The sequence below is a fragment of the Phascolarctos cinereus genome, unplaced genomic scaffold (genome assembly GCF_003287225.1).
Source record: "Phascolarctos cinereus isolate Bilbo 61053 unplaced genomic scaffold, phaCin_HiC Scaffold_1;HRSCAF=81, whole genome shotgun sequence".
Classification (NCBI taxonomy): domain Eukaryota; kingdom Metazoa; phylum Chordata; class Mammalia; order Diprotodontia; family Phascolarctidae; genus Phascolarctos; species Phascolarctos cinereus.
Genome location: NW_027555514.1, coordinates 169,807,256 through 170,364,452, shown reverse-complemented (window position 1 = coordinate 170,364,452; position 557,197 = coordinate 169,807,256). Strand labels below are relative to the sequence as shown.

Sequence of the window (557,197 nt, the reverse complement as noted above, 5' to 3'; positions counted from 1 at the left end):
AAACCACTATATTGCAATACTTACATTAACCATTCAAGTCAACTCACTAAGACCTTAGACCAAGGTAGCATGGTGTAGAGAACAGAAAGCAAGTGGTGGGCTCAGAACCAGGAAGATATGTTCAGGCCTCGTGTCTGAAATACTGGCTGTGTGGGTAATCATTTAACTTTGCAGGGGCCCAGGAAATTACAGAGGATGTGCTGATTTGTATTAGTAGAGGAAGTTCCTCACCAGTAGCTCCATATACTGATGAAATAACAGATCTAGTTAAAAAAAGAAGAAATAGGCCAAACCCAAAAGAACTTCAATTAAAAAATGAATAATAATAATGGCTGACACTTATATAATACTTTAAAGTTTGCAAAGCTCATTAATTCATTCCTAAAGTACATTTTTTTGATCACATAGTGGGAGAAATATCTTAACCCATTCAACCAATATGTCAGGCTAGTTTTTTCTCTTTGATGCATATATTTGTTGAACATCTCTCTTTTTAAAAAATTTTTTGGGGGGGTACGCAACAGGGTTAAGTGATTTGCCCAGAGTCACACAGCTAATAAGTTTCTAAAGTTGGCTTTGAACTCAGGTCCTCCTGACTCCAAGGCCAGAGCTCTATCCACTGCACCACCTAGCTGCCCCAAACATAGTTCTCTTGCTATGGCTAAGTGAATCCTTCGGTTAACTTTTGAGTTGTCAATATATGTCTCATATCATTCTAATATTAAACATTAACTATGGGATAGGGGGCAGAGTGGGGAGGAGAGAAGGGAGTGATTAATTAAACTTAAATTACATATATACATATATATTTTTGAGAGCTGGTTGTTAAAACATTTACCAGCATGCACCTAGCCCAGAACAATTTGCATAGTCAGTAGGATTAGAATTGAATCATCTTCTTGATGTAGGAGTGCAAAGGAAGGTGAGCCGAAATTGGGTTTCATGCTTTTGGTGATGCCTTTAGAGATGATGGTTGCTAACTATGGGGTATCCCCCACACCTGAACAATTAGAGAGTAAACTGTTAGATTGCCATTTAAGGAGAGATTGATGAAAACATGTGCTGTGTCATAAAAACTCTAACTTGAAAAAAATTGCAGCCAGCCATTGACAGTTAAATTTGTATAATTTCTTGTATTTGGGATTGACAGTGTTCTCCAGAATCACCACCTTGTAGCCTTGGGTCTGGGTCAGGGCCTATTTTCTCCATCTCCTTAGTCTTTAATTTTGGGATAGTCTTAAAAACTGCTTAAGCAATTGCTTGAGATCTTTTATGTAACATTTTGGTGGTCACTGGGAGCTGTGCCACGTGGACTTTGTTGAAAGATTGTTGCTCAGTTGTATCCGACTCTTCATGACTCCATTTTGGGCTTTTCTTGGCAGAGATCCTGGAATGATTTGTCATTTCCTTCTCCAGCTCAGATGAGCAAACTGAGGCAAACAAGATGAAGTGACTTACCCAGGGTCCCATAGCTAGTAAGTGTCTGAAGCCAGATTTGAACTCAGAAAGATGAATCTTCCTGACTTCAGGACTAGCACTCTATCCACTGCACCACCTAGCTGCCCTGTTAAAAGTATTTGAAAGGAAATTTGCTTACTTTTCCCTAAAGGAACCTAGTGACTTTTCTGAAGTTGGTATATGGACAAATGTGCCAACTGCACCTCAGTTTATTTGTTGGGGGCAGCAGGAGCTGCATCAGTTTACAAAATTTAAAAGGCAAGACTATTTCCACTCACACAGTGAAATGCAGCTCTCTCTCTCTGTGTCTCTATGTCTCTCTCTTTCATCCTCCTCCTCCCCCTCTCTATCTCTGTGTGTGTCTCTGTCCCCCTCCTTCCCCTCTCCCTTTCTCCCTCTTTCCCTTTCTTTCCCCTCCTTCCTCCCTCCTTCTCTCCCTCCCCCCTCTCCTCTTCCTGTCCTCCTCTCTCTTCCCTTTTTCCTTCTTTCTCACCTCCTCCACCCTCCCTCATTTCCAGTGAGGGCCCCTGCAGAGCTCAGCCCACAAGTACCCTTCTTCACACTGACAGAAATACTTCTGCTTATGCATGACAGATAGAGCATGCATACTGGCCCAGAGGAAGCCCTGCCTTGTTTTTATGTCTCTACCCCGGCATGGGGGCAGTGGCAAACCTCAGCAGGGGCGGGGGACAGTCAGGCCCCAGCAGTGGCTGTATGAGCCTGTAGTGATGCCCTGCCCTGGCATAGGGAAGCTGAGTTAGGCCCTGGTCTAGAGGCCCAAAATCATGCCCCAGGGGTGGCAGTTATCCTGCCCTGTGACAGCGCCCAGGGGGTTATCAATTGAGCTTGGCAGAGTGGGCAGCAACTATGGGCCACAGTGGCAGTGTGAGCGGACAGTGGCACTAGCCCCAGTAGCAGCAGCTGGGAAGATAGATCTGTGGGCCCCAGCAGAGTGGGCACTGGCATGGGCAGTGGCAAAAGCAAATTTACTAAATTTCCTTACCAAAATTTAGAACTAATAGAACCCTCCCACACTGCTGCCATTACCACACCCTGGGAGGACCAGGGGGTGTCATTTGTGGGAGAGAAATTGCTTTCTGGCAACAAACAGAAGTGAAAGTGCCCCCCTCTCCCCCCGGCTCTCACAGAAAAAAGGCCTAGAAAGGAGCAAAGATGTGTTATTATCCCTATCCCCAGAGTCAGAGGCCTCCAGGGATGGGGAGGTCCTGGCCATTGGAACAGTGCTGGAGGGCAGCTCTCCTGACCCATAACAAGGGTCAGTGTCTAAGTAGGAAGTGTCATCATCTTCAGAGCAGTGCTCATATTCCTGATCTTACCCTAACCCCCGGGAGCCATGATGATTTGGCATCACCTACCACGTAGACTAGATCATTTCAATCTAGGACTTGGTCCTTCCAGGACGTTTATCTGCGTATATTCAGAGGGAGCCTGGGAATTTTGGTCTTCATTTTCCCATATTCAGTGAGTCCTTTAGGGTGCTATTATATTGTTTTTGTTATCTTTCTATTTTTGTCTTCTTTTTCTTGTCCTCTTCAGAGATGCTTATGTTAAGCTTTTTATATGTCCAAGGTTAGGGTTGACCAGAATTAGCCCTAAAGTCACTTAAGGGATGAAAAGTCCTATCAAAGACCTTAAGGACCTTACCACCAAGGGATGTGGTAGGATAGTAGGAACAATATCCTCCTGGGATATATCCCATGTCCTCCTCCAACTCTGTACCCCATGCAATTAGCTTAGCTTTCCTTAAAAGGTATGGAAACTGTCCTTGATATTTTACTGGCTCGGGGGACTAAGGATTTGGGCCTTTGATATTACCTGCTTGTTGCCTGAATACAAAACAGCCACAAGGAACTCTGGTCTCTCTCAGAGGCTTGGATGATGGACCATCACGGGCAACTCAGAAGCAGAGAAACTTTGCTCAAGTGAATCAATTCATGGTATACTTAATGCATGATCGACAGCTGGGTGGTGCAGCAGATACAGTGCTAGGCCTGGAGGTAGGAAGACCTGAGTTCAAATCCAGATTCAGACACTTAACTAGCTGTGCATTCATTTAACTGCTGTTTGCCTTAGTTTCCTCATCTGTAAAATGAGGATAATAATAGCACCTACCTCCCAAGCTGTTGTGAAGATTAAATGAAATGATAATTATGAAGCACTTTATGGTATAGCATATCATATTATATATTATATGTATCATATATTATATTATATATAGTGTGCTATATATACTATGTATAACTGTGTTGTTTTATATATTATTGTTTGTATTATGTATTAATATATTATATTATTATATATTAATATGTTAGACACAATATTATATATTATTGTATATATTATGTATACATATATTTTAGATATCTATATATCATATATGTGCTAGATAACATGATTATATAATTATACAGGATGTATCTATTTTATATATAATGTTATTATATAGCACGGTGCCTGGCACGTCATAAGCACTATGTAGTTTTAAAAAATTTTTCTGCTCCTATGCTTAAGTAAATCTCCTTTTAACTGCTGAATGAAATAAAATTGTCTTGTTTCACTTCAGTACTGAACACAAACCACCACCTAACTTCTATTCAGTAGACTCCCGCGGCTTCCTGTTACCTACGGGAGCAAATATAAACCCCTCTGTTATAGCTCCTCACAGCCAAATCCCAATTTAGCTTTCCAGCCTTGTTACACATCACTTCTTTCCACACACTCTATAATCTGGACAAATGGGCTGCCTTGCTGTTTTCTCCCGTAATACCGATACATGGGGTCTACACTAATGATGGATGGCCAACTTTCTGGTGATAAACATATCTGTGCTTAGCAAGGGTTGGTTCCCAGATCACAGTTACATTGTCACCAGAACTATACTAAGGTTTTTTCAAGTATAGCAGGACCTGACAAAGTCTGCACTCCATTGGCACAACCTTGGAGAACCCTGGGTCACTCCAGTTCTAGAATGAGTCATTAGAATAGGATAATAGAAGAAGTGGTATTTTTAAGTAAGTGGAAAAGTTTAAATGGCTAAGTAATCAAGCTTTGAAAGGCAAAGGAAAACTAGAAAGAACAGTGATTCCTCATCTTTATAGAGGCGTTCTACACTATAATTTATCTGTCTTTTTGGTTTCCTGTATTAGTCACTACCCTATCTGCTATTGTCCAGTCACCATATATACAGATTAAAGTGGATCTACATTTCTGGCTTCTCTCTCTAGAGCTCACTCATGAGCTCTCATTCAGTATTCACTTATGCAGTATACTGCTTCAGCTTCAGATCTATGATTTCAGTCCATGTTGATACTCCCATCTCCCTATCTCTGCCATTGTAGACTGCAACACCTAAAAACTTTGGCAGAAAATTTCCTAAATTGATGTGGTTGAAAAAAATCTGCTAGGTTCCTGCTTCATAGGATCATACAGCTGGAAGCTGAAACACCTAGATTTAGAAACTCAAAGTCCATCTAGCCCAATCTCTTTGTTTTGCAGATGAGGAAACTTGGAGGTTATGTAAATTGTCCAAGGTCACACAGTAAGAATCAGAGGTGAGATTTGAATCCAGATCCTCTGACTCTAGCCAGTTACCTTTCCATTATTTTATACTACTCATTCCAGCTTGGTAGGACCTATTAAGGTTCACTCTTCTGGCAAAGTCTTCAAGAACCCAGGGTTACCTCCACACTGAAATAAAAGGTTGGAAAATGACTTTATTGGAGGATTTTACATGTGACACATTTGCAAATAGAGTATATTCTCTATTATTCATATTGAAAGAGGGATGAATAATCCCAGAAACAGATTTTATAATACAAAAATATTTTTGACTTTTAGAATATATTATATACTTTTTTTGGGGAAGAGGAGACAAAATTATTTTTAAAATTGTCTTTAAATGTTGGTTAGTAACAGAACCCTGAAGTTTTGACAGTGGGAAAAAGCTGACCTATGCTAAAATATATATATATATATATATACCTGGATAATTGAAATTTGGTAATGTCAACACTTTAAAAACTTGTGATTTCAACTGTGTAGACACTACCTCCAGACTATCCTCTCTAACCTATTAGAAGGCCATCTAGAGTTGCTGTGGCTGAAAAATTCATTGCCCTGTGGCTGATTTATTAATGGAAACTCTCCGAATTTAGCTAGGCTGATCTTTGAATGACAGGATGATCCCTGTCAACAGATTCAAACTCAAGACCTTTCCAGTTTGGTGGGACTCACTTGGGTTTGGACTTTGGTGATAATAGTCTTTGAGAATTCATATCTCATGTGGAACGAACCCTGAATTTGGACTCAATATCTGGGTTGGAATCCCAGCTCTGCCAATTTACCAGCTATGTGACCTTGGACAAATTGCTTCATTTCTCTGAATCCTGGTTCCCCTATCTGCCGTAGATACTTTACTGAGTTGTAAGAATCAGATGAGATAATGGATGTAGATTACTTCGTGAACTGGAAAGTTATTTTTTAATAAATTGTCTGGTCTTTCTTCCAAAAAATAAAAAGAGAATTCATATCTCAGTGCTACAAAGAGGCAACAGAGTAGGACTTCAGTGGAAATTATTTAATAGTGGGGGGGGGCGAATACCATAATTTTAATTAATTTTAAGTTAGTCCTACTGGGAAGTATAAACTTCATAAATTATGATTTCTTGAACTATGGGGTTCAGGTGTTTTGTTTGATCATGGTTTTCAAGGATTCTTATTGCATTCTCAACCTTTTTTCCAGCTCAATTTTTTTTAATTGTAGAAAACATACATTTTCTTCTTATTTTTTAAAAAATCTATTTTGACTTTATTCTAATATTTCTTGTCTTATGGAATCATTGAATTCTATTTGCTCTACTCTGTTTTTGAGGGAGTCTACTATTTGGGTATGGTTTTTATCCTTCTGTTTTTTTGCTGTTTATTTTCCTTTCAATTTTTCCTTCTCAAAAATCTTATTTTTTTAACCTTATTTAGTTTCTAATTAATTTTTAATCTTGTTCCATTTTTTTTCCAGATTCTATTGAAGTTCTTGTGGCCGGGCTATTTTTTTTTTTTCCTCCGAGGCTCTGCTTATAAGGTTACTCTCTTCTTTTGGGTTTACCTCTCAGGCTTCTCTTACACCAGTGGTATCAAATTCAAATAGAAATAGGGGGTCACTAACCATATATAAGAATCCTTATGGGGCTCATCTCAACTTAGAAAACCACATATTAACATTATCTATATTCTTTGTGTTTTTATTTATTTTGTTAAATATTTCCCAATTACATTTTAATCTGGTTCAGCACTGAAGAGTGTTGATTGATACTTCCTGTTTGACACCCCTGCCTTTACACCTTTGTATTTCTTTACTTTGTTTGGTGTCTTGCGTTTTCAAATTGGGATTTTGTGTTTGGACCAGTCCACTCTGGAATTACTGAATGGGTACCATGGGCTTTGTTTGGTTCTGTCCCATTTTTGATCTAGATACCACTAGTACTACTGATATGCATGGAGTGATTGGCATTAGGTTCCATTTTCTGCCTCAATCTCTTGCTTCTGTGTAGGGAAACCAACGAGCGGGTCATTCCAGTCGTACTACAGAAAAGTGACGACTTGACCTAGGATGGTTGTGATGTCAATTTCCTGGTGGTCTACTACAGGTTCAAGCCTTGGCTGGTGTGTTTCTCTTTCTCTTGGAAAGACCCTCATTCAGGAGTTGATTGTGTAGAGGCAACCAAAAGGATTAGCTTCAGGGTCCAAGAAGGTTGTAAGAAATCTTTTTCTGAGTTCCTACTGCCTGCAGTTTGCTTCCTCCAATTCCTGACTCAGTGAGGAAGGGGAGTTTTATTTTATGTTGTTTTTATTCATTAAGTATACTTAAGTTTACTACCTGGGCAACCTTGGGTCTCTGAGGACCCTTCCAGCTCTAAACCCATCATCCTCTTGTTCTGTGATGTACCATGCTAATCACGGAGCAGCTAGTTGGTATAGTAGATAGAGCACCAACCTTGGAGTCAGGAGGATCTGAGTTCAAATTTGACCTCAGACACTTACAAGCTGTGTGACCCTGGGTAAGTCACTTAACCTTAATTGCTTCAGAAAAAAAAAAATAAATCTAATGGTCATTTCTGAGTCCTCAGTCCCCTTGGACCTTTCTGCAGCTTTTGACACATCTGGCCACTCCTCTTTCTGAAGTCTGTTTTCCCTTGGATTCTTTAGCTCTACTAGTTTTTCACACTGCTTGACTATTCCTTGTCAGGATTCTTTGATTGTTCATCATACATCTTTTGCACTTTTTGCATCTTTGACCCCTCAAAGGCCTCTTCTGAGCCTTCTTTTTGTCTCTTTTTCTACCTGTTCTCTTTGTGATCTCATTGGCTCCCAGAATGTCATTTCTATGTGGATGACTTCCAGTACACAGTTATCCCTTCCACATCTCAACTTTTCCCATCTCGGTTTCAATATATCATGGGTTGGCATAAAAAATTAAATGGGAATTTTTAAAGAGTTTTGCGAAAGCTGCACTTGACACAGGAGGGCCAGCAGATGACACAGAAAAAGTTTAGAAACTCAGAAATGCATAAAATACATGTACAATATTGTATAATATCAACATGTTTTATCTTTTAATACCATAATGATTCATACTTCTCTGGTATGAAGGCAAGGCCAAAAAAATTTTAACTTGGATTTTCCAGATTGCCGGGGCACTACTCTCCTAACTCCTGCGATATGGAAGGGATAACTGTATACATTTAGCCAGTCCTACTACTGACAAATACCTACAGGACATCTACTTCAAATGCTATGTGTTCCCTTTCCCATCTCTTCCCCTCTCTGCTCTTCCCCCTTTTGTCTCCTCAAGGAGCCTGGCTTCACCCTTCTTGTCTTTGCCTGGACTATGGTAATAGCTTCTGATTGGTCTCTGTGCTTTCCGTTCCCTCCCTCTCTAATCCATCCTCCACCCAGAGCCGAAAAAGTTTTCCTAATAAGCTGTAGATCTAACCATGTCATTCTCCTGCTCAGAAACCTTCAATAGGTCACTGATGCCTCTAGAAGAAAGAAGACATGCCTCCTCCTAGTTTTTAAGCCCCTTCACAATGACATTTCTGTCAACATTTTACCTCCTTCCTCATCACATACTCTACATTTTAGCCAAACTAGATTACCAGTTTTTCCCTGAACTTGAAATGACACCTTCACACACTTGCACCTGGAAAGCATTCTCTCATCTTGATCTTTCACAATTCTTGCCTTCAAGGCTCAGATTAAATGTCACCTCCTCAATAAAGCATTGAGATCCTGCCAATTGTTAATGCTTCCTTCATCCTTAAGTTACCTTTTAAAATGACTCATATATACATGCTCTATCCTTCCTGTTAGAATGGAAGCTCCCTGAGGGCAGGGACTGTTTCCTTTTGTTTTTCTATCCCTAGCATCTATCATAGTGCCTGGCACATAATGGGCACTTTAATAAATATTTGTTGAATTGAATCGAATGCCTCAGAATTAATTGAAATGAAGTCTTAAAATATAATGTGTGCTTGCCCAGGATGACAGGATGTCAGAAAAGGGGAAAAACTATGGACTTCTGCTGGAGGAAGACTCAGACAGGTTAAGTGACTTTCCCAAAGTCACACAGCTAGGCAGTGACTGTGGCAAGACTTGAACTGCGGTTTGCTGACTCTTAATCCATTCTGAGACACTTGTTTTTTCCTTCATTCATCAAAGTTGACCAAAAAATATCCCCTTCTGTTATGTTTCAATTGAAAAACAGGGCATGATGCCTACTATCACTTTCACTATGGTCACATTTGCATTAATGCTCTACTAGATATAGTTTCATTGCTAAGACAAAAGAGTTCCCAATGAAGTATTCCACATGTACATACATATGAGATATTTTGAAAGAATTTGGCAGCACTTCAGATACTGGCACATGAGGATTTGCCAGCCCAAGTCATACTTTTTCTGGATATCTGTGTAATTAGTTAGGTGGCATAATGGATAGAGCACTGAGCTTGGAATCAGAAAGGCTTCTCTTTACAAGTTCAAATCTGGTCTCAAACATTTACTAGTTCTGTGACCCTGGGCAAGTCACTTAACCCTTTCCCCTCATTTGTAAAATGAGCTGGAGAAGGAAATGGCAAACCACTCCAGTATCTTTGCCAAGAAAACCCCAAAATGAGGTCACAAAGAGTTGGACACAACTGAAATGATTCAACACATATTGTAATTAGCAATCACCCTGTCAATTCCATCCAGAGACATTTATCTGATAAATATTAATTCAGCCCTCCATCTTTCTGTGTAAGTACCACTACTATGCTCTGAAGAAGTAAAGAGTTACTATCATAAGTATACAGCAGTTAATCTGAAGTGGAGTGAAGAAAGCTTCTCCAGCAGAGGAATATCTTGGTCTTACCTGTGCTTTAAATTTGCCATCTCTGTGGGTGATGGATTGGATGGGGGAGAGCTTGCATTCTGGGAGATCAAAGAGGAGGCTACTCCAAGTAGTATTAGAGAGAAGTGAGAGCATTAGAGAGAACTTGAACTAGGCTGGTTGTGGTATGAATAGAGGGAAGTGATGAATGTAAGATATGGAGGTAGAATTGACAAGAATCTGCAAGTGGTTGGGTAATGGAGTTATGGTGTGAGTGAAAATGAAGAGGTGGGGCAGCTAGGTGGGTCAGTGGATAGAGCACTGGCCCCCAAAGTCAGGAAGATGAGTCCAATTCCACCTTAGACACTTACTAGCTGTGTGACCCTAAGCAAGTCACTTAACCCTGATTGCCTCCCCGCCCCCCCCCCCCAATTTGAAAATGAAGAGGTGAGGATGCCTGCTAGGTTGCCAACCTGGGAGACTGGTGATTGTCATTGAACAGTGATGTGGAAATTCAAGGAGGAGAGATTATCCAGAAGGAAAGGGACAAAACCTATTAGCAGTGCCAACTCCTTCAGAGGTCCAGAAGGATGAGGAAGGGAAAAAAGGGCCATTGGATTTAGAAATGACCTGGGAGACAGTAACCCAGGAGAGAGAAGTTTTCATTGAGTAGTGGGACAGAAGCTGGATTCAAGAGATTGAAATGTGAATGGGAGGGGAAGAAACTGGAGGCAATTAGTGTAGAGAAAATTTTTTTCAAGAGTTTGTGAGAGAGAAAAGAGATATAGGATGATATAAGTGAAAGGGTTTTTGTTTTTGTTGTTGTTTTAAGAATAAGAGATATCTGGGTATGTTTATAAACAACCAAAAAGGACCCAGTAGTTAAAGGCTTTGTTAGTTTATTTTTGGTCTAGACCCACGATTTCACTGGTGTAGGGAACACTGGATGAGGAAATATCCTCTGCCAATGTAAATTGGCAGCTGTCCTGCAATTTATCATCTTAGAGTAGGGGTTCTTAATTGTTTTGGTGTCATGGACCTCTTTGCACTCTAGTAAAGCCTGTGGATTCTTTGGAATAAATTTTTGAAAAGTGTAAAATAAAATACACAGGATTGGAGGAGGAAGACCTTCCTCTGAACACACTTCTTCCCTAGCCTGCTGCCCACGACCCCCGAGGGAACAGGGAAAGGGCTGGCTGATCTGCTGCTGGAGGTCTGTGGCAGAGGAGTGATAATTTTCTTTGATAATGAGCCTTCCACTTCCTGCTGCTGTGTGTCACCTGAGGGAAGACTGCTAGGGGCTGGGGCACTTCCAACTACTGTTGCCCCAGACAGCCTTATCTCTCACCCCAACATGTGAAGAATCTCTGGTGCAAAGAGGAAAGACTTTCCCTCAGATCACAGGCCTTCCATCTCCTGGTGAGCCCATTTCCTGAGGGGAGAAGAGGAAAGTGGGTGGGGAGCAGGACTTCCATGTGCTGTCTTCTGCCTAATCTCTAGCCTTGGGAGCAAGGAGAAAAAGTGAAATGGGCCTCCTGACCATATGACTTCCATCCCATTCTGACTTTTCTCCTGCCTGATCACCAAAGAGGATTGGCATCTTCCACTAAGTAAATAAATATATTCACACCACGTCATACCTTACACATCCTAGTGATTCTAAATCAGTCATCATTCAAAACTCCATTTCCCATCGACCCCCAAATTCCTTATTGCCATCCCCTTCAACTCTCTCTCCCCAAAATCTCAAACCAAGCACTACCTACCCCTTCCACTGGTAACAAGGTTCCCTTCATCCTAAATATTTTCCTTTCTCCCTCCTTCCATCTTTCAGAATCATGGAGCTCTGTCTCCCTTCAATGGCATGGCCTCCCTGGCTACCTTTTCAGTACTGGCTATACTTTCACTCATTCCCTTTGGCTCACTGGTAGAAGCAAAGGAGTTGGAAATCTACTTGTTCCCCATTGCCACTGCCAGATTCTACCCCCATCTCCATCATTCAGTAGCCTTTCCTCCTTTGAGGTTCATGCAATCTACAACAAACTCCTGGTAGCTATTATCTATAGACCTTCAGGTCACTTTTCTTCCTTCCTTAACAAGTCTAGTACCTGAATCACAATTTTTTTCTCCTTCCCAACTCCTGCCCTCATACTAAGGGACTTCAACATGCATATCGACTTTCCCTCAAACACATTAACCATTCAGTTCCTCAATCTACTCACTTCCCATGACCTGTTCCTTCACTCCATCTCAGCAACATGCAAAAATAGTTACATCCCTCATTTTCCCATCACCCACAAATACACTACTTCCGTCTTCAAGACTTCTGAAATCCCTTTATCCAACCATAATCTATTAGCTTTCCACCTCTCTCTCTCTCTGCCTTCCCTTATAGACCCTACTTTGTCCACACTGTGACCCTCAATTTCTCAGCCCCTCATTTCTCTCCCAGGCCATCACCCATGCACTAGTGAGTATTTCCATTTTTCCTCATCTTGGCCACTCAGTAGACTAGTTCAACTCTACACTGTCCTCTTGTCTTGAGTGTCTGGCCCCCTTATGATGTCACTGATTGCACCCTGCCAAGCATCAGACTTGGATCACTTCCACCATCCACTGTCTTCACTCCCACACATGTGTTACTGAACAGAGGTGGAGAAAATCATTCTGAATGGGTCCGTTTCAAATTTATGTTACACAGTCTCAACTTACTGCTTCTTTACTGTTTCCAGACCATACTTCTACACTTCCCTTATACACCCACTATTCCAGTTTCCCTAGGGGATCTTACAAACCTTTTCATCCCTCCTCAAGCCTCGTTTAGCCCAGCCTCCCCCCACCCTCTCAACTGAGAATGTTACCTTCTATTTTACAGAAAAAATTGAGACTGTTTACCTTGAATTCCCTCTTTTCTCCTCTTCCCCATCTCATACCACTTGGATGTCTTCTGTCACTATCTCTTCCTTCAACCATCTCACATGAAAAGGTAGTCTTATTCTTACCAAGATAAATTCTTCTACCTGCACAAGAGATCACATTCCATCCCATCTTCTCCAACAAATTGCCCACTCAATCATCACCACTCTATCACTTATCTTCAGTTTCTCCCTCCTGGCTCCTTCCCTACTGTCTACAAACATGCCTCTGTCTTCTCCCATCCTCAAAAAAGCCCTTACTTAATCCTTTCATCCTCATTATCATGCTATGTCTCTTCTACCTTTTGTGGTTAAACTCCTTGAGAAGACATTTACAATAGATGCCTCCATCTTGTCTCTCACTGTCTTCTTAACTCCTTGCAATCCAGCTTCCAACCTTTCTATCAAATTTCATCATGTTATAGTTAGCCCAATATTGTAGCATGATGAAATATTTTTGAATCCTGAATGTCCCCTTAAACTTGAGCTATCACTCCCAATGTTAAAAAATTATTTAAAATATTTTATTTTTTCCAACTACATGTAAAAAAAATTAACATTCATTTAAAAAAAATTTAGTTCCAAATTCCCTCCTTCCCTCTCCCCTTCCCCTTCATTGAGAGGCAAACAATTTGACATAGGTTATACATGTATATATCACTATAAATTTTGATAAATATGTCATCTTTCCCTTAACTCAAGTCATTGATGAAAAAAAATGTTAAACATTATAATTTAATGGACAGACATTGAAAGACAGACCCCTAGGTTACTATATTAGACTCTCTCCAAATTGACATTAAAAACATTAATTGCTACTCTTTGGGCCATTCAACTTCAGTCCTGAATCTATTTAGCTATACTATCCTCTACTGACATCTGGTATCAAGAAGCATGAGAATCTACTGAGATTGCCTTATCGTTTAGAAGAGTGTGAAAAAGTCCCAGCCCTTCCATGCCCAAATTCTGGTGACTAGGTCCTCTGCAGCCTCATTCTGATAGTATATTCAGAAGTACCCTGGCCTTTCCTAATTCTTGCCAACTTGATGGGTCCTCATAAACACAATCCCAAATGACAGCACCCCTGTCCCAACAATGTCATCTGGTACTGGTTTTTGTTTACCCTTGTTGATTCTGCCTGCTTTCTCCTGATGACTCTGGTTAACTATATCCTTTTTGCTTACCCTTTCCCCAGGCTCTGTGGTAAACTGTCTGCTAATCAATCTCTTTTCACTTATATGGCCTACTCCTACATCTGGAACCTGATGAAGTTGTACTGTATAACTGGGAACCATTCTGTCTTGCCATGCCAAACCATGGCTATCATGACACTCAGAGACATCACAATATTTATACGAGATAGGCCAGTATCTTCCTTCTTTGGCTGCCTTTTCTGAGCTCATTAGAATATTAAGTTCTAAACTGAGATGATCCAGGAAGAAAAAAAAGCAATTGCTCAACGTATTTTTTCCATGACTTCAGAATTGACTTCAAAATATTTCCTCAATTTCACACCAAAGGAAGTCCTTTGGCCAGTTTGGACAAATGCCAGAAGAGCTGTCACTTTTTAGATTAGTAGACTAGGGATAACCTACCCTCTGGGGATCTAGAAAGTTCTAAGCAGACTTTAAAAAAAAATCAACTGCCCAAAATATAAAATGTCCTTGTAGAAATAGATCTTTCTCCAGTGGAAATACTCAAGCTCAGAAATACTCCTAGCTAGGAAATGCTAAATAGATAGCTCATTGTTTGCTAAAAATCTAAGCCAATAAAGGTTTGAAAGCCTGTGATTTGGTAGAAGACAATGTGCTTTAGATGCCTGATGGTGGACTAGGAAACTATAAAGGGTAGGGCCATTTCTTTGCCTCAGGCCATTCTCCTCCTATATAATAAAGACAATGAAAGGGTTGGCTTAGAGGACCTGGAAGGGCAGATGAAAAGAATGGGAACAGTTTAACCTGCTGGAAAAAGGCTGAAAGATTTTTTTAATGATAGTATATGGTATGTTATTATACAAAGTATACTACCAATTGTTCTCTCTCTACTCTGGCCAGAATGAGAGGATGTGGACTTCATTGTAGCAGAGAGGAGTTAGGTGATGGCTAAGAAAAAAAAATTATTTACAGAGAACATGATTAACCTCTGGAATTATGTGTCCGTATGGTGTGTGTGTGTGTGTGTGTGTGTGTGTGTGTGTGTGTGTGTGTGTGTGTGAGAGAGAGAGAGAGAGAGGGGGAGAGAGAGAGAGAGAGAGAGAGCGAGGGAGGGAGAGAGAGAGAGAGAGAGAGAGAGAAGAGAGAGAGAGGGAGGGAGGGGGAGAGAGAGAGAGGGAGGGAGGGAGGGGGAGAGAGAGAGAGAGAGAGGGAGGGAGGGAGAGAGAGAGAGAGGGAGGAGGGAGGGAGGGAGGGAGAGAGAGAGAGAGGGAGGGAGGGAGGGAGGGAGAGAGAGAGAGGGAGGGAGGGAGGGAGGGAGAGAGAGAGAGAGAGAGAAAAGATCGAGGAACTTCTTTTTTTTTGGTAACTTTTAAAAAGTTGGTTAGGATACATTTTTAAAAAGTTGGTTAGGGTACATACTCAAGTGCCCAGGACAGTGAATTCAATTTAATAAGCATGTGTTAGCTGGGACTTATTGTGAACGAACAAACTATGTTTGGGGCTGGGTATACACACAAATAGTCAACCTCCCCCAAGGAGTTTACAATCTAATAGAAAGGGTAAGACATATACTGAAATAATTGTCATTGAAGAGGAAGCATGATAAGTGCAAGTGAGAGGTCCAGGCATAGTCCTATGAGAAAATTGACAGAGTCAGAGAGGAAGGATTACCTGAGTTGGACCTTGAAGGAAGGGAGGGATGTTAACAGAAAAAGAAGGGAAGGGATCCTTTCCAAAGACAGAGAATAGCTTAAAGGAAAGCACAGAGACTGAATATGTTAGGAATTCTCTACATAGCAACTGGAATGAGGGCTCCTTGAATTTGAGTTAAAAAATTAGAAGACTTGTTCAGTTTCTCCTTCTCCTCTCAGTTTTTTCATTTAGCATCAAATACTCCCCCAAATGAGTGATTCTGTGATAACACAACATCTGTATTAGGGGGTGGAAAAGGAAACTCGCACACAGACTTACATGTGCAAAGGAGATTTATTAAAAACTAGTCTTTAACACCAATCAAGGAACTGACCAGCCAGGATCCCAGAGTCCCAATGATAAAGCATGCTACCTGCCTCCTGACAGAGAGCTGGTGGATGCAGGATAAGTTGTACATCTTGGGGTTGAGGCATGGCCAGTGGGGAATTTGTTTTGCTTGTCTGTGCATATTTGTTACAAAGATTTTGTTTTTCTTGTATTTTTCATGGGGTACAGAGGTGGGAGGGAGAAAAAAAGTTTGTTAATTAAAAAAAAAACAAAAAATTTAAAAAGTATCTTTTAAAGCCAACAGGAGATTGGAGTAGGATGCTGTGAGCCTAGAAATTTTCATCCAGATTGGGTTGATGGTGAAGCATTTTCCCAGTATGGGTGTGTGTGGCAGCATTAAAGATGGCTTAACAGCTTTCATTTTCTTGTGTAAGGAAAGTCTCATCTTTGACTTGGGTTATACATACTTCCTCCTTTTCAAGGGCTCCAGGATGGTGATCCACAAAATAAAGTTGTATCTGCTGCCTTCACTTCCAGATCTATGCTTTGGGATCTTTAAGTACAGGGAACAAAATGAAACCAAAACAATGTTGATGGCCTGGGAGAACAGGGGGAAATCAAGGTACTGCAGGTGTTGATGAAAGAAAAAAAATACTTATGGGAGTTACACGGGACTGAGAAGGGAGAAGTTCAGGAGATTGCAATTTAAGTAAGGAATTTCAGAGATCAAGATCCAGATACGGTCCCATCTCAAGTCAGAGATATAAAATAAATGTACTCCTAATGTTTTAATCAGGAGTCAGGACCCAAAGAACTGTCAGCTATTCTAGAGAATGAGTAGGTTAGCAGCTGAAATGGTAAGTCAAAAGTGATTCTTGCCAATATGAGGAAATTCAGAGCTAGGCTCAAGTCAAGTCTACAAGCATTTATTAAGCACCTACTCTGTGCCTGTCACTGTGCTAAGAAATCATCATGGCTAGTTGGGAGCTTTGAGAGGCTATTGCTGGTCTTTGATAGGATGATTCAGGCTTTATTTTTTTTGTTGTTTTTTTTTTAGCTTTCTTCTTTGTTCACTGAGTCACAGAATGTTGTATTCCTTACAACAAGCACTCAAATCAGAAATTCTCAGATCTCTGGGGCCCAGAGATCCATATATGGCTTTTTACGCCAATGTTGTTATGGCTTAATTTGTGGTATTTGACCTTGTCTAAACAGACAAGCTCAGTTTTACCAGACCTTTAGAATAACAAAATGTTTGACAGACACTGGCTCTGCTTTGTAGTGCTAACCTGGTGCTTGGATGCGCTTGTCTATGTTAGGTCCTTCAAAAGTAATTAGGATCAGTGGTTGGGGAGCTACCACGTGTTCTTTTGCTTTGGTTTGTTAGTTATACAACACTGAGTGAGTTAGGGTTGAGTATTTGTGAAGGCTAATTCCCTCATATTTCAAACAGGATGGTGTAAAACAGTTCTGAATTCTTCAGGAACTTGAGAGATAATGAATCCATGGAAAAGGACACTTTGGGTTACTGCAGGAACCTCCTGTTAGTTTTCTGTGTAAGAATAGCCACTTATACATGAGAACCGAGTTGAGGTTAGATACAAAAAATGTGTTTAAATGCAAAACATTAATGTTTTCAGTGATGATGATGACTACAGTATTCGTAATAAAACTAGCTAATATTAATGGCCTTATTCAGTAACTAAGTGGTTATGTACTAAAGATTTGAATTTGTTTGGGTTATACATTTTTACAATCTTTCTCTTTAATTTTGTTTATTTTTTTCAAGACAATTGGGGTTAAGTGACTTGCTCAGGGTCACACAACTAGTAAATGTCAAGTGTCTGGTCTGAGACCCAGATTTGAACTCAGGTCCTCCTGCCTCAGTGTTCTATCCACCACACCACCTAGCTACCCCAACTCTTAACTGGTAAGAAGCACTGTGACAAGAAATAACCTTCCTTTGGGAAGCAACACAGCACAATGGAAATAGTATTGAACTTAGAGACACGGGACCTGTTTTTGAATCCTGATTCTTCTACTTACTATCTATGTGACTGTGGTAAGTAATGTAAGCTCTGTGGTCTTAATTTCTTCCCTTCCCTGTAAAATGAGGGAGGTGACCTTCTGAGGTCCCTTCCAGTTCACGATCTATGTTTCTATGATCTTCCCTGACCATTTCTAACAAATGACAGTTACATGGCTTTGCAGATGGATTGGGCAAAGAGAATTAGTCCCACCCCATTCCATCTGCTCGGAGTGGGGTACTTCCTCTGAAGTTGAACATTCCCTTTGGCCCTTCTGGTAGCCTCACAGTCGGGTCACCTCCCACTATCTTGGCATCTTGCTGAAAGTCAAGTGAACAGAGGCTTCTGGTTGATCCCTTGCCATGACACAGAACAGGGGTTCTTAATCTATTTTGTGTCATTCACACCTATAAGCTATCTATGACAGATGTGTCAAAATGCTTAAACTCCATTAAACTACAAGGGATATATTTGGTCATTCTCAATGTCACATTTTTTTCCCTCTTGCAGAACAACTCAGAAAAGTCTAATGAGTGGATGGAATCTACCGTATGATCAAAAACACTACAAGCACCATTTAGTTATTATCAATAAGAAATTATCTTGTTAAAAAAAAAGCCAAAGGCTGGCATTGGCCAGGAAAACTTTTTGTTGTTGTTCCATCATATCCAATCCTTTGTGACCCCATTAGGGGTTTTCTTGGAGTGGTTTGCCATTTCCTTCTCCAGCTCACTTTACAGATGAGGAAACTGAGGCAAACAGGGTTAAGTGACTTGCCCAGAGTCACAGAACCAGTAAGTGTCTGAGGCCGGATTTGAACTCAGAAAGATGAGTCCAGGCACTCTATCCACTGTGCCATCTAGCTGCCCCAGGAAAACATATCAACTTTAATTATCATTGATGTGTAATGGGGCCTTTGGAGATTTGCTTAACTTAGAGGCATCTTGAGTCCCACAAAACATGGGTGGGTGTAGCCTCCTTTGGTTAACTGCAGAGCTGGAAGAGGTCAGAATAGGCTGTGTTTTAAAAAACGGCCAGACAAGAGACAATCATTTTTTCCCTCAAATTCTTTGCAGCTGTATCCAGAGGGTAAAGATCATAGGTCTCCTGTAGCATGGGTGCCATGAACAGAACTTTTGAGTGGGGAAGGATTTCTTTCCCCTGCCCTCCCTCTTACCCACTGACTCTGAGTTTTCTCTTGTCCTGGAAATGTTTGTTTTTGTTTTGAGTCATTTGTCCTTAGTTTCAGGTCCTAGCCAGTGGTGATCTCCACCAGAGTGGGAATTTGAGTCATGGCAGAGCCAAGACTCCAGGTGAGATGTTGCATCCAGCCAACCTGGCAGGGAAGCCCTGAGAAGCCAGAGTACCTGGGACTTGAGCCTGAGGGTTGGTGTGAGACTTTAAACTAAAGACTGTAAACTATAGGAATATCACCCCTAAGGGGGATGATGTCTGGTGCTGTTTTATTTTGCCCACATAGGTTATGTATGGCCACATGGGTCTGTCTAGATGTGGCTCCAAGGGAGGCAAGGTTAGGTATCTCTAGAATCTCCTCAAGGGAGACTTTGATTCTTACCAGTAGGGAAAGTAGGAACTTGGGGTCAGAGGCTGGCTGCCTCTGCTCACCTAAGAAAGGTAGAATTATATATATCTGCACCCTTAAATATTATTAGTCTAGGAGAAGTATATTTTAGGTTCAAACTAAACTCCTGATCACTATTCCTTGGTGGGAAAGGAGGACCCTAAGCTTTATATTCAAGGCTGGACCTTCCTACCAGTGTCAATTCTGTAATGAACATATATAGCAAATAGCAAATAAACTAATTTATCCAAGATGATAGCAAAACAGAAACCAGAGAAAGTATACATAGGAGAATAAATATGCAAAAAAAAGAAAGAATATAGGGTAGGTAGGTGGTGCAATGGATAGAGCACCAGCCCGGGAGTCAGGAGGACCTGAGTTCAAATCCAGTCTCAGACATGATACTCACTAGCTGTGTGACCTTGGACAAGTCACTTAACCCTGATTGCCTCGCCAAAAAAAAAAAGTATAATATATGCCAGATGATATGGAATGAATGAGCTCTCCCTTTAGGAGAGTGAAATAACCTAGCCCAACCAAGACAGAGAAATAGTCTCAGATCTCACTTAAGAAGAAATTCTCTGGTCTCTAGCATAGCAAGCTGGAAACAGGAACATAATCAAAGTTCCACATACTGGCTTCTCAGAGTCTTTCTCTTCCTTTAGTGACCTTAAGGAAGGGTGGAGTGGTCACCTCTTTCTCTTTTTTTAAAAAAATTTTATTTTTAATTTATGGAAATCTTGAAATTGGAAGTCCAGAAGTGCCAGATCTCTCTTCTCTACAGCTCTCACCAACTCAGGCCCATCCTCACACAGGGGTGGGTTGTTAAGTGATCAATCTCTAACAACGAAGAGAGAGTCCTACACAACTAGCCCTTTGAGCCAAGGGTTACATTCATGAAAGTAAACTATTGAGACATACAGAGAAACATTTATCTTGACTGCATTAATGTTTCATGTCCTCACATTTATGTTCAAAATTCACACACAAATGAAAATGGAAGAACTTTGCCAATACCTGCTTTTGTCCCTTATTTTATATTTGCAACCATACACTTAGATGCCTTTTTACTCCACTGTCAGTCTGGTGAACCCCATGGACCCATCCTCAAAATATTGTCTTCAAATGCACAAAATAAAATACAAAAATTAAAAAAAAAACAACAAATTGATGGATCTCAGGTTAAGAACCACATTGACCACAAGCAGTCTACAGAGTAGATTTAAAAAGAAGGAATGGCTTCTTCTTTTATTCACTCTTCTTTTATGTCAAGCATTTCATGATTCTTTTCCTCTCTTCTTAAATATCTCAAAACCAAGTTCAAAAATGTCAGCAAACCAGTGAATTCTGGGACAGAATTTGTTTGGATATTTCTAGAGTCTCTAGAAGCCAAACAATTTTAGAAACAACTAGAGGCCCTTTGCAGATCAGTGTGATCAGTCAGAGAAAGAGATGTCATTTACCAAAAAAACAAAAACAAAGAAACAAAACAAAACAAAAAACCAAAACAAACAAACAAACAAAAAAACCGGGTCACCAAGAGAAGATATTGGAAAGGTCAAAGACAGTGGATTGAAGGCAAATTTTGCATGGAAATTTGGTATAAGTGGAGAGAGAAGAGGAGAAGAAAGGAGAAGAGAGGAGAAGAGAAAGAGAAGAGAGGGAGGGGGAAGGGAGAGATGATGATGATGATGATGATGATGATGAGAGAGAGAGCCAGCAAGCAGTGAAGGTAGAGGGCAGCTAGGTTTTATAGTTCCTGGAGTGCAGGCAATTCTTTATATAGGATATTGGAGCTAATTATTAATAAAGTCTTAGATACTTTGTGAAGTTTCCTGAGAGAGACAAACCAGGAGTAAAGAGTCTGAGCCAATGCTCCTAAACATACAAGTCTGAGTTATCAAATAATTTGTTGAAAATGGATTTCTTTGTTTAATCTATTATAATTATTTTTCATATAATAAAAGTCAACAAGCTAGAACCAGTCGTTTCTTGTGAAATTCTGCTGCATAGTTAAGGAGCAAAGCTTTCAGCTGCTCCCATACCCAGTCTGGAAGGTAAACATAGGTGACTAATTCTACCAGTGCTCTGAAACCCATGTTTTTCTAAAGCAAGCAAAAAGGCTTTTCATGGGGAGCATCAGGTTTTCATCTTCACCATAGCAGTGTAACTCTGCGGGATAAGATATCTTCATAATATCATCACCCATTTATACATAACAATCTATTGCTCCTTCTCCGTCCTCTTCTCTCCACTCATACAGCCACCACCCTGATTCAGATCCTCACATCTCTTTCCTGAACTATTGCAATAGCATCCTAATTGGCCTCAAGTTTCTCTCCTTTCCATTTCATCTTTCACACAGCTGCCAAAATGATGTTGGTAAACCCAGGTTTGGCTATGTTATTCTCCTGTTCAAAAAAACTCCAGTAGCTCTCTGTTACCTGCACAAACAAATATAAACTCCTCTGCTTGACATTTAAAGCCCTTCACAATCTGGTTCCAACCTAGTTTTCCTTCCTCCTCCTCCTTCTCCTCCTCCTCCTCCTCCTCCTCCTCCTCCTCCTCCTTCTCCTTCTCCTTCTTCTCCTTCTCCTTCTCCTTCTCCTTCCTCTTCTCCTTCTACTTCTCCTCCTCCTCCTCCTCTTCCTCTTCCTCCTCCTTCTTCTTCTCCTTCTTCTCCTCCTTCTTCTTCTCCTTCTTCTCCTTCTTCTGCTTCTCCTCCTCCTCCTCCTCCTCCTCCTCCTTCCTCTTCTCCTCCTTCTTCTCCATTAGGATGGAAAGTCCTTGAAGGGAGAGGTTCTCTCACTTTTGTCTTTGCATTCCCAGAGCCTTCTCCACAAAGTTTTACTTCCATGCCTCAACATGGTATATGGGTAGCTTTGGGCTATTAAAGGCTATATGGCAGAAGAATGTCAGTCCTGGAAGGCTTTATCGAAAGCCTGTAAAGGCTTTAAGAGTTGCCTGACAATAGACTGAGTATGCTTTCTGAGGACCAGTCCAGCTAAGTCAAGGGAGGCTCATTACCAATAGCCTGGCCACTCAGTGATGAATTCTTTGGCCACAGAAACCCTTAAAACATTAAAAAATAAAATGACCCTCAATCCCACATGGCCCCTTTTGCTTCTGTGGTGACATGATAGAGGGGCAGAAAAAGTGAGCAGAGGGTATGAAGAATCATATAGTTTTTCAATTTTTTATAAACTGCAGTTTGGTTATTGGTACTCTAAATGGTAAGATCCTTGTCCAATGACAAATGAGTGGACATATTACCAGAGGAACTGAATTATATCAATTTTGACCCTTTTTGCAATAAACAAAACAAGACAAAAGGAAGATTTGCAGCTAAATGGAAGGATGGGTAACAGATACTTCTCGGGGGAGTCAAAAAAGAGTTTAGTAGAATTGGTTTAATCCCAAAGCAACAAGAAACATTATTTCATGAGATATTTGGTCATCTGGCAGCCTCTCAATATTAGGAGAAAGAGAAGAAGGTCTCTAGTACATTGGGTGAACTCCCTGGGGAAAACTCATGGGAGGATGTGAACAAGAGTCCTACAGAATGGGCATCACATTTAAATTTGTGCATGTTGCGATCAACATCATTGGAGGGAACTCCCAAATTGATAAGATCACCAAGCCACTGGAACATTTAAAAATCCTCAGTGCCTAGCACTGTGCTTGGCACCTAGAAAGTTTTTAATGAATACTTATTGATATATTGTTTCTCTAGAAACAGACAATCCTTGCCTGTAAAATTTCGAGAAAAATAGCTATCATTTTAAAAAAAATTTATTTACTTTTAGTTTTCAACATTCACTTCCACAAGATTTTGAGTTCTAAATTTTCTTTCCCTCTTGCCCCTCCCACCACCCCAAGATGGCATGCATTCTGAATACCCCTTCCCCTAATCTGTCCTCCTTTCTATGTCCCCCATCCCTTCTCTTATCCCCTTCCCCTTCTATTTTCTCGTAGGGCAGGATAGATTTCTATACCCTATTGGCTGCATATCTTATTTCCCAGTTGCAGATGAAAACAATTTTTTTAACATGTGTTTTTAAAACTTTGGGTTCCAAATTTTCTCCCTTCCTCCCTCCCCAATCACCCTCACTGAAAAGGCAAGCAACTCGATACAGGCTGTACATGTGTAGTTATGCAAAATACTTCCATAGTAATCATGTTGTGGAAAATTAACTATATTTCCCTTAATCCTAAACCACCTCCCATTTGTTCTATTCTCTCTTTTGACCCTGTCCCTCCTCAGAAGTGTTTGCTTCTGATTACCCCCTCCCCCAATCTGCCCTCCCCTCTATCATCCCCCTGCTCTCTTGTCCCCTTCCCCCCATATTTTCCTGTAGGGTAAGACAGATTTCTATACCCAATTGAATGTGTATGTTATTCACTCCTTAAGCCAAATCCGATGAGAATAAGATTCACTCATTCCCTCTCACCTTCCCCATTTTCCCTCCACTATAAAAGCCTTTTCTTTTCTGTTTTATGGGAAATAATTTACCTCATTCTACCTCTCCCTTTCTCTTTCTCCTAGTATAATCCTCTCTCACCCCCTAATTTTATTCTGCAGATATCACCCCTTGATCTTCAACTCACCCTGTGCCCTCTATCTATCTACATATATATAATTTTTTCCCTTCAACTGCCCTAATACTGACAAAGGTCTCATGAGCTACAAATATCATCTTTCCATGCAGGAATGTGAATAGCTCAACCTTAATAAGTCTCTTATGATTTCTCTTTCCTGTTTACTTCTTCATGTTTCACTTGAGTCTTGTATTTGAAAGTCAAATTTTCTAAAAAATAGCTATCATTTTAAGGCTCACAAAGTGCTTTACAAGCATTCTCATGTTACCTTCATGAGAACTCTGGGAAGTTGATGCTATTGTTATTATTATCCCTGTTTTACAGTTGAGGAAACTGAGGCAGAGGTTAAGCAATTTGTCCAGAGTCACATAGCTAGTATGTGTCTAAGGCTGGATTTGAATTTCCTGACTCTAGGTCCAGCACTCTATACATTGTGCCCCCAGATGCCTAATGTACATCTTTGTATCATAGACAATTGTCATATACAGACATGTGTGATGTTAAAATGTGTATAAATACATATATACACATATACGTATCTACATGTACATTCACACACACTAAATAGTGAATAAATATAGTAAATGAATTATATGTATATATTATGTGCATAAAAATGTCTAAGATCGAGTTTAAATAATTGAGTTATCTAAACTTTCTGTACCTATGAAAGTGTGTCATTTTTTCATGACAGCAAGGTTTTATAATTCTGCTTACTGGCCAGGTAATTTATTATTAAATTTATCTGAGTATTTCCAAAAAGGAAACATAAACAAGACTAACAATGGAATTGGGCTACTGTCCTTGGGGAGGTCATTTTAGCTGCCTCAGGGTCAAACTCCATCCCTTTCCCCCTCCCACTGCTACCCACCTACCAAGAATATAAAAGTTATTCTACATTTTCAGAAAAAAGAAAATAAATCCTTGGTTGCAAGCTCTTTCTTCTAAACAGTTGCCCAAGTGATGAAGTAAAGTTGCAAGACATTCTTGTTTATTTCAAGAGTTTTGGTTCCAACTTGTGATTTCATTGGGATATAGGGAGCTTCTGGTGAGGAAACTCTACCCATTCAGATCAGCCATCTCTGCAATTTATAATCTTAGAAAGTTGCCTAGGGACCCTAACCACTGGGGTCAAACAGTCAGTATGTGCTCCACTCTAGCTGTGCTGCCTCTTATTTCAACATAGACAGGGAAAACGAGGACAGCTGTCTGTGATAAAACCTACATCTTTTTAGATTTGAATAAAAAAAACAAAAAAAAAAAAGAAGAGCTTTCTTCTTTTGGCTGTAACTGTGCCAAACTAGTCCTGTAGAGGTTATAGGTGTGGTTAATACCACTTGCTGATATATTATCAAAGCTTTCGTACTAGGAAGTCTGGCATATGTTACAGGGATTTCCATGAGATTGACTTCAGAAGACTAAGGTTCACTGATTATCTATATAGGCAAAAATGAAGTAGGGAGTAAAGCCAATTTTCACATTATTTCAGGGTTTCACAAGAAACTCTGATAAGATTATGGTTTGGTAAGTGTGTGTGGAAGGGAAGCATTTCCTAATCTCATCTATTCAGACTGTCTTCTTCTGTCAGATTCCTTTTGTCTGTTAAGCAATTAGTAAAATTTTATTAAGCTCCTACTATGTGCCAGGCACTATGCTAAGCATTGAGGATACAAGAGGCAAGAACAGTCTCTGTTCCCAAGTACAATCTAGCCAACTTTAGATAAAATGAAATCTTCTTAAGTAAAGTCCTTGTTTTCCGGTGCTAAAAACTTGGCAAAATGCCTTGGCACTGTGGTCAGAAGGTACTCTAACAAATACAATTTTGTAATTTGTTTTGTTCGTACATAAGGATTAAGTTATTTATTCAAAGAATTCTTTCTAAGGAACACAGTCCAGGAAAAGATTAAATATAAACTGTCATCTTGGAAGAGAATGCCATGGCCCTACACTGACATTGCAGACACTGACTACATTGACATGGCATCCTGCTTTAGGCAAAAGTTTATTTTGGATACTTTAGTAAATGATGCTCTCAACCCTAAGGGTGTAGCACTTGGAGGAATTCTTTCCTAAATGGTTGGTAATTTCTATTTTGTGAGCTTGATTCCCTTGGGTCACACATACATAAGAGCCTGTGAAAGACCTTTCATTTATTTTTTTTAAATTTTTTTAGGACTAGGTCACAAATTCCATGCCAGGGCTTTAGTACTGTGACTTTGATCCCATTCCTTCTTGCCCCCTTTGGGAGACTGCACCATTAATCTTAAGAAACATTTATTAATCACATGAAATAATAATGAAAGCTGATTTTTTCTTTTTTAATTAATTTATTTTGATTTATCAACAATCACTTCCATAAGCTTTTGAGCTTTAAATTCAAGCAATATCAGTTCATTCTATGGAGGCAGATAGCATGCTTCATCATTAATCTTTTGGAATTGTCTTATATCATTGTATTGCTGAGAATAGTTGAGTCATTCACAATTCTTCATCATACAATATTGCTGTTACTGTGTACAATGTTCTCCTGGTTCTGCTCACTTCACTTTGCATAAGTTTATATAAGTTTTTATCATTAAGCCAATTCTGTTTTTTAAGGTGTTATTTTCTTCAGTATTTTTTCATGCATCTTTTACCAAGCTGTTAATCTCTTTTCATAATTTTCTTGAACCACTCTCATTTATTTTCTCAATTTTCCTCTACCACTCATCTCTTTCTTTAACTCTTCCAGTAATTCTAGCTGGTCTTGGGTCCAATTAGCATTTTTCTTTGAGACTTTGCTTATAGATATTTTCACGTTGATATCTTCTAAGTTTATGGCGTGGTCTTCCCCTGCAAGTTCCTTTTTTGTTGTTTGCTCATTTTCCCAGCCTCTTTCTTCACTTTGAATTTTATGTTAAAGTTGGGCTTTGCTCACCTGGGGGCAGGGAGGCATTGTGCCAAGATAGGGTTTTTTGTGCTGTTGTTTTCAGAACTAGTTCTGGGGTTCTGCAAATTTTTGGTGCTTCCAAGGTGGTGTGATCCTGGTTGAGATGTAATCACTGCTCTCCTGGTATGCTCTCTGGTCTTTACCCAGGAAGAGCCCTTGCTCACTTGACTAGTATATCTCTTGGTCCTGGGACTGACCAGGTCCTCTGCTCTCCTGTAGCTAAAAGTGCTAGTGCTCCTCTTAGCCTTGGAACAATGACCAGGGCCCCTGCTCCCTTTTGACTGATCACAAGTTCTCCATCCCAGAACTGGACATGGGATATAGAGTTGCTGATCAGTGCTAGCTGCACCCAGTGACAGTAAAAGGTCCCCTATGATCTCTTTGTGACCAGTTGTCTAACACCCTTACCATCTCTCAGCTAAGAGCTTAAGAAGCTATTGCTGCTACTACTGCTATCACAGCTGCCTCCAAGGTCCAGCACTGATGCTCCTGCCATGCTTGGCGCCTGTGCCTACCATGGTGTAACAGACCTCTCCTGTGGACATCCCAAGTTGTCTTATGCAGCGAAAATGGCTGCCTCTGACCTTTTGTTGGCTCTGCCACTCCATTTGATTTGAGGCATTATTTTAAAGTTATTTGGAGAGCAACGTTGGGAGAGTTCAGCTGGGATCCTGAGTCCTGGCTTGTACTCTGCCATCTTGGCTCTGCCCCTGAACTGTTAAATATTGATAGTGGATAACACAGCCCTTGGAGAAGAGAGAGGAAAAGGAGATCATAGTAATTAAAATCAGTGAATATTTCCTGTGAAACTGCTAAAGAAAATCTCTTTAATGAGCTCATTGATGTGGGTTGTAGATCAAACCCCTAAATTCTTCCCTGTCTTCCACCCACCCCTTTGTGAATCTTGTCCACATTCTTTCATAATCCCTCCACAGTGATCTTTCCAATGCATTTTTGAGGTCTTTTTATGCCCATCATAAATTATGATTTCCTAGAAACTGTAACATTGCATGATTGGTAGCCCCAGAGTATCATTGGAAGAATATTGGTGTTACAAAGATGGAAAGTGCTGAACAACACTTAATAGAAATATAATGCCTAGAATGGAGGATATTAATAGTCATTCTACTCTTCATGGTCTAACTATACCTGGAGTTCTAGGTGCTGCTTTTTTTTCTTTTAAAAAATTTTTATTAATTTATTTTGATTTATCAATAATCACTTCCATATGCTTTTGAAGTTAAAATTTTTCTCCCCCTTCCTCCCCACCACCCTCCCCAAGATGGTGCACAATCTGATATAGGCTATACATCTACATTCCTATCAAACACATTTTCACATTAGTGATGTTGTAAATAAAAATTAAAAACAATAGGAAGAACTATCAGAAAGAGGAAACAAAACTCAACAAAAGAGAAAAAAAATAGCAATTCAACTTCCATAGTTCTTTCTTTGGATGTGGACAGCACTTTCTATCACGAGGCCTCTGGAGATGCCCTAGATCCCTGCACTGCTGGGAAGGGTTAAGTCCATCAATATTAGTCATCGCACGATGTGGCTGCTACTGTGCACAACGTTCTCTTGGTTCTGCTCACTTCACTCAGCATCAGACCATACAACTCTTTCCAGGTTTTTCTGAAGTCAGCCTGTTCATCATTTCTTATAGCACAATAGTATTCCTTTACATTCATATACCACAACTTGCTCAGCCATTCCACAATTGATGGGCATCCTCTTAATTTCCAATTCTTTGCCACCACAAAAAGAGCTGCTATGAATATTTTTGTACATGTAGGTCCTTTCCCCATTTGTATGATCTCTTTGGGATATAGCCCTAGAAGTGCTATTGCTGGATCAAAGGGTATCCACATTTTTATAGCCCTTTGGTCATAGTTCCAAATTGCTCTCCAATATGGTTGGATTGTTTCACAATTCCACCAACAGTGCATTTAGTGTTGCAATTTTCCCACATCTCCAACATTTATCATTTTCCTGTTTTGTCATGTTGGCCAATCTGATAGATGTGATGTGGTACCTCAGAGTTGTTTTTATTTGCATTTCTCTAATCAATAGTGATTTAGAGCATTTTTTCATATGACTATAGATGGCTTTAATTTCTTCATCTGAGTACTGCCTGTTCATATCCTTTGACCATTTATCAATTGGGGAGTGATTTGTGAAAGCTGATTTTTCTACAGCACTTTAAAGCTGGCAGACCTTGTTTTACAAACATTATATAACAGGATCCTCAGAACAACCCTGTGAAGTAAATATTATTATTATCCTTATTTTGGAGATGAAGAAGCTGAGGTTTCTCTTCTTTCTCCTTCTTCCTGCTCCTTTCCCTTTCTTCTACCTTCATCCTTCTCTTCCTCCCTCCCCTCTCTCTATTCTGCACCCCAACCCCACCCTGCCTTTCATTCTCCTGTTTTTTGAGGGGTCTTCAAACATGCAGACCCAGTCCATGAAAGCAGTTTGGGGGCTTAGAGGAGTTTTCACAAAAGAATTAGACAAGTCAATGATGTTTAGAATAATAACTAATAGACTATGGTGGCTCTTACCTTATGCAAGGGGAGGATAAAGGACTAATTTAAGCACTTAGGGAGAGGAACACGGGAAGGCAGTGACAACAAGAGAAAGAGAAAAGCAGGAAGGTCACTGGACCTTAGGCATGATGGTCTTCAGGTTAGGAGGAAGTGAGAGTGGTAGTGTCCAAATGGTGGTCCTCTAATTTACCAGGCTAGTTCACTGATGCAGGTAAAGGACAATGAGTTCTTAATGGAAAGGACAGTCTTAGTCTTCTGATTGGTTTCTCAACTCTGATATCAAAAGCAAGAAGTATCGAGAATTGGCAAGGTAGGGGAAGCTAGGTGGTACAGTGGATAAAGCACCAACCTTGGAGTCAGAAGGACCTGAGTTCAAATCCTTCCTCAGACACATAATACTTAGTAGCTGCGTGACCCTGGGCAAGTCACTTCACACCGATTGCTTCACCCAAAAACAACAAAAAAGAATTGGATGTTTGTCCCCGTTGTGAAGGGAGTCAGCTGCACAACAAAGGGGACATGGAAGTTTCCAGAAAAAAGAGGGGCAGGAGTGGCAGGCAGGAAGAGCAGGAGTGTTAAGAGCAGATGCAGCTTGCTTCAAGAGAGGCTAGGCCCCCCAACCAGAGAGGTTTTATGGACTATCACACACACACACACACACACACACACACACACACACACACACACACCTCTTTTGTCATGCCCTCAAGCATCGTTCTATAACTCTCCTTCCTTTCACTATTAAATTCCTAGAAAGAATAATGTACATTTACTGCCTCCACTATCTCTCCATCCACTCATTTATCAACCTCTTTTCATCTGGTTTCCAACACCACAACCCTACGGAAACTATTTATTCAAAATGACTTTTTTATGTTTAATTAAAAACTTTTTAACTTGATAGTCATCAACATGAACACTTACAAATATGAAAGAGGATTGCCCATGAAACCATGAGTTCACCATGCACAGCTTGATTTTTTTTTTCGTAGCAGTGATTCTCAAAGTGTGGCATGAGTGCCCCTAGGGGTATCTAAGACCCTTTCAGGGGGTTGATGACAGCATAACTCTTTTCATAATAATATTAGGACATTTAAATATCTAATACAGTACATATCAATGGACATAACCCACATAAAAAGCTCTTTAGAGCCTCAATAATTTTATGAGTATAAAGGGGTCCTGAGACCAAAAAGTTTGACAACTACTCTTTTAAAATAAACATCACTTTTAACATAGAAGTACCAATGCTGCTCTTCCTGTCTGTGTCCTCTTCTGATTTCCTTCTACTCTATCCTATATATATTTTTATATATCTCATTGATAATCTTTTCCTTTTCCTTTTTTGTTTTTGCGTCATATTCACCAGGTCTCATTCTGTACCCACAGTCAATCACTTCCCATCAAAGAAGTGCAAAGCATGCTTTGTCACTAGTGTTCTAGAGTTGTGATAGACAAAATGACCTTTTTATTGCTATAATCAAAGTCCTTTCCTCATTTCTCCATCTCCTTGACTTTTCTGGAGTACTCAGCATTATTGACCAACCCAAATGTCAAGCAGAGGTCCTAGATTCCTCTACTCTTGGTAGTTACATTAGATTCAGTCCTGCGAAGTTTCTCTATAATAACATCAATGTGGCTTGTATTTTGCTCTTATCCAGGTAAACATGGGGACATTTGAATCTAGTTAATCTCTGTTTCTCCTCTTGGTGTATTTGAGTCAGATTACCTGCAAGCAACAGGTTCCTAATGAACATAGAGTCTATGTATGTTACAACGTGTAAAAGGCAAATGAGATTCAATTCTAAGCCCCTCCTGGCAAGAAAATAGAGCCATCTTCCTTCTCCATTCCCACAGGGATCACTTTTCTTTACCTACAAACAAACTCAAAACATTAATGGGAAAAAAAGTGCCAGTAGAATGAGTGGATTGGGAATTTTGATGAAAGCAGCACCTGTATCTTATTTCTAGACTGCTTTACCCAGAGTCTTGGATTCCTTACTCTGGCCTCTGAGAATCTGGTCTTTAGGTTTGCAGAACCTGCATTGTTTTTAGTCTAAATCATTGCTTCTTCTGAGGGCTCCTTGTTTGAAAGCTAAGAAGATATAATGTTCACATATTTTAAAACTTATGTGCATCTGGCATGTGAAAGGATTTGTCACTGTGCATGGCTTTTCCCCCCCAGGTTCCTGGTAATGTCTGCTGTTCTCCAGTTCATGCTTGATTGATTTGGGCTTTATCATCAACCAATCAACAACTCTTTATTAAATTCCTACTATGTGCCAAGCACCATGCTAGATGCTGGGGATACAAAAACAAAAGTGAAATAATCCTAGCCCTTTAATCCACCGTTCATATTCACTGCACAATTATCAACTCTGCAGATGACTCTTAACCTATTTATCTAGCTCTAATCTTTCCTTTAGGTTTCAGTTCCACAACTCCAATGACTTATTAGACATGTACACCTGGATGCCTTGCTGGTACCTCAAATTCAACATGTGCAAACTATATAACTCATTAGCTTTTTCCCTAAACCTAACCTTCCTCCAAGTCTCTCTATCTCTGCTTTGGGACCACCATCTTCCTAATCACAGAGGGTCATCTTTGGCTCTTTTCTCCCTTTCACTCCCTTTATCCAGTCAGTTGCTAAGTGCTACCATTTCTGCCTTTACAATATCTTTCCTGTCCATTCTCATTGTCTCCACTTACATTGCCACCAGCCCAGTTCAGCCTGTCATTACCTCTCTTCTAGTCTATTATAACGGTTTCCCACCTACCCTGCCTCCCTCTAGCCTCTTCCCTTTCCAATCCATCCTCCATACAGCTACCCAAACAATCTTCTAAAGTACAGGTATGATCATATCATTTCCCCTGCTCAGAAACCTTCAGTAATGACCTATTTGCCAATAGTATAAAAAAGAAAACTCCTTAGCCTGGCATTTAAGGCCCTTCATAATCTGCCTCTAACCTGCATTTATTTTGCATCACACCCCTTCATATACTCCACATTCCAGACAAACTAGATTACTAGGTTGAGTTACCTGGGCTCAACATGCTTTCTCTATCCTCAATTGCTTTCACTCAGGCCATTCCTATTGCCTGGGATGCACTTTCTCCTTTCTAAAATCCTCTTCCTTCAAGGTTCAATTCAGGTATTACCTTCACTGTGAAGCCTTCTCTAATCTTTTCCCTAGCTCCTTTGCCTTGTATCAGCTTAAAGTGTTCACTCCCTTCTCAGATTTCCTAGAACACTATCTAATCTCTCCTTTGTCCTTATTATATTGTATATTGTGTGTTATATATATCTATATGTATACACATATATGCACATATATATGTAATTCTTATTTCCTACTCAACAAAATAAAAGAGCCTTGAGTATGGGAACCAAGTCAGTTTTCATTTTTGTGGTTTCAGAGTCTAATGCTGTGCCTCGCACTTGTAAGAATTTAACACACGGTTGTTAAATTGAATTGAAACAGCTGTCATTTAAAGAGTTTGAAGAGCTAAAATTGTAAGTCATTCATATAATAAATCCATTGTAGGTCAGCACTGGATTTATTCCATTTTTCTGTCATTAAAATAATAGTATAATCAACTTTAAGATCATCTAGTTCAACCCTTTCATTTTGTATATGAGGAAATTAAGACTCAGAGGGGTAAAGTGAATTGCTTTTAAGACATTCAGAAGCCCATAGGAGATAAAAATCCAAGACCGAAGTCAATAGTAAAACCCATGGCCTCAAATGTCTGTATGCAAAAGTTCAAAGTTTAAGTAACAAGGCAGACAGACTAAAGGTCTAGGGAGTCAAATTTTACCTTCTAGATATCACTGAGTTTTGGTAGGGTGAGACTCATGATTGGAATGTGACTTTGGCTAAGTATGCCTTATTTAGAATCACCAGGACAGATATAAAGAGGGAGGGATGAGGCATCATTGAATATTAAGAATGTCTACTTAGGTCCTGAGATCTAAAAACTAGATAAGGGAAGCCAGGTAGAGGGCATTTACGTGAAGATAAATGGAAGGAAAAACAGTAGCTATTTTGTCATGGGGGTATAGACCACAATCTACCAAATCTATAATCTGGACAGAATAAAGAAATATGTGAGGAATTTGACAACAGATCACAAACCTGCCAGAGGAGCATGATATAATAGTGATGGGGAACTTCAACCACCCAGATATCTGCTGGAGCTCTTTCTTGGCCAAAAGCTGAGCATCGACAATTTCTTGGCCTGTCTTAATAACAATTTAATCCTTCAAAAGGTGGAAGAAACAATAAGGGGGAATTCTATTGCATGAAAGGATGTTTAATGAGGGTTCAGGTTTTAAAATATGCATGAATATTCTCTTCCTGGTTCCAATAAAATACATGGAGCTTTGAGAAGCCAGCTTTTGTCCACGACTGACTGAATGGTTTAGTACTATGTGATGATGAAAGACCTCAAATTAGCGTCAGAGATGGAACTGAGTAAGCATACAAAAAGATTGAGTAGACAAACTCTCAGTCTCTTCTCTGATGGCTTTTGAGTGAGGAGGGCTGCTGTGAAGTTCTGGGTGGGGGAAGGGCAGCTGCCCTATGTCTCACTCAGTCACCATAAACCCATGGTATCTCTGTAACCTTTATGGTTAGTCTTCCCTGATTTTAGTTGACTGGGTACCCTGAGATGGGAGTGTCCGGGTGACCAATGAGTTTGGGAAATCCATGAGGCCTTCAGAGATCCCACCAACAGAGTTGGTAGCAGTGTCTGCTATTGTACTGAGGAAGCACATGCAGACAGATACAAAGACAATCCCTTGAGAACAGCAGTAGCATCAGGAGTTGTGATCCTTGTGCAGAAATGCTGGCTAGGACCTCTAGAAAGTCCCAATTCACTGAGAACAGCAGAGAGCTACACCTAGGGGTCTCATGAATCCTCAAATGGAGAAAAGGAAAAAGAAGAACTTTTTAAAACTTATAGTAATTTCAAAACTTTGTGACATAAAATAGATATATGCATAGATATGCATGCAGACATAAAACTATGGGTATAAAACTCTAAAAAACTTTAATAAAAAATGAAATGAAGGAAAAACTAAATATGACATTTCCCCTTTTTGCCATAAGAAGGAAACGTCTGCTGCTGGTCTCTGGCAACTTTAGGTATGTTGTGGATTAAAGAAATAAAGAATCTATACTGTTTCTATGGATTCTGACAGAAACAATATTTAAAGTTTCTGTAATTCATGGCAGAGGGAAAGGTCAGGAATAATGCTGGAGTGTGGTCTCCACCCTGTTGTTTCACAGGAAATATGGAAATATTTGGAAAGAAATTCCATGTAAGGAGAGCAATGAAAATTATGAGACCACTCTCACTGTTCAGGGCCATCCATGTTATACAAGACAGACCAATGAAATTACCTGGAAGAAGTACTAACGGGCTTACCAACATATAGACTGAATTTTAATTGGAAAATGGGAAGGAAAGAAAACATTCCGCAGTCTAGAATCTGTAAAAACACATATTACCGAGGCCAGAATCTGTGGCATCCAAAAAGAATAATATAAGGGAACCCTGGAACCCTCTCTTGAGCCTTACATGGAAGTTCGTTTGGAATCATAATTGCTCAATTATCATAAAAAAGTAAATATACTCCTGCATGTATTCCTGAGATTTCTTGTGAGGGACCTCATGACTAGCAGGAACAGATCTATAAAAGGGAAGAGGGAAGAACGCCTTATAAAGAAAGAAAAGAAAAAAAAGGAAAAAGAGAAAAAAAAAGGGCAGAAACCACAGAACCTGAAAGTGGAAACTTAAGTTGGCTGAGAGATGGCAGCTGAAATGAGTACTTGGTTCAAAGGAAGCATAACTAAAGCAGAGGAGAAAAAAGGACTCTCTGATGCCATTTGAAATAATTATCTGTACAGTTCAATACCAAAAGCCTAGAAGTGGAAACTTTAGGCTAACAGGAGAAACAAAAGTGTCATTGTTATAAAAGCAAGAGTTTCTAAAAAAAAAAGTTTCTAAGCAGGAAATCTGACACGATAGTCTGCTTTCTTTTCCCTGGGGAGAAAAGAAAATTCCACTTTATTTGCAGTCTGAATGTGTACCAACTTTTCCCCGTTGAGGTAGGAGAGACGTGAATCACCTCATTGTCAGTGAGGAAAATTGCATGACCTCATATGACTGGAAACACTGGGATTGACTTCTTTTCAGAAACAACAAAAGCCTTCATGTCTGTAGATACCAAAATTACAAGGGAAGTCTAAGTCGTGAATATGGGAGGGATTGGTTCTGTGAATTGTAAGAGAAAAAAGAGAATCAATATGGGGAGGACAGGGAAGAGGCCCAAGAAGCCTGGCTAGGCAGTGAGGAGAGAACACTGTAGAGTGGGAAAGTACCTACTCAAAAGACAAATTATAATGGGAATTTCTACTTGGTTCAGTTGGAATACTTTGAGCCCAGCCAAAAAGTCAGGTAAACTCGGTAGCAACCATGATGGAGAGAAATATAAGGTAGGTGTAATGGAATTTTTGGCAGGAGAGGCCAGGAATCTCTTAGACAAAATCTCTTCGCTTTATGATCCCATCCAGTGAAACCCTGAGGATGTCAATATCTGGCTTACACGATTTTTTTCTTTGTTTTTTGCACCCATCCAGGAAAATCCTGGAAACTTCAGTCTCTATATGGTTTTGCTCTTCTCAAAAAGTCCTCCAGCTACCTTGCAAGTAGTAAGACTAGTAAGTTATTAAATATAGAAAAGATTTTTTTAAAGTCAACAAAAATTGCCAAGGGGAACTTTTACTTGTCTGATATGATAGTATCATATCACACATGATAGTATCAGAAAAAGGACAAGACCTACAGGTTTCTCTCTCTACCTAGAGGCCCTGAGTTTTGCTGCTCCCTGATGCAGCAGTATCTCTTTCTCTCTCTCTATTTCTGTCTCTTACCCCTCTCTCTATCTTTATCTTTGTCTCTGTCTTTCTGACTATCTTTGTCTCTCTCTCTCTCTCTCTAATTCTATATGTATCTCTTTCATGTCTCTGCCTCTCATCTCAGTGTCCTGACACATTGATTTCGTTTTGGATCTACTTCTCTCGTCTCTTTCTCTCATCAAGTCTTCAATCTGGGCTTCTCTTTAGATCTATGTATATCTCAGTATCTCTATTTTATATAATCTACTGTCTCCAGATCTTCACAGAGTGCCATATTTGCCCTTCATGGCTCGTGTAAGTCATCTTATAATGAAGCAGTGTCCCTCTTATATATACATCCATAATCGTTCCATGCATGGTGATGGAGAAGCTTACCCAATTTCTTTTGGCACGTTATTGTTACATAAATGTAACACGTATTCTAGGGATACTCTCCCACCTGTCCACTTAAACTGGCAGTCTGGGTTGCTAAAAGATTGCTGCTACATCATTCCCCCTGGATTCTGAGGGTTAGCCCTGAGAGGCTGGGAGAGTAGTGTCTTTTTTGTTCTATGGCTCATGAACCCCTACAGGTGCATTTCCTTCCCATGATTATCAGTTGATATCAACTAGTCAGCCAGTTCTAAATATCTTTTAGAAATGAGTTATTACTATGGTGGTATAATTGGTTCAAAACATTCCCCCCAAAGTCTGAAGCCTGTGATTTACTCTCCTTCCAGTATATACAGAGTTCAGTGGGAAATGGGCTTAAGCTTAGAGCACATGTAGTCAAGGGGAGGAAATCACAGCCCCTGGAAATCCTTTTTTTCTAGAGCGCTCAAGAAGTTTCCCCAAGGTAGGTTGTAGCTTTTCCCTGGTATCTTCATAGAGCCTTCAATCTGCCCTTCCTTATCTTGTTTAATCTGTCCTTGGCTTGCTGCAGACACTGACACCACCCATTACATTCCTGGGGATCTTTCACCTTTTTGAAGTTTATGAAGTCTTCCTCTTGTCAGGAGAGGAAAGGAGGAGAATGAGGCTGAGGCCAATGTACTTTCCTCCCTCACCGAGGACTTCCTTCTCAGAGGCTTGGCTGGAAGCTTCTACCACTCAGTTATTAGCTGCTCAAAAATCCCTAGGTTCCAAACTGATCTGTTATTTTATCGATGACCGTAGGACATGACCAAGTTTCCCCAGCCAATCCAGAAAGAGACTATAAGATGATGAGGGAGATAAAAGGAGAGAGCTGAGAGAAATCTCCCGAAGACCTGAGTAGACTAGAATACAAATAAGGATAATAAAGAATTGAAACCTAACTAGGAAAAAAATTAATATACCAATGAAAAAATTACTTATTATACTACAATATCTCAAAAATTCTTAATTACATCAATGTGGATACAACCCACCTGTAACACAGGCAGCTCACAGCTCATCTATCTTTAAGGTGTCATAACTGCTGAGGCAAAAATAAAAAGCCAAAAAAACCAAACCCCTTCTTCTAATAGCCAACCTTCTGGTGACCAATGTTTTTGAACTTGGCTAGGCTGCTCTCCAAATGACAGACATAAATAGGATTTATCACCAGGCATATTCTTGAAGAATTTCTTTCTTGGGAGGATCTCTTTTGTCCCAGCTGTAAGAAAATCCTTTGTCAACTGGTTTCCACAAAACATTAAAAAATTTCAGAATGCTTAAAAGCAAACCCTTTGAAGGGTGTGTGACTTCTCTGTGGAAGACCTGTGAGCAAATATGGCTGAGAATTTGCAGAGGATGAGTAGGTATGGATGGCTTGCCACCGGCATTGATGATGATGAGGGAGTACCCACAGTTATAAGCTTATTAAAGTATTGAAGAAATAAGAAGGGATAAACTAAAGTATCAGTATCTGGTGTTAGAACTTACTTTCAGTGTCATTTCTCTGGTAAACAAAGACAAACAAGCACCCTTCTTCTTCTCATCCTCCATTGACATCATTTTGCGACACTTATCTGTAAGCCATTTGAAAGAATAGCAAGATCATAGAATAGAGATAGAAGGGATCTTTGAGGTCATGTAGCTCCAGTCTCTTATTTTTCATAGGAAATTTGAGACCCAGAGAAGTTAAGAGATTTACCTAACTTTTGATAAATCAAAATAAATTAATAAAAATTTTTTTAAAAAAAGAGATTTACCTAACTTTACACAGGAAGTAAGCAGCATAGCCAAAATTTGACCCCTGGTCTTCTGACTCCAAAGTCAACATTCTTTCTACTCTAGCACCCAGAAGGGAAGAACATTATTGTTCAGCCATTTTCAGTCACATCTAACTTTTTGTGACCCCATTTGGGTTTTTTTTGGTGTAAAGATACTGGAGTAGTTTGCCATTTCCTTCTTCAGCTCATTTTACAGATAAGCAAACTAAGACAAACCGGGTTAAGTGACTTGTCCAGGATCACACAGCCAGTAAATGTCTGAGGCCAGATTTGAACTTAGGAATATGAGTCTCCCTGACTCTAGGCCTGGCATTCTATCCACTATGACACCTAGCTGTCCAAGGGAAGAACACAAGACAGAAGAAAAAGAGGGAAACAGCAGCAACAGTGGCCACCACTTCCCTAGTGTATCACTCAGGTATCGCATCAAATGGTTTTTATATAGGATGACAGGTAATATTTGAGCAAAGTCAAGATGTGCTGACTGAAGGAAATACAGATTGAGAGAAAAGTGTTCATGGCATTTTACTCTTATTATGTGGGGTGATTTCACCAAGTTCTATCTGCAGTGCCACCTAAAAAAGTTTTCTGACCTTGAGTTAACATATGGTCCCTTTAAACAGGATTACCTTTATAAGTGTTTTTCCTTAGAAGAGAGAAAATGGATTTTTAAAAACTAAATAGATTTCACTGATGTCTTTTGTTTTTATGTCACCTAGATAAAGCTCTCCTCATAACCTTCCTCTTTCTCCCGCCTAATTTTTTTTCAAAAAGAAAAAGAAGAGAAAGAAAAAAAATTCATCAAAACTAATCAATACATAGAAGGCAGCTAGGTGGTACAGTGAATAGAGAGCACTGGCCCTGGAGTCAGAAGGGCCTGAAAAAGAAAAAGAAGAGGAAGAAAAAATTCATCAAAAGTAGTCAGTACATGGAAAAAAATCTGACATTATATGCACTGTCCCACCTTCATGAACCACCACCTCCTCTCTGTGAAGGAGGTGGTAGGTATCTTCTTATATCTCTTCCTTGGGACTGCTAATCTTGCGAAGAAATCAATTTTAAAATTTATTTTTTGTCACAGAATATCTCTCTTAGCTTCTATTTATAATGTTATAAATTAAAAAAAAAACCCATTCAGTTATTCCCAGAAAGCAAGTTACGTATCAACAAACATTTATTTAAATGCTTACAATGTGTCAACAACTGTGCTAAGCACTGGAGATACAAAATAAAGGCAAAAACCATCCCTGTCCCTAAGAAGCTTACATTCTAAAGGGGGCATATAAATGGGGCAGTTAGGTGGTACAGTAAGTAGAGTGCCAGGCCTGCAGTCAGGAAAACTCATCTTTTTGAGTTCAAATCTGGCCTCAGACACTTACTAGCTCAGTGATCCTGGACAAGTCACTTAACCTTGTTTGCCTCAACTTCCTCATCTGTAAAATGAGCTGGAGAAGGAAAAAGCAAGCCACTCCAGTATCTTTGCCAAAAAACAAACAAACCCAAAAGTGGTCATGAAGAGTCAGACAAGGTTGAAATGACTGAATAACAACAATATATAAATAGCTACTACTAGCATCTGGGGAAACTGGGAAAGGCCTCCTGCAGAAGGTGGCATTTGAGCTGCGTTTTGAATCAACCTTAAAATAATTTCCCTATGCAGACAGGAGTCCAAATACCCAGTTCATGAATAAAATATTTTTTAAAATACATTTCAATTTTCCTTTGATTCTATGCCTTAAGAAAACAGGCTAAAGAAATTCTTATTGGTAAGTTATAGGGATTTGTCTAAATCTTGGCTATATTTTACAAGAAAGGAATATGCCATAAGTAATTATTTTTCCTCAAGAATTCTACCAGAAGAATAGGAATTTCTATTTTCCTGCAATTGTGTAGCTATTATTTAAATATATTGTGGATTTATAAAGAGCAATCAGCATCTTCTCCATTGAGATTAATGAAGTATGAATCTTTCAGGTTTGGAAGAGAAAAACTGTCACTTAAATTTATTTATTTTTATACAAAGACCTGTGTGGGCTTATTTTCAGAAAGCCCAATTTCCCTTCTGGTCTAGAGAGACCAGAGTTTCAAAAAGAGCATCAACTGAATTAAAGGGCAGGTGAGGTAAGCCAGAACATACTCGGTAAGAGAAATTCTAGGCAAAAGAAGGCTAGGATCAGTACTTTTCATATTAGGGTAGAACAAAGGATATGTATCAGTGGGGAAATCTATTAGAAAGTGGAGAGAAGAAATCAGATGATGATGATGACGCCTTGTCGATTCCTGGCAGTTTCAGGCACATGTGACCTTTCATACAGATCCAGAGTAAGATGAGAAGTTGCTTTATTGCTGATTACGGTAATACCAGGAGTCAAAAACCTTTTCTGAACAATTCTATATCCATTACTTTTATCTTCATGTGGTATTGTTATGAGTTCTCAGATTCAGTTAGGGATAATTTTCCTTTCAAACTCTCAATCACTAGGAAAAAAAGGTCTTTTATTTCATTATGGAATACATTCCTCAACTGTATACTTTAATGGATTCATAGTCTCATTCACGTGGATGCTTCTTTCACTGGTACAGGTTACAACCCATTTATGCTTTCTCATCTTGTGTGATTCTTTTCTGTGTCTTCCCCAACAAGGGTCTGCCCAAGATATAGGAAGCTTTCTTCTATCTGGGTGGGGAACCTGCGACCTCAAGGTCCTCACATGAGGCCCTACCCTGTTCTAGGTCTTTTGAGATTGAATGGATACCATTATAGCACGCAGTCTGTTAGCCCTTGCTAACCTCCTGCCTTGTTTTCTAATGCCACTTTTTTTTTGCCTCTTCTGGTGACCTCATCACTATTGATAACATCCTGATGGAGACTTAGTTCCATCATATATCTCTCCATTACCCCTTAGTTAACCTGCCATTTTGACTCTTCAGAGATTGTGGTATTTTATGATTTGCAGTTATACAATATTACCAGGAGAAAATTCGTGTGAAAAAGCTGAGCTTTTCAATGATTGGTAAATGGCTTAAAAATTGTGATGCCTCAATATAATGGAATATTATTGTGCTTTAAGAAAGTATGGATATGGTTAATACCGAGAAGCATGGGAAGATGTATGAACTGATACGAAGTGAAGTAAGCAAAACCAGGAAAGCAAAATACACAATGACTTTAAAAGTCTTCAGTAGAAAGAATAACAAAACAATTGAACTGAATTCTGAAACTGCAATGACCAAATGACCCCAAAGAAGAGATATAAGAAAGCCTCAAAGAAGTCCCTCTGTTTCTTTGCAGAGGTGGGGGACCATGATTGTGGAACACTGCTCATGCCAGACTTTTTCAATGTTGGTTAGTTTGGCTGAGGTTTTACCGTACCTTTTCACTCCTTATTATAAAGGATGGATCTCTGGGAGAGAAAGAGAATAGGGGCATATTGGAGAATAGAAGTGATTTGAGAAACAAAAGATTTCAATGAAATTTTGTTTGAAAAAGATAGGTTTTAAGGTCAGGTAATGTTGTTTCAGCTTAATATCATTGAAAGTTTTACACAATTTCCTAATTTCCCAGCTCACTTTCTTCTTGTTGTTCAAAAATTCTGGGCCCACCAAGGCAGCTAGGTGGCATAGTAAATAGAGTACTGGACCTGGATACAGGAACACCTGAATTCAAACCCACTCTCAGATACTTACTAGCTATGTGACGCTGGGGAAGTCATTCAACCTTGATCTGCCTCAATTTCCTCAACTGTAAAATGGGAATAACAATGGTGCCTACCTCCCAGGGCTATTGTGAGGATCAAATGAGATAATATTTGCAAAGTACTTAGTACAGTACCTATCACATAGTAGGCACTTTGTCCCTTTTTCCTTTCCTCACCACCCCATCGTATTCTCCATTTCTTTGCACCTGCTAAAGGCACACATACGTATGTATGTATACATATATACATACACACACACACACACACACACACACACACACACACACACACATATATATATATATATATAATATAGATATTAATGGATAACCTCAATGCAAATCCCAACTACATGTCACAGCTTAGATAATAAGCATTCTTCACCCCTTTTGTTTTTCCTTGGTGAATTATTAGGCCAACCTTTTTTGAGTGGTTATGGGTTTCATCAAAGAGGCCCTGTTATATTCTCGGGCCTGCTATTATCATCACAAAATTGTCTACAAAAAGGAGTTGCCTTAGGTCCTTAGCATCTATGGGGATCTCTTCTATATGGATTCTTTGCTGGGCCCACCTGCCCTTGTCTTATATTTTCTTCACGATTACCTTTCATAAATGTGCAGACATATCTTATGCTGATTTTGTAGAGCTAAGAAAGTAGACATGTGATACTATAGTTTTATATGACCCCTCAGTAGCCATTTTTAGATGATAATATCTTCCCTGATTATTTCTAATCATTTAATATTTTCTCTTCTTTCAGATATTTTGTGAATCAATCCCTGAATACTTTCAAAATTGTGTCACCTCCAGCACAGATTTTTTTTCCATGCATTCTTGGTCTGATCCAGCTCTTATCCTGTCTTCATCTTCTTTTATGTCATTTTCCTTTCCTCATATAAGTACACTGGGGACTGAGGTGTTAATCCAAATATAGTGTTTCTACCATCATTGATAAAAATAATTTTCTATAGAAATACTGGCAGATTTGCTACATTTTTTGGTGTGTATCTGTTGACTCCTTTCCAGTTTAATCTATAAATATCCTTGGGATGATCTCTCTTAGTTGTGTCTCATGCCAAGCTTTATTCAAACTTATTTCCCCTTCTATTCTTTGCTATTTTGTGAGATGCTATTGCTCATAATCTGCCACCATTTTCTACCATGATATTTTGAAAATGAGTTTATACTCTGAAAGAGTGGGTGTCTTTGGTTGCCACGTGGTAGATAGAGAATTGGACCTGGAGTTCAAATCTGAAGACCTGAGTTCAAATATGGCCTTAAATACTTCCTAGCTGTGTGACCCTGGACAAGTCACTAAACTTCTGTTTAAGTCCAGTTCTTCAACTGTAAAGTAGTCATAGTAATACTAGCACCTGCTTCCCAGGGTTGTTGTGAGAATCAAACAAGATAATACTTGTAAGACACTTAGCACAGCAGCACACAGTAGTAGGCAATTAATAAATGCCTTCAGTGGATAGTAAGTCAACAAATCATCTAGAATTTGTTAAATGCTTTATTAAATTTATTAAATGCTTACTCTGTGCCAGGCACTCTAAGTGCCTAAGAATACAAATAGATGAAAAAACAAAGACAGTCCCTGCCCTCAAGGATCTTACATTCTAATGGGGGAAGATGACCCAGGAAAAGGAAACTGAAAAGGAGGAAGGGGATGGGAAAGAAGGGATCCATGTTGGGACGTGGTGAAGAGAGAAGCCCAGAGAGTTAAGAGCAAAGCCCAAGAAAGGAGTGAATGTGACTGGTCTGGGCTTTCCTTAAAATGGAGAAACTTTCCAAACTGAGGAAGGGGCTGCAGAGGCAGAAGGATCTTCCAGGATGAGAGAGTCTGAAGCACAATCCCAGAGGAATCTTATAGGGTAGCAAAGCCACCAGAGCACATTGGAGGAAAGAAGAATAGAGTCAGGAGGGGAGCCCAGAGAGGAATCAGTGAACATGGCTGGCCTGGGCTTCTCGTTAAAATGGAGTTTCTGCAAGGAGCTGAACAATCAGAGGAAAAAGGCTGCAGAGGAAGTAGCAGTGTTAAAAACCTACTGCTGCCCCCATTGTTTTCAGTTTTTTGTCCAATTCTTCATGTTCTTTGACAATACTATGTGGAGAAGTCTTGGAAAATTCTGCTCTGTCTTGTATACATGCCCTAGGAAGACAACAGATTTCTCTAATGTTGTAGTAATAATAATATTTATATAATGCTTTATATATCTACTCTAATTTAAACCTTGCAACAACCCTGTGAGGTAGGAGCTGTCATTATCCCAGTTTTACAGATGAGGAAACTAAGTTTGAGAGAGGTTAAATGATTTGCCTAGGATCACACAGAATGCTAGCCATCTATTAATAGTTGCTGCAAAATTTTTCCTGATCAGTTATTTTTTTTAAATTTTGATTATGATGTTTTTGTCATGCAAAATTTGTTTTCGCATAAGCCAACCCATTCGTTATATCCCCAACAGATCCTTTCAGTTAATAGTTTAAAATGTATATACTCAGTGCTGCTCTTTCTTCAGAGGAGTTTTAGTGTTTTCCTTAAATGTTATTGTGTATCAAAAACTGGTTTTTAGACATCACAATGTTTGCAAACTTAATAAGCTGATCTTTTTACTGCAAGCAGCACCAGAGCAGTGGAATGAGCCAAAGAACTGGTAAACTTGGACCGATGTGTTGGCACTAGCTAAAGAAAAACTCCAGAACAGAATACTCCGTTTCCTAGGAGTGAGTGACACAGATTCTTAGGGACAGGGATTAGTTCTTCTAAGGAAGAAAAATAAAAGTAATTGTCAAATTGGAGCTTCACTAAATTTATGCTTTACTTGTAGAGAATTTTGATTAGACCTATTTTATTTGACCAAAGTTATAGGATTGAGGATTTTACTTGAAATTTTACATTATCAGGGCAAAATGTAGGGGCACTTAATTTTGGTCAGGAGGTTCTACTGAGGAGCTACTGAAGTCTGTGGAGAGGAGGGGTACAAGGAGAGAGGGGAGGGGACAGGGGCAGAGACAGAGGACTCCAGCTGAGCCCTAAAATCCTCAAAAGGAGAAATGTCTCTCCGTGACTTTTCATATGTTAATATTAATTTTGATAACTAATAATAGTAAATTGTATCCAGACATAGGGAACCATTCAGAGAGGACTAAAAATAAATTTTGCCTTTTTCCACTCTGTTCAACAAATATTTTTAAACTGCCTTTTGATTGTAAGACTGTGGAAGGTACTGGGAATACAAATATGATTTTTAAAAAAAGGCTTAGTCTCACTCTCAAGGAGTTTATAGTCTAATGACTAGTTGTGATTCCTACAAAATAGGTATGAATCCACGAGGAATGTGGTAGAAATGTAAGGGAGCATCCCCAAACCCTTCCAAACTTTGGGTTATTTGTAAGGAAAGGTTGGAAATGTAGTTGGACTGGCAGAAGAAATAATGGCCATGCACCCTGGGCTTAGCTTGTTCCTTTGATCTATTTCTCTGCTCCTTCATTTACACGAGAGAACAAATGAGACTTCTGGTGTTGTTCAGTTGTTCAGCAGTATCCGACTCTTCTGAACTTCATGAACTTTAGGCATGGCAGACCCTTCTATCAGCCACTATCTCTCGAAGTCTGTCCAAGTTCATGGCCATTGTTTCCATGACCCTATCTATCCATCTCATCCTCTGCCATCCCTTTTTCCTTCTGTCTTCAATCTTTCCCAATATCAGTCTTTTCTTTTCTTTTTTTTAAAGAATATTCTTTGTTCTAAACTTAAATACAAAATGAGAAAAGAAAAAAAAAGAACATTTCCATATACACAGCAGAACGTAAGAGAGGATTCAATATAAAACAACACATTTCCATTTCATGAAAACCTATATAATAAAGCATCTTTTGGGGGCAGCTAGATGGTATAGGGGATAGAGCTCCGGCCTTGGAGTCAGGAGAACCTGAGTTCAAATTCAGCGTCATAACACTTGACACTTGCTAGCTGTGTGACCTGGGCAAGTCATTAACCCCGATTGCCTCACCAAAAAGCAAAAATAATAAAATTAAAAAGGGTCTTTTCCAGTGACTCTCGTCTTCTCGTTATGTGGCCTAATAAGACTTAGGATTTGAAAACTGGGCAATCCTGAACCTCAGAGCTGCTTGGTAGTTTCATTCCCTTGTTTATAGCCTAGCCTTTAGATAGTCTTCTTCTATCAATGAGATCACAGGTCTACTTTCTATCCCTTCCAGCTCTATCAATGAATATCTGAATCACACAGAGTATTTGTGTTGTGTCTGGGCTAACCAAGCTTCCCAACAACCTCCCAGTGTTAACACCATAATAGTAGGTGAAATTCTCAAAGACTTGACAGCAGCACATTGTGAGGATCGAGTCATCCATGTTAGCCCTTCCCTCTCCCTGAACTCTGTAAAGATCAATAATGATTTCACTAAATGCTCCACTGCTATCATTAATGATGATGCTTTAAAACCTACTTGCCTAAAAGAAACCATTTGGATATAAATAATGTAGGATGTGTGCTGCCTAGGTAAGATGTGTATCTCTACATGAGATGCCTAGCTGTATAGACGTTTGGCTTGAGGGAAGCATGAATAGATAGCTCTGGAATCTTGGCCCCTTGTCTCCAAAGGAAACAATGATTCCTGCCTGGAGGGGAGTAAGAGAAAAGGCTAAAAGTTTGGCCATTCTGTTCTTCTCTGAGAGAAGAGAAACTAAATTATAATTATATCTATCTGCCTCCTAAATATTATTGGTCTAGGGGCATTTTTTTTTTCAGTTCAAAAAGCAAAAAAGATGCTAACTTCCCCAGTGACTATCCCTGGGTGAGGTGGGGTGGGGTGGGGGTGGGGTCGGGAGAGGCGGATACTTTAAGCTTACCACACTGGCTTGTCCAGTTCACACTGAGAGTCCATCACAAATAGCAGTGAGTGAACTCATTTATCCAAAAAGACAGAAAACAGAAACTGGGAAAATTCTATAGATTAGAAGGTACCAGGAAATATGGACTCATCAGAGAGAGGCCCTAATCTCACCCAAGGGGAAAATCCCCCACATCTCTAGGGAGGGAAACTAGAAATCAGGCACCTGTGAAAATGCTTGCTTCCCCCCCTGTTATTATTTGGTCATGATTGACTCTGTGTGACCCCATCTGGGGTTTTCTTGGCAAAGACACTGGAGTGGTTTGCCATTTTTTCTCCAGTTCATTTTACAGATGAGAAAACTGAGGCAAACAGGGTTATGTGACTTGCCCAGGATCACACAGCTAGTAAATCTCTGAGGCCAGATTTGAACTCAGGTCTTCCTCACTCCAGGCCTGGTGCTCTATCCACTAACACTATGAATTACTTAACCAATTCATTAAGTTAACTATTCCCACCTAGCTGCCCTGCTTCCCCCTACATATCTGACACACCCCAACATCTTTTCTCTCTCTCCACAGGTCTCTCCCCGAAGAGATTTGTGTTTTACTGTAAAAAGAAAAGAACATCCATCCTTTTCAAAACTCTCACTTTAATTCTACTGCTAATGCAGTCATGAAGTAATCGTTTTGTCTGCCAGTTAGGAGTCTTATGTGAAATGCTCCAGACTTTGTTGGAAATCTAGGTTATAATAACATAAATGATAACCATTTATAATTATTTTAGACATTTCTGTATACATTTTAAAGTTATGTCCAGCATACTCACACACTTTTTAATTTAGTATTTCATTTTCCCCCCATTGCATTGAAAGCAATTTTCAACATTCATTTTTTAAATTGAGCTCCAAATTCTCTCCCTCCCTGTTCTCCTCATTGAGAAGGCAAGCAATTCCCACATATTTTTTAAAAAAGATATTCTTAATTTTCAAACACACATCAATAGTGAAAATGCATATGTTATCTGCACATGGTCATGGCGTTCAGTATAGTATTTCAATATAAATACATATCTCAGGTTGGAATACACCTTGTATAACAATCACTATAAGTTTACTCTAAGGGCATACAGCTCTATACGTACCATATAAAAAATAGTTCATACACAGGGGGTTGTGCAATGAAATATTCATCAGTTATTAAGATTATTTTTAAGATTAAGATTATTAAGATCAGGTATAAGAGGCTCTGATGAATTTGGACAGTCTTCAAGAGATAGTGGAGGATAGATGGGCCTGGTATGTTATGGTCCATGGGGTCAGGAAGAGTTGGACACAGCTGAATGTTTGAACAACTGTAACAAACAGATGGAGTCTTCCCCACATCCCTTATCAGGCTGGGAAGGTGGCTCTGGGTGTCTGAAGGCTATGCTAGTGGGGCATAGCTCTGACAGGTCCTACCAAGTGGAAAAAGCTTCCAGTATAGTCCCAATGACTGGTAGCATGTCTCCTGAGTTCCAGATAAAAGAAAGTTTGGAGAAATTCAATATTAGAATGTCAACTACCAACTGATGGTTTTGGGTCACAGCCACACATAAAGACCATCTATCAAGGTGTGGTGGATTTGCCATCTACACTGGTCAACAGAGATCCCAAGACAGTGAACTCACACATCTCTAAAATGCTGAAGAGCAAATATTAAAAGGAAAAATTATAATAGTGAATGCTGTGACTCATTTTGTGGCTGAGATAACCATAAGTGACTTATCCAAGGTCACACTGGTAGTAAGGAGCAGAGTTGAGATTTCAGTCAAATTCTCTTATGACTCTTAATTCATAGCCTTTTCCATTGCATTAGACTGTCTCCTCATCACTGCCCCCATCAGTTGTAATACATAAATGAGCTCAATAGTTTTTTTTAAATCAATCTATAGACATTTCTTAAGCATTTACTACATACCACGCATTGTGCTGGGTATTGAGATACAAATCAAGAATGAAACAATTCCTAACACTCAAAACTTAAATGAAATGATACCAGCTGATCGCTGTGACAGTTGTGGGCTTTAGGGAGTCACTTCACTTCTCTCAGACTCTGATTCCACATCTGGAAGATTATAGGGTTGGATTAGGTGACCTCTAAGACCCTTTCCAAATCCAGGATGATGGACAGATGCCAAATCTCGCCCTGTCAACCTTCATAACATTCCTTTCTAATATCAATATTACGCTTTTATGAACAAATGAATGGATCTACTTGAAAAATGAATTGGTTGGTCTTCTAGATGTAGTAGAAGTTTTTCCCAATTGTGATTACATTGAGCAAAAATGTGACTGTTAGAATTCAGTCTGTGGAATATCAAGCAGATTAGCTATGATGAGTGAGCTCTTGATGAGTTCATAAACCTTATTTGCTCAAGAGAGCCAGCCTCAGATTAGCAGGAGCAGAATTGGCATGTAGCATAAAAGGTAGGTCTCCCTATGTCCAAATATAGACACTGACTCACGAAGTCTGGGGTAAACATCCGTAGAACAAAGTGATAGCATCCAAGGAGCCAGGATGACATCATTCTGCTTATGTCTACCTTCTGTCAGATTTTTGGTAATAGCTCTTTTGAGGGGATTCCTGTTCCTCATGGTTTTCATCAGTTGCCCTCACCTATTTTAAAAAGAAGAGAATTATCAGTTCCTAACTATCTTTACATTTCCTCTAACCAATGCACTATAAATTCTTTTCTGTGTCTGACATGGTATCTATTTTTCCTAGCTCTAGCCTCGTAGTCCACATCAGGGTGGTGGCTAATTAAGATAGATTTCTTTTTTAAAGCATTTGCTTACTCAGCTATTGATTAGCTGGTGTCTTAGAATTTCTCTTTTTGCTTTACAGGCAAACCAGTTTTCCCCCTTAACACCTAATAACATGTTGTGCTCCAGTCTGAAGATGCACCATCAGCTACTTTGTCAGCTAGATTTTCATTGCAGACTCATCAGGTCAGAACCACAGAGACCATCAGGATACGTAAACTATTCTGTGTGAATAAACAGCCCTCCCACTTAAGGGGAATGAACTCTTCCAGGGTAACATTTAGTAAATTACTACTCCAGGAAGCTGAAGGAGACCTGGACGTAAGTTACATAGATGGCCATAGAATTTTGTACTAGAAGATAAATGATTACTCTTAGAAATAAATCTGAGTGAATTCAATACGATGCCACTGAACTGAGTCTAAAATGTCTCCATCTCTCTGATATCAAAAATAATAGCTGACATTAACATAGCGCTTTAAAGAAAGTACTATGAAGTACTTTATATGCATCAGCTCATTTGAGTGCCACAACTATAGCTCATGTTATCCCCATTTTACAGATAATGAAACGGAGGCTTAGTGAGATTGAAGTGACTTTTCTATGGCCAAAAAGCTAATAATTGTCAGAGGCAGAATTTGAACTCAGGTTTTCCTCACTTGAAATCTAGCATTCTATTACACTAGACTTTTATTGCACAGCATTTCATTATGCTGTATTTATATATATATATATATATATATAGTATTATTTTTATTACATAGCATTTTATTATGCTATATTTACTGTGCTATGCTACCACCAGCTTTGGCCTTGGTAGCCCCAAATTGGCAGCCAGAGTACAACAGATGTGGGTCCTAAGCAACTTTGGCTTTAGATTACATTTTCTTTTCTGTGGTATTTGACTCTTGAAAAAAAGCATAATATCAAAGTGTTCAGATGATATACTAAATGTTGTTGTTTAAATTTAAGGGTAATTAGTTAGATTTGGCCTGAATGGACTTATAGAAGATACAAACTCACATCTGTAAGCTTTCATTTTTCAGTTAAAATGATTTTTAAAAAACAGTTCTTGAAAAAACAGGGTAGGTCTTATTCTACCAGATCTTCAAATAAGAGGTAACTTTGGCTCTTAGCCTTGATACCTATTTTAAATATTTTAAATTTTAGTGAGTGTAAAAAGTCATCACACAGACCAATCAATAAGCATTTATTAGTTTATTGTGTATTAGACATTGTGCTAAGTGCTGGAGGAGATACAACGAAAGATAAACACAGTAGAAAGATAATCACAGTCCCTACCCTCAAGACCTTCCCTAGATTTGGTTGGCTCAGGAAACTTAAGGCTCAGACTGTTGACTTTCTTTTCTCTTTGTCTGAGTACAAAGGAGCTCTAGGGCCCCTCGGTGACACCTGTCAGTGGTTCATGATGGGTAACTGAGGCAAGAGAACTGTGCTCCGCTGAATCAATTTGAGGTATCCTCAGACTTTACCCTTGTTGAATATCCTTCTGCTATGGCTAAGTCTCTTTTTGTAAACCATTGAATCACTTATGAATCTCTCATTTTGTCCGAATATTGAGCAACTAGCCAACTGTCCTGAGTCAGACTCAGCCCAAAACTGGGTTTTTGGGAAAATATGAGTTTTATTTGTTATGTTGACTTTGAGATTCCAATAGGACATCTAGTTCAAAATGTGCAATTGGCAGTTGGTGATGGAGGATTAGAGCTCAGGAGATAGACTAGGGCTAGATACATATGTCTGGGATCATTTACATAGAGGTGACCATTGAACCTATGATATGCTGATGAGACCATCAAGTGAAAAAGTATAGAGAAAAAAAGGGCAGAGCACCCAGGACAGAGCGTTGGTGGATATCCACAGTTAGCAGGTATTTCATGAATGAAGATCCAGAAAAAAGAGACTGAGAAGGAGCAGAATCAAGGGAGAACAATGTCACAAAAACCTCCTGAGGAGAGGACAAGGTAACTAACAGTGTCAGATACTGCAGAAGTCACAAAGGATGGGGATTAAGAAAAGGCTAGTAGGTCTGGCAACCAAGAGACCACTGGTAACTTTAGAATCATCTCACTTGAGTGATGAAATTAGGAGATAAATTATAAAAACTTTAACGGAGAATAAGAGGACAGGAAGCAGGAGAGAAGAGTACAAATAGCTTTTTCAAGTTTAGCTGAGAAGGGGAAGCAAGCTATAGTATTATAGCTAGAGTGAATGTTGGGATCTAGTGAGAATTTTTTGGGATGGAGAAGTCTCGGATCTGTTTGCAGGCAGCAGAAACCAGAAGATAAGGAGATACTGAAGACTAGGGAGAGAGTATAGGTGATAGTAGGGACAGTCTACAGGATTGCCAGTGCTACAACTCTACCACAAAGGAATCAGAGAAAGAGGGAAAGGATCTATAGCTACAAAAATATTTCATAGTAGCCCCAAACTAAAAATTAATGGGATATCCTCCTTTTGGGGAGTAGTTAAACAAATTGTGGTATAAGAATGTAATAGGGTACAGAGAGAACACGGCCCTGGAGTCAGAAGGACCAGAGTTCAGATATGGCCTCAGACACATAACACTCACTAGCTACGTGACTCTGGGCAAGTCACTTAACCCTAATTGCCTCACCAAAAAAAAAAAAAATATATAATAATATATTATATATATATATAATATATACATATATATATATATATATATATATATATATATAAAAAATAGAATAGTATTGATGAAAAGGATAATTTCAGAGGAAGGTGGGAAGACCTCTCTATGAATGAATGCAGAGCGAAATGAGTAAACTAGGAGAACAATCTATTCAGTGATAACGTTATAGAGAAAAACAATTTGGAAAGACTTTGAAGTCTGATAAATGCAATGATAAACCATTATTCTAAAGAATGAAGATGAAACATGCCACTCACTTCCTGATAGACAGGTGATGAACTTAAAATGCAGAGACATAAATTTTCAGACACGGTTAATTTTGGAATGGGAGGGCAAGGCCATGCAGCTATATATCAAGGGTTTATTTTGTGGCTTGAAAAAAATACTCGGGGCAGCTAGGTGGTGCAGTGGATAGAGCACTGGCCCTGAAGACAGGAAGAGCTGAGTTCAAATCTGGCTTCAGACCAAACACTTGACATTTACTAGCTGTGTGTGACCCTGGGCAAGTCACTTAACCCCAATTGCCTAATAAAAAAGAAAAAAAGAAAAAGAAGAAAAAAATACTTCATGGAATACAGAGGGAGAGAGAGATGAATTAAAATTATTATTAATTAAAGTATTAAAATAAAAATAAAAAGAAGGGGAGAAGAGGAAACTTAGTGAATATCCTAACTTTGGGGCTTAATGTGTGAGGTAAAGTTCCCTGCTGAGAGGAAGGAGGGAGAATGTGCCACAGGAGGCTTGTGGAGAAAAGAGAATGTTTGGAACAGCTGCTGTGGTGAGTGCAATAGAAAACTGATTAAGGAGGAGCAGAAGGCTTGCCTGGCTATAGTGAATTTCTAGTTGAGATTAGATAACAGAAATTTGTCATGGACACAATCAACACATACAGTCTCGTGACATCTTCCAGCTCTAAGTGGGAGTGATAGAGGTGGATGGTGGTAATAAATACAGTGTTGGAGTTTGTTAGGTGTGATCAGCAAAAGAACAAAAGAATAAGAGATTTTAGAAGGGAGGATAGAATAAAATTGAACTGATTCATGAGGAAGTTGAAATTGGGATGGGAGGAGAGTACAGCCAAAGTAGAGGTGATAATTGAGTAAGTATTGAGGTTTGGAAGGATCAGGTATAGCAAGATGAAGAATAAAGTTAGGAGTAGTAAAGTGTAGAGAGTAAAATAGTATAATTGTATAAAGGAAATTCATAGTTCTTGAACACGGAAATGAATTGACATATGTAACTGAGGTGGAGTGGAGGACTAGGTAATGGGAGTAGAGTTGATTCAGGAACTGGGAAGTTAAAGTTTCTGATGAAGCTTCAAAATTTATGATTAAGTCTTCTAGTATGAGAGCAAGAGTTGAAGGTGGAGAGGAAGATGACTGTTAGCTAAGTACTGAACTCATTGAGGAAGGAAGTTGATTATCTTGTTAGATAACATCCACCAGGATCTGGACTGGGTGATAAATTTGATTTTTTGAACCTCAAAGGAGGAGTTGCTGAGTAATGGGAGTAGAAGAAGATTCTAAAAGTGGCAATGGAGAATGATTTGGAATAATTTTAAAACTTTACCTGTGTCATCACTGTCAGTCTTAGACAATATTTATTGAATTATATTCCTTTGATACGTCAATGGATTCATAATCTCATTTATATGGACACTTTCCTCTAATGCAGCTAGCAACTTGTCCATATTTTTCTAATTCTGGAAGTCTTAATTCTATGTTCCTGTGGTTCCTCAACCAAATATTTCTCTCATGTGCTAGAGGTCCTCGATTAGTATTTTAACATGATGTAGATAATAGTGCAGTATACCAGTTGTCTACTACACATTTCCTGAATTTGATCCATCCCTCTCTCTTCTTTCAATTCAATTCTGACCCCAGGTCATTGTCTATGTATGGTGTCTATCATATACATATATATGTATGTATATGTATATATACACATATGTATTTTATAGATAGATAGACAGATAGATGATAGATAGATAGATAGATAGACAGATAGATAGATAGATAGATAGATAGATAGATAGATAGATAGATAGATGGATAGATGAACTCAAGGGGCTGCCCATACAATTGCAAATCACAATATGATAATTTATTTAATCCATTTGTTTTTCACTGTGTGTATGGCTAGGCTGATCCCATGTAAGTGGTCGTGGATATCACCAAGTATTCCAGGATTCCATGTAATAAGCACAATATTGACTTTTTTTATGTGTCATGTTCCCTTTTGGTAATCTGGTGAAGTCTATGGATCCCTTCTTAGAATAATATTTTAAAATGCATAAAATACATAGGAGGAGATCATAACAAAGGACCTATTTCCTCTTGATGAGTTCAAGTCACCTGACCCAGATGAACTACATCCTAAAGTATGGAAAGACCTAGCAAAGGTGATTGCCGAGCCACTAGAGATGATCTTTGAAAGAGCCTGGACAATGGGAGGGGTGTCATAAAGCTAGAGGAAGGCAAAAGCTGTTCTATTTTTCCAAGAAGAGAGATGAGAATAGAGTCTGAAAACTGCAGGTCAGTGAGTTTAACTTAGGTTTCTTGCAAAACTCTACAATATGTTATAAAAGGGATGGTTAGTGAATGTCTAGGAAAATAAGCAATGACCACAAAGAGCCAGTGTGACTTCCTTAAGACCAGATAATGTCAGCTTAGCAAAGAAGAACTTCTAGGTGGAATATAAAGGCTGGGATAGCCAGCCTTTATCTATCCAGAATAGAGCCAACTTTTCTCTATCCTGTACCAGACATACGGTCCTGGACTGGGTTTAGTGTTAGGAGGATTACTACCCTTTCCTCATTCTCTTAAGCTTATTAAAACCCCTACCATATTTATAGCAGCTCTTTACGTGATGACAAAGAATTGGAAATTGAGGGGATGCCCATCAATTGAGGAATGGCTAACAAGTTGTGATATATGAATGTAATGGAATAAGTGGTATAAGAAATAATGAGCAAGTGGATTTTCAGGAAAACCTGGAAAGATTTGTATGGACTGATGAGAGTGAAGTGAGCACAACCAAGAGAACATTGTAGACCGTATCAGCAACATTGTATGATGATCAACAGTGAATGCCTTAGCTATTCTCAGCAATACAATGATCCAAGACAATTCCAAAAGACTCATAATGGAAAATGCTGCCCACATCCAGAAAAAGAACTACGAAGTCTGAATAAAGATTAAAGCATAACTATTTTCACTTTTTTTTTCATGGCTTTTTCCTTTTGTTTTGTTTCTTCTTTCACAACATGACAAATGTAGAAATATGTTTACATGATTGCACATGTATAACCTATATCAGATTGCTTGGCATTTTAGGGAGGGGAGATAAGAGGGAGGGAAGGAGAAAAAATTTGGAACTCAAAATTTTTATAAAAAATGAATGTTGAAAACTATCTTTACATGTAATTGGAAAAAATAAAATATTATAAAAAGAAAACAACTGTGGCATTCCATGGACAATTTTACTCATGGTGTACTCATATCTGGGTCTCCTCAAATTAGATAATAAAAGATGGGGTCACAGAGAGTCAGACATAACTGAAATGACTGAACAATAGCAACAAACTGGTAGTTCACATCATACATGTAATGTCATTATATGATATTAGAACCCAAGGGACCGTGAAGATCATCCAGCCCAATTGTTTAATGTTATAGATGACTAAAGTAACACACAAAGATTAATGTGATGTGTCTCAGGTCACCCTGTAGTTTAGTGGCAGAGTGAGGATTTGATGCAGTCTTGTTTTAGGTTTGCTTATCTTAGAATGATGTATTTTTTAAAAGCATCAGCTTTCTTTGTCCCGATGGGTATAAAATAGCATTGTTGCTGTTCAGCCTTCATTTTTCGAGAGGACCAATGACATCATGAGGGTGATATATTGACTTGCATGTGAATTGGATTTAAGCGAGGTAGAGTGGCACAAAGTTATCAGCCTCACTCTCTCTTCCAGAGTTATAGAAGTCTAATGGCAAGACAAAAGTCAAGATGACTGGCAGTGGCCCGAGACGCAGTGGGTGACCTTGGTGTCTTTAATGTCTGATTGAGCTCTAAGCGTTCCACAGTGCCTGCTTCAGCTGCCTTCGGTTTAGAACAATGGGCTGATCAAGTGAAATTGAATAGGAACAAATGTAAAGTTTTACATTTGGAATTAAATAGTCAATTGCTCAGTACTGGATGGGGAATAATTGAAAGAATTCTGGGTGTTTCACTGTATTTCAAGGCAAGAGCATATAAGTGAAAGATAACCAAAACAAAGGCCTCATTCAATCAATCAGTCAGCAAACATTTATTGTTGTTGTTTAGTTGCGTCCGACTCTTCGTGACCCCATTCAGGGTTTTCTTGGCAAAGATACTGGAGCTGTTTGCCTTTTCCTCCTCCAGTTCACTTTACAGATGAAGAACTGAGGCAAACAGGATTACGTGACTTGCCCAGGGTCAGACAGCTAGTAAGCTTCCCAAGGCTGGATTTCAACTCAGGAAGACGTGCCACCTCACTGCTGAACTTCCCTTACTCAGGCTCAAATTAGGGGCACATGTTTGTCTTGAGCCCCTATCCAGGGGCTTTCCCAAAAGATCAGTCAGCAAATGGAGTGGAAAAATCAATTAATTAGAACAAAATAACAAAGCAAACTCAGAAAAATTGAGCAATAATATTATGCCCCCCTTATGCAAATGGGTCTAGTCCACCACAGACTCTGGTGGCTATGGGAGAGGCAACAACTCTCCAGGAATTTCAAATTCTGAGGTAAGGAATGATTGGATGGCCAGAATACCTCTCAGACCTGAGTTCTCCTGGCTGCATCACACAGCCACCAATTGGACTTTTCTTTCTTCTCTCAACCTCTTCTAATAAACCAGCTCCCTTGGAAAGCTGAGAAGTTCCCAAAGTGGGTGATAAGGGGGTGATAGTAGCCGCAGGTACAATTGGGGGGCATTGAATGAAAATAAGGAGCAGTGGAAGCCTAAGGAAAGAAGAGAAGATAAGGATCTGTTGTGTAACAGAGTTAAAGTCATAGTGATTGCATCATTTTCCAAAATGCAAGTTATAACCAATCAGTGGTCGAGTCCTTAGGTCTTAACAAGCAAGTGCTGGCGGGCGAGCGGCATAGCGCATTGTTGGGAAGTCCAGCATGCATCGGCAGGAATATGTGTGTGTAATGACTTGTTTACAATACATAACTACACATGATTCAATATTGCATCATCAAAATTTCAATGCAGGAAAAACCCTGCAAATTTACAAAACATTATTAAATTTAAGATGTGTCATTTTTTAAAAAACTATTTTATATTTTTTGAAATGATATAAATTTTTTTTAAAAAACGTTAAAGGTTTAAAGAAAGTGGATTTCGAGAGGAGTGATGAGTAATTTTTTTTTAAAGGGGGCGGTAGGCCAAATAAGTTTGGGAACCTCTGTACTTAGACTGTCTTTCTGCTGTTACTGCTTTCTACATCTGCCCCTCGGAAGCTTTGCCTTTTCTTTCTGCTCTCTGAGTCAAAACTGCTGTTTGTTGCTTCAGTCCTGCACAGCTGCCACCATCTGCTGAAGCTGTCAGCTGTCACTGGAACTCTTCTTCCTCAGGGGACTATTGTCCCTCATTCAGCGTGAACCTGCCTTCGGGCTCATCGGTGCATGTTCTGCTCTCTTAAGCCAGGCTTACCCCACACTTATCAGACATGCTAAGAGGTCACCAAGGTGTCTTGCTTACTCATCCTCCTCACAGAACAATCTCTGTCCTCACTTGTAGCTGGTTTAAGGCTAATGAATTCCTTTTATCTCTAAGCTGCCTTAAAGTCCAGACTACATGTCTCTGACCAGGTCTAGATCTCCTCCTAAGTCTTTGCAAGGCTGTGGATGAACTCATTCATTTACCGTTCCAATTCCCATCATGCTTCAGGCTATGCAAATTGACTTGAAACTCTGATAATTCTCAAGTAGGCACTTAGTAACCCTGGGGTCAAGCTAGTGACCTTTGCCCTACCTTCCTGCCACCAAGGCAAAGCTCCCAGTGGCATTGTTGTTATCCTTTGGTATAGGGATACCGTCTATGAATAGTCCAAGTGTTTTCCAGGATAGAGAGTGAGACTGGGCTATTAGCATTTTCAGGTTAAGTGCACATGATACATTTCAGCAGGATCCTCTTTGTAACAAGCTCCTTGAGTGCAGAATCCATTTCATTTTTGACTTTGTAGCCCTGGCACCTAGCACAGGTTTCTAGTACATAGTTAATTGATAATAGAGACCTTTTCACTGAATCAGAAACAAGTTGAAAAACAACTCTTGTTCAGCCAATCTAGAAAAGTAAGTTAGGTTTGTCAGAGACAGGATCTCTCCTAAGCTCTTACTTTACAAATACCTGTGTCGTGATTGGGCTGAGTGGCCACCTACTATCTGGAAAGGATTTGAGTTTTTGGAGAAGTATTTTCTTGATGTAAGTATAACCTGGGCATATCTGGGTATGTCCAGTTCACCTAGCATGGAAGCACCCTGCGGGGTCTTTTGGAGCATGTCCAGATTACCTTATATCTTCATCCCCTATCATGTGGATGGGGGTAACCTCTTTTGATTGACTCCCAGGTTGCCATAGCTTGAGCTCCTGGGTCCTGTGGGGATCACCTCCAACCTGAAACAGGACCAACAACACAGAAAAGAGACAAACTTTCCAACCCCCATCCCCAGACTCAATTCTCAGAACTGGGGTAAAGGGGGGAAAGCAAGGGAAGGAAAGTCCTGTCCTGGTCACCAGCTGAGTTCATGGCACCCATGATGTGGATGAGTTGTGACTTGGTCAAGATCACAAAATCATAAGTCGCAGGTTTTCTAACTTCAAATTCAATGTTCTTTTTTTACTTTTGTGAAATGACCTCTAAAATATTGCTTAGCCTAACATTCAGTCTAACTCTTAATTGTGTTCTTGTTTAATCTTCATAATCTATTTTGGATTGTATCTGCTTTTTGCTCTAAGCTTCCAAAAGCCTTTGGTAAAAAGCAAGAAAATTTTATCTTTTTCTGACCTGATGGAGATGAACATTTAAGAAGAGGGGACAATTATGTGACAAGAGCCAGCTTGTGTGATCCACTGGTATCTTCATGATTTCAGGAGAATGTTAGGAAGGCCCCTAGAACATTGCGTGAACCCCATGTAACGAATTTATGGGAGGATGTGGAGAATGGTTATTATATAGGATTTACATGCATGGATGGGTTACAATCTACATCACTGGAGGGAACATCCACCCAGCTGTATCTTTTCTATCGTGTCCGTAGAATTGTTCCTACACTGGAGTATATGCGTGGTACGGTGGAAAGAGATAGTGGACCAAAGGAGCTGGGCTTGAATCCTAGCTTTTTTGCTTGCTGGTTGCGTGGCTCTGAGAAAATGAAGGGGTTGGACAAGATGACAACTAAGGTTCCTTTTAGTCCTAAATCTATGACTCTCATTTTAGGGGTGGGGAATCAGGCAGAGCCCTCAGACTTTCTGTAGGGGGTATTACAGAGACTGACTTTAGACAAATCTAGGTGTTGTCCTTGTTTCAAATTGGTTTTCCTTGACTAGATTTTTTTTTTTTACAATTGGTTGAACAGTGGTCAATTTTTGTTATTAGGAAACCCAGATGTAGTTACCTAATAGGCAGTGACAAATCGTTCTATTTGTGTTGTAACTTACTATTTCTGGAAGTTGACATTCTCACTTCTGCAGGGTGGGACTCCCATAAGTGCTTGTGCACTGTTAAAAACTAGCATGAATTTCCTGGAGGACCAGAGACACTCCCCAGCTCTGGCTAATCTTTTAAAAGGTTGACTTTTGCAACATGAAAAATTCACAGACAAACAGAACGTGAATTTTAGAAGGGATTTTAGATATCTTCTAGTTCAACCCTCTTCCTTTAAAGACAAAGCAAATGAGGTCCAGAGAAGAGGAGAGACTGGCACAAGCTCATGATGAGAAGTCCTATCTTCCTCATAGGCTTTTTTTTTTCTCAAAGAGCCTAGAATTAGTGGAAGGTATTTGTTTCAGCAGTCAATTAATTTTTAATAAACACTTATTAACTTCTTGTTGTTTTAGTTATGTCCAACTTTCCATGGTCCCATTCAGGGTTTTCTTGGCAAAGACACTGGAGTAGTTTGCCATCTCCTTCTCCAGTTCATTTTACAGATGAGGAGACTGAGGCAAACAGGGGTTAAGTGGCTTACCCAGGGTCACACAGCTAGTAAGTAGCCAACGCCAAATTTAAACTCATGTCCTCCTGACTCCAGGCCTGGTGCTCTATCCACTACAACACCTAGCTGCCCTATAAAGAACTTACTGTCAATTAATAAATCAAATACTCAACAACATTTATTAAGTGGCTATTATTTGCTATGCTGGGGATGCAAAGATTAAAAAAAAAAATAGTACCTGACCTGAAGAAGCTTACATTCTTTCAGGAAGGACAATATATACATATATAAGACTAAGCAAAATATATATGGAATAAACACAAGGACAAGGCATTAGGAACTGGACAGTGGGGTGGGAAATAAAGAATAATTTCAGGTACAAAATGGGGTTTGAGCTGAGTTTTAAAGGAAGCCAAGGATTCAAGAGCAAAGTTATGGAGATGAGAGATGGAATGTTGTGCTGGAGGGACAGAAAAGAGGCCAGTTTGGCTAGACCTACTATTCAATTAATAAATCAAATGCTCAACATCATTTATTAACTGCTTGCTATTTACCACACTAAGACTGCGAAGGGAAGCCAAAATAAAATAATACCTGCCCCGAAGGAACATCCATTCTCCTGGATCTATACAAAATGTATTAAACATATATTAGTAATATAAACATATGCCTAGATAGTATTATATAATTCAATTCATTTATTAAGAACTGATTGGGCAAAGCACACTTTCCTATGATCCCTTCACATGTTTACATGTTTACAACAAGGTACCAATCAAGTCAATGTCCTGGATCTTTCTCTCAAATAGACAACTTAAGCATTCACTCCCATGATCAGTCATCTTAGAACTGTGTGCCACAAGGAACCGTAAGAAGGACCACGTCACAGTATGGATGCCTCAGCCTAAATCATCACAACGAATGGAAAAATGATTAAAGAGAATCAAACAGTGATGATTGTTTTTGCTAAACCGCCTTTTCTTCTTTTTTACTTGTTTTTGTTACAAAGGTTCTTTCTCTAGAGAAGGGAAGAGGGAAAAATATATTCAGAAATTAATTAGATTGTAAGCAGGGACTTAGATAGAAGGCAGGGACTGTCTTTTGACTCTTTTTGTATCCCCAGAGCTTAGCCTAGTACCTGATCAATTCTAAGCAATTAATAAATGTTTATTGGTTGATTGACATAAAAACAAATATTATTTTTTAATAGGATAGGATTTCCAATGCAAGTCAGGCCTTCCTCTTGCAACTTATGGTCTTGACAAAAGCTTTGAGAGATTAAGTGACTTACTCAAAGTGGCAGAATCAGAGAATCAGCAGAATCTGAGGTTTGCCTTGAATCCCACTCTTAGGTTTTGAGGGAATCTTTCTATATACTATACCACCTACTTGCCACTTTATGGATGTCTCCAAATGTTAGTTATCTTCATAAAGGAAGTATGAGGTGTCATCCCCAGTACTAATTTCCAAATATGCTGTTAGCCATAAAAACAAAATTTAAAATAATAAAGGGCATCATAGATTATGATCTGGACAGGATGTTGGAGTCCATTGAGTCTAAACCCTTCATTTTATAGATGAGAAAACTGAAAATCAAAGAGATGTGCCCAAGGTCACACACTGAGGCAGGATTCAAACTCCATTCTTCCTGAAGTTAAGTCCAAAAATAATGATAACTAATATTTACATAGCACTTACTATGTGTCAGGCATCATGATAAGCACTTCATAAATATTATCTCATGTGATCTTCAGGACAAGCCTGGGAAATAGATGCTATTATTATCTCCATCTTACAGCTGAGGAAACTGAGGCAGGAAGCGGTTAAGTAACTTGCCCAGGGTCACACAGCTAGTAATTGTCTGTGGTCAGAGCTGAACAAAGTTCTTCCTGACTCTAGACCCACCTTGCTGCCTCTTTACTGATCCTTCCAATGGTGGGTTATTTTCATAAGGGGGCGTATAATGTTTCACATTCTTAGTGCTGACTCCTCCACTATGGCAAGTCAGTGGGTACTGGGATGTATTGACATAGCATCTTCTTTCAGTTTAAGTAAATCCTCTAAATTATCAGGAGAGGGGAACCTGTGATCTCAAGGCCATACGTGGCCCTCTAGGGCCTCAAGTGTGGCCCTTTGACTAAATCCAAACTTCACAGAACAAATCCCCTTCCTAAAAGGCTTTATTCTGTAAAACTCGGACTCAGTCAAAAGGCCTCACCCAAGGATCTAGAAGGCCACATGTGGCTTTGAGCCCCGGGTTCCACACCCCTGCAAACCCAGGCGTCCTCCCTCTCCATCTCAGGTACTCCAGTAAAAAGCAATCTTCCCTCCTCTGTAGTCTTATGGAGCTTGTATTGTCTTGTAGGTTACCTACTTGTGCACATTTTGCCTCCCCATCTAGGTCCGAAGCTCCCAGAGGGTTACAGGCTGCATCTTTTCTTTCATTTCTTCAGAACTCAAGATTTGATGGATTTAATTTTAAAAGATTTGGCGCAGGTATAGTCATGGAACTTCCTTTAGAAAGAAAAAACAAAAACAAAAAACTCCCAACCATATATCCCGTCCTCCTCCTCACCCCAAATCCAGGTGTCTGCCTTGGTTCCTTCCATTTGTGCATTTGCCATGAAACTGTGTACCAAGGGACTTCAATTTCCAGAGCTCTGAAAGCCATTTATTGCAGTCCAGCTTTTTGGCGGCCTCCTTCTTCTCTCCAAGGCAGCCGATGATGTTATCTGTTTTTCCTACAAGCAACTTACTTTCTCTGGTATTTCTCGGAAGACTTTACAGTTTCCCGTTGGGTAGGAGTTTGACCTTCTGGATTTCAGTGAGCAATGTTTTCCCACTCTATTTTAAATGCACAGAAACATGGTTCTCCCTCTGACCGGATGGCTCGTTCTAGAACCTGTATTTAAGAAGGGTGCCTAGGGAAGCCATTTCTGTTTTCCACCCAGTATGCTCTGGACTCTTCCATCATTATCTTCTCTTCCCACCCTTTTTAGCTTCATTTTACGTTTTGTCTTCTCCAACTAGAAGGCAAGCTCCTTGAGGGCAGGACTGTTTTTGTTGTTGTTGTTGTTGTTGTTTTTGGTTGGGCAATGGGGGTTAAGTGACTTGCCCAGGGTCACACAGCTAGTAAGTGGTATGTGTCTGAGGCCAAATTTGAACTCAGGTCCTCTTGAATCCTGAATCCAGCTTCCTAGCTGCCCTGTCTTTCTTTTTGTTTCTATTTGCATCCCAGCACTTAGCACAGTGCCTGACTCAGTAGTAAGTGCTTAATAAATGTGTATTGACTGACCGACATTATGATTTTTCAGCTTTCCCATTCCTCTAATTGTCCTAGTATTTAGAGACAGCTAGGTGACCCAGTGGATAGAGCGCTGGACCTGGAGACCTGAGTTCAAATCTGGCTTCAAACACTTACTAGTTGTTTGACCCTGAGCAAGCCACTTAATATCTGCTGCCTTAGTTTACTCATCTGTAAAATGTGGCTAATAATAGCACCTATCTCTATCTCTAAGGATTAAATGAAATAATAGTTATAAAGTGCTTTGCAAACTTTAAAGTGCAATATGAATGTCAGCTATTATATTATTATTGTTGCAGTATTTTTTTAAAAATTTTCTGTTTGGTATGTTTTCTTTTTTTATTCATTAATTTATTTCTAGTTTTCAACAATCACTTCCATATGCTTTTGAGTTTTAAATTTTTCTCCCACTCCCTCCCCAAGACAGTGTGCAATCTGATATAGGCTATAATATACATTCTTATTAAACATATTTTCACATTAGTCATGTTGTAAGGAAGAATTAGGACCAACAGGAGGAATCACAAGAAAGAGGATATAAAACAAAAGGGGAAAAAAAGAGCAAATAGTACGCTTCAATCTGTTGCAGTATTTTTCAAAAGGCCTAAAATTCTATAGGTGACTCTAGGAGTACCAGAGGTTTTAGAGTACTCATAAATTGAGGATTGTGGGGTGGAAAAACTTGGCACTCAGCAACACCACGTTCTGAGAAACTTGTTATGCCTATAACTTCTCTTCCTTTTGTTTTTAATGACAACTTTTGTTTCAAAACATCTGACAAATCCCTGTCATATTGACATACTTTTAATTGCACTTTGTCCCCTAACAATTATGTATGTAGCAGTGACTCTCCCGGCCCCCACTGTCTGGAAACCAGATGTGTTACATTTCACCCCTGCCCCAGGGTTCTCTGGTACATTTAAAGGGTTTGGGAGTGTCTGGGCTCTCTGTCACCACTGAGGGCGTTCCCTCAAGTGCAGTGTGTGTGTGTATTGGGGGGGTGTCCCTTGTACCCCAGTTTCATTTAACCACTAATAGTCCAATTAGTTTTTACAAAAATATATTTATTTCAAAGGTAGAGTAACAAATATACAAATATAATCCCCAATACATGGGGCATCATACCTCCTTTGCACCACCCATAATTTGGGGAGGGGGGGATTAGTTCCTATATATCATAGTCCTAAATTCCAAGGCCACACCCCACTCCCCCCACCTTGGGTTCAGGTTCCAGGTATTCTAGTGTGTCTGGGTTCCCTGTGGGTTTGTCTAGCTACGACATCCTGCCTAGAACCCCAGCTCCAAGGTTGCTGTGGCTTAGGTCTGGGTTCAGAGGGGATTTCATAGCCTGCACCTAGAACAAATGAAACAGAACCCCCAGAAACCTCAGGCCCATAGGGTTTTAAAAGGGAAGGAAGGAAAGGTAGCCCTTCACCTTACTCCATCAGTTCTAGACACCCATGTCTGGATGTGGTACAAGAAAGAAAGGGTCCCAGGCTAACAATTTTAAGACACAGCCTGTTCTGGCTAAGCAGCCAGTCCAAAAAGGCTGCTCCTACCACCGTGGTAGAGGAATACGGGATGTCTTCTCCCAGAAGAAAGGTGTCTCCGTCTTAGCTGGGCTGGCAATGCTCCAAAGTCTCCATTAAAATGAAACAGCCTAAAATAAGGGAAGGGAATAAGCATTTATATAGTGCCCGCCATGTACCAAGCACTTGACAAATATTATCTCACTTGATCTTCCCAACAACTCTGGAATGTAAGTGCTGTTATTATCCTCATTTCACAGCTGAGGAAACTGAGGCAAACTGAGGTTAAGTGACTTGCCCAAGGTCACACAGCTAATAGTTATCGGAGGCCAGATTTGAACTCAAGTCTTCCTAACTCCAGAGCCAGTGTTTTATCTACCGTGTTACCTAACTGCCTCAAAAGTTTTAATTAATAGTATTAACAGTTGATAACACAGAGACAAAGAGGAAGTATAAAGGATGTCAGACATGGGGTGCTAAAGCAGAAAGGCAAATTTGACAACCTTGGCATCACTAAGACTGGGTAGAACAAGATCAGAGATTAGTAAGCATGTAGCTCTGACTGGGCATATAATGTTCAAAAAAAAAAAAGAAGGATGCATTAGCTTTGTGTATATCTATCTAGCTATCTATTTCTCTATGTGGTACATAAAACATTTTTATTTGAATTTTTAAGCGTTAAAAACCCACTTTTTTACTACATATAGTTTATGATAAATTTATGCAATTAGTTTTTAGGATATGCCAAAATTTTTTTTTCCTTTCAAAGAGATTTTTTTTCAGGAAGTAGGGCCCATAATTGGACTACGAAACACAAAATAGAAGAAAATCAATAAGCTCTATTGAATTAGAATAGTTGTTTTCCTGTGCATACTCTTTGATCCAGCAATACCATGATTAGGTCTGTATCCCAAAGAGATCACAAAAAAGGGAAGAGGATCCACGTGTACAAAAATACAGCAGCTCTTTTTGTGGTGGCAAAGAATTGGAAATTGAGGGGATACCCATCATTTGGGGAATGGCTGAACAAGTTGTGGTATATGAATGTAATAGAATACAATTGTTCCATAAGAAATGAGCAGGCAGATTTCAGAAAAACCTGGAAAGACTTACATGAACTGATGCTGAGTGAAGTGAGCAGAACCAGGAGAACATTGTATACAGTAACAACCACATTGTGTCATGACTATCTTTGATAGACTTAGTTCTTTTCAGCAATGCAAGGATCTAAGACAATTCCAAGGGACTCATAATGGAAAATGCTGTCCAAATCCAAAGAAAGAACTATGGAGTCTGAATGCAGATGGAAGCATACTATTTTCTCTTTCTCTTTTTTTTTCTTTCTCATGGTTTTTCCTTTTTGTTCCAATTCTTCTTTCACAACATGAGTAATGTGGAAATATGTTTAATATGATTGTACATGTATAACCTATATCAGATTGCATGCTATCTTGGGGAAGGGAGAGAGAAAAAAAATTGGGATTCAAAATCTTGTAAAAGTGAATGTTGAAAACTGCCTTTGCATGTAATTAGAAAAAATAGAAAAATAAAAAATAGAATAATTGTTCTCATTCCACTGCCTCCCTACTCCTTTTGTGAATTAGCAGTCTTAGATGTTGTGACCAGGCAGCTGGGCCCAGCTACTCTGGGAGGTAAGTAGCCTGCTGGAAGGAGGAAAGGAAGGTCACTCATTAGTGTGTATGAGCATATATTTGTGTATATGTGTATGTCTACACTTATAATGTGCATACTCACTTCTTTTTCTCATTAATCATCAAAATACAGATTAACTCGCAGATAATATAATGCTAAACAATTAAAAGGCAAAAAACCCCAAAACAAACCCCAAACCCACAATTCATTTTCTCTTAAGTAGTCTCTTGATATTTCTTTCATTATTCAGATGTGATTAGGGACTTCTGTGTTCACAAACATAAGTTATACTCTTTTCTTTCATTATTCAGATGTGATTAGGGACTTCTGTGTTCACAAACATAAGTTATACTCTTTTCAAGGGAATTGTTCTGCTTGAGTGTTTTTAATTATCTTTTTTTTTTTAAATAAAGTGCTCAGCAAAGTGCCCGGTACATAGTGGACACTGTATAAATATTTATTTTCTTCTTCTTCTTCTTGATTCTTTTTGTTTTTTGTATCATCTTGACTTCTGAACATGTCTTTCCCCTACCTAGTCAGCAACTCTTGGTAACAACAATTTAAGAAGAAAGAGGAAAATAAGTAGTTGATCAAAACTAATTAGCTCATTAACCACTCTTCCAAACCTGCAACCCTTCACTTCTACAATGAAGGGAGGGAGATTCATTTCCTAAATTCTTGGAGGAGGGGCAAGCTTGGTCATTATGAAAAGGTGTGTATGTGTACGTCAAAGCCCCTCTAAAGTTTGGAGACTGGCTAAAACTACTCATGAAGGGGCCAGGAAGGCTGATTGAACAAATGAAAGGGATAAAGAGCTTGTCCCTGGACTTGGAGTTGTCTTTAGCGCTTTTTCTCACCCAGTCATTTACACAGGAAAATGGAAAAGATGTAGGATTTGAATACTTGGGAACACCAAACCCCAAGCTGTTTGGCAATGACTGGGCAAATAACCATTAATAGGTTGATAGTCTAGTCTTCAGAGATCAAAATTACTGGGGGAAAAATAAATAATCAACATAAGTTATGGTGAGGTCTTTGAAGAAAGGACCAAAGATCCTTGACCAGGAAAAGGAATCCAAAGAAAAGACTAACCTTGAATTATTAGCTAGCTGGCAGGATCTTGGTCTTTGTTAAACAGAACTTAAAACCAGGGGCTGAGAATCTCTTCCTCTGGAAAAGAGAGGCCTCAGTATCCAACTGCTAGGTTGGGACAGACTTGCTCTCTTTCCTGGTGTACAGCCAATTGAATGAGGCTGGTCCCACTCATGTGGTGGAAGGACTCTCAGAAACAGTGTGGCTCAATGTTAGGAAATCTGGGCGTGTTCCAATAAAGCCTCTATTATACTCCTGAAGGAACAAGACAAAACACGGGCTTTTTGCTGGTATCCAGGGAAGGGTCCCTGCCTGTCTTTTCTAAATGAGCTAGGAAAAGCTATTGGGCATTAAACTGTGAGTTAGTGCCTGCTCTTCCCTTGAGAAGAAAGCCCAGGGATTTTATGTAAGCCAGAACCTGTGCACTATATGTCCCGTGAAGTAGCATTTAAGCACGGAGAGAAGAGTGCAGTGCAGGCCCAGCTAGATCATCAGTGTGATGATATCATTAGGAGACACCACTGATCCTACAGCATCAAAGGTATGAGTTTTCCTTCTATGCCCTGACCACACGTATTCGCTACAAGTCTAACCCCCCCACCTGCTGGCCACGCGTGTTCCCTGTTTGAGATCTCCTTAAAAGTACCTTGGCCATAGATACCCCTTGAAAGTGTACTCCTCCACATGTTAACTATGTGTACCCACCCTGTGTATTAATAATGTATGTCTATGTGGAAGTATATGTGGAACCCGAGATTTATGGGGGGAAATGGCTACTTTTTTTTACTGTGCTATTTCACTAAATATTTTTGCTTTGAACTAATTTTACCTTCACAACAACCATGGAAGGCAGGTGCTATTATTATCCCCATTTTACTGTTGAGGAAACTGAAGAAAGTAGAAGCTAAATTACTTCCCCAAGGTAATACCGCTTGTAAGCGTCTGAGGCAGGATCTGAGGTCAGGTCTTCCTAATTCCAAGTCCAGAACTCTATCCACTGTGCCACCTTGCTGCTCACAAAAAATAACAGTCTGGTCAAAGGTCTGCAAAGCGCTCGGGCATATATGATCTCATTGGGTCAGGGAAGGGGCTCAGAAGATTTGGTCAAGGACTCATCATTACTCAAGCCCTTTGGTACATGCCGTGCCTTAAGACCTTCATCGTTAAAAAACAAAACAAAACATGGATAGACTTGCACGAAATAATGAAGAATGAAATGAGCAGAACCAAAAGAACATTGTATACAGTAACAGCAACATTGTGTTAAGAACACAACATTGAACAACAAAGTAATTTTGACTATTATAGATACCCAAATTAACTACAAAGAACATAGGAAGGAAAACGCCATCTGCATCCAGAGAAGGAACTGCTATATAGAAGTATGTATAGAAGGATTTTACCCACATATACATATTTGTTTCTAATGGTAGCCATCTTGGGGGAGGAGAGAAAAAAGGAAAAAAATTTACATGATAACTTTAGTATATATTTAAAAGGAATAGCAAGTTGCACATGATAAATTTGTAATTTCATGTACAATCATCTTTTTTAACTCTACTGTTGTGGAAATGCTTGTTTTATTACATAAATTAAAAATAAAATAAAATTTTATTAGAAAGACCTTCATCAGCTTATAGTATAGTCTTTTAGATTCTACTTTCTGCCTCACAGGTCAGTTGCCTAGTTTTCTGGTAGTGCTTACATTATCCTCCCTCATTCAGCTATAGGGCAGAGAAAGGCCCTCCAGTTCACAATATGCACAGGTGTCCCAAATCTTTAGGAAAAATTTTCACTTGACTTTGTCCTCTCCTTAATTTTTTTTTAGGCAATTGGGGTTAAGTGACCAGGGTCACACAGCTAGTACACGTCAAGAGTTTGGTCCTCCTGAGGCCAGATTTGAACTCAGGTCCTCCTGACTCCAGGGTCAATGCTCTATCCATTGCACCACCTAGCTGCCCCTGTCCTTTCCTTAATCTTGAAACTGTAAAACTTCTCCAGAGATTGACATAAACCCATTGGCTTCATTTCTGCACAACCGTTCTCTCTTGGACATCTGGTTTCCATTTTCTTCATTCTTCTGAAACTGGGTGCTCAGCAATGACCTCCAAGTGCCTAGATTTGACAGCCTGTTCTTGGCCACATTTTCTTTGAACTTGGAAGTAATTGATACTTTTTAACATCTCTACCTCTTCCCAAAGTGCTCACCTATCTTAGTTCCATGACATAATAGAATCATGCAATCTTAGAACTGAGAGAAGACCTCAAAGGCCATCTAGTTCAACCCATACATGCATCTGAATGTCCTCTATACACCCTGACAACTGGTCATTCAGTCTTCATTTGAAGTTTCCAGTGATTAAGTTCTCACTATCACCTGAAGCAAGTTATTCAATTTTTGAACTTAATTATTGGGCAAATTTTCTTTACATTGAGTTTAATTCCGCTCCATAGTATCTCATTGTTCACAGTTCTTTCCTGTGAGGAAAATAAAGCAAATGTAATCCCTCCTCTGCTAGGAGCACTACAAATGTTTGAAGACAGCTATTATGTTCCCTTTCTCTTCCCCAAGTCTTCTTTTCTCCAGGCTGAACATTCCCATAAATAAGCACAATATTCCAGAATACAATGTAGTCTTATTAAGACAAGACACAATGGGGACTCTTCACCTCCCTTGTTCAGGACAACGCTGATATTCTACAATTCACTAATATTGTGGCTCTCTGGATTCAGCCTAAGACCATATTAGTTTTTTGGGGGCTGCCATGTTGCACTGTTGATGATTATTGACTTCACAGCCCTCTAAAACCCCAGAACTCTTTCCCATTAATTATCTAGTCATGTACCTCCCTCATATTGTTCTTCTGAGGTATACTTTTTGAACTCAAATATACATTACTCCAGTTCTTCTGCAACTGCTACTTTTCTGTCTTCCATCACCATCAAAGACATTCTCCTTCCTTGTCTTCTCTTCACCTCCTTTCCTACCCTATGGAGCCCAAATCCCATCCTAGTTGCTTGGCTGCTCAGATCACTGGGATGAGATGAAAATCACCTACTCTTCTCCTTTCAAGGAAATGGAGAACCACAAGGCCTTACCATCTGTTCTGCCACTGTGTCCTAATATGCTCCAGGCTTTACCATCTGCCCTGCTTCTCAACATTCTCAAGACTCATCCTTCCCTATTCCTTAGCACTGTCATATGACCTACTGGTGTACCCTAAAGACCCTAGGTCATTGCCATCAGGCCGGCTGATGTGTCCTTGCAAATTCCAGGCCTTTCTCTCTGCCCTACAGCTGAACTTTCTTTGATATGTGCTCTTCCCTAATTAGAACGTGAGCTCCTTGAAATGAAGAACTGTCTTACTTTTTCTATTTGCATTCCTAGTGGTTAGCACAGTAGTTGGCACATACAGACCTGCATAACTTGGCAGTAAATAGTGGCCATGATCAAAATAGGCTCAACTTCTTAGGGCCACAGATAGGTTCTTAGTGGTTCACTTTACAAGTAAAGGTATAAGTAATGATTAAAAATTTTGCAAATAAACCATATTAAAAAGGTAAATTTCAATTAATATCAATTAATTACACTTATTACTTAAGACTTTTTATATATCATGAAATCACATTAGTGTTAAAAAAAGTTACTTTGCTAAGTGGTACAAGTTTTAATACATTTTTCAGGTTTTCTTACTGTTTACATTTAGTTAATGGGACATATTACACTTCTTATCAGCAATCAGTTCATCATACTCTGGAATCATGTTTGAAATTTATTTCTTTAGAAATCTGAAACTAGCCTTAGTGGCCACTTAATTTTCTGAATTTACTTTCCTGAAAAATCATTGTTTCCCACTGAGATTTTTCAACAATTTGGATGCTTTAATTTGTTTTTCATTGGTGTCCAATTTGCTTAAGTCAGGATGTTTTGATTCAAAATGGTGACAAAGATTATATTCCTTCGGAATGGCTATTACTTCTCGGCAGACAAGGCACAGTATTTTGTCTCTCGTGTAAGTAAACAAGTTATCTATTTGTCCATTCTGGATTAAATACTCTATGTTCTAATTTGATCTTCCATTTCTTTCATCACTCGTTTTACAAAGTCACCCCAAAAACTTTATGTTGGAACCAAAACATCTCCACAGCAACTGCTCACATACAAAGAAATACTGAATTGAATGTCTGACTTTGGAGAGAGCGCCAGACACTCATGTAACTTGGAGGATGGCTGCGCAGTGAGGGAGGGGAAGAAGCCCTTGCATTATTGCTGCTCATTGCATAGTGGGCATCAGCTGTGTTGGCATATGGACTGTTCAACACCAGTAACGACTGAAAACACAGCGAAAAGACAGGACTCGCTTCTCTCAGACTAGAGACAGACTGACGATGGTTGGTTGCCGCGGATCACATGACAAACAGGAGAGAGTGCGCAGTGGCAACCTCCCTGCTCTGTGACATGATGGACCCAGTAGTGACTAGTGAAAGACAGATTAAGTGGGGCATGGACAAAGCACTCCTTACATCTTTACTTTCCTTTACATCCTCTACATTTTTCGAGGGCTGCCTGAAATCCTTTGGCAGGCTGCAAGTGGCCCGTGGGCAGTGTATTGTGCAGGCCTGCCTTAATAAATGTTTTTTTATTCAATCATGCATCCATCCATTTGCTCTTCTTCCTATCCTCTAAAATCAATTTTCCCTAAGTTTCAGGCCTTAGCCCTTTCTTCTTTTTCACTATAATCTTGGTGGTTTCAAGTATTACTGTAACTTTCACCAGAGCGCTGGACTTAGAGACAGAAGATTCAGAGTTTCTGCTCTGCCCAGCTTTGTCACCTACTAGCTCTGAGTCTTTGAGTAAGCTCCATTTAACCTTTTTGTATTTCACATTGTTTATCTGTAAAGTAGAGGCTACTTGACTATGCCTTTAAACTCAAATCACCCTGGCTCTCATTGAATGACCAAAAATAGGCCCCAACGGTTTCGATGGCATAGAATGAGTGTAAATTGCAATTGTTTTCTGTTCTGGTCAGAAACTTTAGGGGCTTTCTCCTCCCAAATCGACAGTTTCACGATGGTAAATTGGTCCATCTTTTGTCTTAATCTTACCTTGCCTTTAGTCACTGGATGGGCTTGTCTCAGACAGACTGAGACCTGGGAAAGACCTGATTTAGAAATGTCAAGGTCACCCACTGCACCCCGGGCCACTGTCAGTCATCTTGACTTTTGTTTTGCCACTAGACAAGGATGACAATGGAGGAAAGAGTGAGGCTGTTGACTTTGCCTCTCTTAAATCCAATTCATGTGCAAGTCAACACATCACTTTTGTGATATCATTGGTCTTCTTCCAGAAGGAAGGAACAACAACTACAATACAATCATAACTATAAATTTTACATGGTTGTTATTGTGATGATGATGAAGATGATGGTGGTGGTGATGGCTGTGGTGGTGGTAGTAGTAGTGGTGATAATGACCTCCTCAAAGCCCATGCCCTGAGGTGAGGGTAATGGCCAAACAGGGGAAGGCAAGCCAGGGTGATGTACAGTGGGGGTTTGGTTCCATAAGAGTGCCACAGTAGCTAAACCCAGTCTCCCAATTCTGTTACCCTTAACCTAGCCTACCCCTCCATTATCCTACCTCCCTATGGCCCCAGGACACTTCCCACCCTTAATCCTAGCTAGACTCCATTCTCTCTTGGCCACATGGTCCATGTCCCTGCAGTCCCCGCAGACTACTTGGCCACTCTTAGATCCCTCCCATGGTCTTTCTGTATATAAGGTCCATCTTGTCTCCATTAAGGGGCTCAGATTCTTATAGTCTAGCCACTGCTCAGATTTTTACAATCTAGCCAATAGCTCATAGACGCTCAGATTCCTTAAGAGTCTGGCTAATATGGCGGATCTTTAATAAACCTTGTCTTTGGCTGAAAAAAAAATAGAGTGCCATAGCAATAGTGGAGGGCTGAGCTAAGGGCTGAGGTGAAAGACTGGTCATGGTTATAATAGCTGCAACAACGCCAGAAGTCCAACCAAGGTTTTATGATAGCCTGACAGGAGCCCTGGAACACTGGTGAATTGGGCTCTGGCAATGCCATACATTGGGTCAGTGCCCCAATCAGTGTCATCAAACTGCTTCTATGAATCTAAGAAATGAGGCAGGTGACAGGCTGGCCCTACTCACAACTACCATAAGGATCAACTTGAAATGAAGGATGACAGAGAGAGAAAGCCTATTTCTTTGCGTTCTGGTACCAGAAGAAGGCAACATATACAGGAATGAATCAATAATAGCAGTTTTATACCTGCTAGAAATGTTTCAGTGAAGATGGTGTTGACCACTGAAGTGGACAAATTGTGAGTGTGTATGAAATGGACTGAAGGCATGGATATTTTTATCATGTACCACCACTACTGTATATCATAACAAAATTGGAAATAGATTGCACCAGTGATAGGCAAGGCCTTCATACTATTTTTTGCTAATAGTACTTTCAGTTCCAAGTTACACAACAACATATTGCCCACCAGTATAGGGTAAGCATACATTTTCATCCCTAATCCTAGTTATAAAGAAATCAGAGGTGAAATAATAAAGCTACTAACATCTGAAGAGGGAAAAATTGAAGACTCTGTGGTCACTGAAAATCTTTATTTAATGGTAACTCCAGAAATTATACCTGAGATAATAAATGACAAAAAAAAGACTAATATCTCAAAGGATATTAGCCATTCAGTAAACATTAATTAAGTACCTTTTACATGCCAGGTACTGCACAAAATGCTAAGGACAGAAAGAAGGGCAAAAGACAGTCCTCACCCTCAAGAAGCTAGGATTTAAAGGAAGCCAGGAGAGCCAACAGGCAGAGATAAGGAGGGAGAGCTTCCTCTCCAAAAAGAAAAAGAGTACTGATGGTCATTCTTAGAGCACCTGATAAATAGTTCAAAAAACTAACAAATTTTTGGAACCAGCAGACGTAACTTCACCATACAATGGTCAAGGCATAGATATACACCTTTGAATTTCTCAATATAACTAAAAGTGACTTCCCTCCAGATGGAGTCTATGAAGTGGCTAAGATTCAGGAATGGAAACAGAAGGTCCTCTGTAGCTATACCAACAGGAATTCAGCCTGTGATATGTTAACAAAGAAGCTTGAAGCAAATGTCTGAGTCATGTGGATTTGTTTTTAAAAATGGAGGGGTTCATGACAGTTATTCAGGACCAAGTCATAATTCAATCAGTGGTTAATTCAGATTATGCAAGAAAATGGTGGAAATTGTGAAACAATTCTAAATCAATTCTAACCTGATGACTAGGATTACAGATCAAGAGTCTTCTATCTTTCATAGAACCATAGACAACAAAACCCTGTATAGACAAAGACTTTAAAATATTCCAGAGAACTCAAACAAAAAATTGTACTTGAGCCATTTATTACAGACTAGACAGTCTATGTCATGGGGGGAATGAAGAGGAGATGGCTAATGTTGCAGAGTTCTTGTCAGGCCTTCACAGCTATCATGATAATTTAATCCATGCTGTACTTCACCTAGCTATCATTCCCTTCCTTTACCATCTTTTCCACTTCATTCTCCCTAAGACGTGGACCTATACAAGTGTCTGCAGAACAGAAAATAAATATTTAAATATTCATCTTAATATCTTTTGCTGATAAATATGTGATTCCTTTTTTAAGAAACATGAAATTAAGTCTCCATAAAAGAGGAAGTTGGCAAAATGTGTTGCTAATAATTCATGTATTGTTGTGAATTGCTAGAGCCTATACCATGAATCTTATGATGCTCTGCTTTCTAGCTTTACAGAGAATCTTACAGTCTAAGTGATCTCCCTTGATAAAACTATTCTTTCATTCAGTTTTCAATATTTCTGTTACACATTTGATTGAATTTCTCTTTTTGACTACACAGATAACTAGAAATTTTCTAACTTCTCCCTTTGGTGTTCTCTCTTTTTCCTCAAGTCTGTATAGCATAATTTCTGATTATGTTGAATTACTTATTTTATTCTTTATGCTGTTTTGATTCCTTTTCTAACAACAGATGAATGCTGGCCCATGGGCTCCTTTTCCCACTAAGACCTCCCACCTCTAGGTTCACATGGAGGATTGGACTTGAAATTGGGAAGGGTGGATCCTGCCTTCTGAGAGAGGAATCAGACTCTTTCTTGTTGTCTTTGACTCTTTATGCTGTCATTCCAGAACCCAGGGAAAATAATTTAAACCTTGGGTATGGCTCTTGTCTAGGCGGTTTCCCCAAAAGAGAGTAGCAAGGTACTTGATGTACAATGGAGAACAGGTGTAAAACAGCTATTTATTTCCTCCACCCAAAAAAAATTCCTTAAAAGACAAAAGACTCATAAGCATATATTAACAAGGACTTAAAACATGAAAGAACAATCCATAGTTATTATAGTCTCAAGAGACTGATGCTTAAAACTCCAAATATTCTTCTGAAGAGCCATTTTACCTTCATGTTGGCTTTTCCCTATCCAGACAACTTGCTTTAGGCTAATGTCTTTTGGCAAGCCGGGTCTTGACTTGGGCTCCTTTTTCTATTATTGGTCATTTTCTTTGAAAAGAGAAATAAATAAATAATACTTGTAGTAGCGAGCAACACCTCTTGCTGTCTGTCGGCTCTGACTGAGAGACCTAGGAATTCCCAAATCCCCAAACCCACAAGGTTGCCTCCAAGGCTAGAAATGCTCATCTCAGAATCAATATTCATTTACTTATGCTCAGAGAAGGAAACATAAGTAGAAGCAGCAGCTTCAGGCTTACCTACCCAAACAGAAGAGTTTTGGGGGTTTTCCCTAGAGAAAATAGGGAATCACTAAGCACTTACTAGGTGCCAGGCGCTGGACTAAGTGCTAGGTATACTAATACAAAAGCAAGATAGCTCCTCTCTTCAAAGAGCTTACATTCTAGTAAAAGGAGAGAAAACATTTATAATGGAGTAGTGGACAAAGAAGGGTATTTGTTTTGGGAAATCATCATGTTGGTCATTGGAACACTAAGGGAGATAAATGACATGCCCCTTCCAGAAGCAATCATAATATTGATTTGATTATTATTTCCAGAAACAAGAGGTAAAAGGCAGGGGAGATGGGGAGGGAATGCATGGCGACAGAATAGATAGTAAAGAGATGCCTAAGGTAGACATATATTTTAATTTAATTCGGTAAATTTACCTTCCTATGTTTTAAGATAGGCCTGCGAGAATTTAAGTTATTGGGACAAAATCTATTAAGATACACTATTGCCAAAGCTGAAAGATCCCAAGTTCGAAAACCATTTGGAACAGACATAAAATTGCCAAAACTGAAAGATCACAAGTTCAAAAACCATTTGGAACAGACATAAAATATGTCCATGTGTTTCCCTAACAGTGAAGGCGGTGTCTTGACTACTTGTATTAATGCTATGTTTGCATGTGTTAAATGAGCTGGAAAATAATTTTGAAGGTTAAGATTTGCAATGGTTAAACCATAACCCTGAATTTGGAAGGTCCTAAGATACAAAGTTGATATAAACTAGCTTGAATTTGTGTCCCCCCCAGTATAAATGGTGGTGAAGGAGAAGGATTTAGAACCTTGCTACTGGACAATACACAATGACTATAACAATATACATGTATGAATACACATGTACATTCAGCTAGGTAGTGCACTAGATACAGTGAGGGCCTGGAGTCAGGAAAACTCATCTTCCTGAGTTCAAATGTGACCTCAGACACTTACTAGCTGTGTGACCCTGGACAAGTCATTTAACCTGTTTGTCTCAGTTTCCTCATCTGTAAAATGAGCTGGAGAAGGAAAGAAAAAACCACCCCAACAATCTTTGCCAAATGGAGTCACAAAGAGTTAATCACAACTGTGTTGTGTTGTTTTTTTAAAGAAATTTCACCAAAGCTTTAAAAAAAAAAGGCACCTAAAGCTATGAATTGGGATTACTATTTGGGAAAACAATTTGTAATCATGCAAAGAATGTGACAAAAATGTCTATGCCCTTGAACCCAAGGATTCTATGGTTAATCAGATACTCCAAGAATGTCAGTGATAAAAAGAAAGGTCCCATACACATGAAAATATTTATAGCAGCACTCTTTGTGGCAGCAAAGAACTGGAAATAAAGTACATGCCCACAGATTAGAAAATAGCTAAACAAATTGAAGTACATGAATATGGGGTGTTGGGTGTATTCAGGGAAGACTAGTACCTCTGGTGTGAGCCCTTCTCAGGGCTGCTCATCCACCTTTGGTGTCCACCTGTTCCACCTAACTCTCACCTGGGGCTCCAAGAAGCTGTAGCATGCATAGCAGTCACACCCCAGGAAACTGTTCTGGCAGATGAGCTAAACCAGGTTGAGGGTAACCAAGGGGTCTCAAACTCTTCAGTGAGTTGGGGAGTATCTACTCCAAGCATGTGAAGACTTCCCCTGGTAGAATGGGTGGATGAGAACAATTTGTTCTAAAGGTCATAAAGGCAGCTGAAGCAGGCACTGTGGAGTGCTTAGAGCTTGGTTAGACGTTGAAGATGCCAAGGTCATCCACTGTGTCTCGAGCCATCACCAGTCATCTTGATTCTGTCCTGCCACTGACTGTGATGATCTGGAAGAGAATGAGGCCAATGACTTCATGTGGCTCTGCCTCATTTAAATCCAATCTATGCAGGAATCAAAAGACATACCATTTTACCATTTTTACCTATCTCAAAGTCCTGTGGCAACAGGCAAGTGAAGAAGCAGCAGGTTGGATAGACTGGGAGATGTAGTCACATCCCTGCATATAGATATCCCAGGTCATAGGGTTGTCTTCTCGTTGGAAGCAGTGGTAGGATTCGACAGCTCTGTAGGTATCTGAGCAGCCTTTTAAGGTTCGTATTACTTACCTCCTGGTGTGAGGAAGGGGCTAAGAAAGGCGCCCTAAAACCTGTCTGCTCACTCAACCCTGGCCTGGTTAATGTGGCAGGCAGGGATCCCACCATGCAGTCGAAACACAAAAAATGTACAAAAACTTCTACAAAGGTGATTCCACTCACCATCAGCACATGGAATGTGCACACGCCTACAGACAACACAAAATCCAGTAGACCTGAAAGATGAACAGCTCTTGTTGCAAGAGAACTTAGCATCCAAATAACAGCCCTGAATGAAACAAGGCTGTCAAATGAAGGCCAACTTATTGAAGTCGGAGCTGGATGCACATTTTTCTGGAGCGGCTACAGTGAAGAAGAATGCCATGAAGCTGATGTAGGTTTTGCAATCAAAACTCGTGTAGTCAACAAGCTTGTATGCCTACCAAAAGGAATGCACAATAGACTCATGACAATGTGATTGCCACTTGAAGGAAAATGTCATGCTTTCATCATCAGTGCCTATGCTCCCACCGTGATGAACCCTGATGATGTCAAAGGAAATTATTTTGAAGATTTGGAGACCCTTATCATCAATGTGCCAAAAGAGAACAAGTTTATAATTCTGGGACACTTTAATGCTACAGTAGGCAACAGCACTTACTACTGAAGACTTATGCATCTTATGACATTCTCATCGCCAACACTGTCTTTCTTTTACCTAAATGCAATAAAACTTCACGGATGCACCCTGGCAGCAAACATTGGCATTTAATAGACCATGTGATTGTAAGGAGAAGAGACAGACAGGATGTGAGAGTAACAAAGGCAATGTGTGGTGCAGAGTGCTGGACCGATCATAGACTTATCCTCTCCAAGCTAAACATTTGCATTCAACAAAAGTGGTGGCCCCAAGGCAAAATGACTACCAGGAGAATTCATGTCCACAGATTAGAGCTCTTCTCTGAGTAGGAAGAGTTTGTTGCTAACTTGTAGAGAAAGTTGAGCCAACATACAGTTGGCAACAGTGGAGAAGAAAAGGAGATTTGGTGTACAGTACTGCATTTGCTCACCTGGGTCAGAACACTCACAAACATCAAGACTGGTTTGATGACAATGATGGGGAAATTCAGAAGCTGCTAAATGAAAAATAAGAACCCCACAGGGTTTACCAGCAGGATAATTCATCCATCTCTGAGAAGACAGCATTTAATTCCATTCAAAGTAAAGTATAAATGAAATTCAGAGAGATGCAGGATTCTTGGCTCAGTAAGAAGGCAGAGGAAATTCAGTTTTATGCTGATAGTGACAATCCAAAATGCTTTTATGGTGCCCTGAAGGCTATTTATGGGCCAAAGACCAATGGTGCATTTCAACTACTCAGTGCTGATGGAGCCACATTGAGATGGACTAAACGCTTCCATGGTGTTCTCAACAGACCGTCATCAATCAATGCTGAAGCTATTGACCATTTACCTCAGGTTGAAGTCAATCCCTCCCTCACTGGAGTTCCAACTGAAGAAGAGATTTTCAATGCCATTAGGCTCCTTTCATGTGGCAAAGCACCTGGTGCTGATTCTATGCCAGCTGAGATTTACAAGGTGTGTGTGTGTGGGGTCCATTGCTCATACAAAAGCTGACTGAAATTTTCCAGGTTATATGGGAAGAGGAAGTTATCTCTCAGGAGTTCAAGAATGCCTCCATTGTCCATCTCTATAAAGGTAAAGGAAATGATAGATTGTCTCGTGACAATCACAGGGAGGTTGTCCCTCTCTTAGTCATTCCTGGCAAGATTCTTGCCAGAGTCCTCCTTAATAGGCTGATCCTTCACCTGGAAGATGGTCATCTATTTAAGAGCCAGTGTGGCTTCAGAAAGGGCCAAGGAGCAGTTGATATGATGTTTGCTGCCAGACAACTCCAGGATAAATGCCAGGAGCAGAAGAGCAGTCTATATACAACCTTTGTAGATCTGACCAAGGTCTTTGATACAGTCAGTTGTGAGGGGTTATGGAAAATTATGTCAAAATTTGGTTGCCCAGAGAAGTTCATCAGTCTAGTAAGACAATTTCATGATGGCATGCTTGCCCAGGTTCTAGATAATGGATGATGCTCTCGTGTTTTCCCAGTCACCAGTGGAGTGAAACAAGGCTGTGTGCTTGTTCCCATGCTTTTTAGCATGATGTTTTCAGTCATGTTGTCAAATGCCTTGAATGAGAATGAATACAGCATCAAAGTCAGCTACTGCACTGATGGTAAATTCTTCAACTTAAAAAGGCTACAAGCCAAGACTGAAGTAGAGAGGGTGTTGGTACATGATTTTTTGTTCACAGATGATTGTGCACTCAATGCAGCCTCTGAAGCTGAGATGCAACAAAGTATGGATCATTTCTCTGTTGCTTGTGCTAATTTTGGCATAACAATTTAAACCAAGAAAACACAGGTGCTCACCAGCCAGCACCACACCACCCACATGTGGAACCATTGGTTACAGCAAATAGAGAAGTTTTGAATACAGTGGATAAGTTCATTTACCTTGGCAGTATACTTTCTAGGGATGTACACACTGATAATGAAGTTGACACACGCATTGTCAGAGCTAACTCAGCGTTTGGGAGGCTCTGAAGGAAAGTGTGGGAGAGAAGAGATATTAGACTGACTACCAAACTGAAGGTATACAGAGCTTCTGTGCTGACCTCATTGTTGTATGCCTGTGAAACCTAGACAGTACACCAGTGCCATGTCAGGAAACTGAATTGCTTCCATTTAAATTGTCTTAGGAAGATTCTGAAGATACCAAACGCTGAGGTCCTTTCTTGAGTCAAATTGCCAAGCATCCCAATTCTATTACAGAGAGCACAACTCCAATGGGCTGGCCATGCTGTTTGAATGCCAAACATATGCTTGCCTAACAGACTGTTTTATGGCGAACTCACACAGGGCAAGCATTCACATGATGGTCAGAAGAAGCAAAACAAGGATGCTCTCAAGGTCTCTATGAGGAACTTTGGAATGATGTGACATGGGAGACACCAGCACAGGACTGCCCAGCATGGTGTGCCCTCATCAGACAAGGTGCTGTGCTCTACAAGCAAAGCAGAATTGAAGTAACTCAAAAGAAACATGAGATGTGCAAAGTTAGGGAACCCACTCCAAATGTTTACATGGACTACTCGTGCCCAATCCGTGGTAGAGCATTCCCAGCTCATACTGGTCTGATCGGCCACAGTCGGACACACTGTAACTTGACACTAACATAGTGATGTCATTTGGTCCTCTTTGAGAATGCAGAACAATAACCAACTTGAATATAATGGTATATTAATGTACTATTTAAAAATGATAAATAATTCTGAAAGGCTTAAGAACTCTTATTAACTAAATGATCAACCATGATTTCAGAGTATTGATAAAGAAAAGGGCTGCCCACCTTATAACAGAGAGATGATGGACTAATAAGAAGAATAAGAAATATTTTTGGATGTGTTAATGTAAGAATTTGTTCTACTTGGCAATGTCCTTCTTTCCTTCCTTCCTTCCTTCCTTCCTTCCTTCCTTCCTTCCTTCCTTCCTTCCTTCCTTCCTTCCTTTCTTCCTTCCTTCCTTCCTTCCTTCCTTCCTTCCTTCCTTCCTTCCTTCCTTCCTTCTTTCCTTTCTTCTTTCCTTCCTTCCTTCCTCTTTCCCTCTCTCTCCCTACTTGTCTGTCTTCCTTCCACTTTTCCTCATTTCTTTACCTCCTTCCTTCTTTTCAGTGTTTGAGGGAAGACAGAGGGAGAAAAAAATAAATACTTGATAACTGAAAAAAGTAAACAGGAAACAATGAACATGATGAATAAAGCTAAGTATGGAAAGAGGGCCTGGAGTCAGGAAAACTTGTCTTCCTCAGTTCAAATCTGACCTCAGACACTTACTAGCTGTGTGACCCCAGGCAAGTCACTGAACCCTGTTTGCCTCAGTTTCTTCATCTGTAAAATGAGCTGGAGAAGGAAACAGAAAATCACCCCAACATCTTTACCAAATGGAGTCACAAAGAGTCAATCACAACTGAAACAACTGAACAACATGTATATATGTATGTGTCTACATATATGTGTATTACATATGTATGTGTTTTTGTATGTATGTATGTGTATACGTATGTATGTATGTATATACGTATGTATGTATAGAACAACAACCACACAATCAAAATTGAATGTTGTAACATCATAAGGATTAGTCTTGGCTAGAAAAGAGAGATGAGAGTTTGGCTTCTGGGAGCCAAGATGGCAGAGTGAAAAGATAGTAGCTCTCACTCTCCCCTATCAACCTCTGAAAACCCAGAAAATATCACACCAGAAAAACACCCTGGAACAGCTGAACTGGAAGAAAGACAGGGAGCAGCAGTGCAGGAGCCCAGCAAATGGGTCTCCCAGTCCCTCAGCAAAAATAGGGGAAGCAGCACTGCAGGGGCCCCCAGGCGGATAAGCACCTGGCATTCATCTGAAAGAAAGAAAGCAACCTAAAGCTTCCTAAAGCCCCAGCCTTGCTGATTCCACCCAACACCAGGTGAGCTGTCAGAACCCCAGGAAGAAATCCTGAAGCCCAGGTGGTAGAGCAGGCAAGCACCAACACCTGGACCTCCGAGTGCCTCAGTGAGGGGGGGGAAAGGGGAGCTCAGAAAACCACCAGGTGCCTGGCACTCTACCACAAAGGAATCTCCCAGTGCATTAGCAGAAACAGGGAGACAACACTGCAGGGGCCCCAGGCAGATAAACACCCTGCAGCACCCATCTAAAAGGAGCTGAAGAAAGCTAAAGGAAAGGAAAAGCAGGCAACCTAGAATTGCCTGAAAGTTCCAGCCTTGCTGATTCCAGCCCAACAAGGTAAGCTGCCAGAAACCTACAGCCTCCAATTACCAACATAAGAGGCCCCAGCACACAAAGCCAGTGACCAAGACCTAGGCTCCCAACACAAGAAGCTTGGGTCAGTGCCCTCTGTTCCCCAGCAGGAGAGCTCAATCTCTTTAAAGGCCAGGGAATAAAGAAACACCATGAGTAAAAAGAAACATACCATAGATTCATATTATGAGAAGAGTGAAGATCAAGACAGAAATTCTGAAGAGGACAACATTGTCAACAAACCCACATCTGCAACAACAAAAGGGAATATGAACTGGTCTGAAGCCCAAAAAGCCTTCTTAGAAGAGCTCAAGAAGGATTTTAATAGTCAAATGAGAGAGGTAGAAGAGTCCTTCAAAAATACAATTGGCCAATTGGAAAAAAATACACTGAAGAAAACAAGTCCCTAAAAAACACAATTGGCCAATTGAAGAAGGAAGTACAAAAACTAACAGAAGAAAACAATCTGTTAAAAACTAGAATTGGACAAATGGAAACTAATGTCTCTATGAGAGAGCAAGAATCAGTCAAACAGAAACAAAAAAATGAAAAAATAGATGAAAATGTAAAATACCTCATCAGTAAAACAACCGACCTGGAAAATCGATTCAGGAGAGACAATTTAAAAATTATTGGACTACCTGAAAATCATGATGAAAAAAAGAGCCTGGACAGTATCTTTCAGGAAATCATAAAGGAAAACTGCCCAGAAGTCCTAGAACCAGAAGGAAAATAACCATAGAAAGAATCCACCGATCACCACCTGAAAGAGATCCCAAATTGACAACACCAAGGAATATAATAGCAAAATTCCAAAATTACCAGATGAAAGAGAAGGTGCTGCAAGCAGCCAGAAAGAAACAATTTAAATATCATGGAACCACAGTCAGGATTACACAGGACCTTGCAGCTTCTACATTAAAAGACGCAGGGCATGGAACATGATATTCCTAAGGCAAAGGAGCTTGGAATGCAGCCAAGGATCAATTACCCAGCAAAAATGAGCATCATTTTTCAAGGGAGGAGATGGATATTCAAAAATAGGAGACTTCCAAACTTTCCTGATAAAAAGACCAGAGCTCAACAAAAAATTTGATCTTCAAGTACAGGACTCAAGAAGGAATAAAAAGGTAAATGGGACAGAAAGATACAATATGTTGTTAATAAGGGGGGGGCTGTTTAAACCCCTACAAGGGAATATGACACTTGCAACCCTTGAGAACTGTATTGTTATTACACCATGTTAAAGGAGTATACATAAAGAGGGTGGATATTAGTTGACTTTGATGTAATGATAAAAAAAAATCTAATCAAGTGGGTTAAATGGATCCAAATAAGTGGATCAATCTGATCTTAGAAAATGTACTGAGAAAGGAGGAGGCAGACAAGGGTAAATTACATTACAGGAAAAGACACAAAATCCTATTACAGCAGAGGAAAGGGGGGGGGAGCATTGTTTGAACCTTACTCTCATCAGATTTGGCTCAAGAAGGGCATAACATAATCAGTTAGGTATAGAAATCTAACTTGCCCTATAGGCAGTAGGAGAGAAAAGGGGAAAGAAAAGGGAGGGGGGAAAGAAGGAGGGAAGAAGCAGTAAGAGTAAAGGGGAAGAAAAGGGAAAGGGATAATAAAAGGGGGAGGGACTGAAGGAGGCGTGGTCAAAAGCAAAACACTAGTGAAGGGGGAAAGGAAAAAGGAGAAAGAAAAGCATAAATGGGGGAAAAGGATGGAGAAAAAGACACAGATAGTAATCATAACTGTGAATGTGAATGGGATGAACTCTCCCATAAAACGGAAATGGATTGCAGAATGGATTAAAAACCATAATCCTACAATATGTTGTTTACAGGAAACACATTTGAAAAAGAGTGACACATACAGGGTAAAGGTAAAAGGCTGGAGCAGAATATATTATGCATCAGCTGAAGTAAAAAAAGCAGGGGTAGCAATCCTGATCTCAGACAAAGCAAAAGCAAAAATAGATCTAATCAAAAGAGATAAGGAAGGAAACTACATCCTGCTAAAAGGCACCATAGACAATGAAGTAATATCATTACTAAACATATATGCACCAAATGGTATAGCATCCAAATTCTTAGAGGAGAAGTTCAGGGAGTTACAGGAAGAAATAGACAGCAAAACTATACTAGTGGGGGACCTGAACCCCCCCTCTGCACTAGATAAATCTAACCACAAAATAAACAAGAAAGAAGTTAAGGAGGTGAATAGAACATTAGAAAAGTTAGGTATGATAGACCTCTGGAGAAAACTGAATGGGGATAGAAAGGAATATACTTTTTTCTCGGCAGTACATGGCACATACACAAAAATTGACCATGTACTAGGGCATAAAAACCTCACAATCCAATGCAGAAAGGCAGAAATATTAAATGCATCCTTTTCAGATCATGATGCAATAAAAATTATATGTAATAAAGGGCCATGGAAAGATAGACTAAAAAATAATTGGAAACTAAATAATCTAATCCTAAAAAATGATTGGGTCAAACAACAAATCATAGAAACAATCAATAATTTCATTCAAGAGAATGACAATAATGAGACAACAAACAAAAACTTATGGGATGTAGCGAAAGCAGTTCTTAGGGGAAGTTTTATATCTCTAAAAGAGGAGATTAATGAATTGGGCATACAACTAAAAAAACTAAAAAAAGAACAACTCAAAAATCCTCAACTAAACACTAAATTAGAAATATTGAAAACCAAAGGAAAAATTAATAAAATTGAAATTAAGAAAACTATTGAACTAATAAATAAAACTAAGAGCTGGTTTTATGAAAAAAAATAAAATAGATAAACCTTTGGTTAATTTAATTAAAAAAAAGAAAGAAGAAAACCAAATTACTAGTATCAAGAATGAAAAGGGTGAAGCTACCACCAAGGAAGAGGAAATTAAAACAATAATTAGGAATTATTTTGCCCAACTATATGCCAACAAATTTGACAATCTTAGTGAAATGGATACATATTTACAAAAATATAAATTGCCCAGATTAACAAGAGGAAGTAAAATACTTAAATAACCCCATCTCAGAAAAAGAAATTGAACAAGCCATTGATGAACTCCCTAGGAAAAAATCTCCAGGGCCAGATGGATTTACATGCAAATTCTATCAAACATTTAAAGAACAATTAATTCCAATACTATATAGACTATTTGGGAAAATAGGTGAAGAAGGAGTCTTACCAAATTCTTTTTATGATACAAATATGGTGTTGATACCTAAACCAGGAAGAGTCAAAATAGAGAAAGAAAATTATAGACCAATTTCTCTAATGAATATAGATGCAAAAATTTTAAACAAAATACTAGCAAATAGATTGCAGCAACTTATCACAAGAATAATACACTATGACCAGGTAGGATTTATACCAGGAATGCAGGGTTGGTTCAATATTAGGAAAACTATCAGCATCATTGAGCATATCAACACCAAAACCAACAGAAACCACATGATCATCTCAATAGATGCAGAAAAAGCTTTTGATAAAATACAACACCCATTCCTATTAAAAACACTAGAAAGCATAGGTATAAATGGAGTCTTCCTTAAAATAATAAATAGCATATATCTAAAACCTTCAGCAAGCATTATATGTAATGGGGACAGGCTAGAAGCATTTCCAATAAGATCGGGGTGAAACAAGGATGTCCATTATCACCACTGTTATTCAATATTGTACTGGAAACTTAGCTTTAGCAATAAGAGAAAAAAGAAATTGAAGGCATTAGAATAGGCAAAGAAGAAACAAAGCTATCACTCTTTGCAGATGACATGATATACTTAGAGAATCCTAGAGAATCAAGTAAAAAACTACTTGAAATAATAAACAACTTTAGCAAAGTTGCAGGCTATAAAATAAACCCACATAAATCATCAGCATTTCTATATATTACCAACAAAGCCCAACAGCAAGAGATAGAAAGAGAAATCCCATTTAAACTTACTGTAGACATTATAAAATATTTAGGAGTCTCCCGAAACAAACCCAGGAACTCTATGAACACAATTACAAAACACTTTTCACACAAATAAAATCAGATCTAAATAATTGGAAAAACATCAGTTGCTCATGGGTAGGCCGAGCTAATATAATAAAAATGACAATCCTACCTAAGCTAATTTACTTATTCAGTGCCATACCAATCAAACTACCAAAAAATTATTTTATAGAGTTAGAAAAAATAATAACAAGATTCATTTGGAAAAACAAAAGGTCCAGAATATCAAAGGAACTAATGAAAAGAAATGCAGGGGAAGGTGGCCTAGCAATTCCAGATCTTAAATTGTATTATAAAGCAGCAATCATCAAAACTGCTTGGTACTGGCTAAGAAATAGGGAGGTGGATCAGTGGAATAGGTTAAATATGCAAGACACAGTAGTCAATGACTATAGTAATCTATTATTTGATAAACCCAAAGACCCCAGCTTCTGGGATAAGAACCCACTCTTTGAAAAAAACTGCTGGGAAAACTGGAAAAGAGTATGGCAGAAACTAGGCATAGACCCAAATCTCACACCATATACCAAAATAAAGTCAAAATGGGTTCATGACTTAGATATAAAGGCTGATACCATAAGTAAACTGGGAGAACAAGGAATAGTTTACCTATCAGATCTATGGAGAACAGAAGAATTCATGACCAAACAGGAGATAGAGAACATTATGAAAAGCAAAATGGATAATTTTGATTACATTAAATTGAAAAGTTTTTGCACAAACAAAGACAATGCAACTAAGATTAGGAGGAAGGTAGAAAATTGGGAAAGAATTTTTACAACCAGTCTCTCTGATAAAGGCCTCATTTCTAAAATATATAGAGAATTAAGACAAATTTATAAGAACACAAGCCATTCCCAATTGATAAATGGTCAAAGGATATGAACAGACAGTTCTCAGATGAAGAAATTAAAGCCATCTATAGTCATATGAAAAAATGCTCTAAATCATTATTGATTAGAGAAATGCAAATCAAAACAACTCTGAGGTACCACATCACACCTATCAGATTGGCCAACATGACAAAACAGGAAAATGATAAATGTTGGAGAAGATGTGGGAAAATTGGAACACTAATACATTGTTGGTGGAGTTGTGAAATGATCCAACCATTTTGGAGAACAATTTGGAACTATGCCCAAAGGGCTACAAAAATGTGCATACCCTTTGATCCAGCAATAGCACTTCTAGGGCTGTATCCCAAAGAGATCATACAAATGGGAAAAGGACCCACATGTACAAAAATATTCATAGTAGCTCTTTTTGTGGTGGCAAAGAATTGGAAATTAAGAGGATGCCCATCAATTGCAGAATGGCTGAGCAAGTTGTGGTAATGAATGAATGGAATACTATTGTGCTATAATGAATACTGATTACTGTACTCAGATAAAAATGATGAACAGGCTGACTTCAGAAAAACCTGGAAAGACTTATATGGTCTAATGCTAAGTGAAGTGAGCAGAACCAAGGGGACTTTGCACACAATAACAGCCACGTTATGCGATGACTAATATTGTTAAACTGAACCTTTCTCATCATTACAAGGATCTAAGACATCTCCAAAGGCCTCGTGATGGAAAATGCTGTCCACATCCAAAGAAAGAACTATGGAAGTTGAATTGCTATCATTTTTTTTTCTCTTCTGTTGACTTTTGTTTCCTCTTTCTGATGGTTCCTCCTATTGGTTTTAATTTTTACTTACAACTTCACTAATGTGAAAATATGTTTAATAGGAATGTAAATGTAAAACCTATATCAGATTGTGCGCCGTCTTGGGGAGGGTAGTGGGGAGGAAGGGGGAGAAAAATTTTCAACTCAAAAGAATATGGAAGTGATTGTTGATAAATCAAAATAAATTAATAAAGGAAAAAAAAAAGAAAAAAGAGCTGAGATTCCTTTGCCAAAGTGGGGATCCATGAGTGTGGAATAGTATATGTGACAACAGGGTTTGTTTTTTTTTTATTATACGTTACCTAATTTTATGGAACTTATTCTTTGTTTCTTCCTCTTCTAAAAAATTGCTTATTATAAGGGATTTCTCTTGGATTGGGGAACAGGAAGGATATAGTGGGAAATTTAAGTGATTTTAAAACAGAAGGTATAAATAAAATTTATTTTTCAAAAATAACAGTCTAAGGCCCAGAAATGTTCAATCCTAACAATTCTAGCTTTTAACATAATAGTTTCCGCCTTGAGAACTAAGAACGGGGAGCCTCCTTCCCAATTATTTATTTTCTTTTTAAAAATAAATTGTTGACATATTTTGCTTTTATATAACCTATATTTCCCATGGTAGCTTTCCCTCTTCCTTTCCCAGAAAGCAATCCCCTATAACAAAGAAAGGGGGAAATCAATATGGCAAAGCTAACTAACATCTAGCAAAAAGTCTGACATTACATTCAAGTATTTCATGCCTATGGTCCCCTTTTGTTGTTGTTGAGTCTTTTCAGTCATGTCTGACTGTCTGATACCCCATTTGGGGTTTACAAGCAGGTAGGTGACTCAGATAATGAGGACTGTTGTGACCCTGGGCAAATCGCTTAGTCTCTGTTTACCTCAGTTTCCTCATCTGTAAAGTGGGAATAATAATAACACAGTATCTCCCAGGGTTGTTGTGAGTATAAAGTAAGAGAATCTGTAAAATGCTTTGCAATCCTTAAAGCACTATATAAGTGCCAATTATCATTATTGTTGTTGTTATATTTTTTATTATTAATCCTGAAGTAAGGGAAGTGACACACTCATAGTCAGGAGAAACTTGGGTTCTTACCCCCAAAGCTTATCATTCACATGGCTTCATACAGTTCTCTTGTCCTCTTGGACCTAAGTTTCCTCATATGTATCCTGTAGTGTCTTGTTTTCGAGACTAAGATTTTACATATATGTGTGTGTATACATATATATATATACATACACAAATATACACACATATACATATACATATATACATAATATATACATATCTATATCTATATATATATGTGTGTGTGTGTATACTATAGAGGACTAAGATGTCCATGTGTATACACACACACACACACACACTGTGGTGTTTAGAAAGCTTTGAGAGACATAATTTCTAGGTAATTTTAATCATTTTATTAATAATGCCAGCATTATTAATGGTCATTTGGCCATCTCTCTCTTAGACCAAAGACAATGATGGTGGTGGGCTCACAGCTTATATGCCCTTTTGGAAGAGGAGTGTTCCGGAGGGTGGCAATCAATTCTGATTAACAATTAATGAGAGGGAGACTTTACAAAGAGAAGTGAGATCACTCCAATGAGAGGCTAAGAGTGACATCAGGTCACTTTTCCACAGAATCAAGACAAATAATCTATATCCCCCACCGAAGCCTGAGCTAGTTGGGTGGAGCAGCAATAAGGAGAATGTTAATCCTATTTTCCCTCAGCCATGTACTTGAGAGATCGGACAAGAAAATAAGAAAGAAAAAAACAAAAACAAAACTTGGATCTCCCCAGTATTAATAATTGGCTATTAATGCATGAAAGAAATAATAATTTCTCTCAATTCCTTTCCTATCCTTTGGTACAATATCAGTGTCAGTATCTATCTCTGTCTATCTATCTAAATCATAACTTTCTTATTCTTAGACTCTCCTCTCTCTCTCTCTCTCTCTCTCTCTCTCTCTCTCTCTCTGCCCCTACCTACCATATCTTTACTATCCTTAGGTACAACATCAGTCAATTATTATTGCTAAGTTTATGTTTTGTTATTGCTTACTTAAAGGGCTATTTCTATAATTGTTATTGAATCAAGAGCTCTGTGTTTAAGACTGAGTTAGCCTCCAGCTGACTAGGTCCATGTGATAACAGCTGTAAGGCAAAAAATAATTCCCACCTACCCCCACCCTCCAACCACCTGAGCACTACCAGAGAACTGCAGACTTCTAAGGATTTTTTAAGCTTAATTTCATAGGTGTCAAAATTCTGTTGTGGATTTGGAAAATAATTCTCCTATTGGAGCAATCATGTATTAGGAATATTTACCTGAATAATTTGGTACCCTTCCCCCTCTGGCAAATCATTCTTGTGAAAGTTTTTGGTTTTGTATGTCTAATGTTTAAGGGTATATATCAGTAAGTTATAGGTTAATTTGGTTTAGGGAAAGTAGTTCTCTAGCAGTTATTAAGAACACGAGACTTTAGAAGTATGAAAACACATTAATTAGAATTCTAATTTTGTAAGAAAAACTTTAAATGAAATTTCAGTGGACTTGGAAAAAAAAGTTATAAAGGAATTCTTACATTTGAATGGAAATTCAAAGGTCACCTTAACATAATAATTTAGAAACTTTGTTTATATTTCAGAAAAACCATAATTAATAGAGCAAGATTTGAACTTGGATCTTCCTGGCTAGAGAGCTAGCACTCTATCCACTGTGTGACCTAGCTGTCTCATTGCTTGCTAAGTACTGAGATTCTGTCTCCTAAAAGTTCAGTTGCTTCTCATTTAATTTTTCTATATCTATTTGCTTTTTATTAGTTTAACTTTTTACTTCCTTCACATGTTCCTGGTGTATTGATGGATAATCATCTTCCTGGCATGACCAGCCTCCTGACAATGTCAAAACCCTCTTGAAGCCCAGTGGAAATATTGTGGAGGCATCATGTTCCAGGAAACTCCCTGCCTAGACATGAACTGTGTAAATTTATACACCAAGGAGTTTATGTGAATATTTTCTCTATGGGAGACCTAACACTATTAGAGCCTCTCTTTCAGATGGGAAGATGATGATTTTGTAGCAGTTTTTAAAAAATTCACTTGACTGTAAATTCATGCAGTGTTTCCTTTGAGGACACCAAGGTAAAAACATAGAACCTCTCTTGAAAACAATGCAGGTCATAAAAACTGAGGATATTTTGAAATGTAATCACAATGAAAAACTGAGGTGGTTATATGGTGTTTAAAAGAAATTATTGGCAAAACACAATATTAAACTATGATAAATGATTGTCATCATGGTACAAACTAAGATCATCTCCAGGGACGGCTCAATTGGCCTCTGCTCTTGTCCTCTTAGGTAGCTTATACTTTAATGGTGCTAGATATTCATCAAGCACACAGACTACAGAGAAAAATGAATGGTGTAGCCAGAGGTTCCCAAAGTGGGTGATATTGCCCCTTGAGAGGGTGGGGCTGATAGTAGCCTTGGGTGCAATTGGGGGGCACTGAATAAAAATAAGGGGGAGGTGCAAGCATAAGGAAAGAAGAGAAGAAAATTTTGAAAAACCATTTGTACATGTTTCATCTGTTGTATAATGGAGTTAAAGTCATAGTGATTACATTATTTTCCAAATGAACACACAAAATGCAAGGTATGACCTATCAGTCATCAAATTCACCAACAAGTCTTAACAAATGAGTGCTGGCAGGTGAGCATGTTGCACGTTGTCAGAAAGTCCAGTGTGCATTGGCAGGAATGTGTGCGTGTAATGACTTGTTTACAATACTATACAGCTACATGATGCAATATTGCATCATCAAAATTCGAATGCAGCAAAACCCCCGCAAATTTACAATAAATTATTAAATTTAAGATGCATCATTTAAAAAATGTATTTTATATTTTTTGGAAATGAGGCAAATTTTAAAAAAATGTTAAAGGGTTAAAGAAAGTAGATTTCCAGGGGACGCTGAATAATTTTTTTTAAGGTGGGCAGGAGAATAAATAAGTTTGGGAACCTCTGGTGTAGATGAAGGGAATTGGAATCATGATAAGTGATCCCTAGGGTATTCGGAAGACCTAACAAATGACAGCATAAATTCAATCCACTCCCGTATAGGATTGGACTGGGGGTGATATGCTAACTGCCCTTTGGGAAGTGACTTCACTTCTAGCTTCTCCTTATCCCCAAAAGATAGGAGAGAATAGCCACTGGAGACCCAAGTCTACAAGTCTCTATAAATTGGACAATTTATAATTGCACTGGCAATAATATCGCCACTGCCCATTTAAGCCATGCAAATATGAAATAACAAATCTCCTTCCAAAGTCCTAGGTGCAGAAGCACCTCCCGCATGAGCAGTGCTGTGTTAACAATCCCAAGTTAAACGACGGTGTGATTTTGTTTGAGGTAAACTTCCAAACCTGCATTTATGAGCACCATTCTAAGCCTTTGCTTTCCAGGGACAATGAAAACAACTTTTGATCTGGCTCAGGTGCAAAGCCATTAAGCATCTGGTCGGAGAAAGTAGGGCGGAGAGGAGGGAGGAACAAAGCTCCCCTTGCTAAAAGATTCTCATTCTCTTAGCTGGAGTTGTCAGCACTAGGAGAGTGCCCCAGCAGGCACAGGTCTTGTGGACCAGGTAAGATACATAGTGATTTTCATAATAGGATTAGTTTGGTCATAGCTTTGCTTGGAACACTTTCCCTTTGGCGTTAAACAATATTGTACATGTAAATTGGACCCATGCACCTGTTTATTAGTCCTGAAGAAAGTCAACAAAAAGCAGATGGCTACAGAGTGTGAAGTGTGAAGGCGCCCCATTTTTGTATATTTTGTCATCTCCCATTCAGTTTTGGGAAAGATATATGCATTACCTTCTTAATGTCAGCTGTCCTTACCAGTCCTCCAACAGACTTTTATAGGTGAATCCACCTATTAATGATAACAATAGCAAGGCTTTATATAGAAGCTTTAAGATTTACAAAAGGATTTATATGTTATCTCATTTGATCCTTGCAATGGTGCTGTGATATTATTATCCCCTTTGCAGATGAGTAAACTGTGACAGAGAAGGGTTAAGTGACTTGCCGAGGGTCACATATCTAGCAAGTGTTTGAGGCAAGATCTGACCTAAAGCCTTCCTGACTCCAAATTTAGCACTCTACCTACTGTACCACCTAGGTGACTATTACTTTCTTTAAAAAACATTTTTTTCTTAATTTTTATTTTCAGTTCCAAATTCTCTCCCTCCTCTTGCCCCTCCCATACCCATGAAGAAGACAAGAAGTACAGTACCCATTTTGCATATGATGACTATTGCTTTCTATGTCACATTTTATAACACTATTTTTCTTTTCTTGTTATTAACTTGCCCTCCTATGTGTTATGATGATTATGTAGCATATTGTATACAAATGAAATGTGGAACTATAAACTTATAAAGAGGAGAAAAGAGCTGGGAGTTTTCGAGAGAAAGTAAGAGTTTAGTGGATACCAAGGATGGAGAGTCAGCTGATTGGAACAATCACACAATTCCACAGTAGTAAACTAATTAGACACTAATATGAGTATTTGTATGGAAATAGGTAACCAGCTGTATAATATTTATATAGATAACACAAAATTTCTTGCAACAGTTGTAACTGGGAGCTTACCGTATAGGATAGAATGTTCTAGTATCATCAATGTTTTTGTCTCTCCAACTGTGATTCGCTTTGATCCTGGATTAGACACTTCTATTTTTAAAGGTTCTCATACCAACAAATTAACAATCCATTATGTAAGAGAAGAAGGTGAGCTGGGGGCTTAGTAGGCTTCTCTGAGTGGCAATCTGAATATTAAATCTGTGCAGGGTGGATCAAGAGGATCAGCGGGAAAGGTTGGGTAAATGATGGAGTGATTACAGGATTTCCCCAACTTATTCCTCTTTGTTTAATTTTCCTTGAATAGGGTAGCCCCAACTGTGTGATTATAGATGTGGTTATTATGTGGTTTGAATGATGCTAAGTTTTTTAGAATGGACCATTCTAAACCCTACCCATTACCCCAGATCAAATGAGACCCAAAGACAATAACCCCCAAATACCTGTTAAGTGTCAGCCTGTAATTCTCAGATCCAGACAAGTGTCCCTTTCCCCTTCTCCTGGCAAGTTTTTTGGGTCCTTAAAGACACTCAACTGCATATAATAATAAGTTTTTCTGCAATTATTCAATTGGCAGCACAAAGATGTTTATGGAGCAAGATTGAGCCAAAAAAAAAGTTAGAAAAAAGAAAATGTCTAAGAAATGCCTGTCTTTGTTCTCCCAACAATATCTTGTCAAAACTGCCCCTTACTCAAATATATGCACTAATAACAAATTACCTTTGGATATTCAAGGTAATGTATAATATGGAGTGTCTCAAGGGAAAACAGCAATTGAACCTTAAATCCATGAAACTTAATGTACCCTGAGATCAATGAATTTTGCTATTTTGACTGCCATATCCCACTGACTCACATTGAACTTGCAATCCACTAATACCCTCATATCTTTTTCAAAAAAACTGGTCTCTAACCCTGCCTCTCCTATGATGAAGTAGGAATGCAAGTGAATAATGTTGCATTTAACCTTACTGAATTTCTTCTTATTTCACTCAACATAACATTTTAGCCTCTTGACATCTCTCTGGTTGATGATATTATCCAAGCAGCCAGCCAATCAAGAAACATTTATTAACTATCTAGTATGTGCCACACACCACAGTAGTGGGGATACAAAAAGAGGTAAAAGACAGTGTCTGCCCTCAAGGAGGAGACAACAAACAAACAAACGTATGTAGGTTAAATAGGAAATAATTAAGAGAGGGAGAGCACTAAAATTAAGAGAGATTGGGAAAGGTTACTTGTAGAAGTTGGGAGTTTTAGCTGAGATTCGAAGAAAGCCAGAGAAGCCAGGAGGCAGAGATGAGTTGGGGAAACATACCAGGCATGGGGGACAACTAGTGAAAATGCCCAGAGCTGAGACTGAATGTTCTAGGGCATAATGGAGAGAGTACACCTAGCCATTTGAATACGTGTATGGTAGGTAGAGTGGAAGCCAGCTTGGTGGTGCAGTGGATACAATGCCAGGCCTGGAGTCAGGAAGACCTGAGTTCAAATACAGCCTTAGACACTAGTTGTGTGACCCTAGGCAACTCACTTAACCCAGTTTGCCTCAGTTTCCTTATCTGTAAAACAAGATGGAGAAGCAAATGGCAAATTGCTCCAGTATCTTTGCCAAGAAAACCCCAAATGGGGTCAGATGTGAAAATGACACCTACCACTTGGCATTTAATAAATGCTTGTTGGTGGATACCACTCAACTCTACTCTGAGACAAGATAAAGCAATAAAAATACTTCTCCTGTTCTATGGGCCAGGAAGAAGGACATAATTTTTGAGGTGCTCAGCTCTCAGAAAGGGAAGCACCCTTAAAACATGAATGCATATTGTCCGCATAGGAGAAAAATAGTATTATTGCTGGAAACAAATAGTGCCGGAGATATGGGAGAAAGAGACAGAGACAGAGAAAAGGTAGAGATTCAGAAACAGGGACAGAGAGTGACAGAGATAGAGAGACTGAATAGAGAGGAAGAGACAAAGAGAAAGCAAGAATGTATCTTGGGTGCAAATGTGCAGTTTCTTTAACCTGTCAATTCCCAGTTTAACAATTCCTAATGAAGTATCCAAAGGAACGTCACCAAGAAATACAGGATGTATCTAATAATGATATCAAAGCCCAATTTCTTTTCCCCTTATAATTTGCATCAAACCCAATCATGACCGATTCCTTGATTCCCTATGATTAACAAATTTAGACCTTTTTCAGCACAAATAAATTTTAGGAGCAAGTGAAAGAATCTTTTCCCTCATCTATTCTTTTCCCAATTTCATTTCTTAACTAAGAGGAAAAAAGGAAAAGGTAGATGAAACAAAACCAAATAATTCTTTTCCAATCAGAGATAATTTGAGAGCTCCTTACTAAAAAATCCATTTGTTTTTTTCTAATTTCATTTATTAGGTGCCATTTCTCCTCTTGCTGATATGTACCAACAAATATGTGTTTAATTGTCACATTCATACAGAGGGAGAAAAAACTTTGCAATGGTCATGACCCAATTGATTTTCTTGGATTCATGCCAGCTTTTAAAACTTTTCTCTGTTCCCTTCCCCATTCTTTTTTTTTTTTGTCTTTTTGGTGAGGCAGTTGGGTTAAGTGACTTGCCTGGGGTCACACAACTAGTAGGTGTCATGTCTCTGAGGTCACATTTGAACTCAGGTCCTCCTGACTCCAAGGCTGGAGCTCTATCCACTGTGCCACCTAGCTGCTCTCCCCCCATTCGTTAAAAAAAAAAATGGCCCAAGGGAGTGGGAAAGGATAGCCTGCTACCCTTGAAGAGTTTTTGAATGTAAGTAAGCTACTTGAGGTTAGGAACTGTCTCTGTCTTGGATTTGTATCCTTAGTGCCTAGAACAGTGCCTAGAACAAATCTTTGTTTGTTTGATTGATTTTGCATTCCCCATTGTCCTTTCAGGTAGCCCTAAGCTTAGGGATGTTTATGCCACACGCTGCTAAAACTGTTCCTTTTTATTTTTTAAAATAGATTTTATTTTAGAAGCTCGAGAATTGTTCTCTGTTGTGTAAACTCTTTTAGAAGCCACTTGGATTTTTTTTTCTTTTCAGGCTTTGCCTGAGTTTCTATTTTCTCAAGAGAAGGGATATGACTAAGGTCCTATGTCATATTGGGAGATAATCTGGACAAGCATTAAGCCAATTGATCATAGAGACTGGATCACACTTAGGCACTTTCTTGTCCCCCTGCCTTGTTCTGTCTTGCTTGAGGGGAGAAGGGTGGTGCTCTGGCAATAAGAATCTTTTACAGCCAGTCCAGTGCCTCCCTATGTTAGATTCCCCAACGAGGCCCTTCCTATCTTCACTTTGTAATTAGTATTTACACTGTAATACAGAGTTACTACTGGAGTAGGGTGAGCTTACCTGTTAACACTCATGACTATAGCATGTATAACACAGATGAGGAAACTTAAGGGGGTAGCTCCTCATGGATGATGTTTAGTATCCAAGTGTAGCAATGAATAGGGGGAGAGGTTACAGGAACCCAGGAGTGCCCATGCCATGGGCCCCTCTCTACCCTCCCTTTGATTTGGACTTCTGACTTGCTAGCACGATAGCTGGTACATGCTCAGAGTATTTCTGACAGTCTTTTCACAAGGAAGAGGCTCTGGATTCTGCTTCCAGAAAGATGATATGATATACAGTGGACTCTTAGAGAGATTTGAGCTTGCTTAGATATTTTGACATTTGTTTCATTCTGCTAATCATATGGTTAGAAGAAACCTTGTCAATTGGCTAGGTAGCCAGAACTGGAATACCTACAAAACGAACTATAGGTCAGAGTTTCAGTCTTTTCCTCTTTGGCTGCTCTTCAGTTTGACTTCACTGATGGTGTCCAATAAAAGATAATGCTGTAATCTGAGGGTGCCACATATTCCCATGAAACAGGCTTCAGTGCTTTGCCTCTAAATTTGTTCATTTCTATTTAGGTAAAGGGATTAGAGATTCTGACCTTTCAAATTTCAAAAGATCAGGAAAGCAAGTCTCCTGGTATTCTGGAATTCAGGTACTGATGCTGAGGATATAATCAAGAATACCATAAGTTGGAATGGTATGAATGGGTTGACATTTGCCTTGCTGGAAGAATTATACACATTGATGAGGTCATAAATAATCAAAGTATGTACTACTTCCTTTCTTTTCATTTAGGAAACTAGTAGGGACAGGTTTAATTGGGCTAGATTTAGTGATTATTTTCTTTCATTTGAATTGGCTTCCCTCCTAACTTCTTTTATAATAAAATGAAATGAGATAATATACTTAAAAATGACTTGAAAAAAAGTGCTAATATAAATATAAAGTGCTGGGAATATGATGATGATGAGGACGGTCAGCATACTAAATTATGGTAAGTTTGTTATTCAGTCATTTTCAGTTGTGTCCAACTCTCCATGACCCCATTTGGGGTTTTCTTGGCAAAGATACTGGAGTGGTTTGCCATTTCCTTCTCCAACTCATTTTACAGATAGTGAATGGAGGTAAACAGGGTTAAGTAATTTGTCCAAGTCACACAGCTAGTAAGTGTTTCAGGCCAGATTTGAACTCAGGAAGATGAGTTTTCCTGACTCTAAGACCTGGCACGTAATTTACTGTGCCACTTAGCTACCCTGGTAAATAGGCATTGATTAACCTACATATGTTGCTATTATGATGCCAAATTCAATCAATTATCCCTCATGATAACTGAAAAATTTTAGTATTTTTTCTCATCATTATACCCTTAACTATCTATGAGGCTTGAAGTACCTTAGATTCTGAAGACCTTATGTTTCTCAGTAATATGAATTAAAGGCTGGGATCAAAGAAGACTAGAGTCTATGTCTATATCAATGTTCTATGCTGCCTCGTACATCTTTGGTGTTCAAAAAATGCCAATAAGGAAAACCAGATTGGAAATAGAAGAGCTAAAGTAAGGTACCCTAGGTAATACAATAAACTCTTTTAACCAAGCAAAATGACCATTAGAACTAATAATTTCTACTTCTAATCTGTTACTTAACTTATAAAGTTCTTATTGCCTAATCAGTGTCTTATGTAACAAGAGTTGCACCTGATGGAAGTGTGGCTACAGGGGCCATCCCATATGCTTACCTCCTTTGTCTACTATCAGGGTCAGTATAACTTGACATTGTGTAGATTTGTACTAGAGATGATGTTGCGAACAGTGAGTAGTCCCTTGGCCTTTTCCTTTCCTCCCTCCACCTTCTGGCATTGGCAGAGGGGTGACGCTTCGGTAGTTAAAAAAATGAGAAACTATTTCCACACCCTCTCTTATATCAACTGTCTGGGATATGTGGCAAGAAACTCTCTTATGAAGGGTTTGGTGAGGTAAACCATACATCCCCTATCGTAACAGCATGGCAGCTGCTCCCATGTACCAGCTAAATCACAGACTCAGTTAGATGAACCTCTGGTTGCCTCTTCTGCTTTGTTTTCTTTGCAGGTGACTGAACAGGGATCCTGAGATGGAGCCTTTGGGGTGGTTACCATGATACCTCAGGAGTTTCTGGATTCCTTGGTACGTATTAGTTGACCTTCAGGAGTTACCCTTTCTAGATAGCACCTCCAGGAAAAGAAAATGACTGACAGTGGGAGGGTGAGCCCATTCCCTGCTCTGGCTTGCTGGAAGATATTGACGTGAAGGGAAATGTTTGGAGCAAAGTGAATTTTATTTTATTCTTTTTAACTCTATTCTATTGTATTTTCAGTTCTGAATTCTCTCCTTCCTTCTACTCTCTCCCCCACCCATTGAGAAGGCAAGAATGCAAAACATATTTCCATATCAGCTATGTCCTATGGGGGGGGGAGACAAGAAAAAGAAAGGAAAAAAATACTCTTCAAGTTTATCAATTCTCTATATGGAAGTGGATAGCATTTTCCCTCAAGAGTTCTTTGGAATAGTGATAGGTCATCATATTGATCAGAGCTTCTAAGTCTTTCACAGTTGATTATCTTTACAATATTGCTGTTACTATGTAAATTTTTCTCCTGGTTCTGTTGACTTCACTTTGGCAGATGAAGAGAAAACATTACATCGATCAGTGCATGATCCCAAAGAAACTGAATTTCTCCAACTGAAGAGGACAAGGCTTGGTTTGGATGACTTTGAATTCCTGAAAGTTATAGGGAGAGGAGCCTTTGGAGAGGTTCATGTTTTTCCTTGAGTCCTGTCTTGATAATTCAACCCATCTTTTCTCCTGAGCCCCTGATTTGTCTTTTGGTATATTTATTAATCTAATGTCATGTATTAAATCTCTCTTAATTTGAGAAGTAAAAAATATTGTATTAAAACACAGACTTTCTGAAATTTTAAATGTTACTTCTTTATAGTACTATAATGAATTTTACCATGTTAAGAGTTTTAAAAGAATTTCTGAATTTTTTTGCATATTCTAGAAAATTATAGTAGAAAAAAATGTTACTTCCACTTCAGAAACATTATCTTTTCCAACTCGGCTCATCCTCTTCTTCTCACCTATCCTCCCCTCCCCTTCCTTCCCTCATCTGAGGAAGGTAAATTTTATTTTTTTAATTTAATTTTTATTTGGTGAAGCAATTGGGGTTAAATGACTCGCCCAGAGTGACACAGCTAGTAAGAATTATGTGTCTGATGCCACATTTGAACTCAGGTTCTCCTGACTCCAGGGCAGGTGCTCTATCCACTGTGCACCCAGCTGCCCCAGGAAGATAAATTTTGATGGCAGAAACCTGACCAAGCCTTAAACCCAATTCACTCTGGATCTCATAGATTGGAAAATAGATCTCTGCCAAAGCACCACTTAATGCTTATATTTTGGGCCCTCCTGGCTCAGAGTGAATGTAAATAGTAACTGTTTCTCTTTTGGCCAGTAACCCTGAGGGTCTTCCCTCCCATTAGCTTTTTTTTTTTTTATTAAAGGGGCCATCCCTTGACTAACTTTTTAAAGAGGCCTATTCACTGAATGGGTATTGCTTCACTCAAAGTGAGAACCTGAAAAGATCTGGGCATAAAAGGGCCAAGGTCTCCCATTACATCCTGGGCCATCTCTAGTCATGGATATCCAACCACTGGACTCTGATGACTCTGGAGGAGAAAGTGAGGCTGTTGACTTTGCACAATCCTCCCTCACTCAAATCAAAGTCAGTTGCAAGTCATGTCATCATCTCCCTGATGTCATGGTCTTCTTTGAGAATAAAGTACAAACCAAACCATAGTTCATATAAGTCTTCCCAGGTTTTTCTGAAACCATCCTCGTCATCATTTCCTATAGCACAATAGTATTCTATCACATTCATATATCCCACCTTGTTTAAGCCATTTTCCAATTGTTGGGTGTTCCCTCAGTTTCCAATTCTTTGCTACCACAAAGAGTTGCTATAAATACTTTTGCACATACGGATCCTTTTCCTTTTTTATTGATCTTCTTGGAGTATAGATTTACTAATGGAATTTCTGGGTAAAACGGTAGGCACACAAAGTGAAATTTGAAGTGTATCAGTTCTTCAGATTGTTGCATGCTCTGATGTTTAGGTCTTTCCTTACTGGGAAAGTATAATAATAGTTATAAGTCATATAACTGCTTCATGTTTTGAGTTTATGTCAATGCCAGCTGTGAGTCTTTTGTGACTTTTAGCATTTCTTTTGTATGGAACAAATAAATAGCTGTCCTATACCTGATTTATATTATATGTTGGGTATCTTTCTAATCTCCATTTTGGGGAGACCCGAGACATGATCTAAATTCTAAGATTTAAGTAATATTCCTTGCAGCTCTAAATAGAAAAAAAAAACACTAGAAAAAGAGCTTGATCCTTCTTTTAGGTGGTCAGACTTTCTCAAGATCAAATCTAATTAATACATGCCTCAGTCTAGGGCTGAGAGCAATCTCTTACTCGAGTGGGAACAGGCACAACCTCTGAGCCCCTTGGGTTGCTTAATATTTTTTTTACTGATAAATATTTAAAACAAATGGATTTGATTATGCAATCTACTGGGTTCCTAGAAATGAGAGGGAAGGATGGGCAAAAACTAGAGTGATAATAACAAAGAGAATGAAAGTAAACCTATGTAGTTAATTGCTAAGTAGAATTCTTAAATTGGTTTCTAATTAATTTTATATCATATAATAACTTGCATTCATATTACTTATTAACATTACTACTTCAGTTGAGTCATCTTTAAAATGAGGATAATAATATGTACAGTAACTCATAAGGAAATTGGGATGCTTAATGTTTGTAAATTGCTCTGGGATCCTCTGATAAAAGCATTATATGACTATTGAGGATTATAGGATTATTAGTAACTACTCTTGTTATATAGAACCTTGTACTTAGAAGGATCCTGTAGGATCCCACTGACACTGACAATCTAGAATCATTACATCACTACTTTTTAAAAATCTTCTACTTCTTGGGAAAATCTACTATTAATAATTATAGAATTCTAAACTAGTAGACAACAATGTGGCCTCTTCAAACTGTATGTATGTATGTATGTATGTATATATGTGTATTTTCATCATAAGGAGTGAAGATTGGCTGTGTAACAACAACAACAACAACAAAAACCCTAGATAGAAAGGTGGTGATTACATAAAATTAAAGTAACTTGGGGCCATGGGCTTTGAAAAAAGCCACAAAAAGTGGTTCTGGCCTTGTAGTCGCAATCAGAAGTCAAGTAGTTTGTTTTACTTCTATATAATCCAAGCCTCAATTGCTTCAATAGGCCAAATTTGAATCGTGTATAGTACAGTATAGATTGGATACATGTAGGTAAATATATTCATCTGTTATTTTTGAAAATAGCATGCCTATTATCAGAATACTGTGATGATTTTAGCCAAAAGTATGTTCTATGTGTGCAATAAAATGACCAATTAGTCATTTAAAAAAGACATAATAATACCTAATAAGTGTGTGTGTACGTCCTCTACAGAGTGGATGCTTCAGTGTGACATGATGGTGACCCTAAGATCTTGAAGACTATGACAGTGGAGTACTGAGCTCTGAGAGATTCTACCATGGGAGGAAATGATACTACTCCTATGTATTACTATTACTAAATATTACTAATAATAATTTCACCAACATTACTATTACTTAACATTAATAAGTTAAAGGACAGTATCTTTAAGAGATGTATTGAAAATGTATTTAAGAGATAGTATTGAATTCTAATAATCTCTAAACTGTATGGAATTAAGAACTTTCAAAACTTAGGAACCCAACAGAAGAAATCAAAACCATGTTATATCTCATTTCCATTTTCCTTTCTGCTAATGGGATTGTTCTGTCCATGGACCCATAGCCCAATACATTTATTAATTTTTTAAAAAAAGAGTCCTTTTATCCAACCGCACAATGGTACACAGAACATTAAACATAAAGGAATAATAATAGGGTAGTGACTTGCTCATGAACAATTTTTATCTGAACATATCAAATAAAATGAGAGGGATGAGATGATGACAACAAGGACGATGATGGTGGTGATGACAATAATGATAAATTTGTATCATACAATTAAAAAGCACTTTGTGCTCATTGTCATATCTGAAGTTTGAGAACTATACTTATAATAAATTAAGTCTGCTGTCCTAGGACCAGCCTGGCTAAGTACCAAGATATTCATTGCATAGGCTGATTAATAGATGAGGAGTTCTTTTTATATATGATGTAAAATGTCCCTCAGTCCAGTGCAGCTCCTTTCAGGTTTTGCAGTAATGATGGCAGAATAGCAGAAAAGTAAGTGGGGAGGATTGAGAATCATAGTTTTCAGATTATTGATCACTTACTTTATAAATACTCTAAATAGGAGACATTTTCTGAATGACAAACAAACCAATAGACTGTTGGAAAGATAGGCTCACATCAATACCCATATCTTGCGATTAACGAAAATGGAAGAAAAAGGAAATTGCATCTAAATGGTATGCATGGTAATGCATCCCATGCTCAGCTTATCTTCTGGATGTGCCTTGTTCTTTGCCATATTTGGATGGGGTTCTTGCCCACAAGCAAGACGAAATCAAGGCCGGCCCCAGCTGTGACTAGCCTCAAATACTGTCACATGCAGCACATACATGAGGCCTTTGCATAGATGGCTTAACAGGATCTCTTAACTCAAACACACAGATCTCTAAACCACTAGCCCCTTAAGGGGCTTTGACAAAACTAAAGAAGATAATAAGCAAATGAGTGTCACAATAAACATGTTTTTAGATGCATTTTATGCATTTTTGGGGACCAGACTTGTGATTTCACTGGTATAAAGAAATCCTGGCGAGGAAACTCCCTCTATTCATCTAGGTTGGTACCTGCTCATCCCCTGTCTCAGTTCTACAGTTTCCTGGAGGCACTAGGGAATTAAATGACTTGTCAGGGTCATGCAGCCAGTCTGTGAGTGAAAGCCTTGTGAAATGGATAAAGAGGAGGGCTCTCAGGTAGGAACACTTGGATTGAAGTCCTGCCTCTGACACATACTAGCTGGGTGATAATGTCTAATCTTTCCCACTGATCAACTTTTTTTTTTAATCTAGTACCATAGAGTTTAAATAATCACTCTTTTATCATTTGAGATCCAGTAATGCCAAACCCCTTTAATTCATGATTTTCCTCATTATTTCCCTGAGTATTATTGACATTTTATTCCTTCATATGAACTTAAAAATTTTTGGGGGGGAAAGCAATCAGGGTTAAGTGACTTGCCCAGGGTTACACAGCTAGTAAGTGTTTGAGAACAGATTTGAACTCAAGACCTACTGAATCCAGGGCCAGTACTCTATCCACTGTGCCACCTACCTGCCCTTGCATATGACTTGAAAAAATTTTATTTATTTTTAATTTATGGAATAAAACAAGCATTTCCATAATATAGTACAATTTAAAAAAGATGATTGCACATGAAACTGCAAATCTATCATGTACAACTTGCTATTCCTTTTAAATATATAATAAAGTTATCATGTAAATTTCTTTTTTTCTCCACCCCCACCTCCAGAGATGGCTACCATTAGATAAAAATAGGTACGTGTATACATGTGTATATATATATATATATATATATATATATATATATATACACACACACAGAAATGCCGCACGCATGCGTGTGCGTGTGCGTGTGTGTAAAATCATTCTATTGAATTTTTAAAAGGATTTACTTTTTAAAAGGAGGAGTAATGGTTTAGTAGTCTCACAAAGAATCTTCATCTTCTGGGAGGAGTCTAACAATTCTAATGGGCAATTGGAGTGTTTTGTGTTTCTCTGTTCATGGCTTCCAGTGAATCCTTTATATCTTTTGCATTTTCTGTGGTGGGCAAAATAAAGACTGCCTCAGACTTGATATTCATATTGTAAATATGCAGGAATTGGGAATCCTGTTACCAACTTTTGGAGAAACCTAGACATGAGCCATACCTAAACTTTGTTTTTGAGATTTTCTTGCAATTTTAATCCAGAGTGGTAGCAAAAAGTCAAAAAGAAACTGTCTCTATTCAGGGTCAGCCCCTGAACCAGGGAACCCAAAGGTACTTGAGGCCAGAGTTCTTAGAGATTGAGGAGTAGTCAGGGTCCTAAGTGACATGCAAAAATTATTTTGTAGCTGTATTTGTGAAAGTCTCATACATGCTTTTGTAGATTAACTCCTAGACATTTAAAACATTTTGTTGCTATTTTAAATGCTATTTGTTTGTCCCAAACTATATATTCCCTTTGACCCAGCTATTATCACTACTATGCTTTTATCCCCAAAGAAATCAAAGAAAGAGGAAAAGGATTTATAAGAACAAAAATATTTATAGTACCCCTTTTCATGGAAGCTCCCAAACTGAAGCTAAGTGGATATGCTCCTATTGGGGAATGGGTTAAACAAACTGTGGTATATGAATTGAACGGCATAATGAAGTACTATTATGCCATAAAAAATATGAGATGGATAATTTCAGGGGAAATTGGCTAGACCTTTATAAACTGATGCAGAGTGAAGTGAGCAGAATTAGAACAATTTATACAATGGTAACAATATTATGGAGAAAAACAGCTTTGAAAGACTTTAGAACCCTTGATCAATGCAGTGATAAACTCTAAATCCAAAAGAATGAAGACGAAACATGTCACATATGTCACTGACAGAGAGGTGATGAACTGAAATATAGAAAGAAATACACATTTTCAGACATGGCTAATGTAGGAATTTGTTTCATGGTACTATATAGCTATGTGTTAAAGGATTTGTTTCGCAAGTTTGTTTTTTCTTTTAATCTGATCAGTTGAAGATGGTGGGAGGTACAGATGAGTTAAAAATAGTTTTTACTCGAAAAATTAAAATGATAAACTGTAAAAAGTAAGTGCTATTTCTCTATCTCATCCTGGATTTTAGTAGCAATGAACAGAAATTCCAATGATTTTGTGGATTTTGCTGAAGCAATTGTCTCTATTAATTTTCTTTTGATTTTTAGTTTTCAAAAGAATCATATCATGCATCATATGAATATAAGTTTACCTCTTCTTCGCCGATGCTTATTCACTGGATTTCTTTTTCTTATATTATTTCTAGTACTAGGTCAAATAATGATGACACTGGCCATACTTGTTTCTTCTGATCTCACTGGGAAAGCTTCCAGTATTTCTCCATTACACATAATGCTAGCTCTGGTTTTATATAAATGTTTTTGATCACATTAAAGAAATATGTTCTCATTCCTATGCTTTTCAACATTGTTAAGATAAATGAATACTGAATTTTATTGAAGGCCTTTTCTGCATCTATTGATAAAATTATATCACAGCTCTGTAGTGCTGGGCCTAGAGTCAGGAAGATCTGAATTCAAATCTGACCTTCCACACTTACTACTTATTTCACTTTGAGCAAATTGCTTAACCTCTATCTGCCTTAGTTTCTCCATCTGTAAAATGGGAGATAATAACAGCACCTAGTTCCCAGAGCTGTTGTGAGGATGAAACGAGATACTGTTTGTAAAGCTCTTAGCACAGCACCTGGCACATAGGCACTTAATAAATGCTTGTTCTCTTCTTCAAATTTTTTTGAAATTTGAATTTTTTTTAAAAATTTTGAAATTTTTATGATTTATTCTGTGAATTTTTCCTAATGTGGAGCTATTATCCAACATGGTCATAATGAATAACTTTAAAATCTATATTACTGTGATCTCTTTGCAAGTATTTTATTTAAAATGTTTGTATCAATTTTCATTAATGATATTGGTCTACATAGTCCTATTTTTCTGCTTTATCTCTCCAGGTTCTGGAAGTCAAACCATGTTTATCTCATAGAAAGAGGTTAGTAGAGTGACCATTTTCTCTTTTTTTGAAAGAATTATGTGGAATCATTTTATTTTTAACATATGTGATAAAATTTCCTTGAAAATCCATCAAGATCTAGAGTTTTTTCTTTTGGTAATTCATCTATGACTGGCTCAATTTCTCTTTCTGAGATATTTATTTATGTTATCTATGGCCTAATTTGGGAAATTTGGTATTTCACATTTTTATAGACATCTATACATTTTGTTTAGGTTTCCCATTTTGTTGCCATAATAATCCACTATGGTAGCAGTTGCTTAGTTTTTATTTATTCCTTCTTCATTTGTTGAGTATTTCCTCTTTAAATTTTTGGTTTTTGCTTTCATTTTTCTTTTTATAAAATCAGCTAATCATGACCTTTTAAAAACCAACTCTTTATTAGTTCAATTGTTTTATCTTGCCTTTAAGTTTATAAATCTCCTTGTGGTAGGAGCAATATTTCCTAAGACCCTGCCATGAGGGCTAAGCTAGCTTTTCCTCAGGGCCTATACCATGTAGTCTAGGCTAGTTTTTCCTTAAAAGGTACTGAAACCACTCTCAACATTTAATTGGTCCAGAGGATTAAAATTTATGACATAGTCTCCTGGTGGCCTAAATCCAAAGCTTGTTTACAAGGAGTCAGATTTCCTCCCTCAGGGTTCTGCCCAGTGGACCAGCATGGCCAACACAGAGGCAGGAAATTTGCACCCAACTGAATCCAAGTTCTATCCTTGCTGAATATTCTTTTCATGCTATGGCTAAGTCAACTTCCTTTTCTTAACTGTTAGATGACTTACAGTGGCTTATTTTACTCCATTTGTAAGTCTGAACCACTAAACCTGTCTGAGGAGTAAGGCATTACACCATTTGGTAGTAGTTGGATTGGAATGACATTGTTAAAGCGAGAGAAGGGTGGTGCAGAGGAAGGTGAGTCCCAGAAGGCCTATGACTTCTGGTGGTGCTTCTGGGGATACTGTATGCATGCACATTGTGAATTATTCCCCGCTGACCTGATGGAATTAGAGAGTATACTAGAGAGAGATATGAATGTGTTCTGCATCTTTGGGAACTGTGCCATGAAGGTAAAAAGTGCTATAAACTATTGAAAGGCAGCTAGGTTTTGCAGTGGATAGAGTGTCAGGCCTGGAGTCAGGAAGACTCATCTTCCTGAACTCAAATATGGCCTCAGACACTTAACAACTGAGTGACCCTGGAAAAAAATCACTTAACCCTGTTTGCCTCAGTTTCCTCATCTGTAAAATGAACTAGAGAAAGAAATGGCAAAACACTGCCATGTCTCTGCCAAGAAAACCCCAAATGGGGTCACAAAGAATCGGACATGACTGAACAACAACAACAAATTGAATTTGCCTAATTTTTTCTTTTGGTGATGATAGTGATCTCCAGATCAGCCATCTGTGCTGGACCTGAGTCCTTCTTAAAGACTGTAATTTGGGGATTACCTAAGAACTGTGATAAATAAAATGCTTGGGGCTTTTTATATGACATTCAGGAGGCCTTTGGGAACTGTGCCACATGGACTTTGTGGAAACTCTTTGATACAAGGCACTAAGGGACGTGCTTAAAAATATAATGCTTGATCCTCATTAAGACCCCAGAGATACTCCTAGAATTGGGAACACGTCCAAATGTGCCAAATCTACCTTAGCTGGGACCGGAGGGTATCTGCAATAGTTAAAAAGGATAAACAGCTTCTGCTCTTGCTATTTAGAACTCTGCCCCTCTTTTTCCTTGGGATTTCCTGTGAAAGGCCCCTAAAGAATGGGCCCTAGCACAAGCCCCAGGATATAGGGGCAATGCTTGAGCCCTAGTATGGGGGGGCAGTGCTTTCGTCCCAGAACAGATGGTTCTTGCATAGTTCAGCTGTGGCAGTGCTCGGGGCATCAAATATCCACCAGCTTGAGGGGAAAGTGTTCAGGATCTGGCAAAAGGGAGCACCACTAAATCACAGAGCAGGGAGACAGCATTAGTGCTTGTAGGCCCAGGCCCAGGTTGTCAGTGGCTATGCTCATAGTAGCATTCAGTCCCAGGATGGGGGCAGGGGCAGTACTCATTCCCCAGAATAGTAGCATATCTCTAGACCCAAGGGTGAGAAGGTGGGGATTTTTCAGACTCTGGCACAAGAGTAGTACAGTATAGGCATCAGCAGCAGTGATGGCAATTGGCGTGGGCCTCATTGGCAGCCATCAACAGTGTGGCCCCAATGGCAATGGATAGTGATGAGCCCTAATATCAGTGGAGTAAGCAGGCAGGGACATTAGTTCAGCAGAATGCACATTGGCATGAGCAGTGGCAAAGGCAGGCCCATACAGTATATGGCCCTTTGCCCACAATAATCTAGAAGTAATAGGGCTTCTCCACATTGCTACCAGTGCAGTCAGCGGACCATACCTTCCCAAGAGGGCTTTGGCAACCCTAAGGTGGAGTTAGGAAGTGATTTGTTTTCTTATGCCTATGCATTATTATTTTACTCTTAAGTTGGAGCCCACTCTTTCCATGGATATTGTATGGATTTGTGGGAGAGGCTTCCCCAGGTTTATGGGGGAAATGTTTTATACCTACTGTTCTTACTACTCCATCTTAGTGCCTTTACTAAATGCTAATTCTATCTACTGGCTGATTGCTAAATAGAAGGACATTGGTAGGGGCTCATGAGCTATAATGTCAGAAATGGAGTCCCTTAAGGTCTCCTTTCACAGGTAGAAACAAATTAGAATAGCATTTAGTTAGCAAAAAATGTTAAAACAGGAAGCTACCAGGTGGTATATTTCACCTTCCTACCTTGTCCCAGGTGAGTTACTCCTCAATCCAGCTCATCTTTTTCCTTTCAGTAACAACTTCTTCAAGGCTGACCTAGAAGCATCCCAGGGTTTATATCTCCTTTCCACAGAATAATGTCCTGAGGTCTAAAGTTTTTGACTGAGAGGCACCCTCTCCCATTGAAATTGTTTTTGAAAATTAACCTTAGGGTTATGCCCCAAGGCACATTTTGTGGGGCTTACCCCAAGTGAACCAAACTGCTAGTTATAGCTCTGCCCATCATTATTGATACTTCTTGGAATTGTAATTTTATTTGCATGGATGCTCCTCCATAAATGGAAATTTTGACCTCTCTATTGCTTACTAGATGGCCTTTGAAAGTTGCTGGAAATTCATTAACCTGAGGCCAATCAAATTACAAGACTACCTGAAGTTAGATTATCTTTTTCCTCAGAAAAAAAGGCACCATCAATCATCAATCATTATCATCACCACCACCACCACCACCACCACCATCATCATCATAATTAGTATTTATAGAATGTCTACTATGTGCCAGGCACTGTGCTAAGTGCTTTATAAATGGTACCTCATTTGGTTCTCATAACAACCCTGTATGGTACTGGGCTTGCATTCTAAGTTTGTTTGGTTTTTTCTTCTGCTTGGCAAAACCTGCCAAAACTTGTACTTAACTGAAAGACTTCCAGGACCCTAGGTTACCTTCACACCAGGGTGAGGTATTGGAGTAGCTCTTTAGTAGAGGTTTATCATTCTTAATAAATAAAACTCCTCCAATTATCAAGTGGTTTTTGAGCACCTATTATGTACTTAGCCTTAGGGAGGGTAACATAGTCCTCCTCTTGAGAAGAACTTAAACTTTTTAGCTTGCTATTGGGTGAGGCTCTTAACAGACAATGCTGAACGTTTTTTTCACCATAATTTTTACTAAGTTCTTCCTTCCCCAGTCTAGCTTACCAAGGTAATGGAGGTTCTGCCCATTTACTACTAGCTCAAAGAAGAGTGAGTGTCTGAACAGGGTTAGAGTTCCCCCTTGTTTGTGTAGTAAACAGTCAGAAATACCACTAACTGCTTTGTAAACACAAACTGCTCCGAGTAAACTGGGCAGCAGAAGCACTACGCCACGCACTGACACAAGAAGAAGTCCAGGTGTTCCTTCCCCTCCCCTACACAACATTTCCTCTGTTTCCTCTATGCCAAGGTCTGGTACATGCACAGGCCTAATTAGGTGGCTCGGCTAATGAAACTTCTCACAATATGGAAAGACTGGAAGTCTATTTCCAGAGAAGAGATGAGGAATAAGAGAAGTGTCCTGGAGAGATTGTGGAGCCTGCCCTTACATTTTGCAACTGGTTCCAGTTAACTGTGGTGAATAGGAAACTCTTTGATTGGCTAAAGAAGCATTCAAAAAAGGCATGTCAGCCTTGGCCATGGCTTTTGGCCATTCTCTCTTTAACTGCACTCTGCTGGTGTAACCCCTTTGCCCACAGAGACTGGTTATACAGATCATAACGTAGTAAAGGGAAAAATCTTGGGGTATTCTCCCCTCTGAGGCCATGTGGTTTTGAGAAAAAGGCCATGGTCTTTGGCTCTATGTTTGTTCTTTTCCATATTAGGTGGAGGGAATGGAGTCTCCAACCCAGCAAGCTGGCATTCCAGAGTCTGGGTTTGCAGCCAGCGAAGTATTGATGCCTGAAGCACCAAGAAAAGACTTTACAGAATGACCTTCTGCACCCAGGCCAGAAGCTGAGATGAAGGCTCATTCAGCAGCTATGCTTCTTCTGGACATGAACTTGATGGGACCAATGTTACAAAAGAACTGAGCTAAACTTTGAGTGTTCTCTTCCCCAGACACTGAGGTTATACATACTTGCTCCAAGGAAGGGTCTGCCCTTGAGGTGCTGGGGGGAAACGTTTGTACATTTGTTTTACTATTTTTTTAAAGTAAATTTCTTTTTAAGGAATTCCTACAACTTTAGTACCCTAATTGATCCAGGTGTTAAATGACTCTGTTATGTACCAGTGAGAATAATTTTCAACTTATGTTCTCTAAGTTTAGAAAAGCTAACTGATATAAAGTAGTTAAACAGAATTGGGAAACTAGTCATTGGTACCTAAAGGTAGGGAGAATATAGCCAGTAGCAGTTCAAGTCAATGGATTAGAGAAGAAAGATGCTCCAACTCATCAAGGTATTCTAGAATGCTGAATGGCCAATGTAGTAGCCTGGCTCTATATGGAACATAACTTATGAAAATGAAGCCCACAGAAATAAGGTGATCTGCTCATGTTCATATAATTAAGTTGGAGAGCTAGGATTTGTACTCGGGTCCACTGACTTCCAAATCTAGTACTCTTATCTACTGTATTCTGCTGCCTCAAGGAACTGGAATATTTTTGCTCTAAACTGACACTTTCACAACCTTACTCTGCTACCACCCCTTAATAACTATCTCTGCTCTTTTAAAGTTCATTCCTTCCTGACTAGATCTGTGTTGCTGAAATCTGTGGACCTTCATGCAACTCTGTCTTCCTTCATAATTCCTTGGCTTCACCTATAACTCCTGTGACTTCTGGCTCTAGGTTACTTCAACAAGGCACAGGCACAGTTCCACTTTAGAAGCCCCTTTCTCTCCCTTCCATCACATTTTACTGATTTTGCCCCCAGTGCTGGAATTCCTGCAGCTTTAATACCTAATTAATCCAGGTGTTAAATGATTCTGTCATGTACCTGTGGGAATAATTTTCAACTTTTGTTCTCTAAGTTTAGAAAGTGATAATTATTTCAAATGGTCCCATTAATAATCATCTGTCTAGGCATGCATAATAAAGGCTCTTTGTTACCTGCAGGTCAAGGACCCTCAAAAACCTGTTGGGAGAGTTTGTGTATAAAAGCCTCACTTTATAAACTGCAAGGTCCATCCAATGTACTAGTCCTTTTCACCTCTTCTCATTTGAATGCACACTTGAAGGCTAGTTAATTTGCCCACTGTTATTGCTTGATGAGTGAGTGTGTGTGTAGGGGAAGGTGGAGTTTAGGAATGGGGTTTTGATGAAGAGGGTGAGCTTATTTATATCTTTGGACAAACTGTTTTACTTGGGGTATAGATCAGAGAAAATCAGATCAATTGATACATCCAAATCCATTTGATGAAATTACAAGAGATAAGTGGCAGGTAACAAAAACAATGAGGCCTCTATTTTTATATAAACGGTTCAGGAAACTAGTTTGAGGTTTGGAAGAAACAATGGATTTGCCCCTGCTTGTGTTTTTTCTCTCGCTGCTCACTGATGTTGGCAAATAGGAAAATTGAGAGCTTAAAAGCAGAAAAACCAACTATGTTAGAAATTGGGCTGAGCTAGTTGAAAGCAAATTTTATTATGGAGAAAGAACCCAGCTCTCAAGGAAGACGTCAAGACTTTGCCCTTCATCTTTTCACTTGCATCTCTTGGAGAGTACAGAAAAGAGAAAGAGATTTCTTTCTCCTCTCAGTCTACTATTAGTAGTGGAGTCTCCAACAGAAGTTTATGGTAGCACCCAGTGGACTGGAGTATTGCTGTGGAATCAAATTAGCAAGAAGAATTGAGAACCTGAGATCCTGCCAGGGAGACGGATGGCAGGCCCCAGAGTTGATTCCCATTGCACTACAATATTGGGAAAAGGGAAAAGGAACAAAAGTAAGAGAGGGGAATAAAACCCATCGTACAAGGGTCTCTTTTCTATTTTTTTGTATGTTTCCTGAAGTAATAGGTCTTGTATTAACCTGCATTCAGTGCTGGGGCTGAACTCTCTGAATGAGATTCTCTGGGGGCAATGACAACTTCACATATTGTGACATCCTGGACAAAGTGAAAATTCTTTTTGCTTGTTTTTTTTTTTGGGGGGGATATATTTTGGTTCAGGTTCAGTACTAGAAATGAATGAGACACTGGTAGAAAGTATCTTACCAAAAAATTACTAAACAATAGCATAGAAAGGATATTCAACAACAATGAGGCAGCTAAGATCTGAGTTCAAATGTGACCTCAGACACACACTAGCTATGTGACCCTAGGCAAATTCCTTAACCTTCAATTGCCTCCATTTCCTCACTTGTAAAATGAGCTGGAGAAGGAAATAGCAAACCACTCCAGTGTCTTTGACAAGAAAACCCCAAATAAGCCGGACATGAAAAACGACTGAACAGCAACAGTACTGATTCATTTCTGTGCAGCTCTCATCACCAGGTCAGAAGGGTGTGATCAGCCTTAGTACCTTGGACCTTAAATATCAAGGATGGTTTCATTGCTTTTTTAAGATAAAAATTTGCCTGTTCTTTTTGGAATAAATGCTGCTTCTACCACATTGTGTAGTTTATAAGAACTTTAATACTTGGTCAGGGATAGAGTGGTCCACAGCCCTTAGGAGTTATTCCTTTTTTGGCTTGCCCAAAGGCCAGCCTTTTCCCAAACCAAAGCTTACCACTCTACAGTCTAATCAACCTAACCTTGTTTTGGTTCTCACTTGATATTTCACATTCTATCTTTGTGCAAGATGTTTCCCCATGCCTCCTCACCTCAGCTTTATAGGATTTCCTACAAAGCTCAGATGAAGAGTTTCTTTTTTTTTTTAATTTACATTTTCAAATTTAAAAAAATTAATAATAAATTTATTTGTTTTTAGTTTTCAACAGTCCCTTCCATAAGATTTTGAGTTCCCAATTTTCTCTTCAATTCTTCCCTCCCCCTACCCCAAGACAGCATGATAATTGATACAGGCTCAACATATACATTCATATTAAACCTCTTTTCACATTAGTGATGTTGTAAAGAAGAATTAGAACCAATGGGAGAAACTACGAGAAAGAAAAAACAAAAGAAAAAGAAGAGACAGAGCAAGTAATATGCTTCTATCTCCATTCTGACTCCATAGTTCCTTCTCTGGATATGGAAAGCATTTTCCATCATGAGCCTTTTGGAGTTGTCTTAGATCCTTGCATTGATAAGAAGAGATAAGTACATCAAAATTAGTCATCATACCATGTGGCTGTTACTGTGTACAATGCTCTCCTGGTTCTGCTCACTTCACTCTGCAATAGTTCATGTAAATCTTTCCAGGTTTTTCTGAAGTCTGCCTGTTCATCATTTCTTATAGCACAATAATATTCCATTACATTCATATACCACAACTTGTTCAGCCATTCCCCAACTGATGGGCATCCCCTCAATTTCCAATTCTTTGCCACCCCAAAAAGAGCTGCTATAATATTTTTATACATGTGGGTAAGAGTTTCTTTATACATAAGGACTTTCCTGATCTCTTGAGCTGCTAGTATCTTACCACACCTCCCGCACCCCCCCCCGTTATCTTGTATTTATTTTGTTTATATTTTTGCTTTGACTTATATATTTTTATCTTCTTATGTATGTTGTTTCCTCCTTTGAAATGGTAAGCTCTTTATGCCCAAAGAATGCTTCATTTTTGTCTTTGTACCATCAGCACCTGGCACAGTAAAATGAAGGTGCTTAATAAAGGCCTTTTGATCGATTAAATCTTCCTCTGTAGGCAAGAAAAAGATTTTCATTTTATAGGCAAGGAAACTGAGACTTCTAGAGTTTACAACTACCTTGCTGGGCTGTTATGAAGATCAAATGAGATAATATTTGTAGAAAGGGCCTAGCACACTATCTGGCAAATAGTAGGTATTACATAAATGTTCATTCCCTTCTCTTACCTGGCACATCTGAGATCACATAATAGGTGGCAAAGCAAAAACATGGTCTTCTACTTAAGTCTCATCAATAGTACAATGATGGACAGTGATTCTAAAGGACAGATAATAAGGAATGCTGCCCACTTCCTGACAGAGAGTTGACAGACTAAACATCTAGGACCAAAATATTTTGGACCTGGCCAAGAGAAGAATTTATTTCGCTTGACTATGCTTGGTTTTGTTTCGTTTTTAATTGTTTTTATTTTCGAATTCTCTCCATCCCTTCCTTTACCCATTGAAAAGGCAAGAAAAAAAAATATATATTACACATGAAGTCATGCAAAACATATTTCCACATTAGCCACGTTGGGAGAAGGGGTCAAGAAAAATCAAGTGAGGGAAACTGTGCTTCCACCGGCACTCAGAGTTAATCAATTCTCTCTCTGGAGGTGGATAGCATTTTTATCGTAAATTCTTTGGAACTGACCTGGATATTGTATTGATCAGGGTAGCTAAGCTTGACTATGCTTGTAGCAAAGTTTTTTGTTTTTCTTTTTTTTTGGAGGGGGGGGAGAGGATTAAAAAAAATGCTTGTTAATTGAAAAACAAAACAAAACAAAACACCGTAATTTAAAAACCCTAGGTCTTCTGACTTTTAGGCTTCCCTAAACCTTGTTGCCTCATTAACAAACGTTTCTTCAGAAATCAAAGGAGGGATTCCATTTCGCCGCCTTCCAAAGATCCTCCTGGATCGGAAATTCTACGTTACCAAAAACCCAAAACCAAAACAGCCCCCGCCAAAAAACAATCAACCCCCCCAAAAAAAAACAAACAAAAAGGGAACGAGCTTGTCGCGGTGCTGTCTCGTCACCTCCAGTGTCTACCTCTCCTGAACTTCACACCCAGGAAAGTAGTTGGACTTGCTTTGAGAAATAAAGGGACGGGCATGGGTGGGCTGGGCTGCGGGAAGAGCGAGTCCCGCGCGCCGTCCGGGGCGCCCCGCTCAGGGCTGGACTCGGCCAGGTGGCCCCGGGCAGGAGGGGAGGTGACTGACGGGTGGCTCCGGCCGGAGATGCCCGCCACCCGGGAGATAGATGCAGACGCTCGGAGACTCAGACTGGAGGGGGAGGAGGCGGGAGGCGTGGGGGCGAGGGGAGGGGAGGAGAAGGAGGAGGGGCGGGTGGGGGGGTCCCGGGGGGAGGGGGCTCCTCCAGCTCGCGAGAGTTGGCTCCGAGGCGGCAGCTCAGAGATTCGGGCTCCTGCTCCCGAGTCCCCACCTCCCGGAGAGGCGGAGCGAGGGAGGGGGTGAGGGAGAGGGAGGAGGGGGGAGCCGGGGAGGAAGTGAGCCGACTGGCAGGCGAGCAGGCACACGCACACTCACACTCACACACAAGCACACCAGCACCCGCACACACGCACGCACACACAGGCGGCTGCAGGCTGAGGGGAGGCAGGAAGCCGGCAGCAGCCGAGCAGCCTCCGAGGGAGCAGCAGCAGCAGGAGGAGGAGAGGAGGAGGAGGAAGAAGAAAGAGGAGGAGGAAGGAGGAGGAGGAGGAGGAGGAGGTGAGTCCTGCAGAGATGCCCACCTCGCCCAGTCCTCCGGCCCCTCTGTTCCCCACCCCACCCCCCAGCTCCCCGTACAGCTGCCTCTCTCGTGCCCCCTTACTAGTTCCAACTCTGCTCAGAGCGAGAAGCAGCGGCAGATTCTCTTTGTGGTCTTTTTGGGGGGGGGGCAAAGAGAGCCTAGCTCATCCCTGCCAAGCTGTAGTTGCAGCTAGGGCCATGGTCCTTCTAGATCCCTGGGGGTGATATTGTTCCTGCCTGTCTGGAGAGGTAACCTGAAGGGTAAGGGAGGTATCTTTGTCCTTCTCTAATGCTTCTCTTGCCTCCCTTCCTCCCCCCTCCATCCTCCCTATTCCCCGCAAGTCCCTAACATAAACAATTTTCTGTCCCCTACTAGAGTATCTCTTTCCTTCTAACCTCCCCGGTTCCCTGCCCCCCCCCAGCTGTTTGTTTTAATGGAGAGGACAGATGCTAGAGATAGCTAGTTGTGGGGGCTGCTTGATATGATTTCTAAAAACTGATGCGTCAGATTGCTAAACATTTCACTGATAGACCCACAGTGAAAAATCCTCGGGCTCTCAAATGCAGCAGTTTGTCAAATCCTAGCTTAAAAATTCACCCCTTGATCCTGGGATCCTTTATCCTTTCCTTTTTAACTGCACTTTCCAGCTCCTTTCTCTCCTTTTCTTACCCTTAGAAGCGTTTGGTTGGGGCAGGAGGAGGGGAGAGGCTTGGACCTCAGTGTAGGGAGCATGTCATCTTTAAAAAGTTGCCAGATTGATGTCTGTAGGACAGACTGTATTCTAAAAGCCAGGTGCTCTTCAGGTTAGCCATGTTAAGCTCTGATTTGTAATGTTGTTATGAATTATGTGTTTTAGAGAATTTAAAACAAAAGGTTTGGGTGGGGAGAATGGATTGTACAAAAGTATGATGCTATTTATTTTATTACAAACATACATGAAAAAATCTTTACCTGTTTCTTAGAGTTTATGATGAGTTGTTGACAGGAACAAATGATTTGAAAATGGCTTGGGTATATCACTTTTCCATGTCTGATTCATTTTTTTTTTCTTCCTAAACTTGAAAGTGGGAGATGTGCTGAGAGATTTCTAGTGTTGTCTTTTTCTGTGCTCTAACATGTCAGGTCACTCTACTTGAAATGCCTAGCTTTATTAGCCAGCTGCAGTTTTTTGAATGTTCTTTGTCTGAAAACTGTACATGACACTGGAAACCCCTTTGTGTTTGCCTAGCTATTCTCTTTGCCTGCCTCAGGATATATACAACAATTAAGCTTATTATACCTCCTTAAAGCAAGTTCTCCACCTTTCTTCTCAGTAGTTCAGTTACTGTAGGTGAAATAGCCTCTTCTGTGAGTTCAAAGTGTAACACTTGCCTAAAACAACATATCTGCCCTTGGATTTGCAATATCTAATAATATTTAAAAAAAAAGTGGTAGAATTACTTTACCATTAATCATTTAAAATAACAATAACTGATAAAACTTTTAATTTAGCACATATTTGTGCTCTCCTAGTCCAGGAGTTAAGATGGCTAATGGTAGTTTTTAAATTGATTAAGATGGGTCTAAGATTTAAAAAAAAAAGGATATTTTTATAATGCTTTAAAGTTTGTCAGAGCACTTTACAAACATTATCTCATCTGATCCTCTCCACAGTCCTCCACAGTAAAAAGTATTAGTATCCCACTTTGCAGTTGAAGAAACTAAGCCTCACAGACTTTAGTTGACTTTTCCCATGGTCAAAAAAGTTTCTGAGCTGGATTTAGAACACAGGTCTTCCTGACTCCAAGTTCAGTACTTTATTCACTATACTTGATTGTCCCTCAAAAAAAAATGGATATAGTTTTATGCATTGATTTACTTGCATTTTTTAAAACTGCCCTAGTACTGGAGAATGAAAACCGTGGACTTCATAAAACTATATACCAAACTGGAGACAGTTACTCTTTTCTTGCTTTTTGTACTTGAAGCTAAAAGAGCTAGTTTAGTGTCAACCTTAGCACTGACTTATTTGATTACTCTTCTCCTTTCCCCACGTAGAAAGTCTATTTGTTTTGGTCTATGGGTCCCCCTGCCTAGCATGGTGCCTTCTACCTAGCAGGTACATAAAAAATGTTTGTTGAATTGACTTGATCCAGGCCAAATCACTAAAATGCTGAGCCTCAGTTTTCATATCTGTAAAACAAGGATGCACTGCCAACCTCAGGGGCATTGCCAAGGTCAAATGAAATACTTACTGTGCAGTAAAGTAATAGATAAATATAAATAGAAGCTGTTAATTGTATACTTAATTTTTGTTATTAAAACAAATAAAAACTCAGGTGACTGGCAGTATTTGTGCAAGCCTAGGATTTTTGTCCTTGCCAGTTTTTTAATGCTGAAAGGTTACTTTAGAGAAAGGGGGGCAGGTTTCAAGTTCTTAAGCACAAAGGAAAAATTGTGCTTTTCAGAAAACTGTGTGTATTAAAACTATTGACTCGGTTCTGCTGTTTGTCTTAGGTAAAGTGTTTCAGCATAAAGAGTAATGCAAAATCAAATGCTGAAATGACTTTCTGTTTTATAAGAGTCTTTTGTTTGCTGAGATGACAAGGTATAAATCAGGCAAACAATATTGTAATTGTAACTGTGATCACATTAAAATGAGCGGGACCAGTTATGATTTGGTTAGAGTTAATATCTTCAGGAACTGTTTACTGTACTGCTGTTTTAAATAGGCTGGATTTTGTGAATGGATAACAAACCTAGCTTTTATGGCCTTAGATACAATATAATGTAGCTGCAATGAGAGTGTTGCCACTACTTTAAGAATGTGACATGAATCACTACTTTGTCTTGTTTTCTCTTTTTTCTAAGTTAAAAAAAATATTGAACATGGCATTCATGGTACTTGCTTAAGTCTTTGTAGAACCTAAAATCAGTCTCCATAGGAAGAGAGTTTTTAATTGACCAGATGAAATTGTTTCAGGATAGTCAGATGATACCAGATGAAATGGATGGTCAGATTCACAATGATTAATGTTATGTCTGTAGTTTCAGGGAGTTAGTTTGTGCCATTGTACTGGTCTAACTAAATTTAGGAACAAAAGGATTCATTTTCCAGGAAGAAGCTTGAAACAATGAAAGCCCAGATAAGTAAGTAATCTTTCAGGTACCTTTAGCTGTTAATTCATTTTGGACATTGCTCTTTGTGGTACAGATTAAATAGAGTCCTTCCTTGGGACTTGTGAGAACCCCTACTGACAGTTGCCAATTTGGATTTAAAACAAGAAATTAGATTTGTTTGGGTATTAACTCTCCTACGTCTAGTGAAAGTCTTAAAGCATTCACTATTTTGGCTCACAATTTGTCAGACTATTGAATCTTCAGAATTTTTTAGCTGAACTCCGAAGTTAGAATATTCTTAATAGGTATGTATCAGGGCTCCTACTTCTTATTTAAACAAATAGCTAAATTTTTAAAAAGAACTGAAATAAGGTTTTGAATAGTTTCAGAATTGAAGAGTGTAAAGGGAAAGGAGTGGATTTGTATTTCGTATCTGATAACTTTTCTAAATCCTTTCAGACTAGAATAAAAAGTGTTCTTTTATATTTTATTATTACTTATAAAGCTTTTAGGATAGGTGACTTGTTATTTGTAGTGCTGAAATAATACATTGCACCATTGTGATTGGGAGTGGGAGGGTAGGAACTAATTGTGATTTACTTTTTCTTTCTGAATCCTGAACTAAGAATCAAGAAAACCTGTTGAAATCCCATTATTTTTGATGTGACTACTTTACGCAAAATGGGGATAATACCCTTAGTACCTGTCTCTCTGAGTTGCTGTGAGAAATGAGATAATGTTTGCAAATCACTATGTAAATATCAGTTATTTTTATAACAGTAGTTAACTATGTTCTTTCGCCAACGAGCTGAAATAATCCAAAGTCTAAGGTAGATGTATCTGTTGTTCCTAGGAGCTTAGGGAGTCACAGGTCTGCACTGGAAGGGCTTCTAAAAATTGTCTCCTCCAGGAAACTTCCAAATGTTAATACTATTTACAGGAAGAACTAAAGGTAAGTAGATTCTGGAAGACTTTGCCATTATCTATCATCTGTAGGAAGGGGACAAGAGATTCTGTCATCAGTTAGATATTGTTGTGTTTTCAGCATTGTTTTTGGCTAATACAAAGAAATGCAAAGATACCTTAATTAGTCTTCTGGAAACAGGCTCATTACAAAATCAGCTTGGGGAATGAAGGGTTTGATGGAAGTTCTGGTCTGGTCTACCTTGGGTGTGTTATGGCATAGGTTGAGGAAAAGATAACGAACCTGTCTCAGGTAAAGGCTTAAAACCATTGAGACAATATCAAGTCTGTGCCCAAGGCTTTCAGTGACCTGATCACCAGGGAGTGGGGAAGACTTGTTTGGCTTCCCTCCTACTGGAAAGGGGCTAAGTAGAGATATGGGAAGAGAAAGGAAGAAATGCACGTCCTGGGATATAGATCCCTATACCTCTATCATCGTTTGTACTACTAGCAATGAAATATCTCTCAAAGTGTGCCATTAGATTGAATCCTATTGTTAGTAGACACAGTGCTGATGTTTAGAGAGTTTGTAGACTAGTTGGGAAATCATGGAGATCAAAAGGATTTCAGCAGTAAGATTATTAACCTCCTACTTCTTTCTGTAACATCTCAACAGATGCAGGGGTTAGATTAGATGACCTCTGGGGTGTCTTCTAATTTGGAGATAATTACTGCTAGATGGCACAATGGATAGAGCCCTGGACTTGGAATCACAAAGACCCTTCAGATGTGACTTCTCTGACGCTTCTTATCTGTGTGATCTTGGGCAAGTCACTTAACCTCTATAGGAATCAGTTTGCTCATTTCTGAAATGGGAATAACAATAGCATCTACCTCTGAAGATTGTTGTGAGGATAAAATGAGATAATTTTTGTAAAGTACTTAGTACAGTGACTGCTACAGAGCAGTTTAAAAAACAATCTTAGGTCTCAAAGCAACTTCAGGGTTGATCTAACCTAGGTGCTCTTAACCTGAACTTTGGCAGACTGGTCCATGACAAAAATGTTGGGAACCCCTGGGCTGGATTTTAAAGCAGCTTTACCTTATTTTATAGATGAAGCCGAGGCCTCTAAAAGTTGTGACTTGTTCATTTGTCACACAGCTTGTTAGTGTCAGGATCTTGCTTCCCATACCAGGACTCTTTCCACTCTTCTTTCATTAATATAATTATCCTGCAGACTCAAATGTGTCCTGATTTGCATGTTACCATATTCTTTCCCTCCTTTTCTCCAACTATCTCCCTCCCCATGTATAGACAGCAGTTTTAAACTCTTAAAATAGCTTCATGTCTCCCTGTTTAAATGTAAGCTTCTGGGAAGGTAAGGCGTCTTATTTATCTCCAATTTTCCTTGCTACTTAGAATGGTAGAGCCCAGTTAATACCTGTGTTAATCTTCACAACAGCCCTGTGGGGCAGGTGGCAGTATACCCATCTTACAGATGAAATGGAAGCTGAGACTTGCCTGTGGTCATATAAATTAGACTCAGGTCTGGGATTTAAAACTCCAATTTAATGACTTCTATTCAAACATATTTTCCATCAGAGAGGAATATGATGCATTAGAAAGAGCACTGGATTTGGAGTCAAAAGGGTCTGGGTTCAAATGCTACCTTAGTTACTTTTATTACCTGTGTAACTTTAGGCAGGTCATTTCATTTCTCTGAGCTTTGGTTTCCTGAATTGTAATGTGAAGGGGATTGAATAACATAGACTTTAATGGTCCCAGCTCTTAGTCTATGATCCATTTCTCTTCTTTTCTTCGACATGTATTTTGAACTGTTTTCTTTATTACTTGGTTAGGATTCCTATGATCCATTCAGGTACCTTCTTGTGACCATTAGCAGGCATTTGGGAGATACAGTCAAGAAGCCTTTCCCAATCCCCCTTAATGCTAGTACTTTCCTTCTAAGACTAGTTCACATTTATCCTGTATATAACTTGTATGTACATAGTAGTTTGCCTATTGTCTTCCCCATTAGATTGTGATCTCATTTTTTCCTGTCTTTGTATCCCCAGCACTTAGAACAGTGCCTAACATACATTAGGTGTTTCGCAAATGTTTGTTGACTTGAACAAGTATTTATTATGTTTCTTACGCTGAAGAAGGCCTAGATACAGCCCTATATTTCTCATCTTGCTTAATCAAATTCAGTAAGCATTTATTATTTATCTATTTATTTTTTAGTTTTCAACATTTGCTTTTATAAGATTTGAGTTCTAAATTTTCCCCCCTCCTCAAGATAGCATGCAATCTGATATGGGCTATACATGTATGATCATATTTAAACATATTTCCACATTAGTCAGGTTGTGAAAGAAGAATCAGAACAAAAGGGAAAAACCACGAGACGGAAAAAACAAAAAAACAAAGAGGAAATCGTATGCTTCAGTCTGCATTCAGACTCCATAGTTCTTTCTCTGGATGTGGATAGCATTTTCCATCATGAGTCTTTTGAATTGTCTTAGATCATTGCATTGCCCAGAAGAGCTAAGTCTAACAAAGTTAGCCATCACACAATGTTGCTGTTGCCCTGTACAGTGTTCTCCTGGTTCTGTTTACCTCTCAGTAAGCATTTGTTAAATACCTACAGTATGCAATGCACTATGCTTGGCTCTGGATATAAAAAGATAAAAGAATCAGTTTCTGTTTGCAAGGATCTTACAAAGCAGTATACAGTAATTTCAAGAGGGAAATAGGTAACACTTAGGATGGAGGTAGGTTGGGGAAGAAATCAGGAAAACCTTCTGGAGGTGGCACTAGTTGTGCCTTGAAGGAAGCTAGAGAGTGTGAGGTAGAGGTGAGGAGGAAGTGCATTCCAGATTTGGGGAATTATTTGTGCAAAGACAGGAATGTAGAATTTAGGATATCATGGATAGGCAAATTTGACTGGAATAAGGAGTACTGGAAGGGAAAGAATATAAAATAAGACTGGAATGGTAAGTGGTATCAAGATTATGAAGGACAGTAGGTGGAGCAGTAGATAGAGTACTGGACTTGGAATCAGGAAGACTCTTCTTCATGAGTTCAAATACAGCCTCAGACACTTACTATCTGTGTGACCCTGGGCAAGTCAGTTGACCTTGTTTGCCACAGTTCCTCATCTGTAAAGTGAGTTGGAGAAGGAAATGGCAAACCACTCCCGTTTCTTTGCCAAGAAAACTCCCCAAAGTAGAGTCAGGAAGAGTTGGCCATGACTGAACAACAATATCTAAATGGAGAAACTGAAGAGGTATGAGGCAGCCCAGGTTTTAAGAGATAAATTAGTGGGAGAGGAGGAATTGTGATCTAGTCTTTTCTTTCCAAAAGCTAATATTCTAGTATAGAGGATGACAAATAACTGTAATATAAATTAGAGCCTAAATGTCTAGAAGAGGTGAGATGGTATGAAAGATATGAGACATTAGAGATTATCTCTAGCTAGGGGGAATTAAAGGAGTTTCATGTAGTCATAGGAAAGTAGAATTTAGGTCTCCTGACCTATTTCTGCCTATTGATTCACTCCTTTAAAAGGCTCTATGGGGCTAGCTAGGTGGCTCAGTGGATAGATCAACCACCCTGGAGTCAGGAGGACCTGAGATAAAATTGGGGCTTAGACACTTACTAGCTGTGTGACCCTGGGCAAGTTACTTAACCCTGACTGCCTTGGGGGGAAAAAAAGACTCTAAGACCTTGGGCAGATTACTTAATTTGCCTCAGTTTCCCCTTCTATAAAATGAGGGCCCTTCCAGCTCTATATTATATATTATAGATAATCTTGTGTGAATTCTTCCCTGATTTCTCACCCTGCCTTCTGCACATAACACTTTGTATTAATAGTTTTTGAAAACTTTGGTGGAAGCTGATATTTGGCACTTTTCCTATGGGATAGAAATCCCTTAATTTGAAGGTGGTTTGCTAACATGATAAATTGCCTCTTACTTTCATCTTTGTGAAGTTAAGTGGAGAAAATACAGATTCCAGGAATAAAAGAACACACAAATCTTCCATTAACTTTTTTCTGCACATAATATCTTTGAACTTTTCTTTGTCCAGTTTTATCAATACCTCTCTTCAATCCTCTAATATCTTCCCTCTGTTCTACTCCCACTGCTGCCATCTTGGTTCAGGACCCTCATTAGCACTACCCTAGACCATCATTGTCTTATTAGCTGTTCCCTTTTCATAACCTTTTCAATCCATCCTTCATACAACTGCAGGCAGTCTTCTCTGATGCATAGGTTTGATCATATTGTCCACTCCATCAAAAATTTCAGTGGTTTCATGTTGACTACTAAATGAAATACAAATTCCTTAGCCTAGCTTTCAAGGTTCTGATCTATTTTTTTAGACTTAACTTACACTGCTCCCCTTCAAGCGATCCCCATGCCAATCATTTGTTTTCCTCATACCTCCCTCTTCTGCCTTTGTATTTCACAAACTGTTTGTCACCAAGACAATTCACCATGCCTGGAATGAACTTCCCCCACAACTCTACCTGTTGAGATCTTTCCTTCCTTCACTGGTTAGCTCTGGTGTCATCTCCACAATTAAAACTTCTGGAGAGCAAACCAGATTAGCTGGTTCCTCCTGGAATAATGAAAAACTGAGATTAGGTGGGGATCAGATAATTTAGTGAGGAAGGGAAGGATTGTCATGTGGGTGGGAGCAAAGTAGGTGTGGGTTTAGGTGGGGCTGGAACCAATTCCGAAAGGAAGAAGGTGGTTAATAGATGGGGATATTTTAGCGGAACTTGAAGATTTATCTGTTGGATTCCCAAACTGGTTGCTGCTGGCACATCTTTCTCCCATTATAAACATTAGTATATATTAATATAATGTTATTGAACATTGATAAATGCTTATTGACTGGCTGATTCTCTGCAAGGTATTTTTGTGAGGTGGCATAGCCAGCAGCAGCCCCTTCTACCCCCTGGCAGTTACATATCCTGAAATACTACCCTTTTTTCTCCTGCTGACCTATTCAATAATAATAAGGCTTTGAAGAAATTAAAAAAAAAAAACTTCATCAAAAGGTGGAAAGCCCTGGAGCTAAGTCCTACTTGGTATGTCGTAGTGTTGTTGCCCTCAAGAAACTTTTCTTGCTTCTCCCAAATTCTGTAGCTAAACTTAAAATAACTTCATCAAGTCTATGTTTGGTGAGAGAGGCTGGAAGGTGGAAAAGAGAGGTAAGGAGGCTTCACTTGTGATTTTATCAGTGCAGGGAATTCTTAGCGTAGCGAGTCTTTACACTGATGGAAGTTGGAAACACTTCCACTGTTTATAGTGTTAGGGCATTATTTGTACAACTTATGTTGTTAAAGAGGCTCCCTGGAGTCAGTTCTCGAACTCAGGTCTTATTGACAGCAAGATCTGTCCTCTATCTACCTATCCTTTATCTCAATGAGGGTTTCATGCTGGAAAGAAAAAGGCTAATTATGCCATTCATTTAAGGGCTGGGCATCTGGCTCTAGACCAGACCTCGTACTATCCAAGCATACCTTTTAGTCTGGATAAGCTGCTGGGTGACCATGCAGAAATCACTTTTATTTCTCAGTGTCTCTGGTTCTTCATGTGAAAATGAAGGAAATCATTTCTGTATATTTAAAAAAAACCAAACCACAAAAAGCAAAACAAAACAAAAAAACCCCAAACCAGCAGGATAAGATAGAAAGAGAATTTCATTTAAAATAGTTATTCGGGGCAGCTAGGTGGCGAAGTGGATAGAGCACCGGTCCTGAAGTCAGAAGGACCTGAGTTCAAATCTGGCCTCAGACCAAACAGTTGACATTTATTAGCTGTGTGACCCTGGGTAAGTCACTTAACCCTAATTGCCTAAAAAAAAAATTATTGAATATAGCAGATACTTTAGAGTCTGCCTACCAAAACATGTGCAGGAGCTATACAACTGTGAAACATAAAGATAGGCCTAAATAATTGGACAAATATTAATTACTAATGTACAGGTTGAACCAATATGGTAAAAATGGCAATACTACTTAAATTAATTTACTTGTTAAGTGCTATACTAATCAAACTACCAAAAGCTTAATTTATTTTTTAATTTTTAATTAATTTATTTGATTTAGTAACAATCACTTCCATATGCTTTTGAGTTTAAAATTTTTCTCTCCCTTCCTCCCCACCACCCTCCCTAAGACAGCATGCAATCTGATATAGGCTATACATATATATATATATATATATTCCTATTAAACATATTTTCACATTAGTGATGTTGTGGGTAAGAATTAGAACCAATAGGAGGAACCACAAAGAAAGAGGAAACAAAACACAACAGAAGAAAAAAAATAGCAAATAGTATGCTTCAATCTGCATTCAAACTACATAGTTCTTTCTTTAGATGTGGATAGCATTTTCCATCATGAGGCCTTTGGAGATGTCTTAGATCCTTGTATTGCTGGGAAGGGTTAAATTTTTCACTATTAGTCATCGCACAATGTGGCTGTTACTGTGTACAATGTTCCTTGGTTCTGCTCATTTCACTCAGCATCAGACCATACAAGTCCAGGTTTCTCTGAAGTCAGCCTGTTCATCATTTCTTATAGCACAATAGTATTCCATTACATTCATATACCACAACTTGTTCAGCCATTCCTCAATTGATGGGCATCCTCTCAATTTCCAATTCTTTGCCGCCACAAAAAGAGCAGCTGTAAATATTTTTGTACATGTGGGTCCTTTTCCCATTTGTATGATCTCTTTGGGATATAGCCCTAGAAGTGTTATTACTGGGTCAAAGGATATGCACATTTTTATAGCCCTTTGGGCATAGTTCCAAATTGCTCTCCAAAATGGTTGGATCATTTTACAACTCCACCAACAATGAATTAGTGTTCCAATTTTCCCACGTCTTCTCCAACATTTATCATTTTCTTGTCTTGTCACCTTGGCCAATCTGATAGGTATGATGTGGTACCTCAGAGTTGTTTTGATTTGCATTTGTCTAATCGCTAGTGATTTTGAGCATTTTTTCATATGACTATAGATGGCTTTAATTTCTTCATCTAAGAACTGCCTGTTCATATCCTTAGATCATTTATCAATTGGGGAATGACTTGTATTTCTATAAATTTTACTTAATTCTCTACATATTTTAGAAATGAAGCCCAAAAACTTACTTTATAAAGCAATAACAAAAAAAAACAGAATTCATCTTAAAGAACGAAAGATCAAGAATCTCAAAGGAAATCATGAAAGATATGAAAAAAAAGAAAAAATTCTTTCAAATCATTAAGAATTAGAGAAATACAAATTAAAGCAACTCCAAGGTTTTACCTCACATCTACCAGATTGGCAAAGCTGACAAAAAAAAAAAAAAGAAAATGACATCTCTTGGAGAAGCTGTGGGAAAACAGGAACATCAGTGCAATGTTGGTGGGGCCCTAAATTGGTCCAACAGGTCTTGAAAGCAATTTGGAATTATGTCCTCAAATACTACTAATAAATTAATAATAAAAGCTAGCATTCATATATTACTTTAACGTTTGCAGAATACTTCACAGATGTTATCTCATTTGATCTTCACATCACCTGTGGGAGGTAGGTATTATTATGCCCATTTTACAGAGAGATTAAGTAACGTGCTCAGAGTCCTACAGCTAGTAAATGTCTAAAGCAAGGTTCCAACTCAGTTCTTCCTGACTTCATCCAGGACTCTATGCATCACCTCTGTGTGACTCGAAGTAAGTTACTGAAATTTGCATACTCTTTGACCTAGCAATATGTCTATTAAGCCTGTCTCAAAGACATAGAGAAAGAGGAAAGGGAACTGTATGCACAAAAATATTTATAGCAACTCTTTATAGTGCAAAGAACTGGAACCTAAGGGGGTACCCATCAACTGGGAAATTGCAGAGAAAATTATGGCATCTGAATGTACAGTAACATAAATAATGACAGAGGGGACAAGTTCAGAGAAACTTGGAAAGACTTGGAAGAGCAAATGCAGAGGGAAGTGAGCAGAACCAAGAAAATGGCACATATAATATTTTACAGACAAACAACTTTGAAAGAGTTAAGAACTTGGATCAATACAATGATCAACCTTGATTTGAGGGGACTGATGATGAAGCATGTTACCTACCTCCCAATAAAAGAGGTGATAGGCTCAAGATATGGAATAAGATACATTTATGGACCTGGCCAAAGGTGGAAATTTATTTTGCTTAACTATGCGTTTTTGTTACAAGGGATTTTCCTCCCCCCCAACTCCTCCTACCCATTGAAGAAAAATATGGGAGGGAGAAAAAAAGAAGTGCCTGTTAATTAAAAAAAAAAGTTAAAAAAATAAAATGAAGGGATTTGAACTAGACACTAAGTTTCCTTACAACTTTACGTTCTATGATCCTATGAAACCTCCATTGTTTTTTCCCAGTCCCAATTAGAAGTGATTTCTCTTGCTCTTTGACCTCTTCTTCATACTTATCCACTTTTATATTAAAATATAAACTTTTTGAGAGCAGGGATTATACCATATTTTATTTTTTATTTCCCATATATAGCTCAGTACTTTGCATGTAGTAGTTAAGTCAATTCAACAAGCATGTATTAAGCACCTACTGTATGTCATTCACTGTTATAAAAGAAAAACCAGCCCATGCTTTTGAGGGGCTCACAGTCTTATGGGAGTGACAACATGCAAACAACCATGTGCAAATAAAATATATCCAAGATAAGTTAGAAATAATCAATACACTTGGAATCAGGGAGATCATGAAAGGCTTCCTATAGAAGGTAGGATTTTAGCTGCTATCTGAAGGAAGCCAAGAGATGAAGAGGTCGATGTTTGGATTTCAAAATACATAGAAGGGAGTAATTTATAAGAAGACTAGAAAAGTAAGAATGGTTCAGTTTTTAAAAGGTTTTAAAACTCAAACAGAGGATTTTATGTTTCTGGAGTTCATTGAATAGGGTGATAGTATGGTCAGGCTTGCTCTTGGGAAGATCAGTTTGACCGCTGAGTGGAGGATGGATTGGAGTAGTGAGAAACTTGAGAAAAGGAAACCAGACAGCAGGTTCTTACAATATTTTAGTTGTAATGTATTACAATGGCCTGCACCAAGGTAGTGGCAGTGTCAGAAGAGAGAAAGAGATGTTGAAATGGTAGAATCAACAGGATTTGGTAACTGATTGGATATGGGGGTGGGGTTGGCTGGAAGAGAGTGAGGAGTCAAAAAGGTGGTGAGCCTGGGTGACCAGAAGAATGGTGGTAGCCTAGATACCAGAGTTAATAGGAAAGCTAGGAGAGGGAGTGTTGGAGGAGAATGATAAAGAGTTTAGCTTTGGACTTTGTGAGTTTAAGGTGCCTGCAAGGTATCCATTTTGACATGTCTGATGGGAAATTGGAGAGGTGAGACTGATGTTCAGGAGAGAAGTTAGGGTTCAGCATAGTAGGCTTTTAGTAATTGCCTGTTGAATGGAATGGCATGAAATTGAGCTGCTGGAATTCCCCAAAGCCGTAAATCAAAATGGAGCCTGGTAGCAGCAAGTGCACAGGATTCGCAATTATCTGCCGTGAGAGGAGGAGAGTACAGTAGAAAGCAAGTTAATACTAACTTTTGCTTTAAGTTTTTACCATACTTTTAAAAGTTTTCTTAAAGATAATATACCTAGTCTAAGTCATTGTCTCTGGTTGTGAATTCCTTTTTATCCTCTTTTCTAATCTATTTCCCACATTACCAATTATTTTTGAATAACATAGATTAACACCATAATTTTTTAAAAGTGGGATTCTACCTTGTAGATTAAGTGATATCATATATTATTTATAGATTTTTTAAACTAGGATAAGATTGGAGTTAAATGAAAAAAATTTCAAAAAGCCAAGATTTTGCATTTTAGATGACTTTAATATCAGAAGCCATTTCAAAGAAGTACTTTGTGTTTGTAAAGTACTTCAGATTCTCAGACTAGAAGGGATGCAAGCTCACCAAATATTTTCTCCCATTTTACAGGCCTATTTTTTGTAGGTCTTATTATTTTCTCTGCCTTGTTGACTGGAAAGCTGAAGTGGGAAATAGTTATGTGACACAAATTAATGGGCTATTTGAATTAGAATCACATCCTTTGAATTTCTAGACCAAGTATTGGCAGTTTGGTTATTCCTTAGTGTGATTAGGGGAACTAAGAAGTGTTATTGGTGTCCTGAAGAGAATGGAAGTAAAAGAAATTTAAAAAAAAAATGGACTGGAAGGATGGTAACTAGGTGTCCAGTGGATTGAGTGCTGGGCCAGAAGTCAGGAAGATCTGAATTCATATCTGCCTCAGTTACTAGCTGAGCAAGTCACTTCACCTTTTTTTCTGCCTCAGTTTCCTCATCTGTAAAATAAGGGCACATCAAATGTGATAATATTTGTATGGCAACCTGGCATGTAGTAGACACTTAATGCTTATTTTTTAATTTTTTAATTTTTTTTTTGGTTTTGGTTGGTTAAAGAATATTGTGTGGTAGGCATTAAATTTGCAGGTGCTACCATCATCTATTTTGGGAGCCATTTAGTGATACCAAGTTTGTATTTAGTTTGGTCTGCTGACAATCTGCTTCTGTATCTGAGGTGTGCTCTTGCAAAAAGCATATGAGGTAAATCTTACTTGCAACTTTCAAAGTTAAAAAAATTAAACAACTTCAATAGTTAAAATTCCTAGACATGTTTCTGTACCACACTTTTTACTTTTTAGAATTAGGCAGAAATTGAGGAATATTAACATTAATTTTTATATAATAGTAGAAGTTTCCAGGGCCATATCTTGAATGCACAAAGAATTTGTTACGGAAGATTTAGCTTGTAGAGATGGCACTGGGAGACCTTTGTGGGAGTCTTCAATAGTTATAAAACTGGAACTTGAGGCTAACCAGGGATGCATTTCCCAGACTTCAAGAGGAACAAAAGGGAATTTAGTGGATCTAGAACATGTGGGATCTGGCTCAATTGAAGTCAGATAGTTCCTCTTATTCTCCCTCAGAGCTTTTCTTTTTCTGCTAGATTGTCTTTCACTAGGCTGAATACACCTAAGGAAGAAAGTAAGTGTGATTTCATTTTTTGTGTTGCTGGAGTAAAAAGCCCTCACCCAGGTGGAAAGATTTGATATGACATGATCTGAGGAATACTTAGTGACAGATTCCTAAAATAAAAAGCATTGCTTTGGGGCTATTTTGATGTGCTAAATCTGTAAAATACTTGTTTTTAAAAAATGCAAAAGCAAAGATTTTCCTTAATAAATGGGAGTATTAAAAGTTTGAAAAGGAACATTTGTTGGTAAAGAAAGCTTTGGGTTATAGTCCTTGTTTCTTCTTCCCTTGTTTTGTAACATTTGTGAAGACTTTTCCTACCACTTTCTCTTACCAATGAATGGCTTAACCATATAACTAAAATAAACCTTAAGGAAGGGAAAAAAGTCAATAGAAATTCCTGTAGGTGATAGTAAGCTAAGCATTCTAACTACTCACTGTAATTAAGTATCCCTTGCTGAAGAGAAGATCAGAGATGACAAATAGGGATGACCTTGGGGGCTGTTCAATCCCTAGTAATCTTCTTACTGAGTAGGAACTGGATAGTAAGAAGCCAGGTAAAATGGGGGTGTGGATTTGTGGGATGAAAACAAGATTAAGATGCTTCCCTAGTCCCTACAGGAAAGCAGTAACCCACAGACTTCATTTTTTACTTCATCAAGACTTCAATTTAAAATCAAATAGAGTATTCTCATGCTTAATGGCACATTGTTGTTGTTCAGTTGTTTCAGTTGTGACTGACTCTTTGAGACCCCATTTGGGGTTTTCTTGGCAAAGATTAATGCAGTAGTTTGCATTTCCTTCTCCAGATCATTTTACAAATGAGGAGACTAAGGCAAACAGGGTCAAATGACTTACCCAAGGTAATACAACTAGTTAGTGTCTGAGGCTGGATTTGAACTCAAGTCTTCCTGACTCCAGGGCCTGCGCCCTATCCACTCTGCCACCTAGCTGCCCCTTGGTGGCATATTACTGCTTCTCTATGTTAATATGCTATCTTTAGGCACTACTGACTCATTATGCAATGTATGCCTTAAGTTTTTCCCGTATAGGATTGTGCTGATTCAACCGTCTACCCATGCCTCATCTCCTTTATGACCACTTAAGCATAGAGGGAGAACAGAAGAATGGAGTTCATGAGAGTCCTCTAGGCAAAGTGAAAGGAACCCTGGGGAAGAGAGAGTAGCTGTGCCATATGATATCTAGGCCATTCCTCCCATTTCACAAATGAGGAAACTGAGGCAGGAGAAGGTACGGGATTTGCCTAAAGCTACACAGTGTCTGATGTGGGACTTCAACTCAGTCTTCCAGAATTCAAGTCCAGCATTCTATCCACCAAACCAGTGGTGTCAAGCTCAAATAGAAACAAGGACCACTAAATTGAACAGAAGGATTCCTGCTGGACCATATGTTATCTGTGTTCTTTTGTATTTTTATTCTGTTAAATATTTCCCAATTACATTTTACTCTGGTTCAGGCCTCACTCCCTGGAGTGTGATGGACTCCTATCCCATACTATGCTGCCTCATAAAGCTTAACCTCTTACCTTGCGTTGTTTTCACCTGGTCTCCAAATGGGGACCTTTCTTGTTTTAGGTAAATATGATAACCACTGTACCACAGAAACCAGCTAAAAACTTACAGCATTCAGTATTCCCAAGTAGTCATCTATCTAAGTATTAATCATTCCTCACCCTCTATGGCTTCCAAGATCAGGAATGCTCAGGGTGGCATGGTGTCCTTTGAACACCTATATTTCTCCATCTGTCACTTGATGATGAGGAGATGACAAAGTTGGGCATTCTAAAGATCTGTGCCTCTCCATCAGCACTGAAATCATGGAAGATACAAGATGTCAAATATATCGTCCATTGTTTGTCCCTTAGTACCACTTTTCTCCCAATATTTGTATGTGTATGTATAAATACACACACACACACACACACACACACACTCGCTCTTGCGCTCGCTCTTTCTCTCTCTCTCTCTCTCTCGCAGACATAGCATTTGGGCTCTAACCTCAAGGTCAAAACATAGAAGACATTCTACCACATATAGTTGACTTGTGGCAGGTTTGCTGGCATTCATCAGTTTATTGCCAGTAATGAGAAAAGGGTTTTTTTGAAAAAAGTTGTTTTGAACTTTGCAAATGAAAAAAATGAGCATTTCAATATAGAGTAGAACACAAAAAGAAAGTTGTATATTAAACCTTGTATATGAAATCATGTATAAGAAACCTTTTCCATTCTGCTTGCTTTAAAAAAAAATATTTAATTTAAAAAATGTTACAAGGGCCTTCTTTTAAATTTTCTTCCTTTTTATTTTTGTCATTACTTTAGCTACTCCCCTTCATTCTCACTAACAAAAGAAAATCAAAACCTTTGTAATAAGCATAGTAGAGCAAAACATACCCACATCATGGTCAAAAAAAAAACCAAATTTCCTTCCACACATTGAGTCTGAGCAGTAACACATTTCATGTAGGTCCCTTGCAGATGTGGGAGGGGTCATTGCTTTCATAATAATTCTTAAGTCTTTCAAAACTGTTTTTGTTTACATTGCTGTTATTGTATTACTAATTCTTCTTTTTCTGCTCACTTCATTCTGTATCAGTTCATACTTCTCAGGATTTTCTGAAATCATCTCTATTGCCCTTTCTTTTTACTTTTCTCTTGACATACAAAAATATGCCTCTCAAAGTTTCTATTCAGTTCTGGTCTTTTTTTTTTCTTTAAATCAGAAATGCTTGAAAGTCCAATTTCTCCTTGCAGAATTTTAATCAGTTTTGTGAGTAAGTTAATCTTGATTGCTTATGACTTTTGCCTTTTTAGAATATTGAGTGCCAAGATCTCTTCTCCTTACGAAGTAGAAACTGTTAAGTCTTGTGTGATCTTTTTTCTTTCTGGCTGCCTGAAATATATTTTCTTTAATCTGGAAGCTCTGGAATTTGGCTATGGCATTCCTAGCACTTTTCCTCTTGGGGTTTCTTTCAGGAGGTGATTAATGGATTGTTTTCACTTTGTCCCCTGGTTCTAATAGATCTGGGCAGTTTTCATTTATCATTTCTTGAGTTAGTGTTCAGGCTTTTAAAAAAAAATACTGGTTTTTCAAGGAGACCAATGATTCTTGAATTATCTCTCTTTGACCCATTTTCAGGTCATATAGCAGATCCCATACATTTTCTTCCATTTTTTGAATATCTCAATTTTGAGCTAATATTTCTTACAGTCTTTTGGAGTCATTGGTTTTGATTTGGTCTGTTCTGATTTTTGTGGAGTCCATTACTTGGGTAAGTGGCATTCTGTTCTAAACTATTTACTTTCCTTCCAGTTCTTTCCTCCAAATAGTTTTTTTTTAATTCCTTCATTTCTTCTAGGTAATATGTAGTTCTTGTGGAAGATGTTTTTTTCTTTGTCTCTCTTCTTACAGTTGTTAGTTGTTAATTTTTCCTTCTAAGTTGGATTTTTGGGTATCTGGGTCTGTTATACATCTTTTTTAGTGATTTGTATCTTCATGTATTTATTCATCTTTTTGGGCTTTATTACAGGCCTGGCTCTGCCTCCTACTTTAGTTTTGGGTGGGGTATGTCCCTTGATTTCTTCTGCTGATCTCCACCTTTTCAGAATTACATTGTACACTCTCCCACCCCCATCTTTGGGGTTAAATATACTTAAAATACTAGAATATTTCTACTCTTGGGAATTTGAACTTAATGTATGAATGAACTTAATGTAATGAACTTAATGGCTCACTGTCTAGTTTGACCTTAAATTGACACAGCTAGAGCAAGGTATAGGATTTCTTTTCTTTGTTTGACCAGTATTTCACGTATGCCATGTATCTCTTGTATGCTCAGAATAATAAAATCTTAAAGAGGAGGAGGAACTAGAAGATCATTTAATCCAACTCCAGTTTATATATACGTATACACATAAAATGATGCATTCTGTGGGACTGCAGCATGGTAAAGTAGAAAGATAACTGACTAAAGTCAGGACCTCTGTTCAAATGATGACTGCTTCATAACTAACAAATCACTTGATTTATCTGAGCCTCAGTTTATTTAGCTATAAAAGGCGGGTGTTGGTCTTTATGACCAAACTCTAAATCTTTGATCCTAGTTTAGTTATTATAAAATTGTTTTCTTTTTTTATTTTCTTTTTGATGAGGCAATTGGGGTTAAATGACTTGCCCAGGGTCACACAGCTAGTAAGTGTCAAGTGTCTGAGGCCGGATTTGAACTCAGGTCCTCCTGCCTCCAAGGCTGGAGCTCTATCCATTGTGCCACCTAGCTGCCCCATAAAATTGTTTTCTTCCAGAATTTTTACTCTAGGATTTTTTTTTAGAGTATAGACTCTTTGGAAGCAGTATTGCATCATTTGTTATATTTCTATCCCCCAGTACTTAAAGCAGCAAACTTTTAAAAAATGCTCGTTGATTGATGGACATATCCAACAAGTAATCACCCAGCCCTCATTTAAAGGGCTTCATTGGTGGAGATTTCTGAAATCATCCAGTTTCATTTTTGGACACTTTGGATTGTTAAAGAAGTTCCTCTTTTTTTATTGAACTGAAATTGGCCTCCATCATTGCTCCTAGTTTTGACATCTGAAACCAATCAAAATAAATTTAATCAAAACTCTGCAATACAGTTCTTCAAATACTTGGAGACATTTATTCTGCCTCTCTGCCCATTCCCTTTTACCCTGCCCCCCCTCCAAGTTGTCTTTTGCTCTAGGCTAAACATCATGGGTTCCTTCAATCCATTTCCTTACAACATGTTCTGAGTTACCTTCTCATTCTGGTTGCCCTCCTCAGGATATACTCTAGTTTGCTAGTATCCTTCCTAAAATATAGCACCTGGGCCTGAAAACAATATTTAGATTTTACCCAGAAATAATAGGCAGTCTCTTTCTATTACTTAAGATATGTAAGACTGACATTAACATAAAACGTGAAACATGAAACATTTCATTATTTAAGGGACTGATCATCCATTTTATGGCTTTTCCAAATCTCTACCATCTTGCTGCTTTGGACGTTTCATTGCACATTAAGGCTTGTTTTTTTTTTTTCCTCGAAGCCTACAGTAGCAAAGAGAAGTGAAACCCAAATAGAGCAATCTAATTACTCTGGTAAAAGATAATGGTGGGGAAGAAAGTTGATGGAAAGGATCTTTGATCTTGGGCTTTGGTCTTTTTTCTTTTTCTATGGGTAGTGTGAACAGTGAATAACTTATTCTATCTTCCCCTTCCTTATAAGAACAGTGCGATATTTGTTAGTTTTATTGCTGCATATATTGCAATCAATCCTATACAGTAAATATTTATGACATACATAAAATTTGGGGGGAGGCAAAATAAGATTTATGATTTGTACTGTGGGAATATGGATGTTTAAATGTTTTCATGTACTACCTATAACTCAAACTTATCTGGGATGTAAAGGTATCTGTTAATTTTGGGTAATGAAGTAAATTATGATAAAAATAAATTATTTCCAGATAAATGAATTAACATTCATTTGTGAAGAGGTAAGCAAAAGTTTATTAATTTCTAGTATCTGTTTCTGAGCTAGACAGATAAACTCTGTGTGTGTGTGTGTGTGTGTGTGTGTGTGTGTGTGTGTGTGTAATAAACTATCCAATGAAAGAATTGAATAATCTATTTTGTAGGCTTTTCTTTTGACTCATAGCCATCAAATTTATGAAATTCTGCTTTGTATCTAACCTAAGCCTCCCTTCTTTTACCTCAAGCTCATTTCACTTATTTAGACTATGGTTGAGTGGAAGAACAGCCAGTAGTCATGCTTTCTACTAATATATAGAACTTTATTTTGTTCACTTCCCTAAATGCTTTCAAATGTTCATAGATATTGATCCTGACTAGCTGTTATATAATCCATAGAAATGGCACATTTGGGTTGTGCAAGTAGGTCTGTCATAGGCTTGTTTGTTTTGGTCGCTTTCTATGGAGTGCCCCCTGTTTGGATGAGCTAAATCTTAATTGATTGTGTTTTTTTTTAAATATCTGTCTGATACTTAGTTATTCTACTGATTTATATAATTTTTTTGGCTCCCTCTCCCCACACTTGTAGATCCACTTCTTTTTGACCCATTTAAAAAGAGTTTCAGGGTTTTACATCTGTGTGTATGTGTGTGTATGTCTCAGTAAGATCTCCCCTAAATTACCTGGATATGTATTATATTGAACATAGTAGTGGCTCTTAGAATCTGAGTAGCTAACAAGTGATCAGTCTTTTGCTGAAGCCTTCCGCTTGAGGGGGGAGCCCACGGATGTCTGAGACAACTCATTCCACTTTTGGTTAGTTCTATTTGTTAGAAAGTTTGTCCTTATATCAAGCCCAAATAAGGAGAGCTATAGTTTCCATCCATTGTTCTCCACTTTGCTCCCTGGGCCAAACTGAACAAGCCTAATGCTTCTTCCATGTGACAGACTTGAATACTTGAAAACAACTCTCCTGTCCTGCCAGTGCCTTTTCTCCAAGCTTGTGTGGCCCTGCCAGAAACCTGGTAGGTGCCAGGCCCAACTCCAGATTTTTCCAATTCCACACAAGGTGTATCTTAATTTTCTTATTTTTTTTTAAATGGATTTCATTCTCTGTGGTGGTCTTTTGTTTCTATAGCTGTAAGTCTTATCCAGTCTTTTACAATTAATCTTTGGTTGACTTAGAGACCTCCTTGATCTCTCTCAAAAAAAAAAAGCCAAGCCATTTAGTAGGTATTATTTTAAAATTAAAGTTATTTAAACTAGTTTTGGTTTAATTTTTTGTTTTTTAGAATTTCTTAATAGGCTGTTTCAAAATCAAGTCTGGAATCATTCCTCTCTTAGTTGTCTGGACAGCACTGATGGGTTAAAAATTAGAGAGATAAGTTTTTCTTTTTTTAAAAAAGTCTTGGAGTATAAAAAAAATCTTTTATATTCATAATCATTGAGCTCCAAGTGTAGATAGTAGTGCTATAGAAAATGAAGGCAAGTAAGGTTACATAGAAAACTAGGGTGGTGGTGGGGGAAAGTAAGAGGTTAGACTCTGGGGGGGAAATACATTCAAAGAGAGTATTCCCTACCGACTTATGCAAAAAAAAAAGAGAGGGGGGCTGGGAAAGAGAATAAAATTTTTGTTTGTTTCATTTTGTTGAACACTTTCAGCATGTTTTTCTCATAGTCTTCCAGCAAGGGTTCCCGTTGGAGCTTGGTATATATATGGCTGCTGTACTGTGGCGCTTGCCTGGATTTTACCTTTCGTTCCTATTTCAGGAGCTTGGGTGACCTGGAAGTTTGGGTTAGAACATGGACAGTCCTCAGAAATGAACAGCTGCCACATTTGTGATGCACATTGAACTTGATATTTGGGGGGAATTCAGACCAATTATGTCGAGGAGCCTCACTTTGTTTTTGGTTAATGGAAACCCATTCACCCTTTGCTTACCTGTCATATGGGAAAATAATTGATGTATATTGGATTGGCTTTAAACTTGGTATTGGGATTATAGGACATTGGAATGAGGAGATAGAGCCTTATATAAAATAACAATAATGTAGTGTTTAGCATCTTAGAGTTTACAAAGTTCTTCACCAAACCTTACGGGCGGGTAGTACAATATTATTATCCCTGTTTTACAAGTGAAGAAACTGAATATTAGAGATGTGCAAATTAATTGGAACTCCAGCTGAGGTTTTGTGCTACAAATCACTTCTCTTTCCACCAGGATGACAATGTTATTTCTGTAAACCAGGGCAATAGCAAAGCAGGAGTTTAACATTGTTCAAGATTTTTTGGGGGGGCAAAGTTCATGTTGACTGGTCTGAGATGATATGATATAAACAAAGGAATGAAATGATACCTTCAGCTTAGACTATGGAGTTTTTCAGTAGAATACTCCACAAGAGAACCAAAGAAATTTATTGCTAGTTGTCACCGTAACATTTGATCAGGTTGAAGTTCTTTGGGATCCACAAATTGGTAACTAACCTGTTACCACATTACTATGTCAGTCATAGTTAGATTGAACTTATTGTTTCTTTGGCGGTGTTGATTTTTGGGTATTGAAAATAATGGCCGTAAACTGAGAGGAAAAGGAAAAATAGTAATGTGGCCGGGGAGGGGGATAGCTAGATAAGATGTATAGAACACTGTTCATGCCTATATTAAACACATATTCAGAGATTTTAAGTAACTTATCGTTCTTTGGAATATGGAGAAATGCCAAGTAGTTTTTAGTTTTAAGATAAATATCTACATAAAGAGAGCATAAAGTGCTCATGGCTTTAATGTTAGAACTAGCCAAACAAATCAGTAAAAAAAAAATTCTTTTAAAATTTGTATTCATAAGTAGTAGTTTTCTAATTCTAATGATTTAAAATTTAAAATAATTATTTTCATTGAATTGAGTATGTATGCTCTCCTTGTAGGTTAAAATGGCTATTCACACTTGGTTCAGGTCTACATCAATTGACTTACCTTTTTTTTTTACTTTTTTTTATTAATTTATTTTGATTTGTCAACAATTACTTCTGTAAGCTTTTGAGTTTTAAATTTTTCTCCCTCTCCCTCCCCAAGATGGCACACAGTGTGATATATAGGCTGTATATACATTCCTGTTGAACATATTTTCACATTAGTCATGTTTTAAGGAAGAATTAGAACCAATAGAAGGAACCACAAGAAAGAGGAAACAAAACAAAATAGAAGAAAAAAAAGAGCAAATAGTATGCTTTGATCTGCATTCACACTCCATAGTTCTTTCATTGGATGTGGATAGCATTTTCTGTCTTGAGACTTTTGGAGATTTTGACTTACCATTTTTTAGGAACAGATTATAATTTATTTTGGGTAACTCTCAAGTATGTTTTTCTTACAGTCTTCCAGCCAGGATCCCCTTTGGAGCCTCATATATATGGCTGCTGGTTTATAGGGCTTCCCTGGGTTTTACCTTTGATCCTTATTTTCTTTATGTTCTTAGAATTTTAAAGTTGCTGAGTAGGTTACCCATTATTTTATACAAAAACAAATTCAAATTCACCTATGGGTAGAAAATAACCATGAATAGTTTCTTATCCATTTTTTTGGGGGGGGGTTAGGCAAATGGGGGTTAAGTGACTTGCCCAGGGTCACACAGCTAGTAAGTGTTATGTGCCTGAGACTGGATTTGAACTCAGGTCCTCCTGAATCCAGGGCCAGTAGTACTCTATTCACTGCACCACCTAGCTGCCCCTCCATATTTTTCTTAGAAGTGGTTACTACATATGTCTAATGGAAATATTATAGCAACGTTAGTAACTGTCACATTTCCTTCAGTGATTGTTCATTATATTGTTGTGATTAGAAAGATTTTAGCCTATCTGGAATATTGTTCATTCAGCATACCAACACTTGAATGTCTCTTCTGTGTCCTGGACTTATTGAATGTTTTGGGGCTACAAAGTAAGTTATAGGATCCTATGATCCTCTGTGACCTTGGAGGTCATCAAGTCTAACACCCACATATTATAGATGAGGAAACTGAAGCCCAGAGATATTAAATGACTTGGCCAAAGTTACATGTGTAGTAATTGGCAGAGTCAGGATTTAAGCTGAGTCCCTATGACTATAAATCCAATATTTTTTACATGATACTATGAATTATAATTAGGGTGGGTAAATTAATGGAAAAGTTTTCCAGCTTTATTCCAGCACTGGCATATTGCATTTTCTCCTTTACTGACAATGAAAGGCTATTTGGTTGCTCCCCCCCCCCCCAACACTGTTTAAAGAGCGTTGCACTAAAAGGCTGCGTTTAGATCATCTTGCAGATTGAATTCCATATTTGTCTTGGACGGAAGTCTAGATTTCTGTCTGGGGTGATTGAATCTGTACTTTGTGAGACTGGGTGCAACTTCCTGCTATTCAGGGGTGGGATCATCTTGTCAACAGGCATTCATCTTAGAAGATGAGGTCACTTAAAAGAAACAAAACCCCTTCCCCCTCATGTGGTTTTGTTTTTTAACACTTCTGTCCGTTCTCACTTCAATAGGTAGTGGGGCTGGTGCACCTGCCTGCTATGAAGTCTTGAGGACTCATTGTAAACACCCTTGCCTCTGTGGGTTGGGCTCCTCTTTTAACCCTTTGAATGCATGTCAGTGTTGCAAGTCACTGATAGGCAAAGGAAAGTTTTGCATGCAAAAGCAAGGTTGGAGGCAGGGGCAAAGAGGCTAAAGAATTGGTGTGGGGGGAGACTGATGAAATACTCATGGACTACACAGCTCCCAACTTTTGTATCCTAGAGTGGTTAAGCTCCATCCTATATTTTTGTATTTAAGGTATAATGTGATAATCAGAGAGAAAAAATCTTGATATGGTATAATTTAAATCATTTGAGCCAATGTAGCTTTTGAACTTCCTGCTTTGTGCTCACATTGACAAAAAAAACCCATTTTTTACTTAATTTCCTTATTCTTTGTTTGCATGTGAGTTTTTTATTTTTAAAGACAAAAAAAAAAGTTGGGGTTTTTATGCTTTCCTAAAAGGCAGCTAGGTGGCATAGTGGATAGAGTGCTGGGCCTGGAGTGAAGAAGACTCATGTTCCCGAGTTCTAATCTGGCCTCAGACGCTTGCTAGCTGTGTGACCTTGGGCAAGTCACTTAACCCTGTTTGCCTCAGTTTTCTCATCTGTAAAATGAGCTGGACAAGGAAATGGCAACCCCAAATGGGGTCGGGAAGAGTAGGACATAACTGAAAAATGACTGAAAAACAACAAGAGCCTTGGGATGGATACAGTTTACTTTATGGAGTCTGCATGGCAGTGTTTTGTAACTAAAGTATGGGTGATGAGGAGACTTGGAAGGCAGTGATCATACTTTGGTTCCAGTGCTGCCACTCATTTGGGTGATATAGTGGAAGGAAGACTAGAGTTAGTGCCAGGAAGGTCCTGACACTAGTTGTGAGACGTGGACCATTCACTTAGTATCTCTGAGTCTCAGTAAATGGTATTAATAAAACCTCATGGAGTGTTTGTGAGGATCAAATTGGGCAGTGGACATGAAGTGACGTGTGTGTGTGTGTGTGTGTGTGTGTGTGTGTGTGTGTATACACACACACACACATATATATTTACACATACATATATGTGTATATGGGTGTGTGAACTCTTATTAACCTAACTGAGCCTCAGTTTTTAAATCTATAAAATGCTCATAATACATGTCCTGGCTGTTTTATAAGATTGTTCTACTAAGGGTCAAATAAAACAATATTTGAAAGCTTTTTGCAAAAGTTATGAAATTACTAAGAAATGAATACAGTTTTTCTAAGTTTTATTGTTGCCTTATCTTTTTCATAGACTTGAGTGGTTTCCTACATTGAACAACCAATATAGAAACCACCTTTGTAACTGCAAAAAATGTTGAACAAAAGTGACCCCAAAATGACCACATCTGACAATAGCTGGAACATTTCCACACCCACAGTCTCTCACCTCTCTCCAGAGAAGAGGGAAATGTTTCTTTTATTATCTGTTCTCTAGAACCAAAATTAGTTCTTAAAGTTTATCTGAGTTTAGCTGCTTTTTTTGTGTTGTTTTTGTTTAAATTACTGTAATCATTACATACATTGTTCTCTTGGTTCTGCTTGATTGGTTTTGTATCAACTTATACATTTTCTTGTATTTCCCAGAATTCCTTCTAGATTAAATACAAAACTGTGCATAAAACATAGTTGGAACTTTCTGCTATGTTCAAGTGTATTTTTGTTTCATTATGGAAATGTCCAAAAAGAGACCTTGGATAAGTATTTTTAATTTCAGATTAACACTAATTTGCAGTATACCTTTAAGTTGGTTGTTAACCTCTCTCTACTTAGGTCCTCATCTGAAAATGGACATGACGAGGATGAAGAATAATTCATTGAATATTTGCTGTTGTTACACGAAAGCCTAGTACAGCAGATTCTTTCAGTGTCTCTGTTGGCAAAATGGAAGTCTCAGTAATAGTAATTTTAAGGAGTAATACTAATTTAGGGAGGGATTCCTTAAACTTGATAAGGTCCTTCTGTTTGTGAATGACTTCTTGCTGAATGCATTAAGCCCTGAAGTGCTGTAAAGTCCATAATCACTTAAAAGTATTTGACCTAACCTTCTACAGAGAAAGAAGAATAAAGTGGGTAAAGGATGTCTGCTGTAAACATGATGACATGCCATTAGAGGGAAGACCTATAGAGTTTTCCAATGCTATCTACATCTTGAACAGTTAGTAGGCCAAAGATTTGAGATGTAGTAGTCCCCAGTTAGTGGCCTTGATTTAAATAGGCAAGTGAAAGTGGGCCAGATTACCTTCACAAAACTTCTTTCATGACCCCAGACTTTTCTTGGAAACAAATGTCTTTCTTTGTTTACTGTTTACCCAAATGTCATGTGGCCATGAGTCTTAGAACCCTACACTCTTGAAAGAATTAAAAATTAGTATCACCTAGAGAATAATGGAGAGGCGAGTAGTGAGTATGTGCATGGAACAGAAAAGGAGTTTCAAGGAAGAACCTGAGTGAAAGATGTTATCAGGTGTATATGTGAGCCAAATAGAACGTAAGACTGATCTTGTACCGAGAACAGGGGATGGCAGATAGACAGTCCACATACTTCACCTAATATCCTTGAAATATCAGGAGAAAGTGATGAAGGCTGCCAACATGATGGGTGGGCCTCCATGTGGTGAACCTCTAAGTGAACGTGGACAAGATTCACATAGGATGGCCAAACATAGATGTGTTTCATCTTCCACCATTGGATGGAACATCCACATTCATAAAATCACAGCTCCATTTGAATAGGAAACAGCAAATATGAGGAATTTGGAGAAACATGGTAAGAATGAAATCAGATGTTGTTAAATGGTGAGGTATAGAAGAGTGCTTCCATTTGTAGGTGGGACAGAAATGATTCTATAACTTGATTTCCTTTTTATTTTTTTCAGTTTTTTATCTCAAATGCTTTTGATGTATTTATTATTCTCGTATAATCAGGTCTTAAGAGAGTGTTGTACTAAATGGGGGTTTAGGCTATGAAGTTTGTTATTTGTTACTTTAAAAAAAGAAGCCACATTGAAACTGGGAAAAGTAATAAGGGACTCCAGAGCCAAAAATCCTCAGATTTCAAGGGCCTCAATTACCATACCAGTGCTTGGCAAGTGTAATAGTAGACATATAATAAATTCAAAGATTATTGAATTGACTTTAAACTTGAATGTGAGTCTCAGTTCTGACACTGTCTTGAGAACTTAACATGCCCTACCCTGTTTGAGATGTAGGGAGAATGGTGTTGGCATTTGTACTTCTTAAAACTCTTTGTATGTGTGAGCTATATTGGCATCAACCTCACAGGCTTGTCCTGAGGACCAAATGGGATGACTTGGGTAGGGTGCTTTGCAAACCTTAGAATGCTATGTGGGCACCAGCCAACTGTTATTAGAAGAAAATAATCTGAGGTACTTTGGATGGGAGATGCCGTGAAAGATGATTAATTTCTACCTTGGTATATATGGGTGGGAGGCACAATAAAAAGTCCAAATAACCAAAATGTAGCTGTCTGGCTTTTTTGTACTTTCTTGGAAATTACCAACAAGAATCCATGCTAATAGGTGCTCTCAAGATTGATTTTGGGTTAGAGGATATCATAGAGTATTTAACCGTTACACCCAGATATACTTCTCTGGTCTCCCCTCATTTGTGCTTGTCATCAGGTCATCACAAAGAAACAATCACAGAACAGGGACCACTGGTTGGCCACATGGAGGAAGTATAATAACTACCATGCTGGACTAATCAGAAGTTAACCAGTGCCTGTTATTGGCACGGCTGTACTACTTTTCTTTTATGTTATCATTTTAAAATTATCTGTATTAACCACAAAAGGTGAGAGAGATGTTATGTAGCTTAATATTTAAAAAGTATCGTGGAATCGGAAGTCCTCAAGTTTGGATCCCTGTTCTGCCCCTTATTGCCTGACTGACCTTGGATAAATTAACCATCAGCCATCAGGAAACATTCATTATAAGTGCTTACTAGGTGCCAGGTGCTGGGCTAAGCACTGGGAAAGGAAAAAAACATGGTACCTACTTGAGCCTGAAGGAGCTCATATTTTAATGGGAGAAACAACTTGCAAATAACTGAATATAGAAGATACACATTGTAAATTGGAGGTTGTCAAAGAGGGAAGGCACTAGGGAGAAGACTAGAAAGGGCCTCCTGCATAAGGTAGGATATGAGCTGCGTCTTGAAGAAAACCAGGGAAGCTAGGAGGTGGAGGGAGAGCGTTCCAGGCCTGGGCCAGAGCCATAGAAAATGCAGAGTCTAGAGATGGAGCGCTCTGTGGGAGGAGTATCAAGATGGCAGGTGATGTTGGATCATAAAGTATGTGGAGGAGAGGAGGGTGTAAGAGGACTGAAAAGGTAGGAAGGGGCCAGGTTGTAAAGGGCTTTACAAGCCCAACAAAGCATTTTATATGCAATCCTTGAGGTAATAGGAAGCCAGTGGAGTTCATACCTTCACTTTATGGGAGAAAAGACCAATTATCTTTTCCAGACTCTTTTCCTCATCTGCATAATTAGAATATTGGACTAACTTATCTCTAAGGTCCCTTTATTTAGTCATTTTTCTAGTTGTGTCTGACTCGACTCTGTGACCCCATGTGGGATTTTCTTGGCAAAGATGCTAGAGTGGTTTGCCATTTCCTTCTCCAGTTCATTTTACAGATAAGGAAACTGAGGCAGACAGGGCTAAGTGACTTGCCCAGGATCTCACAGCTAGTAAGTGTCTGAGGCTAAAGACATGAGTCTTCTTAACTCCAGGCCTGGCCCTCCTATCTCTTGAGTCACATAGCTGCCTCCTAAGGTCCCTTACAACTCTAAATCCTACAGTGTAAAAGTTGTAGGTTCTTTCAATCTCCGCACTCCCAAAACTTACACTTTGGGGTTAGGACTCTATCTCATATTAGTGAATTTTTTTATTTTATGGATATTTTCTTTCTTTTTCTGAGTTTCCACAATCCTTTCTCTCTCTCTTCTCTCCCTGTTCCCTGATGGGTTAATAGAGCAGAGAAGGAAGTGGTACTGTTGTAATACACTGTTCCCTTTTTCTGAGTTATCAGAAAACAGAACTTGCATGATTATATACAGTGCTCTGGAAAGATCATTTAGATTGTCACCTGTGGTTTTTATGTCTTAAAAATCCACAGAAATCCTCCATTTATGAACTCTGCACTCCTTGGTGCCAAAAAGAATAGATATTGCATATTCTTCTCCATCTGAATATTGAAAAATGGTATTACCTCTCCATCAGGGCTGGGTGTTGGACCAGGTTGTTCAGGGACACAGGAAGTCTTAGCAGAAAATTGCTGAGGCTGGAGCTGTGTGATCCTGTTCAGGATGCCATTTTGGTCTTTAAAGAAAAGCAGAGTGCATGGAAACATTTCTACTGAGGAAATGAAGTTAGAGTTGTAGCATTGTTCCAGATCTACTTACAGGCTTCTTTCACCTCACTTAAACTCTCTGAGCATTGATCTCCTCATCCGTAAAATGGTATCATACTACCTACCACGTCCATCTTGTAAGACTACTGTGAAGACCAAGTGAAATAATAGATATATTGTTAGCCTCTGCTACCTAAATGAGAGAAAAATGGCAGAGAACCTGCCCTCAAGGAGCTTACATTCTCCCAGGAGAAACAAGTTAAATAAATGTAAAGTGTGTGTGTGTGTGTGTGTGTGTGTGTTATTTTGTGTGTTATTGTTAAAGAACTAAAAAGTAAGAGGATCCAAAAAGGCCCTTTTAGGAAGTAGTACTTTCTTGAAGGGAGTTAGGTATTCTAGAAGGCAGAGGGAAAGAGGGAGAGCTTGCTTGGCAGAAGGTAAGAGATGGAATGTCATGAGTACGGCATTTTGTTGGCAACATGCAGTTTATGATGGGGAGTAATGAAAAATCATTCTAGAAGGGAAGGTTAGAGCCAGACTCTGAAGGACTTTGAAAGTCAAATAAAAGAAGTTGTGTTTGGAAGCACCTGGAGCATCTCAAAGACAGGGGAGTGTCATGTTCAGACATGTGATTTAGGAATATCAGTTGGTCCGCCATATGGAGGGAGGAGAAGAGAGAGAGAGAGAGACTGTCACTGTCTTTTGGTGTTTTCATCTCTTGGCATTTCTGTAGAAGCCTATGGCCTTCCCAGAATAATGTTTTTAAATACATACAACAAAATATATAGGATTACAAAAGAAACTGATTATATTGATATACAGTTATCAAAATATTAAAAAAAAACACATCAAGTTTACAGAACCCAGTTTAAGAACCTCTGGTTTTAGAGCAAGATCTGTTATATTGAGTATTGACTACCTTGGTGGTAAAGATATCATAAGATTTCTTAAAACATTTCTTTTAAGAAACATTTTTTTAAAGCACATACATGCACTCATAGTCACACTGGCAGGTTAGGTTCCCAGAATACAATTGGCTATATTTCCCCCTTTGGATCCTTGGGGTACTTCTAAGGAATTTGGGGTTCTTCATGTGTAGTGTTTTTCAAACATTAAAGCACTATATAAATGCTATCTATCATTATTATTATTCTAATATTATTGCTCCTAAGTCCCCATTTAGTATGTTCCCCCTGCTATTATTAGACTAGTTAATATCTCCCTAATGTCATCTAATCAGTGATTTTTGCCTCAATATCCATTTTGACCATTTACTTTCTCCTTAATATCAATTAACCAAATAACATCAATTAGATTTTAGAAAGGAATATTTACTGAGAAGATACAGCAAGAACTGAAACAACAAACACATGACCCTGTCCCCTCTCCACCTTGGTCCCTGGAGAGAGCCGGCTCAAACTTAAGATCGTTGCTGTAAAACATCCCCCACCCGCAGCCTGGTGAGGGGGTGCTTCCTGGCTCTGGGAGCTCTTCTCTCTCTCCAGGGACTTCCCATCACATTCACTTCTGCTTAAGGCATAGGCAGATGGATGAGTTGCTTCCTTGGTTGTAGGACCTTGGTTGCAGGTTGTCTCACCTGCCAGATTAATTGGTCCATTCTAGCCTAGATCAAGAAGCCACTCCTCGATGCTGGCTTCTCCCTGGACTCGGTGGCCATATCTACCTGCAGACTCAGCTGTGGACTCTGGTTGTTGTACTTGTAGCAGGGGTGGGGAACCTGTGGCCTTCTGGGTCCTTGGGTGCAGCCTTTTGACTGAGTCCAAGTTTTACAGAACAAATCCTCTTAATAAAAGGATTTGTTCTGTGAAGTTTTTATTCAGTCAAAGGGCCACACTTGAGGACGTAGAAGACCACATGTGGCCTCGGGGCAATAGGTTCCCTACCCCTGTAAGGATTCTTCAGATCTTTTAAAGCTCACCAGGTTATGATCTGATCCTTTCTGTCTTTAATTCACCTAAGATCAAGAAAGAAGAAACACAGCAGAGACAAAAGCAACAACACTATGTGTCTGAGTCCACAAGGCAGTCCCAAGTGGGAAGATAAGGGGACAAGGCCCCTCCCCTACTCATTAGCCTAGAGCCATTCTTCTTTTTCCTCATCCAAAAGCAACCTGGGAAAAAAAAAGCTTTCATCTGTTCATACTTTTCATATGTACTCTCAGTTCTAGGGTAAGACTGTCAGAAACAGTTACAGAATATATGCATATGCTCTGAATCCCTGAAGGATAGAAATGCTCCATTAATCATTATCAAATATTTCCAGAAGTAGTCTCAGAACCCTCCTCATGGATATACAGAAGCCAGAGAATGCTGGGCATTAAGGACCAAAGTCTCCTTTGGTCACTTAGTTCCCTTGTTACACAATGATATTGCTTTAATTTTCATTTTGATTTATAGGATCATAAGATGTAGGGCTGGAAGAGACCAAGGTCAAGTCTAGCCCCCTAGTTTTATAAACAAAACTAAGGCTTAAAGGGATGTGAATTTAAATTCATAAGATAGTCAGAAGTATCATTAGGTTTTAAGCCTGTACTCTCTGACTCTGCACTCATTTCTTTTCCCATCATACCAGGTTGCCTCTCCATGACTACTCTTTGGTCACAGATTATCCTCAAATACGGCACCTTCCTGTGAACATATATAAAGTAAATCTTGATTAAAAATGTAGAATGTGTACTTTTTTTAACAAATGAAATGGGTATTTTTCAAAATTTATATTATTTCATTAGAGCATTTTTCTGAGCATTTTACCAGAGTCTTTTTACTTTCCAAGATCCTCTCACATTCAGCCATGTTTCTCTACACAATGAAAATATTGATAATTACCTTTAAAAAGCATTCCAAATATACAAAGTTAAGACTGAAAGGGGTAAAGATGGTCATTTTGTCCTTCCCCGGATTAGTAGGACTGAATCTAAAACTACTCAGAAAAGGCTGCTTTGTTCTTTAAAAACTGTTTGAAGAAAGTGTTAGACTTCCCTGGCAAATCTTTCTGGTATCTCAGAAGTGCAAAAGCATAGGTGAGATACCCTGGCATTTAAAAAAGGATCTTTCAACTAGGTTTTGTTTAACTTTCAATTTCTGCTTAATTCTTTCTTCTTTTTTTTAATGCTGCCCAGTGAAATTTCACAATTTTCATTGACCTTCCACAGAAAGTATTTCTTCTCTTTCATCTTAAAAGAATGGTGTCACATTTTTTTTCTTTCAAAAATAAATCTAGCTCTGTGTAAAAAAAAAAAAATTCTTAGTAGCTCTGGAGAAAACATCCTCTTCCCACAAGTAGATTTACATATTCAGTCCTCTGAGCTGACTGGGTAAATTTCCATGACTGAAGAACTGGGTGGATCTTTTAGGGATGGTACTTCTGAGGAATGAGACATTTTAAACAACAAATTTGGAGAATGAGGTTAGTGTTTGAGTGGTTACTCCCCAGTATTGGCTAACTTGTGGGCCATGAGGAATTCACTGATTTCTTACTGGGTCAGTCCAATGCTGAGTATGTTATGGTAATGATATCTTTGGCTGTCCTTTTCCACCAGTAGATCTTCATCAAGAGAGCCATTGAATCTCAGACCTTGAAGGGACTTATTATTCATCTAGTCTTACCTTATGTCAGGAGTCCCCTTTATAACATGTCTGGCAGTTCGTCATGCAGACTGCTTGAATGCTCTAATAATCAGGACTTAATCATCCTTGTATGGGGGGTCCCCAGCTTTTCAGCTTCTTTTTATGCATTGAATTCCTTCATTAGATTGCGAGCTCCTTGAGGGCAGGTATTATCTTTTGTCTTTCTTTGGATCCCCAGTGCTTAGCACAGTGTCTAGCACACAGTAAACATTTAATAAATGTTTATTTACTGACTGACTTATTGCAGTTTTTTTAAACTTATGTGCAGGGCTTTATATCTAACCATCTTATATTAAATTGTTATATCTGACATATCATTCTACCCTGTTGAGCTCTCTTTTGCATCTGGGCTGTTGGGAATTCACAGCCTAACAAAGCAGCCAATCTCATTTCTGGACAGCCCTAATTATTAGAATTTTCTTCCTTTTATTGAGCAAAAATCTATCACCCTGTAATTTCCATCCACTGGTCCAAGTCCTCCAACCTGGAGCCAAACAGAATAAATCTAATCATTCCTCCACATGACGTAGAGTGCTTTAAATATTTGGAATTAGCTATCTTATCATCTCTAAGTCTTGCATATCCCTAGTTCATTTAACTGTAGTGATATGAATGGAGGGTCCCACAGGTGTGGTGAGACCCACCTGTGGCAAGGGACCTTTTTCATCATGTGTGGCTCAAAGGGAGGCAGGAGAGATATGTCTGGCATCTTCTGCCCCCAGTCTTCTCCAAGGGGGACTTTCATTTCTGCCAGGAGGGGAAGCAGGAGGTTTGGGTCAGAGGCTACCATTTTGCTTTCCTCAGAAGGAGAGGGGGTACTAGACTAGAAGGATATCTATCTGCTCCATTAAATATTATCGTCTACGGATATGATTGGCTTCTATTGAACTTGTGATCACTTTGTCATTTTTGAGGGGAGGAGGATCACAAGCTCTGTATCCAAAGCTTTACCCCTTTCCCACCAAATGCCCATTCCACAATGGATATACATTGTGAATAGTAAAGAAATCCACTGATCTAAATCAGGAGCAAAACAGAAATCAGAAAAGTTATACATAATAGGAGAATATATACCAGACAATACGAAGTGAAGGAGCTCTCCCGTTGGGAGCGAAATAACTCAGCTCACCCAAGAAAGAATGTCCTAGATCTCACAGAGGGGGAGACTCCCTGAAGTATCTAGAATAGCAAGCTGGGAACAGGAACATAATAGAGGCGGCCAGCTCCGTTCATCTTTTCAGAGTCTTTTCCTTCAGCAACCTGAAGTAGAGTTGGCTTCTTCCATCTTCTCTCTTGAATCTTGAAGCCTACTTGGTGCTTGAAGAAGATTCTCTTGGAGAGTTCCCAGAGGGGAGCTAAGAACACTCTCTCACCAACTCTGCCCCACCCACACCTCACACAAGGTAGAACATTCATCTCCACCAATAGGGGGAAAGTCCCATGTCAAAGGGTACCTATTCCTTATAAGACACTGTTTAGAGTCCTATGACTGAACTAATAATGATACTTCTCTAGGGATCCTCAAGTTTGTGAATGTTGCCCTTTAAAATATGATGTCCAGACCTGAATGTAATCCCACAATGTGGTTGGACAAGCAAAAAACATAATGCTGCTGTTACTTTGCTTGTTCTGTATATTGTACTTCTTTTAATGTAGCCTGAACTTGGATTAGCTTTGTTGGTAGTCACTTGACTCTGTAGGTTTACATTGAGCTTGCAATTACTTTGTTGTTTTTCTTTTTTAAATAACTACTTGTAGTAGCATTTATTTATTTATTTGTTTGTTTGTTTGTTTATTTGCGAGGCAGTTGGGGTTAAGTGACTTGCCCAGGGTCACATAGCTAGTAAGTGTCAAGTGTCTGGTCTGCCACTGGATTTGAACTCAGGTCCTTCTAACTCCATGGCCAGTGTTCTATCCACTGCACCACCTAGCTGCCCCCCCTTTTTTTCCTACAGAAACTGCTATTCAGATAGGTCTTCCCAATAAAATAATTGGTTGTTTGATATATTGAACCTAAGTGTGGGCTCTATATTTCTCCCCCTTAAATTTCTTTATGTCAGATTTCACCTATCATTCTTGTCTTCTCAGCTCTTTGGATCTACATTCTGTTATCCATCTCATTATTTTTTCCTAATAGACTTGTCATCCACAAATTTGATAGCCATGACATCAATGGTTTCAACTGAGTCATTGGTAGAACTATTAAACAGGGTAGATAGAGCTGAGAATCTAGCCTTTTTGGCATTTACCAGAGACTTTCTTCTAAGGTTGACTCAGATCTTTGGCAGAAAACCTCCCACAACTTATCCAAATAGATAACAACTACCCTTTTTTGGTGATTCATATGGGCACAGATGATACTTCTAGAAGTTGCCTACAGTGTATTGCCATTAAATATTATAAAGTCTTGGGTAATGAATTGAAGAGCACAAGGGCACAGGTTGTATTTACCTCAACTGTTGTCCAATGAAGATAAAGCAGGAAAATGTCATTTTGGGAAATGAAAAACTGGATAAGATGATATCTGAGAATGTAATTTGGACTTCTGGATGATGGCTTAAAATAGAGGCACAACAGATTCCTGGACAGAGATGGAGTATACTCAATTGCTGGTGAGAATGAATTTTCCTGCAAATCTAGTCAACTTAGGTGTCATCCCTGATACTTCACTCTCTTTCACCCTTCATATCTAATCTGTTGCCAAGGCCTGCTATTTTACCTTTGTAGCATCTCTTTTATATGCCCCTTTCTCTCCTCTTACGTTTCCAGGTTATCATCATCTCACACCTGGACTGTTGCAGTAGCCTGCTGGTGAGTCTTCTTGCTACAAGTATCTCCCCATTCCGGTCCATCTTCCACTCAGCTTCAAAATGATCTTCCTAAGTGCGGTTCTAATCAGCACCTCATACTTAATAAGCCTCAGTGGCTCCCTACTGCCTCCAGGATCAGATATGCTCGTTTTGACTTCTAAAGTTGTTTATAAACTGCCCAACCTTTCCCATCTCCTTATGCTTCACACATAGTATGCAATAATAACACTGGCCTCTTTGCTGTTCCTCAAATAAGACTCTCCGTTTCTCAGTTCCTGGCATTTTCACTGGGTGCCCTCTGCTTGGAATGTTCTCCCACCTCATCTCTGCCTCCTGGCTTTCTTCAAGTCCCAACAAAAATCCCACCTTCTACGGCAAAACTTTTTGATCCACCTTAATTCTATTGCCTTCTTTCAACTGATTATCTTGCAAGTTATTTTGTTATATATGTCATGTTTCTACACAGTTTATGAGATCGTCTCCCTCATTAGACTGTGAGCAGGGGACTATAATTTTCCTTTCTTTGTATCACTAGTGTTTAGTGGAGTGCCTGGCACATAGTAAGGTACTTAATAAATATTTAGTGTCTGAGTAGTCAAAAGATCTTTAACCAAAAAAAAAATCGAAAGACCTTTAATTAAAAAAAGGCTGCCTATATAATATATATTATGTGTGTATGTGTATACATATATATATACATATATACATGTATATACATATATAGATACATAATATATATATAATATATTATGTGTATATATATATATATATAAAATATGTGTGTGTGTGAACTTATGTATATGTGTTTGTCTACCAAGCAAGATGCCACAGAGAGTAGTTACAATGAAAGAACAGCAGTGGAGACACACAAGTTCACAGGAAACAAAACCCTGGAAAGAAACCGAGTAGAAACAAACAAAACAACACTAACTCCAACAAGAGTGAATTCTATTCTGGATCTGATTCTTACTAGCAGGGAAGAATTGGTCACAGGAGTGGAAATGATGGGAACCATGAAGGATCCAGGAAGGAGGATCAGAGAAGGGATAGGACCTTTGCCTTGCTGAGGGCAGATGGGGAAAAGGTAACTGAGAACAGAGATAAAGGCAGGGCTGCTTCATTCCTATATTACGTCTGTTTTCTTAGCCAAAGAGTATGACAGAACAAAAATAACAGGGAAGTGATAACCCAAGATAAGTACCTTTCTGGGAGTATTTTTGTACTATATATATACATATATAATTTTTTTCTTTTTTAGGCAATTGGGATTAAGTGACTTGTTCAGGGTCACACAACTAAGTGTTTGGTTTGAGGCTGTATTTGAACTCAGGTCCTCCTGACTTCAGGGCCAGTGCTCTATTCACTAGCCGCCCGTTTTGCACTATATTTTGTACTGTCCCTTTTCTGTATTCTTCCTTGGTTATGTGTCTACCTTTAGAATGTCTCCTTTTAAAAGCTGAGATCCCTGGAGAATGCCACCATGTAGGTTCCTTAGCTATGCTCAAATATCATTCATTATATGGAAAGTGTTAAAAGTGCATCCCTCTTGTTTCTTTTCCTTCTCAAAGTGCGCTTTCTTGTAGGCAATTTCCATAGCAGGGGTCATGAAACGATTTTTACAAGTGTGCTCTGCTTTATGAGATTATGAAAACATGAACATATGGAACACATAAATTAGAAGGTGAATTATCTGCATTACAAAAGGGTTGATAGCAAGATTCTTTTAAGTATCTCTTCCTCCACTGCATTTAAAATAGGATTTAACTTATGAAAATTCATTTTTATCCATCAGAATCACAATTATGTTATAAAATAGTGCAGACTGATATTAAGGGAGAAAAAATATAATAATTCAGTGGGCGATGTAAAAATTAAGTTTCACTCTGCTTCTATTGCTCCTTGTTTTGGGGATCAGAACCATATTTGTCCCAAAGAATAAATCTGTTAGGAATACAGTAATTTTTGCAATAATGGAATTATTTGTTCTTTGAGCACTTGATAGAAATTGCTTGTAAATGCACTTGGTCCTTTATTTTTGTTTTTCTATTGTTTTTCTTCATGCCTTATTCAATTTTTTTCTGGGATTAAGATATTGTAATTTTCTATTTCTTGTTCCATTAATGTGGTTTTTTTTGTATTTTCTAAATATTCAACTGTTTCACTGAAGTTATCAGTTTTTTGGCATATAATCTGGCAAAACAGTTTCTAATAATTTCTTTTATTTCTTCATTTTGTTCTAAGTCCTTTTTTGTTTACAGTTTGTTGTTTTTCTTTTTTTTTAAATTGCATGCCCGATTCATTTCTGTGTTCTTTCTCTTTTAGCAATGAAAATGTATAGATATATACATTTTTCTCTAAGCATTGCTTTGGCTACATCTCAAAATTTTTGCTGGATTGTCTCATTTTTGTAAATTTCTTGGATGAAATTATCTATTGTTTCTATAATTTATTCTGTGACTCACCAAGTCTTTAGGATTAAATTATTTAGTTTCTATCCAAGTTTGATTTTTTTCTCTAAATGGTCTTTGTTGAATATATGATTTTTATTATATTGAGGTCATTATAGAATGAATTTAATATTTCTGCTTTTCTGTATGTGTTTATGAGGTTTTTATGCCTTAGTATATGGTCCACATGATCAGTTTTTGCCAGGAGCCACGTACAGCTAAGAAGCATGTATATTCCCATTCTGTAATTCCTGGAGAGCTATCATATTCAATTTCTCTAAAATTATATTCAAGTCCTTAATATCTTTCATTTTATCTTTTTTCTTAGATTTATCTAGTTTTGTAAATTATGCCTGGTTGAATAATTATACTTTTGGTGTCAATTTCTCCCTCAATTTTGGTTTTTCCCTTGAGTACTTAGATGCTATGCTATTAAATATTGATATTATTTCATGATCTTCAGTGTCTTCAAGCATAATATGGTTATCCTGCTTATCTTTTTTAACCATGTTCATTTTTACTATTGCCTTGTCTCAGACCATAATTACTACCCTTACTTTTGAGAATTTACTAGAAGCATAATAAATTCTGATCCAGACTTTCATTTTGACTCTCTATGAATATTTTATGTGTTTCTTGTATGTTGTTTAATTCTCCTTTCTAATCCATTCTGCTACCCACTTCCATTTTATGTAAGTTCATCATCCATCCACAGTTATGGCTGTTAATTGTGTGTTTCCTTCACCATATCTTCTTACACTTTTTTCTGTTTTCTCCATGTTGCCTTTTTTGAAAAGGAGGTAGAAAAAAGAAGGAATTTAATCAACATTAGTATTTATAATTAGTCTGTTCTTACTCCTCCTCTGCCTTTCTTCTAGATATTGCATTCTCTATACTTCTTATATTTTCTTTCTTTCTTTCTTTTTTGGTTCTTTCTTTTTGCCCCCTTCATTCCCACTTCTGACCTAACTTCCAGAGTTGAGGTTTGTTTTGCTTGTGACTATTCTCTTGATCTGCCCTCCCTCTTAAACTTCCCTCTGCTCTTTCCCTGTCCCCACTTGTTACCTTGTTGAGTTTAATGCAGTTAATCATCAATCAGTAGTTCTGCATCAAAATCTATGTATGTAAGTGTTTGTGCATTCAGCCCTCTTTTGTTTGATTCAGTTAAGAATGAAGATCATAAGATATCTTCTCCTTCCCCTTCCCCTCTCCCCCATTTGTATAAGCATTTTTGGTTTTTTTAAAAAATTACTTTATTTTGAATTTTCAACAATCACTTCCATAAGTTTTTGAGTTTTAAATTTTTCTCCCCCTCCCTCCCCACATTCCACCCCAAGACGGTGTGCAATCTGATATAGGCTATACATATATATATTCCTGTTAAACATATTTTCACATTAGTGATGTTGTGAGTAAGAATTAGAACCAATAGGAGGAACCATCAGAAAGAGGAAACAAAACACAACTGAAGAAAATAAATAGCAAATAGTATGCTTCAATATGCATTCAAACTCCATAGTTCTTTCTTTGGATGTGGACAGCATTTTCCATCATGAGGCCTTTGGAAATGTCTTAGATCCTTGTATTGCTGGGAAGGGTTCAGTTTATCAATATTAGTCATCACACAGCATAGCTGTTATTGTGTATAACGTTCTCCTGGTTCTGCTCATTTCACTCAGCATCAGACCATAGAAGTCTTTCCAGGTTTTTCTGAAGTCTGCCTGTTCATCATTTCTTATAGCACAGTAGTATTCCATTACATTCATATACCACAACTTGCTCAGCCATTCCCCAATGGATGGGCATCCTCTCAATTTTTAATTCTTTGCAACCACAAAAAGAGCTGCTGTGAATATTTTTGTACATGTGGATCCTTTTCCCATTTGTGTGATCTCTTTGGGATATAGCCCTAAAAGTGCTATTGCTGGATCAAAGGGTATGCACATTTTTATAGCCCTTTGGGCATGGTTCCAAATTGCTCTCCAAAATGGTTGGATCATTTCACAACTCCACTAACAGTGCATTAGTGTTCCAATTTTCCCACATCTTCTCTAACATTTATCATTTTCCTGTTTTGTTATGTTGGCCAATCTGATCGGTGTGATGTGGTACCTCAGAGTTGTTTTGATTTGCATTTCTCTAATCAATAATGATTTAGAGCATTTTATCATATGACTCTAGATGGCTTTAATTTCTTCATCTGAGAACTGCCCGTTCATAACCTTTGACCATTTATCAATTGGGGAATGACTTGTATTCTTATAAATTTGACTTAATTCTCTATATATTTTAGAAATGAGGCCTTTATCAGAGAGACTGGTTGTAAAAATTCTTTCCCAATTTTCTACTTTTCCTTCTAATCTTGGTTGCATTGGTTTTGTTTGGGCAAAAAACTTTCAATTTAATGTAATCAAAGTTATCCATTTTTCATTTCGTAATATTCTCAATCTCCTGTTTGGTCGTGAATTCTTCTGTTCTCCATAAATCTGATAGGTAAACTATTCCTTGCTCTCCCGGTTTGCTTGCAGTATCAGCCTTTATATCTAAATCATATCATCATCTTTGTTACAGGATTGTGAGGGGAGGTGTCTGGTTCAGAGTTTTACACCCTTTAAACATAATTATCACCTAAATGACTTTGTCTTCGTCTCTGTTTTTCTGGATCAAAAGATTAGGCCAGGGGGAAAGCCTATTTACTCCATCTCTTTTCTTGCCCAGGTCTGATCATGTTACTTATTTGCTCAAGAAGGTCCAGTGGTTCCCTTTTGTCTCTACGATGGAATACAAAATCTTTGTTTGGATGCTTAAAGCCTTTTACAGTGTCTTTCCAGCCTAGTCTGCTTTCACAGACGCTACATTCTGGCCCAACTGCCCTACTTGTCGCTCCCTGTGTATGACTTTCCAGATCTTCTGTACCTTTCCCGATGCCTGGAATATTCTTCCTTCCGCATCCTAGAACCCCCAGCCTCAGAACTCAGCTCACGTTCCCCCTCTTGTAAATTATGTGTGCATGTTGTTTCTCCTGGGGTGGGGAAAAAGGATGTTCCCTGAGAACAGGGGTCTTTCTCATTTTTGTCTCTCGTTAGCAGAGTGTCTGGTAAATAGTAGATTCTTAATAAATGCCTTTTCAGCCCAAATGTTCTGAGTGATTTTTCTAATTAATTAAAAAAAAATGCAAACCGTAGAATCATAGGATTTAAAAGCCCCAAATAACCTTAGAGAGCCAGAGTAAATCCCCCATTTTGCAGATTAATATACTGAGGTACAGAGAAGTCTTTCCCAAGACCTCACAGATGACAAAGAAGAGCCAAGATTCCTACCCAGGTCCCCTAATTCCAGATCAAATGCTTTTTTTTTTTTACTATATGCATTACTTATCCTTAAGTACCAAAGATTGAAGAAAAAAACTGAGTTAAGCTTTTCTAAAATGTTACATATTTTTCTACTTTTATAAATAGCATAATTAACTTATTTTCACTGTTTCTTGATTACTCATGGTCATTAATATAAATATTAGTTTTTGATTTTTTATTTTTTTTGCTACAATGTCATGATCACTTCAAGAGCTATCCATCTATGTGAGAATTAACTGACCCACCCATTCACCGAAGTTGCCCAGATTGAATTAGTATTCTGATTGGTAAATCAGCTTTTTCTCCCGGGATCTCCCTTCAGGGGTTATTGAAGAGCTGAGATTTTCTTTGCCTCACCCTTTTCCATATTGTCTGAGTAGTTTGGTATCAGAGCACTTCTACGTTGCTTCCAACACCTCAGTGAATTCCTGATTTCTTAGTCTCTCCATGTCTCTGCTCTCAAATGAAGTGCCGGAATGGAAAAGAACACACAGCACTTCTTCTGTCTTACTCCTAATACTCTCCTGTCATCTGGTAGAGGAGACAGCTGCAGGAGGCATCTTGCCACAAAGAGCATGAAGCCCCCTGAGCCTTTTTTTCTCCCAATTTGAAGGTGATCATTTTTTAGTTTCTCATAAAGAAAAATGAAACAGTGCCCTCAGATGTCTAACTCAGTAGTTTTTAAAAAGCAGTACAATCCTTCACTTCTTAATAGGTTTCAACCAAGTTGCTCTAGCAACGCTTTGCAACGTTTACAAACTGCCTCAACAGGAAAATTCTTTAGAAACTTACATAAGAAAAATTCTCTATTCCTTTAATAAAGCAGGATATTTTTGAGCAAGATTTTTAAGTCGGTGATTTTAAATGATTTCATTTTGCAGCTTGCTTGATCTGTTAATTACTGATAATGAAGTAAATAAAGATCTTGGTTGGTTTTAAATAATTTTCCACCCATTTACAGATATAAATGAGCTACAACATTGAACTCAGTGAATATTAAGACTTCTCATCACTCAAATGAAGAAAAAAATGAATATATGTTACAATTTTCTTAGTAAGGAAACTGGGTATAGTTTAACATGTGTCCTAGATTTTTGGTGAGCAAATTCAAAGAGTTCAGATTCAGAGATTAGATAGAGGTAAGACCCCGCTGACTAAAGTTCTACAGGGGAAGTCAGCACAGAAGGAGTAAGAAGGATGCAAGAAAGAAATTCTGAAAACTCAAAGAGATTCCATTTTGATGAAGAGCAAAAAGGAAATTTCTTTAAAACAGACTTATATGAATGCACTAGGGAACTCCCTGAGTTTAATAAACAAACAAACAAAAAGTACTGAAGATGGAAACAAACACAGGTAGAGAAAAAGGAACACAAAGCATGACAGTACCCTAAGAATAGAGTCAGAATCACTAAATCTCAAAATGAGCTGAGACTGGGGAGAAGATAATAAATAAGTTTTGGTTTTTTAGCTATAGTGGGGAACAAGGAGAATGAAAAGAATAAGAACTGCTACTTAGGAAGGGTGGAAAAGTAACATCTGATGTATAGAAGGTAGAGCTTCTCAGGTCTTAGTATGGTTTGGTTTTTTTTCTGCCAAGAATGATCTTTGTTTGGACCAGAAAAAGTATGACCTCGAAAAAAGAAAAAAAATCTTAATAGAATGTTTGTAAGGATACGGACTGAAACTGATTTCATTGACTCTCAATCCATTGTGCTATGCTGTAGGATAAATAGGAATAGAAGTTATCCAGGTAAGTTCAGTTCAGAAGGTTAAGATAAACTATGTTCCAGGGTGCAGAAAACCTCCAGATATGATTGCTAAGCCCTTGTCAGTTGTTGTTCAGTCATGCCCAATTCTCTATGACCTTATTTGGGATTTTCTTGGCAAGGATACTAGAGTGGTTTTCCATTTCCTTCTCCAGTTCAATTTACAGATGAGGAAACTGAGGCAAACAGGGTTAAGAGACTTGTCCAGGGTCACACAGCTAGTAAGTGTCTGAGGCTGGATTTGAATTCAGGAAGATGAGTGAGTCTTCCTGATTCCAAGACCAGTGCCACCAAGCTGCCCTGAGTCCCTGTCAAAGATCAGGGAAAATGGTAACAGTACCACTGGACTAGAGAGGGGCAAATTTTTTATAGATTTTTTTTAAAAAAAGAACAAGAGTGGAGTTTACAAACAGAAGATGAGTGCACTCGGTATTTTAGACTCCTGAAAAAAAAAGTCTAGATTATTGCTAGACAGACATCTAGAAAAAAAAAAGTGATCATAGAAACCATGTGGTTTTATCACAAATAGCTTATGCCAGTCTAAACTAATTTCCTTTTTCAATAGGGTTACTAGACTCATATATTGGGGGATATTGTAGATGCCTTGATTTTATTTTAAATTGTTACTTATGTAGATATTAGCAAAGTTTTTATATTTTTTTAAAAAAATTAATCTAATTTTTTTTAACATTCTTTTCTTTTTAAGTTTTGAGTTCCAAATTCTTTCTGTCTCATTCACCCCCCCCACCCACTGAGAAGGCAAGTAACATGATATCATATATACATGTGATATCATGCAAAACATTTCCATGTTAGCCATGGTTTTTTTTTTTAAAGCAAGAAAAGTGAAGTGAGAAAATTATATTCCAATTTGCACTCAGAGTTTATCAGGTCTGTTTCTGAAGGCAGATTGTATTTTTTCATCCTTAGTCCTTTGGAAATTGTCTTGGATCACCGTATTGATCAGATCATGTATTCATTCTTACGGACAAGAGCTAGATGTTGCATTGAATAGATACTTAACTTGTAGTCTGGAAGATCCAAGTTCAGATTTGGTCTCAGACTCTTACTAGCTGTGTAGTCCTGGGCAAAAAATTTTAATGCTATCTGCCGCAATTTCGTCATCTGTAAAATGAAGATAATAATAGTATCCCAGAGTTTGTGATGATTAAATGAAGTAGTATTTGGAAAGTGTTTTGTAAAAATCTTAAAGCACTATATAAATGCTAGCTGCTATTATTATTGTTGTTGTTGTTAATTAAAAGCTATAGGTGTGGGCTAGTCACTATTGTAATTGAATGGATTTGGCCTGATGACCTGGCCCTAGGAGTTGTTATTAATGATTTGATGACTCTTTGGAAAAGAAAAGGTCTGTGCTAGAGGACCCTAGGGATCTGTGCTTGGCTGTATGTTGGACTAGGACAAAGGTAAGAGGGATATGTAGCATACTAGGTGACAGCAAAGAAATTTGGGCAGGCTTCAGCTTGGGGGAGAATATTTGCATTTCTGCTCTTTTCAGCATTCACAAGGCCCCCACCCAAGTTCAAGCCCTCATTATCTCTCACCTGGACTATTCCAGTAGCCTTCTATTTGCTTTCCTTGTTTCCAGTTTCTTTCCTCTTCAATTAATCTTTCAAGACGCTGCCACAACAACTTTCTTAAAGCAGATATCTATCATTCAAGAAGTTCCAATAGCTTTCTTTTTGACTCTAGGATAAAATAGTCAACAAGCATTTATTAAGTACTTACTGCATGCCAAGTACCGCTAAGCGCTAGGGATACAAAGAAAGGGGAAAATAGTCCCTGCCCTCAAGAAGCACACATTCTAATATAGGGGGATGGGAGCATGACAACATGCAAACAACTCTATGAATAAGACATATATAATGTAAATGGGAGGTTATCTAGGAGGGAAAGAATTTAAAGTCCTTGAAGGACTGTCTTCTGTCTTCCTTACCAGACTTATTTTACGTTATTCTCTTTAACATATTCTATATTCCAGTGATCCTGGTTTTCCTGATCCAAGAACAAGGTCTTCCATTTCCTGCCTTTATGGCATTTCACATCCAGTCCCACATGCATAGAATTCACTCTTTACCTCAGCCTCCTGGAATCTTTTGCTTTCTTTAGAGGTCCACACAGGACCTGTCTCTTATAGGAAGCCTTTCTTTGATTTCTCTGGTTGTTAGAGGTTTTTTCCTTTTTTCCAAACTCTTCTCAAATTGTCTTATTTTTGCTGATCTGCATAAATGTTGTAGAATATATGCTCCTTGAGGGTAAGGAATGATTTTCAGCTTGTCTTTAAATCGATAGAACCTAATACAGTGCCTTGGATAAGGGATGCATCTAAATTCTTGATCAGTTCAATAGTAGGGACAAATGTAAACTCTTGTACAGTTGAAAAATATTAATAACAAGTACAAAGATGGAGGATCTTGGAAAAGATCTGGGGATTTTATTGGTCTGCAAGTTTCATAAGAGTCAGCAGTGTATTATGGAATCCAAAACAACGAACTTGATTAAAAATAAATTTTGAATTTACCAGGCACCAAATTAAAGGTGCATTTACTTATTTAAAGTTGATCAGAAAATGATTGTTCTTGAAATCAGTCAGTTGATCAACAAATATTTAAGTGCCTACTTTATATGCTAGACACTGTGCTAAGCTGTAGGGATACAAAAAGAGGGAAAAGACAGCCCCTACCCTCAAGGAGTTTATAATCTGAAGGAACATGCAGCATGCAAACAAATATGTACAAAGCAAGCAATATATAGGACAAATAGGAAATAATGAACGGAGGGAAAGCATTGGAATTAAGAAGGATTGGGGAAGGCTTCTTGTAGAAGGTGGGATTTTGGTTTTGACTTAATGGCAGTAAGGGAGGTCGGTAGATAGCATGGGGAAGGAAGAGCATTCATTCACCACTCCTCTCTCATCTTCTCTCTTCCCTTCCTTTCTCCTCTCCTCCCCTCCCCTCCCTTCCCTTCCATATTTTTAACCTCCTTTCCCTCTTCTAACTTCTTCCTCCCCCCAGTTGACTTGATACTAAGGTGCATTGAGAGATGTTAGTGTCTTTAACAAGGGAAGTGATAGTCCTGGAAAGCTCAGCCCTGTTCAGACCATTTCTGGAGTATTATTTTCAGTTCTGGTGCCATGAGTAGGAAGGACATTCATAAGATGGAAAACATTCAGAGAAAGGTTATTGTCTTTTTTTTTTTTTTAGAAAGATTATTGTGACAGTGCAGGGCTTCCATATCATGCCACATCGATTTAAATTTCATTTGAAGAAAGTTAGGCTGTTTAGACTTCAGGCATTTGATGGGTTAATGTCTAGGAGAGGAATTAGTCTTATCTAGCTTTTAGACCAAGAGGGCAGGATCTCAGCAATGGGGTAGAAGTTGTAGGAAAAGTTTTGTGTCTTGGTGTGAGGAAAACTTTCCAACAGTTTGAGCCATACAGAAGTGAAGTGGACAGTCTTCCTATTGGTATGGGTTCCCTTTCTTTGGGAGCCTTCAGGAAAAGGCTGGATGACTATTTGCCTAGTATGTAATAGAAGGAATTCTTAATATACCGATTGAACTCAGTGTCTTCTGAAGTCCCTTCAAACACTAAAGCATCTAAGACAGGAAATCTTTCATGCAGAAATCAGTACTAGAACAAATAATATGAGCGCTGATGATCTTGGAGTCAGAAAAACTGGGTTCAAATTCTGGCCCTGACATTTTCTGTGTGACCTTGGGCGTATCATCTTATGTATTTGAGCTTTATTTTCCTCATGTGTTAAAAACAGGAAAAACAGGTAAAATAGGTAGGCATTACCTACTTTATCCGTCTTAAGTGGTCTAGTAGTTAGAGTACCAAACCTGGAGTCAGGAATCTCTGAGTTTAAATTTAGCCTCAGACACTTACTAGCTGTGTGATACTGGGCACCTCACTTAACCCTTATTTGCCTCAGTTCTTCATCTGTAAAGTGTGTGACCTTTGTCAGGTGAAAAATCACACCAAACAAAGCCTTTCTTGATGCCCCTTAATTCTCTTTCTTTCCCTCTGTTCATCTGTTTTGTTTGTTTTTAGGCAGTTGGGGTTAAGTGACTTGCCTAGGGTCACACAGCTAGTAAGTGTCAAGTGTTTGGTCTGAGGCCGGATTTGAACTCAGGTACTCCTGACTTTAGGGCGGGTGCTCTATCCCCTGCTCCACCTAGCTGCCCCGCCCCTGTTCATCTGTAAAACACTCCATTATCTTTGCCAGGAAAACCCCCTGGACAGAGCTCATGGAGTCACATAGAGTCAGATACAACTGAACAACAACTATCACCTACTTTGCAGGGTTTTGTAAGGAAAAAGGGCTATATAAAAGAAATTTATTGTTATTATTACCTTCTAGCCTCACACATACCTGCCACTAACAGCTGTAAATAAGGCCATGTTAAATAGCCAAATGATAACAGAAGATCACAAAAGATTATTTGCCTTGTCACAGCAGCACTATAGGCTTTTCATTCAGCATAGGGATTTGGTCTCAAGAATGTGTAATTTTTGGTATAATATCTTAAGCTTCAGAGCAGCATTTGTACTTGACCTTCTTTTGAGTAATATTAATGTTAAAATTAATTTCCTCCTCTGCGGTCTCAAACACTTACTTGCTTCATCCTTCATTGTAATTTTTATTATAACTTGGTGACAATTTTTTTTCTTGTCGGAGTGAACTTCTAGTTTTGTCGTGGAAGTTGATAAGGAAATATGATAGAGTTGACTCATGGGCCGTGTCTATTCTACACAGTGATGTGTGCCTTAACAGGTAATCAGAATCAAATAGAACTCTCTTTGGAAATATTGCAGAAACTGTCTATAAAAATTTTGTTTCTGGTTTTCTGCTTTCCTTCTGATATTGGCTACATTTGTTTTATTTATAAAAAAAACCTTTTTAATGCAATCAAAATTATCCATTTTACATCCAACTTTGCTCTCTCTTTTTATTCATAAATTGTTAACCTATCCATAAGTCTGATATGTTCTATCTTCTAATTTTCTTGTAATATTTCTTTATACCTAGGTCATATATCCATTTTGACCTTGTCTTGGTAAATGGTGTAAGATACTGGTCTATGCCCAGTTTCTGCCATACTGCTTTCCAGTTTTCCCAACAATTTTTTTACCAAGTAACAAATTCTTATCCCAAAATCTTAAGTCTTTACACTTGTCAAATACAAGGTTATTATGCTTATTTGAAAGTTCTTTTCACAGCTTATTTTATGCACAAGTCATTTTATTTGTAGATCCATCTCACAGTTTTATTTATAGAAACAAGTGCTTTCCTCAATGAAAGTGATCCCAAAAAGGTAATTATTCATTCAGGAGGAACAAGGTCAAAGACAAGTTCTAGTTTCTGCCTTGACTGGTGTGAGAACTTGAACAATTAATTTACTTTCCCCCCATCAAAGTACCATGCTGAGCTCTTATATCCACTGAATATATGGAAAAAGAAAAAGAAAGAAATGGGTTTAAATTTCAGCAAGAGAGATTTAGGTTAGATGTAAGGAGAACTTTCTGATTGTAAGGCAGCCAGGCAGATAAGAGGCATTCATTTGTTTCTACCCAGAGTCAGTGCCAGAGAAACTTTCCTGGACTTCCACAGCGGTTTCTGGACTCTTGTGACGCCACTGGCCTCAATCTTGAATGTTACTCTTTACAAGCATCTTTTTTCAGGATCTCTGGCTGGCATTTAGTATTCATTAGTTTTCCCTTTTGTTCAAAAATTCTTTTAACTGGGCAGGCAAGAAGTACTTTTAAACTGTTTACCAGAATTACTTCAAGGGTTACCCAATTAGGTTGTGGAACTCCTTGATTATCTTTTTTAATATGAGGTCAAAGCATGACCTTGGGCAGGTCTCTTAAAATTAGAATGCTGGGTTAGATGACTTCTAGGTCTATGGGACCATCAATCTGTGATGATTTAAGTAAAGTTGAGATTGGAAGAGGTAGTAATTGATCCCTTAAATATATTTTGAGTCTAAGAACTGTGTAATTTTGAATGAGTCATTGGATATAGTTAAAAGACAGTGTGAATAATGGATATAGAGCTGACCTCAAAGCAAAGAAAACTCAGGTTCAAGTTTTGGCCTTTGACACATAGGTTGTGTGACCCCTGCCAGGTGAAAAATCACACCTATACGAAGCCTTTCCTGATAACCCCTTAATTCTCTTTCTTTCCCTCTGTTCATTATCTCCAGTTTTTCCTCTACATAGTTTTTATATGTTGTTTCCCCTTTTAGACTGTGAGCTTCTTAAGAGCAGGGACTGTCTTTTTTTGCCTTTTTTTGTGTTCTCAGCACTTAGCCTGGCACATAGTAAAAGCTTCATAAATATTTATTGTCCGACTGACTTAATCGTGTTCTAGACCAGAGGAGTCAAACATGCAACCTGGGGCTGTATGTAGCCTACAGTTATGCCAGAGTGCAGCAGAACCAGATTAAAATGGAATTAGGCAATATTTAACAAAATTAATTAATTTTAAAAAAAAGAAATATCTAAACATGTGTAGTTTTCTCGGTCAGTATGCAGCCTGACGAAATCTTTATGTCCAGTTTTGTGGCCTTGTTTAACACCGTTTTACCAGACAGTTGTCTACCTCTAAGGCTATAAATTGTAGAAAAAATGCCAACCTGCATAGAATTCCCTAAGACGTTGAAATCAGTTCTAGTCCCTATCCCTAGCGATAAATATTGTGTATATAAGCATCAATAGAGAGGAGGTTTTTCTAGTCCCTTTTTGGTTCCAGAAGATCAATGAGAAAAAGAATAGTAGTTCTCTTTATTTGTCTTTAGAACGTTACTGATCTGTCTTTGGCTTTAGCTTTGTTTAAATGTTACAGGAGTTAATTGCCATTTTCTAGGGGAAGCTATTTGAACTGTGAAGTTTTCCATTGAAGATTGTTGATGTCTTGCAAAAATATAGAATCATTGAAGTTGAAAGGGACCTTAGAGGTCTTCTTGGATTAATCCTTTCATTTTACAGATGAGGAAACTAATAAAGCCCAGGCAATGTAATTGACTTGCCACACATTTTCTCCTCCCTTTAATCTCTGTTGAAGATGTCCTAGCCAAGATGAGCTTCTTTGCCTGTCCTCTTCATCTTATCCCCTTTCTCTCCTCTGTTATGTTGTGATCAGTCACTCTCATTATCAGCTTCAGTTCCTTCCTGTCTTTTGACTTTCCATGCTGCCTACATTTCCATGATAGCTTTATTTTATAGGAATAGTAAGTTGTACATAATAGATTTGCAGTTTCATATGGAATCATCTTTTTTTAGTTATACTATGTTATGAGAATGCTTGCTTTATTCTATAAATTAAAAATAAAATAAATTTAAAAAAAAATCTCTCACTTTACCGTACAATTCCCTAAAACTGTCATTTGATAACTTTACCTCACTTTGACAATCAAACTCTTTAAAAAAAAAAAGCTTTCTGTGCTCATTGCCTTAACTTTTTTTTTTTTCGGTCAGTCACTTTGAAACTCCCTGCAATCTGCCTTAGCCCCTCTTCATTCAACTGAAATGGCCTTCTCCAAGATTAATACAGAGTTGTGTTTTTTAAAAGTTATTTTATTGATAACTTTTGTTACATCACATTCATTTCCAAATATATCTCTGCCACCTCCCTAACAGCAAGCCATCTCATTTAACAAAGATTTAAAAAGAAGGAAGAAAAAAAGTTTAGCAAAACCAACCAATATGTCAGTTGTTTTTGATGGCAGATGTGATATTCCACATCTCTGCACTGAACTGAGAGATTTTTTTTTTTAATTCCTCTCTGGCCAAGTTTGGTTATTATGTTTTTATAGTGTTCAGTTTTATTTTAATGGCCTTTCCATTTAAGATGGTTATATATACTGTTTTCCTGGTTTTGCTTACTTCATTCTGTATCAATTTATAGAAATTTATGCTTCTCTGAATTCTCATTTATTTTTTCATATATGTATGTGTAGGTATATGCATGTATGTATTTGTGTATATATATATATATATACATGAATGTGTGTATGTATGTATGTATGTATATAACACATTATTTTCCTAATTGCCAGATCCAGTGGCTTTTTCTCAGTTCTCATGTTTCCTGATTTTTTGGTAACATTTGACTATCCTAATCTTTGCAAGGTTAACTATCCGCTCTTTCTGGCTATTTGTCTTTTGGGGGGTTTTGTGACCCTTCTCTCTCTTGATTTTCTTCCTGCATGTCTGATCGCTAGTTCTTAGTGTCCTTTACTGGGTCATCATCCAAATCCTGCCCCCTAACTCTGGGTACCCCTGAAGTTTTGTTCAGGGCTCCCTCCTCTTCTCTACAAACTCTTCATGACTTTGTCATCTATGATGGGTTCAGTTATTGGCTCTGTGCAGATGACTCCTAGATCTGTGTATTCCACACCATTCTCTCTGAGCTTTGGTTCCATATCACCAAACTGAATGTCCTGCAGGTACAGAACTCCCTATATTTTCCCTCACACCTAGCACTCTCCTGAACTTCCTTATTAGCTTTCTAGGGCACTAGCAGCCTTCTAGTCACCCAGTTTTACCAAAGTGGTATCATCTTGGACTCCACTCTTGCATCCATTGCCACATCTTGTCATTTCTTCCACTCCGTCTCTGATATCTGACCCCTTCTCTCTACTCACATGGCCACCACCCTAGTTCAGACTCTTTATCACCTCTTGCCAGGACTATTCTAAATGGTCTCCATGTCTAGTGTCTCACTCTATTCCATTCCTTTCTTCATGAATCTGCCAATGTAATTTTCCTAAACCACAGATCTGACTGTGTCAATTCTCTGATCCAGTCGTTCCTATTCTCTCTAGAATAAAATGCAATCCTCCGTTTGACATTTGAAGTCCTTCCCCATGTGGCTCTTGGCCTGAATTTCAAGACCAGTAAGTGGGATAATTATTTTGTTTCATACATATACTCAACAGTCCAGACAGATGGGCCTATTTGCAGTTCCCCACATAAGACATAACAGTTCTCATCTCCATGGCTGTCTCTGATGCCTGGAGTGCATGTACTTTTTTCATACCTCCTATCTCTTGAAGGAACCTAGTATCCCTAACTTCCTTTAAAGGCCATGTTAAATGCTCCCTCTTATATGAATTCTTTATTAATTCCTCCAACTTCTAGTATTCTTTTTGTATAGATTACATTTGTACAGATCGTGTGAAAGTGTTGTTTCCCTCAAGAGAATGTAAATTTCTTTAGAGTCGGGACTTGTATCCCTAGGACCTAGCATGGTGCTTAACTCATAGTAGTTGTTTAATAAATGCTTTTTGAATAACTGGTAAGTGGCAAAGATTGAATTTGAATCTTTAGCCCTCTGGCTCCAAATATAACCATTTTCTCAATGCACCAGACTATGGCTAATGATTAAATAAATTAATAGGGTCATCAGTTTGTACTTTAAAAAAATTTTTTTGTTGGGCCTTGTGATTTAATCTGCCTAGGGAATTCCCTTTGTAATACCTTAGTAATAGAGTCTTGAAGAATTGCCCAAGGCACTGAGGACATGTCGCATAGACCGTATGTGTCTAAGACGGGATTCCAGCAGAGGTCACCTGATTCTATGACCAGCCCTCTTGTTTCCTAGGCCAGGTGCTTTTCAGAAGGCCAAGTGATCTGTAAGAGCCTTTCTATTTCTGTTCAACCCCCTTTTTGTTTTGAATGGATCAGAGTGAGCTGCACAGGAAGAGCAGACATGGATGGTTAGCAATCTACTCTGCAGATCTTCTTCCCAAAATTTCCCTCTTTCTGTTGAGAGAGATGCCATTCTTCTAGTCACTTGCATTTAACAATGTCACTGTCAGCTACCCTCTCTTGCTCACCTAACATATCCACAGTTACCATCTTGTGTTTTCTATCTCTCCATCTTTCACTTCTGTCCCCTTCTTTCCATTTACACAGCCATCCCTTGTTCAGGACTGCTTTTTCTTACCTGGCGTGTTCCAATGACCTTTGAATTAATCTCCTTTCCTTATTTCTCCCCACTCCAATCCATCCTCCTCATAGAAGCCCAGGTGATTTTCTAAAAGATTGACTGACCATATCACTCTTCCCTTTGTCTATAAACTCCAACGGCTTCTTGTTGACTCTAGGATCAAAACTAAATTCCTCTGTTTGGCATTTAAATACCTGCATAGCCTGGCCCCAGCCTACCAGCTTTATTATATACATCACTCCCCTTCCTTCACTTTGTGGTCCAGCCAAAATGGGCTTTCTTACTGTTCTTCACACTCATACAGAAATACAACTAAAATATTCAAATATGGCTAGGAAATTAAGGTATCATACCATCCATTTAGCAGAACCACTGTGATTCAGTGACAATGGCCTCCTTGCTGTTCTGTCATCAGTGCTTAGCATAGCTTCTGATCTAGACTAGTTGCTTGATAAATGTTTATTGATGATGAAAACTTAGCTGAGTTGAAATTAGAGCCAGTTTACTTTCATTTGTTGTTTTGTATTATATGTGATGAACATGTGTATGCAGAGAAATAAGATTCCCACTGAAAACCTAGAGTTCAGTGGCTGTTAGAACCTATTACTTGATTGTTATATTGTATATCTTTTAAATGAAAAATATTTTAAAAAATTACCCATTTGGCAAGCTACATTGAGCAAAATGCCTGAATAATAAATTACTTAACAATTATTATTTAGAAGTGCATTCTATTCCCCAGAACATACTTGTGAGTTTTTTAAAGTAATGAGACAATGTTCAATCACATTGCTGTCTTTAAAAATATAGTTTTGTTTATATGTATAGAACTTGAACCTGTGATTTAATTGTTATAGGACTTCAACTTTCAAACTTTTTGGCCTCAGACCTCTTTTATAACTGTTGCCATTTATTGAGGATGCCCCCAAAAGCTTTTGTTTATGTGGGTTTATATCAATTGATATTTACTGTATTAGAAATGAAAACATCTTAGTATAAAAATGGTTTTTAAAATTAATTTTATTAATTATTTTAAAAATAATTTTGACCTCACTGATGTACTGAAAAGGTCTTGTAATATTGCTGGTATAGAGAACTCCCAGTGAGATAACTCTTCCAATACGAGTTACAACCTTACAATCTTAGAAAATTGGCTAGCACACAGAGAGGTTAAGTTGGGCCACGCAGCCAGTATATTTCAGAGGCAAGATTTGAACTCAGATTTTTCAGCTTTGAGGCTGTATCTCTGTCCACTGGGCCCACTACTCTGCCCCTCCATAATTTTATAAACACAAAAGTGTTTCTGTACCATTAATAAATAAAACATTTAAAAATTTTTTATCTTTATTTCATCCTTTTTAGATTTTAATTTTATATATATTTTTAGTATATAATACCTAATGCAGCATTACATGTTTATTTAATTTATAAGTAAATTTATAAATAAATATCAATATCATCAGATGTATGATTTTTTTTAATAACGGAAGTGTGTAGTCAAAAAAAGTTGGGCTTTACCAAGCTATACTGATCCTTTATCTACCATGCCATGCTACATCTTTTCGTACTTATTAAAAATTACTTCTATAATTTTGGTTTCTCCCTGCCATTTCTGCCTTTTGTGGGTGTACTTCCTTTGGTTTCTAAAGAAAAGTGTTACTGTCACTGTTAGAACTTACTGTGAACAACATTGAAATGACTCCTCTCTTAAGTCATAAGAGCGGGAACCACTTTGATGATAGTTTCTTGAATCAAACCATGGTCTTCACTATCAAATAGAAAGTAACTTTCTATTTTTAGAAACTATACTTTACCTCTCAACCTCCTTTCCTATTAGTTAAACTAAATTTGAAGCTTGAAATCCTCCAGTGGGCTGTCTAGGAAAAACTAAATAGAATTCAGTCACAGAATTGATAGAAAAATTTGTCTGTTCTTTGACACTGAAATAAAATATTAAATTTTTATTCCATGTCTGGATCTGTGTGTGTGTGTGTGTGTGTGTGTGTGTGTGTTTTCTCACATGTGCCTGCTTTCTAAGTAAACCTGGGTGTTCCAAAGAGTTTTAGACAGTAACATAGTGTACTCAATCAGACTTGTCATCCAGGTATTAATAATGGTAGAACTCAGTATGTATTACTTTGTTAGAGTTGTAAGATAAATGTTTTTTGTGTTCTTCTGTCATGACTGAGATGGATAATTTTCTGAAGATTTCCCATGCTTTTTAAAGTCAGGTGGTTTGCACAGCATTTAGTACAAACAGTGAGTCACATAGCTGTGTCTACTTCTGGTTGTGAGTAGTTTTCTCCAGAGACACATGGTTGTCAGTCATCCCCTAGGGAGAGTAATAAATGACCCTGAAATATCTAAAAGAAACCCGTAGCCTCTCAAATCTTAAATTATAAACCTATTGATGTCATTTTAAAATGCCTGACTTTTGCCAAGAATAGAACTACTCCTGTTTTAAAAGCAAATAAATTTGATTGGTTTCATTCATTGGACTTTATTTGAAGGCAAAGAGTGAATTAACACAACATGAAAAAGAAATTGAAATGAATACATCGATTTAGAGAGTGTAAATGTCTTTTTTCTTTTACTTTTAAGCAGAGGAAGAAAAAGAAGTATTTCCCACAACTGTTAGTTTCTAATGTTGTTTTTTGTTGTATGCTAAAATTGAAGTATATACTTACAAGTGAAAAAAAAAAGCTAACATGTATTTGGTGTCTACTGTTTGCCAGATACTGTGCTTAAGCGCTTTACAAATATTATCTAAAAAGTTTCTGTGTGAATTTTATAATTTCCCTCCTACCCTCTTCTCTTAAACTACAATTTTATAACTTTGCTCTCTGTAAACTCCTCCCTTTCTCTAAACTGCTTTCTTTTCCCACGCTACCCACCCCAGTTTGTGAAGCAAGTCTTCCAAGATGGTGAAATTTTTTATATTTGGGCAGCTAAGTGATTTATGTTTTCAAGTTGCTTCCACAGTTTCTCCAAAAGCTTGCTCCTCCTCTTTCCTTTACTAGCATGTCACACCACCTCATACCACTGGCCTTTTTCTTGTTGCCCTGTCCATTCATTGGTGGCTCTGGTCACCCTGATCCCTCTGCCTATTGGTATAAAAAACATTCTTTTTGGCTTCCTGGTTTCTTGCTTCTGGCATCATTTCATGGGCAGAAATTCTAGACACCAAAGGAGTAAAGGGTGGGGACCTTTTCATTTAAAGCTACCAAGCTCTGGTTTTGTCCCTTCCTTCTCTGTTGCCTTTCTTTTGGGGGGGAGGGGTAGAACTTCCCTTGGTGTATGAGGTTTGGATTTGGCCTTCAATGTATGTAGCCCAGCTTTGATTCTCTGCTTGGCTAATTTGTTTTGATGTGAGGACATAACTATGACAAAAAGCAAAAACCTGAACACAAAACACAGGGTGATCCAAAAGTTTTAAGTTTTAATAACTTAAAACTGCATACCCTAATGTATATACATACATGTGTGTCTCTGTGTGTGTGTGTGTGTGTGTGTGTGTGTTTTATGTATGTGTGTTTAAACTTAGCAGAGATGAGAGATTGTGCTTGAGTGGGTATGTCCAGAATGCATACAGGTAAAATGAGAGACCTTAACAAAGTTGTTTTTATGTTTTGTGTTTTTGTTTTTGCCAGGTATATATTGGGCTAAGACTGAAACTTCCTTCAGAATTCCCCTTGTTAAGCTGTTCTTCCTGTTTCCCCTTAGTTCAGTACCATGACATCATGGTTATTCTACTTTTACTTGCCATAATCCACTAAACAGAAACTAAGGATTTGGTTCCAGGAGAAAAGCCTAGGACAGTGATGTCCACAAGCACACTGTATGCCAGAAGGGCAACTTGTATTTGGTGAGCACTTTTCAGATGTTCATAGGAAAATAGACTGTATATCAGCATCTTGGGGTAAGGGGATTTGCTAGTTTTTCTTTCAACATTTTTAATGTAAGCAAGTGTAAGCGGAAGTACATATAATTAGCTTGTAGGTATGGCTACAAATACTTTTTTTTTAACTTCTCAATCAAAGAAAATAATCCTTAGTTTTATGACAGATGACAGGATCACCATAATGGCTTTTGGCAGTTGCCTGTATTATGTTCTGTATTATATTACATTCTACATAGTATCTAAATCTTTTCCCTCTTCTTGAGCTTAGCAACATTTTGAGAAATTTTTATCTTAGTAGTGGAAAGTTGGAATAGGGTTATGGTTTTGTATTTTAAAGGTGATTGGAGGTGGGAGATGGTCTAGAAAATGTCTGCACTGTTCCATGTTCCTAAGCACACTAGTATCCGGCCAAGAAAAATTTAAATTGTTACCCCTACCAGTACAACACTCAGTGGGTTTTCAGGACTTCACCTGGCAGTACATGTCCTGGCCTATATCCCTATCTCTTCTGCTACAGTTTGGTCTTTTGAATTACAGCAGACTGGATCCATAATGTTACAAAAGTCTTTTACATTATTAACTTGTGGTATAACTGGAAACTCCACCTGGCAATCTTTCTGTACAATCCTCCCCACACCAAAGGGATTCTGTCTCTAAAGACTGACTTTGATGTTGATAATAACAGAGGTAACAGCTATAGGAATTGGCTCTTTTGATTCAGCAATATCCTCTGGGGAATCTGTCTTTGATAAGGTTATTCTTCTGTATACCAGCATTTCTCCTGAAATTCTGGATATTTAACTACTCCAGCTGATCATTTTCAGTGCTGTAGCGAACCAGTATTAAGAAGCTAGAACTCCTGATTCCAAGTCCAGTACTCTTGAGCCATGGTCTCTATAAATTTTTTTCATCACATACTCCTATCAGTATAAATAAACAAACAAACAAATAAATAAAGCTAGTTTGTTTACAATTATACATATGTATCAGTGAGCATGTAATTTTGTATATTTTATAATGTACCTTATAGCTATACAAAACAAACATTAAAAAGGATTAGATAAAGATGAAATAAATCCTAGAGTCCATAGGAAGCCACTGGAGTGTGAGGAGGGGAGTGACATGATTTGAGGAGGGAATCTTGACTTAAGGAAACTTACTGCAGCCACTGTGTAGAGGATTGGAGAAGGGAGGCAGGAAAACCAAGAAGGAAGATGTGGTTGCCTAAGTAAAGACAAGAGTGTAGAGATAAGACATTTGACAACTGATAAATGACATGAGTAAGATGGAGAAATTGAGGATGATACCAGTGTTTTGAAACTGTGCCACTTGGGGTATACTTGTGCCAGAAAAAGGAAAGTTTAGAAGGATGTGTTTTGGGGCAGAAAGACCTGGCCATGCATGCTTATTCTGTGCAATTCGCTGTGCCAACCAAAATGAAAAAAGGGAAGGGGCAGGGTTGTGCCCACTCTTCCTAACAACTGCCATGGATGGTAGCGCATCACCTTCACCCCCCTCCCCAGCACCTGCCCAAACCATGAGGCTGCTCTGGGGAGGGGGGATTTTGCTTGTGCTGGTGCAGGTGCTCTTGTCACACGTAGGTTCTTACCTCCCTAGGACACCCCTCTCGGTGGAGAAGGGGAGAGGTGAGGAGTTTGCATTGCCAAAGAGTAGGGGCTAGCAAGAGGGAAGGGGTGGAGAGAAGGAAATTTGACGACATTGGGTGAAGGGGATAGTGTGGCTGTGTTGGAGACATGTTCAGTGATTGGCTATGCTGTAGAGTACCACTATTACTTCGTGGGGTCATGCCCTGGTTCCCATTTTGGAGTCCACTGCTTTAGAGAAAGTTTAGGAACCACTTCAGCCCCAGTACATACACCAAGAAGAGGTTATCTTGGAAGAGACGATCTTATTTTTTGTCCTTATATCTCTTCATATAGTGTTTGCACATAGTAGGTATTTTATTTTATTTTATTTTATTTTTAAGGCAGTTGGGGTTAAGTGACTTGCCCAGGGTCACACAGCTAGTGTCAAGTATTTGGTCTGAGGTCGCATTTGAATTCAGGTCCTCCTGTTTTCAGGGCCAGTGCTCTATCTACTACGCCACCTAGAGGCCCCTACCTAGTAGGTATTTCCTGAAAAAGGTTTGTGAATGTAGAAGTTTCCTTAGATACCTTCTTATTGCCTAAGGCAGAGATACTCATGTGCTATCTTAGGCTGCTTGGTAGTGCTGGGCCTGGAGTGGAAAAGACCTTAGTTTAAATCTGGCCTCATAGACTACCAGCTGTGTGATCCTAGGCAAGTCACTTCACCTCTGTTTGCCTCAGTTTCCCCATCTGTAGAATGGGTTTTATATTAGCACCTGCTTTCCACAGTTGTCGTGAAGATTGAATGAGATGATGTTTGTAAATTGCTTAGTCCAGTGCCTGGCATATAATAGGTACTATATAAATGCTAACTGTTATTATTAATTAGTAGTCAGAGACTAATGCAAGAAATTTTCCAGTATATAATTATACCTACGAGCTAAATACATTTTTTGCTTATGGGTTAGAATGGTGAGATACAGCATTACATCTGTCCTATAGACATAAGAAATAGAATCATAAAATCTCATAATCGAGTCCTGGAACTAGCCAACTTGAAACATCTACCAAATAATCATTGAGTCTCTAAAGATATCTAATGTTCTAGAACTTCTTATCTCCCAAGAGAGCCCATTCCTTTTTTTGGATTGTTCTCATTGTTAGGAAGTGTTTTTTTATATTGATAAATTTGCCTCCCACCTAAGGATGCAAATACAAAGGTGATGCTACTCTTAAGGAACTTACATTCTACTGGCATGTTAATTTACAGTGTTAATGGGGAAAAAGGGTATCCTTGACTCATTCTTCTCTGTAAGTAGGAAAAGCTCTCAGCGCTTTCCTCTATTATACCAAGAGACAGTGTGGTATAAGAGAAAAAGTGCTAGTCTGGATGACAAGTTCTGGTTCAAACCCTAATTCTTCCCTGACTAGCTCTGTGACATTGGACAAATCATTTTTACTTCCCTGGGCCTTGTTTTCCTCATGTGTAAAAAAGGGAGAGAGAGAGAGAGAGAGAAGAGTAGAGTAGATTAGATGATGTCTAATAGGTTTCTTCTAACTCTAGCATTTCAAAACATCACTGTCACTCTTTGCTCTTTCTTCTGATGCACTGAGAAGTGGAACTTTGCCCCAGCAGGGAAGCAAGAGAGAAGGTCTGTAATTAAGGGAAAGTGAGGCAACATGGTAGCAGAAGAGATGAAAGTTTTTTGAATTTGACCATGACCTTGAAGTAGCATGGTGGCAAGCCTTCCTTGCCAAGGCCTGGCACTGAATCCACTCCCTCTGCTCCCTCATGAGCTAATCATGGCAAGAAGTGATCCAAGAGATCTCTGCTAGCAATGGGTCATTGACTGGAGAAACATCATTGGTCATCAGGAATATCTCCTAGCACCAGACAGCAAATTGTATTCTGTTGCTTAAAAAACAGCCTGGGGACCCCAGACCTCCAAGGAGCCCACAAGTTTGTGGATATATTGATTTTCAGGTGGTACATATATACATACATGTAAACATATATGTGTATGTCCACATACTATGTATAATCTTCGTTTTCACTAACTTCTAACTAAAATTTCACATTTCCTTCAATTATTAATGTAGATAATAAAACATTCCAAAGAAGGAAGAGATCTATCTTTACATAGCTTTTACCTGTCCAACAAAAGGAGTCCACGACACACAAAAAAGTTAAGAACCCCTCTCTTCCTGGCAACATGGATCAGTTGTAAACTGGTATGTTCTCTAATTTCTTTTGCTAACTGTCAAGCAATGGCCAGGGCAGAATACAAACATTTAAATTATTCATTTCCTAGAATTATATCACTTATGTGCTATCTGGGAACTGCTGAGGTATTTTGGAGTGGTAGAGGTTTTATTGAGCATTTATTGCTCTTATTGATAATATGTAGAACAGTAGAATGGTTATATATAGTTGAAAAAGATTTGTTTCTTTGGGAAGAAACTCTATTATGCTAAAGCCGCACCAGCAGAATATAGCAAGGCCAGGGAAGAGGTGAGGTTTGCTAAGTGAAAGATTGAGAACCGATCCTATTGTGGGACAAATGTTATAGTGTACACCCCCAAGGTAGCAAAGATGGGGTGGCTACCTAGGGAAAGGAGAAACTGGGAAGCAAAGTCAAGTATTCTCTGAGAACCATAGAGAAAGTCATAGGGCCACAGATTTACAGAAGGAAGATACCTTCAAAGTCATCTGATCCAACTTCCTCATTTTAGAGTTGAAAAAATTGAAGCCTAGAGAAATTAAGTGACTTGCTCTCTCAGTAAGAGCAAAGTCAGGATTGGAACACAGACCCTCTGATTCCAAATCCTAGTAGACCTCTTTCTAGTGCACAGAAAGATTTATGTGGAGGCATCAATCATTAGCCCTTCTTCAGCACCATTGTGCAGTGGATACTTCTGTGATTAAGTGCCAGGGTCAGTTAGTAAGGACCTGTCAAATAGTGTCAGATTAGTAGCTAATGCCACTATCTGGTGGTCAAAATTCTAAGATTCTCCATTGATTTTTGTCTTCTTTTTGGGGGGGAGTGGGGAGAAAGTATAGACTAACATAGATAGCATAATGGAAAAGTCACTGCATTTGGGATCAGAGAACTTGAGTTTGATTTCTAGACTCTATTTCTTTTTGTGACCTTGGATGAGTCATTGGACCTTTCTGGGCTTTGGTTTCAAAATGAAAGGTCAGACAACTTCTTCTCTACCATCCTTCCAATTCTGAGTTGTAATATCATAGGTTTGTTTTACCAGTAGTAGTAGTAGTAGTAGTAGTAGTAGTAGTAGTAGTAGTAGTAGTAGTAGTAGTAGTAGTAATAATAGCTAGTATGATAATAATAATAATAGCAAGTATTTATGTGGTCATATACAAACCACTTTATATATATATATATATATATATATATATATATATATATATATTAGCTATCATCATTTTACAGATAAGGAAATTGAAGCAGAGGGGGTGTGACTTGTTTCCTAACTGACACTTCTAACAAGTGTCCAAGAAGGATTCAAATTCAGGTCTTTTGGACTCCAAGGTCTTGCTCTGTTCATGGTATAATTAACATAAAGGGGTTTTAAAGATACTTCTGACTTGCTGTTAGTATCATCCCACCCCCACCCCCACCCTGAGTGTGGAGATAGTATAAAAGGTCTGACAAGTTTGACGAGGAGACTTCTTAACTAAATATGACTTGGTGATTTCACCCGGGTAGTCTACAAAGCCCCATAAATTGAATGTGTTACTGATTAAGGGTGCAGAAATAGAATGATTCCATTATGTAAATAGTGTGTTGTTGGGTGGATTCTTTTCTGGTCATTTCCGAGAAGCTCGGGGTGGCACCTTACCTAAATATTCACATTAATATGCTGAGATCAACAAAGACTATCTTTAGTCACAGTCCTGAACTGAGTCTCTAAAGGGCATTTTTCAACTTAGTTTATATTTGATTGATAGCTGCTTTTTTTCCCATTAGAAGTTTTAGGAATTTTTAGAAAGTTTTTTTAATGATTTTTGGATTACTGTAATAAATTGTTCTTCTATCAACAACATAGCATTTCTATAATTAAGTAAAAGCATTTGAGGACCCAACCCATGAAAATATTTATGGCAAGAGGATGTGACACATTCCAAATCCAAAGAGATTTGAAGGATAAGTGATCGTTTCAGAACTTATTGTGCCCACCGCCTCTAAGTTTATGTTTTTTTAAGGCAGCAAAGACTAGGATATTGTTTGTGACATTCCTTCCTTTAAACTAATCACAGATCATGCCCCAAATGGAAAAACAGTGGACAAAATGATGGTGGCAGAGCAGGATTCATCCCTAATATGTAAATCTCCCCTGAACTATTTTCAAGTGTATGCAGAACCTCAATATCAAATCTAAGCAGATAAATTATTTATTTCAAATGATAATACCATACCCTCTTGTTCCTCAATCACATAACCTCTCTTAGCAGCAATTTCCTTATATATGTTATAATCCTTATCTTGCCTACCTCGCAGGGCAGTTAAGTACGAGCCAGTGTGTTCAGTTGTGGAAAAAAGGCTGAGCCTGTAGTCAAGACACCCTGGGTTTGAAGCTTGACTCTGTGCCTTACAAGGAGTGGGAGGTTGGTAAGCCACTTCGTGTTTTTTTTGTCCCTAATTTTCCTCATCTATAAAATGGACAGCTACAGATGATGAAAAAGAGGAACAGAAAAGTTAACTGGCCCAGTTAAATGGTGGTATTGTCATAAAGACTTGAGTTCAAGTCCTGACTCTGATACATGCTGATGGTGTGACTTCCCTCCCTATCCTATTCCACATTTCTAAGACTACAATGCTAATAGCTAACATTTATGTAGCACTTAGCATGTGCTAGGAACTGTGCAAAAGCTTTACAATAAATTACACATAATACCTCGTACTCTTGTTTTAAAGATCAAGAAATTTTTTTTTTAATTTAGTGCCTGTGAATCACATTGGTACCTATTAAACACCTCGCAATGACCCTGGGAAGTAAGTGCTTATTCTTATCCCCATTTTACAATTGAGGAAACTGAGGCAGACAGAGATAAAGTGACTTGCCCAGAGTTACATAGCTAGTAAGTTTCTGAGGCCAGATTTGAACTCCGGTCTTCCTGACTCCAGACCCAGTGCTTTATCCACTGTACCACCTGACTGCCCCAGAGCCACCCAAGCCACTTCACTACTCAGATGTTCTGTTTTTCTGCTTTAGAGGCTCACTGGTAAATCTTTGGAGTTACCACTTCTATTTATAGGTCATTGCTTTAGTGCCAGGTTTGTTATCGCCTTTCTTCAGGCTTAATAAAATCAAAGAATTTTGGACTTAACCCTGGTAATGTCTCCTCTGATGAATAGGAAAGTCTGGAGAAAACACTTGAGCAGGAAATTCAAGAGTACCCGGAGTTGTTTCAGGAACACTAGACTTGCAAATTGTATCCTGTTCTTTTCTGGCTACAGAAAAGCCTTTATTAAGGAAAGGACAATGTTAAATCCATTAGGGGAATGAATTTGCAATATAATAAGTGTCGCTCAGCTGGCTGGATCTGTGGTTTGTTTGACCCTATTGTTTCAGTCTTTGGAATTCATTACTAGGGTCCTTATAGGCTCAGTTACACTATAACTTGATGGTAAACAACTGAGTGTTGGTGTACATCTGTGTGCATATGGTTTTTTGTTTGTTTGGTTTTTGCTTAAACTCCCAAAACACCATTTGGCCAAAACTATTTTGAAGACTTGAGACTTTCTTGAATTTTTGCATCTTAAGATAATTTTGCTCTTAAAAGTGGTTATGTAGCTTTAATCATAAGTGAATTCAGTATATCCAGATTTGAAACCAATGAGTCTAGTTTCTCAGGAAAATCAGCCACTGAGATCGGTTTGTTTGCATAAAACAGGTTCACATACTTGTATATAATTTTTGTCGTTCAGTTGTTTCAGTTGTGTCCAACTCTACATGACCCCATTTGGGATATTTTGGTTTTTTTGTTTGTTTTGGCAACAATACTGGAGTAGTTTGCCATTTCTTTCTTTAACATCTATAATACACATGGGATAAATATGAAACCCTGTGCCTTTACATTGGCTACATTCTACAAATGTAAATCATTTGGCAAATACCTCTGGTTGGAAAGTTGTGTTGGCTATGTCCATGTTCTTCATTGATTGTATGATTGTTATTTATAAGTTTTGTTTTGATATAGGCACTTCCCATAAACAATTCACTTCCCTCCATGGTACTTTCCCATAAAACAAAACAAAACAAAACAGTAAGGTTATATAATGTGAGTCAGCTAGGTGGTGTAGTGGATAAAGCTCTGGGCTTTGCGTTCAAGAGACCTGAGTTCAAATATGTCCTCAGTAAACATTAAGTGCCTACTATGTGCCAGGCAGGGTGACTGTTAATAGTTGTGTGACTCTGGACAAGTTACTTAACCTCTGTTTTCCTCAGTTTCTCCTTCTGTAAAATGGGAGACACATTAGCACTTACTTTGCAGAGTTGTTGTAAGGCTCAAATGAGATAATATTTGTAAAGTACTTAGAGTGCCTAGTACATAGTAGGAGCATTATATAAATGCTTTCCTTCTTTCCACAGTATAGTGATGGAAAGTGAAAGTATATAATTGGTTTTTTGTTGCTTGCTATTTGTTCACCAAAAGATATATGCTTTAATCTTAATAAAGTCAGAATTGCCTCTTGAATTTGACCTGAAATTAATGACCTTTTAGCATTATCTTCATTTAAATTGTGTATGTTGTTCCTTGGATTCTGCTTTCTTTGTTCTGCATCAGGTCATACAAGTCTTCCCATATTTCTTTGAATCTCTCATATTCTTCATTACTTACAGTGTAAGGATATTCCATTATATTCACGTAATATTTTATCCAACCATTCCTCCGTTGATAAGCACATAATTTGTTTCCATCTTTTTGCTATTGTAAGTACTGTTATCAATATTTCGTTACATGTGGGATTTTTTTTTTCTGTCATTGACCTCCTTGGGATACTGGGGATAAACCTCGTAGCAGGATTACCACATCAGAGAGTATGAATATTTTAGAAACTTTTCTCACATAGTTTCAAGTCATTTTTTAGATTTAGGATAAAACAATTCTCAACTCTACCAGAAGAAGATTAGTGTCTTTTCCTTCCCACAGCATTGGCTTCTTCTGTCTTCCTTACCAATTTGGTGGGTATGGTGGGATGATAGTTTAAAGTTGTTTTAATTGGCATTTATCTCAGTATTAGTGATTTTGAAAAGTTTTTCAGATGGCTAGTAAGAGTTTGCATTTTTTTAAGAAAGCTAATCATCCTCTGAAATGCTTGTCTATGTTATACAAAGGTTTTCTTCCCTCTAATCTACATCTTTTCTTCTTATTAGATTCATATTCTTCATATGCTAAGACCATAGGTTTAGAGCTGAAAAGGACCACAGAAGTTTTATAAGTTCCTCATATTTTACAAAGGAGAAAACTGAAGCCCAAGGAAGTTAAATCATTTGCTTAAGGGTGGCACCAGAAATGGGATTTGAATCCAGGTCTTCTGACTCTATTGCCAGTGTTCTTTCCACTAACATATGGCCTCCTAGTTATTTTGTCTTTGTCTTCTCTTCATGTCTAGCTATGACTCTTTCCCCATTGGCAGTTGTAAAGCCTTTACTTTTTTTTTTTACTCTCATTTTTATGGTGTTTTAAAAAAAATTTACAAATCAAGAAATCCTCCCTAAATAGTGTGTGTTCTTGAATTTGTCAGACACTTGATTTCATTTGCTTCTATTTATTGCACTTGTTTGATTCTTTTTTAAAATCTAGTACCAGTTAATTTTTGTGATTATTATTTTATAATGTAATATAATTATAATATAATTTTTGATCTGGAAATCTCACTTCATTCCTGTTGTTTTTTTTCTCATGATTTCCCTCATTGACCTTTTGTTCCTTTTTATTAATTTTTTTAACCTAGTCCCACAAAGTATCCCCTTGATAATTTTGTTGGGGTTACTCTAAATCTGTAGAGTTATATATAGGTAGTTTCATTTTTATTATATTAGCATACATCAGTCATGAATACTGAATTACATCTCCAATTATTTAGTCGTTTACTCCCATAAACCTTATTTTGTGGCTCTATTTATATATCAGTCCTGCATTCATTAGTAAGTTGGTTCTGTGGATTTATTTTGTATCTTGCTTCTTTTTGGATGCTATAAATCATCTTAGTGTTTTATTTGTTCTCCAAGGTTCTTAGGCAGTTATCCATGCACCTTTTTTTTTTTTGAGGCAGTCAGGGTTAATTGACTTGCCCAGGGTCACATAGCTAGTGAGTGTCTGAGACTGGATTTGAACTGAGGTCCTCCTGACTCTGGGGCTGGTACCCTCATCCACTGTGCCACCTAGCTGCCTCTCATCTATGCACTCTTAAAAAGGATTTTATTATAATTATTTCAATATGATTGGTTTATTTTATAAGCCTGTGTATTTTGTTTTATGCATTTAAAAGTATACTGAGTTTTTCTAGGCTTTACAGACTTCTAAAGGGATCTGTGATGCAAAAAAAGTTTAAAAAAAAATCCTGTTCTAGAATTTTCCAAGTGAACCTTTCATTATATAATCTACAGTAGGGATAATCTTACCTCCTTTTTGCCAGTTCTTATCTGCTTAATTTCTTTTTCTTTTCTTATCACTATAGCTAGCATTTCTGTTTCTCTACCAAATTATAGTGGTGGTGGTGGTGATGAAATCTTTGCTTCACCCTGATCTTATTGGGAAAGTTTCCAGTGTTTCTCAGTTACCAATAACACTAGTTATTGGTTTTAGATAAATGCTTTTTATGATCTTAAGTAAAGGAATTTCCATTCTAACAATTTTTTTAAAAAACATTTTTAATACAAATGAGTGCCATTTTTAAAGTTTTTTTCCTAAATGTAAGTTTTTGTTTTTTTTTAAGTTTTGTTAATATGATTAATTCTGCTAATTGTTTTTCTGATTTTGAATCCTTACTATAGTTTTTCTGTAATATTTTAATGCATATATTAATGTAGTTGCTTTGCTAATATTTTGTTTTAAATATTATATCAATATTCGTGAGTGATGTAGGTGTTTAGTTCTTCCTCTGTTTTGTCTCTTCTTAATTTGACTATTTGAAGAATATTTGCTTTATTAAAGAAGTTTGGTAGAGTGCCTTCTTTCTCTGTTTTTTGAAAAGAATTAATTGATCTTAAAATATTTGATGCAATCCAGGTATAAATCTATCTAGTTCAGTTGCCCTGTCGTCCTTCTTTTGGGAGTTTATGGTTTTCTCAGTCTCTTTTTATGAGATTGAATTGTTTAGGATCAATTTTTATAAATATTCATCTGTTACCATTAAGTTATCAGCTTCATTGTCAAATAATTGAATATAGAATTTTTCTGATTATTTTCTTTATTTCTGCTCCATTCATTGTGAATTTGTTCTTATTTCTTTTTCATTTTGTCCATTTAATTTTAAAGTCAAATTTGGTGATGGTTTGTCAATTTTGTTAGGCTCTTTAGAGAATAGCTCTTTGTTTAGTACATCAGCTCAATAGTCTTTTTGTTTTCAATTCAGTTTCCCCTGTGGTTTTCAACATTTTTTCTTTTATACTTCTTTTGAGATTATTTATTGATTTTTTTCAGACTTTAATTGCAAGCTCAATTCATTAGTTATTTCTTCTTTCCCATTGTTAATAGAGATAGAAATTTTATTTTAAGAATTGCTTTGATCTCAAAATATATTGGTACTTTGTCTTCCTGTTTTCATTTACTTCAGTGGGATTTATTTATTGATTCTATGATTTCTCCTTTGATCTGTTTTTTTATTTAGATTAGGCTGTTGTCCTTTAGGATACATTTAGGTCAGTATACCAATGCTTACCGTAGTGATTGGCACATAAGTAAGCACTTATTGACACACATAGTGTCCATCTTTATGGAGTTTGCTCATAAATGTTTTCTATTTGTTTTCTTAATGATCTTAAGACAAGGTAAGACTTCTAAAAGACAGTTGCCTTATTTCCATTTCCTCCTTTCCCCAGTAGAGATATGAATATGTTTCTGGAGCTCCTCCCTCCCCATTTTTCTACTTTGTTTTAATGATCTTCATATGTCCTATCCTATTATTAAAAATATCAGCTCATGACTTCTGCTACAGGGAGCCAAGATGGCAGAGTAAAAAGGTAGTCGCTCTCATTCTCCCCTATCAACCTCTGAAAACCCAGAAAATATCACCCAGAAAGAAACCCTGGAACACCTGAACTAGAAGAAAGATGGGGAACAGCAGTGCAGCAGCCCAGCAAATGGGTCTCCCAGCCTCTGCAAAAATAAGGGAAGCAGCACTACAAAATGTCCCAAGTGGATAAGTACCCTGCAGCATTCATCTGAAAAGAGCTGAAGAAAGCAACCTAAAGTCTTCCTAAAGTCTGAGCCTTGCCGATTCCAGCCCAACACCAGGTAAGCCGTCAGAACCTCCAACTGTCAACCAGGAAGAGATCCTGAAGCCCAGTCAAACACCAACACCTGGACCTCTGAGCGCCTTAGTGAGGGTGGGGGGAACCAGTAGAAACCAGCTCAGAAAACCACCAGGTGGCTCAGCACTCTGCCACAAAGAAGTCTCCCAGTGCATTAGCAGAAACGAGGGAGGCAGATAAACAAACCTGCACCACCCTCTAAAAGGAGCTGAAGAAAGCTAAAGAAAAGGAAAAACAGGCAACCTAGAATTGCCTCAAAGTTCCAGCCTTGCTGATTCCAGCCCAACACGAAGTAAGCTGCCAGAACTCTACAGCCTCCAGTTGCCAACATAAGAGGACCCAGCACACAAAGCCAGTGACCAAGACCTAGGCTCCCAACACAAGAAGCTTGGGTCAGTGCCCTTTGTTCCCCAGCAGGAGAGCTCAATCTCTTTAAAGGCCAGGGAATAAAGAAACACCATGAGTAAAAAGAAACATACCATAGATTCATATTATGAGAAGAGTGAAGATCAAGACAGAAATTCTGAAGAGGACAACATTGTCAACAAACCCACATCTGAAACGTCAAAAGGGAATATGAACTGGTCTGAAGCCCAAAAAGCCTTCTTAGAAGAGCTCAAGAAGGATTTTAAAAGTCTAATGAGAGAGGTAGAAGAGTCCTTAAAAAATACAATTGGCCAATTGGAAAAAAAGTACACTGAAGAAAACAAGTCCCTAAAAAACACAATTGGCAAACTGGAAAAAAAGTACACTGAAGAAAACAAATCCCTTAAAAATACAATTGGCCAATTGAAGAAGGAAGTACAAAAACTAACAGAAGAAAACAATCTGTTAAAAACTAGAATTGGACAAATGGAAACTAATGACTCTATGAGAGAGCAAGAATCAGTCAAACAGAAACAAAAAAATGAAAAAATAGATGAAAACATAAAATACCTCATTGGTAAAACAACCGACCTGGAAAATCAGTCCAGGAGAGACAATTTAAAAATCATTGGACTACCTGAAAATCATGATGAAAAAAAAGAGCCTGGACAGTATCTTTCAGGAAATCATAAAGGAAAACTGCCCAGAAGCCCTAGAACCAGAAGGAAAATAACCATAGAAAGAATACACCTCACCACCTGAAAGAGATCCCAAATTGACAACACCAAGGAATATAATAGCAAAATTCCAAAATTACCAGATGAAAGAGAAGGTGCTGCAAGCAGCCAGAAAGAAACAATTTAAATATCATGGAACCACAGTCAGGATTACACAGGACCTTGCAGCTTCTACATTAAAAGACTGCAGGGTGGAACATGATATTCCATAAGGCAAAGGAGCTTGGATTGCAGCCAAGGATCAACTACCCTGCAAAAATGAGCATGATTTTTCAAGGGAGGAGATGGATATTCAAAAATAGGACTTCCAAACCTTCCTCATAAAAAGACCAGAGCTCAACAAAAAATTTGATCTTCAAGTCAAGATTCAAGAAAGACATAAAAAGGTAAATGGGACAGAAAGATACAAAATGTTGTTAATAAGGGCAGACTGTTTACATCCCTACAAGGGAAGATGACACTTGCAACTCTTGAGAACTGTATTGTTATTACACCATGTTAAAGGAGTATACATAAAGGGGTGGATATTAGTTGACTTTGATGTAATGATAAAAAAAAATCTAATCAAGTGGGTTAAATGGATCCAAGTAAGTGGATTAGTCTGATCTTAGAAAATACTGAGAAAGGAGGAGGCAGACAAGGGTAAATTACATTACAGGAAAAGACAGAAAATCCCATTACAGCAGAGGGAAAGAAAGGAGGGGGGTGAGGATTGTTTGAACCTTGCTCTCATCAGATTTGGCTCAAGAAGGGAATAACATCATCAGTTAGGTATGGAAATCTAACTTGCCCTATGGGCAGTAGGAGGGAAAAGGGGAAAGAAAAGGGAGGGGGGATGGAAGGAAGGGAAGAAGCAGTAGGGGCGAAGGGGAAGAGGGAGGAGGGGGATGATAGAAGGGAGGAGAGACTGAAGGAGGCGGTGGTCAAAAGCAAAGTACTGGTGAGTGGGGAAGGGAGAGAGGAGAAAGAAAAGCATAAACGGGGGGGAAAAGGATGGAGAAAAAGACAGATAGTAATCATAACTGTGAAAGTTGAATCGTCTTTTTTTTTCTCCTGATGAGTTTTGTTTCCTCTTTCTGATGGTTCCTCCTATTGGTTTTAATTTCACTAATGTGAAAATATGTTTAATAGGAATGTAAATGTATAGCCTTTATCACATTGTGCACTGTCTTGGGGAGGGTGGTGGGGAGGAAGGAGGAGAAAAATTTTAAACTCAAAAGCGTGGAAGTGATTGTTGATAAATCAAAATAAATTGATAAATCACAATAAAAAAATAAAATAAAATATCATCTCATTTCTTCCTCTTATTTTTTGCCTTATCTAGCATAATTTTATCTGTTTTACTTTTCATGGAGAGCATAGCTTGTCTATAATTATTTTCTCTTTGTTCTTGCTATTACCTTCAGATAAGGTAGAACTTCTAGAAAACAAAATAGTTTTGTCTTCTCTTTGCTGCTTGTAAATATTAATATAGTTGCTTGATTTATTTTTTGCCTCCTTAGACTTGTTCACCTTTTTTAAAGTTTTCTTTTGCTTGATGAATTTATATTCCCAAATTCTTATTCAACTGTATTTCCTTTCTTTTCTCATGATTAGCATATGGTTTTGCACATTCTAACTGATTTTCCTTGATTTGTGAGAGCCTCTGTTGTTTACAAGATTCTTTCATTTTGATGTTCTAGAATTTGGCAACTACATTTCTGGGTTAGTTAAACTTTGGATTCTTCTCTGACAGGGTCAGGTATACTTTGCTGTCAGTTACCTTTTCCTCTGAAAGGCTGATCTATTACTATGTCTACCTACTACCTTCGAATTTCAGTTTTAGTCATTTTTGTTCCTTCCTCTCCTGAGGAATTCTAGTTGAGAGGAAATCTTAGTGGTTGGTCTGAAGGACTCTAGAAGTGTAGGGGTTCAAATCTGCTTGAGGTGAGCATAAGTGTTTTTTGCTAAGAATAACCACATTTTTTCATTTATATTTTAAAAATCCCTCTGGACTTAAAGATGGCCTGAACTATTTTTGATGACCTATGATTTATCCAGACTAGATTTTCAATTCTGCACATACCCCTCTCCTAGAACAACCTATTATTAGTAATAGCTCAGATTTTTTTTTTTTTGGCTAGGTAATGGGGTTAAGTGACTTGCCCAGGGTCACACAGCTAGTAAGTGTTATGTGTCTAAGGCTGGATTTGAACTCAGGTTCTCCTGAATTCAGGGCCAGTCGTCTATCCACTGCACTACCTAGCTTCCCATAATGGGTCAGGTATATACAAATGACAAAACATTTACTAAGTCTTTAGTGTTTGATAGGTACTTGTGTTAATCACTAAAGATACAAATACAAAAAATAAAAGAGTCCTTGTCCTCAAAGAGCTTATATTACAATAGGGAAAGAAAACATAGAGGGGGAATGTTCAGAGGGAAGGGCATTTTGGTCTGAAGAATCAAAGTAGCATGATAGGAAGAAGTAGGAAGGAAGAAGTAGTGTGTGTGAGCAATTGTATGGTGGAAAGATGACTAGAATACAGTGTGGTGGGATTGGGGATGTGGTAGATAACTGTTACTATAGCAGATCTGTGAGGAGGATAGTACAATTACTACCTTCATTGACAAGTAAGGAGATTTAAGACAAGTTAAATGACTTGCGTGAAGTCATATAGCTAATAAGTGATAGAGGTGAGACTTGAACCCAGGTTGTCTAGTCAAAATCCGTAATCCATTTTTCACTTACACCATCTTGACTCTGCTAGCTTCATGAGACTGGAATGAATGCTCCATGCTTTGTTACCTTCTCCATTATCATCCTGACTTTTTGCTTGCTCACTTAGTTATCTCAGCTATCCCCTCTTTTTTTTTCAAATTCCTAATGAAAAGCTATGCCTTTCTCGATACAGAGCCATCAAAAAAATTAAGATTTTGGGAAGAAACAGAGACAAAACACTAGCAATACAGTGTGTCCTACCTCCTACACCTTCCTCAGTATGAGGAATATTTGTTTCTTAGACATCTCAAAAGGAGAGTTTGTTATATATCCTAATCACCTAATATAGTACCTGGTACTTGGTAAGTGCTTTACAAATAAATGGTTGTTGATTGATGGAATATAATATCGTCCTATAGTGTAGGCCTGTCAGTGCAGACCAACTAATAGAATAGCTGCAAAAGCTTAAAACTATGCAGAGACCGTATGAGGTTCCTAGTCCAATGTTTCCACAGTACTGTGCTTCGTCAACACAGTACTCAGTCTCATTTAAGGTGTTATTTTTGCTAGCATGTTATTTGTCTCTCAAACATAGAAAGTTTTAATTGTTTTTGAAGCTTAAAATTGTGTGTGTGTGTTTGTATGTGTTTGTGTGTCCACTGCTCTGTGACAACCTGGACTGTTTCATTTATGTCTTTGTATTCTTAGCTCTTATTATAGTGCCTGGGCACAGAGTTAGTGCAATCTATCACCTCTTCTATAAGATGGGTACAGTACTTTTTCTGCCCAACTTTCCTTTCTCCCAGTTGTGAAAAGCAAATGAGATAATTTATGCAAAACATTATATAAATAAATATAAAGTGGTTTGATGAATTTATTTTCTACTACTACATTACTGGTCTTTGTTTCATTTGTTTTTTCTGTTTGGGGTATTTTGGACCTTTTATAGCAGGTGAGTTTTATTTGAAAGCTGTACAGTTTTCTGCTTTGCTTGGCACATTTTTTGGAGTTCAGGAATCTGAATTATTATTTGGCTGCTTGCAAGAAAACATCTGTGTGTATGTATGTAGAATCATGTAATAATTCATGTGTTTTCCTTATTGCTTTGTTGCACTTCTTTCTTTGTTCTGTTATAGATCATTCATCTTTATTACTTTAGGTGAGTGGGTAACACATCTCCACTTGTTTCATGTAATTTTATGGTATGAAATGCTTAAATTTGCTCAACTGTTCAGGGTAGAACCCTCTTCCAGTGAAGTTAAAACATTTGAAGTTTGTCAAGAAAGTTTCCTTCTATTGAGTAATTTGTTATAATATATTCTGTTTCAGTATCTGTTACTATGGCAATGACTGCGGGGACTACAACAACTTTTCCCATGAGCAACCACACCCGGGAAAGAGTGACTGTAGCTAAACTCACATTGGAGAATTTCTACAGCAACCTAATTTTACAGCATGAAGAAAGAGAAACCAGGTATGGGAAAAAATGGGTCTAAGTCAGTTTCTTACGTTGTTTGGGCTGTTACATTGATTGGTCAGAATACAAGTGTGTTTTCCATTAAGAAATTTTACAATATGGAATAAACCATGCTACTTCTGAATAGCCAGCACTTAGTGGAAATTCATTTACTCATTGGTTTGGTTTCCAGAAGTGCTGCCTCAAGGCATATTCAATTCTGATCAAACAAGTGCTCAAATCACACACAAACTAAACACACATAAAATTGTCTAGTTGGGAAAAATGTGTTATATCTGTGTATTGTTTTTAGTGGACATATTCCCAAGCTGTTTTTTTTTAATTGGTAGTAGCTAACATTTTGAAACTATGTTTATGGGCTTACAGGGTTGCTTAGGCCAACCATCCCCTTCTCTACACAGGATATAGAATTAGGGACAAAAATAGTAAATTGAGAAAATTTACATTTTCATAATAGTAGCCATTGGTACTTTGCAAGATTGACTTAAAACATATAATAATTACACAATCACAAAATTGTCTGCTTTAATTGTAGGCATTGCCTAAGGTATCTTGGAAATATCAGTCTCCCTACATCTGTCTCTTAAAGTCCTTCAGAGGTCCAGTCCAAACAAGTTCTTCTCCATGAAGTCTTTTCTGGTCCTTCCTGTCAAAAGTGATAGCATAGCATTTTGTACTCCTTACCACTACTTGCTGAATTGTTGGTATCTTGAGGGCAGAGACTGATGTGTTATTCATCTTTGTATCCCCTATACCATCTAGCATAGGACATTATACAAACATAATAGCATTCAATAAATGTGGGGATGGAGTGCTATTTTTGGGTGGCTACTGAATGCCCATTGGAACACAAGCTTCCCAAAGGGAAATATTGTACTTTCTTAGTGCCTTAGTCATATGTTCCAGCTAACATTAGTGAGCAGTGCAGGTCCTTAATTATTATCAGTTTGAATGAATAAATCAATTTTCTGAGGTCTAAAAACATTCCTGTAATTTGGTCAAATACTTCTTGCTGGATAGCTTTACCTGGACATTTCTCTGGTACTTCAAACTCTGTGTTGAAAATTGAACTCCTCTTACGTCTACTGAAACTTACCCCTTTTCCCAGTTTCCTCTTTTGCTGTTGTTGCTGTCGCTGTTGCTGATGTCGTTGATGGCATTACTGTCCTCTCAGGTTGGGCACCATCTTTGACCCTTCCTTCTCCTTCACAAACCCCCACCCATCAGTTGCCAGGTCCTTCAATATTGCTTCACAGTATGTCTTTCATCCACCCCCTACTCCCACATCTACTGTCCTATTTCGGGTCCTAATTTTATCCTGGGTTATTGTGACAGCTTCTTAACACTTCTTCTACCTTGCAGCATGTTCTCTTCCAGTCCATCCTTCACACAACTGCCAAAATAATATGAATAATGCAGAGGTGTGAGCATGTTGCTGTCCTGCTCACAAACCTTTAGGGATTCCTTGTTGTCTGTAGGATAAAATGCAGATGCCTTAGCTTGGCATTTCAGACGCATCATAAGATAGCTACCTCTTATTTTTCCAGCCTGATTTCTTACACTTTCCTTTACATCTTCTACTCTATATCATAGCTATATCATACTATATCTACATCTGTATTTTCCATCTCTGCATTCACCCAGGCCTGCCCCATGTCTGGGGAATGTGTTACCTCTTCACTAATGCCTGTTAAAATCTTTCTCTTCCTTCAAGGCCTAGATCTTCCTTGAAGTATTGTGTTATTCCTCCCACCACCCCATTGTTAAAAATAATTACTAGCATTCTGATTTTTTTTTTTTGCTTTTTGGTGAGGCAATCAGGATTAAGTGACTTGCCTAGGGTCACACAGCTAGTTAAGTGTCAAGTGTCTGAGGCCAGATTTGAACTCAGGTCCTCCTGACTCCAAGGCTGGAACTCTATGCACTGCACCACCTAGCTGCCCAAATATGTGTTTTGATGTATATTTGTTATTGTTCACTTATTTCAGTCATGTCTGACTCTTCATGACCCCCGTTTGGGGTTGCTTTCTGAATTTTCATGGAGTACTTTGGCCTTTCCCTTTGCACATAAGACATTTTTACCTTATACTTATTTATTTACATGCTATATTCCCTTGTATAAGACCATAAGCTCCCTGGGGCCAGGGACTATGAAGTCTTAAGCTTTGTATCCCAAATACCATACATAGTACCTTGCACATTAACAGTTACTTCTTAAATTTTTGTTGAATTCAATTCTGCTTTGTGGTACATATCATATATTATAGTTTTGTATGTTGTTATTCAGTCATTCTAATAGTGTCTGACTCTTTGTGACTCCATTTGGGGTTTTTTTGGCAAAGATACTAGAGTGGTTTGTCATTCTTCATTTTATTCTTTCTCCAGCTCATTTTACAGATAAGGAAATTGAAGCAAACAAGGTTAAGTGACTTAACCAGGGTCACACAGCAAGTAGTGTTTGAGACCAGATTTGAGCTTAGAGTAATTTGAGGCACCGAGAGATTGTTTCTCTTCTAAAGTTACACAGCTGGAGAGCCACTGAGGCAGGATTTGAACCCAAGTCTTACTAGCTGTAAACCCTGTTCCCTATCCATTCACTCTTCTGAATATCAATTGAAGTAAAAAGTAATTAAACTATCCATACCTTTTAGCCCACTTTATGAAACTTATGATCCTGGGAAAAAAATAATAGCTTGCATTTACACAGATTACTTATTACTGTAGTATATTATAGTATATATTCATTTGTCTATAAATGAGTGGGTTGATCTCTCAGGTCCCTTTGAATGCTAAATGTGTATTAAGTGAGTTAGAGAAAAATATCATTTTCTACAAGGTTTGAGGAAGGAATATCCAACATTGAGACTTGCCTTTAAATGATAGCAAGGTAAAATGTTTTCTACATATTGGTTGATTGCTCAGAGATCAGTCTTTAAGCTTGATGTCCACATTGTGTGACATATTCTACCATCTAAGAGAAATCATGCACTCATTTTTAAAGGAGAGATTTTTAGAATCTTCCACTCCTGCCATCTTGTTTATTAATCCCTTCTCTCGTATCCACCAAGCAGAGGTTTGAGAAAAAGTGGTCATTATCATTGTTAAAGGCATCCTTAATCATTTCTCTCTGTGTCATGCCATGCAAGTTATTATTCAAAATGAATATAAAATTGTCCCTGGCCTTTCTAGCCTGTGATATTGAGAGAGTATGGATAATGACAACAGACTTAGAAAGGACATAGAAAAGTGGGCAAGTGCAAAAGTAGAATATAACAAGAAGATAATATTTTTATGGGGTAATAGGTAGTGGGAAATGATGGGGATTGAAAGTTTACCTAAGGTAGGCCCAGAAGAAACTTCCCACGTTGCTTCCAAATAAAGATGTTTTCGTGATGTATATGGGATTTCAGGAAAATTTTTAATGAAAGAAGAGGACTTGGCAAGCTTTGGAGAGAGACTTGAAGGAAGACTTGGACATAGTGGGCTAATTAATGAGGATGAGTAGACTTGCTTATTACAGGCTCATTAATCCATTGTGTTACTGCTAAGGTTAAAGTCAGGACACCAGCATTTGATCAGCAAACTTTAAATATTCTAGTCATAGATTTAATTTCATAGAAAACAAATGTAGGTGACTAAAAATGTGGTTCCAAAGGAGGCTCTTGTGCCGTGTTATCATTCTGAGTCTGTCCAAAGATTTATGTGCCTGCATAATTTTTATCCCTAGTTGGTTAAGTCATTTTAATGCAGAGGCCAGTCCTATTTTGGTATATTGTAATGCTTATTGGTATGTGGCATCCCTGTTTTTCCTTAGATAGAGTGGTGCTGTAAAATTACTCTGAAGTATTTGCTTGGAAATAAGTTACAAAATTTCCTCCTTACTTCCCTTCTGCTTCCTTATGCCAAAACACACAAATTCTCTCTCTCTCTCTCTCTCTCTCTCTCTCTCTCTCTCTCTCTCTCTCTAGCACACAACAAAAACATCAGCAACAGTGCCTAGGGTGGCTTTCATTTAATTGATTAATTGATTGATTAATTGATCGATTAATTGATTCAAACATTTTTCATAAATAATTCCCTTTTGCTACCTGTAACAATCGTATTAGCATAAAATCTGTGTTATTTGGCTGATGGTGATTAGGCTGGCATAGTTAATTAAATGTCCTAGTCAATAATAATTTGACCTACAGACATATAGATACCATCCTCTCCTAAAACCCTACTCCTGCTCCCTTTGTCTGGACCCATAGTTTCTTTAGTGTAGGGAGCTGTCTGTGAGGAACTTCCCTCCTCCAATGCAGTTACATACTCTTCTCCATTATTTACAGTCTTAGGGGACTTCCCTGGGGCCCTGAAAGGCTGTGACTGACTCAAGAGTCCCATAGCCAGGATGTCAGAGTTGAACCTAGAGCCAGATTTTCATTCTGAGGTCAGCTCTCTACTACATCATACTGCCTCCATAGCTTTGTAATTATCAAGCAATTAAAATACTGTAAATATTTTGGTACCTGTCGTCAGGATGTCAAAGTGGAGACTAGAACCAGATCTTCTTCATTCTGAGGTCAGCTGTCTGCTATGTCATACTGCCTTCATGGTTGCATAATTATCAAACAATTAAAAAGTACAAAATACTTCTGATGCCAAACTGTTTTTAACATGATTTTTTACTTGGTGATTTAGAAGGCACTTTAGAATCTTGCCTTTATTCAGGTTTGCTATTATAAATGTAATAGGTGCAAACGGTACTTGCCCACGGTGTAAAGCCTCACACCTTTCACATGGACATGTGGACACCTACTTGCCTTTAGGTTTGCCTTACCCCTTCCAACTTACTCTCAGACTGGCAGATCTAGTTTCTCAGAGAAGGACTAAATTTTCTGACGGTGCCTAAGCCACAGAAGACTTTGGAGAGTCCTTTGGACAGCAAGGAGATCAAATCAGTCATTACTTAAAGAAATTAACTCTGTTTATTGGAAGGACAAATATTGAAGCTGAGGCTTAAATACTTTGGCCACTTAATGAGAAGACAGAACTCATTAGAAAAGACTGATGCTATGGAAGATTGAAGGCAAAAGGAGAAGGGGACAGCTCAGACTGAGATAGATAGTGTCATGGAAGCAATGCACATGAGCTTGGGCAGACTTTGGGAGACAGTGGAGGACAGAAGGGCCCGTTTTATGATCCATGGAGTCACAACTAGTCTGACGTGACTGATTGAATGAATAACAGCAGCAACCTAAGGAATGTTCTTTGAGGGGCATTTCCTGCCTGCCATTTTAGTTCTTGAGCCCCTTAACGAATCACTTCCATTTATACAAACCAGCTAATCACAATAACATTTTTAGATCTTAAATAGAACCTTTTACTTAGCAATAAGGCAAAAAGAAATAATAACATGATATGTTAAAGCAAATACAGGAGTAATAAATACATTACAGTCTTCATATAATCCTTGATCACACTCTACCACCAATGCCCTCGTGATTTGTGAGGGAATGTAGACAATGTGTTAACAGCATTGGATTGGATAGCAGTTATGATTTTTAAGTCAAATAAGTCTAAAACTCATCAGATTGACTTTCAAGGCAATACAGACTAGCCCAACTGGAGTTTTTAAGTCTAGAGCAAAAACATTTCGGGTTGAATTTCTGAGCAAGAAAAACAACCGTGGCTAGCTCTTCACTCTCTAAGATTCAGTGTAATCCAGTTAAATCTCAGCATCTCCTTCTATGCAGCAGAGCAGCTATATAATCTGTCTTTTCTTTTTCTTGTTTTTCCTCTTAGAAAGGGAGCAGCAAAGAGCAACCAGCACTCCTCAAAGGATTCATGTCTTTTAAACTTATATTTTTTTAAATTGTAGGGCAATAGCTGCTGGAATTAGAGCTTTCTCCAATATGCTTGAAATCTTTGTTTAGCCAATAAGGAACTAGCATATGAAGCTTTCTTATCATCTGAATGTGTCTGTATCTGCCCTACTCTTTGCTAAGACTGCTTCACCTGATAAGTTTTATAGTCTTTTTGACACAATACCTACTTTTCCTCAGCTTCATAAATCTCTAATAGTTTAACAGAACCTGGAACCTAAAGTACCACCTTTCACCAAAGAGGTGAGAGCTCACTAAATTTTTACCTGTGAACTCAACAGCCCTTATTTAATCATCTCTCCTTCTCAGAATAGTTACATAATTTATAATTTTTTGGGTTGTAAAACAGTTTTAGTCAAATGAACTAAGGGACCATAATTCTCTGAAGTTCTAAATTCTCAAGATGGTCTTCCATATCAGTCCATGTTTTTTTAACTGTTCTTCATACTCACCTACTGTTGTACATGTCATACTCATATACTTACATACACACATTATTATTTTATTTTTAAATTCAATTTCAGTTTCAATTCCAAATCACCCTTCTCTACCCATTCAGAAGGCAAAAACCCCCCAAAAAACATTACATATGTGTGCACAACAAAGTTCTGCACTAGCTATATATTATCAGTTTTCAATCATTAAAGATAGTTTTTTTCTCTGCCTCTTTAAACTCTCACACTGTTCACATACAAAGGAAACATCATGCTACCATCCTTGAAGTTGAGTTGCATCTCATACTTATCCCACAGTTCTTTTCTGTCTTAAACTGCTCAGATACTACCTGATAACTGTGTTTCTTTCATTTGTACTTTAAATTTTTATTAAGCTTCATTAAGTTCTTCTCTTACTCCTTTCAAGCATTAAACTGTTCATTTATAAAAAAGGAAATATCTCACACCCTTTACCAGTTGGCTAGATTCTTCTTTAGGCCAAAATACTTTTCCCTCATTTAGTACAAAACTATTTTATTTGAAAAATCAGTACCTTATTTTATGTGAAAAAGCAGTACCTTAAAAGGATATAGTACTCTTCATGAACAAGAATTACATTTGCACTGAAAAGAAGGCAAAATGGCAGTTAATTGAATTCTGGCTATAGAATTGATGTAACTAAATTTGCTATATTTTGACATTATTCACATTGGTTAACAAATAACTGTTAAGTAGTAAGGTAAATAGGTGAGCTTATTTTAAGTAAGTTATTATTATTTAATTAATGCCATTATTAGTGAATTAAGTCCCAGTTAGTAGTCTCCAATGGAAAAATATTTACAGGGATGAGAAATAATAAATAAAAAGATTTTAAAATGAATAAAAATTGTGCCATACTCTTACTAGAGCTAATTTTCCCTTCAAATTAAACTATTCTCTGGACCTTTTCTTTATAACTTTATCTTATCATCATCATTATTATTATTATTATTGTGCTTTTTGAGAAGCCCCATGATGATAAAAAGCTGGCCTCCCAGTCAGGAACCTGAGTATTCACATCCCACTTCAGATACTTACTGACAAGGTAACACTGGGTAATGCTCCAGGCAACCTAGTAAGACAGTAATTCACATCTCACCCTCCCACAATCAGTGGAGTTTGTCTCCAGTACAGCCCTATCTCCATTTCCCCCATTATCATCCAGTATTTCCCCACTCTGCCTTTTCTTGCCTCGCATGGGTATGTGAGTTCCCAAACCCCCTTCCCCCCACTTCTGCTTTAGGTGTAATCCCCTTACGACAATTATAACCTAACTCCAACCAGGGCACTCACATCAACAGTTTATCCAAGTCAAACTTCCCCTACCACTAGTGTAAAACACTCATTCCTCCCCCATTTCTATAATAAGTAAGAGCTCTGAGCCTGTGAGAGAAAAGTTTTACCCTCCTTGTCATTTTTTGGTGAAACAGAGTGAGTCACACAAGATCAGTAGTTGTGGATAGATTATGATCTGCATCAAAATCTTATTATGTTTCCCTTCCCCCCAAAAAACCCCCCAGAAAAAACCAACTGCCTTTCTTCTGAACTTTCCTTATTTACGGTGAAGATGCCTCCATTTTTCTAGTTACCCATGTTCACAAGTTCAATATCATCCTGGATTTCTAACTCTCACTCACCCCACAAATTCTATCAAGTTTTCAAGGCTCAAAGATTCTGTCTCTATAACATTTCTCACATCCATCTCCTTCTTTCTACTCAGACAGCTACCAACCACCCTTAGACCCTCATTACCTTTTACCTGTGCTATTACAAGAGCCTTCTAATTGATCTCCTTACCTCAAATCTCACTCTTCTCTAATCCAAACTCCCCATAGTTGCCAAATTGATATTTCTACATGGCAGGTCAAATCTTGTCATTCTTTTACAGAGTAAAACCTAGTAACTCCTTATTGATTCTGGGACCAAGTATTATTTTATTTTTGTCTCATCCTTTTTAATCTTCTATTTCTGTATAAACCTTTTTTTAATGGAAGTTATGTTTTAATAAGCATAATTATTAGTGTAGTCATACTATGTATATAATTTATAAATAAGTAAATATTTATGTGTATATAGCATTCTCATAATTTTTTACTGATGGAATGAATCTAAGACTGTAAGTTACAGAGCAGTTGTGAATCTTCATAGGTAGAGGGAGTTTCTTCATTGAGAATACCCTATACCAATTAAATCTTGCCTTTTGATTTTGTTATGCTAACTTTTTACTTTATCTCTCTCCCATCCCTCCCAGCTGAGCCATTTCTTGTAACAAAGATTTTAAAAAGAAAGAAAAAGTAAAAATAGTTTAATAAAAGTAACTGAGTCTGAATGTGCACACTGTGTTCTACACCCATTGTCTACAACTTCTGCAGTGAAGAGAGTGAGTGAGATGCATTGTCTCAACTCTTCTTGGGCTAATCTTGGTCATTATAATTATGTGGCATATTGTATTTGGTTATTTTTGTTTTTCCATTTAGGTCATGGCTTTGTAGCTGAAAGGGATCTCAGAGACTTTTTATCAAACCCCCTTCTTTTATAAATGAGAAAGTTGAGGCCCAGAGAGATTGTAACTTCCCAAGTTCTCATAGATAGTAAGTGTCAGAGGAGAAATTTGAACTCGGCTTCTTTTACTCCAGAACCACTGTACGCGGTGTTTCCTATATTGTTGTCATTGTGTAAATTAGTTCTATGTTAGAACATTAGTACTGGTAGAATGAGTGGATGAGAGCTATTTGTTCCAACGGGGTCAGGAAGGTGGCTGAAACAGAGGCTGTGGAGTGGTTGGAGCTTAATCAGACATCAGAGACACCAAGGTCATCCACTTCATTCTGGGCCATCGCCAGTCATCCTGATTTTTGTCTTGCCATCGGATTTCAGTGACTCCGGAAGAGACAGTGAGGCTGATGGCTTTGTGCAACTCTGCCTCACTTAAATACAATCCAAGTGCAAGTCAAGACCCGTGATATCTTTGGTCTTCTTTGAAAAAATGATCAGTTTTGAAAAAAAGATGGATGAACAATGGATGTTAGTTCTTATGTGTTTTTTTAATTAAATTTTTCTTTTAAATTGTGAACTTAATCAGGAACAAACAAATATTCAAGTATACTATGAGCAGAAAAGAGACGTGTAATAAACAGAACTTGTCTTGTTGAATTTGTTTTTAGAAGTGTGTTTGTTTATTATATATAATTTAACAAGGTAAATTTGTCTTCCCATGCCTCTGTGAATTCATTGTATCCATCATTTCTTGTGATAGAGTAATAGTTCATTAAATTCACATACCATAATTTGTGTAGACATTTCTCAAGTCTGTAGGCATGTACTTTGTTTCTACTTTTTTGTTACTACAAAAAAATTTTTAGTATATTTGGCCTTTCTTTCTGTCTTTGACCTTTGTATTTCAAAAGCCCTACTCAACTCTGATCTTTTCATCAAAAATGCTTCAATGTCCCCAATTCCATCAAAGATCCATTTTTTTCCCCTGTAGGATTATATTCAGTTTTACCGAGTAAGTTATTTTTGGTTGTAAGCCTGTATCTTTTGCCTTTGGGAATATTGTGTAACAGAATCTTCTCTTGGTAATGGTAGAAGCTACCAGGTCTTCTGTGGTCCTAACTGTGTGTCTTTGGTTCTTGAACTGCTTCTTTCTTATTGCTGCTTGTATTATTTCTTTGTTTTGGGATCTCTGGATTTTGGCTATGACATTCTATGATTAGGTCTCCAAGGATCTTTTAGATTCAGAGTGTTGGATATTCAAGTCCTTCTTTGGAAGCTTGGGGTAGAATGCTAAACACCTGAGTCCTTGGGCTATCCTGGTCTGAGCAGTGCTGCTCTGTAGTGGTTGGGAGTGAGAAGGGGGAGCCCTTGGCTTTTGTTGTTTCTAGATACAAAGCCCTGAAGGTGACATGTATCTCTGGCTTGTCTCAGGTTAGGCTTGTTTGCCTGTGCTGTCCCTGGCTTTGCTGGTGGCCCCCTTTCCTACTGCCAAATGTGCTTCTGGATAACTTTTTAATGAATTTCTGGAGTTGAAGAAGCCATTTTCTATAGTTTCTCTTTGGATCTTTATAATCATTTGTTTCAGAGCAAATTCAAATCTTCAGTAGGTAGGTGAGAGCTGGGCTGCTTGCCTCTGTTAGATAGCCATCCTGGCCATAAGGCCTGGAACAACCTTAGTGGCCCAGTAATGTGTGTAGATGCTGCTGGTGGTGCATTCTGTAAAGAGCTGGGCCTGTAGTCGGGATTACTTGAGTTCAAATCCAGTTTCAGACATTTACCAGCTGTGTAACCCTGGACAAATTACTTAACCTCAGTCTGCCTCAGTTTCCTCAACTGTAAAATGGAGATAATAATAAGTTATTTCTCAGGGTTGATGTGAAGATTAAATGAGGTAATATTTGTAAAGAACTTAGTGTAGTGCCCGACACATAAAGAGAACCTAACAAATGTTCATTGCTTTCCTTCCTTTCAACATACACCATATAATAGTGATCTGTCTGATAGAACCTATTATTTTCACCCTCTGATCCAGTCCTGGCTTAGATTTATAATAGACCACCACCCCTCTTATTGGAAAAGTGAATTAAATACAATTTTAGATATTATCTATCCAAGAGACTTTGTCCTTTGCTTGAATTATTTCATTGACATTTTGAGCAAGACTTATGTTTGCTTGCTAAGCTTAATTAGTTTTCCCTCCTGCATATTATTTGTGAAAACAATCTAAAAATCCCATGTGAATATTGCAATCCCCGTGGCCAATCAGCTCATTATTATCCTTGTAGCATTTCATAATTCAGGAAGAGGTCTAAAATACGGTGTATCCCTGTATTTCATAGGAATTTAAGACTTGGTACACTGTGTATGCCTGTGACAATGGTCTGATGACTTCTAAGACTCTGTTTCTTGTTTTAGATAACTAAAGTAGTAAATGTGGAGGAGCTTATTATAATTGTCAGCCAGGAGTCAAAGGCCTACTAAAAATAAACATTTTCTTTTTCTTTGTACAGGCAAAAGAAGTTAGAGGTAGCAATGGAAGAAGAAGGATTGGCAGATGAAGAGGTAAGGTAGTTTTCTGGTTTGCTGATATATCTCATGGTTTTTATACTTCCAGATGAGTGCATAGTTTAGAATATCATCACTTGACATATAAACCTTATATTTCATCACTTCTAGTCAGAAATCTGTTAAAGAAGAGGAAAAAAGTCAGATAACTACTTACATAATTTTCCACCACCATTTTTAGCAGTAGTCACCAAAAGGAAGACTCAGACATTACCTAATTTGTTCTTTTGTAAATGAGATTATACCTCCCTAAATATTTTATAGTTTTAACATATACATATACAAAAGCAGTTTGTTTCATTTAAAATAGAAATGGGTCTATTTGTTTAATAAAATTGATTTACATAGCCAATCAGGGAAACTTTTTTTTCCAACCCCCCCCCCCGAAAATTACTTTTTTTCTTTGATTTACTTAGGGAATTTATGAGTTCATCAATTTGGGTGTCCCCTTTTTATCAATACAGATTTCAACCCTTCAAAATCAGACAGTTTAATGAATTGCCAGAAACCCCAAAATTTGTTACCTGATATTAACAGACCTCTTAGAAGATACATAGACTGGTCCTCAGAGGATAGACTCAATGTCCATAACTCAGTGTCCTGGACTCAAGTTAGATGTCTTTCTAACTTGGTAAGATATGCCAAAATTTGATCTTCTTTAAGAACCTCGAGTTCAATATAAATTAGTATCAGAGCAATGTCTAACTATGATAGATCTTCAAAACTCATTTTATTTTATGACTATAATTATTTGTAGTCTTGACATTTTGGAAAGGCTTAGTGCTGTAAGAAAGCACTTAGAAAGAAAGTAAGATTAATGAAGCCCATGCTTTCGTTTCTGCTTATTGCTAGTAAAAGCTTCTCTACATGTTAAAAAAATCTACAGTTTGGAAGCTGATGCAAAGTATCTCTGCATATAATAAGATCTCTTTGAATGATTATTTGCTACCATTGGTTACAATATTTTTTAGTTGCCCTTCTAAATAATAATCTACTGGAGAAATTTCATCTCTTTACATTCCAGAGTTTTAGAGTTGGAGGGAAATTTGAAATCATGTAGCCAAAGTTAGAAAACAAGAACCCAGAAGGTTAAGTGAGTTATACAAGATCATACAGCTAATTATCACCAAAGTAGAACCAGTACCCAGGTTATCTGGCTTTTAATCCAATCTCCTTTGGTGATATTTGTCACAGACCTGTTGTATCTTGATTTTATAACGCTTTTTTAAAAAAATTACATGAATGACATTGATTTAATACTATGAATATTCAGGTTATATTTGTAGACATTTATGCTTTAATTTAAAACATTAAAATGCATTTTAGACAATTATTTAATCTGATTTTCTAATTTAAAATTACTTTAAATCTATTCCAGCATGCATGTTTGTGTGTATTTCCATGATGTATTTATTTATGATATGTATATACACTTACAAGCCTTTGTGAAACCAAAGAAAACCATAAATTCCTTGCTCTATTTTAGGAAAACCTAACCACACATATAATATGCTTCACTCATATGGAATGTTAATAGTAGGGATTTTTAAAGACTACTTGTTCAAACTGGAAAAGATGGAGCAAGAGGGACTGGGTGTAATATCTACTAATTTTAATTATCTTGTTCCTTGTGTAGGCCACAAAAATACTTAAGCTAGCTTTTCCTGAATATTTAATCTGATACAAATAGTAAGCAAATAAATACATATTCATTATTCCTAGGGTTTTTTTAAATGCACATAATTTGCTATAGGCACATAATTTGTGAGGCTGATTTTGAGCATGTGATTTTACTTTTATTGAGTAATTTAATTGACAGTATATAAGCAGTGTGACTTTAAATGTTACATTTATTATTTTGTATTTTTTGAATGATGATCTGTACATTAAATATCTCTGCTAAAACACATGAGTTATTTGTTGTGGAATGTAGTATAAGACATCAGATGAGTAATGTTGCTGTTTTCTTTTCTCTCTTCCTTTTTTGGGGGTGGGTGGAGTTTAGTTTTAAGAAATAGTTGAAGTCTTTTTTTCCATTCTCATTAAAGCAGTGCAAGTTTTCACAACTACACCCAATTACATTAATTTTATAGTATTAGAGGCAGAAACCCAGATGCTTCAAATAATCCTTGCATTGATTCATTTCCGTATTTTTTTAAAAATGCAAAGTATTTAAAGCAAATGGATCTATGATGCCACCTTGTGGTTTATTGATATAGTGAAAAGGATAACGAGGTTTAGTGAGAAGCCATTTGTAGAGTCAGCATTGTTTGCTGTTTACAAACAAATCAGTTTTTGAAGTTAACCCAAACTACTAGAATGTGTCTGACATGAATGGAATGCCAAATTCGGTAGTACTTGTTTATGTTACTAGCTGACTTTTATGCCAGATCCAAACTTTTAAATTTCCTTAATTATTTTTCTTGGCAATGTACTTACTCGTACTTTGCTTTATGGTCAGTATCAAAGTATGGTCAGTGAGGGAAGATATGGAGTAGGAACAAAGATTGCTCCATTTTGATACTTGGTTTTTATCATCACTCACTGTCAAGCATTTAAATTATTTTATAAATCATGCAGTTTTATCCTTTGATGTTTGAATGAGTGACTTAATTTAGCTGGGCTAAACTACAATTGAATTTAGAACACAAGTCATTTTTTACCATAAGCTTCTTAGATTATTTGTATCTAAATCTAGCAAGATACATTGGACTCTAGTGAGTACATTCTGAAATCCTTGATTCGGTAAATGATTTTGACATTTATTTCATTAGTTTAAATTTTTTGACGGTGTTTATTATGCCATATTGTAAAGCTTAGGGACAATGTCTTATTCATGCTCATTTCCACCATGTTACTTTGTAATATATAGAATATGCTCAATAAATATTTATTGAATGAATTTTCAAGTAAGGGAGCTGTGGTACAATTACCAACCATGTTATTAAGTTCTGATTACCACAGATTTCTCTGGTAATGTTGTTATCAATTGATTTTAGTACTAGGATTTTTAGTAATAGAATCCTTAGTAGAACATATTGGACACTTTAGGAAGTTGAATGGAATAAATTTCCTGAAGAGAATTCAAATTGATGACAGCATGCTGTCAGTTAATAAATTAAAATCAAAATATACATAATTCAGAAATGTCCTAGTCCTTCAATTCATGTAATGGATATGTCAGGCTGCAGTGGAGACTCATCTATTGGAGAAGGAATTGGAAGCACTTCTGTTTAAAGGAGTCTGTGAATAATTGAAGTTTCAAGATAATATATTATTGGTTTGTGTTTTAGTGTGCTGATATTTCTTTTTTTATAAAACTGCTGGTTAGGCTAGATCTGAAGTATTATGTTCATATAGTTTTAGCATTCTCCACAAAAAATTTTAATGCTTTCAGCATTAAATTATTAAAAGTTAAAATTATTAAGAATTAAGCTTAAGGCTTTTCCTGCATCCATGCATATAAAATTTTTTTTATAGAATTACATGTCCAAGTCTCCCATACCTCATAACTGTTAGTGAATTCCCTTGACCTTTTCTCTCTGACCAGACCAGAATAATAATGGTTAATGATAATAGCTAACATTTATATAGCAATTTAAGGTTTGCAGAGTGTTAGCATTTATTATCTCATGTGCTCCTCACAACGACCTTGTATGGCAGATCCTGTTATTACCTACTTTTCAGGTAAGGAAACTGAGGCTGTGGGAAATTTAGGAAACTTTCCAAGGGTCACACAGCTTGTGAGAGTATGAACGTAGAGTCAAGTCCTCCATCCACAATGCTAGAGATGTGCAGCAACACTCCCAGTGGGTCCTGAACTAGAGTATCATAGAATTAGGAAATAATTAACAAATAAATGTACAGTAGAACCTAGATTATGTTACTGTGTGGTTTTCTGAGTCAGTATGCAGGGATCCATATATACATAGGCCCCTGTTTGTGTTTGAGTTTGACAAGTCAGCATTATACCAGGCTGAGAGAAATCTAAGTATCTTTTGAAATTTATATTTTCCTTTTGGGTTGATTTAAATAACTACATATTTCCATAAGCAATCAGTCTGTTGTCTCCCTTTTCTTCCGTTACAGGTCTAATTCATTGTCAACTTGCATTGTCTTTCTATGACAGATGTTTGGACTGGTGGACAAACGCTGGGTTGTCTGTTTCATTGCTTGCCATAGTCTTCATCTACTTGGTTTTTCCTGGGTAGAGTCAGATGAACTCTTTTGAATGAATTTCATATAGGTTGCTGTGTAATATTACAGGGCTTGGTGTAAGCATCCAAAGGACTTCACCATCTATAGGAAATTCTGATTTGATTTAGATTCTACATTATACAGACTCAGTGATGGTGGCAGACATATGTCTAACTGTTTTATGCCTGTTAATATTAATAATCAAAGGGTCACTGAACAAAGTCTTTTTTAATTGTTAAGAATTCTATGTAATTTTGTCATCGGTATGTGAAATCACAACATTAAAGGATTAAAACAAGGCTTGGAAGGTCGAGTGGCATCAGATTACAGAGGGCCCTGATTGACAATCAGAGTAGTTTGAATTTTACTCTGTAAGCAATAGGGAACACTGAAGATGTTTGAGCAGAATGAAGAGCATGACTAGATCTACACATGAAGAAGTTTAATTAGTTCTACAAGATGAAACAAAAGATTGGTATTCAAGGAGTAGATAAGGGAAAACTTGTTAGGAGGTGATGGCAATAGTCCAGGCAAGTGATGATGAGGGGATCTGTTCTCGTGTGCTTATCAGCAGAGAGAAGTATAGAGAGGTCAGCATCTAAAAATCTTGGAGATGTATTAGATATAAGAGGTAAGGAAGAAGGAAAGTTAACACCAATATTCCAAATGTTCGAGCCCTAGTGTGATGTGTCATCTATGTGACAGGGCATAGAGTGAATATAAGTGAAAGATGGTAAAATTTTTTTTTAAAGGTTTGCAAGGTATGATTATCTTGTTTTCTTCTTTTAAACTGAAAAGTGAGTAACTTTGTAAACATTACAAAGTTATTGTAAATTTATGGTATTGTCAGTTTTATATTGTATAATACACTGGTTAATTTATGATAAAGGGTTATGTTATTATAGCTTTTTTTTGTAACCAGGGCTAAGGAGGAGACAGTGGTAGATGACATTGAAGAGCTTAGAGAAATGGAAGGAGGAAGTTGGGAAGTCTCTGAGGAAGGTCTCAATCTTTACATGAAAGAGGAGGCTAAGTTATCCTGCAATAACTGGGGAGGTAGCTATTGAGGTGTGCCTGGGAGCTTTAGGAAAAACTGAAAGATTCAAAACAATGGCTTGACAAATGAGATGGAGTCAGTAAGAGTAGGCTAGAAGAGTTGTTGATGTTACAGACCATAAATTTGTACTGAGTCTTATTTTGCACCAGGAGTGCAGAAAAAGTGTTGGTGGTGGTGGTGGTGGTGTAGTGTTGGGTGGAAAGGAGACATAAATGTCAGAAGCTTCTTAAACTTTTCTGCCCTATCGATTTTTACACTGAGTGAAGAAAGGACACATAGGCTCATAGGATTTTAGAGCTAGAAGGGGGGGACCTTGGAGATAAATTACTTCAGCCCAGTCTTTTATAGATAAAGACACTTGGGCCTCAAGAAGTTAATTTGGTTGCCAAAATCGCATAGTATAGTAAGTGGCAAGCCAGTATAATAATCTAGTTATTATAAATAAAAGTTCTATAAATGTTTTATTATAAACAAAAGTTCTTATGCTTCATAGAACCTTTATTTCTAAATTTATGCTGCAGACCTTTATAAGAACAACTTTTAAAATAAATCAATCTTGTAATTTATCATTCTTTTTTTTTCCCTGTAGAAAAAATTACGTCGATCACAGCATGCTCGCAAAGAAACTGAATTTCTCCGACTCAAGAGGACAAGGCTTGGTTTGGATGACTTTGAATCCCTGAAAGTTATAGGGAGAGGAGCCTTTGGAGAGGTTCATGTCTTTCCTTAAGTCCTGTCTTGATAATTCAACCCATCTTTTCTCCTGAGCCCCTGATTTGTCTTTTGGTATATTTATTAATCTAATATCATGTATTAAATCTTTTTTAATTTGGGAAGTAAAAAGTATTGTATTAAAAGACAGATTTTCTGAAATTTTAAATGTTACTTCTTTGCAGTACTATAATGCATTTTACCATGTTAAGAGTTTTAAAACAATTTCTGAAATTTGGGGGGTATTCTAGGAAATTATAGTAGAAAACAATGTTGCTTCCATTTCAGAAAGGTTATCTTTTCCAAATGAGCATGTCTCTTAGCTTGTGTTCCTAGGAGATATCTCCTAGGGGAAGATAGATCTGATATCTGTATATCTATACGCACATATATGTATTTTTGTATTAGATCTGTGGGTTTTTTGGTATAGGGATCTTCCAGAGAGGAACTTCTTTCAGTGGATATCAGCACCTTCCTTGCCTGGAATATAATATAATAATCTCAGAGAGTTGCTTGGGGAGGGACCACTTAAATTGTCCATGGTCACATAGGCAGTACAAATCAGAGTAAGGACCCAAATTTAGAGGTTCCTGATTCTGAAGTTGGATTTGACTACCTAGTACTAACATAACCTTTCAGGAAATGTGTGACCTAATAGAGTGCTAAACTAGAGGCAGAAAGATGTGTTCAAATCCCACCTCTGACACTTAAATAGTTGTGTGAACATGAGGAAGACATTGAAACTCTGAGACATTGAAACTCTGAGCCTCAAGCCTCTAAGACTAAGTTATAGAGGGTTTGAGATCTCAGTAGATGGAGATGCCTATGAAATCACAAGTAATTGACATATTGACGTAGTCATAATAATGTCATACACACACACACCGAAGCCACCTATCTCGATAAAACTGAAAATAATTTTTATTGGTATTATTGATGGCTTTCATAGAATGTATTTTTTTCTGGTTTGCTCTTGAATAAAATTAATAGTCATGTGTTTCCCGTGTGGATAGATAATGTTTTGGTGGTATATAGTAGTAATTTATCGTTGTAAATGCCTGTTATTTAATTAAACTCTACTTTGCTTTCTAAAGAGTAAATTTCATTATTTTATCCAGAAAAAAATAGTAACATACCTTTTTATTTCTAGGTACGCCTTGTCCAGAAGAAAGACACAGGCCATATCTATGCAATGAAGATATTGAGAAAGGCTGATATGCTTGAAAAAGAACAGGTATGTATTATGTAACATTTATACCCGTCTGAAAGTACTCATTATGTGTTGATTAGGTCGAAATAAATTTCAGGTTCTGAAAAAGGGTGATTGAAGAGTTTAGAATGAAGAATTAAAAATAGACTCACAAACCTTTAGAGCTGTAAATCATTTAATGCCATTTCCCCATTTTATGATGAAGAAATTAGGCCTGGGAAAGTTAAATGACATGCCCAAAGTCATATAAGTGGTTGGTAGCAAAGCCAGAACTATAAGTTAACTATTAATTGATTTTAATTAAAGCATATGAGGAAAATGAAATTGGAACCTCAGAATAACAGATTACTCTGTTTTGGTAATCTGGTCAATTGTTGCCTAAACTTATCATTAGGTATTGAGTCTGTCCTAAATACTTACTTGCTACTACAAGATATAGGGCATCTAGGTGGTGCAGTGGATAGAGTTCTCGGCTTGGAATCAGGAAGACTCATCTTCATGAGTTCCAATCCAGCCTTAGAGCCTTATTAACTGTGTAACCCTGGGCAAGTCATTTAACCCTGTCTGCCTCAGTTTCCTCATCTGTAAAATGAGCTGGAGAAGGAAATGGCAAATCACTCCAGTAGCTTTGCCAAGAAAACCCCAAATGGAGTCACAAAGAATAAGTCCCATTTCCTCATATCTTTGATGACTTTGCTTGTGTTCCTGTGCCATCTCCAAGTTTTCTAGAGTTCATATTACCTTAAGTTGCAAACCAGTTACTGATCTGGATTGGTAGAAGGAGTTTCTTCTCTACACTGATGAAAAGAAAGGTTTAGGGGTGAACACACACACACACACACACACACACAGAGCGCACACATTTCTATTTTGTCAAGTGTTCCAGTTGTATCCAGGCAACAGTAGTGTTTGCCACTACAACCAGTTAAGCAAAATACCATACTTTGATCTTTCCTCTGCTACTCTTATGCTCCTCACCTTTTGGATCCCTTTTGGGGAACCTGACTTCTAAGTTGGCTTTGAGATATTCATGAGTAATCAAGACATTTTTATTCACACTAATAAACTAATTTCCTGAGCCAATACCCGATGCATTCAAAAAGTTTACCATTTTTCCTTAATTGTCTTAAAATACTTTTTCAAAGGCTTAGAAGTAAAAATTCTCATATTTGCTTTATAGTTTTGGTAAGTAAATTCACTTATGTGGTGCCAGGAAATAAGGTCCCAGTTAAGAATTATTCATCTGATTCTTGTGGTTTTTTTTCTTTTTTCCTGTTTGGTTTTTTTTTTAAGTTTTAAATAAACTGAGTAATAATATACTATTTTCAAAGGTGATATTTTAAAGAGATCACTAGTTTTTTTTCTTTTCATCCTAGATCTCCTTCATTAGTGAAGGAGAGGCACTGAGTCACCAATTTATCAAAATTATACATTAATGTGTGTTGCATTTACTCTTTAAATATAGGTGGCCCATATCCGAGCAGAGAGAGATATATTAGTAGAAGCAGATGGTGCCTGGGTTGTGAAGATGTTTTATAGTTTTCAAGATAAAAGGAATCTTTATCTAATCATGGAATTTCTCCCTGGAGGTAAACACAAACATGAGAGCAGTGACAAACTGATGCAAACATGTCATTTTTATGTATGATGACAAAAAGTGCAATATTTATTTGTGTAGAGGTTGGATTGTATGCTTTTAGTTATTAGTCTACAGAATTAATGAATCAGGGACCTGTTTTATGTCCTAGAATCATTTTTAGTTTGAGGTGGAGAGAATTGTTTCAATGAATATCATTTCTATTCAATGATGATAATTCAGATTCCTTGACCATGAAAATATTCTAGGAGAGTGGTTCTCAAACTTTTTTTTCAGTTGTAGGCTCTTCACTTTAGACAAAATTTAGTGGAACCTTTACAGTAAAATTTAAAAAAAAATTTTAATGCCTGCCAATTGTGGCTACATGGTAAAATAAGGCTATATAAAAGGAAAACATTCTATTAAATCTCAGAGCATCTTTTACCTACTTACAAAAGAGAATAAATTTCAGAAGAGTTAATTCCCTCTTTATATCTCTCAAACCTGACTTTTTATTTTAGTCTTAAGTGAAACATAAAAAGATAGTTCTCTAAGAATCAGGATTATTTTCTTCCTTAACCGTATTCTTCTATGAGACCAGCAAGAGGGCCTTGTCCATAGCTCAGTCGGTTGTTTATCCTGCCAGAATGTAACAGAGAGAACAAAAACCAGTTTTATCTTCGTGTAAGGTTCACTGAAAGAAGAGACTATTACAGAGGCTTTAAAAAAATACAAATAGAGGCATTTAAGATTTTTCTTCTTCCTAGTAGAATATAATATTCTCTGGAGGAATATAAACATTTTGAGGGGCAGTGATTGTTATTTTTGTCTTTTTCTTTCTAAGAGAATCCTTTGAATATAGTAGGTACTTAATAAATGTTTATTAATTTTATTTTTGGGTTTCCATCCAAATTCTCTCTAGGAGAGGCCCAAGATAACAAAAATTGGAATACAAGCTCTAACAATTTTTATAACAAATTTAATTCAACAAATATTTATTAAGCATTATTATTTTCAAGGCACTGTGCTAGGAGTTAGGGAAACAAACAATAAAAGCATAAAAATTCCTGGTGTAGAGTAGCTTGCATTCTTTTGGAGAAACCAAGTGGATACCAGATGGTACACATAGATACATCCCTATAAGGGAGGAAGAAAAGAGGAGAAATCCAGGTAATGTGTTCTAGGTATATTTGAGGAAGGAGAGGACACTTTGAGTTGAAGAGATTAGAGGAGGCTTCACAGAGATAATTCCTACACTGAACCTTGAATTTAAAGATTCTAAAATAATCATAAAGAAATAGATCTGGGGCATGGGAGCAGGAGATGTAATGCAGAATTCCAAGAACAGCTTAATGATGGAAGTTTGTGAAATCGATTTAATTCAACACACATTTATCCTATAACATGCAAAGCACTCTGCTACATGCTGGGCATACAAAAACAAAAATTAAATAGTCCATGCTGTCAAGGAATGTGTATTTTACTGTAGAGTTATAGGGTCAGAAGCCAGATTGAATGGTCGGTGGATTGTGAGGAAGTAGAGACAGAGCATAGTTCATTCTTTGTAAGAGTGTAAGTCAGATGTGGATGATAATTTGATGGCATGGCATGGTAAAATCACATTGTTTTCTTAAAGATTTTCTTTTCTTTTCTTTTAGTTAGTGTGTATATAGATTATTTGAAATTAGGACAGTCCTGGAAAACCTCGGCTATGGGGGTCTTTGTACCCAAGTAATAGATAATGGGAAAGTGAAAGGAAATTTGAAACAAGTAACCCAAGAAAGTTATCAAGAAAGGCAAGGAGGTAAAGAAAAAGTGGGACTCCTAGAGATGGAGATTTGAGCAGCAGCCAAAGGAAAGGAAAGAGGCAGCTACTCAGTTGGGGCTTCAGAGAGGAGAAAGCATTGTTACAAAGCACAGAGAGTGAGAGATAAGGACAGGGATATAGAGCTCCCAGAAAATAGATTTCTTTCTCCAGCTTTTGCTTCCAGTCTACCTTTGAGGTAGAAAGCTACAGATAGCCCCAGGGGAAGATAGGAAATAGCATCATTGATTCTATTGTCCATTTCTACCTTGATCTAGAGTTGTGTTGGAGAATTTGAGGTCTGAATGAAGAGTTCGTTCAAGAAGTAATGCTGGGGTTTTCCTGCCTGTTGATGTCTGAAGAACTAAGAGCCCTGACTGGTCCTCTGTAGCTTAACTCAGTTTAGCCTTTTGTCTCTGGCCGGGTCCCTGAATCTAGTGTCAGCTTGAGTTCAAATAGTCATTGAAGCTCCAAAGTGGTGGGTTTCTAGGAACAAACAGCTACAGTATAAACACCCCTTCTCCCCAGATGTTGTTGAAGATATATGGGGTCAACATTGACTACAGAACCCTACAGAAATTGCACAAAGAGGACCGCAGGATGGTAGAATCGTAGGCTTAGAGCTGTAAGGGGCCTTGGAGGATACTCTCTAGGTACAATTAATTCCCTTTTTGAGGCATTTCATATAACATGCCTCTTAATTTCCACCATTCAGGAGACATGATGACATTACTAATGAAGAAAGATACCTTGACAGAAGAAGAAACCCAGTTCTATATTTCAGAGACTGTTCTGGCTATCGATGCAATTCACCAGTTGGGGTTCATTCACCGAGATATCAAACCAGACAACCTCTTATTGGATGCCAAGGCATGTGAATGAACTGATAAGCTCTTAACCTGCTGGTTATTATTTGGTAAAGAAATGGAGCTGTTGGTTTTTTCCCCCTTAATGTTTTTATTGATAATAATGGTCTTTTCTTTTTTATATTTCATTGTCACTTTCCAATGACTTTCAACCCCACCTACAACTGTACCCTGTAGCACTCTTCCTTGTAAAGAATAAGTGTAGTCAAGCAAAAGAGATCAACATATTGGCTACGTCTGAAAATGTATGCCTTGTTCCACACCTCTAGTCTACCACCTCTCTGCCAAGGGGTAGGAGGCTGACTTCACTAACAGTCTTCTAAAGTTATGATTGGTCACTGCATTGATCAGAATTCTGAAGTTGTTTTTCCTTCACATTGCTATGGTCACTGTTTACATTGTTCTTCTGGTTCTGCTTACTTTGCTCTTTAGGAAGATTTCAAGATTTTCCAAATTTCTTTAAATTCTTCGTATTTACAATTTCTTATGAAGAAGGGGAGGGAACATGCATTTATTAGTGCCTACTATGTACCAGGCACTGTGTTAAGAGCATTACAGATATCTCATTTTTAGTCCCATAACTCTATGAGGAAGGTGCTATTTTGATCCCCATTTTTACAGTTGAGGAAAGTGAGGCAGACGGAGATTAAGTGCCCAGGGTCACATAGCTAGTAAGTGTGTGAGACTGGATTTGAACTCAAGTGTTCCTGACTCCCAACTTAGCACTCTCATCTACTGCCCCATGACACAGTAATATTGCATTATATTCATGTGCTACAATTTTTTAACCATTCCGCAACTGATGGGCACTTACTTTTCTTTCACTTCTTTGCTACCAAAAAAGTGCAGTATATATTTCTTTATGTATCAGACCTTCCCCTTTGTCTTTGACATCGTTGGGGTACGTGCCTAGTAATGGTATATTGAAGTGTCACAGTATATACATGTTAGTAACTTTTGGCAAATTTAATTCTGATTTGTTTTCCAGAATATTTGGCTCACTTCACAGTTCTGTCAACAGTGCATTAGTATGCCTGTCTTCCAAAGGCACTCTCTTCACCCCTTTGTTTACTATTTTTCTTGTTTTGTTACCATTAACTACAGATTTTTCCAAATGGAAATGGGAGATTGAATTTTCATTGAGAATAAACCACTTTATTTCACAGAATGAGGCACATGGAATAGAGAATCTGAGTGATATGGCATCAAGGATCTAAATATGACAATGTAAATATGTTTTAATATCTAGCAACCTTATAAAGCAGGGATCAGCAAATTATAACTTGGGTGAAATCCAGATCCTGTCAGTAGCCTGTTTTTTGTCAGTCTTTAAAGCTAAGAATGGTTTTTACATTTTTAAATAAAGTTTTATTGTATTTAAAATGTTTAAAGCCATTCTTAGCTCCCCGGCTGTGCACAGGCCATTTTGGCTTTCTTCCTTAATTTATAGACCCCTGTTGCAAATGAATGAATATATTTTAATATAGAGTACTCTACTCTTTCAGATCATCACACAGTACTTAATATCTTCATGTATATTCATCTTAAACTAGATACTTTACAAGGCATATTTCCAAATTAAATCTAATAAAACAAATCAATCTCAAAATGTACTGAGACTGACCAGACCTTTTTTTTTTTTCAGGGTCATGTAAAGTTATCTGATTTTGGCCTATGCACAGGATTAAAGAAAGCTCATAGGACTGAATTTTATAGGAACCTCACACATAACCCACCAAGTGATTTCTGTAAGTTTCATAGTTTTCTAGTAATTGAGCTCAGTGCATTATTTTCAGAGACTTGATTGTTGTACGGTGTTAAGTTGCTTTTCAAGATGAAATTGCTTTGAGTCGTAAAAGTTTATATTATTGGCATGAAATTGCCAAGTCAAAGCTTTGTATTCAGTTTTTCTGCCCAGTCTTTTTCACTGTCTCTCAACCCTTGTTTTGTCGAAATTAGCATTTCAGAACATGAACTCAAAAAGAAAAGCAGAAACGTGGAAGAAAAATAGGCGACAGTTGGTGAGTAGTTGTCAAGACAGGACCTGCATGCTATCAGACTGGTTTTAGTCTGACTGTCATATGTAGTGGCACTAATGGAAATTATGCTATGTGGGGTTTTTTTGGTTTGGTTTTTGTCATTTTTCTTTGTTTGTTTGTTTTTAGCATGATCTAGGGCCCAGGGGTGGGGAACTTGCAGCCTTGAGGCCACATGTGGCCCTCTAGGTCCTCAAGTGTGGCCCTTTGATGGAATCTGAAGTTTGGTAAAGGGCCACACTTGAGGACCTAGAGGTCCACATGTGGCCTCAAGGCCACAGGTTCCCCATACCTGACTAGGCAGACACAGGGGAAGCCAGGTGGCTCAGGATAGAGTTCTAGCCCTGGAGTCAGGAGGACATGAGTTCAAATGTGACTCTTATTAGTTATGTGGCACTGCCCTGGGCAAGTCATTTACCCCTGTTTCCCTCAGTTTCCTCAACTGTAAAATGAGCAGGAGAAGGAAATGGCAAATCAGTCCAGTATCTTTGCCAAGAAAACCCTAAATGAGGTCACAAAGAGTTGGACACAACTGAGAACTAATGAATAACAATGAAAGGCAGACATTCCATCAAAATCTGGTGATGATTTTTTTCAGTCACAGAAATTCTTGAATTACCATGTCTCCTAAAACAGAAAGAGGTTTGCAATTGGCATCCCTAGGAAGAATTTCCCCACTATTGAAACACATCTGTGAAGTACTGAAGTACATAACTGAGAAAGAACTTCTTCTATAATCTTGCACAGAGAGACTAAGTTCATTGTACAGTTTCTTTGCATATAAGATAGTAATGGAGAGATGTAGCATGGAGGTGGGGTGGGCGGAGTCTATAAAGAACTTCAAGCCTTGGCATCTGGAAAAGCTGATTTCAAGTCCTGCTTCTAATATATTATTTGTGGGTCAAGTCATTTAATCACTCAGGGTCACAGGCAGTTCTTTTAAGACTGCAAGTTACGGGGCAGCTAGGTGGCGCAGTGGATAGAGCACTGGCTCTGGAGTCAGGAATACCTGAGTTCAAATCCAGCCTCAGACACATAACACTCACTAGCGGTGTGACTCTGGGCAAGTCACTTAACCCCAATTGCCTCAGGAAAAAAAAAAAAGACTACAAGTTACCAATGAGCTGCTTATCAATGTCAGTGGAAGTTGTCTCTATATTAGGAGTCCTCTTCTGCTCCCTGACTTCCTTTAAGTCGCAACTAAAATCCCACTTTCTCCAGGAACCTTTCTCCAACCCCTCTTAATTCCAGTGCCTTTGCTCTGTTATTATCTCCTTTTTATCCTGTATCTAGCTTGCTTTGTATATATGTATATGTGTATGTGTATATACATACAAAAATGCATACATACGTGTGTGTGTGTATGTATGTAATTTGCATGTTGTCTCCCCCATTAGGTTGTAAGCTCCATGAAGGCAGGGACTCTTTTGTCTCTTATAACATCCCCAGCACCTACCATGGTAGGTACTCCATAATCCTGATGAAATCACAAGTATAGAGCAAAAATATTGTTATGCTATCTAATTCACAATTAATGCTTAGTAATTCTAAGAATGTCCTCCTCTTCTTCCTACTGTTTGCAACTTGGTAATTTCATTAGCATCTTCACTAGAGTTCAAAAACCAGCTCTGTTCCTTCAGAACATACTAAGCACCTCCTATGTGTGAGTAGTTTAATGTCCTGTCATTTTAGTCATTTATCATTAATTTGGGCAAAAGACTTGATAGAGGAATTTAATGCTTTTGGCTCTAGTGGATTTGTGCTGTCATTGATGTGGCTTTTCCCAAAATCCCTCCATGTACATCCATCATCCTTGGCAGCTATTGTCTATGGCCTCCCATAATAAGAAAGCTTAGGGTCCATCCAGTGGTCTGAGGGGTCTTCCTATATTTCTTTTGACGTTTCAAGTATGCTAGTGGAGCAGACAAGCTTCCCAGAGGTTATCCCTTGCTCTTGTTAAACAGTCATTGCATCTTACACCATTGAAATTTTGTATGAAATTATTACAGTTTTATTATAATTATTTTTATAATATTATTTATTATACTCATTATAATCCATCATAGCTTCTATCTTTATATCAATTTGTCACCAGTCACTTAATTTAGCTGTCAGGTGCAGTTTTTTTTTTATTGCATGCCATATTCTTTACTCATTTTAATTCATCTTCAAATTTTGTACTACTTTTGATTTACACTCCTAACAAGTTACTAGTCTAACTATACACAGACCTCTGATTCAGGAATGACTCTTATATCTGTGACCAATCATTTCTCTTTATTAAAATCTAAGTCTCATTCATTTTCATGATATTCTTTGGTCCTTACCATTTCCAATGTCTTCTAGTTCTTTTAAGTAAATTGTTTCTGATAGATAAATTGGTTTTCAAGTGTTCTTTTCCTCATTCCGGATCCATAATTTCCAACATTTTTCACTATCCCCACCTATTTCCACTTTTGTATTGAAGTCTCTGAATTAATATCATAGTATTTGCTTTTGACAAAAATGTTTTAACTTGTCTTTGAATTTCATTTTTCCATGCTATACTTGTACAAGATTCATAAGCCATCTTGGAGTCAGGGTCATGATTAATTACGCATATACATTTCTTTTTTTTTTTCTTTTTCGTGAGACGATTGGGGTTAAGTGACTTTGCCCAGGGTCCCACAGCTAGTAAGTGTCAAGTGTCTGAGGTTGGATTTGAAAGCATATACATTTCTAATAGTTTCTGTGACTGACATTGAAACTTCCTGTTTATTTTCCAATAAGCAGTAATAAAGTACATTGGATCATGTCCAATTTAAAAGCAGAATTTGCCACAGAAATAACTCCACTTATATTTTTAATCCTATAAACTCCTATCCCACCCCCATTCTCTTAGGACACAAGTATATCAATCTATCAAGTAGTTAATGAAAAGAAGAAAGAGATAAAATGGTGCCTTAAAGGGCTTAGCCAAATGAAGGGGAGGTGTATAAACACACACAGGTATATGTGTGTATATGTTATATGCATGTATCCATACACACACACTATATGGGAGAGCTGAACGTATTTTGAGGTAGGATGAAAATAACCTATGTAGAGGAAGAAATGCAAGAAGGGTGAGGGGGTAGGACTTTAAAGTCATTAGCATGTAGGGGGATTCTGTCTTGCATTTCTCCCTCTATTTTTATTCTATCCAAAAATACAGTTATGTCTCCCATATAAAAAATATACTTCCCGGGGCAGCTAGGTGGCACAGTTGATGGAGTACCGGCCCTGAATTCAGGAGGACCTGAGTTCAAATACAGCCTCAGACACATAATACTTAGTAGCTGTGTGACCCTGGGCAAGTCACTTAACCTCATTGCCTAACCACCACCACCCCCCCAAAATGAAAAAAAATATATACTTCCCTTTGATTTTGCTTTTGAGGAAACATTTTATCTCTTCCCTTCCTTTCACTTTATAATTACTTGAAAGAATAGGCAATATTTACTGCTTCTTTGTCCATACTACACAACCTTACTCCAGAACCCTGAGGCATCTGGCTTCTGCTATCACCACTCTCATCAATAAAATACTTTATAATAATAAAATTCTAAATACTATATATTATAATAATTATTATGTATAGAATATGTATAATATGTATATATATAATATATGTATACATAATATATCTTCTAATAATAAAATGCTGTCCTAATAACCTCTTTGTTGACAAATCCAGTGACTTCAGTCATCATTTTAAGGCAGCTAGGTAGCACAGTGAATAGTGCACTGGGCCTGAAATTTGGAAGACCTGAGTTCTAATGTGGCCCCAAAGAATTAATACCTGTGTGACCCTGAGCCCTGCTGCTTGCCTCAGTTTCCTTAAGTATAAGATGGGGATAGCACCTGCCTCCAATCCAATGATGTAATATTTGTAAAGTGTTTAGTACAATGCCTGACTCAAAGTAGATGCTGAATAAATGTTTGTTTACTTCCTTCTTTTACCATTTTCCTTCCTTCCTTTTATGTAACTCTCTGCATCATTAACATTGTTACCCTATCCTTCAAACTCTTTTCCCCTTTAGCTTCCATGACACTGAATTTACCTATTTTAAATCCTGCCTCTGGTCATTCCTTTCCCATACTTCCAGGATTTGTCCTCTTTGGCCTATTGAAAGTAGCCATTCTCCAAAGTTGTAATCCAGCCTCACTTCCCTATTTCTGTTAACCGTATTCATCTTTTTTGACTTTGTGACAGAGGTTGATACAGTCGACCACTCTCTTTCTTAATATTTTCTCCGTCTATAGTTGTACTGATATATGTACTGTCTACTGATTATTCACTGACCTAGCCAAACACTCCTGTATTTCCTTCTGTAGTTTATCTTTCTTCTTCTGCCTCCTAAGCACGTGTGTCCTCTAAGGCTTTGTCTTCAGTCTTCCCTTTTTTTCCTTTCTCTATACTTTTTCTCTACTCCAATGGCTCAAAAAAATCACTTTAGTTTAACAAGCATTTTAAAGCCCCTACTCATACACATGGCATCGTACCTGAGATACAAAGACAGAAAGGAAAAAAATTCCTGTCTTCAAGAAGCTTCAGTTCTACAGAGGGGATACAACGTGTGCACAGATGAGTGCAAATAAAAGAAAATTTGAAAAGAAGAATGCAAACAGCCAAAGGGATGAGGAACTGGCGACTGAACTCCTGTACAGACAATTTCCAAGTCTATGTTTCCGGCCCCAGTCTCTCTTATGAGCACCAGTTCTTCATTTCCAACTGTCTGCTTGATGTTTCTGTGTGCAGGTTCCTAATAGTACTCCTTGTCTTTACCCTTAACTTGCTAACAACTTATTTCTGTTATTGACATACCATATTGCTAGTCACCTACGTTCAAAACATCAAGCTCAACCTTCACTCTTCTCTGCTCAGCCTCAACTTCTCATCAGTTGCCAAGTCATTGATATTGATCCCACAGAATCTCTGGGATCTATCCATTCCTTTTTATTAGTAATTCTAACCCCCTAGTTAAAGCCTTCTTTATCTCTCCTAAACTATTCATGTAGGATCCTAAATGGTTTCTTTGCCCCCTTGTTTTTCATCTCTGATCTATCCTTTACACATGCCAGAATAATCTTCATGCTCAAACCTAACTATATTACTCACCCCTCAAAACTTTTCATGTCTTCCTATTGCCTCTGGAATAAAATGCAAGTGACTTAGCCTATCATTTAAGATTCTCTGTAACTTACCTCCAGCCTGTGTTTTCAAGTATATATCACATTCAACTTCAAACATTTTTTAAAATTTAAAATAATTTTTTTTTAAACATCACACTACGTGCCAGCCAAACTGCTAGCTGTTTGCAGATCTCTTCCTGCACACTCCATTTTCTCATGGATTGTGCCCCATTCTTGGATCACACTCCCTTCTCTTCTCTTACTGTTGAAATCTTTTCCTCTTTTTTCTAAGGCCGTTTGGATTCCACTTCTTCCTGATTTCCACTTTCCTCTCAGCCCAGATAAAAATGATCCCTTTATCTTCACATTTTCCAAGAGTACTTTGAGCTTCTCCTTAGCCCTTATCACATTTTACATTATATCCTGTTTATTTTGTTTATATTTTATTCCCTCTCTTTGAGTGCCCAGACCATATTGTCTTTCATCTTTGTGTTCCAGGTACCCTAATATATAGTGCCTTTTAAAAAGTAGATGTTGGTTGAAAGAATTGATATATGCTTTTCATTTGAAATAATACTTATTCCAAACCATATATAGAACTTTCAAAGAATATTATTAGTATATCTTTGACAAAGTATTCTCTTTCAGGCATATTCCACAGTTGGAACTCCAGATTACATTGCTCCAGAAGTATTCATGCAAACTGGGTACAACAAATTGTGTGACTGGTGGTCTTTGGGAGTGATTATGTATGAAATGCTAATAGGTATGACTTTCATTATTAACTTCAATCTGCAGTATGTAAATGTTCTTAAGGGGCTGTGACAGAACATACTAAATATTTATAGTCACCATTAGAAATATGTCATCTCATGGTTTTTGTTTTGGGAAAGTTGTTAATTCTATTTTTGTTTATGGTAAAATAATGATGGAAGCTTTGGGTATGCATGTTTTCAACATATTTAAATATGTTTTAATATGTTTTTCTGAGTATAGAGTTTAGGGAGATGTTTTTAAAACCATTGTGGCAAAATGGGGATAGAAGTACTTTTACAGAATCCTTTATATACTTTGAGAAACAAGGTGGTATCATGGATAGAGAGCCAACCTCAAGGCCAGGAGGACTCGAGTTTAAGCCTGACTCTGGCACTTACTGGTTGTGTGACCCTAGGCAAGACACTTAACCTCTAAGTGCTTTAGACTATATCTCTAAGACTATATGTTGCAGAGAACATGATAAACCACATTAGTAAAGGAAGCTTTCTTTTCTGGGAATTCTCTATAGTCAAATCAAGTCAAGTCAGCAAGCATTTGTGCCAGTGAAATGATGGGTCTAGTCTCTGTGTTATATATATTTAAAAAAAAAGTGTGTGTATATATATACATACATATATATATATTTTTTTTTTTTTTTTGGTGTCACCTAGTACCTATTCTCTTTTAAAACACGTTGAGCTGTGTTCTATCTTATGGTCCAAATAATCCCATATTTAGCAGGGATTGCAGACATCATCTAGTTGATCCCTCATTGGCTACCTGTTCCCTCTAGGATAAAATGAGAACTCCTCAACCTAATACTTACAGCTTCCTACAGTATGTCCTCAACTTCCCTTTTATGCCTTATTTCATATTATTCACTATCACAGACTCCTCATTCTTGTCAAGTTGGACTATTAGCTCTTCCCCAAATTCAACATGTCGTTCCCTGTCTCCATGTCCTCACAGGGGTTCCTCCTTCTGGAATGGACTCCTTTATCTCTGCCTTTCAGAATCCTTATCTTTCTTCAAGATTCAGCTCAGGCACCAACTTTCCTTCACCTCAGCAGAAAGTAATCTCTCCCCTTGTCTGCCCAATGACTAGAGCTCTTTGAGCTCTTCTTTACCTCACTCATACTTCATACATGTTTATTTGTTTTTGTGCTATGTCCCACTGGTAAAATGTAAGCTCCTTGAGGGATGGGACCATTTTATTTTTGTCTTTATAGCCCCTGTTCTTGTATTGCGTTGTAAGTGGTAGGTGTTTAATAAGAAAGGAAGGAAACAAGCATTTTTTAAAGTACCTGCTATGTGCCAGACACAGTGCTAAGTGCTTCACAAATATTATTTCATTATTTAATAATAATAGAGCTTGAATCCCAGCCACAACATCATTGGTTACCATCATTTACTTTCCTCACAAAAATCTCTCAAGGTAGTGGAAGTATTATAAAAATTGTTTTATTCTGAAGTACGTAGACAAAATGATCATTGCCATATGCAAAGTAGAACAAGAAGAGAATTGAACATAAAACTGTGAATCTCTATCACCTGCAGCTTGCTTTTCCTTTTTTAGCACATAATTTTAACATGTAACTTTCAAAGGTCTTCTGTTTGTGCTTCCTTCTGTTCTCTTCTCTACATTTAAAAAAAGTGCTTCCATGACCCTCTTTTCTTTCTTTTTTCTCCTTTTGAGAGGCCACCCTAACACTCGCCTTCATCATTCACCACTGACAAAAAAAAGAAAAGAAAAAGAAAACTCTTGCAATAAATACACACAGTCAAAAAAAAATACATTCCCACATTGTGTCCAAAAATATATGTCTCATTCTCTACTGAGAGTCCAATACCTCTTGGTCAGGAGAGACATAAGTAATAGCATTTTTATCACCATGTTATAGACAATGAAACTGGGGTTGAGCTTATGTAACATTCAGCAAAACACATGTTCCCTGAAAGTAGCCACAGTTCCTGGCACCTAGAAAGTACTTAATCAATGCTGACTGATTGATTGACTTGCCCATGGTCACAGAGATAGTCTTCATAGTGGGACTAGAATTCAGTTTTCTTGACTCAAAATTTCATGATTTTCTTGTAGACAGTACGCTAGAGGTTTTCAAGCAGGAAGTCAAATTAACTGCTTAGCTGAGATCTTGTAGAGAGCTGCTTAAGAAAGGTGGGACTAGATAACCTTTAAGATTCCTCTTGACTCTGAAATTCTATTAATTCAATTCAGCAAACATCTCTTAAGTATTCAATGGCTGCAGATCACTGTGCTGAGGACTAAGGAAGATTCTGAATTTAGCTAAAATGCAGCCCTGCCCTCAAGGAGTTTATAATCTAGTCAAGAGAATGTGATATAATATTTGTAAATAAATATAAAATAATGCATGTTAAGTTCATAATAATAGTTTTAACAAAGTGATACATTAGTGTCAGTTGAGTAAAGGTCATTTCCAACTGAGGCAATCAGGGGAGGCATCTTTTATTAGGAGGTATTTGAGATGGTCTTTAGTGGATGGGTAGGAATTGAGCAGGTGGAGGAGAGCTATCTTATTTTGGGCATGAGTAATAGGTCAGACAAAGACGTGGAGTTGGGAGGGTGCAGGTATATACCTGGGACTGAGAGGTCTGTTTTAGCTTCGGTGGAGAGGGAATGAAGGGGAGCAGTTTAGCATAAGACTGAAAAGGTAGAATAGTATCAGATCATAGAGAAACTTGAATGTGCCAAAACAGAGGAGACAAGTTTGACCTTGAAACAATAGGTTTTTAGCAAAAAGTAATGTGAACAGAGCTGTAGTTAAGAAGTTAAATCTGACTGGCAGTGTATAAGAAGGATTGAGTAGAAGGGGAAAGCAAAGGCAGAAAGCTGTTAATAAGTGGTTAACATAATGTAGGAAGGCAGCAATGAAGTGCCTATCTTAATGAGAGTCCAGTGGGAATGGAGAGGAGGAATTGGAGTTAGGACGTATCAAAAATGTAGAATTGGTAAGATTTAGTAAACTAAGTGTATATGGGATGAAAAACAGAAATGAATCAAAGTTAACACTAAGGTTTTGTACATCAGAGTCTGTTTCTGCCTTACAGAGCCAAGCAGATTAGGTCTTATTTCTCTTCTCACGTGCCGTGACTTATATAGCTCTTACTATGTTTGATCAAAACATCAGATGAAACTTTATTATCTTTGGTATGTAGGATATCCACCATTCTGTTCTGAAACACCACAAGAAACTTACAGGAAAGTTATGAACTGGAAAGAAACTCTAGTATTTCCTCCAGAAGTACCTATATCAGAGAAAGCCAAGAACCTAATTCTCAGGTTAGTGCCTAAATCCATATAAATGACCCATTGGAATCTTAAAGATACATAATTAAAATGTAGCAGGATATTTTAATTTTTTCAGCAATTCTAATTGGGATTTAGAATATACTGATAAAGAATGTACCCTATTCAGGAATAGCCTGATCTGCCCCTTAATTAGGATGGTAAACAGCAGTGATTTTTTGAATATATATAATCTCATGAAAAAAAATGAATGAATAATCATATATTAAGATCCAAGCTCTGTGCTAAGAGCATAATGTACACTGTATATAGCTACAAAAACAAAGACAGTCTCTACCCTCAAGAAGTTTACGGTATCATGGGAGACGATGCATATACTTTACAGTCTAACGAGGGAGACAGTTTGGTTTGAAAAGTTACTAGTGTGGTAAAGGGAACGACAATGAATTAGACTGATACACACCCTTTCTAGGAGCAGTGATAAAATTCATTTGATTATGGTTACCAAAAAGAGTGGAGGACATAGTTAGGGGGACAGAAAGTATACACCCAGTATGGCCACTAATGGAAAGAAGTGAAGAATGGCTGGATCCCAGGCCTAGATGCAGTGGACAACTGAGGCAACCACCAATCGGGACAAGTTGCAGGCGTGGGTAAAAGTTTTTATTCTCTTGTACGGTGAGCTGGGAAATAGTGTTATAAGGTGTAATTAATCTGTTGGTCACACTATTTGGGAAAAACTGCTGTGAAAACTGGGAAGCAGTCTGGCAGAAATTAGGCATAGACCAGCCTTCACACCATATACCAGGATAAACTCCAAATGGTTATATGGCTTACATGTAAAAAGTAACGTATAAACAAATTCAATGAGCAAGGAAGAAGTTGTCCATCAGATCTATGGAACTGAAGAAGTTGAGGACTAAACAAGGGATAGAGAGGACCACACAAGATAAAATGGACAATTTTAATTATGTAAAATTGAAAGTATTTTTTTAAACAAATAAAACCAGTGCAGTTAAAATTAAAGGGGAATAAATGGTTGTGGAAAAAATCTTTGCAGTAAGTTTCTCTGTTAAAGGTCTCGTATCTAAAATATATAAGGAATTAGCTCAAATTTGTAAGACTAAGAGTCATCCTCCAATAATAAATGGCAAAAGGATATAAACAGGCAGTTTTAAAGGATGAAATCTAAGCTGTCAATAGCCATATGAAAAAAATTCCCTTAATCACTAATAATTAAAGAAAAGCAAATTAAAGCAGTTCTAAGGTTCAGCCTCATGTCTATTAGATTGGCAAAGATGACAAAAAAAGAAATTTTGTTCTGTTTGACCATGTGTATTTGCTATGAGGGCTTATTTTTCTTTATATTGTTTGGAGGTAAATGAAGAGAGAAAAATAAATATTCAAAAATTGGAAAAATAATTAAATTTGGAAGGACATAAAAAGAAAGCAAAAGAGCAGTATAGTATATGTATCTGTCTAAGACTATGGCCCAAGCTTATAAGAAGAGAAGGGAAAAGGTAAATTTGTTCTAATTGCTTGTTACAAATTTCTATAACCTAATTCATCTACCCATTCACTCAGTAATCATTTGCCAAACACCACTATGTGCAAAAACACATATTTGTTTTTCCTCAAAATTTACAAATACAGAATTATTTTATGTTTATTAGTTAAAAGATGAAGTAGTTCAAATAACTGATTTAATAATAACTTTTTTTGAAGCTTTCTTGATTGTTATGTTAATAGCTTGCTTCCATGTTGTAGATTCTGTATTGATTCAGAAAACAGAATTGGAAACAGTGGAATAGAAGAAATCAAGGATCATCCCTTTTTTGAAGGAGTAGATTGGGGGCACATCAGGTATGTTTATCCAGCATACATGACAGGTTAAACAAAGTTAAAGTTAAAAAAAAAAACCAATAAACTCTTAAGATCAATTTGATCATATCCTGTCAGAACCAAGATAAGAAGTAATTTCATTACAATAGTAGGTAATCAATGTATTTTTTAAATTAAATTAAATTTTTTTTGGTGAGACTATTGGGGTTAAGTGACTTGCCCAGAGTCACACAGCTAGTGAGTGTTATGTGTCTGAGGCCAAATTTGAACTCAGGTCATCCTGACTCCAGGGCTGGTACTCTATCCGCTGTGCCACCTTGCTGCTCCCGTAATCAATATATTTCTAAAACATGCAATCCATTTTTCATAATTACATTCACATTAGATTATGCAGGTTAAAGCTAATTGACTAAATCCAAGTGTCATTTTCAGTGATTAAAAAATAATTTGAAAATGTACAATTGTGCCTCTGTTGAGAGTTTTCTATTTAGAGTGATTTTTCTTGATTGAAGTAAGGATTTCTGCTTGATCAAAACTATTAGCACGTGCAAATATATTTAGATGTGATAGTAGCTATATTTTTCACCAGGGTGATGGGTTCATTAGACACTTCTATGTATTTATAAACCTCATTTAAACAATTCATCTTGAAGTAAAAGAGACCATTGGAAACACATCAGATTAATTTGCTTATTATTCCTCACTCGCTGTTTATTGTTGGTTTTCATTAAATAATTTAATCAGAATACTTTCATCATTTTATTGTATTATGATTCTTGCTATTTAAGCCAGTGTGTAAAATTCTGGGAAAAAAAAATAAAGACACTTTTCTTCTACCTTTCAGAGACATGTGCCTAGAATTAGTAAGAGTTAATGGTATAGAGCTAAAGAATGTTAAATTTTACTCATTTAAAAATATATAGTATAACTTGTTTCATATGTGAGGACTGAGATGTCATGAGGCCTGATCATTTTCTTTTATCCTAATCTGCATGACTGCTGAAGTATACAGTGGAAAAAATATTGGATCTAGTACCTAAAGGGACCTGTGTTCCTTCCTCTGATTCTCCATATCCTGTGCTACTTTGGGCAAGTCATTTAACTTCCTTAGGCCTCATCTGTAGATGAGGTGGCTAGACTAAAGATCTAGAGCTATGATACTAAATTTGCACTTTGTTTTCCTGTTTTATTTTTTTAATTTGGTTTTATTTTCAGTTCCAAATTCTTTCCCTCCATCTATCCCCTGTAAGTTTGTGTTTTTATTTTTTTAGTTCCTTATGATTGTTTTTTTATTTTATTTATTTTATTTTTTTACTTAGTTTTATTTATTTTTAGTTTTCAACATTCACTTTTATAAGATTTTGAATTCTAAATTTTCCCCCTCCTTCCCCTGCCTCTCCCCAAGATGACTTGTAACCTGATATAGGCTATACCTGTACAATCATATTTCCACATTCGAAGTTTGCATTTTAAACAAACTGATGCATTGAGTTTCCTTTTTAACATTGTAATCCCATTTCTTTTTCCCCTGTACTACCCTCTCCCCCTACAGAGAGGGTAATGAAAAGACCACTATCAAGTTATCACTTCTGATCACTTTGCAGATTACAGAATGTTCCAATCTTGACTAAATCAAGTTGGAGCTAGCTATTCCACTATTTAATACCAGACAGGACACAAGCACAATTTGACATTCTCTAGATAAAAGATTCTTCGATTTCTCTAAATTTATTACCCTCTTCTTCCAGTCTTTCTTTCCTTCCTTGGCTGGAGGTAGAGATGGGACAGCAGTTAGGAAAATAGAATATATGATAGTATTGAGTTAATAATGTCATGTAAATAGATTTTTTTTATTTTAAATTACAGAAAGTCTTTAAATTACAAATTTTAAATACATTTAACTAATTGATCCTATCATACAGATGATGGACTTCCAACACAGACCTTCTAATGCCTCTGTCATTCTTTTGTAATGCCCAGAGAACAGCATGCAGAATTTCTGAATGGGATTTTTTGGTTAATGGGCAACTTAAAGTAAATTAATATTTACTATAGCTGTTTAATGCTCTTCTTTGGCATGTGTAGGGAGAGGCCAGCTGCAATTCCCATAGAAATTAAAAGCATTGATGATACATCAAATTTTGATGAATTTCCTGAATCTGATATCTTACAACCAGGTAAGAGAAAATGCTGCTTTGAACTTTCTTGATTATAAAGACTACAGAAATGTGTTTATTCTCCTGTTGCTCTTATCTTTCATTGTAAAAGTTCTTTGGAATTCCTTTGTACATGGTTAACTTGCTGTCTCTGTTTTACAGTGCCAAATACCACAGAAGCGGACTACAAATCCAAAGACTGGGTTTTTCTCAATTATACCTATAAGCGGTTTGAAGGGCTGACTCAGCGTGGTTCTATCCCTTCCTACATGAAAGCTGGGAAATTATGAATGAAACTCACATACGCCCACACCCCAAAAGAACTCAGGTAGCTGCATCACCAAGGCTTGCTTGGCGTAGATAACAATACACTGAAATAAATATTCCCAAGGACGGTGGTGCTCATCGACTTCAAGAGGAAATTCTACAGGATTAGGATTTCTAAGACTTCTACAGGAATTAGTTGGCAGTGCCAGCTGGATTTTTTTTAATATTTGACTATTTTTGTTAACTTTATTATACAAAGGTACTGGAATAAAAGGAGTGTACATCCCTTTGTAACTGCACTGCCTTCGCGCATATTACGTCCATTCTGCCTCTGTGTACTGTGGCTTTGTACTGTAACACTTCTAATCGATTCAGGAGAAACACATATCATTTAAAGCAACATAGGCTAACCTGTAGGTCACGGTGCAGTATTGCTGTTTTCTTGCAAACCTTATGGGTTTAGATAATCAAGATAAAAGCCATCTTCCATAGTTGTTAGAACACTTGCCCTATTGGTTTAAACATCCATAGAGCATATATAAAGACAACTTAAATAATGATTTTAATAGAAATAGGAAATACACTGGTTATTTAAAGTTAATTAGGTTTATCATCAGGTTATTGTGCAGACTCCACCATACAGGGCAACAAGCTTATGAGCCGGATAAGGAAGTACAACACCTCCACTCAAACACAACACTAAAACCATTTACTTTTCATCCAGAATTACTGTGTACTGTTGTACACATCTGTCTGTGTACTCTTAGGGAGATGTAATTATAGAATATAGAGAGCATCCAGTTGCTTTCCTTAAGGCAAACGGTTTTTTTTTTTTACAGAGAACATGGCATTATTTTCATTTAATTATAGCAAGTTGGTTTTAAGAAATGACTATATGGGCTGCTTGTATGTAGAATTTGTGTATTTTTATTAAACTATTTTTTTAAATGTCAACCTTCTGATCATGATAATGAACTGGCAGAGATGCCAAGAGCTCTTTACTTTGGTTTTCCAGAAAGATGAAGTTAATACATATCAGACCTGTTGTTTTTTCTTTCATTGAATGGAAGTTTCTCCTTGCATTATTGTGCCATTAGTCATTATACTCCAAATGTACCAAAGATCCTGAATTGAGTGGGTGTTCATGACTAAGAGGAATTTTTATTTTCCTTTGGGAATGACATATTAAGATGTGAAAGGATTTTGATTGAGGTTAACTTATTCAAGGGCAATATTATTCACATTTAGTTTTATCACTGTGGTTTAAGTAGATGGGTTCCAGGAAGTGAATGTTGGCCAAGGTTTTGTGGATTGGGTGGGGGGAGGGGATGTAAGAATTCATACTCAAATCTAATGATGTGGCCAGTGAATCTGTCTTGCCTGAAAGTTAAATAGTCTTTTGTAGCTCTATATTTTAGTTTTGAAATGACTATCTGAAGTTTTAGCATTTCATGGGGACCTAACAGTTAAAGAGTAATCCTTTATCTAAGAATGCCCTAATGATTTGTGTCTTCAAACAATGAAAGCAGTCAACAACTACAGTTATTGTAACTGACCTTTTTCCAGAATCTAGACTGATGGTTTGCTCTTAGGAGGTTTCCTGTTCTTGAATAGGAAAAATTACATATGAGGATTATGCAAAATTTTTAAAGCTTTTACAGTTGTTGCTGCTAGGTAACCTCACATCTGTCTCAAGAACATCTAGCTTTTACTTTTGCCACCTAATGTTCAGTTCCAGTATTTGAACCTGTGTTGTGTGTTTATCCATGACTTCATCTTCTCTATTTTCCATGTATGGGTCATGCGACTGAGTATCCTAATGGCGAAAGCTATTAAAATTTTGATTTGGGTTATCTCATTTTGACTAACTTTCTGATTTTTCAAAGCTATAACTGCCTTTTATAAACATTTTCAGCTTCCAGGATTCTTTACTCGATACTGCTTGGGTTTTTTTTTTTTGGGGGGGGGGTTAGGCAATTGGGGTTAAGTGACTTGCCCAGAGTCACACAGCTAGTAAGTGTCAAGTATTTGGTCTGAGGCCGGATTTGAACTCAGGTCCTCCTGACTTCAGGGCCGGCCCTCTATCCACTGTGCCACCTAGCTGCCCCAATACTGCTGGTTTTTTTAAAGAGCTGTCCTAAAAGGATAAAGGTGTTTTGGTAAGATTCAAGGAGATTGCAATTTTATCCAATTCTTAATTTCCCCTTTTTAACCTTAGTAACTAGTGCAGTAAAACATTGTTAATTCAAGATTCAGAAGGCCAATATAATATGTAGTAAAAGGAGCTGAAAGATCCACTTTCTCATTTTAGTTGGAAGGAAGCAGAAAATTTAGCAAACCTGCTTTTTTCAGATTATTTCATGGAAAGAACCTAGAAACGTTCCTAATTCCTTGTCAGTGGAAGTCATAAAAAGTTTACTTTGTTTAGATTATCACATGTCACTTTTCTCACCTTCACACAAGTTAACAGGGTGATGATTCACAATCCATCGGATCATTTCATCAAAAGCATTTTAAGTGCCTATCTAAAAGCAATTAAAGACTCTCTGTCCTTTGTGAGCCTACAATTTGATTAATGTGCAGATTAAACAGGTGATTTGCAAAGTACTATTGAGACAGAATTTTCACTATTACACATTACCATATTTCAGGTAAACCACATCATTTAAATGGCAAAACACTAGGGGTTAATAGCACTTGCTTTGAAATTTGCCATGATTTTGAATTAACAGAAGTTTTACTATAAATTATTTTTTCCTAAATATATATATAAAACTGTATAACTCAGATTTCTTGATATCTTGATTTTAATGTAGACTTTGACTTTTTTATTGAAAAAAAATCACCTTTATATTAAAGTGAATTATGTTATTTTTCTTTATGTACATTTCTTAATACAGCTTTAAATCTCCTTTAAATTTACCAAAATGTAGAGCTGTCAGAAAATATTGAATTGCTTAGAAGTCATATATGTGATTTCTTAGCAAACTGATTTTAATAAAATTATTTGGTGAAGATGGGAAATAAGAACTGTAAAATATTGGAAACATTTTTTGATCTTCCCAGGTCATTATAAAACATTAAGGAAATTAAAATGTAAGCCTGATGTCCTGTTATTTTGTTTTTTAACCCCTATATATTTTCCTGGAAATCTGTATATTTTAAAGCTGTTTTTCCATATATAAGTACATTATTTTAATTCTTGTCTATGGAAAATCTACAGAATATTGGTATTCCACTTTATTGGGGGTAAAAAAAAATCAGTTGTCCAGTTTTTTACAGTTTCCAAAGAAAGCAGATCTCTGTGTTGATAAACAGAGATCCTGTGCCCCTAAACACATTCTCTTGTCTGAATCCCATAAAAATTCTAGATGAATATTTTCTTCTTACCCCAGTATTTTCACTTTATTTTCATTTAAAGTTTTTTTCTTTTCACTTTAGAAGTGCACTTATTTCTGAAAGATGTACATGAGAATACTCAAAATAAACTTAAATAAAAAGACATTCAGACCTCTAGAGGCAATGCTTCAGTTTTCTATGAAAGTTTAATATTTGAGGGTGATACTGTTATTTTAAATAAGAACAAGGTTACAAACAGAAAAAATAGACCTCCATTCTTAAAAAAGCAATCTGAAAACATAGTTTAGTAATTGTGTAGAGAACTAATCATCGGAATATTGGGTTCTGTGTTCAGTTACCAAGATTTGTAAATGCTGGTTTTGGTGGGGCTTAGGTTTCTTTTTCAAGAGTCAGACAAGAATAAAAAGCTGTGTTTACAAAATTCCTTCTGATGAATGGTGGTTTGTTTTAGGGTTGGTCTTGGGTTTTGGGGAGGGCAATTTATGCTGTTTCAGTATTCTTCTGTACTCTAGGAAAAAAAAGTACGTGTCCAAATTGTAATTCACAGTAAGATTAAGATAGTGGAGGTTATGTTCTGATAACACTTAGGATAGTTATATACATATGTAAATGTATACATATCCACATGGACATACATACATGTGTATTGTGTATGTTTGTGTATGTACACACACACACACACACACACACAAGCCATTCCAAAAGCCTTAATGCAATTTTAAGCCAGAGCTTGAGGAAGAATTCAGGTGGGTGATATGAATTGAGAGCAGCTGCATTGAGTTAATGCTTGAAACCATTGAAATGGATGAGATTACCAAAGGTAATAGAGAATATAGGTATAAGTATATAGAGAGAAGAAAAATGGGAAGAGAACAGGTTAGTATGACATGTAAACTGATAAGTATATCAATACTAATTTACCCACAGAAATATCATTAACAACTCAGGATGAGAAAAGGCTTCTTATATGTAGTAGCACTTGAACTCAGCCTTGAGGAAAGATGGGGATTCTCAGAGGCAGAGATGAGTAGAAGGTGTTTCATTACAGGCATGAGGGAGACAGACCATGCAGCATCAGAGAGCTAGAAAATAGAATGCCAAGTTCTGGCCAGTTCAGCTGGAATACATAGTATGTAAAGGAGGATGATAGTAGATACTCCCAGAATGTCAGACCGCTGTCAGATAGTGAAGGATTTTAAATGAGAATGTTGAGAGGTTTGTCTTTTATCTTCAAGGCAATAGGAAACCACTAAAGATGCGGTTAACATACCAAGACGCATTCAGAATTTTTGTAAATAAGACTGTAAAATGCTTTTTGCTGGGATAAAGGAAGACAAATAGTTGACAGCTCATTTTTCAGTTTTATACTGCACCAATATAATAAAAATGACTGCATACACTGTGTGCTGAAACGAAACTGCAGATTTAATGCTATAGCAATCAGATTGACAAGTGGTCACTTTATATAAGGAGATGAAATAAAAATCCATTTGAAGGAACTCAAGGTCTTTCTGGGGAAATAAAGGGAAAAAAAGGAATGAAGGGGAAATATTATTAGCATATCTCAAACTCTTATAATGTACTGATCATTAGAAATGTTTGGTACTGTCAACAGAAAAGTAGATCAGTGGAATAAATTAGATAAGCAACGTCTGGAAGCGTTTGAATATAACTTCCTTGTTCGTTAAGCCCCCAAAGAAAAACTACTAGTAGGAGGAGTTTGGCAGAAATTGCTCTCTACCTATATACTAGTTACTTCCCCATAATGTACGAAAATGCTCAGGTCTACCCCATCCTTAGAAAACTTTCACTTGACCTTGCCATCCTTTCAAACTGTTGTCCTAGATCTCTTCCTTTTCATCGTCAGACTTCTATAAAGAGTCACTGTCCTCACTTCCTCCCTACCCAATCCTTTATAGTCTGTTTTCTGAATCCACTACTCACTAAAACTCTGCAAGGTCACCACTAGTCAGCTAGGTCTGTTGACCTATTAAATCTTTACAAGCTTTCTTCAGTCCCTCTCACTCCTTGTGCTTTCTCTACCTTTTGGTACTATTGACCTCACTCTCTTTCAAGACATATTATCTTCTCCCTTGGCTTCATGAAACATTACTTTCCTGATTCTCCTTTTGGTTGATGACTATTCTATGTCCTTTGTTGTATCATCATCCCACCTTCTACCCTGTAAGCATGCATTTTCCTCAGGCTTCTGTCCTGGGCCCTCTTTTTCTGTGGTGAATGGTGACTATCTCAATGCACATATGACTCCCAAATCTATATACCTAGGTTTAGTCTTTGTATCTTTGTTGTTGTTCAGTCTTTCAGTTGTATCCACTTCTGTGGAGTTTTCTTGGCAAAGACACTGGAGTGGTTTGCCATTTCCTCGTCCAGCTCATTTTAGAGATGAGGAAACTGAAGCAAACAGGGTCAAATGACTTGCCCAAGGTCACACATCTAGTAAGTGTCCGAGGCCAGATTTGAGCTCAGGAAGATGAGTGTTCCTGACTCCAGACCCCACATTGTATCCATTACACCACTAAGCGAGCCAGGTTTAATCTACCAGATCCTACCCATGCATCAGAACTGCCTCCTGGATATTCTGTGGGTATCCCAAACTCAACATGTCCAAAATGGAATTCATCTTTCCATAAAAACTACCCTTCCCTCAAACTTCCTTATTTTGGTTGAAGGTATCACCATCCTGCCAGTCCCCCAGGTTTATAATCTCAAGGTCATTCTTGACTTTTTTTCCCTTTCCATTCTTCCCATGCACAATCACTTGCAAGTCTTATTGATTTGTACCTTGACATTTTTTCATCTGTCCTCTTATTTCCACTCAGAGTCACTATCCCACCTCAGTCCCTCATCACCTCTGGCCTAGGTGATCAGAATAGTTTTCTAATTGCTGCCTTTCAGGGGCAGCTAGGTGGCACAGTGGATGGAACACCAGCCCTGAAGTCAGGAGGACCCAAGTTCAAATCCAGCCTCAGACACTTTGACACTTACTAGCTCTGTGACTCAGGGCAAGTCACTTAACCTTATTTGCCTGGCAAAAAGCAAACAAAAAACTAATTGCCATCTCTCTTCTCTGCAATCCATTTGCCACTCAGCTGCTAAAATAATATTCCCAAGGTACAAATCAGACCTTGTAATTTCCAAGATGAAAATCTTCAGTGGCTTCCTGTTGCCTCTAAGATAAAAGACAAACTCTTCAGCTTACTTATTTAAAATCCTTCACAATCTGACAATAGGGAAGAGAATAAGTATAGAGTGCCTACTATGTACCAGGCACTGTGCTAAACGCGCTTTGCAAATATTATTTCATTTGATTCTCACAACAACCCTGTCAGGTAGGCTATATTATTATCCCCATTTTGCAGTTGAGGAAATGGAGGCAAACAGGTTAAGTGACTTACCCAGGGTCACACAGCTATTACCAGGTGAGGCTGGATATGAACTCAAGACTTGCTGACTGCAGACCCAGTACTACCTCCACTGTGCTATCTAATTGCCTAAGACGCCACTTAATGTTTTTGCCTCAGACAATAAAAAGCACCCATGAAAACTTTTAAATTCACAAACATTAAATACCCACTAAGTGCAAACACTGTGGTAGGGCTATCTCTTGGCTCTCTGGTCATTTTTTCTGGCTGATCCCTATGCCTGAAACACTCTCCCTCCTCTCCAGCAACTAAATTTGACGTCTGCCTTTAAATTCCAACACCGATTAATTCTAGTGCCTTTCCTCTGTTAATTATTTCCCATTTATCTTGTGTATACCCTGCTTTGTGTATATTTGTTTGCACATTGTATCCCCCATTAGATTGTAAGGCTGGGACTGACTTTTGCCTCTCTATTTCCCCAGTGTTTAGTACAGTGCCTGGCACTTAATTAATGTCCATTGATTGATTGAACCTAATGCTCTAGCCTGAGAATCATCCAATTTATTAACTATCCCTCCTGTTCTCCAGAGGGCAGGGATGTGCATGTTTTTATCTTTACATTCCCAATGCCCAGCACAGTGCCTTGTAAAAAATAATTGTTTCCTAAATAATTGCTGAAATAGCAAGCTTTGTAAAATCTAGATGGCGACAGATAGATATAGAGGGATGGATGGATGGATGGATGGATGGATGGATGGATGGATGGATGGATGGAGTGATTGAGCTAGGTCTGTATCTACCTATGTTTTCCCCTAGCTTATACATATCACTGTTATATATTTTTCTCCAACTTAGACGTATCACTGTTGTTATTTGCCTGGTAAGTATGATAGCTATCAAGACCAAAAAAACTCATACACCAGCTACCCCCAGCAAGGTGAGCACAGGCTTTTGTAGGAGGAGGTCTGTTGACTTGTGTTGTAATGTAGTATGACTTCTAAGAGGTATTTCTCATTTAATTTTTAGTGGTAGACCAATTCTTATATATATATATGTATATATATATATATATGTATATATATATATATATATATATTTGTGTGTGTGTGTGCGTGTGTGTGTATGTATATATGTATAGATGCACACATATACATACACATATATGTATGCATGCATGCATGCATGTATGTATGTATCAATCTACAGGGCATAATGGCTAAAGAGCTATCCTCAGTGTAAGGAAGACCTGGTTTCAAACCCTACCTATGACATATGCTTTGTCACCCAAAGCAAATCACTTAATGTCTAACTTCCCAAGGCAACTCTAAGACTACAAGAAGCAGAACACTTGCAGAAATGCATTGCTGGAGAGAGTTTACTCTCCAGAGAGTCTCTCTACCGATGAAATCACACATTTGAACACCAACAAAAGATCAACCCTTATGTCTAAGAGGGGAAAAATAAGAGCCAACCACTTGTTTAAAATAAGAGATCATGTTCCTAAACCATCTGTTAAGATATTCTTTGGCTCACTTAGTTCCACATTATTATTTGAAGGAAAAAATTCGTTCTTCTGAAAAGAAAAAAAAAAGCCAGCATTTCAGAACACAAAGAATGGGTACCATTTAAACCTTACCAATGGAGTGGTGCACATAATGAACATGAAGGATTTTTTGAACTGCTAAATGCTGCTTGCTTCTCTCTATCCTCTACACATACTGCCTCCCTGTTGTTTCAGAATCTGGGCTACTGCAATATGACTTCCAGGCTTTTTATGTGAGTGAATCATCCTTTTAAAGAAATGGTCCTTGTTCGTTGATTGTGGATCACTGCAGCTATGTTATTGGAGAGAGCTTTGGACTAGGAGTCCAGGAGGCTGAATTCTAGTTTTTCCTTTCCCATCACCTAGTCCTATGACCTTCGTAAGTCACTTAACCTCTTCGAGACTCAGTTTTTTCCATCCTATAAAATGAGAATGCCTGCCCAAACTATCTCATAGGATTGTTGTAAAAATCAAAAAAGAGAAGTTATAAAACCCCTTTGCAAAACATGGAACAACACATAAATATGTATTTTTAACTCTTGAGACACTTACTGTGTGACCATAGATAACTTAACCAGTTTGCATCAGTTTCCTCAAATGTAAAATGGGGGTTGTAATAGCACTTATCTCACAGGATTGTTGTGAGGGTCAAATAAGAAAACATTCATAAAGCACTTAGCACACTGTGATGGCACATCATAGATACTTAATAAATGATTATTCCCTTCTTCTTGAGTTCTGCTATTTTCACTCTGTTGTAGAAGGTCACCTTTAAAATAACCAAGGTTCCAGTTTGGGGAGATCCCAGAGGTTTAAGGACGGGAGTGATGGCAACAATGGACCTTTATTTGAACTGAGTTGATAATTCAGCCAATGTAAATTCTAGTTGTATACAAGTAGAGCAACTACTTGAATAAAAGCTTTGGTGGAAGCCCTGTTCTGCTTTAAAGGATTGTATCTGCTTGGCTCTGTGTTGATTTACTGTTCCAGAACTCTGCCAGCAGAAATTGAGGCTGGTGGGAGCTGGAGTGAATGGTAATGAGCAGAGTTCAGAGTCATACAAAGCCTGGGCTGTGGCATAGAGGGTTACCCTCCTCCTACCCCTACCCTTCCCACTCATAGGCACAATGGTCGAAAACAACTACAGATAGGATATAATCTAGCTATTTTTGAGTCTATGGTAAGAGAATATTCTTAGTGCTGCAGCTTCTTACTTCAAAAGTCCAATATATCACTTAAGTCAGAATTATGAAGCTAGCGTGGTTTAATGTAAAGAGCACTGGATTGGAAGAAGAATTTGGTTAAGTCCTGTCTATCACTTACTAGCTGAGTGATTTTTGCCTGGTGTAGTAGATAAAAGCATTTTACTTGTCAGTCAGTCAACAAGTCAACAAACACTTTACATACACACACACACGTATGTATGTATATATGTACACATTGTATGTATTTATATAGGCATATATTTATATTATTTATGTTTATATAATATAAATATACATATACTATTATTTATACTATAAATATACATATATGTATATGTATATACATATATAAACATATGTATGTGTGCATATATCTATAGATATATCTAGACACATCTATTATGGATAGATAGATAGATAGATAGATAGATAGATAGATAGATAGATAGATAGATAGATAGATAGATGTGCATTATACCAAAATTTTCCAAGCAAAACTTGTAAATGATAATAGCTACCATTATATGGCACTCTTAGGTTTGCAGAGCACTTTACACATGTTGTATGTCTTTTGATCCTCACAATAATCCTGTGTGGCAAGTGCTATTATTCTTATTTTACAGATGAGGAAACTGAGGCTGAGGCATGTTAATTGACTTAACTGCATCACACAGCTAAGGCTGAAGTAGGCTTTGAATTCAAATCTACCTAACTCCAACTTGAGCACCCTTATCTATTGTACCACCTAGCTGCCTAAGGGAGTATCCATAGACTGGCAAATGGTTCAAGAAATTGTTACATGAATATGAAAGTGTGGGGTTAAAATCACCTCATCTTAACCAGATATAACAGGGGATTGGGTATGAACAAATATCTATGCATATTTGGCGGATTCAAATTCCCCTTGTGGAAGAAATTGGAGACCTTGTTTCTGAGAGAGTCATCATGAAGTACAATAGAAGTGTCTTGGATGGATTGTAGAACATGTATAGACATTTTGTAACTGGGTTATTTCTGTGAACCACTGGTGAACTTTGGTGGGCTTTGGAGACATTAAAAAAGAACTTGCAACCAGAGCCTTGGTCATTTTCTCTTCTCCTGCACTTTTGGTATTCTTTGTTGACAGTGTCCAGTAAGAGACAATGCTGTAGGGGAAGAAGCTTTAGGAACTCCCTACTAATGATTTCATGTGGCCTGTTAATACAAAGCTGTGTTCTTTGGCTTCCTCTGTATTTTTCTTTTCTTTCATTTTAGATGAAGGGATTGTAGACACCAACCTTGCGGGTTTCAAAAGTCAGGAAAGTGGCATCCCACCGTTCCATAACACTCCATTTTCCTTCTCTGACCTTTTCATTTGTTATTTCTATGCCTAGAATATTTTCCTTACTCATCTCTGCCTCCTGGATTCCCTGGCTTCTTTAAGATTCAACTCAAATCTCTTTTTTGCAGGTGGTCTTTTCTGCTCTCCTTTCCCCCTTCCCATATTACCTCCCACATACTCTGTATATATCTTGAATGTACATAATTATTAACATGCCATTTTTTCCATTAGAATATAAGCTCCTTGAGGGAAAGAACCCTGTTTTTTACTTTTGTTGCATACCCATTAGGCAGTCAACAGTGACCAGGGATGGACTGTCATAGACTGGCCAGTTTGGCTGAAACGTAGACTACATGAAGGGAAGTAATGTTCAATCCACCTGAAAATGTAGACTGGCACCAGAGTATAAAGGCCTCACAATACCAAATAGAAGCACTGTGCTGTAACCCACAGGCAAGTCACCATTGAAGCTTCCTGACTCTGTTCTTGGACAAGTCACCTCTCTCAACCTCAATTTTCTCATTTTAAAATGGGGGAGAATGGACTGGATGGTCTCTAAAGGCAACAACATTTGTGATTCCTATTTTAAGAATCCATGATTTCATCTCTGTGTCTTTTCACTGGCTGTCTCGCATACCTAGAATGCTCTCCCAACTCACCTCTGCCTCATGGCTTCCTTTAAGACTCAGGTCAAATCCAATTTTACAAGAGGCCTTTGCTAGTCACTCCACTCCTGCTGCTAATACCTTCCCGATAGGATACACCCCCCTCTCCATTTATATTGTATATATCTTATATGTCCATAGTTGCTTATGTGTTGTTCCCCCCCCCCATTTGAATGGGAGTTTCTTGAGGGCAGGTTTTTGACTTAGGGGGGGAGGGTTTGTAGTTCATTTTTAATTTCACGATAATAAAAAATTTAAGGCTGGTCTAGCCAGATTTGTGGAAAGAAAAGGGAAGTGAAATGTAAAAGAAATTGCAGGTAAGTGAAGCACAAAGATTATAGGATATGAAAGCATTCAGGAGTGCTCTCCCCAGCTACAGAGAAATAGTTTAGTGTTTAAGACAAAAAACTAAACCAAAAATCTTGTGAGAGTTGTCCATGATAAACAATGGTGATCTGCCATCTGGTCTTGACATCGTGGAATCTGAAGTGCTCCATGGCTTCCATGATATTCATGCCTTCTTTCACCTGGCCAAAGACCACATGCTTACCATCCAACCAATCAGTTGTAGTGTGATAAGATGAAAAACAGGGAGCCATTTGTGTGGGGCCCAGCACTTGCCATGGACCGTGTACTTCAGAGTGAAATTCTCATCATGAAAGTTTTCTGCTCTTTGGAACCTTTCCTGTGAAGAGCTTGGCACAGAGGCTCCTTATTAGCAATGTCTAATAGGATTAGCAGAAGGGGGATGGGGGGGTCAGGAGGGACAATGTGAAGTCAAGGACTCTTGGTGGCCCCATATGCAAAGCCTTTTGATTTACTTGGTATGCCCAGGGCATAGTACAGTCCCTGCATAGAGTAAGTACTTAATAGATGTTTAACAGATTAATTGATTAATTGATCTGTGAAAGTACTTCCTGTACCCACAAAGATCACAGCTTCTTTTTCCTCAGTAGCTGGTTTCCTTGAGTTATTGTGGCTGAAAAAATTGATTACTTGGTGGCCATTCTTCTAATATCAATCCCTTCTGACTTGTGATTAGGCCAGTCTCTAGTTGCAAAACAACCCATCTATCACTGGCACCTTATTCAAACCATTTCCAGATTGATAGAACCTGCCAAAGCTTAAACTCTGGCCTCCCATTTTGTCACCCACATCGCCCTCTTACTAGATTTTAGTGGAGGTCTTTGATTCTAAGAATGGAAGAGGGAGCCCTCAGCTGTCATACCCTTGGCATGGCCTTATTTTTAAGTAGCACTCAGGACTAATGAGTAGGTTCTCCAATCTTAATGTGTAACTTTGAACCGCATGATTAAGGTTAGATTCACAGAAGCATAATTATCAAATGTCATCTGGTTTGTATACAAGGCTTTGGAATTTTTTTCTGGGCTGTTTCATTTGCCACTACCTCAGCTAAGAAAGCTGTAACCAAGGAAACCTAAGGACTATGAAATAGCATATTCTAAACTTGGATTGTATCTCTAGAAAAGTCATTGTAGGATCTTAATGCTATAAGTGATTTCTAAAGATGACATTGTCCAATGCCCTGCTTTGCATAAAGCATTCCAATAGGTAGGTATCAATCCTGTCACTAAAGATTTTCCAAGGGGAGGAAAATGTAATATAAATTGGCTTGTTCAATAACATACAGTGTGTCCCAAGAATCTTAAGGTAGTTTAAAGCAATTTAAATGATTAAAACTTTAAACTGCACTAAGACTTTTGGGACACTTTGTATCCCCCGTAAGTCAGACCAAGAAAAATAACACACTTCTTGTAGCACTTTAAGGTTTGAAAAATCCTTTTCTTCTGAGGCGGGCTGTACAACGCATGCTTATCCACACTTTAAGGAAATAGGCTTAGAGAGGTTATGACTTCCCTATGGTCACATAGCTAGCAAATATCCAAGTTCGGATTTTAACCTGAGATATGCTGACTATAGGACCAGTGTTCATTTACCCCATACTGCTTTTCAGTATTTTTACTTTTGGGAAGCCAAGGGAAAACCTTGTAGTACAGCCAAAAGAACACTGATTTGCCATCAGAAGACCTGGGTACAAATCTTGGCTCATACTCACTACCTGGACAACCTTGGACCAGCCACTTGGTTTCTCTGAACCTCAGTGTCCTCATCTCTAAAATGAGGGGGGTTGGACTAGATGATCTCTTAGGTCCTTTCTAGCTCTGTCTCTTATGATCAGACGATTTTCCTTATATTTGGCCCAAACCTTCTTTCTGCAATTTTGCTATGAAGAAACAAATCACGATGCCCTAAATTTCTGTAGTGCTTTTTCCTCCTCCCCAAAATTGTCACATATATTATGTCACTTGATCCTCATGATCACACCTTGGGCAAGCCACTTAACCTCTCTCTGCCTCAGTTTCTTCATCTGTAAAATAAGGAAGTTGGACTTGGTAGCTTCTGTGTTCCCTTCCAATTCTAAAAATCTGTGATCTATGATTTATGACACTGTGATAATATAAGGCAAGCATTAATCATATATTACCCATTCAATTAAATTATAGTCCATAATGGCAGTTTTGGAATCAAAGCAGATTTCACAAAAGAAAGGGAGGCCAACAATACATAAAGCCATGGGCTGTTATTATAGTCTGTTGCAACTCAATCAAGGGAAAACTCAAGGCCTAAAATAAGAACATCAGGTTATTGAGGGGGGAGGAGGGACAGAAAGAGAGGTGAAAACTGGAAGGGCAAGAACAAAAAAAAGCTGCACCTTGAGAGGTCACCAGAACCTTGGGTTTAGTAATCTTCAGACTCTAGCAGGAGGAAGAGGACCTAGCATACCCAGGATCTACCAATCTCTCATCACTCTTCCTCTTTGATGTGAAAGATGCCCATGGGCTTTATTGAGGGGTGGGGGGACTTGAGTTTTCACTCAGGCAAGTTTGATAAGTTTCCCATCTTTAAAGTCATACACAAAGGGAGACCGGGGATTGGCCAACAAGACACATGGAATGGATTTTTTCCAGGAAAAAAACCAACAACAAGTAATGTGTGCTGGTCCAAAGCACAGGTAACCTACCATCAGTATTCAGAAAAGTTTCCCAAAAGAAAAATTTTTTTTGTTATCACATGTCACAATTATTGCAAAGTATATACACATTGTATAGACTTAGTTAAATCTAGAAAGTTTAAGTCCAAGGTCACACAATTAATAAGTAATTATATATTATTATATATTTATATAATTATATAGAATAATGTTTATATGATATATAATTATAATCATTACATAAATTATATGTCATTATTATATAAAAATATAATTAATAGGTAAGCTGGAACTTAAACCCAGCTTTTTATATTCCAACGTCACTATGCTGGTCACGGCTCCCCCCCCCCCAGTGTCACCCACACAATTCTTTGCAATCTTCTTCAAAATTAAGTATTCTTTCGATTCCTTTACCTTTTCTTTATGGGGTTCTGAAAACCCAGCCTTTTACCCTATACTTCTGTGGCTTTACTTTTGGATGCCAAGTTCAATGTGAGTTCAGAAAGGAAGTAATGTCATTTTCCGAACCTCCCTCTCTTTTTTGCAGTTGTGGGGCTATTGCTGTTGCTGTTTGTCCTTCCTTCTCCAAAACGATCACGGCATATGGAAGGTGATGCAATGACTTGCAAAAGAATCAGATTTAAGTGAGGTAGGGCTGTGCAAAGTCACCAGCCTCACTTTCTCCTCCAGACCCTTCTGGATCCAGTGGCAAGATATAGATCAGGATGACTGGCCATGGCTCTGTATGCACTGGGAGACCTTGCCTTTTTTAGGCTGAGGTGGACTACTATCGTTGGGCAATATGGTATATATTCTCTGAACTAACTGATATGTTGGTTAATTTTGTTTAACAGCTTCCCTCCTCCCCTTTCTTATTGTTTTACCACAGGGAAGGGCTCTCTGAGTAGGAGGAAAGGTTAGATATATCTAGAAATGAAGGTGATGTAAAAACAAAAGTTTTTTTTTACTTAAAAATAAGACCAAAGTATTGGGAGGGTTAAACTATAAAAAAGAAACATCATTTTCTTTTTTCTTATTTTAAAATTTTTTCTTGATCTTTTGTTTTTGGTTCACCTACCCTTCCCAATGTATCCCGGTCCCCTTCACAGTGAGCCGAGCCATACTTTACTTTAAAAAAAAAAAAGGAACAAAAAAAGTAGAAAAAAATAGTTCAGTAAAACTAACACACATTTTGAAAAAAGGATTGACATTCTATCCAGTATCCCACATTCGTAACCCCCCACTTCTGGAAAGAAGGGTGTGGAAGAAAATGCCTCCTTATAAGTCTTCTTTGGGGCCACGCTTGGCCATTAGAGACTCTTAGCATTCAATTTTTAATATTTTGTTCATGTAGTTCTTTCCATTTCCATTGTTGTGGTCATTCTGTATGTTGTTTCCCCAGTTCTGCCTACTTCACTTTGCATTGTAAGGTCATAGATTTAGGGGCATTCGTGGCCATGAAGTCCACCGCTCCCCCCCCCCCACTTTATAAATGAGGAAACTGAGACAAAGAGAGGATAAACGTCTTGCGCAGGGTCACAGAGATAGTAAATGTCTGCAGCTGGATTTGAACCCAGGGCTTCCTGTCTCTGTAGTTTGTATAAACAGTCTTTCCATGCTTCACTGTTTTCAACATACTCGTCGCTTCTCACAGTACAGTAATGTTTCATTACAGTCTTTCGCCACAACTGGTTTAGCCATTCTCCAATGGATGGGCGTTCACTTTGAAAAATTTCATTTTCTAACCCTCATACATTGATATAAATTTCAGCTGGACGGAGGGAGCAGGGCAGAGTAGAAACAACATTGGAGCTGGGGGTTAAAAGACCTGGGTTTCAGTCTCACCTCTGCTGTTTAGTAACTGTGCGACTTTGGGCAAGTCATTTAATCCCTCTGAGCCTCAGTTTCCCCATTCGTAAACATGAGAGGGTTGGACTTAGATGATCTTTAGGGTCTTTAGGATCCCTTCCATTTCTAAAGGGCAGCATTAATAATACTGAGATCAAGGATGCCCGTTTGAATCCCCTTTTTCTTCGTCTGCCTAGTCTGCAAAACATGTTTTGTCACACTTCTATCTCCTGAGCTCCTGGACTCTATAATCTCTTTTTCAAAGACTTTGTGCCTGCCGCAGGCACCTCTACCCCCAGCTCCATCCTCTCCTCCTCCTCCTCCTCCTCCTCTTCCTCCACATTTCTCCCAGTTACCCCTAAAACCCGGTTAGTGGAATCTGCATCCTCTGATTGCCTTGAACGGGTCCCGGGCAGCCCGACTGGGCATGCTCAGTAGCCCGGCAGGTTTGAGAGGCGGGTCTGAAGCTCTGCCTGATCCAGCGGCTGCTTTAGGGAGGGAGGGAGGGAGAGGGGCTGTTCGCTGCAGAGGCGGCCGCTGAGCATTCCTGGCGCAGCCCCGCAGGTGTGCCCGCAGCCGCCGCGCTGCCCGATAAGCCTCCCGCGGGCGTGTGCGGGACGGACTCGGGAGCCCCTCCATGCAGCCGGCCGGAGGGCTCGGGAACCAGCCGGCTGGCCCCTGCTATGGCTGGGGGAGAAGAGACTGAGGCTGCAGCGGCAGGTGAGTCCCTAAATGAGCAGACTGGAGAGCTCGGGGTGAGCCGACAGCTCCTGGGAAGGGAGGGGAAGGGGGTGTCAGAGAGCTTAGCCCCCTCCATTCACCCCGAGCTCGGGGACCCGCCGCCGCCGCCGCCGCCGCCGCCGCCGCTGCTGCTGCTGCTGCCGCCGCCGCAAGCTCTCACTGCCCCAGTCGGGGCTCTGTGGGATACCTGCTGCAGATGAAGATGAGGTACTGATCAGTGAGCACCAATCTCCTCCTTCAGAAAGGGCAAACGGGTTCTGATTTTGTCATTTGCGCAGGCTGCCCCTTTGGGCTCAGGTGTTACCCGTGGCAGGATACATTCCAGAGAGGCACGATGCAAGTTGTGTAGGAACTACTTTTGCAGATTTAAGTGTATGTCTTGCCCTGAGGATAGAGCCCTATAAGAAAATCCGTTCCGTTATTCCAGAGCAAATCTGTAGTCACAGATCTCTTGCCTACTACCCTCTTTCAGTCTGTCCTTTTGAATGGTCTAGTTGGATTCTTTTGGCCCCCTGCCATCATCATTCATAAAAAGATTTTTTTTTTTTGCCATTCCAGAACATAGGAAGAACAAGCAGCATTCTCTATTCTTCCTGGCTCCAGAAATGAACCAACTTTGAGACTGAAAAACAGGCAGAAGAGCTGTAGCTCACAGACTCCATAAAACAATTTCTTTCCCTCTACTCTCCTGCCCTAAGAAACACACACACACACACACACACACACACACACACACACACACACACACACAGAGCCTTCTTATAAAGGGAGAGATCATAGATTTAGAGCTGCAGAGGTTACCCACTCAATCCCTTCTCCACTTAATTTTATAGTTAAGGAAACTGAAGACCGGAGAGGTTGAATGACTGGAAGTAACACGAAGCATTTGAACCCAGGACCTCTCCCTCAGACACCAGTGCTTCTTTCACTGTACAATGGTAATACATTACCTTCCAGTACTTTTATTTTCGTTAAAAAAAAAAAAACAAACCAACTTCTGTTACACAAAGTTTTCTTTCATGTAGTGTAATTATTTATAGTAGTCTGTGGTCTGTCTGTTGGGTCTGTTTTTGAAAATTATGGAACCATCCTTATGTCTGCCACTTAATGTAAGTGGCAGAGAAATAAAAAGAATTATAATAGAGTTTTCAGAAAAAATATTTGGGCAAAGGTGATTAGATTTCTACAAGCTTTACCTAATATAGTAAATATATATGCAATTATTTGCCAAAATAGATTGTGAGATGAGAAAACTATTAGCATTCTCAGAATGGGAATTTGGAGTCTCCAGTGTTTCCAAATTCCCACCATCATAATGTACTTCACCATGTATTTTGCTGAAGAATGGGATAAACCATTACTTAACTTATAGCTCCTATTTATTTTTACATAAGACCGGTCTGATAAAATATTTGTCTAGACTTGTGAAAATATGTAAGAAGTTTTGTCCAAATCCCGGGGGCATTTGGATTCTTTCAGCGGATGCTAATCCAGGTGAGCAGAAATTCTAGATTAAATCATATGGCCTAGAGTGAACCTGAGTGACAAGGTACCCTTTAGCTAAATTATTTTCATTATAAATAAACATTGTTGTTTAGTTGAAAACCAAATGTGAAGTTAGGACATATTTAAAATGATCCTTCTAACTTAGCTTAGAAAAGTTTCGATACCATACACAAACAGTGGGCTGGTGGCTACAATAATGAGAGTTCAACCTTCTGAAAGACAGAATGAAGTGAGCCAGATTGCATTTCATTTCCTACTCCCACCCCCAATCCTTTTTCTTCCAATCCCAGAGCCCTGTTTTAAATTGATTTAGCCCCTGGGGTATGCCTGGGAACTGAGACAGGCTTCTGATAAGCATTGTGTTTCTGAGAGGGCCAAGCGAGTCCAACTCAACCTTCCATCATCCATATTTAGGAGGTCCTTGACATATCAGGCCAGTTCTGAGGCCAGCCTGTAGGCTTGAGTCCTTTCCTGGGCAAGCCTGGGCTGGTGCTGGGTGGAAGTCTAGTGGTGAGCTTCCATGCCATCTGAAGTAGCCCGGTAGCTCCTCAGTCTTCCTGGAGTCTTTCGCATTAGACATGACTCAGAATTGGTTTATTCTCTGTGGGACTGTTGTAGGTTCCAACAGATGCCCTGGGTTTGGCATGATTTACACTTAGACAACCTGAAACAAGAATCAGAACTGAACTGGACTCTGAGGTTTTTTGTTTTGTTTTTTATTTGGTTTGTTTTTTGGTGAAGATAATGTGGTAGAGGAGGCAGCTGGGGGGCAAAGTGGATAGAGTGCTGGGCCTAGAATCAGGAAGACTCATGTTCCTGAGTTCAAATTGGCCTCAGACACTTACTTAGCTGTATGACCCTGGGTAAGTCACTTAACCCGGTTTGCCTCAGTTTTCTCATCTGTAAAATGAGCTGGAGAAGGAAATGGCAAACAAGAAAACCCCAAATGGGGTCACAAAGAGTTGGACATGACTGAAATGACTCAACACCCACAACAAATATGGTAGAGAAAAGTTAAGACCTAAGACTATAAAAGGTTTACATAAGAGGCAAAAACCCAGTCTTAAATCTAAGAAATGGGTTCAAGTCCCATCCCTAATACCAGATGGGTGATACTGGACAAATCACTTAGTCTCTCAGTGTTCTAGACAACTCTTTAAAATTATAAATTTCTTTTTTCTTCTTTGTTTCTTTCTTTTCTTCCTTTTTTTAAATTTTGGAGGTAATTAGAGTTAAATGACTTGCCCAGGGCCACACAGCTAATAAGTGTCTGAGGGCACATTTGAACTCAGGTCCTCCTGACTCCAGGGCCAGTGTAAAACTATACATTTTGAAGAAGATACCGACTTGCATTGGGAGAGAGATCTTCCACACCCAGGAGTTCTTATTAATGAAATCACAGATATAATCCCATCCTATATTAAATGACAGGTACACTCAAGAGAAACTAAAATTTTATGTCTTTAATCTTAACGGTCTTCCTTAACCTAATACTTTCAGACTACTTCTCTGTTTCATCAGTTTGGGTGAAACAAAAATGTTTTATGGAAATTCTGGTCTATAGTTCTTATTGCCAGGTCCCTCTTCCAGGAATCTATTTCCGTTTATTCCATCTACCCAACTACTGAATTTATCATTACATTTAAATAGTCTGATATTAAGACCTTATTGGTAAAAGTCTAAAAAAAGCAGGAGGGCAGGAAAGTGTCTTCTGTGCTTGGACTGTAGAGCCTTAGGTGAGGAATCTTTCTGGCCCACGGAAATTCCCTGGGGAAAAACCACAGGTAGACAGTTCATTTGAGAACATTATTTGACAGACTTAAGAAAAACAGAAAGACTGTACACTCTGCCAAGTGAGGGTGAGTGTCTTCTTTGTGGATGACTTTAGAATTCCTGGAACTGGGAACAAGACAACATCCAGGAGTAGACTGAGATCTCCTGATGGTAGGACAGGGCCTTGAATTAGGTGGAGACAGAGCTGCCTTAGTCATAGTCATCCTGTTTTTCTCCTAATCTCTTGGTTTCACCTTGAAGTTGTGGAATGATACCATTTTGCATTGTGGATTTGTAATTGCTGTGATTTAAATTCATTTTTTCATGACTCGGCAATCAGAAGCCATTTTAATTAACTTTATATAGACTTGTATTTGGGGCTGGGATCCATACCCAATTTTCTGCCTCAGTGTACATTTCCCCAAGTCAAACTAGAATATTCTCACAGAATGGCAAAATCTTAGAACAAGAAGAGACCTTTGGGGAAATCTTGTCTCAGTCCTTGATTTTTACAGATGAGGAAATTAGGACCTTGAAAGGTGTGGGATATGCCCAAAGATAATCAAGACCAGTACTCAGGCTTCTGACTCAGTCCAATGTCTTTTCTAAGCACACCATGCTACTTCTGATTACCTTTCACAAAAACACAAAGAAAATAAGCCTTGCTATCATTTAAACTGTAGAACAAAATGAGACCCTCTAAAATGTCATAGTGAATGCACCCAATATTTGTCTGTGCTACGAAATTTGATTAAAATTTTCTTCCCTGCAAATATCACTGAAGGAATTATGGATGCAGTTATAAAAAAAATCATTACCTTTAGTTTAAAACACATGTGACCTATTTACTTGATTGAGCTCTATTCTTTATTGTTGATAGTTAAAGGCCAAAGAAGATCTAGGTCATTAGTCATCATCAGCAACAAATTTGACAAACATATATTAAGTATCTATCATGTGCAAAGCACTGTTCTAGGAGCTAAGGATACAAAGACAAAAATGCAACAGTCCCTGCTTATTTACAGATATGGAAACTGAGTCGTAAAGAAATTAAGACTTGCCCCTGATAACATAAGGAGTGAATTGGTAGGGCCAAGTTACTTTATCTCTTTAGAGCTCAGTTTCCTTATCTGTAAAACGGAGATAGTGATAGCACCTGCCTCCCAGCGTCATTGTGAAGATCAAACATTATAATTGTAAATTGCTAAGCACAATGCCTGGCACATCTGTAAAATGGAGATAACCATTTCTATTTCCCTCACAGGAGCATTATGAAGGTCTAGAGTAACAATATATTTTGTAATTATGCATCTTAAAATTTTTTTATTCTTAACTTACAAAATGCAGAGCATTTTCACATAGACAGCAGAATACAAAAAAGAGTACTGTATATAAACCTATGCATGTCCATTTTATATCACTTTTTTTTTTCAAGTACATAATTTTCACCCATTAGTTTCAAAACTGACCTGTTTGGGCTTCCTTTTGTACTTTCTTCTGTGCTCAGAAGCACATTAAAAAAAAAGTTTCCATCACTCCTCCTTCGTTTTTTTTTAGTATCTCTGTTGCTAACCCCACCTTATTCCTCTCCTATTAAAAACTGAGAGAAAAAACAACCTTGCATAAAACAATCAAAACTAGTCTATATAGGATGGAGTGCTAGGCTTGGACTCAGGAAGACTTAGCTGTATGACTCTGGGTAAGTCCCTTAACCTCTGTTTGCCTTTATCCACTGGAAAAGGCAATGGCAAACCACTCCAGTATCTTTGCCAAGAAAACCCCATGGACAGTACAATGCATGGACTCACAAAGAGTTGGACACAACTGAACAACAAATCTCTGCAGAGGTTATGTCCAAAAATGTATACCTCTTTTTGTACCTTAAGTCCATTATCTCTCTGTCAGGAGGTGGTTAGCAATGTTTCATCGTAAGTCTTCTGGAGACATGATTAGCCATTGCATTGATAAGAATTTATACTCTCTTTCAAAGTTGTTTTTCTTTACCATTATTGACCTTGTATAAACTGTAGTCCTGATTCTTCTCATTTCACTCTGCATCAGTTCATACTACGAAAGATTCTGTGAAATTGTCTCTTTTGTTGTTTTTATAGCGCAATAATATTTCATTACATTCACATACTAAAATTTGTTCAGTCATTTCCCATTAGATTCTAGTTCTTTTCTTCTCTTCCACAGAAGAGAAGAAAATCCTCCTTCAGGATCAGAAAGTTTGTTTTGCTACGCCCCCCCCCATTATCCTTCACTTTACCTCACTTGTTTCCCTGTTAAAATGAATTTTGCACATGATCTACCCTACTTTGTCCACTTCAGATAAGAATGAGTTTCATTTGATGCCTGCTCTCCCTATCCTCTCTTCCACGTTTATATACTCTTTTCATGCACTTCAGTAATAAGAAATAGCAAGTTCTGTCCCCTTCTTCCTCTTTTCTACATTTGGGTATTCCTTTTACTCATACTTCTCTTTCCCCTTTTAAGCCCCTCAAGGAAAAAATAAACAATCTATGCTCAGTCCTCTGTTTTTCTTATGTATCTCTCTTGATAACCTTTGAAGATATAAAGATTCTGAAAGGATACTGTTTTTTCTCCCTTCAGTACTTCAAAAATCCATATTTCATTGGTATGGGTACTCCCTCCACCAACACGGATCACAACCCCTCTCTGACTTGGCAGACTAGCTTCTATGATCACTTCTTTTTAAATTCATTAATTTATTTTTAACTTTCAACAATCACTTTCCTAAGCTTTTGAGTTTTAAATTTTCTCCCTCTCCCTCCCTGCAATGGCAGGCAATCTGATATAAGCCTTACATATACATTCCTATTAAACACATTTTCACACACAATTACTTTAGCTAAAATATTCATTATCCTGGAGCTCTCTTGGTGGTACATGTCTCTCCCTAAACCTGTCCTTGAAGTGCCTCTAACTTGATATAACTTATCAAAGCTTGTGCTTTAAAATTGGTACAGCCATCAGGAAGCCAAGGTACCCTCCTCCCATGATGAGGCATGAGAATAGGACTTTAATGGAGATTTATAATCATGAAGGCTGGTATAAATGTAATTAATTGTCATGGATAATCAGAGCAGTGTTTAATAGACATTCTCTCTCCCTTTCTCTCTCTCTCTCTCTCTCTCTCTCTCTCTCTCTCTCTCTCTCTCTCTCTCTCTCTCTCTCTCTCTCTCTCTCTCTCTCTCTCTCTCTCTCTCTCTCTCTCTCTCTCTCTCTCTCTCTCTCTCTTTCTCTCTCTCTCAGCACTCAGTCATATTCATAATAACACTGAAATACACTATTCACTGCCAAGAATCTTTCTTTTGCTACCCTGAGCTCTTTGTGGATTGAGGTAGCAAATTGGTCCTTTGCCTTAGGGATCTCTTGATGTCAAACCCACTTCTTTGAGTCAGAGATGGCATTGCTCTTGGTCTTCCATACATCTGCCACCAAAATGAGAGAAAATTACTTTGAGTCCACTGAGCTTAGCTGTATCCAAAGCTTCGCAACTTAGATGATAACCGATTTTGGATATACGTTGTGCGACAATCTCTCCCTATCAATAATGTTTAGCTGATTTTCCAACAAGTGAGACTTAAAATCACTTCTTGTCTTCTGTCCATAACAATTGCAGACGTATATTTTTCTTGATTCAAAGATATGGAATTTAGGTATGAACACTTAAAAAAAGGTGTAGAAGAAAAAGTAAGAACTTTTAAAAGGGAATTTCTTTTTAGAAACAAAGAAATAATAGCCATTAGGCTTTTGTCAGAATAATTATCACAGCTTGAAGGGAACCAATTAGAGGAGCTCATATCCACAGGTTCAAATCTTAATACTCATTTATATTGAAATATTTCATACCTCCTCCCCAAATTTTAACCCTAAACCATTTTTTCCAAAATGAAATAATAGAAGTCTATAGACAAATAAGATGGCATGAATCTTCTGTTGCATTGTAGATACTGAAATATTAGTAGACAAAGATGAAAAATCAACATTTATCAAAACAAATTTTGCGTGGTTTGTTTCTGTAGCCTCCAAATTAAAGACTAGCACCTTCTAGTGAGAATGTGGCATAGTGGATAGAGTTGTGGAGTTGAAGCTAAGAATACATTTGGTGAAATCCCACCTTAGACTACTTAATAATTGTGTGACCCTGGACATATCACTTAACTTCTCTGAGCCTCAGTTTCCTTATTTGTAAAATGGAGTTAGCAATAGCACCTGCTTCCCAGAGTTCTTGTGAGGCCCAAATAAGATAACATATGAAATGCCTAGTACAACCCAGCTTAGTCTTTAAACTAAATAAGATATCAGAGAGTACACCAGGCCTATGGTGGAAAATTTTTAAAATTAAGATTACATATTAATATAACATAATGTAATATTAATATAATATAATATAATATAATATAATATAATATAATATAATATAATATAATATAATATAATATAATATAATATAATATAATGTAATATATTAAGATTTTATTAAAATAAAGCCTAGAATGTTTAAGTTCTACTTTAGGCCTTATTTACCTCTTACCTGGACTATTACATAGCCTCTTAGTTGTATCTGTAATTCCAGTCTCATTTTTTTTACAATCTTTCACAAAACTATCTTTCACAAATCTTCCCTAAATGTCTGTGTCATAGCTTAAAACATTAGCAAAGAAAGTATGGTTTACCTGCACTGCTAATAAATATGGTTTATTTCCAGAGGGACAGTGTCTTTTATCTTCTGACATCTCTGCCTCTGCATCACTTGCTGTATGTTTGCCAAGAACATGTGCAAGATACCTCTGTCCCTATCCTCTTCTCCTCCAATCTGTCCTGCATGCAGATAACAAAGTGAAATAACTAAATCACAGGTTTGACCTTGACACTCCCTTGCTGAAGGAGCTTAATGGCTCCCTATTGCCTCTAGAATAAAACAACAAGCTCCTTTGTTTGTCATTGAAAACCCTGTACAATGTAATTCCATCTTGCCTTCCCTCTCCTACCTTAGTTCAGATTACTCCTCATCATCCAGTCTATTTTCCAGCCAAGTTGGCCTGTGTACAGTGATTTCATCGCTCACCTCCATGACTTTGTACGGGTTATCCACTATGCCTAGAGTGCATTTCCTCTTCGCTTCTGCCTTGTAGATTCCCTAATTTCCTTCAAAGCATAGAGCAGATGCAGCAACTCAACCAAAGACTTTGGTACTCTTAGCCAAGGTTCACTGTCCCCTAGACCAAGCCACCTCTCATCCCACATTTATATTAGATGGCAATGGAAAAGAGATATTGCAAGCATTTTTTCAAGGATAAGTATTATCTTTATGGTCATATTTTTAGTTCATTCTTGGGGCTGATTTGTGCAGACCTGACTTCCTTGTAGACACAGTTGTTCATTTACCTAAAAAATCAGCAAAGCTTCTGTCCATCTTCTCTAAGATAGGAACAATAATGGTTTTTGATTAACTGCTGATGAACTATAATTTAACTTTAACTTAGAATGCATTACTCCTTGACTGCAGCAAAATATCATTTCTTCCCTACTTAGTAGTTTTCTATGCAATCATTTTCTATAAAATCATAGGTGAGGTATCCAAAGCAAAGACAGGGAAGAAGTGAGCTTGAATGGCCTGCCTGGGCACTTCCTGAAATGGTGGTCTTGGGAAGGAACTCTCCAATCCAAGGAGGGGGATGTTGAGGTAGGTGTGTCTTCAGGGTAACAAGGCTGTCACGCACAGATGTAGAGCCAGAAGTGAATTGAGGAGAGAAGCCGACACTTAAGCATTTGTTGAAATTAATTGACTAAGGAAGTTACAGTATCAAAGAAGTGATTCATTTGCATTTGTATCTTCTACACCTAGCATAATAGCTGGCACATAATAGGTGCTTAATAAATGCTTGTCGATTGATTAACCATACCACAAACTGGGCTTGGACTGTTGTTTGCTAGGTCTTTTTTGTAACATGGTGAATTATGAAAGAAGATAAGATTGACCTTCAGGATGATTACTGTTTACCTCTTCTGGAAAGATGAAAGCATTGTTTTTTGTTTGTTTCTCTTCAGCATCAAAACTGTCATATCACCTAGAAGGGACATACAAAGCTTATTCGTGGTCAGAGAGAGAATCACAAAGTAGAGGCTTTGATATGAATCAGATAGATAGTTGCATGATTCAATCTTCCTATTTCCTACGTTCATTCTTCTTTTTGACTCTCTCTTGTTCTTAATTCTTCCATAAAAAGCCTGCTTCTATCAATTAAGATCCACCTACTTATGTTGTATTTTTTCCTCTGAGAAGCTTAAGATGTTTCATGAAAATTGTTTCATTTTTTTTTTCACTACTACAGCCTGGTGATGGGCTGACATGTGGGCTACCCAAAGCTGTTGAAACATAATGAGTTATTTTATACCATCATAAGGAAAAATCTCTCTCCATCCCTCATTTACCTTGTGGGTGAACACATATAGAACACAGAAAAGCTCAGACAGAACATACAAATTCTTCTATAAAACCAGGGAGTGACAAAAAGTGAAGGAAAACTACCCACACACTCCATATCCAGCATAACTGCACAATGAAGAATTATAAATAGGAAGGTATTCAGTGCCCAAAATGTTTAAACATGTTCCTCATCTGACTCATGGAGCGCATATGTACATGGTAATCAGAGACCGTTCATCCCTTAGCTTAAGACTTGGAACTTCTTTCTAAATAGAAGCAGTATCATTAAACTAGATCATGTCATGTCTCCAATCTGGGGGAAGAAGTGGAGACAATCAGCTGTTAGTATTCTAGGCCCTAGAGTCTCTAGGGGATACCAAAGACATAGATATATTTTATAGTAATTCACATGCAAAATAATGACCTTTCTAAGAGGTAGACCTGCAGAGAATAAGAGGTTCTAGCCTATAAGTAGATATAATCCACTGAGGAAGATTTGAATTGAATTGTCAGGTATCCAATCATCTGATCATTTTGATGGAAGTTACCAGAATCTTTACAACCTGGCATTCTCCAACTAGGAATAGACTATATCGTTCTTGACCTCCAAAAGTTACATGATAGTCATGCTGCTAACCAGGAAAACAAACAAACAGACAAACAAACAAATAAACAGATGTGCTCATGGTCCCTTTGAAGGAAAAGAAGTATTACATCTAGAGACCCTATCTCTTTTGTGACAGGTCTCCCCAGCAACAACACACACCTAGAAAGGTGCCAAACCCAGATATCAGGGAAATACAATAAAGCACTGGTGGCTTCCTTGGTTGAACTCTTCCCCAACTTGACTACCTGTATAACCATAGGCAAGTCACTTAACTTTTCACAGCCAGCTTTTTCATCTGTAAAATAGGAGATCGGATTAGATGGATGACCTTCAAGATCCTTTCCAATGTTCAAACTATGATTCCAAAAGTTTGAATGAAGTACCTCTTCAGGAAGAACATGAGGACATTTCTGACTATGATTATTACAGTGGTTAGTAATTTCCTTACAACATTTTGTTTCAGGATTTATTTTCTTTGTTTTCTTAAGTTGAACATCTGTCATCCAATGTTAAGTTCTCTTTTTTTTCCCTTCTTGCTCTTTACAGAATAATCATCTTTTATTCAGATTAGCAAGTATTTTTTTGAATCATGAAGCATTTTTCCAAAGAGAATTTTGAAGATGCCCCATTTCTCAAATTAGTTTCCTTAGAAACTCATAGATTTAATGAGATATCTTGAACATAAACTGACTGACTAATAAATACATGGCATCCCAAAAGTCTTAGTGTAGTCTTTAAGCTTTAGTTACTTTAAAACTGCACTAAGACTTTTGGGATTCCCTATATTAATTGATTCTGGCAGTGGTCCACATTATCATTTCATAGAGTCTCACAACTTGTATTTTGACATGCACTTTAATGATGTGGGTGTAGAGCTTCTTGATTTAGATAAATGAGTTCAGTGTTTGTGCTTGCCTATGGAAAAACCCTGTTGATATTGATGTTACGTGGCATCATGCATATATTTGCATCAGTAGAACTTAGCACAAGTTAAGGAATAGTGAAGAGGGAGCACTATACTTGAGGGTTTAAATCCCTCATTAAACACTTCTCAGCTTTAGTGTTCTTATCTGTCAAATGGTGCTCATTGTGAGGATCATACGAAAGAATATCTACAAATGTCTTAGCAAACTTTAAATTGTTATGTGTGGTGCTCATTGTGAGGATCATACGAAAGAATGTCTACAAATGTCTTAGCAAACTTTAAATTGTTATGTGATATCAACTGTTATCATTATTGTAATTAAATTATGCTTAAATGTAGTTAAATTATTTTTGTCATTGCCTAGTTTGATGACTTTGTAAAATGAGGATAATAGTCTTTATCCTTTTCTAGGGTACCTTATTCCCATAGGGTGTGTTTCAAGGATAAAAAAGAGCTTCTTCTTAAAATGCTTTGAGTTCCTTAAAAGGATTATGAACTTACACTTTTTCATGCATTTAAGGAACTCCTAATGATGGAATTCTCTGCCCCAATGCATATAGGTACTTGCTGTGCAATTTAATAGTCTTAGAGAGCTGTCCAGGGGCATCAGGAGGTTAAATGACTTGCCCAGGGTCATATCCAGTATTTGTCAGAGGCAGGAATCAAACCCAGGCTTTTGCAACTCAGAGGCTGGCTCTCTACCCACTGCACCAAGTGTTTCTCAGAAGAATAGTACCATGCAAATTCCTAAGAATATTACTCTAATTATTATTTTTTAAAGTAAGTTGAAATTTAATGTGTGCTTCAGATCATCTGTCATATGCCCTATAGTAATGATGACTGGCATTTAATGAGGGCATATGTGGATATAATAATTTAAAAACTCTTATGTTTCTGCCAGAGCTCACTGGGATATTACTTAATAGGCATGCTACACTAAAATAGGAAATCTATAATTTATAACATAGGTCTGTGAAAATTGCATACTTTTCTAATCTCTGTCCAAAAAATTTTTTCTTGCAAACATGTGTTTTGTGGTTGTTTTTTAATTCACAGCCAAGAATCGCTAGTCATTCAATTACCAGTAAAAAAAAAATTTAGTAAAGGAATGGTTTCTGATCATTTAGAAATGAAAGTGGTAGCCAGTAAGCGTAGCTTTATCAAGAACAGGCCTTGCCAAAATAATATCATTTTATTTGTCATTTTTTAAGGTAGCTGGACAAGTGGATCAAGAGAATGCTATGAACATAATATAACTGGATTTCAACAGAATGTTTGAGAAAGTTTTATTACCCCTTGTGGACATGATGCACAGTGGTAGGGCAGATGGCTGTACTACTAGGTAGCCTTGAAGTTGTTTAAATGACCAAACCCAAATGGTCTCTGGTCTGTGATTCTGTGTCAACTTAGAGGGAAGTCTAGTGGAATATTCATCATTTCTATCTTAGTGATTTAGATGAAAACATCAGAGGCCTGCTTGCAAATTTACAGATGACACAAAATTGGGAAAGATAACTAATACCTTTGATGACATGTTTGGGATTTAAAAAGAGATTAGAATGATGGCTGCTGAGTCCAAGAAGGTGAAATTTAGAGATAAAAAAATGGACTCATAATTTCATCCCAATAAGGAAACTCCCTCCACCAATGCAAGTCAGCACCTCCTCTGAAACTTACTCTTAAAGAGTTGCTTGAGGACACTGAAAAGTTAAGTGACTTGCCCAGGGTCACACAGCCAGTATGTGCCAGAGGCAGAATTTGAACCCAGATCTTCCTGGGTGTCATGTCAGCTTTCTATTCACTACGTCAAGCTGCCTCTCAAGATAAAATTTACTAAAGATAAATGTAAAGTGCTGTACTCAAGTAGAAAAAAAATCACTTTAACAAGTACAATATGAGATAGGCATGGCATAACAGCATTTCACGTGGAAAATAATATGGGAATTTAATAGAAAATAAATTCAATATGAGTAATTAGTGTGACATGTCAGACAAAAAACCCAAAATGCTGTATTAAACTTTGTTAAGATAATTGTAGGATATAGTATAGCAAATGTGATTGTTACACTGTACTCTGCCATGGTCAGACCACATCTAGAAAAGACAAAGACAAGAATGATGAAATGAACAATCATGCTGCATGAAGTCCAGTTGAATAAACTGGAAAGAAAATACTAAAAAGAGACATAAAGGTCTTCAAGTACTTGAAGGGTCCTTCTTAGCTCCAGAGGGAAGACAGAAGAGCACTGAGCAGAGGCTGCAGAGATAGTTTTTGACTTGATGTAAGAAAGAAAAACTTCTCAACCATTAGAATTGTCCAGGAATGAAACAGACTTCCTCAGGAAGTAATTGGTTTCACATTCCTAGGAGGTTTTGAGGCAGAAATGAAATTACCCCTTGTTGGTGATGTCATAAAAGCAGTTAGTTAGGCTGTCCTTTGACATTACTTTCAACTTTGAGATTATTTGATTCTATAAATGGTGGCATTTACCAGTATGGTCATCATCCAATTCTTCAATGCTAATATTATTTTGATTATATACTATATCACTAATGAACAGACCATCACTCTTGATCTCCTCATGGTAATCATGGTTGTTTCAATAATGCTGTTTTGTCTGATTCCAAAACCATAATATTGGTCATTCCTCTTCTTGGTCTGGTAAATAGATTGCCATGGTGGTGTTGCTAATAGACTACTTCTAGCCCTGCCTTTCCCTTCACTTCCCTTTTTTAGCTGGACAGATGCAAGTTGAATAAAATATTGCAAATAAAGCTTTCCTTTGGGGAAAGTTTAAATGTAGCCATTTAAAACTTTTATGTGTCTAATTGGTTAAATAGCTACATGCGGCATTTAAAACTTTTATTTTTTTTTGTTAGGTTTCTTGACATATCCAGAATGATAGAAATTTGCAGATATAAAAACTCTAACTAACATCAATAACTATGGACCTATCCTTTCAGTTGGACCACAAAATTTAACCTTGCTAGGAATTGTGTTCTTATATAATTGTTTATTTCTGCCTTAACCTCTTTAAGAAGATAGAGAAAGCATGGCAAATGAAGAAAGTACTGCTCATGGAGTTTGAAAGTTATTCTTTTCTCTGGATGTCGTCCAACTTATCAAATGCCCTTCCATAACTCCCACACCAAGAACTGAACACAATAGTAAACACCACACTCTCCAGAGAATCAAAATTGCAGGTGATCTAAAGGGCCAAGGGCAGATACGTGGTGATTGCATAAGTTGCAGCTTATGACTAATGATGGCTTGCACACAAGAGGTGATAACATGAAAGACAGCATTCAGGAGATGTATAATTGGGATGGGAGGTGGAACAGTCGTGTAGGGAGAATGAGGGATAATAGATGGAAGGCCACAGAGCCACATAGCGCCAACAACTCAAAATTCTAAAAGACCTAGAAGGTCTTTCCTATTCTAAGTGGTTCTTTGGAATGCTGCTAGAACAAAGTGGCTAAGGATCATGCAGGTTAAAAAGGCATAGATGGAAAAAAAAAAGGCATAGATGGGTTGCAGTATCCACCAGGGAAGTAGCACTCACAGTGATGGGATCATGGATCCCTTGAAGTACTTATGTATAACAAAGTTTAATGGGAAAAACTGAATTTAGATTAGATCCCTATCTAGCCTGTGGTCAAGCATTTTTTCATAGAGTGGGAAAAGGGAAGGGAAAAAGCAATTATTGTGCCAGGCACTGTGCTAAGTGCTTTAAAATATCTCATTCGAAAAAGAATGTGAAAATGCAAGGTTTGCTTTTTTTTTTCAACCCCAGAAGGATACTCTAAAAAGAAATAGTTTTCATTTTTAATCTACCACTAAATCTTTCTGGTTAAAAAATACACACAAAAATCCATTACTCTGCTATAGAAATCCTCTCTTCCAAAAGTTAGGATCTTTTAAAACACTTGTCACTAGGTAACTGTTACCCGAGAGATGCATTTTACATATTTATATTTGTTGGTATAGTGAATAGAGCCTCAGTTTCTTTGTAAAACAGGAATAATAGTAATATCTATCTCCCAATGTTGTGAGGATCAAATGAGATAATAGTTGTAAAATACCTTGCAAACCTCTATATAAATGCTAGTTCTGTCATCATCATCACCATCATCATCATCATCATCGTCAACAATATCTTTCTGGGGCAATCATCAATTTCTGAAATGCCAGGTGAACCTCCAGTACTGCACTACTGTCTGTTGAGTATTCCCATTTAGAAGTTTTGCCAGCACTTGAATTCAGCATAAATGGCATGATTATCAAATTTGCAAATGACACAAGTGGTGAGGGACAGCAGACAAACACACTGCATGGCATGACAGTTGGTTTTCAAAAGATCTTGACCTGCTGGATCATTGAGCTGAATCAAATTTGATGAAATTAAATGGGAACAAATGTAAACTCTTGTACTTGAGCTCAAAAAGTAATTTTTACTAATACAAACTAGAAGAAGCATGATCAATCAGCAAGTTGTCTGAAAAAAATCTGGAATTTTTTGGAATACAAGCTCAGTATGAGTCAGTAATGTGATGTGGCAACCAAAGAAGTTAATGCCACCATGGACTTCATTGAGAAGCATAGCGTCCAAGAATAAGGAAGTGATCATGCCACTAGACTCTACCTTGGCCATACCAGGTCTGGAGTATTGTATTCAATCTTGGGCATCACATTTTAGGAAGGACTTTGATAAAGAGAGAGCATCCACAGGGCGGCAATAAAGATGGAAAATGACTTTAAGTCCATATAAAGATCAGTGAAAGGAACTGGAACTAGCTGGTAGAAGGGAAGGTTCAGGGAGGATGTGGTCAATGTCTTCAAGTATTTGAAGGGTGCTGACATGGGCATCATCTGTTTAGAGATGATAAGTGAATACATTGTGGTTGATGAATCAAAGGAGATTGCATCTGAGAGAGGAAAGAGAGATGCCAAGGTGGAGCCCTGTTGTATTTCATCAAGGTAACTCAGGCAGTTCTTAGGACATAATTGTTGTTTACTATTACAAATTTAAATATTTTACCATTAAGTTAATTTTCCCAAAGGTACTTCATTTTTTCATTAGAGTGAAAAGCAGGGCTATTTATGTAGTAGTGCTCAATAAATACTTCTACTTAGTATTATACCTATAATGTGTGAACCATTTTGAGCCCCCTATCACCTGAGAAAAGCCTAAAACCTGGATTGGCCAATCATGAGAAAGATATTTTTGGCCCGTTCTGAGCTAAACCTACCATAATGCCTTGTGTGCTCTGGCGTAACAGACATGCTTCACTTTGCTCTCTTAGTGAACCCAAAATGCCCTTTCCTGTGTCAGCAACTACAAGGCCAGATGAAGCTGACCAGGAGCGATCTTCTGTTTATGACTGCTAAGGACAAAGTACCTTGAACAGGACACTATCTTGAATAATGGGACTTATGTTTTCTTGTGTTATATTATGTCATGTTAATGATAAAAGAAACATAGACATCCTAGATGTATCATTCCAATTGACACCTTGGCATTCTCTTATCTTATTGCATTTACAACCTACCCTATTAAGAAATTCCTTTCTCATATTATGGTTAACACATATTGAGACTATAATTTTGGTTGACACAGGCATCCTGAGTTGGGATTGCTCTAAGTGTATAAAGAGTCTCCTTCAGCTTACTTACCTCTGAGTTCAGAATTGCTTTCTGACTCCCATGCAATGCATGATTCTATGACTTAATTAGAATAAATAAGCATGTTATAGCACATGCATAGCCTGATTCTGTTTGCTCCTTGTTCAAACCTTTGGTAAGGTGATCCCCATGATATATCGAAATTGAGATGTGGAAGGGATCACTGTAGAAAACAAATCCCTCACACTGGCTAAGAATCCTGCTAATTTAACACAATTCCTTTTCTAGATTTTGGTTGGCTTATGTTTTGATTAAATTCCACTTATTGTCTCAAAATCAGGTTTACTGCTAGAGGAAAATGGATGATTTGTTTTTTAGGAAAGAAATTAAAGTTGAATCTTTAAGGGGAAATCCTAGAGCAAACTAGGTATCACATTTCAATTTACAAAATTTAGGAATTGAGGGTTGGGAAGTATGGAGGGAGCCTAGAGAGGTTTGAAAGATCATTTAATCCAGGGGCTCTTAACCTTTTTTGTGTCATAAACCTCTTCAGCATTTAGGTGAAGCCTATGGACTCTTGCTCAAAATAATATTTTTAAATACATAAAATATACTACATAGGATCACAAAGGAAAGTACAGTTTCATTAAAATACAATTATCAAACTATTGACAAAACAAAACTAGGTCCCAGGGCCCAGGTTAAGAACCGCTGATCTATTCTAACCTTTTTATCTCTCCTCTTTTTGAAAAAGATGGGGAAAATGAAGTTTAAGGAGTTTGTAATATGCATGGAATCTTATAGTTAGAAGCACAGTGTCTGCCATACTTCTTTTAACACTTAAAAATAAGTAAATGTTCTGTTACTCAAAGGATAAGAGAATAACCTTATTTTATGTGTGTGATAAAAATCAATTAAAGTTAAGCAATTCTCTGTCCTGATTTTATCTAAGAAATATAGAAAAATTCTTCTCTGGCTACTTGCAGTAGAAGTACATTAAAAAAACAAATTGGTTTTCTAAATATACAAAGTGAGTTTGAAGGTTAGTAGAATGGTTCTATCCTGATTTAATGCTGCCAGAAAGGATCTGTTGTATTGGAAGCAGTTTGGCCATTATATAATGATCTTTTATTTGTTCAAGAGGTCTCATGCTTTACAGAACAAATATTCCCTTTTAATGTTCTTGCTTCCCTTTGTTTTTAGCATGTTTCTATAGAGAGAAGGGAGGAGAAAGGAAAATAGCTTTTATTTAGGTAATATAATGCAGAATTGTAGTTTTACCTATAATTCATTTTCTGGGGAAAATGCGTTAATATTTTGATCTCTCCCCTTTTGCCAGATTGTCCTGAGGTGGCATATATGACACACATTTTAGTACTTTTAAAGAAAAAAAAGGGATAATTCCAAGTTTGTATTTGAACAAAGCAATGTAATTGTTTTTTTGCAAATGTAGTTACCTTTTTTTTTTTTTTAACTTCAAATGGACTACACTTTGGCTCCCTCCACTCAGTGCATCTGTCTAATAATTATTCTAATAATCTGTGTGGTTACAAAGCTTTCTCTGTAGAAGCAGATTCATTTCAAAGTTCTGAAGATCTCAAGTGAAAACCAGATATCTAAAAAAAAAATTTTGATTGGCAATATAGTCTTTACCTAACAAAAGCCAGTAAAAATATATTTGCTAGCAGCCTTTCAACTCTAATCAAGAAAAGTTTAAACTCAAAATGGAGGGGAAAGGGGGAAAAAACAGGCTTTATATATATTACAAGCCAGATAGTAGAGAGAAGAACAGAAAAGGAGGGAGAGAAGGAAGAGGAAGAAGAGAAGGAGGAGGAGGTGGTGGTCAGCAGAAAGTACCCAGTAATTCACAGGGAACAATAGATAAGTAGAGTACCAACAACCAAAATCCAAATGGACTCAGTATTGATAATAAGGAGGATGAACGAGACATTTTAATTCAAGGAAGTAAATTCCTCCTCATAATTATTACTAACGAGAAATTCTAAGAATATAAAGACATAATTTTGATGGGTCTAAGAAAAAGAGAGCTAGCTAAAGGATGAATGTGAAGTATCATCGAATGTAGATTTTAATAAGATATACATAAAATATATTATAGATGCAAAGGCTTTGCCTGAGATGGTCCATGGTTGTGAGTCTTGAAATATAATGATCTTCAAACAATCACAGTTGTCAGTGACCCAAAGGACAAGGGAGAGAATCATGATGGGTGCAAGATGCCTGTGCCATATTTCTAGTGATAAATTTTATGCACATGGCATAAGGGAGGAAGAAGAAGAAGAAGAAGAAGAAGAAGAAGAAGAAGAAGAAGAAGAAGAAGAAGAAGAAGAAGAAGAAGAAGAAGAAGAAGAAGAAGAAGAAGAAGAAGAAGAAGAAGAAATTAAGATATTAAGAAGAAGATGGGCTATTCATGTGGCGAGAGTGAAGGATAACAAATGGACTTTCCAAGTGATACACTGATAGCCTTGAAATGTAAAAGGTCCTCAAAGCAGGGACTCCAGTAAATTATTTTGATTATCTATGGAAGAGCTTTGGAAGAACATGGATTAAAAAGATGAGTGAAAAAGCATGGATGGGTTACAGATGAAGAGAATTACTACATTGATGAGATCATAGATCTGCTGGAATATATAGAAGATAGGAGAGGCTAAGTACTGGTAACTGAAGATGAATTTAGAAGAATAGTATCAGGAATGCTAAAGCTCAGAATGAATTGTGACTGGCTGTGAATGTTAAGACCAAGAAGATGAGCTTTTTATCCCTCATCTATAAAATGAAGGAATTGGGCTAGATTGACCTCCAAGGTCCAACAAATTTCTAAATCTGTGATCCTGTGGGATGACTACTGCTTAGGATACATGGAATACTGATACCTAGACAATAGGAAAGATGGCAGACAATTCTCTTTTCTTTTATAGAAAGTCAGTGTAATATGGTGGATACAGCTGACTGCATTGTTGTAGTCATTGTATATATTGTTTTCCTGGCTCTGCTTACTTCACTCTGCATCAGTTCATATAAGTTTTCTCATGCTTTTCTATATTCATATTTGCCATTTCTTACAAGAGTACTATTTCATAAAGTTCATATAGCACTAAATTTGTTGAGCTAATTCTCTAATTGGTAGTCATCTATTCGTTTCTAGTTCTTTTCTATTCTAAATATGCTGTAATATATATTTTGGAACATAACTTTCCTGGGGACTAGCAGTGGGCTTTCTGGGTAAGTGGGTATGGATATTTTAGTGACTTTCTTGGTATAGTTTCATCCTGCTTTCCAGAATGGTTGGACAACTTCACAGTTCTACCAACAGTGTATTGGCACTGCCTCTTCACAACCCTTCAATATTGGTTATTCCAATCTTTTGTCATTTTTGAACTTTTGCTGGGCATAAGGTGAAACCTAAGAGTTGTTTTGATTTTTATTTCTCTTATTATTTGTGACTTGGAATGATATTTAATATGGTTGTAAATACTTTGCAGTTCTTTTGAGAGTGGTTCATATATTTTGGCCCTTATCCATTGGGAAATGATACTTAGCCTTATGTATTTGTGTTATTTCCTTATGCTCTTTAGATATCAGATCTTTAACAGAGATACTTGAAGCAAAAAATTTTCCCCCCAAAATAACTCTTCTTATTAGGATTGCATTGATTTTGATAGTGATTTTAAAAAAAATGTAATCTATAAGATGAAATCTAATAGGAACAAATAAAAAGTCTTAGACTTAGTTTGAGAAATTGACTTCAAAGGAATAAGATCAGAGAGCCATGGGTTAGTTTGATAGCAGTTTGTCAGCAGTTTTAATGGACTTCAAGCTCAATAGAAATTAACAATAATAATAATTGGTATTTATATAGAATTTGACGATTGGCAAAGCATATTACATAGATTATCTTGTTTGAGCCTTAGAGCAAATGTGCAAGGTAAGTACTATAGGCATAGTTATCCCCATTTTACAGATGCAGAAACCGAGTCTTAGGTTAAGTAACTTGTCCAGGGTCACTCAGTTTGGGTCAGAGGTAGAATGTGAACTCAGTTCTTCCAGATTCCAGGTCCAGAATTCTGTCCACTTTGTCACTCTGTCTGTCTACAATTCACATGACAGACCAAAAAGGCTAATGCAGTGTTGGGCTGCATTTAGAGAAGCATACCTTACAGGATAAAGAGGTTGCTGTCCCTCTGGACTCTGCCCTGAGTAGATGCCATCTTGAGTATTCTTATCAAATTTAAGCATCTCATTTGAGTATCACTGTATCACTTCCTTACTCAGTAAACTCCACTGGCTCCCTATTATTAATAGGTTAAATAAACATTCCTCTGTTTCTTCTTGAAGGCCCTTCATACATTTGTTCCAACCTACCATTACAGCCTTATTATATATTATTCCCCTTCACACACTCTGTGATCCACTGAATTTCTTCCTGTTTCTCACAGACAATATTCCATTTCTCTTCCCTGTACCTTTATACTGGCTATCCTCTATGCCTAGAATGTATTTCTTCCTCTCTTTCCCCTGTTATTTCCCCAGTTTCCTTCAAAACTTATTTCAGGCACTTCCTTCTACAGGAGGCCCTTCTTGAGTTTTCCCACCTACTAGTGCTCCCCTCAAATCACCTTATATTTATTTTGTGCACATACACACAGTATACATGCTTAACTTTTACTTATGTATATATGTATTTTTTTTCTGGCAAATAAAAGGATTTTGAGGGTAGAAACTATCTCGTTTTCATATTTGTATGACACACAGAAAGTGCTTAATAAATATTTGTTGACTGATTGCTTATCTTATCCACTCTAAGCAACAGTTTTATCCATTCTTTGATTCTCATTATTTCCCAAAATAGTTCTGAAAAGAAAAGGAAAAAACCCTGTTCTGTTATCCTTGGCCTTACCAGCCTCTGCCCATTCTGAGCTATTTCTAAAGGATCATGCTATATATTTTCTTTTAATTCAGCCTTTTTTGCTGAATAAAAAAAGTAGATTTTGAGACATGCACTTGCTTCCATCTTCTGTATATAGCTTTTAAAAATGTAAATTAATTGGTGATTTCTGTGTGCATACATGTCATTGTCTTTAGATAACTTCCATTTTCCCCTTCTTCATTGGAATCATTTTCCTTTGTGTCTTTAGAATTTCTTGAGTTGTTCATCCCTCCTGGTCTCATTTCTATAGAATCTTAGTACATGAAATACTTTTCATCCTTCTCAACTTTGAAATGTATGGTCCCCAAATCTAGGATTTATGTCAAATTATGCTTGGCTTTCTTCTCCTTGATCACAAATTCTAGGACAAAGTGTTCATTTCCTCCAAAAGTCCCTATCATTTCCACTGTAGCAGCCAGTTCTTTCCTGTTGATGAAAAAAAATCAGATGGATAAAATTTTGTTATAGAAAACCTAGTGATCTTTTTCTTTTTTTTTTTTTGTATCTTTGTTTTCCTTCATTCAGTTTCATCTTTAAATGCTTTTGGTATGATTTGGCTTGACTGGTCTCTTGCCAAGATTGCTAGAAAGTTGGATTTCTATCTACTGCTTCTTATGTTTTTATGAGATGATGATATTAGTCATAATCTTCTACTATCCTCCTCGTTAAATTTTTATAAATGTGTTTATGTTCTAAGCTGGTATTGCCCTGGGCTTTTTTATCTGTCTCCTTGGCAAGAAAATCAAATTTTGCCAGCCAAAATAGTTTCTAGGCTCCTCATGTCCCTTCTCATTGCAATTGATCTACATCAGTTGAATGTCCTCAGGAAGTGATGATATCCTCTGTTGATGTGCTTTATTTGATCACATTTTTCCACATCAGTAGTCTGATGACTCAGTGATTGTACCCTTCTTAATACTCCCTCCAAACATACAGATTCGCAACCCCTCCTTCTGTCTACTATGTGCAACATTTTTTCCCCTATGGAATTAAGTTCTCCTCCAGTAATGTCATATGGATTTATAGTGTTGGGGAATAAATTGATATTGGACAGAAGGTATATATTTCCTATTTTGAAATAAAAATTGAAATAAATGATTATTTACTTGATTGTCTCTGATTATCTTCACTTTGACCCATCCCAATATTCTCTGCTTTGGATTATGCTTTTTTCTTTTAAATAGTATTTTATTTTTTCCAATTACATGTAAAGATAATTTTTAACATTCATTTTTTTATAAAAGTTTGAGTTCCAAATTTTCTCCCTTCCCGTTCCCTAAGATAGTAAGCAATTTGATATAGGTTGTATATGTGCAATCATGTAAAACATATTACCATATTAATCATGTTGTAAAGGAAGAAACAGAACAAAAGGGAAAAATTTTTAAAAATAAAGCGAAAATAGTATGCTTTGCTCTGCATTTAGACTCCATCAGTTCTTTCTCTGGATATGTCTAGCATTTTCCATTATAAGTCTTTTGGACTTGTCTTGGATCATTGTATTCCACATCAGTGGTTTGATGACTCAGTGATTATACCCTTCTGAATGCTCCCTCCAAACATATAGATTGCTAAGAAGAACTAAGTCAATTATAGTTAATCACTGCACAATGTTGCTGTTACTGAGTACAGTGTTCTCCTGGTTCTGCTCACTTCACTTTGCATCAGTTCATATAAGTCTTTCCAGGTTTTTCTGAAATCTGCCTGCTCATCATTTCTTTTTGCGCAATAGTATTACGTTTCATTTATACATCACAACTTGTTCAAGCCATTCCTCAGTTGATGGACATTCTCTCAATTTCCAATTCTTTTCCACCACAAAAAGAGCTGCTGTAAATATTTTTGTACATGTAGGTCCTTTTCCCCTTTTAATGATCTCTTTGGGATATAGACCTGGTAGTGGTATTGCTGGATCAAAGGGTGCATGCACAGTTTGATTGCCCTTTAAACGTAGTTCCAAATTGCTCTCCAGAATGGTTGGATCAGTTTACAACTCCACCAACAGTGCATTAGTGTCCCAACTTTCCTACATGCTCTCCAATATTTCATTTTCCTTTTCTGTCATATTAGCTAATCTGATAAGTTTGAGGTGATGTTTTGCACTATGCTTTTGAAAACATTACATCAATACTTCAAGGATCTATATTTCATCAGTATGGGAACATCCTCCACCAATACAGATTGTACCTCCTCTAAAACTTCATAGATGATCTTCAGGGATTTCTGTGGTCAAAATATTCACCACCCTGCAGCCAAACTGCTTATCCTCTACAAAATTAAATATATATCCCTTGGCCAAAAAAGGAATATAGTTCACCTGAAGGAGCTTACTCAAAGCCTTTCTAGCTCTGTGAGATTTGCCCAGTCCACTGGTATAATCTTCAAGAACCCAGTGTCACTTCCACAACCTAATAAGGTATCAGAGTAAGGTGTTAGTAATGTAACCATTAAATTTTTGGAAATAGTTTTAGTCCAGACCTATTATTTCATGTGTGCATGGAACTTCCAAGTAAATAAACACCCCCTTCCAAAGCATATCTGTACTTGGTCTGCAATTTGCAGTCTTAGAGAATTGACTGGGGCATTGAGAGTTTAAATGATTTTTCCAGGATCCCACAGCCAGTATGTGTCAGAGGTAATACTGAACCCAGGTCTTCTTGACTCTGAGGTTAGCTCTGCATTCACTATATCACATTGCCTCTCTTGAAAGTAATAACAGTTTAGTATATGAATTTTATTTTTAATCTTATATAGAGTGTCATTTATAAGTTTGTTGAGATTTGAGAGTGATACTGCCTCTCAGTGTGTTATAACTACAGCGATTAATGTATTATTTGTTTTGTTTGTAACTTAGATGGCAACATAAATTCAATCATGTGAGTTTTATTATGCCATTCTGTATTTGACTTTGTTGTGACTTAATGTGATATAATGCATGCCACCCAAATATTGTTCACCAGCACTATTCACCATATTCACAGTACCCATCTAAATTCAAAATGTCAAGTCACTGTCTAATCTCATCAAGAATGTTCTGATCTCCAAATGTGTATGTCTTAAAGTTGTATTCAACACATGATGGAATGTTAATATAGCTCTGAAATAATAGGTAACTAAAGTTCAAGTTTTAGAATGCAAAAGAAAGTTGCAGTTTGATGCCTCATTCTTGACTTCTCCCTTACTATTTTTTGCTCTTCATATCTAATCCATTGCTTGTCAATTTCACCTTTGTGACACCTCTCTCATACCTCTCCCTTCTCTCTTCCAACATTGCCACCACTCCAGTGTAAACCCTCATCATTTCATACCTGGATTACTGTGATAGCTTACTGATGGGTCTGCCTGTCCTAGGTCTCTCCCCACTCTAGTTTATCCTCCATTCAGCTGCTAAAGTACAGGTATTACCCCACCACCTCCCTCCCATTCGATAAACTCCAATGGTTATCATTTACAGGATGAAATTTAAAATCCTTTGTCTGACTTTCAAAGCCCTTTATATCCTAGCCTCCTCCTCCTACCTTTCCAGTCTTCTTGTGCCTTACTCCCCACCACGTGCTTTTTGATCTAGTGACATTGCCTTCCTTGCTGGTCTCCAAACATGTCACTTCATTACCAATTCTAGGCATTCCCACTAGCTGTTGCCCCATGCCTGGAATGTTCTCCCTCCTTATCTCTGTCTCCTGGCTTCCCTGGCTTTCTTCCAGTTCCAACTTAAATCCCACTTTCTACAGGAAGCCTTTCCCAATCTCTCTTAATTCTAGCGTATTAATTATCACCAGCATACCTTGTATATAGCTTGTTTGTACCTAACCTTGTTGGCTTCTCTATTACACTGTGAGCTCCATGAAGTCTTTGTATCCCCAGTGTTTAGTACAGCATTCAGCACATAGTAGGTATTTAACAAATGTTCATTGACTGACTCATTATTAAAACCATTATCTGAGAGTCTGTTGTGAATATATCAATGAGAAAGACTGACTGTCAGTAGGACAGAACAAATAAAAAATTAATGAATTACCCTTGGTTTGTGTTTCAATTCATCAAAAATCAATAAACGTTTATTAAGCATATACTATGTGTCAGACATAGTACTAAGCATTGGAGATACAGTTACAAATAAAAAGAAAGACAGGTTCTGCCCTCAAGGAATTTAAAATGTAACGTGGGAAAATCTCTCCTGTGTACAATGCATTGTACTAGGCACTAAGATTCCCAAACTGAAAAACAAAAGAAGCACCATGTGGTAGCATAGGGGACTACACTTGGAGAAAGACCCGTCTTTGAACTCTTTCTTCTTCAGGTATTTAATACTCTTGTCACTCTGGGATAATTACTTAATCACCTTTTTCATTTCATTTCATTTCATTTCTTTCTCTTTCTCTCTCTCTATCTTTCTTTCTTTCTTTCTTTCTTTCTTTCTTTCTTTCTTTCTTTCTTTCTTTCTTTCTTTCTTTCTTTCTTTCTTTCTTTCTTTCTTTCTTTCTTTCTTTCTTCCTTCCTTCCTTCCTTCCTTCCTTCCTTCCTTCCTTCCTTCCTTCCTTCCTTCCTTCCTTCCTTTTTGGCTAGGCAATTGGACTTAAGTGACTTGAACTCAGGTCCTCCTGAACTCCAAGGCCAGTGTTCTATCCACTGCTCACCTAGCTGCCCCTCAATCGCCATTTTCTTTAAAATAGAGATTATAAATTGTACCTCAAAGGTTTGTTGTGAGGATAAAATGAACTCCTGGATGTAAAGCACTTTGTAAATCTTCCAGGTCTGTATTGAGTAAGCAAACCATTATCATTATCAAACAATACAGCCCCTAACCACAAGCAGTTTATAGTCTGGGAGTGAGAGAAAGCAAGAAATACAAAGTAAGTATAACACACTATAATGTGCTATTAAGAGAAATTAAGTATTAAGAGAATTACTGATTAAGAGAAATACTAATATGTAATATGACAATATATAGTTGTATAAAATATAAATAAAATATAATAGCTAGTAGCAAGCTAAATGTCTAACTAAAAAACTGTCACCAATGGCCTAAAATAGCAGAGGTGTTGCTGAGAACCCCCTCAAGGAGATCCTTAAGGTCAAAAATATTTCACAATAATACTAAGGCATTACTTACCTATTAAAATACTCTTTACTTTTTCAACTACATAACTACATGAGTCCAAATTTTCTTCATATACTTCCACCAAAACAACATATCACAACAGATTGAATGGAGATGCAGATATGAGAATCCAGCTGTCTTCTGTGGAGCCAGACATTAAAGATATTTGCAAAAATCTGTAAAAACAGTTCTCTTACTATTTTTTTGTTTGGGAAAAGAGTTATTTTCCTAAAAATATCTTATTTTTACATGTAATTGATTTATTGTTATTATTATTAAATTAATTAAGAAATAAATGTTTAAAAAATTTATCAGTTTTTACTTCAAATATAGTAAATATCGAGAGATAAAACTCACATAAACAAAAACTCTTTGGGATCCTCAGTAATTTTATTGAGTCCTGAGATCAAAAACTTTGAGAACCACCCACCTAAACAAAGGCATAATTAATAATTGAGAGTAAGTTTAGATTTAAGTACAGTGTGTTTGTGTTTCACACTCTGGGGCCACAGTCACCCTGAACTTTGATAGAGAACAACTGTGATGAAAGCCCCCATTTGCTTAATTTAAACAAATTAACATCTATACACTGAAGTATAAATAAATAAATATATATATACATACACACATATATTCTATATATATCTCTCTATATATATTCTTTATATATATATATGTATATATATGTATATATATATATATATATATATATACATATATATGATTCTAGCTGGTCTATTGGAGAGTATCATTAGTTATCACTACTATTCAATTTTTTTCTGCTTTACTCCTAATTGTGAAATCAGAGTAAAAAAGGGGAGAAAAAAGTACATCTTAATTTATTCATCCTTTTTTATTTCTGCAGAGAGGCTGTTGAAATTGTTATGGACCATCTACAAAACAGGTAAACCATCGCACTATCCCTCTTTATTTCTGGAATGTGCAATCATTATTTTAAGAATGCTTTTACTAGAAGATACTTTTAAGTCCCTTATAAGTAGAAATGGTTTCATTTTGTATCTCCAGTACCTAAAACATAGTAGGCACTAAATAAATGCTTGCTGATTGATTAAATCTGACTCTAAAAGTCACATAGCTGATAAAATATTTAATGCTAAAAAAAAATTTAATTCATTTCATATTAACTGGTATTCTAATGTTTGCATTTCTGATGGATAGGAGCATTAGTAACTGAACCAATTCACCATTGATGCCAAAGAGGTAGAAACCATGGTTTCACTCTTTGTTAAAACTCTTATCTGCCTAGTGATTTGTTTTAGGCTTAGATAATCCTGTGGGCCAATGTAGTTATTGTTAGGTTAAATATTATTTTGTAATCAATTTATGTATGTGAAAGTGATTGGTAACCTATAATGTGTATTTATACATATGTAGTATGTATGTATATGTGTTTACATACATACATGCATGCATACATACATACGTACATATATGAATATATGTATGTGCCTATGTATGTAAAGGCAGCTAAGCTAGGTGGTGCAGTGGATAGAGCACAGGTCCGGGATCAGGAAGACTTGAGTTCAAATTTTACCTCAAACACTAGCTGTGTGACCCCAGGCAAGTCATCTAATCCTGTTTACCTCAGTTTCCTCATCTGTAAAATAAGCTAGAGAAGGAAGACTCCAAATACAGTCACTAAGAGTGGAGAAGATTGAAAAAAATGGCTGAACAACAAAATGTATAGAATATTATGTTTGTGAAATTAGCATTTAAAACCTTCTTTTAACTTTTTCTATGAAATCTTCTCAGTTTTCCTCCTCACTATGGTAACACAAACTCATGTGAATATTAAACTTTATTTTATTGATCAAATATCATTTTTGCCACTTTACCTCTAGAAATTGTACCCTTCCTAGTGGTTCTGTTTCTGTTGTTGAGATTAAAAAGTAAGTAGAGAATATGGTCTTCTAAGATTTCTGGGGACTTAAGAAGCCAAAAGGAAAGCTTGATGAGAGATCTCTGAAAGTAGGCTAAATTTTGCATGTAGATGGTAAGTCATTGTGATATTGTCCTTCTCCCTGAAAAGGGATTGGAGAGCTCTATGGTGGCGGTGTTTATCGGAGAGCAGCTAGCTCCTGCATGTGATGTTGAGAGTTCTGTGTGCTAGCTCATGGCTTCCCTAACCAAGAATTTAAGAGGATTCAGGTTGATTAGACTTGATTTTATAATACTAGGTATTGGATTTCTCTTCCAAGACTAATGTGAAAGGCTTTTTCATAAAGCTTCATGTTTTATCCTATTCTCTTATAGAATGGAAGATGGTGAACAAGTGAAAATGAAGTCCTTCAGGTACATTAATATGTGAGTTGGTCAATGTTTTGGGAATATTTGTTTCTAATGAACAGTCTTTAGTTGATGTTCTTAGAAGTTGTCAGAAATATACTGGGTTCTTGACCTTTGACTTGGACTTTTTTTTTGTTAAGGAAAAAAAGACTGGGCAGTAGTGATTTCCTATCGCTTGCTACCTTCTTGATTGTTTTAGATATCATTTCAGCTTAAATATTGGTACTAATATTTTAAAAATTCCTTTTGAACAGCTCTTTAAACTGTGTTATTATTTAGAATTTATACTGGAAAACAGATCCAGGTTATGTAGCTAGCCCTTAAATATCCTTGGGAAGATGATTGAAATACTCATATAATACCTAAAGATTATTTTAGTCAATAGTTTTGACCTTTTCTTCCATCAAACTTTAAACCAATTGTATCATAACTATTAACTGGCAGGACTGAGTCATTTCCATTGTGTTTCCTTTCTATCTTGCCCACTTCCTGATGGAAATGCTAATAAACCCCCTAAATGGTCCAGAAACAGGCAGCAGAAAAAGCCAAAGCCCTGATAATTCACAAACTGGTTGATTAATCTTTCTCTGATGAAATCTTCCTTAAATCTTTTTGGTCGACTGCTTCCCATGGTTAGTGGACTTCAGACAGAAGCAGTTTATGGCAAGCTTTCTTCTCAAAGCAATTATTTCAGTCCTGCTCTAGAAGCCTTCTGGTGTCCAGCTTCTGGGTCCATTTTAGTGTTAAGGCTAATGCATAATCAGAAATCAAAGAGAAAAGTCAATAAATGACAGCCATGAGGACAATAATAGTATTTTAATTCAGAAATTATCTGGTCATGAAGGCTTAGAATTTAAGTGGGATATACAAATATTGAGAAGCACTGTGGTGTGGTGGTAGCTAGGAGGCATGGTGGGTAGAGTGCCTAGCCTGGAATCAGAAAGACTCATATCCCTGAGTTCAAATCTGGCCTCAGACACTTACTAACTGTGTGGCCCTGGGCAAGTTACTCAGTTTCCTCATCTGTAAAATGAGCTAGAGAATGAAATGGTAAACCTAGTATCTTCGCCAAGAAAACCCCAAATGGGGTCACAACTAGGGACACAGCTGAAAAGCTAGGCAACAACAACATGGCATGGTGCAGTGAAAATTCAGAGTCAAATAGAGCTGGGGACCATCAAATAGTACATAAGGATCATTGTTGGCTAAATATTGACTGAGAAAGTCATATGTTAACATATCTGCGTTCCATTATATTTTTATTTATTTTGTTAAATATTTCCCAAGTACATTTTAATGTAGTTTGGGCAACATTTGGGAGTGTTGTAGCAGTGGGTATTTGATACCTCTGATGTGGTAGGTAGAGAATTAGCCTTGGAATTAGGAAGACTCGTGTTCAGTCCCTGCCTTGGACATTAACTGTGTGACCAGGGGAAGCTCTCAGTGCCCCACCCACTGTCTGAGACAATGAGTCTAATCTATATTGGCAGAAGGCATTCTCACACCAGAGATCCCCTACGGTGATGGAATCACAAGTCTGGAACCCACCTTGAACTTCCATTTCTACCATCATCATCATCTTCATCATCCTCACCATTATCCTTTTCCCAGTATTTATATATCACTTAACTATGGGCCAAGCACTCTGCTAAGAGCTTTAGAATTACTATTTTATTTGGTCCTCACAACAACCCTGAAACTGAGTCAGCCAGGGGCAGCTAGGTGTTGCAGTGGATAGAGCACCAGCCCTGAAGTCAGGAGGACCTGAGTTCAAATGTGGCCTCAGACCAAACACTTGACACTTACTAGCTGTGTGACCTTGGGCAAGTCACTTAACCTCATTGCCTAGCCAAAAACAAAAACAAAAACAAAACAAAACTGAGTCAGCCAGAAGTTAAGCAACTTGCCCACGGTCACACCACTAGTAAGTGTCTGGGGAGGGATTTGAACTTAGTTCTTCCCGACTTTTCTGAGGTATGCGGCTGCCCAGCCAATAAATTAGAGGCCGTTACTTTCCATTTGAATGTGAACTACTGGAAAATGCAGTGAAAAGCCTAAGCTACTTGGGAACTAATGTGTAGAGAAGTATGGGAATGGGGAAAAAAGTAAAAAATAATTTCATGAGTTATAAAAATCCCAAGGAGTTTTTATCCGCAGCCCGTAGTAGTGAGTAGCACTCTGGATTTTGAATCTGAAAGACCTGATTTCAGATCTTACCCAAGATACTTAGACCCTGGACAGGTCATTCAATCTCTCTGTGCTTCAGTTTCCTCATTTGTAAAATGAGGGATTTGGACTCAATGGCCCTATTAGCTCTAACTATAGCATTCTACGATCCTACTGTCCAAGTATTATAGGAGAAAAGGAAAGGTTGGATAGACATACTTTCTGGGCTTTTCCTCTAAGATAATTCTTGCATCAGTCACTAGATTTTTTTGAATCTTACACTGAAATGAAATTCTGTTTTCTTTTCAGAGAAGCGCATAGTCAGACAGAAAAACGGAGGAGAGATAAAATGAATAACTTAATTGAAGAACTATCTGCTATGATCCCTCAGTGCAATCCCATGGCCCGCAAACTGGACAAACTTACCGTATTAAGAATGGCTGTACAGCATTTGAAGTCCCTAAAAGGTGAGTAGGAATGCATTTTTAAAAATTGTGTGATAATTTCTTGAGCTGAACTAGTGATGTCTACTTCTCAGTTATGTTAGTGTCTCTAGTTAGTCTGACATATGAATGGGGAAGGTGATATGTAAATGGATAGTCATTTTCAAGAGTGGAAGGAAATTTACGATAAAGGGGATGGCTCCAGTGGGTGAGTGAACTAGGAAGGCCTCTTATTAAATTGGCATTTGATCTGAGTCTTTAAAGAAGCCAATGATGTCCAGAAGCAGTAAAATAAAGAGGAAGAAAGGCAGCTAAGTGGCTCACTGCTGGGCCTGAATTCAGGAAGACCTGAGTTCAAATCTGGTCTCCAACACTCACTAACTATGTAACCCTTGGCCAGTTACTTAAACCTGGTTGCCTTAAGCCACTGGAGAATGAAATGACAAATCACTCTAGTATCTTTGCCAAGAAAACCCCATACAGGGTCCCAAAGTGTTAGACACATTTGAATGACTGAACAACAATAACAAAAGAGCAAGAACATTCCAAGCATCGGGGAAAAGCTGAAGGGATGAATGAAAGATGGAGCACCGTATTTGAGGAATGACAGTAAGACCGGTATTGCTAGACCTTAGAGTATGGAGAAGAGAAAAATGTGAAGTGTCCTGCTTTCAAAAACCTTAAATGCCAAACAGAGAGCTACTGGGATTTATTAGGCAGGGAAGTGGCATGGTCAGGGTTGTGCTTTAGGAAAATAACTTTGGTAGATGTTCAGAAGATGGATTGTAGTGAGGAGAATGGAAGCAAGGAGGCCATTGAACCTTAATAAGGGTGGTGGTTGTGTGAGCGTAGAGCACATAAACAATCAATGTTGTGAAGGAAGAACCAACAAGATTTGGCAGCTAATTGGATATGGGTTGTAAATGAGAGCAGAGACTGGAAGAGGAAGCTGAGTGACTGGAGATTTAGTGATGCTCCACATAAGTGTGAAGGGGAGGATCTGGGGAGAAATATAATGAGATATGTTGAGTTTCAGATGCTTGTGGGACATCCCAGTTTGAATTGTTCAGTAAGGCTTGGTGATAGAAGACTGGAGCCCAAGAGAGAGAATAGGGATGGATATATACACCTAGGAATCATCTTCATAGAGATGAAAATTGAACCTATGGGAGATGATGAGGGCATAGAATAAAAAGATAAGAAGGCCCAGAATAGAACTCTGGAATACATTGGTGAACATATTCTGTAGGAGACCCAGCAAAGGAGACTGAGAAAGAACAGACAGGTAGGAGGAGGCCCAAGACACAGAAGTGACAGGAAAACTCAAAAAGGAGTGTATCTGGGAGAAGATGATCAGCAATGCCCAATGCTGGAGAGAGATCAGAAAGGATAAGGACTGAGAGCAGGCTCTCAGATTCAGCAATGAAGAGATAAGTGGTAACTTTGGAAGGGGCCGGTTTAGTTACATGATGAGATTGGAAGATAGATTGAAGCTGAGAAGAGGAGAGATATAGGACAATAGCTAGCAGAGATGGTTGGATCAAGCCAGGGTTTTTTGAGGATGAGGGAGACATGAACCTAATTGTAGGCAGTAGGGAAGGAGCCAGTAGATAGGGAAAGATTGAAGATTACAGAGAGAGTAGAGATGAAGGTGGGAACAATCTGCCAGAGAAGATAGGAGGAGAGGGGATCAAGGATTCTTGCAATGGGGTTGGCCTACAGAAGAAGAGGGGTCATTTCCTTATTGGAGGCTAGAGTAAAGATGAAAATGGGGAGATGTCAGAGGGATGTGAGATAAGGAAGGGAGAAGAAGAAAGAGCTCTTAATAAAGGGCCTCAATTTTTTTTTCAGTGAATATAAAGTAAGGTCTTCAGCTGAGCGGGTAAGAGGGGGTGCCTTGGTAATACTTGAAGAAAGATAAGAAGGTTTGGAACAGACACTCTGGTGGTGAGTGGGATAGAGAATCAATGAGAGAGGAGTAAAAGGATTGCCTTGTTTTTTAAAAATATTTTTATTTATTTCATTAAATATTTCCCAATTACATTTAAAAAATTTTTGACAATCATTTTTTTAAATTCTGAGTTTCAAATTCTCTCCCTCCCCCACCCCTTGAGAAGGCAAGCAGTATGATGTGGATTATACATGTGAATTCTGCAAAATGTATTTCCATATTAGCCATGTTGCAAAAGAAAACACACACACACACACACACACACACACACACATAAACAAGAAAAATAAGATGAAAAAGTGTGCTTCAATCTGCACTCAGAGTTCATCAATTCTCCCTCTGGAGGTGGATAGAATTTTTCAGCATGGGTAAAGGATTGCCTTGTTGACATGAGGGTCCAGTTGAGTTATATAACATAAATTTGTAGTAGACCCAATCAGCATGGATTTGTGGCTTCCTTCAGCTTGATTCAGCAGCATGTGAATAGGAGTAAAGGTGGTAGGTAGTGGAAGTAATCCAAGGTTGGGTTTTGGCAAGGCACAATCAGCAAGAGGACAAGGGGCAAGGAATTAGAGTAGAGGATAGTGTAGACTGAACTGGTTCCCCAGTGGGTCTAGATGAGGAAGGGAAGAGAGTGTAACCAGTGTGGGGATAATATCCTGGGAAAGTATTGAGTGTGGAGGGAGCTACACAGGTAGTTCATTACCAGAGGCTCTATTTGAAACCAGGTTTTCTTGTTCCAGATTCAGTACAGTTTCTGTAGCACTATGCTGTCCATGAGAGACCTATTAAAGTAGCTCTCATAGTCTAAATAGCTGACCTTTGTATGTGTGCTGTATCCTAAAAGATACAGTAGGATAGAGACTCTATAGGTCAAATGGGAGAGGAAAAGGACTTGATGCTCCTGGTAATGGCGGTGGAATGGTTAGTGGTGGGAGTTGCCTGGGGAGCCTTCTTTTGGGGGAATTATCTGGGACCCAATTTTTAATCACAGTCTGTTGTGTAATAGCTTACTTGATCTTTTGACATCAGTGAAGGTTGCCATGAAGTTTACATAACATTTTTGTTAAGCTTTAATCTCAGTAATAAATCAATCATAATAATCATAAAAATCTTAATTTTTATTACAAAATACCACCTAGTCTAATCCCGCTATGTGAAACCCCCTTACAACATTCCTGACAATCAACCATTCAGTCTCTGCTTGAAGGTCTCCAGTTGCATGGAACTTAGTTTGCCAGAAAGTTAATTTTTATATTGAGCCAAAACATGCCTGTCTCTAGCTTCTGCTTAGTTCAGTTCAATTCAATGCCCTCTGGGCCCAAATAAAATAAGTCAATCTTTCTTACATATGGCAATCTCTAAAAAAAAAATTATTTTTCTTCTTAAGTCTTCTTAAGACCTCTTTTAAGTCTTCTTTTGTCTAAGTTAAACATCCCTGGTTCCTTCTAATGACCCTGACATTAAAACCTGAACTCAACTCAAATGTGACCTCCTCCACAAAGCCTACCCTGATTCTCGGATTATTAATGAGTTTCCCCTTTTGGACCTCACTTAGCACTTTGTTTTGTAACTCTCTAATGTCCTTAAAATGTAAAAGCTGTCTGTGTTGATGTCTTATTCCCCATTAGTCTGTACTCTTCATGAAGGCAAGGAAAATGCTGTGCATACAGTAGGTGCCTAATAAATGCTTGTTGAATTGAACTCAGTCTTTCAAAGAATGTCAAATACTATTAGAAGGACTTTAAAAAAAGCTGTTGCAAAAAAAAAAATCAAGGAAAGTTTAGACCCTGACAAACAAGCATATCCAGAGTTGTGGTCTCAATTGTCATTTGCTTTAATCAAATTTTCTATTATTTTTTCATATCTTCTCCAATGGATTACTCCCACCTTCAGCTGACCATGTCCTAGGGCATAAAAACCTCCAATTCATAATAGCAGAAATATCAAACACATCATTTACAACCACAATGCAATGAAAATTGTATTCAATAATGGACCTTTGAGTAAAGAACTAAAATTAATTGGAAAGTCAATAACAATTATAATAAATCAAAGGATTGGTAGGTCAAAGAACAAATCATAGAAATAACAGAAAGCAAGGGGAGCTAGAAGGCAGAAGACTCAATTCAAATTCTGCGGTAATTTCTCTGCCCATCTCCTTTCTTTCCCTTGTCCTTTAAATACTTGTTGACTGTCATACTCTAAGCTCTGGATTTTAGCTGAGGTTCCTAGGCGTTTTCATTTTGGGGTTTCTTTCCAGAGATGACCAGTGGATTCTTTTTATTTTCACTTTGCTTTGCTAGAAATCCCCCAAGATCCCTCCCAGCTCTAAATCTGTGATGTTAAGTTGATTAGGTTATGTTCGGGAATAGGAGGTAATTTGTTTTTACTTGGAGGACCAGTCCTGAAAACAGTGTCTACTTCCATGGCACTGCTTCCCTTTGTGACGTTTTGAACACAGGAAAATTGTGTATCCAGTCTGTGCTACTTCACTTATCTAGTCAGCCAAACAATATTAGAAATAAAGATGCTGATCAACATAATTTTGTTGTATGTATATTGAACAAGGAAATGAATGAACATTTATTAAGCACCTACTGTGTGCCAGACATTGACTTCAGATAAGTAAATTTTCTTTACATATAAGGTATTCACTGTGTTTGCACATGAGTTAAAAAATATGTAGTTCCTTCCATCCATTAATTTGTCATTTGAAAGCAAATAAATAAAGAATTCTCACAAACTAGAAAGAGAAAAGAATGACTTCAGCAGCTAAATGGTACAATACATAAAGAATTGGGCTTGAAGTCAGGAAAGACCTGAGTTCAAATTCTGACCCAGACATTTACTAACTTTGTAATCCGTGAGAAATCAATTAACCTCTTTCAACCTCAATTTCTTCATCTGCACAATGAGGCAGTTAGACTTGAAGGCCTCTCACGTTCCTTCCATCTCTAAATCCATGGTCTTTTAGGGACTACTCTGGTGAAAATGAAACTCCCAGGTCCCATCCTTAAGTACATCATTTGACTGTATTTTTGGTGTTGTTCAGTTGTTATCAGTCATGCCCAACTCTTTGTGACCCCATTTGAGGTTTTCTTGGCAAAGATCCTGGGGTGGTTTGCCATTTCCTTCTCCAGCTCATTTTACAGATGAGGAAACTGAGGCAAACAGGATTAAGTGACTTGCCCAGTTAGTATCTGAGATCAGGTTTGAACTCAGAAAGATGAGTCTTCCTGACTCCAGGCCCTGCACTCTATCTACTGTACAACCTAGCTGCCCCAATTTGACTGTACACTCTTACCCTAAAAGGTAAGTCACATATAGTCTCATATCTCACACAATCACAGTTCCAGAGTAAGTCTTTTATATTTCCTTCACTTCAGATTAGGGGGGAAAAAAACCGTTTGCCTCAAGGAGCAGAATTCCTTTCACCAGCTTCCACTGTGAGTCCTATATATAGTTGTCTATGAGCTTTATGACAATGTTTTATAAAGATTTCTGGAAAACAATGTATATTTCATCCTAGAATGTGTTTTTAGGACCTCTTTATGTTTGCTTCTTATTTTTAGGCTCTACCAGTTCTTATGCAGGAGATAATTATAAGCCTACATTTATACAGGATGATGAGCTGAGACATTTAATCCTCAAGGTAAGTCAAGACATATATTTCCTCCATTCTTGTCCTTATTTGCCTTTCCTTTTTGTTTGACTTGAGGGGTGGAGATCTTTAACTTGCTTCCTCTTTGGAACAAATGAGCCCTGCAAGGTTTGCCCATAGTGTATGACATCAACATCAACAAGGTAGGGACGAGTGTGAGTGGACAAGACTAAGCAAAATGGTGAGGTAAGGTACTTTGTGGCTGTTCTTCCTTTATCATTAGCCCAGCATTCCACCTAAGGGCTGTGGTACTTTCATGCTTCGTCTCAAGCCCCTATTCCACCAGCTGTTCTGATGCCCAAAGATTTTTTTCTGCATGTAAACATTTTGCAAACATTAAAGAAATATATGTACATACATACATGCATACATACATACATGGGCAGCCAGTTGGCACAACAGATAGTGTGCTGGGCTTAGAATCAAGACTTATCTTCCTGAGTTCAAATCTGGCCTAACTGTGTGACCCTGGGCAAGTCACTTAACCCTGCTTGCCTCAGTTCCTCATCTATAAAATGAGCGGGAGAAAGAAATGGCAAACCACTCCAGTATCTTTGCCAAGAAAACCCCAAAATGGGGTCCGAAGAGTCGGACATGACTGGAATGAATGGAATGTATCTATTATTAATTTTTAAGTTATTATTTTCCCATCCCTGTGCCTATTCCCTCAAAATTCACCCATCTATATTCTCTTCTTTCTTTCTCTTTACCTAATCTCTGGTTAAGTTATTGTCAGCAAATGACTTGGGACTGTCATCTTCACTTCCTATGTTTGAGCTTTAGGTTCACCTTTCTCCCTCAAAACTTGATCCCATCTATGATTAGGGAATGGTAGCATCACCACCCAGGTCATGTGTGTTGGTAGTTGTTTTGGCCTACATGCTCTGAGCTACCAGTTTCAAGCTATAATGATAGCTGAGAGATTAACCTACTTTTCTGGCTCCTTTTATACTAAAAAGTTATTATTGAAGCTATTAAACATAATTGAAGCTATTAAACGTAAACCATATTATACCCTACTGAATCTTCGAATATACCTATAGAATGTTTAAAGGAAATAATATAATATTATTTGGTACTATTTTCACTAGTTCTTGCTTTTCTTATCATATACTAATATCATGCTGATCTTATTTACTAAATTCATTAGGCTTTCCAATTTATGCTGAATCTCTTTCTAGTTAGAAAGTATTGGCTGTGTGGGAATATTATGATAAAGTGTTGTTGTTCAGTTGTTTCAGTTGTGTCTGATTCTTTGTGACCCTATTTGGGTCTTCTTGGCAAAGATGCTGGAGTTGTTTGCCATTTCCTTCTCCAGTTCATTTTACAGATGAGGGAACTGAAACAAACAGGGTTAAGTGACTTGCCCAGGGTCACACAGCTAGTAAGTCTCTGAGGTTGGATTTGGACTCAGGAAGATCAGTCTTCCTGACTTCAGTCCTGGCAGTCTATCCACTGTGCCGTTTAGCTGCTTCAGGGCAACTTGCCCAGGGTCACAGCTAGTAAATGACTGGGTTCAAATCTGAACTGGTTCCAGACCTGGTACTCTATCCACTGTACCACCTAGCTGCTTATAATAAAATTCAAAGATGCTTTATGTGATGGTAATCACTTTCTGTTTGCTTCAGTGAGGGGGAAGAGGAAATGCAGGGTATTTTAATGGAATTTAGATTTTCAGGTTAACTTTTAAGAGGTTCACTCACCCCTCACAGTGTGAGCCTGCAATCAGAATACATTGTCCATAGATAGTAGTAGGCATTTTGTTCATGTGGTCTGAACTACCAAGGTCAAGTTACAAGTGTTGTTAATTGAAAGACTGGCAAACTTTTCTAACCCCTTTTAAAATAAAAATGTGATCCCCAAGTGTATGTCACTGATACATTGAAATACATAGAAATGTCATAAGGATAATTGTTATGAAAAGAAATTTGATAACTATTAAGACCAGAGAATTGTATTCCATGCCTGAACTTTCTTTCTAATTCAAAAGCATGAGTTTGTACTTAAATTTAACTTAAGGATCTTATATACCATGGTTATCTTTTACATTTTGTTGAATTTTTTTTAGGATGCAAATTAAATGAAGACTTAGTTTATTCTACAGACCACAATAGTTTCTTCAAAATCAAACCTTTCAAAATATGAAAAAGAATCACTTACAACATTATTATTATTATTATTATTATTATTATTATTATTATTATTATTATAGGTTGCAGATGGGTTCTTATTTGTTGTTGGATGTGATCGAGGAAAAATTCTGTTTGTCTCTAAATCAGTCTCCAAAACACTCAATTATGATCAGGTATGTCATACTGCTTTTCAAAAACTTATGGTAGTTTATTTCTAACTTTTTTGAACAAAGATATTATATGTAAGTAACTTCTTTCTATTCATTAATGTCAAAATTCCAAAAGCAGTATTCCTACTGAGAAAGTTTCCAGTATAATCTTACATGATAACTGTTTCAAGATATGCCCTTGAGTGAAATACTATGATGATGACAGTGGCTTCATTCCTAAAGCACTAATGAATGCCTTTTGGGTTAGATTGCTTACTAAGAAACTGTCATATTGAAAAACAGGTTAGGTTGGGTTGATGGGAATACCAAATCCCCTGAAGTGGTTGCATTTATTTGAATTCTCACTGTTTGGAGTTATTATATGAAAGATGGTAATTGATTTCAATTCAATGGAATACGTAGTGCAGATTCAAATAATGTAACTTTAAGGGAATTAATTATTTGCAGTACTCACAATCGATACTGGTATGTGATGTCTTCCACCTGGGTACTTCCTCCAACAATATAGATCATAATTTATCCACAATCCATTCACAGCTTTTCATCCTGTGCAATTCTCGTCCATGTTTTCAGATAAATTGTCCATAAGGGATCCACTCAAAGTATAGGGAGCCTTCCCCCCCCCCCCCTTTTTTCATTCTGAGCTTGCTAAACACCAACGAATATGAGCATTTCCAAATACAGAAAACAGAAAAAAACAGGATTATTCATGAATCACTAATCTCCATCATATATAGCTAAGTTTCTAAAGTAGATAATACATTCCACATGTTAGTTCCAGAGTTGTCCTGTTTGTGAAGATTTCCTTTTGAACTTCCTTCTATGTTGTTCTGTGCACTTAAAATTTTTTTTTCACTGAGGCGCTTAACATTCTTTGTTTTTGCATTATTACTTTCCCCTTTACATCTACTTCTCCCCTCAAATTTTTCCCAATAACAAATAAACAGAGTCAAGCAAAACAAACCAATACATTAGCTATGTCCAAGAATGTATATTTCATCCTTTACCTCTCGTTCTATTACCTCTATATTGTCACCTGTTGGTCTTCCAGGTCTTTTGACATTTAGATTTTGATTTAGCACACTAGACAGCCATGAGTTATCCCTCACTCTCTTTACATGATAAGCCCATGTCCTTTTCGGATTACAAACATCTCTGGGATAATGTCTTTTATGCTACATCCTTCTGCTCAGTTCCTCTTCAGTAATGTATTGTAATCTACTCACACCAACTGTATAAATTTCCATTGCCTTTTGATCAGCCTACAACTTCAATTCTTTCTAAAATGTAATGTTCTTTACATTCTATCACAAAGGCACAGAAAGTTAGGGCTTAGGTAATTGGAGAAGAGAGATGTTCCAGGAAGGGAGAACAGTATACAAACAACAAAGAGTCATAAGAGAAATCATTGTGGGTGGAAGTGGTTGCGAAAGGAAGTGGAAATAAGATGAGTAGGAATGAAAGAAACAGAGATGATGAAATAAGAGCTTTCCAGGTTTCAGAAATAGTATGAGCCAAAGGTACGCAAGAAGGAATCACATGGTATACTCAAAGGACAGCTGGGTTGTTATTTTGGTCACAGATTTGGCATGGTTTTATACATCTCTTTGTTCTTTACTGGAATTACTTTGTTCTTTACTAGAATTATAAATTGCTTTATAGAATCACTGCTATCTTTGTCTGCCGCATTTTCATTTACAATACTTTACTTCTTTTCTGGGCTACATGACTTTAGGATGTATCCTAGTGTGATTAGAATGCAAGTGTATGGATTTGGAAATGTATGGTATTAAATTGAATTTATCAGTTCTATTGACTGTTGGCAGAGGGGTGGGCAGGAGAATGGGAGGACTTGAGAGAGGATGTAGAGGAAGTGAATAACATTTACCCCACATAAAAGAGATTAGTTTAAGTTTACACTGTATCCTGAAAACTCCTTTGTTTATTATGAACTTCAACAAAAGTAACCACATTTATTTTGTGTACCTGGGAGGGAAACTGGGAGTAGGATTTATTATGCTGCTTTGAAATGAACAGTCTGTCTTACAATTAGGCAAGTCTGACTGGACAAAGCTTATTTGACTACTTACATCCAAAAGATGTTGCCAAAGTAAAGGAACAGCTTTCTTCTTCTGATATTTCGCCAAGAGAGAAGCTGATAGATGCCAAAAGTAAGTGTTACTATGATCACTGTTTTAAAAGACTATGATTAGTTGTCAAAAAGTTGAGATCAAGCATTCATACATTTCGGTACCAATATATTCAAAGATGCATACTTTGTTAGGCTCTGCTATTAAAATCTATAAACAGTCTTTTAAAAGCCATATCAAAAAATCCTTCATTTTGCATAACAAAGTGATATTTTTGCTTTCAAATATTTTCCCTGTAAGATGAAAAGACATTGTTCAAGAATCAGAGTCCTGTTCTGCTGTCATACTCAGCAAGCGTCATTGATCTGTGACATTTTTATACTCAGTTTCCAAAACATGATGATTTACTCACCCAGAGACACACAACTTTAAGTAGTAAATGTAATCAGACTTTGGATCATATAATATTCTTTGTAACATAAGAATATGAAAAGAATTGATAGTAGAGAGCTGACCTCAGAGTCATAAAGACTTGAATTTGAGTTCCGCTTTTGACACATACTAGCTGTATGACCCTTGCAAGTCACCTAACCTCTCCCAGGAAGTCACCCAGGAAACTCTCTAGCAATCTAAGATGTGGAGAAGCTGCCAGTCTGCATTGGTAGGGTAGAGGAAGTTTCTCATTGGAAGGTCCTGATACCAATGATATCATGGCAGGGGAGGGGGGAGAGAGAGAGACAGACAGACAGACAGATAGAGGCAGAGAGAGACACACACACACAGAGACAGAGAGACAGAGGCAGAGACAGACAAAGAGACAGAGACAGAGACAAAGAGACACAGAGAGACAGAGAGAGAGAGAGAGAGAGAGAGAGGGAGAGAGAGAGAGAGAGAGAGAGAGAGAGAGAGAGAGAGAGAGAGAGAGAGAGAGAGAGAGAGATCAAAGGGAAGGAAAGAAAAGAACACCCCTACCAAAGATCTCTTCTGATGCCTCATCTTGTTATGGCAGTGACCATGGATTGTCAAAGATTATGCCAGTAGAACATTAGCAGACCTTATCAAACCAGAAAGGCTTTGTATCCAGGTTTGGCGATAGACTATAATTTGTGTGAGGAGCAGCTTGGCTAAGTTCAGGGAGCCTCCTCACCTGCAATGTGGTTACCATATGATTTATTATTTTGGTCAAAACAAGTCATTAAACAGGCTCATGATCAAGTTAATTAGGGTTATCTTATGCGTCACTTGACTTATACCTTAATTAATCATGATCTGCATCAATGGAGAGAGGCTCCACACTGATGAAATCATAGATCCCTGAAGTATGAAAATGACAGTGAAATATGGAATGGGCAAAAAATTAGGGTTTTTTTTTTCAGTTGATCACTTGGGAGTTTTTTCCCTTCACATTTGAAACATATTTGTAGATGTCAACTAATTATTCCTTCTATACTTCAAAAAATTTGAATTCAAAGAAAAAAATGAAAGCTTTTTAAATTCAAAATTAGATTACATAAAATTAGAATAGATTTCTCTTGTAATAGCCATTTTTGAATCTATGTTGCAGTCATTTTGTTAATATTTGGCTGTTATTACATTAAAGCACAAAGGCATTTTTTTTAATTTACTGTAAACAAAGAAATGTAAAAAGTGGTTAAAAGTGTTAGGGAACAAAGATTTCATTATTGCTTGAAGACATTTTTTTCTGATGAATTCTCTCACCATATGTGTTGTGAAAGCTGGCTTTCAAGTCCAAGCAAATTTCCCTGGTGGAACAGCTCATCTGTATTCTGGCGCAAGACGGTCCTTTTTCTGTCGGATAAAGTCTTATAGACCATCAATCAAAGAAGAACAGGAATGCTTCCCCAATTCAAAGAAGAAAGGTATCTTTTTGAAATATCAAGTGATTTTGTTTTTGAAAATAAAATTAATATCCCTAGGTGGTAACCAAACAAGATGAGATGTCATCTCAACATCAGTCAAGCAAAAGCCTCTTGAGAAGAGGAGGAAAACAATATATTTAACTTAATTGTCCAATTTGGCTATTCAGACTCATCAAATTCACTCCAGAATCAAATCAACACTTCATCCTATTCCCTGTAATCTTAAAGGAGCTGATGAAAATCTATTCATTTGGGTCAAAAGAGGAAAATTGGGGAAGGAGTAGAAGTGACAGTTATGATCACAGTATCTCCAAATTGGAATGGACCTCGGTGGCTATCTACTTCAACCCATCATTCAAAAACATCCCCATAATTCTACAACATCCCCAGCAAGTAGTCTTTCCTTGAAATCTTTTTGTTAAGTAGAACCTCCTGCCTCCCAAGGAAGTTGATTCTACTTTGGATACTTTTAATTGTTATGAAAATTTTCTTTACATTGAGCTAAAACCTATCTCTGCATCTTCTACAAACTGGTCCTACTTTTGTCCTCTAGGGCCAAGCAAAATAAGTCCCACCCCTTTTCCATATGACAGCCCTTCATATATTTTGAATACAGCTATCTTTTACTCCCTTCTCTTCTAATTAAAAGCCTTCAAATTATAAGTCTTTTGGTAAAATTTAGTTCCTTTCAAAAATATATTAGAGAATTATACTATTACAAAACCCCCCCACTGATTTTCTTTTAATGTAAGTTTTGTGTTTCATAATAAGACCAGTTGTTTTGTTAAATTTCTGCTTATATTTCCTTGTGATCTATTTACAGATTTTCTTTGTGGGCATCTTCCTGTTGAACTGCTTTTATTCTAATCAATGAAACTTAGTTTGGAAATTTAAGGGCCTTCAGAAGCCTTTGGGATTTTGGCCATGACTATATGCTAAATAAATTGAGTGTAAGACTGTCAGTTTCCATCAAATTGGCTTATTAGGAAAGTGTATTTTCTCTGTATATTATTCTTAGTACCAATGTTGTGTCCATCCATCTCCCTGTCTTGGTACACAAACAGGGATATGTGAAAGAATTCTACACTAGATTTACCCTTTTTATACCTTGATGAAGTATAAATTATCATAATTTGGCAGGAAATACACTAATTGGTGTGCTACCAAATTGAATCCAATAAGAAGAATGGGTCATGATTATTTTTATGGTACATATCAATATGGCAAAATATAGCAAGACAATGTACAGGGGAAAACATAAATGATTATGGCTAACCTGTCTATAATAGAATATTAACTAAGTTGTGAGTCAGTACCTTCTTATCCTCTTCTTAAACTCTGCCTCCGACAAACTGTAGAATATTTTTGAGAAGCATTGGAAAAGAGTACTCAGTTGGCGGTGGCACATACTGGTAATCCCAGTTCCTGAGGAGGCTGATGCTGGTAGAGCTCTTAAAATCAGGAGTTCTGAACTGTTGTGGGTTGTATCTGTCCTGTACCTGCACTAAGTTTGGCTTTAATATTGTGAGGCTGAGGGTGGGGGCTAGGGGTGGGACAAAGCATCAGGTTGCCTAAGGAGGAACAAACCAGCCTAGGTCAGAAAGCTTGAAAGAAGCACTTGAAAGAAGTCGTGCTACAGTGCTGATTTAATCCACTACAAATTTATGCCATCTAATCTCAACTGAACCCTCATGGCTGCAAAACAGCCTTTTTATTCTTCTCTGACAATCACACTCTTGCAATGGCTATTCTAAAACCTCTTTTCCCCTATTAGGTCTCCTAACCTGCCCCTGTTACCCTCTTAGCAGAGCAACTCTACTTACAAGGTGACCTCTTTCCTCCAGTTTACACCTTAAAACTTTTTTTATATCATCTCCCAGTCTCTTCTTATTTGCTCTAATCCCTGACAAAGATGTGCCTCTTCTCGTTGCCAAGGCTAACCCTTCTACTTATGCCCTTTATATTGTCATTCCATCCCTACCCTTCCCCTCTGGAAGCTTCCACCCCTTTCCCATGCACAGGGTACACTCTCTTTATCCATTTGCAGTTGCCTATAAACATGCTCAGGTCATCCCCATCCTTAAAAAAAAAACTCACTTGACCTTTCTCCCCTCTTAAGGCATCATCCCCTCTTCCTCTCTTCCATTTCATTATTAAACTCTTAGAAAAAAGCCGTCTATTCCTTGCCACTACTTCCCTACCTCTCACTCCTCATCTCCTTATACTTGGGCTTCTGATCCTACCATGCCATGGAAACCACCCTCTTTGAGGTTACAGATGATCTCTTAGTAATTTAATCTGGCTTTTCTTAGGCATCCTCCTCAATCTTTCTACTGCCTTGGACACAGTTGACCACTCTCTTACCCTATGACTTTGCTTCTTCAACTCTTCGTGTTGTCCTCCTACCTTGTCTGATTGTTCCTTCTCCTTCGCTGGGTAAAACTCCAGAGCCCTTCCCCCTCACGCTACTTGTCTCTTAAGGTTCTGTTCTGAGCACTCTTTCCTTTCTGTCTCTATACACACACTCTCTCAATGAGCTTATTATCAACTTCCATGGGTTTTCTATTCAGATGATTCCCAAATCTATGTATCTAGCCCTACTCTCTCTTGGGGCCAGCTAGGTAGTGCAGTGGATAGAGTGCTGGGCTTGGAGTCAGGAAGACTTATCTTCATGAGTTCTAAATCTGGCCTCAGACACTTACTACTTGTGTGACCCTGGGCAAGTCACTTAACCCTGTTTGTCTCCGTTTTTTTTTCATCTATAAAATGAGCTGGAGAAGGAAATGACAAACTTCTTTGCCAAGAAAATCCCAAATGTGATCAGTCAGAATTGGACACAACTGAAATGACTGAACAACAATAAAAACTCTCTGTTGAGCTCCAGCCTCCTGATGGGCTTCTCAAAATCCAAATGTCCAAAAGATAAGTTATTACCTTCCCCCTTAAATTCACCCTTCTTGGAAATGTCTTTATTCACTAAAGGCACTACAATACTTCTAACTATCCAGATGTTTAAATTCAATTTTTAAAATTTTATGAATCTGCTCCCCCCATTACATCCTCTCCCAATTGAGCCATGAAAAAAATCTAGATATATACAGTCATAGTCTGGCAAGGAAAAGTCTCACATTGGTTGTGTGCAAAAGTGTGTGTTTCTGCATTTTAAGTTCATCACCTCTCTGGCAGGAAGCAAATTGCATATTTCATCTTCATTCATAGAGGTCTTCCCTGTTTTCTCTGAAATTCTCCATTTAATCATTTCTTATGGCACAATTATAGTCCATTATTTTCATGTACCAAAATTTGTTTAGTCATTCACCAATAGGAAGACATCCCTTTGGTTTCCAATATTTGACTACCATGAAAAAGAGCTGATACAGATATTTTTGCACACATAGGTCCTTTTCCTCTATGATTTCTTTGGGGTATAGTCCTAGAAGTCATATAGCTGGGTCATGAATATGAGCAGTTTGGTACCTTTGGAAGCATAGTTCTAAATTGCTTTCCAGAATCTAGCCATCCAGGTCTGCATCCTAGGAGTCATCCTCTACTGTTCAATGTCCCTCTCCCTCACATCTAATCAGATGCTAAGTCTACTTCTACAGCATCTTTTATATCTATTTGCTCTCCATTCATACAGCCCATGGCGTAGATCAAGTTCCCATCATGTCTCACTTGGACTATTGCAACAATAGTTTTTTAGCTGTATGCCCTTCTTCTGGCCCTTCCTTCCCTAATCCATCCTTCTATCCAGCTGTCAAAACAGTCTCCCAAAAGCACATGTTTGACCATATCCTTCTCTGCTCAAGAATCTTTAGTAATTCCCTCTTGCTTCTAGGATAAATATAAAATCCTCAGATTGACATTTAAAACCCTTCACAGCTTGGATCCAGCCTTTCTTCCATGCTAATCATACTACCATCCCTCATGATTCTGTGGTTGGCCAAAATGGCCTTCTCATTGTTGCCTGATACAGCACTGCATCTCCCACCTATATGCTTTTAGATTATTCTTCATGCCTGGAATGCAGTCCTTTCTCACTTCATATCTTAGAATTTTTAACTTCCTTCAAGCTCAACTCAGGTATTTCCTACAAGATGCCTTTCCTGATCCTACACACAAAGAGAAAATATAAAACTATAAATAAAAATATAAACATAAAAATAATGAAAACAACAGTTAGCATTTATATAGCCCTTTACTAAAGTTTACAAAGCTTTTACAATTATCTCATTTTATCCTTACATCACTGGAAAGTAAGTGCTGTTTTTAATTCCCATTTAATGGGTGAGGAAACTGAGTCATATATAGGTTAAGTGATTGGCCTTACCTTGGGTCACACAACTAGTATCTGATGTGGGATTTGAACTCAGGTCTTCCTGACTCCAGGTCCAGCACTATATCCACTCTGCTGACTAGCTACCTGGGAAAATGAGACAGTGCCTGCCCTCAAGGAGTTTATACTACTTCCCTTTGACATCTCTTGACAGTTTATTTATTTCATTTACAGCAAAGATATTGGTTACTATGTGAACACATTTTGTCTTCATATTTCAAGTTAACAAATATTTTAAAAATGTCTGTCATGGGAAAAGCATTGTGCTAGATACCGAAGGGGATACAAAGAAGCTGTGAAACTAGATTGGAGGTTCTCAACCTTTTTGGTCTCAGGACCCCTTTCTACTCTTAAAAATTATTGAGGACCCCCAAGTGCTTTTTGTTTAGATGGGTTATATTTATGTTTACTGTTTTTGAAATTAAAATTGATAAATTTTAAACTCTTTATTCATTAAAATTTTTTAATTAAAAATAACCATAATTTTCCAAAACCAAAAATTTGGGGAGAAGAGTAGCATTGTTTTCCATAGGTCTGCAAATCTCTTTCATGTCTGGTTTAATAGAAGGCAGCTGGATTCTGCTATCTGCTTCTATATTCAGTCCATCACAATACATAGTTTTGGTCAAAGTTTATAAGAAAATCTGGCCTTACATAGATGTGGAAAACAAGGGCATTTTAATAAGCAAATAACATATTAGTGTTACTCTGAAAATAACTTTAGCTTCATGCATTCCCTGTAAAGGTCTTGGACCTCAGTCTAAGGACCAGGTCTCAGACCTCAGACCACATTTTAAGAACTGCCGGCCTAGATGATGTCTGGGGTTCCAGCTCTAAAATTCTATGGGTTTTGAATCAATAAGTACTTAAACAGAGGCAGCTAGGTGGCACTGTGGGTAGAGAACTAGCCCTGCAGTTAGAAGGACCTGAACTGAAATCCTACCTCAGACACTTACTTACTAGCTGTGTGACCCTGGGCAAGTAATTTAACCCAGATTGCCTCAAAAAGAAAAATAATAAAACATAGTCTTGTTCTTTTGGACCTTACAGTCTAATTGAAAAAAGAAAAAAAAACCAAATCCATGAGAAGGTGAATAAGACTGTAATCGATCCATGATTCTAAGATATCAAAACTGTGCTTATCTGTCAAATGAGCCTCGAGAGTTATTTGAAGGTTTTGTAGAAGAGTTGAACTGGACCTTGAAGTAAGCAAAAAAACCACAAAAACCAAACCTTCAAAATGCCTCAAAAAAGAACACATGATTTTTCCTAGAAAATTATTTTCATAAAATATTTTTGGTGAATTAGATAATTTTTCTACTTTGTATGATTAAACATATATTTGTCTTCTCAATAGTTGGGAGGTGAGGGAAGGAGAGAACTTGAAACTGAAAATAAAATATAATTGAATTTTAAAAAATAACTTTAAAGTTATAAGCAAGCCTCATTGAAAATCCTATTGAAAATGTAAAAATCAATGTAGTTATCCTCCACCCTGATTATCTGAGGAACCAGCCTCAGAATGTAATAAGAGACAAGGACAAAGTGTGAAAATTTTTGAGGGCTTATTTATTGTTTCAAATAGCAATGTAAAGTATTATTTAAATGTGAGCTGTGATTAGTAGCAAGTAGATTGATAACTATAGAGAATTACTATTATTATGTATAGATTTTATATGATATTCTAGATAAGCATATATAAGTATCACATTAATATATAATAAAATATACAGCATGTGATATATTATTATAATAAATATACATGTTAATTTACATTATAATGGCAATAAGAAAGACAACAATATATTTAACTGTTTTATTGATTGTGGAAATTTCTCTCCATATACAATCCCACAGAACTGTGGGGAGATTAAAGTCAGACCAATGGAATTTGTTCCCCACTATTGCAATGACTGGAATATTTGCATGGGCCCACAGCAAATATCTATAGGCACTAACAATTAGACTTCAGTGAGTTTTTGAAGGGTCAAGCATTTTTGGCTTTGGCTGCAACTTTGTTCTTGTTAATACGAATCTGGGAGCTCTGTAAAATGTTTAACCCAATGCTGAGGCTTTCTGTCCAGGATCTGACAAAGTCAAATGAAAGGATTAAAAGTCTAGCTGTATTGTCAGGCCACTGAAAAGAAATCTCTTTCTTCCTCCATTTTAACTACTTTTTCACTTTTAATTAGTTCCCTGATACCTCTGGAATATGCATATAATATATTCAAAACCTTTTCCCACCCCAAAACCAAACTAAACCTGAGAAATTAATGAAAAAATTATTAAACATGCAGTTAACAGGATGGGGGTACATTGTAAAACTCTTTGCAATACATATTAATGACCTTCATTTTAAAAATTGTGTTAACTATGAAACCAGAATTGGGTTAATATAAATTGAAACAATAATATGTTATCATTATATTATTAATATATTATTGCTGATATAACCAAGGGTTTTTTCCCCTTTTTTTCATGTGGAAAGCATAACTAAATTTCCAGAAAGTGAGACGGAATCACTTCAGTTATCAAGGCTACAAAGCAGAAAACAACACAGAATTCTTTTAAAACAGGGGTCAGTTCATCTGCCATTTTCTGACTTATTCCTAGTTTCAAAGCACAAATATTGCTCCTATGACTGAAATTTATTTATTTATATTTTATATAAATGATTTATTCCTAATGACTTCATTTTCTTTTCTTCTCTTCTTTCCCTTCCCTACCTCCCTCTCTTCTTTCTATCCCTCTTCTTCCCTCCTTCTTCCTTCCTTCCTTCCTTTCCTTTCCTTTCCTTTTTTCCTTCTTTTCTTTCCTTTCTTCCTTCCTTTCATCCTTCTTTCTTTCTTCCCTTTGTCTTTCTTTTTTTCCTTCCTTTCTCTCTCTTTCTTCCTTTCCTTTCCTTCCCTTCCTTCCTTTCTCTCTCTGTCTTCCTTTCCTTCTTTCCTTCCTTCCTTCCTTCCTTCCTTCCTTCCTTCCTTCCTTCCTTCCTTCCTTCCTTCCTTCCTTCCTTCCTTCCTTCCTTCCCTCTCTCTCTCTCTCTCTCTCTCTCTCTCTCTCTCTCTCTCTCTCTCTCTCTCTCTCTCTTTCTTTCTTTCTTTCTTTCTTTCTCCTCCTAAATTAGATCACAGGAAGTTCTGTACTGTTCACTGCATGGGCTATTTGAGGAGCTGGCCTCTGAGTGTAGTGGGACTGGAAGAGGAGAATGACAGCCAGAAAACCAGCAGTAACTTTAACTGCCTTGTAGCCATTGGAAGACTACATCCATATATTGTCCCACAGAACAGTGGGGAAATTAAAGTCAAACCAACAGAATTTGTTACCCGCTTTGCCACGAATGGAAAGTTTGTCTACGTGGATCAACGGTAACCAATGCAATAACAATTAGAATTGCAAGTGCTGATGCAGATGTAGCCCATCTGGATTGACTTAATTTATAAAGTAAAGGATTGAGTAAAATGAGATCTTTTACTGATATGTCAGCAAACTTCTAACTTAAGTACGATCACTACGGTGTATCTCATTTAATGACGTGAGATGGAGAGGCAGCCAGTAGCCATAGTTTCATTAACCTGGGAACAATAATCATTATGTCTTTGATTAGGTTGGGACACGAGAAGATCTGCCTCCTACCTTGAAATTTCCAGTTGTGCTATAACATTCCAGCATGGAATCTGAGAGTCTGAAGAGCCCAGAGAGTACATGTGAAGGACATGCTTACTGCCTGGGTGACCTTGGGCAAGTCACTTGACTTCCTTAGGCCTCAGTTTCTTCACCTATTTAATTAGGGGGTTGAACTAGATGGCTAGTGAGGTCTTTTCCCACTCTAGATCTAGGATCCTATAATCCTATGAAACTCCCGAGCGTCCTTGCCTTCTACTCATATGTTGTCCTACTGTGGTTCTCCTCTAACTAGTGGTTGGGGAGGGGAAGAAGAACAAGCATTTATTAAACACTGACTATGTGCCAGGCACTGTGCTGCTTTACAGATATTACCTCATTTAATCATAACAACAACCTGGGAGGTAAGTGTCAATATTACCCCCATTTTACAGTTGAGGAAACTGAGGCAGGCAAAGTGGTTAAGTGACTTGCTCAGGGCCACACAGACAATATAAATAAATTAGGAATAAAGGCGTGTTTGAATTTAGCTCTTCCTGACTCTAGACCAAGCACTCTCTCCATTATGACATCTAACAACCTTGATAATAATAATGTAAAAATAGAAGAGACCAGTGATGTCAAATGCAAATAAAAAACAGATCCCTGGCTACCACATGTTGACTTAGAAAACCACAAATTAACATTATCCATGTTGAATTATATTTTTATTTATTTTGTTAAACATTTCCCAATTACATTTTAATCTGCTTCATCTGCACTCAGGAGTTTTGGGGGCCATGTGCACAGTGGGGAGGATTGACACCTCCAATGTAGACTATTATTTAGAATGACGAAGTTGTGCATGCACCAGCTCTGAATTTTATTTTTTTCTGTTTAAAAAGGGCAACTGCAATTTTAGGCTATCTTCCACAAGAACTTTTGGGAACTTCTTGTTATGAATACTTCCATCAAGATGATCACAGTAATCTAACCAACAAACACAAAGCAGGTATGCAATGAATGGGAATCTCCTCCATAAAATCTTTCCCCTTATTTTTCTTTTCTCTGTCTCTTCCCTCTTTTTTTCTCTCCCTTCTCTCAAATAATATTGAATCCTAATTTACATAGAACCTACAAGTTCAGAAACTTGAAAGAATATGAATGAAATTAATTTTATAACAGTGACCTATTACTTTAAGAATATTACAATATTCTGAATTTTTTCTTGTCTATTTAGTCCTGCAGAGTAAGGAGAAAATCTTTACTGATTCCTACAAGTTCAAAGCGAAAGATGGCTCCTTTATAACTTTAAAAAGCCAGTGGTTTAGTTTCATAAACCCTTGGACCAAAGAACTGGAATACATTGTATCCATCAACACATTAGTTCTGTAAGTAATTTTAAAAATTATTATCTTAGTACCATAATCTGCTCAAGGCCCCATTTCTTTTAATAATTCCTCCTATGACATAATAATAGCTAGAATAATAGTTTTGAGGTTTGCAAAAGACTTTACATATCTTGTCTTATTTGAGTCTCACTACAATCCTGTGATATAAGTAGTATTATTATCACCGTTTGATGGATGAGGAAACCGAGGCAGCCAGAGGTTAAGTGACTTGCCCAGCCAGGGTCACACAGTATGCCTGAGACCAGATTCAAACTCAGGTTTTCCTAACTGCAAGTCCCATGCTCTTATCCACTGCACCAGCTAGCTACCAGGATTTCAAGCCCTCTCCCAATTCTGTTGTCTCTTCTTTGGTGGTGCTCTAGTTTGTCAATGTTTCTCTTAAAATATGGTTAAAAATATAATTTGTCAATGTTTCTCTTAAAAAGAACTGAAAACGGTACTCTGGAGGTAGTCTGCCCAGTATACAATACAGTAAGCCTGTTGCCTACCTTTTACTGGGAATTACTGATAACCCAAGTTTTAATTATTTTGGCAGCCGTAATACTCTCTGAATTCATGTTGAGCTCACAGTCAACTAACCACTAAATATTTTTCATATAAACTGTCATTGTTATGTCTCCTCAACCTCTACTTGTTCAATTTCTTTTTAGAAAATTAAGTGTAATCCAGAAAAAGAACTATGGATTCTGAACACAGGTTGAAGCATACTATTTGCTCTCTTTTTGTTTGTTCCTTCTTTCTCATGGTTTCTCCCATTGGTTCTAATTCTTCTTTACAACATGACTAATGTGAAAATATGTTTATATGAATGTATATGTACAGCCTATATTAGATTGCATGCCATCTTGGGGTGGGTGAAGGGGAGAGAGAGGGGAAAAAATTTGGAATTCAGAATCTTAGGGAAGTGAGTGCTGAAAATTAAAAATAAAGGAATAAATGTTTAAAAATTAAGTGCAACACTTTATGTTAATCCCAATTAATTTCCATCAGATTAATTTCAGTTTGTTACACCAACATATCCAGATCTTTGGGGATCCTGACTCTATTGTTCAACTTATAAACTTTCTCCAATTCTGTGTCATTCACAGATTTAATAAGCATGCTTTCTTGATCATCATCCAAATTTCTGATAAAAATTTTGGGCACAGTGGGACCAAGACCTCCCTGTGGAGTAACATCGATTAATCCATTAATCAGTATTCTTTGGGAAAAGCTCTTTAACCAATTACATGCTTACCTTACTGTGATAGCAGCCAGTCTATCACATTTCTCCATTTCAGCCAAACAGATACTATGAGAGCTTATGAAATATCCTGTTGAGGGGCAGTTAGGTGGCGCAGTGGATAGAGCTCCAGCCTTGGAGTCAGGAGGACCTGAGTTCAAATCTGGCCTCAAACACTTAACACTAGATGTGTGACCCTGGACAAGTCACTTAAATTAACCCCATTGCCAAGCCAAAAAGCAAAAAAAAAATCTTGTTGAAATATAGATATATTATGCCCACAGGATTTGCCGGATATAACAGTCTATGATAACCCCTTCAAAGAAGGCAATTAGATTTGTCTCCTATCACTTGATCTAAGTTAAACCATACTGGTTCCCAGTTATTACCACTTCCCATTCTAAGTGACAAACCATCTATTCAAGAACCTGGTTATGGAGCAAAACCAAAATGATGCCAGGTTCTCTGATCTCTGTCCCAGACACACACTGGAAAAGTTATATCAAAAAAATTCCCACCACTGAGCCTGATCATCATTGATTAGTTTCTTGTTGGCATTTTATGTGCCAGGATCCCTGGGTATCTCACCAACATGGATATCAATCAATCATTAAATATTTATTAAGTACCTGCTGTATGCCAGGCACTGTGCTGAGTGCTAAGGACACAAAAAGAGGCAAAAGACAGTTTCTGCCTTCAAGGGGCTTACAGTCTAAATGGGAGAGACAACATGCAAACAAATATGTACAAAGCATGCTACATATAGGATAAATAGGAAATAATTAATAGAGGGAAGGCACTAGAATTAAGATGAATTATGTATGTGAACATGGGAAACCTAGCTTTCTAGTTGCCTTTCCTAAACAGCAGTCATGCCAGTAGGGCACAAAGATGCACTTGGAAGGGAGGCACCTGCTGACCCTAGGTCACCCTGATCAAGCTGCTGTCTTGCTTGAAGTAAAGATCTGCCAAAGTCAGTCATCACACAATGTTGCTGTCTACAGTGTTCTCCTGCTTCTGCTCACTTCACTCAGCATCAGTTCATATAAGCCTTTCCAGGTTTTTCTGAAATCTGCCTGCCCATCACTTCTTATAGCACAATATTGTTCAGCCATTCCCCAGTTGATGGGCATCCCCTCAATTTCACATTCTTTGCCACCACAAAAAGAGCTGCTGTAAATACTTTTGTACATGTGGGTCCTTTTCCCATTTTTATGATCTCTTTGGGATGTAGATCTAGTAGTGGTATTGCTGGATTAAAGGGTATATTCAGTTTGATTGCCATTTGGGCATAGTTCCAAATTGCTCTCCAGAATGGTTGGATCAGTTCACAACTCCATCAGCAATGCATTAGTGTTCCAATGTTCTTACATCTTCCCCAATATTTATCGTTTTCCTTTTTTGTCATGTTGGCCAATTTGATAGATGTCATATGGTACCTCAGAGTTGTTTTTTTTCTTTCTTTTTTAAAATTAATTTATTGTGAATTATCAACAATCACTTCCATAAGCTTTTGGGTTTTAAATTTTTCTCCCCCTTCCTCCCCACCTCCATCCACTAGATGGCATGCAATCTGATATACGCTATACATATACATTCCTATTAAACATATTTTCACATTAGTGATGTTGTAAGTAAGAATTAGAACTAATAGGAGGAACCACCAGAAAAAGGAAACAAAACACAACAGAAGAAAAAAAATAGCAAATAGTATGCTTCAATCTGCATTCAAACTCCATAGTTCTTTCTTTGGATGTGGACAGCATTTTCCATCATGAGGCCTTTGGAAATGTCTTAGATCCTTGTATTGCTGAGAAGGGTTAAGTTTATCAATATTAGTCATCACACAACGTGACTGTTATTGTGTACAACGTTCTTCTGGTTCTGTTCACTTCACTCAGCATCAGACCATACAAGTGTTTCCAGGTTTTTCTGAAGTCAGCCTGTTCGTCATTTCTTATAGCACAATAGTATTCCATTACAATCATATACCACAATTTCTTCAGCTATTCCCTAATTGATGGGCATCCTCTCAATTTCCAATTCTTTGCCACCACAAAAAGAGCTACTATGAATATTTTTGTACATGTGGGTCCTTTTCCCATTTGTATGATGTCTCTGGGGTATAGCCCTGGAAGTGCTATTGCTGGGTCAAAGGGTATGCACATTTTTATAGCTCTTTGGGCATAGTTCCAAATTGCTCTCCAAAGTGGTTGGATCATTTCACAACTCTACCAACAATGCATTGGTGTTCCAATTTTCCCACATCTTCTCCAACATTTATCATTTTCCTGTTTTGTCATGTTGGCCAATTTGATAGATGTCATGTGGTACCTCAGAGTTGTTTTGATTTGCATTTCTCTAATCAATAGTGATTTAGAGCATTTTTCATATGACTCTAGATGGCTTTAATTTCTTCATCTGAGAACTGTCTGCTCATATCCTTTGACCATTTATCAATTGGGGAATGACATGTATTCTTATAAATTTGACTCAGTTCTCTATATATTTTAGAAATGCAGCCCTTATCAGAGACACTGGATGTAAAAACTGTTTCCCAGCTTTCTGTTTTCCTTCTAATCTTGCTTACATTGGCTTTGTTTGTACAAAACCTTTTTTAATTTAATGTAAACAGAATTATCCATTTTGCACTTCATAATGTCCTCTATCTCTTGTTAAATTCTTCCTTTCTCTATAGATATGACAGGTAAGCTGCTCCTTGCTCTCCTAATTTGCTTATGATATCACCCTGTATGTCTAAGTTATGTACCCATTTTGACTTTATCTTGCTATGTGGTGTAACATGTTGATCTGTGCCTAGTTTCTGCCATACAATTTTCCTGTTTTCTCAACAGTTTTTGTGAAATAGTGAGTTCTTATCCCAGAAGCTGGACTCTGTGGGTTTATCAAACAGTATTACTATAGTCATTGACTGCTGTGTCTTGTGTATCTAACCTATTCCATTGATCTACCTCGCTATTTCTTAGCTAGTACCAAATAGTTTTGATGGTTGTTAGGAGCTTACAATCTAATGGGAAGTCAGAAAAGCATCATCAGAAAAGCAACTCATGTAACTTTATCTGTAGCATATATGCAGAATCAAATTTTTGCAAGCATGTCATCCATCTTCAGCTATCTTTCATGATAGTCTCAGCTTATAGATCAAATGTATCTTTTCTCTGGACTTTTTGAAGTTTGACAATAAAGAGTAAGACACATGCCTTTAGTTGTCATCCTCTTTGGTTATCATAAATTATAAGATAATGTAGCCACTCTTACCCAAGGGTTTTTTTTTTATCATTTTCTTTTCACCAAACAACTCTTTCTTATTGGTCAGAATTGTCTAAAATAGCAGCTTACCTCTTCACTACATTTGCCTCCTGAGAGATGACATTATCAACAGGACAAGTCAAGAATTTCTCAGATTATCTCATGGTAGAATGGGATTTCTAGATATTTGAAATACTTTACCGTGTCTTAACTTCATGCCAGTTTTTGTTATATTTATCAGGAAAACATTATTCATCTTTTGCATGTTATTGGGCAGTCTATGGTTATAATGGTTATAATATCACTTAGCGTATTTCTTCTTTTATCCCAGAAGTTCCGTACTGTATTCCCCCACCAATTTGTCTTTAATTTTCTTCCCTTCCCTTATGCCAGCTTACCAATGTTGTCATTTTAAAAATCTTATGCGTAGATACATATCTTGAACATAGATATAGAGCTTACACATAGATTTTTAAAATCTTATACATAGGTAATTGTATTTTGATTAATTTTTTCTTTTCTGTGTATATAGAATTTTTATATCACATATGGGAGTTTGTTTTTTGCTTAATATTTCATATTCTTAGCAGCTAGAATGGCAGAGCATTGGAGTCAGGAAGACCTGAGTTCAAATCCAGCCTCAGACACTTACTAGCTGGGCGACTCTGGGCAAGTCACTTAATTAACCTCTGTCCCTCAGTTTCCTTGTCTTTAAAATAGGAATAACAATAGCACCTATCTCTCAGATGTTATGAGGACCAAATGAGACAATATTTGTGAAGTGCTTTGCAAATCTTAAAGCACTACGTAAATGCTATTATTATATATTTTGTTGTTTGTACTTTCTTTGTAAGATGATTATGGCACTTCTATCTCACTCTCCATACCTCTGTTTCCAGCACTTCCCAACCTTTAATGGAGCACGTGAATGCTTTACTTCAGGTTTATTTTAAACCATGTACACTAATTTATTATCTAAAAATTTGTATCTTCACCTCATTTCTTTTACTTTTTTATCCTTTAGGCTTTTTGATTCTGTAAATGTCTCTTTGAAATTGCAATGGCATTTCTAAAATAGTGATCCTTTTCTTTAGCTAGGATAAGTGGTGGAAAAAAAAATATAATACCTTCTGTCAATCTCCTATAACCAACATATCTCTTGTCGTCTTAACGATATCACAGTTTAGGGCAAATATAAAATTAAATACCATGGCATGTACTGGATATGGAATAATCTGCACTTATCCAGAGTTATATTGTGTAATAGGATGACATTCTCTCAAAAATGCTATATATCACTTAGCTCAAAACTCATGTGGATGAATAGGCAATTTGTTTTGCCTGTGTAAAGATATAGATGTAGATATATAAAAATAGTGGGCAACTAGATGGCCTGGAAGATAGAATGTCAGGCCTAGACTCAGGAAGACTCATCTTCCTGAGTTCAAATCTGGCCTTAGACACTTATTAGCTGTGTGACCTTGGGCGAGTCACTTAAACCTGTTTGCCTCAGTTTGCTTATCTGTGAAATGAGTTGGAGAAGGAATTGGCAAACCACTCTAGTATCTTTGCGGAGAAAACCCCAAGTAGTCACAAAGCGTCGGACATGACTAAAACGACTGAACAACAACATATAGACAGACAGGGATATAGATAGTCAAACATATATATGTATATTATATATATGTATATTATATATATCCATGTATATATAATTGTGCAGACATATGTGTGTATGTACATATGTGTGAGAGTGTGTGTGTGTGTGTGTGTACAAGGGATTTTTTCCCGTGGGGAAAGGGGGAAAACAGATGCTTATCAATTTTAAAAAATAATTTTTAAATGCATGTTTTTTTACTCTAACCAAATACTTACAAATATGATCATACAGAATAATTGCATATAAATTTAATTCCCTAGGACCCAGAACAAAGCTTTGTACGTGGTAGGTACTTAATAAATTATTTTTATATTGTTTGTCGGATCCGTTTTTTCCCCTAAATTTGTAGCATTTTTTAATTTTAGGGGATGTAGAGAATCCAGAGGAACATCACTGCTTACTTGCAGCTCACAGTCATCAGAAGGTAAGATAGGGGGTTGTGGTTTTTTTTTTGATTTGGGCCTGTGAGTTCATCGGTATAGTGAGGAAACCCCTTCTATGAATGCAGATTAGCAACTCTGCAATTGATAATTTTATTTTTTTTCTTTAGGCAATTGGGGTTAAGTGACTTGCCCAGGGTCACACAGCTTGTGTCAAGTACCTGGTCTGAGACTGGATTTGAACTCAGGTCTTCCTGACTCCAGGGCCAGTGCTCTATCCACTGCACCACCTAGCTGCTCCTAATGGATAATTTTAGATTGTTGCCCAGGGCACTGAGTTGTTAGGGAAGTCCAGGATTACACAGCTAGGGTACCTCAGAAGCAGAACTTGAACCCGGATCTTCTTATCTCTGAGTCCACTGGACGTGATCCACTGTGTCAATCTGCCTTTAACCTTAGTTTTAGATCTTTTTTTCTGTGCTGAAGAAAAATATGGACTGAGAGTTTGGGATATTATATATCAAACAATGGGGACCCAAACTCCATGTTAAAGGAAGAAACCAATTTTCTGCTTGGAGGCAGATTCTAGATACTAGCAATGTTACACAAGGAGTAATAGGAAAGGAGAATGATGCTTCCACAATATAAATGATTTCTATATCAATCAGTCCATCAAGAAGCATTTATTAAGCACTTCATATAAGTCAGGCACCATGCTAGGTCCATACCACCAAGGAGTTAACTTTTTATCAATTAGCAGGCATTTAGTAAGAGCTTCCTGTGTGCCAGGTGATGAGGCAGTATGGTATAATGGTTAAAGAGGCAGTGTCAGCATCAGAAAAACCCTAGTTTACATCCTGTCCCTGACATAATACTAGCTATGTGACCTTGGGTGAGTTACTTCAACTTCTCAATGACCCAGGCAACTCTCTAAGACTGTAAGTGGGCAGAAAAGGTGCTCATCTGCATTAACAGAGGAAGTTCTTTACCAGGATTTCTTTTTGTCAGTCTAGTTTGAAGAAAAAAAATTGAGGGCACTATGTTAGTAGGGGGTGGGGATACAAAGAAAAAATGTGGAAGTCCCTGCCCTCAATAAGTTTATAGGCTATCAAGAGAGACAATTATGTTCCTATAGGAATATGTAAATATGAGGTAATTTGGTAAGAGGAAGGCAGTGGTAGCATTTTTCTGAAATATTCACATTAATCTTAACCACTTTGTGCATGTATCAGGATCCTCTTGGGACTAGGTGTGACTACAAGGTTGGTTTGTTTTAGGAGATATAGAGGACATGTTGTCATGTCCCTAAGATTTTGGTCCTTGGCTTTGGGAGGTCACTAAAAGGTAGCCCAAGGAAAGGCAATCCTGCATTTATGAAGAGATAGGGACCCAGGCAGGGAAAACTCAAAGAGACAGTAAGATTCTTGACGTTTTGGCTCCCAATGAATCAAGTTTATAGCATATTAGAAAGGATGGCCATGTGGTTGATGGGAGTGTCCAATGGGAATATGGAAAACCTATGTGCCTTCTGGTACTGAAGTAAATGCCTTGCCAAAACAATCAGACGTCAGCTAGAAGTTGTGTTAGGAAATAGTGTTGCTTGTGAAATCTCTTGAGCTCTCTGTGAAGGTCCCTGGGTTAGACTTCCAGGTCTGACAGCTGTGACCTTGGATGACTTTGGGCAAATCAGCTCATTTCTCTGCTCCCCTATTCCCTCACTCATAAAATGAAGGGATTGGGCTGGATAATCTCTGAGGCACCTTCCAGCTTTAAATCTGTGATCTTATGACAGTCCTGTATCCAAGCACATTACCCCCTTTAAGGAAGAGAAATTGATGTAACCTATCCTCTCACACCTGCAAAGCTTTTCTGGAGAACACTGAGCACAGCAAATAATCAGCCATTGACGTGCTCACTTTTGCTGGCCTGTTTCCTTTTCTGACTGGTGTTTTGTTCTTGTCTCAACTTCTGTTCCTTTCTATTAACTCCAGCATCCCAGAACCTCAGTTTCCCCACTCTGACCAAATTTGCTATCTCTGCTCCTTGTCTCTAATTCCCAGCCCCCTTATCAGGGATGTGCTGACAAATGTTTAACCAGATCTCCAATGGGGAAATAAGTACACATGATACACTTTTAAGTTTAACCTGCATTGTTATGATTTTTGCCATCACTTTCTTAAGTCTTAACAATCAACAAAACAATGAACCAAGTTCTAATTTGTAGTGTTTGCCAACATGAATGCTCACACTGAAAGTTTAATAATTGCCTCTCCTGAGCCCATTCACGCTGACTCCAGCACACCCCTACCTTACTCCTTGATGATTACAAGCAGTCTGGCTGTTAATCCTTGACTACCTTATGCTGGCTGTCTGGATATGAGACTTTGTGTTAGGTGGTACAGAAAATAAGAGTGCTGAGCCTAGAATCAGAAAGACCTGAGTTCAAATCCAGCCTCTGATATTTGCTAGTTATGTGATCCTGGGGCAAGTCACCTAAAAAAGCTAAATAAAACAAAACAAAAAAACTGTTTGCTTCAGTTTCCTTATCTGCAAAAATGGGGATAATTATAGCCTCTACATCCAGAGTTGTTGTGGGAATCAATTGAGGTAATAATTGTAAAGGACTTAACACATTCCCTGGCACATAGTAAGTGCTATATAAATGTTAGCTATGATTATGATGATCATACACCATATATAATTAACTCATTCATGAATTAGGTCAAACTAGTACTTTATTCTCATTAGATCTTTAAAGTATTGAAATAATCGCATCAAACTCTACATTCACTGGTGCCAGCAGTCAGGCAGGAAAGGATAACAAGTGATGTTGTTATTATTTAACCCTTAGATAATCAGTTCCTGTTTGTTCTTTTGAAATGTTGAAGTATGATATCATAACTGGGGTCAAAATTCAATCGTAGGGGCAGCTAGATGATGCAGTGGATAGAGCACTGGCCCTGGATTCAGGTGGACCTGAGTTCAAATCAAGCCTTAGACATATAATACTTACTAGCTGTGTGACCCTGGGCAAATCACTTAACCCCACTGCCTAGCCAAAAGGAAAAAAAACCCAATGGTAAAACACATTTTAGGGCAGATAGATTACAGTTTTAAAGAGTGCTAGAGGAATTCCATCTGAATAGGAAAAAACCTAAACTAAAACTAACAAAGATGACATGCTTGTAACTGGAATCTTTTCACCATTTCACCATGTTTTTATTTGTGTTTTCTGTGGCTTTAGATGCTTCCAGACAGCCTTTTGTTAGTGTGCCTGGAATATCTACAGGAACAGTCCTTGGTGCTGGTAGTATAGGAACAGAGATTGAAAATGAAGTTCTCGACTTACAGAGGTAATTCTATATGGATAAAAAATTCAAGTATATGGGTTGGGAGAGAAGAGACCACGAGTCTGGTGGTTTCCTATCATGTGGCTTTGATCTGGAAGCAGCTTGGCAAAGTAGATAGCATATGAGGTGCAGAATTAGGAACACCTGGGGCAGCTAGGTGGCACAGTGGATAGAGCACCAGCTCCGACTCAGGAAAATCTGACCTCAGACACATAAATACTTCCTAGCTATGTGACTCTGGGCAAGTCACTCAATATCAATTGCCTCACTTGAAAAAAAAAAAAGAATTGGGAACACCTGGATTCCCATCCTGCCTAGGTCACTTTTTACTTATGTGGGTCCTGGGCAAGTCACTTTGCCTCTCTCATCCTCAATCTCTGAATCTGTAAAATGGGAATAATAGTTACTGCATCACTTATGTCACAGAGTTGTTCTAAAAATTGAATGGGAAAATGTACATTAAAAGCTTTACAAATCTTAAAGTACCATATATGGGTTGATGTCGTTTTTGTCTTCTATCTTCAATTTGCTTTAATAAGTATTTCTTAATTGCCAATTGGGGGCTTAGAGTTATGTTAGCTACTTAGAGAAATGCAGTACTAACGTAACACTACTTGTGTGGCTCTCAGCAAGTTGCCTGTCCTGGCCTTATCTGTAGAATGGGGGAAGTAGACCAGATATCTGCTGATGTTTCTTGCAGCTCTGCATCTGTGATCCCATGTTTTTACGGCAGTTCCTTCTTATAGTCTCAATGGGGATATAGGACTCTTTTGTAACATTAATTAGACTTTGGGGCATTTAATCATGTATAGTATATTTCAGCACTGTGCTTGTTTTAAATGTTATTGTTTATTTTATTATTTCCTTGTGTAGTTTTCTAGGGGACCCTTTTCCCTCTCATCAGTCTTTCTATTTGTTGACTTTTGAAGGGAGTGTCAGGGACCTGATTCCCTTGCACCTTCTCACTCTACTTGGCTCAGTCCTCACTGAACATCTTGCTATGAGGGCTGTACCTCCTGGTGTAAGAGAAATGAGAGCTAGGAGACCTGAGATGTAGTCCTGGCTGTGATGTTAACAATCTGTGTGACTTTGGGCAAGACCTTCACCTCTCTAACTCTTTGTTTTCTCATCTGCAAATGGCAGGGTTTGGATTTGGCCATCTCTAGAGTTCTCCCTGGCTCAGAAATTTCCTCCAGGAGGTCAGAGAAGGGGGAGAAATCAACATAGCCAGAGAAGGTTTCCTGAAGGAAGGTGAAGCTGAACTGGATCATGCAGGATAGACAGGCTTTGGATAGTTAGAAAGGAGGTGGGGCAGGGCCTTTAGGGAAGGGAATATCTGGGCATGAGATGCAGGAACTGTGAGTTAGCTCAGCTAACTGCAGTGAAAGGAAGAGACTGGAGGAGATGGGTGTGGATAAATAAGGTAAATTCAAAATATGGTGGGCCTTGAATTCCAAGCTAACACATTTGGACTTTATCTTACAGACTGTAAGCAACTAATAGACTCATAAACTGTTAAAGCTAGAAGGAACCTTAGAGATCAGTTAGTCCATACCCTTTATTTTACAGGTGAGGAAACTGAGGCCCCAAGAGGTAATGTGATCCAAGACCAGGTCTTCTGATTGCAAAACCAAGCCTCTTTCTACTATGCTTTGTTGCTTTGCACCCCTGTAGATTTCTTTTTGAAAGAACATGGTAAAAGCCATGTTTTAGGAAAAATAATCTGATACTCATGTGCAGGATGGTTTGAAGTAGTGGCAGTATTGATCTTAAAAGTGAAACTAATGTGTATTGGTAAGGAATTCAAGGTAGGGGAGAACATACAACCATTACACCACTCAGCGTGAACTTGTTGTGAACAAGAAAGCCGGAAAGCAGGCTATGTGTGCATTGAACACTTTTCTTAACTGTGTTATCATTAGCTCCTTTTCTTTTTTTTTATTTCTCCCTCTAGAGTAATTCCTCAGCTGTTTGTTGTATATGTGATAAGAATTAGTTACTGTTTCTAACGTGCTTCAAGGCATAGAGTAATGTTTAAGTTTCCATGTTCTCTTTGTCATTTTGAAGAACTGGGGCCTGAACCAGGGAATCAGATATTACAGTGAAAATTTGGCATATTGATAACTTCCTTTGGAGGAATGGGGAAGGGCACATATAAATCCTTTGCTGAAAATTCTATTGTACTAAGGCAGTAGCCTTCCAAGTCATTGATGCTAGAAGCAGCTAGCCATTAATAGATTAAAACAGACAGCTTCTTCTGTAAGGGTTGCTTTTTTTCCCACCTATTCTTATGATCCTTATGACAATAAATATCCTTCTACTATGTACTATAGTAAGATAGATCAAATGAATGCTAGAGTGTGTGATATTTATATTTTTGCCACAACTAAATGTTGGACTGTTTTCCATATCCAGAATACAGACTGGCCTTCCTCCTAGAAGAAAAGCAAAATGAAAGGGAACTAAAGAATGCCCTTCCATTCTCTAGGTTATTGAGGAGAATGTTTTCCTTATAAATAAATAAAACCAACATAAGGTCTTTAGTTTAAAAAGAAAAAAAGCATGTAAAGACGCAGGGTGGGGAATCCTGAGGTGAGGAGGTTGGAAGATGGAGAAAGGGATGAAGTGGTCACTTTCCCACAGGTTTTCATGATCCTCAACCTAGCAACCAGAACATCCTTGTTGGTGAGAATCGGATCAAGAACAAATCTTCCTTGTTGGCTCCTCTACTCATGGAAGGATGAAATTGTCATTATATCCAGTTAAGAAATTATCAGCTGTTTGGTTTTTGGCAGAATTTGTGATAAAAATTGAGAGGAAGTAACAGACATATCTTGACATTCATCCTAGATTTGGGAAAACAGATTTCAAAAGGTTTAGAGAAAAGATTGGTAAGTTTCCATAGCCTAAAGTTCTACAGGGGAAGTCAGATTAGGAGGGATGGGACTCTCCCCAAAACCAGATTCTGAAGACACAAAGAGACACAGTTACAATGAAGAAGAAAAGAAGTTGTCAAAAAAGACCAATATGGATACACAGGGATTTCACAATTACTTGGATTTCTAAAAGGCCTGTTTAGAAGATGAAAGCAAGGACCTACCATGAGGAAAGATTACAAATGGCAGAGGCCTGTAAGAAGAATGGCAAGAGTGGTAAGTCTCAAAAAGAACTGAGACTGATGAAGAAAGCAAAAGATAACGGAAAGGGCATCAGGACTTGTTTGGTTTTGACACATATATGACAAGAAGCTGATTAAAGATACTTACTCAAGGTGGATGAAACAAAGCTAAGAGACAGAAGGGAAAAAAGCAGAACTGCTGGCCTCTCATTTCATTTCAGTTTCTTCTGCCAAAGAGAACAATCTTTGGCTTCAAAAGGATAGAAGAAAAATGACTACAATGTAATTTGTATGTTTTCAGTATCTACTGGCTCTTTCTCTGTGACCTACAAACATGTCCAGGTCTCCCCCACCCTCAAAAAGACCTTTTATTTGACCCTGCCATACCCTTGAGCTATCCTGCTACCTCTTCTCCCTTTTGTGGCCAAACTCCTAGAAAAAAACCTCTTTGTACCCTAATTACTTTTATTTCCTTTTCTTTCCCTCATTTCCCAATCCCTTGCAATCTGGCTTCCAAACTAATCACTCAACAGAAACTGTTCTCTCCAACATTACCAAATGGTATCTTAATTACCACCTCCAATGGCCTTTTCTCAGTCTGCGTCCTTCTTTCTGAATCCTTCTGCTGCATTGGATATTGTTGACCATTCTCTCCCCCACTGTACTGTTCCCTCTTTGGATTTTCATGACTTTTCTTTCTTTTTCTGTCTGGTCACTCCTTGGTCTCTTATGCTGGATCATCATTTACATCCTTCCCTCTAACTGAAGGCATACCTCAAAGTTCTGCCTTAGGCCCTCTTTTCTTTTCTCTCTATATCCTCTTTACTAGTGATCTCATCAGATCCTAAGGGTTCAATTAACATTAATTATGTATAAGACTTATAGATCTCTATAAACAACACTACTTTCTCCTCTAAAATCCAGTTTCCTGTTAGTAATTGACTACTGAACGTTATGAATTGTATATTTCTTAAGCATCTCAAAATTGATATGCACAAAACTGAACTTATTTTCTTTCCCCCCAAGCTTATTTCCTCTTTCTGTCTAGTCAATAAGTATTTATTAAGGAGCTACCATGTGCCAGGCACTGTATTAAGACCTAGGTGGGGGTACAAAGAAAGTAAAAAAGACAATCATTACCTTTAAAGAGCTCACAGTCTAATGAGGGAGATAACATGAAAAAAAAAACAACCAAAACTATGCACACACAAGATATATAACAGATAAATTGGAGATAATGAACAGAGGGAAGGCACTGGCATTAAAGGGGATGAGAAAATACTTTTCTGAGAACATGGGATTTTAGTGGGTACTTGGAGAAGCCAGGAGATAGAGATGAGGAGGAACATTCCATGCCTGAAGGACCGTTGGTGAAAAATACCCAGAGTCTGGAGATGGAAGATCTTGTCTGAGGAACAGCAAAACCACCAGTACCTCTGGATCTAAGAATAAGGAGGAGGAAAGGGGAGTGAGGTATAAGAAGACAGGAAAGATGGGGGTGGGGTGGGGCTGCATTATGAAGAGCTTTGAATGCCAAAAGGAAGTTTTGATATTTGATCCTGGAAGTAATAGGGAGCTGCTGGAGTTTATTCAGGAAGGTTTTAGGTGGGTGACATGACCTGGTCAGATCTGTGCTTTAGGAAAATGAATTTGATAGCTGAGTGGGAGATGGACCAGACTAGGGGGAGACTTGAAGCAAGGAGAAAGTTACCACCATTCCAGTTATATAGGTTCACAGCCTTGGGGTCATCCTTAGCTCTTTACTATCTCTCGTCTCCCACATCTATTCCTTTGCCTAGCCTTATCCACTCTCTTTCCACATCTCACAATATGTCTCTAGCTCTTCATTCACACATCCATGACCTAGTTCAGGCCCTTGTCTCCTTTCTTAGACTATTCCACTGGGAGGTGGAGGGGATAGAGTGCTCGAGGAGGTCTGGAGTCAGGAAGACCTAAATTCAAGTACAGCCTCAGACACTTACTAGCTGTGTGACCCTGGGCAAGTCACTGAATCTTGTTTGCTTCAGTTTCCTCATTTGTAACATGAGTTAGAGAAGGAAATGACAAACCACTCCAGTATCTTTGCCAAGAACCCCTATCCCCACCCCCAAAAGAGGAATCATAAATAGTAGGACAGGACTGAAAAAGACTAAACAACAATAACATACGATTCCAGTAGCTTCCTGACCAGTCTTCTGACTTAATGGCTCTCTTCTCCCAATTATTTCTCCACCACGCTGCCAAAGTAATATGTTTAAAGCATAGGTCTGATCACGTCACTTCCCTTCTCAAAAATCTCCAATGTTCAAACCGCTATTGTCTCGAGGATTAAATTCAAACCTTTCTGCTGGCATTTAAACCCCTTCATAATTTGCCCCAGGCTACCTTCTTAGGTGAATAGAACTTTATTCCTCTTCAGCCACTTTTTTCCAGCTAAATTGGCCTATTTGCTGTGCCCTACGAATGAAAATCCACCTCCGTTCTCTGCCTTTTCACAGACTGTCCCCGTGCCTAAAGAGCATTCTCTCTCTTCACCTCTGCCTCATAAAATCCCTAGCTAACTACACAGTTTAGCTTATGTGCTATCTTCTACATGAGGATTTTCTTAATTCCCCCCAGTTTTTAGCACCCCCTCTTCAAAATTACTTTGTATTGATTTTGCACGCATTTTGTACTTACTTATATGTATGTCTGTTGTTTCTCTTGGTGGAATGTAAACTCTTTGAAGGCAGAGACTTTTTAAAAAATTTTCTTGCTTTTGTATCCCCACAGCCCACCATAATCCTCATACAGAGCAGGTGCTTAATAAAACCTTGTGGAGTTATTTATTGATAGATGAGAAGGTAGTAAAAACCAAAAAGATCATTCAAGTCACTGGGCCTAAGTAAAGCAGGAGCCTGAAAGATGTGAGTGCTGAGCCACTGCCATTGGTCTTTGAAAGAGTGTGGAAAATAAAGAGTGGTACTTCAGGATTAGATAGGAGGGCAAAATTTCCAAATTTTCTATAAAGTACAGAGAATGGGGATTGAAAATCACAGTCCACAAGGAAAAAATATTTCAAGCAGCCAGAAAGAAACAATTCAAATATTGTGGAATCACAATCAGAATAGTACAAGATTTCACAGCTTCTGCATTAAAGGATCAGAGGGCTTAGAATATGGTATCTCAGAGGTCAGCAAAATTGAGTTTAATCCATGAAGGGGGGGGGAATTGATATTCAATGAGATAGAGGAATTTAATGCATTCTTGAGAAAAGACCAGAGCTAAAATAGAAAATTTGACTTTGAAATGCAAGACTCAAGAGAAACATGAAAAGGTAACAGGAAAGAGAAATTATAAGAGTCTTGTTGAAGTTAAACTGTTTACATTCCTATGTGGAAAGATGATATTTGTAACTCATGAGACCTTTCTCATTATTAGGGTAGCTAGAAGGAGCAAATATAGACACAGGGTACAGGTGTGAGTTGAATATGAAGGGGTGATATCTAAAAAATAAAATTAAGGGGTGAGAGAAGAATGTACTGGGAGAAGGAGAAAGGAGAGGTAGAATGGAGTAAATTATCTCACATAAAAGAGGCAAGAAGAAGCTCCCCCTCTCAGTGGAGGGGAAGGGTGAGAGGTGAGAGGGAATGAGTGAACCTTACTCTCATCAGAACTGGCTTAAAGAGGGAATAACATACACACTCAATTGGGTATAGAAATCTATAAGAGAAGGGGGGATGACAGAAGGGAAGGCAGATTAGGGGAGGGGATAATCAGAAGCAAACACTTTTGAGGAGGGACAAAGTGAAAGGAGAAAATAGAAGGAATGGGGGGTGGGATAGGATGGAAGGAAATATAGTTAGTCTTTCACAACATGACTATTATGGAAGTGTTTTGCATGACTGCATATTTATAACTTATATTGAATTGTTTGCTTTCTCAATAGGGGTGGGGTGGGGAGGGAGGAAGGGAGAGAATTTGGAACTCAAAAGTTTTAAAAATGAATGTTAAAATTGTTTTTTACAAGTAACTGGAGAAAAAATAAAATACCAAATTAAAAAAAATAAGAAAAATCATAGTCCAGTGAGCTTTACCTCAATTCCTGGCAAAATGAGAGAATGTCTACAAGTACCACTATCCAAAAAGTTGAAGGGGCTACTTTGGGAAGCCTTGAGTTGCTCCTCATTGAATATTTTCAAGCAAAAGCTGAACTTGCCAGGTCTTGGAAAGGGGACTTTTGTTTTGCTATCTGTTGGAAGTATATAGCTTCTGAGGTGTCTTCCCACTCTGAAATTCTGTAATATTGTGACTCTAAACTCCCTTTCTAGTTAAAAAAGAGTTGTTGTTGTTGTTTTCAAGAGATTCCCCCCTCCCCCCTTCCCAATGTCTATAGTTGAAAATTTCTGGCTAATGGTTTCTTCGTGAAGGTGATTTTCTATCTACTTTGTGTCTTTATGTATATGTTGTTGCCTCTATTGAAATGTGAACTCCTTGAGAACCAGGATTTTTTTTGTTTTTACTTTGTACCTCTAGTGCTTACTTTGATAAGCACTGAACAAATATTTGTCGACTGATTTTTTTTTTGCTGTCTGATCTTAAAAACTGTAATCACAATGGCCCTTTCTTTGCTATAGTCAATCAGTTTAAGAATAAATTGCCTAGAGTATGTATTCTCTGATTTCTTCTATAAATGTATGTAACCTATGGCCCAGGTCTCTCCAAGGCTTGGAAACATGGCTAACACAGTTCAGGTTCTATCCTGGGAGCTGACTTCTGAAAGAATCATTTCTTTTTGGCTTCTTGCCCCTACCTAGAGTTACTCCAGGAAAAACTCTATAATAAATTCATTGTTGACCAGTTGTGTCTGACTCTTCATGACACCATTTGGGGTTTTCTTGACAAAGATACTGGAGTGATTTGACATTTCCTTCTCCAGCTTATTTTACATATGAGGAAACTGAAGCAAATAGGGTTAACTCACTTGCCTAGGTCACACAGCTAGGTAAGTGTCTGAGGCTAGATTTGCTCTCAGGACCTTCTGACTCCAGGCCTAGCGCTCTATCTGCTGTGCCACCTAGCTTTGCTGATAAGTTCATGGTGTAGCCCATATTTAGATTTCCCCAAATGATCACTATCATGGTCCTTAACTCTTATAAGGGTACTCAGGAGAGCAATAGATGGGGAGGACAACCTTTTTTTTATCCTACAGAAAATGTACAAGACAAAAAGGACTCACTACTACCCACCAACAGGTGCCTAAGCACATAAGTTAACTCAGGTAGCTCATAAGCTCGTAAGAAGGCAACCCTTTGACATTCCAGTGAATCTCTCTCTCTCTCTCTCATGTATAGTTTGTGCACTTCACAGACTCGGAGTAAAAGTCTGTGATCTAGAGTTCCACCAAAAAGAAAAGGTACTTTAGGGCTTATGAACAAACAATCTTCCATCAGCTCTCACAGTGATGGTGGAAGAAGGCAAGGTCAAGATCTCTAACCCTCTTTGTCTCCCCCCCCCATCTTTTTCCATGACATGTCTTTAGTCCTTCAACTTCAAGAACCACTTGGAAGATTGTCTTCTTTCTTTCTTTCTTTCTTTCTTTCATTCTTTCTTTCTTTCTTTCTTTCTTTCTTTCTTTCTTTCTTTCTTTCTTTCTTTCTTTCTTTCTTTCTTTCTTTCTTTCTTTCTTTCTATGAAAGGGCCATTACTCAAACTCTTGAACTTAATAACTCTCAAACTTGGGGTCACTTATGAGGCAGTTAAAAAGCTAGTTGTTGTTCAGGCATTTTTTCAGTCCTATTGGACTCTTTGTGACCCCATTTGGGGCTTTCCTGGCAAGGATATTATTTTAAAATGGCAAGGGTTTGCCATTTCCTCCTCTAGCTCATTTTACAGTTGAGGAAATGGGAGGAAAGCAGGATTAAGGGATGACTTGCCCAGGGTCATACAGCCAGTAACACCTGAGGCCTGATTTGAACTCAGGAAAATGATTTCTCTTCCTGATTCCAAGTCCAGTGCTCCACCCACTGAGCCACTTAGCTGCCCAAGAACTCTGTTAGACACTGGTAATATAAAGGCAAAAAATGAAACAGTCCATGCCTTTAAGGAGTTTACGTTTTGGGGATGGGAGAAAGGAGAACAATATAGACACTTATAAGTAAATACAAGGAAATTTTAGGAAGGAGGCGCTGATATCTAGTGGGATCATTAGGTATAGTTCTAAGACACTCCCCTATATTAATTTCTTTTGAAGTTCAGGCTTCCCATGTGTGATGGGCCTATATACTCCTAAATACATATCATACAACTTCAACAAGCAAAGTTTTTCAAAGTTACCATAGGTTCATGCCTACCTTGGTTCTCATGAAGGCCTATCCTAATCCAAACCAATTGAAAAGAAGAAAAAATCAATAAAAGTAAAACTGTAGGGAAAATAAATAAAAGGAAGCAAGCTTCTCAGAGGAGTGAATGCACATATGACCCCTAAAATCTTACCTGTGAATTACAATCTTGAAGGGTCTCTCCTGAGTTGTCCCGACTCCTGACCCCTAGGATGAGAAGCCTACGTATACCCTACCCCACCTCCCCCACCCCCCACTAAAAAAAAAAATCAAATAGTCCTAGTTGAGCCTTCAAGATAAGTAAGGGTCTCTCAGGTATTTGGGACGTAGGTCACTTAAAAGTCATCTGAGAACCAATTCCTTTGTATATTCCTTTTTAAAGGTTACATTCATCTCCATCTCTTGCTGATTCGAGTCCAACAAACAACAGAGACTCTCCAGCAGTTAACTGCAGTAATGTAAGTATGTATACTTTGATTTTTTCAGTGGATATGTGAGCTCTCCAATAGTTGTGCTCCTCTCCTCCAGTGTAGGTCACAAGTCAGTGATGCCTTCTCATCCTATGTGATTCTTGCCCTTATCTTTTTTTAAAATAATATTTTATTTTTTTCCCCAATAACATATTAAAACAATTTTTTAACATTTGGTTTTTTTTAAGTTTTGACTTCCAAATTCTATCTTTCCCTCCCTTCCTCCTCCCTGAGGCAGTAAGCAATCCAATATAGGTTATACATGGGCAATCATGTAAAACATTTCCATATTTATCATTTTGTATGAGAAGACTCAAACAAAAAAAGAATTAAAGAAAATGAAAGAAATTAATGAAAAAAAATGAAAGAAAAAACTGAAAGAAAAAAAGAGAGTGGAAAACATCATGCTTCAGTCTGTATTCAGACAATATTAGTTCTTTCTTTGGAGGCAGATAACGTCCTTCATCATGAGTCCTTTGGGATTGTCTTGGATCTTTTTATTGCTGAAAATTACCTAAGTCATTCATAGTTCTTCATTGTATAATATTGCTGTTACTGTGTACAATGTTCTTCTGGTTTTGTTCACTTTGCTTTGCATCAGATGATCATATAAGTCATTCCAGGCTTCTCTGAAATCATCCTGCCTGTAATTTGTTATAGGACAATAATATTGCATTACAATCATATACCACAGCTTGTTCAGCTAATCTTCATTTGATGGGCATCCCCTTGATTTCCAATTCCTAGTCACCACATAAAGAGCTGCTATAAATATTTTTGTACAAATAGATTCTCCCCTTCCCTCTTTTCTTATCTCTTGGGGATATAGACCTAGCAGTGATATTGCTGAATCAAAGGGTATACACAGCTTTACGATCCTTTGGGCATAATTCCAAATTACTCTCCAGAATGGTTGGATCAGTTCACAACTCTACCAAAAGTACATTAGTATGCAGTTTTTCCACATTAGATAAATGAAAAGCCCAAGAAACAGAGTTTCTGGGTAAAATAATCAATTTACTAATTAGGCTAGCAAATAATAAATTGATGGTCAGTGGTCCCTCTCAGTAATCAAAGACAAAACCATTGGGATCCCATGATTCAGGAAGGAAAAAGGGCATTTGTGGAAGAGTATGGAGTCTGAGGAACATGATTGGGGAAGAGGGAAGACATTAGAAATGTAGTATTGGTTATGATTATTTAATAAAGCAGAGGACAACAAGCAGACCGCAAGATTAGGAAAAAGTTAGTCTGCAAAAGAATTGAGAGAGAGGAAGCCAACAGAAAGATTAAGAGAAACAGAGAAGAGTAAGGGTAAAGGCTTCCCTGAGCACCTAATTCATCAGTGTTCTGAAGGTCACAAAGCCTTTGTAACTAGCTCCCAAGGACTAACTTAGGGACTGAAAGTTAGCTGCAGAGAGGAGGATACATCCCCAAAGAGTGGGACTGGTAAAGGTAGAGAATGTGTCCAACTACAATAGCCTCTTGGTCTCATTGAAGCAATTGTTCACTCTCACCCTTTGAGGGACACAGACTTTGCTCAACCTGAGAGAATAGAGCAGAGGCAGCAAAGGCTGAGAGAAGGAAGTAACAATGCTTAGCTTTCAAAAGGGAGAAAGAAAGGGCAGTAAGAAATGTTTTCAGCGAGGATACCATAGAAAAACCTGCAGAATGACTGATAGAAACAGACAAAAGCTGTCCAAGGAATAGAAATGAACAAACATTTGAAGGAAAGAGTCATCTTAATAAATAAGCACTTCATAAAAAAGGAAATTTGTGTCAGAATCTCCTGAAAAGGTGAAAAGTATTACAAGTTCTGCAAGGTCCCTGAAATGACACTGGAGAATATTTAAGAAACTTCAAAATAGTTCAGAAGAGCAATCAAAGGTTTATGTGAAAATATGAAAGAAATAAGAAAAGAAGTTAGGATTCTTGAGGGAAAAAAATCTATGTCTAATCAGAAGCTAGTTGATTAGAACAAAATACAGAGTCTATTTTCCATGCAGATTCTTTTAAAAAAAGAGAACAAAAGATTCGGACTGCAAAACTGTAAAGGCAGAATAAAAATAATAGAACAAAAAATTTTAAACACCAAGATTGAAAGAATACATGAAAGCTCAAAAAAAAAACAAAACCCCAAACTCCCAAAGACATTAAACTTGGTGATAGGATGCAAACAATTATTCTGAGAATTACAAGTATTCCAGGTAAAAAATTGGGAAAAGGAAAATCTGAAAAACATACTTCAAGGGGTCATACAGAAACATTGCCCAGAAATATTGGAGGCATATAGCAAAATATAGATTGAGAAAATCCATAGAACACAGAAATGCAAAGTTTAATTCACCAAGAACCATTCTAACCAAATTCCAGAACCACAGCATCAAAAAACAAATTTTTAAGGCAGCAAGAAAAAAAAATAACATTCCAAGATATTCAGTTTTCAAGCCTCCAAACAATCAGAATAGCACTCTGAGTTTATACCAAACCAAATTATATCAGAGTATGATATTCCTAGAAGCAAAAGTCAATTGGCATGGAAAAAAAAGGTATAAAGATGAACTTAAGCAGAAAAAACAATTGGACTTCAGTAAAAGGGAAGAATTAAAAGCATTTCTTAAAAAAAATCCAGAAGTAAGCAAACTGTAACATACAAACTGACCGAACAGCAGAAAGTTAAAAACTTTCAAATAGTAATGAAAAAAATCAAAAATTGATTTTTTTTTCATTTGCTGGGGATAAGTAAGGTCACGAACGTGGGATAAAAGGCTATTTTTGTTGGTTTTCTTTTTAAAAAACTGTACATTATCTGGGAGAAAATGAGATATTAAAGCATCAGTGAGCTAAAGAATTTAAGAAGTAAATGGTATAGTTTTTGTTGTATTTTTTTAAGGCAGGAGGAGAGTAGGTGAAAGAAGTAAAGTAGGCTCAGATTCTTATAATCTAGCCACTGCTCAGATTCTTGTAATCTAGCTAATAGCTCACTAGTGTTCAGACTTCTTAAGAGTCTGCCCAATATGACGGATGTTCTAATAAACCTTGTCTTTGGCTGAAAGAAGGCTTGGGTCGAATTCTTTCAGACAGGACCCATGTGTTGTGATTTTGGGGTCCCAGCACCCCTTAACCCCTAAACTTCAACATTTTGATGGCCCTTACAGGAAAACTGCCTAACCCCAAGTTCTTCTCCAGCCAAGACTGAAAGGTATATAAGCCTCCCCCCCCATCTTTCTTGCCCTGCAGGGGGGGGGGGTCGCTCTCCAAGCACCTAGGAAGGCTTGGAGGTGCTTTTCAGACAGACAGTTATGAGGTTGTCTCACACTAGGCCTGATGCTCTCAGGCTGTCATTGGTTTGATTTGAAGCCATGGACCTAAGTACACCTTCCACAGCATAGAGGACAAGGATGGTTGCCCTATCTGGAATCATATGCCCAATTCTGTCAATTTTCTCTGGCTTAGAGAATTGGGAAAACTGCAGGTGCTTTTTGGTTCCCTGAGGCTTACTTACTCCTTTTCCTCTAAAGCCCTGAATCCTCCTTCATGGAGGTCACAGGGAAAAGTCAGAACAGCTAAAAACATCTTAGCAGATTCTGGGGGTTTTGTGATCCATCATTAAGGAGTTTTGAAACACCTCCTTACAACCCTGGCCACTCCCTTCTCTCACTCCTTTCCCTTGAGGCAAGAGGGTATCTCTGTTAACCCCTTTCATAGTAGAAGAGAGTTTCACCCTTTCCCCTCCACTTCTAATTAGCCCTCCCCCACCTGGGGAAAGGAAGGAGGAAGGAGGGGCAGCAGCTACAGCACAGGCCCCATTGGCAATGGCCTTGGGCCCTAGGTCAACCTTTGACTGGAAGTATCACCTAGGTTCAGCACATCCTTCTCAAGGTAAAGAAGCTGGCCTCTGAGCTTGGGTAAGCACGCTCTTTTAAAGTTGTAGTTTAAACTGTTAATGACGAGATGTTGATTCTCTGTGTAAAATAATTTGGAAATGCATTTAACAAAATTGAAGTCGCCTGATTGGAAATGGGTTTGTTTCAAGTTTCAAATTGGTGAACTTTTTGTATCAATTACATCAAGCAACTTTTCATAATTTGGTTACCGCTAAAATAATTTGGCTATTGTTGGTTATTATTTTAATGTGCAGACTTGCCAAAAAGCTCGTTTGGGTTTTGTCTTACTGAGAATTTGCAAATATATAGAAATAATCTGTAATGATTGGCTTTTTGCACCAGGACAAATTTAAGTTTGAGATGTTAATCCTAAACTGTGATTAGTGAAATTTGCTGTTGGGAGTAAAAGCTCATGGGATTTTATTTTGAGTTGTCTAATGGATCATAATAATCCATCTATAAATCAATAATCCACCATCTGAGAGAAATGCCACAAGCTACTCAGAATGTGATATTGGTGGGAAGTCAGCATCAGGAAAAGCTGAGAGGACAATTTAGGCTCAGTCTAAGATGGGATCCTCCTGGCTCAGTTTCCTCATTATGTTCTCTTGAAAAGGAGTGTTACTCAGCTCTTTTTGTGGTGGCAAAGAATTGGAAATTGAGAGGATGCCCATCAATTGGGGAATGGCTGAGCAAGTTGTGGTATATGAATGTAATGGAATACTATTGTGCTATAAGAAATGATGAACAGGTTGACTTCAGAAAAACCTGGAAAGACTTGTATGGTCTGATGCTGATTGAAATGAACAGAACCAAGAAAACATTGTACACGATAACATCCATGTTGTGAGATGACTAATATTGGTAAACTTAACCCTTCCCACCAACAGAAGGATCTAAGACCTCTCCAGAGGCCTCGTGATGGAAAATGCTATCCGCATCCAAAGAAAGAACTATGAAAATTGAATTGCTATTTTCTTCTCTTCTGTTGAGTTTTGTTTCTTCTTTCTGATGATTCCTCCTATTGATTTTAATTTTTACTTACAACACCAATAATGTGAAAATATGTTTAACAGGAATGTAAATGTGTAGCCTATATCAGATTGTGTGCCGTCTTGGGGAGGGTGGTGGGAAGGGGGGGGAATTTTTAAACTCAAAAGCATATGGAAGTGATTATTGATAAATCAAAATAAATTAATAAAAAATTTTTTAAAAAGAGAAAAAAAAAAAGAAAAGGAATGCTATCCACCTGGCTATTCCTGAGTCTGGCTATGAGGTGGATTTAATACAGCATGGTTGGAAAACTGAATTCTCTGAATCCAAACAGAGCTAAGGATGTCTTATCCTGTCATTTGGGCCCTGCAGTCTTTTCTGTTAGATTTGTGTCTTCCAGACTACAGGCCATTCATCTACAATTGATAGCAAACAGCAAGTACCAGCCAATGTTTCCCCCAATCATTCCCTGGATGCAGCCTGTGCTTGGTTCCAGTCAGCCTCCTCTTTGGGATCCCCTCAAAGCAGGGACAGCTCTATGCCCCTTGCCAGCAGGAAGCAGTTTCAGCAGCTGAGACCTTTGCCCCTTAGTCCAAAAGAATTTGGGTCCCATTTATTTGAGGGGAGAATGATGAGGATGGGATCTAGACCCCCCCCCCCCAAAAGGAAAAATTCTGTGCTTTCCTACATGACCAGATCTCTGGTGTTCACCTGAGGCTATCATCCTGTCAACTGGCCTTTCATTGTGCCCTCCATTGTTTTACCTCCCTATGCCCCCCCCCTCCCCCAGCCATTTCCCACCCTTAATCCTAGCTAGGTTCCATTCTTCCTTGGCCATGTGGTCCAGGTCCCAGGCATTCTGTTCATCCCAGCTCACTATCCACTCCCATCCAGATCCTCCTTAGACCTTTCCTCCAGTCACCCCAAACTACTTGGCCACTCCTAAATCCCTCCCATAGTCTTTCTGTATATAAGGTCCATCTTGTCTCTCTTAAAGTGCTCAGATTCTTATAACCTAGCCAGTAGCTCACTAGTGTTCAGACTCCTTAAGAGTCTGCCCAATATGACAGACATTCTAATAAACCTTGTCTTTGGCTGAAAAAAAAAAGTAAGGTAATATTTCAGGGAGCAAATCATATTCTGTCATTAGTAAATCAATATCAACTAATCAACCAATAAATCTATGTGCCCATGTGCCAGACACTGTGCTAAGTACTAAGTACTAAAATATCATAAATAATACAGATGAATGCCTTTTGGAAAAGTGGAGAGGGTGGGATGGAGAGGGGTGGGGCCTCAGGTAACGACTGATCCAGTCTCTAGAAGAGAGGAAGATAACTTCCAGTTCCCTGTTCCGTCCTTTTGAGATGATAAGGGAATAAAGACAGATGAAAACATATAAGTGTTCTGTGCCCAAGCATTATGAAAAGTTTTTGATCATTTTTTTTCTTTCCTTAAGACAGTATTTTACCTTAGTGAAATACATAATACATTTGATTCTCTCATTACTTCCTGTCTTAATCCTGAAGTAATTGTCATTTGATACACTTAATATTCATGTTTCTTTCTATATTAATCTCAAACCACCCCCAATCTTCCCTTCGGCTTCCTTAACCACCCACACACAATTATACTTCCATCAAGGTTTTGATTTCATTTAATTGCAAAGCTTACTTACCATTCATTTTTCCTCTTGTCTTTCTAGGTGCCAAACAAAGAGCTGATTCAGTTATGTTCTTCTGAAGTAGGAAACCATGAGCCTTCAGGGCAAAGCCTTGGCATTATTTCTTTCTCCAGCAATGAACCGCTGCTCAGTAAGTTGTCTTTGGCTCCTGCTGACCATTTTAATTCCACAAAGACCCCTTATCTATGGCTAAAGCTTTAGGCCCAGCAGACCCCTCTCAAGGAGAACTTTTTCTTGAAAACTGAGATTAACCTTTTAAATAAGTCAACTGAATAAATAAATTGTTGAGTGTAATGTTGATGATACACAGTGGAGGGTGGCATGCCAGAAAGGATTCAATCAGTGAGTCTGTGAATGTGTGCCATTAAAGTAATAAGCAAACTAATGAGCAAGTATGTTTCCAGTTACTAATAAGCATGCAGAGGAAGACAATTTGACTTTGCATATCCATTTTCAAGACTAGTACAGTATGGATGGATACAGGGGAAAAAATTCTACATGTCATATAATTTTTATTTTTGAAACTTCTATACAGAATAAAATAGGTTAATTATTAAAAAAAAGTCTTCATAATCATAATAAATAATGTTATTAAAATATTAAATAAATAATATTTGCTTATAGAAATGAAGGACCTTATGATAATGATTCAGTATCTGGTCTTTGCCATGAGAAATTACATTGATCTATGAAAACTTAAGAACATTTTACTTAATACTCACAATCTCTAAACCACATGGAAAGAAAAGCTTTTGAAACATAGGAACCCAATAGAAGAAATTATGTGAGAACAAGATGAGTACATGTCATTTCTGTCATCCTTTTTGGTACCAGAGTGGTCCCAGAAGATGCTTTTAGTGAATCTACAGGGTCTGAGTTTGCAAATCATTCATTTGCAAAAAGCAGTCCCTTTTCTATCTATTCAATAGTCACATAACATAAAATATAAAAAAAATAATAATGAGAACAATGTTTCTTTCTAAACCCCATCAAAAAAAGATGAGAACAGGGCAATGATAGAATGATAATACTATAGTGATAATGATAATAGCTGACATTTTTTTTACAGTGCTTTAAGGTTTGCAAAGCACTTTATATACATTATCTCACTAGACCTTGAAGAGCTATAATTACATTTTGATTATTACATCTGAGACCTCCATTGAATCAGGGACCATGAGAAATCATCCAAGTTATTCCTTGGTTTCAGATAGGATTATATCTAAATCATCCCAAACAACCTTTTTTTTTTTAGGCAGTTGGGGTTAAGTGACTTGCCTGGGGTCACACAGCTAGTAAGTGTCAAGTGTTTGGTCCAAAGCTGGATTTGAACTCAGGTTCTCCTGACTTCAGGGCCGGTGCTTTATCCAGTGCACCACCTAGCTGTCCCTCCAAACAAACTTTTAAAAGCCATATTTTGTTTTTCAAAGAGTTCCAAAGGATTTTAAAGAGGTGTACAATCTCTAAGTTGAAATATATACATGTGTATGTATATACTTAAGATAGCAGCAGATGAGCTTAAATGGATTTTGGGCTGGACCTGTGATTACATCCATGTTGGGAGCTCCTGGTGAGGAACTTTCTCTCTGAATGCAGATTGGCACCTTCTTTGAAACTTAAGAGTTTCAAGGTTGAAACTTAGAGTGCCTGGGGCTCTGAAAGTGAAATGGTTTAGTGACTGAAGGATCTGTATTATAGTCTGTGCTGGTACATGGCAAGACACTTGACTTGAATCTTGGTCTTCCGGTCTCTGAGACCAGTTCTCTCCCCGATATGCCATGCCATCTCTGGTCTTCACTTATTTGATGCCTGGCTGAAATTTAAGTGTTCTGTGTTGATAGCAAATTTCCTGATCTACCAATCTAGTAACCTCATTAAAAAGAAAAGAAATTAGGTTAGTCTGGCATAACCTGGTAAATCCATGCTGGTGCTTCATGATCTGTAGTTCCCTTTCTTGATGCTTAGGAGTTATCCTTTTAATAATGCATTCTAGAATTTTGCCAAAAATTGAAGTGAAGGAAAATGATTTCCCTTCTCTTCCAACTCAGTTGATGTAGCCACAAAAGGGCTAGAATGTAATCATAAGGCTTCAGTGGAGTGTTTAACTAAAAATAGTAGTTCGAGGTGTCAATGCATTTATCTGGTGAAATACTTTTCTGGTTGAGTCAACAAGGGAACAAAATAATTTGCTGAAAAGACAAACTAGCCATGCCTAAGCCCTGAGGAGCTGGAGGCAATCAAGGCACCTATAGAATGAGGCTTCAGCACAGTGGGAGGGGACATTGGCTCATCATTTGAAGAATCTACTATCATCTCCCTCCATTCTTTTTTAAATATTGGGATAATATTTTCCAGTCCATTGTCCTGTGACTCTTCTCCTGTGCTGTATAATTTTTATTTCTTTCTCTCTCTCTCTCTCTCTCTTTCTCTCTCTCTCTCTCTCTCTCTCTTTTTTTTGACAAGGCAGTTGTGGTTAAGTGACTTGTCCAGGGTCACAGAGCTAGTGAGTATCATGTGTCTGAGGCCGGATTTGAACTCAGGTCCTCCTGACTCCAGGGCCAGTGCTCTATCCACTGCACCACCTAGCTGCCCCTCTCCATAATTTTTCAAGGGTCACTGAGAGTGGCTCAGATATACCTGCAAGCTCCCTCAATATCCTGGGATTCAGTTCATCTTGGCTTATTGACTTAAATTCATGGAGGCCAGCTAGGTAATAATAATAATAATCATGATGAAACATTTACATAGCACTTACAATGTGCCAGGCACTGAGCTAAGAGCTTTAAAATTATTATTTCATTTTATCTTCACAACAACCCCAAGAGGTAGGTACAATTATTATCTCCATTGTACGGATGAGGAAACTGAGGCAAACTGAGATTAAGTGACTTGGGGTCACACAGCTAGTAAGTGTCTGAGGCTGGATTTGAACTCAGGTTTTTCTGACCCCAGGCCTGCCTGGTGCTCTATCCACTGTACCACCTAGCTGCCCTAGGTACTCTCTTACTATCTCCCCACTTATCTGCACTTTAAATTCTTTGTCAACCAATACTTTCTAGTCAAGAGTACACTCTCCTTGGTGGAAAAAAAAAAACAGAAGCAAAATAAGGAGTTGAGTATTCTCCTTTCTTTCTATTATCTATTATCATTATCCTATCTATATCAAGTGGGTTGCTATCTTTCTCTTTCTCTCTTTTTTAATCATTCTCTAGCCCTTAATAAAGAAATAAGCTCCCCTTTTCCTGTCTTAAGCTTTCATTGCTAGCTTCAACTCATTCTAGCCTTAAACTTTGTTGCCATTCTTAAGTTATTATGACATATTTTTGTTATTCATTCTCTTACCTGTTCTAACTTCTCTTATGATTGTCTTTTAAAAATCTGTGTTATTCTATATGGATACTTCTTTTTATAAAACTCTACCTTCTGAAAAGTTATTGACCAAGGAAGGGATAGAGAGCATCATAGGAGATAAAATAGATAACTTTGAGTATATAGAACAAAAAAATTTTTAGCAAACAAAATAAATGTAATTAAAATATAAGGGAAACAGTTAACTAGGAAAAATTTTACAGCAAATTTCTCTAAAAAAAGTTTCAAGGGATCTTTTCCAAAGGCAATTGATACAAATATATAAAAATAAGAACCATTCCCCAATAGATTAATGGTCAAAGGATATGAACATTTTCAAATAATGGGAGCTTGCTATCAACAGTCATATGAAAAAATGCTCTAAATCACTAATAATAAGAGATATGCAAATTAAAACATCTCTGAGGTTCCACCTCATACTCATCAGTTTGGCAAAGATGAAATAAAGGGAATGGGCTATAGAACCATAAGCATACTGTTTAGAGAGATGTTTAGAGATACACTGTTTAGAAAGATGGGAATTGATCCACTATTCTGGAAAGCAATTTAGATCTATGCCCCAAAAGTCACTAAACTGTGCACCCCTTAGATCCAGGGATACCACTCCAAGGCATATACTCTAAAGAGATCAAAGAAAGAGGGAAAGGATTCATAGGTACAAAAATGGTTCTAGCAACACTTTATGTTACAGCAAAAAAAACTGGAAACAAAGTAGGTACCCACTAATTGGGCAATGGCTGGATAAATTTTGGCATATGAATATAATGGAATATCATTGTACCATAAGAAATTATGCAAAGGAGAGATTTAAAGAAACCTGCGAGGGCTTGTGTGAATTGATGCATAGTAAAGTGAGAAGAACCAGGGGAACAATTTATATAATGAGGACAATATTATATAGGAAAATATCTTTGAAAGACTTAACAACTATTTTCAAAGAAATGACCAATCATAGCTCTAGAAAAGCCATAATCATGATGATGATGATGATGATGATGATGATATATGCTTGCCACCTCTCAGCATAGAGATGATTGCCTAGAGATGCAAGAGGAGACATACATTTTCAATTTTTGGATTATATTACTTGAATATATTTATTTGTTACAAGGGAAGGCTCTTATTTTGGGGGAGGAGAATGTTATGGAGAGTGAGTAGTGGAATAGCAACGATCATGATTGGATTTGTATTACTTGACTATATTTGTTACAGGGAAGGCTTTTATTTGGGGGGAGAGGTTATGAGGAATGAGTGGAGAAATAGTGATAACCAAAACGAAAAAGAAAAGAATATCAGTGAAATATTAAAACATACGCAGAAGAGAGCAGGAGGTAATTCAGAAGTGTTGAAACTGCCCTAACAGTATTTAAATTTAATATACACTTCAAAAACTTAAGTATGTTTGTAAAACTAACTTAATACAGTCACAGTGTGATATACAGCCCTCTTTTTCTTTTCTTCTTTGTATAAGGAAATGATCATGTTTGTTGATGCTTGGCAAGTGTATAATAAAAAGAAACAGTTTTCAAATAAATAAATAAAACTTTCCCTTTTCCTCATAAGAATAATTTGTGTTTGTGTCATCAGAATTTCATTCTTATGAGCATACCTTAGCTCGAGCCAATTTCCCTTGTAGAATCTTCGTTAATGGAATCTGCAGTATCCTTTTGATGAACTTTTTGAAATCCACTCTCCTCCAAATTTGGAATGCATGTCGGTCTATACCTCACTTTCCTTTCTTTGTCCATCATGAACAGTGAGAGTAGTCACATCCCCTCAAGGTTCTTTTCATTTCTACTTCAGAATCAGATCCAGAAGAGTAGTTGCATTATAGTTTTCCACATTTTCAAAAAGAGAAGTCAAGAATCTATCAGCTATTCCACTTTTAACAAAAAGACATCTCCAGCAACTGTCTAGATAGCTGAAGTTTACCTTTACCACTATATCATTCCTTCATACCTGCCTTAAAATGTGCTTCTGAAACTCCTTATTCATTTCCTACTTGTGGGTCAGTGGTCTGTACTTTCTTCTACCATGACATTGCTTCTGTTTCTCCCCACCGTTAATCCTCATCCAAATATCCAGATGCTCTCTACCATGCTTCTCCCTTCCCATTTGTAAAATACTTGGTAAGAGTATATCTTCTGGGTATTCAATGCTACTCCACTATGCCTTTTACCTATTCTCTTCCCCGTGTTGAATCAGGTATAACCTTCTCTTACCATGTTTTCCCATTTAACCCTCGATATTTACTCTGTGTCTCTTTTAAAATTTGTTAGGTGACAACACACAGCTGGATTTTGATGCAATGTGTGAAAATGATGACACTGCCATGGCTGCCTTCATGAATTATTTAGAAGCAGAAGGAGGTCTGGGGGACCCAGCTGACTTTAGTGACATCCAGTGGACACTCTAGCTCATGTCTTTCTCTACAAATGAGTAGTGTATAAAAGTGTTTAATATACAACTGTATATTCCTCAGTACTGTATTAATCCTATTTTTACTTTTCATTCAAATTACTGATCTACTGATTTGTACTGAATTGCAGCTTGCTGATGAAGGAATAGGTGAAAAGCTGCAGTTTTTCCACCACTGGAGAACCTCAGAGTTTATTACTAATCCTTTATAGAGTGAGATTGCTTATACTCATGGTTTGGCTCTTTTATGCTAAAATGTTCTTATCCTTTATTCCCCAAAATGTGCATTGTTCTTTGTATGATATTACTTGTTTATTTCTTTGTGTGATATTTGAGTTCATGAGATTAATTATATGATGTATTTTTCTTTTCCTTTTTGTATCGATAAAGAGCAAGCTTGTGTTATTTGATATGTTTTCAATACTTGAGTGTGTAGCTCTTAACTGACAATAGGGTTTATAGGCTATAAGGACAAGGGGAGTACCACAAAATTTAAAGGACAATGCTATTTGTAGCATAATCACACAGGATATTGTATGCACTCTTTATAGGCTAGCATAGGAACCAGATCAAGAAATACAGGCTGAATCTGGTACTCTGAGTTAGGTCCAGAGGAGGAGAGGTCAAAGAACACAGGATTTAGAATCAAAGAATCTGAATTTTAAATCCGGTTCTTCAATTATTGTCTATATGACTTTAGGCAAATCACTTCATCTCTCCAGGTCTCACTTTCTTCATCTTTAAAATGACAGGCTTGAAGCTAGATTGTCTCTAAGTTCCCTTCTAGCTTGGAATCCTATGCTTCTGAGTCAAATACTTCTTAATCAAAGCTTACAAAAAGTATTGAGAAATTTGATGTTTTATTCACAGGTGGGATTTTTTAAAATTGTTTTTTTTTAAAGAGCCTTTTTAAGGTGCCTTAAAGCCAGGCTATTGATTTCTTTCTATATGTAAATCAGTAGACTCTGCTTTACTCAGTATTCCTACTGTCAACTTTGGGCATGGAATTATTATACATGAATTTTAGAGCCGGAAGGCATCTTAGTGATCCCTTCTCTTCATATAGATAAAGAAACTGAGGGCCAGAAAGATTAAGTAACTTGCCCAGGATATATGCTAAACAAGTCATCTTTGACAAATATTTGTATAGAAAGTAGTTACTTATGGCTTTCCATGTTGAGAAAGGAGCAGGCCTCACCAACCAACCCAGGGACTGGTCACTATCTTCCTCATATTCATGGGGACAAGTAGTCATTATTTCTCTTCAGAATAATAAAAAAAAAATACCCTTTTTAGACATTGGAGATGAATAAGAATCTACAGTTTAACAAAAATGTATAACATAGAAACAGTATGGCATAGTGGTTAGAGTTGGCCTTGGAATCAAAGTGACATGAAGTCAAGTCCCACCTATGAAACATACTAGCTGTGTGACCCTGAGCAAGTCATTTAATTTCTCCATGTCCCAGGCAACTTTCTAAGACTTTAACTTTCAGAGCAGTTGCTGATAGGCCTTGACAGAGAGAGTTTCTTTACTGTTGATTGTTTGGAAGAGGGAGATCCCTACACAGATGTAATCAGAGGTTCATACAATGGAATGTTATTACTGGAATTAATTAATTATTCAATATTAATTAATTAAGGAGAGATGTTTAGGCTAGAACATCTCTAGCCTTTCAGGAGGACGTTGTGGAAAGTAACTTCCCCAAAAACCTTCCACTGGCGGAGATGGAGCCTTGGCCTGTCTAGACTAATGGCTAGACCCAGTGTGGGATTTATGTTCTTATGCAGGCTCTAAATTTCAATTTTTATAAGGAGAAATGGAGTACAGTAAGTTTATGAGTAACAATATGGACTAAATAAAATTCTCTTGAAATATAAAAGATATTGCCGTGAGGGGGAGGACAAGTTAGCACACATTATTTAAGAAAACATTTTGCTGTTACAGGATCCTGGTATGTGTCACTAGGTATGAATAAGTTCTGGATCTTGAAAACCTGGGAAAGGCCCAGCCCATTTTCAGGCACAGAAAATCTCAGGAGGGATGGGTTTGACCTGGGACAACTTGAGCTATATTGTTAACTGAAGGTGGACCAAAGGATCCCATCTGCTTGGTGTGTTTATCCAGGGCTCTAATGCTTACCTCAAAACTAATGAGCACCCCCCCCCCAAAAAAAAAAAGAGGGAAAACTAATGAGCCCAGCTACGGCATGGTTGGATTTGAATGGGTCAAGATTGGGTAGCTCCTGGAAAGGCTCATGGCGCCAGAACATGAAGTAGGGTTTTCAGGTGTGGCAGATCCCTGCTTTACCTACCCACTGCAGAACTTTTCCTCTTTCAAAAGTATAGGTTTTCATATAGTCAACTGAGGAGAAGATCAATTGCTTTTTGGAGTAATTATTAATAATAATAGCTATCATTTACATAATGCTTTAAGATTTGCAAAGCACTTTACAGATATCATTTTAGCCTCACAACAACCCTGGGAAAGAGGTGCTATTTTCATCCCAAATTTACAGATGAGGAAAGTAAGGCTAAGAGAGATTAAGTGACTTGTCTGGGGTCACATAGCAAGTAAGTGTCTAAGGATGGATTTGAACTCAGGTCCAGCACTCTATCCACTTCTCCACCTCTTAGTAGTTGATCCTATACTATATCCACTAGTCTTGCACAGGACAGACCTTTCATAGGTCCTCTGACTCTTTAACCAGAAGCATTTGTTTCAATGACGCATAGTATAATACTGTTTTATCACTGCTGGTAAGGGGATTTTTCTGGAACAGTGTATGTTAACTATATGTTCCTCTTTGGAAAAAAGTAGGATATTTATATGACTTAAAATTTATTATTCTTTTCCTACCACAAATCATGTACATGTTATATTTTGGTGGAAAACAGCATACTACTTTATATTATGCTATATATCAGGGTAGAAAGAGTAGAAAAAGTCAGGAAGTCTTGAGTTCTGGTACTGACTGGCTCTGCAGTAAACTTGGCTGTGTCACCTGAGGCAAGCCACTCAGAACCTCAGTTTCTTCATCAGTAAAAACAATCAGATCAGAAAAGGTGATCTTTAAGGTCACATGATGCTTTGTCATTAGAACACACAGGACTGAAACATTGGGGTCAGAATCCAGTATATTATATGAAGGGATTATGTTATCCAGGTGGGCCAAAAGAATAGTTCATATTATTTACCTGAGAATAACAGTTCTATGAAGCATTATTAAGTATAAAGTAGACCTCGTGTGGTACAAAGTCAGGCTATAAATGCAGAACTATTCATGTACCAATTTTTTATAAAAACCTATCTCAAATTGTAGAAGATGAAGCCATCTAAAAATTATCAGACTTTTTTTACAGTGTAGATGAACAAATCATATTTAAGGTGTATCACGTCTTTTAGTAGTGTACTTGATTTGCTTAAAAGTAATTGAGAAAAAAAAGAGAAAAATGTAAAAAAAAGTGACCTTAAAACAGATATTTTGTTAAACAAAAGAAGTTAAAAGAAAGTCTTAAGAATTCTATAAATTATGTGGTATTTACAGTAATGAAAACCAAAAAAAATGCAGAGTTGGTGATGATGATCATGGTATTCACCAGATGTGTATATGTAAATATGCTTAAAAACTAATTTTTAGAGCATGTGTTTCAGTTGCAATCATTGTCATGATCTAGAGACAAACTTTCAACACAGGTGACAATTATCATCTAGAAGTGAAGATTAGGTTTATCTGCTAAGTTAGCATTGGTGAGCAGAGCAGATAGAGCTCCTAGAAACAACTTCTTGCCCACCCCCCCAAAAAAAAAGTCATATTGAAAGCAAATACCAAGCAGATACTAGAGATCACTTTTTATGTATAGTGCTTTGTTTTTTTCATTGGAAATTTAATGGACCAAGCCAGATAGGACACTAGAAGGGCAGTTGTGACTCCTTTACATAGTATAAATTTTTATCTGGTAGTTCTGAGTTAAACTTTCACTGTGCTACCATTAAAATAATGGCTATTCTATAAGATATCTTATGGAACACATTTTCTGAGAAGAGTCTAGGTATGTACTAGGCGTTAAAAAATAACTTGGCCACATATTGATATAACCTTTGGCAGGAATTTCTTGGAGGATGTTGAGTCTCAGAAAATTTTGGCCTCGGGAAAAAAGCCTGTTGAAACTTTTGCCTGGGATAAGCTTTTACACATTTTGCCAATTAGAGATGTAGACAATGTCAGGGGCAACTGACTTACTCAATCTTTATTTTAGGCCAGTGTTTACTAAACTAATTTGGACACAGAACACTTTGGGATTTGACATGCACTGTGGACACATTTTTGTCTCTAAAACTGGTTTGGCAGCATGGACTACCCCTAGCCTAGAGAAAAATTAGGGACTTTTGAAGCAGAAAAAAGAAAATTAAGCCTATTTTCATACCCCAATATTGCCACGTGTAAATAGATATTTTTGATACATGACTGCATTTTTAATATTTTAAAGAGGAAAGTGTTGCTTGGATTGATATCCTCTTACAGAACCCCTGGTCATATCATGCTGAATGTTAACCAGGGTGCTGGCCTGGTTTAGACTTTCCTTTTATACATTTCTTAGCTCTTTTCTGATTCACCTGTATTTATGTGTTTGTATTTACACATATGTGATCAGTAATGGAAAGGGAAAATTAAACTATGTTTTATAAAAATTATGGACTTAGGTGATTTTTTAAAAAAAATATAGTAACACTATATTCATCTGGAAAAAGCACACCATTAATATCCCTCCTAAATAGAGGGCAAAGACTGGAGGGAAACTCTTGCTAGTGAACAATGAATTATAAATACCACCTGAGCAGCCAGCAGACACACTTGAAATTTGAAATTATGTCATTGATCAGCTATAATCATTCTTCTATTCCTCTCTGTTTGAATACCTACTACTCTCCCCAAATCATCTATTAAACTTCCCCTTTTCTCCATTGGCCTTTATTGTACCTCTCACCTCTCTGAGCAGATGACCTCAACTCCCATTTTGCAAAGATTAAGGCCATGGATTATAAACTCTATTCTCCAACACCTTAAAAGCTCTGTGCATTTCCACCTCTTGTCTCCTTCTTTGCTCTAGTGTCATAGGATGAGTTGGCCCCTCTCCTGCTCTTCTAACATGCACTTTGAATCCTATTCCCCTTTTCTTTAAGGAGTTTGCCCTATTGATCAGTCACAGTCTCTAACCACTTCCTTTGTTGCTGCTTGGATTTCCTAAATCCTTAAAAAGGCCTCACTGGGCAACAGGACCATCCCTTCATGCTATCATGCTATACCTCACTGCCTTTTCACTGCTAAATAGATAGAAAAAAAGTAACATGGAGGAGGCAATTCCAAGATGCCTGAGTGAGTAGTAATAATTAAGACTAACTCATATTTCATCACCTCAAAATAGCACCAAATGTGCCAAATAAAATAAAATAAACAACCAAAGAAAGGAAAAAAAAAGAAATTTGCAGAGGAAAAATCTCATAGAAAAATGAAAAGAGCAACTAAAAAAATGTGTAGCACAAAAAGGCCCAAACAAAAATGCCAACAAGATACCCAGATGCAAAAATGGATTTACAGTAAAAATCTTCAAAGTAGATTAGAAGTGCTATGAGCTAAATGAAAGGAAACTAGCATCTAGTAAAATGGATACAGAATCGAACAGAAAAAAGACAAATATGATACTTGATAGCTCCAAGATTCAGTGGAAAATCTTAATAAATCAATGAATTCTCTCTGGAAAGGCCCATAAAGAAAACGTGAATACACAGGGGACAGAACAGATAACAAAACAGAAATTTAAAAACAAATAAACAAAGAAGAACAGAACTGGGTTATCTGTAATCCTAACATATAAAAACATCAGAAATAACAGCCAAAGCTTGCTGAGAATTACGCATCTCTCAGTAGACACAAAGAATCTGAATGCCATGTTTCAGGAAATGATAAAGAAAACTTCCTGGAAGTAGTAATTAAAGAGGGCACTCCGATGGAACATAAGTCTGAAGGACTGTGGAGTTACTTGAAGGAAGTGGGACTAACCAAGTAAAAGGAGTCAACTCTAGCCACCCCATGTGCTTTACCTATTTGGGGGTTCTTCAAATGTGGTAGTTCTTATAGAAAGTGGAGGACCACTGGAGAGGGAAGGAGGGTTGTTTTGCGCTGTTCAACTGTTCATCTGTTTATGGGCTTGGGTGTGAGTATTCAGTGTTTCTGCTGTTTCCTGTCCGGTCAAATAAAGCCTGTCCTATATTTGATGTGTTGTGGGTCTGAGTGCTTGCAAAGGAACTGAAGGTCCTTTATCTTTTCTGAACAAACTTAACTACATGCATAATTCTGATAGAGTCAAGGAAAAGCTAGCTGGAGGCATCAGTCAAAGAGATATATATTAGTGAGAAGTTACCCCCAAATGGAACCTGGCCTGTGTAAACCTAACACATTTGGTTCTGTACTATGAGTCATGCCTTAATTCTCTACTAAGGAAATTACAAAACAATATCCTAAATAATGAGTGAGTAAAGGATCAAATTATAGTGTAACAAGGGGGTTGAATAGTGCATATATAGAACATCATTCCCTGCTTCTAGCCAACTACATGTGCATGACCCAGTGCTGAGCAGGGTTGGTACTTTGGGGATGATGAGGCCTGCTCTTTCTGGCCATCTGTGACTCAGAGTTTAAGGCCTTTCACTTTGAGATTAAGAAGCTTCTCGTTATTGGCCACTGAGCTGGAAGAACAAATGACTCATCGGACCTTTAAAAAGGGAGAGACTCTGGCCCTGCCATCTATTCCAGTGCTCTTCAAGAAGAAAAGAGAGAGTCAGGGACTCTCTTCAAGTTGGACAAAAATAGAAAATAGGTGGTTTGTATTCAGAGACCTATCACTTTCCCTTTCTATATTTCATTCCTTTATTCATTTCATGCTTTTCCTCTCTCCTCTCCCCTACACTCTCCACACAAAAAAAATCTCCCATCCCTACAGACCTTTTGTCTCTCTAGGCTGCCTCACCAGTCAATACTCCAATGTGTACTCCTTGAGGGCAGGGACCTTTTCTTTTCTTTTCTTTCCTTTTCTTTTCTTTTCTTTTCTTTTCTTTTCTTTTCTTTTCTTTTCTTTTCTTTTCTTTTCTTTTCTTCTTCTTCTTTTTTTTTTGCCTTTCTTTGTATTCTCAGTGCCTGGCATTATTATATATGTGTTGACAGATTGACTCTTGATGATCTAATTAACTACCACGGATTTACCTTTCATCTCTCTAGGAACATGATTCCCAAATTGACACATATAGCCCTCATCTCTTCTGACTCCTAGGCTGGAATTACCAAATGCCTGCTAGACATCTCCATGTGTATGTCTCATAGTCATCCCAAACTCAACATGTCTGAAACAGAAATCATTAACTTCCCTCCAACCAATCCCTTTCCTATTTTCTAGTAGGGGCACTACAATCAGTGGGTCAGTAAATATTTATTAAACATCTATTATGTGTCAGGCACTTTACTAAGCACTGGGGATACAAAGAAAGGCAAAAGACAGGCCCTGCTTTTCAGGTACTTACAGTCTAATGGAGAAGACAACAGCAAACAACCACTTACAAACAAGATATGAACAAGATAAATTGATGATAACAGATTATGGAAGATAATGAAAGGCACTTGCATTAAGGAGAATCTGGAAAGGCTTCTTATAGAAGGTGGGATTTTAGCAAGGACTTGAAGGAAGCTGAAGAAGTCAGTAGGTGGAGATGAGAAGGGATAGAATTCCAGGCATGGGGGATAGCCAATGAAAATGCCCAGAGTCCAGAGATGCAGTGAGTTAGTTGTTCAAAGGACAACAAGGAGGCCAGGGTCACTGCATGGAAGAGTGTCCTTCCAGCCACCCACATTCACAACTACTCTCCCTCTTTTTCCCTACCTAGCCAATCCATTTAAAGGTCTTACTGAGTCTGCCTCTACCATGTGTTAAGGGCTGTTAAGGGGTCCCCTGAACTTATCTTTTTGAGTTACATATTTTCCAGAAACACTGGACCCAGAGCATGCAGGAAGCCCTGAATGTGTGAAGGACAAAGCTGACATAATTTGTAGTTGCACCCCAAGCTGGACTCCCTGTGTGTCCTTGAGAGCCAGTCTGGGACAATGCTTATGCAGCTGGGGTCCTCTGCAGATAAGCAAACCCTTCTTATCTTCATAGTGTAGCAGTTCCCAAGGGAAAAGAATGTGGCTTTTGCCTTGACCTTGCTCCTCCCCATGGAGCAAAGTCATCTTGTCTTTCTTCCCACCTTTGCTGCACCATCCCCCACTCATATCACACCTCTTTCTGGCATCCCCTCCTCCCTTTGTCCTGCTATTACAAAAACGTAGACTTCTGTAAGAACTGTGAATTCTTTGCTCCAGCTTTGATTTCCACATGCACTTTCATTCCTTTTTTGAAGAACCTAGTTTTCATGTAAGCTTCATGAAAGTGTGATTTCCATATCTCTCCATTCTGTTCCTGTCTCTATTCATACAAGACCACCCAAGTTCTAGCCTCGTTACTTCTTGCCTTGGCTATTTGACAATAAATAGCCTCTTAACTGATTTCTTGCCCTTCAGTCTCTCACTTTTTCCAGTTCATCCTCCACTTAGCTGCCAAATTGATATTCTTAAAGCACCGACCTACTCAGGTCACTGCCCTGCTGAAGAAGCTCAAGTGGCTTCCTATTGCCCTAGGAGGATAAAAAACGAACACCTCTGTGGAGCAGGTATGGCCCTTCAAAATCTGGCTCAAATCTGTCTTTGCAGGCTGATTCCATTTTACTCCCCTTCACAGATTCTACGTAACAGGACGTTCCAGTTGTTGTTTCTTCGCCTTAGGAAAGACTTTCCTCTCACCCCATCCCATCCCCATACCTGTAATGGTCTCCCTCAAGTCTGCCCCTCACCTTCCTTCAGACTCAGCTCAACAGCTACTTCTTACAAGAGGAGGCCTTTCCTAATTTTCCTAGTTAGTATTTCCTCCACCTTGAAGTTACTTTGGGGGTTTTTGTATATATTTGTATATTCACTTATCTGTAGGATACCCTTTCCTGCTCCTCCCCCCTCCCCAGAATGTAAGATGTTGAAAGGCACAGACAGTTTCTTTCTTTTTCTTTTTTTAATCTATACATCCTTATTACTTAGCACAGGGGTGTTCAATAGCAGAAATTTAATAAGCACAAAAACAAAAGTTCCAGCCCTTATGGAACTTACATTCTTTGGAAAAACAAACAAATACGGACACAGGTTAAGTTGGGGGAGGGGCAGGGGAATCCTTTTCTGTTTTGCCCCAACAGACTGTATGCCTGAGGGCCGAACTTTGGGGATAATAACTCCTTTTCAATACAGCAAAGCAATCTTTCTACTCCTTAACCAAGTTACTATCTCATCATCAAAGCAGCTGTTCCAAACCTGCTCATCTTTCCTCCAGTCTTCCATGGTACCCTCTCCAGCCCCCATGCCCCCAAACTAACTGTCCTATCACTGTCACTGAAAAATTTGAGACCATTTGCCAAGAGCTCCCCTTTTCCCCCTCTTGAGAGAAACTAGGACTGCATACCGGGTGTCTTTTGAACAGACACCATCTGTCTCTTAACTGGATGTTTTCTAATTGAGGCCCCTGCCTCCAATCTGTGATCTCTTCAATCCATCCTCCACTTAGTTACCAAAATGATTTTTCTAAAGTGCAGGTCTGACCACCCTCCTATTCCAAAAATTCCAGTGGATCTCTTTTGTTTCCAGGATCAAATACAAAGTCCTCTTGTCTAGCAATTAAAGCTTTTCCCCCTTCCTACTTTTCTGATCTTCTTAAACTTTAGTGTCTTTCACCCACTCTTCTGGACTATTGTTCCTTAAACAGGATACTCCATATCCCAATGGCTTTTCATTAGCCTGAAACACTTTCCCAATTTGCTTAAGACTCTTAGCTTCCCTGGCCTCTTCTAAGACTTTCAAATCCCATCTATTCCAGAAGGCTTTTGCCAGTCTTCCCAGGTACTAGTGCCTTCTCCTCATAGTCTCTTATCTATCTTTTATCAGCCAAGTTTGTTACATGTTGTCCCCATTGGACTCCTTGAGTTGAGGGACTGTCTTGCTTTGTAATCCCCAGCCTTTAACACAGTGCCTGGCACAAAGTCAAGCACAAATACTTGTCTATTGATTGCCTTGCTAGCCTCTCAAGTTTTTCAGAGCCTATATTACCTACAAAATGTAGAACTGAGGAGACATTTACTAGTCTCCTCTTTGGGTTTAGGTTCCTCACCTATAAAATGGAGATTATAATATTTATACTACCTGTCTCACAGGACTTCTGTGAGAAAAGCACTAAAATTATAAGCCAACTTGAGCTATTATTATTATTAATTACTGAAAGGCCCATGAGCTGAATGAAAGACACTGTTGTTGTTTGTCCTCAGTTCTTGAAGAGGACCAGTGACATGAGGAGGATAATGTCTTGACTTGCAAGTGGATTGGATTTAAGTGAGTCAGGGCAGTGTGAAGTCAGCTTCACTCTCTCCTCAGAGACATGGTAGCCTAGTGGCAAGACATAGGTTGGGATGACTGGAGATGACCTTGATACAATGGGAAATCTTGGCCTTTTTGGGTCTTTCTCAGGTCTCAGTTTGTCTGAGGCAATACCCAATCAGTAATTAAAGGGTAGGTAAGAACTGAGGCAAAAGATGGCCTAGTTTGCCTTCCCAAAAGAATCATTCTGGGAGGGGTAAGTTTCTGGCCAGCACAGAAACGATTGCTATTTACACTCACTCTGAGCCATCAGAGCCCAAGTAATGACCAAATGAGGCTTGGGCTGGGACCTATTGTTGGCCAGTAGAAAGAGCCAGAGTGATCTGAGTCTAAGGCATGGTCAAGGGGCTCCGTTTGAACCCCAATGGACTTTATCAAAGCCTGATTTTCCAGGGTTCTATTTCAGGAAATCATAAATGAAAACTACATGGGACAAAGGAGTTAATGGGAGGTCAACCAGGGGAATGAGGACAGGTTGGAGAGGCCCTGCCCTAAGAGGGAAGATAGAATCTGGAGGAGCTAAAGCCCCTCCCCCACTGAAGGAGCTAGACAGTCTCCCCTCCTCTGCCTCCCACAGTGTCCCCTGCGGCCTGGAGGTTGATGCTGCCGCACAGCTGCTCCCTCCTGGGGCTGATCTGCAAAAAAATTGGTTGCAAAGTGGCCTAATCTTGCTGCAGATGTCAAGCCACCTTAAGAAAAGAAGGCAGCTAAATTTAAGGAAAAATAAGAAAAGGATATCACTGCATCCTAAAAAGTTAAAGGAACATCTGAGACCAAAATCTGTGGTCCCAAGGAAAGCCACTGTTTTGTAGAAACAGGAAAAGTGTGGGCATGACTAGTAAATGGCAATGGGGTTATTTCTCTTCCCTACAGGTTGGAAATCCAGTCTTGTGTTTCCTTCAGCACCGTCCTCCTCAAATGAGGTTCTAATCCTGCCTCAGACATTTACTAGCTATGTGACCCTAGGCAAGACATGGATTCAGTTTCCTCATCTGGGAAATTGGGTTGTTGGACGAGGTAATTGCTAAAGCCATCAGAGAGAGAAGAAAAGAGGCCAGATTAGTTTTACATCTGGGATCGTATGGCCTGCTGAACGCATGCCTGCGCAGCTGGGGACAGAGCTCGCCCGAGGGTCCCTTCCCAAAGCTCAGAACCTTGTGCTAGGACTGAGCGGGAGACGGGGAAGGAGAGGAGGGAGTGAAACGTGCTCCGGGCCTCCGACCGATAGATGTCGCCCCACAACCAGACGCCCGCTCCTCCCTCCTGCCCCTGTCCCTCTCTCCCTGGCACAGACCGCGAGCCGGGGCTCCTCTACGCATTTGGCGCAGGGATTCGTACAGACCGCGGTCTAGCGTCTCCTGACGCTTGCGCCGTTTGCGTTAATGATCCTTCTCCCGCCTCGCTTCCGGGGACGCTCTACCCTTACGCGGTTGGTGGAGGTGCGGAGCTTGCGCACTTCGGCTCGGCAGCCCCGGCCGCCTCCAGCCCCGCCGTCGTCGCTGCTCCGGCCCATGGGGAAAGTCAGCCGGGCTCCCCTGGTGAGTAACCCCTCCCGCCCCTCGCACCCGCCCCGCGCCTGGCCTCCCCGACCTCCCTCCGCCCCGCTTCCCCGAGGCCCACGCAGGCCCGGCCCGAGCGAGAACGCCGGCCCCCGGCCCCCTGTCCCGGGCTCGGGCTGGCTCTAGGCCGCGCTGCGGAGGGGCTGAGGGGGACTGGCCGGCTGCCTGGGGCCAATGCCCCCAGGCCCCAGGCACCTGTGGTCTCGGACCCTTCGGGCTCCTTCGAGGTGTTTGCTGGCCCCTCCTCCCGTCTAGATCCCCTCCTTGTGCCCCCCTTTCCTCCTTCCTGGCCTCTTCCCGCTATGCCCCCAACCCCCCTCCTGCTGCCCCCTCCCAGCTCCTCCTACCACCCCGCCTTCACCCCCTGCCTGCATCTCCTTCCTGAGCCCCTTCCAGCGCCCCCCCTCGTTTTGCTACCTTTCTCACTTCACCTCCTTGTTCCCCCTTTCTTCAAAGAGTAAGGAGTACGCTGCTTTTAGCTTTTTCCTGCAACCCCCTCTCTCAGCCTTCTTCTTACTGCTCTCCTTTTACCCCCTGCTTGTTATTCCCCCATCCCCTTTTTGCTTCTCCCCTTCTCTCTTTCTTACCACCGCCCATCAACCTTTTCCCTGTTAACCTCCCTTATCTACCCCCACTTCTTCTTACAACCTTCCTATCGCCTCCTGCCTACTACCCTCCTCTCACCCTTTCTTTTACTCCCTGTTTTCTCCTTTCTTTACCCCCCTTTCCTGCTGTCAACCCTGTGACCCCCTTCCAGCTATCCCATCTCCGAATGGTTTCCTGCTCCTCTCTCTCTGACATCTTTCCTCCTACCTTCTCTGACCCCTTCCTCCTACCCCTTTCTCTTTCTTTTTTCTGATCCCTTTTCTCCTGGCTCTCTGTCACCAGCTTCTTGCTACTCCTCCTTTACCCCCTTCAAAAAGTAGAGAGGACCCTATTCTTTACTCTTATCCTTCCTGCTACCCCCCTGCCACCCCCTTCTGTTTCCCCTTCTATCCCATCTCCGAACTTCCTGCTACCCTCCCTGACCCCCTTCCTCTTTTCTTTCTTTGACCTTCTTCCTTTTTTCTCTCTTTACCTTTCTCTTTCTTCCTCTCCTTTCTCACTCTGGCTTCCTCTTCCTCTTCTTTTTGTCTCCCCCTTTTTCCCCTTTCAGAGACCCTTCTTTTAAGAAACAGATCACTAGCCTGGTGCAGAGGAATATTATAGAATTGGTGGGGGACTAAAGTGATCATTTCATTTTTCAAAAAGTGAAGGCACCAGTGAAAGGAATTGGTTGCTAGGGTGGAAATGATGGGAATCTTGGACAAAGTGGCTACTCCATTTTAATGTTTATGATAGATTAGGTGAGGAAAGCTGAGTATAGTTTGACATGTACCCTTGTTTTGGGGAGAGTTGATTTCAAAGTTTTCTGAGGAAGGATGGGTAGAATCCCACAGACTAAAATTTTACCTGAAAAGTCTGACTAGAAACTATAAGAAGCAACAAAGAGTGAATTGTGAAAATACAAAGAAATGAGTCTGATGAGAAGGAAAGAAGAGACTTACCCAAGGAGACGGGTGTGTATGTGCAGAGAACTAAAACACTTGGAAGATGTCTGCATGAGCTGGTAGGAACTTAGATACTAAACTTTAAAAATAGTGTCAAGATTGCTGAAGTTCAGGATGAGAGAAGATAGGCAAAGAAAGGTAAGAACAGCAGCTGCAAACATGGAGGGCTGGTGGGAGCTTATAATATTTGGGGAAAAGAAGATCAAAAAAGTACCTGGTGCTCACAGTAAATGAAATGATAGCCACCAACAGAAATGAGAGCTGCCATACTCTTACTTTTCTTGTTTTCTCTAACAAGGAAAATGTTCTTTGCATTGGAAAGAAAAGGACAAAAATGGCCAATAGGGAGGTGATTAATCAAAGGTAAATAAGGAGAAAGTTACAGAGCAGTTAACTCACCTTGATGATTTTGAGTTACCAGACCCCAAATAATTACATCTTAAGAGTACTGATAGAATTGACTGGTGTTATTGCTTAGCGGCCACTCTACAGTGGTATCTTCCAGGAGGACAGACACGGTTCTGCAGGGTTTAAGAAGTTAATCAGCCGACATTTATTAAATGTCTGTTATTGTGCCAGGGCCAGTACTGTGATTTAGGAATACGAAAATATGGAGTGTCTTGTTTGAGAAACAGCAAGGAAGCCAGTGTCCCTTGATTGTAGATTACTTTGGAGTGAGGGTGGGGAGGGACTTGGCAAGTAAGGTATAAGAAGACAGGAAAGGTAGGAAGGGGCCAGGTTATGAACCAAACAAAGGCTTTTATATTTTATCCTGGGAGTAATAGGGAGCCACTAGACCTCAGTGAATAAGGAGTTAACGTGGCCAGGCCTGTACTTAAGGAAGATCGGTTTTACGGCTGAGTGGAGGGTAGACTGGAATGTGGAGAAAGACTTAGTCCTAGCCAGCAGGCTGTTGCAATGGTCTAGGTGTGAGGAGATGAGGGCCCAAAAGAGAAGGGTGTCAATGTCAGGAGCAGAGGGGGCCTATTCCAGAGATGCTACAGAGGTATAGGTGACAGAACTTGGCAACAGATTGGCTATGGGGAGAAGTGGAATGAAATGAGAGTGAGGAGTCCAAGATGACTCCTAAGTTGAGAACCTTGGTCCCTGGACCAAGAAAGTAAAAAGGTTCAGTGAAATTAGGTTCTCAGCTGGGGAGGTGGGGGAAGGAAGCTGTGGGGCCTGCGGAATGATGAAAAAGTTTGGAAAAGCTTCTATTGTGACTGGGATAGAAAAGGATTGCCTTGTTTCAGTGGGATTGCAGTTGAGATGATGTAACTAATTTGTAGTGAACTCAGCGCAGTTTGGTAATTTTCTCCAGCTTCATTCAGCAGTAGGTGAGTAGAGGCCAAAGTAGTGACATTGTTGGACCTAGGCTTTGAAGGAGAGATGGGAAAAGGTATTTATTAGGAGCCTTGCTATGTGCCAGTCACTGTGCCAAGTGATTTACCAGTATCTCATTTGATCAGCAGAGTGAAGGATGGTTTGGAGTCGGAGTGTCTTGAGGCAGGGAAACCAGTCAGGAGGCTGTTAGAATAATCCAGGCAAGTGGTGATGAGGGCCTAACCTGGGTGATGTCTGTCTGAGTATAGAAAAGGGGGGAAATGTTTTAGCAGTAGAAAAGACAAAGTGGATAACTGATCAAACACGTGATGTGAGTAAGAACGAAGAGGTGACGATGACACCAAAATTTTGAACTCAGGTGATTGGAAAAGGGAGGGAATTTTGGTAGGGAAAAATGAGTTTGGACATGTTGAGTTGAGATGCCTTGAGTAAGGGGCTCATGGGGACATTGTGATTGTCAAAAGGGGGAAGGGAGTGGACTCTGCAAGTTGTAAGCCAATGAGCTTGAATTTGATTCCTGATACAATTCTAGAACATGTTAAGGAGGATGGATGATTTCTCAGTATGGGAGAAGGGATCTCAAAAAGTCAGTTATGGCTTCTTCAAGAGCATGTCATACCAGACCAATTTTTTAAAAACAGTTGTTGGGTTGGTAGGTGAGGGAAATGCTATACAGTGTGCCTACATTCATCAAAGCACATGACAGAAATCTCAGAAATGATAGTTCAGTGAGATGGATTTGGAGCTCTGTGCCCAAATCTTAGGAAGAATCAGTATCAACCTGAAAGGTAGTCTCCAGTGGAGTGCCACGTGAAGATTAGCTGAAGGAAGTTGGGTTATTAAGCCTGGAGAAAAGAAGACTTGGGGTAGAGGAGGAGGTGTGATGAATGAGCTGCACTGTGTGGGAGCTGCAAAGATATGTATGATTTCCTAACAATTGGCACTTTCCAAAAACAGACACACTAATATACTCTTGTTGATACCATCAATTGGGTCAGTCATTCTGGAAAGCCATTTGGAATTATGGCTTTTTAAGAAAAAAATGGCAAAAATATCCACACTTTTTTACCTACAGATAGCACTACTAGGCCCCACAGATGTCAAAGACGAAAAGGTCTCGTATGTAGAAAATGTTCCTACTAGTGCTTTTTGTGGTAGCAAAGCACTGTAAATAGGTGCCTGTCAGTTGAGAATAGATAAACAGATTGATGTACATTAATGTAATGAGATATTACTGTTCTGTAACATTTGTTAACATAAGCAGTTACGTGTCTAGGTTCATAGAGTGCTGGACTTGGAATCAGGAAGACTTGAGGTGAAATCCCATCTCACAAGCTTACTAGCTGTGTGACCCTGTCCAAGTCACTTAACCTCTTTTGGCTTCAGTTTCCTCATATGTAAAATGGTGAATGAGGTAGTACCTACCTTGCAGGGTTGTTGTGAAGACCAAGAGATACCACATGTAAAGTACCTAGAAACATTAAAATGTTATACAGATGCTAGCTAGTATTATTAACGAACAAAATATGTTAACAAATTATTATTATTAACATCCTCACCTCTCCTTTCTTATTCACCTCATATATCTGATCAGTTACCCACTTTGTCTTTTCTACTGCTAAAACATTTCCCCCCTTTTCTACGCTCACAGATATCACCCAGTTTAGGCTCTTGTGTAGATTATTTGTTAATAATAATTATTAACAAACATGAATTGAGAAAAGTAAGTAGAACCAGGAAAACAGTATACACAAATACTACAGTGGAAAAGAAAAAACAATTAAAATGAATCCTTTGTAATTATAATGACCAAGATTGGTCTTGTGGAAGAGTTAAGAAAATGCACCTTCCTTATGTCATTGTAGAGGAATTAGACTGTGAGTGTGGATTATTGTATTGTCAAATGCAGTATGTTTTCTTTTTAGTTTGGTGAACTGCTTTTTTTAAAAAAATCTTTTTTCCATGTGCTAGCCATCTTATCCTGTTATTTGGGTAGTAGTGGTGTCACTGAGTTTGAGTGAACTGAAAACTTTTAAGTGCGTTGTTTAAAACTTTTTTTGTTTTAAAATGCAACAAATGCAGGGGTGCCTGGAGGTGTAAGAAATTTCTGTCTTCAGTTTTTTCATTTTATTTTTAATTTATGGAATAAAACAAGCATTTCCATAACAGTACAATAAAAAGATGGTTGTATAGGAAACTGCAACCCTACTAAGCATAACTTGCTATTCCTTTCAAATATGCAGAAAATTATTATGTAAATTTCTCTTTTTTTCCCTCCCCCCAGCCCTAGAGATGGCTACTATTAGACACAAATAGGTATATATAAAATTTTTCTATACATCTGTTTATCAGTTCTTTCTCTGGATGCAGGTAATGTTTTTCTTCATATATCCCTTATAGTTAATTTGATTATTTACAATAGACAAAATAATAATTCGCTTAGTTCTTAAAACAATATTGCTGTTATTGTATACAATCTGTATGTCTTCAGTTTAAGAAATGATTGATTATTGGACATGTGTTTCATGTAGCTACATATTTTATTGACATTGGTTTTTTGCTTTTCACTATATGTTTTTTTTAGGTTCAAGGGAATAGACATTTTCCCTTTGCAATGTATATGGAAAGAAAGAGCTGCTTAGTGACAGGAGAGTCTTTAGATAAAAATTTGACTTTGGATACTTTCCGAACTGAGATTTCTTATTTATTAGTAGACCTTTTATAGGCTTTTCCCCCTGCTGTTAGAGGTGTGTAGTTAACATTTAATTGTATTTGTCTTAGCCTTTTTTTTTTAAAGTTATTTCAGAACCCAACATAATGACTTGAATTTAATAGGGCTACTTGATCAACAAACATTTATTTTAAATGCCAGACAAAAGCATCTCTGGGTGCTAGCCTCTGGGGACAAAAGCAAAAAGAGTCCCTGACCTCAAGGAGCTTATAGTCTAGCCAGAAAGCTATAAAGAATCCAGGAGTTTGAAAAAGTATTGAGATAGATTGAACTGACTTGTTCATAGAACCATCTTTAAGTAAAATGGTAGAGTAGAATTCACAGAAAACACTGCAGAGCTTCCTGTTGATTGACTTTTGTGAAAGTACATAGTTCGTGGACTGAAGGTTGTGGGAAAGAGTTACTGGATATCTGAAGTTCTCCTTTTATTCTTTTCCTCCTAGGCTTTAAGAATAACTGGTTTGTTTGTTTTAACATAAAGTGCTTGAAGATGTTTATTTCTGTTAATGTCAAATGAAGCTCGTTTGGTTATCTAATACCTTAAGGTTCTTGCCCCATGTCACTTGTGATTATAGGTCTGTGGGTAGAACTAGATTAATTCTGAGATCTCTTACAAATCCGAGATTCTCTGTTTTGTGAATCTGGTGAGAACAAGTAAGGATGTATTCTCCTGGAGACTTGCCAGTCTAATGCAGAGAGTCTTGGAAAGTGAAAATAGAGAAGAGGGCAAAGGTGAACTTACAACTGTTAAATTTGGCATTGAGAGGGAACACTTCTTATCATGTAATAAAGATGTGACCTAAAACTAACATTAGAAACTACTCAGTAATACATGCACCAAAAAAAAGATGAGAAAAGAGATAGAAACGATATTCATGTCCTCAGAGATTTATGTTCATGTTGTTATAGTTGATAAAGTAAAATTGTTATCTTAACACAAGGAAATAATGGAATTCTCCTAAGTCTTAATGAGATTTGGTGGGATAGAAATCCTAACTCAATTATGAGTCTTGAGAGGTAATGATAAACTTTATTCTAAATCTGTCGGTTAGCATTTATTAAGTTCTTACTCTGTGCCAGGAACTGTGCTTAAAAAACTAGATTAGACAAAAGGGAAAAAACATTGCATGTCCAAAATATATACAGCTGTGTAGAAAACCTTGAACCTAAGAGGTGAAAAATGGTTAAGAAGTATTTGGGAACAGAAAAAAAAGAATAGTATGAACAAGTGATACCTTTATAGGAGTATATTTCAGAATGCCCAGTCAGGTAAAGAAAATGAATGATGAGTTCACAGAAGCAGTCTTGGATGAAACCCCAGAAATGACCAAGTCCAACCTATACCTGAACGGCTTTATACTATTCCCAGCAAATGGTCATCTAGTCCATGCCTGAAGATCTACAATGATGCTATCCATTCTGCTCTTAGATGAGATTTCAGCTGCTAGGGGGGTGGGGGTGTGGGGCACGGGGCACGGCATGGAATGGGAGAGTATTTTCTCACTTCAGACCTCCATTTGCTTCTTTGAAACTGCCCATTGCTCCCAGTTCAGCCCTCTAGGACCAAGAAGAACAAGTCCAGTTCTCCTATGTGACATCTTCGGTACTCAAAGATGGCTTTCAGACCCCTGCACCCCAAGTCCTGACACAGATCACACAATAAGCAGCATATAATTATAAGAGGAAAGGGAGGGGCAGGCCTGTCTCTACTAAAAGTAGAACACTTGTCAGTTTCTTACTTTGTTGATAATTTCAGCTTTGAGAAAGTAAAAGCTATTAAATGAATTTTTGTTCTGTACCTGATTCTGACCATCCAGAAGAAATAGAAGGAATGAGAGCCTTGGGAGAGAGTGAACATGTGATGTTAGAGGTCATGATAGTCCAGGAGAGAAAAACTACCCTTAGTTTATGTGTTCATATGAATGAACTGATATGTTTTTAAAAAATGTACGAAAGATGAAAGGAAAGATAGATAACTGAGACGAACACTAATGTGTCATATGTTTCTTGACGAATATGTCAGGAAAGCTAAAGGCCAGAATCACCTGAGGCTTTTGGAAAATGTTATGTTTAGGGTGAGAAAAAGAACGAAGTAGGGATATTGGCCTGGTGCCCCTCCCTTTTCTTATGTTGGACTCTGCATCCAAGAGGAGAGATAATTTTCTTTTTTTCTATTCTGTAATGCATGATCCCTTGTTTCCAGGACACAGAGCTTTGACTGCTGGTGTTAGTGCCACATTATGCACATTTGTGAGTTGAACCTTAGATTTTAACCACCATTATAACACATTTAAATGTGTCCCAAATTCCAACACACTTTGAAACACAATTTCTTTTTCAATGTTGGGGCTCCCTTGACATCTACAATTCAGTCATTTAGTAAGCATTTATTAATCACCTATTTTGTGCTTGATGTTGAGAATGAAGCGGTCCCTGCTCTAAAGGAGTTTTTGTTCTAATGTCTGGTGGGTTTCTGTTTGAGCTTCATGTTTGAGCATTAATGTACCACCTTTGTGATAGAGACTGAGGGAGGGGTTGTCTTTTGATTTTTAACATTGCAGTAAAAATAACATTTGAGACACGGATGTTTAGGTGTTTAATGATAGTTGAATTCAGAATTTAGGTTTATACTTATATTTTCTGAAACAAGAAAAATTCACTTATGAATCACTCATTACAAATTTCCCATGAGCAATAAACACGGAATTGTCTAAAAGTATTTACAAAAATGGCGCAGAAAGGAGGCCACGTGGTGTGGTGTAGGAGAAAGAGTACAGAACTAGAACTGAGGTAACCTGGGCTTTGGCTTCTCTTAGCTTCGTAGACTGTGTAATCTTGGACAAATCACTTGACCTCACTGGGTCACTGTTTCCTAATCTGTAAGGTGAGGGAGTTTGGACTAGATCTGTGATGTTCCTTCTAGTTCCAGAATTCTGTGTTTATTGATTCTAAGATATATTAGCATTGGAACTACGATTTTCAATTTCTTGATGGTTGAACCCTTTGTTAAGATCCAAAGATCTGGAAGCTTATTTGCTCTCTGCCTAGTATTCATATACATGCTGTCTTCTAACTTCCATTTCCCCCCTCTTGTCCTTTAGCTTTAAAAAGAAGAAAAGATGTCCTTGTATGATGACCTGGGAGTGGAGACCAGTGATTCAAAAACGGAAGGCTGGTCCAAAAATTTCAAACTCCTACAGTCTCAGCTACAGGTCAAGAAGGCAGCTTTAACCCAAGCAAAGGTAAAGGTAATAACCAGGAACAAGTCAGACATCTGCAGTATAGGGCTGGTTACCCTCAGGATCACAAATGGTTTGGTTATAGCAGATGTTTTCTTCCTTTGTGATTGGGCTGGTGGGTGGCTTAGTGGCATATGTATTTGTAGGGGTGAGTCTGAGAGTAAAATGTAGTTGTAGTCAAGTCCAGAACCAATTTTCTTCCCCAATCCCTGCTATGATTTTAGAATGTGTGGTGGTGTGAGGCAGTGCAAAGACAACTTCTAGCACTGTCACCAGGATTCTTTTAGTAGAAGCTATGTTGTTTTGAGCCATGAAGAAAACAAATTGCTTTATTTCTGATAAAAGGGTGACCTGGAATGCTTTTCCCTCTTAACTGCTGTTTCTTGGAATCCCTTGTTTCCTTCAAAACTCAGTTCATCACCTCTCCATGAGGTTTTCTTCATCCTCTCAGCTGCTGGTGCCTTCTCCAAGGTTACCCTGAATTCAATATTTATATGTCCTAAATATTCATATTGTTTTCCCCTTTGAATGTAAGCTCCTTGAGAGCAGGGACTTTTTCAGTTTTGACTTTATAAACCACTGTCAGATAGTAGATGGTTAATATATGCTTGTTGACAGTTTGATACTGGTTCTGTTACTCTACATATTGTATTAACAGTATGCTCCCCATTATTCAAGATTTGGTACATAAGGGGTATAACTTTTCTTATTCCTTTACTAGATGATCATCATCAACAAACATTGAGTAGTTTGTGTTGACAGAATTGAGTAAAAGAAACATTTAATGATGTTAATGTTCTGATGTACCATTGTCTTGATACAAGGAGACTTGGGTCCATTGGGGAAAAACTTTGTAGCATGTTTCTCTGATGAATTATGTTCTCATTTCCAGGGTATATAAGGAACAGATTCAGATTTATGGGAGAGCCATTTCGCAATTGATAAATGTCAATAGATATGAACAGATGGATTTCAAGGGAAGAAGTCCAAATCATCAACAGTAATTTGAAAAATGCAATGCACCCAAATCGCTAATGATCAGAAAACTGCAAATTAAAGCAACTCTTAGGTTCTACCTCACACATAACAAGCTGATAAAACTGACAAAAGAGAAAAATGACATATATTGGAAAATATAGTGTGCTTGAAAAACAGACACATTAATGCACTGTTGGTAGGTCTGTAATTTGGTCTAGTCTCTCTGGAAAACAATTTTGAACTATGTCCCCAGAATCCATTGCTTTTGACCCAGCAGTACCTAGGCTTATACCCCAAAGAATTTAAAGAAAGAGAAAAAGGATCCACATGTAGAAAAAGATTTATAGCAACTCTTTTTGTAATGGCAAACAACTGGAAAGAAAAGGGGTGCCAGTCAATTAGGGAATGGCTAAACAAATTATGGTGCATGAATATAATGGGATATTATTTCTCCGTTAAAAAATGAAATGAATTTGATGGTTTCAAAGAGACTAATTTTTTTATATGGACTGATACAGAGTAAAATAAGGACAATGGAAAAATAATTTCTGTAAGAACAACACTCTAAAGATAAACAACTATGAAATACTTAAGAACACTAATCAATATAATGACCAGTCAGGATTCCAGAGTACTAGTGATGAAGTATACTGCTCACCTCATGAAAAGAGAACTGATGGACTCAAGATGTAGAATGAGGCATGCATTTTTTGATGTGGCTAATGGTGGGAATATGTTTTGCTTGACTACATATATAAACATATGTATGTATTTTCAAACAAAGGTTTCATTTTTTCTGGGGACAGTAGGAGGGAAAGAAAATGTTAATTGAAAAAAGATAAAATAAGTTAAATTTTAAAGAATATTTAAATCCTTTTCCTAGTATGAACTAATATTCTGTTTAGACTCTTGTTATTTTTAACAAGTAAAAATCCAGTGTGCTAGTAACTTATTTTTATGTAATTTGATGGCAAGTAGAGATGGTTTTGTTTTTTAACCTAACTATCAAATATGTCTGCTTAAAAATTCATTTCAGGGGAAAAAAATTGTTTAACCAAATCTGCTTGGATTTCCTTTTAACTGTTTTATAAGGTTTGTAGTTGAATTAAGAGTTCAGATTTGTTCTGCTTTTCAAAACTCTATAGTCTCTTAATTTTTCTCTTTGTCCCTTTCTACTCTAAAATTCCTATATTTAAATTTTGTTTAATGAGTAATGTTTGAAGGATTTATTGATGTTTGGCCTGGAGAAGACTTGGAGGAGCATAACTTTTAAGATTTGAAGTGTCTAAATATTTGACAATTGGTAGAAGTTATAGATAGGCAGATTTGGGCCGAAAATTTGGAAGAAGTCCCTAGCAGTTATAGAAATATTTGGAAATGGAGTAGGCAGTTTCACAACCCAATTAATCCAATATCACTAAAAGTATTTGAGCAGATTCTGATAGATTATTTGTCAGGGATTTTGTAAAGGGAATTTATTCACTGAGTAAAGCATTAGATTGTGTGAACTCTAAGGTTACTCTAAGTTCTGATTCTGTGAATCCTTTATATCCTTATGTGAGTATCCTTTCAGATCAGTTTCATGAAGTCATTTTACTTTTAAAGTAAATTTTATTTGAAGTCATTTTACTTTGCTTTGCAAAGTGATTATAATCTTACTAAAATTTAGTAATTGACACATTTTTGATACTACATGAAAATTGAACTTCCTGCTTAATAAACCAACTCTCAGTTCAGAAGAAGTTACAGATGAAAACAAATGGTATGGGACAGCTAGGTGGCACAGTGAGTAGAGCATTGGCCCTGAAGTCAGGAGGACCTGAGTTCAAATCCGGCCTCTGACCAAACACTTGACACTTATTAGCTGTGTGACCCTGGGAAGGTCACATAACCCCAATTTCCTAAAAAAATAAAATGTTATTAGAAAAAAAATGGTAAAATACTCAGAAGAAAGATGAAGATTGACATACATCATTCTAAGGGGCAGCTAGGTGGTGAAGTAGGTAGAGCACCAGACCTGACGTCAGGAGGTCCTGAGTTCAAATGCGGCCTTGGACCAAGCACTTGACACTTACTAGATGTGTGACCCTGGGCAAGTCACTTAACCCCAATTGCAAAAAAAAAAAAAGACATACATTATTCTGAGTATTAAAAATGTTGCAGTTAAAATCTGCTGTGTTGAATGTGGACATTGTTTTTTAGTCTTTTCCTCTGAACTGCTATATTGAGTTCCCACCTGTAGAAATATGGCTTGTTGTATTTACATCAATAAAATTATTTTATTAGATAAAACTAGCTACATAAAAATCATGCCCTTTTAATGGAAAAAGTTAAAGAAAAATCTATGTGATTTTAATCATTGTTATATATAATAAAGATGTTCTTGACCAGAGGGTCAAACTCCTAGCCACAAAACTCTCAAGTGCACTTGAACCAGATGAAAATGTAATTGAAAAATGTTTGCCAAAATAAATTAAAATGTAATACAGCATATATGTAATGTTAATTTGTAGTTTTCTAAGTCAATATTTTACCCTCTGGGATCAGTTTCTATTTGAGTTTCATATTATTGTTCTTGACCATATTTTAAGATTTTATTTCTTATGTGGTTATAGTGTAAGAGTTTTAGTATACTGGATTAGAATACTGCATTTATCTTACTTTCTATTGATTAGCTCACATTTATACAGCATTTTGCAGTTTAGTAAAGTTTTTTCTTCACAAAAGTCCTTTGAGGTATTTAATGAAAATCTTTTCATTTTACAAATGTGAAAACTGAGACTTAGACATACAGTGGTTAACCCCATTTTTAGATCCTGCCCTCAAAACTAGATCTACTGATTTCTCATTCCACTGTTCTTTCCACAAGATCACCATATTTCTAGTGCTCTTTGTATAATTTAAAGACATTGAGGACCTAATTGAATGAAAATTACCATAGTTTGTATGTTTGAAAGATTGCAAAAATGTGGTGAGCTTCCAGAGAGAGCTATATTATAAAATTTGCATTTTATTTGTGGATAAAAAAAATAAAGGACAAAGATCGGAGGCAAAAAGGAGGGTGATCATTATCCCCTTAGCAATGCCTGATTCCTCCTAGTTGTGTTTTTTGATTATTAGGTCAAACTAAATTTTTGAATTCAGGTAGATTATTACTGGTTATTTTTGTGATAAGAATAAAAGTCCTATTAAATCAACATATTGCTGATAAATTGTTAATATTTTGAGATTGGTTTTCTGGGTGCAAAAGAATTGCTATTGCAGAAACAAAACTAATTTTCTTAATTGGTAAGAACTTGAATTCAAAATTTCAATATATTTTTCACAATATCTGTCTTTTGATTTTAGAGCCAGAGGACAAAACAAAGTACGGTCCTTGCTCCAGTGATTGATCTGAAACGAGGGAGCTCTTCAGATGACCGGCAGATTGTAGATACCCCACCTCATGTGGCAGCAGGCTTAAAGGTGAGACTAGCTCATAGAGAGAAACGCCAAATAGCCCACACTTCACTTGCTTGTGGATTTTTTTTTCTTAATTTCAATAAAATTTTGCATTTTACTTCTTTGTAGTTTGGTTTTTACCCCCCCCCTTTTTTTTTTGCCAAGTCCTTGAAATCATCATTAACTTTTCTTAAAGTTATCATTAATGTTTCTTTAAAACAATCATTATTATTCACATTTTTCGTGAGACAAACCCAAGGCATGTAAAAGTTAAGTAAATTAATGATATAAACAAGGTCACGTGGAAAACTCTTTTATACTCCAAATCTTTCTGAACCATCAGTGTAGCTAACTGCTGTGTACTAATACAGTTACTAATGTTTAGTAGTCGATATTTTATGAACTGTGGTATTTACATTTTGTTTTTTGTTTCAGTTAAAACACCATTAGTCCTTATTGCTTTTCTTTAGTGTACTTAGGATGCATATTTAAATCAACTCAATTCAGACATTAAGAATTATTTTCTGTCAGATTTTGAAGTAACAAAAAATATTTTAACATTGACCTTCACGCTAGCACTTTTAGCTTGCCTACATGTTGCCAAATTACCTGTGATGATAATAGTATGTAAATTGTTCGGCTGATCATCAGTTTTTTTCCTACTGTAATAGTAACTGAAAAGATAGTAAAGTATGTGTGTGTGTGTGTGTGTGTGTGTGTGTGTGTGTGTGGTGTGCATGTATATACATATATATGTGTGTACATATAAATATAATTTATGTTTTTAAGACTTTTAAATTCACTTAAATACATAATTAACACCTTTAGGAGCATTGCATTTTACATGTTAAAGGATTTTCTAGTTGTTTTTCTGATTACTTTTATGTAGTGTAAACAGAAGGTCTTAGATGATAACAAAACTGATGCATTGGCCCAATGATGTAAAAATGTTAACTTGAATAATAGTCTGATAAAGAATATGAGTTAGATTTAGGTCTGTGATTGAATCCACATTATCTTATATCATTATGATAACAGTTATACTTTTAAGTACAAAGTATACCTTTTGAAGTAACCCTGTGTATTTTAACTTTCTTTCCCCACAAAGTGTCTATCACAAGTAGCAAACAAAAACAAATTTAACTTTTGGTATCGAAATCATCTTGTTTTGCAGGGTCGCTAAAATAGTAAGTGAAACTTTTGAGGGCCCTAAGTTCCATTCTGTTTTTAATGAGAAATATTAGTAAAGAATAATTGTTAGTAAAAATCACTTGAGATCCCTTTGGGGGAAAATCATAGGAAATATCCCTAGTATGACAGACTTAAAATTTTGTACTAGAAGGAAAAGGTAATTTACAAAGGGTTTCTAGGAATCATACTATGAAATGGAGTCTCAGCCTTAAAGTATCATTTTTGATATTTTATTTTCCAGTTAGCCTTGCCTCTTATTATTTCATTTCCATCTTAGGTAGCATTGGGTGAATGAGCTTCAACTTAAATAATTGTTTCAGTTTCTGAATATGTAGAAAGGAAGATGGAAGCTCCCCCATACCAGATTTGATCATTAGACTAAAAAATTAGAAGGTACAACTGGCTTTGGATGTGATGGGAATCACATCCATCCATGTGAGACTTGTAACCCTTTTTGGAAGGGATATAGGATTTTTTTTTAAAGTAGAATTGTTTCCTTCACATTAAATTGATTTCTACATGTTGTTATTGTAAAGTTATTCACTGTGTTACCTAGGCAGTGTTTGAGTAGTTTATGAATTAGAAATACAGCATTTTGGAACTCGAGGGGCGTTCAGGAATCATGTAGTAAAAACTCTGTCACTTTACAAAGGAGTAAATGGACCTAGAGAGATGAAGTGACTTGTGAGGTAAAGTGAAGTAACATAATCTAGTGGTAGAGCCAGGATGCAATCCCACGTTTTTGAGTGCAAGTGCAATTCACTTTTCATCACGCTACCTCCTCTAAGAAGAAGTTAGATTTAAAGTATTTCCTTCCTTTTTCCCTTTTTTTTCTGGTGGGTTGCCAAAAAAATTCTGTATTTGCAGAATGTTATGGATAGTGACAGTTACATAATATGATTCTGGTATCTGACTTTGGAATTTTGACTCTTCTTTAGGATCCTGTGCCTAGTGGATTTTCTGCAGGAGAAGTTTTGATTCCATTAGCTGATGAATATGATCCCATGTTTCCTAATGATTATGAGAAAGTAGTAAAACGTCAAAGGGAGGAACGCCAAAGACAGCGGGAGCTGGAAAGGCAAAAAGAGATTGAAGAAAGAGAAAAGTAAGAGTCAATTTTGGATTTTCAAATAATCCAGTTCTTGTATTTTTAATTGGAATATTAGCATGTAGCCATGAACTTTAATTTTCAAATCTGTTTTCTCTTTATCAAATTAATCATGTCTCAAGACATTTATTTTCTAATTATGATTTTTTTGTTATTGTCTTAAAGTTTAGTACAAATAGTGAGGCAGACAGAATTAGGCATAATTTCTAGGGAGTCTTTGTCATTGTCATGGCATCTTCAAATGGTTCTTAGTTTCTTCATGTGTATGGATTTTGTAGAAAGCAAGTTAGATTAATAATTTTAACACAATCTAAATTATCTCTAACTAAAAAATCTGTAAGATTCCAAAAGAGAACATCAGTATATAGAAAGATGATTGATCACTGACATGTGAATCTTCGTTTATCACAACCTTGCATATTTGAAGCTTTTTTTAAGTAACTAAGCTAGGATAGTCTTATCAGTTCTTGCCACACTTGCTGTTATAATTGCTTATGGCAAGGAGCTTTAATGGTTTGAAGAAATATGATTTTGCCAGTTTTCATTTTTATTCTAAAGACCTGTTCACTTGTAGCCTAATTTCTGTCAAGCCCTTGACAGAAGCCTGTGAACGTTTATTAAAGTAATACAGGGTGTCTCAAAGGCTTTTGGGACACCCTGTGTAACCAGGTGTTATCCATACTGATTATTATCAAAAATAGATCTTACTCATGCTCTTTTGATTGTAGTGCATATTTATAAAATCCTATTGTTACTAAAGTAACTTAGAAGAGATTTCTTCAAACAGTGCCTTTCTGTCTTTCAGTTGGTTGAAAAAATTATTCACTTACTATCACAAAGTGACTAGTTGCTCACTAAAATTGACAGTGTGAAGGTCAAAGTTGACAGAATTCTCAGTGTTTGAACTGAATTGACTCAGTGTTAAATCATTATCCTGCATACAGTGAAGGATAAAACAATAGTGTGTGCTCTCAGTTTTTCCCAAATACCCTGTCATTGGTTTACATTAGTGCTAGAATGAAGTGTGACACAAATGTTAACCAGAACATACATTAATGTTTTCTGCAGCTTGTGGTCATGCGTGACTCAACCAACAAAAAATAGCAAATGCTTTTTAAAATACTTTGTGTAGAAACACAGAAATCCAGTATAGGAAGTCCAAAACTTACAAATGGGTTATATTCTGAAAGTTTGTAAGTTACTTAGAGCTCAAAACATATCTTCCCAAATAAACAGTGTTACAACATCTGATTGGTTTCCAGTTCAGTGTAAAGAAAAGCTATTTGTTTTGGTATTATATACCTGAAGAATCTTGTTATAGAATGAATTTGAGCATTATGTATGATATTTCTTTTAAGACACATTCACAGTTCCATTTTAGAATACCAGGAACATATTCTTCAGTATCCTTGGCAGTGGGGTTTGACAATTCCCTCATCCCATCTACCAGACAGAAGGACTGGGAAATTATCTGAGTAGAGTGGAGATCTAATGAATATGGTGGGGAAGAGGATCTGGGATCCTTATAAGGGACTAGGCATCAACTTTGGAGATGGGATAAGTTAAGAATTTACTATTTTTCCTGTAATATTTGCCATATTGGCTCCAGCATTGTATGACCAGCGAAGAGAAATGGTTGAAAAATGACCAGCAATAGTACTTTCTGACAGGATTCGGTCTCTGAGGGTGAAAAAAAAATAAAGTAGAGGGGTGGAGTAAGGAGTTTTTGAGGTTGAAGGCTATTCCTCCTGTCATAAGTTCCAAGGATGCATATCAGCCCGTATCTGATCCTTTTCACCCCTTTATTTTTATCAGTGGGCCTCAAGGTTTGAGCTGCCTTTTTTGCTTTACCACCAACTCTTGGTCCCAACTAGGATTTATCTCTGGCCAGTGGGGAACATAACTCAATTTCATAGTCAACTTGTGCTGAAGTAGGCACACAGCTCCACTAAGAATTTCCAAGGGTTTGTATTTTTCTCATTGCTATCAACAAAAGAAAAGGCACTTAAAATGCCCCCTCTTCTCTCTGCTATTTTTTTTTCCATTTAGAGTCTTTAAGAAAATATGGAAATACATGTAGATGATATATCCTTCGATACATGAAAGCTAGAAGTAACATTCATTCCATTTCAGAGTAACAGCTAAACTCTGGACATTTCTGCACTAAAGCAGAATGAGGCCTGGGTGTGGGTGGAAAACAGAGATGGGCAGGAATTGGGCATATTAACTTGCCTAGGATTGCTCTGGGATTGGAATGGAGCAGCAGTGGGTTTGAGAGGATTGAGACAGTCTTGGGACATTTATTTCCCTCCTTTCCCTGTGTCACAATGGTGATTAAAGACTTATTATATAATATATCCTTCATAACATTATATATCATATACATATTTAATACCTGTCCTGCATGGCATTAAATACCTTCATTTGAGCCAGAAATACATTTTTTTCTTCACGGCCAATATTTTATAGCTAGCAAGAGTTTAACTTTATCTGCCTTTTAAAAATGCAAGGAATATACTTAAATACTTTAGTAGATTTGTGAGCTTATCAAGGTAGGCATACTCTACATTCAAAACTCAACCGTGCCTTCTTTACCTTTGTGTCTATGTTCTTTTATAGCTCCTCCTCAGAGGTATCTTCTTTTGTGCTGGATGCCTTCCCCTGGGGGTCTTTTTAAAGGTACCAGTGGAGTATTCTGACCATCCATTTGTCATCCCTCACCAAACCTCTCATTGCTTTTTGGATTGGCGACAACTTTAATTTCACAGAGATTGTGGTGCTCCCAGATTTGCAACTCTGCACTGACATTATGAACATGGTTGTATTGGAAAGATTTTTTTTCACTTGGAAGTTACTTGGTATCTACAAAAGAACAGTAGTTTCCCAAATTGTATCCAGGTCTCTTTATACATATTCTCTAATTGTGGAGCCTGCTCATGGTTCATTTTCAGTGCCTAACCCTTCCAAGTAATGATAAGATAATCCAGTAGAATGGCCATGCAATTGCATGTCATAGTCTAAATAATAGTCATTTTTTTTCCAAAGCAAAAGAACATAACGTTATGTTAGATATTTAGGAGCTAAAGTGTTTTATTTTGTTCATCATTTCACTAGCAACAAATAAGGCGTTTCTATATTACTCTAACACAGGTTTATAAGTCCTGGTCTTGACACTTTAGTTGTTGCTAGTGAAATGTTTTTTTTATCTGTACTAAGATAGTTCACAAATTGAAAAAGACAAAGCTATAGTGATCTTTTTGTTCTTAGTTAAACTGTATTCACATTAGGTTTGCTAAATTGATGCCGTTTGGATTCTACACTGGTACTGCTTTATTGTCCTTTGCATTCTTATGTTCCAGTCTCCTGCACAAATAGAACTTTAATCTGAAAACAAGGATGTTGTACTATATAACATCTAAATTACAATCCATTTTCTAACATTTTATGATCTTTTGATAGAAAGAGAAACTATAGACATTTGTTGTGTAAGAGCAAGTCAAAGTCAATTCCATAGCAACACTTCTCTAAATTTCAAATGTAACTTTGAAGGGACTTTAAAGGTAATTTAGTCCAATCTACTTGAAATATGAATCCCTCCACAACATCCCCAAAAATGTTTATAAAGCCTCTACTTGAACACCCAATTAGTAAGGTTTTATGAATATTTTGTTTCCTATATTTTTAGGAGGCGTAAAGACAGGCATGAAGCTAGTGGGTTTTCAAGACGACCAGATCCAGATTCTGATGAAGATGAAGATTATGAGCGAGAAAGGAGGAAAAGAAGTAAGGAACAAGAAAATGCTATGGTTGTCATCTGCTGCCCCGCCCCCTTGAATTAGATTGGTATTTGTTGTTCTTCCGGATGGATTTTTCTTTTGTTGTGTGAAATGCACATATGCAGGTGCCTTTTCTATATCTTTCTTTTCCTTTTCTTTTTGGTGAGGCAATCAGGGTTAAGTGACTTGCCCAGAGTCACACAGCTAGTAAGTGTTGCGTCTGAGGCCAGATTTGAACTCAGGTCCTCCTGACTCCAAAGCCCAAGAGCTCTATCCACTGCGTCACCTAGCTGCCCCCTATATCTCTCTTTCTGTAAATCTTCAATTTGGCAGGTATTTAACATCAGTTGGCATTTATTAAGTCCCTGCTTTGTGCCAGGCATGCTCTGGGAATACAGAGAAAAGCAAAAAAAACCAGTCCTTGCTTTCAAGGAGTGGACAGTCTAATGGGGGAAACAATATTTAAACAACTTTGTACATACAAGATATATTCAGAATAAATTGGAGGTAGTCTCAGAAGTTATTTCTTAGATACTAGGATTAAGGAAGACTAGGAGAGACTAGATGGGGCTTAGCTGAGACTTCAAAAAGCCTGGGTAGTAAGGAAGCAGAGATGAGGAGGGAGAGTGTTCCAGGAATGGGGACAGCCAGGGAAGATGCTTGGACTTGGGGGATGGAGGATTGTGTGTGAGCAATAACAAGAAGGCCAGTGTTTCTGGCCCACAGAGTACATAAAACGATGTTAAGGAAATTGGAAATGTAGGAAAGGGACAGGTTATGAAGTGCTTTAAAATCCCTAGCAGAGAATTTTCCATTTGAATCTGGAGGGTAACAAGGAGCTACTAGAATTTATTAGATTGTGGCCGTGGGGAGTGGGGGTCACGATCATGCCGGTTATTTAGGTAAGCATCTGCTTACTATGTGCCAAATGCTGTATTAGGTGCTGTATCCAAATTCTTTGTCAGCATGGATCACATATTGCTAACCCTACCCAGAACTTCATGTTAACCAGGGTGGTCTTTGATTCAGTTAGAGTAGCCTACTTTCTCATAAGATGAGTAAATGGCATTTCAATCTGAAGTCTAATTTCACTTTGTAAATATTGTAGCAATCAGGAAAATCAGTTAAATAAGAAACTTCCAGGCAATGGGGAAACACTAAAATTAGTAAAAAGTATTCTATTCTCTATAAGAAATGCCCCCTGGACATTTGATTCTGATAAGGAGAGAGATTATGAGTGAGAAAGGAGGAAAAGAAGTATGGAAGAAGAATATGCCATATCTTTTTCACTAATTTGAATTAGATTGGTCATTGTGTTTTGGAGAGGCATTCTCGCTGGATGTTTCCAAAATGTCTTAGTAACAGTAAAGGCAAATGTATTTTAGCATTACAAATAAATCATGTGCTTTATTTACAGTGCTTCACAATGTGAAATGCAAAACTATTCTGATACCCACAAACTTCATCGTAGGTAGCTAGTTTTTCTTTTAAATACAGTGATCCTAAGTGCAGTGTGTGAAAGTTTAGAAATTTATTTCAAAGAAGTGAAAGTAATAATTAAGATATTATGATACTATACACCACTAAGCACTAAGACTTGGAACAGGCAAAAATCACAGTGATCTAATATTTTTAGATCCAGTCACTTTTATTGTGAGACCCAGTGGCCTCATGGTGAAAGTACACAGTACACAGACATAAGAAACAAATTGACATCTTAAAGTTAGTCAGTCACTGAGCATTTATGAAGTGCTTACTTTGTGTTAGACACTGCTGTCCCAAACAGTCTGTTCTCAAGGAGCTCGAACTGTAATGGAGGAGACAGCATGTGAATGTTGTTGCTGTTCAGTCTTGTCTGACTCTTTGTGGCCCCGTGGGTCCATGGGGTTTTCTTGGCAAAGATACTAGAGTAGTTTGCCATTTTCTTCTCCAGTGTATCCCCATTTTACAGATGAGGAACTGAGGCAAATAGAGGTTAAGTAACTTGTCCAGGGTCACATAGCTAGTATGTGAGGCCCAGTGTTCTATCCACTGTGCCATCTAGCTGTCCAGTGAGTAAATAGTTTAAAAAGAAATGCAGAATAGATGGGAGGTAATCTTAAGGAAGGCACTAATAGCTGGGGAAGTAAGAGACTGGGAGGAGGAACCTGAAAAGACTTCCTACAGAAGGTAGCATTTAAGCTGAGTGTTGAAGGAAGCCAGGGAAGCTAAGAGGTTTAGGTGAAGAGAGAAAGCATTCCAAGCGTGGGAAACAGCCATTGCAAAGGCACTGAAATGGCAGGTGGAATGTTGAGGAAATGTAAGCAGCTAGTTTAACTGTCAAAAAATATGTGGAGGGGAGTAAAAAGTAAGAAGAGGTAGCTTGGTGGGGGGAGGCAGGGCTTTAAATGACAGAGGACTGTATATTTGACCCTAGAAGACGTAGGGAACCAGTGAAATTTATTGTGTAGGAGGGTGACTTAGTCAGACCTTTACTTTAGGAGAATCACTGGCAACTGAGTGGAGAATAGATTAGAATGCAGAGAGACTTGAGGCAGGGAGCCCAATTAGAAGGATATTGAAATAGTCCAGGCAAGAGTTGAGGAGGACCTATAGTAGGTTAGTGAGTATTTGAATAGAGAGAAGAGGGATGTATATGAGAGAAGTTGTTAATGTAGAAATGACAAAATTTGGCATGAATTGGATATGTAGGATGAGTGAGAATAAGGAATAGAGGACATAAAGTTATGAGCCTGGGTCAAAGAAAGGATGATGGAATAGGGAAATTCTGTAAAGAGCTGGGTTTGGGAGGAAAGATAATGAGCTCTGGATGTATTGAATTTCAAATGCCTATGGGATATCCAGTTAGAAATGTCCAGTAATTTGGTGGTTGAGGACTGGAGCTCAGGAGAAAGACTAGGGCTGGATATATAGATCTGCATGGAGGTAGTAACTGAACCCCTGAAGGCTGAGATCACCAAGTGAGAAAATATAAAGATAAAAGAGAAGAGGTCGCAGGACAGAGCCTTGGGGGGTCCCTCAAAATTAGTGGTGGTGACAGGAAAGAAGACTCCACAGAGGAACTCTGAGAAGGAGGAGTCATATAGATAGGAGGAGAAACAAGAGAGGACAGTGTTAGGAGCTCTTAGAAAAATGTATCTAAGAGAGATGATTTGTATTTACTTATTTGTGTACATATAGTTTCCCCCTAGTAGAGTGTTATTGCCTTGAGGCAAGGACTGTTTAATTTGTGTCTTTGTATCCCCAGTACCTTGTACATGGTAGAGGTTTGTCAGTCGGATTCCCTAACTTACATATTGATAAGATTTGGGTGACAGTGTTTTTTTCCGTTTTGATGACAGCCATAATAACAGATTTAAGTCGTCAAGAATCTGACTTCTAAAAATTTTTCTTTAAAAATCAATAACAGTTTTATTCGTGAGTCTTAAAAAAAAAGACTGTGGTCACATCCCAACTTCAAACTCACTTCCTCCCATAACGCTCCCTTGTAACAAAAAAGTACATAAGTAAAATAAATCACTGACTAGGTCTAAGGGCGTGGGCCTCCCCTACCTCTCTACCAGGAAAAGGAGTAATGTTTTATCATTAGAGTTGTGCTTATTTTGCTTGATTCACACCGTTCACACAAGCCTTCACAAATCTTCAGAATTCTTCGTAGTCCTCATTTCCTACAGCACCATAATATTCTGTTCGTGTAATATAATTTGTTTAGCCATGGTGACATTGCGTGTCCACTTCGCAGTTCTTTGCTATTATAAAAGGTATTGCCATAAATATTTTTGTATATAGGAGATCTTTTTATCTGATACATTGTTGTGCTGGTCTTCTCTCAACCCCTCTGTCTCTAGCTGTTCCCATCTAACTTTGCCAATTTTTTGAGTCCGAGATAAAATCTCAGAGTTTTAATTTGTATTTCTCTTATTAGTAATTTGAAACATATGTTTTTATTTTTCCCATTCCTTTAATCAATTCAATTTATGTTAATTTGCAGGTATGGGAGGTGCTGCCATTGCACCACCAACTTCTCTCGTGGAAAAAGACAAAGAATGTATGTTGATCTATTTCTTGATTTCATTCATTTTTTAAAATGTCGCATGCTAGCTATGACTCAGTGATTAAAATTCTTAGCTTAAGTCAGCTGGGTTTCCTGAGAGAGTAGTAACTGATTTGTTTTCCTCTGTTCTAGATGTAATTTAACTGTGTAAGTCCCTTGTTAAGATAAACAAATCAGTCTTTTTTCCCCAGATTTACAACTACAGGGCCAGGGCCAGACTTTCCTATCTTTAATCCTTTGGGGCAGAAGAGGTTCATTTCTATTTTAATTTCTATTTTCTTGCTGCTTTTACCATTGTAATCCAGCACAATCTCTTATGTAGTTTGAAAGTACTCTCTATTTCCCAGTGTGCCAGCCAAGTTCTGAGATACTGTGTTTAGTAGGTCCAATTTATTTTGGTGATTTTATTTGAGCTTATTTTTTGGAGTTGACATATTGACTTAAAAATTAAAAATTGTATCCCTTGCCCATTAAGGAGGTATCACTAGTTTAATTGAAAAAAATTCTGGGTTCTTTACCTCTCCACTTTTCTAGTGACTGCTTTAGAAAATTATAGCATAGGTCATGTTCCACTAGATGGCAGAAGCTTACTTGACCTTTAATTGCCTTACTATTCATTTCAAGGCATTGTGTTTGTTGTCTATTAAGCTTCCTGCTAGAAGATCTCTACTACCTTCCACCACTTCCATTAACAAAATTGTAATGAGCTGGAAAGAATTTGAGGAGTCATCCAGGCTACTTAAGCTAGCCCACAAAAAATTAGAATTATAGTGTAACTACTCTGCTTAATAACCTTTAAAACAAGAGATTCTACATATTTGCTAATGTGTTAGGATCTGCTGCAAAGGGTAGGTGTGTGGTCTTGAATTTCAGATTTCAATCTGTTGTAAATTTGTAATTTTCTGTTCATGTGTGTTATAATTACCTACTGTCCTATAACTTTGCTATGAGAGAATCAAATGAAATAATATGTATAAAGGGCTTTGTAACCTATAAAGCACTAAAATTATTATTAGGAGGAGAAAGAGAAGGTAAGTGAGTGGTAAGCATTATTCTTCCTATTATATTCATAATTAAATAACACACACCTGGTATAATTGAGTACATAGATAGCATGAGCCAGTAGATTAATATAAAACTGGAAGTCAGGACCACTGGAATTTTGCCCTATTTTCTCTCCTGTGGCCAAGTTTTCCTTAATCATATTGTATGTTAAAATTTTTATTTTATATATAACCTATTTAAATAGGAATGGCTTTTTCCAAAGAAACAATTTTACAAATGGTGATTAGGTTCCTAGGCCAAGGCTGTTTAACCTATAGTTAATGTAATTGAAACACTAGTCACTTAAACTGAAAAATCATAGAAAGCTCATTTCCGAAAGGAGTAGGTTCTAATAGGTCATTTTTAATTTGTTGGTTTTAAGTTAGAATATACTTTCTCACTTAGATTTAGATGTTAACCATAATATAATTTACATTCTTAGGCCAGTCCCCTAGAGACTATTTAACCTATAATGCCGCTGAAATATAGTGTCATAGAAGTTAAGTACCATATTTGTAGTGAAAAGGTGTTTATGTGTTCCAACTTGAGCTATCACAAATATCTTTAGCCTTACTTCAACTGTATCATTGGGCTGAAATCCTCCCATGGCCAGCCTGGTACATTTGAGACTTTAGACTTTAGATGGTGACTCCCCAACTCCCAACCGCTGGTATAGTTCCTGTGATTTGCACTACAGAATCTCACAGGGTTGACAGCTGCAGCTCTAGCATAGGGAAGGAAAGAATAGGAGTTCCTGCCCTTGCCAGCATGCTACTTTTATGTCAGATATACATCATTGTGGGACTACCTGAATAATATTTAAACATCACATTCTCTTCTGCTCCTAGCAGTTTTCTTAACTTCATCTGCCTCATTTTGGGATAAAGGCAAGAAGGGAGACAGGTAGTCCAAGGAGCAGTTTGGGATCCTGGTAGCTGTTCTTTATTGTGGTATGCTCTAAGTCTTGGGTATGAGACTTAAAAGATTTTATTTCTTCCCAAACCCTCATTAAGCTGCATGAAATATAAGTATTTGAAGTAGTTAATGCCATAAAAATAATTTTGTGAAGATATGTTTTTTGTCAAAATTTTCTCTTTGTAAGCTTGTTTCATTCTATCTAAACAGTACCCAGAGACTTTCCATTTGAAGAGGAGTCAAGACCTCGTTCACAGTCTTCCAAAGCTGCTATTCCTCCCCCCGTGTATGATGAACAAGAGAGACCACGATCTCCAACAGGGCCCAGTAATTCCTTCCTTGCTAACATGGGGTAATTATTTTAGTTTAATTCATTTCAAAAAATAAATTCTTAAGAATTTGAGCAACATTGTTAAGTGGAAGCAGTGTGGAATAGTGGAAGACCACTAGATTTTAAGTCCAAGGGGCTGGATTTGAATCATAACTCTGCTACTTACTCCCTGTGTGACTTTGGACAAATCTCAATTGATGTTTTTTTCAGTTTACTAATCTGTAAAATGAGGTTGGAATAGTTGACCCCTAACATCCTTTATAGATCTAAATCTTTGATCTGGAATGTAGGTGTAAAGGAACATTTCAAACTCTTTGACACACATAGCCATTGCCTGAATATTGGTGTGTGCTTTTGTGTATAGTTAAATTATTTTTGTTCTATACTGTCTTCAGCGATCAACCCCTTAGTGAATTTGGAGGACATTCCAACAGCGTGACATCGTCTTCCCTAAAAACTTGTACATTTAAGTTGTTTTTATAATATTCATGTTCAACTTCATATTTATCATAAATATCATGCTTGATAATTTTTTTAAAATATAATTTGTAAATAGACACTACACATTTTGAGTTGGATGTCATTTGCCTAGAATCTTCGGGATTCCAAATAGAATTGAGACAAGAATTTTTTTTCTTGTCTCATTGGCCTGGTGGATCTTGTACTATTTTCTCTGTAATTTGGAATTTCTTCACTTTAGTGTGTGAAATTTGCTTCATTTAACTTCCATAACACTTTTATCCTATATGTGCCTATTATCAATTAATTTACTCAAACCCTTTCTAGCTTATATTGTTATCTAGTATTATATTCCACCTCATATTGTCCCCTGAATTTCAAGGTAGCTGTTTATACTTATGTGCTATTAATATTACCTAAAATTGATTTTTGTAACATGCGAGAACTCACACAATCCTTTGGGGGTCAGTTTGATTAGGACAAGAAAACTGACTTACATCATGCTTTTCATTGTTCCTCTTGCTAGTGGTACTGTAGCTCATAAAATCATGCAGAAGTATGGCTTCCGAGAAGGCCAGGGCCTTGGAAAACATGAGCAAGGATTGAGCACAGCATTGTCCGTTGAAAAGACGAGTAAGCGAGGCGGCAAGATCATTGTTGGTGATGCTACAGAGAAAGGTATGTCTTTTTGTTTTTTAATTTTTTTTTTTTAGGCAATGGGGGTTAAGTGACTTGCCCAGGGTCACACAGCTAGTAAGTTTCAAGTGTTTGGTCTGAGGCCAGATTTCAGCTCAGGTCCTCCTGACTTCAGGGCCGGTGGTCTATCCACTGTGCCACCTAGTTGCCCCCTGAAAGGTGTGTCTTCTGAAAAAGGACAGTTTGGTTGTAGATATCAAGGAGAACAAGAAAGGCTATAGCCTTTCACTCAGTTTGCAGTTTTTTCTAGAAGAGTATATTTCTTGACATTACCTTTTCTCCCAAAACCACAGATTTTTTTTAGATGATTCTTCAGTCAACATTTATTTGGCATCTTCTGTGTGCCAGGCACCATGCTAAGCTCTGGTGATACAAAAAGAAGCAAAAGACAGTCCCTGTCCATAAGGTGCCTATAGTCTAATGGGGGAGACAACATATATACAACTATGTGCAAAGCGAACTGTATACAGGGGAAGTAGAAAATAATTAACAGAAAGAAGACACTGGAAGTAAGAGGACTCGGGAAAGGCCTTCAGTAAAAGATGGGACTTTAGCTGGGACTTAAGGAAATTAGGGAGCTCAGCAGGCAGAGCAGAGGAGGAAGAAGTATTCCAAAAATGAGATTCAGCCAAGTTCTTGCTTTTAATTGTTGGAATAAGGCTAGAGATTTAAACTCTTAACAAGGAAAAATGGGGAAATCAGAGGAAAAGAAAATCTTTTTTATTTCTTTAAAAAATGTTATTAGGAAAAGATGAGGCTACAGTTTCTTTTGAAGAAAGAATCTTGATGTGAAATTGGAACAATCATGTCTTTTAATTGGATTTTGTAGCATTCATATTAGTGATATATGTATGCCATGTTAATCAAATATATCTTGAGTTCTCTTGATTATATATATCCTGTTTGCTTTATCACTGTTCCTCTCCTTTCCTTCTATTTAATTCCTTCAGCTAAATTTTGCTTTCATATCTGAGGCCCAAATATTTTCTTAATTGTGATCTGATATTAATTTATGACTTTGTTGCAGGTCAGAATTGTTTTTCCCTAAGAGTGAATTAAAATCAGGCAAAAACCTCAAGGGTAGCATTTTAGGGATTTATTTAAACTCCACCATCTTATTCCAGTGCATCAGTATGTTGTAAAGGCGACACATCCTTAAAGACTGTCCTAAGATACAGGCTCTGTAAAGTTCAGTCATGCTAAAAGGGCTTTAAGTACCATATTTGTTACCAACTGGGTCAGTGGTCTGTGGCACAACGTAGCTAACAGTGATGCTCATTGTAGAGAAACTGGTCACCAAGTGATGAATTCTTTGACTGTGGCAATTCCATGAAATAAATTTAAAATGCCCCTCATCCTAAGCAGCTCCATTCTGCTTTCACAGTAACAGGAAAGGATGTCAGAAAGCATTAAGAATCACTGAGTCTGTAGACTACCCATAAACAATATAGCTGGGCCATAGGTTTCCTTCTTTAAACTATTTCTTTTAAAAAGGTTATTGTTGGAAATTGGTTTGTAGACTATCTGTAAACAGTGGGTACTCTAATTATGAGGTGCTCATCTGTTAGTTAACAATTTGATACACCTGTTTGAAGAATTAAAATCAAATTATTTTGATTTTCTTATGAATAAAACCAAAAGACAGAGTTGAAATCTAATGGGAAGGTGACTCGAAGAGTTTCTTCTTGGAGAGGCAAATGAGAGTTTTTGGCCTCAAAAGAGAGGTAGGCCACTACTAAGACAAACTACCATATATAATATTAGCCTGTTTTGCTTATTTGTTTTTATTTGTTGTGAAGGGAAGTTTCAGTTTGGGAGTTTAGGGAAGTCTGGGAAATGACTATGATATAAAGACAAAAAGATAACACTATTTTAGTGATAATATTTACATAGTACTTATTGTATGCCAGACACTGTGCTAAATGCTTTACAGATAAGTATTATCTAATTTGTTCCTCATAACAGCCCTGGGAAATAGGTGTTATTATTGTCCCCGTTTTATAGTTGAAGAATCTGAGGTAGGCACGGGTTGAGTGACTTGCCCAGGGTCAAACAGCTTATGAGTATCTGAGGCTATATACTCAAGTCTTCCTGATGTTAAAACCAATTGCCAAACCCAATTGCCACCCACCTGATTTCATCTTGCACCCTAAAACAACAAGAAAATACCACTTCTTGAGACACTTGGCTACCTAAGTGAAGTAATAAGCATGAATGTAACTGCATCGTTGTGGAAAATGGAAAGTTAGCAAAATTATACCAAGAACTTGACGAGCTCCTCCCAGCCAAGTTAACATATCTTTGATTCTTGGTGACTTCAGTGTCAAGGTGAGCGCAGGTTGGATGGTGAAAAGTTTTAGAAAGTATTCCTTAGGTCTGAAAAACCAAAAAAGTCAAAGGCTTATCTCAGTAGTCTTGTGCCTTTGTATCATATTTTGTTCAATCAAGAAGCATTTCTTCAAGAAGAGTTAAAAGTTAAAAGAGTTAAAATGTTCTCCATGGGGAGCATCTTCTCTTTTTTTAAAAACAATGAAATTGACTCTCTTGAGAGATGTGGGAGTGAGAAGAATCAGCTCTGTGTGTTTCAGCCATCAGCTAGTTAAGAGAAAGGGGGAAAAAACCATTATCACAATTGAAGATAGAATTAAAATACAGTGAATAATTGCAACAACTGCAGTCTGATTTACTCAAACAAGTCATTGGTGCCTAAAAATGGGACGTCGAAAAAGGCAGAGACGTTGAACTTATTATCATTTCCTCCAGATGTTTAAACAGTATAAAGCAGTCACCAAAAAGAGGGTACTTGAAGAAGCTGAAACCATATTAGGCAGAAAACATATAAACATCTAATAATAATAATAATAATAATAACAACAACAGTAACATTGATATGGTGCTGTATCTCATTTGAGCCTCACAACAATGCTTATAAGATAGATGCCCTTATTTTCCTCATTTTACAGGTGAGGAAACCGGGTCTTAAAGAGATTAAGCGGCTTGTCCAGGGTCATATGATAAGTCAGGCAGGATTTGAACTCGGGTCTTCCTGAGACCAGTGCTCTATTGACTGTGCCAGGTTGCTTCTCTCTTTGCCAAATGGAGAGATGAAACATCCAAGTACAGCATGTGCTTAAAATATTAACTCACTTGTAAAACACTATAGAGGAAGATAGCAGGAGATTAGGATTAGTATCTCCTCAAAAAATAACAAAAATAAAAGTTTACCTTGGTATGATGCTTAGCTCACCTATAGGAACCCAAGAGTATTCATAGATAAAATGAAAGACAACAAATAGGCAAAAAACTGAACAGAATAACTGGTATTTCTGTAATAGCCTGTTTTCATCACATTTGAACCTGACGTTCACGTCCCCATTGGAGATATTAGGAAAGTTGAAATGGTTCTTAAGATGAATTCTGGAAGAGTTGCTGGACCAGCCCAGTTATGTACTGAAAAAAATTGTGCAGGAGGCAACACTATCTTGAAAACATTGAGGGATCATTTCACAAGATAGCTCAGGGAGGGGAAGAGATCACAAAATTGGGGAAAGGGGAAGGAATCGCAGGCTGTACTTTTTTATTTTTAAAAATTATTATTTTTAACATAAAAATTTTTTTGAGTTCCACGTTCTTTCTCTCCTTCCAGTTCCTCCTCCACCCATTGAGAAGACAAGCAATATATCAATTATATATGTGAAATAACGCAAAACATTTCTATATTAGCCATATTCTCTCTCCCCCCCAAAAAAAGGCAAGAAAAATTTAAAAAGTGAAGAAGTTGTATTTCATTTTGCTCTCAGTTCATTAGTTCTCTCTCTGGAAGTAGATGGCATTTTTAATAGTAAAAAGGTGTTTTCCTGCTTGTATCTCTTAATTAGGTCTATTTTTTCTTTTCCTTTGTCTGAGGTCATGATTGCTTTCTTGTTATTATTCAGTCATGTCCAGTTCTTTGTGACTCCATTTGGGGTTTTCTTGGACAAAATAATGGAGTGGTTTGCTTTTTCTTTTTCCTGTTCATTTTATAGAGGAGGCAATTGAGGGAAACACAGTTAAGTGACTTGCCCAGGGTCACACAGCTCATAAGTGTCTGAGGCCAAACTTGAATTCAAGTCTTCCCGACTCCTGGCTTGGTTCTTTATCCACTGTGCTGCTTAGCTGTCCTATCATGATTGCTACCCCTGCCTTTTTTTTTTTTTAACCTCAATTGAAGCATGATAGATTCTGCTCCAGCCCTTTATTTTAACTCTATGTGTGTCTCTATTTCAAATATGTATCTTATAAATATATTGTTGGATTCTGGTTTCTAATCCATTGCTGTCTGCTTCCATTTTATGGGTAAGTTCATACCATTCACATTCACAGTTATGGTTTCGAATTGTGTATTTCCCTCCACTGTATTTTCTTCTGTTTATCCTTCTCTCTTCCCCTTCCTTCCCCCCATTCCTTCTCAAAAGTCTGTTTTGCTTCTGACCACTGCCTCCCTTAACCCAGCCTCCTATTTATTGCTCCTCCTCCCCTTTGTGTTGTCCCCTCTTTGAACCAATTCTCATGAGAGTAAGGTTCAAGTTAAGGGTCAAGTGTTGCTGGCCACCTCCCCCCTCATCATCCCCTCCACTATAAAAACTCTTCCTTATACTCTTTTACGTGAGAAAATTTTCCCCATTCTTCCTCTACCTTCCCCCTTTTCCCAGTGCATCCCTTTCTTAACTCTACCCTCTTTTTTTAGATTATCCTAACATAATAGACATACTTACTGCCCTCTATGTATACTCCTCCTAACTGCCCTCATAATGGTGAAGTTTCTTAAGAGTTACATGTCTCATCTTCCCACATAGGAATGTAAACAGTTTAACCTTAATAGGCTCCTTATGATTTCTTTCTAATGTTTATCTTTTTATGCTTCTCTTGAGTCTTCTATTTGTCAGATTTTTTATTCAGTTCTTGGTCTTTTCATTAGGAATGTTTGGAAGTCCTGTATTTTATTAAATGACCATTTTGCCCCTGAAGGATTATACTCAGTTTTGCTGACTAAGTTATTCTTGGTTATAATCCAAGTTCCTTTGTCTTCTAGAATATCATATTCCAAGCCCTCCACTCCTTTAACATGGAAGCTGCCAAATTTTATGTGATCCTGAATGTGACTTCATGATACTTGAATTGTTTCTTTCTGGCTGGTGGCAGTATTTTCTCCTTGACCTGGGAGCTCTGGAATTTGGCTGTAATATTTGTGGGAGTTTTCATTTTGAGATCTCTTTCAGGAAGTGATAAGTAGATTCTTTCAATTTCTGTTTTACCTTCTGGTTCTAAGATATTGGGACAAGTTTCCTTTTTAATTTCTTGAAATATGATGTGTAGGCTCTTTTTTGATCATGGCTTTTAGATAGTCCAATAATTCTTAAATTATCTCTCCCTTATCTGTTTCCCAGGTCAATTGTTTTTCCAGTGAGGTATTTCACATTTTCTTTTTCTTTTTCTTTCTTTTGACTTTGTTTTATTGTTTCTTGATGTCTCATGGAGTTATTAGCTTCTATTTGCCCAATTCTAATTTTTAAGGAAATATTTTCTTCAGTGAGCTTTTATACCTCTTTCTGTTTTGCCAATTCTGCTTTTTAAGGAATTCTTTTCTTCAGTGAATTTTTGTGCCTCTTTTACCATTTGGCTGATTCTGTTTTTTAAAGTGTTATTTTTTTCAGTATTTTTTGGGCCACTTTTACTAAACTGTTAATTTTCTTTTCATGATTTTCTTGTATTACTCACATTTCTTTCTGCATTTTCCCTCTATGACTTCTCTCTCTCTCTCTCTCTCTCTCTCTCTCTCTCTCTCTCTCTCTTTTTTTTTGGGTGAGACAATTGGGATTAAGTGACTTGCCCAGGGCCACACAGCTAGGAAGTATCAAGTATCTGAGTCCAGATTTGAACTCAGGTCCTCCTGACTTCAGGGCCAGTGCTCTATCCATTGCACCACCTAGCTGCCCCTTTTATCTCTTTCTTTAACTCTTCCAGGAATTCTTGTTGGGCTTATTTTCAACTTGCATTTTTCTTTGAGGATTTGATTGTAGCTGTTTTCACATTGATTGTCTTCTGAGTTTTGTCTTGGTCTTCCCTGCTACCTTATTAGCTTTTTATGGTCATATTCTTTTTCTGTTGTTTACTCATTTTTCTAACCTATTTTTTCACGTTGAACTTCATGTTAAAGTTGAACTCTGCTCACTTAGGAGTCGGGAAGGGGCATTATCCTAAACTTCAGGCTTTTTTCCGCTGCTGTTTTCAGAGCTAGTTCTGGGGGGTCTGTAAGTTTTCAGTGCTTCCAAGGTGATGTGATCCCGGGAGAGGTGTGGTCATTGCTCTCCTGGTATGCTCTCTGGTTTTTACCAAGGAGGGGCCCCTACTACCCTAAGCACTAGTGCTCCTCTCTGCTTTGGAACTCTGGGACTGAGGCCCCTTCTCCCTTGTGACTGACTACATATGCTCCTCTTTGCCTTGGGACTATGATCCAGAATTGCATATGGGCAGTGGCATTGTCAAACAGTGCCAGGTCCCATGCCCAGTTCCGGCAAAAGGGCTTCCATAATCTCCTGACCATTTTCCCAATTGTTTCTTCCCTCTTTTCTCCCTACCTCACCCTTGCTGTCTCTGGGCTGAGAGGTCTCAAAACTACTGCTATCCCCATTGTAGCCACCTCTAGGCCCACCACTGGTGTTGCCGCCATTTGTCTTCCAAGCCAGCCTTACCCCCTTGTTACCAACCTTTCCTGCCCAAGTTGTCTTGGGCTGGAAAAATGTCTTGCTCCAACCTTTTGTTGGCTATGCCTCTGCAAAATTCGATTTGATACATTGTTTTAAAGTTGTTTAGAGGGGAATGTTAGCAGAATTCATCTGGGCTGCTACCTCCGCTCCACTGTCTTGGCTCCACCCTACACAGACATATTCTTAATGAGAAAAGATAATCTCAGTAATTATTAACCCATATACTTACATTTTCCTTTTTTATGATGTCATCAATCAAATGATATACACACTTCAAGAGTAGCCTCCATGAAAATATGGGAAGAAAATAAGCAGACTTTCACAGTTTTCTTTATTGGACTATATCTTTATTGTTACGTAGCTGACTGAAGTATTCAGAGAATACAAGATTCCATTCAGTATGTTATTGCTTGATTAATAAATATTTGACACAGTAGAGTGAAATGTACCCTTAAAGGCTTTACTCCAACAGTGAGTTCCTCATGCATATGTTAAGATACTCCAAGATTCCTGATAAATGCTAACATAAAATAGTGACTTGATAAGCCCTTTAGGTCCCATCCTAGCTTTAAATCTGTGATATTATATTTGTACCCTGGATCCTCTGATCCTATACTCTCTGATTCTAGAAACTTAACTCCTTCAGTCATTTCCTCTCCCCAATATTCAGTCATTTCCTCTCCCCAATATTCAGCCCCTCCTTATCTCCTAGTGCATTTACCTGTAGCCTGCTCAGATCTGTACTGTCATGCTACATTGATCACATCATCACTCACAAGTATTCACCTCCACAATCCATAATTTTGAAACTTTTCATTCATAATAATATCCTGTCTTTATAGTTCTCCTTTTACCTTAACCCTCTTAAATTTATTCTCCTGCCTTACCCAGCTTTTACTCACTATTTTCCTCCCTGATTCCCTAGACCATTGCCCCTATTCTGGCCTTGTTTTTCTCCTTCAAAAATCTTGACCTTTGAGATAACTAGTTAGGTCTCTTGTTTTCTTGTTATATTGTTGCTTATCTTTTTTCAGATCCCAGCCCTGAATTATGCCTGTCATCTGCCTAAAAGTTACCTAGCCTACTGGTCCCACTACAAACTTAGGTTGTACAGTTTCAACTGGTCTTTCACTGCCTTATACCAATATTTTTATTCCTTGTCAAGTTGTTATTACACTTCCCATAATGGTGTCATAAGTTCTTTTTCCTCCCCAGTTCCATATTGCATATCATTTCAGCATTATCTTCTATCCTCTCTTTTGCTGTTGACTTGGAGAGGTAACCCTTCTTTCCAGTGCCACCCCTTGAGAGGCAGAGTAGTAAAAGGACACTGGACTTGGAGTCAAGAAGTTCTGGGTTCATATCCATCCTCAAGTACTTACTAGTTGTGACCCTGTGCGAGCCATTTAACCTCTATGTACCTGTTTCCTCAGTCTGCAAAATAAAGACTTTATGTTCTACAGCTTCTGAGGTCTTTCTAAATCTCTGATCCTTTATTTGCATCCTTAATTCCATCTCCTCTTTCTCTAAGATTGCTTTCCCCTTCAATCATCTTTCCTTAATTTCCAACCTCTTCTTAGCTACTGGTGCTTAACTTGTTGCCTACAAACGTGCCCAGGTCTCTGTCCTTTAAAACCTTCACCTGAGCTTACCATTTCCTCAAACTAATCAACCTATATATCCTTCCTCCATTTAATACACAAACTCCCAGAAGAAGTTGTCTACACCCATTGCTTCCATTTGCTCACTTTTATGCTCACTTTTCCACTTGCATTTTGGAAGCAAAGGTATGATTAGAAACTATTACCATACAGTAAGCATTGAGTTGTACAGTAGATGGAGTATTTAGCCTGGAGAGGACAAGTTTTAGGAACATAATTGTCTTTAGATATTTAAAGGACTCCCTTGTAGAAGATGAATGAGACATTGGCCAGCTGTAATGGAAAACTTCCTAACATTTGATCTGTTCAAAAATGAAAATGGCTGCCTCTGGGGATAGTTCCCTGTCAGTAGAGATGACAGGGCAGAGGCCCAGTGACTATATATTGGGATTGTGATTGATAGGATTCAGGGTTTGGAGAGGAGTTAGACTAGATGGCCTTTGAGTTCCATTCCAACTTCACACCTGGGATAGTATTCTGTTAGTATCACAAGGCTACTGGCAACCAATTTTTTTGTGTGTGTACTTCACTGCCCTCCTTTTCCTTAGGCTATACTACCAGCAAAGTAATTGAAATCTGCAGTCAGTTATTAACTTGCCATGAACAGTTACTGATAAGGCACTGATACGGAACGAGTGACAACTTGTTAGCTTGGAACATTCTGTACATAGCCAAGCCTGAATTTTGCACTATGTTAAGTTGTAAACATTTGTCCTAAGCCATTTATGCTTTACTTTGTGAAGTGAAATAATAATTTATCCAGCAACTAAAAACCTCTCTTTGAAAACCATTTTGAAAATCACTGTGATAAGCATTCCCTAAAACAAAGCCAGCTGGTTATCTTTTTGTAAGTAGATATCCTTTTCTATTGTGTGAAAGATTGCTGAAGTGCTTGAGATGATATTGGGAGATATCATCAACCATGCTCATTGTTGGATTTCATTGTTTCATGATGGCAAGGGTTGACCCAGCTTTTTACTATGATGACATATATATTGATTTACATACATATTGGTTTATTCTGTTGCTGCAGATGCATCCAAGAAATCAGATTCAAATCCATTAACCGAGATTCTGAAATGTCCTACAAAAGTGGTTCTACTAAGGGTAAGTAGAAAAAAATCTTTTCTTTTTGTCTGGCTTTGTTTCAAATATCGTTCAAGTATAAAAGAACAAAAACAATAACTGCTTAAATTATTTCCCCTGCAAAATTTGTGTCCAGGGATCATCTGAATACAAATTATAGCTTACTGATTTTACTTTTTAAAAGTGCATGTTCATGGGGGCAGCTAGGTGGCACAGCTAGGATAGAGCATTAGCCATGGAGTCAGGAGGACCTGAGTTCAAATGTGATCTCAGACACTTGATACTTACTAGCTGTATGACCCTGGGCAAGTCACTTAACCCCATTTGCCTCACACATAGACACACACAAAAAGAAAACAACAACAACAACAACAACAACAAAACGCATATTCACTCACCAAACTTGCTACATAAGCTACAATTTATTGTGTCAGTGACTATCAAGGCAATCAGGGTCATGCCTGTCATTTGGGGAGAACATAAAAACTGACTAATAATAGAGAAATGCAAGTCTCAGAGAGAGGTTGGTTATTGTAGGATCTTGTAAAAGAAAGATTTTTCCTTTCCTTAACTAAAATTGTTGAAAATCAAAATGTGATTTTAGAGTTATTTGTGTTGAAGTATTCATTTCTTTCCAATTTAGTGGGTAGAAATTGCTCTAAGATTGCTATGATGTTTTGAAGTATGGGAGTTTCTCAGACCAGGTGAAAATATTATTTTTGACATTTCTTTCTGCTGCTACTGGAAGGCTGTGCATAATTCTAGTGCCTGAATAGGACCTTCTTTAACTTGATGCCCAGGGCTTTCTTTTATATAAATACCTTTAATTTTTAAAAGAACTATTAGCTTTGGGATGTTTCAGGGATGAAAATTTTCAGTATATCAGGATTGAAGTAGAAAATTTGTCATTATGAAATTTTAAGATTTGCTGTTTGCATACCTGTAACCATCTAGTTTGACGTATAGTCATTGAATTTCTTTTCCTTGATTTGCAGAACATGGTGGGTGCTGGAGAAGTAGATGAAGATCTAGAAGGCGAAACCAAGGAAGAGTGTGAAAAATATGGCAAAGTTGGAAAATGTGTAATTTTTGAAGTAATGGCCTTTCTTTTTTTAATCTTCCTAAGAACATTTATATGCTTATGATGACAAACATTTAGAAAGAAAAACTTTTAAGTCAAGAGTCAGAGCTCTTTTCCCCCCTATATTGCAGTTTCAGGGACTGTTATGCCAACTTCTTTTTGCCAGAACATAGCTTCAACAAATTGTTCTCTGCTGTAGGTGGAGTAATGATGTCAAGGTAAATTACTACCTAATTACAAGAGTATTTCTCATATGTTGCCCACAGTTCTCTTGCTATACTATAAAAGTTTGAATGTGGAGATAATACTTTGGTTTACTCCCTATACTGATGCAAATTCCAACCCTTCTACAATTCAGTAACTATTCTATATGAGTTGTTGTGGCCAAAAGAATTCTCCACATTTGGTGATCAGGTTGTCTTGGAAAGACAAGAACAGAAATACAGCATATCAGCAGATACATAGAAGGTTCCTTCCATGCTTTGGTTCTTTGACAGCTGCTTGCTATTCAGTATACACCTGTTAAGTGCCTGTGTGCTATATGCTGTATGAGGGGGAAGGTCACAAAGAGGAGGTGTCATTTGAGTTAGACTTTAAAAAGGGGTTAAGAATAGGCAAAGATGGGGAAGGAGGATATTCCAGGCTTACAGAGAAGAGCTCACTGCCTCTTTGTGGGCAGAGTTTGGCTAGAGGACATAGAGGGGATTAGTAACAGAGAATCCTGAAAAAGTAAGGTGGTATCTGATTAGGGGGGTTCTTAAAGGCCAAGACTTTGAATTTTGCTCCATCGGAAGCCTTAAAAGTTTTTGAACAGAAGAACAACATGCCAACATTGTATACTCATTGGTCTAGAGCTCTTTGTTTTACAGTTGAGGAAACTGAGGCCGAGGGGGATTAAATGACTCACTCAAGGTCATCCAAGTAGTGTCAGAGGCAAGAGTTAAAGCCAGATCCTCTGGCTTCACAACCAAAAGATTATTTTGGCAATTTTGCTTTGTTCTCCTCAGTCATACCAGTCATACCTAATTAAGATATTTAGTAATTAACTAAATCTCATGGTCTTTTCTCATTTCTCATTCTTCTTGACCTCTCTGTACCATTTGTTTCTTTTGACCAACCTCTCCTGGATATTGCCCCTAGATTTACTACTGTCTCTTGGTTCTGTTACCTACTTGTTCTTGAATGTTCTTTCCCCTCTCATCATCTGTATTGTGCCCCCTGACTGTGGGTATGCCCTGAGGCTCATGGGTCCTCTTTTTTCTTTACTCTCTCATTTAGTGAATTTATCAGCTCCCATGAGTTTAATTTCCTCTGTGGAATTAATTCCCTGGGGTGTGTGTGTGTGTGTGTGTGTGTGTGTGTCTGTCTGTCTGTCTGTCTCTTTCTGTCTCTTTCTATCTCTGTCTGTCTTTCTCCAGTCTCAGGGTCTACTGAGTTTCAGTGCCACATCATTAACTGCCTGCTGGATATTTCAAACTGGATGTCCCACAGAGGTATCAAACTCAGCATGTCCAAAACAGAACTCATTAGCTTTCTCCAAAGAACTAATTTCTCTTTCAGACTTTTCTCTTTCTGCTGAGGGGGTGCTACCATCCTTCTCAGGTTTTCAGCTTTGTTTTTATCCTCAACTTCTCACCCTTGCTCCTCTCACATATTGCCAAATTGCCTAAGATATCTTAATAGTGTAGAAGATTATGCATAGTACCCCAGGACTGGCTCAAAAGGCAATAGGGTGTTAGTCTTAAAGTCAGAGGATGAATTTGAATCCTGGCTCTTCCACATATTGTATGACTGGGCAAGTCATGTAACTTCTCTGAGCCTTAGTGTCTTCATTTGTAAAATTGAGATAATCATCTGTATATTACCTATCTCACTAGACAGTTGTGAGGAAACTGACTTGTAAGATTAATATCTCCTTCCTCCCAGGGCTGTTGTGAAGATAAAATGAGATGATATTTGTAAAGTGCTTTGCAAATCCTAAAGTGTCAGATCAATGCTAACTATTGTTAAACCATGAAATTTGCTATATATATATATGTATGTAGGCCACTCTTAGTATAGGAACATAGAACCTTTATTAATGTGATTTGATCTCTGTTTCAGATTCCTGGTGCTCCTGATGATGAAGCTGTACGAATATTTTTAGAGTTTGAAAGGGTTGAATCAGCAATTAAAGGTAAATTAAATTATACAACTAAATATGCTTTATATTGGAGAATTTTTCAAAAATAACTGATTTTCATCTTTGCATTTAATCACCTTTTTCTGTTTGCATTCTAGCTGTTGTTGATCTGAATGGGAGGTATTTTGGTGGACGGGTAGTGAAAGCTTGTTTCTACAACTTGGATAAATTCAGAGTCTTGGATCTGGCAGAGCAAGTCTGATTTTAAGAACTCAGAGCACAAATCACCTCTGGCAATCCTTAGTAAGCCTTTAGGCTGAAAGCAAAGAGGAAAGAAGGCAAGCCTGCTTGACCAGTGGGTACTGAGACTTTTGGGAAGGACTCCTAAAATTCATGTTGACTGACCCTTTTTTTTATTTTGTGGTTTTTTTTACATAGTATAAAATCCTTAAAAAAAAAAAGCTCTATGCCTCTCTGATTTTTTCTTTGTTTTTCACTACACCATAGCTGTTTACATTTATTGATAGGCCCTTATGATGATTCTTGAATGCATCAGTGATGTGATATTTCATGAACTCTGGAAAATCTTGAAGATATCAAAGGGCAGGGGGAGGAGGGCAATCATAACATGTGATCCTTCACTTCCTTAGTAATGTGCTAGTTGTAAGAAAAAACAGCTACACAAACCCCACAGTAATCATCTTGGCAGTCTCTGCCAATGGTGAATATATCTGCTCTTTTTGGAGCCAGTAAGACCCTTCCTGTTAATTTTTGGAAAAACCTCTTTACATTTAGAAATAAAAGTGGAGAATCATGAATATAAGAGAATGAGTTTGAATGAATCATTTCTCTTCAAGCCAAGACAAACAGGACTTGGGAAAGGTTTGGATTGTGTGTTGGTACAGGAATCAGTAGACCTAGACTCTTGTCTCCGAAGATGTAAGTACATCTCTGTGCAGGTAGAGAAATACAAGTTAGAGCAAACCCTATACCCTTGCTGGCCAAATTTTGTGCAAGATTTGCTATAGTGTTGATTTTGCTATTATATAAACAAGATCCTTAATTTAAGACAGAATTCATCCACTTTAGCTCGAGACGTTGGTGGATTAATGATTCCACTAGCTTGATGGAAGTATTGAACTATTTGAATGCAAGGTTAGATGTGGTGTGTAAAAGTTAATACGGCCAGAATAAAAGAGAACTGGTAAAATGGCCAGGGCTGTAAGGTTCACTGTCAGAGTTGGGAGTGTATCCAGTACATAATTCGGTGCCTATGTTCTGTGCTTTTGTTTGCCAGAATGTTAAGTTGCAAACTGCTCTTTCCCCAGAAGTGGCAGCAGTGAGACAGGTACCCATGTTCTGTTTTTAAGTTGTTCTTCAATGTGGAAATGTATTATGATGCTTAGGGGGTAAAAAAAGGAATCCCAATATTTAATCTCTTGATTAATGCCCTAGACCTGATTTGGAGGTTTGAGAACTATTTTTTGCCTTTAAAAAATTTCCAGATGTTTTTAGTTCATATAAATAAAACAGTAACATTTCAGTTTTTGTGGTGGTGATTATTTCATTGAGTTTTTGTGTGTTGAGAAAATGTCTGTGAGGTAGATAGTGCTCTGTGAAATACTTTGGAGTTAAGGACTTTTTGATCCATGCCACAATGAAATTCAATCTTAGAGGTTAGCTGCTGTACTAGGATTCTTTGACATTTTGAGATGTGGCCTCAATTTAAAATTTTTAAATACTGTATAACAAAAATACACGATGTATTTTAATATTGATCAGCACTGCAAATTATCTTCTTTGGAATGCATTTTTATTGATATATTTTTATGAGAGATTTACCATTTGTTTTGTGTTTGTGTGATTTCATAGAATTGCCCGTGATGAGCACCAGGCAAAAAAGATGAGTAGCTTATCCTACTTTTACTTCATTTAGCCCTGGAGTTAGAAAGTTAATAAAAGTTTCTAATTTTTTCAGTTATGTGTGAAATACCACATTATTTACAACAACCTTTTAATGCCATAATGGATCCAGCACACTTCTGGCTACTTTTCTCCTCAACAGTGTGTTTTTAAGAAATTCAAAATAATTTTTGTTGCTGGCTTGCAGTAAATACAAACACAGAAAAAAAAAGTTGTATTCCAATTGGATACATAAACAGTTTAGAGTTATCCATGAGATTCTTCCCCATTAGTGAGGAAAGCAAAGAGGAATGTGTCCTGCCTGGCCAAAGATTCGTTGTAGCTCACTTCTTTTGTCCATTTGTGTAGGTTTTACATATGTGAAAAATCTATGATTTCATTAGTTCAAGCAATGACTTAGTAGGTAAGTGCAGAGGAATCTTGAGCATTGAGAGATTAAATGATTTGTCCAGGGTCATACAACTAGTTAAGTATTAGAGGTAAGCCTTGAGCTAAGGTCTTCCTGATACTGAAGTCTAGCACTGAAGTTATCCATTAATATAACAATGCTTCTATCTTTAATAATACAAAAAAAAATTGTTTCAGTTTTTAAAGAATAGTTTCTCTCACTCTGTGTTGTCTTTCAGCTTTGTCTTTATGTGAGTGGAGGAGAGTTGTGAGGTGTTTGAAAGCATACTGGCCTATAAGTCAGGAAACCTGGATCTGGTCCCAGCTCCACACTGAAGAGCAGTAGATGTGGAGTTAAAAGGAACAGGTTTGATGCATATCTCTACCACTACCTGGCTGCATGACTGAGCAAGTCACTTAATTGCTCCAGGCCCCAGTTTCCTTATTTGCGAAACTGTACCAGTTGAAATGTAAGGATTCTGCAGGCTTGAAAAGTGTGCCGTTTTCTTTTTCTGTGAAAAGTTATTGAATAGCACATAGCCAGCTCAGCTTCAATTTTAAAATATATTTTAACATGGAAAGGATTCTCCTTGTGATTCACCATTCTGACGGCTCTTTATTGAAAATATCTTATTTTCAATAAGGATGATGGAAAAGCCACCATTTGAAACTTAAAAGATCAGCTAATGCTTTTTAGCTCTATTTTTTCCCCCAAAACTTCACTTGCTTATTAATAAACCCAGTTCTTTTTCTTTATTTGGCAACCATCTTCTTTCACGCCTGCATTTGTTTCAAACAATATGAAAATTCTTGCTATTAAAAATCCCTTCTATTATCCTTATCTCTTAGAAGCAACGTGTACCTCCTGAAGCATCAAAGGAAATTTTGGTCCCCTGTTACCTCTTGAGACATGGCAGTGTGATGTAATAGAAAGAGCACTGAATCTGGAATCAGGATCTGGCTTCATGTCCTGACTTGATCATTTACTAATTCTTTGACTTAGAGCTGATTACTAAACCTTTGAGCTGAAACTTCCTGATCTGTGAGCTAGGGGTGACACTTGCACTGCCTTGGATAGGTTGTGAAGAAAGTGCTTATTAGTTTTCCTTATTATCTCTTCTCCCCACTTCTCCTGCCTAAATATTTATTCTGTCCTCATCTTTTTGACCATAGTATACGTTCATTAGGAAGAACAGATTCTGTGAGGTAAACATCTCAACTGAATTTTGTTTTTAGTTTTACATTATTTTTAAAAAATTATCAATTTATTTTTAACATTCTTTTCTTGTGAAGTTTTGAATTTGAGATTCTCTCTCACCCTTAGCCCACCCACTGAGAAGGCAAATAATATATCAGTTATACATGTGAAATCATGCAAAATATTTCTGTATTAGTCATATCACACACAAAAAAATAGAAAATTATACTTCAGTTTGCGCTGTTTATCAGTTCTCTCTGTGGATGTGGATAGCATTTTTCCATCATGAAGCCTTTGGATTTATCTTGGATCATCGTATTGATCAGAGTAGCCAAGTCTTTTACAGTTGATCATCATTACAACATTGTTGTTATTATACACAATGATCTCCTAGTTCTTCTCACTTTACTTTGCGTCAGTTCATATAGGTCGTCTAAGTTTTTATGAAACCACTTCCCTCAGCATTTCTTATGGCACAGTAGTACTCTGTCACAATCATATGCTACAACTTGTTTAGCCATTCCCCAATTGATGAGCATCCCCTCAATTTCTATTTCTTTTCCACCACAAAAAGAGCTGCTGTAAATATTTTTGTATATGTAGGTCCTTTTCCTTTTTCCTTTGATCTCTTTGGGTTACAAAACTAATAGTGGTATTACTAAATCAAAGGGTACACCTGGCGGTATAGCTCTTTGGGTATAGCTTCTCCAGAATGGTTGCATCAGTTCAATACTCTGCGAGTAGTTCGCTAATGTATATCTATTTTCCTTCATCCCCTAAGCGTTTGTAATTTCTGATAGATATGAGGTAGTATCCCAGAGTTGTTTTGATTTCTCTAATCATAGTGATTTAGAGCATTTTTTCAGATGACTATAGATAGCTTTGATTTCTTCTTCTGAAAACTGCCCATTGATAGTGCTTAACCATTTATCAATTGGGGAATGGCTCTTATTTTTGTAAATTTGATTCAGTTCCCTATATATTTAAGAAATTAGGTCTTTACCAGAAAAACTTGCTGGAAAATTTTTTGGTATTCTCTGTGGCACCTTTTAGCAAAATGTAGTTTCCCTAGTTATCTCTTTTAATTAGGTCTGTTCTTGCTTTTGCTTTGTCTGAGATAATGAGTGCTACCCCTGCCTTTTTTACTTCAGCTGAAGCATAACAGATTCTGCTGCAGCTCTTTATTTTAACTCTGTGTGTTTCTTGTACGCTATGTGTTGTTGGATTCTGGTTTCTAATCCATTCTATCTGCTTCTGTTTATGGGTTAGATCATTCCCATTTACATTCATAGTTAGGATTACTATGTATTTCCCTCCATCCTCTTTTTCTTTTTTTTCTCTCTCTTTATTCTATTCCTCGTCAAAAGCTTGTTTTGCTTCTGACCACTGACTCTCTTAATCCCTCCTTTCTTTTATCATATATCCTTCTGCCCAGTAATTCTTATGCCTTTCCCCTCCTATTTCCCTGTTGGTTAAGATAGATTTTTATACCCAACTGAGTTGTGTGTGTATGTATCATATGTGTGTGTGTGTGTGTGTGTGTGTGTGTGTGTGTATAGATAGATATTTTTCCCCTTTTGAACCAATTCTGATGAGAGTAAAGTTCAAGCATTGCTCACCATTTCCCCCCATTATCCCCTCCATTTTATTTTATTTTATTTTTTTAGTGCAGGGGATGTCTTTTTATTTTTTTTTTTAATGTATAATATCTTATTCTTTCCCCAGTTACATTTTGTTTTTTGCTTTTGCAAGGCAGTCGAGGTTAAGTGACTTGCCCAGGGTCACACAACTAATAAGTGTCAGGTGTCTAAGGTCACATTTGAACACAGGTCATCCTAACTCCAGGGACCAGTGCTCTATCCAGTGCCCCCCCCCCCCCAGTTACATATTAAAACAATTTTTTAACATTTTTTTAAAGTTTTGAATTCCAAATTCTATCCCTCCCTGAGACAGTAAGCAGTCAAATATAGGTTATATGTTTAGTCATGTAAAACATTTCCATATTAGTCATTTTGTACAAGAAGACTTGAATAAAAAAAAGAATGAAAGAAAGGAAGTGAAAAATAGCATGATTAAGTCTGTATTCAAACAATATCAGTTCATTCTATGGAGGCAGATAGTCTGCTTCATCATTAATCTTTTAAAATTGTCTTACATCATTGTATTGCTGAGAATAGTTTAATCATTCACAGTTCTTCATCATACAATATTGCTGTGACTGTGTACAACATTCTCCTGGTTCTGCTCACTTCACTTTGTGTGAGTTTATATAAGTTTTTAACCATTAATCCAATTCTGTTTTTTAAGGTGTTATTTTTTTCAGTATTTTTTCATGCCTCTTTTAAAACCAAGCTGTTAATCTCTTTTCATAATTTTCCTGGACCACTCATTTTTTTTCCCAAATTTTCCTCTATCACTCATCTCTTTCTTTAGCTCTTCCGGTAATTCTAGCTGGTCTTGGGTCCAGTTAGCATTTTTCTTTGAGACTTTGCTTATAGGTATTTTCACGTTGATGTCTTCTTCTAAGTTTATGGCTTGGTCTTCCCCTGCAAGTTCCTTTTTTGTTGTTTGCTCATTTTCCCAGCCTCTTTCTTCACTTTGAATTTTATGTTAAAGTTGGGCTTTGCTCGCCTAGGGGCAGGGAGGCATTGTGCCAAGATAGGGGTTTTTTTGTTACTGTTATTTTTTTTTTAAGACAGTTGGGGTGAAGTGACTTGCCCTGGGTCACACAGCTAGTAAGTGTCAAGTGTTTGGTCTGAGGCCGGATTTGAACTCAGGTCCTCCTGACTTCAGGGCCGGTGATCTATCCACTGCTCCACCTAGCTATCCCCGATTTTTTTGTGCTGTTGTTTTCAGAACTAGTTCTGGGGTTCTGCAAATTTTTGGTGCTTCCAGGGTGGTGTGATCCTGGTTGAGATGTAATCACTGCTCTCCTGGTATGCTCTCTGGTCTTTACCCAGGAAGAGCCCTTGCTCACTTGACTAGTATTTCTCTTGGTCCTGGGACTGTGACCAGGTCCTCTGCTCTCCTGTAGCTAAAAGTGCTAGTGCTCCTCTTAGCCTTGGAACAATGACCAGGGCCCCTGCTCCCTTTTGACTGATCACAAGTTCTCCATCCCAGAACTGCAAACCAGAACTGGACATGGAATATAATGTTGCTGATCAGTGCTAGCTGACCCCAGTGACAGTAAAAGGTTCCCTATGATCTCTTTGTGACCAGTTGTCTAGCACCCTTACCATATCTCAGCTAAGAGCTTAAGAAGCTATTGCTGCTACTACTGCTATCACAGCTGCCTCCAAGGTCCAGCACTGATGCTCCTGCCATGCTTGGCACCTGTGCCTACCATGGTGTAACAGACCTCTCCTGTGGACATCCCAAGTTGTCTTATGCAGCGAAAATGGCTGCCTCTGACCTTTTGTTGGCTCTGCTGCTCCAAAATTTGATTTGAGGCATTTTAAAGTTATTTGGAGAGCAATGTTGGGAGAGTTCAGCTGGGATCCTGAGTCCTGGCTTGTACTCTGCCATCTTGGCTCTGCCCCTGAACTGTTAAATATTGATAGTGGATAGTACAGCCTTTGGAGAAGACAGGGGAAAAGGAGATCATAGTAATTAAAATCAGTGAATTTATCCTGTGAAACTGCTAAAGAAAATCTCTTTAATGAGCTCATTGATGTGGGTTGTAGATCAAACCCCTAAATTCTTCCCTGTCTTCTACCCACCCCTCTGTGACTCTTGTCCACATTCTTCCATAATCCCTCCATAGTGGTCTTTGCAATGCATTTTTGAGGTCTTTTTATGCCCATCATAAATCATGATTTCCTAGAGACTGTAACATTGCATGATTGGCAGCCCTCAAGTATCACTGGAAGAATATTGGTGTTACAAAGATGGAAAGTGCTGAACCACACTTAATACAAATATAATGCCTAGATTGGAGGATATTAATAGTCATTCTACTCTTCATGGTCTAACTACACCTGGAGTTCTAGGTGCTACTTTTTTTAAGGGTGACATTGGTGGACAGCTCCAGGGTGACCAAAATAGAGATTGGACCTAAAAGCATGTGACATGAGACTTATTTGAAGGAACAGGCTGGTTAGCCTGGAAGTGAGAAGATTTGAGAGAAGGGTGCATAACTATCTTCATTTATGTTTCAAGAAAGAACTGAGAAGAACAACTGGAAGTTATACATGGGCATATTTCTACTTTATAGCAAAGAACCCCAGTAATTTTCAAATTCTTCTCAAAATAAGCCAAATATGTGAAGTCCCTTGTTAACCCTTCATTATGTAATTTTTACCACTGGGTACAACCTGAGAAGTCTTTTTAAACTAGTTCACTTATCTTTTTCCTGTCCTCCATCCCCACACCAATCCAACAATCTTAGAGCAGGCTTTTATTTATTTATTTATTTAAGTTTTTTTTTAAATTTGTTTTTAATTTTCAGCATTCACTTCCATAAGCTTTTGAGTTTTCAGTTTTCTACCTTCCCTCCCCTTCCTTTCTTCCCTACCCCTTCCCCAAGATGGCATGCAATCCGATATAGGCTGTACATACACATTCCTATTAAACATATTTTTACATTAGTCATGTTGTAAAGAAATGTTAGAACCAGTGGGAGGAACCACGAGAAAGAAGAAATAAAACAAAACAAAAGAAAAAAAGAGATCAAATAGTATGCTTTGATCTGCATTCAGACTCCATAATTCTTTCTCTGGATGTGGATAGCATTTTCCATCATGAGTCTTTGGAGTTGTCTTAAATCCTTGCATTGCTGAGAAGAGCTAAGTCTATGAAAGTTAATCATTGCACAGTGTGGCTGTTACTGTGTACAGTGTCCTCCTGCTTCTGCGCACTTCACTCAGCATCAGTTCATATAAGTCTTTACAGGTTTTTCTGAAGTTCACCAGAACAGACTTATATGGACCTAGAAGAGAACCTTCTCTCCTAAGATGTATAACCTCCTTTATTCCTTCAACCTATACTTTTTCAGCACCTGCCTTGTGAGAACTTTGGGCTGTCTTTTACTGTGTGGCCTCAGGCAAGTCACAAGCCCTTCATCCCATAAATAGGGATATATGTCCCACCTGCCTCACCAAGCTATTCTGAGTATGTAGTGAATTTGAAAATGCTTTGTAAATGGTAAGCTGGTTACTAGCCAGCGCAACACTGAGATGATTGGTTGGGGCAGTGAGTGAGGTGAGAGAAGAAGCATAGCACTCTCTTCCATGCAGGAATTTGCCATCCAGCTGGGTACACAAGAAAAATTAAGTACAATGAGTCAGGATGTGCTAAGTGTCAAAAGAAAGATCACTTGAAGTTTCTTTTTCCACACACTACACTGGAGGAGGAAATATTTTTATTTTTCCTTTCAGGCTTTTCCGAGGACATTTTTTTTTTAAATTACCAAAATATGTACCCACTGCTGGAGTCTCTTGGAGATGACAAAACATTTTTCACTCAGGATCTTCTCATTTTTAGGTCTTCAGCCTTGAACAAATCTTTGCCTTCATCCTTAGGCAAAATTTTGTCTGTCTGCAGCAACTAAAGACACCTATGTCTCCCCAAAGGCAGAGGTGGTCCTGAGTTGTTCCATTTTCAGCATTGCTACTAATTCACTAAACAAATAATGCTGCCACCTTAAGACTTGGTATGACCATTTGGAAATTGGACATGTCAACTTAACCCTTATGGGTATTGAGAAATTCATAGTCTAATCCACTCATTTTATAAATGAGGTAAGTCAGACTCAGGTTGTGACTTGCCCAAGGTCATATAACTAATAAATGGCAACTTGAACTTATGGTGTTGTGATCTTAAGGCTACTGTTCTTTCCACACAACAAAAGAAAACTTCCAACCATCTCTGGACAGTTCTGGAAGGAACTTTGAAAGGCTATCCAATCCATCCTTCCTTCAGACCAAATCACTGACACCTGAAGAGATGAGAATCTGCAATGTATGACAAGTCTTCCAGAGGAGAAATAACCTTAATCAAAGCTAGATTACCAAAATAGGTGTCTGCCTCCGATTTAAGAGTATGGTGAAAGCCCTACTTTCTACCCCCAAAAATCTCTTCCATAAACCTGCTGTTGATGCCTGTATTTCCACCATTAGAGACTCAGAATCACAGGAACTAAGTGTTGGAGTAACCCTGAAATCATCTAGTTAAACTTGTTCCTGAACAGGAATCTTCTCTACATTATCCCAGACATCCAGTCTATTTGGAGACTTTTGGAGAGAGAATAATTAAGCTCTTGTGGCAGCCTAATTATTAGGATGTTCCTTTCATCAAGCCAGTCTGCCTCTCTGAAGCTTTCATTCATTACTCCTAGTTCTCTCTGGGGCTAACCAAAATGATTATAATCTCTTTTCTATGTAGCAGTTCTTTTAAGAAAATTACCGTATTCCCCCCAAGTCTTGGTTCTTTTAACTGACTCTTACATGGCATGGTCTTCAATCTATCAGTCATCCAGCTCTCTGGACACAGACCAGTTTATCAACATCCTTCCTAAAATATGGCACCCAGAATTGAACACAGTACTCCAAATGTGTCCTGACCAGGACAGAAGACAGCAGGGCTCTCCTGTGTTATGGACATATTCATTTTTAAAAATCCCCTGTAAGATTACACTTGCTTTTTATGGCTATGTCACAATGAGCTTGTGGTTCACTATAAATACCAGATCTTTTTTTCCCCGTGAAATATTGGCCAGCCATGATCCCTACACCCTGTGCTTGTGTAATTGATCTTTAAAAATCTGAGGACTCTAAATATAGGACTCTATATTTATCCCTACTAAATTCCATGCATTAGATTTGGCTCACTACTCTAGTTTGTTGAAATAACCTTTGGATCCGGGGCTCTGTCATCTAATTTGTTAACTATCTCTCTCAACCTTGTGTCATTCTGCAAATTTGATAAGCTAGTCATATACCTTTATCCAAGTCATTGATAAAAATGTTAACAGCATGGGATTGAGGATCAGATCAAATCTTATGGCATTCCACTAAAGATGCTACTTTTAAGTTGACATTGACTTTGGCTCAGGTCATTTAGTCACCCCTGAATGCACCTAACTGTATTACTAGGTAGCTATTAACTAACCCATATCTCTCCATCTTGTCCACAAGGACAACATGGAAGACTTTGTCAGATGCTTTGCTGAAATCTAGCCATACTATTATGTCTATAGCATCCCCCGATCTACCAATCTAGTAATCTTATCAATAAAGGAAGTGAAATAATTAATATGACATGACTTGTTCCTGATTAAGCTGTATTGGCTTGTAGTGATCACCATATCCCTTTCCCAATGGTTATAAACTATCCCTTTAATAATCTAGAATTTTGCCAGCTATCAAAGTCACACTCACCAGCATATAATGTGAAAACTGTCCTCTTTCCCTTGATGTGTTTGGAAATTGGAATTGTGTTTGCCCATCTATAGTCCTGTGACACTTTCATGTTCAACACCATGATTTTTCAAGCAACTAAGTAAGACTTAGCAGTCACATCCACCTGTTCTGGCTTTTGTTTTTATTTTCAGTACTCTGAGGTATAGTTATTCCACTCCTGTTCATTTGAACTCATGGAAAGCAGCTGAATGCTTTTACCATCCCCTTATCTTGGATTTGATACTGTTAGCCATGTTTGTTCTATCTTTCTTCTTGGTCTAAAGATAATTTTTCTTGACAGAAAAAAGTGGAAGCAAAATAAAGATTGGGTATTTCCTGCTTTCTCTCACTGACTTTTCATTGTCTCATCCAGCTCTGCAGTAGTCCTAACTCTTATTTTCTTCATGCCTCAACACAACCTTTAGAAAGTAATTTTTGTCTTATACACTTATGTATTTATCCTTAGTCACCTGTACTTGTTTTATTTTCTGCTTTAAAAAATTTAAGTTGGTCAGCGAATTCCCTTTCTCTCCAGACCCTTCATTCCTTTGGGTTAATTTATGGTCCCATCTTAAAATGTAAATACTTTTGGGATGGTTAACATTTTAAGCCATTATTATTCATTAACCCTTAAATATAAAATGAGACCACCACATCCTTTTCAGTTTGATTTGTGTTGAGAGAGTTCTGATGGAACAGGGGATGAATAGAAGGTAGATAAAGAGATTCAGATCTGAATCTCAGGACACTGCTTAGAAAGGGCCAGCCTACGTGAAAGACCCTAAACAGCTAGAGAGTAAGATGAGGCCATGTAAAGAGAGTGGACCCTCACTTGATCCTATTAGATCACTGGCTATTTTCTATCTCTTCTCCTCAGTAAAACTGGAGGCTCACTTCTAAACCACTTTAATCTGGTTTCTCCCTCATTAACTAAATTGCCCTCTCCAAAATTACCAGGAATCACTTGCCAAATGTGATGGCCTTTACTCAATCCTCATTCTTTGGTCCTCTCTGCAGCATAACACTGTTGTTGATTACCTCTTAGATACTATCTCCTCACAGGTGTTTGTGACATTTCCCTCTCCTGGTTCTCATATATGTCTTAATCTCACCTTGCTGGATCTTCATGTCACATGTACTAACCCTGGGTGTCCCCTAAGGCTGTACCCTTGAACCCTCTTCTCTTTTTACTCTGTATACCATCTTACTTGATGATCTAATCAGTTTCCGCGGGTTTAATTGTCTTTATATAGATAGTTCCCAAATCTCTGTATCTCTGGCCCTGGTTGCTCATCACCAGCTGCGTCTTAGACATCTCAAACTGGATGCCCCATAGACAACATGTCCAAAACAACTCATCATCCTTCTCCCCAAAGCCTCTCCTCTTCCCAGCTTCCCTATAACAGTTTTTTTTGGGGAGGCAGTCAACGTTAAGTGACTTGCTCAGGGTCACACAGCCAGTAAATGTCTGAGGCTGGATTTAAACTCAGGTCCTCTTGACTCCAGGGCCAGTGCTTTTCCCTACTACTATTGATAGGCATCATCATTCTCCTCTTCTCCCCTCACTCACATTTACTTCACATATCTAGTCTTTTGCTAAATCTTACCATTTCTACCTTCATAACATCTCTTGGATATGTGCCTTCTATATACTTAGTTATAATTCTAGTCCATGCCTTCTGGACTATTGCAATAACTTTCTATCTGGCCTTCTGTCTCAAGTCTCTCCCCACTCCAGTCAATTGCCACTCAGCTGCCATTTTTCTAAAGTGCATGTCTGCCCTTGTGAACCCTTCCCCACCCCCCATTCATGGACCCCCATAGCTATCTTTTCCTTCAGGACCAATATAAACTTCTCCACTTGATATTTAAAGTACATCATAATCTAGCCTTTTCCTACTTTTCTAGTCTTCTAACATGTTGCTCTTCTTCGTGTACTCACTTTTTGATCCAGCTATACTGACCTGCTTTTGGTTATTCAAAGATGACATCCCCTCACCTTTCTCTGTGCCTTTACCTAGAATGCTCTACTCTCTTATCTGCTTCTTAGATTTCCTGACTTCCTTGAGTCTCAGCTGAAGTCCCACCTTCTGCAGGTTCTTCCCTGTTTCCCCAGTTGCTAGGACTTTCCCCTCTCAGATTTCCCTCCATCTACTCCACATAGTTTGTAAATACTGAATTATTTACATGTTGTTGCCCCCGCTCATTGAGGGCAGGCACCATGTTTTTTGCCTTTGTGCTCTTAGTATGGCATCTAACTGGTGCCTTGGATGGAACCTGGGACAGAGAGTCAGGAAGACCTGAGTTTTCAAAGACTTCCTCAGACAAATACTTGCACACATTTCTTGTGTGACCCTAGGCAAGTCACTTAACTTCTCTGCTCAATTTCCTTATCTGTAAAATGGGAATAAGAATAGCACCTACCTCATAAAGTTTTTGCAGAGATCAAATGCATTAACTACAAAGCTTTTTGTAAACCCTAAAATAGCATATAAATGCTAGCCATTATTATCATAAGTGCTTAATAAATGTTTGCTGAATTACTAACTGAATTTATGAAAATGGAGAGTGGACATCTGTTCTCAAAATAAATAGTATTGAGGCTGTGGTTGTAAAATGTTGCATATGATGTCAGATGTGATAATTTTGCTTTTGCTTGACTTTCTTAAGCAGGTTCATTTGGTGATGGGGTATGTCAGGAAATTGTTGTAATGTTTTTAGAAAAGCATCAATAAAATATATATTTTTAAAGTTGAAGAAGGATAAGTGAAGATCACTTATGTCCACTCCTTCACAATTGTTCCGACTTTCACATGTGTTTAATTAAGCCACTTTCAGGAAATTCTTCTGTTTCCCGCTCCTTTGTTCTGTGGCATAGATCACTTATCACTTCCCACTTGTTCTGTCCTCCTGTTTTTAAGGTATTTTTCTATTCTTCTTGACACCTTTGGTTCTTCCCATTTAATGTTGCAAACCTTCATATTGAAAACAAAGCTCTATTCTGGGGGGCAGCCGCAGCTAAGATGTTCTTGAAATGATTCATTCTTTGAGCTATTCATGATTTTTCTTCAGTGAGTGGGATTAACTTGCAATGACAGTAGTGTGGGCAACACTGAAAAGGCATTGAAAGAAAAGTGTAGGCATTCCTCTCCATGGCCTAAAGCCAGAATTGAAATAGCATCTCTGGTATCTTTTTTTTTTTTTGGTAGATGTGGGAAGAAGGGACTAGCTAAATGATCAGAAGGCCTGTGTTTGAGGCCTAGCTCTGCTACTTAGAGGCTATGTGACCTTGGCCAAGAAACTTAGCTACTTTGAGCCTCGGAGATCTAGCTACTTCACAGAACTATTGTGAAGAATAAATGACATAAGTGAAAGTGATTTGCAGATCCTAAAGTGATGTATAAATGTAAGTTTTATTATTATTATCATTATTATTATTGTTACTGTTATAGGGCAGAGAAGACAGTGAAGAAACCTCTGGCAAAAATGTTAAACCTTCAGGGAAAGAAAATTGTTCTTTTGTTTCTGGGGATAAAATCATGGTGATTAAAAGATTTTAATGGCTGCTAGATAGTATGTATGTATTATCTCCACCTCCTCTCTCCTCTTTCACACTTTAAATAGGCAGGTTTGTCCCTTGCTTATGATTGGATTATTATTGGTTTCCCTTCAGCTCATTTCATTAGTTCATCATTCAGTGTAACCAAATTGCCATATTTTTCTATGTTTCAGACTCTGTGAAGAAAGATGAGCAGATTGATGTGGTTTAAAGTGAGAGTGGCTGGTAGCAACTAGAGGGATTGATTTGGGATTAGGAAAACCTAGCTTTGACTCTAATCTCCCACACTTAATAACTGTGTGAACACAGAAAAACCCCTTCACCTATCATAGTCTCAGTTTCTTCATCTGTACAATAGGCATAGTAATATCTTTAGTACCTACCTTACAGGGTTGCTGTGAGGATCAAATGAATCGTGAAGTGACTGCAGTTGTACAGTCTTCTGGGACTCTAATCTTACTGATGTGGGCAGTCTAACCACATTTGCTGATCATGGCCCATTCCCATGTCTTCCCATCCCATATTATTCTTGTCCCTGTTTTTCTACATATTGTGTGTAGGAGGGCTAGTCAATGACTGCAGACTGTTCTCTAAGCCCCTAATGCAGTCCTTGGGCTGTCTGTCTGCTCTCCATCACTCTTGCTTCACAACAGGCCCACCTATTCTTCCAGCCATGCATGTGCTGGATGTCTATTAGGCAGCTTCTTTAAGGCAGATCATCTACATGGTTCAGTGGATAGAGTGCTTTACCTGGCATCAGGAAGATCTGAATTTAAATCCAGCCTCAGATTCTTACTAGATATGTGACACTGGGCAAGTCGCTTCACCTCAGCCTGCTTCAGTTTTCTTATCTGTAAAATGGGTGATAACAGTAGCTCCCAGGGTTGTTGTGAGGTTAAAATGAGACAATATCTTTAAATTGCTATATAAATGCTAGTTATTAGTATCATCATCATCATCATCATCATCATCATCATCGGCAATGTGTGTGACCAAGACATAGCTACAAATGCATAATCTTGCACCTTCAAGCTGTTTTTCTTTTAAGAGTGGCCCATGAAGCTTCTGGCTGTGTTACAGAGAGATTCAATTAAGATTGATGTTTTTTGATGGACTTTATTCTTTTTTTTTAATATTCAAAGTACAATTATTTATAAAGCACCATTGTTTAGAAATCTCTCCCAAATACAGTTTTTGGCAATGTAAGAGGTAAATCTCACCTCTGACATCAGTGGGCCTAGTTCAGGCCAGTTCTCTGTCAGCAGACCCTCTCCACCCACCCTCCTTCCCCCTACTTTCATTCTTCCCTTTCAGTCATCAAGCTAGTAAGTTAGAGTTAATTAGTTAATCAGGTATACAGCAGGCTACTATGGGCTAACCTGGAGAGACAAAAACAAAAGTGAAACATTCCCTAATTGGGGTGGGGGTGGGGAGACAAAAGGGAGATAACAGGTATGCCCCTGAATATAAACAATATATATCAAAATGAATATGAGGTAGTTTTAGGGAAAGGGTACTAGCCGCCGGGTGAATCTGGAAAGACTTCATTTAGAAATTGGCATTTGAGCTAAATTTTGAGGGAAATCAAGGTTTTCCAGAGGTATGGTGAGTAGGAAATGCCTTTTAGGTATGAGGAAACCAACCTTGCAGTCTTAAATCTAACTAACTACAGTGTTCATTGAAACTGACCCTAAGAAATATGTGATGTTGAACACGTAGGACAAGTCTGTCCACCAGCTGTGGGGCAAACATGCCCCAGCCCTTGCCGGTCATCTGTTAGCTGTTGTTTTGGGTGTTCTCTGCGACTCCCCATCCTTTGTTTAGGTTCCTTAAGGGCAAAATTGAGGTCTTATACTTGGTGCTGTCTATGTGATAAAATGCTGGGTTGATTTAAATGATGTATATTACAAAATTGGAAGTAAATTCCTCTTCCCCAGCAAGTTTAGACTATCACTGCTGTCTGCCATGGGCAGGATGTATCGCTAATCAACTCCACTAAGCAAACATGATCTAGAGGGCAGAACCAAGATGGCGGAGTAAAAGCAGGAACTCGCTTGAGCCCTCCACCAAAGCCCTCCAAATACCTGTAAAAAATTACTCTAAACAAATTCTAGAGCAGCAGAACCCACAAAAAGACAGAGTGAAACAAATTTCCAGCCCAAGACAACCTGGATGGTTGACAGGAAAGGTCTGTTGCACCGGGCTGGGAAAGGAGCACAGTTCAGCGTGGGCCATGCAGGCAAAGATGGGGCCCCAGCAAATCTGGAGCAGGCCTCAGGGGACTGAGTCACTGGCAACTGTAGTGGTTTCCAGACTTCTCAACCCACAAACACCAAAAACAGCTTAGAAAGTCAGTAGGAAGGGTCTGTTGGACCTGGGTAAGAGAGGAGCACACAGCCCCATCCCTGATGAGTTGACGGTAGTAGGCAGCTGTTTCTGGAGCTCTCAGCTGGTGGGGGGATCAAGCAGGGATCTCTTTGCTGGCACTGAGACAGGAGTCTCTTGCTTTGCCCATGATTGGATCTGGGTCACAGCCTCGGGTGGCAGTCCTGGGTTGAGGAGCAGCGCTGGTATGGTGGAGCTTGTGGCAGTGGTAAAGAGGGAACCCTCCTCACGGTTCCAAGGCAGGAAAGAGTGCTTGTGGTCACTCATAGACCACAGTACAGGCCAGGAAAGGAGTAAACACCTCTCCTTTGATAATACCACCTTGGAAGAACTGAAAATTTACAGATCCCTAGAAGTATCTCTAAAAAGAGCTGCACAAAACCCCAAAGCTTAGAAAAGTACATCGTCCACACTGGAAAGAGAGCCCTATCTTAACAAAGGAGGGGGTGTCTCGAGGGTTGGAGAGAAACTAAGACTATAGAGTCTTACTTTGCTGACTAAGAAGATCAAAACATACAATCAGGGGCAGCTAGGTGGTGCAGCAGATAGAGCACTGGCCCTGGAGTCAGGAGAACCTGAGTTCAAATCTGGCCTCAGACACATAACACTCACTAGCTGTGTGACTCGGGGCAAGTCACTTAATCCCAATTGCCTCACCAAAAACAAAAACAAAAACATACAATCAGAAGAAGACAACAAAGTCAAAGCTGCTACATCCAAAGCCTCCAAGAAAAATATGAATTAGCCTTAGGCCATGGAAGAGCTCAAAAAGGATTTTGAAAAACAAGAGAAGTAGAGGAAAAATTGGGAAGAGAAATGAGTGATGCAAGAAAATTGTGAAAAATAAGTCAACAGCTTGCTAAAGGAGACCCAAAAAAATGCTGAAGAAAATAACACCTTAAAAAATAGACCAACCCAAAAGGCAAAAGAGTTCCAAAAAGGCAATAAGGAGAAGAATGCCTTCAAAAGCAGAATCGGCTAAATGGAAAGGGAGGTCCAAAAGCTCACCAAAGAAAATAATTCCTTAAAAATTAGAATGGAGATGATCCAACCATTTTGGAGAACAATTTGGAACTATGCTCAAAGGGCTATAAAATGTGCATACCCTTTGATCCAGCAATAGCACTTCAGGGCTATATCCCAAAGAGATCCTAAAAATGGGAAAAGGACCCACATGTACAAAAATATTCATAGCAGCTGTTTTTGTGGTGGCAAAGAATTGGAAATTGAGAGGATGCCCATCAATTGGGGAATGACTGAGCAAGTCATGGTATATGAATGTAATGGAATACTATTGTGCTATAAGAAATGATGAACAGGCTGACTTCAGAAAAACCTGGAAAGACTTGTGTGATCTGATGCTAAGTGAAGTGAGCAGAACCAAGAGAACCTTGTACACAATAACAGCCACATTGTGTGATGACTACTAATATTGGTAAACTTAACCCTTCTCAGCATTACAAGGATCTAAGACATCTCCAGAGGCCTCGTGATGGAAAATGCTATCCACATCCAAAGAAAGAACTATGGAAGTTGAATCACTATCATTTTTTTTCTCTTTTTGTTGAGTTTTGTTTCCTCTTTCTGATGGTTCCTCCTATTGTTTTTAATTTTTACTTACAACTTCACTAATGTGAAAATATGTTTAATAGGAATGTAAATGTATAGCCTGTGTCAGATTGTGTGCCATCTTGGGGAGGCTGGTGGGGAGGAAGGGGGAGAAAAATTTTAAACTCAAAAGGATATGGAAGTGATTGTTGATAAATCAAAATAAATTAATAAAATTAAAAAAAATTAGAATGCAGAAAATAGAAATTAATGAGTGTGAGAAATCAAGAAATTGTAAAACAAAACCAAAAGAATGAAAAAATAGAAAACTATGAAATATCTCATTGGAAAAACAACTGATAGAGAAAATAGATCCAGGAGAGATAATTTAAAAGTTATTGGACTACCTCAAAGCCATGATCAAAAAAGAGCCTGGACATCATCTTTCAAGAAGTTATCAAGGAAAACTGCCCTGGTATTCTCTAACCAGGAATGTTGTAGCCAAATTCCAAAGTTTCTAGGTCAAGGAGAAAATATTGCAAGTGGCCAGAAAGAAACAATTCAAGTATTGTGGAAACACGATCAGGATACCACAAGATTTAGCAGCTTTTACATTAAGGGACCAGAGGGCTTGGAATATGATAGTCCAGAGGTTGAAGGAGCTAGGATTAAAACCAAGAATCACCTACCCAGCAAAACTGAGTATAATCTTTCAGGGGGAAAAATGGAATGAAATGAAATAGGACTTTCAAGCATTCTTGATGAAAGACCAGAGTTGAATAGAAAATTTCACTTTCAAATATAAGACTCAAAAGAAGCATGAAAAGGTAAACAAGAAAGAGAAATCATAAGGGACTTATTAAAGTTAAACTGTTTACATTCCTGCATGGAAAGATGATATTTGTAACTCATGAGGCCTTTCTCATTATTAAAGTAGTTGGAGGGAATATATATATATATATATATACATACATACATATATATATATATATGTATACACACACACACATACACATATATATGCATATATATATATACACACACATATATATATATATATATATATATGTATTCCCATATATATGTATAGACAGAGGGCACAGGGTGAGTTGAAGATGAAGGGGTGATATCTGGAGAATAAAATTAAGGGGTGAGAGAGGATGGTACTGGGAGAAGGAGAAAGGGAGTGGTAGAATGGGGTAAATTATCTCACATAAGAGGCAAGAAAAAGCTTTTACATTGGAGGGGAAGATGAAAGGGAATGAATGAATCTTACTCTCATCGGATTTGGCTTAGAAAGGGAATAACATACACATTCAATTGGGTATGGAATCTATCTTACCCTATAGGAAAATAGGGGGGAAGAGGGTAAGAGAAGGGGAGATAATATAAGGGAGGGCAGATTGGGGGAGGGGGTGATCAGAAGCAAACACTTTTAAAGAGGGACAGGATCAAAGGAGAGAATAGAATAAACGAGGGCGGGATAGGATATAGGGAAATATTGTTAGTCTTTTACAACATGACTTGTGGAAGGGTTTTGCATGACTACACGTATATAACATATCGAATTGCTTGCCTTCTCAATGAGGTTGGGTGGGGAGAGGGGCAGGAAGAGAATTTGGAACTCAAAAGTTTTAAAAACAAATGTTAAAAATTGTTTTTACGTGTAACTGGGAAATAAGATATACAGGCAATGGGGTATAGAAATCTATCCTGCCCTACAGGAAAATAGAAGGGGAAGGAAATAAGAGAAGGAGTTATAGAAGGGAAGGCAGATTGGGAGAAGGGGTATTCAGAATGCATGTCTCTTGGGGTGGTGGAGGGGAAAGGTAGGAGAAAATTTGGAACTCAAAATCTTGTGGAAGTGAATGTAGAAAACCAAAAATAAATTAATTTTTAAAAAAAGGAAAAAATTGATCTAAAAAATTATCTTGCCAAAAAAAAAAAAAGGGAACCAGCAGATTAAATTTTACAACAGTCAAGGACCCCAACAGACACAAACAGATCTGGTGTGCCTTCCGTCCAGAACAGCCTTAGACTGGTTCATAGGATGTACTGTCAGGCCTTTTGTGTCAGAGGAATATGGAGGTATGAGGTTTGGTGTGTAGGGCTCCTGTATGAACCCTAGTTCATTCAAGGTACTTTTTCCCTAACCAGTCTGATCCTAGCTGAAGGTCAGCAAATATGACTCAAAGGTGTATAAATCATGGTCCATCTTTGGTCTATAAAAAAGATCTCTCTCTCTCTCTCTCTCTCTCTCTCTCTCTCTCTCTCTCTCTCTCTCTCTGTCTCTCTCTCTCTCTCTCTTCTTTCCCCCATCTACAATCTTAAAACATCTTAGTGCAGTTCTAAGCTTTAATAGCATGTACACACAAATATAAAATGATACATAAATACAGTATCATGGTAAGTGCCAAAATTAGGGGGTTGAATCACTGAGGTTTCTTCCCGTTCTAAAATTCTTTTTCTGTCTTCCTATAAATGGCACAAACATTATGATACACCTTATAGATGTTTCTCATCTGTAAAATGAAGGTATCATACCAGATGATTTAAAAAATTTTTTACTGAATTTTTATTTAAACTTCCAGCAATAGATATACTTGTTCAAATATAAGAACAAGATAAAAAAAATAAGCAAAATTGTAAGAACCAAAAACCCACACAAAATAACCAACTCTCAAACAAAAACCAAACATGTATAAAGCAAAACAAAAACAAAAATAACATCCCCTCAAAAAAACCTTAAAAATTAAAAAAAGTATTTAAAATGCAGTTGCCCAATGATTGCACGTGCGAACTGAAGGCTTATGTCATTTATTAATTGGTAAAAGAAACAAAGACTACATAGAGTAACTTTAAAAGGTAGCATCAATCCTGTGCATTTTCTTTATCATGAATTTTGTTATTGTTTGATATTGTCCTCCTTTCTGTAGTTGTAATCATTGACCTTTTGGTTCTGCTTTTTTCATTCAGTATGAATTCCTAGTCCTCCCATATTTCTCTGAATTCTTCACATTTGTCATTCCTTATTGAACAAGCATTCCATTCCATATATGTTTCACAATTCAGTTAGCCACCCTCCAGTTGCTGGCCGCTTTACTTCCAGCCTTTTGCTGTTACAAATAGTGCTGCTATGAATGTTTGTGAAAATGAGTCATTTTCCTGTCAGTAACTTCCTTATTTAGTGGAATTACTGCAAGTAAAACCTACAAGTGGAATCACTGAGTCAAAAAGTATGGCTGTTTTATTGTAACACTTATTGGACAATACTATGTTGTTTTCCAAAACAGTCAAATCAGCCCACAGCTTCACTAGCAGTAAATTGGAGTTGCTTGTTTTCCTAACATCCCTGCCAACACTGAATTTTGTCACCTTTTACTTTCGTTGCCAGTCTGGTGGATGGAAAGTGGTATCCTAGAGTTTTAATGTAAAGTTCTCCAATTATTACTGGTTTTGATCACATTTTCAAATTGTTGTTGATAGTTTATTTCTTCTTTTGACGGCTATCCTTTGAAGTCTTACCTCTTACTAACAGAGAAAACTCATTACAAATTTGTGCCATTTTCCTGCAGATTTTTTATGTGAGACTTTTGTCAAGTTTTTAAATATTTTCTTCCTCTCCTTTTTCTTCCTTTTGCTGCTTCTGCTCCTTGATCTCCTTTCTCCTTTTTTTCTTTTTTACTCTCTTCCTCAAAATCTGAAGGTGTCATCCTGCCTTTAAACTCTAGAAAATGGAAGATGATGCCATATCCGAGAATTAGAATGCCCAATTGAAAATAATAATCCCCTCCAATAAGAAAACTTTTCACAGCTGTAAAGAAGGGAACTTATTCTTAACAGGCATAGTGCCTGGCATATAATAAGCACCTTGTTGTTCAGTTGTTGTATCTGACTCTTTGTGACCCCATTTGTGGTTTTCTTGGCAAAGATATTGGAGTGGTTTGCCATTCCCTTCTCCAACTTATTTTCCATATGAGGAAACTGAGGCAAACAAGGTGAAGAGACTTGCCTAGGGTCACACAGTTATTAAGTGTCTGAGGCCAAATTTGAACCCAGGTCTTCCTGACTCCAGATCCAGCGCTCTATCCACCATACCACCTAGCTCCCCCTAACAAGCGCTTATTCCCTTCCACCCTTCTAACCATGCTTATTCTCGGTAATTCCACGACTATTCCAATAGTAACTGTTCTCATTTTTGCTAATCTGTATAGTGTAAGGTGAAACCTCAGATTTGTTTTAAGTTTCATTTCTCTTAATGATTTGGAGCATTCTTTTATATGGTTGTTAATATTTTTCAAGTCTTCTTTTAAGTACTTTTTGTTCCTATCTTTTAACCATTTATCTATTGGGGAATAGCTTTTGGTCCTACACCCGTATTCTCCCTCCCTACCTTCTGCAGTTGTTTATGTATCTCAGATATCAAACCCTTATCAGAGAAATTTGTCTTCTTTAGAATTTTAATCCAAGGAATCCTAGCTATCTTTTTATTTCAACCTTTTGAAATCTAAAGTCTCAAAATTCATGCTATGTGTCACACTTCCCAATTTTCATGACCTTTATAGCAAACATGTACCCCTATAGTTCCCATTTAAAAATCTTGAGAATAGAATTTCATAAACTTTTGAAATATGGAATCAATAAGTCAAGTCAAGAAACTGTTTGTTACCCTGCTTTTGGTAGACAGAAAATTCTAGCTGATGTCCAGATAATTGAAGTCCTGAATCACAATACTACCACATCTCTGTGTCAGACTTGTAATATTCCCTGAACTCCTCATCAATTTCTTCTTTCTATCTGGTGGTCTTTAGTATATTACTGATAAACATGTTTCTATTTATGCCTCCATTGATCATTATTCAAATGCTGTCCATCATGCTTTTCCACTCTGGTTTATGGATTTCCTCACATGAGTATATATTCTTAATATTCAGTGCTACCTTGCCACCCCTTTATCTATTTTGTTTGTTTTAAATAGGTTATACCTGTCCAGCACCATATTCCAGTCACAGGTCTCATCCCATCGAGTCCCAGTGATACTTTAGAGGTCATTAGGATCTCTAGTTTATGCTTTTTTGTTAACCATACTTTGTATTCTTGTATGATTTTATATACGTGGTTTATACTTTATTTAGTAAACCCTATAGTTAGCATATGGCAGGTGTGGAAATATCTCTGTTCCTTGAAATCCCAATCCTAACACAATTGGTATCACAGAGGTGGGAGAGGGGCAGGTAATTAGGAACAGACTGAACTGCCTTAGTTAAAGTGTCAGTCTCAGGAAAAATGGGGGCCCAAGGAGCATATTGAGTGTATAGTGTATGAATCCCATGTTAGAGAAACCCTTGCACCTGTTTTCATTTTGTCTTGTTTTGCCTAGTAATTCAACACCTGTCCCCCTTGTATAGGGCAAGAAATGTTTCCTGTGGAGGAGGGAACAAACTGAAATGGTGGAAACTTGGCTAACTTAATAGGGAATAGAATTAAAATGGATGGTTTAAATAACAGTTGGTAAAGATCTCAACCTGGGTGCAGAATAGTTGTAGGATTCCAATCTGGGACTGAAAGAGTTGAGTAGAAAGCACAAACTCTAGCAAGGTTGGTTGAACTAAAAATATAATTACAAATGCTTAAGGCATAGAGTAGGTAAAAGAATTTGGAGATGATCACCCTTCTCCTATTGCCTGTCTCCTAAATGGATTGAGAAGAGAGGCACTGTGCCTGGTGTGGTGCCAAGAAAGATAACAGATCAGTGCTTCGAAAGTTGGTATGCCCAATTCTGAATCTATGTAGATGTGTGTCACAACCCACACATGAAATATTTTGTCTGTATATGTCTACTTAAAAGTATATTCACAGGTAATGTTTTGTAATATACAGGCTTTTTTTTTACAAGATTTAAGATTTAATGTTGTTAATGATAGTCAATCAGTCAACAAGCATTTATTAAGTACCTACTGTGTGCTAGACTATGCAAATAGTGGGATAGAAATAAAGGTTAAAAAAAAACAGCCCCTGCTTTCAAGGAGCTCATAGTCTACTGAGGCAGACATCCTGAAAACTATATACAAGGAAAGTGTTTGCAGGATTAATTGGAGATAATCTCAGAGGGAAGGAACTTACATTAAGGAGGACTGGGGAAGCCTTCTTGCAGAAGACGGGGACGTTAGCTGAGACTTAAATATATGCAATCAACAAAATAATAAATCAAGCCCCGATTGGTAGCATATCTTCTTTCCAAGTAAATACACTGAACATTTAACAATCAGCTCTCATGAGCCAGTTCAAGCTAGCTCCAGAATACCCCTGAAAGGTGTAAGAAGATAGGAAGGAACCAGGTTATAAAGGGATATAAATGCCAGAGAATTTTACATTTGGTCCTGGAGGTGATAGAGAAACAACGAAGTTTCTTGAATGGGGTTGGGGGGAGGAAGTTGGGTAACATCATCAGACCTGTGTTTAAGAAAGATCAGTTTGACATCCGCGTGCAGGATGACTGGCTCAAAGAGAGGCCTGAGGCAGGGAGACCAACCAGGTGGCCAATAGTCAAGTGGGTGACTGCCTGCACCAGGATGCTGGCTGTCCTTCTCGCTCTGCCTTTGTAAATAGTAAATAGCTTCTGATAAAACTGGAATCAAGGAGAAAAGGAGAGTTTCAGCGAGAGAGCTTACAAACCATCCTGATTAAAATTTGAGTCAGGTGATCTTGCCTGACTGAATTTAGTTCTACAAAACATTTATAAAATTTTAAATTAAAAGATCTCAGTGGACTTTTCAAGCCTAGATGTTGGAGGATAACACCATCAAAAGATTGTGAGGTGTTTGTTTGTTTGTTTTTGCAATGCAGTTAATATGAAAATGTTTTGCGTGATTTCACATGTATAATGGATATCATAATGCCTGCCTTCTCAGTGGGTGGGGGAGGGGCTGGAAGGAGGGAGAGAATTTGGACCTCAAAAATAGAAGAATGAATGCCCCAAAAAAAGATGATAAGAAATTATGTAGATCTCTGTACATTACTAAATAACAACATTTAGTCCTCCTCTCTACTTACATAGCTTCCATCTTGGTAGAGTCTTTATGCCTGGATTATTGCAGTAGCCTGGTTGATGTCTCATATCTCTCCCCACTCCAGTCCATTTTCCATTCAGCTTTCAAAGTGATCTTCCTAAAGCACAAACTTGACCATGTTACGAGGAAACATAACATAAACTTCAGTGATATCCTCTTACCTTAAGCACCTACTATGTGTGCTGGGCACTGAGTTAGCTAGACATATAAGGACAAAAATCAAACTCCTTACTCTCAGGGAAGTTACATTCTATCAGTAGAAATGATGTGTAAGCTGTAAATACAAAGATATATACAAAATATATGAAAATAACTGGGATAGGATGGATCTCCCAGTTGGAGAAAACAGGAAAAAGCCCCATGTAAGAGGTAGCTGTTGAGCTGGTCTTTGAGGGCTCAGTGGCTAGGGGGCTCAGTGGATAGAACACTGGGCCTGAAGTCAGGAAGACCTAAGTTCAAATTTGGCTTCAGACACTGATAGCTGTGTGATCCTGGGCAAGTCACATGACCTCTGTTTGCCTTAATCCACCAGAGAAGGAAGTAGCAAACCACTCCAGTGTCTTTGCCAAGAAAATCTCTTGGACAGTATTGACATGCGATGGCCCACAGGAGTCACAAAGTGTCAGGACATGACTGAACAACTAAACCATAACAAGGGACCCTAACAGACAGAGGGGAGGAGGGAGTGTATTCCAAGAATGGGAGATAGCTATATGAAGGCACAGAGAAGGGTGATGGAGGGTCTCACTGGGCCAGATTAGCTGTACTGTGCACTTTGTGAAGGCGAGTAGCGTGTAATAAAGTCAGAAAGGTAGTATGAAGCCAGATTGTGAGCGTTTAAACACCAAATGGAGGAGATTGTCTATTAAACTAGGTGTGTAGGGAGCCATTGGAGGTCTCTGAGCAGGAGAATGATATGGTCAGAACTGTGTTTTAGGAAACTCCCTGAAGGCTGAGAGACCAATTGGAAAGCTTACTGTAGTAGTCTTCAGGAGTGGGGATGAACTGGGCTGGTGCTGAGAGAGTAGACTCACACAGATTTCCTCGGATTTGATTAACTATAACTTAAAATGGAATTATAGCAAAAAAAAAAAAAGACCTCCTCCTAGAAAAAGTGAGGTTTTATTTCAACATATTGCAAGAGTATATGTAATAAGGATTGGGGGGAGGATTCTCCTCACTTGCCTGAGAAGAGCAAGGAAATAAAATGGGCAGTGTATCAGAAGTTTTCCTTAGTATGCAAGGTCATTCAATCTGAGAAGTGAGATGGACTTCCAGAGGTATGTAATTTTACTGACCCATTGCTCTTGCTAGGAGATCATTAAAGGTAAAGTAAACTTGGACAGATTTACGACCCCTCATTTCTGGCATTCTCTTTGCTTTTTCTTCTTCCTCATACAGCTTTTCTGGTAATTTCCATGAGTTACTGCAACGTACCACTTGGTGTAACAGTAATTTCTTCTGGACTGAATCTCATTCGGAATTTGTGACATAGCTATGAATTGCTGGTCACTCAACCTCCCTAGGGCTCCTCTTCCTTAGATGGCCTCTGAGGTCCCTTCCAGTTCTAGGTGGATAAGCCTACGATCCTTTGATACTTGTTTCAGGGAAGCCTAAGCAAGTAAGAGAAGTCACTGTTTGCCTCAGTTTCCTCATCTGTCAAATGAGCTGGAGAAGGAAATGGCAAACCGCTCCAGTGTCTTTGCCAAGAAAACCCCCAGTGGGGTCACAGAGCCAGGCGTGACTGAAATGACTGAGCAACAGCAACAAACACACACAGGGAGATGGATCGATTGACAGCGTGAGTGGAGAGAAAGATTGCCCCTGGCAAGGTAGGCCATCGCATTGTGTAGGCTAGATAATTAGGCTGGACGAGATAGCTGCTGACGTGCCTTCCAGCTCTCACATTGTGTGTGATTCTGTATGTGAAGCATGTGAAAAAGCTTTGCTTGCCGTTATCCAGCTTGTCATTATGTTATTATTCCTAAAGCACAGAAAAGGAAAGAGAAAAGTTGGAGAGAGCTTCCGTGTGGATTCTTAATGGAAAGTCTTATCAGAGACGAATGAAGGTATTGCTGTGCAATGATGAGGACGCAGTTAAACTTGGGTACTTTGACATAAATAATGCTTACAATTCTTTTCAACAAACATTTACTGGACGCTTGCTGCTTCATCAGTCTGTGAGTTTTAACATGTCGGTCCCTAGGGTTACAGAACGTTACAGCTAATCTTCAGTCAGCATTCTCAGCCAGGAGCCAGGAGACTTTCTGCAATTTTCCCAGTCGCCTCTCCCCAGTGTCTAGAAAGTTCTTTCCTGGGGCAGCTAGGTGGCGCAGTGGATAGAGCCCTGGCCTTGGAGTCAGGAGGACCTGAGTTCAAATCCAGCCTCAGACACTTGACACTTACTAGCTGTGTGACCCTGGGCAAGTCACTTAACCCCATTGCCTAGTCCCCCCCCCCCCAAGAAAAAAGAAAGTTCTTCCCTTCAACTAAATTTCATCAAAAAGTCTAGAAGGCCAGGATAGTATCAGATCTATCTCCTGATTGCATTGTTTCAGTCGTGTCTGACTCTTTGTGACCCCATTTGGGGTTTTCTTTGCAAAGATACTAGAGTGATTTGTTATTTCCTTCTCCAGCTCTTTTTTTTTTTTGGTTAGGTAATGAGGTTAAGTGACTTGCCCAGGGTCACACAGTTAGTAAGTGTTATATGTCTGAGGTTAGATTTGAACTCAGGTCCTCCTGACTCCAAGGCTGGAGCTCTATCCACTCTGCCACCTAGCTGCCCCTCCAGCTCTTTTTTCAGAGGAGGAAACCAAGACAAACAGGGTTAAATGACTTGTCCAGGATCATGAACTGTTAACTTCCTCCCTTGCCCTCCCCTTTATCTCTTGGTTCCACTATTTTCTAGTGTATAGTTAGAAACACATTTTAGTTTTGGGGTCTTATCATACCTCCAGGTTGAGGTAAATCTCACCAGATCTCTTTCTCTGAAAGAAGAGGGATTGAGGGACATTGCTAAATAAACAACTTTAACCTCACACCCCAGCAGCCCTTCTGTTCTATGAAAAATAGCCAACATTATATCTAGAGAATTCTGAAAGACTCTGTGCCCTTTGTCTCCCGTTCCCCAGCAACACGTCGAAAACTAGTCTTTCTCTGACCTCTCAAGATTCCTCTCCTGGGGGAGATGGGAGCGGGGCATCTCTGCAACTCACAGTCAGACTATAGCAGCCCAGTCTTCTCTTTATCAGAAGTAGTAATATATTCTAAAGTGCATCATCACAATGGTGCTTTTTTGGCTTGGCATTCACCATTGAGGGTCTTGAAAAGAAATTAATTTTTTCCTGCCATAAAGGGCTGCCTCTGTTGAGGGTACCCCCTTCCTGACCCAGGTACTGTGTAACTGGATCCCTAACCTGCATGTGAGATGAGTAATTTCACCTCCTATTCTACAGTTCTACTTTCAGCCTGCCCTCCTGTGCACATCTTTAGAAGGGGCAACTAAAAAGGAGGCCTGCCATCCCTGCCACCAGCAATACTTAATGCCAACCAACTTGCCCTCACTGAAGTATCAAGGTATCCTGAAGAAGAAATAAGAGGTTGTATGTGCCAGTCAGGTTGAACTACTAAACCTCTCCAGACCCTAATGGAGACAGGCCAGCACCCTTTGCCCAGGAGTCCCAGAAATATCAATGCCCTCCAGCCCATCAGCCTTGCTAATAGCCCAGCCCAGCGAGCCATCATCCAGAAGAGCAGCCTGCAGAGATTTGACTTGGCCACTGCCTCCAAAGATGCTTTATCCAACCTCCTCCCCCTTTCACATTTCCTCAGTAGTTATAACTACTGAAGACCCAGGAAAGAAAGTTCTTGATGCCAAAATCCTCGGCATTGTCAAATGGTTCAGCATTAGAAACCAAAAGCCTTTGGTGAGCATGTCAGTGAGCATGGTAGGAGAGAGAGGGGGAGAAATCCTGAAGAGAAATTCACCAGTTTTCAGTGATTGGTAAATAGCTAAACAAATTTTTGTGGTGGAATATTAATATAATGGAATATTATTACACATGAAAAATTACAGATGTGAAGAATTCAGAGAAACATAAGAAGATATATGGAGTTATATAGCATGAAGAAAACAGAGCAAAATGAAAAATATGTATTCTGATTAAAACTATAATTAAAGACCAACTGAAATCAGAGTGTGTGAATGGTCTCAGTCCATTCAGAAACTTCTTTACTTGGTTCCAACCAACCTCCCTGATTCCATCAATAGCCACATGTATGTTAAATAATAACGGTGTCACATCTATGTTAAAGACATAGAAAAGAATGATAAAAATGGATCACCAAATCAATGTAGCCAGAGTGGATTAAAATTAAAATGCTTCCCTTTTTGATTAGGGTAACCATAAAAGTTTACATATGTGTCTGATATACATATATATGTAAATAAATGTATATAGACATATAGCCATTTGCAATTTCTCTTCTTTTTCTAGTTTTGTTTGGTTTTCTTTTGTTCCTGTTGATATAGCAAATGCTTATACTTGTCAAGGGAATTTTTTTTAAAATGAAAACAATTACCTTGCCCTGCTCCTCCAACCTGCTCCCCAACTGGAATTACTAGGAAAAGCACCATTTCTTAAACTGTGGGTCGAGATCCCATATGGGGTTGTGTAACTGAACGTGAGGGTTATGAAAAATTTGGCAATAGTAAAAGGTTTCTGAATGTGCAACGACCAAAAATTAATTCAAAATCAAATGCATAATGAATCCGAAGTGTTTCTGGCAGTGCTTACCTATGGTGCATTGCACGACTTCACTGCAGCCTTGGTTCTGAACATGCAACGTGCTTACTTTGCATTGTGCATGCCCTTAAAGCTATGCAATGCCAACAAACGCTATCAGAAACACCTTGGCTCAGATTTGAGACAATTGTCTTTAACAAATGGTAAAATTATATGTATACCAAAGAACTGTTTTAAAATAAATTTCTTTATGATTCGTTATCAGTAAATATTTGATTTGTACACCTATTTTACATACCTATCTACCTGGGGTCAAATAAAAATTTCTCAGGTGAAAAGGGGTTGTGAATGGAAAAAGTTTAAGAAGCACTAACACTAATGTTGTTGTTGAGCTATGTCTAACTCTTCGTGACCCCATTTGGGGTTTTATTGGCAATTTGCCATTTCCTTCTCCAGCTCATTTTACAGATGAGGAAACTGAGGCAAACAGGGTGAAATGACTTGCCCAGGGTCACACAGCTAGTAAGCATCTGCCGCCAGATTTGAACTTGGCAAGATGAATCTTCCAGACTCCAGGCCCAGCACTCTATCTACTCCGCCACCTAGCTACTCTTAACACTAATGTCAAAAGTCTAATGTACCAAAGTTCTAGAGAGATAATATAGCAAACTAGTAGTCCGGATAAGAGAATGAAAGGTGTCTGAGGATCAGGACCCATTTGGCATAAATGAGGATCAGATATTCATCATAAGAATAAACTTATTGGAGGTCATTCATTTATTATGTGCCGGGCCCTGGGCTAAGTGCTCTTTGTTTGTCCTTTGTTCTCCAAGAGAACCATGACATCAGGGAGGTGAGGTCATCACTTGCAATTGAATTGGATTTAAGTGAGAGAGTCACCAGCCTCACTCTCTCCTCCAGAGCCATCTGGGTCCAGTGGCAAGATATAGATCAGGATGACTGGAGATGGCTCCTGAACTAAGTGCTGTGGATACAGTGAAAGCAGACATGTCCTTGCCCTCATCTTGGGACTTTATATGTAGGAATGGCGATACCACCTTGGTAAAAATGGCATGGGTGATGTCCTTTGATTCGTGCGTAAATTGGATTTAAGTGAGGCAGAGTTGCACAGAGTCGTCGGCCTCACTCTCTCCTCCAGAGTCATCCCAGTCCAGTGGCAGGACAGACTCAAGACAGCTGGTGATGGCTCAAGATGCAGTAGATGACCTTGGTGTCTTCAACATCTAACCAAGCTCTAAGCGCTCCACAGTGCCTGCTTCAGCTAGCCTTCATGGCGGTTGGAACAAACTGTTCTCATCTGCCCATTCTACCAAGGGAGGTCTTTGGGGTAGACACCTCCTAACTCACCAATGAGTTTGAGATCCCTTGGTTACCTTCGCCCTGATTTGGCCGGGTTTATCGGGGTGTGGCTGCTGAGCATGCTACAGCTTCTTGTTTTGTTTTTGTTTTTGTTTTTGTTTTAGGCAGTGGGGTTAAGTGACTTGTCCAGGGTCACACAGCTAGTAAGTGTTATATGTGTGAGGCTGGATTTGAACTCAGGTCCTCCTGAATGCAGGGCCGGCGCTCTATCCACTGCGCCACCTAGCTGCCCTTGTGCTACAGCTTCTTGGAGCCAAAGGTGAGAGTTGGGTGGAGCAGGCGGACACCAAAGGTGGAAAGCAGCCCTGAAAAGGGCTCCGCAGCCCTCACACCAGAGGTACTGGTCTTCCCTGAACACACCTTGGACATCAAGGTGAAATAGGGGGAGAGAAAGATGAGCAGTGGTCAGAGACCAGGTGGCTTAGATTTCACACAGATTCTAGGCCCGCTATTGGTTCTACAGCAGGGAGGAGTGCCCTATTATGGACAGTTATAGGAGGAAGCTGTGGTCACTGAGAGAGGCACTTGGCTAGAGGTAGGCATCAGAAATAGTTCATCTTTGTCTTCCTAACACCTACAGCAGAGCTTCTTAATCTTTTTTTGTATAATCATCCTCTTTGGCTGCCTGGTGAAGCCTATGGACCCCTTCTCAGAATAATGTTCTTAAATGCACAAGACAGGAATCCAAAGGAAACCAATTATATTAACATACAATTACCAAAGTATCTTTAAAAAACAAACCAAATTCACACCCCCCAGGTTAGAACCTCAGACCTAGACAGTGCCTTGGAACATAAAAGAAGCTTAATAAATAAATGCTTGATGAATCTAATTCAGTTTCTTACTTAGAGTAAGCAGCAGAATGAAAGGCAAAGTAAGCTTCTAGAGGGATACCTAGTGTAAATTCAAGATGGGACCCTGAATTGGATGACACCTTTTTTCTTCATGTATAAAACTGGGGGGGGGGTTAGGGAAGGAACTGAACTAGATGATCTCTAAGGCCCCTTCTTACACTAATATTCTATGAAATTCCTCCTTTGTTCTACCAAGCATTCTCTTCTAAGTCCTACTCCCTCCCTACTGCTCTGGAACCTCTTTCTACCCTGGGCCATAGAACCAGGACTAGAAATCAAAAGTCTCCTTGCTGCCATTGCAGAGCTCTCTGAGCAGTACTGATGGATGAGGTAAGGGTAGGTCTCCTTCTGTATGTTTAGTGCATTTACAAATCCAACTTATTGTAAGACCTTTTTCCTCCTTTCCAGCTTCTTTTATCAACTTTGGTTCTTGCAGCCAGACTTTCTTTGACTTTCTTTGACCCTAATTCCCATATTTAACCTTAACCATTGGATCCTTCATTCCTTCATCACTATACACTTGGACTGCTGCAGTGGCCTTCAAATTGGTCTCCTTACCTCAAGTCTCTCCCCATTCTGGTCCGATCTTCACTCAGCTATCAAAGTGATCTTAGTAAAGCTCAGGTCTGGCCATGTCACACACACCCTCTTCCCCCCTACTCAGTAAACTCCAGTGGCTCCTCATCAACTACAGGGTCAAGCACAAAAACCTCTGGCTTTTCAACTCCTTCATAATCTCACCCCTTCCTACCTTTCCAGTCTTCTCACTCTCCTTTTCATGCTCTTTCATCCAGAGATACTGAGCTTCTTGCTGTTCTTCCCCCAGGATGCTCCATCCCCTAACTCCATGCTTTCCCCCATGTTTGGAATTCTCTGCCTTCTCTCTCCCTTTCCTGGCTACCCTGGCTTCCTTCAAAGGCTCAGCTAAAATCCTACCTTCTATAGGAAGTCTTTACCAATCCCCCCTAATGCTAATACCTTCCCCTTGAAATTATCTCTAATTTATATGCATAGATCTTGTTTGCACATAGTTGTTTACATGTTATATCCCCCCATTGGAAGGTCAGCTCCTTGAGGACAGGGACTATTTTTCCCTTTCTTTGTATCCCTAGCACTTACTTAGCGCAGTGCTTGGTTCATAGTTGGAGGTTAATAAATGCTTGTTGACTTGACTTAAGTAAGAGCCTAGAGTGGATTGTTTCAAAGCTGAGTATCCATTTCACATGATTCCCAAAGGGCCTGTGCCTATCACAAAGCGACACAAAGCTAAATTCAAATTTCTGAACTCCTAATGTAATCTCTTTGGCTCATTGGTTAAATGGACCTGATCAACATCTTGTGCTTGTAGCTCCTCCCATCCTGGACCTTTACCATAATCATTCATGTGTCAAGGAACAAAATAAAATCTAAAAAAGTCAAAACATCTTTACCAGGTGTGTGCAATTCTGTCCTATTATTGCCCCAGATCTGATCCAGGGAATATTGCAGGCTGATTTGATTTGAAAAGCATCTGGAGGATTGAATCAGAGATAAATGGTATTGGATGCAATTGTTTGAATCAGTTGGAATGTCAAATACAAAGCTGAAGAGAGGCAGTGTCCAAAATTACTTAGTTATAAACTCACCCAGGTAGTGTTATCAAAACCAAAACGGGTTACCTTTTCAGGGATTTTCATATTAGCATCATATATCATTTGCAAAAATGCCTTCAATCAACCTAAAAATCTAGGCAGAGTCATTGATTTAAAGCTGGATAACATTGTAGAGTCCATCAAACCCCTTATTTTACCAATGAAGAAACTAAAGTCTAGAGACTGTAAGGACTAAAGCAGGATTTGAACCCAAGATCCTCTGTGCTTTCTTTCTCTACTCTACTCTTGCTCTCTACTGTGCGACATGAATAGTTTAAAAAATTCTAGTATGTTATTGCAACAGAATTCTCTAATATCATGAAGACTAAAAAGAATGAGGGATATAAAATGAGCTAGAAAGACCCTTGTGAGTTAATGCAAAGTGGAAGGGGGGGAAAAAAACAGAACCAGGAGAATGGGATACATGCTAAACCTAACTATATAAAAGTGAATGAAGTGAATGGATAAAGAATCCTGAAGGAGACCTAGCAAGAGTGACTGAAAAATGTTATTATGCTATATACTATATATTATATTAGTCATAATTCATGAAAATTAATCAAAATTAATGAAAATGTTAGTATGATGCTCTATACTATATAATATTATTCACAATTCAATATTCCTAAATATTATAATATTTGTATATTCTATATATGAAATTATTTCAGTGTAAATAGTCACTAAGCAAATTTAGTGGGTTGTACTGATGTTCTACATTAAGTTTAAAACAAAATGTTTAACTCCAAAAAGATAAGAACTTTATATATGGCTTACTAAATACAGGCAACTAGAAATTTCATTTTGGAAAAAAGGGTAGATTTTATTTGGATTTAGAAAGAGAAAAGGTTACAGAATAGAGATCCAGTTTTCCCTTTGGTTCACTGAATCTCTGTGTCCATAAAATAATGAAAAGCTTGTGTGTTTCTCTGAATATGCACAGTCGAAAGAGCCTTTGTAGTAAATTCTTCATGTATTTATACAGTATTACTTTGAATACCTGTTAATTATAAATGCCTTTAAAAATGTTAAGGTATCATAAGAAGTGAATTATTTTCTCTGGGGCTTGGGAATTTGACAGCGTATTGAAATTGGATTGTAGGAAATGGTAACGTGCCAGAACAAAATTGGATGGGAATTGTCCCTGAAAGCATGCTTAATTAGTATGCCTGGCTTACATTACATCATGTTAAAAGATAGATCTTCCCTTTATGTGTTCATCCAACAACATGTCAGATTTCATTTGGGGGACTTTCTGAAGCCTGTCAACAATTGTTCTGCAATTTATAGTTTTAGAGACTTCCTGGGGTTAGTGAGATCTTAAGTGACTTTCCTGAAGTCATAGCTTATTGTGCTAATGAGGTTTTTAAGTTCACATCTTTTTAAGTGACTTTCAAATGCTTCATTTTCTTTTTTCACCTGCTGAAATAACTTAGAGGTTATACATTTTTAAATTTTATTCCAGAATCTTAAAATGAAGAGTCAAAGAAGATGGGGGGGCTGTGGGTATGGAATACTATATATAATGTCACATTTTTTTCGTGTGTTGGCTAGTTTTGCACAACTTTTTTATTTCTTTATTCTTTACTTAAAGAGGTGGCTCTCTAGGAGGGGAATAGAGATGTGTTGGCATATGTAAGTTATGTAAAAACAAAATATATTAATAAAAAATTTAATTAAGAGGCAAGTATGGAAAAGCCAAAAAGCAGGGTAAACTGAGTAAATAGAATTTAAGGACTGAGAGCTTCACTGCATCTCTATCATTCTAATTTTGCAAGACCTCTTTTATACTTTCTAGAAATGCTTTTTAAAAATCTTTGTGATTTAGAATAGCTATAGTCAAGAGATTTTCATTCAGTATTTTTTAAATAATAGAATCTGAAACTAGGCCTAAATTTGACTTTATTCAGGAAAGAAAATATTTTACAAGTGTCTCAGTACTGAAACTTTAAAAAGTAATACCCACTCACATTATTAGTTCATGTGGTCACAAGCTGTTTTTTTTTCTTTTCTTTTTGGTGAGGCAGTCAGGGTTAAGTGACTTGCTCAGGGTGAAACAACTAGTAAGTATCAAGTATCTGAGGTGGATTTGAACTCAGGTCCTCCTGACTCCAAGGCCAGAGCTCTATTCACTGCGCCACCTAGCTGCCCTGCACACACTGTTGCTTAGATTTGAGATATCTAATATGACCATAATATTCCAGCTTCTTTTTTTTCCCAGTCATCTAAAATGTTTTATTCTGAAATTAATGAACAACAAATAAAATGTGTTTTCATATACATCAGTAGACGAGAAGGCAGAGATTGTAAAAGAAACTGTCTCTGTGTAGAGCTTGCTTTTTCTTTAAGTATGTAATCAATTCAGTAGGTAACTTTCAAAGCTGCCATGCTTGTCAATGATTTCTTCTGTTCTCTTCTCATTTGAGGGATGGAAGGACACCTGTCAGTCTCCTTTACCTTTCCTCCTTTCTACTTCTCTCAGTGAAAAGAACAGAAGAGAAAAAGAAAACACCTTCTAACAAATATGCATAGTCAAGCAAAATAAATTCCCATACTGGTCATGTCTAAAAACATATTTCTCATTCTGCACTTTGAATCTATTACTTCTCTGTCAGGAGTTGGTGGCATACTTTATCACTGGTATTCTGGAATCATGGACAGTCATTTATGTGGATTAGAGTTCTTAAATTTTTCAAAGTTGTTTTTCTTTACTTGTTATTGTATAAATTGTTTTCTTGTTTTTACTCACTTCACTCTGAATCACTTCATATAAATCTTCCCAGACTTCTCCGAAACTATCCCTTTCATTACATCTTATGGCTTAATGTAATTTCATTACATTAATGTACAGTAATCTGTTCAGTCATTCCTTATTTGACGGGCATCCCTTTTCATTTCTTGGTTTTTTGCCACTGCAAAAAGATTTTCTATAAATATTTTTTGTGCACATGAGCTCTTTTTCTCTTTACTTGATTTCTTTGGGGGCATAGGACTAGTAGTGGTATTACTGGGTCAAAAGGTTTTGTAACATTGAGGAAAATAATTTCAAATTGCTTTCCAGAATGGCTGGACCAATTCATAGTTCCACCAATAGCACATCTCTATGCCCGTTTTCCCTTAAACCTTCCAACATTTATTATTTTCTTTTTATGTTATCTTTGTCAAAGTGATGGGTGTAAGAGGGAAACTGAATTGTTTTAATCTACATTTCTGTATTTGGCATTTGGAGCATTTTCTATCTGTTGATAGTTTAGATTTCTTCCTTTGAAAACTGCCTGTTCACATCCTTTGACCATTTATCTATTGGGAAATCAACTTCTTAACAAAACAAAAAATGTTTGCCATCCTAAGTATCCAACCAGAACACCCCAGTTCAGTGTCACAATTTACTGTGGGTGTGAAAAGAGAGGTTCCTTTCTGTTGTATTTTGGAAGCTGTTACCTAATTGAGGTTATTTTATATTCTGTTTGGGTCATCCTGCTTTAATTTATAGTAATTAGTCCGGTTATGAAATTGCTTTGCATTGAACAGAACCTGCAAAGAAAAATGAATTAATAGATGAAAGGGTAATTAACATAAAAATGACAAAAAGAAAGGTTAGGCATGCCTAATGTAGAAATATGTTTCCATGATTGCCCATGTATATTAGATTGCTTGCCATCTTGGGCCGGGGGAAGGGAAGGGAGGAGGGGAGAAAAATTTGGAACTCAAAATCTTATGAAAATGAATGTTGAAAATATAAAAAAAATGAGAAGTTAAAAAAAGGGTTAGGTAAGGTAGCCCATGGGCTAAAATTATACAAGGGAAGTCAGCCTAGAAAGTATGGGAAGTTGTCAAAAATAAAACGCAAAAAAGAAACAATTCTGAAAACGCAAAAAAGAAATAATTCCAATGGGGAAGACAGGGAGAACCTTACTAAAGAGACTCATTTAGATGCTTGTGGGACTTATTAACCAACCTAGATTTTTAAAAAATGTACAGAAGAAACTAGAAGCCAGTGAACTCTGATTTGGTCCAAATTCTAGAATGTATTAATCAAGAAGCAATGAGCAAACATCTAGAAAAGAGGAAGCATGGTATAGTGAAAAAAGTACAATGGGTGTGGAATCAGGGGTCCTAAATTCTAATCCTGCTTCTGGCACACACTGGCATCGTGAGGTAGGGTATCCTCTCCTCTTAACCTCCCTCTGGTGCCTTTTCCTCATAGGTAAAAATGAGAAGACTGGATTAATTATCCTCTCTAAATTCTCTTTAAGTGCCAAATATATGATCTTATGAAAAGGAACTCGTCATGGCCAACCATCCTTACTTCCTTTCTTGAGAAGGTTACTAAAGTGGCAGACCAAGCTAATTCTGTAGCTATGGTTTACCTACATTTTAGCAAGGTATTTGACAGTCTCTCGTGATATTCTGGTGAGAAAGATGGACAGATGTGGGGTAGACTCTTCTTGTACAATTAATTAGGTGGATTTGGAGCTAGTTGAATTATCCAGGCTCTAAAAAGTAGCGGTCTTATCAGATTTTAAAGTGTAAAGAAACTGAGGCTGAGACTTGACTTTGCTCACACGAGTTAGCAAAAAGGTGGATGAGGTCCAGAAATGAAGTCTTCTGACTCAGTCCGACTCATCTTTTAGCCTATGACCCTGCAACAGTTAGTCAATCAGTAAGTCAGCAAGAATTTAGTAAGCATTTATTATGTGTCAGGCATTATGCTAAACACTGTAGAGACAAAGAAAGACAACCCCCCCCCCCCAAATCCAAACCAACCCAACCAAAAAAAACCACAAAAAACTCCCAGTTCCTCGATGAGTTTTAGTTTCTAACGGGGGAAACAGCATAGATATACTGCTTTGTACCTACAAAATGTATGCAGGATAAATTTGAGGGAAGTTATAGGCCTGAGAAGGGTGGGGCTGGATTGGGGGGGGGGATGGCAAGAAAGGCTTTCTGAAGCCTCTAAATTGCTTCCAGGTTCGCAAATTAAAAAAAAAAAATTAGCTGGCATTCTCCTCGTCTTCGTTTCCCTTTTTCTCTGACCTCCTCCGTCTAGGTCCTTGCTCTGTTTCTATTGCCTCTGTGTCTGTTTCTTTGTGCACCAGACTTGACTTTGCAATAAAATCATTCAGAAAGAGCCCCTTGATCAGGCACCCACAAAGCAAGTCCTGGACAGAGGCTTTCACAGGTCTGGCTCTGCTTTCCCTCGTTTCGCCGCACAGCACCCACTTGGGCTCCAGGAGCATCTCTTCCCTTAGCTCAGGTGGGGAAGCAGTTTTTCACACGTGTCCAGAGGTGGTAAAGGAGGTTAATGAATGGAAACCGTGCACCCAGCTTCTCGGGGGCCAAACCTTGGCTGCTTCAGCCCCTTCCCCCGCCTCCACCACCTTTCCCTCCTTCCTCAAGTCTGCCTTTAGTCCCGGGAGAGGAAGGGTTACAATTTCCGAAAGTAGCAACCGCCCGGATTATCAGGGTTTCCTGGTTCCCAGCAGTTCCTGCCTCTCTCGCCAATGACGCGAGCCGGCGATGACCAAATATGTCCATTTCCCTTCCTCCCGCAGCTGCCTCCGCAGGCGTCCGGCTCCCGCACCGGCCCTGGAATCCAAGGTTGGCCCCTGTAGACTTAGACTCCCGCCATCCCGGTGCCCAAGACGCGCAGGATTCATCCCAGCACTGCAGGCGCCTTCGTCATCGTTGGAAGCCTTTGCCATTTCTGCATCCTCCCGGGACTTAGCTCCCTCCCTCTGGCGAGATGCCCTTCAGTAAAGGTAGGCAGAGCGTCTCTTTCAAACTTGTTGCGGGTCTTGGTTTTTCATCCCAGCTCAGAATACCCCTAGGCAATAGGGAGAAGGCGGGACTGGCTCAGGGGTGGAGTAAGACAGACCCGCAGATTCTCCCCAGCCTCCCCTCCCCACCTCTGGGTTGGTAATGAAGGAAGGAAGCTACGGTGCAGCAGTGACTTTGCATGGGTTTGCTGATGTCTTGCCACGCTGAGGCTACTGTCTGTCTGATTCCCATCAACCTGAAGTTCATAGGCTAAGATCAGAGATTGCGACCTGCTGCTCAGTCTTATTCTAGGGACTTTCACCTGCTTTTTCTGGCTCCCTATTTGCCTAGCTTGTCCAACTTCTTCCCTACGGAGGCGGAATATTCCTCCAGAGGTCCAGATTCTGCCTAGCCACTGCCCAGCCCTGCTTCCAGAAATGGTACAAATATATGTCCTTTCAGTTGTATTGAGAATCTGACGGTGCGACTCTGAGCCCAGAGTGTAGGGACTTTCATTGAATTTCCAGCTAGACTGCAGCAAAGCTTCAGGGATACAGATAAAAGAGGGGATACAGAATCTTTAAGGGCTTTTCACTTAGCTGGAGTCTTCGATGTAACCTTGTAAAGAGTGAGATGGTATTGGGAGTTTTGCATTGGTTGAGATTTGCGTGCTTCATTAAGATGTCTTTCATTTGAAAGAGATATGTGCATGGGCATATCATGGGGCCAGCTAGGTCTGGGTGACCCTGGCTTAGCAAGATAGCATGCAGCAAACCTTGCTTTCAATCGGGACAGGCTATCTGCAGTAAAGGAGACCTTTCTGACCCAATTTCTTATAGTCCCTTTTTTTCCCTCCTATGTTGTGCCCTCCTGGTGTCGTCGTGGTGTCCCGTCCGTCCCCCCCGTCCCGTTCCCCCCCCCCCCCCCCCCCGCCATCTCTAGCTCCTTAGGATAAAGGTAGGTTACTTCCACGTGGGGCCCCATTTTGGAGGTGGGGAAGGCAAGAAGTCAGCCTAGCAGGGGAAAAGACTGAACAAAATCATTAGCAGAAACAAAACTGGGACTAGCACACAAAGTCTCCTCTGCCTCAGCCAGGCTGCTCAGGGTGGATCCGAAATGCAGGCTGCTGCAGAAACTGTGGTGGGAGTGGCTGTCAGCAAACCCCAGGAGCTGTGGGGAGACTTGCTTTAGTTTTGATTTGGGGAGAGTTTGTTTGCAACTGAAAAGGAAAACTTGTGCACTGCCTATCCAGTTCTTCTTGTGATGGGAATCACTTGGGTTCTTGTGAATGATTATTACTCAAGAATTAATCTAGCTTCTCTGGCTAAAACTCTCCCATGCATTATAAACATTGTGTATGTCCTGGCTGTTTGTGTCCTAATTATTTAATTGCAGAGCATCAGTCATGAAATTAGAAGGAATGAACAGGCTCACAATTTCTAAACTTATCTGTATTCCATGGATCATGTCTCTTTCAATTCACGGTCATTGCCAGGCCTTTCAAGTTGCATTGTGGAATCTACTGGCTCTTACCCATTATATTTATTTGCTTGGGGCCTTTATGAGCTCAACAACCAGTCAGACGAGAATGGTTTCTTTCTCTTGCTTTTCTCTGAAATCAAGCCACTTCTGGAAGGGAATAAGACAGTTATTTACTACTTGGTGTTTCAGAGTGGAAGGGAAGATGAGTATTCATTGGTGAGTAGGAGTGGGGACCAAAAGGCAGGGGCAGGGTTTTATTCATCTCTTAACTTGCAGGTCTAATCATTACCCTTTGGGGGTGCCTCAGTTATCCCATATGTAACACTGATGACAACTTGGGGTCAATTACCCCTTCCACCACATCATTCATTGTCCCATTTGGAGTTGCTTCACACGTCTGAATGGATGAAGGCTTTTGACATCTGGCAGCATCATTGCTGTCTGCCTCACGTTGCAAACTCCAGAAGGGCCAGAGCCATCTTTGTTCAACTTTCTTCGTTACAGCTTTCAGCTTAGTAAAAGACCCAGGGCAGTGTCAAATGTTCATTTCGACAACTGTTATCATTTGAGTTCGTTAAGTCATTACTTACATCATCATTACTAATAATAGTAATACTATTATTATTTTTGAAAGGGCCATGCAGTGTTGCAACATATTACCAACAACGACTCACCAAAGGAAGAAGTATTATGAAGGAAATCAGGGATATAATAGTTTCAGACAGGAAAAAGAGCTAGGCCATCATATTATATGAAAGGTTAACAGGTGATCCATTGGCATCCATGCAACGTCAAGAAGTTTAGAACGAGGTTCTATGTAAACCTTTTTGTTTGTTTCATGGACCTCTTTGGAAGTCCAGTAAAGCTTATAGACCCTTTTTTTTTTTCAAGTAAATACTATTTATTTGAAATATTTATTTAGGCATCATGGGATAGTCAGCTAGCCTTTCTCAAAAGTCAGGAAAACCTGGGTTCAAATCCTGCCTCTGATACATGCTAGATGTGATATCCTAGACAAGTCATTTACCCTTTCAGTGTTCCTAGTCAGCTCTCTAAGGCCATAAGTTACAAATGAGTTGCCATTCTATATTAGTGGAGGAAATGTCCAAATCAGGAGTTTTTCACATTGATAAAATCACAGATATAGAGGAAGCAAACAATCAAACAGCACAACGTACAATTTCTTGAAAAATGTTTTTAAATGCATAAAATAAAAGGCATGGTATTACAGAGGAGACTGAGCATATTGAACTATGGCTATTAAAGGACAGCAAGGTGACGCAAGGAGAGAGCACAGGGCTGGAGCCAGGAAGACCTGAGTTCAAATTTGGCCTCAGATGCTAGCTGTGTGACCCTGGGCAAGTCACTTAACCCTGTTTGCCTCAGTTTCCTCATCTGTACAATGAGCTGGTGAAGGAAATGGCAACCCACTTCAGTACCTTTGCCAAAAAAAATCCCAAATGGGGTCACAAAGAGTCAGTCACAACTCAGCAACAATAACAGTTATTAAAATATTAAGAAAACAAGTTCATGAAACCAAATAATAACCTCCCCAGTGAGGTAGGTAGAGTAGGTGTTATTTACCCCCATTTCAAAGGAGACTTGCGGCTTAAGGAGACTGGGAAAGTCATACATCCACTGGGACTGAAACACAAGTCTTTTGATCTCAAGTCTGATGTTCAGTGCTCTTTCTACCACCTCATGCTACTGACAACAGGGACCGTCTTTTGCCCCTTTCTGTGTGCCCCGTTCTTAGCAACCCCTAGCACATAGTAGGTACTTAATAAATGTTAATTAACTGACTTCTGTCTCTGATTATGGCCTCTTTCTGAATACCAGAAATGCAGGACACATATCAGGCTCTTTGAGCTGGAAACTGACTACCAACACAGTAGAATTGTTGGTTTGGAGCAGCCCCTCTGAGAGTACTGTGACAGTTTACCGAGGGGATAGGAGGGAGGCCTATGTTCTTGTCATTGCTGGTGACTTGCTTCAGAACTCAGAATAAGTGTTTTTTGCCTCCACTGTTCTCAGCTTCCACATATAGAGTGGAGGTCATCTCTGCCATAATGCCAAGCACCAATGTCTTTTGGCAAATACAACCCAGTACCTTTGTATCTATTCTGACTCGGAGAAATGTGTGTCACAAACTTAACGTTTGATTCTTGCGTACCAGCCAAAGATTGTGGTGGTGGTTGGGGAGTTGTTTCAGTCATGTCCCTGTTTTGTGACCCCATTTGGGGTTTTCTTGGCAGAGATACTAGAGTGGTTACCATTTTCTTCTCCAGCTCATTTTACAGATGAGAAAACTGGGGCAAACAGGGTTAAGTGACTTGCCAAGGGTCACACAGCTAGTAAGTGTTTTGTGTGTGAGACCGGATTTGAATCAGGTCCTCCTAAATCCAGTGCTGGTGCTCTATCCACTGCAACAGCTAGCTGCCCCTCCAGTCTGTACTCTTAGCTCTCTATTGGAAAGGGATAGCATGCTTCCTTATGGCAGGTCATTGTGTTGATCCGAGTTAATAAGTCTTTCAAAGTTGATTATTTTTACAGTATTGCTCCTACTACATGAGTAGTTCTAGTTCTGCTTACCTCACTCTATATCAGCTCATACAAGTCTTCCCAGGTTTTTCTAAGTCCGTTCCCTAAAATGAAGCATTATTGAGGTCATTGATTGGGCTGTGATAGCAAGGTAAGATGAAATAATATGTGATAGATTTAGGATGGTATTATTCAGCCGACCATGAAGTTTTGCCAATAGAAACAGGTCCCTTACGCAGAAGCTGATGGAGTGTAGTGGATTAAATGCCTCTCTTAGATTCTGGAGAGGTGGGCTCACGTTTTACCTCTACCACTTGCTAGCCTTCCATGAACAAATCCCTTCACTTCTCTGTGCCTCAGTTTCAGCATCTGTCAAATGGGGATAATTATAATTGTATTACTTACCTTATAAGGATATTGTGAAGAAAGTGCCTTGGGAACTGTAAAGCCCTGTATAAATTGAGGGTTCTTAACCTTTTTCGTATCATGGACCCCTTAGGCAGTCTGGTAAAGCTTGTGGGTCTCTTCTCAGAATAATGTTTTTAAATGCATAAAAAATACAAAAGGAAGTTATGTGCTTGTATGTGTTTAGAATTATAAAAGAAACTATTTATATTTAAATAATTTATCTTTTTTTTTTTTAAAGTTCATAAACCCCAGGTTAGGAACCCCTATTGTAAATGAAAGTAATTATGAATAACAGTAAATGGAATCCTAGGTGCTATCCTATTGTTTAGCATATGGGAGTTGTTAAGGTGGGTTTTCTTGGGGAAAGAAAAACAAATCTTCACTGATCCCAACCTTTAGTTATCACCTAGGGTTTTAGCTCATTCGATGCTACATGGAGATAAAGCTTAACCTCAAAGAGAAAAGATTTAGGCTAGATATAAGGAAGACTGTGCTACCAGATGTAGCTAGGTGACACAGTGGATGGAGCACCATGCTTGGAGACTAGAGGACCTGAGTTCAGATATGGCCTCTGATGCTTATTAGCTGGGTGACCTTGGGCAAGTATGTCTCTTAACTCTATTTGCCTCAGTTTCCTCATCTGTGAAATGAGCCAGAGAAGGAAATGGCAAACTACTCCGGTATCTTTGCGAAGGAAACCCTAACTGGGGTCACAGAAGAATCAGACCCAGCTGAAATGACTGAACAGCAGTCCTAAAAGATGATGAAGTAGGGAATTAGACGACCCAGGGACACTGGAACTTTCATTGTATACAACATTGTACAGCTTTTCTTTCCTTGGAGAGCTTTGCAAATAGGATAGACAGCAGTCTCTCTAAGAGGAGACTAGTTGACCTCTTGAGGTTCCCTCCTAGGTTTAAGATTCTATAAAAATTAACTCAGCCAGCCCTGTCACCCATGGTTAAGTGCAGCCACAGGGTTTTGGGACTCTTCTGTTATTCCCTTTCTTAGCTATAGTGCAGTGTCCATTATGAGGAGGTGAGATGCCGGGCACTCAGCACATTCTGAAGTGTCTTTGGAAAGGTGGCATTAAAAACCAGAAGAGAAGAGATTACTTCTGTGACGTGTGTATGGCATGTCTGTGACATATGTCTATGACAATGTCAATAGTATGCTTTCTAAGGACAGGAATGTGATACCTCAATTAGCACTATACCTGCCTTTGAAGACTGAGTTTGTATAATAGAGGTTTTAGGTTAAGAGCTTAACTGGACTCTGTTCTCATCCCTTTCTTTCTGTAGAGAGCTGACAGATTCAACTTTCTATATTTTTATTCTTATCTGTTTATTTATTTTAGGCAGTTGGGGGTTAAGTGACTTGCCCACGGTCACGTAGCTAGTAAGTGTCAAGTGTTTGGTCTGAGGCTGGATTTGAACTTAAGTCCTCCTGACTCCAGGGCTGGTGCTGTATCCACTGCACCATCTAGCTGCCCCAGCTTTCTACCTTTTGATGAAGTTTTTTTTTTTTAATTTCCTGAAAGCCTTATTATTATTGAATAGGTCAGTAGGAGAAAAAAGGGTAGTATTTCAGGATATGTTACTAACAAAGGGTAGAAGGGGTTGCTGCTGTTTATGCCACCTCCACAAAAATACCTTGTGGAGAATCCGCCAGTCAATAAGCATTTTTCAGTGTTCAATAATATTATATTAATATATGCTAATATTTATAATGAGAGAAAGACTGATACCCTGACTCCAGGGCCGGTGCTCTATCCACTGTGCCACCTAGCCTCCTTCAGATTCAACTTTCTGAAATATTACTTTCACTCAGTTATTCTCCCCTTGCCACCAACTTTCCCCTCCCCCAGTGACTTGCCTATTGGATCAGTTATGACCCCCCCCTCACACAAGTGATTCAAATGGTGGCATTTTTGGTGGGAGGCGAACAGGGTTAAGTGACTTGCCCAGGGTCACACAACTAGTAAGTGTCTGAGGTCCCATCTGAACTCAGGTCCTCCTGACTCCAGGGCTAGTAGGCTATCCACTACGCCACCTAGCTGCTGGCAAGTGGTAGCATTCAGATGCTGCCTCTCAGGGAAGTCTTCCTTCTTCTCCCAAATTGGTAATGACCTTTCCCTGCTCAGACCTCACATAAAACTTGGCTTGCACCTCTCCTGTCCACTGATCATCTACTATTTTGCATCATAGTTATTCCTCTCTGTGTCATATCCATTAATAGATTGTAAGCTCCTGGAGGGCAGGGAACTCGACTTATCTAATCTTTGTATTGTCCCAACTATCAGCCACAGTCTTCAGACCACAGTGGTTGCTCCACAGACATTTGCTGAATTGAAACCTGTCCCAGGCTCTCACCCTGGCTTTCAGGGTCCTCTCTAGTTGGGTTCCATCTTATCTATGTAATATTTTCTGTTGCTGTTCCCTAAGGGGAAGCTTTGCTATAGTCGGGCTAGTATCCTCATAGACAGCTACAAATACCGTGCTAATTCCTTTCTCCATTTCTCTTTCCTCATCATGCTGTTTCCCCACATGGGAAGCCCTCTTTTCCCCTATATGTGATACCCTTTTTCCCTGTATGGAAAATGCTCTCATTCCCCCTCTTTTTTCTTTTCATCCTTTAAAGCTCAGCTGAAGTCCTAACTTCTCCACCAAACTTTCCTCAGATACTCCAACCCACACTGAAGTCCCTCTTTTCAGAACCATGGCATCTATCCTTACCACCTAGTTTATAAGCTCGCTCTCAAGAAAGGACTGTCATTTTATGCCCCTCTTATATTCCTTATAGTGCCTCACACAGTGCTGGAAAGATAACAAGTTCAATAAATATTTGTCAGTTGATTGATCTGTGGAAAAAATCATGTTCCTAAAAAACAGATAAGCAGTCTCTTTCAATCCAAATTATTAAGTATTTGCTAAATGCTTATTTTATTTTTCCCCACTTAATAGTATTTTATTTTTCCAATTACATGTAAAGATAGTTTTCAAGGTTCACTTTTATAAGGTTGAGTTCCAAATTTTTTTCTCCTTTCTTCCCTTCCCTCTCCCCTCCCCAAGATGGCAAGCAATTTGATATAGGTTATACATATTCAATCATTTTAAACATTAAATGCTTATTTTAAATGAAAATGTGATTGAGTAGCTAATGGTGATATAGATGATAGAGAAACCCTCAAAGGAGGAGAGGTTTCAGAGTTTGTGTGGCATTCTAAGATGAAAAAAAAAAGCATTGTCCCTACTCCCAAAGAGTTGGCAATTTAATGAATGGATTTTATGTGTAAAGAAATGTGTAATTCAAGGCAGAAGAATATGATGGGGCAGAGGAGAAATCCAGACAAAGTTTATTAAGTTACTGGCTACCTTCATCAGGTCTTTTAGCTCTAGAACACTTGGCCAAGTCAGTTTCAGGCAGCATAAAGAATTCTCAACACATCAAATCTTTGCTCTTTGAAGACTTTGTCCTTGTAATAAAATTTACCAGGATCACCAAGGGATTCAGGCTGTCCAAGGAAGTGGGTATGCAAAAAGAAGTTTCTCTAAGGATTTCCCCATCCAATTCCTCTTTTCTCTAAAACTCTGCAAAAAAATGAATTCTAAATCAAAAGAAAATTATCACATGATGTAGATTTTCTCTGTAGGCTTTTAACCCCAGCTTATAGATTTCTGTATCTGTCATTTGTAATCAAGTTAGCACTATGGATACTGTCCCACCCTTATGAAATTCTAGGGATGGGAATTAATTCTAGGGGTTGATTAATCCATTAGCAACTGTTTGGTTGCTAATGAATTTACATTGATAACAGTGATTACAACGTCCAGTGTAAATACATTTGGTAATCTTTCTTGATAATAACTTAATGAACTAATTTGCTTATGTACTTATGAAGAAACTCTTTGCAATCATTGACTTTTTATTAATAATAAATTTTGTTTCTAAATACTTTAATAAATAATAAATGTATACATTTTGTTTCTAGAAACAATGTTTAATATAGTTAATATATTTATTATATGCTATAGTGTATTTTATTAGCTATTAATTTAACAATACATTTGATTAATAAACAATTTATTTAGTAATAAAAACCATTGACTTTTTTTTTTAAAGAGGGAAGTATTCTGTAGTAGATAGAACTGGACTCAGGAAAGCAAGTCCCGCTTTTGACACATATTACTTTGGGACTCCAATCTCTTAACCTCTCAATATGCTAGGCCAGGGCTTCTTAAAACTTTTTCCTCTCAAGACCTCTTTTCCAGTTGGTAGTGTTAGTTGGCATTGCATGACCTGAGGACACTGCCAGAAACACCTCGGATTCATTACACATTTGATTTTGAATTAATTTTTGGTCATTCCATGTTCAGAAACCTTTCATTGTTGCCCAGTTTTTCATGACCCTATATGGGATTGTGACCCACAGTTTAAGAAGCCCTGCTTAGTCTAGTCTCTAAAACTGTGAACTGGAGAGTAATCTCCATTATTCAGAAAAGGAGTTCATAAGTTTCCCCAGACTGCCAAAAGGCTAAGGACCCCTGTAATAAGTGCTTATTGAATGCTCATTGACTAAATTTATATCAGTGAATAATTTAGGTCCCTCAGGACACAACCCATCCAACTAAAGAGACTGATGGATTGATTGCATACTCGGTAGTCAAACATAAAGCATCACAAGCTTCTTTTTCTCAGGATGTTATAAGAAGAGTAGCTAGGTGGCACAATGGATAGAATACCAGTCCTGGATTCAGTAGGATATGAGTTCAGATGTTGCCTCCAACACTATCTGTGTGACCCTAGGCAAGTCACTTAACCCCAATTGCCTCAAAAAAAAAAGACATCGTAAGGCATTTTTCTGGCTCATTGTGATATTTTAAATTCTCCTTAGAGGGGCAGCTAAGGGAAATTAGCATCATGAGAAGTTTGGTGTCCTGGCCTAGCACTGTCTTGAGTATTGTTACCTCTTAAGAGCATGGGTTCCAGAGTGCATTTAAACCTAAGTAGTTTGGGGGAAATGACTAACCTCTCATCCTGTAGGCAGAAAAATCATCTTCCTTCCATGGCCTAGGAATACCAGAAAGAACTAATTGTCCCTAGTTCACTTCAAAATTAGTATTTCCCAGTGAGGATGAATCATAAATTGTTAGAGCTAGAAACGGAGACATAGAGGCCTAGAAACTCACCACAGGTCACATAGATTTTACCTTAGAGTCCCCTTCCATTTAGCTCCCCTTTTTACGAAGCAGGAGCAGCTTGGTTATATTTGTATTCATGACTCTTTAACTTGTAGGGTAAATTATGCCTCTTATTCTTATCCTATGATTAAGGTGTTTTGTTATTGTCGAGGTAGGATTCTTCTTGGGTGTAGGCCTGGGGCTCCCGAGTGCTGAGTCATTAAAGGGAATTTGAGCAATCTGAAGAGGGAATCCCAGAGGTGTGGATTATTACTCTTTGGGGTCATTGTGTATCCCTTTCCTCTATTCTTGAAAGTGAGCTGAAAAAGGGAACTATCTATTAGGCAGGAAGCAGATAGTGGATGGATGGCCCAAAAGGGAAGGAGGTGACAGGATATCTGTTTTTGGCCTTTGCAAAGACCTGATGGGATACAGGCAAGTCCCAGGGGGAAAAAAAAAACACAACTATTGTTATGTAGTTGTTAGTGGGGATAGGCCCAGATGCTAGGAATCATTTGATAGCACCAAATAATAAAATCAGTCTTAACCCACTACTGACCATGACATCAAGTCAAATATGATATAGCAGATGGAGCCCAGGATTTTGAGTTAGGAGGTCTGAGCTCCCATCCTAGTTCTTCCACTTACCAGTTGTGTGAATATGGGCAAATCAACTACCTTCTCTGAGCCTCAGTTTTCTTATCTTTAAAATGGGGATAATCATATTTGCATTCTGTACCTAATGGTAAGTTGTCAGGAAATGACTTTGTAAGCTTCAAAGCTGTTTATGAATGTGAACTGTTATAAACAGGTGAAAGTGATGTGGGTCAGGGTGGAACTTCTTTGAAAGATCTCCAAGAGAGGACTGTAGACATCCCAAGGTTTATTATCTTGCAGGGATTTATGGGGAATGTTTTTCTTGTCTAGAGGGTAATAGAAATGGAAATGTAGCATATTACAAGATGAGAAAGTAAAAACATTTTCCATCTCCAGTCCCATACACGGACAGGCACCCAGATAAGCCTGGGAAGCAGCTACTAAGAGAGGGGTTCTTAACTTTTATGTGTACCATGAACCCCTTTGGCAGTCAAATAAAAGTCTATTAAGGGAGTCATATGAATAAGACTGGAAAGGTTGGTAGGGCCCATTAATGGAGGGCTTTTAACCCCAGCCTGGATGCAATCAGAAGCTACTAGAGATTTCTAATAAGGGGTGTGAGAAGATTAGATGGATTGTTTTTGTAACATCAGTTTGGCAACTGTCCAAAGGATGGATTGTGAAGAAAGGTTTAGCCCCAGAGGGCAACACTAAGAGTAATAAGTGAAAGTTGCCAAAGGTCAAAAATTTAGGCAGAGCTAACTAAGTAATTGTTTTGGGGCTGCCTCAAAGGGAATGGTCACTTGCCCTGTTGGAGAGGGGATCTTTTTTTTTTTTTCCAGCTATTGGTTAGACTAGATGAGCTTTGAAGTCCTAACTCTGAAATTATGGAAAATATACAATTTTATAATAAACTCATCAGTCATTCAAGCTGTTCCTGTTTATGTCTCCTCCCAACATCTCCTCTTCTCTGCCTCTGTTCCCAGGGTCCTCAATGGATAGAGTGCTGGGCTTGGAAACATTGTTTTGAAAAGGAGTCTGTAGGTTTCACCAGAATGTCTAGGTGTCTGTGACAGAAAGAAAAAGTTATCTAGGCGGTGTTGTGGATAGTGTACAGAGTGCCTGGCCTGGAGTCAGGAAGACTCATCCTCCTGAGTTCAGATACGGCCTTAGACCTTACCAGCTGTGTGACCCTGGGCAAGTCACTTAACCCTGTTTGCTTCAGTTTCCTCATCTGTCAAAGGAGCTGGAGAAGGAAATGGCAAACCACTCCAGTATCTTTGCCTAAATGGGAGCCATGAAATGGAGTTGGACGCGACTGAAAACGACAACAAACTGACCATATTGTCTTTGGCATTAAATTATTATTTAGCATAGAGAATTTTTGAAAATTGTTGGTTAAATGGTATGACGTGTAAAACACTTTGCAAACCGTGAAATGCTATGTAAATGCAAGTTATTATTATTATTATTGTTATTTTTAAGGAATTGTTGACCTCCTGTTCTTGTGAAACCTAAACTACATTACATATAAGACAGGCCAAAGGTACTGGGAAAATAATGCACTGAGATGGAAGAGAGAGTGAAATCCTTATCAGTCAAACTACCTTTGCCCTAGAACAATCAGATGTAATTAAATTTATGTAACAGCGCTAGGGGACAAAGGATGAAACTGTTCTCATAGGTCAGTGTTGGATCTCTTTTCCATTTAAAGGTCACAGAACCAGAGGGGGAAAATTAATTAAGAGCTACATGAAAGGAGGGAGTGGCTGGGTGGCATTACTAGCCTGGTGTCAGAAAGACCAGAGGAAATCTGTCTTCAGATACATATCAGCTGTGTGACCTTGGGTAAGTCACTTAACCCTGTTTGTCTCAGTTTCCTCATCTGTTAAATGAACCGGAGAAGGAAATGGCAAATCACTATAGTACCTTTGCCAAGAAAACCCCAAACAGGGTCACAAAGAGTCAGATGCAGCTGAAACAATTGAACAACAACAAACATTAAAGGAATAGTTTCATGGACAAGAGGGTTTCTTGGAGAGAAAAATGGAAAATATTGAGCATACCTGTTTTTAAAATTAAGAGCTTCAGGGGGCAGGTAGGTGGTGCAGTGGATAGAGTACTGGCCCTAAAGTCAGGAGGACCTGAGTTCAAATCTGACCTCAGACCAAACACTTGACACTTACTAGCTGTGTGACCCTGGGCAGGTCACTTAACCCCAATTGCCCCACCCCCCCAAAAAAAGTAAAATTAAGAACTGCAGTATAGTAATGGTTCTATGAAGTCACTGATGTGGGAACTCTCTCCTGTACTGCAGATTGCAACCCATCCACGACTTCTCATCCCAGTTAAGTCAGCCCTGTCCTCCAATGAATTCTCCCAAAGTAGGTATACCTGATACACTGCAAAGCTTCCTTTGAATATCCTATTGGCCCTAGGGCAGCATTAATACTGAAGTAATGAACAAACTTTATTTAAGTACTACATATGTTAGAAAAGACACTCCGGTTCCATATTGTGTACTCCTGAGGGTTGTGAAGAGAGGGAAAAAGAGGAGGAGACAGAGAAAGACTGAGCATGGTGAGTGGGGGGGGAGAGAGAGAGAGAGAGAGAGAGAGGTAAAGATAAGGAGATTGATGTAAGGTGATTGTAAATTTGAAGTCATACCCAGCAATTCACTGGGGCCTTCACTTACTATCTATGACAGTTTTATATTTTGATGCATTAGGCTGCTAAGTGGAAGATACAGCCAGCCGTGGACTCACGAGTCAGGAAGATCAGAGTTCAAATGTGGCTACAGATACTACTAGATTCGTGACCCTCTGCAAGTCACTTAACCTCTGTCTGCCTTGGTTTCCTCATCTGTCAAAGGGTTGTAATAATAGCACCTACTTTCTAGAGTTGTTGTGAGAATAAAATAATATTTGTAAAGTGCTTTGCAAACCTTAAATAGCTATATGAATGCTAGCTATTACTGGTAGTAATTTCGTTAAAATATACTCTCTGGACAGTGGAGATCACAAACTGTCCACATCTTCTTGTCCTTTGTTTTTCTTGTCCAGTATCTTCCCATAAATCATCCAGGGAGGGTCTGTTCAGTCCTTCTAAGTCTTTTAACATTTCTGAGGTACCAATGCTACCCCCAGGCTGGCTAAGTTAACAATCTCTCCCTTTTGAGTATGTGACTGGCCCACTTCCTTTTCCATGTTGTCTTGATTATATTTTTTTATTCTACTTATGTTTTTTACTTGCACAGAAGTCACCATTAGTAATAGAGGGTGTTTTAAGGTCCTTAAAATTACACGAAGACTTCTCGGACACACTGCATATTGTTATCTACTTATGTCCAGCCTCTCTGTTACTCCTTGGGCTGCCCATAATTCTGATTCTTTAGAGATCATGGTATTCTGATTATTAGTCATATAGCAATAACAAGAGAATACTGGTATTAAGAAAATAGGTTTTTGTGTCAAGGAGCATCTTGGGATTTTGGAAGCTCTGCACGATTTCCCAAATGCAAACTACTGTACTGTTTTCGTTTTAATTGATCAACAGTGCCTCCCCGTGTTGATAGCAATGGCCATCCAACTGAATTGACTCCATTTAGGTAATATGCCTTCTTCATCCACATCACAGAAGCCCAGAATTTTAGAGTTGGAAGGGACCTCAATGACCACCTATTCTGACCCAGAAAGAATTCCCATTGTAATATACTCAACTAATGGTAAATCCAGACTTTGATTGAAAAAGTGTCCTGAGGCTACCCATTAACATTTTGGAGAGTTCTGTTTCTTAGGAAGTTTTGCCTTAGATCAAGCTTACATTGGCCTCTTTGTAATTTATTCTTGTTATTTCTGGTGCTGCTTCTTGGGCCAAAAGAAACAAGTTGAATCCCTTTATAGAGTGATTTTACATATACATACATGTTTATGTCTAATGGGTTGAGGGTTGGGGGAAGGGAAGCAAAAAAGGAAAGCAAAGAAATTTAGGTGATCAATGTATTATATATTTAAAAGGAATAGCGAATTGTATATAATGCATTTGCACATATGCATCATCTTTTTATTATTCTGTGTCATGGAAATGCTTGTTTTATTTCGTAAATTAAAAATAAAATAAAAGTATTTTTAAAAAATAGGTGACATTGAAAAAAAAAACAACAGCCTTTCAAATACTTGAAGACAGCTGTCATGAAGACTCACCTGAATCTTCTCTTCTTCAGGCTAAACATCTCCAGGTCCTTCAATGGAGCCTCATAAGACATAGTTCTAAGCTTTTGACTGTCCTGGTTGCCCATTTTCGGGACGCTTTCCGTCTTTGTTAGTCTGTGGTGCCCTGAACTGAACCCAGTACTCCTGGTGTGGCCTGACCAGGACAGAGTACATAGGGCCTGTCACCTCCTTGAATCTGGATACTGTGCCCCCTCTGAAGGTGACCCAGGATCTCATCCACTTTTCTGGCAGCCGTATCACATGGCTTATTCTTCCTGAGCCTGTGGTCTGTTGGTTTAGGCAGACCCTGTCTAAACATTCCTCTCTATCTTATACTTGAGAATTAGATTTTTTTTTCAGGTCAATAAGCATTTATTAAATACTTACTATTTGCTAGGCACTGTGCTAATAAATGAATAAAATAATAAATTACTTAAAACTTCCTTCTACCTTTCTTTTGAAGGCTTCTAAGGAATATTTTCCCTATCATTCAGACCAGAAAGTTTTCTAAGAGAGGTTAATTGACACTACTAAGGTTTGATTTTTGATTTTTGAATCCCAAAATAGGTAGAATGGACTTCCCTCAAAGGGAGTGGGTTCTTTTAGTCAAAGACCACAGAACTACTTGTTGGGTACAGTGTAGTGGGGGATTCTCAAATCTCTGGCCACTGTCATTGCATGGCATCTTTTATACATAGAATTTAGTACGCTTTGGACCTGTTTGGAATCATGAAGGAGTAGTATGGCTGAGACTTCTGATGTCATGACAGTTCTAGGCAAGAAAATAATCCTTGAGTTGGCCTCAGTGCCTGCTACATATAATATCCATAAAGTGCTTTGCAAATCTTAAATAGCTGTGTAAATGTTAGCTATTATTAGTAGGAACTTCATCAATGTATGCTCTCTGGCAGTGGAGATCACAAACTGTCCACATCTTCTTGTCCCGTGTTTTTCTTGTCCATATCTTCCCACAAGTCATCCATGGAGGGTCTACTCAGCGTACAAAAGGCCTTCCTCTGGATCTTTTCACATTTATGAATGGAGTCATACACAGGGAAGCGAGGCAGCTAGTGGCACAGGCTGAGCCTCAAGTCACTGGCAGCTAGGTTGTATTGTAGTTAGAGCCCTGGGCTTGGAGTCAGAAGACATGAGTTCAAACCTAGCCTCAGACATTGACTGGCTTTGGGACTTCGGGCAAGTCACTTAACCTCCAACTGCCTCAGTTTCCTCAACTGTAAAATGGAGATCATAATAGCGCCTACTTCCCAGAATTATAGTCAGGATCAAATGATAACATATTTGTAAAATGCCTGGTACATAGTAGGCACTAAAAATTGTTGTGTAAAGATATTGAAATGGTTTGCTATTTCTTTCTTCATCTCATTTTGCAGATGAGGAAACTGAAGTAAATAGGTTTAAATGACTTGGAGTCACATAGCAAGTAAGTGTCTGAAGCTGGATTTGAACTCAGGAAAATGAGCCTTTCTGATTTCAAGTCTATTGCTTTATCCACTGTGCCACCTAGCTAGCTTCCTTACTATACAAATGCTAATCATTATTATTATTACTGTTAGTAGTAATAGTAGTAGTAGTAGTAATAGTAGTACTAATAAATTCTTCAATCCCAGGTTTCCTTATCTTTACAGTAAAGGGTTTGTATAAGATTAGTTAGAAGTTCCTTCCAGACTTAAATACGTGAACTTATGATTTAGTAAAGGTCATGGGTAAATAGCTACACCTTTGGAGGCTAGAACCGTGGTCTCCTGTCTTTCTCCATTCATCTGCCTGAGTAAGTGTATTCTTTTACCTCTTCCATACCTGTCTGCTTTTTATTCAGGGTGTTCCAAAAGTCTTGGTGTTGTTTTAAGCTATTAAATAAGCTATTAAAGTTTATTGTTGTTGTTAAACCAGAGGATTAGTCCTCTAAGTAGGCCATGCTACTGGGGCCCTTTTACTCTTCTCTTTTCTTCTCTATCCATTTATACTCAGTCATCAAGCCTTGACGGTTCTTTCTTCTATTATTTCTTAAATCCTTCCCCTTCTTTTCCCATGCCACTACCCTAATTTGTTCCATTGTTTTCTCTCACCTGACCTGCTACAATAGTCCCCTAACTGGCCTCCCTTTTTCCAGTCTCTCCCCCTTGCCGATCCATCTATCTGCCGTTGCCATGGAGAACAGTGAGGTTTGTGGGGTTGTGAGTTCTCCAGCTGAACAGACATCATGGAAAGTTGGAGCGTAGGGCCAGCTGGCTGGGCAGAGGAGCACATAGATGCCCATGGGCAAAATGAGTGTGCCAAGATGACTTTTCATCTAGCTCAGTCACCTGAAAGCACTAAATGAATGTGTTCAGGGTGAATATCTATTCTAAGAGGTTGGGTGCTTTATTCATTAACAGACCTTTACAGCCTAAATCCCTAAACCTTGCCAGTCATTAGCTCTTCTCTCTATCTTAGTGATTCTTAGTACATATTACAGAATCTAAGAATAACAGAATTTGAGAGCAGGCAGCCATTGTATCCAGCCTATTTTATTGTAGTTGTTCAGTTGTTTCAGTTGTGTTTGACTCTTCGTGACCCCATTTGGGGTTTTCTTGGCAAACATACTGGAGTGGTTTGCCAGTTCCTTCTCCAGCTCATTTTACAGATCAGGAAACTGAACCAAATAGGGTTAACAGACTTGCCCAGAGTTATACAGCTAGTGCATATCTGAGGCCAGATTTGAACTCAGGAAGATGAATCTTCCTGACTCCAGGCCCTGCACTCTATCCACTGTACCACACAGAAGAAATCTACCTTGTAACCTACTCAACAAGTGATGGTCCATCTTCTACGTGAAGAGCTCAAGGAGGAAATGAGCCCCCCGCCTCCGGAAGCTTGTCATTCAGCTCTTGGACAGCTTTAATTCTTAGAAATTTTTTTTAAGCCTAAATTGGTCTATTTGCAACTTCTACCTTTTGCTTCTGGTTTGGCCCTTTGGGACCTAACAAGGAATCCCTCCTTACAAGACAAGCCTTCAGGGGCAGCTAGGTGGTGAAGTGGATAGAGCACCAGTGCTAGGAGCCAGGAGGACCTGAATTCAAATATGACCTTAGACACTTACTAGCTGTGTGACCCTGGGCAAGTCACTTAATGCCGTTGCCTCAAAACAAAGCACCCCAAACAACAACAACATAAAACAAGACAAACCTTCAAATTCTCGAAGACTTTTGGGATGTTCCCCACCTTGGGTATTGATCCTGTTTCTGCTTCAGATGCCATCTCCTGGATTCTTCAGCTCATCCATCTGTAAGGTTCTGATGTTGGCTCACTCAAGGCTCTGACCCTCAATTGTGTAGGAACCTCACCCTTACCCTGTTGCACCTCACCCTCACCCTAAGAGAACCCCAAACTGAGGAGGGCTTAATTACTACGGAAAATCCTACTCTATCATAACCTTTGATGGGCTCTGCCTTGCCTTGGTCAAGTCAAAGGGTGGTAACTGTATACCGTTCTGCATCTAGTCCTAAGACTGTCTTCTGAAAGTATTACATGTGGGACTCAATTGGTAGTTCAGCTGGATGAAGGGTTCTTAGCCTGGGATCCATGAACTTCTTGTTAAAAAATATTTTGATAACTGTATTTCAAAATAATTTGTTTCCTTTGTAATCTTATATATTTTATTTTCTACACTTCAACACATTATTCTGAGGAGTCTATAGATTTTATCAGACTGCCAAAGGGGTCTGTGATGTCTTCCCCTCCTGAAGATTCAGAACCCAGTTCTATTCTGGCTCTAAATCCTATGATTTTATGATGTTTTAGTGGCTTTCATAGCCTTTGAAGTCTAAACTTGAACTGGCATGCAGGACCCTTAGAAATACAACTTCAGACTACCTTTCCAGCCTTATCTTGTACAGTCTCTTATATAGCTACTTCACTGAAATTGAATCAGTCTATTCACTGTCTCTTCCACACACCTTCCCATCATTTGCACTGATTTTACCTAATAAAAATTAATTATTCTACAGTTTAATAGGCCTTGGTTCTATCTTCATACAATTTGATGTGGGGAAAGAGTTAGGCACTGCCTTTCTTCACATGATCTTACTTTCTTAAACAATAAAATGAAAGATATAAGTGATTCAGAAGGGTCCAGTGAATGAGGAAGAAGATCGATTATTTTTTGTTAGGAATTCATACTTATAAATTTATCCTTAAGATACTCAAGTCCATCAATTTGCCCATCAAAGGCAGCCTTAATGAAGGTATAAGAAGTGAACAGGCAATCTTTTATGAACAATATTGTACAGCAGAGCATGTTTTAGTAGTTATACCTATAGTAAGGTTTAGGAACCCCTGGTTGTGTGTTCTAGGATCACAGATTTAGAGCTCTAAGGAGGCCAACGTGTCTAATGCCCTCATTTTACAGATGAGGATAAGACCAGAAAGGTTAAGTGATTTTTCCAGGGTCACATAGCTAGTTAATATATGAGTTGGGATTTTAATCCAGGTCTCTACTACGCCATGCTGTTTCTACTAGTAGACCACACTCGTTGTAAACCAGACCAAAACCTTGACCCCTCAGTTGGCTACTTGATTCATTACCTTATGAATTTTCATCCTGGATTTGATGGCAATCAAGAGATATGTTCTGATATTTCTTCATGTATTAATAGAAATGCAAAATTTCTTTTAAGAATTAGTCTATTAGATCTGAGGTTTAACTCCAGTTTACAAAACAGACTGGAGAAATCTTTTTTTTTTTTCACATTTCAACCCCTCTAGTCTTATATGCTAAAATAAAATCATTATTACTGGCTATGTTATGGTCTGAGTGGTTGAGGTCCCCAAAGACCAGAGTACAAGACAGGATCGTCTGAAATGAATTCACAGACTCAAGCATTCTTTGAGTCAAGTTGGCAAAGATTTATTGTTACATTATACAGCGGGCAAGGATTCTTATGGATCCTGCCAGAGACTAAGGATGGAGCTGGGGTTTATGTGGAAAAGTACATGGGAAAGGAATGCCAGGGAAACTGATTAGGTAATCTAAAGGTCCAGGTGTCTTTGGGAGCTATGGATGGGAAAGTGTAGGGAGTATACCAGACAGGGAGGGAGATGTCAGAGGATCTTGGGAATCTGGCGGGAGGAAGAGTCCCTGGGCCAGCCAGGCACAAAACTCCTTGGGCCAGACAAGATACCCCTCTCTCTCTGCCCTGATTAGGAAAAGTTTTCTTACAAGACAAGAGCTTACTAAGGAATTGGGAGGCTTCCAGAGACATGGTCTTGAGGCTGGGGGCAGCTCAGCACCCTCTCATCCAGCTTTGTGTCACCAGGGAGAGAGATAAGTGTTTTGCTAAGGCCCACTTAGGAGTAATTACTCATAGTGTCCTTAGGCTGGGGGAAAACTGCCAGGGAGAAATTGGGGTCCAAGCACCCCATCAACTATATAATTTATGACCAGTATAACAGATAATACTTCAGCACTTAACACAGCCAGAATCACCTCTAACCATTAGCTTCAGTTGCTGATTTCTCCTCAGTCCCGAAAATTCACATCTACTGTTCAGCTCTCTCAGGGTGGCAAAGTCTCTCAAGAATTTTCTTTATATATATATATATATATATATATATATATATATATATATATATATATATATGTGTGTGTGTGTGTGTGTGTGTGTATTTGCAAATAAGAGTCAAACTCAGTTCTGTCATGAAATCTTTTTTTCATATATTATTATTGTTGTTCAGGTGTTTCAGTCAGGTCTGACTGTGACCCCATTTGGTGTTTTCTTGGCAAAGGTACTGCAGTGCTTTGCCATTTCCTTCTCCAGCTCATTTTACAAATGAGGAAATTGAGGCAAGCAGGATTAAGTGACTTGCCCAGGGTCACACAGCTAGTAAGTGTCTGATAGCATATTTGAATGCAGGAAGATGAGTCTTCCAGGCTTTCAGGGCACTCTATCCATTGTGCCACCTAACTTCCCATGGAAAGAATGATGCTTTGCTGTGCCCTCCCATACCCTTCTAAAAGAGACCTCAATCCAAAGAGGCTTCCAGACTCACATTCCAGCCCCTGTCCCTGCCTCCCTCCCTTGCTCTCTCTCCTTAGTAGGGACCCCCTGAACAGGGCTGTACTGAGGGGGCATCAAGGGCCACACACCTACCTGCTGCCTGGTTCAGGGTTCAGGGACTAGTGTCCTGAGCCTTAATGGATTTCTGGCCCCAGGCTCCCAGCATCTGGCCTCCCCCAACCCTTTTCCTCCTTTCCTTTCTTGTTATCTGTGTACCCAGCACAAAGTAGTCTCAGGGGCTTTGCCACGAAGTGATTTGGGACACAAAAAAACCAGAGACTGGGAGTGTCCCTGTGTCCTGGGCAACAGAATGGGTGGCTGAAGAGTTGGGGGCCACCTGGGTTGTGTCAGGGACCTTCAGCAGCACCTCACCAGTAATTGGGGTAAACCCCTTTATGCCAGATTTCTAAGAAAACACAGCTAGGAATTTCAAATGATAGGCAAGTATGGATGGATTGCAGTTTGCATCATTGGAAGGAACACTCACATTTATGAGAATACAGATACATTAAAGTATCAGAGTAAGTGGAAGATATTTGATTCTCATCATCCTTTGACTTTTATATAGGGCGTCTATCCCAAAGTCTTCATGCAGTTTTAAGCTATTAAACAACTGCACACAGACTTTTAGAACAACCAGGATGGGCTTTTTGAAAAACAATTCTTATGTTAATTCTTTCCCTCCACACTCTTTGTTTACACCTCTTTCATTTCCTTACCATATTTGTTTTCAAATTATAGTTATTTGTGTAGGTAATATTCCTTGTCCTATGAAATACTAAGCTCCTCAGGGACAGGCATTAAGTTTTTGCAGAGCCACTAAATTTTGTTTAACTAAATGAATTAGTTCAGTTTGGTGACCCCCAGGTTTCTGAAGAGAAAATAGCACAGAGAAGGTAAGGGACTTCTCCAAGGTCATACAGGCAACTTGCAGCTCAGTGACTAGCTGTTAGGACTCCCCATCTCTGAGTTTCTAGTCTATTTCGGAGTCTCTAAAATCTCTGACTTTTTTTCCCTTCTTTGTTGTTTTCACCCCTCTGCCCCAAAGACTTTCTCTTCTGTTTCACAGATTACTTCTTCCTCTTATAATTTCATATTTTGTCCTTCCCATTCTTGATTGTGAATGTCAGCACCCTCCCCTTGTAGCTGTTTTTTTTAAAAAAATATTTTTTAATGAACAAAAGTTTTTTTCTTTCCATTCTCCTCCCCCCATTAAAAAAAAAAGAAAAAGAAAACCCTTTGTAATATTAATGCATAGGCAAGCAAAATAAATTCTCGCATTGGCCATGTTGAAAAAATGCCTCATTCTGCACCCAGAGTCCCTAACCTTTCTGTCAAGGGGTCAGGAGCCCACTTCAACATCAGTCCTCTGGACTGGTTGGTTAGCCTTGTGGCTGCTTTCATCTACCCTTTTATCTTCCTCTGTCTGTTTTTTTTCCTTCTCCCTCTTTTTTTCCTTTATTTTTTAACTTCTCTTTTCTCCTCCTCACCCACTTTTGTGGTTGATCCAAGTTAAGACACAGACAAACAAAAGAAGAATTTTTTTTTCCAGTTACAAGTGTGACCAGATATGGCATTCCTTGGTTCCCCCTACTGCTACCGAAAACTCCTGAGGTTTATTTTGCTTTTGAGCATTGGTGAAGCTCTGAAAGAGATCAGTTACTATGGCTTTCTTTGACAGCTCCTGTAGGGTTGTTATGGACCCTGACGGGATGATAAAGGCACAGACATGGTGGGAATGGCCTAAGAGGTCACCTAGACCTCCCCTTCGCCCTCTTGTGAGTTGGTCAGGGCACAGTTGGACCTCTTTCATTCCTTATGAGCAAGTTGGGCTTGGGTCAAGAAAAAAGCTTTCTCAATCACAGGGCAGACAGAAATAATGGCCAGCCCTCTCACAAATGCCAGCCATTGGTCACCGGGGGGGACAGAGTGAGAGGCTCTGGGCAAAGCTGCTGTCCTAAATTGTAAAAACCGCTTCCAAATGCATGCTTTCCGGTAGATATGTCAGTAAGCATTGTCAGACTCTACAGTACAGCTGAATGTATGCTTATTTTAAAAATATTTTAGTATTTACATATAATTGAAAAATACTATTTAAAAGCAAAAAAAATTAAAATCACACTCATAGTTTTTTAGAAAATTTAAATGTAATTATCGACAAAGTTGAACACTTCACTGGTCAGGGAAGAACAAAAAGAGAACCACATATGAAAACACAAATTTCTATTTCATGCGGTAATTTTTAAAGTGTATATTGATTTTATCATAATAGGGAAAAGTTGCTCGGCTTGCTTTAACTTATTTCCTCTCCTGGGCATAGGAAGATATCCCTTTCTGGTTTTGTTTGGTTTTTGTTTTAACCCTTAGGGATGGCCTTGAGGATGCATGGTAGAAAGTGACCCTTGATAAGATTGCCCATGGCTAGTTATCTCTTTTAGTCTTTGACCATCAGGTCAAATCTAGTCTTGTTCTATCTGAGTAAGGGTTGTTCTCTACCAAGGGTCTTCAAGGCCCTCTATCAAGACAGAAGAGGGATTGTTTCCTATGCCCATTAGTCTGATTGTTAAGAAGTTACCTTCCGGTGTGTGAGAATATTTGTTTGATGTCGTTCAGAGCCATTCCTAAGGGTTATTTCACTTATTACCTATGCTCCCCACCTAGCACAGGTGGGGATCTAAAACTTTGACCCCAATCAGAGGGAATCACAGAACACAAGAGCTAGAAGGAACCTCAGAGGTCATCTGCCTCTTCAACAGCAACTAAGAGGTGGTCCTCTGCCTTAGCTTAAGGCTCTTGAAGGAATGAGAACTCATCTGATTTTCCTTTGGGAGATCTCGAATTGTTAGAAAAGTATTTTGGGGTGATTATTGATAATTTGACTCATATTGACATCGTAGACCACTAAGAATCTTCCTCACCAAAGAAATGTAGTCTTGCTGCTCCTTCTGCATCTTGTACTTGTAAAGTTGATCCTTTTTTTTTATTTTATATTTCCCCATATTAAATTTACCCTTATTAGATTTGGCCCGTTGTCATAGCTATCAAAATATTTTAGAATCCTAATCATCCAGTTTATTAGCTATCTGTACCTTCTGCCCCCTGCAACTTTATCTCATTTGCTAATTTAATAAGCATTCTCCAGGTGTCTTCATGTTCCCAGCTGACAAAAAAGAATTGAAAACAACAACAACAAAAGAAGTTGTGTGTTCCTAGCTCCCATAACAAATCTGACCAAAGGGTGGTACGTAGAATTCACAAGACTCCGCTTCTTAGTTTGATACTCTCTGGACCACAGTGCCTGGAACTCAGTAGATACTTAATAAATGTTGGGTGGTTGATTGATTGACTCTTTTTTTTATCAAAATCATGTTCAGATTGCAGCATATAATTGATGTGATCTCCCCACAGATCTCAAAAAGCCAAAAACCTTTGGCTTCCTTTTTGGGGCCAATCACTTTGGCAAAGACAGAACAATATCACTCCATCCAGCAGCCAGACTCCCTCACCCTGCCTGAATATCTATACAAAGGTAGTCTAGAGGACACTGCTAACCATTCCTGGTGAGAGGGCATTTAAGGAGCTAGTACATAATTCTGTGTGTAAAGGAAAGAGGCTTGACTGGCTTGTCCAAGGACATGTATTCAACTCAGGGTTTCTACTTGTCACTTAAGTCACCCACCACTTAAGTCACTTAAACCCTCTGGGCCTCAGTTTCCTCAGGAAAATCATAGGTTTATAGCTGTGGAGCTAGAAGGGACTTAGAGGTTATTGAATCCAACCCTTTTCATTTTGTAGATGAGGAAACTGAAGCTTGGAACAGTCAAGTGACTTGTTCAAAGTCATACAGGTATTAAGGGAGGATGGAATTAAGCATTTATTAAGTGCTTACTGTATTCCAGGAACTATGCTAAGTGCTTGAGAAATGTGATCTCATTTGATAGGTGGCAGAGTCAGGGTTTAGAACTTCAAATCTAGCGCTCTTTCCATTCTACTACTGAAGAGGAAAGGACTAGATGATTTTTAATGTTCCTTCCAGCTGTAAATCTATTATCCTGCAATCTCAAATACTCTCCTTCCTCTGCTCTGCCTACTGACCTCTTTAGCTTCCTTTGTGTCCCAACTAAAATCCCACTTGCTACTGGAAGCCTTCCCCAGCTCCTCTTAATTTTAGTGCCTTTCCTCTGTTAATTATTTCCTATTTATTCTAGTATATAGCTCGCTTTGTATATATTTGGTTTGGATGTTGTCTCTCCCATTAGACTGAGCTCTTCCTCTTCCTCCTTCCCTCAGTATATGTGGTCCTTCTCTAAACTTGGGGCACCATATCCTTACATGTGGGTGCTCTGTCTTGGCCAATTATGTTTTGCAAGATATTTTGGGGTTTAGGAGCTAGATTTTAAAAAATTATTTTATTTTTTATTTTCATCTATTTTGTTTATTTTTATTTTTTTATCTTTAAAAAATCTAGGACAGTTTACTTTTTGTCCTGTACAATTTTCATCTATGATTTCTTGAAATGTAGCTCTGAAAAAACAGGCTTTAGTAAAGCCCATTGTGTTTCAAATGGAAATACTTGACTATGCCTTTAAACCCAAATCACTCAGGCTCTCATTGAATGGAAACGCTTCTGTCCCAGACCAAGCCTCAGTGGCTCATTGTTGAGATTTTGTCAGCTTAGAATGAGTGTAAGTATCGATTGTTTTCTGTTCTGACCAGAAACTCTGAGCTTCCCTTCGCAGATTGATATTATTGTGTTCGTAAATTATGCCACCTTTTGTCTCAGTTCTCACCCAGACTTTAGTCACTGAATAGGTGTGGCCTCAGACAAATTGAGATCTGGAAAAGACCTTAATTTAGAAAGGCCAAAGTCACCCACTGCATCCTGGGCCATTGCCGGTCATCCTGACTTTTTTTCCTGCCACTGGATTTGGTGACTTTAGAGGCTGAGGACTCTGCACAGCTCTGTATCACTTCAATCCAATTCATATGCAAGTCAAGACTCTATCACCTTTGTCACTGGTCCTCTTGGGGAATGAAGGGTAAACAACAAACTCTTTGAGAGCAGGGGCTGTCTTTTGCTTCTCTTTGTATCCCCAGCATAAACTTAGCACAGTGATTGGCACATAGTAGGCACTTAATAAATGTTTATTGATTGATTAATAGTGGTTTTTGATGACTGAGTCCATATGTTTATTCCTCCCAAGGGAACCAGCCCTGGTCTGGCCTCTTTTCAAAGGAACTTGTGTTGTTCCAGACTCCTTTGGCAAAGAAGTTGTGAAAGGAAACCTGTTGCCTGTTCCTTTCCCCCACGCCAGTATCACAGTCATAGAAAGGAGAAATTCGACATGGTCACTGCATGACTTGACTCAGAAACTCTTGGTGGATGCAGCTATAGCTCTGTAGTCAAATTTGGCGTTCTCTGGGGGTTTAATCTAACAAATTCCTGCTGCAGACACATTTGCCCTGGGCTTGGCATGATTCAGCCATCTTCCCAGAATTCTAGGACCCATTCCCTTGAATGCTTAAAAGTGGGGCATGGAGTCAGCTCCTATTCAAGGTGAGCCTTCCCCCTTTCATAGAGTTCCAGTGGGCCTGATTGTCTCTGGTGGTGCTCAGATGGCTCTCTCCATGCCTGTGTCTCTGGCAGTGAGAGCCACCTATACCCAAATGGCCCAGTCTTTTTTTTTTTTTATGCTCTCTGTTAAAGCATAACATTTTATGACACCCTTTTAGCTGTTGGTGCCTTCTCATTTGTCTATTTTTGTCCTGGGTGAGATGTCTGGACCATAAGAAATGTAAAGGGTCATTCTCCTCTCGTAATGATGGCAGAAAGAATAAAAACTTTGATTTAAGCCCTATTCATGCCCTGGATGCTGTTGTCTGCCTATTTTAAATCATGAATTCACTTAAAAAAGTAGGTTTGGAGAAGGAAGGTCAAGAACCACATTTGCTGGGTAGAATCACATCCAGTTGCTTTTTAGTTTTTCCTTAGGAAAGTTCTTATCTCTTACATCAACCTTTGACTGTTAAAAAATTATCGGATATGGGGGCAGCTCAGGGCTTAGTGGATAGAGCACAGGCCCTGAAGTCAGGAGGACCTGAGTTCAAATCCAGCCTCAGACATTTGACACTTCCTACCTGTGTGACCCTGGGCAAGTCACTTAACCCCATTGCCTAGCCCCCCCCCCCCATTTATCTGAGGTGAGGAGGAATAGTAGTGTCTTTAATGTTCCTGGAGATAGCAGAATCTAGCTTTGGCCCTGATCTTGATCTATTGAAATCCTCTTGCCTTTCAGTGATGCACTAATAATAGCATTACAATCCAGCAAGGAGGAAATCGAATAACAAAAGGCAATATGGTGTCGTGTGTAGAGTGCTGAATGTCCAGAAGACTTCAGTTGAGATCCCACCTCAGACATACTAACCTTTGAGCTGGTTGCCCTCAGCTCTTCACCTAAATAATGAGGAGGGTTGGATTAGATGGTCTCAGAAGTCCTTTTCAAAGCTGTGATCTGTGAAGTCAGGTTCAAATCTCTCCTTTTCCAGTGTATGTTCATACTTGTTACTTATTTCTCTAAGCCTCAGTTTCCTCATTTATAATATGAGAATCATCATAATAACAACTGTAGTACCTCACAGGGTTATTATTAGGTTGAAGTCAGATATGTGTAAAGTGATTTGCATACTCTAAAAGTCCTGTGTTCATGTATAACCTGTATCAGATTGCATGCAGTCTTAGGGAGAGGGGAGAAAAAAAATTTGGAACTCAAAATCTTATAAAAGTGAGTGTTGAAAACTATCTTTACACGTAACTGGAAAAAATAAAATACTATTAAGTGGGGGGGGAAGTCTTATAGGACTTATATATATATAGTATATGTAATATCTATATATATTTCTTATATAAAGAACTCTGCAGACAGACTTTATAATCTAAGGATGCCAGCCCAACTTTGACTCTTGTGAATTATAGTAACAGGAACGATCATGTTCCCAAGATTATGAATTATTAATTAAGCTTAGATGTAGATGACAGAGTCATGGAATCCCAGAATGTTAAGAGCTAGAACAGATCTTTACACATTATCCAATCCAACTTTCTCATTTTGTAGATAAGGAAAATTAATGAGACTTCTGTTTCTCAAATCCTCTGCATATTTCTTCCCATGTATGAAAGTGTATCACCAGTTCAGAATCAGCAGCCATAGCAATTACTGTGTGGCTGTAATTCATAAAGACAACACCCACAGTTCATCCTATTTAAAGGCCACTGATTAGCACCTAAAACAATGAGTAATCTCAGACATCAGGATCTGCAAGGCCTCCTGAAAGGAAAGGTGGCCAGGCCTCTCACCTGGAAAATTAAAAAAAAAAAAGCAGAGGGCAACGGGTGACTAGAAAATTGGTTGCCCTTTGGGAAAAGGAAGGTTTGGAAATGTTGACACACAGGAGAAACCAAGCAGATTTCCTAAGTGGTATTTAAGGCCCCACTAGATAAAGTAGAAGGTGAATATCTGCTTAAGCAAAAAGTAGAAGTAGTTTCATTGTTGGTATTCTGATATCCTCAGGAGACAGGGTTATTTCCACAATGCCGCCAGTGTCCACCATATTCTCAAATATGTACCTCCTGGAAACCTTCAGAAGTTTTCAAAGTTTGATAAGCAAAAGGTTATTTACATATACATATAATATACATTTACATATATGTGGAGGCATATGAACTTTCAGTTTGGTCGTGTCTGACCCTTCATGATGCACTTTTGGGGTTTTCTTGGCAGAGATACGAAGTGTTTTGTCATTTCCTTCTCCAGCTCCTTTTACGGATAAGGAAACTGAGGCAAACAGGGTTAAGTGACTTGCTCAGGACCACATTACCAGTAGGTGTCTGAGGCCAGAATTGAACTCAGGTCTTCCAGACTCCAGGCTCTCCAACCACTGAGCCACCTAGTTGTCCCTCATATGAACCAACATAATATTAAACCCATGAGAGCTGTTGAGGCCACCAAATGAGAAAGGAGAAAAGAGGGTCTAAGGACAGAGCTTTGGGGAAGACCCACAGTTATTAGGCATGATATGGATGATGAATCAGCAGAGTGAAACAGATAAGAGGCAAACCTAGAAAGATGAGTGTCTTCAAAACCCATAGAAGAAAGACTGGTTTTTAAAAATTGGACAGAACAATGCAGTGGAAATGACCAATTCATTTGGCTTCAGAAATTGCACAAAGATCATAAACAAAATAAAGCTATTTAGTTCTGGCAGGAAAATATACAAACAGGGAGAGGTAAATAAAACCTCTAGTGGGGTTAGAGGCAGCTAGGTACCATGGACAGAACCTTTGGCTGGAGTCAGGAAGACCCGAGTTCAAATATGGCCTCAGACACTGGCTGTGTGACTCTGAACAAGTAACTTAACCTCCATTGGCTTTAATTTCCTCAAATGCAAAATGGACGTGATAATAATAGCATCTACATAACAGGATTATTGTGAGGATCGAATGAGAAAGTTATTCATAAAATACTTAGCACACAGGAGGAACTTAAGTAGTTTTTGTTTTTGTCCTAGTGGGACATTTAGCCCAATTGAGGGTCTCCTGTAGTTACACAACAGTACAGAAGGCATTAGTTGCTTGCTCACATTCATCCTGTCAGCAGATTTCTGTCATAAGAAATTTGGGTAGGAAAAGGGGACAGAGCTTAAATGTAGAGATGAGGGCTGGCTTCGAAACTCTAGGGTTTAAAAGAAGATGGGTAATCAGTCAGTGAACCTGGAAATAATTTAAATAATAGCCTCCTTCCCCTTGGGTGCTCTGTGAAGGAGGCTAACTGCCTGACATAATCGAATTATAAACTTGCTCCTGCCACAGCCCTCCCCACCAGGCAGGCAGCTAGACTTGCACCCGACTACAGGAGGAAGAGGAGGTTTGCTCTCCGTGGCTTGTTGTTGTTCAGTAGTTTTCAGTCATATCTTATCTAGGTGACCCCATTTGGGGTTTTCTTGGCAAAGATACTGGAGTGGTGTGCCATTTCCTTCTCCAGCTCATTTGACAGATGCCCTGAGGCAAACAGGGCAAAGCGACTTGCCCAAGGTGACGCAGCTAATAACTGTCAGAGACCAGATTTGAACTCTTGAAGATGAGTCTTCCTGAGTCCAGGTAGGTCTCCCTAAATATGACTGACAAGGTCCTCTCCTTCAAAGATACTCAGTGTATGATATGGTTATTGGCTTTTATTTCAACCACTACAGAAAACACATATGAAACAAAGGGCCTAGAAACAGGCGTGAACAAATCCAGGAAACATAAAACACTCAGCCCTATATACAGGGAAGAAAAAGACAATTACCGGACCAAATAAATATTTCCTGCTCTCCAGAGACCAGCATATAGGCACGGCCTCGATGTAAAGAAGTTGGTACCGTGGATACACAGCTGGTGTTGGAGTCAAATTTACCCTCCCATGTTTACTGGCTGTGATCCTGGTTCACAGTCTTAACTTTGTTCAGCCTCAGTTTCCTTGTTTGTAAAATGGGAATAATAATATGTGTTACATAGGGTTAATGTGAGGAACAAATAAAGATGACATATAAATAAAGCCCTCTGTTGAGCTCACACTGTGTGCAAAAGCACTTCTCATCAAATAGAAGGGCAAGACCGTCTGCCTCCGAGAAGCTGGCATTCTAGCGTAGACCTTAGAGAACTCTATTAATGCTAGCTACGGTGATGTTTTTGGGGAGTTTGTTTTCATCCCTTGGGCTAGCTGAAGATGACTTGTTTTCTTAAAGCACAGCCAGGGGTGCTACCCCTCCTCTGTTCAGCTCGTGACCGTGTTTATCTTGAAGGAAGGACAACCGAGTGTTTTCCGGGAGCGGGGCACGAAGGGAGGAGGACAGACAAACGCAGGCACGGGAAGCCGGGCTCGCTGCTCGGGGATTGGTCTTTAGGTGCGCAGCACGAGCTCGCTCCAACCGCGCTGCAGCCGCTGCCCCACAGCCTGGCCACGCTCCGTTCACATGGCGCGGGGTGGAGCCCAGCAGGAGCGGCTGCTGCTCCCGCCCGGCTGCGCATCCACGCCACGCCATCCCACCCTCCTTCTCTAGCCGCGGACAAGCCGTCTCCTTCCTTCTGCACGTGAAAGGGGCATGGTTTGGCAGCCGAGGCCGGGGCCCAAACCTCCTGCTCAGCTTTCCAGAATTGGGGCTCGACGGGAGGGGGGGATGTTTTTGTTTTCATCTCCAAATTCTTTTCAATAAGTCCTAGGAGTGGCCGAGCTTGTAAACAGCTGGGAAAATAGTTGAGTAAGGTTGTTTTACAGAAGACCGGGTGGAGAAGTTTCGGTATGTGGTGGTGGGGGGGAGAGAGAGAAAGAGGCCAGAGGAGGTCATCACAGGGTGTTTTCAAGTTTGGGGTTCTGAAGATGTCACGAGAGGAGAAAAAAATTGCAGCATTATCTCTGAGGAAAGTCTGATATCTGAAATGGACAGGTAATTGATACAGATATGCAGGATAAGAAAAAAAAAGTCATTCCTCAATAGTTAAGTGATCAAAGGAACCGACAGTTTTTCAAAAGAAGAGATGAAAACTCTTAACGGTAATATGAAGGAATGCAGAAAATTACTAAGAGAAATGCAGATTAAAACAACCTCACGTTCAGATTGGCAAAGATAAGACAGGGTGGAAATGGTAATGAGAAGGGGAAGGAAGATACGCACACTAATAATGTTCTGTTGGTGGAACTGTGAATTGGTCACATCAGGGAAAACAATTTGGAATTATCTGACATTTATATAGTGCTTTGCATATATTGCTTCACTGGATCGGTAGGTACTATTATTATTATCCTTATTTCACAGATGAGGAGATGGAGACAGACTTTAAAGTGACTTGCCCAGTCACACAGCTCACAAGAGTCTGAGGCAAGTTTTGAATTCAGATCTTCCAGACTCCAAGTGCACTGTAGGTACCATCTAGTTGACTGTAGTTATACTAAAAGAGTCATTAAACTATACATGTCATTACCTGAAGGAGATCAAAGACAGCAGGGAAAGCCCCACATATTGCGAAGAACTGCAGGAAAAAATGGGTGCCCATCTATTGGGCTGAACAAAGTCTGAACAAATTGTGGCAAATTAATGTAATGGAATGTTTTTGTCCTATAAGAAAGAATGACTATGAATTATTCATAAGAACTTGAGAAGACTTGTTTGAACTGACACAGCCTGAAGTAAACAGGACCAGGAAAGCAATTTACTTGATGACTACAGTAATTTACAAGAAAACAGCAATGAAAGATTTCAGAAAGCTGATTGAAAGTGACCCATCAGTGACTTCACATGACTGATGGTGAAGCATGCCTCGTTCTACTTGAAGAGAAGGGGTAGAATGTAAATGATAGATTCAAAATGAGTCAGACTTTCTGAAATATGGCCTGTACTCCTTTTTTTCAAGGTTGATTTTTTTTTAATGGGAGAGAGATTGAGGGAAGTGATGGTAATAGGGGTTTTTTTTGTCATCAGTAAAATTTAAAAAAAATTTAAATGTGCAGTAATAATATAATGATAGCTAGAATTTACATAGCACTCTAGAGTTTGCAAAGCATTTAAAAAATATCCCATTTTATCTTCACAACAACCCTGGGTGGTAGGTGCTGTTGTTACCTCCATTCTAGAGATGAGGAAACTGAGGCAGATAAGTGTTAAGTAACTTGGTTATGTAACCCAGGTAGTTAGGTATCTAAGGCCAGATTTGATCTCCAGTACTCTGTATCCACTGGGCCACCTTTACTGGAAGGCGGTTTCTGGCTGCTTTTGCTGCAACGCGTATACTATGTCTATTAGAAAGTAAATAGCATGACTAATTTCTTTCCTTCAGATCCTCCTGTTCCCCCTTTACCCTTTTCGTTTATGAAATTTGACTGTAAACAAAGATGACATACGGTATAGGTATGTATGTGTAATCACTCGTATAGGTATGTATGTGTAATCACTCTTAAAAATCACCGTAGCAGGGGCCCTTAAATTTTCCCTATAGAGGACAGCACTTGAGGCTATTGTGGGACAATGGGAAGAATGCTGAATTTGAAATCCAAGGACTTGAGTTTGAATTCCAGCTCTATATGAATTATGTGACCTTGGGCAAAACACGTAACTTTTCTGGGCTTGAGTGAAACCCAGGTGGACTAGAAGATCTCTAAAGTTCTTTCTGTCACTAAATCAGTGGTGCCATGGTTCTATGATTTCCCCCCAAACTTCAGCCCAAGTTGGTAAGTGACTTGTTAAGGTCTTGGGTATCTGAGCTGAACTGGAGCCCTAGTTCTGCCCTAGCCTGGATCTAGTCTTTTGGGGCCTTTGTTTGGAGGCACACAGCAAACTGGAGTCCAGAAGATGGTGACAAAGACAACGACTTTATAAACCATATCCTTTGAGGAATTGGGGGCAAGGTGTTTAGCCTGGAAAATTTAGGGGAAACCTACAGCCCTGTTGGTAACTAAAGGTCTATATTTATGTGCACTTAAACACATATGTTCATATTCTCTCGCCTTGGCAGCTGGGCAGCACAAAGTGTTGGGTCTAGAATCAGGAAGACCTCAGATGCTTAATAGCTTGTGACCATGAGGAAGTCACCTACCCTTTATCAGCTTCAGTTTCCTGAACAGTGAAATGGGGATAATGATAGATTCTCCTTCCCAAGGTTGTGTTGATTAAATGAGGCAATAATTATGAAGTACTTAGCACAGTGCTTGGCACATAATAGGTACTTAATAAATGCTTTCCCCCCCTCCAAAAAAAAACCTTAGTGCAGGATGTTAGAGCTAGAAGGACAATTGAGATACCTGGTCCACGCTCCCCTTCACATGTAATAGGGAAAAATCCTTCCCTACATTGGAGGGGACTTTGAAATGAATAATCTCAAACATCACTTTTATTTCCAAGATTCTATAGCCTCAGAAATACCCTAATTTCCAGGGTAATAAAGAGGTTTCACTTGGCCAATTATGGCTTCTTGAGGATACCACTTACCTACCTCCTTGGCCTTTTAATGTCAACTTAGTTTCCAGAGCAGTGGGTTGCAGAGAAGGGGCCCTGACCTACATTAGAAGAGGGAGTTTCCTCATAAAGGCTTCCCTATATCAATTAAATCACAGACCCAGTCCCTAGCCTTACTCTAAGAGCCTTTGGGACACTGAAGTTTTGTGACCCTGGCCAAGGTGACAAGACAGGGCAGCAAGCATTTAACCATGCTAAGTTCTGGGGGTAGAAATGGAAGCCCCTCCAAAATACATTTCCTCAAAGAACTTATGATGGGAAAAGGGAGCAGAAATGGAGTTGGGAGAGACACAGAGTTGAAGACTGGAAAGGAGGTGAATGAAGAAAGTTGGTTGGCCTGGACCCTTCCCCAAAGTGGAGGCACCAGGAGGGAACCCACCTAGGGGACAAGTGGCTGGCACAGGAGAGAGGGGTATTCCAAGGGGAGGAGAACTAAGGCACTGAAGGCAGTTCCAGGGTGAAACTACAGCTGTGGCATCCTTTTGGTATTGAAATCCTCATAGAAGCATAGCTGGGAGGGAAATGAAAGTTGACTGGCTTGGACCACTCACCTAACCTCTCAATGGACTCACCTATGATAAATTTCTTTCAAATAATGCCAAGCTCACTGGAGGCCCCATAGCTGCCTACAAATAATTTAATTTGCAGTGGGGAATAAATAACTGATAACAGATAAAATAACCAGGAGCATTTTACATTTGCCTAGGACTAAAGCCTTAAATTAAAGGGATGAAATTCTATTGTTAGAATTTATCACAGAACCAGTCTTTCTTTCTGCTTCTCACTTACTCAGGATTATTATAGGCCTAGATCCAGTTATACTATCTGTCTATCTATCTAGCTATCTGAGTATATCAGTGTAAAAATTTATATTTTATATATAGTGTGTGTATATGTATGAGTATATATGCATATGATTGTGTGTGTACATGTATGAGTATATATGCATATGATTGTATGTGTACATAGTTTAAAAAAATTTTTTTTTGCTAGGTAGTGGGGTTAAGTGACTTGCCTAGGGTCACACAGCTAGTATGTATTATGTGTCTGAGGCTGGATTTGAACTCAGGTCCTCCTAAGTCTAGGGCCTGTGCTCTATCCACTGTGCCACCTAGCTGACCCTGTGTATATAGTTTTACATGTGCACACAAACATTATCTTCTGCCATCAAAATTTTTACACTGATAATATTAAATTAAAAGGAATATCAAGTAGTACCATATTGTCAAAGTCAAGGGAAATATTCCTTTTTAAGCAGTAATCAGTAAATATTTATTAAGCACTTACTGTGTATCAATCACTGGAAATAAAGAGGCAAAAGACAGTTTCTGCCCTCAAGAATCTTACAATCTGATGGAGATAATATGCAAACAAATATATACAAGTAATCTAAGTACAGGATAAAGAAGAAATATTTTACCGATTGAAGATACCAGAATTAAGAGGGGATGGGGAAGGCTTCCAGTAAAAGATAGGATTTTGGTTGGTGCTTAAAAGAATTCAGGGAGGTCAGAGGAGGAGCAGAGGAGGGAGAGGGTCTAGGCATGGAGGACAACTAGAGAAAATGTCCAGAATCAAGAGATAGGGTGTCTTATTTATGGTTTTGTACCTCTTTTAATACGCTGTTAATCCTCTTTTCATAATTTTCTTGCAAAACTCTCATTTCTTTTCCCATTTTTTTTCCTTTACCATTCTTATTTGAGGAGAAGGTACACTGAACACTGGGAGTCTTCATATGAAGACTGACTGAACACTTTTTAGGGATGACAGTGTTCAGGAGGGGGACCTCTAGATGGCTCAGTGGATAGAGTGCTGGGCCTAGAATCAGGAAGACTTGAGTTAAAATCTGGCCTCAGATATTTACTAGCCTATATGACCCTGGGCAACTCAGTTAACCTTCATTTGCCTTATCCAGTGGAGAAGGAAATGGCAAACCCCTCCAGTATCTTTACCAAGAAAACCCCATGGACAGCATGATCTGAGGGGTCAGGAAGAGTCAGACACAACTGAACAGGTATTCACTGGTGTAAAGAGGACTGGATCTAGAGTCAGGGGATCTTGTCAAGGCCTGGGTCTGCTATTTACCACCTATGTGACCTTGGGCAAGTCTCTAAATCCCCTTGGGCCTCAGTTTCCTCACCTGTAAAATGAGTGGCTTGGACTAGATGACCTTTAGAGTCCCTTCCAACTCTAAATCCATGATACTATAATGTTGTATACTATATTCACCATAGAAAAGGTCCTGGATTTAGAGCCGTAGGACCTGAGTTAAAATTAGTGTCACCTGTGTGGCCTTGGGCCCATTTCTTAACCTGTCTAGATGGAAAGTTTTATCTTTTAGACTATCTGTATTACAGCACATGACTTCTCAAGTCCCTTTATCTCCAGATCATAATTATATGATTTGAGTTGGGGTTGGACTAGAGGTCTCTTTCCGCATGGAAATTTCGTAATTTCTTCCCTGGGTGTACTGCCTTGTCTCTAGCCAGGCTTACAGCAGCAGATGACTGCTAAGTGATGTCAGTCCTCTTCGACCAGAGAAGTTAGGGAGGTGGGGAGAACTGGTAGCAGGAGGAAATCCTTTAAAAATAAAAAAGGCCTACATGGGCTTCTAATGGCATTCTGCAAGTAATCTCTCTGTTATTATGGACTAATGAAAAAGATTTCTTTAGGTGTATAAATTCTGCCTATTAGGAGATATTATAGCTACAGGATAGTAAATGTGCACAATTATCAGTACTGACAAAAGTATCTAATAGATACTCATGAGAGTTTCTTATTATCCATTTTTTTTCATTTTAACAATATTTTTTATTTACTAATCTAAAAGGCTTAGGTCAGTAAAAAGAAAAATCTTGAGCAATGTTATGCAATTAATGTTGCAAATGGGGAAATGGAGACAGAGGATGAGTGGTTTGGTGGGAGGTGACCCAACAAGATATTAAAAGAACCTGGAACAAGGCCTGAGCATCACGGTCTCCAGAGTAATGAGGTCTTTATTTTAGGGAAAGAAGTAGGTAGTTGTGATGGATCTAAGAGTCAATCCAGTGTGCAAATGTGAGGGAGCCCAGAGAAATTGAATAGTCCATCCCTCTACAAACTGCCCTCCGGTACAAGTGTTCACGTTAGGGATATAGGAAGTCCATTATGTAGGAAATGAGAGCAGGGTTGGGGGAGTGTGATCCGAGTCACACAAGGTGTCTCTCTGTTCTTAGGACTGATTAGCAGAAAAGTAGACTGATCTTGGCTAAAGTTTGGTATGTAGTATGCAAGAATGACTTTGTTGCTCTCTGAGCACATTGACAAATGTATCCCTGTTTTCCACATAGAAAAAGTGAGGCCAGCAGAGAAATTCAGGAGCATGCAGCAGCAATTGTTAGGCCTAGATTCTTCCAACCAAATCCATTTATAAATTTGTAATTGATTGACCTTGATTAAACATTCCCCCCCAAAAAAATTTACTAGAAAATATACTTCTTGAAATGGGCAAAACTAAATTCTTATAATTTAAATTTTTCTTTAAGAGTGACTAACCTCTTAACGTCATTGTTCTGAATTAGTAAAGGGTCTTATGCTAATAATTCAATGGCAAAATTCATTACCTATTAAGGAAGTTTTGAGAGATTTGAGGAGTCTTCATTTTGGGGAGTGAGTTCCCAAGTAGTAAATTATGATAAGACTGTGTTGGTTTCCACAAAAATGTCAACTATGTTCTTAGGTCAGCAACAGCCTGTAGAAAGAGCACAAGATGGGGCAGCTAGGTGGTGCAGTGGGTAGAGCACCGACCCTGGAGTCAGGAGGACCTACATTCAAATCTGGCCTCAGACACATAACCCTTACCAATTGTGTGACTCTGGGCAAATCACTTAACCCCAGTTGCCTCACACACACACAAAAGAGAGAGAGAGAGAGAGAGAGAGAGAGAGAGAGAGAGAGAGAGAGAGAGAGAGAGAGAGAGAGAGAGGACAAGAGTCAAAGAACCCAGTGCTTGAGTTTTGAATTCTGGTTCTGCTACTTATCAGCAGTGTGGTCAGACCATTTGAAATAATAATAATAATAATAACAACGACAACAATATTTACATAGCACTTATTATGTTCCAGGTACTGTGCTAAGTACTTTACAAATATCTCATTTGATCCCAGCAACAATCCTGAGAGTAGGTGCTATTATTATCCCCTTTTTACAGTTGAGGAAACTGAGGCAAACAGAGGTTAAGTGACTTGCCCAAAATCAGACAACTAGCAGATGTCTGAGGTAGGATTTGAATTTGCACCTTCCTGACTCCAGGTCCATTGCTCTATCCACTAGCCTCCGGGATGGGATTCATGCTTTGGGTGGTGGTTGAATTTAATAACTTCTTCTTACATTAATTTTTTAAGTTCATAGCTTTTGCTTTTACATCACTTTCATTTCTTTTTTTCACTTTCATTTCTGAATATATTCTCTATGTGATCCCAGTGAGCCATTTCTTATTAACAAAAAAATTTCTTAAGGGAGAAAAAAGATTACAGCAAAACCAACCAACACATAAACTAAGTCCAAGAGTATGTGCAGGATTCTGTTCCCATTGACTGAACGGCTTCTAAGATCCATTTCAGTTCTTAATTCTCTGATTCTAAGATTTTCTTCTCTGAATTTTCCCATCTGCTTGGGAAACACAGGAACAGGCTCTGGCCCAGTCTAAGTTTTCAGAGAAGCTGAGACCCTAGGCTCAGCCAGAGAAGGTAATTTTTGTCATGAAAAATCATCTTAAAGATCATCTGAGATATAGATTTTACAGATGAGGTCACATATGGTATATAGCAGACCTAGGATACTTAAGATTCAGTTGGTGCCCATGAATTAGGGGATGGCAACTAGCGAGCACAGTGGATAGTGTTGGACTTAGAGTCAGGAAGTCTCATCATCCTAAGTTTAAATCAGGCCTCAGACACTTACTAGGTGTGTGACCCTGGGCAAGTTATTTAACCCTGATTACCTCAGTTTCCTCATCTGTAAAATGAACTGGAGAAAGAAATGGCAAACCACTTCAGTATCTTTGCCAAGAAAACCCCAAATGGGGTCACGAAGAGTTGGACATGACTGAAAAATAACAATGAAGAAGTTGTGGCACATGAATATATTGAAATATTATTGTACTGTGAGAAATACTGAATAACAGAGAAGAATGGAAAGACATGTGAACTGATACTAAATCAAGTAAACAGAACCAGGTTAACAATATACACAATGACTACAAAAACTCAAATGGCTATAATAACAAGAAAGCAATCAAAATTTAATACTTTGAAATTATAATGACCATGCTTGGCCCAAAAGGAGATATGAGAAGATATCTCCCTTACTTCTTTGTAGAAGTGGAGAACCATGGGTGAGGAGGACACTACATATAATATCATTTTTTTTTGATATTTTTAAAACTTTGCTAAACTTTTTTCTCCTCTTTTTAATTTTTTTTTTTTGGTCATGAGGACAGCTCTGTAGAAGTAAGAGGAGTGAGGGATAACACTGGGAAATGTAAATGATATAAAAATAAAACAGCCCTGTAAAATGTAAAGATAATGGACAGATATAGTTAGGAATTCCCTGACTCTGGATTAGTCATTCTTTCCTTCTGCACCATGATTGATCATAAGATAAGGCAAGTGATTATGATTTTTTTCCTTTTTTTTGTCTCTGGATTCTATTCAGAAGCTTAGTCATAAGAGAGAAAAATAGAATGCCAACAGGGTGATAAGAAAAGATGGGGGATTTTCCCAGGGAATATCCCAGCATTGCCCTGGAGATAGCAGAGAAGTTCTTGGGCTCATCATGGGCTCATCAGAGAACGATGCCAGGATTTCTTCCTACTCATTAATGTTATGTGCATCTCACACATGCTTCTTGATCCAGATGGCTTCCAAAGCTTTCCTCAGAGAGGTTGATTGAGCTTGATGGAACCAGCAAGGGGAAGCAAAATGCTTTGATGTCATCTGAGGAACTTAAAGAAGCATTCTCCTTGTTATTGGTTATTGGCATCTTAGACCAAGAGGAGGCTTAGTGCCAAAGGGAAGTAGTCTGGTGGGAGACAGAAGACCCGGGCCAATCCCTGGTGTTGCCACAGACCTGCTCTTGTGATGTTGGGTAAATCACTTCCACATTCCACGTATGAAATAGATAATCTGAGAGAATCCTTAGTTTTCTTCAAAGCTCAGCTGAAGTGCTGCCTGTTGTTATATGAGGCCTTTCCTGATCCCCCCAGTTTCTAGTGGCTCTTCCTTGAAATTAGGGGCCTAGGGGTTAGTGTGCTGGACTTGGAATCTGGAAGACCTGGGTTCAAATCCCACATCTTACACTTCCTTTTACTGACCATGGACAGATAAATCACAGCTGCTCTAAGGCTGCACTTTATAGACAAGTTGCCAACTGTAATCTGTGATCTGCAGTGTGGGAACTGCTAATTCCCACAAGGATGAAATCATAGTTTCTTTTCATATTTACATATTGCATTAAGTCCTTGCAGTATTCTTAACCTGGAGTCCACAATTTTTTAAAAAATATTATAATAGGGGCAGCTAGGTGGCACAGTGGATAGAGCACTGGCCCTGGAGTCAGGAGGACCTTAGATACTTAACACTTCATAACTGTGTGGTCCTGGGCAAGTAACTTAATCCCAATTGCCTCGCCAAAAAAAAATAAATTTTTATATATATATATATTTATATATATATGTATGTGTGTGTGCATATATATATGTATATATATGTATATATGTGTATATATGTATATATGTATATATATGTGTATGTATGTATATATAATATATATATATATATGTTTAATATAATTGGTTTTCTTTGTAGTTCTCTGTATTTTATTTTATGCGTTATTCTAAGAAGGGGTTCATTGGCTTCACCAGACTGCCAAAGGAACAGTGACAAAAAAGGCTAAGAATACCTATACATTATTATCATCTACCTTACTGTGTTTTGAAGACAATGGTTTGTAAAGTTCTATAAAATATATATCTTCTTTTTAATTTTATTTTATGTTTTTAGGCAGTTGGGGTTAAGTGACCTTCCCAGGGTCACACAGCTAGTGTCAAGTGTTTGGTCTGAGGCCACATTTGAACTCCAGTCCTCCTGACTTCAGGGTGGGTGCTCTATCCACTGCACCACCTAGCTGCCCCTAAAAATCTACATTTTTAAAAAAATTATTTTAAATGACAGTTTGTTTTGGGCTCCTTGATTGTTAATAATCCTTAGATACAAAGGGACCTGAGAGTCCTTTCTCTTACCTCCTTCTTCACTAAAAAAAAAAAAAAGGTTCTACTTCCAGACTGCTCCATGTAGATGGGATAGTGCTGAGTGACTGTACAGGGTTGAACTTCACCAGTAGCCCATGGAAACTCCCAGAACTTTGTGGCATTGATGTTTCCAGGGATTGTGAGTTGCATAGCCCATCTGTTGGGCACAGAACATATGTAGCACCTGGGGGCACCAGTCTCCTGGAGAATGCTCACCAGGGTTCAAGGTACTCTCTGGAATGGCATTTGAAATGTGCCATGCTATAGGAGAGAAGGGTGAGATTAAGCATGAGGAAGAGCTAGAGCTGTGCTCTGGGTTCCTGCTCCACACTCCAGAAAGAAAAGGCTTCTCCGTAGGTTGCTGGATATGTGTTTGAATACCCTCTGGTGGAGTCTAGTCTCGTTGGCATGTGCCATCACATGGCAGATTTTTAATTTCATCAGCTAGCTTATTGGAACTTTAATGAGACCCAAGTGAGTCATACAGGGGAAAACTTAAGCCCCTTACAGGATGGGTAGCCAAAAGGTACCATTTGTAACCCATTTAAATAGGGATGTGTCCTCAAAAGTGAAGATTCCCTAGCATTTTGTCATAATGATATCCTTTTGTAGTCCTGGCAACATTTGGCTTCATGGACAACAAAGAATGTAAGTAACACCAAAGCACTTTAAAAACTAAAGCTTTTTGAAAAGCTAGGTGGGTCAGTGGATAGAGTGAGGACCTGGAGTTGGGAAGAACTGAGTTGGAATTGTGGCCCCAGACACTTGCTAATTATGTGACTCTGGGCAAGTCATTTAACTTCTGTTTCTTCAACTCCAAAAAGGGAGCTAATAATAGCACCTACCTATAGGGTTGTTGTGAGGATCAAATGAGATAATTGTAAAGCATTTAGCACAGTTCCTGTTATGTGGTAGGTGCTGTATGAATACTCTTTCCCTTCCTTTCCCTTCCCCCTGATGACCCAGCCATGTTTGCCAGAAAATCTTGAACCAGCTCCCAGTCTTTCCCCCAAGTAGCCAAACGAGCCAGATGGCTTTCTTACGTTGTTCATTGGTTCTTAGAAAAAGTTATCAATAATAAACAAACCCTATTCTAGACTCTGTAGTCCATGACATTCCCAACAACAGATCATAAAAGCAGAGAACATTCAGCCCTAGATCAACTTGTGGGGGTTAGGATTACCATTCCTGAGTGATTTACTGGGAGCTGCTGGCTCAGGGCCATCCGAAGTCACTTAGCCAAGAAAACATGAGTGTTTGGAAATAGGAAACTGTGTCCTGGATGTCCCTCTTAGCTTGCTTTCTGTTGGACAAGTGCCTCGTGATGTGGTACCATGGACCTGGTATTCTTAACAGGAAACTGGTTGTTGACTACAGGGAATATAGGGCTGGGGAAGAGCCTCAAATTAAGGGGATTTTTTTTTTTACTCATTTTACTATTTTCTCTGAAATCTGAGCTTTAACTTAGTGGGAAGAAAAGGAGTTATGGACACTGGGTTTTATGTTTGTATTCTGAGATCCTTCAGAACAGAATTTTAGAAAGAGGGCTTATCTTTTGATATCTGTAAAATAATTTATAATAAATCATATGATATATGATGACATGATGTGATATATATGTGTATATATATATATAAAACTGATGGAAAGGGGTTCGCTTATTTCATTGCAAAGCAGGGACTGCTTTCATGGTATTTATATCTATCTGTAATTGCAGAAAACTTGGATGCCATCAGTAGGTATTTTGAGTTGTGGTTTTGGCTTGTTTTTAACTGGGTTAGATTGAGGGGGTTAGAAAGGTTTTCACCAGCCCTTCCCAAATGTACCAATATCATGACATCTTCACCATTTCACAGCCTAAGTTCCAGGAGGTAGAGAGGATGATCACTTACTCTGTCCCTAAATCTCTCCCAAGTAAAATGTTCCCCCTTCATTATACTATTTAAAATAGCACCAGAAATTAACCTGCAGCTGCTTTCCATGGGCAAGTTACTACCCTCTCTGAGCCTCAAACTTCTCCATCTATTAAGTTACGTAGTCTACAGGGTTGTTATGAAGCTCAAAATGACACCATTTATATGAAAAAAGAAAAATGAAAAAAAAAACTTAAAGAAGTCCTATGTAGGTATCAGTTATTATTACTGTTTATTTCAGTAGAATGTAAACTGCAGGATAGAAACTCTTTTCCATTTTGTCTTTCCATCTCTAGTACCTAACTCAGTACTTTGCACCTAGCAGCCCCTTAATAAAATGCTTATTGAATTGAACTCAGTCAACAAACACCACCTAGACCATTGTGATTGATTCTGAGCATAAGGCTTTAAAAGGGCATTGACAATCATTTCTCTATGGAGGAAAGCCAATATAATGGGGGACCGGAAACCATGCTGTTCAAAGATCAACAGAGGGAATGGGGAATGTCCAGCTGGAAAGAGAGAAGACTTGGTAGCTCTGGGAGGTGGCATGATTAGATTCAATTCAATGAGAGTTTACTAAGGACTATGTGTTTGGTCCTGTGCCATGGGGATACAAAGAAGAGTATAGAGCAGTACTTGCCATCTGGGAGCTTACATTCTATTGGGGGGGAGGGAACATATACATAGAAAATTAGTCAATAAGCATTTATTAAGCATCTACTATGTACCAGGCACTTCTGAATTCAAAAAGAGGCAAAAGACAGTCCTTGCCCTCAAGGAGCTTACAATCTAACAGCGATAACAAGCAAACAAATATGTACAAGCAACAATAACACAGGAAATAATTAATACAGGATAATTTGGAAATAATTAAAAGAGGAAAGGTGAAAGATTGTAGATTGTAGAAGATTTGTATAAAGGAGTTTAGAGGGGGAACAAATAACTTGAGAGTGCAAGATGAGCTTCCTGTGGAAGATGTTACTTAACCTGAACTCTGAACCTAGATGAACTCTTTATGAGGCAAAGGTGAGGAAGGAGTCCATTCCAGGTCTGTAGAATGCAGGAAGGAATGTTATAGGCAACAAACGTGGGCAGGTGATCCAGAGTCCAATTGTGAAGAGCTTAGAATGCTAATAAGCTGTATTTTGTCCTAGAGGCAGGAGGGTTAGTGTTATGGGTTTCTTAGGAGAGACATGGTCCAACTAATGCTTCAGGACATCCCTTTGGCAGCTGTGGGGAGGATGAGTTAGAGAGGGGATGGGATGGGACTGGAGGCTGGGAGAATGATTTGAAGGCTATTGCCCTAGGCCCAGGGAAAGTAGATAAGGGCCTGCAGCTCTCCTTTCTATGTCAGAAGGTCTCTCTGGATCACCCAGGTGATAAAAGGTGCATCCAGGAGAGAGTTCTGAACCTGGATTCAGGAAGACTTGAATTCCAGTATGACCTCAGATACCTGCTAGCGTTGCGTCCTTGGGCAAGTCACTTAACCTCTGTCTGCCTCAGTTTTGTCAACTGTGAAATGGGGATTTCACCCATCTCACCTATCTCACCGTTGTTGTGAGGATTAAGTAAGACAGTACATATAAAGTATTTTGCAAATCTTAAAGGGCTTAATAAATTATTGCTAGTGATTATTATTCCTGACTGCTATCCCAGTTTTGAAGCTGTCTTGGGAAGTGATTTACTTACGCCCTAGTTTTCTCCTACTCCAAGCTGGATAATGCCTTATCACTTTAACTCAGGAGGTTGTGGGGAAGAACAGCTGATGAGTCTAAAGTAAATGGAAGCTTTGGCAAAAACCAGAGTAAGATTAGAGAGTTTTGACTGTTAAGGAGCAATGTGCTGAGTTTCTTAAGCTGTTTACAAAAGGCCAGGCTTGTTCTTTGCTCTGTGATTCCTAGATTATTTTTTATTTAGCAATTCCTTCCGCTTTGTGCCATATCTAATTAGAGGATTAAAAAAAATATTTATCACTCAGACCAGATCTCTAACATCAGCAAGCCTTTAGAGAACCAGAGGATAGATTTTCCCCCTCTTTTTCTTTGTGCTGTGATGTTGCCATCAATTCTGTTTCTGTGGAGGATTTTGAGGGGATATGTGGGGAAGAAAGTCAGAAAGTCTCCAAAAATAGGATAAGTAAGAAGACAACAGATAAGGAAGGGGAAAGACCATTCTTACTCTTGTCCATAAAGGATTAGATTCCTAATGGTAGAGCTAAGGTCGTAGTACTGAAAGATAAAGGTAGGGAAATTACCAACAGGAAGGTAGGATCTAATCAGCCCCTTTCTGATGTTATAGACAATATGGCAGTGAATTCTTTAGAAATCTGTGGGTGCTAGAGAACCCTGTTGAAAGCAAATGAGAGACAAGCCTACTTGAAGCATTAAAATGATAGTTAAATATATTCTATTTTATTTTATTTTCAAATCTGTGGGCCATGGACCATTATGCCTGATCAACAAAACACTTACTGTGAATCAAATAAAATCTATAGCAACAATAGCTAATATTTACATAGCACTTATTATGTGCCTGCAATTATTATCTCATTTGAACCTCACAACAACCCTGAAAGGTAGTTACCGTTAGTATCCCTGTTTTTTACAGATGAAGAAACTAAGGCAAACAGAGGTTAAGTGACTTGCCCAGGATCACACAGCTAGTAAATGTCTGAGGCCAGATTTCAACTTAGTTCTTCTTGACTTCAGGTCCAGAACTCTATCGCTGTGCCACCTAGCTGCCTTATTTATACCTACCTGGCAGGTAGTTCATGGTTTGATTGATATTTCCCAGAAGGGAATAGGACTGCCCAGTTTAATGGTAACTGATGTTACAATTAATCTCTGACTTACCTTTTATCTTCTGACGCTGAGATTCAGTGAAATCGTCACCTGCCCCAGGGTCACATAGGTAATTAGTGTCGAAGGTGAGATTTGAACCTGTCTTTTGACTCCAAAGTCAATGGCTCTTTCCATGTACCAATCCCCAGTTCCTTCAGGAGATCTTTGCATAGCATGATCTCATGGGTCATCCCTTTGGTTGCTTTCCTCCGGCCACGTTTCAGCTTATCACTGTTCTTCATAAAATATGGTACCCAGAACTGAAGATAATACTTCATATGTCATCTGACCAGGGAAAAGACCATATACCTCTATAGTTTTAGTACTCATACTACCCTCAGATACCCTCCTTCTCCTTCATACCTTGTCTACCTTTCAAGGATTGCCTCTCTTTGCATCTCCAGAGTTCGACATCGTGCCTGGCACATAGTAGATTAAAAATAATATTAATAATACTTCAAAATTTTGATCAGTGCAGTGACCATTGTGAGTTCAGTCAACAGGATTTACTGTAGGAATGCTAGCATTAAATCATGTGATTAATTTCATAAGCATTATAATTATCATCATGTAGTCATATAATTAATATCACAGATAATATTAAAATTATTATTACTAGCATTTATATAGCAGTTGCTTGTTGACTGAATTCACAGTTGGTCTCTTCATTCATTAGAATTCCGAAATCTTTCAGTTGTGTTTTTCTTTATAATATTGTGGTCATTGTGTAAATTGTTCTCATGGTTCTGTCCAGTCTTCTCCTACTTCTCTGAATTCTTTGTAATTTCTCACAGTGCATTAATGGCCCACATATTTATGTCCTACAATTTATTTAACTATTCCCCAGTCAGTAGTCATTTATTTCATTTTCAATTCTTTGCTACCACCAAAAGTGTTGCCAGGGATATTTTGGGGGTACGATAGGACTTTTCTGCCTTTGATCTCTGTTGGGGTAGATGTCTACAAGCAGGATATTTGGTTAAAGGTTATGAATGTTTTAGTTACTTTTAAAGGGAAATTACAAATCATTTTCTTGAGTGAATGGACTAATTCACAGCTCCATTAACAATGCATTAGGGTACCCTCCTTCTTATAGTCTCTCCACATTTACCATTTTTGTCTTTTGTCACACTTACCAGTCTGGTGAGTGTGAGGTAAAATCGATTAAATTTTAATTTGTGATTTTTTCCTTTTTATTTGTGATTTGGAATATTCTTTCTTTTAGTTGCTAAAACTTTCAAAAACTTCTCATTCATATCCTTTGACTACTTGTCTACTAGGGAGTGTCTCAAGTAGCTCTTGTCTTTATATTTTCCAGTTCCCTGTATATCTTGGCTAGTGAACATTTGTCAGAGATATTTACTGCAAAGATTTTCCCCAACTATTTCTCTTCATAGTCAAACGGTGTTGATTTGTTTGTGAATAAGCTTTTCAATTTTGTGTAATGAAAATTGTCTACTTTATCTTCTGTGATTACCTCTGTATCTTGCTTAGCTAAGAACACCCCCCTCTCCATAACTGTTAGAAGTGTTTCTTTCATTCTCTAATTTTTTTAGGCTGTGACCTTTTATATTTAGATCATATATTCATTTGCAGGTTATTGTTGCATATATTGTTAAGTGGTGATCTAAAACTAATTTCTGCTACACACTGTTCCCATTTTTTCTAGCGTGTTTCATTGAATAGAGAGTCCTTACTCAGGTAATTCCTGTCCTTGAGTTTATCTAATACTAGGTCTCTATGTTCAATCACTTCTGAGTTGTGCTTACCTGCTTGGTGCCATTTCTGAACTTTTCTGCTTTTGAACTGGTATCAGATAGCTTTAATGATGACCACTAACTGAAGTGCAGTTTGAAGTCTAGTAATGCTGAGTCGCTTTGTTAAGTAGGAAGAGTTTCCAAACTGGGTTAGGAACAGCTCATTATTTGGGGGTGGGGGAGTGTGGTCAGGACCTGCAATTTCATCCATTATAGGAAGCAGTTGCAGTGGAAACCACTTCCACCAGTGCACATTGGCAACTCATTTGTCACTTTGCCTAGGGTACTGAGAAGTTAAATGACGTGCCTCATATCTCACAGCTCCTGCGTGTCTGAGGAAGAACTTGATACTTGCTCTGGTTCTGAGGCCAGCTCCTTATCCAGGACACTGTGCTACTCCATACACACTTGGCTGAAATGCCATATGCGTCCTTTCATAGATTGTGAACCGTTATATAGCAATACCTTAAATTAATAAATCCTCCCTGAAGAAGAGTTTAGAGGATTTCAAACTCAAAGGGGCTCACCAGCCATCTAGTCCAACTCTTTTTCTTTTACAAATGAAAAAAACTAAGACTCTCAGAGAAATGAGTTACACAAAATCACACAGATAATAAGTGGCCGCCTGGGTTGTTATCCCAAATAATAAGTGACATTTAATTCCCTTACACATCACTTTTAGACATCATCTCTTGATCTTCATGACAAATCACAGGAATCAATCTCCCCAGAGAAAGTGAGGGTATTGAGGCTTCAGATAGGCTGGAAGTTGCTCATGTTTCTATAGGTCGTATCAGAAGTGTGATTCAAAACCACGTCTCTCCTGACTCGGGTTCCGGTATACTTTTCACTGGACCACAGTGCTCAACAAATGAGATAATATTTGTAAAGCACTTCGCACAGTGCCTGGTATACAGTCGACATTTAATAAATATTTATTCCTTCCTTCCATTACTTTGATACTTTCGTCAGAGTGTTTCTTCTTTCTTCTCATCTTGAGTAATTCTTGTTTGTCTTTCTGGAAGCCTTCCACAGAGGATCCACTAATGTGAACCGTTGCGATGATGATGCTGTAAAAAAGTTTTGTAAACTATAAAATGTTATATGTTCAATCATCATTATAATATCTAGCATTTATATAGCAGTTTAAGGTTCACAGAATACCCTACAGATATTATCAAATTTGATCCTCACAATAAGGAACCGGGGAGGGGAAAGTGCTATTATGATCCCATTTTATAGATAAAGAAACTGAGGCAGATGGTGATTAAGTGACTTGCCCGGGGTCATCCAGCTAGTATCTGAGACTGGATTTGAACACATCTCCCTGACTTTGATTACTACTGTTATTTTTAATGTTTTGTTAGCTAAAGAGGCATCATGGCTACTCTTACTAGCTGTTTGACCCTGGGCAAATCACTTGACTTCTCTCTATTGGAGGTATATTTCCCACGTTTAGGATTTTCTATGATGGCAAAATCATAGATCCTGTAGTGAATATTTTGTGGATATCCATGCAAGAGCACAAAGGATGTCAGCCAAGTTTTACCGTGGCAATGAGCTTGACATTTACAAACTCTTTCTCTTCTTTCTGCATCTTTTCCTTAGCGTCAACTTCCCTCCTCCTTCTCCCTACCCACCTTCAGGTGCTGTTGATCCCTTTCTCTTCTTACATCTTCCTCCCCAACAGCCTCCTCCCTTCCCCCCATCAGAAGCAGAAAAGGGAGCAATATCTATCTTTTCATTTGTTGACTGAGTAATTCTATTTTAGTGCAGATTACTCGGAGCTTATTTTGTCCTTGTAGCTTTTGTTTTCCAAGCTTTTTGTTTCTAATTGTGGAATGAAAGGTCTTATTTTTTGCTAAAGGAATTTCAGGGTGCAGCAGGCCAGTGACAGGAGCTGAAATCTCTCTTGGCCTTGAGGGAAAATCTGATTAACTCCTTCTAAGGATCTGTGTACGGGGAGGGGGCGGGGCACAGGAGACTTCTGAAAAGTCTCTTCCATTTTGTTGTTCCTTGTGCAACTCTTTTGTGACCCCATTTTTTTTTTTTTGGCAAAGATACTGGAGTGATTTGACATTTACTTCTCCAGCTCAATTTATAGGTAAGCAACTGAGGGGCATTAAATGGAACAGGATTTGCTGTGGCTGCTGTGGGTCCTGTTCTTGAGAAATGATGGGGATATAGGAGCCAGTGTGCTTTATCATTGGCTTCTGTTTCGTAGTCAACAAGCAGTTATCAAGTACTTACTTACTATGTGCCAAGCAATGTGCTTAGCCCTGGAGATACAAAGAAAGGCAGAAACCTTTTCTCTCAAGGGGCTCGCTCACATTCTTATAGAGGAAATGACACAAATAACTAGGTCCATACAAATTATATAAGGAGGAAATGGAAGGTCTAAGAGTAGAAGGCATTAGCAACTGAGGGGGACAGAGAAAGTCTTATTTATTTATTTATTTATTTATTTGTAGTTTTCAACAGGAAAGGCTTTTTACAGAAAGTATGATTTGAACTGAGTTTTGGAAAAAAAACAAGGAAATTGAGGCAAGGGTTGAGAGAGGTTAATAGTCTAGGCATGGGGACATTCTGCCAGTATAAAGGCAGGGAATCTTGATGACTGGGAGGATGGTGATACCTCAACAGTAATAGGGAAGGTTAGAAGAAGGGAGGATTTTTGGGAAAAGAAAATGAGTTCTGTTTTGAATATAATGAATGTATATTACTATGGAACATCTAGTTTGAGATGTCTAAAAGGCAGTTGGGGATATGGGATTGTAGCTCAGAAAGCTAAGGCTGGAGACATGGGCCTCGGAGTAATCTCTGGGGACATGATAATTGAACCCATGTTATCTGATATGATGACCAAATGAGGTAACATGGAGTGAAAAGAGGAGGAATCATAACAGACTCCTTGTGGACACCTATCAATAGTGGGCATGCCACAGAAGATAAATTCTCAAGGGAGGCAGAGAAGGAATGGTGGGACAAGTAGAAGTCCAGCAAAGAGAAATGCCATGAAAATCTAGAGAGGACAGGGTATCCAGGAGGAGAAGGTGATCAGTGGTATAAAATGCTTCAGAAAGGTCAAGAAGGATGGGGATTGAGAAAAGGCCATTAGATTTAGAAATTAGGAGATCATTGCTAACTTTTAGAGAGATTAGTTTCTGTTGAATGTTGAGGCTGGAAAACAGACCTAAGAGGATTTAAAAGAGGAAAAGAGGAGAGAAGATAGGTTCATAGATTGTAGATGATTTTCTCAAGGAGTTTAGCGAGGAAGTGGAGGAGAGACAGAGATTGATAGTGGGATTGATAGGTTTTTTAGGTATGAGTAGACTTGAGCATTTTGTAGAAAGTAGGGAAGAGGTCAGCAGATAGATGACCTCTGAAGACCTTTTCAGTTCTGAGGTTATGTAATTATATAAAATAAAGTCTAGGGAAGTTAAATGATTTGCCCAGGGTCTCACTCAGTATTCTATAATAGAGTCATAGAATAGTGGCAGGTGTAAGATTCCAGTTCAGGTTTCCGTAGAATCTTAGAGTTGGTAGAAACTCTCTTTACCAGCTATCTAGTCTGAAGTAGCAGTTACCTCTGTAGTATATCCAACCTTTAGACTTTCAGCTTCTGCCTGAATGATTCAGTGGTGTAGCTCACTGCTAACGTAATGGATAGGGCTTTGGATTAGGACAGGGGCTTTAATTCCTGTGCTGTCCTTAATTAGTTTGTTGATATCATCATTGGATTTTAGGGTTGAAAAGGACCTTAAAAAAATCACCTATTCCAATTCCCTTGTTTTATAGATGAGGAAACTGGTGACATAAAAATTATGCAAGAAATCTGTTGATAGGTACTGCTGCCAATCATACTTACTAACATTTAATAACTGGTTTATTATATGCTTAAAGTTTAGAACCATGATATGCAAAAACAGCATCAGTTTCCAGAAACCTTATATAAGTCTTAGTTACCTAGGCAGGATGGGGAACAACGAAATTTGGCAGAGTGTAGGAGGGGAAGGTAAAGATTTACACATCAAAGGATAGAAGAAGGGGAAGATCTTCATCAGGTAAAAAAATAAACTGGCCAGTGAACACTAGGGATATAGCTGGAATTTACAGACTAACCATTAACGCCAGAGCTATACCTAATTACTTAACTCGCTCATTTTAAGTAAATAGAAGTAATAAAGATGAGCCAGAAATTCTTTGATCACTAACCAGTTAGTCCCTGGTGTTAACGTTTGATGGCTCAGCTAAATTCTGCACGTGCCAGCTACAGCTGTGATGCTGTCTCAAACAATGGTGGCAGTAGAAACAAACCAGAAATATTATTTTATGATGCTAGATCTTAAGAGATAAAATGACTTACCCCAAAGCTAAGATTTAAACCCAGACATTTTGATTCTCATTCCCACTATCCCATTTTGCCTCTCTGGTCTTAAGTGTCCTCATCTGTAAAATGAGGGGATTGGCTCGATCTTTAAGGTCCCTCCTGGTACTAGCCTCTGTGACCTCAGTTTGCTGCCATGTATCTTCCACCTCTTTGTCCCATCTCTGTTCTCTGGAGTAATTCAATTCAACAAATATTTAGTGGGATGCTGCCTAGGCCTTTCAGGGGTCACAAAGATGAGTAGACATAGCCTTTGTTCTCAGAGTTATGACATTCTGGTAGGAGGAATAAGACAAGTGCACAAATAACTATAATATATTTGTTGTGTTATGTAGTATATTAATGCCATAATGGAGACTGATGCAGTGTGAAGATGATTCAGAGGAACAGAGGGATCCCATCTGGTTGGAGGGATCAGCAAAGGCTTCAGTGAGGATGTAGCATTTGAGGTGAGTTTTGAAGTACTGGGTACTGAGTATAGGCAGTACTGGGGAGCCCTGTTGGGAGGAGAGCCAGGAAAAGCAGCTTAGGTAGAGGAAACAGCATGAAGAATGGCTTACAGTGAACATACATTTTCAGGAAACAGAAAACTTCTACTCTCTTTGCCACCCAGCTTCATAAAGTTCGTCTTGTGATGTGTTTTCCCTTTTTTTTTTTTTTTTTTGCTTAGGCAGTTGAAGTTAAGTGACTTGCCCAGGGTCACACAGCTAGTAAGTGTCAAGTATATGAGGGCAGATTTGAACTCAGGTCCTCCTGACTCCAGGGCTGGTGCTCTATCCACTGTGCCACCTAGCTGCCCCTATGATGTGTTTTCTATACTGCTCACCACCCTGGTCATTCTCTCTCCTAGAAGAACTCTAATTGATCAGAATTCATCTTAAAATAGATGGGCTCTGACCATCATAGAGATTGAGAGGTCTTTCATTTCCCAGCATTTGGACACTAATACATCTTCTAATGCAGAGCCTGAGACTGCATCAACTTTTTTTTTTAAGCAACCACATTACACCATTCAAAGATTTTGTTAGATTTTTTTTTAAATAAGGATAACACCATTGTCTGTCAGAGCCTTCCTTAAAAAGAGTCCTCTGTCTTCTTTTTAGGAATACAGGTAAATGTTCTAGGTTTTGATTTTTTGCGGTTATTGCCATACTTTTATACACACACACACGCACACACATGCACACGCACACAGTGGTGGTAGGGAAGGAGTAAAAGCAGGGATATGTGCCAATTCTTAGTGGTTCATCAGAGAGTTACACCACTGAATGTTGGTCACATTCTATCTCATAATCAAGGCTTGCAACATAGGGCCTGTTCCCTACTTTCTCAATAGATAGTCCTTTTCTTATATTTAGCAGGAGGTAGCATTTTGAACTCAAAAAACCCAGATCTAGTTAGTACTTCCCTGTCGTCACCATAACCTTGACCCAAAAATTTCCCAACATCTCCTAGGTCTTCCTTTGTCTCTGCAAGTTGTAGTCTTCTTGGGTAAGAAAACTAAGATATAAAATGGCCTGGGTTATAGGAAATCAACAAAGATAAGTATTTCTCAACTGGAACTTTCTGTCCCAGACCTTTCTGCCACTGGTTCATTTATAACCTGTAAGAAACTAATCCAGTGCTGATAAACTCTGAGTACACATTGAAGCCTGCATTTTTTTACTTTATTTTTCTTGGGGTTTTTTTTTGTGTGTATTTTCTTTTGCAGTATGGCTAATGTGAGAACATGTTTTACATGACTTCACACAATCAGTATCATATTGTTTTGCCTTCTCAAGGGGTGGAGAAGGGGGTAGGAGGGAGGGAGAGAATTTGGAACTCAAAATTTAAAAAAAGTTAAAATTTTTATACATGTAATTGGAAAACAATGAAATAAATAAAAATATATTAAAAATAAAGAAGCTAGTCTGGTACCTTTGACAACTATGGCTAGGGGTTGAATTCTTTCATATATATATATAAAAGATATATGCACAAAGAGTTTAGTTTTGGGGTTTTTTTTTTGGTGAGGCAATTGGGATTAAGTGACATATATCTATATGTGTGATATACATATACATATATATATATATATATACATATATATATATATATATATACTTATATATATATATATATATATATATATATGAATAGTGTAGTTTAGTTTTTGCGGGGGTTTTTTGGTGAGGCAATCACGATTAAGTGACTTGCCCGGGGTCACACAGTGTCAGTTGTCTGAGGTTGGATTTGAACTCAGATCCTCCTGACTCCAAGACTGGAGCTATATCCACTGTATCACCTAGGGGTTGAATTCTTAACCAAAGATCATATAATCGTAGATTTAGAGATGGGCAGTGTTGTTGATGTAGTTGAATGATTAGAGATGGAAGGGACTTTAGAAGCTAATGAGTCAAATCCCCTTCCTTTACAGATGAGAAAACTGAGGCTGAAAGAGATTAAATAACCTCTAAATAACTTAGTGTCTGAAGCAGAATTTGAACTCAAGTCTTCTTAACTCTAAGAGTACTACTCTGCTCAACTACCTAGCTGGGATAGAGGTAATTACAAAAGATGAAATAGATCATTTTGATGATATGAAATTAGAAAGCTTCTACATGAACACAATGTGAATACGATATGAAAAGAAGCGTGGACTGGGAAACCATCATTATATCAAATATCCATGGTAATAGTCTAATGCACAAGATATACAGGCAACTAATAGAAATATATAAGAGCAAAAACCATTCCTCAGTAGTTAAGGGTTCAGAGGAGAGGAGCAAACCGTTCTCAAAAGAAATGTCAATTATTTATAATTACAGAATGCTCCAAATCACTAATAATAAGAGAGATGCAAATTAAGACCACCTTAAGGTTGCATCATATCTCACAAACTGACAGAGATGACAAAAGATGGGAATGGTCAAATGCTACAGGGGTTGTAGAAAGTCAGACACACTAATGCATTGTTGGTGGAATCATGAGTTCATCCAACTGCTTTAGGAGGCGTTCTGGAGTTGTGTAGAGAGAGTGACTCGGGCAACTAGGTGGCACAGTGGATAGAATGCCAGGCCTGGGATCAGGAAGACTCATCTTCTTGAGTTCAAATCTGGCCTCAGGTACTTACTAGCTGTGACCCTGGGCAAGTCGCTTAGCCCTGGTTGCCTCGGTTTCCTTGTCTGTCAAATGAGCTAGAGAAGGACATGGAAAACCATCCTAGTGTCTTTGCCAAGAAAATCCTAAATGGAGTCACAAAGAGTTGGACACAAGTGAAAAATTACATAACAGAAACCAAAATAAAAATGACGAAAATGTGAAGTAACTAAGTATCTATTCCCTTTGACTCAGATTCCACTATGAGGTATGCCCCAACAAGATCAATGACAAGCAGAGAGACTCCCATGTAGACCAAAATGTTTTAGTAGCACTTCTTGTAGTAGGAAAAAACCAAAAACAAAACAACAAACCTGGGAACAACGTAGTTGTCCATTGGCTGGGTAATGACTGAACAAATCAGGGTGCGTGAGTATCATGAAGTATTACTGTTGTGAGGTACATGATAACTGTGATGAAGACAGAGAAGCAGGGGGAGGACTTACATGACCTGTTATAAAGGGAAAAGTGCAGAGCTAGGAAGACGGTACATAAAACGATTACAGAGACGGAAATGGAAAGAGCAGCAACGTCGTTTGAAATTGAATGCCGAAAAGTTGCCATGACCAAGTTTGGATAAAATGTCAGACTTTTTCAATATTTTGGCTAGTTTTGTTGAACTCTCCCTATCCCTCAGCCCCTTCTCTCCCTACCCCCTTTTAAATTTTTTGTTATATGAGCTGACTCTCTGAAGGAGAAGGGGAAAAGGATTATTTATGAAATGTAATCAATAAAGCTAATGTTTTTGAGGGGGACTAGGCGATGGGGTTCAGTAAGACTTACCCAGGGTCACACAGCTAGTAAATGTGTGAAGTGGGGACTCGAACTCAGGTCCTCCTGACTCCAGGATTGGTGCTCTATTCACTGCGCCACCTAGCTGCCCCAACAAAGCTCTTTTTTAAAAGGCTATTCTTAGCAGACACAGGTTCTTGCTAGTGTTCCAGTGTGCTCTCTGGGTGGCTGCATAACTGTGAGTGCAGTTGATCTCGGTACCTTTTCATATTCATGTGGGAGCATTCAAAATCAAAGAATTTTTAAAGCCAGAATAATATCAATATGACCACTGCCACTACAAGTGCTACTAAATGGCAGCTACTCTGAAGATTTTTTGTTGTTGTTGTTGGCTAGGCAGTGGGGTTAAGTGACTTGCCCAGGGTCACACAGCTAGTAAAAGTGTTACATGTCTGAGGCCAAATTTGAACTCAGGTCCTCCTGACTCCAGGGCCGATGCTCTATCCACTGCACCATCTAGCTGCCCCTTACTCTGAAGTTTTTAAGAGCTTTAATGATCAATCAGTCAACCTATGAGCATTTATTAAGCCCTTGCTAAGTGTAAGACCTTGTATTAATCTTTAGAGATACAAATAGGAAAGTGAAACTCTCCCTGCCTTCAAAGAACTTATATATCCTAATGAGGGAGAGAACCCACCACCATTTGAGTCTGTATACAATGAAATGAAAACCTCACAACAACCCTGTGAGGTAAGTGGTAGAGGCATTATTAACCCTATTTTACAGATGAGGAAACTGAGGCTTAGGGAGTTTAAGTAATTTGTTCCTGGTCACTCATCTAATGTCAGAGGCAGGATTTGAACCCGACTGAATCCAGCAGGCTGTCCAATAGACCCTGCCGCTTCACAGGTTATCCATCCCCTCGTTTTATAGATAAGATAGTTTAGTTCAGAGAGGTGATTCATAGGGTCGCAGTTAAGTGCCAGGGCTCGGATTACAACATACTTTCTCCCCTGTACCACTGTTCTCTCCGTTTTTAATTCCACTGGTTTTCCCTTTTGAACTGAATATGAAATCAGGCAGATTTAGATATAGTTAATCTATAAAGCTTTGTAATCTATACTGTAGGCTATAAATTGGAATCTAAGCCTAGGTTATCCATATCCTTCTTGTAACTGGCTTTTCCTTAAATGGTCTTAGTCATGTATTCCTTTGGCGAGATGACACAGGTCCAACTGGACTGCTGGCCGCCTCTTGATCCCTCCAGCTCCTTGCTCATGGTGACTTCTGGCCTAGTTCACTGGTGATCAAACAGCCTGAGCTGTCCAAGGGACTCTAGCCGGCAGATGCCTATCTTTTCAGTATTGCATGGGCTGTCATCAAGCTTAGCTACTCTTTGACACACTGCTGCTGTCTCTAGAGTCTGTGCCATGGTAAGGGTAGCAGTGGGTTAGTTTGAAATGGCTGCTTTCTGCTTCTGATCCCTTCTACCAGTGAGTGTGGAGACCTTTGCACTTCATGCTGAGAGGGGGATGGGAGCTCCCCAGGCCTACATGAGTCTTTGTTTAGTTTATACCAGTTGACAACTGATTTCTTGGCACTCCCATGTTTATCTGGTAGTTCTCTCTATTCATTTGGTGTCTGTGTCTGTGAGAAATTACAACAGACACATTTTTTTGTCAGGGGATAGGGATAGCATCTCAACTTGAGTCTCCCTCCTGCTTCTCTTTCCTAATTTTTCAAAACATTGGAGGAGAGTTTTGAAGACCATAGATCATAGTTGTCTATCAAGGAATCCAAGTTCTCGCCCTGTCTAATTTTATTACCCTCTTTTAGTTTTGTGTGGGCAAGTAATATACCAAAGGACTACTCACTCCACTGTTTCAGATTGCTATCCATATATGCCTTCTTTCCTTAAATCCTCTCTAAATAATCCACCTAACACACTGGAGGCCTTCTTCTGATTATGTATACATATATACACACATATTATATGTACATATTATAAATATAGTATATGTATTATATATTATATGTGTTATAGAGATGTATGTGTTATACCTATAATGTATACTTATTTTATAATGAATATATTATTTTACAAGTATACATTTATTTGTTGTTTAGTCATTTTTTCAGTCATGTCCGATTCTTCATAACCCTGTTTGGGATTTTCTTGGCAAAGATACTAGACTGGTTTGCCATTTCCTTCTTCAGCTCATTTTACAGATGAGGAAACAAACAGGTTAAGTGACTTGCCCAGAGTCACACAGCAAGTAAGCTTGTGAGGTCTGATTTGAACAAGCCAAGATATATGTAAATGATAGATTAAATCAATGGTTTGCCTATCCAACCACATTTTATTCATTTATTTTTTTTTTATTTGTTGGCTAGGCAGTGGGGTTAAGTGACTTGCCCAAGGTCACACAGCTAGGAAGGCTTATGTGACTGAGACCGGATTCGAACTCAGGTCCTCCTGAATCCAGGGCCCGTGCTCTATCCTACTGTGCCACCTAGCTGCCCCCCAACCACATTTTTTAGTGTAAGCAATATGCATGACTAGTTCATGTTGCTTTTCTGTTGTGGATGACTAGGCCAATCTCTTTGGAATATCCACAGATCTCATTAAGAAGGTCCTTTAGAATTGCGTAGTTTAGTTCAAGCAGCAGAATGTCATCCATAAATGGGAGTATCAAGAAAACCTTGCCAAGGAAAGAGAAGCATCCCCTGTTCTGTTTGGTCTTGCATAGGACGTTTCTATGACAATGGTGAAAACATTGGGTGAGCATATCTCTCTAATATCACCCTTGACACTGATTCTTAGCTTATTATTGAACAGAGTTAACACTATTGCATCTTGTCTATCCTAACAAATGTGTTAATGTCGGAGATTGCTTGAATGAAGGCTTCATTAAATCAACAAACAGTAGAAAATAGATGATATTATCTTTTTTTTTTTGGCTGCCATGTAATACTCCTGATTCACATTGAGCTTGCAGTCCACTAAAACCTCCAGCTCTTTTTCAGAACTGCTAGCGACCCATACCTTCTCATCTTGTACTGCTGAAGTTGATTTTTTTTTTAGCCAAGTGTAAGACTTTACATTTATCCTTACTGAATTTTGTCATACTATATTTAGCCCAATGTTTTTGTCCTTCAGGATCTTTTTGGATTTTGACTCTGTGATCCAGTGTGTTAGCCATTCTTCTGAGCTTTGTGTCTGAAAATTTGGTGAGCATGGCATATCTAACTTGAGTCATTTGACAAAAAAATAATGAATAATGCAGAGGGCCACCCTTAGGTCTCTGGAGTGCTCTGCTAGAGATCTCCTGCTGCACTGACATTGCACTGTTAGTGACTACTTTTTTGAATCCAGCTGTCTAGCCATTTCTAAATCTGACTAAATGTATTACCCTTTCATTCACATCTCCACATATGAGACACCTTATTTAAAAAAAAACAACTTAGCTAAAATCTAGGTAAATTCTATCAGTGACATTCTCCTAATTTACTAGCTGAGAAATCATGTCAAAAAGAAAATGAGGTTAGTCTGACGTGACCTGTTTTTGATGATAAAACTTTTATATAGTCATTGTCAAGGTGGATGTTATTCTAATCCTGTTACCTTCCCTTTGCTTCACTTAGTATATGTGTTTGCATTTTCCACATTTGCCGTTTTTTTCCCTTACACAATAGTATTCTATTATATTGAGACACCATTGCGTTATCCAACCACTCCCTGATCTTTATTGATAGGGAGTTGTTTGCTATTATGAATAAAGCTGCCATGAATATTTTTGTACGTGTTGATCAGAGGAATCCTGATGAGTCACCCTTTGTTACATTTTCTTTGGGAGGGTGTGGACATGTGCGTTGGCACCTCAGAAGTCTGATTTATCTCCTTAAGTCTCATCTACTTGGGGACCAACCAGTGAATCTTCTCTGTTCTATGATACCAAAGAAGATGGTACCTAAGTCTTCTCAACTAGATGTCAGTAGGCATGTCCACATGTTCCAAAGGAAAATATGATTAAAATTCCAGACACAGTTACTTCTCCGTGTGCACTCAGCAAGTGAATTAGATCCCCTTACAGTCAGGTTTTTTTTTTCTTCTTTTTAAATGTCATCCTTTGGGACTTAGGTTCTTAATCTGAGATCCATGAATTTGTTTTTTAAAAAAATATTTAAAATTAATTTTTAAAAGATTTAAAATATTATTTCAGTAAAATTGGATTTTTGTTAGCCTGTGTATTTTATTTTATTTTATACATTTCAAACTTTTCTTCTGAGAATAAGTCCATCAGCTTTACCAGACTGCCAAAAGGAGTGCATTATGCAAAAAAAAAAGTTAAAAAAACCCAACTTTAGGTTATATATAGTCCTAATAATATTGCTGAGTCAAAGAGTGGGATGTATTTTGTAACTCTTATTGTGTGTTTGCCATATTATTCTCCCAGGAACATGTACCAATTTAAAGTCCTGCCAACAATATAATAGAATGTTCTTTACCCTGAATTCTTTACTAGTGTTGAATTTTATTTCTTTTAACCTTTTCCCCCAACTTGGGCTGTATTCTGAATTTGTTTTAATTTGCCTATTTTCCCTGATGATTAGAATTCAAATCTAATCTCTCTTCTCCCTCCCCTCCCCTCCATTATTATTAACATTTTGTGTTTCTTCTTTTGCAAGTTGCTTGCTGCTGTCCTTGCACCTGTTTTCAAATGGGAAATAGTAGATACCTTATACACGTACCCAAGTACTATTTTATACAAACACCCAAGAAATGGTTGACTAGAGAAGTGGAATAACCCATCTAAGGTCACATAGCTAGTGACAGAACCAGGAGTCAGTCCTTGATCCCACATCACACCATGTTGCTTATTGATAATTGATTGGGCCTACATGAACAGAATAAAAAGCGCAATTAGGGTTAGGGTTAGGGTTAGGGTTGCCTGTTCTTCCCAGGAGAGTGTTTGTGGTCCTGCTCATGCCCATCAGAGAGCAGCTAAAGGGGACAAGAGAGCTGTCAGAGAACTGAGGAGTAGGTCCTTCCCTGCCTTCTCCTTCCCTTCTCAATAGGGCAGAGAAAGACATGACAAATCCTGGAGGGTTTTTCTTGCAGTTTGTCGTGAAAATATAGTGGTGTTCTGAAGTCATCGTCTAATAAAGACACAATGTGGGCCTTGTTGTTCTGTGTCTCCTAGGTACATATCTCAGGCAGATTTTGGTTCGATGAGTTTGCAGGTAGCAAAGGTGCTGGGAACCTAAGAAAATTATCCCTTAGTTGTAGGCTGACTCCATTGCTCCTCATTGTCCTCCCTGTGGTGCTGAATCTATCTGTTAACGAGTTTGGGAAAGCAAAATCCTAACTACTTCATCAGAGAAACAGCGAAAAACGTGCCACAGAAGGAAAGAAGTACTGTTTCTGCAGGCTAATAAGTAGGGAGCAGGGTGGGGAGATGGTAACAATCAATGCAGTTGATTAGCCAGTTGGGAGATTAGACCAGGAATGTGAGACTGACACGTTTATGAATTCTGGTTCAAGCTTAAGGGTGTCTTTTTAAAACAAGAAGCTCAGCAGGACAGCTGCTGACTCAGAGGGGAAAGAAAAGTGACTGGGATGGACTGGGGCATAGGGAATCAGGCTTGGCTGAGAGGTTTTGATAGGCCTTGGGTCACTTTTTGGGGTCATTATAGCTATGCCTAGTCCTTGACAATGACTTCCCAGACAACTGACCATTTCTCTTTGTCTTCAAAAAAAGTGACCCAGCATTGGTAGAAGAACAATTCGACTAACTTTTCTTTTTTTTTTTTTCCCAAACAGTTGGGCCCAGCAGAAGCAGTAGTCGGCCTCTGCTGAGGTCATTATTTCTTTAAATAATTTTTTGAAAAAGCATTACCATTTCATTTGGAGGGCCAGTGGAAGAATAAAGGCACTAGTTTCTGTCTGGCAGAGGGGCTAAATTACTTTACCCTGTAACTTTAGTAGATCAAATAATGCTAGTTTGAGTCTAATAAGCAGATATCTGCTGATTGCTCTCTAATCCACTGATGGAAGGTTATGTTCACATCCTGGTGAGCTGGGAGCAGACCAGGTGTTATTAGAGCTTATATCAGGTCAGCTATCATAGGGCTAACCTGGGGTGGTTTTGTTGTGATAGCATGTAGGAGTGGGGAATGGTGGCACCTGATTTAGCTGGAGGTAGGAAAGAAATTAAGGTCTCTTCCATTTGCCCTAAAGTTGAGATGTATACACTATACGTAGTTAAGGAGCCATATACTACCTGTCTGTCCTCACTGCAGCCTTGGGCTCCACTTTTGGTTCCCCCAGATGTAATAGGGGTGCTTTTCTTGCCCACAACCAGTCCTCCAATGCACTTTCTATCCATTTCCACACCTTGTTAATGGGTTTCCCCTCACTTTCCAGAACCCTTTTATGTATAGATTGCTTTTTTTAAAAAAGTTTTTACATAGTTTGTTTATGGTCTCATGAAAAATTACCTTCCTGGTTAAACGTCATCCATAGGTGCCTTTTATTCCGTCTTTTTGCCAGTACCGACATTTGCTCTTGCAGTACCCCTGACTTTCTTCATTCTGTTCTTGTGTTCCTTTCACTGTTTTCTTGATGTCCTTTTCTTCTCGTACAGGCCATGCCTTGCAAGTCTGTAGTTTGGTTCATTTTTCTTTGCATAGTCAAGGGAATCATAAACCATGCCAAAGCCTGTTGTTTTGCCACTGCCAAAATGGGTTCTGGATCCAAAGACAAAAATGATGTCCGGAGTTGTTTTGTATGTCTTGGCCAGTTTTTCTCGAATTTCATTCTTGGGCACTGTGGCCTTTGCAGGATGAAGGACATCTATAACCATCTGTTTATGCTGAAGAAGTCTTTTTGTCATGAACTTCCTGCTTCTGATGTTTACAGTGTCGTTCATGGTGGCGGCCGGCTCCTCGAGCAGCAGGAGAGGGAAAGCTAGATTGCTTTTTTAAAGAAATGGAATATAAACTCCTTTAGAGCAGGTACTGTCTTGTATTTGTGGATTTGTACTGTGTTTGTATTTGCATCCCTAACACCACTTAACATGTAGTTGACCACATGGTGAGCTCATAATAAATTCTCTCTGCCTTTCCCTTTCCTCCCCTCCCTCTAACTCTTTCTGTATCTCCCTTTATCCCTCCCACTCCCCTCGTCTTCTCTTTGCCCCTGTCCTTCTCTCCCTGTGGAGCCTAGTGGAGTCCTCATTGAAAATGACTACCCCTCCTAGGTCATCTGAAAATCACATCCCCTCAGAGTGACCAGAATAGAGAATCTTTACTACCAAGTGACTTTCTTACCAACCCTGAAAAGGAAGGTGCTGACCACACCTGAGGTTGTGTACAAATTCTGAAAAAACTCAAGACAAAAGTTTGGCTCAAATTGTAAAGATTTTCTTTGATTTCTTCGCACAAGGATCAGGCTCTGTTTATTTTGATTTGGGAGTATGATGGGTTCAGGAAGGGTGAGATGGAAGTAAGGGTGTGGTTTGGGATTGAATTCAAAATGAGAAGAAATTGCTGAGACATAATATCATTAAAAATTTGTTTAAATTTTCCTGTTTTGGGTTGTGAACTTGAGAGGCAGAGTTGTGTATTGCTTAGAAAGCCAGTTGAGAGGCCAAGAAGACATGAGTTTAATTTTCTCTTAAACACATACCAGCTGTGTGATCTTGAGCAGGTCATTTAAACTCTTAATGTTCTAGGGTCAAGCTCACAGCCCAGGGGCTGAATTACAAGGGTCCCACAAAACTCCGGAGTGTACAGAACTACATTAAAATGTAGTTGAGAATTATTTCTCAAGGTAAGTAAAAATACAATGTAATAAAGTAATGTTGATTTGTGGTTTTCTAAGTCAGTTGCGAGTATGGCACAGATCTATTTCTATTTGAGTTTGACACCATTTCTCTAGGCACCCAGAAGGTGCCAATAAATGAGAATTCCTCACAGCTGGATTCCCTATGACAGTAGTATCAAACTCAGATAGAAACAGGGAGGTCAATAAACCATGCATAAAGATCTCTCCAGGTTGCATATTGACTTTTAACTTTTAAAACCACATATTAACATTACTTATGTTCCATTGTGTTTTTATTTATTTTGTTAAATATTTTCCAATTACATTTTAGTTTGGTTCTGACCCCAATGGGAAGCATTGTGGACCAAGTATTTGTTTACCTCTGCCCTCTACCAATGAAATCACAGTTCCTGTTTTTGTCCTTGTCCTGTTGTGAAGTTCAACAAACATTAACAAACACTAATGAATATTTTAATATTTTTTTGTTTGTTGATGTTAATATTCAACAAAGAAAAAAGAGGCTTATATAAGAAACTCTTAATTTACGTCCACAAATTCATTTTCAGTTGATAGCTGATACTAATGAAAATCTTGGCAAAAGATTCACACATAAGGAGGGTTTAAGGTGGCTGATCTGAGGTCCATCAAGAACTCTAGGGTACAGTGCTTTATTTACAGTTATCCCAATCATCCTGTTATGTTGACTAACATCTTCAGGTTATATGTTTACAACATGGTTGAAGGATAACCCTAAGTGGTTTGAATTAAAATGAAGGAAAAAACCAGGTTACTCAGCCCCCTTCCTTGGAGATGTCTCTTCTGCTGAAACACATGTTTTTCAGCACTTTTCTCAAGGAAGGTGATGGGATTTAGGAACAGTAAGGTGGGATTCTGGTGAGTTCCTGGAAGTGTCAAAAAAGTCCCACTTGATATTTTCAGTGAAGCCAAATATCCTCAAAAGTCAGGTTTGGTACAAAAATGGCTGTTAACAGAGTAACTACTTTATTGGCTGGCAGTCATAGGGACAGATATCCCAGAAGCTGCTTTGCTCATGGGGATGGTTGGTTACAGTGATGGAAAGCTATAATGTATCTAAGATCCCAGGTAGTAGAAGAACTCATTGAGCTTCCAGTTAATTTCCATGACATTGCCAAACACTGCATGCACAATCATCTTAAAAGTGTGGATGATGGGGGGCAGCTAGGTGGTGCAATGGATAGAGCACCAGCCCTGAAGTCAGGAGGACCTGAGTTCAAATCCAGCCTCAGACCAAACACTTGACACTTACTAGCTGTGTGACCCTGGGCAAGTCACTTAATCCCAATTGCCTAAAAAAAACCAAAAAACAAAAAAAGTGTGGATGATGCCTTTGGCAAAGTGTTTCTTTGCCCTGAGGTACCATGTTTTAATAAGCACATAATGGTATAAACATTTATGGTCTGGAGACAAATCAAAGGCAAAACTAATGTGTTCTTGGTAGTACTCTTCTTTGTCCACCAGGAACACAGGATCCTTCTTGATATGTTCCAGGTTCACCTATTTAATACAGTTTCTGGCTTAGTAGCAGGTTGAAGGGGCTTAGTGGGAGGGATCTTTTTCACCAGCCACATACAGAGCCATAAAATGAACTGGCCGCCATCATGTTTCACGTTGAAGCATACTTCCCATCAAAAGCAGCTACTTCAGGAAAAGGTTCTTCTGCGCCCCCCCCCCCCATACATCTTTCTCTTGAGGTGGTGAACACTCCATCTCCGTGCAGAGCCTGGGCACTTGGGGCCTTAATGTGATCCATCCTTAGTGCTACCGGAGCTTCTTGGAAAAAGAGCTAAAGGAAAGGAAAGATGAAAACTTAGACTGTCAGGTTCGTTCCGTGACCATTGGACAGAAGGCATATCTGGAGCCTCCTCAGCTTGATTTTTGTAGTCACCAAATTTACCAGTTGCTTTAAAAACAACAACAAAAAAAACCCCAGGTCACTGTGCAGACTTGCCCAGAAGCTCTAATTTTCTGACACCTGCTGTCAACTGTTTCCAGTTCAGAAAACCCTTGTTACTTCTCTGTAGAGTCTGTGAACTTGGATGGGAAAATAATTATGTTTTTATTTTCATTAACTTCTAACTAAAAATTTAGCATTTCCTTCAGTTATTTTAATTCTTTTTTAAGATTTATTTTAATATTCCCCCCATTTATTTATTTTAGTTTTCAACATTAACTTCCGCAAGATTTTGAGTTCCAAATTTTCTCTCCATCCCTGCCTCCCCCCACCTCATGATGGCCTGCGTTCTGATTCCCCCTTCGCCCAATCTGTTCTCCCTTCTATTCCTCCCTCCCTTTATCGCCTTCCCCTTCTAGTTTCCTATAGGGTAAGATAGATTTCTATACTCCCTTGCCCTTGTATCTTATTTTCCAGTTGCATGCAGAAATAATTTCTAACATTCATTTCTAAAACTTTGAGCTCCAAATTCTCTCCCCTCCTCCCTCCCCACTCACCCTCATTGAGAAGGCAAGCAATTTGATATAGGCTATACATGTGTAGTCATGCAAAACACTTCCATAGTAGTCACGTTGTGAAAGACTAACCACTCCCTCCATTCTAACCCAGTCCCCATTTATTCTATTATCTCTTTTGTCCCGGTCCTTCCTCAAAAGTGTTTACTTCTGATTACCCTCTCCCCCAATCTGCCCTCCTTTCTATCACCCTTCCTTCACTTATCCCCTTCACTCCTACTTTCCTGTAGGGTAAGATAGATTTCCATACCCAATTGGGTGTGTATGTTATTCCCTCCTTAAATCAAATCTAATGAGACTACAATTCACTCATTCCTTCTCACCTCCCCTCTCTTCCTCTCCACTTTAAAAGCTTTTTTTGGCTTCTTTTATGTCAGATATTTTACCCCATTCTACCTCTCCCTTTCTCCTTTTTCCCAGTACATTCCTCTCACCCCTTAGTTTTCTTTTTTTAGATATCATCCTTTCATATTCAACTCATCCTGTGCCCTCTGTCAATATATATATATATATATATATATATATATATATATATATATATATTCCCTCCAACTACCCTAACTACCCCAACTACCTAACTCATGAGTTACAAATATTATTTTTCCTGTTTACCTTTTTTGTGCTTCTTTTGAGTCTTGTATTTGAAAGTCAAATTTTCTATTTAGCTCTGGCTTCTTAAGAATGCATTAAATTCCTCTACATCATTGAATATTATTTTTTCCCCTCATTGATTACACTCAATTTTGCTGGGTAGGTGATTCTTGGTTTTAATCCTAGCTCCTTTGACCTCTGGAATATCATATTCCAAGCCCTCCAATCCTTTAATATAGAAATTGCTAAATCTTAAAATATCCTGATTGTGTTTCCACAATACTTGAATTGTTTCTTTCTGGCTGCTTGCAATATTTTCTCCTTGACCTGGGAACTGTGAAATTTGGCTGTAATATTCCTGGGAGTTTTCCTTTTGGGATCTCTTTCAGAATGTGATCGGTGGATTCTTTCAATTTCTATTTTACCTTCTGGTTGGAAAATATCAGGGAAGTTTTCCTTGATAATTTCTTGAAAGATAATGGCTAGGCTCTTTTTTTGATCATGACTTTAAAGTAGTCCAATAATTTTTAAATTATCTCTCCTGAATCTGTTTTCCAGGTCAGTTGTTTTTCCAGTGAGATATTTTACATTGTCTTCTATATTTTTTCATTCTTTTGGTTTCGTTTTATAATTTCTTGATTTCTCATAGAGTCATTAGCTTCCATTTGCTCCATTTTAATTTTTAAAGAATTATTTTTCTCAGTGAGCTTTTGGACCTCCTTTTCCATTTGCCCAGTTCTGCTTTTTAAGGCATTCTCCTCATTGGCTTTTTGGACCTCTTTTGCCATTTGGTCTAGTCTGTTTTTTAAGGTATTATTTTCTTCAGCATTTTTTGGGTCTCCTTTTTAGCAAGCTGTTGACTTGTTTTTCATGGTTTTCTTGTATCACTCTCATTTCTCTTCCTAATTTTTCCTCTACTTCTCTTTCTTGATTTTCAAAATCCTTTTTGAGCTCTTCCATGGTCTGAGACCAATTCATATTTTTCCTGGGGGCTCTGGATGTAGGAGCTTTGACTTTGTTGTCTTCTGGTTGTATGGTTTTCTTTTTTTTTGTTTTGTTTTGTTGTTTTTTTGGCTGGGCAATGGGATTAAATGACTTGCCCAGGGTCACACAGCTAGTGAGTGTTTTGTGTCTGAGGTCACATTTGAACCCAGGTCCTCCTGAATCCAGGGCCAGTGCTCTATCCACTGCGCCACCTAACTGCCACTCTGGTTGTATGTTTTGATTTTCCTTGTTACCAAAGTAAGATTCTGTAGTCTGAATTTTTTTCCTGTTTGTTCATCTTCCCAGCCAGTTCCTTGACTTTTTAACTCTTTGTTAAGGTAGGCTTTGCTTCCAGTGTGGAGAATGTACTGTCCCACACTACAGGGGTTTTGTGTAGCAGTTTTCAGAGATACTTCTAGGGACCTGTAAGTTTTCAATTCTTCCAAGGTAGTATGATCTAAGGAGAAGTGTTTACTCCTCTCCTGGCCTGTGCTCTGGTCTTGTGAGTGACCACAAGCACTTTTTTCTGCCCTGGAAATGAGAGGAGGGTTCTCTCTTCACTGCTGCCCTAAGTTCCACAATGCCAGCTCTCCTCCTTGCCCCAGGATCACCACCCAGAACTGGACCCAGATCCAAGCCCAGGCAAAGCAAGAGAATCTTGCCTCAGAGCCAGCAAAGAGATCCCTCTAATCTCCCTCTTATCAGCTGCTCGATCCCCCCACTGTCTGTGGGCTGAAAGCTCTGGAAGCAACCACAGCTGGGGTCACTGCCCCAGGGCTAGTGCCCAACTGTACTCCTCAAGTCCAAAAAATCTTTCCCATTGACCTTCTAAGTTATCTTTGGCATTTGTGAGTTGAGAAGTCTAGAAACCACTACAGTTGCTAGAAGAGTCAGTCCCCTGAGGCCTGCTGAGGCCCCATGTTTGCTTGTACAGCCCACTCTGAACTGCGCTCCTCTCCAAGCCCAGGTCAAAAGATGTTGACCATCCAGGTTGTCTTGGGCTGGAAATTTGTTTCACTCTGTCTTTTTGTGAGTTCTACTGCTCTTTAATTTGTTTAGAGTCTTTTTTTTTTGGTTAGGCAGTAGGGTTAAGTGACTTGCCCAGGGTCACACAGCTAGTAAGTGTTTTATGTCTGAGGCTGGATTTGAATGCAGGTCCTCCTGAATCCAGGGCCAGTGCTCTATCCGCTGCCCCTAGAGTCATTTTTTTTACAAGTATTTAGAGGGTTTTGGGGGAGAGCTCAAGTGAGTCCCTGCTTTTACTCCACCATCTTGGCTCCGACACCCCCCCTTCAGTTATTTTAAAAATTTATTCTGAGAAGGCATCTAGACTGCCTAAGGGATCCATGACAGAAAAGGGTTAAGAACAATGCTCTGAGTCTGTTTCTTCAGGGATATCCTGGTATATCCTTGTAAAATGCTTCTTCCAGAAACTGTGTTGCCCAGATGCCTTTGCTATAGTTGCAAAGTGACTCAATGAAAGCCTGGTAAGGCTTGTTACTGTACAGGATAAGACAGTCACACAGGATCACATTCAATTATATGAAAATAGAGACAGCTGAGTAATTCCATGTCTGTCCCCCATTCAGGTACATGCCATCTTCCTTCTTTTGGAACTGATGGAGAGCAAGGTGCTCTTCAGATCTAAATACTGTAATTCTCAGTGTTCCCGAATTTGTAAAATTCTAGGGGGAAATTTGAATTTAGCACAGAAATATTTTTATTTTATAGCCAGCACATAAATACTTTACTTGGTGCAAGTTTGTGTAGGTGATAGCTGAAACAGGTTCAACTCAAACCTGGCACATTCTCTCTGGTCTCTAGAACTCTTGTGCTTTCAAAAGACTCCAAAATGTCCTACTTGTTCCTACTGCATTTATTGCCAGGGCATCTTGAAAATCCTTTAATCTATTATGTATGTTGTAGAAATGTGTATCTTGTAGAAATAGCAGTATATGTGGATTTCCATCATCGTTCAGGAATCATCAGTACATCTAGACACTTGATATCCCCACTTCCACACTAGTGAAGTGGAATGGGTATGTTTTGGTCTGCCTTTTTTCAGTAGTGCTGATGCTAAGGTGATGCCTACATAGGAACACATACTAAAGGTTTGTCTTAAGTGAGATTCACCAGCTATTGGCTCCTTGGTAGAAACACTCCATAAAGGAAAACAGGAATCCTCAGATAGCTGGTGTGGCTTCATGTACATGTATACATGTTCAGGGAGTTAAAAGCAGCTATGATGTTGGCAGGGTGTGGAGCCCTGGTGATTGGCATATCCGTGGGCACTCCAAGTGCCATTCTTTGCCCTCTAATAATGTCCCTTATAATGAAGCAGAAGGGCTCCTCCCCACCAACAGGTTTGTCATCACCTGTTACAACACAAATGTATATCCAAGCTTTTTTTTTTTTGATCAAACTAATGTAGATGTTTACCTTCAGAGAGGTTTTGGTATTTACTCATCTCAAGGGTATATTATACAGATCTGTTGTTATTTGTTAAAAAAAAATGGCAGCTTCAGTTAGGGGTACCATTGGTTTGGGGTAATGTATCTCTGTAAGTCTCACCTCCTATTGATGTACAGCTCTAGGGAATGTGACAATGGTACAATGAGATTGGATGTGGGCTTATGAAGGAAGGAATTGCTGGGGAGTGTTAGGTGAACATTTTCATCTATCTCAGTAGAGTGGCACCAGCCCTACAGGTAGTACTGGAGGTCATATGCTTAATCCAGCTGTTAACATTTTCAGACTATGCTTGCCTTTTGGCTAGAAAGAATACTCTTGTTCTGCCTACAGCTGCTGGTTTGGATAATTGTTTTCCTACTCTGTTAATAGGATTCTTATTTTTTTCCCTTTCATGTAAAAAGTGCCTATACTTTCTTCCCCAGTGTAGCCTTTCAATTTATCAACAGGTTGTTTGCTGCTCCCTTGTCATCATTTCTGCCTCTGTAAATATCTTAGAAAGTCTGCTCACTCCCCTTTCCAAATTTCCCTTTGATCTTAGACACCTTCTGTGGTCCCTTTTTGCATACTCTGTGAGGGCTATTGATTTTTCTTTTGGGGCTTACTGTCGACTGTTTTCCAAACCTCTAAAGAATTTGTAGGAATGACATTTATAGGTTGCTTATGGTGTGTCTGCTAAGAATGGCTATAAAAATACCTGAATAGTCTTTAAGTACATATATGGAATATATGCTGTGAGATATAAATAACCTGCATGGGTTAAATATTGACTTAAAAGCACTCCTGACCTTATTTGTCTTTCAAACTCACTGCTGAGGCATACTTTGAAATCACATCAACTGCTATTATGACCATAGGGTTATAGATTTAAGAGTTGAAAGTGATCTTAGAGGCCTCCCAGTATAACCCCCTAATTTTACAACAACAACAACAACAACAACAACAACAATAATAATAATAATAATAATAATAAAATTTGTCGAGGTTCACACAGATAGTAAGCATCAGAGGTGGGCTTTGTACCCAGGTCTTCCTGATTCCAAGTCCAGGACAATATCTTCTGTGCCATGCTACCTAAAAAAAAAAATGACAGCTGTCTAATCCAACTGCTTATTTTACAGATGGGCAACTGAGAAATTAAGTTAACTGTCCAAAGTCACATAGTAAATAGCAGAACTAGGGGTTCAGACTCTGTTGATTGGACTCTAAATCCAATGTTCCTTCCACTGTTTCATTCCATTTTTACATGAAAGTAAGGTTTCCATTCTAATTGAAAAGTTGACCCACCAGGTCTGCCTAGCAAGGGGTATTCATATCTTAAACTATTGTTTTGTTTCTCTAGAACAGTGGTCTCCAAAGTGTGTGTTTGGGGAGGGGGAAGAGGTGGGAGAGGACCACAAGATATCCATTGAGCTGAAGGAAGAAAATAGTGTAGTTTCTACATGTATCTATTTTTATCTAAAACATAAGAAAGAAATTAAACTTTACCAATATTTAATATATACATCAGCCCTGGTACTTCCTGTGGTCTGTGTGACAGATGGTTGGTCATATGGCACATACAGGATGCAGGGAATCCTGAGAGGAAAAATGTGAAAGGGTTAATGATGTCCCTATCATTTATTATTTGCTCTTCTTGTGTCTGATTAAGTAGGGATTATATTATCTGGTTTTAACTAAACCCTCACATGTCTTAAACATGTGACTGCAAATTAACCAAGGATTGAAGGATTATAATATGAGTATAAGCCAAGAAGAAAATGGCAGAGTTAGCACTTCCGATATGAGCTCTTTGTCAAGTCTTTTAGGAGGTAAAAAACCATGATGATCTAATCAGATGTGTGAAACCATTAAGATTATTTGAAATGTGAGAATTTTTTAAAGTTGTTTTTCAGTCATGTCTGACTTTCTGTGACCCCATTTGAGGTTTTCTTGGCAAAGATACTAGAGTGGTTTTCCATTTCCTTCTCCATCTCATTTGACAAATGAGGAAACTGAGGCAAACAGGTTAAGTGACTTGCCCAAGGTCACACAGCTAGTAAGTGTCTTAGGCCAGATTTGAACTCAAAAGGATGAGTCGTTCTGATTCCAAGCCCAGTATTCTATCGGCTTTAATACCTAGCTGCCAACAATAACAAGAAGCCTTACTCTAAGTGTGTAATTATATTAAACGTGACAGGCTATTAGCTAATAATGATAGTATAAAGCTATCATGAGTAACAAGACATTTAAAAACTAACATTAAGCAGTCTTTTGTCAATTTCCTTATACGTGCAAGGGATGTGCAGGATACTGAGAGGAATACAGATATGAATAAGAGTAATAATATCTAGTATTTAAATCACACATTGAGGTTTTCCAGGTGCTTCATATGTGCTGTTTCCTGTGTTCCTCACAACAACTCTGTAAGGTCAGCACTATTCTTAAACCAATTTTACAGAGGAAACTGAGGTACAGGAAGGTTGATTTGCCAAACATCACACAGCACTAGTATTGGAGGCAAGATTTGAACTTGTCTCTCTGACTCCTGGTACTCTGGCATCTGTGCCACGTAGCTGACAGCTGTCCAAAAGCCAACAGCCTCGTAAGGTAGATGAGACGACCAATGATTGTCATCTGATGTAGAACATGATAAAAGCCATGAGACGGGCACAGAGATGTTGATTGTTGTTAGCTGGCTGCAGAAGCCTTCCCAGAGGAACTGGAAATGGAGCTGGACTTTGAATAATGGACAGAATTTCAACAGGGGGAGATAGAACTCCAGGAATTTGGAATACAGATATTTTAGGCAAATTCATAGAGACAGAAAAAGGCATTTAGAAAATCTATGTAGCTAAAATAAACATAGACTCTATGAAACTGAGTAGTGGGAAATAAGTCTGATTGGAAAGGGAAGTGGGGGCTATATTGTTGAATGATGTATGTGCCCAACTGAGTATGGGGTTTATAGTAATTAGAGCTGTAAGAGACTTTAGAGATTGTCTAGGTCAGTGATTCTCAAACTTTTTGGCCTCAGGACCCCTTTATACTCTTAAAAATTATAGAGGACCCCAAAGAGTTTTTGTTTATGGGAGTTATGTCTGTTAACATAGATAATAGTATTAAAAAGTAAAACTGATAAAATTTTAAACATTATTAAGATAATAAAAAACAAACTCGTTACATGTTAATAATATAAATAACATTTTATGAAAAAAATAACTTTTCCAAAATAAAACAAAATTAGCTAGGGTTGGCATTGTTTTACATATTTTTGCAAATCCTTTCATTGTCTAACAATAGAAGACAATTGGCTTCTCATATCTGCTTCTACATTCAATCCGTTTCAATATGGTGTTTTGGTTGAAATTTATGGAGAACTTGCAGCCTCACACAGATATGTTGTTGGAAAAAAAGAGGAATATTTTAATAAGCAAATAGTGTCTTAATGTTATTACAAAAATAGTTTTGTTGTCTTAGTGTTATTATGAAATTATTTTTTACTGAAAGGATCCCCTGCAAAGGTCTTCAGGACCCCCATGGGTCCTCAGACCATAATTTGAGAACCAATGGTTAGTCTAAATGAACAATATCTTTATTTTATGGATGAGGAAACTGAGGCCCAGAGAGATAAATGACTTGCTCAAGATGACCTAATTGCAAATAATAGAGCTATATTCAAACCCAGGTTCTCTGACTCCAATTCCAATAATGTTTCCACCAGGCCACCCTGGTAGACAATTGGGTTTTGAATAATGGTGCGTCTGTGCATAAGGAAAGTTTGCACCTTTATGAAGAGTAGATTTGAGGTGAAAGAATCTTCACTCCAGTAGGATGATGTTACAGTCAAAGGACTTCAGTTTATGTCCCAGTTCTGCAACTTAATACCTGTGAGATCTGTAAAATGAAGGGAGTCGAACCAGATGACTTCTAAGATTCCCTGAACTGTAAACCCTATGGTCCTATAGTTTCTACTGAGGGGGACCCTTGATTTATTACTTCTCACCTGTATGTCCCTGGGCATTTAGCTTCTGTATCTAAAATCCTATGATTTGGGGCAGCTAGGTGGTACAGTGGATAGAGCACCAGCTGTGGAGTCAGGAGGACCTGAGTTTAAATGTGGCCTCAGACACATAACACTCACTAGCTGTGTGACTCTGGGCAAGTCACTTAACCCTAATTGCCTCACGAAAAATAAAATAAAATCCTATGATTCTATGACATACTTGAAAACGAGGATTATATGTCTTTCTTCCCGAACTTCCACCCAAATCTCCTCATCTTTAGGTTATATATTCTCAGCTTTTTCCATCCATCCTCATATGTGATAGTTTCAAGTTCTACCACTTTTTTTTATTAGTGAGTATGGGGGAAAATAATCTCTTAGATATTAAAAATGGGAAGGTGTATGGAATGGGGTAGAAGTTGAATTCACTCCCAAGTTCCTAGATTTGCCCGGGCAGAATGTTGTGGAAAGAGAACTAGGCTGGGAGTTAGGAGGCCTGAACTATTATTATTTTACTGTATGATCTTGGGTAAATTAAAGGAAGGCAGTGTGGTTTAATGGAAAGAATCCTAGCGCTAGGTTCGAATCCTTCCTTTTATCCTTACCACTTATGTGACCTTAGCCTGTAAGACATTTAGTCAGTCTGGGCCTCAGTTTCCTCATCTACAAAATAAGGAGGTTCCTCAAAAGTTGCTTCCAGTTCTACAAATATGACCCTCCTTACCTTTGTGAACCTGTTTCCTCATTTTAACATGAGAAGTAAACTAGGTGATCTCAGAGATTCTTTCAAGTTCCAAAAATAATATTATTAGGATATATGAATATTATTATATTAATATATATTATTAGACTATATGAATAGAACTTATGAATAATAATATAATAATATTATTAGAATATAGAATCTGTGCCGATGGAGGTAATAAGAAGAAAGGCGTTGACATTTTATTTTCATTGAAGAAATCCTAGACAATTGTTTTACAGTTAGGGAGTGGACTGGCAACGCTAGATGAATTGTTTCTCAGCCCAGTACCATTGCTTACATCCCCTTCTTTCACTCTATTCCCATTACCAGCAGTCTAGTTCTGGCCTTCATTACCATCTTCCTGAACTATTGCAAAAACTCTCCTTATAGGTTTTTCCAATTGTATTCTCACCCTTCTCTATTTCCACGTTTCAGCCCATGTTCAAAATATTTCTTATGCATAGACTTGGTCATATCACTCAGTAATCCCCAGCAGCTGCCTCCTCTCATTCCCACTCTGCTTCTGATATCACCTCCTAAGTAAAATTTACTTTCCTTTGATTCATATCGCATTGCCTCTGAATCAGTCTTCAGGCAGGGCATAGGATCATGGATGAAGAGCTGGAAGGGACCTTGATTCTCCCTCCCCTCTCCACTTCCTCCAAGGAGCCTTACCTAACCTCCTTTCTGACATGACACCCCTCCCACCCACCTCACCCCTGGCTGCCCATACTTGTGCATTTTATTCTGCCAGTTCCTAATGCATTGGTGTATAACATGGAATATTATAGCTAGTTGTGTTTGTTACCCAGTCTCCTTGGACAGGAAATGGCAGTGTCCCCTCTGCCTTCGCCTTCCCCCTTCCCCAGCACTCCACACGATGATCTGCACTTGGCACCTGTTCCCATATTTGGAGCAGTGCTGCTAAATAATTTTTTTCCAAGGATTAAAAGGACAATAGCCCTGTTCAAGTTTGCAGGAAAGAAAGACTTAAATAAATTCACTTTTATTCTATCTTTTACCTTTATGTTTAAGAAATTCATATGAAAGAGGAATATCATTGTTTAATTTTCCATGAGACACTAGTAAATTACATAAAGTAAGAGTAATTTCAGCATAGCTGCTTTTCACACAGAATGAATTTTTAACACAGTTGTAGTAATAGCAGGAGCCAAACCACGTAGCTATTTTCTGAGCCAGAAGCCCTGGGTTCAGATTCTGCCCCTGATAATTGACCTAGAAAGGAAATATGCATTTATTAAGTGCCTGCTATGTGCTAGGAGATTTGCAAATATTATCTCACTTGATACTTACAACAACCCTATTGGTGGGTCCTACTATTATCCTCATTTTACAGTTGGGGGAATTGAGGCAGACAGGTGAAGGAACTTTCTCAGGGTCACATAGCTACCAAGTCTGGATTTAAATTCTCCTGGCTTCAGGCCTTCTAACCACTGCACCACCTAGCGGCCTCTTGGGCAGATCACTTCACCACCCTCAGGTTTCGTGTATGAAAAATGAGGAGCTTAGACTTAAATGACCTTTCACATCCCTTCCAACTTTAGTGCTACGAGCCTGTGAACGTGGTTTGAGCCTGGTTCTGCCATGAAACTAGTGAGATGATGTTGGGAAAGTCACTTTAACTCTGTTGGTCTGTTTCCTCTTCTGTAAAATGAGGGAATCATAGCATAATAGAGTTAGAGCCGAACCTCATTTTACAGATGAGGAAACTGAGTCAGAGAGGTTAAATGACTTACCCAGGGACCCACAACTAGTAAATGCGACTTGAACCCAGGTCTTGGTTACTCCGAGTCATCTAGTTTTAGAAAGGAATATGTAGTAGGCGTTTAAATTCCTCACTCTCCCAACCAACAATCCTCCGGCCCCCACCGGCGAATTCTCTAATCGAATAAATATAAAAGCTTCCCTTGTGTTTCACCCTCTGCTCTTTTACAGTCGGGCTCAGTTGGAGTGGGACTTTCCTCTAGAGTCCTGGGGTGTATATTCAGCAGTATTTTTTGAAATGCATTAAAAACAAGACCAAGGTTGGATTCAGGTTTCAGAGGCAGCTACACAAGAAACTAGTCTGCTGCGGTCAGCAAAGCACGGAGAGAAGGAGAAAGCTTGGGAGACGTGGGAGCGTTAGGTATTGCGAATGGAGAAGGGGGTCGGTAGCTACCCAGCCAGATGGCCCTTGCTTTCTGAGATGGAGGTGGCAGCCCGGGGAGAAGAGGGTATGAGGAAGTAAAGCGGGGTGGAGCAGACGCTAGGGAGATGTCTGGACCAACTGATGCCTCCAGCGGCGGATGGGGCGCTCGAGAGAAATTGGCAAGCCTTGGGAGGGAGAGTGACTTCCCAGTGGAGTCATGCGGGACGTGTCAGACGTGTGGAAGCAGCAGAGTATACTTTTCTGTCTGAAATTTCAGTTTCGTAAAGCAGTTTCTGTGCTTCTTTGCCCTCCCTGTTTGATTGATGCAAGCAATTTTGTTTTATATCAGGTTGTTTCACTTCCTATCAACGTCGATATATTTTGAGATGTACCCAAATTTATAAAAAATTATTTATATGAAATTATGACAATTATTGATAATATTGATATAGTCCTCATATCGATAGACTATTGCCTATACTACTTTGCATTGTTGTAGCAAAGGAATATATATACATATATATATGTATAAAATATGGTACATGTGATATTTTAATAAAGCCAGTAATTTGAAAATTAAATTTATTAAGTATTAAGTAGGTGCTAACTGCTAGATAATGTACTAGGTCTTCAGAATGCAAAAAACCAATTAGGCCCTGCTCTCAAGGTATTCTCATTCTACTGCAAATCTAATTGGATAGTTTCTGAAAGGTGTAGAATTGTAAGGAATGGAGAATTAATTCCACCTGGGATGAAATGCCAAAGCTGTGTCCCTAATTCTCTTTTCATTAATACATTCCTTCGACTGGCCTTGTCACTTTACTTTGTGCTCAGCACTCAACCCCCACTACCCACTCTTTGAATTCTTCGTCAAGGTTCCAGAGTCATTGTGACATGAAGGGTTGGGGAAAGTAGTTTCGAAGCAGCTACGAATCCAGGAGGCGAATGGGGTAAGAAATAGGAAGATGGGGGTGGGGGTGGGATTGGGCATCACGGTGATTGCTTCAGTCCAGTACCCTCACTACCAAGACTTCAGGTTTGGGGCAGAGGTAACATCCGGGATGAGAACCTACAAGTAGAGCCCCAGAACTTGGTAGGAAAGTATTAAATGGTTTCTTGGGGGACGAGGTGTGTGGGGAGAGGAGTGATCGCTTTTCGTGTTCCCCTTAAATCATCGCAAACATTTTTGCGTAATATAGAAAGCCTCCATTCCTCCTCAAGGAAACGTGATCTATCTCATTCTACATTCTCCCATCCATGACTCACCTTACAAGAAAGAGATCAGTCTATTTAAATTGCTAAAAGCCTCTCCCTACTCGAGTTAAGTAACTTTGATTGCTAGGAAGCTGTATTCATTTTTACGAGGGCTAGGATGTCAGTTGCCATATGGGGAAGGGAGGAGATGGGAATTTACCAAAAGAGGTGACTAGATTGTGTACCTTTCTGATAGCAAGAGGGGGAGGGGTGGACCTATGGGGCGCCTTATTTTACTTTCCATTTAATAAACCAGTGAGTTGGGCAGCCGGGAGGGGGCAGCAGCCGAACGCTCTCCTCCCTCCTTCATTACCCTTTATTTCTCTCCTCCCTAGCCTGGACAGAATGTTCTCCCCGCCCAGGGGCGGTCGGTGGGCGTGGATGCCGGCCGGCGTCGTCAAGTCTTAGAAATAGCCTCAGTCAGCGAGGCATCAGTGCAGTACCAGAGAGAGAAACGAAAAGGAGACCCGGAAAGCAGACAGTCTCTGGCCCTGAAGGCTCGCTTGCAAGCGTGCGTCTTCAGGCAAAAAAGGTCGGGTGGGGACAGCTCGTTTGCTCGCAGTCATCTTAGAGCCTCGTGAAGCCTCTGTAGCATCAATCACCAGAGACACGGGGCAGCCCCCTAACTCAACGTTGCTCGTGCTGCCGCTCCGAGGGTGGGGACTATTTAAGCTGAGATCTGGGAAGAAAGCTCAGGTTTAGAATCTTTGCCTACGCGTTGCAAGGCTCGGGTTTTTTTTTTTTTGCAAGACTTTTTTTTGGTTGTTTTTAAAGATCGCACAGCGTGGTTGTATCCACCCGTACGCATCTTCCACCCCTTCTTCCGCTTTGTCTTCTGAGGTCTTTTGATTCCAAATTTGATCTGTAAATTTAGTGAGTTTGGGTAGGGAAGGGGTGGTGCCACACCGAAACCTCACAGTGAAGATGCCCATGGAGCTGACTCAGAGTCGGATGCAAAAGATATGGATTCCAATCGATCACCGTCCTTCGTTGCCAAGACGTAGGTACCGAGGTGCGGGAATTCTAGCCCCCAGGGGGATGGGAGGGACCTACGGCGTGGACGTGCGCCTCTCCTCTAGCCTTTGTGTCTTGGCTTGTTTAAACGTGAACCCTTTGGAAAGAGCTATTGTGTGACTGCGACGGGAGAAGCACGCTTTTGTGTTCGAGGCGGGCTGCTCGGGTGGTCCTGGGATCTGTTGCGGGTGGGGAGTTGGAGCGTGGAAGGAGGAGCCCACTGGAGGAGGGCTTGGGGGGAGGGGTTGCCTTAGTTCTGGAGCTGCAGGTGGTCATGCTCCTTTCCAACTCCGGAGTCAGGGGTAGCTTTGGTTCTAGGTGCTCGGGGAGGATGGAGGAGGCATGCTTGGCTAGATGGAGTACGGGAGTGGGAAGGCGGGGGCCTGCGGCGAAGCGGTAGGGGCTTAATTCGTTGCATCCGGGTAGAGCTCTGACTGTCGAGGCTGCTCCTCTCTCTGTGGGGGGCGACGGGGGCGCGGAGAGGGTTGGCGCAACCTGACACCATCCGGGCTCACGTTCCTAGTCTGGAGCCCTGCGTCTCCGCTGCGCCTGGGTGTGTGTCAGTAGAGGGAGGGATGGAGGGGGGAAATTCCAGAGGGAGGAGGGGAGATAGCCTGGGGGCTTGGGGGGTGGGGGGTTAAAGCTCGTTCCCCTCCACGTGCGCCTCTCGGACAGGAAGGGGGGCGTCGCGGGCGTGCCCAGCCCGGCGGCTCATTCAGGAAAGCAAGGACGAGAGGAAAACCCGGAGAGCAGGATCTCTCCGAAGAGCCTGATGCCTGCACTGCCTCTGCCGGGGGTTGGTGGTCAGCTGCAAGGAAGCCGGGGCTGCAGTCCTTGCCCAGTCGGTGCCTCCTCCTCCTCCTCCTCCTCCTCCTCCTCGCAGTTTTCCGCACTTCTGGGTCTGACTTAGGCCCGACTTTGAACTTGATTGTACCGCTGGGGCCCGAGAAAAGTCTCGTGACTTGCAGGGCTCGGGCTCCTTCCGCCTTTCCCCTCCTCCTCTGCTCAGCTGGTAGCTGGTGGAAGGCGCATCACGCGAGCGCTGCGAGCCACTGGAGGAGCGGGGCAGCCGAGCAGCCCTCTGAGGGCGGGCTTGCGGGAACTCGGAGAGCTAAGAAAAAACCGAAATCCTGCACCCAGGGGCGGGGGAGCATGTCAGCTGCCTGGGGACCGGCCAGCATCGGAGTAGGGTCTTTCCCTCCTCTCTTTTAACCCTTATTCCAAAATGTACTTGCAATACCTCCTTCCTCTCTGCGATACTCCCTTTTCCTTTGCAGTGCCCCTTCCACTTTATAATACCCTTAATCCCCTTTCCCAGATTGGTTTGAAAAGGTACATCTCTTAGAGTAAACGCAGAATGATTGAAATCAACCAGTACATATTCACTCATTAGGTCGCCGTCAGAACCTGCTCCTGAATTCTACTGAAAGAGATTGGGCTTGAATCCACCAGACAAATAAAGCTGATCTATAGTCATCCTTTTTTTTTTTTCAATAAAGCAAGTACTCGGATGTCTTCTTCATCTGCACTGTAATTGTAAATACAGTGGCTTCTGTTCTTTAATGGGGTCCAAGGCATTTCTGAGTTTGGGAGATTGATTCCTGGGTTTCTTGGACTCCTGAGATAGTCTCAGGACTACCTTCTCCTGAGATAGTTATCTTTTAAGATGTCCAGGCATATCTTGTGCTCTGTCAGCTGCAAGAGGAAAGATAGCACCGGGGCACTTGTAGATGGTATCTGATGCATTCTGGTCCTGCCTTCTTGTTTCATGCCTCCCACCTCCCAGTAATTCAGGTCTGTTTTGTTTTTAAGTGGGATCTACTAATTGTGAAATCGGTCCGGTTCTTTACTTCTTAGTATACAGTGCCTGGCACTTAACCGACTGACCGACTAAAAAATGGAAACTTGGCCTTGGGGATTTGATCCCTAGGCAATCCGTTCTAGTGGGGGAAGTGGGGGAGAAAAGAAGGTGCTTCCTTGAGAGCGCTAAAATGCAAATCCTCGCATTTAATCTCCCCTTCCCTTTCCAGCTTTCGTAGCTACGCATAATTTGGGGGATGCAAAAATTTGGTTGCTGCAGCAGGTGATGAGTCCTTTTGATACCTGCTAGTCTCTAGAGAACTAGGGAGTGGCATTTATATTCTGTAGTCAGATAGATGATAGGGTTTGGGTCGCAGATTTCTTGGTCTTCGACTTAAGTGCCTGGTGTAATTGAGTGTCTGTGGAAACTTTCCAGTGCAATTTGGAATGCATTTTCTCGTTTTGGAATAAAGCCAAATTCTAAAGCTCTGACTTGAGAAAGGCAAATTTTGGGAATAAAATCTTATTTTTAATTTTTTTTCATTGATTCTATGGGGCATTTGAATAACCCAGTCTCGAAAGGATAAGTTAATGTTGGGGTTCACAGCAGGATTCTAAGGGTCCTTCAGTATTGATGGAACAACTCCTTGAATCATTTGACTTTGGGAGAGTGCGAGTCATCTTCTTTTATTTGGGTCACCATTACGCTTCCATGGTCCTGCACGTCGCACACGAAGAGAAAATATCTCTTAAAGCTCAATTGCATTCTTAGGCATTCAAAGCACCGGGGAAGCGAGCAGGCAGTGCCGCTGAGGAGGGGCATTCTTGAAAGCAGATGGATTGTCTTCCTCTTTTCCTTTGAAAGCTCTGGGGGAGTGTGCAGCTTCATAAATTTGGATCTCGAATTATCTCTCAGAGCCCTTTTACTTAAGTATCTTTGCCTTTCACCTAGCTGAATTTCTGATCCCAGACAAAATAGCAAAAGAGCCTCATTTTGTGTGACACAGAAAAGGAGAAGTTACTCTCGTTGCAAAACATCCTTCTTCCCTGTTTGTCTTTTAAGATGCTTTACAACCTGGCTCCCACCATCTCTATAGTTCAGCTAACCTGTCCTTTTTCTCACAGGTATCGCTTCTACTTGTCTTGCCTGAATTCTTCCCATCCCACTCTAGACTGTCTTCCTTAGCCCTAACTAAAACCTCACCCAAAGGAAGCCTTTCCCAATCCCTCTTAATTTCCAGTGGCTTCCTTCTGTTATCTCCTGTTTATCGAGTTTATAGTTTGCTCTGCATGTAATTGTTTGTATGTTGTCTTCCAGTATAGATTGTAAGCTCCTCGAGAGCAGGGACTATCTTTTGCCTCTTTTCTATACCCAACACTTAGCACAGTGCCAGGCACCTAATAGGCACTTAATAAATGTTGCTTAGTTTTTTTTTCTTTATCTCTAAGTATTTATTGAATTGACGGATCAGGCATTATTGCCAGGTTTTGAGTTTAGAGGGATGGCATAATAAAAGACTGATCTCAGAGTTTATCCGAATTGGGGAGAGGATTGGGAATGTCAGGGATGGGGATGAACACTCAGAAATGTATGGGGAAAATTTACACAATAATAGCTCAAAATTACATAGAAACATAGATTCTCAAAGTTGGCCAGCAACCAGTGCTTCCAGAAACAGATAAAAGTTTAATTGGGAAATGTTTGGGCCAGCTCGGTGGAGAAGTGGATAGAGTGCCAGGCCTGGAGTCAGGAAGACACATCTTCCTGAGTTCAAATCTGGACACAGATACTTCCTGGCTGGGTGACCCTGGGCAAGTCACCTAACCATGTTTGTCTCAGTTTCCTCAAAAATCTGTCAAATGAACAGGAGAAAGGAAATGGCAAACCACTCCAGTATCTACCAAGAAAACCCCAAATGAGGCACAAAGAGTTGGACATGACTGAACAAAAAAGGTAAATGAATAACAAATAAGCACAATGCAATGTAGATTTGTTAATTTTTTATTTTCTAAATCATTATGCTTCCCGAATTGAGTTTGACTCCACTGATCCAGGACATACCAGCCATACCTGAGCAAGAATCCCCTTTACAACATTCCCCACAATTGTTACCCACAGAACCAGGGTTGGAATGGACTTTAGAAGCTAGCTAGCATCTTAGCCCAACCTGTAACCTGAATAGGAGCTTGCTACGTTCACAATCTGTAAAACAGGTTGGCCTACCCTTTGATTGAAGACTGAGTGATAGAGGGAGTCTGCTGGCTTCTTGTGTAGCTCTAATTGGTTTTTATTAAAAAAAAAAAAAGTCCTGACTTGCTAAGCCTGCAAGTATAGGGGCTACCCATAGGCCAATCCCATTCTGCTGTTTGCCACCTGGGCTGGCTTGCCCATTTGTTTGCTCACCATATTAATGTCAGACGTAGTGCACAATGCCTCAAACATAGTAGGTGCTTAATAAGTGTTAATGGTTGATTGAACCATTTGTGACTGAGGGCCTGACTGCTTTTGGAGTTAGCCTGTCATGAAAGAAAAGGATCTCATTTCTTTGAGGCTTGACTTCTCCCTGTTGGCTCTCAGATTGATGCTGCCTTACCTAGATGTTTACAAAGTGTATATGTATTAGACGTTTTAGAATTTGGCCAGGAATTAATTGAAATCGGCTTCACTGGCCTATGGTTTGTAGAATATACTCTAAATTTTTTTTTTTAAATTTGGTCATCTTCCTGTGGTACCTACCTCTTCTGTTGAGTATTTTTCAGAGATCTCTGACTGTAGTTCAGCAGTCACATCCACTGATTCTTTCAGGACCTAAAATGTTTCATTTGTAATGGATGACTAAAACTTGAAGGGCAAATATCTTATCTTGGGTATCAGCTCTATTAGCTATTTTTATTATGCCTGATACAGTCCAAAGATCAGTTTCTTTGATGGGGGGGGGGAACCCCATAACAAGGAAAATAAGGGTTGAATGGTTCCACCTTTTCTCCTTTATCAGTAATCATCTCATCTACTCTACTCTTTTTTTTTTCCTCCATAGGATAGGGATTAAGCCCTTATTGGTTTGAGAAGTCTTCTATCTATGGAAGTTGACAAGCCAACTTCCTTTGCTTAATTTAAGAGCCTTAGAGAATTGTTTGGGATCTTGAGAGATTAAGTAACTTGCCTAGGCATTTACAAGGCAGCTACGTGGCACAGTGAATAGAGTGCCAGGACTGAAGTCAGGAAGACTCATCTTCCCTAGTTCAAATCTGGCCTCAGACACTTATATGAGCTATGTGACCCTGGGCAAATCATTTCACCCTGTTTGCCTCAGTTTCCTTACCTGTAAAAATAACTGAAGAAGGAAATGGCAAGCCACTCCAGTATCTTTGCCAAGAAAACCCCAAAGGGGTCATGAAAAGTCAGACATGACTGAAATCAACAGTTAGAAATTTATAGCCGTTATATATTGGAAATTGAGCCCCCCCCATTCTTCTTGGCTCCAAGCCCAGCTCAGTATCTACTATACCATGCTGCCTCCCTTTTTCTCCAGTATAATTTTTAGCACACTATCCACCTACTCAGCATTTGAAAAAAAAATATCCCTAGCTTTCCTCACCAGCCTCATCTTCTGAATGTTTTACTTCTGGTGCCCTTTATATAGGATCAGGTCTTGCTTTTGTGTTCATCTTCTATTCTATTACCTTCTACGTTAAAAAAAATATCTCAAATTGGTTAATGATATGTATACATATCAGTCTCTTTAGAGAACTCCTTTTTCCTCTTCTTTTCCTCCCCTCTTTTATGTCTTCAGAATTTCATTGTGGAGAGCTTCCTTATCCCTCTTGGGATAACATCTTTGGAATGTGATGCTATTTAACCTAACTCTGAACCTTTTGAAGTCTCTCCCCAAATCTAGGGTGAATGTTAGACTATTCTCAGCTTTTCTCTCCTGCATCACAAATTCCATGGTGGGGAGTGGTCACTAGCTTCCAAAGTTCTTGACATTTAAACTCTACGAACAGTTTCTCCTTGGAGGTGTCAATCAGATACAGAAAAAAGTTCCCCTTATTGCTTGGTTTACCTTTTTTCTTTTTTAAGGATGAAATTATCATGAAAGTAAATCAAGAGATTATTGTCATTTCTATTTTGGAGGAAAGGGCTCAGCAGACATCTAGGTGATTGAAATCCCTTTCTACCAGTATATGATCTCTCTGTGCCAGGCTTGTGGTTGTTTCCTGAACACATCTATTTCTCCTTTTTGAGGATTTGTAGTGGTCACTGATGAAAATAGTCTTTTTTTTGCCCCTCCTCGGTTTTCACCTAAATGTATACCTGTATCCCCTCTTGACTGTAGATTTTTTTGCAATCACATATCTTTATAATATGCAGTATCAATATATTTCCGTCTCCTCATGGCTTTCCTTTGCTTATTTCTTTTGAATAAGGGGCTATGGTCTAGTCATGGGTCTCCTCCCTCTGTCTCAGAGGCACCTGTAATTTAGAGTGGAATGTGTAGTACACTGGGTAGTGTTCAAGCCTTTAATTTTTTTTTTTTTCAGAGAAACAAATGTCTAGGCATAAGGGTTTAGAGGCAATATGATAGGTAATTGAGTGAACTATATTTGGTAACTGCTATCTTTTATGAAGACCCATTCTAGCTCCAGTTCTGTTTTTATGGGCTGTTCACAGGATCACAGGACATAGGGATGAATAACAGTGTTGGTCCCAGAATCAGGAAGGCCTAGATTCAAATGCTGCCTTCATAGTTGTATGACTATAAGTAAGTCACTTAACTTCTGAGCCTCAGTTTCCTCATTTGTACAGTGGGTATAACTAATACTGATAATAGCATCCAGTAGGGGAAAAATGAGACTGGGTCTTTTGAGATTTGGTGTTTCCTTGTTAGAAAGAAGGGGCAGCTAGCTGGTACAGTGGATAAGAGTGTCAGGAAGACTCATCTTCCTAAGTTCAGAATTGGCCTCAGATACTAGCTATGTGACCCTGGACAAGTCACTTAACCCTTACTTGCCTCAGTTTCCTCATTTGTAAAATGAGCCAGAGAGGGAAGTGACAAACCACTGCAGTGTCTTTGTCAAGAAAACCCCAAATGGGGTCACAAAGAGTTGGATGTGACTGAAACTGGCTGAACAGCAACAAATATCATAAAGAAAATGACCATTGAAGCCATGTTAGAGTTCAAGGGGGCATTCGTAGCCTTTGAGGGTGGTATGGTGTCCTGAAGGACAGCTACCATAATAATGATATAACTGTATTTTTAAAGACGCTATTTAAAGTTTTGAAAATGCCTTTATGTGCCATTTTCTCTGTATATCATCATATCAGTCCTCTCAGGCAAACAAAGCAGATATTTCCCCTATTGTACAGATGAGAAAATTGAGAATCAAGAGGAAAAGTGACTCTTGCTCCAAAGTTGCCTAACAGGTTTCAGTTTCCTTGACTGTAAAAATCAGCAGGTTGGACTGGATAACCCCAGAGATTCCCTCCAAGGCTCGACTTGTGATCCTATGAATAGCTTATAAAGAATAGAGCTGGGGCTAAAATGGAAACCCAAGCCTTCTGACTCTCTTCTGACCATAATTGGTTCCCTTATGAAATGTCCCCCACTGCTGCTGTCAGAGACTGAATTCTGGGGTTGGATGGCCTATTCATTGGTTTGATCCGGGTGTTTGTGTGCCTATGGATTTGATACGACGAAATCTGGATGCCCAGCGGTAATCTTTCTTCCATCACCTATTTCATTCCTGCTTGGCTCTTCTCGCTGGGTGTCTCCTGCATTCCATTCTGATGAGGGCCTAGGCGGGAGACTTATCTGTTTTCCACAGACTGCTGAGGGGGTGATTATATAGCAGCAAGGTTAAGGCAGGTAGGTTTTTCACTTCAGCTTTCATTTTTGCCACTCCCTAGCTTTGAACTGTTTCTCTTGGTTACTGTCATCATGGTAGGATTAAGTAATAGAAAAGAGGGTAATCTTAAATTCCATGAAACAATCACTGAGTGATCCACTGTCTTTCCTGCTTGCCCTGGCATAGGGGCCCCATGTGAACCCTGTTTTTTTTGAGGTTAGCGTTCTATTAGACTAAATGGTCACCAGACCTTAATTCTCTGTGGGAGAAGGAAGAAGAGTTGGAGTAGGGGAGAGAAAGATAATAACACAGAGGAGGGATGATTACATTTGTTGTTTGTCACAACCTGTCATCAGTTCTGAGGTCACAGGAAATTGAGGGCTCCCTAAGGAGGAAAAGGCGGGGGGGGGATGGTCAAGAGGGATGCCTCGGGTAGGTCCATCTGTTAAAGAATGATGAAAGAAAAGAAATTGAGGCAAGGAGGAATTTTTGAGAACCCAGTTTAAATGTGCAATAGAAGAATGGTTTTGTGTGGAAGATCAGGAAATAGGAAAAGGGAGAATAAGACAGATACATCCCAAAGTTTCTCCTGTTCTCCTAGAAGTCAGACCAGGGCAGGGGGTTCCTAAATTTTTTTGTGTGTCATAAATGCTTTTGGTACTGGAAAAAGCCTAATGTCCAAACATCAAAAGCATAAAACATGTCCGAAAACATTGAAATGTACAAATGTATTCTCACAACACATATGCTATATACATACATTATATATGATTGGTTTCCTTTGTAACATACACATTTTGTGCATTTATATATATGATACATACCTACACTTGTGTATGTGTGGTTTCCTTTGTAATCTTGTGAATTTTATGTACTTAAATGTTTTCGGATATGTTCTATACACTTAATATTTTATGCGTTTACTGTTTGGACATTTAAGTGTTTTTAAATGCATAAAATAAAATGCAGAGAATTACAAAAGAAACCAATTATGTGTGTGTTTACTTACCAGAATATTAAAACAACTCCATAAACCCCAGGTTAGGAATTCCCCCTGGTTTGGGGAGTGAAGGGAGGAGGTAGTGACAGATGCTGCTGTCTCAAATGTTGGGCAAACTATTTAGACTCTTCCCATACAGAAGAAACCAAATTTACAAGACCATACATAGGATCATAGATTTAGAGATGGACAAGACCTCAGGAGAGATCATTTAGTGACTGGATTTTAATCTAACCGCTGCTTCCCCCAGTTTTACAAGAGAAGGGAAGTAAACATGGAAAACATGTATTTGTGGTCATGGAAAATTGCCTTTAGCATTGCCACTGATAAGGAGATGGGGGTTTGTTTGGGTTTGAAATTCAGTATTCTTTCCTTCTCCTGGAAGGTTAAGTTTTCCCTCTCAGAGTATCTGATTCCAGAGATTTATTTTTGAGATTAGTGAATAGCAGTAGAAAGTCTAGTCTCCATTTTGATCCTTCTGCCCTGGCCTCTGCTCTTAAGTCAGGGAGAGAGAATTCTCACAGGTGTGCATATGTGTATCTCTGTGCATGTCTTTGATGCCGGTTGATCTTCTGAGAAGATACTTATTGCCTGGTGGCTGTATCTTCTAGTAAGGGAAGGTAAAGCATTGCTCTTGTGTTTGGAACCAGGGCCGGGGACGTAGTACAACGGATGTGGCCATAGACCTCAGCAAGTCACTGGATGCCAGTTCTGTGGTTAAGCAGTGGCCAAAACATAATAATGAGTACCTGACATTTATGTAATACTTAAAGGCTTACAAAGCATTTGGAATACTTTATTTCATTTGATCATCACAATAAAATAAACTTTAGAGCAGAGATCCTTTTAACCATTTTTCCATTGTGAACGCCTTCAGTAGTGTAGTCCCCTTTTCTGAATAATGGTTTTAAATACATGAAATAAAATGCACATAGTATTAACAAAGAAGATAGATTATTTTGGAAGAGTTATTCTTTGCCTGTTTTTCAGGTGGGGAAACTGAGGCTCAGAAAGGTTGAGTGACTTGAGCATAGTCGTACCGCTAGAAAATGATACAAGTGGGACTCAGACCCAGTGCTAAGTCTAGTGCACCATCTTTCAGCTCTCAATCGAAGGTCCTGGGATTCTGGGATGAATGGTTTGTTAAGAGGCCTGTACTGTGTAATTCCAACAGAGATACTTGTTAATCTGCTCTTTCTTTCTCCAGTGACCTAGCTCCTGTGCTGGCCCATCTGGTTAGTCCCTTGACCTCTCAAAGAACGAGGAAGCAAGTCTGAGAGTAGCTAAGTGGGTGTTGGAAACACTTGATCTCAGCCTGTTAAAACAGAGGACAAGCACTGCCATGTTTGGATGGAGTTAGGATGCCCAGTGTAAATGAAAGGTTGCCCTTTTCCTTGGCCCCCGGAAGCCAGGTGCCTGGTAGGCTGTTTGGATATCCGTTCTGACACTGAGACACCTCAGAACTGCATATTAAAGTCTCCGTCTAAATACGTGTCCATCTGGATGAGTGGTAAAAGGTATAGTAAAGATCTTGGCGAAGGGGGAATCTAAGCAGGCTTCATAGCAACCTGTGCATCTTGGCAGCTGCCCCTTTTAACATGAATAGATTTTCTGTAGTTGCTAAGGCATTGGTGACACTCTCGCTGGCCAGTCAACTCATTTGAGGACCAGGCCTGTCTGCCTTGGTTTGGGATTTTTCTGGCTGCTTGTCTTTGTTTCCATTGAGAACTAGCTCATGGACATAAGGGACATGTGAAGAATCAGCCAGATGACAGACTAAGGAAATCTGGTGCCATAGATTTGAAGATCGGTCCCTTGTGTGCATCTTTCTAAGTGATAACAGCTGTCATTTATGTAAAACCTTTTTATTCTCAACATAAACGATCTCATTTTGATAGACTTGTGGAAGTGTGTAGAAGGCCTTGGAAGATACTTCTTGCTTTGGGTTGGTGGGATTCAGGTACCTGAGTTGAAGCCAAGAGCAAGTTGTTGTGCAGCCCCCTTTCCCTGGAATCAGTGACTCTGGCTGGGACTTTGCCTGACATGTAGTGGACTTAGATGGAGTATTTGCCATCCCTTGACTTATCATTCATTCAGTAGGTGCTGGCATGGATTACCACTGGATCAAGTAGAAAGAGTAGTAGGGGAGGGTCTGAGAGTTGTAGAGATGGAAAAATTAGGTGTCTACCTATCTCTTGACCAAAGGATGAGATTAACATTATCTGGGTTCTAGTCTTGCTTGGAATTTTATAAACTTCTGTCAGTATGGTGGAAAAGAGGTTGTAAAAGGTAACGTAAGCTGTATAATTGGGTTGTGAGAGCTGAATTTATTACTGGTCTCTGTAACTTGGCTGAATGTGGGGCCCTGCTTTTCACCCATTGCAATATATGACATATACTCTCCCTCTCTTTCTACATTCATTAGATTATCACTGGCCAACAATAGATCCCAGGCTAAGCACCACTTGCTCGTTGTTTGGGCCCGAGTTGGCTCAGAGTGAATATAAATAGCAGTTGTTTCTGTTTTGGCCAGAAACTCTTAGGGTTTTCCCCTCCCAGATTTTTTTTTTAACTTGGTAAAAGAGGCCATCCTCTGCCTCAGTTCTTACCTAGCCTTAATCAATGAATGGGTGTTGCCTCAGTCAAATTGAAAAATCGGAAAGACCTGAGTTTAAAAAGGCCAAGGTCTCCCACTGCATCTGGGGCCATCTCCAGTCATCCTGGTCTGTATCTTACCACTGGACCCAGATGGCTCCAAAGGAGAAAGTGAGGCTGGTGACTTTGTACAGTCCTCCCTCACTTAAATCCAATTCATTTGCATGTCATGGCATTCCTTCCCTGATGTCTCCGTCCTCTTCCAGAATGAAGAACAAACAACATAAATTAGATTGCAAGCTCCTTGAGGGCAGGGACTGTCTCTTACCTCTGTGTATCTGTATTGTGTCTGGAACCTAAGAGGTGCTTTTTAAATGTTTATTGATTGATTTAAAATTGGAGGAAAAAAAGCTTTTTTTTTTGGTTTTGTTTACTTAACCTTCCTCTTCAGTGTCAGGGAATACTTGTCCTTATATGTTAATTAAGTACCTACTGTTTGCCTGGCACTGTTCTGAGGATACAAAGATGAAAGTGAAGCAAAGATGTGGGAAGAAGCTTATCCTAGTGACCAGGGCTACTTGTCTTGGTATACTGGATGTGAGGTTAAGGGATAAAGAGTTAGTAGTAAGATTTCCTGCCTTCTTCTCCCCTTTATGTAATCCCATTAAATTATAAACTCCTTAGGGAGCAGCTAGGCCTGAGTTCAAATGTGGCCTTAGAATTTTCCTAGCTGTGTGACTCTGGGTAAGTCACTTAACCCTGATTGCCCAAGGGGGAAGGGGATGGGGTGGGGGTTAAGATTATAAACTCCTTGAGGGCAGGGAATATTATATGCCCAGAGTTTTAGCATGGAATGGAGAGAATGAATGAATAAATGTTTATCTTCTGAAACTGAGATTAGGCAGGGAAGGCATCTGGTCCCTTGGGCTGCTAGTTTTATATGTTCAATTATAAGAAGCTTCGGATGGCATCTTGTCTATTGTTACAGAACTCATCAGTCAGTAAGCATTTACTGAGTGCCTGTTATATGCCAGGCACTGTGGAAAACTCAGGAGATTGAAAGAAAAAAAGTCTCTTTTTTCAAAGAGTTCATAGTCTAATGAGGGAGACAGTGTATGAAATTCAAAATAAGAGGGAAGAAATCAGGATTAATAAATGAGTTAAAGCTAAATAAATTTCAGTGACTCTGCAAACTTGCTGCTCTCCCATTTTCTAGGTGTTCTGTTCTTTTGGGGAGCCAACTGGGAGCATACAGTTTGGGCATTCATGTATGGCAGGGTGAATATAAATTGTATCTGGAAGGGTCTTTGGGTTAAGCTGTGTACGTGTGTAGATCTGCAACTATGCTGATTTGGTTGTGAGATACAGGTGTGGATTTATGGTCTTCTTCCTTCTTCCAGCCTGTGGACCACAGCTGACCAATTCCCCTACTGTGATTGTCATGGTTGGTCTCCCAGCAAGGGGGAAGACTTATATGTCCAAGAAGTTGACACGCTACCTCAATTGGATTGGTGTCCCCACAAAAGGTAAGGCTGGGTTCTTATGCTGGTATGGTTTAACTTGGGGAAGGGATCCAGCTGTTGCTTGAAGGCTTTATTGCTGAGTAGATGCAGCTATGGGGGAGTTGATAGAATTCAGAAAGGCCAGGGTCTTTTATCCCACTTCTGATAGTTACAAGTTATGTGACCATGGGCAAATCACTTATCTTTCTGAAGTTTTCTCTTCTCCATAAAATGGGCATCATGATGGCTGTATTATCTGGCTCCCAGGCATAAATGAGAATATGGAAATGTAATTTCTACAGACATCTATTACCTAATTTGTGCAAAATGCTGGAGAGGCCCTACCCGCAAAGAGCTTCCATTCTTGTTGGGGGGTTCAACCTTTACACAGATAAATAAGTGCACAGTATATTCAAAGTAATTTAAAGTAGGAGAGTGCTCACAGCTAGAGGTGAGGAATGGGAAATAATCAGGTTTATGTAGTAGGGTGGGTCTGGGCTGTGTTTATCTTAGAGATACCTGTTCTGCAACATAAAATTTTAGAATTCACTAGAACATTAAAAGATTCAGTGTATCTCCCAGGGTCACATAGCCATTGTGTGTCAGAGATGGGACTTGAACCTACAATCTCCTGTTTCTTAGGCTGCTCCATATCCATTATTTCTAGATTTTCTCTAGATGTTTTTTACTTCTCTGGGGCTCCACCTCTCTATGTGGGGTCATGGTTGTATGGCCACAGCCTTGTCAGTTTCACATCCTTGAATATGGGAAGTCCCATTGGTGATGGTACTGGGTAATCAGTCAACAAATATTCTCAGTTAGGCTCTGTGGTAGGGGCTGGAGTATACAGACAGAAGAATGAAACAGACCCTGCCCTCAAGGTGCTTATATCCTGTCAGGAGGGACAATCTGTACATATATAGGAAGTTGCAAAATTAAATATAAGCTAATTTTGGGGGGAAGGTAAGGTACTAGCAGCTGGGGGGATTAGGAAAGGCTTCATGTGACCCTCATGTTGGGTTTTGACAGAAAATGGAGATTGTAAAAGGTAAGAAATTCTAAGATAAGGAGAATACATTCCAGGCATGGTGGGCAGCCAGTGTGAAGGCATATCTACCAAGCCTTATCACTCTTATGTATAGTCAGGGCTGACTAGATAGAATGGTTGAGGGAGTTTTGTTGGAATCCATCTTTTCACAGGAATGGTTGGAAATTTGGGGGGATCTTTTGTATGTTTCAATTCAGTGTCTTCACAAATTATCTAAGCAAGAGCTTTTGGTGGGAGTGGTACCCTATTTCCTTTGTGTATGTTGGAGCCTTTCTGCTTTCTCTGATGGTGTTGTCACTTTACCTTTTGTTGTAGTTTTCAACGTTGGGGAGTACCGCCGGGAAGTGGTGAAGGAGTTCAGTTCTTATAGTTTCTTTCATCCTGACAATGAAGAGGCCATGAAAGTTCGGAAGTAAGTTGGAAAGTAAATGTATTTTGGCTGCCCTCCTCCACTTGAACCATTTTCTTCATCTGGGTCTCTTCTCTCTTAGGGCATCTCCTTCAGCCATCTTTCTGGGTCTTCTTTTTGCCATCCTGTTTGTTTAAGGGGATGGAGAGAATGTAGAATGCAGTGGCCCTTTTGGCCTGAAGTTTAAAGGGACCACGAGAAAAAGACACCCCCTTTGTGCGTGACTTGCGGTGGTGACGTTCCTCAAATCATGTAACCTCTCTGGTTCTCAACTTCTGGCGCCTGTCATGCAGATTTTCCTCTGTTAATGAACCTTAGATAACTGATGGGTAGAAATTAATGACATATCCCATTCATGTTTCATATTTGGAAAAAGGCATGCATTTTCATTTGCAGGGGATTAAAAAAAACCCACAGAGGCGATTCTCAAAACCTGAGTTGAGATTTGTATAAGAAAAAAGTTTGCACGAGGTCTTCCTTTTCTTATCTAGGGAAAGGTCAAAAATGGCTGTTCTGCTTCATGACAGTCACTAATAAAATAGTGACCAAAAGAGAGACATGTTAGGTAGGCTTCTTCAATTGATTCAGACTCTTTTAGATCTTCTTCTCAAATTAGTTTTATCTCCCTTTTTGTCAAGACAGACAGTCCTAGAATAAGTGCTATTCAGTAAAGCATTTTGGTCTTGGGGACTTCAGAAATATATCTGTGAATTTATCGTGAGCTAGTCCTGTTTCTGCTTGTATCACTTTGCATCAGAGTCATCTGTCTTTCTGTAGTCATCATATTTGTAGCTTCTTATGCCCCAGTAAGATTCCATTGCATTCATGTACCATACTTTCTGTAGCTATTTCCCGTTCACTGGGCATAGCTAGGCAGCTAGGTGGTACAGTGGGTAGAGTGCTGGCCTTGGAGTCAAGAAGACCAGCCTCAAATCTAGCCTCAGACATTTACTAGCTGTGTGATCCTGGGAAAGTCACTTAACCTCTGCCTCAGTTTCCTCATCTGTAAAATGGATTAGTAATTACTATTATTACTGCCTCCTATGGCTGTTATGAGGATCAAATGAGATGATATTTGTAGAGTGATTTAGACATCTTAAAGCAATACATAAATAGTAGCTACATTTTGTTTTCAGTCCTTTGCTGCCAGAGAAAGTGTTGCTACAAATATTTTGTTGTATATGAGGCCTCTCTGCCTTTGACCTCCTTGGAGTCTATACTAGCAGTGAGATCTCTGGATCAAAGAACAGGGTCATTTTAGTAGTTTTCTTAGTCATTGCCTTGGAAAACTTTTTATTTTAAACCTTTATTTTAACATGGAAAATCTAAAGTTCTAGGAATAGAGGCAAGGAGGAGATGCTCAGGAATACCTGGGCAAGACCGTCTTCTGATGCTTGTCTTCTCTGTTCTTGTGTATTGCAGACAATGTGCATTAGCTGCCTTGAGGGATGTCCAGTTGTATCTGAAAGAAGAAGGTGGTCAGATTGCAGTAAGTTAAGATAGCAGTTGTCCTCCTGCCTCTGATCCCATGCTTGGATGGTGTTCCCTCACAGGCTTGAGTCCCAGACAAGTGTTGTGTTCCCCGCCCCTCACCCCGCCCCCCCCATTACTGGAGATTTCCCTAAGGCTAAAACAATTTGCTTCATCTTTACCCTTAGGGGAGTGGATGGAAAGAACTATTCAGTGTCCCAGGAAGAGTTAGCAGGGAAGTGGTAGTATATTGCTTGTGGATGGTCAGCAAGACCATAGGTGTTCATATACAGAGAATGACAGCCTCAGTGGATAGAGTGCTGGGCCTGCAGTCAAGAAAACATGAGTTCAAATTTGGCCTGAGACACTAGCTGTGTGACCTTGGGCAAATCACTTAATTTCTGTTTGCCTCAATTGCTTAACTGTAAAATGAGGGTAATGGCACCTACTTCCTAGAGTAGTTGTAAAAATCAAATGAGATAATATTTGAAAGTGCTTAGCACAGTGCTTGACACATAGTAGGTGCTTAATAAGTGCTTATTCCATTCCCCGTCTCTTTCTTGATGTTGGCATTTATATTTGACATTTAAGAATGAGCAAAAATTGAAATGTCTTGGAAATAACTCCAAATGCTGCTAATTAATTGCTTCAACTGCTTCCAATATTTGAAACCTCAAGTTCTTGAGGTTTGACCTCTCAACTTAGTGTTCCAGAGGAGGCCACATGTGGCCCTCTTGGTCCTCAAGTGTGGCTCTTTGGCTGACTTTACAGGACAAATCCTTTTATTAAGGGGATTTGTTATTAAGGGGATTTATTCTGTTGTAAAGTTTGGATTTAGTCAAAGGGCTGCAGTTGAGGACCAAGAGGGCCACATGTGCCCTCGAGGACGCAGGTTCCCCAGCCTTGATTTATTTAGTCTTTGGTTTCCCAAGTATATCTACTTTCAGAACTGTCTTTGTGCAGATCATATAAAAATTGCATTTCAAAGGTTTAACATAGAACACCAACTTGGATTCTTCCTCTGCTCAGAAACAGGTTGTTTTTTGAGTGAAAATATCTGAGTGATGAATAAAACCCAAAGAAGAAGGCTGTCTTGGGACATGAAGCTTCCTGCTGGGAGTTACTGTTAGCTTATGATTTTGTCTAGAAAAGTTAGTCGGGAGTAGTTTTAGTGAAATAATGAACAATTCAGAATTCAAAAGAAGTGATGGAAAAATGTATTTTTCTTTTCTCTTTTTCAAATTTTCATACAGGTTTTTGATGCTACCAATACCACAAAAGAGAGAAGAGACATGGTCCTTGATTTTGCAAAAGAAAATGACTTTAAGGTGAGTCTAAACCTCTCACCATATGACCTAGAAGGGGGCTTTTAGTCCAGAGGGGTTAATAAAGCTTTGGGGCTCAGTTGATTGTCAGGTCTAACCCAGTTTAACTTAATCTACCCACATCTCAGCTTCCCCATGGGGCTATTTATCAGAGCGCCTTACTGAATGAAAATTTCTGTGGAAATGTTCACCCTGTGAATGAATTTGGGAGTAGGAGAGGATGAGCCTCTTTGAATCTGTAACTTCCTTCCAAGCCTAACTAAAGTACCACCTTCTACGTGAGACCTTTCCTGATCCCTTCCCCCCTATCTTTGTGCCTCCCCTTCACCAAAATTACCTTGTATGTATTAATGTACTTTCCTGTGTACACATAGTTTCCCTACAATGCTCCATGAAGGCAGGAACAGTTTTGTTTCTGTTTTGTATCGCTACCATCTAACACATAGTGCCTGGCACATAGTACGTGCTTAATAAATGTTTGTGGATTGCTTGATAGCATCCCCTGATTGTTTATTCAGGGTTTTTTCTGTCTTTCCCCAGGTGTTTTTCATCGAGTCTGTGTGTGATGATCCTTCTGTAGTCGCCTCCAACATTATGGTAAGAGCAGAAAGTCAGCCCCAATGCTGAGAGGCAAAATTCTTTGACTTTCAGAGCAGGGCATGTGTGGTAGGCCTGTTTCAGGCCAGAATACTTTATCTAAGAGAAGCTTTCAGAGGAGAGTGTGCATGTAGAGAGTGTCTTAAGGGAGACAGATTGAGCCCTGGAGAGAGGATGGTTCAAATAAGCAAGTCTCCTGGGGGTTGTAGGCAGGATTCATGCATCAATTAAGCAATCTGTAAGCTAGGTGGTAAAGTGGGTAGAGCTGAGATCAGGAATATCTGATTTCAAATCCAGCCTCACATACTTTTTAGCTATGTGACCCCGGACAAGTCACTTAACCCTGTTTGTGTCAATTTCTTCCTCTGTCAAATGATCTGGAGAAGGAAATGGCAAACCACTCCAGTACCTTTGCTGAGAAAACCCCAAATGGGCCAGAGAGAGTTCCCTGCTGAAGGACACAATTGAAACAGCTGAACAACAACAAATTAACAGAATAGCCCTGAGAGGGAGTGAGAATGATCTAATGTATTTATTTACAGTTAAAATCCTAGGTAACAGAAACATGCACATATGTATGTCCATGTTTTGTAGGACTCAGAAAAATCAAAGTCGAGTTCACGTGAGATTGTAGGATCCAGTTAAACTGTCTGCCTTTAAGTAGATTGTATGTAATAAAACTCTTCTTCCACACTTTCTGTTTGAGGAAAAATACTGTAGTAGACAAGTATAAATGAAATAAAATGAGTAATGCACTGGACTACATTTTGATGGGATAATATTTGACACGCTGACAGCACTAAATAAAGGGGTCACACTAGACCCTTCATCCCAGATGAAGGAGCCTGTATTTGCCTTTTCATTTTCTTAGACACTAGACCCGGAGGTATCCCTAAAAGTGATAGCAGTTACTTATAACCTACCATCTAGTAAAGGGATTCTTAACCTGGGGTCTGTGAACTTAGGTTTTTTAAAAATTATTTTCATAACTGCTATTTCTGTACAATTGGTTTCTTTGGTAGTCGTATTTAAAAAAAAAGATTTTGTGAACCTAAAGACATTATTCTGAGAAAAGGGGTCCATTCCTAAGCTGTTCATAAGACTGCCATGACACAAAAAAAAGATTGGGAACTTCTGTTGGTAGATTGTTAAGGAAAGGGAAGAGTGGAAACCGTGGTGAAATAGTTTATGGCGCAGTAATTCAAATCAAGAGTTTCACTGAATTTCTTTGTTCTTATCCCCTAAAGTTCCACCTGGGAATAGAGCAGGTTTCAGTAGCTTTTAAGTAATGAGTCATCTTTCCTGTAATTATCTATAAACTCAGGATTTGTTTCTCAGTTCAGTAGACCATTCAGTCAGCTCTCAGCATGTGTTTGGGTGTAATAACAAGGTGGCACTCGTACCACTCTGTTTCTCTACCTTTACGAAAGGTAGCGACCAGACATGCAATTCATTGGTTTAGTGAACTCCTGGGTGAGTAGCTCTCTCTACCATTGCAGGCCAGACTCCATTTTTTGCAACTTACTGTCTTAATAAATTTCCTGGAGAACACTGAGTGACTTGGGTCACATAGCCAGAATACATTGGAGGCAAAACCTGAATCCATGTACAGTGCCTAGCATATTTTAGGTGCTAAATAAATGCCTTTTTAATTGACTTCCTGGCTCTAAGACTGTTCCTTATCTACCATGCCAGGCTGCTAAATTTAGTATTGAAACAACCATATAAATTAGAGATATCCATGGTGCTCTTGGGTCTCTAGGTGGTACAGTGGATAGCATGCCAAGCCTAGAAGTCAGGAAGATTCATCTCCCTAAATTCCTAAGTTCAAACCTGGCCTCAGACACTTACTAGCTGTATGACCTTAGACAAATCACTTAATTAATTCTTTTTACCTCCGTTTCCTCATCTGTAAAGTGAGCTGGAGAAGGAAATGACAAACCACTTTGCCAAGAAAACACCCCAAAAAGGGTCACGATGAGTCAGTCGTGACTGAAAAAGGAGTGAGATATTTGGAAAATAGACACAGGAGGAAAACCGGACCAAATTTTGAAGAGCACCTTTTGCTTACCTTTGTATCCTCTGAAGTTGATTATGAAGAGAAGGCAGGATTTAAATAAACCCTTTGGCCACCTTAGCCTTATTTTACCCATTTATTTAAATGTTTTCACTTAGCAAGTTTTTATCAGTAGTCTAGTTAAGAAACGGTGTTACTGATTGAGATTCTCACTTGTTTCCTTTATCTTGCCTCAGTGAAAAACAAAGCGAGGGAAGTAGGCAGGAGAGCGTGGGGGCTCAATGACCCACAAACTGGGTGTTCCTTGTCAGAATAATTGAGAGTGAACACTAGGCTTTGTTTCTGGGATGGGAGGAGGAAATAGGACTCACAGGCGGGGGTGCCTCCTGAATTACCCCTTTTAGTATCCGCTTGTTCGTGTTAGGCACATAGTAGGCACTCAGTACATACTTATTAAGTTAACTGGAGGGTCGGACTGTCTGGTGACTTAGTCATTGAGTTCATAATGAAACAGTAAATCATCAGAGACATTCATACATGGTCATTACTGAATCTCTTGGATGCCTTTTCCTGTCTTCAGTAATGGCTATGTGGAAGATGTGCCCTTCATACTACCCCTCACCCTCTTTATATTCAGTTTCTGACTCTCTACCCAAATTTTTTTCAACACTGGGTATTAGGATAATCTTTTTTATCCCGAGGCCTTCTGCGCTTTCCCCTATTGAGAGCCCCAAATCCTGATTAATCTGAACTGAAAGCCTTTCTGTATGACTCATCAGCTGCTTTTTTGTGTTGTTGCAGGAAGTTAAACTCTCCAGCCCTGATTATAGAGATTGCAGCTCAGCAGAAGCCATGGAGGACTTCATGAAGAGAATTGATTGCTATCAAGTCAACTATCAGCCTCTTGACCCAGATAACCATGATAGGTAACTCAGGGAAATTCTCATTCTCCCTGAAATGGCCCTGCTTTGATATTTACTTCTGTGTACCAAGGAAAGACATTCTTAAGATGATCTTAAGGCATGTTATTATTAGCATAATTATTGTTAATTCTAAAACCTTAGAATACATCTTATAGTTCTCCTTGAAAGGTTTGTTAAAGTTACCCCCTTTATCCTCATTGTGTTCTTGCAAGGTAGATATAGGCAAATGAGCTTCCCAAGTTAAGGCAGAATCATCAAAAGTCCTAAGTAATAAAGCCAAGGATGCTATTTCCCAGTCCCTTGTTCTTGACGTAAGATTTAATTTTATTTTCCCAAAAATCTATTTGGGATCCTGATAACTGACTGTTGTGAAACATCTGGCTTAAAGGACTTGTGAGTGATGGCTCACCATGACTTTTAGCACCAAATTCAGTCTCTTCTATTTGGTATTTAAAGCCCTTCACAACCTGGCTTCACTCTGCTTCTCCAGGCTTAGTATACATTACTCTTTTTTAATATCCCCAGCATCTAACACAGTGCTTGACTTATTTTTGTTGTTTAGTAGTGACCCCATTTAAGGGTTTTTTTGGGCAAAGATACTGGAATGGTTTGCCGTTTCCTTCTCCAGCTCATTTGACAGATGAAAAAACTCAGGCAAACAAGGTTAAATGACTTGCCCAGAGTCACACAGCTAAGAATTGTCTGAGGCTGAATTTGAGCTCAGGTCTTCTTGACTCCAGGCCTGGCACTCTTATCTGCTGTGCCACCTACCTGCCTCATAGGTGCTTGACCTATAGTAAGCACTTAATGCTTATTGATTGATCCTTGCACTCTTAGTTCTAGATATACTGGTTTTATGTCACACATACACAGGACATTGTCTCCTGCTTTATGCTTTTTCCCTGGCTGTGCCTCATGCCTGGAAAGGCACTCCTTTTTCACATCTACCTCTTAAAATCCAGTTTCCTTCAGAGTTCAGCTCAGGAGCCACCTTCTATATGAGGCCTCTCCTGAGTTCCCCTCAACTGCTAGCATTCTTATACTCCCACCCCAATTACTTTTATATGTTTCCTAATTGTTTGATTTATTCTTTGGAGTGAGTAAGAATAAATATACTGGGGACATGGACCTCAAGACTGCCTTAACTCATCTCTTCATTCCTTGGTACATTGATTTTTGTCATCTTTCCCTTTTCCACTCTCCTCTTTTCTCTTCCCAAGTCCCATAACCCCAGTATCTAGGGGGGAGAAGCCAGTCTGTATTCTGCCAGTATTAAGCACTTTCTTTGTTTGGACTTGGGGACTCTGGGATTGATGTCTGCAATATGCCACGCTCAGACCTGTTGGGCTTTTGGGATTATCCCAGCCACTGTTTTAGCTAAATGAGGGTGTTGAGAGAGAAATAGCCTTTATGTGGCACATTTGGGATCTGAAAAGGGGGGAGGGAGACTTTCTTAATGAGCAAGGATATGGGACACATACTGTGATGGATTTGTGTTCATATATTCACTAGTGCATAGCAAAACCTCTCCATGCCTTTTTATTCTCTTGCCTATATATTTCCATAAATCCTCTGTAGAAGATCTACCCAAAGTATGGGAAGACTTACTCTAATGTTTCATGGGTAAAATGCTCTGACTATCCATTGATTTATATCTAGTCCTTGCTCTCACTACATCATTGTCTCGCCTCGACTTTTTAGTCCTATGTGTCCTTGTGATATAAAAGTCATCATCGGTCATGTGCTGCCCCCTATTATCCCCACCCACCCCATGAGTGTATTTTCCTCGCCTTTTAGTGACTGGCAATTGTAATTCTTCTGAGAGAAGTTGTAGCAATATAGTGTCACTGTGAGAATATTCACGTCATTTTATTCCTTACATGAAGGAACAGGGTACATAATATTGTAATACCCCTGTCAAAAAATAGAATAAAAGAATTCCTTTGCTCTCAAAGAATTTGTAACCTAATTCTTGAATTCCTTCAAGGAGGAATTCTTGTGAAAATGTTAAGCAGCATTAAATTGACTTATTTTTAGAATTTTTCTTTTTTTGTCATGAATTTGACAAACACCAACATGTTATGAATATTTCCTTACACAAAGAGGAGCAAAAAGACTGAATATGGCACCATGATTCTCCACCAACTGCCATTCATGGAGCAGGCAAGCCAGCCAAAGTGATGCAAGATACCTTGGGGGGAAAAAAGGGAAGCAGTATATCCAGGCCAGTCAAACTTCCATCATCTCTTCTTATCCCCTGTTGGAGACAGCCCAGGACCCTGAACCCAAGAGTCTTGGGAACAGCAGTGTCCTCCAGACCTGCTGCCTGCCCATTCCCCCAGCCATTGCTGTGGGAAGAAGTCATTGTGGAGAAGGGGCCCACATTCCTCAGTCCTCACTGCAGTGACCGCTGGCCAGCTGCCACCAAGGTGGATGAGCATAAGAACCCTGGGGATGGCAGCACCGCAGACTACTGCTGGTCCTCTTCTTAGGCCAGCCCTCCCTGCCATCATCCTGGGAAGCTATCCCTGTGGAGATATACAGAGACTGACAACTGCTTGTACAGATTCGACAGCCACAGTTACTGAAGACCCAGAAAAGAAAGTTATTGTCACCAGAAGTCCTCAGCACTGTTGTGGCTCAGCATCAGAAACTGATGATGATTTTATCAGTGGAAATGACATCACAGAAGTATTTGCCATTGTACCCTAAGCACCATGGGAACTTTCCATCTGACTTGCAAATAAAATATCCCGTATATATTGTCCACCTTCCAATAGTTCTTTGAGAGCAGAGATTGATGAATTCTTTTTGCAGATACCAAGTGCTTAACAAATACTTTATTCATTCATTCACTGTTTATAGCTTTGTTTTCTTACATATTAAATTTAATACGATTATATGATATATAAAATTAATATTATTGTTATAATTAAACTTAATAATATTTAATATGATGGGATTTAAATTTAACATGATAATTCTAACACTAGATATTTGTGTTTTTCCCTTCTTAACAAATAAGTATGATCAAAAACCATAATCCTACAATATGTTGTTTACAGGAAACACATTTGAAAAAGAGTGACACATACAGGGTAAAGGTAAAAGGCTGGAGCAGAATATATTATGCGTCAGCTTAAGTAAAAAAAGCAGGGGTAGCATCCTGATCTCAGACAAAGCAAAAGCAAAAATAGATCTAGTCAAAAGAGATAAGGAAGGAAACTACATCCTGCTAAAAGGCACCATAGACAATGAAGTAATATCATTACTAAACATATATATGCACCAAATGGTATAGCATCCAGATTCTTACAGGAGAAGTTCAGGGAGTTACAGGAAGAAATAGACAGCAAAACTATACTAGTGGGGGACCTCAAACTCTGCCTCTCTCAATTAGATAAATCTAACCACAAAATAAACAAGGAAGAAGTTAGGGAGGTGAATAGAACATTAGAAAAGTTAGATATGATAGACCTCTGGAGAAAACTGAAGGGGGATGGAAAGGAATATACTTTTTTCTCGGCAGTACATGGCACATACACAAAAATTGACCATGTACTAGGGCATAAAAACCTCACAGTCCAATGCAGAAAGGCAGAAATATTAAATGCATCCTTTTCAGATCATGACATAATAAAAATTATATGTAATAAAGGGCCATGGAAAGATAGACTAAAAAATAATTGGAAACTAAATAATCTAATCCTAAAAAATGATTGGGTCAAACAGTAAATCATAGAAACAATCAATAATTTCATTCAAGAGAATGACAATAATGAGACAACAGTAGTCAATGACTATAGTAATCTATTATTTGATAAACCCAAAGACCCCAGCTTCTGGGATAAGAACCCACTCTTTGGAAAAAAAACTGCTGGGAAAACTGGAAAAGAGTATGGCAGAAACTAGTCATAGACCCAAATCTCACACCATATACCAAAATAAAGTCAAAATGGGTTCAGGACTTAGATATAAAGGCTGATACCATAAGTAAACTGGGAGAACAAGGAATAGTTTACCTATCAGATCTATGGAGAACAGAATTCATGACCAAACAGGAGATAGAGAACATTATGAAAAGCAAAATGGATAATTTTGATTACATTAAATTGAAACGGTTTTGCACAAACAAAGCCAATGCAACTAAGATTAGAAGGAAGGTAGAAAATTGGGAAAGAATTTTTACAACCAGTCTCTCTGATAAAGACAAATTTATAAGAACACAAGCCATTCCCCAATTGATAAATGGCCAAAGGATATGAACAGACAGTTCTCGGATGAAGAAATTAAAGCCATCTATAGTCATATGAAAAAATGCTCTAAATCGTTATTGATTAGAGAAGTGCAAATCAAAACAACTCTGAGGTACCACATCACACTTATCAGATTGGCCAACATGACAGAACAGGAAAATGATAAATGTTGGAGAAGATGTGGGAAAATTGGAACACTAATACATTGTTGGTGGAGTTGTGAAATGATCCAACCATTTTGGAGAACAATTTGGAACTATGCCCAAAGGGCTACAAAAACGTGCATACCCTTTGATCTAGCACTAGCACTTCTAGGACTATATCCCAAAGAGATCAAACAAATGGGAAAAGGACCCACATGTACAAAAATATTCATAGCAGCTCTTTTTGTGGTGGCAAAGAATTGGAAATTGAGAGGATGCCCATAAGTTGGGAAATGGCTTAGCAAGTTGTGGTATATGAATGTAATGGAATACTATTGTGCTATAAGAAATGATGAACAGGCTGACTTCAGAAAAACCTGGAAAGACATATATGGTCTGATGCTGAGTGAAGTGAGCAGAACCAAGAGGACTTTGTACACAATAACAGCCACATTATGCAGTGACTAAGGTTGTTAAACTGAACCCTTCTCAGCATTATGAGGATCTAAGACATCTCCAGAGGCCTCGGGATAGAAAATGCCGTCCACATCCAGAGAAAGAACTATGGAAGTCGAATCGCTATCACTTATTTTTACCTTCTGTTGAGTTTTGTTTCCTCTTTCTGATGGTTCCTCCTATTGGTTTTAATTTTTATTTACAACTTCACTAATGTGAAAATATGTTTAATGGGTATTTAAATGTAAAACCTATATCAGATTGTGCACCGTCTTGGGGAGGGTCGGGGGGAGGAAGGGGGAGAAAAATTTTCAACTCAAAAGCATATGGAAGTGATTGGTGATAAATCAAAATAAATTAATTTTTAGAAAAAGAGAAGAAGAAAACTTCCATCAAAAAACAAAAAAACAAAAAAACTCCAACAAATAAGTATGGTCCCAGCGAACACATTCACACATTGAATTTACAGTCTCGTTTTACGAGAGATTGAGATGTTGATGCATAATCCTGTTTTCGTTCATTCTCTCTGTGGTTTGGGTTTCTTTACAGGGATCTGTCACTGATCAAGGTACTTGATGTTGGCCGACGATTCCTGGTAAACCGAGTCCAAGATTACATCCAGAGCAGGATAGTCTATTACCTGATGAACATCCACGTCCAGCCCCGAACCATCTACTTATGTCGCCATGGGGAGAGCGAGTACAACGTGCTAGGAAGGATTGGTGGAGATTCTGGCTTATCCATCCGGGGGAAGAAGGTAGGAGCCAAGAGCAGAGTGGGTGTGCTTCCTCTTCAATTAAGGGAGCTAATCATATAGTCTGGTATGGGAATGTGGGATGGTGAGTTTTCTTACACTGTGTTTGAGAGATAGGGAAGGAGGATTTCTGCAGCTAGGGGCCGAAGGTGGGTGTGCTGGGGATGTGCTCTGACTCTGGGGCTCTGGTTCTTTGGTTAGCTGTAATGATGAGAGGGGCAGCGCTGGGTGGCAGAGTGAAAGGTGAATTCTCTGCTTCCCAAGAGGCTGGAAAGTAGTGTCATGCATCCAAACTCTCTCCATGTTGCTCCTTGACAATTTCAGTTCTCTGTTGCCCTGTGCAAGTTCCTTGAGGAGCAGAATTTGAAGGACCTTAAGATATGGACCAGTCAGCTTAAAAGGACGATCCAGACAGCAGAAGCCCTCAAGCTACCTTACGAACAGTGGAAGGCCCTCAATGAAATCGATGCTGTAAGTATGTCTATCTGGCCATTGTGGTTAGAAGATCTGGGTTTGAAGGGTGGGGCAGAGAAGGGTGTCTTTTTTTTTCCCCCTCCATTATATTTGAATTTACTTTAAACTTAAATACAAAATGAGAAAAGAAAAAAAAGACATTTCTATGTACACAGCAGAACATGAGAGGACTCGATATAAAGCAATAAATTTCCATTTCAGGAAGACCTATGTAATAAAATACTGTACATTATTTTCAAAGCTTGTTTCTCTTTTCTTTGCTTCCTTTTATGTTTTCTTTTGTCTTCTGCTATGTACTTTTTACTTTTTTTTTTCCCTTTACCCCAACCCCCAAAGAAGGCTACAATTAAGCACAGATATATATGTGTATATGTGTAAATATATATGTATGTATACACATATATATGTATATACACATTTATTTATATATAAAACATATATGTATACACACATATACATACATATGTATAGGTTAATATACACATACACACACACATATATACATGTATACTCAAATCCATATATGTAAAACCACATTATGCTCATTTCTACTTACCATCTGTTTCTCTACAAGTAGATCGTATCTTCCTTTATAAGTCCAAGTCTTTCCATATTTTTCATCATTTCCTACACCACAGTGTTCTGACCCAATCACATTCCATCTGGGAGATGGTGAGAATTTTCCCCTCAATTTTTCTGCATTCGAAGGGCATTTTCTTAATTTAGCTAGGTTAAGAAGAAGGCAAGTGAGGAGGGCATATCTCCATACAAGTAATCTTGAGATGTTCTGACAAGTCTTTTCAGCTTTGGCCTATGGGCTTGGCTCTGATGGTTTGATAGCGACACCTTTTTGTGTCTGATTGTTGTTTTTCTCTAGGGAGTCTGTGAAGAGATGACCTATGAAGAGATCAAGGAAACTTATCCTGAGGAGTATGCTCTTCGTGATCAGGACAAATATTATTACCGCTACCCTACTGGAGAGGTATATTTGTTGGGGTGTGGCTTTCTCCTTGAAAACAGTTGGGTCACCTTTTTTGGCAAACCTTCTTTATCTGCATTCATTGACAATGGCACTGTGTAGCTGGAGGTGCTCTGTGGGCCTTGGATCAGGCTCAGAGCAAAGTTTGTTTTGGGTATTTCAGCTTACGCTTTACATATAATAAAACAGTAGATAGGCTTATAGGAACTTAGACCAAAGGCAGGTGTATGGAACTTAAAGGGGGGAGATAGGTTTGTTCTTTTTTTTTTTTCCCCTTTTCTTTTTTAAGGCAGTTAGGGTTAAGTGACTTGCCCAGGGTCACACAAGCTAGTAAGTGTCAAGTGTTTGGTCTGAGACCGGATTTGAACTCAGGTACTCCTGACTTCAGGGCCGGTGCTCTATCCGAGAGATAGGTTTGTTCTTAAACATTGTGCCCTCTGAATGGGCAGAAGGAAAACTTCAGTGAATGGTGATTTCTCCCATTTTGAGCATAATTGATATACAAAAATCTGGCTGATAGAAAAAGATCAAGTGTAATTAATCATATAAAATATAACTTTTATAATTCATCTCAAGATTTTGCTATTTTAAAAAAATCATTTCTGCTTAGATTTTATTTTTATATTGCCTTCATTTCCAAACCTGTCAGTTCTCCAAGCAACTGTCTAAAACAATACATTACAGATCTGTGTCTGGGAAGGGAGCTTCCACATGGGGTGTCCCTTCTCTAATGAAATTACAAGTCCCATCCGCTTCCCTCCTCCAAAGGTGGAGAAGGGGAATCAGTCTAGGCTCCTTGGAGGCAAGTTTCTCAGATGATCATTCCGCATTGGGGGAAGTCTCTGAGCATTATCCCCTCAACAGTGGAGCCAGCAGTGACAGTATCTGGGAGGAAATGACCCACCTAGTATAAACCCTTCTCAGAAAGCCAGAATCCAGCCTAAGGCCATGTTGCTGGTAAATTTCACCTACATTCTCCATGGAGAGAACTTCCAATTCATTTTTAAATTTCTTTCCTTGCTGACCAAAAATGAGATCTTTGTCCTAACTGATCAATTACTTGCGAATATCCTATTTAACATAAATAAGAACAGAGACTGTTCCCCCCTGCTTCATTTGATGCTACAGATGCCAAATTGGACAGCAACCTTTTTCTCCTGGAAGTGACAGGTAGGACCCTCCAGTACAGAGCAAAGAGGCTAAACAACAATGATGGCTAGTGTACTCCTTCTATAGAAAATAGCCACACCAAATCTTTAATGATACCCAAGCAACTTGCCTTTTCTAGAAAGCAATTTTTTACTTTAATCTAGAAAGGGATTAGCTTCTCTCCCCTTTCCCCTTACCCATTTGTGAGAGGCCCAGGGCTTTAACCTAGACCATGAAAATTGGGACCTCAAGAGAGCCTACCTGAATGAGAATCCCTTCTGCATCACCCTGGCAAATGTTCATTCATTCATGCTTTCTCCTCATAGTGCATGATTTATTCTCCCTACATTTATAGATGCGGTTGTCTCAATATCTTTGCCTTGGATGAAGCTTCTGGAAATATATATCCCTTTTGTCTTTCAGTCTTATCAAGACCTAGTTCAGCGCTTGGAGCCAGTGATCATGGAGTTGGAGAGACAGGAGAATGTATTGGTGATTTGCCACCAAGCTGTCATGCGTTGCCTTTTGGCCTATTTTCTAGATAAGAGTGCAGGTATTGCCTATTTTTTTTCCTTTTGTGTGGGGATGGGAGGTATTGTTTTTGGCGTTGACATTTAGCAGCTTCAAGACAGTGGTGTTTGTATTCTGTAATTCAGAATCCCAGCCCTGTGACTCTGATGTTCTCTCATGATGCCTGTTTCCACTTAGTTCCTCTTCTGTAGAAAGCTCTATGTTGCTTATAAACCTTTTATGTAGTACATATTTTTTCTCTTACCTTTCAGTTTAGCAAAGTTGCTTTCTGTTAAAACTCCTTGGCCATATGGTAATCAAACTGACTTTAAAGAAAGAGTCTTGGGAACAAGTCCAGTATTTTAACAATATCATTAAGCCATCTGGAGAGGTGTTATTGGAGCTTTGGCTTCAACATACTCCTTACATTGTGAGAGTTTTCTGTGACTTTTAGACCTTTCTCTACTATAGGGAGATTAGATCTTTGAGATACCTTATTTTAAGGCCCGCTGTATATGAGACCATGTCTGTTTTCCTTTCCTTTCCTTTCTTTAGATGAAATGCCGTATTTGAAATGTCCCCTCCACACAGTGTTGAAATTGACACCTGTGGCATATGGTAAGTGGCTTTCCAGGGGTCAAAAGACCTTGTCCTGGTGGGGCAGGGGAGATTCCTAACTAGAACTAACATTCTATCTCCTTATCCCTTAGGTTGCCGTGTGGAATCTATTTATTTGAATGTCGAAGCAGTAAACACACACCGGGAAAGGTCAGAGGTGAGTACCCACCCTGATGCCTCTGACTTCAGCCCAAGAGAATTGGTTTAGGAAGCAAAGGACTTTTCTAGGGCCAGCTGTGGAGGACTTTTATGGATTGGGAAAGGACTAGTCAATATTAAATAACTGCAAATAAAGTCTTCATTGTTGGTTTGTATATTCAATGGTAATGTATACTTGAGTTGGCTCTTGTGGTAACTTTTTGTTTGAAATAGGCCCAGGTGACTTTTTGCCCTCTCCTTTCTTTTTATGTATATTGGACCTATCATCTTTTTTTTTTCCCTGTCTGTGTCATGATCTCACAATCTTTTCACATTTTATTTTTACCTCCCTATTGATAACACCTGACTTGAGAATTCAGTGGAAGGTGAGGGTAGATGTTCTTTTTAAAAAAAAAAAACCCAAAACTTCCCATTATCTTCTTTCTTCTTTTCTTTCAGATAGATCTAGAATTGCAATACCAGGTTTTAGAACTCATTGGTTGAATCAACATTGGTAATCACAATTTGGACTTGGGTGTAGAATGATCAGGAATAGAAAAAAGAGGAAATTGGAGAGAAATGGAAAGAATGGAGAGAAGCTTTTCCAAAATCATTAGTCCCCAAGTCTGTGTACTCTGGACCTGGCTGATTTCTCCTTCATTGAGATTTGAAACCAATTAGGTTGTATCTCTGACAAGAGAAATCAGATAGGGACTGACCTGAAAGTAAGTTTGAACCTACTTTTATGTAAGTTTATCTGTCTAGAGACAATATGGTATGGAGGGTAAGAGAAGTGGGCCCCCCCCCCCAACCAAAGAAGACCTGGGTTTACTTGCATTCTTGACAAATGCTGGCTGTAGGATCTGGGGCAAATCACTTAACTAACCTCTTAGAAGTCTTTTTTTTTTCTTTTTTTTTTTTAAAGGCAGTTGGGGTTAAGTGACTTGCCCTGGGTCACACAGCTAGTAAATGTCAAGTGTTTGTTCTGAGGCTGGATTTGAACTCAAGTCCTCTGACTTCATGGCTAGTGCTCCATCCACTACATCACCTAGCTGCCCCCCTCTTAGACTTCTAAAGCAACTCTCTTAAGTCAGTGAGTTGCAAAGGTGGTTATACTTTGCACTGGTAGAGGTCGTCCCCTTGAAATTACAGGTCCAGTCCTTGTCTATCAATATATAATATCCTTTTACCAGGGATACGATTCAAATTTCCCTTTTCCAGCAGGGCAACCTGCTGGCATCATTCCTTATAATAGACCTGTCCCTAAGGGAGGAGTCTGGTCTTAGGACCTTAGCTTGAGGTGATGTTTGCTCAAAACACTTCTTGGCCTATAGTGGGGAATTTAACCTAGCTGGGTCTGAATAAAATTAAAGAAATGCTTTGAAGATTGGAAAGGCCATCCTACCACATTCTTAAATGAAGAGCTTGGCCTGGGCCAATGATTGAGCAGAAAGAAAAACACACCTGTAATAGTAGGACCTCAAGAGCCACGTATTCACCAAGTATTTTACCAGGTCGCTGTTGTGGTTTTTTTTCCTAGGTCCAGTTAGGTTGAACCAAGTTCTTGGTTTTGGGCTAATGACTCAGGCCTGAAACCAACTCTTAACCCCCAGCCAGAACCTAAACCATCCTAAATAGAGTAGGGTCTCTCTCTTTTTTTAAAAATAGGTTTTATAGATGGAAAGTCCATCCTTTCTCTCAGGAACTTATTCAACCAATTAGAAGGTTAACATGTGACTTGGCAATGTTGGTCCTGGCTGGCTGGCTTCTACCTCCACTGACAAAAATGATCAGTACCATAGTCAATCCTCTCATGGACCTGTTTACTTCCTGTTCTGAGCCTGTGGAGGCTGTGAATAGTCTCATTGAAAGATAGAGATGTTCCAGTGAGAGGTTCCTTGATGCTGGATTGCCAGCATACCTAGTCAGTTGCTGGGAGGCTAAAGAAAACATTTTTTCCCCCTTGCTACTATATTTCTCTGATTTTTTTCCTGGGATAACTCTAGCCTCTTTCTTGTCCAATATGTAGCTGGCTTTCTTTTCCCAGTTCTATCTCCTTCCCTCAGTTTCTGGGAGCCAGAGAGGGAGGAAGGAGGAGGGTATGTGGACCTGGAACAGCTTGTCTCTGTTCTGAATCAAAAGTGAGAATTGCTATTAATGTTTCCTTTTATCTACTGCCCTTCTCCCTACTTTTCTGCAAAAAAAAAAAGTCATGTTTGTGTGTCTCTTTGGGGATAATCTGGGGGGAAATGCAAGGGAGGGAGGAGAGAAACCCATTTATTTATTTTTACTTGGGAATTGTTGGCTGAACAGACATTTTCCTCACCTGAGGTCTCTTGGTAACTTGCTGTATAATCAGCAGCTTGGTGGTGAAGTGCATAGAATATGGGGTCTGGAATCAGGAAGACCTGAATTCAAATACAGCCTCAGAAACTTACCAGCAGCGTGACTCTGGGCAAGTCACTTAACCTCTGTTTGCTCAACTGTAACACGGGGGTAATAGCAGCGTTTCCCTTCCAGGGTTGTTAAAGCACTTAGCACAGTGCCTAGCACATAGTAAGCACTATATAAATTAATGTTAGCTATCATCATTATTATTAATATTATTATGATTGATCAAAGTCTAGAAACAGAACAAACCTTTTTTTTTTTTTGCTGTTGTTTCCTTCTCCACCCCCTGCCCCTTTCTCCCTTCAATTTCCCCTTATAACTCTTTTGTCTTTGTCCTGATTAGGAAGCAAAGAAGGGACCTAACCCGCTCATGAGACGCAATAGTGTTACCCCACTAGCCAGCCCTGAGCCCACCAAAAAGCCTCGCATCAACAGCTTTGAGGAGCACACGGCTTCTACTTCTACTTCCCTGCCCAGCTGCCTGCCCCGGGAGGTACCCACACAAGTTAGTTGACTCCTTTCTCCTTCTGTCATCTCTAAGCCTATTGCGTAGAGAAGATAATAATTCTATTAAGGTTCAGAAAGTTCTTCTTTCTAATATGCCTTTCTGTAACCCCTTTTTAAGGGAAGAACACAGAAGTCCTTTGTGTATGATCCTCTGGAATAGGTAATAGCATGGTGGCATCTTCCCACCTGATGCCTGATAGAACTGCATAGACACCTGCTTTCCAGGCAGATTCCTTTACTTGGCAGAATCAGGCAAAGCAGGAAGAAAGCAAGGAATTAGCCCATTTTGTACTCTTCACTCATGGAGAGATTAGGGTTGCATGGTGGCCAGTTCTGTATTGGATCCGTGGCTGAAATATGGAACAGCTCCCTGTGGGGCCTCATCTGACTAGATATCATTAGCCAGAAACGGTATCTTGTGCTCTACTGACAGGCCAAATCCGCTTTGGTGCTGGTCTTTCATTCTCTGTCCTTGGATGTATGTGTGTCTGTTGGAGGAATGCATTTGGAATCACTGATCAAGGCCACCTTTGTGGGGGCAGTAGTGAGTGGTAGAGAGTATTGTAACAGAAATCAGTCATGACTGGCTCACCAAATTAACCCTGAAAACTGTCACTGGCCTCTCTGATGGTTAGCTGGGGTGGGGGTGGGGGGGGTGTTGGGGGTGAGGGTGATACATTTAATGTAGGGTGCTGAAATTTTTTTTCCTCCTTCCCTAAAAGACAGCTTCTTAAAGCCATTTAAAAACCCACTGTAAATCCCTCCCCATAAATGTAGGTAGCACCAGTCTTATCACCTAGAACCACCATCCTCTTCCTTCTGAGCTCTGTCTTTCCTTTTTTTTTTTTTGTTTTAAGCCTTGGCCTCCTCATAAGAGCTAGGCCAGTCTTCAAAAGATTTAGTGCTAAAGATTTTCTAAATCTGTGACTGAGAACATGGTTTGTGTTTGAGTGTTTTGCATTTTTGAATTGAATTTTCTGCTTTGTTAGCTACAGATTATCACTCCCAGCATTAGCCTTCCCAAAGCTCCCTGATTCTGCCCCTGGTTATAATCTGTACTTTTTTTTTACAAAACTTTTTTTTTTTTAAATAAAGCCTGTAATGTCTGATATTTGGCATTCCTATGAAAATGGTGGAGGATTTATAGGACTTGGAGAGAGAACAAGAGTAGTATCTGTAGTATCTGTAGAAGGTGACTATTGGCAATGTCAGGGGGATGACGTAGACATAGGTTATAAAGTACGGATGATGCAATGTGTACCTTCTTCCATTTTCCCTCCAAATTTGGATTTGGTACTAAAGCTTTTTAGGGGAAGGAGGGAGGAGGCTGAGAGTTCCCATCTTGTCCCATTCTAGTACCAGTTCAGCGTCAGAGAAACTTTAACCCACCCCATTGACCTGGGCTGCTGATTCATCCCTCCTTAGGCAGCCTCTGCTCACAGTGGCTTACCATGCCTGTCTCAGATTTAGTGCAACACTTGACTGATCAGCTTTCTCCCTATTGCAGCTCAGAAATCCCAAACTCGAGCAGTTTGCCTGAAGCTCTCCCACCCCTACCCTGGCATAGGGCCATACCTGGCCACTACGGTTTTTTAAAAGACATTGTCTAGTTGTGTAGGCATTTGGAATTGCTAGCAAATAAACTTGAAGTTATAGGCTGTCCTGGTAGCAATAGGGTTTGCCATGATAAGACTAATTACTGATTTCAAATGCTGTTTTCGCGTCGTTACCTTCTTCTCCTACTGACCTTTCTCTCCGCTTTTCTTCTCTCTGCAGCCTTTACTAGGGAAAGCCTGTTTGTAAGTATTTTTCTCTGAGCTATTTATAACCTCTTCTTCCCTCCTCCCATTCCCCCTATTCTCCTCTCTTTTGGGTAGTACACAGTTTGGAGTCTGTGGCTTGTGAAGCCTATAGGCCTGTGGAGAGGGGGATTTTTGGAGAGAAGAAAAGAAAAGCTTTTGGAAAAGTTGGAGCATTTTATGATTTAAGTTACTCTTTTATCAGAAAGCTGCCTCTGTTACTGACATGGCTTTGCTTCTGCTCTTCCTTTTCCTACTTGGTCTCTTTGGGTTTCTGTTTGCAATTGGTGGTAATATTAAACACCACCTGGGTCTCAGGTGTTGGGGGAAACGATTCCCTACCTGGGCATCTGTCTCCCTATTGGGGCACATAGCCTCCTATTAGAGCCTGGTAAGCTTTAATAGTCAAGGAATCGACTTTAGGTTTCCTATTATTGCTGTTTCACTAAGCATATTGTGTGATTCTTTTAAAGGACCTATTTCTGTGTGAAAATAGCAAATTAACCACTTCCATGGGCATTTAACCTTTTGTGTTCAACTCTTTCTTGGCTTTCTGACAGGGAGGTTCTCGTAAGCAGGCCCTGGGAAGTTCAATATTTCAGTAGCAACCTATTGGCAGCCTGACTCTTCCCTGCCCATTTCCTTATTTAATGAGTCAGGTTACCTAGTTCAGTATGCAAAATTAGAAAGAGATTAAGATTGCTGCCTGATAAACTTAGAACAGTGGATCATTTCTTTAAAAAAATGGGCGTGTTCAGCCCTGCCTTCTTAAAAGAAAAGAGGGTCACTATAATTTGATGTGATCTAGGCTCAGTTTATTTGTGCTTTGGCCACAATATTTCCATTTTACCTCCCTTTAAACAATATAAGCTCCATAATGGTAGGGACTATTTTAGCTAACTTTGGTGTTTGGGCCTAGTTGCAAGTAGGACTTCTGCATTGTATACCTTTTTCCATCCCTTTATCTAATAGAGCAAAAGTAGGGTGTCTCACCTCTGATACTTGTTTATCATCTCTGTTGATGTTATTTTAAAATTTCAAATGTGCATTACAAAAGGAAATAGACTAAAAGATCATTTTCTTCCCATTCTGTTTTTCCTTCTCGTGCCCCAACTCTATGTTTAAAAGACAGATTGTCTGTCACCCGTTCTTCAAGTTTTCTCCTTACTAACATTTGAATAGGGAAACATGGCTCAGTGCATCCCCCTTCTCTCTTTCCCTGGCATCCTTGAGTGGCAGCATCTTGGCTTGTGTTAGGACTAGCTGTTCCAAGGGAATGTGATGCAGGTGTTTGGGGTAGTATTGTATGGAGAACTTCTCCACCATTTCCCTCCTGTCCGTCTGTCCCTTCCTTCTTCTCACAGTGTGTTCTGTGGGATTAAATTATGAGATAGTGTGTGTGTGTGTGTGTGTGTATGTGTGTATCCTATGCTTAGTGTGGCTCCCTGGAGTATTATTGTATGTGTAATGCATGCCACAAGTCCTGGTTTGTGAGAGGACTACAGTAGCTTTGCATCTTAAGGTGCAGAACTCTAGGCTCATACAAGAGGCATCTGGACCATTACCCTTGCCCCTCTCTCCCCAGAGTGATGCTTTGGTAGTAACCAAAAGCGTATGACCTTGGGAAAAGTCAGTTTTATCTTTCTGGACCTTCCTTTCTTTGTTTGCCATGACTTTTCAGCTCTAAATGTTACGGTCCTATGTTGGTACATATTTATAGATTAAACTTTGTCTACCTAAGTGCCAGATCCCAAAAAAGCTAACACCTCACCCCCAACTCCAGAAGACAAGTGTTAAAGTTCTTGGCAGACTTAGGTTACAGAGTGGACTTGGGAGTTTTGTCTAAATCCTAATCTTTGGGCAGGCTGCTTTGCTTCCTTGGATTGAGATCTAAAGGATCTTGTGTTCTTAGGCCTAGTGTAGAAGCCTCAAACTCTGAAGTTGGCCCCACAACTGACCTAACCTTACCTTCCAGGGATTCCCTTGCTTAGGTCACCTAAGGCTTGTCAAGATGAGTGGGCCTACCAGGTCCAGGTTTGTGTCATAGGGTTGGGGATAGACTCAGTTAAATCTCAGGACAATAGAGTACTTTTGTGACTTCTGTGTAGGACTATTAGATTGGAAGGTACTCCATAGATGAAACTAAGAAAACTGCCTTGATCTTAGGGTTCTGGTTTTGTTTTTTTTTTGACCACTAAGGTAGACTCAAAGTGAGAACTGTCATAAATACTGTAGTTTCCTTATCACCTTCTTCCCCCACTCCCACACACACCTTTAAAAAACAAAACAAAACAACCTTAGTGGGAAGGGAAGAGACCAAGCATCTTAGGGAGTAGCCTTATGGTTTATTTCTTTTTCTTTTTGAGACCCTTTGATGGGCCTCAGAAAAGCTTGAGGTCACTAATGCTAAACAGTGGGGAAGAATCTATGGTAAGCATCTAAATTAGGGGTTCTTAACCTGGGGGCTGTGAACTTGTTTTCAAAAAACAGTTTGATAAATACGTTTGAGTACAGTTGATTTCCTTTGTAATCCTATATATTTTATTTTATATATTTAAAAACATTCTGAGAAAGGGTCCATAGGTTTCAGCAGTCTGTTGGAAAGGACTGAGGATTCCTGAGCTGAAGTCTGTGGCTGGTGTGTTTTGTTTTTGTTTTTGAGGTTTGTGTGTGGCAGTGGTGCTTCTTGTTAAGACCACCCTAGTCAAAATTGGTATGTGAGCCCTAGTGATTTGGGGCCCTAGCTGAAATGCCTCTATCCAAGTCCATTTGCGTCTATCTCCTTTCTCCCTGGCATTATCGCTGACTTTCTGCATTTTTCTTCCATCTCCCCCACCCCAGGAGAGTCAGCCTTCCATTCTGGGCATATACCCCCAAATTCATATAATTTTGCCCTGTATTCTAAGCTTGGTACAGATTCTTATGGCTATTTTAGCATTCTAGTGCTCCTCCCAGCCAAATTGTCAGCAGAGCTTTGGGGAGGGGAAGCTTAAGCGTGTGCAAAGTACCCAGTGAACCACTAAATAACATAAGGGGAGAAATTTTCCTTCGTAGCAATCAGTCTGTGGACAGGGACACTCCCCTCTAGAAAATCATTTTTAACTGTTTGGTTTTATCCCTTAAACACTCCCTCCAGAGAATCTCTTCTACTGTATTTTTAATGGTTTGGTTTTATCCCCTGCGCTTCTTGACTTTTCCTACCTTCTTTTCTTCTTCTCTTATGGCCAGAAGAAAGGCCTTGTGTGTGTTTCTTTTTTGTTGTTGTGTGTTTTTAAAGCCTGCATGCCCATGGGTAACTCTCCTACTTTTGACTTTGTGGTTTTGATAATAAATTTACATTGGCTCCCTGGGATGCCCTGGCCTCTTTGGGCCCACTTTGCCAATTGACACTCTACAGAACTATATTCCTTAGCTTTTTTTTTTCCCCCCCTGTGTGTGAGAGAGGTCTCCCCCGCATGATAATGAGTCTTTTGTTTTAAGGGCTTGAGTGGAAATAAACTAACTCTTTTCTTTTCTCTTCCCCTTCAAAACAGAACCTGAACCTGAATAACTCACAGAACCAATTTTGACTCTTCCTGGAACTCTGAAACAAATGAAACCAGTTGCATTCCATTGCCATTTCTAAAGCTTGGCTTGTGCTCCTCCATTTAACCTGAGGCCCAGATAATCCCAGCTGCTTCTTCCATAAACTGACCAAACTGTTGGGTGAGGGCAGGATTTATCAAATGACAATGCAGTACTTTTGACTCCAATCACCAACCACCTTGTGGTGACTTAAAGGCAGTGTATAGCCCTCCTAGTATGAAGAATCCATCGTTTTCCATTTTCCTTACTTCTTCCTTATTTTTTCTCATCATCCCATTCTTCATTTTCAGTGGATGTCTGTTTGTGGCAACCTGTCTGGAAAGGCTTGAGAAGTATGGGGAGGGGAAAATTAGCTGAGAAGGGAATGTCTGCTTCTTTTCTCCCTTTCTACCTTACCAGGAAATATTTCAGAATGGCAGGTCGGAATTTCTTAAGGTTATAGGAAAATTCAAGATGGCTGGCCTCCTAAAGAAACCATCTGCTTTTTTTTTGGCTTGGCTTCTGAAGACAATACTTCATTAGGAGTAGAACCAGCAAGTAATGGCTTGGAGATGGTGTACCCGAGCAAAATTTGGATTTGGAGAAGTAGACGTCTTCCTCTTCAGGAGTTCCAGAGTCAGAAGTCTGCCTTTTGACTAAAGCAAAGACATTACTCTCCTTTTGTATGTTTTCATTCAGAGTCTTTGTTCTTTCTTTAAGCCAGATGTGAGAATGGGCACCCATCACCCCTTGCACAGAGGGGTGTTTTTCTGAGTTTGGAAAGATGCCATTCTCTTTGAACTGCTTGTATTTGCACCATTGTGGAAGAAGTAGAATGAGAAATCCGTACCTTTGTTCCATGGAACTTGGACGTTGGGTCATGCATCATAGAAGCTGGGTCAGATTGTGAAGGAAGCATGATGAACAGGGAATACAGACAGGGTTAGGAAACATCTGCGGGGCAAGGCTTGTTTCCCAAAGAGTTGCATAGCACTGATTTGAGACTGGCTTGGTATGAAACCAGCTGGCTGTGAAGCAGCGTGGTCAGTGAATTGACCCTAGAAGGTTGGAGGGGGAGGAGGAGGAGATCCTCTCTCTAGGATTCTCTTCTCACTGTCGTCTCTTTCAGGCTGGACAGAATAGCCAGTAGGAGGAAGAAGACTGCCTGGTTTCAGTTATTGAGCAGCTGCTGTGTCTCTAGCCTTGGGCCAGGTGCTCAAAACAGAGGAGGTGAGGATGGCTATATAAGTTTGACATCATCCCTGTCATGCTAGAGGCTATCCTATTTGGAGTGCAGAGGGTGGGGAAGACTTCCATAACACACAAATGCCCTTCAAATGACATTTCCTCTTTGCCCAGTGTTCCACAAGTGGGAATAGAAAAAGAGGAGTCCGTATAGGGAATGCATTTATTTTACTTCAGGGAGGAGTTAAAATTGGTGGGGAGAGGAAGAGACAGACCACAGTGCCTCATACCATAATCAATAAACATTTCTTAAGCGCCTACTCTGTGCCATGCACTATGCTAAGCGCTGGGGATATAAAAAGAGGCAAAAGACAGTCACTGTCCTCCAGAAAGTTTAGTTCCTGTGTGCTCAGAATTGTTCCACTGTCACCAAAACAAAACCAACCCATCAGTGGGGGCTCATTATAGAGCTCATATCTAAGGCTTAAGACATGTTTATTGGCAGCCCATTAACAAGTAGTCCTACACATAGATTGCCATAAGCCTAGGATTCCCCCCCCCCTTTTTTTAAACCACCTTGAGTCATGTCAGCCGCCCACCTTTCCTTGTGAATGTGCAAGCAGGTACAAGGGCGTGTTTGTATGTGAACCATATAGTTTTGGATTCACTTTGTTCTTTATAATAGGTTTGCTGGTAATCTGCTTTCTTGGACTCATTTCTGTTTTTAATTGACAGAAAGGGGCCAAGAGTAGAATTTTGTTTAATTATTTTGTTGTGAGGGTCTTTATCTGTAGTGTATTTTCTGTTTTTTTAAAATTTAAAACAAGCTATTTTTTCCTAACAGGAGGATTTTAATTTGGGAAGAGTAAGGAGGATTGAGTATATCCAGAGATCCTGGAGAGATGCTACTTACCTTAGAAGCTAGTAGTGGTAGTAATAGTAGTAGTAGCCTGAACTACACTGAAGCATTTCATTAAGGGGTGTGCTTAATAATGCACAGTGGGGAAGGTCTTGCTGGGACTACTGACTTTTATTTTTACTATGTTCCACTGGAACCAGTTTTTCTGAACTTTGTATATTTGTTTGGGGGACACAGCTATTTTTCCTCCCGTTCTATCCTGAGAGTGGCAGAACTCTTTTTAAGAATTAAGGAGGGGGAGAAACTGATTGAACCACATCCATGATACTGTTTTTATTTGTAATACTTGAAATTTATTTTTTTAATATTATTTTGATAGCAAAAATGCTATTTATTTATTTAATGTGTATGATAGTGCCAGGTAAGAGAGAGAGAGAGATGTTTGGGGGGGGTTAGGGAGGGTTTTTTTTCCTAAACTTGTGACTTATTAGGTGTGCTTTATGTTTGTCTTAAATAATTACCTGGGATAAAACTCTGCTAGCTTGTAAACAGGGTATGCCTTTCAGAAATTTGTATATTTTGCAGTTGCTAGACAAATAAAATATCTTGTTACAGTATACTGTGGAATGTATCTGATTTTTATTTGAAAAAAAACTTGTTTCATGATTATTACTATTGGTATTATTTTAAGTAGCACTAATTATGCTGTACTGTAATACCAGACATGAGAGTTCTTTTCTTGGAGGTAAAATTCTTCAAGTCCCTCTGGGCTTCACAGAAACACATTAGTTACATTAGTCACTAACTAGAAACATCAGTAATTTTACAGAAACATTAGTTACATCCATGAATTTGAGGAAGAATATGACATTTAATTCAAGTATCAAGGGCATAGTAAATGCAAGATGTCCTGTTCATAGACTCATTTTTATACTGTTGAAATTTGAAAGTCGATTTCATACAGGCATTCAGGGTCCTAAATGTAAGGGCCTGAACTGCAAAGTAGGTAAAGTCAGTTTTAAGACACTGGGTGCAGAGTAGAATGAGAAATTCCACTGTAGAAATACAGAAATATTAGTGGGATGATTCCAAACTGCCCTGGAGTTAAACTAACCTCCTCTCCCACCATCTTCCAAAATATTTCCATGTTCCAAAGTTAATTCATTCTCCCTTCTCCTTGCCTCCCTCCCTCTCCATCCTTAAGCTTGCCCAAAGACTGGGGACTAGAAATTTGGAAGTCCATTTCTTCAGCCCCAAGCTGGAGGATGGAGGTAATGAAATGCAAAGTTAAGATATGGCAGAACCCCTGATCTCTGAAACAAGGTTGAGGTGTGGCTTGGTCTAGGACTTGATCCCTAAGCTAGTTTTAGGATTCTGAGCAATCCAGTATATCTAGAATCATATGCTAATTCTTGAAGGAAGAGTTGACCTACCTACATGAACTAAAGAGAAAGGAAATTTCTGAAGCTTATCAGTGGTTGATAAGGAGGACTCTTCAGGATTGTAGCAGGGGAAGGATGCCAAAATCTGCTCTTATCTCTTAGGTAGTAGGAGACTCCCTTGACCAGGACCACCCCCAACCTTTATCTGGAATGATAGTATCTATTTATGAGTCATCTTTACAGATGTGTTTCCAGTTGCACAGTTGGAGAGAGATAACATTAGATTATCTCCCATTCTAGAATGGAACATACCAATAAGGCCATGGCAACTAGAACAAAGCAATGTCAAATTTCATTGGTTAGAATCTCCTTAACTAGGGGGCAGTGGATATAGCCCCGGCCCTGAAGTCAGGAGGACCTGAGTTCACATATGGCCTCAGACCAAACACTTGACACTTATTAGCTGTGTGACCCTGGGCAAGTCACTTAATCCCAGTTGCCTAAAAAGGAAAAAAAAAAAAGAATCTCCTTGACTCTCCAACAAGTTAAGTGGGGTTAAGTGTCTAGAATATACAGTCTAAATCTAGTGACTAAAGAGGAAATACTTAGCCAGCTTTTTTTTCTTTTTTAAAAAAAAATTTAATGATGCTCCTTGGTTTTCTACACTAGTCATTTCCCAATCTACCAGCTCCTCCCTCCCCACCTTAAACAAAACCAGCGGGATATAGAGAGCACATAACTGCATATGCGGTATTCTGCCTCCTTGGTGCCCCATCTCTTGACCAAGAGGAAGAAAATGTGTTCCTTCATCTGTTTTTTTGAACCAGGATTAGTCATTTTCCTTAATCTTAGTTGAGATCTTTAAAAAAAAAACCTTTTTTAAAATTTTAGTTTAGTAATTGGCATGGTGGATAAAGCATCTCAAAACTTGGCGCATTTTAAATCCAGTTTAGACACTTAGTAATTGTGTCTGAGCAAGTCATCCACCTGTTTGCCTCAATTTCCTTATCTGTAAAATGGGGATGGTAACACCTACCTCTCAGAGTTGTGAGGATAATTGTAAATCAGTTAGCACAGTACCTGTCCTGTGTGCTATATAAATGTTAGCTATTATCATTTTTCTTGTGTATATAGTAGTTGTATTCTTTTTACATGTACATTTTATTCCTGATTCTTCTTACTTCAAATGACCCCATGTACATCCGAATTTGTCATGTTTACAATTTTTTTTCCTTTTTAAAATATTTTATTTTCCAATTTTATTCCCCAATTATGTGCAAGACCAATTTTTAACATTTGTCATTTTTTCTAAAGTTTTAAATTCTAAATTCTATCCCTCCCTCCTTCCCCTGCCATCTTTCTGAGATGCCAAGCAGTCTGATACAGGTTATACATATATCATCACGCAAAACATTTCCACATTAGTCACGTTTGTCATTTCTTACAGTGTAATAATATTCCATTCTGTTCATATGCCACATGAATAACAACTGAGGAGTTAACTATTTTACATTCAGACTCTCACTTTACAGTTTTTGCTACCATTAGAAAAGGTCAGCATAGTATTTTCATTTGTTTCTCTATGACCATATCAATCTCTCTTTTTTTTTTTTTGTGAGGCAGTCAGGATTAAGTGACTTGCCCAGGGTCGCATATCTAGGAAGTGTTAAGTGTCTGAGGCTGTATTTGAGCTCTGGTCCTCCTGACTCCAGGGCTAGTGCTCCATGCACTGTGCCACCTAGCTGCCCCATTATAATCCATCTTTAAGCATAGAGGTGGGGTGGAATAGTGGGTACAGGGTCAGTCAGTAAACATTGGTTAAGCTCCTATGTGCCAGGCACTGTGCTAAGCATTAACAAGGAAAGGCCCGAAACAGACCCTGCTATCAAGGAGCTCACAGTCTACCTCAAGCCAGGAAGACCCATGTTCAAATGCCACCTCAGACATTTACTAGCTGTATGCAAGTCTCTTTGACTCTAAGTTCCAAAGAAGGTGCCAACCTTCATTAGTAGGGGAAGTTCTTCAAGTCCAGTCCCTTGCTATGCTCTAGGCAGTGTGCTAGGTGCTAACTATTCAAAGACAAAAAGGGCCCTGCCTTCAAAGAGCTTACACTTCATAAGGGGAAACAAATGTACATATATAAATACATATTTAAAAATATAAAATGTATTTTTAAAAAATGCATATTTAAAAAATGCAAGGTAATTTGAGGAGAGTGCTGCCCTAGCAGCTGGGGCTGGGAGCAGGAATTGGGAAAGGCTCCAAGTAGCAGAACTTGTCTCTATTTCACAGTCTTTTAATTCCTTTACACACCCAAACAAGTTTCATACCTTTTTTCTCCTCAGGACACTTTTTTTTTTGTGAGGCAATCGGGGTTGGGTGACTTGCCCAGGGTCACACAACTAGTAAGTTTCAAGTGTCTGAGATCAAATCTGACCTCAGGTCCTCCTGACTCCAAGGCCAGAGCTCTATCTACCGTGCCATCTAGCTGCCCTCATCAGGACACTTAAATGGTGTATTAGGGGAAAAATTAAACTTTATGGCTGCTAAATGTGGTCACTAAAAACGTCACTCAGCCTTTATAACCCACCAGGTTTCACTCTTCACTCTTTGAATTTTCTCTGCCATTCACCCCACCCCAGGTGTACATGCCTCCTTCCCACCCCCTCAATTTTTCAGCTTCCTTTTATGTGTTATCTTCCTCTATTAGAATGTAAGCTCCCTGAAGTCAGGGACTGTCTTGTATTTGTATTACCAGGCCATCCTTAGCACAATGCCTTACATATAGTAAGGACTTAATAAATGCTTGTTGGGGCGGCTAGGTGGCACAGTGGATAGAGCACCGGCCCTGGATTCAGGAGGACCTGAGTTCATATCTGGCCTCAGATATATAATACTTAGTAGCTGTGTGATCCTGGGCAAGTCACTTAACCCCATTGCCTGCCTCCCCCGCCCCCAAAAAAAGCTTGTTGACTTAATATCATGGACCAGTAATTGAGTAATCCAGTTCAGTAACACCAACACAGTGGCATCGCCCTGAATGGTGAGATAGAATGGGTTACTTGTGTCACAGGACCTCAGGCCATCCAGTTCAACCTGCATATGATCAAGATTCTTTTCTACGAATTTCCTAAAAGTGGTCATCCAGCCTTTAGCTGTTGATCTGTAGGTGGAAGGGGGTGAATTGGAGTCTCCTCCACTTTGGGATGGCTGTAATCCTTAGGAAGCTTTTCATTACGTCAAACCCAAGTTGGTCTATCCCATTATTTCTAGCTTTATTTGCCTGGGCTGAACAAGTAAGCCTAGTCTCTTTCACACAAGACAACCCTTAAGAGACACCCATGGAGCCCATTTAGGTATTCTCCAGGTAAACATCCAGTTCATTCAACTGATCTTAATGTGACATCATCTCAAGGCTCTTCTCCATCCTGATCATTCTCCTCTGGATGTTCACCCTCCTCCACCCTTTCCCAAAACACAAGACTTCAAATGTGGTTTGCCTGACCACCAGGGCAGAATACAATCACCCTCTTCATAAAGAACACCAAGCCTCTTTGGATGGCCTGTAAGAACACATTAATTTTTTTGGCCGCAAAAAATCACACTGTTGACTTTTTGAGTTTTCAATCCATTGTAATCTATAAAATAGAGATAATACTTATACCGGAGACAACTCAGTGGTGTAGTAGATGAAGCACTGGGTAGCTAGGAAGCACAGTGGATAGAGCTCTGGGGCTGGAAACAGGAAGATGAGAGTTCAAATCCGGCCAGTTAGTCCAATCCATACCTGAACAAAGATGTCCTCCACAATATTCCTCCAAATGATCACCTCCACTTGAAAACCTTTGACCTGGAAGAACCCACTCCTTCCTGAGGCAGCTCTAATGGTTTGTAAGTTTCTCCTTTCAAGAAGCCTGTATTTGCCCATTTGCATTTTCCACCCACCATCTATACGGACAAAAATCACCTCGAGTGACTAAAAGAGAAACTGAGGCAAAGCTCTGAACCAAAACACTTCATTAAAGGGACTTGGCCCCCTTTATTGAAGTGGACCTCTGCAAGATCTGAGATGCCCCCTCCTTCCAAGGCCCTATTTTTATAGGGTTTATTACTTAGACATTCTAAAGCCCCTATACAAAATACAGAATAATTCCACTGGTTGACATATGACACATAAGCTAAAATAACCAAAAATGGTGTGTTAGCAGGGTCATGAGTTGAGTGAAGCAAGAAATATCTCCACTGACTAGGTGGTCACAAGATGAGTAGGGTCCTCCTTAGGGTGGGCAAGAGGAGGTGGTACAAGCTATATATATATATGCTCCAAGAATATCTCGGGGAGGACTTTCCATACCATGCCAGCACCCATGTTTGGTTTGGTCATGGAATTGGAGCAAAACAAGATGGAGATATGTGTATCAGTGTTCTTGCAAGTAAGCTCCATAGCTGGTAAACAAATAATGGACATTATATTAAAGTTAGAGGCCTATTATAGGGCCTTCCTATTAGAATCTATATTCCTATGAAACTTTTACAAAATATGGATTAATACACTGCTTATTCTTACACATATTATTAGATGATTGACTAAATTTGTATTCCTAGATGAATACAATATTAAAGTAATTGTTAACAATCATTATTCTTTATAGAATCACAATGGATGATACTGTTTAGAGTTTGAGTAGAGGTCCTCTTTTCTGCTCCTGAGGAAGAGTGTGTAACAAATCCATGTCTTATTCCACAAAATAATCACTTAATATATGTATATATATGCATATTTCTTTGTATATATTTATATGTGTATATATGATATATACACACGTATATGTGTAAACCATTAATCTTTTTCTGTTTGAGTGCTCTGTGTGTAAGATTTTGTTCTGGGCAATGTGGGCAGAACATGCTATAGGCCATGGACCCCACCTGCCCACTGAAGTACTTCTCTCGGAACTACTTCTCTAGGCAGTACTCCAACTCTGGACCTATCCATTCACAGTTCCCCTTAGAATGTTCAATAAGTGTTAAAAAAAATTTTTATATTTTATTTTTTCCCCAATTCCACATAAAAACAAATTTTAACATTTACAAAAATTTTAGTTTTAAATATACTCCTTTCTTCCCTTCCTTTCCCCATCCTTGAGAAGGTAAGCACTTTTATATAGATTATACATGCATATATAGATATATATAATATACATTATATATACATACATAGATTATATAGATATCATGCAAAACATTTCCATATTAGCCATGTTGCAGATGAAAACAGAACAAACCCCCCCCTCCCCCCCAAAAAATAAAGAGGGGCAGCTAGGTGGTGCAGTGGATAGAGCTCCAGCCTTGGAGACAGGAGGACCTGAATTGCCTCAGACACTTGACACTTACTAGCTGTGTGACCCTGGGCAAGTCACTTAACATTGATTGCCTTGCCAAAAAGAAAAAAGAAAGTAAATAAAAATATGCTTTGATCTGCTCTCAGACTCCATCAGGTCTTTCTCTGGAGGTGGATAGCATTTTTCATCATAAGTCCTTTGGCACTGTCTTACATCATTGTATTGCTGAGAAGAGCTAAGTCTATCACAGTTGATCATCATGCAGTATTGCTGCTACTGTGTGCAGTGTTCTTCTGGTCCTGCTCACTTCACTTTGCATCAGTTACTGTAAATCTTGCCAGGTTTTTCTGAAAGTATCCTGCTTCTCATTTCTTATAGCATAATAGTATTTAATTACAATCATATACCACAACTGTTCAGCCATTCCCTAATTGATGGGCATCCTCTCAATTTCTAATTCTTTGCCACTACACAAAGAGCTGCTATAGATATTTTTGTACACATACATTCTCCTTTTCTTTTCTTTTTTTAAAATCTCTTCGGGACACAGACATAGAAGTGGTGTTGCTGGATCAAAGGGTTTGCACTGTTTTGTTACCTTTTGGGCATAGTTCCATATTGCTCTCCTGAATGGTTGGATCAGTTCACAATTCCACCAACAGTGTATTAGTGTCTCACTTTTCCTGCATCCCCACCCACATTTGTCATTTTCCTTTTCTGTCATATTAGCCAATCTGATAGGTGTGAGGTGGTACCTCAGAGTTGTTTTAATGTGCATTTCTCTAATCAGTAGTGATTTATTTTTTTCATGTGACTAGAGATAGCTTTGATTTCTTCCTCTGAAAACTGCTGTTCATACCCTTTGATCATTTATCAACTGGGGAATGACTGTATTCTTATAAATTTAACTCAGTTCCCTACGTATTTGAGAAATGAGACCTTTATCAGAGAAATTTACTGTAAAATTTGCCCTCCCACCCATTTTCTGCTTTTCTCCTAATCTTGGTTGCATTGGTTTTGTTTTTGCAAAAACTTTTTAATTTAATGTAATAAAACTATCCATTTTATATACTATGATACTCTCTGTCTCTTGTTTTGTCCTACATTTTCCCCTTACCCATAGATCTCACTGGTAAACTATTCCATGCTCTCTTAATTTGTTTAGAGTATCACCCTTTATGTCTAACTCATGGACCCATTTTGATCTTAACTTGGTATGTGGTGTGAGATGTTGATCTATGCCTAGTTTCTGCCCAACTGCTTTCCAGTTTTCCACCGCAGTTTTTGTTGAATACTGAGTTCTTGTCCCAAAAGCTGGGGTCTTTGTATTTATCAAACACTAGATTACTATGATCATTTACTACTGTGTATTGTGTACCTAACCTGTTCCACTGATCCACTATTCTATTTCTTAGCCAGTACCAGATTGTTTTGATGATTACTGCTTTGTAATATAGTTTGAAATCTGGTGTGGCTGGGCCACCTTCCTTCACATTTTTTTTTCCATTGATTCCATTGATATTCTTGACCTTCTGTTCTTCCAGATGAATTTTGTTATTTTTTTTCCAGCTCTATAAAATAATTTTTGGTATTTTGATTGGTATGGCACTGAATAAACAAATTAATTTTGGTCAAATTATTATTTTTACTATATTGGCTTGGCCTACCCATGAGCAAGTAATTTTTTCCCCAATTTTTTAGATCTATTTGTGTGAAAAGTGTTTAGTAATCCTGTTCATATAGTTCTTGGGTTTGTCTTTGCGGGTAGACTCCCAAATATTTTACATTGTATATGGTTATTTTAAATGGAATTTCTCTTTCTATCTCTTGCTGCTGGACTTTTTTGGTAATATATAGAAATGCTGATGTTTTATGTGGATTTATTTTATATCCTGCAATTTTGCTAAAGTTGTTAATTATTTCAACTAGTTTTTTAGTTGATTCTCCAGGTATACCATCATATCATTTGCAAAAAGTGATAGTTTTGTTTCCTCATTGACTATTCTAATTCCTTTAATTTCTTTCCCCTCCCTCTTTTTTGCTGTAGCTAGCATTTCTAATTCAATGCTGAACAACAGTGGTGATGATGGGCATCCTTTCTTCACCCCTGATCTTATTGGGAAGGCTTCTAGTTTATCCCCATTACAACTCTGAGTTTTTCCATCGTCTGTTCCCCATGCCTAGAATGTTCTCCTTCCTCATCTCTACCTCCTGGCTTCTGGCTTCCTTCTAGTCTTAGCTAAAGCCCCACCTTCTACAAGAAGCCTCATTCCTCTTCATGTTAATAATGCCTTCCCTCCAAGATGATTCCCAATTTACCTTGTATATAGCTTGTTTGTACATAGATGTTTGCATGTTGTCTCCCTCTTACCCCCATTATATTATGAGCTTCTTGGGAGCAGGAACTATTCCCCCTTCCTTTTGTATCCCCCTTTTTTGCTTTAACACAGTGCCTGGTGTTTAATAAATGTTTAGTGACTTGACTACTTTTTCAGCTAACATTTATATAGCACTTTAAGCTTTGCAAACTGCTTTATGCACATTATGTCATTTGATTACAACAATAATCCTATGAAAAACATATTGTAGATCATACTTGTGAGGTTATAGGTATTATTATTCCCATTTCACAAATGGGAAAACTGAGGCTGAGGGTAAATGCCTTGCTTATGGTCACTCAGCTAGTGTCACAGGAAGAATTTGAACCCAGATCTTTTTTGCTGAGATCAAAGCTACATGGTATTGTCTTTCATGGGACATCCTCTTAACCCCCAGAAGAACTTAATAATGGCTTTCCTTTCTGGCCCTAGCCCCATAACTAGAAGGTGAAGTAAACCCATTTGAAAGTCTCAGGAAGACCCTTGCTTCTACCACAGAGAAAACAGAAGCACTTTTACCTGGGCAAGTCACTTAACCCCAATTGCCTAAAAAAAAAAATTAGAAGCGCTTTCAGGCCATACTTACCTTTGAGACTGTCATTTCCCTTCCCTTCCATGTAAATGAATTGTCAACCCACAGACCTATTTATATAACATTTTGTTTACAAACTGATTTACATAATTATGTCATTTAAGGACAGCCACAACCCTGTGAGTTCTCTTAGGGTATATAATTTTTATTCAGAGGTGACAAGGTATTGAAAAGACTTTTTATATCTGTGTTATTTTCCAGTCCTTTCATCTTTTAATTCTGCCTTTAGATTCATATCTCACTTTTCATCTTTCAAGTCCTGTCAGATGAATGTGGGGTACTAGGAACAACAAAAATTACTGGGGGTTGGGAGGGAAGTAGCCTTTTTGACAATAATTTCTGAGAAAGTTGGAAAACAGTTTAGCAGAAATTAGGTTTAGATCAATATCTTAAATCATATGCTACAAAAAATTCACAGTAGGCACATGACTTGAATGTAAAAGGACATATCTTTTAAAGAAATAGAGTAGATAGAAATACCTTTTGCAATAGTGCTGAAGGGGAGAGCTCTTAACCAAGAAAGGGCTAGAGGAGATCATAAGAGACAAACTAGATAATTTTGATTGCATAAAATTAAACCCTTTCTGCCTTGAGGAAATCAATGAAGATAGAAGAGATACCTATTGGGAAATCTATTTGCATCAAATATTCCTGATAAAAGTTCACTATGCAAGATAGGCAAGAAATTGACATAAATATATAACATTCCTCAATAGGTAAGGGGTCAAGGGATACGAACAATTTCCAAAAAAAAAAATTGTAAACTGTGTATGATCATTTGAAAGCATGCTCTAACTTACTAATAGTAAGAGAAATGCAAATCTAAACCACTCTGAGACAGCTAAGTGGTATAACAGAATGATAGGTTAGGAAGATCTGAGTTCAAACTCAGCTTCAGACACTTACTAGCCATGTGACCTTGGACAAGTCACTTAATCTCTGTTTACTCAACTGTAAAATGGAGATAATAGCACCTATCTTTATTTATTTATTTATTTATTATTTATTTTTAGTTTTCAACACTCTTTTTTATAAGATTTTGAGTTCTAAATTTTCCCCCTCCCTCCACTTCCCCTTCCACAAGAAGGCATGCAATCTGATATAGGCTATACATGTATAATCGTATTAAACATATTTCCACATTAGTCATATTGTGGAAGAAGAATCAGAACAAAAGGGAAAAAACCATGAGAAAAAAAAACAACAAAAGAA

General features: G+C 38.6%; 4 protein-coding genes and 1 pseudogene across 18 annotated transcripts; 4 read left to right on the top strand and 1 right to left on the bottom strand.

Annotated features, from left to right (window-relative positions):
• The first annotated feature begins 118,689 nt into the window (after positions 1-118,689).
• On the top strand, positions 118,690-234,917 carry STK38L (serine/threonine kinase 38 like). Of its 7 annotated transcripts, none has more exons than XM_078154956.1 (16): positions 118,690-118,924; positions 155,886-155,927; positions 194,596-194,740; positions 206,087-206,138; positions 211,985-212,107; positions 213,257-213,340; positions 214,782-214,905; positions 217,412-217,566; positions 219,208-219,310; positions 219,522-219,583; positions 220,996-221,058; positions 225,401-225,518; positions 228,704-228,827; positions 230,562-230,657; positions 232,722-232,813; positions 232,955-234,917. In XM_078154956.1, exons 3-16 carry the CDS (start codon positions 194,607-194,609, stop codon positions 233,080-233,082), a joined length of 1,458 nt encoding a protein of 485 aa, XP_078011082.1. In that variant the 5' UTR covers positions 118,690-118,924; positions 155,886-155,927; positions 194,596-194,606; the 3' UTR covers positions 233,083-234,917. The 7 variants fall into 7 exon arrangements, with proteins under 7 accessions (XP_078011082.1, XP_078011083.1, XP_078011091.1 ...); XM_078154963.1 differs by lacking the exons at positions 118,690-118,924; positions 155,886-155,927 and adding exons at positions 181,089-181,191; positions 183,480-183,586; XM_078154957.1 differs by lacking the exon at positions 155,886-155,927.
• Positions 234,918-249,908: 14,991 nt separating this feature from the next.
• BMAL2 (basic helix-loop-helix ARNT like 2) lies at positions 249,909-341,647 on the top strand. 2 transcript variants are annotated; one of them, XM_020965114.2, is made up of 16 exons: positions 249,909-250,117; positions 277,944-277,982; positions 279,353-279,391; positions 281,861-282,018; positions 287,521-287,600; positions 289,822-289,914; positions 291,965-292,082; positions 293,738-293,881; positions 301,342-301,582; positions 302,723-302,829; positions 303,058-303,208; positions 309,747-309,805; positions 313,006-313,114; positions 322,932-323,007; positions 329,605-329,713; positions 335,232-341,647. In XM_020965114.2, the coding sequence occupies exons 2-16, from the start codon at positions 277,963-277,965 to the stop codon at positions 335,366-335,368; spliced, it is 1,641 nt and encodes a 546-aa protein (XP_020820773.1). In that variant the 5' UTR covers positions 249,909-250,117; positions 277,944-277,962; the 3' UTR covers positions 335,369-341,647. The 2 variants fall into 2 exon arrangements, with proteins under 2 accessions (XP_020820773.1, XP_020820770.1); XM_020965111.2 differs by having other exon boundaries at positions 279,353-279,403.
• Positions 341,648-347,256: 5,609 nt separating this feature from the next.
• On the top strand, positions 347,257-388,581 carry RBM17 (RNA binding motif protein 17). Of its 2 annotated transcripts, none has more exons than XM_020965102.2 (12): positions 347,257-347,464; positions 356,212-356,358; positions 360,676-360,792; positions 362,898-363,064; positions 366,753-366,850; positions 370,835-370,891; positions 373,067-373,208; positions 374,173-374,324; positions 383,783-383,856; positions 384,831-384,929; positions 387,020-387,092; positions 387,197-388,581. In XM_020965102.2, exons 2-12 carry the CDS (start codon positions 356,230-356,232, stop codon positions 387,298-387,300), a joined length of 1,212 nt encoding a protein of 403 aa, XP_020820761.1. In that variant the 5' UTR covers positions 347,257-347,464; positions 356,212-356,229; the 3' UTR covers positions 387,301-388,581. The 2 variants fall into 2 exon arrangements, with proteins under 2 accessions (XP_020820761.1, XP_020820762.1); XM_020965103.2 differs by having other exon boundaries at positions 347,259-347,464; positions 356,212-356,352.
• A 38,066-nt stretch (positions 388,582-426,647) lies between these two features.
• Positions 426,648-546,911, top strand: PFKFB3 (6-phosphofructo-2-kinase/fructose-2,6-biphosphatase 3). 7 transcript variants are annotated; one of them, XM_020965018.2, is made up of 17 exons: positions 504,728-504,804; positions 505,301-505,977; positions 518,622-518,747; positions 520,087-520,183; positions 521,603-521,669; positions 522,904-522,978; positions 523,516-523,572; positions 526,391-526,515; positions 531,917-532,124; positions 532,446-532,592; positions 533,473-533,577; positions 535,147-535,276; positions 535,789-535,851; positions 535,944-536,008; positions 538,724-538,873; positions 540,664-540,686; positions 544,220-546,911. In XM_020965018.2, the coding sequence occupies exons 2-17, from the start codon at positions 505,890-505,892 to the stop codon at positions 544,224-544,226; spliced, it is 1,533 nt and encodes a 510-aa protein (XP_020820677.1). In that variant the 5' UTR covers positions 504,728-504,804; positions 505,301-505,889; the 3' UTR covers positions 544,227-546,911. The 7 variants fall into 7 exon arrangements, with proteins under 7 accessions (XP_020820678.1, XP_078011067.1, XP_020820677.1 ...); XM_020965014.2 differs by having other exon boundaries at positions 538,724-538,885; XM_020965016.2 differs by lacking the exon at positions 540,664-540,686 and having other exon boundaries at positions 505,301-505,965; positions 538,724-538,885.
• Positions 488,960-489,391, bottom strand: LOC110193337 (small ribosomal subunit protein eS24 pseudogene; annotated as a pseudogene).
• Positions 546,912-557,197: the final 10,286 nt, after the last annotated feature.

Excerpts from the sequence above, each read along its gene's own strand:
- PFKFB3 (XM_020965013.2), top strand. The coding sequence starts at position 505,890 with ATGCCCATGGAGCTGACTCAGAGTCGGATGCAAAAGATATGGATTCCA. Across the intron at positions 522,979-523,515 it reads CAAAAGAAAATGACTTTAAG|GTGTTTTTCATCGAGTCTGT; the intron begins GTGAGTCTAAAC and ends GTCTTTCCCCAG. Across the intron at positions 535,277-535,788 it reads TTTTCTAGATAAGAGTGCAG|ATGAAATGCCGTATTTGAAA; the intron begins GTATTGCCTATT and ends TCCTTTCTTTAG.
- STK38L (XM_078154951.1), top strand. The coding sequence starts at position 122,967 with ATGTTAATACTATTTACAGGAAGAACTAAAG. Across the intron at positions 122,998-194,595 it reads ATTTACAGGAAGAACTAAAG|TATCTGTTACTATGGCAATG; the intron begins GTAAGTAGATTC and ends ATTCTGTTTCAG. Across the intron at positions 212,108-213,256 it reads GGAGAGGAGCCTTTGGAGAG|GTACGCCTTGTCCAGAAGAA; the intron begins GTTCATGTCTTT and ends TTTTATTTCTAG.
- BMAL2 (XM_020965111.2), top strand. The coding sequence starts at position 277,963 with ATGGACCATCTACAAAACAG. Across the intron at positions 282,019-287,520 it reads GCATTTGAAGTCCCTAAAAG|GCTCTACCAGTTCTTATGCA; the intron begins GTGAGTAGGAAT and ends TCTTATTTTTAG. Across the intron at positions 301,583-302,722 it reads TTTGTCTACGTGGATCAACG|GGCAACTGCAATTTTAGGCT; the intron begins GTAACCAATGCA and ends CTGTTTAAAAAG.
- RBM17 (XM_020965102.2), top strand. The coding sequence starts at position 356,230 with ATGTCCTTGTATGATGACCTGGGAGTGGAGACCAGTGATTCAAAAACG. Across the intron at positions 356,359-360,675 it reads TAACCCAAGCAAAGGTAAAG|AGCCAGAGGACAAAACAAAG; the intron begins GTAATAACCAGG and ends TTTTGATTTTAG. Across the intron at positions 366,851-370,834 it reads GCGAGAAAGGAGGAAAAGAA|GTATGGGAGGTGCTGCCATT; the intron begins GTAAGGAACAAG and ends GTTAATTTGCAG.